General features: G+C 43.9%; 2 protein-coding genes across 17 annotated transcripts; both read left to right on the forward strand.

Annotated features, from left to right (window-relative positions):
* The first annotated feature begins 1,058 nt into the window (after positions 1–1,058).
* Positions 1,059–9,894, forward strand: LOC141992802 (protocadherin-10-like). Its single transcript, XM_074962142.1, has 4 exons — positions 1,059–3,652; positions 7,891–7,949; positions 8,065–8,153; positions 8,663–9,894. The coding sequence occupies exons 1-4, from the start codon at positions 1,085–1,087 to the stop codon at positions 8,920–8,922; spliced, it is 2,976 nt and encodes a 991-aa protein (XP_074818243.1). The 5' UTR covers positions 1,059–1,084; the 3' UTR covers positions 8,923–9,894.
* A 69,495-nt stretch (positions 9,895–79,389) lies between these two features.
* Positions 79,390–412,481, forward strand: LOC141992114 (protocadherin alpha-C2-like). 16 transcript variants are annotated; one of them, XM_074960777.1, is made up of 5 exons: positions 79,390–81,913; positions 334,257–334,315; positions 336,565–336,653; positions 410,493–410,594; positions 411,034–412,481. In XM_074960777.1, exons 1-5 carry the CDS (start codon positions 79,538–79,540, stop codon positions 411,102–411,104), a joined length of 2,697 nt encoding a protein of 898 aa, XP_074816878.1. In that variant the 5' UTR covers positions 79,390–79,537; the 3' UTR covers positions 411,105–412,481. The 16 variants fall into 16 exon arrangements, with proteins under 16 accessions (XP_074816878.1, XP_074816874.1, XP_074816879.1 ...); XM_074960773.1 differs by lacking the exon at positions 411,034–412,481 and having other exon boundaries at positions 79,400–81,913; positions 410,493–411,027; XM_074960778.1 differs by lacking the exons at positions 79,390–81,913; positions 411,034–412,481 and adding an exon at positions 91,181–93,660 and having other exon boundaries at positions 410,493–411,027.
* The last annotated feature ends 66,129 nt before the right edge of the window (positions 412,482–478,610 follow it).

The raw sequence follows: 478,610 nt of genomic DNA on the forward strand, positions 1-478,610 counted from the left end.
AGCCTCAGCCCGCACTGCAGGTGTGTGCGCTGCTGAAGAAAGGTGAATGTAAAATCTGTGGAACGGCCAGCCACACGGAGCCCCCTTCGGGCGCTTTCCGCCATCTCTGCTCTCACAGCGGGGGACTCCGCTGGATTAGGGACTCTTTGGAAATCCTGCAGGCTCGAAGTGGGCAGGGTGTTGGGGAAGCAGAAGCGGGGGCCTTTCTCCATGTCTCTGGGCTGATGGAATCAGCCTTGAGCCGGCTGTCTGGGATGTAATCCCCTTCTCTGGTAATTAAAAAACTCAGCATTACAAGGAAAACGGTGTGCAGTAAAATGTAATCAATTCTGTGGGAGCTTAACCATCTGTTAAAGGTTAAATCCATGCATAGAGGCTGATGTCAGGATATTCATACGGAGGATTTGGTTTTCGGTGTGTTTCGGGCTTTTTAATCTACCACGAGGATGAAGAAAACATCTGTGGGAAAATATTACTAGCCCCATATTGATCTGCTCAGGGCTCGAGACGCTGTCGCCCAGTAACATAAACTTCCTCTCTCCGGGCCGAGAGGCGAAGGCCAGGCAATGGGTCCCCGCGGGGGTGGGCCCTAGTGGGCGGTGTGCTCAGATTTAATGGGAGTCGTGTTCTTTCCGTTCAAACAGGTTTTTTCTTTGCAATAAAGTCGCTGGGGCGGAATCCGTCTCCGTCAGGCAGTTCCGTGCCACGCTGGGAAGATACCTGACCTTTTCCTGTATGGAAATGATTGCAATCTCCCGGGCATTAGCATGAACACATCGCGCTCTCTCCTCCCTCCCTGCCTCTCTCCCCTCGCCCTGGTCTGCAAAGGGTTAACTATTCCGGCAGTAATTACAGCTCCGGCTTTCGACTCCTCTGTCCACCAATGCGGTGCTGAAATGCGAGGCGGGTCCTCCCTCCGCTGCTCAGTCTCTGAGCCCGAAAGTAGTTGGAAGTCCAAGTGTTGGACAAACGCAAGTGGGGGAGCGGCAAAGCAGCAACGGCGGCTCTCTCAGGTCCGGGCTAGCCACCGCACCCTTCGCTTCCGACGCCTTCTGCCCCGGGAGACAGCGCAGGCTCCCACTGGATGGCACGGGTGGTCTCGGGTGAGCCTTATCCCTGGAGGCGCTGCCGGAGCAGGGGCCCCGGCGCTATGGGGGCTGGAGTCTGGGGCAGCGGCTGGACTTGGAGCCGGCAGATGCTGCTGCTTCTGGTGACTTCTTGCCTGGAGCCGGCGTCCGGCCAGCTGCGCTACTCGGTCCCCGAGGAGCTGGAGCACGGCGCCTTCGTGGCTAACATCGCCGAGGACCTGGGTCTGGACGTGTCCAAGCTGTCGACGCGGCGGTTCCGCATCGTGTCCCGAGCCGGCACCAAGCAGCATCTGGAGGTGAACTTGGAGAACGGGATCCTCTTCGTCAACGAGAAGATCGACCGCGAGGAGGTGTGCGAGGCCGGCGGGGCCTGCCTGCTGCACCTGCAGCTGGTGATCGAGAGCCCGCTGGCGCTGTACCGCGTGGAGGTGGAGGTGCTGGACATCAACGACAACGCGCCCAGCTTCCCCTGGCCGGAGTACGTGCTGGAGGTGACCGAGTCGGCGCTGCCCGGCGCCCGCTTCCCTCTGGAGAGCGCGCAGGACCCGGACGTGGGCACCAACTCCCTGCGCACCTACCAGCTCAGCTCCAACGGCTTCTTCTCGCTCGAGGTGCAGACCCGCAGCGACGGCAGCAAGTTCGCCGAGCTGGTGCTGGAGCGAGCCCTGGATCGCGAGCAGCAGCGCAGCCACCGCCTGCTGCTCACTGCCCTGGACGGCGGCCTCCCGGAGAGGTCGGGCACCGCCGGAATCCTCGTCACCGTGCTGGACGCCAACGACAACGTGCCGGCCTTCGACCAGCCCTCGTACGGGGTGAGCCTGCCCGAGGACGCGCCGCCAGGCACGCTGGTCATCAAGCTCAACGCCACGGACCTGGACGAGGGCACGAACGGCGAGATCGAGTACTCCTTCAGCGGCCACGCGCCGCCCCGGGTGCGCCAGCTCTTCAGCGTGGAGCCGCGCAGCGGCCAGGTGCGCCTGGCCGGCCCGCTGGACTACGAGCGGGCGCGCCTGCACGAGCTCTACGTGCAGGCCAAGGACCGCGGCCCCTCGGCGGTGGCAGTGCACTGCCGGGTGCTGGTGCACCTGCTCGATGTCAACGACAACGCGCCGGAGGTGAGCCTCACCTCGGTTTCCACGCCGGTGCTGGAGGACGCGCCGCCGGGCACCGTGATCGCCGTGATCAGCGTGCTGGACCGGGACTCCGGGGACAACGGGCAGGTGAGCTGCGAGATCCCCCGCAACGTGCCCTTCCAGCTCCAGGCCGCCTTCCGCAACTACTACACGCTGGTCACCACCGCGGCGCTGGACCGCGAGGCCGTGCCCGAGTACAACCTCAGCATCACGGCGCGGGACATGGGCTCGCCTGCACTGCTCACCAGGAAGACCCTGACCGTCCAGGTGTCGGACATCAACGACAACGCGCCCAGCTTCCTGCAGCCCTCCTACAGCGTCTATGTGCTGGAGAACAACGCCCCGGGCGCCTCCATCTGCTCTGTCAGCGCCGTGGACCCCGACTGCCGGCAGAACGCCTATCTGTCCTACTCCATCGCCGAGGGGCACATCCAGGGCATGCCCGTGGCCACCTATGTCTCCATCAACTCGGATAGCGGGCACATGTACGCGCTGCGCTCGCTGGACTACGAGCAGATCCGCAACTTCCAGGTGCAGGTGCAGGCGCAGGACGCGGGCTTCCCCCCGCTCAGCAGCAATGTCACCGTCAACGTCTTCATCCTGGACCAGAATGACAACTCGCCGGTCATCGTCTCGCCCGTGCCCCGCAACGGCTCGCTTGCCACAGAGGTAGTGCCCCGCTCAGCCGACCCCGGCTACCTGGTGGGAAAGGTGTCGGCCGTAGACGCGGACTCTGGGCAGAATTCCAGGCTCTCCTACCAGATCCTGCAGGCCACTGACCCCAGCCTCTTCAGCCTGGCCCTGTACACGGGAGAGCTCCGCACCATCCGAGCCTTCCTGGACAAAGATGCCACCAGGCAGCGCTTGGTCATCCAGGTGAGGGACAACGGGCAGCCGCCGCTCTCCGCCTCTGTATCCCTGCTGCTGTCCGTGGTGGAGAGCATGCCCGAGACCCTGTCCGATTTCAACGAGCTCTCCCTGAACCCCGAACTCTCCTCCTCCACGCTCACCCTCTACCTCATCGTCTCACTGGGCTCCGTGTCTTTCACCTTTCTGGTGGCCATCATCATCCTCACGGCCATCAAGTGCCACAAGGACCGGCACTCCCTGCATGGCTATGGCTGCTCCCTCCCCGCCTGCTGCTGCGTGAGGGCCAGGGCCTCGGCCAAGGTCTTCAAAAATTCCAACGTCAAGCCCCAGCTCTCCTCGGGCAACAAAGTGCCCACCAACTGCCTGGAAGTGGCAGGCAGCGGCCCTCCAGGCTACTGCTACAAAGTCTGCCTGACCCCGGAGTCCGCCAAGAGCGACTTCATGTTTCTAAAGCCCTACAGTCCGAGTCCCCCGAGGAACAACGAGAAAGCCGCCGAGGACTTACCAGGGCCGGGCAGGAAGGCCCGAGAGGCCAATAACACCGTCAGTGCCGCCAGCCAGGTAACCCTGCCCTGCAGTGCAGGCGGTGGGGCTCAGTGAGGCGCACGGGGAGACAGTGCCATGAGACACCCCTTCAAGAGTTAGCCCGGCTTTCCCCCTTCTTCTCTCCCTCCCCCGCCCCCTGGAAACGAATCTGAGCGGGGAGAAATCCTTTCATTCAGGCACAACTTTTTAAAGATAATTACCCGACCCTTTGATCAAGTGGCAGTGTCAGAATTAGTACCCGTCATACAGCAGGGAATTCTCCAGCACGCTCCTTACTCATTCCAGATAATGATTTGGGGAACGTCAGGCTCATTTTAAATTAGGGGAAGTAGCAGAAAGCGCTCAGAAGCAGCAGCCCAGCTCCTATTAAGACTGAAATAGGGACCGTGTCCAGAAAGCCAAGGGCTGTCTCAGGAGATAACTGTCCCCTTTTGAGGGCTCTCGCTTAGCCTCCGATCGCGGCTGCACTGCCCCGTAGCCTTCCTTCAAGAGAGCCAGACCTTACACCGGCGCAGCAAAGCAAGCGGTGGTTTAAGCCTCTTGAAATTTCACTCTCTATTCCGTATATCCCCTCCGCACATATTACACGCGGCACGAATTACTCAGGCGCTCGAGTGGCCCATGGGGCTTTTCAGCTCCTTTGTCTCTATAAGAAATTCAGGCAGATACACCCGGCTCAAGCAGATTCAGATGCAGTCGCTGCCCAGTGCTGCATCAGTACCCGCACCCAGTGCTTTCCTACTAGTGATGATCCTTTTCGGGTTTTATTATTATTTATAAATCGCCCTAAGTGGCTTTGTTGGAGGGCGGGGGAGGTTTCATGTGGTGATTAAAATCCTTCCCAAACTAACGAAGGGAGCGAAGGGTGTCATGCTGCAGGATTGCCTCTCCAGTCCTTACACTTGAGACCTGGTATCTTGTTTGGTTCTTTCAGGGGCATCTCCTTGCCTTTGTAACTGAGATACTTCGCCATTACCCCATTTCCTAAGGACACCACTTTTCTCCTGGCATCTCTTAAAATTAATGCTGAAATATTAGCTGGAATGCTGAAGGGGAAGAGCACTTTGCAGAAGACAAATGCCTGACATTTCGGTGAACTGATCACTAGATGGTGCAAAAGCCCAGACTCTGCGCTCGGAGAGAAAAAAAGATTTAAAGAGATTTTTATGTCAACATTCGTTAGGTATTTAAATGAATAACGTCTAATTGTTTAGATGAAATACTCTTTCAATAACGCGATTACTGGGGATGGATGGGGATGAGAAGTCTAATCCACTTACAAACATTTTACTTTAACAAAATATCCCTTTTTAAAATAAGCACAAGACATTCTGTAGACAGGTTTTCTTTTTACATTTTCCCTTGGATCATTGGACACAGTTGTCTAATATGTTAATGCGATTTTCCTCCAGTCAGTTACAAACTCCCTCTAGTGACATTCCGCACACAGCTGATTTCCACGCCTTTCCGCCTCAGGCGGGTGTAGGGAGATAGCAGACTAAGCCACCTCAATCGAAACTAACTAACTAATAATAATGAAAAATGTTTACAAATATTAAGAGAAAAAAATCTGTAATGAAAGAATGGATTCAGATTTACAGACGGGGGTTGGGAATTAAGGTGTGAAAACTGGGATGGGGGCAAGAGGGAGAAGAAAGGAGGCGTGATCTAGTGGGGGGAGACAAGTCTGGAAGGCTTCGCTTTCGGCTTTGTCAGAGATTTCCTGTGTCTCTGTGCCTCAGTTTCCCCTCTGTAAAATGGAGATAGTATTACCTCACAGAGGTGCAGTGAGGTTTAATTCTTGGATGTCTGAGAGGCGCTTTGAGAGCTGATGGATGGCTCTGTTAAGGGGCAAAGCAAGTTGTTATCAAACCTAGGTTTCAGAGTAACAGCCGTGTTAGTCTGTATTCGCAAAAAGAAAAGGAGTACTTGTGGCACCTTAGAGACTAACCAATTTATTTGAGCATGAGCTTTTTCGTGAGCTACAGCTCACTTCATTGGATGCATACTGTGGAAATTGCAGAAGACATTATATACACAGAAACCATGAAACAATACCTCCTCCCACCCCACTCTCCTGCTGGTAATAGCTTATCTAAAGTGATCATCAAGTTGGGCCATTTCCAGCACAAATCCAGGTTTTCTCACCCTCCGCCCCCCCCCCCAAACTCACTCTCTTGCTGGTAATAGCCCATCCAAAGTGACCACTCTCTTCACAATGTGTATGATAATCAAGGTGGGCCATTTCCTGCAGAAATCCAGGTTCTCTCACCTCCTCACCCCCCTCCAAAAACCACACACACAAACTCACTCTCCTGCGGTAATAGCCTATCCAAAGTGACCACTCTCCCTACAATGTGCATGATAATCAAGGTGGGCCATTTCCAGCACAAATCCAGGTTTTCTCACCCCCCCACCCCCATACACACACAAACTCACTCTCCTGCTGGTAATAGCTCATCCAAAGTCACCAGTCTCCCTACAATGTGCATGATAATCAAGGTGGGCCATTTCCTTTTGATAAGCTATTACCAGCAGGAGAGTGGGGTGGGAGGAGGTATTGTTTCATGGTGTCTGTGTATATAATGTCTTCTGCAATTTCCACAGTATGCATCCGATGAAGTGAGCTGTAGCTCACGAAAGCTCATGCTCAAATAAATTGGTTAGTCTCTAAGGTATCAAACCTAGGTTACCAAGTGTCAGCAGAACACTAGAGGGCTCAGTTATGTCCGAACAGTTACTTTGGTTACTACCACGGGCTAGTTGGCTTCAGAGGCGCATTGCTTTCGGAACCGAGTAATTGGCCTGATTCTTACCTCACTCCCACCGCCGTAACTCCACTGGCTTCTTTCTCTTGTCTGTTTTCTGGAGCGAGGGCGGGCGGAGGGCGGAAGGAGATATGGCCGGAGCGCACCCCTAATACATTTCCCACCCCTCATGCTGCCTCCCAAGGCAGGGAAGCCTGGAATTTGGAGGCCCACTAATCTGCCTTTTCAGTTACTGTCACCTCTACGACATTTAAGTTTTTACCCCTATATCCTCAGATACGGCTTCCCTGATTCGGACTCGCTTTTGAACTCACACCAGGTCAATTACCAGGATCAACTGCACCCAGTTGGCTGAGAAATCATTGACAGGACAGGAACCGCAGCCTTCCAACGTCTGACTAAATGACAGCGAGGCAGGAATATTAAATAAACCTGTGGAACAATAGTGAAATAATTGTGTTTTTTTAACGCAAGCCAAATCAGCTACAGCTTCCATTTCACAATCCAGGGAGTCTGACACTGAGATTAAAAAACCGCTCTGGCTACAGCCAAGTTGGAGTCTGACCGAGAAAACAGAATACAAATGAGCCTCTTTGAAAACCCTGCTTGCTTCTCCATTCAGGTTTGTATCTGATGTTCCATCACCTCCTATTCTTTGAAGGAGACGGATTAGAAGAACAAGCAGATTATTTAGACCGGCAACGTATTTACAGAGAGCAACTGAAGTGGGTTAGAGTGCGGGCCAGAGAGGGTTTTCAATGGATTTCTGGAAGCAGAAGGCTTGTTGCTTCACTGGTGAAACATAAAAGATAAGACAGCTCCCTTTGTTAGTTGTTCTAAACGCAGAAATCATACAAGCAAGCAGCAGCTTTGTTCCTGCGCTTTGGCAGGGACAGTAATTAAATATTGTAATCTGAATGAGATCCGAAAGCAGACCAATAACTGGATGCGGAGTGACAGCTTTAGCTTTCAGTGGGAAAGGTCAATATTCCTCCCCCGGAACAAGGAGAATAGGGCAGCATTGCCCTGCCATTTGCCATGTGTCTCTGCCTTGCACTTTTCACTCCCCTCGTAGAGTCAGGTGTATGGGTTCTTGGAGGTGATTTTTTTTTATCAGAGCTGGAGATTCTGTCGAGTGATCAGTTTCACACCACCCTAGGAGATATACCTAGAAGGCATCTCACTTCTCTTGCTCTAGAGATCATTTCCCACCTCTTTCGCAGTGTAGCTAATTCATCCCCTGACCACATGGAACCTGGGCCTTCAGTGGCTTCTCAATTCGCCCGAAAAGCAGGCAGAGTTCATCTAGCTCAGACCAACACAACCTGAGCCAAAAGGATCTAACCTAATTCATTCGATTCCCTTTGCAGTGAGCATTAAGCACTCCACGCTTCTTTGGGGGGAGATGATGGGTATGGCAAATCCATGCGCCCTAAAGATGGAAATTCCATGGGTCTAATGTTGTATATTTCCTGTGTTTTACAGATCAAACAGCCCAATGTGGACTGGCTGCCTACAAAAACCCAGCGATCAGCCCTGAAAAGGTACCAGAATCCAATACTTAGAGGGCATGGGGTAAAGTGGGAGGGACGGTTATTGCTGACCTGAATATGAGTGAAGTCTTCATGGCGTCTTTGTTGTCTTGCTGGTTCTCTTTAGTTCGCAGAGTCTGGAGGACGTAGGGGGAGTCCGCAGAGGAGTCCAGAAAGAGCACGACAGGCTGCGTACCCTAGTCACTCCAGTCTCTGGTTAGTGTTGGGTGGTGCAGAACATCACACGCCTAAAGTCTAACCCGGCAACTCCCAAAATGTCTGGGGGAACCGAACCAGGCTGCCAGCCTAAGGCCATACCTGAGCCTTTCATTCCCCACCAGCGCTGTAGGTGCTTTATCCCTCATCGGAGCCCGGGCTGCTCCAAACCCTAGCCTCACCCGAGGCCAGTGCACCACCAGGAATGGGCGTGGGGAGCGGTGGTGGGAGCACTGGGATGTTGGAAACGCATCATGGTAGTGAGAGGAACCTTTCTATGTACCAGCCACAACAGCTGTAGGGAGCAGAACTAGGGATGTAGAGCGGTAGTCCGGCGGCACCGGCCTGCAGCCCAGCCCCTAGAACGGATTCATTTCTTCCTACCCCAGGCTTGTTAAAGGCCGATTAAGAGGCACTGGATGTGTGTGTGTGTGTGTGTATTTGGCTGACTGATCCTCTCTGGTCCCCAGAAGCTTTTCCCGGCGCTAGCTAACGTTTGCTTTCTCCAGAATTCCAGAAGGCATCCGGGGCCTCCAACAGCATTTGGACCCCCAGGTACGGCCCCCTGTACCCGCCGCACATCCCACCTCTGGATTACCAGCACAACGTTTATATACCAGGGACCCCAACCATGCTGGCAAACAAGGAGGGGCCCCACTGCCTGGATCCGGAGGACAAGAACAGCTTCTCCACTTTTGGGAAGAGGAAGAAAATGGCCACCTATTGCGACATAGGCGATAGCATGATTATCAACAATGACTTAAAATAATGGCTGCCGGAGGAGAGCGCCGGGCCAGGGCAGCTCTGTCCGTGTTCCTGGTGAAGCTGAGATGGGGACAGTTGCCTTTTCCAGCCTGCAGCTTTCATGAAGTGCAAGAAGCAGTGGGTCCTTCTGTAGGAAGTGCCCTCCTTGCTAATCGGCTGAACCGTGCGATGCATTGCCTGCAGCCTAGGTACCTATTGCTGTAATTTAACCAAGTCCAGTCTCCGGCCTGCAGCTGAACAGAAAGGGAGATGGATTTGCAGCACTTGAACCGAGAGAAGGAATGAAATGGGAGATTGGACGAACGATATTAAGATTCTTCCCATGTCATTCTGCAGGGGCGGTAGCTGGTCTGTGTATTAGTGGGTACATGACCGTTTAGTAGTGGGTGAGAGGATTACAGAAAGGATTTGCCTTGTGTTAAGCACATCCCCATGCCGATTTATTTTGGGGGCCGGAAGTCCGAGTAGCCCTCGGCCATGTCTCGCGCATTTCAAGAAGCCTTTAGCAAGCTCAATTTTGTAACTATTGTAACTTCTTTCCTCGTGGGGCTGTGTGAATGTATCAAGTACACGTGTATGTTTCTGACTGTTTAATGCACTGGAATAGCTGCAAAATGCCATGTTAAAATCAAGAGGGCTGGGAGAGCTACTGGGGTTAAAGCAAACATATATAGTACTTGAGGGAGAACTCTCTTTCCATAAATTAAGAAATTATGGAATAATAATTTATTAGACCTGTATCTCAGATCTGTCACAGGGGAGACATGAAGGCAGGGCACAGCATGCTGAAACCAGCCAATTGTTTCTGGCCTCACTGACAGTTAAAACACATAACTAAACAACTGCCAGGTGTTGTAATTTTTGATCCGCTCATCTGAAACGAAAATCTCATCTGGTAAGGCTGGTTTTTATTATTAAAATTATAACTGAAAGTTTCCAGGATCTAAGAGTTCTTAAAGAGAGAGTTTATGGGAAAGTCTCGAGTTCCCAGGCGTGGAAGGGACCCACACTTCCTCCTCTTTGTGGTCTGTGATGTGGAAGGGGGGTGGAGATTGGGCAGCCGGGGGACGCACAGAGTGGGGCTAGATCATCTTTTCTACTTAGCCTCCCTCAGGAATCTCAGGAGTTCTGAAGGCAGAGACCCTGGTTATGGTACCGGGGTCTTAATGAAACCAAGTTGCCATGTAGCCGGGGACCCCGCATAGGGGTCAGACATCGTACAGGGGTTCAATCTTCTACGTGGATGGCGTTGGCCTCCTGCAAGCCCCTGGAATCCTCTACATTTAGGGGAAGGCTCTGCTGTCCTTTCCACCAATAACAGCCCCCTTGGTGATGACTGTGGGGTGGATCTCAGCGAGATTTCCTTCCCCAGAGCTCACTTTTGTTTTTTTCCTCTATGGGAAGTGTAAAAAATAAGCTCCCCCTTTTGACTAATGAGCAGTAGGCTGGGACCCTTCTTTAGATGGGGTGATGATCTCCTGCACACAAGCACATCACTGCTCTAGCTGCCCTGGCAGATCAAAGAGAAGTTTTCACTCCACCCCACGTTGCTTTTTAAGGCATTAAACACACAATCAGGCAGAATCCCAAATCAAAAAACAGGTCTGCCCACCCCCTACAAACTCCTGTGTTAGTTGTACTCATCCTAGAGTCCAAAGAGTATATTTCCTTTGAGAAACTCAACCGAAGATGATTGTCCATCACCACGGAGAAAGTCCAAGCTCGTTCAAATTTGCTACGCAGGTGGGAGTGGGGACACAGCTCAGATCCGGTGATTCTAGTTTTGGCTTGCTTGGGACTAGCCCCCAAGAGCCCAAAGGTCTCTGAATCTGAATCTTCTCTTTGTTGACAGATTTGAACTGACAGACCTATTTAAAATAACGCAGAGGAACAATTTTCCTGGAGAGCTACTCTTGGTCTGTGGGCATGGAAACCGTGTGGAGAAGTGTGCCAGAGTCACAGAAGGAAGATTGCTAGGCTTTTGAATTACAGCTAATTTCAAATAATACATGCAGTGCATGAGAAATTCCCTTTCAACAAGTAGTGTTTGTTTCACAGTGTTTGCTTTATACCAATAAAATTGTATTTTAATAGCTCAGACAGCTCCATGGCTTTTCTGATGGGCAACAAACAGCAGCCACACTGACAACGGTTTCTCTGATGGTTTTGTTTTTCACCTTTCATTGGGCAGAATATTATCATCGCCTCTGAACAGAGACTTGGCCAAAGCTTGCTGGAGATCTTTTAAAGCTCTGTAACTTGCCGCAATTACCATATTGCGTGCTAGCAATATTAAAATGCTTAATCTTGTCTTTTCCACGGAAGAAGTTATATCCCTTCCTTTCCTTTTAAAATCTCTGCTGTGTGCACTATTGCATTCCTCACCTGTACGGCTTCCTTTCAGCGATGTCTGAAGTATCCTTGTACATACTTCGCCGGACTCTTGGCCCCTTTGAACCACTTCAGTGGTAAATTGGGGGCCCTCAAGCTTGTTTCACCAGCTCCCTGAGGATTCCGTCAGCGTTGGGGGAACAAGTAGGTGGACTAGCCATTCTCCGCGACCCCTCTTCTGGCCCTGGGGAGAAAGGAGGCGTGGCTGGAGCAGCTGCAGGTCCTGGAGATCCCCAGCTGGCAGAACAACCCCACGAGGCTGTTCTAAGTGGCACAGGTTACCAAGGTATCTCCTTGCCCCTCTCAGGGTTAGGGCGCCGCAAAGGTTGCAGAAAGTCGCATTTGCTCACCTGCCCAGGCGCCGATCCTACAATAACGGGTCTAGCCCGTTCAGCTGTGCTAGACCCGGGGATGCCAACCACTCTCAGAGGAAAGCACTTCAGTATCCTTCTGCCTGAAAGCTGCAAGCTAAATATAATGACCTATTAGTTTCCTTTGCGTTGTTTCTACTATTCAGTTAAGCTTTTCCTGAGATACTCGCCACCCACAGCTGGCATCTGGACTAGCAGGAAGACTGGCACCTGTCCCTGGATATGTGCCAAACTCAAGGACGTAGGTGTCTGGAAGCAGATGTGTCAGATTTGCTATGGAAATATCCTCCCCTCTCCAACCGCTCTTTCTTTCTTTCTTTCTTTCTTTCTTTCTTTCTTTCTTTCTTTCTTTCTTTCTTTCTTTCTTTCTTTCTTTCTTTCTTTCTTTCTTTCTACTGAAGTTCCCTGGCTAGCTGCAGAGCTTGGGCAGCGTCAGTGCAACTTTCTCAAACACAGAAGTCAGACTGAGGGGGGAGGGAAGGGGAGCGAGGGTAATCAGGTACTCTCCTCCCAAGCTCCAACCACAACCCACTTTCCACCTGGTGGTGAGCCCCAAATGAGAGGACGCCCACAGTTAGACGGGGCAGAGTTTCATCACTTGATCTTCCCGCTTTCTCCCATGATTGATCAGCAATGATTTTTTAACAACGCTGACGTTAAATTGTCATAATTAGGCTTTAGCACTAACGCTTAGTGGAAATGAATTGGGTCAGTCATTGTCTTCTCTGCCGAGTCTGCCAGCTGTGGGCTAACCAGTGCCAATTCTACAGCTGGTTTTGGGGATGTAGAGGATACTTATCTGTTCGGAAATGGACGGAGATCACCAAGTCACTGATTCATAGGGGCCACTAAACAGTGGCCAGGAGGTAATCTTCCAGGTGAAGCATGATCTTGCAATTAAGGAAAGCAGGCTTCAAACTCCGGAGACCTGACTTCTATCCAGATTCCAGCCACATGATCTTAGGTAAAATAATAATAAAAAATCACTCTGTGCTTCAGTGTAAAGCGAGGCTACTGATATTGCCTTATTTCATAAGGGAGCTGTGAGGTTTCAGTCACGTAACATTTATAAAGGGCTTTGAGATCTTCAGAGAGAAAGTGTTTTAGATGTTTTATTATTAATTGTTTTTGGTCACTATTAATTTTTGCCAGATTCAGAGCAGGTTCTAGAAATGAAATCTTCATATTCAAATTTTACAGTTTGGCATATAATTTTGTGGTCATAAAGGGGTGGTTTCGTGGCCTATGAAGAATGTTAAGGAAAAACAAAGAAACTCCAGGAAGAAGCTACAGTCTTACAACCTCATATGAAATTAGATGGTTTACAGAAACCTGATTGCTGCGGAAAGTAATACAATCAAGAAGCAAGAACTCCATTACATGGACTTAATTCCCTATAAGACTTAGTGGGCATGTGCCAAGTTCAGGGGTGCAATCCAAACCAATGAGGGGTTTTGTCACTGCCTGCCTTGTAATCTCGAGTGCTTCAAAATGCTCTGCTGCTGTAGTGCTCTTGACTGGATGTTTCTAGCCAGCATAAAAACATGCACTCAGTGTCTGTATATTAAGCCCTGTTTCAGTTTTCTGTTCCCTACAGCCTGCCTACAACACAGCAGCCCCAGCATGGTTACACCTGGCAAGATGACCCCAATGCATCAGAGTCCTGAATTTCCCCCAAACTGTGGTATCTGCACAGTGGAGCCCTCTCCTGGATCATCAGAGAGATATTAAGGTTCTTTTGTTCCTTATGAAGATACAATGCCAAGCATTACCACATTAACTGGAGTTAACGTTCACTTTAAATCAAACACAGTTCTGGCTTGGTTTGATGAAAAGTAAATCAAGTTTATTAACAAAAAGAAGATAGGATTTTAAGTGTGTTCAAGTAGAAGGAGAGTTAGAACTGGTTACAAGCAAATACAAGTGAAAAGCCCTTTCTAGGAGGCTAAGACTTAACAATACAAGCTACAACCTTTGTTCAAGGTAGTTTCTTTAACAATCTACCTCCCAGCAAGATGGCTGACCACCCCCCATCCCCGTCAAGCTCTCCCACAAAGTCCAGAGTACTTGGTTCAATTGTCTTCTTAGGTGAAAGATCACTTGTGGTTTTCTGTCCCTCCCTTTTTTTAGTCCTCTGAGACTTTGAAATGGATTCTTCTTCCCTAAAGTAAAGTTCATTTAAGCCAGGAGGAAGGTGACAGAAGTTCCACGATGGTTTCTTCCCCTGCTTGTTTGTTAAAATGCAAATCAATCTGTTTCCTGCAATCTCCTTCCCCTCTTGACGTTCCTATGTAATTTACATTCCCCTTGTCTCTTAATGTACCTTGGAAATACCTTCCAAGTGGCAGAACCACATTCCTTTGTCTAGGGTGGAGTTATTTTAGCCAAAGGCATATTGATTTTGAATTGTCCCAATGCTAGGAGTTTTGCATGCTCCCCTGGGGGCAGGTCTGCCTATTAACCCATACTTCGTCTGGTTAGAGAAATTTAAGTCCCAGTATCTCTCTTCCGCATGTATTCTTTACCATTCACCCTGGCAGGTTTATTAAATCCCATGCCCATCTCCAACAGGTCAGAGCTCACAAAATTAATCAGAGGACCTGCGGGTACCTCTTAGGATCCTGTGTTAAATACAGTTGCATTAACTTGGGCTGTACTGTATGTGGACTTAGCTTCTTTCAGTTTAGGGCAGTCCCTCAGGTGTTCAATGGACTCATGGGTGAAACACCTTCTTGAACTGTTTGCAACCGTGCCTTAGTGGGTTATAACTGAGAATGCCAAATTCAGGACAAACTGCTGAGAAACAGGGCAAACACAACCCAAAACTGGTGGTTATTCTTTTATAAGATATACGAAACCAGCCACAAAAGTAAACGCTTGTTTCAACACACTGGCTAACAAGAAAACATAAAGGCAGTTTCCTCAGGCAGTCCAGTTCTTATATCACTACCAAAACCAATGGATTCAGAGGTGAGTGGTTCATTACAACCAGTCTCATCAAATAATAGGTTCTTCTGATTGCAAAGGACCAGCCACACACCCAGGTCAATATATAACTTAGATTTTACCCAAAAATCATGCTACTGGTGCCAACCCATTAGTATCTAAAATCTAAAGGTTTATTCATAAAAAGAAAGAAAGAAAGGTGAGAGTTAAAATTGGGTAACGGAATCAATTACAGACAGTAATGGCAAGTTCTTGGTTCAGACTTGTAGCACTGATGGAAGAAACTGCTGTCTGAAGTCAAGTCTCTGGAGTACATCCACAGCTGGGATGGGTCATTCAGTCCTTTGTTCAGAGCTTCAGTTTGTAGCAAAGTTCCTCCAGAGATAAGAAGCAGGACTGAAGACAAAATGGAGAAGATGCAGCTGCCTTTTATAGTCTTTTGCCATGCTGCCTGTGCTTCCTTTGTTTCAAACACAAGCTGCCCAGCACATGGCTTGGAAACATTAGAATTCTGTCCATGGGCATGTCTCTGCATGCCTTGCTGAGTCGTAAGGTGTATCTGTCTTCTTTCAATGGGCCATTTGTATAGCTGATGGTCCTTAATGGGCCATCAAGCAGGCTAGGCACGGCTGATGCAAAACTGTCTAGGGGTGTCACCCACAAGCATAGCACAAGTTTGAAATGCAGACATACATATCTATAACTCATAGTGCAAAGGTGATACGGACATATAAACAAGATTATCATATCTGGCAAATTATAACATTTTTGCAGATATCTTGCATGGCATATCTGGCTGTGACTGGTGTCCCGGGGGGATAGCTATGGTCACTCAATTAGGGTGAACTGCAAAGAATGGGGCAGACAATCCTCATAAAGCTAGTGGATAGTCCAATACCTATAACTTCACATACAAAAATGATACATGCATACAGATAGTATAATCATAACCAGCAAAGCATAACCTTTTCATAGACACATCACTTGACAATCTTTGTACAATATTTGCTGAAAATATATAACAGTGGTTGCAACAATTATCTATATGGTCATATTCTAATCAGATAATGTCACAAAGGGTTCCTTGGAAATAGAAGTGAAAAGTGCCATCTAGAGACTAAGACTTAACAAAACAAGGTACAACCTTTGTTCAAGGTAGTTTCCTTACCAAACTACCTTTCAACAAGGCAGAAAGTGACACAGTCCCTCACTGGTCAGAACTGTACCCCAGAACATGACAGTATATTGTGAATATCTTAAGTATAGGACACTCTACCCTTCCCAATCAACTCTATCAACTCTTATTTTCAACTTCTTTCCCATAATTGTACGCTGAATAATGGGGACTGTGATGATGGCAGACCAGGTGCCAGCTCATGCCAAGGTCCCCCTGTCTAAACTGAACACTGACAACTACATAGCTGGAATCAGTCTGACTCATCTCTGTGTTAGTATTGTTAAAATAGGTATTAGAATAATAAGAACGTGTTTAGACTTGATTGAATGTGTGTGAGTTGCTGCATGCATTAATCTCACTTACAACCTCTGTATCCCATATTGTAAGGTAATATTTCAGCGAGTGCATTGTGAGCCTCTGTGACTGTAAATCACCAGACAGGAAGGAGACATTAAGTAATGTGAAGTGTTGGTCTCCAACAGAAGGTGTTATGTCCTGCCCAACAGGAAAGGTCTATCAACACCAAATGGACTATTGTGGGATAATAAAGAGGCCAAAGTCATTTGTTGTCTCCCTCCCCGCAAAGATGAGTCACGCAAGTGGATTCATTTAATCAGCTGAGCTTGCAGCTCAGAGCACAAGGAAGGATGGTGATAAAAAACCCCTAATGAGCAGCAACTGTATTTCTGTGCTGCTTGGACTCTGTGGGACAAGGTTTGTAGGCATAAGCAAGAGATCCCCTGGATAGCCTGGGTTATCCCTAAAGGACATATAGAGCTTGCTGATTACAGACGCTTCTGTTACTTGTTGAAACTTAAGATTGTAACTAATTTGTGCATATATTTTTTACATGCTTTAGCCTTGTGAATAAATTTCATTTCTTTTTCCTACTTAATAAACCTTATATAGTTTATTATAGGATTGGGTACAAGAATTCTCTTTGTTGTAAGATCTAAGGGGCAAATGACCTGGGATAAGTGACTGATCCTTTGGGACTGGAAGTAACCTGAATATTGCTGTGATTCTTGGTGGAAGAGACCATTTATCACAAAAGTATGCTCAGATGGATGGTGAGATAGATCTGAGTACCCAAGAGGCCTGTCTGTGACTCCATATTGAGGCTGTTACAGTGCCTGAGGAGTTTCGACCTGATAATTCATTGGTGAAATCTAAATATAGAATTCACAACCAATTTGGGGTTTGGACGCTGGTTCTTAACAGTCTGCTGTGAGGTTGGTACGTGTGCTCTTGAGTCATGCAGGGCAGCATTACAGGGACCATTAGAGAATTCATGTTAAATTCCCCTCCCCCATGTCACCATCAAAGAGAAAGGAAATTTAATCTCATTAACTCTTCAATAGAGACAAATCATTATCTTTACCTTGACTCTTATTACCTTTGAAATGAATAGTGCACACCCTGTATTTTGTGATGCTACCAAAGCAAAAGACAGCAATACTCACATACTATAATTGCTATGTATCAATTTGGATAGGTCAAAAAGTTGTTGCTCTCAGAAGGGCATAATATAAAGAACTCAGAATTTAGGCCCTGAATCACAAAAGTTAGAAGTGGAAAAGATGTTGAGCAGCCAAATCAACTCCTTGTAAATAAAGAAATATAGAAAGCTTCTTATCCTGGGACACCATTTCATTGTCTTATATATTTCACTGTCAGGATTTTTCTCATATTATTACCTTAATTTAAATTCAACCTATTATACCCTTGTGGATCACACTAATTTTTGTCTATCCTTAAGGTCAGAAGCAAATCCCTTAATTAAGCATATTTCAATATATATGTAACAGACTTCTTTTCCCATGCTCACCCTAATGACACAGCCTGAAACCTTTAATAGATTGCCAAGGGTACATCACAATGCTGGAAACTCCTATCTTGCCACATACTGAATACAAGAAGTCAGGGCTGTGGTTCAAACACTGTTCTGACTATTCTAACTAATGTGGAACCAAAAGAGCCATCTATAGTGGAGATGCTTTGGGAATGAAGTGAATAACTGGATGAAAAGTCTTTCCATTATTGCTGAAAGTTAAGTGGCCCCTTTATGGAAGGCAAAGAGGATGTCTCCAACCAGGAACTAATTATAGTTTCTCCTCTTTTCACCCCTTGAATTCAAATGTTTTTCATGGAAGGTGCTAAGTCAATATAGCTTAATGCTTTCCTTCCAGTTTCAACTGCAGAGTTCCAGTCCCAGAGGGAGCAATGATTCAATAAAATAAAATATAATTAAAGAAAGGGACATCTTAGTTTATCATCTGAATGAATTGTGCTTTTGCATAGTGCTTTTACTCTCAGTATTTACATCATTTTACAAATATTGTTTCTCTGAGCCAGGCATACAACTTCCTGAAGGTTAGGCAGCATAAATGGTGAAAACTTCAGTATCATAGAACCCCAATATCACAGATTCCAATTTCTGTGATCTTCTTTTATATTGTTGGTGGAAATCAAACTACAATGATGAAGGCTCAGTTCTGATCTAATTTCCGCATTGGCATATCACAAAAGGAATAGCATTTAGTTTTGAGTGGCAGAAGAAACCTCTGCTTAAAAGTATACCTGCACCAGGATATAACAATCTTTGTAGAGAACATGCCTGGTCAGACACATATATCCAATATGTCTCCCTTCTTTGAAGATCTCCCACATGGTCTGCATATGATTACAAATGGAAGGTCTTAGACCTGCAACCTTGTTATTTTTGTGTTCCTTCTTGAACGAACTAGTGCTAGGGCACATCTCATGAGCATTAACTATTTTAGATATTTTTGAAATGTACACTGCACATAAGCCTCCTCAGAAATATAGTCAACAGAGCACTGTCTTTTTACATATGGTTTTGCACATTTTGAAGATAACTCAGAGATCAAGAGGCAAAATCCAGCACTCAGGGACCCAAAAGCCAGATTATGATAAAAATGCATGTGTAAAGGTTGTGTGTGTCTTGCGGCTCTCGAACTTCTGAAGATTAACGGATGCGGCTCTGAGGGTCAGTAGCTTTGGCCAACCTCTGTAATATGCTTTTACTTCAGTGAGAAACATGCCAAATAAGGCAAAAGGCTGTAACCTAACAGCAAAATGTTGCAGGTCATATTAGTTAGGTACACAGTGCTTCTGGGCTCAAAACACAATAGGGTTTATTTTCATGCTCATGCTCTAGTTGAATAGGCTCTTTGGACTTGAAAAAAATTATTTCTTCATAATAACTCGAAAGCCTATTCTGGATTGGATAGCCAACATGAGTCCAGAGCTAGATACAAAATTGGAATGTGAGATAGATGGCTCTGATCCTGCAAACACTTAAGCGGGTGCTTAACTTTATTCATGTGAGTAATGTAAAGACATTACAGGACTGTTTCAATCAGGCCCACAGGTTACCTCATGGACCCAAGGAAAGCAGACAAACCCACTGCTTAGGCAGACAAACCACTAAGTTCTTAGAGCCAAGGACAAGGTTTTATTTGCATAGGTACAGAGTGTTACACCCCAGTGATCAAGTGGGATGTTGCAGGCTAGCGAACTGATAATCACAAGGAGAGAGGCAGAGACTTTTATACACAATATTACACATCCCCTTTTATCAACACCCCTTTTTCTCCTTTGCTCCCCCAAATTTTTCCTTCCCTATTGGGTAATATTTATTGTCATACATGATGTTCCAAATTACACAATTTAGCAATAGCAAAACTATCAACCCTATTATATGAAAGAGATTTTGTTTTCCCTAGATAGCCCCAAAACTCAATATTGGATGTCCAGATGTTAATATTCTTTGCCAGGAACCTTTGTTCACACTTTTCTATCTCTAAAAGGTTATACAGAGGTTGTAACAACCACTTGAATACATAGGTCTGCAATAAGGCACACATTCAGTTTAATTGTGTTGCCCTCTTTTTGTGAGTACAGCCCTGGAAATATCAATGTGAGATCAGAGGTTATGGCCATAGGCCTGATCTAAAACCCACTGAGGTCAATGGGAGTCTTTCCGTTTACTTTAATGGTCTTTGGATCAAGCCCACAGACTGATGGTTTGGATCAAGCCCATTCAGAGGTGGTTTTAGTGTCTCCAATGACAGGTTTTTTTCACAAAGATTAAAATCAGATTAGTATTCCCATATATAGAAGTGACTGGGCCCAGTTATAGATTGATTTCCCTTGAAAGTGCATCAGTGGCTCAACATGTCTCTTAGCCCATTCACTAGGACAATTCAGCATTTTGGGTCAACATTCACCCCTCTATTTCCTTCATATTATTCTATCACTTGTAGTTTTGTGTTAATAAATGTAATTATATATGTATTTCTGATATTTAACCTTTGCCTCAGATTTAATGGCTGGAAAATTGCAAGGTAGGATTGTCATGTACTGCTCTCTCTGCTCCTTTTCTTTTCTCTTTTAGTCATTTGAAAACATCTTATGCTACCTTCCCCATAGAGATAAAATGTAGAAACAGGCCTGAGCTGAGTGAACTGCATAACTCCCAGTTTGCCTATAATGCATTTTCAGTCTAAATGGTGGAAATGTCACAGACTCTGTTTGCAGTGTTCATTCTAGTGGAATGAATCTTTCTTGTTAGTGATAATAGGAATTAATTAGCTTAATTATTGTGAGAATAAGTAGACACCTTTGTGTATTGAATAACTTATGACATTTTTGTTCAAAGAGCTCAAATCAAGCCTTAGAAAATAAATTAAATATGACCCTAGTGCAGCCTGCACTTTGCCTAATGACTTGTCTACCATGAAATTCAATGATGTACAAAGCTTACAGTTAAATAAATGATATCTTTTTTGCATGTTTTAAACAATAGGAGCAATTTTATTACAGCATTCTGAATTCAAAGTATTTCTCCAATGCCAAGAAATAGGGCAAACAAGTTCATGCTAAACCGATTGAAAAATAAAATATTTGTGCAGTCAACCATCAGAAATGCATTCAACAGATCTGGAAGCATGTGTGATTAGTTCTTTTTACTTCATTGCTAGGGAAATCTACAATAACAGGTGAAAAACATTACAAGAAATAAGGAGAGAGTGAAGACTCCTGTAAGAGTCAGTGAGGTCTCCATATCAAATCTGCTTATTTTAATAATGTCTTTAATAGGGAATATCATTAAATAGCTACAGAAATGTCTTATCATACATTTTGCCTGTGCAGAAAATAAATCATGTTGATACAAAGAAAAGATAAGGGTAGAAAAGCAGGAGAAGTTTTATGAGTATTAGCAGGATTTCAGATAGGCTGGGATGTAGAGTATGTATGAAAAGGTAGCTGCATCTGGAATACGAGAATTGGGGTTAAATTGCTATATGAACCTGGAGGAAATGATGGGCTATCTGAATTTACTCTGTTCTCTTACAGTGAATCACCACATTTCTGTACCCAAATCTTCATCTAAATAACACTGCTGTTCAACAATTCCATAGTGGTAAAAACATAAAGGAAGATATTTATAGAAGGATTTAACTCAGTCCTTTTTAAATCTATCTGAAATCCAGGTGTTTTATGAGCACCAGGAAATACAGCTGCACTAGTTTAATTCCTGCTGTGACCTGACAGGTTACTAAACATCCCATGGTGACAGCTAGTGATCTCGAAATGAAAAGTTAAAAGACTGAAAGCTTTGACTTGCTCGTGGTATTAATGTGTTACCCATCACAAATAAAGTGGTTTTGATTCTGCTGGTTTTGTTCTAAAGTTTTATCAAACTTTTATCAGAGGTCTAATCCTGACCCTGCTGAAATCAATGGGAGGTTTGCCATCTGATTCAGGGGGAGCTGTTTTGTGGTGCTATGAGCTCGATGCTGAACATCACCATCAATGATGTTCTAGCCCCAGCCCAGCAAAGCACATAAGCACTTGCTTAATTTTAAGCATGTGAACAGACCCACTGAAGCCAAACACATGTTGAAGTGCTTTGCTGGCTTGGGGTCAGAACGCTCTGCACCTTGCAGAATGGAGTTGGTAAATTACAAGGAAGCATTGCAGTTGTGTTGCTAGGTTGCAAAGATGCCCCCTTATTGCAGCCTTCCCATCCATGTCTCACACAGCCTGTCTCAAGGTAAATATCTGGTTGATAATTGAATGGCCATGTCTAAAGCCTCACTGAGTATTCCAGCCTTTGCCATGAAGCGCATTGCTGATTACCTTGGGGATAATGAAATTCTACAAATGTGTGATCTTGAACCTTTCAGTGTCCGGGGTGTTGTGTGTATTAACTGAAGATAAGGAATCTTTCCGTCTAGCTACTCAAATTGTGCCCATGCCATTTGCCTCCCTGGATGCCTAGTTTGGTCCCTCAAAGCCCTGTCCAAAACTGCCTCTGATTGTTTTTCTACTCTTGTTTCTACTCATGCTGTATTTCACCGACATCCCTTCCTCTACACTAATGATTCCAGCCTCATTTCACCATTCTTTTTCTTCTCCCACTTTATTTCATGTCCCCCCTTATGTCTGGAATTACCTCCCCATCCCAATGACCTTCCTATCCCTACCCCATTGCATCAGGTTCCCATCCTGTATTCTGTCAAATCCCCAGTAAAAATCTACCTCTTCCATGCAGCCTACAAATGCTAACTGCCTGGTCTCAATAAAACCACACGGGCTCCCCAATCTGTACCGCAAACAAACACAAATATTCGGGAATTATCACCATTCTGTGGCCTAGACACTATAGGGATGGAAGCTTTATAAATACCATGGCTACTAGCTAGAGAGACACAGACAGAGAGCTGGATAGTTTGGGTCATGCTTTTCTTGTCTGATCTTTGTCTCTTAGACTGAAAGCATCTATCTATATATCTTGCACTCACACCATGGTAAACAAGTGCCTCCTAGGGGCAAGGAACTTGTCATCACTTAACTAATAATAAAATTATTAATCATAACCAACCAATGACCACCAAAAACTTGTTGCTGCATCTCTTAACGCTACTTATCTATGTCACAAAGGATGATAACAGGGAACAGAACACATGCCCATTATCAACCATGAGGACTTTTGTCTGGTTTCACTGGGCAGTGGAAGTTCCACTCTGCAGTGTGGAGACTCTTTGAAGATCCATCCAACTGTGTCCTTGGGCTCTATGTTTGTTTGGAAGGTTCAGAGTCACCGAGAAGAAGCTCAGGTTATTGATACATGTAACCAGATCTGGGCAGCCTCAGAACAGTAGGACTGAGGTGATCTGAGGCTCTGGGCAGTGATGAGTAACTCAGGAGGACCCCTGTTTGCACAACAAAAATATGGTTAAGGATTTGATATTGGCATAATATGGAGAGCTGAGGGTTCAAGTAGATTTGAATGCAAGGGGCTAAGTCTTGCCCTCACTTCACTGGGGTTCCCGGGAGTTTAGTGTGTGCGGAATTTGTTCCCCAAGTCTTTGCAAACAATCTTTCTTCTCCATTATGTATATATGTTTATTTTATTTTATATTCCTGAAGCATTTGTGGAACAAAGCGCTAGCTGACGATGCCAAATGAAGCCCGGTGCTCTCATTCTGCCTGTTTGTTATGAGCTGTGTAGCGGGGCAGTTACCCTGCTCCAGAGAGGAAAGCTAGGCTGATTGGGGGTAGCAGCCAGAGCTGGGGCCATGCCCCAATCAGGATACACCTGGCCGTGTTATAAGGGATCAGGGAGGAGCTGGGTGAGTCTCTTTCTAGCTGTGGAGAGAGAAGGACCTGGCTGCCTGGGAGAAAAGGGTACCTGAAGCAGAGCAGGGCTGGGGAAAGGCAAGAGGAGCTGGGGAACTCCAGCCTGGCAACTCCGCCTTGTTAAAACCCTTGTAACAGGCCTTGTTAAAGGCCCAAGGCAGGTACTGGGGCTAAAGAGATGTAGCCCAGGGATAGGAAGAGGCAGCTGGTCCAATCCCCTTGCTGATGATGAGTGGCCATTACAGACTGCAGTTTGCCCCAGTGAGCGGGGGCTAGATGACAACTGGCAGTAGCCACTGAATCATAGAATCATAGAATATCAGAGTTGGAAGGGACCTCAGGAGGTCATCTAGTCCAACCCCCTGCTCAAAGCAGGACCAGTCCCCAATTTTTGCCCCAGATCCCTAAATGGCCCCCTCAAGGATTGAACTCACAACCCTGGGTTTAGCAGGCCAATGCTCAAACCACTGAGCTATCCCTCCCACCCCACTGAGGCAAGGTGGGGTAGAGGTCTGGGGTTCCCCTGGGAGGGGAGACCCAGAGTGTGGGGGTACTGCTGGGGCAGAACCTTGAGGTAAAGGGCACCGGGGTCCGAGAGGGACACGGGGCCTGAGGCAGGCGAGATACCAGCCAGCAGAGGGCACTCTGACCCTGGAATAGAGCTAATTCCTGAACCACCAGCAGGAGGTGCAGGACTGGTGAGTCTTTGCTCTCCTACAAGCAGGCTATTTTCTCCTTGTGTCTATCAAGAAGAGTTCAGACCAGATTGTGTGAACAGAACGATCCAAGTGAAAGTGTCTCAGGACACACAAGACTCTTAGACAGTTTAAACAGCTTCTGATGATTGGATTTTTATTTGCTCCTTTCCCCTTGTTTACCCTTTCATCTGGAGAATGAAGCTGTTTAAGTCAGGGGTGGGCAACCTGAGCCTGAGAAGGAGCCAGAATTTACCAATGTACATTGTCAAAGGGCCACAGTAATACGTCAGCAGTCCCCCATCTGCTCTTCCACCCCACTCCCAGCACCTCCTGCCCACCAGCAGCCCTGTTGATCAGCACCTCCCCCTTCCTCACCACACCTCCTGATCAGCTGTTTCGTGGCATGCAGGAGGCTCTGGGGGAGGGGGGGAAGCGAGGGTGTGGGAGGCTCAGGGGAGGGGGCAGGAAAGGGTGGATTGAGGGCAGGGCCTGTGGCAGAGCCAGGGGTTGAGCAGTGAGCACTCCCCCTCCACACCCCCAAAGCACATTGGAAAGTTGGTGCCTGTAGCTCCAGCCCCGCAGTCAGGGGTACCTATACAAGGAGCCGCATATTAACTTCTGAAGAGGCGCATGTGGCTCCGAGACACAGGTTGGCCACCCCTGATTTAAGGGATTATATATAAGAAGAATTTTCCAGGGTTAGATCTATAGCTATTTGCGATCAGTGTGAATGGACACACTCTTTTGTAAAGATCTGCTGAAGTTCCAAAACATGCGTTACAATTCTAATAAAAAATAAGCGAGTGCCATAATGTATGGAAACTCTAGGTGTCACGGTTGACCAACAAGAAACTGAAATCTGTATGTCTGTCTGCTTTGCTAATTCAGAGACAAATTTAGAAATTTACTGGTGCTCTGCTAGTGTTAGCATCTCAGGATACGAGAAAAAGCAACTTGGAGACTTTATTCTTAAATGATTGCTTCTTACACAATTTGGGTCTGAATTATAGAGGACAATCCTCAGTGTACAGTGGCTGAATTAAGCTAAGAGAAGGACAAAGAGGCAATTCTTGTATTTTCTCCTCATGAGTTGTTTCCTAATAAATACACAGTTCAACAGCCAAAGAAATGAACAAAGAATACAAGTGAAAACTGTCCTGAAAACCATATTATGCTAAAGACCTGCTTTGCTCAGTGCTTAGGCGCCTTGAAAAAGTTCCCCCACAATGCTTTCAAAGGGAGGCAGTAAAAGTAACTAGAGCGAGAAATGAGACGGAGAAGAAGACGAGATCATAACACTTTGTGCTGCCTGAAGCTGGAGTTTAAACTTAAAAATCCAGTTCACGTATATCACCTTACTGAAGGGACTCTGAACGTTGCAGGGTTCTGAACACGAGGCTTCTTCTTAAGGGAATTCACATTAGGTACCCCTATCAGTTTATCCCTGAATCTCAGCATCAATGTCTGCACACACAGAGAGTTATTAGTTTAATTTTGTTTTGAATTACAACAGGAAGCAGAGAGAATCGGAAAAGAAAACACGTTTTTCCAGTCAAGAGGCTGGAAATGAGGCCATTTATCCTGGTAAACGTCAATGGGGAACCGATTCCCAGTAGTTCTGGGGGTAATTGCTAGTCAACGAGCAGCGATTTGTAAAGCCAGTAAAAAGGGGTGGAAAGAAAATATAAATTATTGGCCTATGGGCTGATCTGTTTATTAGGTTTGTGTGTCTGATTTCATACTGGTTCATTTGACAAGACGTCATGAACAAAGCATTAGGTTGAGAATGATGGGGGTTGTTTAGTGGACTGTCGGTCTGTAGGTTGTGTAGATCTGAGAACAAGTAAAGAATATATATTCTCTCATACTACAGAACCTGTGAAAAGTTCCCCCTACAAAAATGTATTGTCTTGAGAACTTCCTGTGGGAGTGTGAAAGGAGGAAATGGAAAAAAGGGATTAATAAAATAAAGGCTACAGAGGCAGTGAGATTTCCTGAATATCCTCTCCTTGTGGAGTTATTGGAGACAGTATCATGTTTCCTGGCTTGACTCTCAGGAGCTCCAGGATTATTCCCACTAACCTAGGAATGTTGCTATTCTACAGACAGTATCAGTGATGATAAGTCCTGTGCTGGGATATGGAATGCCTACAGTCACCTGTTAATTGCCAGTGATTACAACGTCATTGCATTCGTGCTTTGTAATGTATAGCCTTATCACATTCACCTGTGAAGATTTCATGACCCTTTCCTGTGTGTGACACAAATTCCACAAAAAGAGTAGATTAGAGGTAGACAGCATAATGCTTAGTGACAGGCCCTCTCAGAGGTCCCGAGAGGCCTGGGCCACTTCCAGCTTTTGAGGCCCCTAGCCATAATAAAAATAAAAATTGACAACATGTAAACAAAATAAGGCACCAAAAAAAGAGGGAGACATAATTTGAATATTTTTTTATTTTACAAATGCTTTTCTAGCCTTTTTCTGTGCAAATGCATTAATTATTGAGGAAAAATCTAGCTCTTTTCCCTTAGTTGAATAGTGATAGTTCTTTACCTGCTTCAACACGTTGAAGGTGCATTCACCTGAAGCAACTGATGCAGGGAAACTGACAAAAATACACAATGCAATTGTGATATTAGGAAACACCCGAGAGAGTCCAAGTTAGAGTATTTCTTGAAGCAATTCCTTTGGCTTGCAATCCAATTTAAAGTTCGTGGAATATATTCGTTTGAGGTAGATGACCTTGTCACTGAGATCATTTGAGATTTCTTTGTTGTACTGTTGCTGAAATTGTTCACCTGCACAAAGTAGATCTTCATTACTCAGTCTGTTGAACTTCCAAAGAAACCCAAAAAGGGTACAGATTAGTTGCAGTGACTCAACTCGACATGTAAGACCTGATTGAATAGAGCCAATGATGACAAGGAAGAGATTGACCCTACAATGCTGCTCGGCATCGGATTCAGTAGGTAAGTTGTGATTGGTGGAGAACTCGGATGAAATGCCAATATTCTGTGCTACTAATTTGGACTCAGTCAGGATTGCATCCCCTTGTTCACAAATCTGTTGAATGTCATTGATAAGACTTTCAATGTTATCCCTCTCAACATCGAGTGTAGCATTGCGTGCTTCAATTACCAGAGTAGTTTGGTGGATCATTGTAAGTAGCTTCATCCACAAAGATGACATCAGAGTACATTCAAATTTGGACATGTGCTTCTGAATAGACTGAAGTTCAGTTTGAGCCTGTGCAGTGAGATTGAGAGATTCAAGCTCATGTAAAGCCTTTCTCACTGAATTCAAATGCTGCGCAACTGGTTGAACACCATCAATCTGTGCAGACCATCTAGTTTTGGACATCCCATGCTGTGAAACAGGAAGATATTGCTTCAGAATTTCCCATCTTTGTGGACTGCTACTGAAGAGATTGTACATTTGCTGAACAGTTCCAAAGTAAGTAATTGCCTCCTTGCATGATTCAGCACAGTCAACACCTACAAGGTTTAGTGTGTGGTTTCCACAGCTGGAGAAAATACAGTTTGAATTATGCTCAAGCAGAACTGCTTGTACACCTTTGTACTTCCCAGCCATATTAGATCCATTGTCATCGACTTGACCAATGCAGACTTGAAAATCTAACTTAAAACCTTCTAGAATTGCTAGTACTCGAGCAGCAATTTCTTTTCCAGTTTTTCTCATGAAATTATCAAACAAAATAAACCTTTCCTCAACTGAAAATTGTGAGCTGGCTACAATCTTAACATATCAAATAATCATAGTAGTCTGTTCCTTGTGAGAACAATCTGGAGTGGCATGAACAATGATTGAAAAATACTTGGCATTTTGAATCTCATCAAGAATTGTTGTTTGTACAAATGACCCACATAGTCCAATAAACTCGTTTTGTATGCATTTAGAGAGATAATGAACTTGCATGCGCTTTTGACTCTCTTGCAATTCTCGAACACATTTAACATGCTCTGATAAAAGTGGGTCATATTTGCTGAGAAGTTCAACTATGCCTAGAAAGTTTCCATTTGCACGATCACCAATACGTTGACTAGAACCAAAGAAAGCCAATCCCTGCTCAGAAAGAGAAAGGATGACATTCAGGATGCTCTCAGGAAGCTTTTTCCAGTTATTAGTTTCTGAAGAGAGTTCAGTCAAGAGTAAATTCTCAACTGAACTTTCAGCTGATGCTGCCCTACTGGCTGATTTCCATGCAACATAGTTTTCTCTGTGTGACATTGAACTCTCATGTGATGGTATTCGGTCTTTCAACTTCCTCCAACCTCTGTTGATGCTCCATCCTGATTGATCAGAGAGAACTGATGCATTTGAAGCACTTTTGTTCAAAATGAAGCAGGGTGCACAGTACAGAGATTGTTTTTCCGTACTCCTGCATAACCAGTCTCTTGTGCAGGTCTCACCATTAGGAAGAGTTTTTGTCAGCAGATGAGTAGGGAAAGCATGATTATCAGCAACTCGTGGAGTGTTATTGGAATTTCAGAATAACTAATTTGAAGAAAAGCTTGCATTTGGGCAACATTGCTCTTGTCAATAATTCCAATGTCAGTCACAGTGAAACCTGTAGTACCCATGAATTGCTCTTGCTGCGTAAGATCTACATCAGAGGTTCTCAAACTGGGGGTCAAGACCCCTCAGGGGGTCACGAGGTTATTACATGGGGGGGTCATGAGCTGTCAGCTTTCACCTCAAAGCCCGTTTTGCCTCCGGCATTTATAATGGTGTTAAATATGTAAAAAAGTGTTTTTAATTTATAAGGGGGGGTTGCACACAGAGACTTGCTATGTGAAAGGAGTCACCAATACAAAAGTTTGAGAACCACTGATCTACATCTTCCTGTTGCTGTTGCGTTTCTTGATCATACACAGGATCTTGAGCTGCATCTGTTACTGTTGGCACATCTCCTTCTTGACTACTGTCCTCATGTTCAGGTATTGGCATTGAAATATCACCTGTTGCAGTTGCAGAGTTTTCATTATCTGTAGCATTGTTTGTTGGGTAAGGTGTGTTTTCCAGTGGTTTGAGAAATGAAGTTATTGGCTTTGAGCTCTTAGCTGCTGCATCACTCAGTTGTTTTCGCAGTCTCTTGGTTGCACCACTTTCAAATCTCCTCTTCATAGTGATCTATCTGGTCAATATGTAGCCTATCCACAGTTGAAATATTCTGCTGTAAATAAGTAGCTTATCTACACTTGAAATCTTCTACTGTAAACATGTACACAAATGCTGAATGGTACACAAATGCTGAAAAGACTTAAAATGAAGGAATTAAGAATTAATTAAGAACACAAAATGAAACAGACAGGTTATTATCCTTATCATGGAATCAAAACTCAAGCATGCAAGGTATAATATAACAGGCTGAGCTGAAGATAAAGGGATGATATATATATATATATTAAACACAGACATGGGTATAGACAGAGGGATAATGTCCAAAAATTTCAAACCTGTGTCCTCACAAAACTCACTGTATGAGATTGTCCTCACAAATTTTCACCTTGAATCTGGGCCTATAGACTATGAAAGCCTATGATGATGGCCAACCTACTAAGCTATGGCTCAATCAACCAACCAGTCACCTCTTTTAGCTACCATATGAAGATAATAATGAGGAATTCTCACACATAAATAATCCCTAAGTTAACTAGATGTAAAACTATAAGGATACTAAAATGTAATAATTCTCTACCATTCAACACGCACTTGATCCAGCACCAGCCACTAGTAGTGGTTTGTTTATATAATCATCTGATCTGAGAGGACATGTTGATCATTGTCTAATCTTGTGCCATCAGAACTGATATATTTTATGAACATTTTAAACTCTTTAATATGACAAAATCTATATCAGTTAACAAAAAAATGTCTTTTACCAAATCACATCTCTTATATGCTTAAATTTGCAGCTCTAAACTGAGAGAGTGTGTCACATTTTGGTCCGATAGGGATGCGCATAAAAACAAGTTGCAAAACTAATCAAATGCCAAAAAATTAACAAGTGTCTAAATTTGAGGCCCCCTTTGAGCTTGAGGCCCTGGCCAAATGGGCCTCCTGTCCCCCCCTCTGATTGGCCCTGCTTAGTGATGCACCAGGCCACCAGGCAGCTTCAGTGCTACTTCGCAGACTAAGGGTTTCTAGGCTAATTTAATTCTATCTTGGTATTTACAGTCTTTGAAATAAAGAAAAAATTGTATCCGGTGAATATGTAGAAGATGGAAAATACTTGGAAGGCAGGGATGTGGAATAACACTCTAAATGTCAGGATCTATGAAAAATGTAACAGAATTTCACTTTCTTCAGCAGTGATCTCCTGAAGTGTCTCTCACTTATATTCATACTAAAGCAAAATACGGATTTTTTCCGGTGCAAAACATTCTACTAAATGAATGATCTGCAGGTTTCCATGGCTTCTTTCATGTCTTTCTTGTCTTCATTGAAAACAACCTATCTTTTGATTCTAACGCTGTTTTACCGCCAACTTTTTCCTTTTACATTGACCCCTCCCACTAAACGTTAACACTTGGTTTAAACCCTCACCCTTCCACTAGGACTAAACCAAGACCCAAACTGTAACCCGAACATTTATCCTAGACCTTTATCCCCAACCTCATTTTACAGCTAGCCCCTAATCCTAAACCCTAATCCCTATTTTAAAGAAGACCTACAGTGACAGGGTTTGTGAAGCAGCTCTTTGTAAAGTGCTTTGAAGATGTAAAGCACTCAATAGAGGCTGAATCTTTCCTCCTGAAGCTATCCCGCACACGGGCTTATTTTTCAAGATAAGGTGTTTTAAGTAGCATTCTTCAGAGAGATGCTTTTGGTTTATTTAGTAGTATAAACAAAGGGGCTCGTGTTCTCCCTGCCGTAGATGGAAAAGCCCATCACAGCGCATTCAAGTTTAATGCAGTGCTGCTGACAGTTCCCAGATCGGTTGCCCTGGGGTCTGACTGAAGTCACTGTACCGTCCCGGCGGCAGGAGGCCAAGCTGCCTCCCTCAGTGTACCCCACCAGCTTTCCTCCAGCCTTCTTTGCTAAGAGCCTCTCTTCCGGCGGGGGGAGGACTTGGTCTCCGAGTTCCTTCACCCCCCGACCTCGCCCTTCCCAAGTGCCGGCGGGAGGCCAATTAGCGCCAAGGGCGATGCTGAGTCGCGTGATGGACTGCTTTAATTTTCCCTTTGTGCCGCAGGCGACCTGCTTTGTAAAACAGTTACGAGAAACCGCGACTGTCACTCTGCAACCCAATTAGACCGGCCCCTGGGAAAGAACAGCCGACGCACAGATAAATCCTGAGCCTGGTAATTTTAATACAAGTCACAGCTTGTCGCCCTCTCTGCTAGGCAGTGGCGACAGATTTCGCTAATGTGCAGCCCGGTCTCTAGCGCACCTAACAATGGGATGTGACAAAGCACCCGAGGGAGGGACAGAAGCTGCGCCGGGAGCCTGGCCTGGTTGGAAGGGGAAAGCACCTTTCCAGCCCGTGGCGGGGTTGCCGGGCCTGATCGCTGCACATCGGGAGACAGCAAAGTTGGCTTCTCTGCAGGCGCTGGGCGGCTTTTAGGAAGAGCTGGGACCCAAGGGCGCTGGTGGAAATAAGGGACAGGAACGGGGATTGCCTTTAAAACAGCTCAGCTCTGATCGGAACAATAATACCACCCGCTGGGGTAAATACACACCGGTGCTGATTCTGCTTATTCACCAAGGCTGGACAGAGAGCGTAGTTGAGTGCTCCAGATTGGGAGGCTCATCTGGCACTTTGCACAGTCCAGAATAGGTCCATTGGTTTGGGACCTTAGACATAGAAATCTCCTTCCCGGGGTTTGTTTTCCACCAGAAAGCCCACAAGGCCCACAGAGTAAAACTGAATCCTGTTTCAGACGCTGATGATTCAATTACCCGAGTATTTCCTCCCTAGTTTGAGAGCCTGGCACTGTTACCCCAGCTAAAATCGGGCATAGGAAAAAAGAAAAGGAAAAGGCTTCCTCTCCCCTTTCCTCCCACCTAACTTCCAGGATTGTTGATGTTCATGTAAAGGTACCAGTACCAAAAGGTAAATTAACAACTCTTCCTGGCCCCAGGTCTGAACAATCAGGGAATGTAATCTGTGTGCTGGAAAGTGCCCCAGCAGCTGGTAGGTTATTAATAAATTCTATGCAATCTGTCCAGGATGAACCTCGGAATGGGCGTCTAAACCATCTGCTCCAGGGTAGTAATCCTAATGGTGTCTGGGATCTTTTGGAAATGGACATAGAAAATAAATGGACATAAACCTGCTTCGCTTACAAGGGCTGAAAATGTCAGGTAGTATGGTCACAAAAGCAAGGGACTTCTGAACTCAGTAGGAATTTTGGATGTGCACAGAACACAGACAGGACTGGTTCCCGCATGGTTACAGAACTGCAGTAAAGTGGAACAATTTTCAGCTTGTGTGATTGGAGGATATCTGGATCCATATTATAAGACTGTCCTACATAAATGAGGAAAAGTTGAGGTGCCTTTGTTATTCTTTTGTTCCATTCTTTGTTTCTATGGGGAATTTGCCAATGCAATATTACTGTCTTCCTTTTAAACAAACAAAACTAAAAAAAATGGTAATGGCTGTTGAAAATAGCAATTCCAGTCCTAGTTAGCACTGGGGAGATGCCAGCATTTCTTGCTCAATTTTATTCTACTTTTTCTACAGCAAGTTACAGCGGATCAGCATATTTGATTTGGGCAAAATGAAGTAACAGCAGCCTAAATTGAGCTTGAGCACTCCTGAATTTTAGGAGTGTTCAAATCTGGAAGGCAGATGCTAGATTCCCTTTCTGAATATTAGATAAATCTGGAAAGGAAAAGCCAATTTCTGCTTCTATGGCTCAGATGTGGAAATCCTCCTAAGTGCCTGGTACTGTACCTAAAGCTGCCCAGGACCTCTAGTAGATCCTTCCCTCCCTTACTCATCATTTTAACTTCTGGTGGGATCCACATACCTCTGTGGCTAGGCTTCAGAGAGTGTCCATTTAGTCCACCCAATTCCTTCTTGGGGGCTGCTAGGCGAGGTCACACCAGCATCCCTAATCCAGTCTGGGGAAGTCTTCTGAAGGTGATATCTGGGCCAAAGCCTTCTACTCCTTGGGCATACTTGTTCCCCATTCACAGTGCTACCCCCTTCTAGCAGCCAGCTCTCCATTCACAGCAAGCTGCAGGGCATGGGGTCTCAGCTTCCCTACTCCCTCCCACTCCCATTCCTGTTGATAGCTGACAAGCAAATGCTGGGAAATGTAGTTCCTTCCCTGCTCCAGGGCTGGCTCTATAGGCAGGGAGCTGGCCAAGGAACTATAGCTTCCACATCCCTTTGGGTTCTCAGTTCCCATGCTGGATCCCTGCTTCTCTGAGGCTCACTCTCAGGGCCTCCACTTCTGCAGTGCTGCAAGAGGGGAGGAAGTGAGTGTTATGGGGCCCCTTCTGACCTTGGGCCTGGCGCTATGGAGCCATTGGCACCATGGTAAATCCGGTACTGCTAGGGTAGAGTCTCTGATTGTTACCATTAACAGCCTCTTATATCAGCACCAAAAACATTGGATTCAGAGATGAGTGGTTCTTTACAACCGGTTTCATCAAATAATAGGTTCTTCTGATCCCAAAGGACCAGCCACACACCCAGGTCAATATATAACTTAGATCTTACCCAAAAATCATGCTGGTGCCAATCCTTTAGTATCTAAAATCTAAAGGTTTATTCATAAAAAGAAAGAAAGGTGAGGGTTAAAATTGGTTAAAGGAACCAATTACATACAGTAATGGCAAAGTTCTTGGTTTAGGCTTGTAGCAGTGAATAAACTGCTGACCTAAATCAAGTCTCTGGAGTACATCCACAGCTTGGATGGATCATTCAATCCTTTGTTCAAAGCCTCAGTTTGTAGCAAAATTCCTCCAGAGGTAAGAAGCAGGACTGAAGACCAAATGGAGGTGTTTCCAGGGCCTTTTATAGCTTTCGCCATGTGTAGGGTATCCCATTGTTCTTATTGTGGAAAATTACAGCAACAAGATGGAGTTTGGAGTCACTTGGGCAAGTCACAGGTTGTCATAAATACAAAGGGAAGGGTAAACACCTTTAAAATCCCTCCTGGCCAGAGGAAAACATCCTTTCACCTGTAAAGGGTTAAGAAGCTAGGATAACCTTGCTGGCACCTGACCAAAATGACCAATGAGGAGACAAGATACTTTCAAAAGCTGGGAGGAGGGAGAAAAAACAAAGGGTCTGGGTCTGTCTGTCTGATGCTTTTGCTGGGGACAGAACAGGAATGGAGTCTTAGAACTTAGTAAGTAATCTAGCTAGATATGCGTTAGATTATGATTTCTTTAAATGACTGAGAAATTAAGTTGTGCTGAATAGAATGGATATTCCTGTCTGTGTGTCTTTTTGTAACTTAAGGTTTTGCCTAGGGGGATTCTCTATGTTTTGAATCTAATTACCCTGTAAGGTATTTACCATCCTGATTTTACCAAGGTGATTCTTTTTGACTTTTTACTTCTATTAAAATCCTTTTCAGAAACTGAATGCTTTTTCATTGTTCTTAAGATCCAAGAGTTTGGGTCTGTGGTCACCTGTGCAAATTGGTGAGGACTTTTACCAAACCTTCCCCAGGAAGTGGGGTGCAAGAGTTGGGAGGATTTTTTGGGAGGGGAAGACGTTTCCAAACAACACTTTCCTAATAAAAATAAACCCAGATAAACCTTTGGTGGTGGCAGTGGAAGTCCAAGGGCAAAGGGTAAAATAGTTTGTACCTTGGGGAAGTTTTAACCTAAGCTGGTAAAAGTAAGCTTAGGAGGTTTTCATGCAGGTCCCCACATCTGTACCCTAGAGTTCAGAGTGGGGAAGGAACCTTGACACAGGTTCATGTCCAATTTCCCTCAGTCATTGCAGGAAGCCATTACCTACATTCCAGACAGCACAGTTTACATGACAGTCCACTCAGCGTAGATGGGCATCTCCCATGATCCATTGTCAATCAAGTGTTTCTTGCTGAACCACTTAATTTGAACAGTCCCTCCAAAATGTGGTGGCTAGCTACCTTGTGGACGTTACTCCAGGAGCAAACATTTGATATCCAAGTATAAAGCCAATACTTATAACTTCACATAGAAAAATAATACATGCATACAGATAGCATAATCATAACCAGCATATCAACCTTTCATAGACACCTCACTCAACAACTTTTGTACTATATTTGCTGCAAATATATAACAGTGGTTGAAACAATGATCTATATGGTCATATGTTAATCAGATAATGTCACACTGCCAGAACAGGCTGCCCTGTTGTAGCCCATCTGGAAGATCTCCCGGCCCTTTTCCTGGAAAGGGTGTAAGGCAGCATCAGATGGGAAAAGCTTGATAAATGCAAAGTAATGCACAAAGGAAAACATAATCCCAACTCTACATATAAAATGGTGGGTTCTAAATTAGCTGTTACCACTCAAGAAAGAGAACTTGGAGTCATTGTGGATAGTTGTCTGAAAACATCCACTCAATGTGTAGTGGCAGTCAAAAATGCAAACAGAATGTTGGGAATCATTAAGAAAGTGTTAGATAATGAGGCAGAAAATATCATATTGCCTTTATATAAATCCACGGTATGCCCACATCTTGAATACTGCGTGTAGCTGTGGTTGCCCCATCTCAAAAAATGATATATTGGATTTGGAAAAGGTTCAGAAAAGGGCAAGATAATGACTACGGGTATGGAACGGCATCCATATGAGGAGAGATAAATAAGACTGGTACTTTTCAGCTTGGAAAAGAGATGAATAAGGGGGGATATGATTGAGGTCTATAAAATCATGACTGGTGTGGAGAAAGTAAATAAAGAAGTGTTATTTACTCCTCATAACACAAGAACTAGGGGTCACCAAATGAAATTAATAGGCAGCAGGTTTAAAACAATCAAAAGGAAGTATTTCTTCACATAACACACAGTCAACTTGTGGAACTCTTTGCCAGAGGATGTTGTGAAGGCCAAGACTATAACAGGGTTCAAAAAAGAACTAGATAAATTCATGGAGGATAGGTCCATCAATGGCTATTAGCCAGGGGGGGCAGGGATGGTGTCCCTAGCCTCTGTTTGCCAGGAGCTGGGAATGAGCAACAGGGAATGGATCACTTGATGATTACCTGTTCATTACATCTGCGGCACCTGACACTGGCCGCTGTCGGAAGACAGGATACTGGGTTAGATGGACCTTTGGTCTGACCCAATATGGCCATTCTTATGTTCTTCCTATTTGATGAGTATATCACCCTGGCAATGAAAAGTGGCCACCCATGTGTGATTTACACAAGCAGTAGCTGCTGAAAAGGATAATAATGCTTCCTACAAATAGAAAGCTCTTTCTGTATTGTCCTTTGGCCTGATTAAAATTCTGGGTGGGTCAATTTAAGTATTTGAAATATTTTTCAGGATCTAAGAGTCAGAGAGGATTAGTGGAGTGAAGACTGGCCAGAAGTTAGAACCCTCTGAGCTGGAGATTTGGCAATTTATTCTCTCAAGTAAGTCACTTATAATTTCTGTGACTTAGTTTCCTCACCTGTAAAATTAAGATAATATTCTTTTGAGGTTGCTGTTAAGGTTAATTAGTGTCTGTAAAGCACAGTATAAGGGCTAAGTAGTCATCTTATTATTTTCCACTGGAAAAAATCCAGCTTTTAGGCCACTGGCCTTGATTAAAGGTTAGATTTATTGGGAGGATCTTCATTTATATCTAACTCACTAACTCTAACTTGCGTAACTCACAAGTGTCATAGTTCCATGAAGCTGTAATTGGTGACCTCAACTGGATGGGAAACAAATATTTTAAAAGGACTTTGTCTCTTCAAAAAAATGGATCTTGATCCCTTTTAAAAAGTGGCGACTGTACAGATAGTCTTTCAGAAAAGAGTCTTTCGTCTCACTAAATAATATCCTGGAACCTTTTGAAATCAGATGGGAGGTATTGGGGAGAAAGAAAAAAGAAGAATCCACAGCAGAATCAAAGCCACAAACAGGAAGAAAGGAAATATATACACTTTTCCTTCTCTTTAATACCTTTACAGGTATCTTCTGTGTCATTTGGAACTCTCTATTTTCTCTCTATTTTCTCTCTATTTACCCGTTCCTCATTAATTACATTCCTCAGATATTATAATGTACTTATTTATGTGGGCTGCACAAAATAATGCTATCCTTTAATTTAATACAGTGACCAATACTGCAGCATTCCAGATGGAGTTTAATAACTGCCACATAGATGTCATAGTTTTATTTTCTGCCTCTAATTAAATCTAATACGTTCTTTGCCTTTTACTGCAGCTGTGCACTGGCCAGTGATTTGTCTGCAATGATGCTTTCATTGGTTGCCAGATTCGTGTAATGCTGCATGATTATTCTATTTAGTATAAATTCATTTGACTGATTCTTTGCTCATATAGGGCCAGATTGCAGATCACTTACTTATCCAGGTGAGCAGTTACCTACACCAGCAGTCTCATTGAGGCCTGTGAATCATCAAGGAAGTTTGTGAGTCTGACAAACTAATCATCAAGGAGTTCACAATCTGGGAGCATATATTTAACATTTTTTCAACACGGCTTTATTTGCCTTCTATTGCCAAATCCTTTGAACAGAAACATCCTTTGTGATCATATCACAGAGCTTTAAAATGTGATGCTGGCTGAATTGAGGGGTTGTGCTCCTATAATCTCTGAACATAGCAAAAATACAACATATGTTTGTTTACATAAGCATGATAAAAAGAAAAGAAAACAAAACATACAAAATACAAATTCAAAAGAAAAAAACACATTTAATTGGGTGTGTGATATCTTTATATGGCTTTATTTCTGATAATGACCACTTCATGACATCTATGAATGTTCCAAAACCATTATCAGATATCAATATTGATATTGTCAGTCTTTGGTCTGCAAGTATGCCATCATTGATTAGTTTCTAAATGGATTGAAGTAGCTGACACATTACGTATCAGCATGGAATTATTGTTACATGTTTGGCTTAAATGCAGTCATAAAGAAATCTGCATGGAATTTTGTCTGGCTATAGATCCAAATTTATTTGATGAGAATTTGGTACTTTCTTGAAAGCGTGACATTCAATGCATATTTTTTTTCAGAACATAACCCTTATGACAATTGGGAAAATGAGAGAGATAATAATAACTTTGAAAATGTTCTCTAAAAACATCTGCTCAATGTGCTGTGGCATTCAAAAAAAGCTAACAGAATGTTAGGAACCAATAGGAAAGGGATAATAATAAGACACAAAATACCATAATGCCACTATATAAATCCATGGTATGCCCACCCCATGAATACTGCATGCTGTTCTGGTTGCCCCATCTCAGAAAAGATATATTAGAATTGGAAAAGGTATAGAAAATGATTAGCTTCCATATGAGGAGAGTAAAAAGACTGGGACTGTTCATCTTAGAAAAGAGACGACTAAGCGGGAATATGACAGAGGACTATAAAATCATGAACGGGGTGGAGAGAGTGCATAAGGAAGTGTTATTTACCCCTTCACATAACACAAATGTGATAGTGGCAGACCAGGTGTCAGCTCATGGCAAGGTGCCTCAATTGAATACTGACAAATGCGTAGCTGAATTCAGTTTGGCTCACCTGTGTGTTATATTGTGAAAATAGGTATCAGAATTTTAATAATGTGTTTAGTGTTTATACTTTATTGAAAAAAGAAAAGGAGTACTTGTGGCACCTTAGAGACTAACCAGTTTATTTGAGCATGAGCTTTCGTGAGCTACAGCTCACTTCATCGGATGCATAGCATATCGTGGAAACTGCAGAAGACATTATATACACACAGAGACCATGAAACAAAACTTCCTCCCACCCCACTGTCCTGCTGCTAACAGCTTATCTAAAGTGATCATCAAGTGATCATCAAGGAAGGCCATTTCCAGCACAAATCAAGGTTTTCTCACTCTTTCCCCCCCCCCCCCCCCCAACACACAGACACACATACAAACTCACTCTCCTGCTGGTAATAGCCCATCCCTCTTTGAAACCTCTCTTTATAATGCGCATGATAATCAAGGTGGGTCATTTCCAGCACTAATCCAGGTTTTCTCACCACCCCCCCCCCTCAACGCTTTTGATTTAGAAGCGTTGTTCTAAATCAGCCATAAAAATGTTGGCATACTGTGGGGCCATGCGGGTACCCATAGCAGTGCCGCTGATCTGAAGGTATACATTGTCCCCAAATGTAAAATAGTTATGGGTAAGGACAAAGTCACAAAGTTCAGCCACCAGGTTAGCCGTGACATTATCGGGGATAGTGTTCTTGATGGCTTGTAGTCCATCTTTGTGTGGAATGTTGGTGTAGAGGGCCATTATGCCACAGTATGCCAACATTTTTATGGCTGATTTAGAACAACGCTTCCTCAGCTCTCGTCCCCTAACGCCCCTACTTTACTTGCGCTATATTGATGACATCTTCATCATCTGGACCCATGGAAAAGAAGCCCTTGAGGAATTCCACCATGATTTCAACAATTTCCATCCCACCATCAACCTCAGCCTGGTCCAGTCCACACATGAGATCCACTTCCTGGACACTACAGTGCTAATAAACGATGGTCACATCAACACCACCCTATACCGGAAACCTACTGACCGCTATTCCTACCTACATGCCTCCAGCTTTCACCCTGACCACACCACACGATCCATCGTCTACAGCCAAGCTCTGCGATACAACCGCATTTGCTCCAACCCCTCAGACAGAGACAAACACCTACAAGATCTCTATCAAGCATTCTTACAACTACAATACCCACCTGCGGAAGTGAAGAAACAGATTGATAGAGCCAGAAGAGTTCCCAGAAGTCACCTACTACAGGACAGGCCTAACAAAGAAAATAACAGAACGCCACTAGCCGTCACCTTCAGCCCCCAACTAAAACCCCTCCAACGCATTATTAAGGATCTACAACCTATCCTGAAGGATGACCCAACACTCTCACAAATCTTGGGAGAAAGGCCAGTCCTTGCCTACAGACAGCCCCCCAACCTGAAGCGAATACTCACCAACAACCACATACCACACAACAGAACCACTAACCCAGGAACCTATCCTTGCAACAAAGCCCGTTGCCAACTGTGCCCACATATCTATTCAGGGAACACCATCACAGGGCCTAACAACATCAGCCACACTATCAGAGGCTCGTTCACCTGCACATCCACCAATGTGATATATGCCATCATGTGCCAGCAATGCCCCTCTGCCATGTACATTGGTCAAACTGGACAGTCTCTACGTAAAAGAATAAATGGACACAAATCAGATGTTAAGAATTATAACATTCATAAACCAGTCGGAGAACACTTCAATCTCTCTGGTCACGCAATCACAGACATGAGGGTCGCTATCTTAAAGCAAAAAAACTTCAAATCCAGACTCCAGCGAGAAACTGCTGAATTGGAATTCATTTGCAAATTGGATACTATTAATTTGGGCTTGAATAGAGACTGGGAGTGGCTAAGTCATTATGCAAGGTAGCCTATCTCCCCTTGTTTTTTTCCTGCAAACCCCCCCCCCCCCCAAGACGTTCTGGTTAAACTTGGATTATTGCTGTGCACATTGTAAGATGAGCTATTGCCAGCAGGAGAGTGAGTTTGTGTGTGTGGTTTTTGGAGGGTGTGTGTGTGTGGGGGGGGGGGGGGGTGGTGAGAAAACCTGGATTAGTGCTGGAAATGACCCACCTTGATTATCATGCGCATTATAAAGAGAGGTTTCAAAGAGGGATGGGCTATTACCAGCAGGAGAGTGAGTTTGTATGTGTGTCTGTGTGTTGGGGGGGGGGGGGGAAGAGTGAGAAAACCTTGATTTGTGCTGGAAATGGCCTTCCTTGATGATCACTTGATGATCACTTTAGATAAGCTGTTAGCAGCAGGACAGTGGGGTGGGAGGAAGTTTTGTTTCATGGTCTCTGTGTGTATATAATGTCTTCTGCAGTTTCCACGATATGCTATGCATCCGATGAAGTGAGCTGTAGCTCACGAAAGCTCATGCTCAAATAAACTGGTTAGTCTCTAAGGTGCCACAAGTACTCCTTTTCTTTTTTCTTTTTACGAATACAGACTAACACGGCTGTTACTCTGAAACCATACTTTATTGAATGCTTGTAAATTGCTGCATGCATTAATCTCACTTATAATATCTGTGTCCCATATTATAAGATAATATTTGAGTGTTTGCATTGTAAGCCTCTGTGTAAATCACCAGACAGGAGAGAGACATTAACTAGTGTAAAAGGAAAAGGAGTACTTGTGGCACCTTAGAGACTAACCAATTTATTTGAGCATAAGCTTTCGTGAGCTACAGCTCACTTCATCGGATGAAGTGAGCTGTAGCTCACGAAAGCTTATGCTCAAATAAATTGGTTAGTCTCTAAGGTGCCACAAGTACTCCTTTTCTTATTGCGAATACAGACTAACACGGCTGTTACTCTGTAACTAGTGTAAAGTGCTGACCTCCAACAGAAGGTGTTATGTCCTGGCCATCACAGAAGGCCCAGTAACACCAGGTGGATTAGAGGGAACCTTAAAGAAGACAAAAGACTTTCTTGTTTACTCTTCCCCTCCTCCCCCGAACTCTCACGAAGATGAGTATTGCAAATGAATTCCTCCATCAGCTGAGTTTGCATCTAAAGCGGGGGCATGGGAGGGTGTGGGTAAGGGAATAAAAACCCCTTGTAAATAACTTCTAATTTCTTTTTCCAATATAATAAATTCTTTAGATAGTTTATTAGAGGATTGGCTACATGTGTTGTCTTTGGTGTGAGATCTAAAGTGCAGTTGACTTGAAGTAAGTGACTGGTCCTTTGCTGGGAGTAACCTGAATATTGCTGTGATCTTTGGTGTAAGGGATCATCTATCACAAAGCTAAGCTTACCTAGTTGGCAAGACAGACCCCAGCATACCTGGGTGGTGAGGCGGATGGGGACTGTCTCTGACTCCATGTTAAGGCTGTTATAGTGCTTGAACATAAGAAAATCTTGACACAATTCACAGTCAACATGTGGAACACATTTCTAGGGGATGTTGTGAAGGCCAAAAGTATAACTGGTTTCAAAAAAGAATTAGGTAAGTTCATGGAGAATAGGTCCGTCAATGGCTATGAGCCAAGATGGCCAGCAACGCAATCCCATGCGCCAGGTGTCCCTAAACATCTGCCTGCCAGAAGCTGGGAATGGATGACAGGGGATGAGTCACTTGATACTCTCCCTGTTCTTTTCATTCCCTCTGAAGCATCTGGCTCTGACCACTGTCAGAAGACAGGATACTGGACTAAGTGGACCATAAGTCTGACACAGTATGGCCATTCTTAAGTTTTTATGTTTTTGTCCTAAAGGAATATGTATTTTGCAGAAAAAGACAACAAGCTTTAGAAGTAGATTGCAAATTCTTAATTCTTTATTTTCTTTATTAACACAGGTCTAAAGTGTACGGGGAGATGTCAGCAAACCAGTAAAGTGCCTGAAACCACTATGGCTTATTGCTAAAAGCAGCCAAGTCAGCAAGCTGTAAATTGGCCATGTCACAGCCTCAGCTTGACAAAGTCAGGAGGGGAGGGGGTTTGGGTGCCACATAAAGGGCAACTTGACCCCATGTCCTTCCTGATAAGAATTGTGTTGAAGCTGCTGATACATGCATCTTAGAAGAGCAGGATGTGCCCTCAGGAATGTGTCTAACAGGGTCTCAGGGCTGCAAACTCTGGGAAAAACCCACACGCGGTTCATCAATAATCATAAGGAAGCCTCTTGCTTGACCATTGGAACTGCTTGCTTAACAAGTTTTCGTTAAGGGACATGTCATTCTATTACTAATGTATAAATAAGGGGGAAAAGTTTGAGGTAGTTGGACTCTCCCTCTGGATACATCTTGCAGTCCCCAGCGGCAGACGGGCTGCTGCTGTGCCACTTGAGAGCCAGACTCAGCTTCGGTAATTATCGAGGGTTGGGGGTGTTTTGCTAACTTGCTGTGAATGTGTGTAAGTGCTTGAGGCTAAGTAAAGTTTAGCTTTAAGTGAAAGCACTCTTGTGTTGTCCTGTTTGTGCCAGCCATCTATTGGTTGGACGGCTGCGTCTCCCCTGATTTATTTCCTGACACCACCTCACACAGAGTAAAAGTTACCAAGAGCTTTGGATTGAAAGAGCCCCAGGTAACAAAAGAACATGCAATTACAGCAACATCTCTTCTGAAATATTTACAGGGGTTAAAACTCAGGACCAAATTGCACATTGCTGGGAAGAGCTCCCAATATGATTCACCAATAAACAGTGCCAATCAAAGAACTTCGAAATTCAATTTTTTTCAACAAAAGAGGGACAAGTTGAAAAGTTAGTCCCTCTTTTTGACCAGCTGTAAATGCAGGTGAGATCCAGGAAGATTTCTCATTTGAAGGCTGGAAGAAATAAATGAAGCTTCTTCTTTAACTGAGTTACTTCCAGTGTTCCAACCAGTGAGTCTAAATACACAGAAAAGAATCTGCTCAACCACCTGCTAACTAGGTCCAAACCAGTGGAGAATGCCAGGGCACTCTGTTCACATGGATCATTTTTAATTCCCCACTAAAGGAGAGTCAACCAGCATCTATACTCAAACAGGTGGTGATCCCTCCAGCCCTTGCTCAAGAAACCATCTTTTAACATTCATGCTCTTGACAACTATTGCCGTAACATTCTTTTCTGAGACTTACTATTGAGAAGGAGGCAGTGGGCCATCTCCAGTACCATAGAGCATCCTCTAAATCTTTGGACACCAGCAAGTCAGATTTCAATCCTAAATGTATGTGGAAATGTAATTAAATTTGGGTGTTCTCTTAATACTGATAGGCCCTTACACTGCTTTTTGTACTCTAGGGCATGAGGTACTCTTGACTGTGGAACCTGGCAGGGATGAAAGTAATCACTTTAAATTGGTTTCGCCTATTCCTTGTGGAGAGAGACTGGAGGCTGATGATGGGTGACTGCTCCTTAAATTCCAACAGAACCAAAGAAATAACACTTAGTCAGTAAATTAGAAGAGTCCAAGAGAGATTTAAGGAATAAATGACTGTGACATTCTGTACCTTGGGGGAACACCCAGCACCTCCATATTCATCAATATAATATGATTGTGTGGTATCTAATGCAAAGTTTGTCATGTCGGGTGTCTTTGGAAGGTTCATGGTGTACTGAGCATTGTTGTTATGGTAATGTTATAGTAATCATTGTTACAGTAATGTTATAGGTTGTAATTTCATGTATATAGTTATGAGGCTGAAAATATGTCCCCATGACTTAAAGCAAGCCCAGGCAAAAACTCTCCAGAAGCAGAGGGGCAGTTTACACCTCATCAGGACATGTATGGGACAAACCCAGCCCAGCCTCACAGGAACAAAGGACACTGGCCTGGGCAATAACAAAGGATCTGTTGGACTCTCGAGTGAGTCACCCCACTTCCTTTGGTCAGTTTGGGATTGCAATAAGGTAATGCTCACCTGCCTCTGAAGTGGGGGGATGGGGGGGGGGAGGGCAAAGCTAAGAGGGAAGAAAGGACATGATAAAAGGGAGAGATGTTTGCTGTGCTCTTCCTCTCTCTTCCACCTCCATCTAGAGACATCACCACCAAGTGACTGAAGCGCTGATCAAAGGGGAAAGCCTGGCTGAAGGGCAACCGGCCAGCCTGTGGTGAGAAGCATCTAAGTTTGTAAAGGCATTGAAAGTGTTAAGATCAGCTTAGAATGTGTTTTGCTTTTACTTAATTTAACCAAATCCGACTTATTATGCTTTGACTTATAATCACTTAAAAATCTATCTTTGTAGTTAATAAATTTGTTTGTTTATTCTACCTGAAGCAGTGCGTTTGGTTTGAAGCATGTCAGAGACTCCCCTTGGGATAACAAGCCTGGTGCATATCAATTTCTTTGTTAAATTGATGAACTCATATAAGCTTGCAGTGTCCAGCGGGCATAACTGGACACTGCAAGATGGAGGTTCCTAGGGTTGTGTCTGGGACCGGAGATATTGGCTAGTGTCATTCGGTTGCACAATCCAAGGAACAGCTTACATGCTAGAGGCTGTGTGTGAACAGCCCAGGAGTGGGGGTTCTCACAGCAGAGCAGGGTAAGGCTGGCTCCCAGAGTCAAGGATTGGAGTGACCTAGCAGATCACTGGTCCAGATAACACCAGGGGAATGTCACAGTAGTGCAGGGAGCAGGGTGTATGTGCAGCTTGTTACTCCAAGTGAAGTTTATACTTTAAGCACTGATATTTGTGATTTTAAATGAGTCTTAAGTGCAGTGGCTAAGAACAGTCAGGAGGAGGTCACAGTTTTGTTATTTTCTGTTTGTTTATTTCGGGTGAGGGAAATAAGCATGAGAAATGGCTAGTGTCATTTGGTTGCACAATCCAAGGAGCAGCTTACATGCTAGAGGCTGTGCGTGAATACCCCAGGAATAGGGGTAAGGCTGGCTCCCAGAGTCAAGGATTGGAGTGACCTAGAGGATCACTGGTCCAGATAACAGCAGGGGAACATCAGAATGACACAACTGAAAGGGTCCCAAATTCAGGACAAATGATTGTAAAATAAATTGACACAGAAAAACAGGGATCTACAAGATGTAGTAACCCAGTGGATAATCCACAGCAAGAAATATATACCCATTGATTGCCACACCCTTGAGAGTGCATCATGAATTTACTTTTAATAAATTGGGAGGTGTTCCTGAGGAAATTTCACATCACAAAAACCTGGCTTGTTGCAATCAGTGAGAATCAGTGAGTGAGAGGCTATTCATTGTGGCAAATGGACAATATAGTTATTTTTTTGGTGTGTGCAATGCCTGTCACAATGGAGCCCTGTTCTCAGATGGCTTAAGTGTACAGAAATAAATAAATAAATAATAGGGTAAAGATATGGCACATGATATGTTTAATAAATCTGGAATTATGAAACCATTTTGATATGGGGGAGTTTTGCATTAAAACCCTTTTTATTTTTATTTTTATTATGCAAAAATACAATAACGCAATATGATGTGTGTGATGGGGTGGATTAGGCCCATAGGCCCCCTGTTGGAGGCCTCAGGGTCCTGCCACACTCTGTCCCAGAGGGGAGCAGAAGAGAAGTCCTCCAAGTGGCCTAGAGTGGTTGCAGGGAAGCAGCCAATGAGGGTGGCCATACGGAGCAGCCAATCAGGGTCCAGCAAACTCACATAAAAAACATTCAGGGCCAGAGTCAGTCAGTTGCTGCCTAGAGCTGGAGGAGTGAGAACTGTGTTCCTGGCTGGCTGAAGGAGCAGCAGGACTAGAGCAGTAGGACTATGGACAGAGCAGTTGCTGGTAGGGACTGGGGGAGCAAGGAAGTGCTCCTGACTAGCTGCTGGGACTGAGCCCAAGACAGTTGCTGGCAGGGACCGGGGGAGGAAGAGGGAGCTCCTGGCTGGCTGCTGGGACTGAGTAAGGACTGAGCCCAGGGAGGGCTGCAGGAACACAGTGTCTCCAAGGAGTAAACCCTTGGGATATGACCTCATACCAGGGCCAGGACTGGTTAAAGACTGAGCCCAAGGAGGGCTACAGAGATACCAACAGAAGGCTAGTGGGATAGGCACCTGGTGGACTGTATGCCCTGGAATGGGTCTGTTCTGTCTCAAATACAGATGGTGTGTGTGACTTGGCTGGAAGGTTCAGTCACTGAAAACCCACCTGAGAAACCACCAACAGGGGCCATCACAAATTGAGAGAGTTTAGGCACATGCACTTCACCAGGGGGCACTCACGAGAGGTGGATGCCACCCCATTAAATTGTGGCCAATTATATAAGCATTTTTATAGTCAAATTTAATTTTTCTGCCCTTAGTTGGGTGAGGATAAAACCATTGGCTTAAAAGAAAGCTGTGTGCATGCCTCTGAGTGCAGAATTTGGTCCACACAATATGAATGTTTGTTACAATGTCCATTTCAGGTTATACTCATAAAATAGATAGAAGGAAAGACAATATATGGTTCACAGAACATCTGCCATTCTGGGGAGGGAGACTGACACGATGAGATCAAATAAATATTATTTAGAACAGATTCATAGATTCTAAGGCCAGAAGGGGCCACAGTGATAATCTAGTCTGACCTCCTATATAACACAGGCCAGAGAACTTCCCCAAATTAATTGCTAGAGTAGATCTTCTAGAAAACATTTGATCTTGATTTTAAAAAAGGTCAGTGATGGAGAATTCACCACAACCATTGGTAAATTGTTCCAATGAACAATTACTCTCACCATTAAAAAATTATTCCTTATTTTTAGTCCGAATTTGACTAGCTTCAACTTCAAGCCATTGGATCATGTTATAACTTTCTCTGCTATATTGAAGAGCCCATCATCAAATATTTATTTCCCATGTAGGTTGTCAAGGTTCCTTCCCCACTCTGAACTCTAGGGTACAGATGTGGGGACCTGCATGAAAACCTCCTAAGCTTACTTTTACCAGCTTAGGTTAAAACTTCCCCAAGGTACAAACTATTTTAACCTTTGCCCTTGGACTTCCACTGCCACCACCAAACGTTTATCTGGGTTTATTTTTATTAGGAAAGTGTTGTTTGGAAACGTCTTCCCCTCCCAAAAAATCCTCCCAACGCTTGCACCCCACTTCCTGGGGAAGGTTTGGTAAAAGTCCTCACCAATTTGCACAGGTGACCACAGACCCAAACTCTTGGATCTTAAGAACAATGAAAAAGCATTCAGTTTCTGAAAAGGATTTTAATAGAAGTAAAAAGTCAAAAAGAATCACCTTGGTAAAATCAGGATGGTAAATACCTTACAGGGTAATTAGATTCAAAACATAGAGAATCCCCCTAGGCAAAACCTTAAGTTACAAAAAGACACACAGACAGGAATATCCATTCTATTCAGCACAACTTAATTTCTCAGCCATTTAAAGAAATCATAATCTAACGCATATCTAGCTAGATTACTTACTAAGTTCTAAGACTCCATTCCTGTTCTGTCCCCAGCAAAAGCATCAGACAGACAGACCCAGACCCTTTGTTTTTTCTCCCTCCTCCCAGCTTTTGAAAGTATCTTGTCTCCTCATTGGTCATTTTGGTCAGGTGCCAGCAAGGTTATCCTAGCTTCTTAACCCTTTACAGGTGAAAGGATGTTTTCCTCTGGCCAGGAGGGATTTTAAAGGTGTTTACCCTTCCCTTTATATTTATGACATAGGTACTTACAGATTGCAATCAATTCACCCCTTAACCTTCTCTTTGTTAAGCTAAATAGATTGAGCTCTTTGAGTCTATCATGATCAGACACGTTTTCTAATCCTTTAATCATTCTTGTGGCACTTCTCTGAACCCTCTCCAATTTGTCAACATCCTTCTTGAGTTGCAGGCATCAGAACCAGACACAGTATTCCAGCAGCAGTCATACCAGTGCAAAATGCAAAAGTAAAATAACCACTCTACTCCTACTTGAAATTCTCCTGTTTATGCACCCCAAACAGGGCTGGATTAACTTTTTGTGGGCCCGGCTCCAAACATTTTTGTGGGCCTCCATGGGGAATTATTGTAAAAGGGGCCAGGGGCAAAAGCACAGTGGGGCGGGAGCTAGGGTTGGTCCCTTGAGCAAGGGAGGGGCCGTGGGTAAACTGCAAGCACAGCAGGGCTGGGGAGGGGGTAAACAGGATCCCCTCCCCGGCCCCTGCCCACATAGAGAGGGTACCTACCTGGTTCTAGTCCATTCTCTTCATCTCTCTCTGCACTGAGCTGCCCCTCCTCCCGCAGCAGCAGGACAGGTTCTCTTCCAGCCCTCTGGGGTGGGTGTTGGGAGTGGGAGGAGCGGAGGCTAATGTGTTTACTCCTATAACTGGACTTTTAGTTTCCAGTCCTCACTGCTAACCGGACACTCAGGTCCCGTTTTCTACTGGATTTTCCGGTCTAAAACTGGATACCTAACAACAGGGCTGCCAGAAAAGCTGGGGGGGGGGGGGGAGGGACAAGCAATCATTTTTAAGTGGTGGGGGGAAGCAAGTGGTGGGTGGGCTAGGGAGAGGAGAGGAGCTAGTGGGCAGGGCCATGTCTGTTGTACTGCTACCCAGGTAGGTTGGAAACTGGGGGGATCAGTTGATACAGTATCCCCAGCCCAGGTGATGTGAAGCCAGTGGTGGATTTAGAGTTAGTGGGGCCCCCTGGCCCTGTGCTTAGCTTCACTTTGGGGGCCCCTCCTTGGGACTCAGCCAAGAAAAAGAATATTCTCTTTTATCTCCCCCGCCCCTGTTTTTCATTCTTTCTTTCTCCATCCTCCTTCTATAAGTAATAGCAAGTAAATGAAAATAAAGTGAGGTACCTTGATTGTTCTTGTAGTCTGACTTATTTTTCCACAGATCACTTGAAAATCGCTGGGGGTCTTGGTGGACACTTAATTATCTTTCCAAATATTGTTTGTACCATTAGCTAACTATTGTAAAGTGCATTGGATGAGAGCGCTTTATAAAAAAAATGCAAAAAAACCTTGGGGTGTGGGGTCTGGCCAGGAGCTAGGGTGAGGGAGGGGGCTCAGGGTTGGGGCAGGAGGTTGGAGTGTGGAGCGCTTACCTGGAAGCTCCTGTTTGGTGCAGGGATGCAAGTGGGAATGGGGGGAGGGTGCAGGAGCTCCCGTTTTGTGCTCAGGGTGGGGGTGGGGATGGGAGGGGTGCAGGAGTCAGGGCATGGGATGTGAGGGGGGGATGGGTATGTGTGGGAGATGCAGGAGTCAGGACAGGGGGCTGGGGAGATGTGTGGGGGGTGCAGGAGTCAGGGCTGGGGGCTGGAGGTGTGTGAGGGGGTACAGGAGTTGGGGCAGGAGGCTGGGCTGTGTGTGTGGGGTGCAGGAGTCTGACAGGGAGCTGGGGGTGTGGGCTGAGGTCGTGGGGGTGCTCACGGCAAGGGGCTGGAGGGGGTAGCCCTGATTCCAGCCCCTTCCCCAAGGTCCCACCCCCGCCTCTTCTCCTCCTCCTCCTCCCTGGAGCAGCGAGCACCCTGAGGCTCTGCTCTTCCCCCTCCCTCCTGCTGGCAAACAGCTGATCGGTGGCAGGGAGAGGGGGAGGGGAGGGAATGCAGCACGCTAGGAGAAGAGGCGGGGGAGGAGCTTGGCTGCCAGCAGAGGATCTGGCAGCATCAAGCTTCTGCCCCCACAGGACAGAGCGGGGGGCAGAGAAGAGCGGGTAAGGCCGGGGCCCCTTTGGACTGTGGGCCCAGCACCATGGCACCACTGGTGGCATGGTAAATCCAGTACTGACCCGAAAATCACATTAGCTCTGTTGGCCACAGCATCACTCTAGGAGTTCATGTTTAGCTGATTATTCACCACAACTTCTAAATCTTTTTGAGAGTCACTGAGTCCCATGATAGAGTCACCCATCCTGTAAAGTATATTCTTTGTTTTCAGGTCAGGTGCATATGTAAAGCTGCCTGTAGTGACTCAAGAGCGAGAGTACCAAACTTGGGACAGACTGTCAGGAAGAAGGGCATAAATGACAAACTGGTTGTGAGTTCTAGACTTAGATTTCACCAACCAATCATTAAATATGAACTCCTCAGGCACTGTAATGACACAGAGGATTTTCCAGCTGCCCTCTGTGCTGAAAACATTGCTCAGCACTAGGCGCTGTCCAACATCAATAGTGCTGATCTGTCACCATTACAGGTGAAGCAGGGCGAGATGAGATTTGGGTTTATGTAAATTAATGAAATTGGAGTGGTGACAGTGAAACATAATGTTAAGGTGCATAGAAGTATGTAATTTTTTGGTAATAATAAGGATTTGAATAGTTAATAAAGATAGCTTTAAGTGGTCACGGCTAGGGAAAACAAGATGACGGTTGCAAGAAGCCAAAGCTGTGAAAACCAAAATGGCAGCCTTAGAATGATTTAGTCAATGGCAAACAGGTAGACTGGGGTGAAATAATATCTGATAGCTGAAGGGAGGGATCAGTTAGGTAGAACATAGGTCTTCAAATAGGTCCAGCTCTAAAGGTGCCGGTTTTCAATTAGGTACAGATTCCAAAGGGCTTGAAGCTGATTAGTGGGTTAGAATCATATGATGTGAAAGAACCAATCAGAATAGGTCAAAATCTGTATATAAGGCAGAGAGCTGACAGGCTTTAGTTAGTGGGAGTGGAAGGTATAGTGTGGATGAGCAGCCAAGGAGTCATCAGGAGAAGATCAGAATAAGAAGAAAGAGCTGAAATCAGGAAGGCAGAAGCAAAAAAGCAGAGCAGTGGAGCAGCAATTGACAGACTAGAAGGACCAAGTCAGAGGGATAGAAAGAAGACAGCAGAGAAAGTATGCGGGATGATTTTAGTGAAAGAATCCAGTTGAAGCGTGTATGTGTATGCCTGAGTTAATAAAGCTGGATATCTGTGTGTGTATGTATGTTCATTGTTTTCAATGCCTTGCTGTCAGCATTCTGCATGTGACTGGCCATTGCATGCAGAATATAAACACTTAAAACTGTTTAATTGTATAATATCATAGTTGTGGGTATTTGAATATGCATATGTGTTACTAGAAATTGTTTGTATTCTAATATATGCCTGTTATGCTAAAATATTTTATGGTTTATTTTTTTGGAATATGCATTAGACTTATTGTATTAGAGAATATTATATGTTAAATAAAGGATATTTTGTTTTTGAAGAAATTACTGCCTGAATGTTAATCCTTCAAGCGGAAGGCTGTATCAGTGTCCTCCTAAGGGTTAACAGAACTCGTCTGTTCTGGGGAGTCTTTTGGAGTTCAGAGACAAATTCCCTGGTAAAACTGGATAATTCCTCTAGGGTGGGCCACTTCCTGTTACATACCAAAACAGACCAAACTGACAATTGATTTGTTAAGGTAGAAAGGCCAGTGTGGGATGCTTAAGGTCTGAATTTTGGGTAACTATAACAGCCTTAACCTGGAGTCACAGACAATCCACTTGGGTACTCTGATTTATCTCACCACCCAGCTGACCATACCTTTGTGATAGTGTTGGGAATATGTTGTAATACGCTATAGGCCATTGAGGCCTAGTATGAATGCAGTGTGCTTGACATGAGTACATGAAATGCATGTTGGCAACTGAAGGGAGGATTTAAGGTTGTGAGTGGTCAAGGACTGTTTGTGCAACACAACTATGTTTTGTCCATGGGAAACATACAGAATCAGCAGAAAAGGGAATAATATTGGTGGTGTTGTTATGACAATGTATCTGTTACAGCTGTGGACAAAAACGGGGAAATGGAATATCTGGGATTATGACAGACTGCCTAGAATTATCTTCCTGAAGTTATGGGTGAAAGGCCTAGCAAACAGAGACAAAGAGCTGATGATGCCACGGACTGGTCTATAAATAGTTGCCTGACATATCTGAAATTTGGAGTCAGACATCGATCCAGAGCCCTGATTTTGAAGAGCTGTGCAGTGCTAGCTCCCCACGCCTTCTGATTGGACCAAACCTCGACTGGCCATCGGGACTTCATTCTAATCTTCAGACTCTGGTGCAGTATGTTTGAGGTGTGAATGTAGAGTGAGTGGGATTTATATTGTAATCAATAAAAGTATTTAGAGTATTATATACCAACACTGTGTCCGGTATCTGCCTGCTCCCCATCCTGTATGGAGGCCTCTATCAGGGCCTAACAATAGATGGTCCCTTTCACCAAGAATCCTAGCAATATTCAGTTTACTTCCAATCCCAAAGGGCCAGTCAGTTACCCCAGGTCAATTGCATCTTAGATCTCACACTAAAGACAACCTTGTAGCCAAACCTATAGTAACCTCTACATAGATTTATTAACAAGGAAAAGGAAACAAGAGAGTTAGTTACATGATTAAAGCTGGTAAACAAATACACAAATAAGTTATAACCTTAAGTTTCAAAAAGTAATAGAAGCTTCTATAATCAGCAAGCTCTCTATGTCCTTTAGGGCTATCCCAGGCTAAGCAGGTGGGGATTTCTTGCTTATGCCTAGAAACACTGCTGTCAGATCTGTTAGAAGAAATGGAGCAGGTTGACCCAGAGGCAGATATGAGTACAGGCTTCTTTATTGTGATACTTGTTCCCCTGGACCCAATTGTCCATTAAGCACTGAATTAGTTACAGCACACTCTTTTTGTTTAGGTTAGTATGTACACGCCTACATCTGTTACAATACCCCAGAAACCTTTATTAAGTAATAGAAACACCCACTGTGAGTAAACCAACCCCATCGACTGATAACAGCATTACGCATATTATACACACATTTGTACCTTGAAAATACATTTCTTTGCAGTGATTGTTGCTACAAATTCCCTTAATCAGCAGTTCTTAGGGGAGGGAGGAAGGGGCCATGAACAGTTCTCGTTTATGTAGCTGGGAAAGGAAGGGAGGGGGAGATAACAGTTCTTTACACAAAGGTATCCTTTAGACAACTACATTTTTTGTGCAGCTACAACACTTACTTCTTCCCAACAAGCTGAAGGAGGGCGAGGGACGACACTTATCTATTAAGCGAAGAAATGGTGCCTGTCTGTGACTTTACTCCCTAATACCATACCAGGACATGAGCGGTTTCCCAGGTTTCTATTTAACCCTTACATATCCCAACACTCCCCTACTCTTTTTAAAGAAGGGCCCATGCGCCCCTCGTTTTCGCACACTGACTGGTGGGGCACTCGAGCTGGAGGCCCTAGCTCCAGTTAGCCCAATACCTTGGTCCACCAATTATGCTATGAGGAGAGAGAGAAGGCGGGTCATAAAATGGGGTAAGCTGCTGAATTTACAGGTATGGCTTCTCGGAAGAGGCTAGGGCAGCACATAATTTTAAACACCCAATTAATATAATTAATAATACAATTAATATGAATAACATTTTTACAACATGAGTAATACGACCAAGAAACGAATGAGTATGCATTAGGCCTGTCCGAAGGGCGCAGGCTACATTAGTCCAAGTACAATCAGCAGGCAGTTTAGTAGCCAGTTGAAAGGCATTCATTCCTTGAAGGGCCTGGGCTTTCAAGACTTGAGTTCAATATTCAGGCCACCACCAGAAACACTGCTTCTTCTTCTTCGACAGGGTTAAAATCCTGTAACGCCATTTGGAGTGTATATTTTATATGTGTTCAGTTGTTGGCAGTTGCAGCGAGCTGCCCCTACAGAGTTCATGTGCTCTTATTCATATCATGAGTATATTGAATATTTAAAGAGAAACGGGATATTGTCCAAACCAGCTTGACTACTTGGTATGGAACTGGGTAATGCACTGGTTTGATTGTTCACAGCAATGAGTTTCACAGATTCATTCATGCACTAAACTCCCGATGACAGCTTGTAGATGTGTGTAATTGTGCCAGATGCTGGTGCACTTGTACTTTCAAGTGTTATATTACAGAATTGTGCATACTTTTAGCAGAATCTTGTATATTCCATATACATTACACCCAATTGTTTACCCCTGGCACAGGCCATTGGGTCTGCTTCTTTATGGCTAATGGGGAGGGGCACATTTAAATATTTTTTTTGGATAAACAATTACTTAATTGAATTATTGTTTATTTAACACCATTTTGTTTTATTTATTTATTTTCTGGTGGCTCCCAGTGAGCTCCTCCCTTTTTTACTATTTTTATAGGGCTTATGGGGAACACCTTAGTTGCTGTCTTATTTCAAGGTACCACTGCAATTATTACCCAGGTGCTAGCCCCTTAGTTGAACATTTTGCATTTTTATACATATTTTTTATTATTAAATTAGCCTTTTGAAGCCAGTTTCCACCCATGTTACAAGGTTCCCTCTTCACTGAGTCAACCGCAGGTTTACCTTTGCCACCCTTTTCCATCCCATTGCGACTGCAGATAGTTCCTGTGCCAGTAGTTCATTGATTTGTTGTTGACGTTTTACATCTTGGCTTATTAATTACTTAGTTACCCAATGGTCCCCCAGATTCCATACACCCAACCCTGTGGTTCCTACTGCCCATAGATCCCTTTTGCGACAATTCCATGTGTATTCCCTTACCCATTACCAAAGTCAAAAGCAGAGTTAACAAACTACCTTAAAAAAACTGGAGCTGAGACTTGGTCCTGGGAGAATGAAAACCGGCAGGGTTTGCAGGAGCCGGTAAAAAACCCCATTCTCCTCCCAGAGGCAGAATGAGAACCTAGGGGTAAGGGTTCCCAACTGTTTCAACCCAGGGAGCCCTACTCTTAGCTCAGAGCTAATTATATCCTTTTCTTCTTTTCCATCTTCTTTTTCTCAGTTTACTTAATTTGCTGCGGGTAGCCTGTACTTTAAAGGGACCTCACAGGGTTAATTGCTTTCTTTCTACCTCTTCCTCCCCGCTTCCCACCTTTCTCTCCACACTTTTGGTTTTCTGAAGTTTTAACGGACGGTACTTTGGACACTTAGTGAAAAGTTTGTTTGGACAAAGAATGACAGAAGTCCACTGCATTCCATTGAAATTTTTAAAGTAAAAGGTCCATGAGTGACCATGAAAACAAACGTTTTACTGCCTTTTTAAACAATCCCAAGGCAAAGGAAGCACAGGGTAAGGCAGTTGTATTGCAGGGATTGTACTTGGTGGCTAAGTCGTTACAGGCAAAATATACCACCTTAAAAGAATTAAATACACAAGTAATTTAAAGTAAATAAAGAGTTACAAGTATCCTTTGTAGAAATTAACACTACAAAGTTTGGAGGAAAGTAAACAGTCGGGAATTGTGAAAATGTTAAAAAGGAACAGTTGTGGTGTTATAAAAGAAAAATGTGTGGTTTAAAAATAAACCCCAATTATGTAAATGTAAATATATGTGCAACTTGGTACAGTCACATTGGGTGGAGCCCTGGTAGTTAAACAAATTATACAAGGGGGTCAAGTGGCTACTACCACCACTATGTTTTTGTCCCCAGGAGCCTTTACAACTATTCTAAGGAAAAATGGGCCCTTTCCCCACAGAAACTGTCTGTAAAGGACTGCTGCAGGCAGCAAGCAGCCATATACTTTGATCTATATGATTGGACTATTGGACGAGTTAATCAAAATCACTAAAAAAAATGTAAGGGGTTTCTATTAGAACTTAACTCTAGTTGTCTCTAGTTGTACAAGATGGGAAAGTAATCATCATCCACTGCTTCCGCTGCAACTCTGCTCTCCTGCTCTTGTAAATGAGCTCAGTCTCAATAGCAAATTTCTCCATGTTGTTGTCATCCACCACTTCCACTGGAACTCTGCTTTCCTGCTCTCCTGGTGCCATGAATCCACCTCACAGGTCCTCTCGTTGTTCTGTATAAATATCTATTCTCGTGGCATCTGTTGTCATCCACCGCTTCCGCTGCAACTCTGCTCTCCTGCAGACGCCATACCACGGCAAGCATGGAGCCCGCTCAGCTCACCACTGCTGTTGTGAGCATTGTAAACACCCCGCGCATTATCCTGGAGTATATGCAGAACCGGGCTAAGAGACGCCAGCACAAGGATGATTTTGATGAGGACATGGACACAGACATTCCTAAAAGCACAGGCTATGGCAAATGGGACATCATGGTGGAAGTGGGGCTGGTTGATACAGTGGAATGCCGATTCTGGGTCCAGCAAACAAGCACAGACTGGTGGGACTGCATAGTGTTGCAGGTATGGAATGATTCACAGTGGCTGCGAAACTTTCGCATGCGTAAGGCCACTTTCCTGGAACTCTGTGAGTTGCTTTCCCCCACCCTGAAGCGCAGGAAGACCAAGATGAGAGCTGCCCTGACAGTTGAGAACGGAGTGGCGATAGCCCCTGTGGAAGCTTGCTACGCCTGACTGCTACCGGTCAGTCGGGAATCAATTTGGCCTCTTTGCGCTCCTGCCTCTGCTCTTCGTGCTCCTGCCTCTGCTCTTCACGCTCACTTAATGCTTTCCTAGCCTCTAACACTGAATGCCTCCATGCATTCAGCTGTGCCCTATCAGTGTGGGAGGACTGCATGAGCTCGGAAAAAATGTCATTGTGAGTGTGTTTTTTTCACCTTCTAATCTGCAATAACCTCAGGGATGGAGATGATAGGGGAGCCTAGAAACATTTACACCTGGGGGGAGATAAAAAGGGAGAGTAAAATTTAAGATGATACATTTCTGAGAACAAAAGGGAGACACTTTCACAGTGAATCAAACAATTCACAGCAGACAGCACATGTGCTTTAGGTACAAGGTCGCATTTTGCCTTTTATATTGAGCGCCTGCTGGTATGATGACACATCACACATGGCTGGGCAACAGAATTCGGTTTCCATGCAGCCATGGTAAGGCAAAGGGTAGGCAGGGTTTGCTCCTTATGCATAACGTGTGAATGGTTTCAAACTGCAGCGCCATCCTTTCCCATAGCAAGCAATGGGTTGGGTTTCACATTTAAAAGGAGGGGCTGTGGTTTTCCAGTGGATGTGCAGCACACACCTCCCCCCACCCCACCGCATGGCTATTCTCTTTTAGCCAAGCGCAAACAGCCCAGCATGAACAGGTCCTTTTACTGTTCCCTTACAAAAATTCCCCTATTTCAACCAGGTGGCCATGAATGATATCACTCTACTGAGGCTAACACAGAAAGATATAGACCGAATGTTGCTTGAATGTGACCAAAACCCAGGACCATTCACTGCCATGCTTTGAGCTGCAATGATTCCAGAATACTTTCAGAGTACCTCCAGGAGAGCTTCATGGAGATGTCCCTGGAGGATTCCCATTCCATCCCCAGACATGTGAACAGACTTTTCCAGTAGCTGTACTGGCTGCGAATGCATCACAATTCTTCAGGGCAAATCAAACATTAAACATTATTGCTTTTAAACCCTGTACTGTAGTTACAAATGTGCACTCACCAGAGGGGCCTTCTCCAGCTTCAGGGTCGGGGATCCCACCTTCGGAGGTATTGGCTCCAGGGTGATGAAAAGGTCCTGGCTGCTGGGGAGAACAGGTTCACTGCTTGCCTGCTGTGCATTCTCCTCCTCCTCCTCCTCTTCCTCATTCACAAAATCCTCCTCCCTGTTGCGTGAGACTTCCCCCTTGCAGGTGTCCACGGACAGTGGTGGGGTAGTGGTAGGGTCCCCTCCTAGAATGGCATGCAGCTGATCATAGAAGTAGCATGTATGGGGCTCTGACCCAGAGTGACCGTTTGCCTCCTTTGTCTTTTGGTAGGCTTGCCTCAGCTCCTTAACTTTCACGCGGCATTGCTGTGTGTCCCTGTTGCAGCCTCTCTCCAACATGCCCTGTGAGATTCTGGCAAATATATTTGCATTTCTTCTTTTTGATTGGAGTTCTGCCTGTACAGATGCTTCTCCCCATACAGCAATCAGACCCAGTGTCTCCCTTTTGGTCCATGCTGGAGCTCGTTTGCGATTCTCAGGGGACTGCATGGTCACCTGTGCTGCTGAGTTTGCCAGGCTGACCAAACAGGAAATGAAATTCAAAAGTTCCCAGGGCTTTTCCTGTGTACCTGTCTAGTGCATCGTAGTTCAAAGTGCTGTCCAGAGCGGTCACAATGGAGCACTCTGGGATAGCTCCCGGAGGCCAATACCGTCGATTTGCATCCGCACTACCCCAAATTCAACCCAGCAAGGTCGATTTTAGCTCTACTCCCCTCGCTGGGGAGGAGTACAGAAGTCGATTTTAAGAGCCCTTTAAGTCGACAGAACAGGGTTGGTTGTGTGGATGCATTCATTTTAAAATCAACCCAACGTGGCTAAATTTGACCTAAACCCGTAGTGTAGACCAGGCCTTATGTAAAAAATAATAAAAACAGTGCCTCACCTGCACCCTGCCCAGTAATCCGTCTTTCCCACAGGACCACTTCTAATATTCCAAATGACTGAGCAGCGCTAAACAGATGTTTGAAAAAAAATCCAGCTTCCATATAAATGTATCCTTCTTTCCTCCCCAAATATAGAGTTTTTCATCCTAAATCACACTGAAGAAGACCAAGAAGGGCAATATTCAGTCATTGACCAGTGGCAGGTTTAAATGTTCCTATCTCCTGGCCCTGCAGGAATAGAAATCAGAGCTTTATACCAGTGAAAGGGATGACTCCCAGCTTTTGGTGAGACTCAGCTCATTCTGAGACTCCATTCACCTCCTGGACCTAGCCACAGAAGTTACTAACTTGGCTGTGAGATTTAAAAAAAGAAAAGTCACCATATATTTTAAAAACCCCTCAAAAACATTTCTAAAGTAGATTTTCTCTAAGTACATGTGGCATATACAGCATACATGATGATGCGGTGTGGAATCAAGGAATTATGGCACTTGCTTGGGATAACCTACATAACTGATTGGTGGCTTTTCTCTCTTGGGTATTTTGGCCAATTCAAATTAATCAGATAAATTCTTTATAGCACACCACACTATCATGTTGTAACCGTGCCTCAGTGGGTCACTGCTGAGAATGCCAAACTTAGGACAAACTGCTGAGAAACAGGGCAAAAACAACCCAAAACTGGTGGCTAATCCCCCATAGGATATACCAAACCAGTAACAAAAGTAAACTTCTGTTTCACCACACTGGCTAACAAGAAGTCATAAAAGCAGTTTCCTTGGGCATCCCAGTCCTTGTATTACGACCGAAACACTGGATTTAAAGGTGAGTGGTTCTTTACAACAACTAGTCTCATTAAATAAAAGGTTTTTCTGATCCCAAAGGACCAGCCACACACCCGGGTCAATATATAACTTAGATCTTACCCAAAACTCATGCTGATACCAATCCTTCAGTATCTAAAATCTAAAGGTTTATTCATAAAAAGAAAAAGAAAGAAAGAAAGAAAGAAAGAAAGAAAGAAAGAAAGAAACCTGAGTTAAAATTGGTTAAAGGAATCAAATACTCTAGTGAGGTGGAGTGGCCTCCAGAGGACCCAGAGTGGGAGGGCCCCCGCACTGAGCCCTGGTGGGTGGAACCAGGGCCTAATTGCCCCTCCCCCAGGAAGTGGGAGAGGGGGCAGGAAGTATAAAAGGCGGTCCAGAAAGCTCAGTAGGGAGGCAACCACCAGAGAGACCTGATGCCTCTTGTGGCCTCCTGAGCTGGCAAGCGGCGGAGGGTGCGGAGGGAGCAGAGGACTGGCCTGGGCCACCAGCTGATTCAGACCTGGAGGAAGCAGACAACTGGCCCGGACCACCGAGACCATCGTTGGACCTGACCCCGGAAGGGAGAAGACAACTGGCCCAGCCCACCAAAAGGCGAGACCCCCAAAGACTTGCTTGTGGTCCCGGAAGCTGCCGTCAACCTCGACCCCTCCTCATGGCAACAGGTACACCAAGAAGGGGACTGTGGAAGGGCCCTGGGCCAGGACGTAGTGGAGTGGGTGGGCCTGCGTCCCCCCTGCCAACCCAACCTAGGGGTGGGAGTCACCCCTTCCTCAGGCCAGAAGCCTGAGCCTCAGACTCTTTGCTGTCCCGCCTTGATCCAGGGCCTGGGCTAATTGACTGTTTGTTTCCCTCCCAGCCTGAGCACAGGCCTGGGCCCCCAGCTGCAAGTGGAGACTGCTTCGTTCCCCACGGTGGCTGAAGTATCATTAACGTAGTGAGGCAGAGTGGCCTCCTGAGGACCCAGAGTGGGAGTGTCCCCGATTGAGCCACTACAATACATATAGTAATTGTAAAGTTCTTCTTTTAGGCTTGGAGCTGTGATGGAATAAACTGCTGTCTTAAGTCAAGTCTCTGGCTGCTTCCAAATCATTGAAAGGTCCTCAGTCCATGGGTTAGAATGCGCCCATTAGTATAGTCCAGAGGCTTGGGCAGGATAGAGGCTGGAGCAGGATAGAGGCAAAATGGAGGGGTTTCCAGGGCCATTTATATCCTCTGCCATGTGGAGGGAAACCCATTGCTTCAAACAAAAACCTCAGCCCAGCTAGTAGAGAATCACAGGTGACCAGATAGTGTTTGGAGTCACATGGGCAAGTCACATGTTCATGCCCAGTTTCGCTCAGTCATTGCAGGAAGCCATTACCTATATTCCAGATAGCACATTTGCAGGACAGTCCAGTCAATGTAGATGGGCGTCTACCATGGTCCGTTGTGAGCTAAGTGTCCTTTTGACGGGCCACTCAATTTGAATAGTCCCTCCAACATGTGCTGGCTAACTACTTCATGAGCATTACCGCAGGAGCAAACATTTGAAATCCAGGTATAGAGCCAATGTTCATAATTTCAAATACAAAAGTAATACATGATTACAGATAGCATAATCACAATCTGTGAATCATAACCTTTTCATAGACATCTTACATGCCACATTTTACACAAGATGTGTTGCAAATATATAACAGTGGTTGCAACAATGATCTACATGATCATATTTTAATCAGATAAGGTCACACATGTGTTCTATATATAAATCTACAGTATTTACAGCTATATAATCTCTTTCCATGTATCTCAGTCAGATCTACCACTCTAGGGGTATCTATCATTGCAGTGTGACCTTGAGCATCAGTGCCCCTCAGTCCCTCCTATTGTCTCCCTGTGGCAAATAATTGTTTAGTTTTCAGTGGGCTGTAATACTCTGGTCTAATTTTGGCTGTTGTGTTTAGTGTGTGGGTGCTGGGTGGTGCTGGTGGCCTGTGATACACAGGAGGTCACACTAGAAGACCTGGTTGCCCCTTCTGGCTTTTGACTCTGTGATTCTTTGCTTTTTTAATATTGCTAGTAGATGGATGAAATTAAAATCAAATGCTAACTGATAATTTTTAAAAAGTATTGCCTTTTTGATAGAATCAACATATTCGCTGTAATAATCCATTTTGACTCAAGATGTCGCTGCTGTCCATCACTATCATACTAGCTTTCCCTACGCAGAACACTCTTCTAGTAAAGGCAAACACTGAAGGGATTTTTCCTATGGGAACGGATCACAAAGGGAAAAACAAGGAAAAGACTCGATTTTAGCTTTTCGCAATTGAGTTATACAAAAGCATTCCATTGAAATCTGAAATATTCTTGTTCTTCGGCAGAAGATACTGAACAAGGCTTTATTTGTGGAGAGGTTGACACTATGAAGGGGATAAACGAAAGCAGATATCGGGTTCGGAAATAGCCCTTCTTTCCTTTCTTTATACCCTATTCTGCTTTTGTTCTGCAATCTCTGGATGGGATGCTATTCGGTACTGTAGATGCTATTCGGTTCCCGAAGAATTAGAGCCTGGTACCTTTATGATAGGGAATATTGCCGATGATCTGGGGCTGGGTATCAAACATGTCTCCTCGCCGCGGCGGATTGTGTTTTCTGCAGGGAACTGAACGAAAGCTTGGAGAAGTGAATTTGCAGAATGGGGCCCTAATTGTCAGTGAGACGATGGACAGAGGAGAGCTGTGTGGGCGAACAGGAAGCTGTCAGATGAAATTTGAGCTTGTCATTGAAAATCCTCTCTCCTACACTATTGTCGGCTGGAAGTCCTGGTTACAAATGACAGCTCGCGCAGATTTCCCCAGAGTGAAGTATCGCTCCCAGGAGCTGAGTCAGCAATGGCTGGCACGGTGTTCCCACCAGTCGGCTCTCACGATCCGGATGTTGGGAATACTTCTTTGGCCCCTTACAAACTTATGAGAAGTGAGCATTTGCTTTAAAAGTACGTACGTGTCGTGAATGGAATAAAATCCCAATGTTAGTGTTACAAAAGTCACTGCAGGGAGAACAAGAGCCGATTCAAAATATCACTGTAAAAGCGAAAGACAACGGGATTTCCCAAAGATACGTCTGCATCGGTGTGCTGGATTCCAACGCTGCCGGTCCCGTGCTTGGTTAAAACAGCTACGCTGCCAGACTAGCGGAGGATGTGGTCAAAGACGCATTGATTATTCAGCTGAATGCAACTGATGTATTTGAATGGAAGAAAAGAGTACACTTTGGGCACTAACTCTGCATCTGAAGTGCAGAGAATATTTTCTACTGAGCGTGATACCGGGCAGATACTGGGGGGGAGGGTGGATTTTGAGAAAAGGTGCAGAATATGATGTGGAAGTGCAGGCGCGGGAGGGTGGTCAGTTACCATTGGCATCCCATTGCAGTTCTTGTAAAGGTTGTGAATGGCAATGACAATGTCCCAGCAGTGACGGTAAATTCCCTTTCTAATCCTATCGGGGAAGACACTGCAGCTGGGACGATGGTCGGTCTGCTCAGTGTCATAGACCAGGGCTCCGAAGACAACGGGAAGATCAGAGGCCACATTCTGCAGGACGTACCGTTTCAGCTGCTGTCCCTGCTGAAAACACATTCTCCTTGCTGACCAGCGGCGTCTTGGGCAGAGCGGTGGCCGCCGCCTACAAGGTCACTATAGTCGCCCGGGATTGCCGCTCCCCTCCTCTGCCTCGCAGGGAAACCCTCCGAGTGAGAATTTCCTACGTAAATGACAAGGCCCCCTGCTTCGAATCGGCCTCTTACACTGTCTGTGTGCCAGCGAATCACTCTGAGTCTGGGCGCCTCCATTTTCTCGGTGGCCGGCGTGTGGACCCTGATGGCTGCAAATGGCCGATTGTCCTGCGCCATCTTGAGCGGCGAGGCGCTGGGGGACCGCTGGTTTCCATCAGCTCCCGGGGCGGGGATATTTACGCGCTGGGCACCTTGGCCTGCGGGCGAACGAAGAACTTCAGTGTCTATGTCCCGGCGGCGGACGCTGGGGTCCCCTCCCTGAGCGGCACAGCCTCTGTGCACATCTTCGTTCTCGACGAGGATAACAACGCTTGTTGCCTGCTGCCAGCTGGGGAGCCGCGGGTTTTGCGGGAAAGTGCCCAGCGCTGCGAGCTGCGGGCACTTGGCTCACAGGCTGCGGGTTTCTGACGGCGATCTGGGCCGTCACACGTGGCTCTCCTTCCAGCGGGCCGCTGACCGCAGCCTGTTCCGGGTGGGGCTGCACGTGGGGAATCAGAACGCTGCGGCTGGGGAGCGAGGCCGGTGACTGTGGTGAAAGATCAGGGAGACCCGGTGCTTTCTACAGCCATAACCGTCACCCTGAACTGATCGAGCAGCTCACCGAGGGTTTCTCTTATATGACAATGTGACTGATAATCACCCTGGGGTGCATTTCCTTTATATTCTTATTCAAATGTATAGTCCTGATTTCCAGCCACTGCCGGAGTACAGGGGACTTGCCCGGGATCCCTTTTCTCCTGCGAGGGCTCCGGGAAAAGGGATGAGAATGGCTCCTTCTGTGGCACTTCTAAGTGTCAGGCGGCTTATCTCGGGTGCTGTCCAAGAGTGACCTGATTTTGGTGAAACCCTTGAATCCCATCAGGATTTCTAACGGGTGGAAATTCTCATGCAAAAACCTTAGAGGGGATGGACCTAGCGAGATGGTAAAGCAACTTTTCCATGGGGTGAGTCATTGCAGGCTCGTTACTTCTCTTCATATGTTCTTGGAGGATCATATCATAGTCTGAATGTTGGATTTGTGCAGAGTTGTTTTCATTTATGCTTCCTGCTTTTCCTCTGGGTTCATTTTCTCTCGGGTATGTGGTTCATCTTAGTCTGAATATCTGATGACTATTATAGGGGAAAAAAGAAACCGTTATATATTTGGATCTCTTTACGAACAACTTTCTGCTGACTGATGCTTTCGCTGGTGCTACGCGGTATCTTTTCCTTCCCATTGACGTTCAGTTGTGGCAGACAGCATAGTTCCATGTTGGGACTCAGTGTATGTAAGGATACTGGGGGGAGATTGTGAAAAATCATGCCTCGCATAGCCATCAGATATGGCTCTGCCTCTGGTGGCTCTACCTTATCTTCTCATTGAAGCAGGATAATGCTGTTTCCATGTTGTGTTAACTCTGGCTTGAACCTACATAGCAGTGAAGAATTGATATTTCCAAGACGGAAATGATAGTGGTGAGTTGATGGAATCGTGTAAGCAGGGCTGGCCCACAACATTTTGGCATCTGAGACCGGGAGCTCAAATGATGCCCCATGCTCCCCAGCTTGGGCCAAAACTTTGAAAGGTCTCAATTCTGCCTTCTTCCTGTTCTTCTACTCTCATGGTACTGTTCTGCTACCTACCCCAATAAAGGAGAATGCCTTGTTCAAAAATTTCAAGTAACACTTAACTTTCAAACTCCTGAACAGCAAATGTAACTTTTCTTGTCTGCATAGTAAACACTGGCATTTTTATCTGTTTGAATAATCAAAGTGGTGCTTTCTGTGCCTTCTTGGTTGCAAAGATCTGAACTGCTTCCTGAAGGTCCACAGTCTTGGCCAGCTCATGCTCTATTGAGATGGTTGCAAGGCCGACCAGCCTCTCCTGTGTTATTGTGGAGAGTAGATGTGTTTTTTATTAACTTCAGCTTGGAGAAGCTGCGTTCTCCACTGGCAACTGTTACAGGAAGTGTTAGAAGTGTAACCCTTCTGCCCGTCAGAGTTGGCAGGAACAACTCAGGTTCAATATCTAGGGGATCCATTCCAATAACAGAATGCAAACCGGCTCGAGCCCCCACCCAGTGACCTGGGACAAATATATACCACCCCCGCTGGGCGCCTTCCCCTCTCGCAAGCACATAGTCTGAGTGTAGCAAAAAGCCTTTTAATAACAGAGAGAAACAATGTGGCATTATGTTGGGGAAACACGACTAACAGGATTCATAACACAACCCATGAGCAAAAAAAAAACCCACCCCAAGCAAACTGGGGCATGCCCCTTTCCCTTTGGTTCTTGAGTCCAGCAACCCCAAATCACCCAAAGTCCCAAAAGTCCAATGACCCAAAAGTCTCTGTCACTGGTCAGGGCAGCCCCAGAGTTTGAAAGTTTATCTGCGGAGCTTTACCTCCCACCCTGGGTGGAGATGGGACGGGGGTAAGAGGCACCTTACATGATCTGAAGCTGACCGCCCCACAGCTCCATAGCTTCGCTCTGCTCCGCCAGCCGCCCAACGAACTCCTTCGCTCAGCTCCGCTCCGCGGCCCACAAGCAGCTCCCGCTGTCCCACGAACTGCTCCACCAGCCGGTCCACAAACTGCTCTGCATCCCACCAACAGCTCCCCCCGTCCTACGAACTGCTCCGCCAGCCTGTCCACAAGGCACTTCAGCTGTCCCGCAAACTGCTCCACGATATATCTTCAGGCTCCCCCACTACTTAACACAATGCTCAGTGATTTCAGCTCTTAGTCAGTTCAGCTCTTTGGTGAATTCAGCTTGTAGTAGGGGAGCCTCAGTGCTGGTGCACTATTAGCCCAAAGTGAACTCAGCAGCCTGTAACAGACTTCTAATGAAATCAAAATTAGCTCTGATATTCCACAGTGGAGAGAGGAGGAAGTGCAATTATCATGTAAGGCCCTCACCAAGGGGCCCATGCCACCAAGTATTAATACTTGTCCCCAGCCTCTCTCCATTCACACAGTTTTGGAACCCATGACCCTTGCCTAGAGAGTGCTACTTAGTTGATGGTGAGTCCCTCCATCATAACAAAAGGCCAAGTACAGTTCCAAGCACAGTTCCCATAATCAGGGTAATAACAATTTATTCTTCCTGCCCCAATAACAGAGACACTGGGGATCCCACAGCAGCCAAAGTGACCATTTGGGCAGCTATGGCCTCAGTCTAGGCGGGGTGGGTGTGCCTATGCAAATGAGATTGGCCCCTGAAGTTTTTTTTCCACAACTTGCCACACCTCACCACCAGATGTCAGGGTGGAGCTCATCCTGACACTGCTTACAGAAGTATGCACAGAGCAACAAAAGCATTTGGAAAGAGGGTGGTCATCTTATTTGTGCACATATATTCCAGAACAGCCCTTGGAGTTGATTCTGCTGAAATGTATCCTGAAAGGGCTTTCAGTTCATCACCTAAATCACTCGCATCAATATCATGCATGTCATCATGTGTCAACACTGTCTCTAGTGCCCTGCATTGCTGGTGTAGGTCTTCTTCAGGTACAGTGAGGAGTTTTGGAATATCATACAACAGCCAGAATATACTGCTGTGTTCCTTGAGCTGCATGAAATGTTCAACTGACTGTATTGCACAATCTAGCACCTGGTTAAAGAATTCAACTTTGAATTGTTGTTTGAGGTCTCTTATGGGATTATCCCATGCCTCGTAATCAAAATGTCTCCTTCTTTGGTGACTCTTGTATTCTTGAATGGGTGGGAAAATAGCTTCAGTGTGAAGTTCCTCTGCCAACTTCTGTGCACTCTTCACAACATTTTGAAATCCCTCCTCTGACTGGTAAGACTGTAGGTATGACTTTGCTTTGTCCAGTTGTTCCATTGCTCCAGATATATCAAGGTCAACACCTTGGACTCTCTTGCTTACAACATTTCAAACATTATGTCATGCAACAACACTAAACCACACAGAAATTTGAAGTTATGTATGTTTCTGGTGATTCCATTTCCCTCTGCCACTGTTCTCCCACGAACAGTTCCTGTCATAGCATTATCCTCCATAATGGCAACTATGGCATCATCTGTCTTCCCAATTTGGTGTTTGATAGGCTTTATCGCCTCCACCCGACTTTCCCATCAGGTGGCACTCAGTGGTTTCAGTGTCAGAGAGGATGTTCCCAGATGTTGCTTCAAAATTTGCCATCAATGAGTTGATGAAGAGAAAAATACATAGATGCTTTGAATTATATTAAAAAATTCAGCAGACTCACTAGAAGCTTTGATGCTGCATCACTGACCACCAAGTTCAATGAATGAGAACTGCATGGGACAAAAAAAGTTAGATGGTTTAGCTCTTGGGTCTGTATCTGCACTCCTCTGTTCTTTCCTCTCATGTTGGCACCATTATCGTAGCCCTGACCTCCCATGTCAGCTATCGCAATTCTTGTATCTTCCATCTTTTTAAGAAGCACATTTGTCATACCAGCTCCTGTAGTATCATCAATGTCAATAAATTCTACAAAATGCTCTGATAGTCACCATTGCAGAGACATTTTCACTAGGTTCTGTTCTTGTTACAAAACACACCATTAAAGTAATTTATTCTGTATGGCTGATGTCAGGTGTGCAGTCCAGAATAACACAGTAATATCTTGCTGACTTCAGATCTGCCACAATCTTCTGTTTGACTTTTGTTGCCAGTAACTGTATGATCTCATTTTGAATTGTTTTTCCAAGGTAGTGGTGTGTGTACATTTCTTGGGTGGTGACTCTTCCTAGATGCTCCTGGAGTACAGCATCAAACTCAGCCGTCAGCTCCACAATTTTAAGGAAGTTTCCATTGTTTGGCACATTCAGCTGATCTGAAGTGCCACGCAGTGCTAGGTTTTGGGTAGCAAGCATTCTCACAATGGCAATGAGACTTTTCAGAACATTTGGCCAGTAAAGAGGCTCTGATGCAATCTTCTCTTGATGCTGATCAACTATGATGGCCTTTAACCTCAGTCTCACCTCAAGCTCTTTCCACCTATGGAATTGTTACGAATTACACCTTGTAGGACACGCACACAACTGCTGCGAATTATACCTGGTAGGACACGCACACAAGTGCTACGAATTACACGTGGTAGGACACGCACACAAGTGCTGCGAATTATACCTGATAGGACACGCACAGTTCAAATCTAGGCTGAGGCACAGAAATAAAGTCCACAACTGCAGAGTTCCCAAAAGACACTAAGTTTATTACGCTCGAGCGTGGTGCCCCCCTGCTAGCCAGGAGGGGACCCTGAATGCAGATTATACAAAGGTTATATACCTTTTAGCAAAGCATGTTGCCCTTGTGCATCGGAAACCTTAGCCAATAAACAAACCTTTGTCTTATCTACCACCTATCCCTGCTTGGTGCATTCCTCGTGCTATACCAGTATGTTAATTACACAGCATGGTCCTAAAGCCATGCATCAGTAACTTTTACTATCAGGATGGGAGGCCTCACATCAAGGCCAAGAGACAGGGAGTTAAAGACTGACAAAAACCAGATACTGGGAGTCAAGGCAGGCTGGAGACAAGGAGGAGGATTTTCACAGGGATTCAGTATCTAAGGATTACTCCTCCTGGTGTATGATGTGCTGGCATTTAAACAATGGTGGGCCCCAAACCAAAATGGAGTCACATGTGCTAACTTTTCCTTAACAGAATGCTCTCTGGTGATTTGCTGCCTTCTCATGGCATGCCAGATTTCTAGCCAGATTTTTCCAGTCCTTTGTTCCTGGAGAACCCAATGTGGCTGGAACATTAGACTGGAGGAGTTTGCAACAAAAACAGTATGCAGCATTCTGGGTTTTTGAGTACATAAGCCACGGCCTCTCTACTTTGTCACCATTGGGGATTTCACACCAGTAATGTGTTGGATGGAAACTTCTATCTTCACTGTCTCTGGGGAACATGAAGTTTTTCACTTGCTGTGGCCCATGCAGCACAAGGAAGTCCCTCAGGCTACTGCTCAAGTGGGTCCATAGTCCTGGATCATCTAAACTTAAGGAACTAAACTCAGCAGCAGCTGTTTCTTGCACCTCCACCACACTTTTCTCTGATCTACACTTTTCTTCAGGAATGTGCATGGTTACATCCATTTGAGATGGAGATATGGATGCTGCAGTAGCTGCCAGGTCACCTGCACTCTGACTAACTGGAAGATCAGGCATCTCCTCACCACTCACATCCTCACTTGGGCCGGAAGGCTCACCATGAACATTTGTGTCTATGTATCTCAGGAGAGCTCCTTCCTGCTTAGATAGAAAGCTTCCTTTGCTTTTGCTTTTTCTGAATGCTGCCCCAGAGGGGTGTTTTCTTCTTTCACTCATGACTGCTGTTCTGTGCCAGCTATAGTGGCTCTCAACACTCAATTGAAGGGGACAAATAAGCAGGCTGGTAGCAGGGCCTGAGTGAGGGAAGATATCAGCGTCTTAAGGGCCTAACTGGCTCCTACTACTTCAGTTGACTGCCTGTTCTTCTCAAGCGGGTTCAGGGAAGCAGCAGGAAACAGGAAGCTCCCTCAGAAGCTGGTGTTAATCAGTCCAGGCTCCTGGGCGTGCCAGAGAGGTCCATAAGAGGTTCCTCCTCCTCTCTCTCCCTGCAGCTCCTGCTGCTTTCTGTTATTCCCTCTCACCTTTTCTCCTGCCTGCCTGTTATGTCTCTTGTGCCCTCCTTCCTCCACCACAGCACTCCACCATCTCTGTGCATCTAGAGCAGAGAGAATACATACGTACCAGCAGCAGACACAATTTTCTACACTCTGGGTCCTAATGGTGCCCCCCACCCACACAATCTGGCACCTGAGGCGGTCGCCTCAGTTCGCCTCTTGGTAAGGTCAGCCCTGCATGTAAAGAAACTGAAGGGATTTTGCATGCATCTGCAATCAAAGGCAACAGTGCCGCCCTTCTCTCATATGGTTCCAGGTATGACAAAACCCAAGGAGTCTGGTGGCCATAGTGCTTTTCTCTCATGTCTGGTTGACCAGAAGATGGTGATTTTTCTCTCTCAGATATGGACCTCACCCCATTTACCCATGGGTTTATCACATGGATTATTGTCATTCATGCTCCTTGAGCTTCCCTTCCTGAGGCTCTGGATTTTTTTTTTTCATGTAGAGTTCAACTGCTCATCTTTTGAGTGAGGTGGGATGGTATTTACACATGAACTCCATTCTTTCCACTGGCTACCACTTCTGGGTGCAATTCAAAATACATTTTAATGCCAGCCATAGCCTGCAAGGGAACCCAGTTATTTAAGAGCAGCGCCTTTCTTAAGCTCTGTAAGGGCAGCTGAGATGCGCTGTGGCATATCCACTGTCAGAGGCTGGAACTCTGCTTCCCAGAGACAGCAGGGTTATCCTGGTCTCAGGTTTTTTAACTTTCTCTCCTTGACTGTGATCTGTGCATGACAGCCCAAATTCAGGAAGCTTCCGATTAGGAAGGAGATGTTTTGTTCAGTCAGCTGTTTTGAGTAAAAAGCTTTGCTTTCTTCTTTTCGTTTGTAAGATATGTTAGTTTCTTAACAAAGATGGAATGAAGTTTAACCTTTTGTAGATAACTAGGTACTTTCAGTGTAGGCAAACAAACATATAATAATGCTTTTATACTATTTTTCTAATTCATCCGCATACGATGATGACTAATGTGTAAGGAGACAAACTCCCAATATTGACGACTAACAATTACATCCTAATTATTTATATCTAGCTTTAAATATTTCATTTATCGGCCTATTTGCCAAAGTATATGAGATGCGTCATTAGCAATAGATAGGGAGCCTAAGGGTATGTATTAAAAGAAAATGGACTCTGTAGTAAGAGGACATATTATAACTGGGTAAAGACCTATATTTTTCGTTGGTTTTTAAATTACAGAACCCGATACTATAACATCCTACACGTGCAAAAGAATCAGTAGAAAATATGTGTTTGTAGCTTTTATGACATTCCCACATTTATCTTTCCTCTTCACGTTTTATGAAGCATTTTCTTGATAGAGGTTTTGATGTTGCGATTCATTTAGAGCAATTTTTGGTTTAGACTCAAGATGTCGCTGTTGTCTACAGTTACGGACAAGGATCGCGGATGATTTTTCCCTTTCACAATGCAGTCAGCAAAGCAAGTCACTAAAGACAACGCTCACCACACGAGTAAACAGACAAAGGTAAAACAAAGGTATTTTCAAAGGAATGTATCTGTATATTTTAATTATTTCTTTATTTTATTGCACAACATATTGAACCATAGCGAGGCAGAGACAAGAAATGATCTTATTGCCAAGCCTTTATGAAGCGGTTACTATGAAGAACAGAAGCAAACTAAGATGTCGGACTCAGGGCTGGTACTTAAAAGACCTATTTACTGCATGCTGGTTCTGTGTGTCTGTCTCTGGAGAGGCTCGTTACTGAGTTTCTGAAGCTCTAGCCTGGTGCTTTTATGGGGAATATGGCCGAGGATCTAGAACTGGATAATATCAGAAACCTGCCAGCTCGCAGGCTGCGGATTGTCTCAGGAAAAGAGAATTTGTGGAGCTGAATATGCAGAATGGAGCCCTGATCGTCACTGTGAAAATGGACAGAGGAGAGCTGCGTGGGCAGACAGTAAGTTGTGCACTGAAATTTGAGATTGTGGTTGAAAATCTTGCAATGTAGTATGTGGAACTAGAAATCCTGGATGATTTCCCCACGTGGCTGAATCTGTTTTAGTGGGCAGTGTACTTCCTATAGTAGGGCTCAAGATCCTCTTGGTACTGATTCTTTGGCCACATATGAGATTTGGGCAAATTCACACTTTGCTTTGAAAGTAGAGAATCGTGGCGGACATAATAAAGTGCCAATTTTAATACTGGAAGAGTCATTGGACGGAGAAAAAGGATCGACTCAGAATCGAATAACAGCAGCTAAACACAATGGGGCTCCCCAGAAATCTGGCACCCTCCATATGAGTATCACTGTGCTGAATTCTAACAATAACGTCCCTGCATTTGATGGAAACATCTACACTATCTGCCTAGTGGAGAATGTGGACAAAGGCATCCTGGTTATTGACTGAATGGCACCGATTTAAATGAAGGAGGAAATGGAAGGATAGAGGAAATTGTTGGCAACAACACGACAATCAATGTTCAGAAAATGTTTTCTATCGATCCTGATAACGGGGAGCTAGGGGTGGAAGGTGAAGTGAATTGTGGAGAATATAATGTGGGAGTACAGACGCGGGAGGGAAGTCAGTTAGCGTTGCACAGTTCTTGTAAATGTTGTGAATGGCAATTACAATGTCCCAGCAGTGACGGTAAATTCCCTTTCTAATCATATCGGGAAAGGCACTCCAGATGGGACGATGGTCGGTCTGCTCAGTGTCATAGACCAGGACTCCGGGGTCAATAGGAAGATCAGCTGCCACATTCTTCAGAACGTACCGTTTCAGCTGATGCCCCTGCTGATAAAACATCCTTCTCCTTGGTGACAAGGAGCTTTGGACAGAGGGGCGGCCACCTACAACATCACTATAGTTGCCTGTGATTGCGGCTCCCCTCCCCTATGCCCTATCTAGCAGGGGAACCCTCTGAGTGCGAATTTCCGATGTAAGTTATAACGCCCCCTGCTTCGAAGTGGCCTCTTACACCAGTGGTTCTCAACCAGGGGTACCTGTACCCCTGGGGTTACGCAGAGATCTTCTAGGGGGCACATCAACTCATCTAGATATTTGCCTAGTTTTACAACAGGCTACATAATAAGCACTAGCGAAGTCAGTACAAGCTAAAATTTCATACAGGCAGAATGAGGAAGTAAGTACTTTTTCAGTCAGAGTGTGCTATGACCCTTTTGTATTTTTATGTCTAATTTCCTAAGCAAGTACTTTTTAAGTGAGGTGAAACATGGGGGTATGCAAGACAAGTCAAACTTCTGAAAGGGGTACGGTAGTCTGGAAAGGTTGAGAACCGCCCTCTTGCGCTGTCTGTGTGTCGGAGAATAACTTTCTGGGCCTCTGCATTTTCTGGGTGGCCATGGTGGACCCTGAGATAAAGACCCCAGAGAAAGTTGCTTTGTGCCATAAATGACTTCTTCTTGGAGCAGCTAATCCTGGAACCCACAAGGGGAGAGGTAGTTCTTGTTTACTCCTAAATGGAGTATAGGATCTGCTCTAAGAGGTGAATGCAGCTGAACTGCATGGTAATAGGGACCATAATATAATTAAATTTAACATCCTTGTGTGCTGGAAGGGTGAAAACAGTGAAGATGCCCACCACAGAAGCCCATCACAGTAGCATTTAACTTCAGAAAGGGGAACGACACAAAAATGAGGATGCTAGTTAAATGGAAATGAAAAGGAACCATCATAAAAGTGAAATGCCTGCAAGCTTCATGGGAACTTATTAAATACACCATAATAGAGGATCATTAAATATAGACCCCAAATTAAAAACCATAATAAGAAGACCAAAAAAGCAGAGCCAGTTGGGGGGTGGTGGGGTGGCAGGAGGGCCATTTGCACTGGACCTCAAGCTCAAAGCAGGCCTCAAATTTAGACACTTGTTGTTTGTTTATTTATTGGCATTTGATAAGTTTCACAACTTGTTTTTATGTGCATCCCTATTGGACCAAAATGTGACACGTTCTCTCAGCTTAGAGCTGCAAATTTAAGCAAATAAGAGATGCGATTTGGTAAAAGACATAATTTTTTGTTAGCTGAGATAGATTTTGTCATATTAAAGAGTTAAAAATGTTCATAAATATTAATTAAAATATATTGGTTCTGATGCCACAAGATTAGACCATGATAAATGTGTCTTCTCAGATCAGCTGATCATATAGACAAACCACTTCTAGTGGCTGGTGCTGGATCAAGTGTGTGTTGAAAGGTAGAGAATTGTTACATTTTAGTGTCTTTTTAGTTTTACATCTAGCTAAAAGAGATGACTGGTTAGTTGAGCCCTAGCTTGGTAGCTTGGCCATCATCATAGGCTTTCATAGTCTATAGGCCCAGATTCAAGGTGAAAATTTGTGAGGACAATCTTGTACAGTGAGTTTTGTGAGGACACACGTTTGAAATTTTTGGACATTATCCTTCTGTCAGTATCCGTGTCTGTGTTATATATATATATATATGTCATCCCTTTGTCTTCAGCTCAGCCTGTTATATTATACCTTGCATGCTTGAGTTTTGATTCAGTGATAAGGTTAATAACCTGTCTGTTTCATTTTGTGTTCTTAATTAGTATTCCTGCATTTTAAGCAATTGTGTACCATTCAGCATTTGTGTACATGTTTACAGAAGAATATTTCAAGTGTGGATAGGCTACATATTTACTTTAGAACATTTCAGGTGTAAATAAATTGAGGAAAGGTTTATTTTGTTTGATAATTTCATGAGAAAAGCTGGAAAAGAAATTGCTGCTCGAGTACTAACAATTCTAGAAGGTTTTAAGTTAGATTTTCAAGTCTGCATTGGTCAAGACTATGACAATGGACCTAATATGGCTGGGAAGTACAGAGGTGTACAAGCAGTTCTGCTTGAGCATAATTCAAACTGTATTTTCTCCAGCTGTGGAAACCACACACTAAACCTTGTAGGTGTTGACTGTGCTGAATCATGCAAGGAGGCAATTACTTACTTTGGAACTGTTCAGCAAATGTACAATCTCTTCAGTAGCAGTCCGCAAAGATGGGAAATTCTGAAGCAATATCTTCCTGTTTCACAGCATGGGATGTCCAAAACTAGATGGTCTGCATGGATTGATGGTGTTCAATCAGTTTTGCAGCATTTGAATTCAGTGAGAAAGGCTTTAAATGAGCTTGAATCTCTCAATCTCACTGCACAGGCTCAAACTGAACTTCAGTCTATTCAGAAGCACATGTCCAAATTTGAATGCACTCTGAGGTCATCTTTGTGGACGCAGCTACTTACAATGATCCACCAAACTACTCTGGTAATTGAAGCACGCAATGCTACACTCGATGTTGAGAGGGATAACATTGAAAGTCTTATCAATGATATTCAACAGATTTGTGAACAAGGGGATGTGATCCTGACTGAGTCCAAATTAGTAGCACAGAATATTGGCATTTCATCCGAGTTCTCCACCAGTCGCAACTTACCTACTGAATCTGATGCTGAGCAGCATTATAGGGTCAATGTCTTCCTTGTCATCATTGGCTCTATTCAATCAGGTCTTACACGTCAATTTGAGTCACTGCAACTAATCTGTACCCTTTTTGGGTTTCTTTGGAAGTTCAACAGACTGAGTAATGAAGATCTACTTTGTGCAGGTGAACAATTTCAGCAACAGTACAACAAAGAAATCTCAAAAGATCTCAGTGACGAGATCATCTTCCTCAAACAAATATATTCCACAAACTTGAAATTGGATTGCAAGCTGAAGGAATTGCTTCAAGAAATACTCTAACTTGGACTCTCGGAGGTGTTTCCTAATATCACAGTTGCATTGTGTATTTTTGTCAATTTGCCTGCATCAGTGGTTTCAGGTGAATACACCTTCAATGTGTTGAAGCAGGTAAAGAACTATCACCATTTAACTATTGGACAAGAGCATTTGAATGGGCTCACCCCATGCTTAATATCAGCTGTGACACAAAAGCTAGAATTTTTTCCTCAATAATTAGTGCATTTGCATAGAAAAAGGCTAGAAAAGCATTTGTTAAATAAAAAAATGCAAATTATGTCTCACTCTTTTTTTTTTTTTTGGTGCCTTATTTTGTTTTCATGTGTTGTCATTTTTTATTTTTATTATGGCTAGGGGCCCCAAAAGCTGGAAGTGGCCTGGGCCTCTCTGGACCTCTGAGAGGGCCTGCAAAAAAGTGCCAGCATGGATAAACAGCAAAGTAAAAAGTGGTTAGAGGCAAAAGGCATCCTGCAAAAATTGGAAGTTAAATCCTATTGAGGAAATACAAAGGAGCAAAAACTCTGGCAAGTCAAGTGTAAAAGTGTAATTAGGCAGGCCAGAAAAAGAATGTGAAGCGCAACGAGCAAAACTAACAGCAAACTTCTTTAAAAGTAAACCAGAAGCAGGAAATACATCAGTGGGCCCACTAGGCAATGGAGGCGCTAAAGGAGCACTCAAGGAAGACAAGGCCATTGTGGAGAAGCTAAATTAATTCCTTGACTCAGTTTTCACTGCAGTAGACGTGAGGAACATTCGCACACCTGAGCCATTCTTTTTACATGACAAATCTAAGGAACTTTCCCAGACTGAGATGTCAATAGAGGAGTTTTTGGATTAAATTGATAAATTAAACAGTAATAAGTTACCAGAATCAGAAGGTATTCATCCAAGAGTTCTGAGGGAACTCAAATATGAAATTGCAGAACTACTAATTGTGGAATGTAACCTATAACTTAAGTCAGCATCTGTTCCAGATGACTGGAGGACACCAACTGTTAAAAAGTCTCCAGAGGTAATCCTGGCAATTACAGACATGTAAGACTAACTTCAGTACCATGAAAATTGGTTGAAACTATAGTAAAGAACAGAATTATCAGGCATATAGAGGAACCCAGTTTGTTGGGGGAAGAATCAACATGGCTCTTGTGAAAGGAAAATCATACCTTATCAATCTATTAGAATGCTTCTTTTGGTGGGGGGAGGAGTCAACAAACATGTGGGCAGGGGTGATCCAGTGGAAATAGTATATTTGGACTGTCAGAAAGCCTTTGACAAGATCCCTCCCCAAAGGCTCTTAAGCAAAGTAAGCAGACTGTGGAATAAGAGGCAAGGACCTCTCAGGATCAATAGCAGGTTAAAAGACAGGAAACAAGGGGTCAGAATAAATGGTCAGTTCTCAGAATGGAGAGAGGTAAATAGTGGTGTCCCCCAGGGGTCTGCACTCGGACCTGGTGTTCAACTATTCATAAATAATCTGGAAAAGGAAATGAACAGTGAGGTGGCAAAATTTGCATATGATATAACATTACTCAAGATATTTAAATGCAAAGTAGAATGCAAATAATTAGAAAAGAACCTCAGGAAACTGGGTGATGGAATTTCATCTGCCATTTTATTGCCCAATATCGATAAGTGCAAGTAATGCATATTGGAAAACATAATTCCAACTATACATACAAGATGATGTGATCTAAAGTAGCTGTTACAACTCCAAGATCTCTTTCTTGAGTCATTGTGGCTAGTTCTCTGAAAACATTCACTCAATGTGCAGTGGCAGTCTAAAAAGCTAACAGAATCCTAGGAACCATTAGGAAAGGGATAGATAATAAGACCGAAACTATCATAGTGGCACTATATACATCTATGGTACACCCACACCTTGAATGTTGCATGCAGTTCTGGTCACCCCATCTCAAGAACGATTTAGTAGAATTGGAAAAGATACAGCAAAGGGCAACAAAAGTGATTAAGTATATGTAACAGCTTCCATATGAGGCAGATTAAAAAGACTGTGACTGGTCAGCTTGGAAAAGAGGAGACTGAGAGGGGGAATATGACAGAGGGCTATGAAATTGTGGATGGCATGGAGAGAGTGAAAAGAAGTGTTATTTACTCCTTCACAGAACACAAGAACCAGGGGTCACCTAATGAAATTACCAGGCAGCAGATTTAAAACAAACAAAAGGAAGTCCTTCTAAACAGGAGGCACAGTGAACCTGTGGAATTCGTTGCCAGGGGATGTTGTGAAGGCCAAAACTATAACAGGGTTCCTAAAAGAATTAGATAAGTTTACGGAGGATAGGTCCACCAATGACTATTAGCCAAGATGTTGTAAGGATCTAACCCCATGCTCTGGGTGTCCCAAGCTTCTGACTGCCGGAAGTAGGTGGGTCAATAATACATCTTAAATTTATTATTTGTTACCATAGCTTAATGTAGTATGATATGGCAGTGTGTAGAACGATGTGTGTGTATCCGTGTAAGTTTTTATGAATGTAGTATTACATGAATTTCACAGCAACTGGTCTTTATTGTATGTATATTATCACTTATAAGAAAATGAGGCTAGCTACAGTCAAGTGCTATGTACTGAACTGGCAGGACAACCTTCAGCATCAGATACGTACTTTGAATTAGTTAAACTCCTCAGCTGTCTCGTCCCGTGTGGGAACAGGAACACGTCTGATATAATATAGACAGACAGTGAAACAGTCAAGACATTCTATCACAGATTGGACCCAGAGTCTAGGTATATGCAGTTGTTATAATTACGAGATGTTGACAATAGAATGGAGATGAAACTATAAGTGAGCCTCAAACGCATGGCCTGATTGAAAGCAGCCAAAGGTGAACTTTAAAGATTAAAATTTAGGTTGGGATTTTCGTAAGAGAGTTAGCTCCCTAAGTCCCATTGCAAGGCAATGAAAGATAGACACCAAACTCTCACCAAAATCCCAGCTTCCATTTTCAAGAGGCTCATTTGTCACATCAGCTTTTGCTCTCCCTGCCCAGTGAAGTGGTAGGTGTTTTGGTTACAAACAGCAGTTTAACGATTTGATTAATGTTCAAAGGCTTACATTGATATTGTGTCGGGTCACTTCTACTACTAAATATAACCTGCCTTCCCGAGTAGAAGTTTTGTTCTTGTTAGTGATTAAGACAATGCATTTCACTTTAATCTTCAGAGCCTGTAATGTATCTTTCAATTATTCACCTTTTAATTCCAACCACAAAAAAAGGCATAAAAGGAAATAAATGGAAGAACACAATACCACTGGCAATTGTGAAGCAATTTTCTGTATGAGGAAAATATGTAATGCGCACAATCAGCCACATGATGTCGCTCTCCACCTAAAAAGAAATGGTAAGGCAAAAAATCAAAACCGCTCCTCTTTTGCCTGCATACGCAGACAATCCGGGGTTCAGGAGGACGTCAAATATCGTGGCGTTGGAATTAAACTACCAATTTCCAGAGGCTTACACATTTTTGTATGAATTGGCTGTATATTCGAAGAAATCGGCGTCCGCGATGGCTCTTCTCCGGCGAGACTCCCTGGGAACCGGGCAGCTGCTGCGGCTGGTTCTGCTACACACGGCCTGGGAGGTGGGCAGCGGCCAGGTCCGTTATTCCCTGCCGGAGGAATCCAAACACGGCACCTTTGTGGGCCGCCTGGCCCAGGACCTGGGGCTGGAGGTGTCGGAGCTGGTGTCTCGGATGTTCCGGATGGTCTCCAAAGGCAGGGGAGACTATTTTGAGGTAAATTTGCAGAGCGGCGTTTTGTTTGTTAAGTCGCGAGTAGACAGGGAAGAGGTGTGCGGCCAGAGCCCCCTGTGCGCCATTGACCTGGAGGTGATAGTGGACAAACCCCTGAGGATATTTCACGTGGAAGTGGAGGTACAGGATATAAATGACAATGCTCCTGTGTTCCCTGTAACTGAATTAAATCTCTTTATATCAGAATCAACACTGTTGGGCTCGCGTTTCCCACTAGAGGGCGCGTCTGACGCAGATATTGGTACAAACTCTCTGCTAACCTATAAACTGAGCTCTAATGAATATTTTACTTTAGATGTACAAGTGAGAACTGACCATAATAACTTAGCAGAGCTTGTGTTAAAGAAAGCTCTGGACAGAGAGGAAATCCCTGAGCATCGTTTATTGTTCACCGCCACTGACAGGGGCAAACCGGAGCTGACGGGCACGGTTCAGCTGGTGATCACTGTGCTGGATGCCAATGATAACGCGCCTGTATTTAATCAGTCTGTTTATGAGGTAACTGTGTTGGAAAATACAGCTAATGGGACATTAGTAATCAAACTTAACGCCACCGATTTGGATGAAGGAACTAACAAGAACATTTCGTATGCGTTTGGTAATTTTGTGCCTCCCATTGTAAGAGCGGTGTTTAACCTAAATTCTGATACCGGTGAAATCAGGGTGAAAGGAGACCTGGATTACGAGCACGTTCAGTTATATGAAATTCGAGTTGAAGCTCAAGATAAAGGTCACCAGCCAATGACGGGACAGTGCAGTGTTTTACTTCATGTTTTAGACGTGAACGATAACGCTCCTGAGCTGGCCGTGACTTCCCTTTCCCTGCCGGTGCCGGAGGACGCTCCCCCGGGGACAGTGGTGGCTCTTATTAGCGTCTCCGACCGGGACTCGGGAGACAACGGCAAAGTCACCTGCTCCATCCCCCCGGACCTGCCCTTTCAGCTCGTCTCCACCTTTAAGAATTATCACTCGCTGGTGCTGGCGGAGGCCGTGGATCGGGAGCGAGTGTCTGAATATAAGATCCTGGTGACAGCCAGAGACGAAGGGGCCCCGTCTCTCTCGGCCAGCAGCAGCATTTTGGTGCCGATCGCGGATGTGAACGATAACGCCCCTGCTTTCCCTCAGGCCGTGTACACGGTGTTTGTGAAGGAAAACAACCGTGCCGGGGCCCATCTCTTGAGCGTGTCGGCGTCGGACCCGGACCTGCGGGAAAACGCCTTTGTGAGCTACTCGGTGGTGGAGCGCAGTGTGGGAGAGCAGCAGCCCGTGTCCAGCTACATCTCGGTGCACTCGGAGAGCGGGCACATCTACGGGCTGCAGCCCTTTGACTACGAGGAGCTGCAAGTGCTGCAGTTCCAGGTGAGCGCGCGGGACGCCGGGTTCCCTTCCTTGTGCGGGAACGTGACTGTGCAGCTCTTCGTCCTGGATGAAAATGACAACGCGCCGGCAGTGTCCGCGCCTGGCTCCGGCCGCGCCTCGCCAGGGCCCGAGCTGGTTCCGCTGTCGGCCGGCGCAGGACACGTGGTGGGCAAGGTCCGAGCGGTGGATGCGGATTCCGGCTACAACGCGTGGCTTCGCTACGAAGTGCAGGAGGCCCGGGCTGCGGGGCCTTTCCGGGTGGGTGTGTACAGCGGGGAGATCAGCACCACGCGGGCCTTGGAGGAGGCGGACGGCCCCAGCCAGAGACTCGTGATCCTGGTGAAGGACCATGGGGAGCCGGCGCTGTCAGCGACAGCCACGGTCAGCCTGTCCCTGGTGGAGAGTCCGCAGGCTGTGAAATGGGACTCGAGGCGAAGGGTCGGGAGCGAAAGGCCCTTGGTTGACATGAACGTGTCTTTAACGATCGCCATTTGCTCTGTGTCCGGGCTGTTTGTGTTGGTGATTGTCGTGTACGTTGGCCTGAGATGCCATCCGGGTCCGGAAGTGATGTGCGGTCCTGGGAAAGCCACCGTGGTGTGCTCCAGCGAAGTGGGGAGTTGGTCCTATTCGCAGCGCCAGAGCCGGAACCTGTGTGTCGGGGAAGGCACAGCCAAGAATGACTTGATGGCTTTCAGCCCCAACTTTCCTCACTCCTCGGAAAATGGAGAGGCAGGGAAGGGGCAGATTCTCACACCAAATGCGTCTGGCCAGGTGAGTTTCATGAATTTGTTCTATATTTGTGAATTTTTAAAAAATGTTAATTCCTTAATGTATTTGAAGAAATTAAACTAAGATGTATTGCTTTATAAGCCACCTTTTCGCTCCATTAGATTTAGGAGGACAGTTTCAACATTATTAATTAAAGTGATAATTATTTTTGAGTATGATATAATAGTAAATATATATATAGCGGATGAGAGCAGTTGTTCTCTCCTCCGAAGGTGACCAGTTAAAGATACTTCTGAAGAAGGTTCAGGGATCTCCATAATGGGCAATTATGGGAAAACCTGGCCTATAGGTGAACCCCTGGCACATAGATGTTGGTTTATGTTATGAAACATTAGGTTTTTATAGCTTTTAGTGGTATTTTATTCTTTCTAAACTAATTGTAATTTTAAATTATCTAAACATACCTTTCATCTTTGATTGTTTCTCAATAAACTGTTGGTCTCTTCAGTGTCTAGAGGCAGAGAGTTCCACAAGTCGATAATGTACTGCGTAAAATGTGTTTTATTTTATCAATTTTAAATTGGTTCCTCCTCAGTTTCATTTAATGTTCTCTTGTTCTTGTATTATGATAAGTGATAAACCAGAATTTTTCACTGATATTTGTCTGTATAATACATTATATTGTATGGCTCTTTCATGTCCCCTATCACTCATCTCCTCTCTCAACAGTTCTAATCCTTTCAGTATCACCTATTTTTCATTCCACCTCGCTCGATTACTTTATTTAATTGAATTGTTTCAGTGGAAATTTTAATGGAGGAAAGGTAAATAGCTAAAATATTTTGGTGAGAACAATGCCCTAAGTTATTTTTCTGATGAATTATTATGTATACTTTAGCTTTAAACATGAGTAGATGTTGTAACAGTTATTGTTAGTCACAATTGATAGGAAATTTAAATGTTGACACAGTTACTGAAAAATCATATGGAGCTATAGAGATTTGTGGTTGACAATTGCATCTTCGAAGAAGCAGTAATAGTAATAATAATAATAAGAACACTATTGTTCTAAAGTTGTCATCTGTTGCACAATATAAGCAGAGCAATACATTTCTGCTTCTGCATTAACTTCAAACTATGCAACATGTTTAGAGTGCTAGACAATTTCAGCAGAGAAATGCAAAGGGAAAAAACAGCTTGAAATTACACTTCCTTTTCTTGTTTGGAGCTGGTAATAGGAGATGCAAACAGAGTGAATGTGAGCCAAGCATTGGCTGACTTTCACACAAATATTGACTTTTAAAATATGTTGCTATAAAAGTAAGTAATTATTTCTTGTGGTGTAATTTATTTCAGAAAGAAGATTAAATATTGTGACTTATTTGAAGGAATTCAAATGCTTTCAGATATTAGGATTATGCTCCCAAAAGCACGCCACTTGTTTCCCTTTGTAATCGGTATATACTGGTCATAATAATAGTCTTGATTGTCTTCTCATTTATTCCTGAGATCAATAGAGTTATGAAGTGAAAAAAACATGGAATGTGAGAGAAAAATTTGGCTGAATATTAATTTGCTGAGAGGTTGCAAGTGTCTGTAATATGAAGATCATGAAGATGTAATTATATTTATAAGTATAGAATGTCATTTTAAAACTTTATGGGATTTTGGTGCTGAAAAGAGACAATAGAAAGTTTTTAGAAAAGAAAACTGTGATTTTTTAAATTAAAGGGAAATTGTACCTTTCTCTTATTCCTTCCATTCAGGGTAGGTACTAGAAACTGACTCCAGATGAGAGAACATTCAGATTTGAGTATGTATATGTAACCCTTCTGCCCGAAAGAGTTGGCAGCAACAAGGGCCGGGTTCAATATCTAGGGGATCCATTCCAATAACACAACGCAAACTGATTCGAGCCCCCACCCAGTGACCTGGGACAAATATGTACCAACCCCGCTGGGCGCCTCCAAGAGGCAATACTTCCCCTCTCGCAAGCACCTAGTCTGAGTGTAGCAAAAAGCCTTTTAATAACAGAGAGAAACAATGTGGCATTATGTTGGGGAAACACCACCAACAGGATTCATAACACAACCCATGAGCAAAATACCCACCCCAAGCAAATTGGGGCATGCCCTTTCCCTTTGGTTCTTGAGTCCAGCAACCCCAAATCACCCAAAGTCCAATGACCCAAAAGTCTCTGTCCCTGGTCAGGGCAGCCCCAGAGTTCAAAAGTTTATCTGCAGAGCTTTACCTCCCAACCTGGGTGGAGATGGGGGTGGGGGTAACAGGCACCTTACATGATATGAAGCTGACCGCCCCACAGCTCCATAGGCCTTCGCTCCACTCTACTCCACCAGCCGCCCCACGAACTGCTTCGCTCAGCTCCGCGGCCCACAAGCAGCTCCCGCCGTCCCACGAACTGCTCCGCGTCCCACCAGCAGCTACCGCCGTCCTATGAACTGCTCCACCAGCCTGTCCACAAGGCACTCCAGCCGTCCTGCAAACTTCTCCACAATATATCTTCAGACTCCCCCACTACTTAACACCACGCTCAGTGATTTCAGCTCTTAGTCAGTTCAGCTCTTTGGTGAATTCAGCTTGTAGTAGGGGAGCCTCAGTGCTGGTGCACCATTAGCTCAATGTGAGCTCAGCAGCCTGTAACTAGACTCCTAATGAAATCAAAATTAGCTCTGATATTCCATAGTGGAAAGAGGAGGAAGTGCAATTAGCATGTAAGGCCCTCACCAAGGGGCCCATACCACCAAGTATTAATACTTATCCCCAACCTCTCTCAATTCACAGAGTTTTGGAACCCATGAACCTTGCCTAGCGAGTGCTACTTAGTTGATGGTGAGTCCCTCCATCATAACAAAAGGCCAAGTACAGTTCCAAGCACAGTTCCCATAATCAGAGTAATAACAATTTATTCTTCCTGCCCCAATAACAGAGACACTGGGGATACCACAGCAGCCAAAGTGACCATTTGGGCAGTTATGGCCTCATTCTAGGCGGGGTGGGAGTGCCTATGCAAATGAGATCGGCCCTTGAAGTTCTTTTCCACAACTTACCACACCTCACCACCAGATGTCAAGGTGGAGCTCATCCTGACACTGCTTACATATAGATGAACATATTTATATTAAAAGTTCAAACTGAGGAGTTCAGGCCAGGAGGGAACACTGCTACGTTTTGGGTGAGGCATGCTTTTTAAAAAATGCTCCTAAATGAAAAGGGATTTTTTTCTTTTAAATCAATAGAAAACAAACACTTTTGGAAGGGTCTTTCTACAGTCACTGTGTACTGACTGTCACTCTGGTTTGAAGAATTTGCTAAATTTAAAAGTACCCCAAATTCTTCTCCTTCCCTTTCAGACAGTGTCTGAATTGCTGAACTGCTGTACTTTTGTTAAGAAAACTCCCGTTTCTGAATAATTTCTGAAAATTATGTTGTTACAAATGGAATTTTCTGTAATATTTTCATGTGCCTAAGTTTCCTTCTGTAGTTACTCAGTGGATGCAAAAGGGACTTGGAACAGAGTAGGAAACATGAGTTGTGTGTCTCCTAGCTGTATGGGGTGGAATGAATGGGTCATTAAAGAACTGGTTGAAACTGACCCAGATAAACAGAGGCTCCAGAAAGACAATGAGACCACACACACACACACACACGCAAGCATGCAAGGACTGAAAAATTGACATCTAACAGCAGGAAACCCTGTTAGGCAGAACATGTGAACTCGTCTGGAGAAGAAAGGAGAAAGGTATCAAGTGACTGGAATAAGGGCTGTGCTTTGGAGAGACATACAGCTCTTATCTGGGACTGAGGACCAGGGAGAAAGCCAGAGCCAGCTTGCACTGGCTGGACCAGGACGGACTATGTCTTAATCTTTGCCTCTCTTTGCAACCTAAGGACTTCCATATGCTGTGTGCCAAGTGACTAATACATTATTACCTTGTTTTGAAATGGCTGCCTGCTGTTGCTGAAAATATTCACTGAAAGCCTTTTGCATGAAAGAGGGACAGTGCAAGCCTTCCGTCAGAGTCTATCTTGCCTGGATTTGCTACAGAGAGTCATGGTCAGATACAGTGATCACTGGTGCCTGAAAGCTCAGTTTTGGAATTTCGGAGGCCATGGGCCTGCTCCTCAGGAACTGTGTGAACCCTTGGGGTTTGGCATATTAAAAGGGTCACTGTCAAGGGACTGGTTATTGCTGGGGCATAAACCAGACTCTGTGGATCCATGACAGATGTCACTGTCCTTTTAGGTGTACAATCTTCTCTTCAGCCTCCGGAATGACATTGCAGCCATTATTTTAAATGGCTGCCTAACAATATCTTTTCAAATTGGATAATCCTGTTAACATTCTTCAGAAAGAAATTGCAATCATTTAATAATTTCTCTGGAGGTATTTAAAGGTCCATAAAAATAATAACTCTATTTGGTCAAAATTCAGAAAGAAGGTATTAGAGATTTTTACAGACAATAAGTATAATTAACAAAATTGCTGGGTAAATGATTCATATGGACAGCAGTTCTCTGCCCTAATCAACAGATATATAATTTATTCCAGATTATTTCTTCACCATGAAGGAGTTTAATAATAGTTTTAAAATTAGTCTTGCATAATCCTTCAATATTATCTGTAACTGGTGTCCCTGGGTATTTAATTTCCTCCCAAAGACTCAAAGGTTGTAAATTCAGCATCCTACATTGGGAGAGTCCAATCAGCAGTATTTCTGTTTTGTGTAGTTTTAATTTTGTTTCCTAAAGCATAGAACATTAATCCAGAATGCAGGCATCCTTGATTATAGATTATAGGGGCTGGGGTGTAAGTGTTCATGTCTAATGGTTAGAGTCAGGCACATGGAACCAGAACCGGGGTCAGAGTCAGGTGTCAAGCCAAAGGTCAGAGCTGGAGTCATGTGTAGCGCATAGAAGCAGGGATCTGGAATGAACCAGGAAAGGAGGAACAGAGAGGGATCTTGGATAAGGATGACAGGAACCAGGAACAGGCAGAAAGGCAGGGCTCAGGCAGTAGCAGCAAGTTAGGAATTAATCTAGTTGCTCAGACAACATCTGTGCCTCTTTCTGGTTTAGGTAGAGCATCCCAGCTAGTTGGTCTGCTGGATATCTCCCCCAGTCAGGAGCTTTGTGGGTGTGGCCTTTGCAAGATAGAGCTTCACTGGCTCCCTTCTCAGCTGGGTCAGGTGGGTTGCTGGGTGGTGGCCTTGGTGTGAGGACTGTGTAGGGACACCTGGGCAGAAGTTCAAGGACTGTGATCCATCACATAGATTTACATGACCGTGTTAAAGCATAATAGCATCAGCTTAGATCAACACTTTTTGATGTATCCTGTTATAAAAGCAAATAATAGAGGAAATTTGGGTATGCCTGATACATTCTTCTTTCCAACTTTATAACATTGGTCATGGACCACTCTGTAGATCAGAAATATACCAATGAAAATTAAGGCTGGATATAAATATTGTTATGCATTGAACTAAGAAAAGCCACACAACCCGGTCAAAAGCCTTCTGAGCATTAGAGAGAATGAAATCATTGCTTGACATTTTGCTGTCCAATGGTGATTAGAAAAGCTGCTTCCAGTTATATGTACAGATTTATATGGATGTATTTATTTTCATATTACCTTTTCAATTCTAATAGCATATGTCAAACTGTTCTATAGTGGCTCAAGAGAGTGGCTACTAACTTCAGTGGTATGTTAGAAAACAGGCCACAAACCCCAAACTGGCTGTGAGTTCTCTGGTTAGATTTAACCAACCAGTTATCAAGTGTAAACTCCTCAGGCACTATAACAACCTTAACATGGAGTCAGAAACAGTCTGATCTGTCTTTCCACCCAGGGGAGCTTGCCTGTGGGATAGATGATTCTCAGGTTACTCCCACTCCCAAAGGGCCAGTCACTTACCTCAGGTCAATTGCACCTTAGATCTCAAACCAAAGACAATACTTGTAGCCAATCCTATAATAAACTATCTAAAGATTTATTATGTAAAAAAAGGAGACAAGAGAGTTGTTTACAAGATTAAAGCAGGTAAATATATATACATACAAATAACTTCCAATCTTAAATTAAAAACAAACAAACAAACCAGAAGCTTTTATAATATGCAAGCTCTGTATGTCCTGTAGGGCTAACTCAGGCTAAGCACTGGGGATCTTTTGCTCATCCTTTGCACCTCAGAGTCCAAGCAGCATAAAGATACACTTCCTTCTTGTGAGGGGTTTTTATCCCTTCCCTCCTTCTACTTCAAGTGAAAACTTAGCTGATGGGAGGAATTCACTTGAATCTTTCCTCTTCATTGGCAGGTGGGGGTAGGGAAGGAGAAGGGGGCATGGAAAGGCAGGGTAGAGCAGAACAATCAACAAAAGGTTTTATTCTCTGATGTTCCATAATAGTTCATCTGGTGTCAATGGGCCTTTTTGTCAGGTGGGACATAACACCTTCTATTGGATACTAGTATTTCACACTAGTTAATACTTCTCTTCTGTCTCCTGACTTATACAGTTACAGAGGCTCACAATGCAAATGCTCATATATTACCTTACAACATGGGATATGGATGTTTTAAGTGAGATTAATTCATGCAGCAACTTACAAGCATTCAATAAAGTCTAAACACTAAGCACATTATTATAACTCTAATACCTATTTGAAGAATACTAATACAGAGATGAACCAGACTGATTTCAGCTATTTGTTTGTCAGTATTCAAGTAAGGCCTGGGGACCTTGGCATAAGCTGGCACCTGCTTTGCCAGCATCACAGCATAGACAGAGCCATTATGTTAGTGACATTATTCATGAAAGAAGTTGGGAGATATGATTATTAGATACGGATTTCCCTTTTGCAGCAGCAAGACCACTGTAGCATTTATTAGTCTCATTTTATTTCTGTAATTTTCAGTGGTAGGCATGGACCCAGTTTGCCGAATTGGGGCTTCTGTTATCACCCACAACTTATTTTAATTTACATTTATATATACATTTTAAATCCCAGTTGTTCCCCCTTGTCTTATTTCTTTCTTGTCTTTCTTTTGAATATACTTGTGTGTTAAGTTTAACCAATGCTAATTCATTATACTGTTTATTTGTATTCTATTTTAACTCATTATTTTAGGTTATTGATTTTATTAAAGGATAAACTGGCTTATTTCCAAAGGTTTTAATCATCCTTCTATATCTGTGACCTGCTGGCTTCTTGAGATCCTGGAGATTTTCCTCTGGTTATGTCAATAATTCCAGGAAATGTGTGGCATCTCCTGATTTTTGAAATAAGGAAACATTGAAAAGTATCCAAAGCATTTCAGGATATGAGAAAGCTTGTGTGTGGTGCACTGTGCAAACAGTTCATTAATGATAGTCCTTGGCTCAGACAGCTTCCAATATAAAATGGAGTTTACAGTCTGAAAGACTTAGGTCTCTAAGAGCTAGAAATAATAATGCTTTTTTCCCTTTGTGATTTTAAAACAGGATAAAATACCATACTTTTACATTTGGTGTGTGCACTGACTTAGAGTGTATGTGGTAGACTCCAGTCTTCTGGCAAGATAAAGAACCTTTTCCCTATCCTGAAAATTTAAACAAGTTTCCTGTAATAGTTTTGGGCTGGTTGCTTCTCTGGACCCTTTCAGATCAATGACAGCTGACGTGACCTTAATAAAGATTTCTTTAAAAAGGGAGCCCATAAACTGGAGCATGTTATTGGCTCGTTCCATTTCTGGTAAATTAATTAAATGCGGAGTAGAGTTTCTGGCTATGTTCCCTAGGTCACCTGTTTGATAGATACTTTTAAATAATTACTCTGAATCTTGCTGATCTTTATTTCCACTCTGTGGCTTTTCTGTTTTCAAGCTTTCCACCTCTTAATATGAAGTAAGCTTCCACTAGCCTTTCCTGAGAGGCCTCTGTGCCGTTTCATATATTTCAGGATAGCCGGAAGAGCACCAACCTGTTCTGAAAGTTTCATGTTTCCATTGTGCAATGCATTAAGAATTTCCATTACTTTCATTAAATTAATTCAGTGGCTTCTTGAGCTATTCCACTGCAATGTGTCTTTGTCGTGGACTGCTCAGGTGGGGAGTTGTAAGAGGACGCCCGCCGTCAGGTGGATTCTGACTGGAGAAGATCCGAATTGCCAAGCCACCATGTTTTTGTCGGCTGGTTTTAAGTTCAGCCATCTTCTAATCTAGAGAGAAAGTTCCTTGGCGCTTTTGAGTTGCTTTCTAGAGGCGAGGCATTGCTGGGGGAGCAGAGCTCTGTCTGTAGCGATCTGTCACAATATAGGGTCACTTGATGTCTACCCGATAATTTATATTTAGAAACACAGGTAGAGATTTTGCAAAATGTCTATTATTCATAAGTGCAATAAGAACACCAGGCATGAAGTAATGGTGTGGGGATATTTATTCAGAAATACGTCATATTACAAAATAAAACGAGCACCCAGCTGAGCAAAAGGGAAAATGTTCCTTGTGTTTTCACATTCACGTCACTAACACTTACTGTCACAACACCTAATTTCCATGTAGTTGTAGTTAGCAGGCCTATTATAGTTCATTGTGCCTTGTTAGTTCCATTCTGTGTACAGTCATTAACTGTAAAGGGACTCACCAATGCATTTCGTAAAATAAGGTGGAAAGTTTTCAAATGAAAGTGTACTTTAAAACCCGAACAAGAATGATGTTTTACTTTTTCTTTTACTGAACACCTGAAAGATGGAAAGCCTTTAACTTTCTGCATTCAGATAAGTATAAAAACCATATTATATATTTCCAGTTAGCTGATGCAGTGATTTCCTCTTTGCAAAAGACAAAACAAGTATGAGAGATCATTAATTTAAATACTAACTTAGCTAACGCTAATATTGGGGGCGGAGACCAGGCTACAAGAATCTCACCTCAGGGACGGCCAAAAAAATAGACGTCATGTACTACAGCCCACAGTATCAGCATTGCTCCAGACTTTTAACGATTATTCCTTCTGAAATTAAGTTCCGATGACAGGACAATCTACAAAAAATAGATTAGAGCCAATAATTAAGTACAGTTGATCAAAAGAGTCCTTATACCATAATGGGAGGGCGGAACGGGGAACAGGAAGGGATGATGATTAAATATAAGGAAAAGAAAGAGCTAGCAGCAGACTTTATATGTACACCACAAGGTGTCGCTGTTGACTGAACGTACGTTTTCATTGAAAGGAAAAAAGACAGCTCCACCCACCGTATTCATAGCAACATCTGCAGCAAATCAGAGATTGACCGCCGTTGCAAAGGTTCAGTTCGAGCCGTGGAAGGCAAAGACGTGGCAGGATATATTAAAGCATATTTATTTTCAGGCAAAAACTTGGATTTTATTTGTTAGCCGGCTCTCTCCGCATTCGCAATGAATCTTCTCCAGCGAGACTCCCTGGGAACCGGGCAGCTGCTGCGGCTGGTTCTGCTACACACGGCCTGGGAGGTGGGCAGCGGCCAGGTCCGTTATTCCCTGCCGGAGGAATCCAAACACGGCACCTTTGTGGGCCGCCTGGCCCAGGACCTGGGGCTGGAGGTGTCGGAGCTGGTGTCTCGGATGTTCCGGATGGTCTCCAAAGGCAGGGGAGACTATTTTGAGGTAAATTTGCAGAGCGGCGTTTTGTTTGTTAAGTCGCGAGTAGACAGGGAAGAGGTGTGCGGCCAGAGCCCCCTGTGCGCCATTGACCTGGAGGTGATAGTGGACAAACCCCTGAGGATATTTCACGTGGAAGTGGAGATACAGGATATAAATGACAATGCTCCTGTTTTCTCGGTAAACGAAGAAAACCTGAGTATAGCAGAATCACTGACGCTTCCAGGTTCGCGTTTCCCACTAGAGGGCGCGTCTGATGCAGATATTGGTACAAACTCGCTGCTAACCTATAAACTCAGCCCAAGTGAATATTTCACCATAAAGGTGCAAACTAATGAAGAGCAAAGTAAATCTTTAATCCTTGTTTTAGAGCAATCTCTGGACAGAGAGGAAACCCCTGCTCATCGTTTATTACTCACAGCCACTGACGGGGGCAAACCGGAGCTGACGGGCACAGTTCAGCTGGTGATCACTGTGCTGGATGTGAATGATAACGCCCCTTCTTTTAATCAATCTAGTTATAAGGTTCGATTGTTAGAAAATACAGCTGATGGATCAATGGTAATTAAAGTGAACGCAACCGACTTAGATGAGGGAATTAATAAGGATATTTTATATACACTCCGCGGTGTTACTCAACCCAATGTAAGTGCCACGTTTAGAATAGATTCAAATACTGGAGAGATCAGAGTAAATGGAGAACTTGATTTCGAAAACACTAAATTACACGAAGTTCGAGTAGAGGCCACTGACAAAGGTAATTTCCCATTATCTGGGCACTGCAGTGTTTTCGTAGAAGTGTTAGACGTGAACGATAACGTCCCTGAGTTAACAATAACGTCTCACTCTCTGCCGGTGCCGGAGGACGCTCCCCCGGGGACAGTGGTGGCTCTTATTAGCGTCTCCGACCGGGACTCGGGAGACAACGGCAAAGTCACCTGCTCCATCCCTTTGGACCTGCCCTTTCAGCTCGTCTCCACCTTTAAGAATTATCACTCGCTGGTGCTGGCGGAGGCCGTGGATCGGGAGCGAGTGTCTGAATATAAGATCCTGGTGACAGCCAGAGACGAAGGGGCCCCGTCTCTCTCGGCCAGCAGCAGCATTTTGGTGCCGATCGCGGATGTGAACGATAACGCCCCTGCTTTCCCTCAGGCCGTGTACACGGTGTTTGTGAAGGAAAACAACCGTGCCGGGGCCCATCTCTTGAGCTTGTCGGCGTCGGACCCGGACCTGCGGGAAAACGCCTTTGTGAGCTACTCGGTGGTGGAGCGCAGTGTGGGAGAGCAGCAGCCCGTGTCCAGCTACATCTCGGTGCACTCGGAGAGCGGGCACATCTACGGGCTGCAGCCCTTTGACTACGAGGAGCTGCAAGTGCTGCAGTTCCAGGTGAGCGCGCGGGACGCCGGGTTCCCCTCCTTGTGCGGGAACGTGACTGTGCAGCTCTTCGTCCTGGATGAAAATGACAACGCGCCGGCAGTGTCCGCGCCTGGCTCCGGCCGCGGCTCGCCAGGGCCCGAGCTGGTTCCGCTGTCGGCCGGCGCAGGGCACGTGGTGGGCAAGGTCCGAGCGGTGGATGCGGATTCCGGCTACAACGCGTGGCTTCGCTACGAAGTGCAGGAGGCCCGGGCTGCGGGGCCTTTCCGGGTGGGTGTGTACAGCGGGGAGATCAGCACCACGCGGGCCTTGGAGGAGGCGGACGGCCCCAGCCAGAGACTCGTGATCCTGGTGAAGGACCATGGGGAGCCGGCGCTGTCAGCGACAGCCACGGTCAGCCTGTCCCTGGTGGAGAGTCCGCAGGCTGTGAAATGGGACTCGAGGCGAAGGGTCGGGAGCGAAAGGCCCTTGGTTGACATGAACGTGTCTTTAACGATCGCCATTTGCTCTGTGTCCGGGCTGTTTGTACTGGTGATTGTCGTGTACGTTGGCCTGAGATGCCATCCGGGTCCGGAAGTGATGTGCGGTCCTGGGAAAGCCACCGTGGTGTGCTCGAGCGAGGTGGGGAGTTGGTCCTATTCGCAGCGCCAGAGCCGGAACCTGTGTGTCGGGGACGGCACAGCCAAGAATGACCTGATGGTTTTCAGCCCCAACTGCTCTAATTGGGCAGAGAAAAGTGGGACAGTGAAGGAACAGGAGTTGGTACCAAATTCATCTGGGCAGGTGAGTTTCATGAATCTGTTCTATATTTATTACGTATTCAAATATTTTGAGATCTAAATGTGGGTTGACAGGATTGTTTTCCATGAAAATGTAATAGAAATAAATTAAACCCGATTGTACTGCTTTAGAAGAGACGTTTATGAGGACAGTTTCTATATTTTAATTGCAGTGGTAGTTTATTTTGGGGAATGAAATGGTAGTGATATGTCTGCTGTATCAGAGCAATTGCCCTTCAGTTTGGTATCTTGTGTCTGACGGTAACCAGTTAGGGAATCTTCTGAGGAAGGTTCAGGGATCTCCAGAATGGACAATTATGGGATAACCTGACTATATGTGAAACTCAGTGCTAACCTCTGGCATGTAGCTTTTGGCTTATGTCCACAAACATTAGGTTTGATATCCCTTTTTTTGTATTATATTATATCTAAAGTAACTGGCTTTAAATTATCTAGATGACATCTAATCTTTTTTGTTTCCCAGTAAACTCTGGGTCTTGTAATGTGTCCTGGCAGAGAGTTCCACAGGTGGATAGATCATGGTGCAAAAATATGCTTCCTTTTTTTAGTTTACAATTAATTCCTCCTCAGTTTTATTGAAGGCCCCCCCTAATTGTTATATGAGGAGAAATGGGGAACTAGAGTATTTCCCTGACTTCCTCTGTGTCATTCATTATGTTATATGCTTTTATAATGTCTGCTCTCACTCATCTCTTCTCTAAACAGCTCGGCCATATAAAACTGAATTGCCTGATGCTTAAAGTAACCCCATGGTCTACTCCCCCACATGCTCCAGTGAATGCTACTACCATTGCTCCAGGGGCAGGACTGGAGCAGGAGGAAATCCTAGCAAACTATATTATGATTAACAACGAGGAGCACTTTAGAGACTAACAAATTTATTTGGGCATAAGCTTTCATGGGCTTTTGTTGGCTCTAACCCACTTCATCAGATGCATGGAGTGAAAAATACAGCACATTAAAAGATGGGAGTTGCCTTGCCAAGTGGGGGCGGGAGGGTCAGTGCTAACGAGGCCAATTCATTCAGGGTGGATGTGGCCCATTCCCAACAGTTGACAAGAAGGTGTGAGTATCAGAGGGAAAATTACCATCCTAGCCACTATGGATATAGAAGCTCTCTACACCAACATTCCACACAGAGATGGACAACAAGCCATCAGGAACAATATCCCTGATAATATCATGGCAGACCTGGTGGCTGAGCTTTGTGACTTTATCCTCACCCACTATTTCAGATTTGGGCATGATTTATACCTTCAAGTCAGTGGCACTGCTAATGGTACCCACATGGCCCCACAGTATGCCAACATTTTTACAGCTGACTTAGAACAACGCTTCCTCAGCTCTCATCCCCTAGCACCCCTACTCTACTTGCTCTACTCTACATTGATGACATCTTCATCATCTGGACCCATGGGAAGGAGGCCCTTGAGGAATTCCACCAGGATTTCAACAATTTCCACTCCACCATCAACCTCAGCCTGGACCAGTCCGCACAAGAGATTCACTTCCTGGACACTACAGTGCAAATAAGCGATGGTCACATAAACACCACCCTATACCGGAAACCTACTGTCCGCTATACTTACCTACATGCCTCCAGCTTTCATCCAGACCACATCACACGATCCACTGTCTACAGCCAAGCCCTAAAATACAACTGCATTTGCTCCAATCCCTCAGACAGAGACAAACACCTACAGGATCTCTATCAAGCATTCTTAAAACTACAATACCCACCAGGGGAAGTGAAGAAATAGATTGACAGAGCCAGAAGGGTACCCAGAAGTCACGTACTACAGGACAGGCCCAACAAAGAAAGTAACAGAACACCACTAGCCATCACCTTCAGCCCCCAACTAAAACCTCTCCAACACATCATCAAGGATCTACAACCTATCCTATCACTCTCACAGACCTTAGGAAGCAGGCCAGTCCTCGCTTACAGACAGCCTCCCAACCTGAAGCAAATACTCACCAGCAACTACACACCACACAACAGAAACACTAACCCAGGAACCAATCCCTGCAACAAACCCCGTTGCCATCTCTGTCCGCATATCTATTCAAGGAAAACCATCATAGGACCTAACCACATCAGCCACACCATCAGGGGCTCGTTCACCTGCACATCTACCAATGTGATATATGCCATCATGTGCCAGCAATGCCCCTCTGCCATGTACATTGACCAAACCGGACAGTATCTACGCAAAAGAATAAATGAACACAAATCAGACATCAAGAATTGTAACATTCAAAAACCAGTAGAAGAGCACTTCACTCTCCCTGGACACTCAATAACAGACTTAAAAGTGGCCATTCTTCAACAAAAAACCTTCAAAAACAGACTTCAATGAGAAACTGCAGAACTGGAATTAATTTGCAAACTTGACACCATCAAATTAGGCCTGAATAAAGACTGGGAGTGGCTGGGTCCCTACAAAAATAAATTTTTCCTCTGTTGATATTCACCACTTATTGTCAACTGTTGGGAACGGGCCACGTCCACCCTGATTGAATTGGCCTCCTTAGCACTGACCCCCCACTAGGTAAGGCAACTCCCATCTTTTCATGTGCTGTATATTTATACCTGCCTACTGTATTTTTCACTCCATGCATCTGAGGAAGTGGGTTATAGCCCACGAAAGCTTATGACCAAATAAATTTGTTAGTCTCTAAGGTGCCACAAGGACTCCTCATTGTTTTTGCTATACAGACTAACACGGCTACCCCTCTGAAACCTATATTAGGATTGAGTCTTGGGAGTGTAGTGAAGCATTTATCGAAAATGCTAAGGTAAATGGCATAGATTGTAAGGGCTGGACTCTGGAGGGACATAGCATCCCACGTCATTTTGGTCAAGAAAAGTTTGATAAAGGAGGATGACAGACTTCTAGTAAAAGTTTAATTGGCTTTGGCTGAATTCCCTATAACTGTACCATTGGCCAAGGTCTACCTTGAATGCAAGAATTTTAAAGGAGATGTTAATATTGGAAATCTAGTTTCCCACTGATGTTTTAATTGGTAGTGATATTTTAGCCATGTCTAAGCAGGTTAATATCATGACTCGCAGTCAGAAGGAGTATTGCTTTGCCTTGCCTGGCTTGTCTGTGGACAGCAGGGAGGGCTTTGGGGGTGTGCGTGTGAAAATGCCCCCCAGTTCTTTGTCAGCTGAAAGTAACAGTTTATCCCCTGAGGAGGGGTTTGGAGATCTCATTGCTTTGCCAGAGTCTGTTCTTAGCATAAATGAGACTCACAAGGAATTTGTGGGGGCATAACATGCTGATCCTTCCCTGGACAAGGAGAGGGATAAGGCTCAGAATAATACCCCATCTGTGAAAGAAAAGGGCTGATTTTTTTCTAGAAAGAGGCTTGTTGTACAAGGAGGCTCCCATAGGGAAAAATTTATGCCGTACTGAGGTTTACAAGTGGGTACTGGTGCTTGTTGAGCCTAGGATAGAGTTGCTGAAGCTAGCTCATGATTGTCCCTGTGCTGGACACTTAGGAGTGGAGACAACCTTGTGATAGGCTAAAACAGAATTTCTATTGAACTCACATTTTTGAGATGGTGAAAGATTACTGCAAGATTTTTGTTTTATGTCAAAAGAGTTAGAGGTTAAAGGGACCCTGTAAGACATCTGATCTGACATTTACCTATCATTAAGGTGGTGTTTGCCAGAGTATTTGTAGATATTATGGGACCCCTACCCAGACCTTCCAGAAATGGGAAAATATAAACTGATCGTGGTGGATTCTGCCAGCAGGTACCTGTAGCAGAGCGATAACTCACTGGTGCGGCACCTCCTGCTGGTTGTCTGGGAATTAGCTCTTTTCCAGTTTACGGAGCACCCTCTGCAGGCCAGTGTCTCACCTGCTGCTGGCCCCCACGTCCCTCCCAGACCCTGGTGCCCCTTTACCTTGGGGTGCTGCCCCCTGGCAGTGCCCCCACACTCTGGGTCTCCCTTCCCAGGGGAACCCCCAACCCTCTATCCCCACCTTGCCTCAGTGGCTACTACCAGTCATCATCTAGCCCCTACTCACTGGGGCAGACTGCAGTCTGTAAACCACTCATCATTCACAAGGGGGTAGGACCTGCTGCCTCTGCCTATTCCCAGGCTGCCCCTCTGCAGCCCCAGTACCTTTCTGGGCCTTTACCAAGGCCTGCAGCCTGCGGGTTTACCAGGCTGGAGCGCCTCAGCTTCCTGTGCCCTTCCCCAGCACTGCTCCACCTCAAGTACTCTTCTCTCCCAGGCAGCCAGGTCCTTCTCTTTCAAGAGCTAGAGAGAGACTGGTTTAGCTCCTGGCTCACAGCCCTTTATAGGGCCAGCTGTGGCCTGACTGGGGCTTGGCCCAAGATGTGGCTTCCCCAATCAGCCTAGCCATTTTCTCTCAGCCCCAGGCCTCTCCAAGGGCTGGTTTTTAACCCCTTCTGAGCTGGTTTTGTAATGACCCAACCACTCCCAGTCTTTATTCAGGCCTAATCTGATGGTGTCCAGTTTGCAAATTACAGACTCCAACGTGAAACTGCAGAACTGGAATTAATCTGTAAACTGGACACCATCAGATTAGGCCTGAATAAAGACTGGGAGTGGTTGGGTCATTACAAAACCTAAACCTAATTTCTCCAATACTAATTTCCCCTTACTGTTACTCACACCTTTTTGTCAGCTGTCTGAAATGGGCCACTCTCATTACCACTTCAACAGTTATTTTTCCTCCCTTGGTATCCTGCTGTCAATTGAATTGTCTCGATAGACTTACCTCACACTTGGTAAGGCAATTCACATCTTTTCATGTATTTATACCTGCTCCTGTATTTTCCACTCCATGCATCTGATGAAGTGGGTTCTAGCCCATGAAAGCTTATGCCCAAATAAATTGTTAGTCTCTAAGGTACCACAAGGACTCCTCGTTGTTTTTGCTGATACAGAATAACACGGCTATCACTCTGAAACCTGTCACAGAGCTCTTCTGTTTCCTGAAACCTGTGTGAACCCCTTATGCTTAAGGATCAGTTCCACCAGGTATTTAGCTTGGACAATCTGCTTATCTTCTCCAGATCTGAGGAAAAGCTCTGTGAATCTCGAAAGCTTGTGCTTCCCACCAACATAAGTTGATCCAATAAAAGATACTACCTCACCTACCTTGTCTCTGTTATATATTCATCACTACTTTATTCCAGTCTGCAGTCAGATATATGTAAGATCCATATGCACCTGTTATAGAGACTTTCTATTTGCCAAAGTGAAAAGAAGTATGATACACAATTAATTTAGACATTAAACTAAATATCACTAATATAATGTTGTCTGCATATAACTTGACTACAGCAGTCCCAATAGCCACACCTCAACAAAACAGAATTTATGAAAGAAACCTCCCAGTATTATACTTGTTCCAGATCTTTGACGATCGTCTGCTCTGAAGTTAAGGTCTGATGTAAAGAAAATCTTAAAAACTTGTTCAAAATGGTTGATATTTACTATCAAAATTAAAGATGATTAAATGGTTTTTTAATCATAAATATAATTTAAGCGATTTCTTTCCTTCAGAAAAGAAAAAGGGAAACTATTTGGAAGATTAGAACATTAGGTCACGGACTAATGATTAAACAGTGTCCATGACAAGAGGAAAGTTAAGTTAAGTTAAGAATGATTAAATATAAAGAAAAAGAATAGCTAGTAGCTAGCTGACTTTATATATTTATGTCACAAGGTGCCGCTGCTGACTAAAAATACGTTTTCATAGAAAGGGAAAAATACAGCTCCTCCCCCCGTCCCCATACTAAAATCTGCAGCAAATCAGAGATTCACCAGTATTGCCTGACATTGGCCTTGAATGAAACCTCTACATAGACGTGGCCCGATACATTGAAGCATACTTAATATCTGGGAAAAACTGGGATTTTATTGGATAAGCGACACAGACCCGCGACTGCGATGGCTCTTCTCCGGCGAGACTGCCTGGGAACCGGGCAGCTGCTGCAGCTGGTTCTGCTACACACGGCCTGGGAGGTGGGCAGCGGCCAGGTCCGTTATTCCCTGCCGGAGGAATCCAAACACGGCACCTTTGTGGGCCGCCTGGCCCAGGACCTGGGGCTGGAGGTGTCGGAGCTGGTGTCTCGGATGTTCCGGATGGTCTCCAAAGGCAGGGGAGACTATTTTGAGGTAAATTTGCAGAGCGGCGTTTTGTTTGTTAAGTCGCCAGTAGACAGGGAAGAGGTGTGTGGTCAGAGCCCCCTGTGCGCCATTGACCTGGAGGTGATAGTGGACAAACCCCTGAGGATATTTCACGTGGAAGTGGAGATACAGGATATAAATGACAATGCTCCTGTGTTCCCTGTAAGTAAAGAAAATCTGTTTATTTTAGAATCGAGATTCCCCGACTCACGCTTCCCACTAGAGGGCGCGTCTGACGCAGATATTGGCACAAACTCTCTGCTGTCCTATACACTCAGTCCAAGTGAACATTTTACTGTAGACATGCGAACGAATGATGAAAAAAGTAAATCGTTAGTCCTTGTATTAAGTAAACCACTGGACAGAGAGGAAACCCCGGAGCATAGTTTATTACTCACTGCCACAGACAGGGGAAAACCGGAGCTGACGGGCACAGTTCAGCTGGTGATCACTGTGCTGGATGTGAATGACAATGCGCCTGTATTTAATCAGTCACTTTATAAGGTCCAGTTACTAGAAAATGCACCAAACGGATCACTAGTAATTAAACTCAACGCCACAGATTTGGATGAGGGAATAAATAAGGATATTATATATTCAGTTCGCAGTGTCACTCCGCTCAGTGAAAGCTCCTTGTTTAGCATAGATTCAAACAGTGGTGAGCTGAGTGTAAATGGAAAATTGGACTTCGAAGACACAAGTTTACACGAGATTCAAATCGAGGCTACGGATAAAAATCCGCATCCCTTGGCTGGGCACTGCAATGTTTTGGTGGAAGTGTTAGACGTGAACGACAACGCCCCTGAGCTGGCCGTGACTTCCCTTTCCCTGCCGGTGCCGGAGGACGCTCCCCCGGGGACAGTGGTGGCTCTTATTAGCGTCTCCGACCGGGACTCGGGAGACAACGGCAAAGTCACCTGCTCCATCCCCCTGGACCTGCCCTTTCAGCTCGTCTCCACCTTTAAGAATTATCACTCGCTGGTGCTGGCGGAGGCCGTGGATCGGGAGCGAGTGTCTGAATATAAGATCCTGGTGACAGCCAGAGACGAAGGGGCCCCGTCTCTCTCGGCCAGCAGCAGCATTTTGGTGCCGATCGCGGATGTGAACGATAACGCCCCTGCTTTCCCTCAGGCCGTGTACACGGTGTTTGTGAAGGAAAACAACCGTGCCGGGGCCCATCTCTTGAGCGTGTCGGCGTCGGACCCGGACCTGCGGGAAAACGCCTTTGTGAGCTACTCGGTGGTGGAGCGCAGTGTGGGAGAGCAGCAGCCCGTGTCCAGCTACATCTCGGTGCACTCGGAGAGCGGGCACATCTACGGGCTGCAGCCCTTTGACTACGAGGAGCTGCAAGTGCTGCAGTTCCAGGTGAGCGCGCGGGACGCCGGGTTCCCCTCCTTGTGCGGGAACGTGACTGTGCAGCTCTTCGTCCTGGATGAAAATGACAACGCGCCGGCAGTGTCCGCGCTTGGCTCCGGCCGCGGCTCGCCAGGGCCCGAGCTGGTTCCGCTGTCGGCCGGCGCAGGGCACGTGGTGGGCAAGGTCCGAGCGGTGGATGCGGATTCCGGCTACAACGCGTGGCTTCGCTACGAAGTGCAGGAGGCCCGGGCTGCGGGGCCTTTCCGGGTGGGTGTGTACAGCGGGGAGATCAGCACCACGCGGGCCTTGGAGGAGGCGGACGGCCCCAGCCAGAGACTCGTGATCCTGGTGAAGGACCATGGGGAGCCGGCGCTGTCAGCGACAGCCACGGTTAGCCTGTCCCTGGTGGAGAGTCCGCAGGCTGTGAAATGGGACTCGAGGCGAAGGGTCGGGAGCGAAGGGCCCTTGGTTGACATGAACGTGTCTTTAATGATCGCCATTTGCTCGGTGTCCGGGCTGTTTGTGCTGGTGATTGTCGTGTACGTTGGCCTGAGATGCCATCCGGGTCCGGAAGTGATGTGCGGTCCTGGGAAAGCCACCGTGGTGTGCTCGAGCGAAGTGGGGAGTTGGTCCTATTCGCAGCGCCAGAGCCGGAACCTGTGTGTCGGGGAAGGCACAGCCAAGAATGACTTGATGGTTTTCAGCCCCAACTTCCCTCCCTCATCGAAGATTGAGGGGAACTGGAAACAGGAGCAGCTAATCTGTGATGGACAGGTTAGTCATGTAACTGATTTCACGAGAAATCTCCCTCTGAGATATAAGAGTTTTTTACAGGATTTTTATATTGGCTACAGTATTAGGATTTCATAATGTGGTCTAGGTGAAAACCATAATTTACGTAGAAATCGTGTTTATCAAAATTTCCAAAACGGGCTATTGGAAAGCAGGTGAGCGGTAATTTGTTATGGGAACGTCTTTTTTATTAATAGTATGAGTCGATGTAAACTCCTTTGCAGTTGCAAATTTAAGGGTAAAGTTGTTTATTTAAAAAAATCATACTACTATTTTAAGATAAATGGTGAACGTCTTTTCCATTGGTGGAAATAGATATGATCATATTAGCATATGTTGCCCGACACGTTGTATTTAGGTTAGGGTCCTACTCTCTTTCACTATTTTCTATTTCTTCAGACCTATATATTTTAAAGAAATCTACACTAAATTTGCTCTATGAATACTATGACTTTCAGCCTTTGTGTGGTTGATAAGAAAGTCTGGTTGCTTAAGTGTGTTTCTTTTCTCAGTGATCGTATACCTCGCAGTAAGGTATTTTACAAATGTAGGTCTGCATGGTGTTCGTGAAAACATCATCAGAGGTGCAGTCCTTTGTGTGAATTTGATTTTATTCTTAAGAACTCTAAAATTATTTGCATTTGAGCAAAATCTCATCCAGAAATTTTTCGTTGTTGATAATCCCAATGTCATTCAGGCTTCAGAAAAGAAGCATTAGTTCACAAAAACTCCCTTTGGAAAGGTGACTCTTTACTTGGTATTTTTTTAAATCTGAATTTGAGACATTGTCTGTAACATGTCCTCATCTGTTGGGCATTTTAAATATTCCTAGTTCAGTAAGAAAAAATTAAGTTGAGATTTTAAAAGTTCTTATTTAGTTCATATAGTACCGATAGGAAGTGAAGAGAAACAGTCAAATGAAAAATGAGGCATCACATGAAGGCAGATAACTAAAAAGTGACAAATTTTCTAAGTGTTCATATGAAAATGCTAGAAGTCTAAATAGTAAGATGGGTGAATTTGATACCTTGAACTTGGTATTAAATGAGAATATTAGTATAATAGAAATCACAGAAATTAAGTGGATTGATGACAATCATTGTAAACAGTAGTACTTGGGTGCAAAATATATTGTAATGACAGAGTAGGTCATGCTTGTGGGGGAGGGGCAGTATATGTGAAAGAAAGCACGGAGTCAAATATAGTGAGTATCTTAAACAAATCAAACTGGTCAATAGAATCTCTATGGCGAGAAATCCCATGCTTAAATGAGAAGAATATAGTAGTAGGAATATACTGTCAACCACCTGACCAGGAGGGTAACAATGACTGTGAAATGCTCAGGGAGATTAGAGAGGCTATAAAAATAGAAAACTCAGTAATAAGGGGGGATTTCAACTATCCCCATATTGACTGGGTACGTGTCACCTCAAGCCAGGATGCGGAGATAAAGTTTCTAGATACCATTAATAAGTGCTTCTTTAAGCCGCTAGTCCTGGAGCCCACAAGGGGAGAGAGAATTCTTGACAGTCCTAAGTGAAGCACAGGAGATGGTCCCACAGGTGCATATAGCTGAACCACTAGGTAATAGCCACCATAATAAAATTAATTTTAACATCCTTGTGTAAGGGGGAAACCCACCACAAACCCACCAAAGAAACCCACCACATTAGCATTTAACTTCAAAATGGGGAACTAAACAAAAATAAGGAAGCTAGTTAAACAGAAATTAAAAGGAACAGCCACAAGAGTGAAATACCCCAAATCTGCATGGAAACTTTTAAAAAACATCATAGTAGAGGCTCAGATTAAATGAATACTCCAAATTAAAAACCATAGTAGGAGGACCAAAAAATGCCACTATAGCTAAACAAGAGAGTAAAAGAATCCGTTTAGAGAAAAAAAGCTATCCTGTAAAAATTGGAAGTTAAATCCTACTACAGAAAATGGAAAAGAGCATACACTCTGCAAGTCAAGTGTTAAAGCATAATCAGGTGGGGGGAAAAAAGAATTTGAAAAGCAACTAGGAAAAGACTCAAAAACCAAAAGCCAAAATTATTTTTAAATACATCAGAAGCAGGAAGCTGCCAAACAACCAGAGGGGTCACTGGGCAATTGAGGTGCTAAAGGAGCACTCAACAAAGAGGAGGCCATTGTAGAGAAGCTAAATGAATTCTTTGTATTGGTTTTCATTGCAGAGAGTGTGAGGGAGATTCCCACACTGAGCCACTCTCTTTACATGACATATCTGAGGAACTGTCCCAGATTGAGGTGTCTATAGAGGAGGTTTTGGAACAAATTGATACATTAAACAGTAATAAGTCACCAGGGCCAGATGGTTCATTATTCACCCAAAAGTTCTGAAGAAACTCAGATATGAAATTGCAGAACTTCTAAGTACGGTAAGTAACCTATCACTTAAATAAGCTTCTGTGCCAGATGATTGGAGGATAGCTAAGGTGACACCAATTATTTAGAAAGGTTCCAGAGGTGATCCTGGAAATTACAGGCTGGTAAGCCTGGCTTCAGTCCAGGAAAATTGGTTGAAATTGTCATAAAGATCAGTATTATCAGGTAGATTAACATCGTATATTGGGGAAGAGTCAACATGGCTTTTGTAAAGGGAAATCATACCTCACCCTACTAAAATTCTTTGAGGTGGTTAGTAGATACAGTGTAGTTGGACTTACAGAAAGCCTTTGGCAACAAGGGGGAAGGATAGCTCAGTGGTTTGAGCATTGGCCTGCTAAACCCAGGGTTGTGAGTTCAATCCTTGAGGGGGCCATTTAGGGATGGGGCAAAAATTGGGGATTGGCCTTGCTTTGAGCAGGGGGTTGGACTAGATGACCTCTGAGGTCACTTCCAACCCTGATATTCTATGATCCTAAGGTTCCCTCACCAAAGGCTCTTAAGCAAAATAAGCAGTCATAGGATAAGAAAAAAGGTCCTCTCATGGTTAAAAGACGGGAAACAAGGGGTGTAGGAATAAATAGTCAGTTTCCAGAATGGAGAGAGATGTTTCCCAGGGATCCATACGGGGATCAGTTATTTTCAACATATTCATAAATTATCTGGAAAAAAGGGTAAACAGTGACGTGGCAAAGTTTGCGTAAAATACAAAATTACTCAAGATAGTGAAGTCCAGAGCAGACTGTGAAGAGTTAAAAGGGATCTCCCAAAACTGGGTGACTGGGCAACAAAACGCAGATGAAATTCAATGCTGATAAATGCAAAGTAAATTATCATAAATTGTTTTATAAGGATTAGGCCTTAAACAATCTCATACTTTCTAAATAATCCTATATTCTTCCCTTTTACTGAGTAATTTCACATTTTACTTAACTATTCCAAATGATTAATCTGATTAAAATAATTTAAGAGAGGTAATAACCTTATGTGGGGAGCAGAGCACATACGAGCACCACTGATCTTCATTTTCAGTATTTGATTTTGTTTCTGAGCATTCCTTTTGCCCCCCTCTTCTGGAATTTCTTTGAATGTATCTGAGATGTGTCATGTCTCGAAAAACAAGAACCCGTGGCCAGGCAGACGTTTTTTTCTGTCGTAGAAACATAGACCGGGAAGTTGGTGGCCTCTCTCCCTCCAGGTGCGTGTGAGCAGCCCAGCAATAGCGTATGAAGAGCTCTGCTCTGCTTCTAAATCTGTCTCTTATTCACAGTTAGCTAATTTGCAGACATCTAGTTAAATAAAGGGCAAAGTCGAAGCTACAGATGAGAGATTTGTGGAGTGATTTCGAAGCACTGCAAAGAAGAAAGCTTCCAGAATCTACAGCCTCACACTGTGCTTATACTGTTACTGGCCCGGTAAGGGACAAGATGTTGCTTTCCAAAATGAATGACATGAAGAAGACGCCTAGGAGACACCTGAGACTTATTGATGTTCTAGGTGGGTTAGAGTCTACTAATCTTTCTTCACTTTTTAGAAAATTAAACTGAATGATTACAGTTGTCTGACACTAGGGACTCCCATGTCCCATCCAGTGCTCTTGACTAGAAGACTTTCTAAAAGTGGGGAAGAAACCCTCATCTGAATCTGTGCCATGTGCCGTACTAATAACTTGAAGCTCTGTGTCGTTTCATATCTTAGTTCTTGAAGATGCTAGTGCACCGGTTGCTTTTCAAGATAACTAAAGTAGGTGTTTACCTACATGACATGACAATTTTAGGTAAATTATGCAAAGACATTATTTAATCGAAGATTTGGGGAAAGGAGACACAGAGATGTTGTTTATACCCCGATCAGGTATATGCCGAAGTGGAAGACAATTTCTAAATATTCAAGCTGTGGAAGAGACAGACGATATTGCTACAGCTGAAGAGGTGGAGAAGGGCCTCGGCACCGATTAATTTTCACCTGAAGAGTCAGATATGAAGTCGGAGTCTATGCAAATTAATATTTTAAATACAAGATGTAAAAATAATTGATTGTACACGAGAACCTATACTGTGTTTTGCATTATTGTGCTTTATTTATATGAATGCATCTACATCGAATGGTCTCAGAGGGGAGATCTTTATCTTCCATGGATTTCTTCAGAGATGTACTGGTATAAATTGACAGAAGAATTTCGCTCCAGCTTGGGAAATTACATTCTGACCATCCATTCTCCATGGCATTTATAATTAGATGTAGTGTTGTGCACTTGCTTTTCTAAAAGCGGTTGTGTGTATTGATAATGCAAACTGGTTGACGTGAAAAATTTACATGTTGCTACATCCCAGCCCAGCAGGTGAGTGACCCTTATGTAGAATCTGAAAGACATTTTGGATCCTAGAGAATGAGTGTTGCTAAAAGAATGTAAATTCTTCTTCTTCTTCTTCTTCTTCTTCTTCTTCTCCTCCTCCTCCTCCTCCTCCTCCTCAGCAGTAGCAGCAGAAGGAACAAAAATTATAATTAATAAATTATTTAGATGCAGGAGAATATTTTTAAAATGTCAAGCATGTATTGGAGAAACCTAAGAAGTTCTGAAAAACGAATTTCCTCAAATGTTGTGCCCCGGGTATTGATGCCAGTCAGACATAAGACTTCTCATGATTCCCTCATTTATTTAAATAATAAAAATACAAGATAAATGGTGACTACTGAAGAAGAATTAGGAGATACTAATTCAATTACAACCCCTTATTTTTTGCCTCTTCTGCTTACTCTCAAACGCCGCACTTGAAATTATTATTCTTTATAGACGAGAAATTAGGGGGGCATTTTCCTGTGTGAAGACCAGTGGCAAGAAAATAGAGTTCAGCTGTGTGTGATCATAGAGATCGATGGATACTAGGAAATTGCACAGCGTTCAATAGTTAAATAGTTAAGGGCACTTCATCATATCAGCTTCTAAACCCGTCCCTGCAATCTCTTATTCACATTACTTACTGATCCCAGTAACGCCACTGAAGCTCAGTAGGTACGAATCAGCTCCTAAGAATTAAAGATACAGGACTGCGTACTTAGAGTCTAAGATCTTCAAGACAGGGAATAGGAGTTCGGTATCTATATGGTAGAATGTAAATGTGCAGCGTATATACATGATAAGAAAGATAAAATAATACCAGAAAGACAGACAGGTTATAAGCTGATAAACCAAGTGATGTATTTAATAAACCCTCCAGTTGTTTTGAAGATCGCAGTTTTTAAGGGGCTCATGTTCTGAAATCATCACAACGGAAAATAAACACTGGACATGATAAAGTCTCGTACAATGAAAAGGGGTGTTATCGGCACACAGGCGCTACTAATGTTACCACTGAATATATAATGAAAACAATGGACTTCGGTATACCCTAAGTTATCACAAATTAAAATACGCATATTTCTATAAAATTTAAAAACGTGTTGTAAAAAAATTTCTGAAAAAGGGACAAGAATAAGAACAATAAGAAGACAAAACACAAGCATATGACATAAAAATAATCATAACAATTATGTTGCATTTCTACATTTAGTCACATGATGTCGCTGTAGACCAAAAAAAGGACTTCGGTGAGAAAGGAAAACGGAAGCCCCTCCCAGGTTTGTACTGTGAATCACGTCAATATCAAACGGCGGATCAAACCAGGCGCAGAGGCACTAGACTGAGCAATTTGCAAAGATAAGGCTAAAATATATTTTAAAATTTTTTGCATTAGCCACGTCTTAACTGGCGAATTTTGAAAGGAGAGTTTCCTCGATGGCTCTTCTCCGGCGAGACTGCCTAGGAACCGGGCAGCTGCTGCAGCTGGTTCTGCTACACACGGCCTGGGAGGTGGGCAGCGGCCAGGTCCGTTATTCCCTGCCGGAGGAATCCAAACACGGCACCTTAGTGGGCCGCCTGGCCCAGGACCTGGGGCTGGAGGTGTCGGAGCTGGTGTCTCGGATGTTCCGGATGGTCTCCAAAGGCAGGGGAGACTATTTTGAGGTAAATTTGCAGAGCGGCGTTTTGTTTGTTAAGTCGCCAGTAGACAGGGAAGAGGTGTGCGGCCAGAGCCCCCTGTGCGCCATGGACCTGGAGGTGATAGTGGACAAACCCCTGAGGATATTTCACGTGGAAGTGGAGGTACAGGATATAAATGACAATGCTCCTGTGTTCCCCGTAAATGAATTAAATCTGTTTTTATCAGAATCAACACTGCCGGGCTCGCGTTTCCCACTAGAGGGCGCGTCTGACGCAGATATTGGCACAAACTCTCTGCTGACCTATAAATTCAGCTCGAATGAATTTTTCACTCTAGATGTACAAAAGAAAAACGACAAAAGCAAATCTGCTGAGCTCGTGTTAAGGAAGGCTCTCGATAGAGAGGAAATCCCTCTTCATAATTTATTACTCACTGCTACTGATAGGGGCAAACCGGAGCTGACGGGCACAGTTCAGCTGGTGATCACTGTGCTGGATGTCAATGATAACGCGCCTGTCTTTGGTCAATCCGTGTATGAGGTCAGTGTAACGGAAAATACAACTGTTGGGGAGTTAGTCGTCAAACTCAACGCCACCGATTTGGATGAGGGGATTAATAAAGATATCGCATATTCTTTTAATATTCTTATTGGTCCCGAAGTAAAAGACATGTTCAGTATAGATTCTCATACCGGAGAAATTAGAATCAAAGGAGAATTGGATTTTGAAGGTACTAAATTGTATGAAATTCAAGTCCAAGCTACAGATGAAGGTCACGCTCCAATGGTCGGACACTGCAAAATTTTGGTGGAAGTTTTAGACGTGAACGACAACGCCCCTGAGCTGGCCGTGACTTCCCTTTCCCTGCCGGTGCCGGAGGACGCTCCCCCGGGGACAGTGGTAGCTCTTATTAGTGTCTCCGACCGGGACTCGGGAGACAACGGCAAAGTCACCTGCTCCATCCCCCCGGACCTGCCCTTTCAGCTCGTCTCCACCTTTAAGAATTATCACTCGCTGGTGCTGGCGGAGGCCGTGGATCGGGAACGAGTGTCTGAATATAAGATCCTGGTGACAGCCAGAGACGAAGGGGCCCCGTCTCTCTCGGCCAGCAGCAGCATTTTGGTGCCGATCGCGGATGTGAACGATAACGCCCCTGCTTTCCCTCAGGCCGTGTACACGGTGTTTGTGAAGGAAAACAACCGTGCCGGGGCCCATCTCTTGAGCGTGTCGGCGTCGGACCCGGACCTGCGGGAAAACGCCTTTGTGAGCTACTCGGTGGTGGAGCGCAGTGTGGGAGAGCTGCAGCCCGTGTCCAGCTACATCTCGGTGCACTCGGAGAGCGGGCACATCTACGGGCTGCAGCCCTTTGACTACGAGGAGCTGCAAGTGCTGCAGTTCCAGGTGAGCGCGCGGGACGCCGGGTTCCCCTCCTTGTGCGGGAACGTGACTGTGCAGCTCTTCGTCCTGGATGAAAATGACAACGCGCCGGCAGTGTCCGCGCTTGGCTCCGGCCGCGGCTCGCCAGGGCCCGAGCTGGTTCCGCTGTCGGCCGGCGCAGGGCACGTGGTGGGCAAGGTCCGAGCGGTGGATGCGGATTCCGGCTACAACGCGTGGCTTCGCTACGAAGTGCAGGAGGCCCGGGCTGCGGGGCCTTTCCGGGTGGGTGTGTACAGCGGGGAGATCAGCACCACGCGGGCCTTGGAGGAGGCGGACGGCCCCAGCCAGAGACTCGTGATCCTGGTGAAGGACCATGGGGAGCCGGCGCTGTCAGCGACAGCCACGGTCAGCCTGTCCCTGGTGGAGAGTCCGCAGGCTGTGAAATGGGACTCGAGGCGAAGGGTCGGGAGCGAAGGGCCCTTGGTTGACATGAACGTGTCTTTAATGATCGCCATTTGCTCGGTGTCTGGGCTGTTTGTGCTGGTGATTGTCGTGTACGTTGGCCTGAGATGGCACCCGGGTCCGGAAGTGATGTGCGGTCCTGGGAAAGCCACCGTGGTGTGCTCGAGCGAGGTGGGGAGTTGGTCCTTTTCGCAGCGCCAGAGCCGGAACCTGTGTGCCGGGGAAGGCACCGCCAAGAATGACCTCATGGTTTTCAGCCCCAACTTCACTAACTCTGCGGAGAACGGGGAGGAGAAACAGCAGGAGCTTACACCGAATTCATCTGGACAGGTGAGTTCCAAGAGGGGGTTATAGGGCTTTTAGGGTTATTTCTGTTAGTTAGGAAATGCTAAAATAATGTATAATTGTTCACAAGAACAAATAATAATTTTGATTTATATATTGTTAATGGATATATTGTATTGATGCCTAATCTAAAACTATATTCATCTTTTGGTAGAAGTGGCTGAACTATTAGGAGTGGAGAGGTTTTTGATCATCATGAAAGTGACCATTCTTTCTTTCTTTCTTTTTTAAACCATCACTTTAGACGAGTCAGGTTGTGAGATTCCTCAGATTGCAAGCTGAACTGCTGTGTCCCCTTAGCTCTCCAGCTTGGGATGCCTTTTACACTGCTTTACTGCCAGAACAGCAACCCCTCTAGACTCTGCTCTCCCACAGCTACTAGCATGTAAAGTCACTGAGAGCTGAATACGTGAATGCTCTCTCAGCCATCCATGAGTAGATACAGGGTGACACCCACACATGCCTCAGTCCCAGCCTTGTCCCTCAGAAATGTGTGTCTTGTACTGTTAAGTAGCCCATACCACCTCATAATTAGTCCATCATTGAGACAATGGGTTATGAATATGCACCAATCCTGTTGACCCCAGTAAAGAGTCCCCAAACACTTCAATCAAACATAGTGGTTTAGATAAATTAGTAAAACAAGTTTATTAACTAGAGAAATATATATATTAAGTGATTTACAAGTGATAAGGCATAAAAGTCAGACTTGGTTACAAAAGAAATAAGAAGATAAACATGGAAGCTAATTCCTAAACTTTACCAAACCCAATAAGTTTAAAAGCAAACAGGTTTCTCTCACCCAAAAGCTTTCAGCAGTCTGTACTGGCTGGAAAACCTCCAGGCCAGGACCACTCCCCCCAGTTCAATGATTCACCATTGTCTTTCAAGTGATTTTGCTGCCCTGAGTAGAGATGGGGGAGGAGAAGAGACAAGGAAGTCACTGTCTCTTATTTTATATCCCCCTCCTCTCATTGAGGATTACCCCTTGCTGGGATGTAGACAAAACAGTTCCCTGTGTACCTAAGATTCGAAAAGTCTTTCAAGTGAATTGTAAATTTCTTTGTTTAAGGTCTCCCCTGTTCCCCTGCTTCAGCAGTTAATAGTTTTCTGTCATCTGTGATCAGTCTTTTGTTGTCTCTGAGGAGCTAGTCTGTGAGCGTTCCCCAGAATTACAACATATTTTAGTAACAAACATATAGTAAAATCTCCTAGCTCCATATACTGTGTCGATACACACATTTTAATATGATGATGTTCAGTAGATTATAAGTTTTGAAATGATACCTCACAAGGCATACTTTGTACAAAATATATCACAAGTATATAAAATCATGAATATTGGGTACAGGGTATCACATGGGGTACAAGGTGTCACACAGGTATTCTTAGTTTTTAAAATACTTATTGTGATTTGCAGTATATATAATTCGAATTAAAAGTTACAGATTTGTTGTGGTACATTTTGTTTCCTAAATAAATCCAATAAATCCATGAAATGTATTTAAAATACATTTATGTGTATTTGTGCTATTGGAATTGCAAAAGTGTATTACATATGTGGTTGTCTTCTGTCAGTAATCTTATCACTGTGGAACATGTAGGTTTTGATTTATATAGTATGTGGTGTACGTTTTCTGTTCTGAAAGTCAATTTAAATATTCTTATATGGGGATATAATAATTTAAAAGTAATTGTGTTGTTATTCTAGCTAATTTAACACTTCTTCCTCATTTTCATAAAGCAAATTAAACTCGAAATCAAGAAACTATATTTTAAGCATTTTTCTCTATAGATATTGTATTACATTGTATTTTGTTGCTAATTTGTCAATTCTAAAGTATTACAGCAAATTTTGTGAAGTGAAAGAGTAATTTGTTTACTTCACTGAAAATGTGTGCAATTACATTTTTAGTAAGGGTTAAATTGGCAGAAGTCCCGGTGGCACTCTTTTAAGCTCCATCCACAAAATGTGTTCCACCCATGTGAGTCACCCGAATGAGATATTCCTCACGGGAGATCTTGAAGATAGTCTAAATATTAATGCATTTTGCTGTACTGAGCTCTTAAGCTTGGCTCCTCCTGGGTGTGTCTTGAATATGGGTTTCATGGAGCTCCTTGGGGTTGGCTCCTTCTTGACTTGGGAAAAATAAATAAGTGATGGCATCTCCCAAATGCCACACGTTTGAGGCAGCAAAATGAACAGTTGTTCACAGTGAATTCTGTCAATCTGTAACCTTTCCTTTTCTTTTTTACATGGCTGATGAAATAATTAACAATGTTGATATTTAAATCAACATTACTGGACATCTGAGGTAACCTCTTGCTGAAATGAGTTCACGCTTCTCTGAACTATTGTTCCATGTTCTCTGAGGACTCATCTCTGCATGGGTTGCACTTGGTTCACAATTTTTAGGTTTCATTTGGAGCTATAAGAGCTACATATTTTTAAAAATGTTTTTCATAAAATGTCTGAACTGAATGCTAAGAACTCTGCAATTCTCCCTTTAGATTCCCATTGGTAGAATAGAATTTTGCGCTTCTCTATCCTTTGGTAAAACACTGGGTAATGCAATGCCGCATTCCAGCCACTTGAGGGAGACAGAGCCACGGTTTGTCTACATGAATTGCACCTACGTTTAGGATCCTGGTGTCCAGGCTGATGCCCCACTCTGGCACTTTGAGTGCAGAAGGTGGGGGTCTGCAAGGATTCTAAAAATTAATACTGGTCACTCCAGGCTGGTATTAAACTACCAAGGTTACAGCTTCTCTCTGATCTTGGATGGATAGATGCTGCCACCACCCAAATGCAAAAAAAACACTTTGAACCCAGGAAGGTGCACTTGGGAATTCCTTCCTATGGGGTACCCTCAAGCCCTTTCACACACACACACACACACACACACACACACACACACACACACACAGGAAAGAACTGAGAAAGAAAACAAAGGAAATCAGCTGTTGCCACCAGCTAATTAAACAACATATGCACAAACCTCTTAAGACACAAAAACCCAATCCTTTTCTTAAAAAAGGTAAATTTTATTAAAAACAAAAAGAAAGAAAATACATCTGGAATGTAGGCTATTGCTAGATTTTAAAAGAGCAAAAATAATAATTAAGCATCAAGAATGGTTTGCTTGAGGTCCAGTTTAAAGGTTACAAGCAAAACAAAAGCATTTGGTGGTTAGCACAGAGGAGTCCACAAGCCAATAAGAATTAAAATAATAACCTTAATCTTGTCTTCCTAGACATTCCCTGATTTACTTACATATCTGTGGTTTCAGATAAGCAATTCCTAGGTATGATTTGATGATTTTTCATACCTGGTTTAGCTTCTTACAGCATTGCTGCTATGTGTCTCCTCCCTCTGGAGAACAACAGACAGAGAAAAGGGAAGTTTTCCCCCCAATTTTAAAAAGCTCTAGCTCTCCCATTGGCTCTTTTGATCAGGTACCCACTCTCTTCCTTTTACCTATTGGCTTTTTTAACCCTTTATAGGTAAAGCAAGTAGAGAACAGCTACTAACAGGGATTTTATAGCTAACTGGCTGGCTGGGTGTCCATAAAATGGAGCAACTCCCCCCCCCCCCAGCCTCATTTATCACACCTGGTAAGGAGAAAGCACTGTATTTCAGTATTCTACAGACTGTCATATGGAAAATATATATTCTTATATCCTATCTTGACAGCTGCAGAGCTAAATTCTGAGGGTTACTAAAATGTCAATGTCAAAGATTAGAATCAGTTTGGATGCCGTTGTCTGGTTTTGTTCATTGAGGTACTGGTGACATGTTCATACTTACAATATGTCACCGTGAAAAATCAAGTGCCAGATTGTAACATTGAACTTTCCCTAGATTAGGAAAAGATGCACATGTTTGTTGCTAATGGGAGAACCTGATGCACATACATTACAACTTTTTGTAAATCAATGTAATTTAGCTTCCAAAGTTTTGTACTAATATTTCAGTTATTGGGGCAACATGGAAGTTGGCAGAGAGAGACTTTTGAAGCACATTTTTAATGTCATAAAAATTTCACAAAATATTTACAATTGTTAAAGTTTGGAGTTTGTTCTTTATCTCCACTTTTTCTCCATAAAGGTCACATTCTCATGAGGTTTTACTGTATTCCTGTAGTGTCCTGGAGACAGTGTATACAGCATTGACATAAAGAGCAATAATTGATAGTTTTAGCATAAGATATTCTTGACTAAAACTCTTCACTCTCTGGACCTTATGCATGAGCAAGTGGGTACGACCTTACAATTAATGAGAGAAATGGAAAGAGAGAGAACATTGAGGTGATGATCATGGAGAGTTTAGTTACTTTGTCCATTATCTTTTAGAAGAGTAAACAAAAGGTAAAATCGAATGACAGGCCAAACTGGGAATGGCTTTACTAACTAGAGTATTTTAAATTAAATTAAATTGATTCAGGATATTTAATTTTGTTTCTTTTCACTGTCGCATTTAGGAAAGCTAGGAAATACACAAGCTCTTATTGAGAAAAAAAGAAATGCTACACTATATGAAGAAGGCTGTCATATGGAAAGAAGTTAAACAAAACTTCACTACAGATTCTTAAATTATAATTCCACTATTTCCCCCTCAAAAACCCTAGACTAATAATGAAACCACTAACACCAATGCTCAATGGTTTGGGGAAGTTTATTTAACACATTCTATAGTGCAGGAAATAACATGGAGGCTGGTAAAAATAAACTCTGCTTTACACAATTAGTGTATAAATTAATTGAACCCAAATAATTCCAGGTTCTAAACTTATTGCAGGATAATGGGCATGGTTCAGCACAAAGCCAGTGAATGGATGGCTCTATCTTCACTGCACTGCATTTCTGGGGCTATCACACACCATGAGAATGAATAGTAGCTACCCCTAAAAATTGTTAGGGGAGAGAAATGTACAAAGCCAAAGCAGAGAGAGAATCAAGGCCTTTTGCACATGGGAATTCCATCTGAATGCATCTTCAAATTCTTCTCCTTCACTCACATCTGACATACATGAGGATATATCAGTCAAAGAGAAGTTCAAGCAACTCTCCCTGTACATTATTGTAACTGTGCCTCAGTGGGCCACAACTGAGTATGCCAAATTCAGGATGAACTGCTGAGAAATAGGGCAGATACATCCCAAGACTGGTGGCTAATCCCCCACAAAATATATCAAACCAGCAACAAAAGTAAACTTCTGTTTCACCACACTGGGTAACAAGAAGTCATAAAGGCAGTTTCCCCAGGTATTCCAGTCCTTGTATTACCACCAAAACCACTAGACTTAGACATGGGTGGTTCTTTACAACCAGTCTCTTCAAATAAAAGGTTATTCTGATCCCAAAGGACCAGCCACACACCCAGGTCAATATATAACTCAGATCTTACCCCAAAATCATGCTGATGTCAATCCTTTAGTATCTAAAATCTAAAGGTTTATTCATAAAAAGAAATAAAGAAGGTGAGAGCTAAAATTGTTTAAGGAATCAAATACATATAGTAAATGCAAAGTTCTTGGTTCAGGTTTATAGCAGTGATGGAATAAACTGCTGGCTTAAGTCAAGTTTCTGGCTGCTTCCAATTCATTGGAAGGACCTCAGTCCATTGGTTAGAATGCTCTCATTAGTATAAGTTCATAGTCCAGAGGTTTGGGCAGGAAAGAGGCAAAATGGAGGAGTTTCCAGGGCCTTTTATAGCTTCTGCCATGTGGGGGGAATCCCATTGTTCTCACTGTGGGAAAGTACAGTAGCAAGATGGTGGTTGGAGTCACATGGACAAGTTACATGTCCATGCATTTTGCCTAGTCATTGCAGGAAGCTATTACCTATACTTCAGACAGCACGTTTGCAGGACAGTCCATTCAGTTTAGATGTGCATCTCCCATGGTCCATTGTCAGTTAAGTGCTTATTGATGAGCCACTTAATTTGAATAGTCCCTCCAAGATGTCCAGGCTAACCACCTTGTGAGCATTACCTAGAAGCAAACATTTTGAAATCCAGGTATAGAGCCAATATTCATAACTTCAAATACAAAAATGATACATGCATACAAATAGCATAATCATAACTAGCAAATCATAACATTTTCATAGACATCTTACATGCCACATTTTGTACAAGATTTGTTGCAAATATATAACAGTGCTTGCAACAATGATCTATGTGGTCATATTTTAATCAGATAATGTCACAATTATATTCTGAAAATTTCAGTGATACTTTAACTAGGAACTGGAAGGTGAGGATGATGAGAGCAGATAATTTGAATCAAAGAGGAGAGGGGAATGAAAGCTGGCAAAGCTCAGCAAGAAAAAATACAAGACTTCTAACTTACTTCCTTAGACGCTATCTCTAGTATCAGGACTCGGAGAGAGAATATTTTATTAAAGCTAATATTTAAAAAAATATATAATACATAAGTTGGGAAAAGAGTGTCTGTACATCTGGGTATAGTGCTTAGTTTATCCACAAATGCAAAGTTTTCTTTTAAATTCATATGCTACATAGAGTACAAAATCAGCAATAACCCAAATTTAGATGAATAGATTTAACAATACAATTTAGGCATTAAAATCCAAATACCCAGGTACATCACTCATGAAAAGTTGTACAGAGCTTTGGTTGTGGAAAGCAAAATATATCAATGACTGGAGATTGTCCTTCAGTAATTGAGAATTAGGATAGGTTGTCCATTTAGAGAAAAAAAAAACAGTCCATCAGAAAAGTATTTGAGTTACTTTCCGGACTGTGCTTCTCATCGGCACGCCAGCTCATCCCTCCTGGTATTGCCAATGTCCAGTGACGTTTTCTATGTAGATATCCCTCAACCACCTGACGGCATCCAACACCATGAGTTGCCATGTCAGCCGAGTGTAGCGTTGACCAACTCCACGTTCTCTCAGCACTCGCTCGTTACTGGGGACCCATGCGCCCAGGGCTCTGACGATCAGCACATGTGTTTGGACCTTGTAGCCCCTAGCTCTCAGGGTGTTGGCCAGAGAGGCATATTTCTCCAGCTTTTGAGCTTGGGCGTCTTGGAAAGCCAGGGTCCTGTTTTCAAAGGGCACTGTGATGTCCATCATAATGATCTTCTTCCAGTCCTAGTTGGTGATGACGATGTCTGGTCACAGTTGGCCATTGGTTCCGGTGATGGCAGAGTTTACAGCAACCTTCCCCATGGGTGGCAGGATGGCTCTGGCCAGGTGATCTCAGATGGCATTGTGTCGCAGCTGCAAAGCTCTTGAATGGGGCTTGCAGTTACACAGGATGTGGGGTAGCGTCTCATTGGTGTAGCCGAACTTCTTGCATCACTTGTCCCAATTCCTGTGGCAGATGGCTCCGTTCAGTGGGGCGCGGTTGAGTTGGGCCCGGTGGATGAACCTCCAGTTGACAAATGGGGTGAAGCTGCACCCGAGGAGGAAGTGGTTGCTGGCGTCCCACTTGCACGTCACCTCAAAGGCCTTGCCCTGGTCTGGCTTCCATTTCAGGTTTTCCATGTATTGGTAGTGGATGGCATCCTTCAGGGTCCTGTCCAGCAAGGTTCTGGCTCTTGGAGTGATGATGGTGCACTCCATATTCTTCACCTGTGGCACCAGGACTCCCAGCTCCTGGCATTCCTTACACCACATCCAGTGGCAGCCGATATGCTTCTCTAGTCATTGAGAAGCATTGCGGGCATGAGTCCAGAGTGAAACAAAGTCTCCCTCATCTCTTCCAAATTTGACTTCCAGCAAGTTGCTCAGGTAGGTGGCAACATCTTGGTTGGAGGGCGTCCTGGCAATTTGCTTCTTGACAGCATCCTGCAGAGCACTCTCTGCGTTGTTCCTCACCATGGCTTCCAGGCATGTCAGAAGGCAGAAGGTATTATCTTGGCAAGAATGTACCAAGCAACTTGAAAAGTGAATAAGACCGCAAATCTCAGAAGAATCAGGACTCAGAGAGATAAGGAAATCCCAGAGCCACCTATAATTCATGGAAGAATTCTTATGGGAGAATAAATATTAAAGGATCCTTGATTGGCGATCCTGTGCTGTAAAGAACTATCTATCTCATATACCTAGAAGTGTAAGAAGGACTTCTGAGAAACATTTGCGATTGTCAATGGTTCCAAAAATTGGAAAGAGCCATTGCTGGCCATAGCCAGGAGGAGCACAAGTGACCCAAAGTATGATGTGAAAGGATGACTTCAATCTTCCCAGGTCTTCCGTAGATCTGCAGCACAAACAGAATGAGACTCGTTGGGAAGCATCTTGGAGAAGGAGAAAAAGCAGCTACTGTTTCCGGGAAACAAGAGCCATGTGCAGGAAGAAGAGAAACACTGTGTGGCATTAAATAGTGATAACGCACAGTAGCAGGAGGTGGGAGGACTTGACGACATCGGAACTGTATATGTTGAATCACGTCAGGCTGGTAAACTATTCCGGGCTGATTCAGGCTATGCTGCTAAACCCGCAGTTAGGGACAGGATGACATTCAACAGTGATGTACGTTGCCAATGCTCCCTGGGCTGGAGCTAGGCTGGAGGGGATGCACTCTGTTCACACTCTCCAAACAGTTCCAGAGTAGCTGGGTGTTTTGGTAACAAAATAAACAGTGAAATAGTTAACAATGTTTACATTTGAATCAGCATAATCTGGCATCTATCTGTGCGTTTACTCGGCACTAAGCATATGAATTAACATTACACTGAGACGAATGAGGGTAGTTAGTACATATCTTAAGATCAAGTGCTGAGCACTATGCACAAACCCCAAGTAATAAGTTGATTTTATGCAAAAGATTTAATACTGTTTTGGGGGGAATTATAATAGTCCCCCAACCTCATAGCTTTGTAGGAGTATCTGTATAGCTACTCCTCTACCACAGCTACAGCCCATGGACTTTGTTAGCTAGTGGAACCCCTGTGTGCCTCCCACGTGTGGGTTTAGATGTGTGATTCTAAGCAGATGCTCTGTTCACATAATAGTAATAATAATAGAGAGAAGAAGAAGAAAAGGTGGAACCTAGGAGTTCCAAATGAATTGGGGCTCCATTGAGCTGGGCCATTGAGCAAACACATAATAAAAGACAATTCCAGCTTCCAAGAGTTTATCATTCAAATAAACAAGACAGTCAATGCATGGGAAGGGAAACGGGCACAGAAAGGCAAACTGATTTGCCCAAAATCACATAGCAAGTCAGAGATAGATCCAGGAATACAATCCAGGTCTCCTAACTCCCAATCCAGTTCTCTGTACATTGGACTCCTCTACAGGACCCACGACGACACCCAGTTCATTCTTTGGAATCCAACTGCGTGGTTTGCTTCCTATCCCATGTAAGGAAACTAGTAGAGGACAACTGTTCTCCCATTTCTATGGATTTTGGATTGAGATGATGAGCTGCTTTTTTTTTGTAGAGTTCTATATATTTAGATTAGCTTGTGTAATTTTGCACTCTTAGTATGGCCCATAAGGTGAACACTGAAGTCCGATTCCTTGGTGTTACAAAAGACAATACACTGAGGAAGACAGAAAAATGTGATCATAAATACTCTGTTCCACGTAATAAATAACAACGTTGTAACTAACCTAAAGTAAGTAAAGGTCGAGTCCTATTTCCTTAAATTTAAATAGAAAATAAAAGAATAAACCCATTAGTATCTAAAATTGAAAAAAGGAAGGAAGGAAATTTAATGAATGTTCAGATGTCGCTCAGTTAACTGTGGACATTTTAAAATTTTTGCCATCTTCAAAGAAAATACTTTATGGAAGAAATTTGATAAACGTCTGCGCAGGAGTACTGCAGTAGGAAAATATTTTACACACACACACACTTGCTATTTAGCATTTACAAGTTTTAGTCACAGGATGTCGCTGTTGACTTCATAAAAAAGGAAAAACAAAGCTCCACCTTGCTTTGTATCCAGCCTGTCACAGCCTGAGATCTGCTGAATGATGCCGGAGTCAACTGGAGTTTATTTAATGATTTAAAACGTATGTGTGAGAGTTTTCAAGAGATTTTCTTAATTTAAGAACAACAGAAGGCAGGTATATTTTGTTTTAAAAACTGGAAAATTGCGGACTGTGCCTCTCCTACGTTTGTGCTATAATTTTCAGCAAACAACAGATTCAGCAGGATTGCCTGACACTGGATTAAATTTGCACAAAGACACGGCAGGAGGTCGAAGAATATTTATTTCCTGTTAAAGACCTAGGAATTTTATCTTTTAAACCGCCACCGACACCGCCCAGTGTCCGCGATGGCTCTTCTCCGGCGAGACTCCCTGGTAACCGGGCAGCTGCTGCGGCTGGTTCTGCTACACACGGCCTGGGAGGTGGGCAGCGGCCAGGTCCGTTATTCCCTGCCGGAGGAATCCAAACACGGCACCTTTGTGGGCCGCCTGGCCCAGGACCTGGGGCTGGAGGTGTCGGAGCTGGTGTCTCGGATGTTCCGGATGGTCTCCAAAGGCAGGGGAGACTATTTTGAGGTAAATTTGCAGAGCGGCGTTTTGTTTGTTAAGTCGCCAGTAGACAGGGAAGAGGTGTGCGGCCAGAGCCCCCTGTGCGCCATGGACCTGGAGGTGATAGTGGACAAACCCCTGAGGATATTTCACGTGGAAGTGGAAATACAGGATATAAATGACAATGCTCCTGTTTTCTTGGTACAAGAGCAAAATCTAGTGATCTCAGAATCGAGACTGTCGGGTTCGCGTTTCCCACTAGAGGGCGCATCTGACGCAGACATTGGTACAAACTCGCTGCTGACCTATAAACTGAGCTCTAATGAATATTTTACTTTAGATGTGCAAGTAAAAAATGACCACAGTAGATTGGTGGAACTTGTGCTTCTGAAACCTTTGGACAGAGAGGAAACCCCTGAGCATCGTTTATTGTTCACCGCCACTGACGGGGGCAAACCGGAGCTGACGGGCACAGTTCAGCTGGTGATCACTGTGCTGGATGCCAATGATAACGCGCCTGTATTTAATCAGTCTGTTTATGAGGTAACTGTGTTGGAGAATACAGCTAATGGGACATTAGTAATTACACTTAATGCCACAGACTTGGACGAAGGAATTAATAAAGACATTTCATACTCCTTTAGTAATCTCCTCCCACCCAGTGTGAGAAAATTATTCAGCATTGATCCTGATACTGGTGAGATCCGACTTAAAGGAGAAGTCGATTATGAAGTCAAAACTCTCTATGAAATTCGTGTTGAAGTCAGAGATAAAAGCCCCTTTCCCTTGGCTGGACATTGCAATGTTTTGGTGGAAATTTTAGACATTAACGATAACGCCCCTGAGTTAACAATAACGTCTCACTCTCTGCCGGTGCCGGAGGACGCTCCCCCGGGGACAGTGGTGGCTCTTATTAGTGTCTCCGACCGGGACTCGGGAGACAACGGCAAAGTCACCTGCTCCATCCCCCCGGACCTGCCCTTTCAGCTCGTCTCCACCTTTAAGAATTATCACTCGCTGGTGCTGGCGGAGGCCGTGGACCGGGAGCGAGTGTCTGAATATAAGATCCTGGTGACAGCCAGAGACGAAGGGGCCCCGTCTCTCTCGGCCAGCAGCAGCATTTTGGTGCCGATCGCGGATGTGAACGATAACGCCCCTGCTTTCCCTCAGGCCGTGTACACGGTGTTTGTGAAGGAAAACAACCGTGCCGGGGCCCATCTCTTGAGCGTGTCGGCGTCGGACCCGGACCTGCGGGAAAACGCCTTTGTGAGCTACTCGGTGGTGGAGCGCAGTGTGGGAGAGCAGCAGCCCGTGTCCAGCTACATCTCGGTGCACTCGGAGAGCGGGCACATCTACGGGCTGCAGCCCTTTGACTACGAGGAGCTGCAAGTGCTGCAGTTCCAGGTGAGCGCGCGGGACGCCGGGTTCCCCTCCTTGTGCGGGAACGTGACTGTGCAGCTCTTCGTCCTGGATGAAAATGACAACGCGCCGGCAGTGTCCGCGCTTGGCTCCGGCCGCGGCTCGCCAGGGCCCGAGCTGGTTCCGCTGTCGGCCGGCGCAGGGCACGTGGTGGGCAAGGTCCGAGCGGTGGATGCGGATTCCGGCTACAACGCGTGGCTTCGCTACGAAGTGCAGGAGGCCCGGGCTGCGGGGCCTTTCCGGGTGGGTGTGTACAGCGGGGAGATCAGCACCACGCGGGCCTTGGAGGAGGCGGACGGCCCCAGCCAGAGACTCGTGATCCTGGTGAAGGACCATGGGGAGCCGGCGCTGTCAGCGACAGCCACGGTCAGCCTGTCCCTGGTGGAGAGTCCGCAGGCTGTGAAATGGGACTCGAGGCAAAGGGTCGGGAGCGAAGGGCCCTTGGTTGACATGAACGTGTCTTTAATGATCGCCATTTGCTCGGTGTCTGGGCTGTTTGTGCTGGTGATTGTCGTGTACGTTGCCTTGAGGTGCCACCCGGGTCCGGAAGTGATGTGCGGTCCTGGGAAAGCCACCGTGATGTGCTCGAGCGAGGTGGGGAGTTGGTCCTATTCGCAGCGCCAGAGCCGGAACCTGTGTGTCGGGGAAGGCACCGCCAAGAATGACCTCATGGTTTTCAGCCCCAACGTCCCTCATTCCTCGGGGAATGTGGGAATAGAGAAACCTCAGCAGGAACTGACACTGAAGTCTTCTGCGGTGGTGAGTCAGATTACTGAATCCTTATTTGGAAATATTTGTATGTTGTAGGTCTTCATGTGTTCTTAGGCGTGTTGTCTGTGAAACGAATGAAAAAGCAACTTTTTAAAAAAATTGGATGTTCCTTATGGCAACTGCGATAGTAGTAGCTGGAGAAAGGTTTTTTTTGAGAGAGAGAATTAACTATTATCAATAACTTCTATAATTCTACTTATGTGTGAGTACTTTGGTAGTCACAGACAGGAATGTGGGCTTTAATATTGAGAATTAATTGTAAGAAAAGTATTTGGATGTTTATGCCACTATTTCTGTTTATGTCATATTTATACTAAAGAAAATCTTGTCGTGAATGTTAATTAGAGAAATACAAAGGTCCTTGCAGATTCACATTAGGGTGAGTTTGTTTATATTGTTTGGTATTTATATTATTGCTATTATTAGTGCCTATATTTTACATAGTGGAATTTTTTTTTATTAACAAGTATCAATAAACGTGCAAGTTTTGTCCCACGATTTTACAACACATGAAGCAGGGCTCTGTCTTTTTGATGCATTGCTATGTCTCAGCGTTAGCAATATTAAGAAACACATTAATTTTGCCACTGTCTTCTGACCCCCAAACTCTGGTATTTTATTCTTATGGTAGAAAGGATTGTAACTGAAGGAAAATTACTCACATTCTTCATTTTTGTCAAATATTTTACCTGTATTTTTAAAATAAGTTTATTACATTATTTCCTGAAACCCTTCAAAGTAAGGATTTAAATGACCCCAATAGTAAAGTTTAATCACCCTGTAAATAATCAATTTTACTGCAGTGTGGATGGATTACTTCACTATTGTGTCATTTATGCCCTTGTATAAATTGTAACACACACATACACACACGATTGCAGAGATACACAGTTCACCCCGCCCCCTCTCTCAACTAACTAAATCAGCGGTTTTCAAACTATTTAGGCTGCCTTCCCTTTTCCAAATAATGCAGTCTACTGCATACCCTCGTAAGAGATAGGCAGACACAACACCTTTGGGTCAGGTGCCCCCAGATTTCTCCCTTCCATTTAGCAACAGCTTCTAGAAGTTTTGAAACTGCGGGGCATGCTCCCTAGAGGGGGGCACAGATGAATGTTTGGAGGGGCAAGTGGCGACACCAGGCAGCTCGTACCAGCCCCTCATGGCAGGGCTTGGGGAGGGAATGCCACCGTCATCCCGACTCACCTCAGGGGGCCACACAGCCTGTCTGAGTGTGTGTGTGTGTGTGTGTGGGTGCAACCAAAAACTGTAAGTCAAAGGTGGGGAGCTCAGCTGCGGCCCGCTGAGGAGAGTCAGGGTGTGGAGATGGTTTGCAGCTGGCCTGAGCCACCTGGCATAGCTGCTTGCCCCTCGGATGTTCCTACACCTTAAGGGAGTGCACCCCACATTTTGAAAACCTCTGTACTAAATAAAATGCATTGTCGTCCATTACAGGATTTTTCTTGCATACCTCCTGACGAGAGCTTATGTACTCCTAGGGGTATCGGTACCCCAGTTTGAAAACCACTGCTGTAAACTGTGGTATACTGCCACCTACCACTATAGTACTGAAGAACTTCCACATAAAATCGGTAATAATAGTGAAATCCCTAGTGGACTTCATGAAGGTTCTAGCACTTCTTCCGTTTCAGGGTCATAACTCTGATTAGGGTAGCCCTTTTTTCTTGTCAATTTTATTATTCTCCTCCTTTTTTGTTTAGTTGTCCAAAGTGACGAAGAGTCAGTACTGTGAGGTCATTCTTATGGTGGAAAAGCTTTTTAAAAAAGGAAGGTCTTACAGTGTTTTCTAAAGATGGTCAGATTCTGGATTTGCCTCCTCCCGTCTGGAAATTTGTTCTCTAGTCCGATTCCCCTCAGCTGAGAATGCTTTGACCCCAGCTGTGAGGTGCTTTGTCTTTCTTGGGCTTTGTCATCTGAATTGTCCCAGGGAAACACAGCTGTCATAGTGGTTCACAGATTGAAATTCAGTCTTTGATATAGCCGGGGCTTGATCCATTAATTGCTTTGAAACTTACGTTCAAAGCCTTAAACTAGCATGGAAACTGACTGGCATCCAGTGGAGGGATTTGAGCATGACTTGATGTGCTCCGGGTGGTCTGAGCTATGGAGAACGGTGGCAGCTGCATTCTGTACCAGCTGGAGCCAGTTCATTGCCTTCATTTTCAGATTCAGTGAATTACAGTAATCCAATTTACAGTAATCCAATGCATATACATGGATCAAGGTGGCCAGGTCCTTGCTTAGGAGAAAGGAAGTTTCCTAGCAAGCCGAAAGTGAAGTAAAGTATTTCTAGATACACTTCTTGATCATCCATGCTCAGCTAAGAGAGGAATAGGACCTCCTACTTATCATGGACAGCTCCACAGTTTCCCACATCACATGGGCTTGGTATCATCTCTGTATCTTTTGCCTCCTTTTCCCTTTCATCCTTGTTGCTTTTAATTCCAGTTGCTTTCTGTGTAATGTCACCTCATTTAATACTTTCCTTCCTACCTCGCTGTTAACACCATCCTTTGCTCATCACCTCTCTTTGCTATTTTATTTTTACTTCTGCTCTTGCTGAACTGCACCCCCTTATTATTAATAGTACTCTGTATTACATCCTTGGGATTATTTTAAACAAAAAGCCTTCACACTATACAAGATCTTTAAAAATAAGAAGGGGAAAGCAACTGTCTAAATTTTATCCCCACGAGTCACCAATAAATCCTGACCATGAACTGCCTCTGTAGGTTTGAGTAGTCAGGAGTATTGTTAAACCCTTTGACACTTTCCTGATAACAGGAGAGACACATAGGTCCTGCCTCCCCTGTTTACATGTTAGAAGGAGTCTGAGCAGAGATATTGAGACTCAAAGAATGATGAAATGCAGTCCATTAGCCATTGATAGGTAAAGATTGCATGAAGCATTACATAAATCTGGAAATTGAGGGACAGCAGTTTTAAATGTTGGTCACTGGCTGGGCTCTCATCAAGACAGCTGCTCAAAGAATTTCTTGAAAGGGACCTAACAAAGAAATTGCAACTCTCCATCCCATCAAAAATACTTTTGAACTTCAGAAAGGGGATGATCAGTGCATCTCTCCTCCCACTGAAGTGAAGTGAAATAATCTAAGTAAAATTCTCCCTACCACCCCCAAACTCCTCTCCCCCACTTGCTTGGTTACATGCACAGTTCTGTTATCAGGAAACTGTCAGGTAAAATAGAAAGGCCTTTTCAAACTTCTAAAATATGTCTTCCAACAAAAAAGTCAACAAGGATTCTTGAAGTTGTGTGGAGTTGTCTTCCTTGTGCCCTGGTTCCTAATTATTGCCTGAAGTTAACTGCATTGGTTTCACTAGTTGCTGCAAAATGGGAAGTTGGTGTGGAATTGCAAGTGAAATAAGATTGTAGTGTTGGCATTTATGTATATTTGATTACAGTAGTCTCAAAGTACTGGGTCAGACTAATTGTCATTCTAGCTCAGTATTCTGTCTTCTGACAGTGGCCAGTGTCAGATGATTCAGAGGGAATGAATAGAACTGGGCAATTTTGAGTGATCCATCCCCTGTCATGCCATCCTGCCCCAGTTTCTGGCAGTTGGAGGTTTAGGTACACTCAGAGCATGGGGTTTCATCCCTGACCATCTTGGATAATAGTTATTGATAACCCTATCTTCCATGAATTTAAATAATTCTTTTTTGAACCAGTTATACTTTTGACCTTCACAATTGTGATGCTAGTATACCAGGTGACAGCTTATGCCAAGGTCCCAAAGTCTCAGCTGGACATTGACAAATACATAGCTGGAATCAGTCTGGCTCACCTCTGTGTTAGTATTGTAAAAATAGGAGTTATGGGACATAAGAGAGAGACATTAATTGGTGTGATCTGCAACAGAAAGAGTTATGTCTTTCCCAACAGGAAAGGTCCATTGACACTAGATGGTCTATTGTGGGATGTTAAAGAGGACAAAAGACTTTGTTGTTCTGCTTCCCCCTCCCACCATGAAGCTGAATCATGCAGGTGGAGTCCTCCCATCAGCTGAATTTGCAGCTCAGAATGCATGACAGGAGGGGGTAAAACCCCAAACAAAAAGAACTAGGTATCAGTATTCTGCTTGGACTCTGGGAAGCAAGTTTTCTAGGTATAAGCAACAGATCCCCAGTTGCTTAGCCTGGGTTAGCCCTAAAGGACAAGTAGAACTTGCTTATTATAGATGCTGCTATTAGCTTTTGAAATTTAAGATTGTAACCCATTTGTGTAATTATATTTTCCTGCTTTAACCTTGTAAGTAATTCTCTAGTTTCCCTTTCCTATTTAATAAATCTTTATATAGTTTATTATAGGATTGGCTACAAGTGTTGTCTTCATTGTGAGATCTGAGGTGAAATTGACTTGCTGTTTGACTGGTCCTTTAGGACTGGGAGTAACCTGAATATTTTTGTGATTGTTGGTGTCAGGGACCATCTATTAGAAATGTGTGCTTACCAGGGTCGTGAGATAGATTGGAGTTCCCAAAGGACTATCTGTGATTCCATGTTAAGGTTGTTACGGTGCCTGAGGAGTTCACATTGAATAATTGATTGGTGAAATCTAAGTACAGAATTCACAACCAATTTGGGGTTTGCGCCCTGCTTCCTAGCAGTCTGCCCTGAGGTTGGTAATCACACTCTTGAGTCAGTGCAAAAAGCATTATATTAACATCCTATGGCAATGAGTTCCACAGATTGATTATGCATTGTGTGAGGTATTTCCTTTTGTTTGTTTCAAATTTTCTGCCTATTAATTTCATCAGGTGACCCCTACTTCTTTTGTTATGTGAAGAGGTATTATGATATTTACTGTCTTATTATCTATTATTGTCTTATTCTCTATCCCTTTCCTAATGGTTCCTAACATTCTGTTAGATTTTTTTGACTGCTGCTGAATATTGAGTGGATGTTTTCAGAGACCTATCCTCAATAACTCCAAGATCTCTTTCTTGAGTGGTAACAGTTAATCTAGTGTATGTATAGTTGGGACTATTTTTCCCAATGTGCATTTATCAACACTGAATTTCATCTGCCATTTTGTTACCCAGTCACCCAGTTTAATGAGAACCCTTTCTAACTCTTTGCAATCAGCTTTGGACTTAACTATCTTGAGTAATTTTACAACATGCCAATTTTTCCACCTCAGTGTTCACCTCCTTTTAAAAATCAGTTATGAATATGTTGAACATCAGAGGTCCTGGTAAAGATCCTCCCCCCATCCCTGCTATTTACCTCTCTTCATTGTGAAAACTGACCATTTATTCCTATCCTTTGTTTCCTATCTTTTAACTAGCTACTGATCCATGAGAGGGCCTTCCCTCTTATCCCACGTCTGCTTATTTTGCTTAAGAGCCTTTGGTGAGGCACCTTGTCAAAGACTTTCTGAAAATCCAAGTACACTGTTCAGCTATGTGTCTGATAACTTTGTTCTTTACTATAGTTTCATCCAATTTGCCTGGTAAGGATGGTATTCCAGCAGAACTGTACAAAGTAGCAGGCCCAAAGGCTATTGAGGTGTTTCACAACATCTTGGGTCGCATTTGGGAAGAAGAAGACATACCACAAGACTTCAAAGATGCTATTAATATAGGTGCTGAATCCATGGGTGCTCTGAGTCTGGAGCACCCATGGAAAAAAAATAGTGGGTGCTCAGCACCCATCGGCAGCCCCACAGATCAGCATCTCCCCCTGCCCCTGATTGCCTCCCACCCGCTGGTGGCCCTGCCTATCAGCTCCTCCCACCTGCCAGCCATCAGCTGTTCAGTGACAGTTCAGGAGGCATTGTGGGGAGGGGGAGGACCTGGGGCAGGAATAGGTGGGGCAGGGGTCAAGGCTTGGGGGCAGGGGTGGAGTGGGGGCGGGAAGAGGTGAGGGGGGCTTGGGGGAAGGGGTGGAGTTGGGGCAGAGTCTGTGGCAGAGCGGGGGTCAAGCACCCCCCAGGAACTGAGGAAGTCAGTGCCTATGGCTATTATTGTATCACCGTTCAAAAACAAAGGCAGGAAAGCTGACTGCAGAAACTAGAAAAGCATTTCTCTCCTCCGTACAGCAGGGAAAGTACTAGCTTGTATTCTACTGCACAGATTCATTGTTAACATATCTGAGGAGAATTTTCCAGAAGTGCAGTTTCAGACCAGGTTGTAGTACCATGGACATGATTTCTGTTATAAGGCAGATCTAGGAAAAATGTTTAGAGCAGAACATGGACCTGAATGCAGTTTTCATTGACTTGACCAAAGCTTTTGATATGGTAAACAAAGAGGGTCTATAGGTTATTCTACATGAACTGGACTGCCCAAGAAGATCCATACAAATCATCCATCTGTTCCATGACCACACGACAGAGCAAGTGCTCTCCATTGGTGATTCTTCTGATGCATTTGAAATCTTGAATGGAGTGAAACAAGGCTGTGTACTTACTCCAGTGCTCTTCAATTTGTTCTTTGTTTGTGTCCTCAGCCATGCCACAAGGGACTTGGATCAGGGGATATACATCCACTGCCAACTTGATGGCTCCCTCTTTGATCTTCGATGACTCAGTGCTAAGACCAAGATGCTGGAGAGACTTCTTGTTGAGGCACATTTTGCAGATGACTGTGCCTTGATGGCTCATAGACACAATGACCTTCATGTCATCATTGATGGTTTTCTGAAGCATCCCAGCTGTATGGCCTCACCATCAGTCTCAGTAAGACAGAGGTCTTGTTCCAACCAGAATCTCATTCCAATGTCTCAGTGCCAGCCATCTTCATCCAAAGCATACAGCTGAAAAATGGGGATCAGTTTAAGTATTTGGGCAGCATCATCTCAAGTGATGGTTCCCTTGATAAAGAAATTGCCCCCAGCATCAGTAAAGCCAGCCAGGCCCTTTGCCGACTCCAAACAAAAGTCTTTCACCAACACAACATTTGTCTCTCCACCAAATTGAAAATCTACAGTGCAGTGGCTCTAACATATCTCCTGTATGGATCTGAGACATGGACTCTTTCTAGATGGCACAGTAAACAGCTTGAGCAATTTCACATGAGCTCCCCCCACTCAATAATGAGCATTTGCTGGCAGGACAGAGTGACGAGTATTAAGATCCTTGAGAGAGCAAACACAACCAGCATTCAGGAAATACGATTCAGAGCAGAACTTAGGTGGACTGGAAATGTCATCAGAATGGAAGATCACTGTCTCCCAAAACAGATCTTGTATGGAGAGCTGAGTCAAGGCAAAAGAAAGAAGGTTGTCCATATAAGTGCTTCAAAGATAACCTGAGGAGGAATCTCCAGTGGGCTAGCATCAATCTCAAAGAACTCAAGGAAATGGCTCAGAACAGGCTTGCTGGTGGTCCCTAACAAGATCAGCATGTAACAGGTTCAAGTGGGGTTGATGAAATCGTCTCCAGGCTGCACATGCAAAGTGCCACAAAGCTGCATCATCAAACCGCAGAGATTTGACTTCCCATGCCCTCAGTGTGGCTGACTCTGTGCATCAAGGTTTGGACTTAAGAGAAAATTGTGACAATATCATCATCATCATCATTGTCAGTGATGGACTACCAACAATCTCTTCAAGCATTTCACAGTCACTGTCACCATTTTGATCAGGTGGCCCGTAGTGTAGTCCTCCTGGTAGTCTTATTGTTCAAGCATGGAATTTCTATCAATAGAGATTCTATGATATAGTTTGATTCATTTGAGGTTTTTATTTTATTTGACTCTATGCATTTTTCCAGTATAGTGCCACTCCCCCACGCGTGTAACCTACTCTGCTATTCCTGTGTATTTGGCACCTGGTATTACCATGTCCCACTGATTATCCTCATTCCATCAAGTTTCCCCAATGGCTAGTGTATCAATATCCTTATTTAATGTCAGGTACACCCATCTTAGTATTTATACTTCGGTCATTTGTATATAAAGCACTTGTACATTTTGTCAATATTCCGTGGCTTGCCTTCATATGTTACATTTAAGTAAGACGGTCTTACATTTAACTGTTCCTCACTAGCTCCTACCTTCCCTTTACCAACTTCTTTCCTATCCTCTTTACTAGTATGTAGAGTCCCCTCTTTAATATATTTATCCCCAAAGGATAGCTCCACATGTGCTCCTCTGCACCTGTTGTTTCCCCCCCAGGCCTTAGGTTTAAAAAATCCTCTGCAACCTTTTTTTTTAATATGCCAGCAATCTAGTTCAATTTTCGTTTAGGTGGAGCCCATCCTTCCTGTACAGGCTCCTCTGTTCCCGAATGCTTTCCCGGGTCCTAATAAACCTAAAACCCTTCTCTCTACACCATCCTCTCATCCAGGAATCGAGACTCTTATCCTGCAATTCTGCCTAACTGGCCCTGAAAATGCTACTTGAATCCTTTCATTTGATAAAACCTCCCATTACTCATCTCCACCATGATATTGTGCCCGCTAAACCTGATATTATAACTGTTTCCTGTGTTTCATATTTACTTTCTGAAATGGACTGTAAACTCCTTGGCACATCGCCGGTGCATTTAAATTGCCTGCAAAGCGCTATGCGCATGTATTGCACGCCACCACTCGCACCAGTGCCACCCTCTTGCTAATCATTACTACCAGTGCAGCTTCTACTGCTGCTCGTCCTCTTCATTATGAGGCAAAATATATCAGCCCGGCTGATGAAAAACAACCGCCAGTTGGATCGTAGCTCTGCATTGGCAGCGCACTGGACATTATTAGATCAAGTTTTTAAGTCCTGTGGCGCGATCATCCAGTCGGGTGGGTGGATGGAGTTCCCCTTTACTGCGCTTCCATAGGAGATACGCTTGTGCAACTGACAGAATAACTAGGCTCCTGATTTTGTTCTTCAAAGCTCTCAGTGATCTGGGATCTGAAAGGTCGCTTCTCCCTCTGTGACCATAACCTCCCGAGTTGGCTGCGATCCTTTAGGATGATGAAATGCCTGATGTAAAGAGTAAGAATAGTGAGAATGGGAAACAGAACCTTTGCTGGCTCATGAGCAGGGAACTCCCTTCCTGAAGAGCTGAGGATTGCAAGGACCCTGATTATATTCAGGACAAAATACAAGACCCAACTCTTTGATATAACCTTCCCATCACATACTCGCTGATTCATACCAACGCACACACTTGCACTTGCAAGTGCATGCACAAACACAAAAGCGAAACAACTCAACGCTACTATTCTGCCTTCTCTTAGAAAGAGGAATAGAAATACAAGGAACGACAAGAATACAAAGAAAAGAAGAGAAAAGTTCATTTGATCCTTTATATCCCTGGACAAGGAAGAGAAACAAAATATCAGGGCTGCCTGTAATCCACTCACACATATCAGTTTTGTAAGGCGCTTAGATACCATGGCGTTGTGCATAGTATAAAATATAAATAAATATATTTCATCTTCTTTGATTAAACTGATCTGTTGTTGGTACCAGCTGAACTTCTATTTAAAAGTTAATTGTTATTAGTAGGAAATACAAATTGATCTTTTTAAAGCGGAAATCTTAGTTGTTTCACAGTTTAGCTGTTGGTAACAAATTTAACTCTCCATTAAAATTCTTGTTCCTTCAACTAAATGACAAATGCTGGACACTCGCTCAATAAATGATAAACAGTAACCCAGGAAACAATAAAAGAACATTTTATTTTCCACTGCATTTATCTTCGTGTGCCCCAAGCATTTTACAGGGTTAAGGTAAATTATACGACTACGGAGTTAAATAATAAATAATAGAAAAAAGAAATAAATTAAAAAGTAAAGAGAAAAATGTTATAGATGAGATTTTAGAGATGGAGAGTCACTGGGGCAGACATATACAAAAGACTTCCAAGAGGATAGAGCTGGGGAGGTAGGATTGCGGACGGAATGTGAGGAAATCGGGCCTGAACCAAAGCTTATTAAAATTAGTGAAAGAATCTTATTAACGTCAATGGTGTTTCATTAAGGTTTGAATGAAGGAGTGGGGAGGAGAGAAGGCGAGAGTTTCAGAGTACCCATGAGGTCGGATAGAGCAAATCAGGGAGGGCTTCAAAAACGAAACAAAATGTAGAGAACAGAACTCCTGTTTTCAAACGTCAGAGCTCAAATCTCTTTGTAAAGAAAAGGCCAGAATCATTAGCAAAGTAATTTTTAAAAAGTTAAATGAGATGCTTGTGGCATTTCCCATTTCCATCAATAAAAAGTGGACACTCTGAGTATTGGAGAGCGAGGAAAATATAAAATAGATATTATCGTTTTACATTTATATCTGCTTTACGGTTAAATATTTCAATATTTGTTTTATTGGGGGAAAGAAAGTTCCTTTAGTCTATCCCCGGTTATTACAACATCATTCACTCAGATTTTTCTATGCACAGACATAATATGAGAATGATCAGAAATCAGATTAAGTATAAATAACATGAAAATATTTATTCTCAAAGATGGATTAAATATAAATACGAAAAAAATAATTTGTTGCTGTGACTCACATGTACCACATTGTGGCGCTGTCTACTAAAAGACCGCGTTATCCCAGGAAAATAGAAACATAGCTCCGCCCTGGGAGGAAGAAAACATTGGCTGCCCCAGTCTCAGAATAACGGATCATACTGGATGCGACGAGAGGGGACGGAATGCATTGTGACCGTCCTCCAGGGTCGCTCAAAAATATTATATAGAACGGCTAGTTCTTAGCTAATCAGATTTGAATCGGAAACATTCTGCGCCCGCGATGGCTCTTCTCCGGCGAGACTGCCTGGGAACCGGGCAGCTGCTGCGGCTGGTTCTGCTACACACGGCCTGGGAGGTGGGCAGCGGCCAGGTCCGTTATTCCCTGCCGGAGGAATCCAAACACGGCACCTTTGTGGGCCGCCTGGCCCAGGACCTGGGGCTGGAGGTGTCGGAGCTGGTGTCTCGGATGTTCCGGATGGTCTCCAAAGGCAGGGGAGACTATTTTGAGGTAAATTTGCAGAGCGGCGTTTTGTTTGTTAAGTCGCGAGTAGACAGGGAAGAGGTGTGCGGCCAGAGCCCCCTGTGCGCCATTGACCTGGAGGTGATAGTGGACAAACCCCTGAGGATATTTCACGTGGAAGTGGAGATACAGGATATAAATGACAATGCTCCTGTTTTCCCTGTGAATGGCTTAAATATATTTATTGCAGAATCGAGATTGCCGGGCTCTCGATTCCCACTAGAGGGAGCGTCTGACGCAGATATTGGTACAAACTCTCTGCTAATTTATACACTCAGCCCAAATGAACATTTCACTCTAGACTTGCAAACGAAAAATGATCAAACCACATCTGCAGATATGGTTTTAAAGAAACCACTGGATAGAGAGGAAACCTCTGTGCATAATTTATTACTCACCGCCACTGATGGGGGCAAACCGGAGCTCACTGGCTCAGTTCAACTCCTCATCACTGTCCTGGATGCCAATGATAATGCGCCTGAATTTAATAAGCCAGTCTACGAAATAAAATTATTGGAAAATACAGCTAATGGTGTATTAGTGATGACCCTCAACGCCACAGATTTGGATGAGGGAACTAATAAGGATATTTCCTATTATTTCATTAGTCATCTTCCCCCTGATGGAAGAGACTTGTTCAGTATAAATTCAAATACTGGTGAGATCAAAGTAAAAGGAGAAATTGATTTTGAAGTGTACAATGTATATGAAATTCGCGTTGAGGCGAAAGATAAAGGGAATCCCCCACTGGCTGGACACTGCAAAATTTTGATAGATGTTTTAGACGTGAACGACAACGTCCCTGAGCTGGCCGTGACTTCCCTTTCCCTGCCAGTGCCGGAGGACGCTCCCCCGGGGACAGTGGTGGCTCTTATTAGCGTCTCCGACCGGGACTCGGGAGACAACGGCAAAGTCACCTGCTCCATCCCCCCGGACCTGCCCTTTCAGCTCGTCTCCACCTTTAAGAATTATCACTCGCTGGTGCTGGCGGAGGCCGTGGATCGGGAGCGAGTGTCTGAATATAAGATCCTGGTGACAGCCAGAGACGAAGGGGCCCCGTCTCTCTCGGCCAGCAGCAGCATTTTGGTGCCGATCGCGGATGTGAACGATAACGCCCCTGCTTTCCCTCAGGCCGTGTACACGGTGTTTGTGAAGGAAAACAACCGTGCCGGGGCCCATCTCTTGAGCGTGTCGGCGTCGGACCCGGACCTGCGGGAAAACGCCTTTGTGAGCTACTCGGTGGTGGAGCGCAGTGTGGGAGAGCAGCAGCCCGTGTCCAGCTACATCTCGGTGCACTCGGAGAGCGGGCACATCTACGGGCTGCAGCCCTTTGACTACGAGGAGCTGCAAGTGCTGCAGTTCCAGGTGAGCGCGCGGGACGCCGGGTTCCCTTCCTTGTGCGGGAACGTGACTGTGCAGCTCTTCGTCCTGGATGAAAATGACAACGCGCCGGCAGTGTCCGCGCCTGGCTCCGGCCGCGGCTCGCCAGGGCCCGAGCTGGTTCCGCTGTCGGCCGGCGCAGGACACGTGGTGAGCAAGGTCCGAGCGGTGGATGCGGATTCCGGCTACAACGCGTGGCTTCGCTACGAAGTGCAGGAGGCCCGGGCTGCGGGGCCTTTCCGGGTGGGTGTGTACAGCGGGGAGATCAGCACCACGCGGGCCTTGGAGGAGGCGGACGGCCCCAGCCAGAGACTCGTGATCCTGGTGAAGGACCATGGGGAGCCGGCGCTGTCAGCGACAGCCACGGTCAGCCTGTCCCTGGTGGAGAGTCCGCAGGCTGTGAAATGGGACTCGAGGCGAAGGGTCGGGAGCGAAGGGCCCTTGGTTGACATGAACGTGTCTTTAATGATCGCCATTTGCTCGGTGTCTGGGCTGTTTGTGCTGGTGATTGTCGTGTACGTTGGCCTGAGATGGCACCCGGGTCCGGAAGTGATGTGCGGTCCTGGGAAAGCCACCGTGGTGTGCTCGAGCGAGGTGAGGAGTTGGTCCTATTCGCAGCGCCAGAGCCGGAACCTGTGTGTCGGGGAAGTCACCGCCAAGAATGACCTGATGGTTTTCAGCCCCAACTTCCCTCACTCTTCGGAAAATGGGGAGGAGAAATTGCAGGAGCTGACTCCAAATGCAGCAGGACAGGTAAGTCTCTGGATGTAATGTCACGAGTAGTCTCTCAGAGAGGACTGTGATAGTATCTCCTGCTTTTTGTGTAAATAGTTATTTGAGATGGCTTTTAAAATAAAGACATTTGAAAGTAATCGCTGTTTTTTTAAGGACATATCTAATGGTTTCACAAGGAATGAATGATGCTCAATCGTGATTTTTGTATTTCTGATGAGTGATCTGAAGCTTTGGTGAAATTTAAGGGGAGGGTTCAGTCCTGAGGCTTGGGTAGATTGTTTTTAATAATGAAAATTAATATTTTAAATACATTTTCTCTTTTTAGTGCTACCTTTTACTTTTAATCAGTAGGTAACCCGGAAGTGTTTTTCGTTAAAGTCTGCAGGAAAATCACACTTTTTATTTCGCACTGATTTCGAGCTGAAATAGATTTCAGCCTCTGTGTGGTTTGATTCTTAGGAACTCAAACCGTGCAATAGCAGCATATATTTAAAGTTCTGAAAAATTAGCTCTGATTGTGAGTTGTCAGATCCGCTAGATTTTATTTATTTATTGTTTGAACAGACTGTCACTCTCAAGGAGTGTTCCAGTTCGATTTTATTAATCTGAAAATAGACGCTTGATTTCCTTTTCCATCCCTTAATGAAAACATTGCTGTTTTTCCTTCAGTCCCTGACTGAATTTCAGTCTTAGTTAAAATGAAGAAATGGAGAGACTGTAGCTCATAAGAAAGATGAAGGCTCCTGTTAGGAATACAAACATTCACATTTTTTCAGTGTCCTACAGTCAATTGGAGGAAAAATAATATGTTGCCATCTCCTATTTTCGCAATTTTGTAGCAAAATTCTCACAACGAGGCAAGTATTCCTGTCAGTGATGAGAGTTTGGACTCTATGGTGGACGGTGTTTCTTTATCTCAACACTGTGGCACTAGTGTAGTGGCAAACGCAATCGTATAATATTGTATGGTGAAAAATAGTTTTAAGTGTTAGACTGAAGCATTGAATTTCAGCTGTCCTCCTGAATAAAAATGCTAAATATATATTAATTGGAGATGGTAAGATCTGGCAAATGTATATTAGGAACGTCTATAAGTTTATGGGTTTAGATTTCAGAAATTTCAGTTACTGATGTAGTGGGAAGAAGTAGTTGTGAAAAGAAAGAGAGAACCGTATCTTGATTACACTAGTGTAAATCCAAAGTAATTAGGTATTCCAATGGCATTCCATCCTCTACCTGTAGGAAACAACGAACTCCTATTGGCTTGAGTAGGAATAACTCATATCCTGGGAAGCACAGTTTCTAAGTATTGATTCATAAATATCATATTATGATGATTTTTCACCTTATTCTTTTGAAGCATAGGAACTGCCTTACCGGATCACACCAATGACTGTCACAGTAGCATACTAGTAGATGTCTTGAGGAAGGTGTAAAATTCCAGTGACACATGCTAGCATGCCTCTGGGAAGCTTCTTCTTAATCCAGGGCAGTTGTTGGTTGCTTCGGTCTTGAAGTAAGAGGCCTTTTTATTATGTATAGTGCACAAGAAGATATTTCAGAAATGCGGAGTCCTGGTGATGAAGATAACAGTAATGGTTATTTGTAGCATAATCATATAAATGTAGGGCTGGAACTGGAAGGACCTCCAGAAGTCATTAAGTCCAGCCCCTGGGTTGTGGTGAGCCAAGTGAACACATCTCTAACAGGTGTTTGTCCATCTTGTTTTTAAAAACTTCCAATCATGGGGATTTCACAACCTCCCTTGGAAGCCTGTTCCTGACCTTAATTACAAAATTACTCAGATTTTACAGAAGTCAATTTTTGGGAACAGATTGTATAAAGTCGAGTGCATGCATCCACACTAAGCACATTAATTCGGCGGTGTGCATCCACAGTACCATGGCAAGCATCGACATTCCGAGCAGTGCACTGTAGGTAGCTATCCCACAGTTCCCGCAGTCCCCACTGCCCATTGGAATTCTGGGCTGAGCTCCTAATGCCTGATGGGGCCAAAAATTCGTCGGGGGTGGTGGTGGGTAAATGTCATCAGACAACCCTCCCTCCCTCCCTCTGTGAAAGCAACGGCAGACAATCATTTCGCGCCCTTTTCCCTGGATTGCCCAAGCAGACGCCATAGGACGGCAAGCATGGAGCCGGATCAGCTCACTGCAGCAGTTATGACCATTGTAAACACCTCACGCATTATCGTGCAGTTTATGCAGAACCAGAACCTGCAAAACCAGGTGACAAGGCGACGGCAGCATGGTGACGAGAGGGATGAGGACATGGACACAGATTTCTCTAAAACCGCGATCCCCGGCAATTTGGAGATCATGGTGTTAATGGGGCAGGCTCATGCTGTGGAACGCTGATTCTGGGCCCGGGAAACAAGCACAGACTGGTGGGACCGCATAGTGTTGCAAGTTTGGGATGATTCCCAGTGGCTCCTAAACTTTCGCATGTGTAAGGGCGCTTTCATGGAACTTTGTGACTTGCTTTCCCCTGCCCTGAAGCACAAGAATACCAAGATGAGAGCAGTCCTCGCAGTTGAGAAGTGAGTGGCCATAGCCCTGTGGAAGCTTGCAACACCAGACAGCTACCGGTCAGCTGGTAATCAATTTGGAGTGGGCAAATCTACTGTGGGGGTTGCTGTGATGCAAGTAGCCAACACAATCATTGAGCTGCTGCTATCAAAGGTAGTAACTCTGGGAAATGTGCAGGTCATAGTAGATGGCTTTGCTGCAATGGGATTCCCTAACTGTGGTGGGGCTATAGACGGAACGCATATCCCTATCTTGGGGCTGGACCACCAGGGCAGCCAGTTGATAAACCGCAAGGGGTGCTTTTCAATGTGCTGCAAGCACTGATGGATCACAAGGGACATTTCACCAACATTAACGTGGGATGGCCGGGAAAGGTTCATGACGCTCACATCTTCAGGAGCTCTGGTCTGTTTAAACGGCTGCAAGAAAGGATTTACTTCCCAGTCCAGAAAATAACTGTTGGGGATGTTGAAATGCCTATAGTTATCTTTGGGGACCCAGCCTACCCCTTAATGCCATGGCTCATGAAGCCATACACAGGCACCCTGGACAGTAGTAAGGAGCTATTCAACTATAGGCTGAGCAAGTGCAGAATGGTGGTACAGTGTGCCTTTGGACGTTTAAAGGGCCACAGGCACAGTTTACTGACTCGCTCAGACCTCAGCGAAACCAATATTCCCATTGTTATTGCTGCTTGCTGTGTGCTCCACAATCTCTGTGAGAGTAAGGGGGAGACGTTTATGGTGGGGTGGGAGGTTGAGGCAAATCGCCTGACCTTAGAATACACGCAGCCAGACACCAAGGCGATTAGAAGAGCACAGCAGGAAGCGCTGCGCATCAGAGAAGCTTTGAAAACCAGTTTCATGACTGGCCAGGGTACCGTGTGACACTTCTGTTTGTTTCTCCTTGATGAAAACCTGCCCTTGGTTGCCTCTAATTCCCTGTAAGACACCCACCCTCCCCTCTTTGATCACAGCTTGCTTGCAAAGGAAATAAAGTCACTATCATTTAAAAACCATTCTTTATTAATTGATTATAAAAATAGAGAGATAACTCACAAGGTAGCCCGGGTGGGGTGTGGGAGGAGGGTAGAAAGAAAGGAAAAGGCCACTTTAAAATTTGTTGAATGACAGCCTTCTGTTGCTTGGGCTGTCCACTGGGGTGGAGTGGTTGGGTGCCCGGATCCTCCCCCCGCCGCGTTCTTGGGCGACTGGGTGAGGAGGCTATGGAATTTGGGGAGGTGGGAGGGCAGTTAAACAGGGGCTGCAGGGGCACCCTGTGATCCTTCTGCCCTTCCTGAACCTCCATCAGATGCCGGAGCATGTCCGTTTGATCCCGCAGTAACCCCAGCATCGCATCCTGCCTCCTCTGATCTTCCTGCCGCCACCTCTCCTCACGTTCATTGGCCGCTTTCCTGTACTGTGCTACTGTGTCCCTCCACACATTCTGCTGAGCTCTGTCAGTGCCGGACGACTGCATGAGCTCAGAGAACATTTCATGGCGCTTGTGTTTTTTTCGCCGCCTTATCTGAGATAGCCTTTGGGACGGAGGAGGGAGGCTTGAAACATTTGCAGCTGCTGGAGGAAAAAAAGGGAGTGAAGTATTTAAAAAGATACATTTTACAGAACAATGGCTATACTCTTTCACGGTGAACAACACTATTCACATTACATAGCACATATGATTTTTGTACAAGGTCACATTTTGCATCTTATATTGAGTGCCTGCGGCTTTGGTGTTAGAGATCACACATGCAGTGCCGGGCAACAGAATTAGGCTTGCAGGCGGCCATGGTAAGCCATAGTCTTTCGGCTTCTGCAACCTTCATAACAGCAGCGTCCTCCTTTCCCATACCAAGCAAAGCCCATTGAGTTGACCATTTAGTGCTGCGGTTTTCATGTTAATGTGCAGCATAGTCTTTCGGCTTCTGCAACCTTCATAACAGCAGTGCCCTCCTTTCCCATACCAAGCAAAGCCCGTTGAGTTGGCCCTTTAGTGCTGTGGTTTTCGTGTTAACGTGCAGCAGCAGAAACCAAACTAAACCCCCCACCATCCAATTCTCTGGGATAATCGCTTTACCCCTCCCCGCACCGCATGGCTGGTATCAGGGAAGACCCCTGGTAGCCAAATGTGAACAGCTCAGCGCCAATGCCCCTCTCCCCCACCGTGTGGATAACTGTGGGGAGGATTTCTTTTCAGCCACAGACAAACAGCCCAGTAGGAATGGGCACCTCTGAATGTCCCCTTAATTAAATTCCCCTATTTCAACCAGGTTACCATGAATGATAACACTCTCCTGAGGATAACACAGAGAGAGAAAGAACGGATATTGCTTGAATGCCAGCAAACGCCAGGACCATACGCTGCCAGGCTTTGTCATGCAATGATACCAGATTACTTGCTACTAGCATGGCGTGGTAAAGTGTCCTACCATGGAGGACAGAATAAGGCTGCTTTCCCCAGAAACCTTCTGCAAAGGCTTTTAGAGTACCTCCAGGAGAGCTTCATGGAGATGTCCCTGGAGGATTTCCGCTCCATCCCCAGACATGTTAACAGACTTTTCCAGTAGCTGTACTGGCCACGAATGCATCCCAAGTTGTCAGGGCTGATTAATAATTTAAAAATGCTTGCTTTTAAAACATGTATTATATTTAAAAAGGTACACTCACCAGAGGTCCCTTCCCCAGCTTGGTTGGGTTGGGAGGGTATTTCATAGAATCATAGAATCATAGAATATCAGGGTTGGAAGGGACCTCAGGAGGTCATCTAGTCCAACCCCCTGCTCAAAGCAGGACCGATCCCTGACTAAATCATCCCAGCCAGGGCTTTGTCAAGCCTGACCATAAAAACTTCTAGGGAAGGAGATTCCACCACCTCCCTAGGTAACGCATTCCAGTGTTTCACCACCCTTGTCGTGAAAAAGTTTTTCCTAATATCCAACCTAAATCTCCCCCACTGCAACTTGAGACCATTACTCCTTGTCCTATCACCTGGTACCACTGAGAACAGTCTAGATCCATCCTCTTTGGAACCTCCTTTCAGGTAGTTGAAAGCAGCTATCAAATCCCCCCTCTTTCTTCTCTTCTGAAGATTAAACATCCCCAGTTCCCTCAGCCTCTCCTCATAAGTCATGTGTTCCAGTCCCCTGTTTCAGTCAGGGTGATAAAAAGATCCTGGCTGTCGGGGAGAACGATGTGCTGTGTGCTCTCCTCAAGCTCGTCCTCTTCCTCCTCATCTTCTCCATCCGCAAAATCCTCAGGCATGGCGGAGAGTATCCCATCCTCGGAGTCCATGGACAGGGGTAGGGTAGTGGTGGCGGCCCCCCCTAGAATTGCATGCAGCTCAGCATAGAAGCAGCATGTCTGGGGCTCTGTCCTGGAGCGTCCGTTTGATTCTTTGGTTTTCTGGTACACTTGTCTGAGCTCCTTAAGTTTCACGCAGCACTGTGTTGCATCCCTGGTGTAGCCTCTGTCACTCATGGCCTTGGAGATTTTTTGAAATGTTTTGGCATTTCGTCTTTTGGAACGTAGTTCTGATAGCACGGGTTCCTCTCCGATGAAGTGAGCTGTAGCTCACAAAAGCTTATGCTCAAATAAATTGGTTAGTCTCTAAGGTGCCACAAGTACTCCTTTTCTTTCTCCCCATACAGTAATCAGATCCAGTACCTCCCGTTCTGTCCATGCTGGAGCTCTTTTTCGATTCTGGGACTGCATGGTCACCTGTGCTGATGACCTTGCCAGGCCAAACAGGAAATGAGATTCAAAAGTCCCCGGGGCTTTTCCTGTACACCTGGCCAGTGCATCCGAGTTCAGAGTGCTGTCCAGAGCAGTCACAATGATGCACTGTGGGATAGCTCCCAGAGGCCAGTGCCTTCGAATTGCATCTACACTAACCCTAATTTGAAATGGCAATGTTGATTTCAGCGCTAATCCCCTCATCAGGGAGGAGTACAGAAATTGGTTTTAAGAGCCCTTTATGTCGAAAAAAATGGCTTCGTTGTGTGGACGGGCGCAGGGTTAATTTGATTTAACGCTGCTAAATTTGACATAAACTCGTAGTGTAGACCAGTTAGAAAGTTTTTCCTAATATGTAACTTGCTTCTTCCTCCCTATGCACTAGGCCAGTAAACCCCTAAAGAAGGCAATTAGATTAGTTTGGCATGATTTGTTCTTTACAAATGCATGCTTGCCATTTCATCCTCCAGGTGCTTACAAATTCACTGTTCAATAGTTTGTTCCAGTATCTTTCCAGGTATTGCAGTTAGGCAGACTCATCTAAAATTTCCTGGTCCTCTTTGTTCCGCACTTTAGAGATAGGTACTATGTTTGCCTTCCTTCAGTCTTCCGGGAACTCACCGGTCCTCTACTTCTCAATGATAATTGCTTATGGTTCCAAGATTGCTTCAGCTGGTTCCTTAAGTACCCTAGGATGAATTTCATCAGGCCCTGCCAACTTGAATTACCTAAGGTATATAAATATTCTTTAACCTTTTATTTCCCCTATTTTGGCTTTCATTTCTCAAATTATTTTTTTGCTGGTCAGTCTCATTTTAAACACTGAATTTTAGCGATTGATTTTTGAACATGAGTCATTGATCTTATACTTGCCACCCAAGAAGGAAATTGCAAATAAGCGAGATTTCATTTTAACAATAGAGTCCATGGATTACAGGAATGATCACCCTTTTTTCTACTTGATAGTAAACAAGAAGTAAAATCGGATTATAGGAATGGATAGATATTAATCTGAATGTTCTCTTTCCCTTTTATTTTACCTTAGGTTATTCAGCAGGTTTTCCCGTCACTGTAACATTTAGGTTATTTACAAAATATGCAGTAATTACTGAGAACCCGGAATAATGTAAGCAGAACAATCAGTGTAAGCAGAACAATCTGATATTGAAGGAAACAAAATAAATATCGTCAGTGCAGATGCATCTACCAGAGAATCTATGACTTTTAAATTGCATCGTTTATTTCGCTGCAACGGTCTCGGAAAGCTCCATATAGAAATTCTGTTTTACAGAAATAAATAAAGGCTAATAGAAATTGGCTCTAAATTAAATTGTGGGGTTGTAAATGCATTATAACATAGCAGTCACAACTTCTAAGAGGAACTTGACTGAGAGCATCCAAGCTACTAATGGAAGGAACACACCTAGTTCTAGACTAATGCTCGTTTCTGGGTTTTATTCACAACAGAAAATAATATCTGGGTTAAGCTGTGATTTACTTTTAGAATATGTACTAACTCAAAGCTAAACCAGCGAATAACGACTTCCCACCCCTACCCCCCAGAATGGAGTCTTCTATACATGACAACTTCTTCGACATAGTAGAATTCCTTGCATACTATGGAAGACACTTTCCCTCTCATCTTGACACGCACAATCAGCTGTCAGTTAAAAAATAGTTTGCGCAAACCCTTGCCAGAGCGTAACGTATTCATGACATCCCCATACCAGCAATATTTTAGAGAAAATATAATTTTAATGGTCGTGGGAATAGGAAGATAACCAACGCACGAGACTGAATGAGGATTTTCTCAAAGTTACCTCCTCCGAAGCTGTGTCCTGCACAGGGGCGCGGATACAGAAGTAGTACTGAGGAAATGGAAATCAGATCAGATCTCCAATTGTTAGAGAAACTGGGATTCCCACAGCTAAGGACTCCCGTGGTCTTCTGAACCGAGGGAGCAATTCCCAAAGAATAAAAGGGATGAGAGAAAGCGGTTCTTGTGAAGAAAAGAGTTGTGTGTGCCAGAAAATGGCCAGAGGGACTTGGAAGGGATTCTCATTGGAACCTCTACTGCTTTCAAGAACCACGAAGAAGCATTGCAGGAAATAGTTAACTGTAAAAGTAACCACTGGTGCTTTCTGATTCGGGGACGTGGGGAGAAGGAGATTCCGATCTTTCCAGACTCTAGGACTAGGACACAAACAGGAAGGAATTAAGACATATTTTTAAAAAAAGAAAATGGTTTCCTGTTTCTACACTACGAGTCATCAGAGAGAGGAAAAATAAAATGAAACATTTTTTGGACTTCATTCCATTAACATATGTTTGGAAATGGTAAAAAAATAGTTAATTAAGTTAATGGCCGCAGAACTTTGGAGTCTGAATTCAGGTAATATATTTACATAGGAACAAACAAGCCACAGATATTATGGTGATATATATACGATAAAATGCAGAACTATGTGATAAATAAATTTCTCTGTGACCACTTCAGATGTTTTCTGCGCACTCAGTCACAGCTGATGAAATTATTCTGCAACTGGGGAGTCATGAGATCATCTCAAATTGTTGATGATAAAAATCCCTATACTACATCACACCATCACATACACATATGTCATTTGTTGAGGGAGATGACTGACTCAATACAGATTCAGAATCTAGGTATCCGAATGTGAAAATAACCTCCCTTAATTGTACTATGTGTGTGATGAGTGTGTGTGGTTTTCTGTGTAACTAATTTTCAGTTTGCATGCACTTCAATATCTCTTGATGCGATCACTTACAGAAAGTTAGAAATGGAAATGTTGCCTAAACAGTTTGCAGAGCAACTTTTAAAAGCACAAAGTAACGGAAAACAGATAAACCAGCCAGAGGAGACAACAGAAGAAAAGCAATATATGAGATATTAAAGCAGGTAACTACAATTCAAACTACTTCTTTCTCCTCTCCTAAGGCCTCCTGCTGTTCATCTCACATGATTTATGTTGTGACTTTTGTTCTTTGTACAACAAAACTAGTAAGAACAAACCACAAGGGCATAGTTAAAGCTCAAATAAAAGTATGTACTAAATACATAAACATGTAACTCCTAACTACATACATACTGCTTCTCTGGCTGTTTTCTAGCAGTTTCTCAAAATATAGAACACAGTAAGCGCCTCTAGAGGGTTCAAAAACTATTTTAAGGGATACTACCCTATTCATATAGATTATAATTTGTAACTGAAGAGCCGCAGTGAAACACTTGACCTGGCTACAGAGCTCCATATTATTGCCATCCTTAGAGAAACTCTGAGGCCATTTTTCCTGTCCCTTTAGTTGACCCCATTGCTAAAAAAATTATCTTCTACCTTTACATAAGTTAGATGATTACACCTAGTTATGTATTATCTTTACATATGTCTAGTGAGCTCACTATAACTTGATAACGAGAAGATTGTATTTTCTACGTTTTCTGAAAGTTAGAGTTTTATAAGATAGAAAACATATTCCAATAAAAATTTATTAATTTCCTAGGTGCATTTATTAAGAAATGGAAACTTTTAAATCGCACATCATATGTTCTCACATTATCACTTAAAATATCAAGTCAGTCAGTCAATCAAACAAACCCCAGCTGTTTCTAGACACCCTTATTTTAAATAGCTATTTAATGTCTCCATGTATAAATATTTTACTTGAATACAATTTTCCATAATATCAGATAAGATCACCTTATGCAAGAACTGCATTTGAAGACTGAGACACAACGGTAACCGGTGCCCATGTGGACAGAGAATAAAAATATTAACGAACAACTATGAAGAAAAATAGTGTGGTATTGCATTTATAACTTCAGTCACAAGGTGTCGCTGTCTACTTAAAAAGGTATTTCCTTCAACAGGGAAAAACACAGCACCAGCCTGATTTAGAGCAGTTCGAATAAAGCTCAGGAAGATGGCGGAATAATACTGGAGGAAAAGGGACTGGATTTAAAGCATTAAATTATGATCTTTTGGCACATATTTAAAATAATTTTCTACATTTGCGAGACATAAAGCAGTAACGTTTTACAAAGAAGAAGCATCCTACGTCCGCGATGGCTCTTCTCCGGCGAGACTGCCTGGGAACCGGGCAGCTGCTGCGGCTGGTTCTGCTACACACGGCCTGGGAGGTGGGCAGCGGCCAGGTCCGTTATTCCCTGCCGGAGGAATCCAAACACGGCACCTTTGTGGGCCGCCTGGCCCAGGACCTGGGGCTGGAGGTGTCGGAGCTGGTGTCTCGGATGTTCCGGATGGTCTCCAAAGGCAGGAGAGACTATTTTGAGGTAAATTTGCAGAGCGGCGTTTTGTTTGTTAAGTCGCCAGTAGACAGGGAAGAGGTGTGCGGCCAGAGCCCCCTGTGCGCCATGGACCTGGAGGTGATAGTGGACAAACCCCTGAGGATATTTCACGTAGAAGTGGAGATACAGGATATAAACGATAATGCTCCTGTTTTTTCGGTAAATGAAGATAATTTCATTATTGCAGAATCCAGACTCCCAGACTCGAGTTTCCCACTAGAGGGCGCGTCTGACGCAGATATTGGAACAAACTCGCTGCTAACCTATAAACTCAGCCCAAGTGAACATTTCATTCTAGATGTGCAAAGAAAAAATGATCAAAGTAAATCTTTAGTGCTTGTTTTAAAGAAAGCTCTGGACAGAGAGGAAACCCCTGAGCATCGTTTATTACTCACAGCCACTGACGGGGGCAAACCGGAGCTCACCGGCACAGTTCAGCTGGTGATCACTGTGCTGGATGCCAATGACAACGCGCCTGCATTTAATCAGTCTGTTTATGAGGTGAGTTTATATGAAAATGCAGCCAATGGGACATTAGTTATCAAACTCAACGCCACAGATTTGGATGAGGGAATCAATAAGGACGTTTTCTATTCATTTAACAACCGCATGTCTATCAAAATAAAAGACATTTTTAGCCTAGATATTAACACTGGCGAAATAAGAGTGAAAGGAAATATGGATTTTGAAACTCAGAACAGCTATGAAATTCAAGTGGAAGCTATTGATAAAGGACACGCACCATTGGTGGGACACAGCAAAATTTTGGTGGAAGTGTTAGACGTGAACGACAACGCCCCTGAGCTGGCCGTGACTTCCCTTTCCCTGCCGGTGCCGGAGGACGCTCCCCCGGGGACAGTGGTGGCTCTTATTAGCGTCTCCGACCGGGACTCGGGAGACAACGGCAAAGTCACCTGCTCCATCCCCCCGGACCTGCCCTTTCAGCTCGTCTCCACCTTTAAGAATTATCACTCGCTGGTGCTGGCGGAGGCCGTGGATCGGGAGCGAGTGTCTGAATATAAGATCCTGGTGACAGCCAGAGACGAAGGGGCCCCGTCTCTCTCGGCCAGCAGCAGCATTTTGGTGCCGATCGCGGATGTGAACGATAACGCCCCTGCTTTCCCTCAGGCCGTGTACACGGTGTTTGTGAAGGAAAACAACCGTGCCGGGGCCCATCTCTTGAGCGTGTCGGCGTCGGACCCGGACCTGCGGGAAAACGCCTTTGTGAGCTACTCGGTGGTGGAGCGCAGTGTGGGAGAGCAGCAGCCCGTGTCCAGCTACATCTCGGTGCACTCGGAGAGCGGGCACATCTACGGGCTGCAGCCCTTTGACTACGAGGAGCTGCAAGTGCTGCAGTTCCAGGTGAGCGCGCGGGACGCCGGGTTCCCCTCCTTGTGCGGGAACGTGACTGTGCAGCTCTTCGTCCTGGATGAAAATGACAACGCGCCGGCAGTGTCCGCGCCTGGCTCCGGCCGCGGCTCGCCAGGGCCCGAGCTGGTTCCGCTGTCGGCCGGCGCAGGGCACGTGGTGGGCAAGGTCCGAGCGGTGGATGCGGATTCCGGCTACAACGCGTGGCTTCGCTACGAAGTGCAGGAGGCCAGGGCTGCGGGGCCTTTCCGGGTGGGTGTGTACAGCGGGGAGATCAGCACCACGCGGGCCTTGGAGGAGGCGGACGGCCCCAGCCAGAGACTCGTGATCCTGGTGAAGGACCATGGGGAGCCGGCGCTGTCAGCGACAGCCACGGTCAGCCTGTCCCTGGTGGAGAGTCCGCAGGCTGTGAAATGGGACTCGAGGCGAAGGGTCGGGAGCGAAGGGCCCTTGGTTGACATGAACGTGTCTTTAATGATCGCCATTTGCTCGGTGTCTGGGCTGTTTGTGCTGGTGATTGTCGTGTACGTTGGCCTGAGATGGCACCCGGGTCCGGAAGTGATGTGCGGTCCTGGGAAAGCCACCGTGGTGTGCTCGAGCGAAGTGGGGAGTTGGTCCTATTCGCAGCGCCAGAGCCGGAACCTGTGTGTCGGGGAAGTCACCGCCAAGAATGACCTGATGGTTTTCAGCCCCAACGTCCCTCACTTTGCTGAGAACCGGGAGAAGAAGATAGAATCCGAGTTCACACCAAATGAGAATGGAATGGTGAGTTTCTATTGTGGGATATGTATGCCGTGTTTATATTTTTCTGTAATTATCTCTTATTATTTTCCCTTGGTACCCTGCAAACTATGTTCATTTACATAAAGTTTTTTTGAAATTTTTAATCAGTGGCTTTAATTGTTTTCAAAATAATCCTGGAAAATAAATCCAGGGCATTATAACTCACCAAATCTCTGTTTTAATGTTCAGTACTATAACTTTGGACATTCTTGTTCTTCACATAATAGTGTAATCCTTCTCTGAAGGCAAGTGAAACTAGTTATTTTTGTTTAGTGTCTTATAAGTGATACATGTAGTAGTCATGCCTATAGTTAAGGTTGCCTGGCATATTTCTTTTCATTCACCTAATATTTTCCCAAATTTATATAGTTCAGAGTGAAATTTATCATGGTGAATATCTGCATCACGCATTTTTTTAAAAAATTTCAGCCAAAAGTTTTGATCTATTTCTGACAATGAGGTATATTTTGTCTATGTTAAAAAAAGTTCGTACAGGTGTTTTTTCAAGCAGCTCTTACACTTCTATTCTTTGATGCAGGGACTTGAAATTTGTATCTGGGATTTCCCTTTGGCTAGCTCCATGAAAATTCACCATAATTTAGTGAAGTTTTAATTTTTTGAACAATCTCAAGTAGCACATGCTCAGTAGAGACTTGTTGGAATTTGGCAGCTAAATTCTCTGAAGAGTCCATATGCACTGAGTATGCTTTATGCCCTTTCAGATTTTACATGCCAACTGGAGTACACATGTGCTTCCCCACAGAGTAATTACGCATGCTCCATCCTGGGCATGCAGGCCTTTTCTAATAATTCCTCCTGTTGATGGCTGTGGGACACTGTGGTGGTGGGCACAGGAACTGAGATCAGGGAGACGGTGTATCCTGTGCTCTCAGGCAGAGTGGAGGAGAAGGATAAAACACCCTGATTAAAATGCAAAGGGGTGAAGAGGAGGAGGGGAGGAAGGAATGCAGGAGTGTGTTTGAGTGGAGGATAAGGGCCTCTGGGAGGAATGGGAGTTAGGACAGTTGCTGGGGATAGGAGCAGGGGGTGGGAGCAGAAGGCTGAGAGGGAGGAACAAAAGGGGGGCAGGAGCTAGGGGTAAGGTTGCAACCTGCCCAGGGTTTACCAGAATTCCCCCCCTCCTTTTTGAGGTAGCTTTCCCAAGAAATCTGTAAGGGTGCTTAGTCCACACTGCCAGCTGTCCAGTTTTTTGGACTGAGCATCATCCCAGATGTCCCATTTTTCTGTACCTCAGAGGTAGCAACCTTATCTAGGAGGGAGTGTGATAGGAGCAGGGAGGAGGGGAAAAGCAGGATCCCTGTAGGTGATAGAAGATGAGCAAGGAGGGGGGAACACAGGCAGGAGCCAGGGGAAGAAAGGGAGGGAGGGGCAAGATAGGGACAAAGGGGCAGGAGTTGGGCAGAAGATGGATGATCAGGAGACAGGGATATCAATAGACAGGGTATATGAGTAGGAGTTGAGGAGGGGGCAGAAGAGGACAGAGAGAGGCTTGAGTGGAGACAAAGGCAGAAGGGTCTAAGTACTAGAACACACTCCCCTTCAGAACCTGGACTTGAACCCAGCATTTCTTGGTTATCTAGTAAGCAGCTGTGAAATCTACTCAGCCTTCTACTACACCAGTTACTCTGTTGGTTCACATGGTAGAGCCCTGTGTTGTGGATACCTGTGGTGGTCAACCCTGTGGGTGACCCATGTTAGGGGTCAATATGATTTTATATGATGAAACATTTGTATTTAAATTTAATTTTTTAAAAACCTTAAATTACATTAAAAGGACCTATGTTAAAATAAAATTCAGGTTGAAACGTCAGTTATTCAAAGTTATGAAATGCCCAAAGAATCTTAACTCGGCCCCATCATGGGTATGCATTATGATATAGTATATAATTACATGAACTATATACACACACTGTTTTCCACAGGACCCCTATCTTGTTCAATGCATAGGACAGACTGTTCTCTGGGAATTAATCAAGGTTGTGTAGTGAATGAGTATATTTTCTGTAGGAACCCAGCCCCATTTGTTGCAGAAGCTGGAAGGTATATGGTGAATGAGGCAGAGAACTGCAGAAAGAGAAAGGATGGTTTTGTAGTTAAGGCAGTTGAATGCCACCCTAAAGAATGGGATTCTGTCCATGTCTCTGCCACAGAGTTCCTATGTGATGCTGGGCAAGCTACATAAATCTAAATTTATGCAAGTGGACAATGTATATTCCTCATTTTCTGGATATCCAACTAGATACATCTGGGCTCTGATTTGCAGAAGTACCGAGCACTAACTATATCTGAAGTCAGTGGAAGCTCTGTTCCAAACATATAAAGTGCTGTAAAAATGATTATGTTCTCTGAAGATATGGCCCTAGGCTTCTCAGATGGGCACCAAAATTAGTTGATCCTTTCAACAATTTTGGCTTTCATCTCTGAGCCTCATTTCCTCATGTGTGAATGGGGATAATAATACCACCTTGCCTCACAGGGGTGTTGTAAAATTGAATTCAGTAGTGTTTGTAAAGAATTAATATTCTACTATCAGAACAGGAAATTAATAATTCTGTATTCAGTGTGGGGTTTGGATGGTGTGTATTACATAATGCGTGGCACCACACATTGAATGATGATGATAAAAGTAATATTGAATAGCTACCCATTCAGTGTGCGCTGAGTGAGGGCTCCTGAGGAAAAATAGTTTATGCACAAGGGGGCTGAATTAAGTTTGCAAGAGAAACCTATTTGTCAATAACCCTACCGTCATTGCAAATATCTTTATTTTGCCTACTATAATCCTTGTCCCCGGTAGCCTCTTGGGTCTAGATTCTTTAAAGGACTTAGATGTTGTGATGCTGAGTGCCATGGTACCTAGAAAATTGCTGGGATGCACAAAGCCAGATTTAGGCATGGGGACTCCCTATACAATGAATGGGAATGGATAGGTGCCTCAGAATGGGAGCGGGGAGCACTGAGAAGGGAGCTGCCTAACATAGCCAATAGGAGCTATCAAGGTGAGAGGTGTCTCCTAAGCCCTGCCTCTTTCAGGGAGTTAAGTGCCTAAATCCAGACTGGAAGGAGATGCCTATCTCTGCTTGGGATTGTCAGCTATGAACCCTCACCTGCACTCAGGCACTTTTTGCAAGAAGCTGGTGGTGGGAGGGCAGGAGAGGGAAGAGGAGGAGGAAAAGAAGAAAGAAGAGGGGACGGATTAGATCCTGGGTCTTGCAACCTCCCAGGTGATGCGCCACCCACCGGGTACAGAGACATTCTTATGTGATTTCTGACCTAATTACCATTTATTTATTTACCTAATCCAAAATGGACTAGATTCAACAAGAGAGACTCAGGGAGTCCCACATCAGACTAGGACATGGGCCAGTGGTTAGGGCTCTCATCCTCTCATCCTCTTCCTAATTCCAACTGGGTAGGAGAACTGAAACAGACAAACTCAAAATTTTACACAAATAAAAAATTACCCAAAAGCAATAAATGGAGTGAAAACTAGCAAACATTCAGTTGTTTGGTAAAAGACATTAACACCTTTAACAATGACCCTCTTGCCTGTCCCTTCTCAGTCATATTCATCCTCCTCACTTAGAAAGTCTTCATATTGTTATAGATGAAAATGGCTATTTTGCCAAAAACAATGTATTGAACTTTAACATGCAATGAATATTAATTTGGGAGTGCTCTTAGAGCCCTAATTCAGGGGGACAGTATCGCAGTCTCTCAGTCCAGCCACTTCCTCAGTGGCAAGTCGGGGTGGGAGAGACCTGGGCCCACCCATTACTCTGGGTCCCGGCCCAGGCACCCTGTAGATGGCTGCCACTTGCATCCCCTCTGACTCCTCAGTTAATTTCCCTGGGCCAATTCCCTGCAGCATAAAGCACCCTTCTTTGTCCTTACCTCAGGGCTTCAGTCTGCCAGTCTTAGCAGCTAGCCAGGAGCTGTCTCTAGCTTCCCTGGTCCCTTCTGGCAGCACTGCTCTGTCCAGGGTGCTGGCACTCCTTCCTCCTGCTAGGAGCCTGATCTTCCGTGCTCAAGCTCCAGGCAGCTACTGAAGCTTCTCTGCTCTGCAACCCTTCTTATATGGGAGAGCCCAGCCCTGATTGGCTGCTCCTTGCAGCCCCTCTCTAATTATCTGCCCCCTATGCAGCCTCCCTAGGACTCTGTTAACCCTTATGGGCCAGTGTGGAGCAGATTTCCCATCACAGTGAACCAACAATAGTTTTAAAATGTAATGCCCAGTAACAGATTTTTAAACATATAGAAGATGTTTGTAAAGCCATGTGTTCCTTGTCCTTTTTAAAATAATTTTCCACTTTTGCCCTATTTTCTTTATTGTCTATATTAAATTCATTAGTATGCTTTATATCCTTGCCTTATTCCTCTTTGAAAAGAGAAGGTATTAGAGCTGCATCATTTTATAAGAACTATTGGCTGGGTGATATAATGCTTCTCTTTGTGTCATAAATTTGAGAGCCATATCCTGGGGCATAGTGTTGTATTTAAACAATTCAATTCAACCCCATCAAAGGCTTTTTCTCACATCTAATGATAGGAGAATCTGAGTGTTCTTTTGGATCTGGACTGAATATAGTATTTTTAGTTCCCATCTTGTATTTGTTAGGTATATCTACATTTTGTAAATCCTGTTTGGTCTTTATTAATATAGCTTGGTGATACCTGAAGTGGTGTACTCTACAGTGCCTTAGCCAGAATCCTTACATGTGAACTTAGTAAATAAATTGATTTGTATAATTAACTATCGTTAAAATCCAATTCAGGTTTGGGAATGACTTCTGCACAGAGGTTTATATTTCTTTCTCTCTGAATATTGTGTAACACCCATCTCTGAGAGGCTGATCCAATTTTCTTTTAGAGCTTTATAATATTTTATAATTAACTTATCTTGAGCCAGGGCATTACCATTTTCATACTATCAATGGCTATTAAGATGTCTTCTTCTGTGATAGATTGTTCAAGCATATCTATATCTAAAAACTGAAATATGGAGTATCATTTTGTTTATCTAAAGTGCGTTTTCTCTTAATAATGGATAATCTATTATGTGCATTTCTATGATAAGTTGAAAATGCATCACATAGTTCTTTGGGGTGGGTAACCATTTCTCCATGGCATTTCTAACTGTTGGGATGACATAGTTAGTTGACATTACTTTTAATTTTCAGACCAATAGTTTGCTTTGCCTTTGCTTATTTGTTTTTGGTTTTTGTTATTGTTGATTTTGATTTTTTTTTGTACTGGAGGTCTATTTATCTGGTTTCAATTATAGTCTAGGTTAGTCTATTTATTTTGAATTTAAGAGGGTCCTATTAATACATCAACCTCTCACTAATGTTTTAAATAGGTCCCATATATCTTATATTTACCCTTATGTGTATGTGTGATATCTTCATCCACATTTTCTAAATATTGAATAATATGATTTTAAAATTATTTACTTGGTCTGGATCTTGTCATAGGAGACAACTCAAACTCCAGGTTTTCTTAGAGAGCTTTTTGTCCCTCAAGTTAAATGTCAATTCAAATGGAGTATGGTTTGACCATGTAATATTATGTATGTCCGCATGCATAGTCTGCAGGAAGATGGTGTTCTGCAATTCTGGTCAGAATTTAACCAGAATAAAAATCTATCCTGAATAAAGGTTATATGGGTGAAAAAAGATTAGAAATCTTATTCATATGAGACTTCAAATATATTTCAATCCCATTGTCCCTATGCTTAAAAAGACAATGTCCTAGAAAGACAATGTATCTTTAAAAAGACAGTGTATCTTTCCTTTGCTTCAATATATAGATATAATTTCCTCATAAAATTATTTCTCCTTCTTGGATAGAGTCTAAAATCCTATATTACTCATTAAAACACTGTTTTTTATTTGAGTTAGGGGCATAAATTGATCTTATTGTAACTCTCCTGCCATTTAAATATCCTTTGAGGATAATAAATCTACCATTAGTATCTATAATTTGGTCTATTATTTTAAATCTAGTGTGTTTGGATAAAGGAATAGCTGTTCTTTTTCAACTCTGGCAGAGGCATAATAGTTTTGTCCCAAATATATTCCCTTTAAGCCACTCTCCCGTCTCTCATTAAAATGTGTTTCTGGTATGCAGAAAATATCGGATAGAGTTTTCCTTAGTTCTATACTGACCTTGTGTCCTTTAACCACATAATTTAGCCTATAACATATATTCAGGCAGGCTTAATAAGAGCTAATTATTACAATATGATCTAATTGATTATAAGGTACACCGCTTTGAACATTATAATCATTTTTATATATTGTATTCTAATCCATCAGAAGTAGCTATACTTTCCTGAATTCTTTTGAGTAGATTTAAAACAAAACAATGTGCTTTCTTAAACAATCAAAACCACAGTATATTTATCAGATCATTTCTTAATGTAACCTTATACCCCACTTCTGTTAAACTGTCTTTGGGCTATATCATAAGAGTAAAAAGTTTGAGTGGTGAAATAAAATAAATATTCGTAATAAACAGTAATATTTTACCCATCATTCTCTATCTTATCCTTCCCTTCTATTGAACTACTTCTGTAGTGTATCTGTTTGTTGTTCAGATTTTGGTGTTGACCTTTACACACTTTTCTTTTAATGGAAGTTATTGGGGAATACGTAGATTCATAGATTCATAGATATTTAGGTCAGAAGGGACCATTATGATCATCTAGTCTGACCTCCTGCACAACGCAGGCCACAGAATTTCACCCACCACTCTTGCAAAAAACCTCTCACCTATGTCTGTGCTTTTGAAGTCCTCAAATCATGGTTTAAAGACTTCAAGGAGCAGAGAATCCCCCAGCAAGTAACCCGTGCCCCATGCTATAGAGGAAGGCGAAAAACCTTCAGGGCCTCTTCCAATCTGCTCTGGAGGAAAATTCCTTCCCGACCCCAAATATGGCGATCATCTAAACCCTGAGCATATGGGCAAGATTCATTAGCCAGATATTACAGAAAATTCTTTCCTGGGTAACTCAGATCCCACCCCATCTAATATCCCATCACAGGCCATTGGGCCTATTTACCATGAATATTTAATTACCAAAACCATGTTATCCCATCATACCATCTCCTCCATAAACTTATCAAGTTTAATCTTAAAGCCAGATAGATCTTTTGCCCCCACTGCTTCCCTTGGAAGGCTGTTCCAAAACTTCACTCCTCTGATGGTTAGAAACCTTCGTCTAATTTCTAGTCTAAATTTCCTGGTGGCCAGTTTATATCCATTTGTTCTTGTGTCCACACTGGTACTGAGCTTAAATAATTCCTGTCCCTCCCTAGTATTTAACCCTCTGATATATTTATAGAGAGCAATCATATCTCCCCTCAACCTTCTTTTAGTTAGGCTAAACAAGCCAAGCTCCTTGAGTCTCCTTTCATAAGACAAGTTTTCCATTCCTTGGATCATCCTAGTAGCCCTTCTCTGTACCTGTTCCAGTTTGAATTCATCCTTCTTAAACATTGGAGACCAGAACTGCACACAGTATTCCAGGTGAGGTCTCACCAGTGCCTTGTATAACGATACTAAAACCTCCTTATCCCTACTGGAAATACCTCTCCTGATGCATCCCAAGACCTCATTAGCTTTTTTCACGGCCATATAACAATGGCAGCTCATAGTCATCCTATGATCAACCAATACTCCAAGGTCCTTCTCCTCCTCCATTACTTCTAATTGATGCGTTCCCAGCTTATAACTAAAATTCTTGTTATTAATCCCTAAATGCATGACCTTACACTTCTCACTATTAAATTTCATCCTATTACTATTACTCCAGTTTACAAGGTCATCCAGATCCTCCTGTAGGATATCCCTGTCCTTCTCTAAATTGGCAATACCTCCCAGCTTTGTATCATCCGCAAACTTTATTAGCACACTCCCACTTTTTGTGCCGAGGTCAGTAATAAAAAGATTAAATAAGATTGGTCCCAAAACCGATCCTTGAGGAACTCCACTAGTAACCTCCCTCCAGCCTGACAGTTCACCTTTCAGTAGGACCCGTTGTAGTCTCCCCTTTAACCAATTCCTTATCCACCTTTCAATTTTCCTATTCTTATCCAATTTAACTAATAATTCCCCATGTGGCATGGTATCAAACGCCTTACTGAAATCTAGGTAATTTAGATCCACTGCGTTTCCTTTGTCTAAAAAATCTGTTACTTTCTCAAAGAAGGAGATCAGGTTGGTTTGGCACGATCTACCTTTTGTAAAACCATGTTGTATACGAAGCTTTCCATATATCCTCTGTATCATCTAATTTAGCTTTATGTCACATCTGAATAATAATGACATCTTTGCTTCAACAATTATCAAAGAGAGGGCAATAAGGAAAACAAAGTATAAGATTTTATATGTATAGGAAAAACAGCTTTATATTTAATTAGCTGTTGATAAGAGTATGAAGAATTGAAGGAAAAAGTTACTAATATTAAAGACACAGTGTGCAACTATGGACTTGGAGGTGGTGTTGATTTTCAATGAGAAAATAAAAGTGAGAGTGCATGGGATAAAAATAGGTTGTGATGATGTTGAGGAGATGAAAACTTTCCTCATCTGATATGAGCACTAATAGAGAAAAAATAATGATAAATGTTTGAATGATTCTGTCAACAACCCTACAGCTGACTTCCTCTCTGATTTTGACTAGGATACATTGCTTTGGTGTGCTATTTTTCCTGCTTTATATTCATTATATATTTCTTCTAACTTGCCTATAGTGCATTTTTATTTTTTTACTTTTTTATTACTGTTCTACATGGAATACTTCAGTGTGTATCTCATATACTAGGCAAAATTGAAAGCATCTGGAAGATTTTGGTTAGATAAAATATAATCTAACTGTATATTTTAAAAAAATCTTCTTTATGTTTGACAATTTTCTTAATAGTTTTATTATAATTTAATTTGAAAATTACAAATACTTTGAATTTTGAAATTTAAATTACATGAAATTTAAATTTTTATATAAATTTTTTAAAAATTATAAATACTTTAAAATTTTACATAATATGAGAATTTCCATTATTTAGCCAAATCCTGAATGCCTTTCTCTGGAAAAAAAATCCAAAGAAGCCAAAAGAAGTAAAGTCAATGGACGCTTTGTCTGAATAAGGAGTACATGATCTTCCCCATTTTCTTCAGTGAAAGTTCTCATCTGGGAAATGGATATATGCCCAAAGTTTTCTGACATGGCAGTCAAATCTTTGGGAAAGTCATAAATCAAGGGGAAAATAGATGCTGAGTGACACAGTCATATAGCATGACTTTCACCTCCTAATAATCCAGAAGGAAATCATATCCCACCATTCTAAATCCAGAATTCCCCAATTGCATGTTTATTATAGTCATAGTCATCTAAATGTTATATTTTCTGAAGACAGAAAACGAAATACAAATTTTTCAAAATGAAAACCTGATTTTACTAATTATTTTATGCTTAGGTATACTGTTCAAGAATCGGGTTTGGTTGTCAAAACTTGCATCTTTTAAATATTTGGATGAATTTTTCAAACATGAAGTGTTATTCCCCTCAAAATGTAGAGAATGATTTGTTTATTGAAAATAAAAATAAATTCTACATTAGTGGATTTAGTTGCTATAACTTTTCATGTGGTCTTGTTGAATTTCCAATTAATGGCCACATGCTTGATGATGTGAGGAACCAATGCGCTGAGCTCCAATTCTACATCACTGGACAGAGCCCATAACTGAATAGACACAGAAAGTGAGGTTGTATGACAAGCAATGCTCCTTATGTTTATCAAATGAAATCTGCTGTTCCAAGTTGGTTCTCTTTCTAATACATTAGTAAGTAGCACAGTAAATCTGTGCAGTGTTTTTTATTAACAGAGGTAGTAACCTGGAAGAACAGACTGTTTGGCAGCAGTCACTGGACTGTGTGATCTTAGGGACACAGGTTGCCTTTTTCTTCTGTGTTTGTACATCACCTAGCACAACGGGGTCTTGGTCATTCACTGGTGCTCCTAAGCACAACAACAACAACAAATGCAGACTACCCTGTATCAAATTGGATTATAATTCAACCCACTTTACCTTAATTTATCATATTTCTGTCTATGATTTGTCTATTAGATATTAGGTAATTACCCATGGAAAAGTTTGGTATGAATAAAATAACTAGCATAGGTTACTTCAGAAATGCACAGTTCGGTTGTCATGGCAGATCTGTTAAAAAGGACTCATAGGAAGGAGCAGGTTTAAGTACTAGGCAGCCACATCAAATTTGTTCTAAGATGCTAGAAAGATGATAAAATGAGATTACGCAACATGTCAACAAGCTGAGATAAACAACAATTTTCACTCAATGGAAAACACGTGTGTGCTTCAGTTCCATATGAGGAGAGATTAATAAGACTTGGACTTTTTACTTGGAAAAGAAATGACTAAGGAAGGATATGATAGAGGTCTATAAAATCATGTCTGGTGTGGAGAAAGTAAATAGGGAAGTGATATTTACTCCTTCTCAGAACACAAGAACTAGGGGTCACCAAATGAAATGAATCAACAGCAACTTTAAAACAAACAAAAGGAAGTATTTCTTCACATAATGCACAGTTAATCTGTGGAACTCTTTGCCAGAGGATGTTGTGAAGCCCAAGACTATAACAGGGTTCAAAAAAGAACTAGATAAGTTCATGGAGGGTAGGTCCATCAATGGCCATTAGCCCGGATGGTCAGGGATGCAACCCCTGTCTGAGAGTCCATAAACCTCTGACTACCAGATCCTGGGAGTAGACAACAGGGGATGGATCACTTGATAACTGCCCTGTTCTGTTCATTCCCTCTGAAGCACCTGGCATTGACCACTGTTGGAAGACAGGCTACTGGGCTGGATGGACTATTGGTCTGATCCAGTATGGCCGTTCTTATATTCTTACGATATATGTTTGCATATTTTTTGTTAAAAGGAAAGGATGTCAAGTACTATTGAAATAGTAAATCTTAAAATGATTTTCTTTTACTGTTATATACATGAAGGAGGAAATTGTCTTGTGCCAAATAATGGACCAAAGCACCAGGGGAAATTCCTTATCTAAGACTTTTTCTGTAAATCCGTACATTTACATTTGTTTTCTTCAACAAGTTCAACAACTTCATTATATAATTTTGAAATTGCATCATTGAAGACTCTAATGATCACTACCAAATTTTCAGTCTGTGAATGTCTGCTATTTTCTGGAGTTTGAGATACTATAATTTAAGTATGCACTGGTACCTTTTCCATACAGATGGTTCTTAGTAATATCTTCAGGTCCATTCTTTTTTTCCTTTTAAGTGTCTCCCCTACTCATTGCAGGCCCACATGTCCCCATTTTAAAAAAGGATAGGTGTTTTCTCATACAAAGCTTAGATTGTATTGAATTGCCCTAAAGGGAGAAGTTTAGGATTGGCACTCACTCTTGCTTTATTCCAGGTTTTTGATATAATGGAAATTGCTGAATAGGAACTCATTTGAATATGTCTCATCTGTTTTGGTAAGAAGAATATTGTCCCATGGGGTCAGTGAAAGTTTCCTGCAGGCAATCGTTGTCCACTGGCTATTACTATCCCAATTATTCTATGCTACACGATCTGTAGTTGTGCTGCTCAGTTCCACAGGGTAAGGGGCTGCTACCACCTTTCTTGCATAATGACTTATACAAAGTTTTTCTATTAACTCCAAGGACCATTGCCCAAATAAAATGCAACATGGAGGACTGTGATTCTTCTAATACCTCAATAGGGTTTTATGTTGACAATTTTACCATCATGGCTGTACTAAACCACAGAATTTATTATTAGCTTATTTTATTTGATTAAATCTTTCAATAGATTTTTTTCAACAGAAATGTAATGTACATTGTATAATGTTTCCAAATGGGGGATAATAAGTATAATAAGTAAGATACTTTATCAAGGTTTTTGCACAATGGAAGCTGATTTTTCTTATATTTTTGATATAATTGATTCTAAAACCCAAGGTTTCTCTGAATTGGATGATTTTATTCATAACATGAAGCAGTGGGGTAAGGAGACCTAAAATCCTCATAAAAACATCATCTGTATGTAGTACAACTTTAATATTTAGGCCTCTTGCATTTATTCCATTGTTACTGAATCTTTTATTACTTTGTTTTGGTTTGGAAATGGTTTCAAGACAATTAAAAATAAGAGTGGTGGCAGGGACAGCCCTTTCTGGGTGAATCTCTGAAGGCCAATAAGTTCAGAGAAGCTATGACTAATTTGGAATCTGACTATAAGAGTTTTATAAAGGGATTCCATCTGCCTCATAACTTTTTCTCACATCAACCAGTATTCTTCTGAAGTAATTCCATACTCCCTGACCAAGTCTTCTCTGGATCAAAAGACAGCCATATACTAAGTGTACTATTTGACTGGCCCAAATGGATTATACCTGGAACTCTCCAGATGTTACCCACTACTTGGAAACATCTAATAAATGGTGTCTGGTATCTACTAATTACTTATGCCACCAGAAGGTCTACCCTAGTGGCAAATACCACGCCAAATTCCTTCATATCAATATTTAGTAGGGAAATAGGTCTATATGAGACACAATACATTTTATCTTTATCAGACTTCACAATCAATGAAGTATCATAGAATCATAGAATCATAGAATATCAGGGTTGGAAGGGACCCCAGAAGGTCATCTAGTTTTCAAAGATAATGGCCAAGGGCTCTGCAATCACAGCCGCCAATTCCTTCAGCACTCTCGGATGCAACTCGTCCGGCCCCATGGACTTGTGCACGTCCAGCTTTTCTAAATAGTCCCTAACCACCTCTATCTCCACAGAGGGCTGGCCATCTCTTCCCCATTCTGTGATGCCCAGCACAGCAGTCTGGGAGCTGACCTTGTTAGTGAAAACAGAGGCAAAAAAAGCATTGAGTACATTAGCTTTTTCCACATCCTCTGTCACTAGGTTGCCTCCCTCATTCAGTAAGGGGCCCACACTTTCCTTGGCTTTCTTCTTGTTGCCAACATACCTGAAGAAACCCTTCTTGTTATGGGCTTCTAACATAAATTGTGGAATTTGCAAAGAATCTAAGAGTCTGTTAAATAAAATGCTAAATCTGCTGCTGAATCTTTATGATATTGACTAAAGAGCCCAGCAAGGCCTGGTTACTTGCCAGCAGGCATCTTTTAAATTATATTATGAATGTCTTCTGCACTGATAGGTCTAGCTTAGCTTCTCTCTTGGTTCTTAGTCAAAGCAAGTAAATTAACAGTTGCAATATACTTTTAGCTGATTTTTATCTAAATTTCACTTGTATAGAATAAGTGTGAAAATGTTCAAACATTTGGTACATTTCATTGTTTTATTATTCAGACTTTACCACCTTCTATTTCAATGATGTTTCTCTTTCCTCTCACTTACCTCAGTCTATAAGCTAATTTTTAAAGTTAACACTACTTTAGCTCACAGATGACTCTTTCCATTTAAGAAAAGCTTTAAGTTGCCCTGCCTGTGTTGTCAAGTTTTTAGAAAACGTTTTGCCTCTGTTTATTTATGTAATATATATATTACAATATTTTAATTCCTGGTAATAAGCAGTTTCTTTCAGGTTCCCTTTCTCTTGCTATTACAGTCAGTTTACCCTAACATACTCTTTTATATGTTTCTCATGTGGTATTAAGACTTCCCTTTTTTCATCCTTTGAAAGTATTTGTCTCACCTTTCAAAATGTTCAGTGGTACTGGGTCCCTCTGAAGGAAGATATGTATGCCTGGATCTAGCAAAACATGTTAGCTCTTGTTTAACTTTAGACATAATATTTGTCCCATTGACTTCGATGAAACTACTTGGGTTTAAAGTTAAACAGGTGCTTAAGTGCATTGTTGGAGGGGACTCAGTGTCCATGCTTTTGGCTTTTACTGCTATTCTACTGAAGGAAGACGCCAACACTGGAGGTTGGCCTGGCCATTTACTTGCCGTATAGTGGCCTCATTGAAAAAGGGTCACAAAGAAGATCTGCCTCATACTGAGAAAGAGGGGCGATCAGCAGGTTACCTCAAGTGCCTATATACAAATGCACGAAGCCTGGGAAACAAGCAGGGAGACTGGAAGTCCTGGCACAGTCAAGGAATTATGATGTGATTGGAATAACAGAGACTTGGTGGGATAACTCACATGACTGGAGTACTGTCATGGATTATAAGCTGTTCAGGAAGGACAGGAAGGGCAGCAAAGGTGGGGGAGTTGCACTGTATGTAAGAGAGCAGTATGACTGCTCAGAGCTCAAGTATGAAACTGCAGAAAAACCTGAGAGTCTCTGGATTAAGTTTAGAAGTGTGAGCAACAAGGGTGATGTCGTGATGGGAGTCTACTATAGACCACCAGACCAGGGGGATGAGGTGGACGAGGCTTTCTTCCGGCAACTCGCAGAAGTTACTAGATCGCAGGCCCTGGTTCTCATGGGAGACTTCAATCACCCTGATATCTGCTGGAAGAGCAATACAGCGGTGCACAGGCAATCCAGGAAGTTTTTGGAAAATGTAGGGGACAATTTCCTGGTGCAAGTGCTGGAGGAACCAACGAGGGGCAGAGCTCTTCTTGACCTGCTGCTCACAAACGGGAAGAATTAGTAGGGGAAGCAAAAGTGGATGGGAACCTGGGAGGCAGTGACCATGAAATGGTCGAGTTCAGGATCCTAACACAAGGAAGAAAGGAGAGCAGCAGAATACAGACCCTGGACTTCAGAAAAGCAGACTTTGACTCCCTCAGGGAACTGATGGGCAAGATCCCCTGGGAGAATAACATGAGGGGGAAAGGAAAGGAGTCCAGGAGAGCTGGCTGTATTTTAAAGAATTCTTATTGAGGTTACAGGGACAAATGATGTGTAGAAAGAATAGTAAATATGGCAGATGACCAGCTTGGCTTAACGGTGAAATCCTTGCTGCTCTTAAATACAAAAAAGAAGCTTACAAGAAGTGGAAGATTGGACAAATGACCAGGGATGAGTATAAAAATATTGCTCGGGCTTGCAGGAGTGAAATCAGGAAGGCCAAATCACACCTGGAGTTGCAGCTAGCAAGAGATGTTAAGAGTAACAAGAAGGGTTTCTTCAGGTATGTTAGCAACAAGAAGAAAGCCAAGGAAAGTGTGAGCCCCTTACTGAATGAGGGAGGCAACCTAGTGACAGAGGATGTGGAAAAAGCTAATGTGCTCAATGCTTTTTTTGCCTCTATCTTCACGAACAAGGTCAGCTCCCAGACTACTGCACTGGGCAGCACAGCATGGGGAGAAGGTGACCAGCCCTCTGTGGAGAAAGAAGTGGTTTGGGACTATTTAGAAAAGCTGGACGAGCACAAGTCCATGGGGCCGGATGCGTTGCAGCCGAGAGTGCTAAAGGAGTTGGCGGATGTGATTGCAGAGCCATTGGCCATTATCTTTGAAAACTCATGGCGATCGGTGGAGGTCCCAGAGGACTGGAAAAAGGCTAATGTAGTGCCCATCTTTAAAAAAGGGAAGAAGGAGGATCCTGGGAACTACAGACCAGTCAGCCTCACCTCAGTTCCTGGAAAAATCATGGAGCAGGTCCTCAAGGAATCAATTCTGAAGCACTTAGAGGACAGGAAAGTGATCAGGAACAGTCAGCATGGATTCACCAAGGGCAAGTCATGCCTGACTAATCTAATTGCCTTCTATGACGAGATAACTGGCTCTGTGGATGAAGGGAAAGCAGTGGATGTGTTGTTCCTTGACTTTGGCAAAGCTTTTGACACGGTCTCCCACAGTATTCTTGCCAGCAAGTTAAAGAAGTATGGGCTGGATGAATGGACTATAAGGTGGATAGAAAGCTGGCTAGATTGCCAGGCTCAACGGGTAGTGATCAATGGCTCCATGTCTAGTTGGCTGCCGGTATCAAGTGGAGTGCCCCTAGGGTCAGTCCTTTGGCCGGTTTTGTTCAATATCTTCATAAATGATCTGAAGGATGGTGTGGATTGCACCCTCAGCAAGTTTGCAGATGACACTAAACTGGGAGGAGTGGTAAATACGCTGGAGGGTAGGGATAGGATACAGAGGGACCTAGGCAAATTGGAGGACTGGGCCAAAAGAAATCTGATGAGGTTCAACAAGGACAAGTGCAGAGTCCTGCACTTAGGACGGAAGAATCCAATGCACTGCTACAGACTAGGGACCGAATGGCTCGGCAGCAGTTCTGCAGAAAAGGACCTAGGGGTTACAGTGGACGAGAAGTTGGATATGAGTCAACAGTGTGCCCTTGTTGCCAAGAAGGCCAATGGCATTTTGGGATGTATAAGTAGGGGCATTGCCAGCAGATTGAGGGACGTGATCATTCCCCTCTATTCGATATTGGTGAGGCCTCATCTGGAGTACTGTGTCCAGTTTTGGGCCCCACACTACAAGAAGGATGTGGAAAAATTGGAAAGAGTCCAGCGGAGGGCAACAAAAATGATTAGGGGACTGGAACACATGAGTTATGAGGAGAGGCTGAGGGAACTGGGGATGTTTAGTCTTCAGAAGAGAAGAATGAGGGGGGATTTGATAGCTGCTTTCAACTACCCGAAAGGGGGTTCCAAAGAGGATGGATCTAGGCTGTTCTCAGTGGTAGCAGATGACAGAACAAGGAGTAATGGTCTCAAGTTGCAGTGGGGGAGATTTAGGTTGGATATTAGGAAAAACTTTTTCACGACAAGGGTGGTGAAACACTGGAATGCGTTACGTAGGGAGGTGGTGGAATCTCCTTCCCTAGAAGTTTTTAAGGTCAGGCTTGACAAAGCCCTGGCTGGGATGATTTAGATGGGGATTGGTCCTGCTTTGAGCAGGGGGTTGGACTAGATGACCTCCTGAGGTCCCTTCCAACCCTGATATTCTATGATTCTATGATTCTAGGATTCTATGATCAGTATGTGGCTAATACTGGTATGTGCTTTAGGGGGTTAGGAAACAAGGAGCAATCTCTTACATAATCTCTTCTAGAATCAAGAATTCACATTTCCAAAGGTACTTTGCATATTTGTAGGCCAGTCAAACTCATCTTCCCTTTAAATTGTCTGATCTATTTATTTGTGTGTAAAATGTTAAATTAAGGTATCTAATATTTACCTCTTTAGAAACAAAGCTAAGCAGAGTGGGGAAGAACTTGTCAAAGAAAGATTTTTATTCTCTTCTATTAGAGATATACATTGAGCATATGATGATCTCTTTGCCCACAAGGTCACACCTTATTGTTATGAATTGACCAAATTTGTCTTTTTTGACATATTTGGCCTCCGATTGTAATGATTTACAAGTCAGTCTAGACACGCCTTCCATACTGTAGACATACAATTCCTGCCTGAACCAGGAATAGCCTATTTCTTCTTTCACATTTCTAATGAGATTATTGTCAAGACTCATGAATGCATAACTAGTCTTTATTTTTTGTAAGTATTCAAACCACTAACATTTAAATTAAGGTGCTAAGATATAGGGACTCCTGTTAATATAAATCATGCTTTCTTCATATAACATTACCCATTCTTGTCAAATGTAAAATTATTGTCATTGCTACACTTTCTCTTTTCCTACTAATACACTTGTAAATTTCCCATATTTATACCAAACAGGTGTTTTAGTATTTTTGACTGCTTGATCTGTGAAGGCTGAAATACTTTTCCTCTCGCCCTTTCCCCTCTTTGTTTCCTTCTTAGAGGATACATCTTTATGGTGGGAAGCGTCCTACTCATCCACATCGATTTGGTTTCATTTCTTTTTTCTGTTTTTAAGTCTGATCCCGACATTATTAGCAGGTTTTAACTGAGTCTCAGTTCTGATAATATAACATGAATGTTAAGGGGAAATCAAAGCTTAAGAGGGAGGGACCAACAGTTTCTTACATTGGCACAATGCAGAGATCTGGTGTTTCTTCTGAGTGCCTTTCTTATTCTTAATGTGAGCAAGGACAGAGTTTGAAAAATAGAAATGCATTGTCCCTCCACTTCCAATGGGACACGCCATTCTCTAATAATTCTCTTTAGGTGCTCCTTGTTCTCATAGTAGTGCAGCCAATTATACAATAGGTTGAGTCCGTGCATCTACGTGTGGAAACACTGCGTGGCATGTTCTGTTTTGGTACATAGGAGCTTCTTTTTCCTTCCCAAAGAATTATCGTAGTAGTGTTTTCATATATTTCTCCCCATTTTCTATCCCTTCTGTGAGTTCTTTCAGTCTTAACGCTATTTTTTCTCTTTGCGTTTTCAAATCATTTTAAGGTCCAGATCAAACTTCTTGATTTTAGCCAACTGAATTCCTTTATCTACATTAGTTAGTATATCAGTACATTCTTATCAGTAAATTCTTCTACATATTTATTACTTCCTGAAGGTGGTTTGCATCTCCGTTTATATTCATTTTTATTTCAGATAATATTTCTCTGATGTCTGCCTTTGTAGCAGGCACATTCTTATCCTTGTCCATTGCTCGTTGTTTGCCCACAGGTAGCTCTGTAGTGGGTCTTGCTGCTTCTCTCTGGTGGCGTGCACAGAAGCTGTTAATATCATAAGCAGCTTTCTGTACAAGCATCCTGGATTTGGGAATCTCCAGACACCTGTCATATGAGTTTTCAGGGATTCATATTTATCTAAGTCATCTCAGTTGGCAAACGTAGAGACCATTGCTTTGGTGCGCTAAACAGGAGCAATCGCTTGATGTCATGATGGATTATATAAAGCATAAAATACAAGGGGGAATGGGGAGCTCGAAAGAGTTAGCGAGAGAGAGAGAGAGAGAGAGATGGGAAAAACCTGGCCACTGTTTCTGCCTCTTCTGGGATCCTTCCGGATACTTATGGAATATTCCTGCCTAAGCATCTCTAAGGTGCTTATCACCATTATCTGTTTTGATAAACACACACAAGATGACGAACTGATGACAAAATATGAAAAGCACAGAATGAAGGTACAATAAATTAATACAATTGAACAGTTATATAGTTCAATTATTTCTCATAGGTTCAAGTATAATAATATAATTTGTATAAAATATTTCTCCACACTCTTAGGCTAGCACTCATTCCTTCACCACAGAAGAGCCATAGAGATGTGACTACCCAACATTTCACACATTTTAAAGACGTGGGAAATTTTGGTCTGATTTATCTACTGAAGGAAGGTCAGTACATTTGAATGTTTGCGAATGAATTTTTCCTGCTATTTGTAACTGAACACGTAGATCATAATAGAGTATCTTTTGAGGTAAATCATTTTGTAAAATAATACATAAAATACTAGGGCTTCTAAAAATATTTTTCACACCCTTGTCTTACTAATTAATAACTGAATTTGAAAGAAAAAGGACACAGGCATCGAGGAAAATTACCAGAAATGAAAAATAATACATCTTAGGGGCCAGCAACTAGCAAAACTCCCATGGTCTCTAAGGGAGTAGATTCACACAATCAAATTAGAGTTCTATAATTTCCGGTAAGAATATAAACTATTTTAAATGTTAAATTAAAAAGCACAATACTGAAAACTAATGGCGTCATCAGAATAGTAAAACACCACGAAAAAAGTGTATACATTACAAAGAAAATAGTGTTACAACTATTGATAATCATTGTTCACTTAAAAAGAAAAGGAGTACTTGTGGCACCTTAGAGACACTTGGTTAGTCTCTAAGGTGCCACAAGTACTCCTTTTCTTTTTGCGAATACAACACGGCTGTTACTCTGAAAATTGTTCACTTACACATTCACAGACACATGGTGTCGCTGTCCCCTAAAAATCCGTTTCAATAAGAAAAGAAACACATAGCTCCCCCTTCAATTTAAACGACAGCCTTAGATGAAACGTCAGGAGGGCTCCCGGATGTGAGAGAACTGGATTCAATTAAACTGCTTTCAAAGGTACCGCATCCCCCCCATTCACTGGACTCTGCAGTTCGCTCTGTTCAAAACTTATTTATAAACCGGCACCGGCGCACCGCCCAGTGTCCGCGATGGCTCTTCTCCGGCGAGACTGCCTGGGAACCGGGCAGCTGCTGCGGCTGGTTCTGCTACACACGGCCTGGGAGGTGGGCAGCGGCCAGGTCCGTTATTCCCTGCCGGAGGAATCCAAACACGGCACCTTTGTGGGCCGCCTGGCCCAGGACCTGGGGCTGGAGGTGTCGGAGCTGGTGTCTCGGATGTTCCGGATGGTCTCCAAAGGCAGGGGAGACTATTTTGAGGTAAATTTGCAGAGCGGCGTTTTGTTTGTTAAGTCGCGAGTAGATAGGGAAGAGGTGTGCGGCCAGAGCCCCCTGTGCGCCATTGACCTGGAGGTGATAGTGGACAAACCCCTGAGGATATTTCACGTGGAAGTGGAGATACAGGATATAAATGACAATGCTCCTGTGTTCCCCGTAAATGAGCAAAACCTGAGTATTGCAGAATCACTAACCCTTCCAGGTTCTCGCTTCCCACTAGAGGGCGCGTTTGACGCAGATATTGGTACAAACTCGCTGCTGACCTATAAACTCAGCCCAAGCGAACATTTCACTCTAGATGTCACAACTAATGACGACCAAATCAAATCTGCAGAGCTTGAGTTAAAGAAGTCTCTGGACAGAGAGGAAACCCCTGTATATCGTTTATTACTCACCGCCACTGACGGGGGCAAACCGGAGCTCACCGGCACAGTTCAGCTGATGATCACGGTGCTGGATGTGAATGATAACGCGCCTGTGTTTAATCAGTCAGTTTATAAGGTCCAAATGCTAGAAGGTTCAGCTAATGGGACATTAGTCATCAAACTTAACGCCACAGACTTGGATGAAGGTATTTATAAGGATATTACATATGCCTTTAGCAGTCTTGTTCCTCCCCATATTAAGGACACGTTTAAAATATGTGAATATTCTGGTGAAATTAGGGTTAAAGGGAAAATGGATTTCGAATACATTAACTTGTACGAAATTCAAGTTTCGGCCAAGGATAAAGGGAATCCCCCACTGGCTGGACACTGCAAAGTTGTGGTGGAAGTTTTAGACATTAACGATAACGCCCCTGAGTTAACAATAACGTCTCACTCTCTGCCGGTGCCGGAGGACGCTCCCCCGGGGACAGTGGTGGCTCTTATTAGCGTCTCCGACCGGGACTCGGGAGACAACGGCAAAGTCACTTGCTCCATCCCCCCGGACCTGCCCTTTCAGCTCGTCTCCACCTTTAAGAATTATCACTCGCTGGTGCTGGCGGAGGCCGTGGATCGGGAGCGAGTGTCTGAATATAAGATCCTGGTGACAGCCAGAGACGAAGGGGCCCCGTCTCTCTCGGCCAGCAGCAGCATTTTGGTGCCGATCGCGGATGTGAACGATAACGCCCCTGCTTTCCCTCAGGCCGTGTACACGGTGTTTGTGAAGGAAAACAACCGTGCCGGGGCCCATCTCTTGAGCGTGTCGGCGTCGGACCCGGACCTGCGGGAAAACGCCTTTGTGAGCTACTCGGTGGTGGAGCGCAGTGTGGGAGAGCAGCAGCCCGTGTCCAGCTACATCTCGGTGCACTCGGAGAGCGGGCACATCTACGGGCTGCAGCCCTTTGACTACGAGGAGCTGCAAGTGCTGCAGTTCCAGGTGAGCGCGCGGGACGCCGGGTTCCCCTCCTTGTGCGGGAACGTGACTGTGCAGCTCTTCGTCCTGGATGAAAATGACAACGCGCCGGCAGTGTCCCCGCCTGGCTCCGGCCGCGGCTCGCCAGGGCCCGAGCTGGTTCCGCTGTCGGCCGGCGCAGGACACGTGGTGAGCAAGGTCCGAGCGGTGGATGCGGATTCCGGCTACAACGCGTGGCTTCGCTACGAAGTGCAGGAGGCCCGGGCTGCGGGGCCTTTCCGGGTGGGTGTGTACAGCGGGGAGATCAGCACCACGCGGGCCTTGGAGGAGGCGGACGGCCCCAGCCAGAGACTCGTGATCCTGGTGAAGGACCATGGGGAGCCGGCGCTGTCAGCGACAGCCACGGTCAGCCTGTCCCTGGTGGAGAGTCCGCAGGCTGTGAAATGGGACTCGAGGCAAAGGGTCGGGAGCGATGGGCCCTTGGTTGACATGAACGTGTCTTTAATGATCGCCATTTGCTCGGTGTCCGGGCTGTTTGTGCTGGTGATTGTCGTGTACGTTGGCCTGAGATGCCATCCGGGTCCGGAAGTGATGTGCGGTCCTGGGAAAGCCACCGTGGTGTGCTCGAGCGAAGTGGGGAGTTGGTCCTATTCGCAGCGCCAGAGCCGGAACCTGTGTGTCGGGGAAGGCACCGCCAAGAATGACCTCATGGTTTTCAGCCCCAACTTCTCTGACTCTGCAGAGAATGGTGAGCACGAGAAACTACAGGTAGCACAGGTGAGTCTGATGTATCTGCATGTGGAATTTTTCTTACTATATGTCTAAATAATTATGGTTAGAATTCCATATGGAATTTGTTTCGTCTGTAGAATAACGTCATTTACCATCTAATGAACAATTTCTTCATATTGTGGTTCTTCATGTAAGGTATACTCTGGACAGCTGTATAAGGTGAAAACACCTGTGACTGTTTTATCTGGTATCCATTTGCCGTATTTCAAAATATTTGGATACCAAGTGTAAAGGGCCAACAGTTTTCGAGATACTGTTTGAATGAACATAGTACACGTGTTTGTAAAATTCAGATAATGAGGCTTTAAATATTAACTGAAAGCATGGAGATCATTTCTCTGAATAAGTTTTTTAAGATAAAGATATCCACTTTTTCTCATTGTACTCCAGTTTTCAAGAGCATGCAGGCGACCTAATATTTCCTGTGCTATGAAATAATGGGAGTAAATAAATGCTATGTTTCTGTCAAGCTATCTCTGCTTGGAAAGATTTAATTTAGTGCTGTAGGGTTAGCATCAAGGCATGAAGTTCCCCACCATGGAACCTGTTCAACATGGAAAACATTGATACAAAGGGAGATAAATTCCGTGTTGAAGTGTGCGGCAGACATTACTACAGGGATATTGTAATATGGGGTTATTTATGTATATATATACTTTCAAGATTATGGACAAAACTTTATAACTAAACGATAGTTTAGGAAGGGATAGCTCAGTGGTTTGAGCATTGGCCTGCTAAACCCAGGGTTGTGAGCTCAATCCTTGAGGGGGCCATTTAGGGATCTGGGGTAAAAAAAATTGGATGATTTAGTTGGGGATTGGTCCTGCTTTGAGCAGGGAGTTGGACTAGATGACCTCCTGAGGTCCCTTCCGACCCTGATATTCTATGATATTTTGTAAGCAGAAGGCTAAATCACGTGCAGTATTTGGTCAAGTGTGATGCCGGTCTGTTCTTTGGCCAATTAATATTTGAATAATAATTTGGTGGAACCCTCTTCTCCTAAAAAAATGTTCCATCAAGATCAATATAGTCTCAGAGTATCTATTAGTAGAAATATCGTATCACTCTTTCGCTGTGTCTTTAGCTAAAGTTCTATCTCAGCCTTGAAAGAGCGTTCCTTTTCCTCCTCATTGGTGGCCCTCGCTACACCTGTTACTAACTGTTTTCCATTCCATCAGTCTTCTCTCTTGCGTTTGCAGTAGAGGCATTTTTACATTTCCCATATTACAGTTCTACCAGATTATCAGCATGTATTTATCAGCGTTATCAGCATCTTTCATATTTGCTTTTAGGGCTTGATTGTGACACTTCGAGATGTATCTTCCTTCGCAAGTAGTTCCATTTAGTTTAATGAGACTTGGCGCCAAGGGCTATTCAAAGTGAATAAAGTTACCACAAACTAGCCTGAGTTGATGTCACTGATATGGAAATATAATAACTGTTGTTGAACGAAGAGCAACTGGAAACATTTTAATGGAAAATGTGATGGTGCTAATAAACTATCTGGATGTTGGAAGCCAGTTTTAAATCTCCAGTTTTGTCATCAGGAATTTAAAACTTGCCCGTGATATCTCTAAACGTGGAGTGGACCCCGCTTGCTTTACTCCGGCTAGTGTTTTCTTTGACTTCACTGAAAATAGGAATTGCTGCTAGACAAAAATGCCTGAAATTGTTGGAAAAGGGTTGTTACAAGGAATACGACCCAGCAATTCAGATGAAAGTGCAAATGGAGAGGTGCTTTACTAATAATGTTCCATTTTATCCGAACCGGCTTTTACTTTCTAACCCCAAACAATTAGAATTTCTTGTTTCTGGTTTTCTCTGTGAATGTCTCACAGAGGGGCAGTGTGGAATGAGAAGCCTTTCACCATAGCCAATAAAGGAGAGATTTTACTAGGATCTAGGAGTCTTGTCCTTTCCTCCAAAGTCGGAAAAATACTGACCGATTTGAGTTCAGTGTTTTAAAGATGTGATGGGGAATGTAAATGTGATAAAATGCTGGGCTTCTCAGCTATGGGGACACCCAAGGGAAAACACATTCTAGTATCAGAGGGTCTGTATCGGCAAAAAGAACGAGGAGAACTTGTGGCACCCTAGAGACTAACAAATCTATTCTTTACACTGTAGTATGTGTGTCCAGTGGTATGGAAAATGGAAACACTAAAATGGAAGAGGGTTTCTGACTGAATTTGTTTCCAGTAGAGGATAGATTGGGGGAGGAGTGTAAGGGGTGCTATAGTACTGTTCTAAGCTCCCCCCAGAAAATAAACTCTGCCCTTGTGAGTAGCCAGAATGAGGTACCTCATAGGAAATTTGTGGTCCTCTGTGATCGCTTGAGGTCAAGGATGATCTCTTTCATGGGTTTTATTCTTTATGGATCCTTTGCTGACTGAGGAGTCTGATCTTTGAGCACCAGGCTCCTTGGCAGATGTTGCAGATGGTGTTGGAAGTCAAAGTTGGGACATGACTGCTGCATGACAGTTGTCTTTTCTTTCTTCTCTGGCACTTTTCTGTGACCAGGGCAAGGTGATTTTCCTCAAAAGTGGATGTTTCTTCTCTGATAAGTCTTTGCCAGTTATCCCTATCCTGGGCTACTGTCTCCTAGTGTGTGGTGTTGATGCCACATCTCTTGATGTTTATCTTGAGCGTGTCTTTAAAGCATTTCTTTTGTCCTCCCCATTTCTTTTCTTCTTTGGTGAGTTGGGCGTACAACAATTGATTTGGTAAGCGTACATGAGGCATGCACACACAGTGCCCGCTCCACCTCAGCTGGTGCTGGATAATCAGGGCCTCTACATTGAAGATGTCAGCCTCTGTGAGGACACTGACATTACTGCAGCGATCCTCCCACTTTATGTTGAGGATCTTCCAAAGAAAGTGCTGGTATTGGCATTCCAGGTTTTTCAGGTGTTTTCTGTAGGTCACCCAAGTCTCCCAGCCATAGAGGAGAGTTGGGATTACCACTGCTCTATAAACTAAAAGTCTAGTATGTGTTCTGATGTCATGATTGTTGAACGCCCAGCAAGACAGTCTGCCAAAGGCAAGGCTGGCACAGTGGATTCTGTGCGGAATATCAATGTCTATGTCTGCCCTCTGTGACAGATGGCTGCAAAGATAGGCAAAGTATTCTACATTTTCCAGTTCTTCTCTGTCAGTGTAGATCTTCTTTGCTGGGTCTTATGATTGACTGGGAGCTGGCTGGTGGAGAACTTCTGTTTTGCCAATGTTCACAATTAGCCCTAGGATTTTGTAAGCTTCAGAGAAGCAATTAAGGGATGTTTGTAGATCCTCCTTTGGGTGTGCAACTACAGCACAATCATCGGCATATTGGAGTTCAGTTATTGTTGCTGATATTACTTTAGTTCTGGTACAGAGAGGAGAAAGATTGAAGAGGTTGCCGTCAGTCTGATATTGAATGCCAATGCCCTGAGGTAGTCGGTCTTGGGTTAACATTTTCATAGCTGCTAAGAAAATGGAGAAAAGGGTGGGTGTTTTATACCAGTTTGGATGACAGAGGACTCAGAGGTAGAACCACTGCACAGGATGGAGGCAGTCGTGGAGGAGTCTTACAGTGGTGATAAATTTGCTTGGGCAGCCAAACTTTGACATGATTTTCCACAGAGCCTCATGATTGACAAAGTCAAAGGCTTTGGTCAGCTTGATAAAGGCCATATACAGCCCCTGATGTTGTTCACTGGTGCTTCATGATGGTCTGAAGCCACACTGGGACTCTGGAAGTAATTCTTCTGCAAAAGGGAGCAAGATGGAGCAGGCAATTCAGTAAGATTCTAGCAAGAATCTTCCCAGCAATGGAGAGGAGGGCAATGCCTCGATAGTTGCCACAGTTGGCTCTGTCTCCCTTTTTGAAAATGGTGATAATGTTAGCATTACATAAGTTATCAGGGATTTCTTCTGTGTGCTAGATTTTGAGGAGCAGTAAATGAAGCTTGTTAGTCAGTGTTTCTCCCACCACTTTCAGTACTTCAACTGGAATGCCATCAGGACCCAGTGCTTTATTGTTCTTTATTTGCATAATTGCTCTGTGGACCTCCTTAGGTGTTGGTGGGTTGGCAAGAGTTTCCCAGACTGGGTGCTGAGGGATGAAGTTGATGGTGTCATCAGTCACACTCAATTTCTGATTAAGAAGCTTTTGGTACTGTTTCTTCCAGTGCTCTTTGATGGATTCTTTATCTTTAAGAAAGGTACTACCATCTCTGGATCTCAGCGGTGTGAGGCCACATGAGCTTGGTCCATACAGGGTCTTTGTCTCACATAAATTGTTCCGCATATCATGTCTGTCAAAGAATGCATGGATTTCTTTTGCTCTGTCCTCTCACCATTTGTATTTGTTTTCTTGGATCCTCCTTTTACCTTCAGCTTTGAGCTGATGGAGAGATCTCTGCTTCTGACTGCATGATGGATGGTTTTGCCAGTCACAGAAAGTATATCTGGTCTATCTTCTGGTCCAAAAGCGATGTGATCTCAATATTGTTTTTGTCAAACCAATTCTGATGGCAGCAGGTAACAAGGCCAATGGATTCCTCACAGACCTCATGGATGGTCTGTTTTAGGGCTTCCCAGGCTTCTTTGACACGTGTGTTGTCATTTCCAGGTGTGTATATGGTCAGTTTTACACTGAGGAGTGATTGGTGCACTGAGGATTGAAGTCTTTGAATATTGTATTACCCTCTGTTTGATTTGGATTGATTCTATGTTTTGGTGCAATCCTGATGGACACGACTCACTGACCTCACCAGGTGGTGGTCAGTCCAGCAATCATTGACATGGCATGGGTGATTTGGACAAATTATGCAGGTATTCAAAATAGGGATGGTAAATATCATGTAAAAAGTTAACCATTTAAATGATTAAAATTATATCATTTAACCGGTTAACCAAGGTTGCTCCTGCAGGCACGGCACAGCTGGGGCTGAGGTTGGTTGGCTGGTGCAGGGCAGCCAGGGCTGGGGTCCCTTTGTCTGGCTGGCATGGGGAGGCCAAGGCGGGGGCTGGGTTTTTTATTATTATGATCAAATAAGAACAAGATAGTAGACTGATATGGGAAATGGGATGATACTATTGGTAGCCCTAGTTTGACAGTTTTCTGTTACTCTCTAAGAGGAGACTGATGACAAAGGCTGCTGCACTAATGGGGGATTGGAATAATGAAAACACGAATTGGGAACTTTCCCAAAAGCTTTTCTATTCCCTAATGTTTAAGAAACTTGAATTTATACAATTACAGACATCCAGGATATGCAAATTCTCACTGATATTAAAGAAAGAGAATATCTGTGTTTATAAAAATTGAGACTAATTTGATTATTAAATTTAAATTTTAAATGATAAAGACAATGAGAGAGAAAAGAAAGTTTTGCAGCCATTTGGGAAAGACCAATGATGCCCATGATGGGAGAAAAAAATAACAGTGGAAGCTCCTTTTGTAAAATAACCAAGAGATGAAAATAGACTCTAAGCAGGATAGAATTTATTTTTTTCCCCAAATTTTCTGAATGATCAAAGTGTGTTAGACAACTAAAATGATAACTAGCTTGCTTTTACAGGTGTTTATGTGTTGTATTTTGGCTTATTTTTCTCACTTATGTAAATATGTAACTATTAGTTCCAATAAAGAGAATTATAATTAAGTTCCACTATAAAACCCCAGCCATATCAATTAATCATTGACATCCGAAGTAAATTGGTGGTATTGCTCCATTGAATTAATATAATTTTTATTCACTTTTAGCATCCTAGTTTAGTGTAACTGATTTGTTTTCTATGACTGATTTGTGATTTGTAGCATTTAATACCGTGTATGTAGTGCACACTGTAATGTACTTTGTACATCTATAACATCATACATGAATATTATATCCTCATACAGTTTTGTCCTCCAGTCATTTGCTCTTCTACCTCCCTTTAGCACTGAACCTCAAGGGCTTGGCATAGGATGTGGTATTTAACAGACTGGAGCCAGCGATAGTGTTATCAGCAAATGCTACCTCATATTATAATACAATAAAGCAAGCCTTTTGTTTTGTTTTTAAAATTTGATCTGTGATCATGTGAATTTAAGAGTCTTTTTCATGCAACCACTTGAATAATTTTATAATGAGATTTCATCCAACAGCGCTATAATTGTTACTTTAGAGTAGAAGGAATCCGAGATTACCATTGACTATTATAAACTAGGGCTGTTGATTAACTGCAGTTAACTCATGTGATAAACTCAAAAAAATTAATCATGATTAAAAAAATTAATCACAGTTAATCACACTGTTAAAGAATAGAATACCAAGTGATTGTATTAAATATTTTTGGATGTTTTTCTACATTTTGAAATATATTTATTTTTATTACAACACAGAATACAAAGTGTACAGTGCTCACTTTATATTATTATTTTTATTACAAATATTTGCAATATTATGTTTGTTTTTACTGTGAAAATATTTGTAATAAAAATAAATATAAAGTGAGCACTGTACACTTTGTATAGTAATAAACAAATAATAAACAAAAGAAATAATATTTTTCAATTCACCTCATACAAGTACTGCAGTGCAATCTCTTTATTGTGAAAATGTAACTTACAAATGTAGATTTTTTTTGTTACATAATTGCACTCAAAAACAAAACAATGTAAAATTTTAGAGCCTAAAAGTCCACTTAGTCCTAATTCTTGTTCAGCCAAGTTTGTTTACATTTATGGAAGATACTGCTGCCTGCTTCTTATTTACAATGTCACCTGAAAGTGAGAACAGGCATTCGCATGGCACTTTTGTAGCTGGTTTTGCAAGGTATTTACGTGCCAGATATGCTAAACATTTGTATGCCCCTTCATGCTTTGGCCACCATTCCAGAGGACATGCTTCCATGCTGATGATGCTCATTAAAAAAAATAATGCGTTAATTAAATTTGTGACTGAACTCCTTGTGGGAGAATTGTATGTCTGCTGTTCTGTTTTACCTGCATTCTGCCATATATTTCATGTTATAGCAATCTTGGATGATGACTCAGTTTTAAGAACACTTTCACAGCAGATTTGACAAAATGCAAAGAAGGTACCAGTTTGAGATTTCTAAAAATAGCTACAGCACTCAACCCAAGGTTTCAGAATCTGAAGTGCCTTCCAAAATCTGATCAGGATGGTGTGTGGAGCAATCTTTCAGAAGTCTTAAAAGAGCAACACTCTGATAGGGAAACTACAGAACGCAACCAAAAAAAAAAAAAAAAAGGAAAGAAAGAAAGAAAGAAAGAAAGAAAGAAAGAAAGAAAGAAAGAAAGAAAGAAAGAAAATCAATCTTCTGCTGGTGGCATCTGACTCAGATGATGAAAGTGAACATACGTTCAGTCTGCTCTGCTTTGGATTGTTATCTAGCAAAACCAGTCATCAGCATGGAAGCATGTCCTCTGGAATGGTGGTTGAAGCATGAAGGGACATATGAATCTTTAGTGCATCTGGCACGTAAATATCTTGCAACGCTGGCTACAAGAGTGTCATGTGAACACCTGTTCTCACTTTCAGGTGACATTGTAAACAAGAAACAGGCAGCATTATCTCCTGCAAATTGTAATCAAACTTGTTTGTCTCAGGGATTAGCTGAAGTAGTATTGAGTGGACTTGTAGGCTCTACAGTTTTACATTGTTTTATTTTTGAATGCAGTTATTTTTTGTACATAATTATACATTTGTATATTCAACTTTCATGATAAAGAGATTTCACTATAATACTTGTATTAGATGAATTGAAAAATACTATTTCCTTTGTTTTTACTGTGAAAATATTTGTAATAAAAATAAATATAAAGTGAGCACTGTACACTTTGTATTCTGTGTTGTAATAGAAATCAACATATTTGAAAATGTAGAAAACACTCAAAAATATTTAAATAAATGGTATTCTATTATTAAGTGTGCGATTAATCGCAATTAATTTTTTTAATCGCTTGACAGCCCTATTATAAACTAAAGAATTTATTGCCCAACGTCCTGTATATCTTATAACATATTTTGAGAAACACCGTTGACAAGTCACTAGGGAAGAGTCTGGTGTGGACTATGCTGGCCCTACTGAGATATGAAACAAGAAAGTATGAGTGGGAGTGGAAGAGGAAATCCGACTATGAATGATCTGCGCACAAAATGTAGCGTGTCTTGTAGTTTTTGACTTCCTTACCTTTTTTGTATTTTGATTCAGTAAGTATGTTTGAGGTTATTTTGATTAAATAATGCAACGAGCACCCCAGATGGATTGACACATAATTGTGACCATCCAGTGAAATCTTCCATGTGAGCATCCATATGAGGTCACCTGAAGAGCACTGGTTAGAAGAGAAGCAGCTATAGGGTGGAAATAAATCTTTTTCCATCTGTACGTTGCCTATAAAGCCTTTTAATTTCCATGGTGGTTTACTGAAGAAAAAAAAAAGAGGACCCTTCCGGATCTGACAGACTTCAAGTGCTTTATGGGAAAAATGTGACTACCCAAACATTTTGAAAATGAAAAGTATCTGTTTCATTCAGTTGTCTATGAAACCCGAACTGGCGATGATTTCTTCTTCCGTACCTGTTAAGAATATGGTCCATCAATGACTTTTATAGCACTTGTTAGGGCATCTGAGAGAGAACCTAAAATTCTAGAAATTGAGAAACATTTTAGATGTAATAGGTCCTCATCCAAAATTTGAAGGCGAGAAATGCACCAGCAAACATGGAATGCACTTTTGATGAATGCGACCGGAGACCCTGGAAATTAGGAGCCAACAGTACGTTGATGACTGATAAACCTGCATTAGAAGTTACAGTGCCATCAGTTAGTTATTGCAACACTTCAGCAAGATAGAAAGTGAGACAATATGCAATTGGCTCAAACGAATTCAAAGTAAAACAGAGGTGATACCGCTAGGGCGAGGAGACCAGGCATAATCGTCCTCTTTGCCTCCCAGTCAAAGTCTGTGTCCTCAGATCATCAAGGAGGTGCACAGCTGAGGATCGTTCTGGACTAATCTCTTGTATTAGGCGCTAAAATACCAGCATTTGCAAGAAACACTTCCCCTCATCGTTGGCTAGTTAAGACTGTGTGACCTTTACTTTCAAAGGCAGACCTAGTCGTGATGATTTTTATGCCATTATCACCTATAGCTGGTGATAGGGCCGCAGATAGCAATCTGTACTTCCCGGGTATCTTATTTTTAAAAGCGAAGAGCGTGGACAATGAGGTTAGGGATTGTCATGGGAAGTCATTGGTGGGGAGGTTGAGAGAAGTGGGAAAAGAAAGGGGCCGCCTTACATGTGTTCCGGGTCTTCAAGAGTTTTCATGGCATCAGAGAAAGGTGTAAACCACCACAATGCACAAACCTGTGCAATACAAGGTCATGCTGAGATTCCTCCCTCTATATCAATCACGTTTCTTGAAGTATAAAGACTGATAGCCCTTGTCTTTTTATCCTAGCTAGTATTTCATACTATCTCTGATCTCTAAATAATTATCGAGATTAATTACAGAAATAAAAAAGAATTTATGCCAATTAAAGGTAATAGGAGAATACGAAATTAATATCTATCTATTGTTTCTCTCTACACAGTCAACACCAGAGTACGATCGCATATGTATTTAAGCAATTTAGAAAAGGCAGGTAATTTACTGGAGAGTACAGTAAATATAATAAAGAACACTTCGACTGCAGCTGAATTAGACTGGTGCCCGTTTCTAAGAAAAAATGGTATTTTGGATTTAATATTTCCTGAGTTTTTAAAGTTTAGTGAAGGAACAAAACGTGTATGGCTAGATTTTTAATGGGGCTGTTCGGTGATATTTTGGATTTATTCTGTTAAATACCTAGATAAACCATCATTTAGCGAATTCAGTGATGTAGCCGTCTCAGGATATTAGAGAGGGGGTGGGTGAGGTAATATATTTTATTGGACCAACTTCTGTTGGTGAGATAGACAAGCTTTCCAGCTTACACTGAGCTCTTTTTAAAGTCAAATGAAGCTTGTCTCTCTCACCAGCATAAATTGGCCCAATTAAAGATAGCATCTCACTCACCTTGTCTCACCAACCTTGTTCATCACTTAGCTGTCAGATTAAAAAACAAAAAACAAAAAACAACAACCTCAGAAGAATTGGTACACTTTTTAATGAACCAAAGCAACTTCCTGTAAATTTGTCATTAGTTCTACTGGGTGATAATGGATGAGAAAGAGTCTATCGACCTTTCTGATCATACTGAGTTTGGGAACATGAATTAACGTAGAAATACGTCGTAGAAACGAGGACAGTGATGCAAGGGAATTCAGCGCGGCATGTTCTCGGGATTATTTGCTTGAAAATATTTATGCAGGAAAACCACAGATATGATACACCAATACTGGTGTCTATGCAGAATAAATTATGTAACTTTTTACTAAGGGAGGCAGTGAGCTAAGAGAGAAAACGTTTTCAAAATCCACGAAACTCTTTCATTTCAGTGTACTCCACTAGATGCTTCCCCGGATTTAAAATCCAAATCGCAATTTACTTAGCTGTGAAAAAATAATGAACATGTCGCTCTGGAGACTGGTTAGTAAATATCATGGTCAGATGATTCAATTTCCGACGAAGTCTCGCGCACCTTCTTCCTCCCAGTTTCAATGAAGTTCATGGAAGCTTTACTTGAATAGTACGAGAGAGATGTAGCCCTTTTTCAGCGCTCAGGTGTTAATTTTACTCACACAGTGCAGATCTAACTTCTATAGGGTAACCTCCAATTCAGCAAGGTACTTAAGCACATGCCTAATTTTACACAAATGAATTCATCCATTAAGGTCAACAGGACATCTCACTTGGTGCACACGTGCCTTGCTGAGCATAGGACAAACCCCGCCGTTCACCCGTCTCCCTAACAGAGGCAAACACTCTAATTTACTTCATCTTGGGCAAAACCAACCAACGAATCAGCCAAAAAAGAGAGCGATAGAGAAAAAAACCAATACATGCAAACGTCTACAATTGTGCAGTTTGCACTCCACACAAATAAGTAAAAAAAATCTTATTGGTAATGGGAAAAAATTCTCAGGTGTGAAAGAATGGTGAGTAAAACACAAAAGTTCTGGGAGCGCAGTGAAAGTTTTGCACATATCGAATGACATGCCACAAAAATATGTCAACAACATATATCCATGCTATAGGATAGTATATTTATCTTTACACTAAAATTTCTAACATTCATTAAAAGATGGAGGCTAGTATACCTGGGCTAGAAACATACTTTAGTTAATCATGAAGATAACTATTCCAACACAACAAAACAATCCCCAGTTTCACGAGGGAGTTCAATTTTTAAGTGAGAACGGCAACATTTGGAAATACTAGAAATTTCAGAATAATTCTGAAACACATAAAAAAAATCCCTGACGGTTAGAAAGCTACAACCACATTCACTCACATGGTGTCGCTGTTCACTAAAGAAATGTAACAGAAATTAAAATTGAACTCCTGCCTCCAACGACGGAAAATTACAGTCATTCAGAGCCTGGGGTCTGGGCTGAAACCTGTAGGCGGATATTACGGGTTTTTTTCTCATCTACTTTAATATCTACGAAAGGAGATAACTTACAAGAAGGCAAACCGCGTCCGCGATGGCTCTTTTCCGGCGAGACTCCCTGGTAACCGGGCAGCTGCTGCGGCTGGTTCTGCTACACACGGCCTGGGAGCTGGGCAGCGGCCAGGTCCGTTATTCCCTGCCGGAGGAATCCAAATACGGCACCTTTGTGGGCCGCCTGGCCCAGGACCTGGGGCTGGAGGTGTCGGAGCTGGTGTCTCGGATGTTCCGGATGGTCTCCAAAGGCAGGGGAGATTATTTTGAGGTAAATTTGCAGAGCGGCGTTTTGTTTGTTAGTTCGCGAATAGACAGGGAAGAGGTGTGCGGCCAGAGCCCCCTGTGCGCCATTGACCTGGAGGTGATAGTGGACAAACCCCTGAGGATATTTCACGTGGAAGTGGAGATACAGGATATAAATGACAATGCTCCTGCTTTTCCCGCACCTGAAAAAAATCTGTTTATTTTAGAATCCAGACTCCCAGACTCGCGTTTCCCACTAGAGGGCGCGTTTGACGCAGATATTGGTATAAATTCTCTGCTAACCTATAAACTCAGCCCAAATGAATATTTCAGTATAGATGTGAAGAAAAATAACGAGCAAAGAAAATCGTTAGTCCTTCTGTTAAAAGAACCTCTGGATAGAGAGGAAACCTCCGTGCATCATTTATTACTCACTGCCACCGATGAGGGCAAACCGGAGCTCACGGGCACAGTTCAGCTGGTGATCACTGTGCTGGATGCCAATGATAACGCGCCTGTGTTTAATCAGTCCGTCTATGAAGTGCGTTTGTTAGAAAATGCGGCTAATGGGACATTAATCATTAAACTCAATGCAACCGATTCAGATGAGGGAATTAATAAAGACATTTCATATTCATTTACTAATTCTTTTAATCCTAATTTAAGGAATATGTTTAGTTTAGATCCAAACACTGGTGAAGTAAGATTTAAAGGAGAATTAGACTTCGAAAATATCAGGTTATATGAAATTCAAATCGAAGCAACTGATAAAAGTACTTTCCCCTTGACTGGACATTGCACCCTCGTGGTGAAAGTGTTAGACGTGAACGATAACGCTCCTGAGCTGGCCGTGACTTCCCTGTCCCTGCCGGTGCCGGAGGACGCTCCCCCGGGGACAGTGGTGGCTCTTATTAGCGTCTCCGACCGGGACTCGGGAGACAACGGCAAAGTCACCTGCTCCATCCCCCCGGACCTGCCCTTTCAGCTCGTCTCCACCTTTAAGAATTATCACTCGCTGGTGCTGGCGGAGGCCGTGGATCGGGAGCGAGTGTCTGAATATAAGATCCTGGTGACAGCCAGAGACGAAGGGGCCCCGTCTCTCTCGGCCAGCAGCAGCATTTTGGTGCCGATCGCGGATGTGAACGATAACGCCCCTGCTTTCCCTCAGGCCGTGTACACGGTGTTTGTGAAGGAAAACAACCGTGCCGGGGCCCATCTCTTGAGCGTGTCGGCGTCGGACCCGGACCTGCGGGAAAACGCCTTTGTGAGCTACTCGGTGGTGGAGCGCAGTGTGGGAGAGCAGCAGCCCGTGTCCAGCTACATCTCGGTGCACTCGGAGAGCGGGCACATCTACGGGCTGCAGCCCTTTGACTACGAGGAGCTGCAAGTGCTGCAGTTCCAGGTGAGCGCGCGGGACGCCGGGTTCCCCTCCTTGTGCGGGAACGTGACTGTGCAGCTCTTCGTCCTGGATGAAAATGACAACGCGCCGGCAGTGTCCGCGCCTGGCTCCGGCCGCGGCTCGCCAGGGCCCGAGCTGGTTCCGCTGTCGGCCGGCGCAGGGCACGTGGTGGGCAAGGTCCGAGCGGTGGATGCGGATTCCGGCTACAACGCGTGGCTTCGCTACGAAGTGCAGGAGGCCCGGGCTGCGGGGCCTTTCCGGGTGGGTGTGTACAGCGGGGAGATCAGCACCACGCGGGCCTTGGAGGAGGCGGACGGCCCCAGCCAGAGACTCGTGATCCTGGTGAAGGACCATGGGGAGCCGGCGCTGTCAGCGACAGCCACGGTCAGCCTGTCCCTGGTGGAGAGTCCGCAGGCTGTGAAATGGGACTCGAGGCAAAGGGTCGGGAGCGAAGGGCCCTTGGTTGACATGAACGTGTCTTTAATGATCGCCATTTGCTCGGTGTCCGGGCTGTTTGTGCTGGTGATTGTCGTGTACGTTGCCTTGAGGTGCCACCCGGGTCCGGAAGTGATGTGCGGTCCTGGGAAAGCCACCGTGGTGTGCTCGAGCGAAGTGGGGAGTTGGTCCTATTCGCAGCGCCAGAGCCGGAATCTGTGTGTCGGGGAAGGCACCGCCAAGAATGACCTGATGGTTTTCAGCCCCAACTTTCCTAACTCTGCAGAGAACGGAGAAAAAGAGAAACAGCAGGAGATGACGCCTAATCTCTGTGGAACGGTTAGTGACGATGTCCTTTTTGGTTTTGTCTGAGATTTTCTAAGCGTTTTCTAATTTGGGAGAAAATGTAAGGCTGTTTGAAAGTTTCTAAATATTTTACGAATTCTTGTCAAAGTCTTCCAGACGTTGCTGACCCAGAGAGGAGAAATGGCTCAGGGGAGCGTTATTCTGTGTGAATAGTGAATCCCCGCCCCCCGATTTAATTTGAATTAATGTAAAAACCCGGAATGGCGATGAAAATGGTCCTCTTTATATTTTATATGGAGACCTCAGACGCATTTTCTGTATTCGGCACTCGTCTCTTTCAAATGTACTTTCCAAACTGAAAGGCAGAATACTCCACATCACGATTGCTCATCTTCTGTAAACTCCCATTGATTTATATTGAACCAATTTTCCACAATTTACACCAACGTCACTCTCCTCTTATTTTGCCCTTCTCAGTGATAAAACATTGAGTCGGTGTCAGCAATTTTCAGTGCCTAGTCAATACATTCTACGCAGCAATGATGATTATTTTATAACTTATTCTTTTTCGGTGATGACCCTTCCTGTGCCTCGTGTCTTTTAGCCTCTAGGCGATTTCTAAAAAATTAGCAAACAGATGTATAAATAAATGAAACAACAATTCTGCGGTGAATTCCCTTTGGGGATTTCAAAATAATTAAGTATCTCAGCGCATCTGTGATATTTCTTTTCCCATTTGAAGATGGGGAACTCAGACACAGAAACATGCAATGATTCGCAGAAGATAACACAGAAAGAGAAATCAGATTTCTTAGCATGTGTCTTTAACCTCAAGAGCACCTTTCTTCTCTTTGGTTCCCTTATGGTAGCTATGCTGTCCTACTGGAGTTTTATCACTTTTCTCTTTTACCTATTAGATGGTATATTTTCCTTACAATGAAGTACAGGAATACCATCCGGGAAACAGTGTTTTTTTGTTATATTTGTTTCTTAATTATAGTTCCAGAGTCCTTTATTACACTTAAATCACTTGAGGTTTCAGTGGAGCATGGTGAACAAAATCATTTAATAATATTACCCTATATTCAAGGTGTATTTCTGAAATAACTCCTCTTGATCACAGGAAAAAAAGTACTCAAATAGATTAGTATTATCTGTTGGCACTACAAGCTGGTCACTAGAATCATAGGGACTCTACTTATAGGTCTTAGATGTTTGATTAATAACAGATAATGCCCCCCCCCCCCAGTTATCTCCCAACTGTATTGTTCTATCAGGCGTGATACAGATTATCATTCCCTAGAATATTCAGCTATTCTCCCATGGTAATGAACAAGTAACTAATCTTATGAAGAGGAGCATGTACTTTTTAAAGAATAGGTATCACCGTTATTTACGCCAATGGAATGCTTTTTTGAAATTTATTTCAGAGTGATTAAAGAGAGCAGATTGTTTTTATTACCTATTTCCACTGATTGTACATCCATATACCTGAGTCATTTCAGCTGTTGTTTTCCTGATTTTACTTCTTGTCTGATATTGGGTCAGGGAAAATTATCTGTCTTTGGTCATATCTTTGGTCATAGTTCTTTAGAAATTTTATGGGTATATGCTCGTAAGAATAATTAATGTTGGCTTAACCCCCGTCCCCAGCAAAATATAGGACCATTTTTCTAACAAATTTTACAGAATTGAAAGTTGGATAAAATATAAATTAAATTAAAATAGAGTAAGATCACAGGAACATTGGCATTGCCAGACTGGATCAGACCAAATGGCCATTTAGTCCAGTATCCTGTCTCTGACAGTAGCAAGTAGCAGATGCTTCAGCGGAAGGTATAAGAACCCCACAGCAGGCATATGTGGGATACTCTGCCCCACCTTTAGATATCATTCCGATCTCTAATAATTAGAGATTGGCTTAAACCCTGAAGCAAATGGTTTAATAGCCCTCCCAGAAACGTTGTGGCATTTTTTATGATAACTGGCTATTCTTGATATCCATATAAATATCCAACCTCTTTATGAATCTCGTTAAATTCTTGGTCTCAAGGACTTTCTATGGCGACAGGTTCCCCAATCTAATTACACTTTGTGTGAAAAAATATTTCCTTGTAACAGGTTTTGAATTTCCTACCTCTTAATTTAATTTAATATCCCCTTGTTCTTGTGTTATGAGACAGAGAGAACAGAGGGTCCTTTTCTAGACTATTTCTTATTTTATATCATCTTCTTTCTAAGGTAAACAATCCCAATCTTTTTAATCTCTCTTAACATAAGACCTTTTCCAGGCCCTTGACCGTTCTCCTCACCCTTTCTGAACGTCTTTCAGTTGTGCAATATATTGTTTTGAGATCAGGTGGCTAGTGCTACACACAGTATCCAAATGAGGCCACACTATAGATTTATGTAAAGGCTTATAATATTTTCCATATTATTCTCTGTCCCATTCTTGGTGCATCTTAACAACTTGTTGACTTTTTGACGGCAGCTGAACATTGAGCAGAGGTTTTTATTAAGCTGTCTACAGTAGCACCCAAGTCCCTGTCGTGGGTTGATACATTTAGAACTTTATAAGGTGTAGATGTAGTTTATTTTCCCCCTCCAATATGCTTTTCTTTGCATTTGTTGACATTACATTTCATTTGCCATATTGTTGTCCATTCACCTAGCTTGTTGGGGTCTCTCTGAAGTTCCTCACCATTTGCTTTGCTCCCGACTAACGTACATAAGTTTGTGTCATCTACAGATTTTGATACCTGAATTTATATCATTCCCTTCCAGGTAATTAAATATTAAACAACACAAAACCTAGTTCAAAACCTTTAGGAACCGCTGTTAACTTTTGCCGTGATGCAACCTGACCACTTAATTCAACCTCTACTTTCTGGCTAGCTGGCAGTTTTTGATCCAAGACAATACTTTGCCTCTCACCTCAAGACTACTTAACTTCTTTAGTTGCCTGCATACAAATTTGTCAGTTTTGTAAGTCTAAATAAATTGTGTCAGATGGTTATTTTTATTTACCATTTTATTGACATATTCAAAGAATTCTAAAAGATTAACATGATTCGATATTCCATTGCAGACTCCATGCTGGTTAGACCCTGTCATGATTAGATCTATGTTGTTGCCTGCCCTCCCAGGCAAGCAGATATTGGAAGGCAATAGCTTGCATATGACACCATCAAGGTCATAAAATGTGTATATATATAAAATAGTCTTCAAATGCGGGCTTCGTCATATAAGAGGAAACATATGGCCCTCCAGTCTTTTTCCACTGTGAAGAGAAACTAACAGGCTACTAGATGTTTCCTGCTTGAGAGAATAGAGGGCCAGCGGCCCAAACTTAACTGCCTACAAGAGATGGCAAATGACTCAAGGTTTTTCCAGTTGTGGAAAACCGTGTTGTTGTTCTTTAGTGTTTATGTAAGTAGTGGACATGTTCCTGCCTTCTGGCTATGGCATGGAGCCTTCTTTATTCTTGTTGGTCAATGATCTCCCTCTGGCAATGGATGAAGAGCAAGCGTCCATGTGGATTATTTTAGCTGAGTATATCAACTGCCTTTGATATCGTTGAGAGTGAGGTTTTGTGGACCCTGGCAGGGTTGGATGGATTTGCTCTTGATTATTTACCTTTCTCTGTGAGAGGTCTCAGAAGGTATATGTTTTCTGATTTCTCATATGACTAAGGGGTAGCTCATGTGGGTTATTGTAGCGTTCTAGTCTTTTCTCCCACCTGTTTAACTTTTAGATGAAGGCGTTACAGGAAATAATTAAACATCTTGAGCTTTGATTCCTTGGGAAAAATCAGGAAACTTCAACGAATGCAAAATATGTTTAACTTGATAGTTAAGAGACGCTTCTGGCAGAGAGCCTACTACACTCCCTGCACCATTGACTGCAGTAGTGTACAGCTCCTGAATACAACTGAAGATATTGGTTCTAACCTTCAAATCCCAAATGGCCCCTGAGTACCTCAGGGATTGTCTGGCCCCTTCTCCTGATACGATGCCACCTCAGTTGAGATCAGCCGAGGCTCTTGAACCAACAATTTCCTGGTTTCAATAGGAGACCTATCAGGTCATGAATATAAAAACTTCACATATGAAGACATCTGTTCATAGTTGAGATATCTGGGAATTATTTTCCACTTCCAGCAAAGTTTACTACATTTTATATTTCAAGCAACTAACATTTTGCCATTATAAAAAAGAGGGGACATGGTTGTTAATAGCAACCATTATCGGGTAATTATGAGTATGTGTTTCTTTGCGAATAAGCCCGGGGTGACCGTCATATATTTATGGTGTCAATGGTAATTTTAAAAAGGAATTAATCTGTTTCAGATTTGAATATAGAGACAATATATACCAAATTTACAAAATATTCAAGGTAAATAAAAATAGGACAAAATAGAAGGCGTTTATTTCAATAGCAGGCTAATGATAAAAAGAACTAGTGCAACATAGCAAGTGGTATAGTTAATGAGTTAGTAAAATATAAGAAACATTTCTGAATCAAGAAAAATAGTTATTGAGATTTTAAAAAATTGAAAGGCATGATTTGCAATTGTACTTACACATTTAGTCACAAGGTGTCGCTGTCGCCTAAAGAGACATTTCAGAAAGAAAGAAACACAGAGCTCCTCCCCCAGAAACCCTGAAAATCCTGCCCCTCAGCGCGTCAGGCGGGCTCCCGGACGTGTCAGGCCTGGATTAAATTAAACTGCTTTCAAAGGGCATCTTCCTTATTCACTGGACTCTGCCGTTCCTTCAGTTAAATCGCTGATTCATAAACCGACACCGCCCAGTGTCCGCGATGGCTCTTCTCCGGCGAGACTGCCTGGGAACCGGGCAGCTGCTGCGGCTGGTTCTGCTACACACGGCCTGGGAGGTGGGCAGCGGCCAGGTCCGTTATTCCCTGCCGGAGGAATCCAAACACGGCACCTTTGTGGGCCGCCTGGCCCAGGACCTGGGGCTGGAGGTGTCGGAGCTGGTGTCTCGGATGTTCCGGATGGTCTCCAAAGGCAGGGGAGACTATTTTGAGGTAAATTTGCAGAGCGGCGTTTTGTTTGTTAAGTCGCCAGTAGACAGGGAAGAGGTGTGCGGCCAGAGCCCCCTGTGCGCCATTGACCTGGAGGTGATAGTGGACAAACCCCTGAGGATATTTCACGTGGAAGTGGAGATACAGGATATAAATGACAATGCTCCTGTGTTCCCTGTAAATGAAAAATATCTCAGTATTGCAGAATCGAGACTGCCAGACTCACGTTTCCCACTAGAGGGCGCGTTTGACGCAGATATTGGCACAAACTCTCTGCTAACCTATAAACTCAGCTCAAGTGAACATTTCACATTCAATGTTAAATCAAACGATGACAACAAGAAATCCTTAGTGCTGGTGCTAAAGAAATCTCTGGATAGAGAGGAGACCCCTGAGCATAATTTGTTACTCACGGCCACAGATGGGGGCAAACCGGAACTGACGGGCACGGTTCAGCTGGTGATCACTGTGCTGGATGCCAATGACAACGCGCCTGTATTTAATCAGTCCGTTTACAAGATTCGATTGTTCGAAAATACAGCTAATGGGACATTAGTCATCAAACTCAACGCCACCGATTTGGATGAAGGAAGTAATAAAGAGGTTTCATATATTTTTAGCAGTTTCGTTCCTCCCACTGGAGGAGATATGTTTAGTTTAGATCTAAATACAGGAGAGGTCAGAGTCAAAAGCCGTTTGGATTTCGAAGAAATTAATGTATATGACATTCAAGTTGAGGCAAAAGATAAAGGTAATCCTCCTTTGTCAGGACACTGCAATATTGAGTTAGAGGTTTTGGACGTGAACGATAACACCCCTGAGCTGGCCGTGACTTCCCTTTCCCTGCCGGTGCCGGAGGACGCTCCCCCAGGGACAGTGGTGGCTCTTATTAGCGTCTCCGACCGGGACTCGGGAGACAACGGCAAAGTCACCTGCTCCATCCCCCCGGACCTGCCCTTTCAGCTCGTCTCCACCTTTAAGAATTATCACTCGCTGGTGCTGGCGGAGGCCGTGGATCGGGAGCGAGTGTCTGAATATAAGATCCTGGTGACAGCCAGAGACGAAGGGGCCCCGTCTCTCTCGGCCAGCAGCAGCATTTTGGTGCCGATCGCGGATGTGAATGATAACGCCCCTGCTTTCCCTCAGGTCGTGTACACGGTGTTTGTGAAGGAAAACAACCGTGCCGGGGCCCATCTCTTGAGCGTGTCGGCATCGGACCCGGACCTGCGGGAAAACGCCTTTGTGAGCTACTCGGTGGTGGAGCGCAGTGTGGGAGAGCAGCAGCCCGTGTCCAGCTACATCTCGGTGCACTCGGAGAGCGGGCACATCTACGGGCTGCAGCCCTTTGACTACGAGGAGCTGCAAGTGCTGCAGTTCCAGGTGAGCGCGCGGGACGCCGGGTTCCCCTCCTTGTGCGGGAACGTGACTGTGCAGCTCTTCGTCCTGGATGAAAATGACAACGCGCCGGCAGTGTCCGCGCCTGGCTCCGGCCGCGGCTCGCCAGGGCCCGAGCTGGTTCCGCTGTCGGCCGGCGCAGGGCACGTGGTGGGCAAGGTCCGAGCGGTGGATGCGGATTCCGGCTACAACGCGTGGCTTCGCTACGAAGTGCAGGAGGCCAGGGCTGCGGGGCCTTTCCGGGTGGGTGTGTACAGCGGGGAGATCAGCACCACGCGGGCCTTGGAGGAGGCGGACGGCCCCAGCCAGAGACTCGTGATCCTGGTGAAGGACCATGGGGAGCCGGCGCTGTCAGCGACAGCCACGGTCAGCCTGTCCCTGGTGGAGAGTCCGCAGGCTGTGAAATGGGACTCGAGGCAAAGGGTCGGGAGCGAAGGGCCCTTGGTTGACATGAACGTGTCTTTAATGATCGCCATTTGCTCGGTGTCCGGGCTGTTTGTGCTGGTGATTGTCGTGTACGTTGGCCTGAGATGGCACCCGGGTCCGGAAGTGATGTGCGGTCCTGGGAAAGCCACCGTGGTGTGCTCGAGCGAAGTGGGGAGTTGGTCCTATTCGCAGCGCCAGAGCCGGAACCTGTGTGTCGGGGAAGCCACCGCCAAGAATGACCTCATGGTTTTCAGCCCCAACGTCCCTCACTTTGCCGAGAACGGGGAGATGGAGAAACAGCTAGTGATGGCGTCCAATGTCTGTGGAACGGTTAGTGATGTCCTCTTGTTTTAGAAAGATTACAACTTCCTTTTATTATAACAGATATTTACAGCCATTTTAATGATTAATGATCTCATTTGACGCTGTGTAAAATAGTAACAATAGTAATAATTTGATATGAATCGTCTGTTTTTTATCGGTTTCTTCTACTACTATTAAAAGTGTTGGTTGCATACACAGAAATAAAAGAATTGGGATAGAATTATTTTCTATGAATTAAAATCTTATATTAAAATAATATTGTTTTCGATGTAGTTTTAGTTATTTTATAGAGTAAGTATTAGGGGTTGCAGTTTGAGGGTCGTCCAAAATAACTTTATCTGGAGATTTGCTTCTAATTGGTCCTTATCCGTATCGTTTATATTTCCTAATGGACTCGATTTCTATATATGTATTTTTATACTTCTTTGGTTGTAGAATGAAAACTGCAGAATTTATGTCCCCATTTGCACTCTGCATTATTATAGAACCTTCTCCCGGGGTTAAACACTTTTATTTGCTTGGGCAATTATTGTAGAAATTGCTAGTTTATCTTTCAATTCTCATTAGTTATGACCATTGATAGCCCTACTCTTTACTTAAATAAATAAAACTTTTCACTTAGATAGCGAAATCTATCTGAAGATGCCGAACTACTTTAGAAAAATGTTAATTAAGGTTCTGTGATGAAGCCTGCCAAAAGCCCTGTGAGTTAGATAGGACTCTCCCCATTTGTAAGTGAGATATTCATATAGAGAAGCGAAATAAGTGGCCCATGGTCATACCAGAAGTGTGTGACTGAGGAGGGGATAGAAACCTGACCTCCTACTTCCCACCCTTCTCTCCTTAATCACAAGGGTGCCTGTCTGACTCCCTTTAAAATCGGAGAAAAAAACTTACCTTGTCTCCACTGTGAAAAGAATGGGCACAAGATCATTGTGTCTTTGGGTCTCTTCTTGAAATTGGATTATTTTATTGGTCCATTATTTTAATCTTTATGTGGGAGTATAATGCATTTTTTCCCATAATGCAGCATGGAAATGGGCTTACAAGACTTGGAAATAATTATTATGATCTTTCTTGTGCCCTAAAATGGTCTGTTATATATTGTAACTAAAATAGTAGTTCACTGAAGCTCTGCCAGACACAGAAATATCTAATTAAACACTCCTTTTAAAACTTAATTTTAAAATTAGAAGTCTTTGCTGAGAAGAAATATCAATAAAATTTTTTGTATTAAGAATGAAGTGTTATTCATACTAAATACTGGTTTGTAATAACTACCTTTCACTCAAGAAAGACTCAAGAACTATTCTTCACTCAAGGTGCCCTCCTTCACATATGATGAATGATTTTATATTATTTTAAATATATTGCCCTATTAATAGTAAAACAGACTGCCATCCCTTTGGAACCAAAAATTTTAATCTACTCCCTCCTAGTGACAGAAACTAACTTTATGGAGAGGAGGGAGCAGCTTATCAAAAGTAGGTGTAAATATCGTGTACTGCCGTGGAATCTTTTACTTGGATTTTATTTCACTCTTGAACATCGATTTGTATGAGAATTGTTATTAATCATAACTTAATTGTAGGAAAGTATATTATTACCAAAAAGAAAAGGAGTACTTGTGGCACCTTAGAGACTAACCAATTTATTTGAGCATGAGCTTTCGTGAGCTACAGCTCACTTCATCGGATGCATACTGTGGAAACGTTTCCACAGTATGCATCCGATGAAGTGAGCTGTAGCTCACGAAAGCTCATGCTCAAATAAATTGGTTAGTCTCTAAGGTGCCACAAGTACTCCTTTTCTTTTTGCGAATACAGACTAACACGGCTGTTACTCTGAAACCTATATTATTACCTTTACCTTATTTTCTCTGATATGGCAAAAGTTGCTTGCAGATGCTAGTTTCCAAGTTTTAACTTTGTTTTCCAATATTGGATTATAGAATATAAGAAAAATTAAAATTGTAGTATTTCTCAGAAAATTCCCTTAAATTATAGATTTCCTGGTCCCCTTTTGTAACAAAAGACTGTGGACAATAAAAATGTTATTTAAAACAGGTGTAAAATTTAGTAATTTTTATATTCAAGTTGACAGAATTGCAAATTGGAAAAGAAAGAAAATAAATATAAAATAATAAGGAAGAAAATGTTTTTAGACATTTTCCAGATTTGGTCACATGATAAGATAGGTCCCATTCCCCCCTTAAACAGTAAGGATGCCAGACAGGATGGGAATTGTCTCTATATGACAACAACATGAAAATGGAATATGGGCATGCTGAAGAGGACACAGATAGCGCTTTCCACTTCCCACGCTAAAGAGGGGAGCTATTAGTCTCTCCAGGTGTTTCCTGCTTGAGATAGGAACTGTCAGCTGTGCATACTTTCCTCTCAATAGGAGGAGATAGGAGTTGGCCCTGGCTTTTTCCACTTGATGGAGCCATTTTGCTGTGATGTATTACTTAGGCATATAAAGGGCATATCCCTGTATTACTTGTGTGTCCAAAACTTCCAGTGATTTTAACTGAGAGAGACAAGGTGGGTGAGGTAGTATCTTGAGCTCCATGAAGGTCTTCTTCAGGTCTGTGGAGGTCTATGGAGCTCAGTCCAACAAAAGATTTCCTCACCTACCTTGTCTCTCAGATCCTCGGAGCAGCACCACTACAACAACCCTGCAGACAATGATTTCAACTGGAGCTGTAGACATGCTAGGACTGAAGTTCAATGCACTAAGATTTCACAACATAACCCTCCGCCCCACATCAGCATGATAATAAAAGTGATCTCTAGTGACATCATCAGTGAAAACAGTGCCCTCAGGTGAAAACAGTTTCTTCAGTTGTGCAGAGTGTGCCAATGGCCTACTAGGTGATCTAATACCTTGTCCTGGAGTCGGACTATGGTTAATTGTTCTCATATCCCTTGATTGCTCTCTTATCTTGATTCTTCATCACAGGTCACCTTGGTATAGAGATGGCTTGTGACACTTAGATATCACAGTGATAGCTTTTTTAGAAACAGTACTGTAGACAGATAGAAGAAGAGATAGATCAGAAAGGTAAATGGCTAGAGTGAAGGCAGCAGAAATAGCAATCTCAGCTGGACAAACTATGATAAACAGTTTAAATCTTATTCTATGACGGTGTGGGAAATAAGACAGGCCTTCTTCACTTGTATCAGAGCATCCTCAGTGTTCTGATCAGTGGAAGTGCTCTGGGAGGAGAACAGCCTGGTAAGTTCAGGCTAGCTTCATAGATATTATCAAGTGCTTTCAGACTAAGCTTGGCTTTTGTGGAGCAGAACCATTGGAGACAAGGTTGAGGGTGCAGCAACGGGTGGTTTCTTTTTTTGTGTGTTTTCTTTCTTTTTTTTCATTCATTCATTCATTCTTTCTTTTGTTCTTTCATTCTTTCTTTCTCATCTGGTGTCACTTATTCAGGTTCTAGATGTACTCAGAGAGCATTGGGTTACTCATCTGTGAACGGGGTCCTTGTTACTCTTAGTTGATGGAGGATGGGTTCCATTATTGGTGGGTATTTTTAATATCTCCCTTAGGAAAGGTAGGATGCCAGCTTCTTCTAGAAGGCAATTGTTAGGCTTCTGGTCAGGATGCCATTGCTTGATGACGATAATCACATTTATTATTTGCCTTCACTATTTGCCCTTTTACCGGTACATGGTGTCTGGAGTGGTTCATGACCATGAGTGCCAACCTCAGGGCAGACTTTAAAAAACAGGGCAGACACCCCAAACTGGTTGTGTATTCTATCATTATATTTCAGCAACCCAATAACATTCATTTTTACTTGAGGTGCATTATTAACATTTTATACTAAATGTAATGCTTAACTGCTAAAATAGATGCTTACAATTTTTTATGAGAGGGTGTTTCATCCCCTGATGTTGCTAGTTATTCCCCATCACCTTGTACATGTTGGTTTAATTAAAACATCTTTATTACGTACTATCATTCTGACCTTATCTTTTAGAAGGTCTTAGTGGGTCACAACTGAGGATGCCAAACTCAGGACAAACTGCTGAGAAATAGGGCAGATACACCCCAAGACTGGTGGCTAATCCCCCATAGGATATACCAAACCAGCAACAAAAGTAAACTTCTTTTTCACCACACTGGCTAACAAGAAGTCATAAAAGCAGTTTCCTTAGGCATTCCAGTCCTTGTATTACCACCGAAAATACAAGACTTAGAGATGACAGGTTCTTTAAAACCAATCTCTTCAAATAAAAGGTTATTCTGATCCTAAAGGACCAGCCACACACCCAGGTCAATATATAACTTAGATCTTACCCAAAAATCATGCTGATACCAATCATTTAGTATCTAAAATCTAAAGGTTTATTCATAAAAAGAAAGAAAGAAAGGTCAGAGTTAAAATTGGTTAAAGGAATCAAATACATACAGCAATTGCAAAGTTCTGGGTTCAGGCTTGTAGCAGTGAAGGAATAAATTGCTGGCTTAAGTCACGTCTCTGGTTGCTTCCAAATCATTGGAAGGTCCTCAGTCCATTGGTTAGAATGCTCCCATTAGTATAGTCCAGAGGCTGGAGCAGGATAGATGCAAAATTGAGGGGTTCCTAGGGCCATTTATATCCTCTGCCGTGTGGAGGGGAACCCATTGATTTAAACAAAAACCTCAGCACAGGTAGTGGAGAATCACAGGTGACCAGATAGTGTTTGGAGTCACATGAGCAAGATACATGTTCATGCCCAATTTCGCTCAGTCATTGCAGGAAGCCATTACCTATATTCCAGGCAGCAGGTTCACAGGACAGTCCACTCAGCATAGATGGGCATCTCCCATGGTCCATTGTGAATTAAGTGTCCTTTTCATGGGCCACTGATTTTGAATAGTCCCTCCAAGATGTGCTGGCTAACTACTTTGTGGATGTTACCCAGGAGCAAATATTTGAAATCCAGGTATACAGCCAATATTTATAACTTCAAATACAAAAATGATACATGCCTACAAATAGCATAACCATAACCAGCAAATCATAACCTTTTCATGGACACCTCACTTGACAACCTTTGTACAAGATTTGTTGCAAATATATAACAGAGATTGTAACAATGATCTATATGGTCATATTTTAATCAGGTAACGTCACAAGGAGTCAGTGTGTTTCTGTTATTCTTAGGGAATGTTTTTGTACCATTCTTGATATCGGGATTGTTCTGGTACCACTTGATTTCGGGATGTGTTTGCATGAGTACTCTGTGCCTAGCACTTTTTAGGAATGTGTATTTCTGCTATATAAGTCCTGTTCTTGCCTGATTCTGTGAGCGGGTCCTGCCTCTTGCTCACAGCTTGTCTTTATATCAGTCTGTATAACAGTCTTTATATCAGTAAAACTTTGATTACTACTTTATATCAGTAAAGCTTTGATTACTACTTTAGCCTAGGCCTCAGGCCTCATACCTGTCCTCTGATACAAGATCGCATGTCTCAGGCTCTCTTCCTACTACATAATCTAAACACAAAACACGTCCTTACAAGTCTAACATCTATCTTGAATAGTACTCACGTACAGGAGAAATGGTCTGGTTTCCAGCTATGAATTTGTCAGTGCTCAGCTGATGCCTACAGCCTTAGCAAGAGCTGGCACCTGGTCTATCATCATCACACATGGAATACTTCTGGGGGAATTCTGTGCCACTGTGAACGCACAGAATTCATGTGTCCTGCAGAATTTTTTTCTCTGCAGAAAATGCATTCTGGCCAAGAAGTGCTGCCATTCCATCTTTCACACACCAGAGGCCGCTGTGGTGCCATGACAGCTAGCAGCATGAATGCAGCTGGCTGTTCTGGTGCCACAGCAGCCTCTGGTGGACAAAAGGTAGAACTGCAGTTCTTCTGGGGTAGAATATATTTTCCCTGGGGAAAAAAATTCTGTACGTGCACAGTGGCACAGCATTTTCCCGGGAGTAGAAGTTCATCACAGCACCCTGCCTGTGGAGCCAAGTTAGGACAGACAGAGTGGGCACACAGGACTGCTGGGGTATGAGTATCACAGACTGGGATTCAGAATAGCTAGTGAGAGAGGGACAGAGTGGAGTGTGGGCTCAGGAGCTAGTGCTGTGACAGCATTGACCCAGGGGTTGAATGGGAATGGGGTGCAAGGCTACATGGGAACAGGGACGGGGGGCTGCAGGGACACATGGGGATGGGGGGGAGCAGGCTGCAGAGACCCATGAGGGTGTAGGGACAGTGGCAAATGTGCCTGACTGAATGGGAGAGATTTAGTATCAGCCAGCGTCTGCATGGGGGAAGCTCACCAACTCCCTAACAATCCCGCCTCTTCCCCCCCCCCCCAAAACCATATTCCATATTTTTCCCACCTACACCCAACAACCCTCCAGGCTCCTTCCCTCTTCCTCAGCTTCTCTGTTACCCCTGACTCCCCCAAGCCTTTGCACTGCTTCTGACAGGTGCAGGAGATACAGTTCTGTACTGTAATTTAAATGAATTACTTAAAGTTCTGTATTAATATGCAAAGTAAGGAATCTATTTGTCAAAAAGAAATTACCAGAATCTTTTTTTGTCTGTATTGTTACAGACATTCTTGCTGTCAGATATTTTGAAATGAATTACCACAATAATTGAAATTGGCATGATTATATTGTGTTATTTTGACAAATAAAATATGCAGAATTTTAAAGTATTGTGCACAGAATTTTTAATGTTTTGGTGCAGAATTTTTAATTTTTTGGCACAGAATTCTCCTAGGAGTAATGGAAATACTTTTTCACTCAGTGTGTTATTAGACTGTGAGACTTGTTGCTACAGGATGTTGTTGAGGCCAAGAATTTAGCAAGACACAAAGATGGATTGGACTTCAAGGCAGATAACAAAAATAATCAGAATAATAATAGTTAATGTTAAAAAGTTTTTGAAGACATATAAAATCTCCTGCTTCAGGGTTTAAGATAATTTCTAAGGTTAGGGATTAAGATGATAAATTTATGGAGGACAAGTTATCCCATCTCTTCCTATTGTCTGGTTTCTTTCAGTTTTCTCTGAAGCATTTGTTATTGGCCCTGTCAGAGACAGGATACTAGACAGGTCTGATCCAGAATTACATTTTTTATGTTCCTGTGATCCAGATTTTCTTGGCCCCCCCAATAAGTATAGCTTTAGAGTTGGGTATGGTAAAGATACTGTATTGATCTTGTATATAAGTCCTCTCCAGCAATGGATGAAGATCAAGTGTCCATGTTGATTATTTTAGACAATTCTATCAGCTGCCTTTGAAAATCTTGACAATAAGATAATTGACATGGCTGTTAACACTGGCCAGGTTGGAGAGAGAGTTGGATTTGGTTGACTTAATTCCTTTTTCTGTGAAAGGATTTTGCATTGGGTGGTTTCTTATCAGCCCAAGGGGACTCATGTGGATTATTATTTGTATCCCTCCTTTTCAATGTGTACACAAAGCTGTTAGGGAACATAGTGAGGCAGTTTCACCTGTGTGTGTCTTCAGATGGTTTAGTTGCTAGGTGTTCTAATGCTTGGGTAACATTCAGATTATTCTGGTTGGATGGGAGAAATAATTGGAAGAAATGGCAGAAGTAGTGTCCTTTTTCTAAGACTAGAGTGTTGGATCATTTTTTGTTTCTGTGAGTCATAGATTTTAGTTTCTATAGAATGGTTTAGTCCACAGTTTCTGTGGAATCTTCAGGTGCTTCTAGAAATCTAGATAGCAGTGGCTCAGAGTGGGTTTTGCCATTTATCCTTGGCCAGGAAGTTGCACCCTTTTATTTTGGATGTGGTCTTCATCACAATAATCCATGCTTTTGTCGTTTCCATATTGGATTCCTGCAATTCTTTCTACATTGGGTAACATCTGAAATACACAGAAATATCAGTTATTGCAGAACATGGCTGCCTGCTTGATGGTGCTTCTCACAGAGCGTGTATTATACTCATTCTGCATAAATTGTATTAGTTTGCACTTTGCAGCTTAAGTCTGTGTGCAATTTAGGTTGTTGAATGTAGCATATTAAGGTCTAAATATTTAGTTTCTTATGTATCTCAGGGACTGCCTCTCTCCTCGTACAATCAGAAGTGAAGTCAGATTGCCTGTCTGCTCCACTGAGATCAGCTGAGGTATCTGAGCTAATAGGATCCTAATTAAAATGGGGAGGGGACTGGAAGCCAGATATTTTTCACTGACTGACAGTTGAATGTAGTTTTGGTCATTGGAAGGGTCGCTGTGTTGTTTACTCACAAGACTGGGTCTCACTGAGAAAAATATACCAATGGTTATAGCTGCCTGCTGTGTCCTGCATAATATCTGTGAAGCCAAGGGGGGAAAGTTTCCACCAGGTGGAGAGCAGAGATAGCTGTCTGCTGAATTTGAACAGCCAGAGACAAAGGCTATTAGAAGAGCTCAACATAGAGTTATATGGCTCAGGGATGCTTTAACAATGAGCCAGAATAGTGTGTGTTGTTGTAGTGTGCTCTACCTGGCACTGCTCTTTTGTGGCCTGGTAGGAATTGTGTGGTGATTGCTGTACATGTAGGAACATAACATTGTTGATGCACCTATTAATTTAGTTTGTGACTGATCCTCTGAGTTTTATGACACTATATAGGAACAGGTAATTGGTTGCTCTCAGAACTGCTCAGCACTCGCATGCATGTTGTGAACTAATAAAGGAGAATAATGTTCCAAATAATATAATTTTATTCAGTAACAAAATCAGTGAAAAACTCTGTGCAAATTTAAAACAAATACTTTAAAAACATGATAAAACAATAAATTCAGAGAACAGCACTTTTGAAAGGGCAAGAACATTTGTGTCCACTTTAGTTACACATACACCAACTGTGGCTTTCACGGATCAGTGTATGTGAAGCTCTGATTGTCTTTAATGTCCCCCAGGATGGAGTGGTAGGGGTAGAGTAGCAGCGAGTGGTGTCCTGTGGAATGTTCAGGGGATGTAGGAAGGTGCTGTAATGGAGTTCTCCATGGACTGCACTGGGAGGCAAGCCTGGGATTGTTGAATATATAGGTCCCCAGGAGTCTGCAGCATCTGTGTTTGCTGCTGGAGAAGACCCATTATGTCCTGATACATCTCCCTCTCCTTTTCCTGCACCTTTCTCCCCTCCACTCTTTCCTTCCTTCCTTTTTTATAGTTTTAATCAGTGAGGAACGGACAGTGTTGTCCTGGTATCTATCTTGTAAATATTAAGTCAACTCTCATAGTTAATATCTCACAGAACTATGATGCTGGTTAAGGATGGGAGTGAATTTCTGACTTCTCCATTTACTAACAAATATTTCCCCCATGATAAATATGTGAGATTATGGAACCAGTAGAGGACCTGTTGGAGTGAAATTGGCAGAAGAAATATTCTTTTTAAAATTGTGGTTTCAAAATTAAGTTTAACAGTTGATTTACTTATGTATCTGACTGGGAGGTAAGAAAATGTAAATATTATTATAAGAATATAAAAATTTACAGAGTAAACAATCAGTTATTAGTCATTCCCAAAACAATGAAAATCTATCTCACTGCCCAATGCATTGATGTAAAATAAGTAAAAATTCAGTAAAGAAATTTTGTTAGCAGAATAGTGAAAGATGAAAGGAAGTCCTGATTAAGGTAAAAGATATATGGGGAAAAATCTTCACTGTTGTGTTTACACATTCTGTCACAAGGTGTCGCTGATGTCTAAAGAGACTTTTCAACAGGAAAGAAACACACAGCTCCTCCCACAGAAGACTGGAAAACCCTGCCTGTCAACGCGTCAGGAGGGCTCCCGGATGTGAGAGGAGTGGATTAAATAAACTGTTTTCAAAGGTCTCTCACCCCCCTCATTCACTGGACTCTGCCGTTCGCTCAGTTAAAAAACTGAGTTATAAACCCGCACCCCGCGTCCGCGATGGCTCTTCTCCGGCGAGACTCCCTGGTAACCGGGCAGCTGCTGCGGCTGGTTCTGCTACACACGGCCTGGGAGGTGGGCAGCGGCCAGGTCCGTTATTCCCTGCCGGAGGAATCCAAACACGGCACCTTTGTGGGCCGCCTGGCCCAGGACCTGGGGCTGGAGGTGTCGGAGCTGGTGTCTCGGATGTTCCGGATGGTCTCCAAAGGCAGGGGAGACTATTTTGAGGTAAATTTGCAGAGCGGCGTTTTGTTTGTTAAGTCGCCAGTAGACAGGGAAGAGGTGTGCGGCCAGAGCCCCCTGTGCGCCATTGACCTGGAGGTGATAGTGGACAAACCCCTGAGGATATTTCACGTGGAAGTGGAGATACAGGATATAAATGACAATGCTCCTGTTTTCTCGGTAAACGAACAAAACCTGAGTATAGCAGAATCACTGACGCTTCCAGGTTCGCGTTTCCCACTAGAGGGCGCGTCTGACGCAGATATTGGTACAAACTCGCTGCTAACCTATAAACTCAGCCCAAGCGAAAATTTCATTGTAGAGGAGAAAACGAAGGAGAAAAGTAAATCTTTGGTGCTTGTGTTAAAGAAACCTCTTGATAGAGAGGACATCCCTGCGCATCATTTATTGCTCACCGCTATTGATGGGGGCAAACCGGAGCTCACCGGCGCAGTTCAGCTGGTGATCACTGTGCTGGATGCCAATGACAACGCGCCCATATTTAATCAATCCGTTTATCAAATCAAATTATTGGAAAATGCAGCTAACGTGACTTTAGTCATAAAACTCAACGCCACTGACATGGATGAGGGCATTAATAAGAATATTTCCTATTCGTTTACCAGTCATATTCCTCAAAACATAAGAAAAGTTTTCAGGATAGAACAAAATACTGGAGAAATCAGGGTTAAAGGAAATATAGATTTTGAAGATATTAATCTGTTTGAAATTCAAGTTGAGGCAAAGGATAAAGGGAATCCCCCGTTAGTGGGACACTGTAAAGTTATGATAGACATTTTAGACGAGAACGATAACGCCCCTAAGCTCTCTGTGACTTCCCTTTTCCTGCCGTTGCCGGAGGACGCCCCCCCGGGGACAGTGGTGGCTCTTATTAGCGTCTCCGACCGGGACTCGGGAGACAACGGCAAAGTCACCTGCTCCATCCCCCCGGACCTGCCCTTTCAGCTCGTCTCCACCTTTAAGAATTATCACTCGCTGGTGCTGGCGGAGGCCGTGGATCGGGAGCGAGTGTCTGAATATAAGATCCTGGTGACAGCCAGAGACGAAGGGGCCCCGTCTCTCTCGGCCAGCAGCAGCATTTTGGTGCCGATCGCGGATGTGAACGATAACGCCCCTGCTTTCCCTCAGGCCGTGTACACGGTGTTTGTGAAGGAAAACAACCGTGCCGGGGCCCATCTCTTGAGCGTGTCGGCGTCGGACCCGGACCTGCGGGAAAACGCCTTTGTGAGCTACTCGGTGGTGGAGCGCAGTGTGGGAGAGCAGCAGCCCGTGTCCAGCTACATCTCGGTGCACTCGGAGAGCGGGGACATCTATGGGCTGCAGCCCTTTGACTACGAGGAGCTGCAAGTGCTGCAGTTCCAGGTGAGCGCGCGGGACGCCGGGTTCCCCTCCTTGTGCGGGAACGTGACTGTGCAGCTCTTCGTCCTGGATGAAAATGACAACGCGCCGGCAGTGTCCGCGCCTGGCTCCGGCCGCGGCTCGCCAGGGCCCGAGCTGGTTCCGCTGTCGGCCGGCGCAGGGCACGTGGTGGGCAAGGTCCGAGCGGTGGATGCGGATTCCGGCTACAACGCGTGGCTTCGCTACGAAGTGCAGGAGGCCCGGGCTGCGGGGCCTTTCCGGGTGGGTGTGTACAGCGGGGAGATCAGCACCACGCGGGCCTTGGAGGAGGCGGACGGCCCCAGCCAGAGACTCGTGATCCTGGTGAAGGACCATGGGGAGCCGGCGCTGTCAGCGACAGCCACGGTCAGCCTGTCCCTGGTGGAGAGTCCGCAGGCTGTGAAATGGGACTCGAGGCAAAGGGTCGGGAGCGAAGGGCCCTTGGTTGACATGAACGTGTCTTTAATGATCGCCATTTGCTCGGTGTCCGGGCTGTTTGTGCTGGTGATTGTCGTGTACGTTGCCTTGAGGTGCCACCCGGGTCCGGAAGTGATGTGCGGTCCTGGGAAAGCCACCGTGGTGTGCTCGAGCGAGGTGGGGAGTTGGTCCTATTCGCAGCGCCAGAGCCGGAACCTGTGTGTCGGGGAAGGCACCGCCAAGAATGACCTGATGGTTTTCAGCCCCAACTTTCCTAACTTTGCAGAGAACGGGGAGAAGGAGACGCCCAAGCTATGCGGCACGGTTGGTTAAATAATATTTCCCTCCACAATGCATTGTTTCCTGTGTCTCACTGAAGATTATTGTTAAGTAGTTCGTAGTGATTCACTAATGGGTTTATATATTTTTTAAAAATGCACGTTTGAATGACGAATAATGAATCTTTTTAGCGATCCAGCTTTCTGTGTGTTGCTTTTGGGTGGTTACTTCGGATACAGTTTTTGAAACATAAATAGTTTTTAGTAGCATTCAAATGAAATTCGAGATATGTCAGTTTGAATGGATACAAGCCAAAGGATATAATATTATACATATAAATTTGCAATTTTATTGGCTATAGTTTGCTCTTTTTTTTAGTAGTACCGTCTGCCTATTAATTCCATGAGAAACACTTTTTTTATGAAGAAGAAATAAATAGCCATGATCTGGTGGTAGCATCCGTGTTCTTTGTCTGGGGAGTATTCCTCCAAGAATTACTTCCTTATAATTTTTGTTATTAGAGATGGCTCGTTATATGCTTCTTGACTGATAGTTTCCATTGATGATGACGACACCGTGAAGAACAATACTTTGCAATGGTTTAATACGTTCCATTTGAAGAAGCCAAAACATGTTAAAGCATTAGGATGAGTAAAGATGTAACGCTTTATTCCACCTTTATTCACACTGAAAACCTATTATAACTGAGTCCTAAGCCTTCAAAATTGGGTTGAAGTGGGACATGACTGGTGAACAGTCTGGGTGCTGGCTCTGAGTTACTCCTCACCATGCCACCGCAATTTATCTGTAATTATCCCCTTCCTTCTGTGGGGAAACTGAGAACCAGAGCAGTGAAGTGACATGTCCAAGGTTACAGAAGGTTTGCAACAGATCCAGAAACACAGTGAAGAGCTCCTGGTTGCCAGTCTTGCTTCTTGCCTAGAAAAGCATCTTTCCTTTCTTTGGATTTCCTCCCAAATTTTATTATTCCATTTGTCCCTTATCATTTTCTCTCCTGCTTATTATATGTTATTTGTTCTCTTTTAAATGCAGTTCAGACGTGTTTTACGAATTTTTTTTCGTTTTTATGCTGTTCTTTCCTAGACTATCAACCTAAAGCACTTTAGTATATGACATCTCTTACAAGATTCCAGAGAATCTAGGGAAGCATCCAAATTAATGTCATGATATAACCATATTTTAAAAATTTCTGTTTCTACAGTATTGTTTATGGTTTCAGGATACAGCAGTAGAAACATCTTAGTGAGGAATACCTGGGTGTACCTATTATCAGAAATTTATAGGCTTTTATTTTAGGGCTATTGATTAATCACAGTTAACTCATATGATTAACTCAAAAAAATTAATCGTGATTAATAGCACTTTAAATTGCACTGTTAAACAATAGAATACCAATTGAAATTTATTAAATATTTTGATGTTTTTCTACATTTTCATATATATTGTATTCTGTGTTGTAATTGAAATCAAAGTGTATATTATTTTTTATTACAAATGATTGTACTGTAAAAATGATAAACAAAAGAAATAGTATTTTTCAATTCACCTCATACAAGTACCATAGTGCAACCTTTGTTGTGAAAGTGCAACTTACAAATGTAGATTTTTTTGTTACATAACTGCATTCGAAAACAAAACAATGTAAAACTTCAGAGCCTACAAGTCCACTCAGTCCTACTTCTTGTTCAGCCAATTGTTAAGTCAAACAAGTTTGTTTACATTTACAGGAAATAATGCTGCCCTCTTCTTATTTACAATGTTACCAGAAAGTGAGAACAGGCATTTGCATGACATTTTTGTAGCTGCCATTGCAAGGTATTTACGTGCCAGATATGCTAAACATTCATATGCCCCTTCATGCTTCGGCCACCATTCCAGAGGTTATGCTTCCATGCTGATGATGCCCATTAAAAAAATAATGCATTAATTAAATTTGTGACTAAACTCCTTGGGGGATAATTGTATGTTCCCTGCTCTGTTTTACCCACATTTTGGCATATATTTCATGTTATAGCAGTCTTGGATGATGACCCAGCACATGTTCATTTTAAGAACACTTTCACTGCAGATTCGATAAAAAGCAAAGAAGGTACCAATGTGAGATTTCTCAAATTAGCTACAGCATTCCACCCAAGGTTTAAGAATCTGAAGTGCCTTCTAAAATCTGAGAGGAATGAGATGTGGAGCATGCTTTCAAAAGCCTTAAAAGAGCCACCCTCTGATGCGGAAACTACAGAACCTGAACCACCAAAAAAGAAAATCAACCTTCTGCTGGTGGCATCTGACTCAGATGATGAAAATGAATATGCATTGGTCTGCACTGCTTTGGATTGTTATTGAGCAGAACCCCATTATCAGCATGGACGCATGTCTTCTGGAATAGTGGTTGAAGGTGGAGACATATGAATCTTTAGTGCATCTGGCATGTTAATATCTTGCGACGCCGGTTACAACATGCCATGCGAATGCCTGTTCTCACTTTCAGGTGACATTGTAAACAAGAAGCGGGCAGCATTATTTCCTGAAAATGTAAACAAACTTGTTTGTCTGAGCTATTGACTGAACAAAAAGTAGGACTGAGTGGACTTGCAGGCTCTAAAATTTTACATTGTTTTATTTTTGAATGCAGTTTTTTTGTACATAATTCTACATTTGTAAGTTCAACTTTCATGATAAAGAGATTGCACTACAGTAGTTATATTAGGTGAATTGAAAAATACTATTTCTTTTGTTTTTTTAGAGTGCAAGTACTTGTAATAAAAAAAATAAAGTGAGCGCTGTACACTTTGTATTCTGTGTTTTAATTGAAATCAATATATTTGAAAATGTAGAAAACATCCAAAAATATTTAAATAAATGGTATTCTATTATTGTTTAACAGTGCAATTAATTACAATTAATTTTTTAAATTGCTTGACAGCCCTATTTTATGTTATTTATTACAGATTTTATAATAGATCAGTTTTTTGTTTACCACTGTGTTATCAGCTTTTAAATGGATTTTATTACTTGGAAGTTCTCCTTTTCCTGATAGTTCACAAGTAGATAACTGAATGAGTGTGTATCTTCAAGAATCTTACAAAATACTGGTTTCAGAGTAACAGCCGTGTTAGTCTGTATTCGCAAAAAGAAAAGGAGTACTTGTGGCACCTTAGAGACTAACCAATTTATTTGAGCATGAGCTTTCGTGAGCTACAGCTCACTTCATCGGATGCATACTGTGGAAACTGCAGAAGACATTATATACACAGAGACCATGAAACAATACCTCCTCCCACCCCACTCTCCTGCTGGTAATAGCTTATCTAAAGTGATCATCAAGTTGGGCCATTTCCAGCACAAATCCAGGTTTTCTCACCCTCCGCCCCCCCCCCCCCCACACACACACAAACTCACTCTCCTGCTGGTAATAGCCCATCCAAAGTGACCACTCTCTTCACAATGTGTATGATAATCAAGGTGGGCCATTTCCTGCACAAATCCAGGTTCTCTCACCCCCAGAACCTGGATATGTGCAGGAAATGGCCCAACTTGATGATCACTTTAGATAAGCTATTACCAGCAGGAGAGTGGGGTGGGAGGAGGTATTGTTTCATGGTCTCTGTGTATATAATGTCTTCTGCAGTTTCCACAGTATGCATCCGATGAAGTGAGCTGTAGCTCACGAAAGCTCATGCTCAGATAAATTGGTTAGTCTCTAAGGTGCCACAAGTACTCCTTTTCTTTTTACAAAATACTGTTCATTATTATGAACTGCTTCTTTTGGATTTTATTTAAAATTAACAATGGTTATTTAGATTTGTGATGCATTATAACCCATATAAGTACTTCCTTTCTATGAGTCATTTCCAGCTTTTGGTTTTCAGATTCCATTTTGGTTTCTTTTTCAATAGTAATGGATTCTGGAACATAGGAAACAATGCAGTGGTTTTACAAGCTTTAAAAAAGAATTATGGCAGCTTATTTTTATATCTCCATTTCTAACTACTAAGAGAGAGAGATCCTGTGCTCAGAGAACTAAGAGTTGTTTTGGGAAACAGTTACAGAATGTATTCTGTTTTTCCTAGTAAATGGAACAGAATTACAAAGTGGAGAAGATACGATGTTAGAAAATAAATAAAAATAGTAAAGAGATCATCTTAATATATTTATCCTGTTATTTTTTTCCTTTGGATGCAGGGAACATTTTTTTGGGTGTGTGTAGCAGGGCTGGCCTGACCATGAGGCAAACTGAGGTGACCGTCTCAGGTGCCAGACTGGGGCTGGGGGGGGGGGGTCGCCATTAGGACCCAGAGTGTAGAAAATTGTGTCTGTTGCTGGTGCATATGTATTCTCTCTGCTCTAGATGCACAGAGATGGTGGAGTGCTGTGCTGGAGGAAGGAGGGCACAAGAGACATAACAGGCAGGCAGGAGAAAAGGTGAGAGGGAATAACAGAAAGCAGCAAGAGCTGCAGGGAGAGAGAGAGGAGGAGGAGTCTCTTATTACCTCTCTAGCACCCCCAGGAGCCTGGACTGATTAACCCCAGCTTCTCAGGGAGCTTCCTGTTTCCTGCTGCTTCCCTGAACCCTCTTGAGGAGAACAGGCAGTCAACTGAAGTAGTAGGAGCCGGTTAGGCCTTTAATATGCTGATATCGTCCCTCACTCAGGTCCTCCTACCAGCCTGCTTCTTTGTCCCCTTCAATTGAGTGTTGAGAGCCACTATAGCTGGCACAGAACAGCAGTCATGAGTGAAAGAAGAAAATGCGCCTCTGGGGCAGCATTCAGAAAAAGCAAGCAAGCAAAGGAAGCTTTCTGTCTAAGCAGGAAGGAGCTCTCCTGAGATACATAGACACAAATGTTCATGGTGAGCCTTCCAGCCCAGGTGAGGATGTGAATGGTGAGGAGATGCCTGATCTTCCAGTTAGTCAGAATGCAGGTGACCTGGCAGCTACTGCAGCGTCCATATCTCCATCTCTAATGGATGTAACCATGCACATTTCTGAAGAAAAGTGTAGATCAAAGAAGAGTGTGGTGGAGGCGCAAGAAACAGCTGCTGCTGAGTTTAGTTCCTTAAGTCTAGATGATCCAGGACTATGGACCCACTTGAGCAGTAGCCTGAGGGAGTTCCTTGTGCTGCATGGGCCACAGCAAGTGAAAAACTTCATGTTCCCCAAAGACAGTGAAGATAGAAGTTTCCATCCAACACATTACTGGCGTGAAATCCCCAATGGTGACAAGGTGGAGAGGCCATGGCTTATGTACTCAAAAACCCACAATGTTGCATGCTGTTTTTGTTGCAAACTCTTCCAGTCTAATGTTCCAGCCACATTGGGTTCTCCAGGAACAAAGGACTGGAAGAATCTGGCTAGAAATCTGGCATGCCATGAGAAGGCAGCAAATCACCAGAGAGCATTCCATAGGTGGAAAGAGCTTGAGAGGAGACTGAGGTTAAAGGCCACCATAGATGATCAGCATCAAGAGAAGATTGCATCAGAGTCTCTTTACTGGCCAAATGTTCTGAAAAGGCTCATTGCCATTGTGAGAATGCGTGCTACCCAAAACCTAGCACTGCGTGGCACTTCAGGTCAGCTGTATGTGCCCAGCAATGGAAACTTCCTTAAAATTGTGGAGCTGACGGCTGAGTTTGATGCTGTACTCCAGGAGCATCTAGGAAGAGTCACCACCCAAGAAATGTACACACACCACTACCTTGGAAAAACAATTCAAAATGAGATATACAGTTACTGGCAACAAAAGTCAAACAGAAGATTGTGGCAGATCTGAAGTCAGCAAGATATTACTGTGTTATTCTGGACTACACACCTGACATCAGTCATATGGAACAAATGACTTCAATGGTGTGTTTTGTAACAAGAACAGAACCTAGTGAAAATGTGCCTGCAATGGTGACTGTCAGAGAGCATTTTCTAGAATTTATTGACATTGATGATACTACAGGAGCTGGTAAGACAAATGTGCTTCTTAAAAAGCTGGAAGATACGGGAATTGCGATAGCTGACATGAGAGGTCAGGGCTACGATAATGGTGCCAACATGAGAGGAAAGAACAGAGGAGGGAAGACATGGATCCGAGAGCTAAACCCTATAACTTTTTTTGTCCCATGCAGTTCTCATTCATTGAACTTGGTGGTTAGTGATGCAGCATCAGCTTCTAGTGAGGCTGCTGAATTTTTTAATATAATTCAAAGCATCTATATATTTTTCTCTGCATCAACTCATTGATGGCAAATTTTGAAGCAACATCTGGGAACATCCTCTCTGACACTGAAACCACTGAGTGCCACACAATGGGAAAGTCAAGTGGAGGCGAGAAAGCCTATCAAACACCAAATTGGGAAGACAGATGATGCCACAGTTGCCATTTTGGAGGATAATGCTATGACAGGAACTGTTCGTGGGAGAACAGTTGCTGAGGGAAATGGAATCACCAGAAACATACATAACTTCAAATTTCTGTGTGGCTTAGTGTTGTGGCATGACATACTGTTTGAAATAAATGTTGTAAGCAAGAGACTCCAAGGTGTTGACCTTGATATATCTGGAGCAATGGAACAACTGGACAAAGCAAAGTCATACCTACAGTCTTACCGGTCAGATGAGGTATTTCAAAATGTTGTGAAGAGGGCACAGAAGTTGGCAGAGGAACTTCACACTGAAGCTATTTTCCCACCCATTCAAGAATACAAGAGTCACCGAAGAAGAAGACATTTTGATTCCAAGGCACGGGATAATCCCATAAGAGACCCCAAACAACAATTCAAAGTTGAATTCTTTAACCAGGTGCTAGATTGTGCAGTACATTCAGTTGAAGAACATTTCATGCAGCTCAAGGAACACAGCAGTATATTTTGGATGTTGTATGATATTCCAAAACTCCTCACTATACCCGAAGAAGACCTACACCGGCGATGCAGGGCATTAGAGACAGTGTTGACACATGATGGCACGCATGATATTGATGCGAGTGATTTAGGTGGTGAACTGAAAGCCCTTTCAAGATACATTTCAGCAGGATCAACTCCAAGGGCTGCTCTGGAATATATGTGGACAAATAAGATGACCACCCTCACTCCAAATGCTTTTGTTGCTCTGTGCATACTTGTAACACTTCCTGTAGTGGTTGCCAGTGGAGAATGCAGCTTCTCCAAGCTGAAGTTAATAAAAACACATCTATGCTCCACAATGACACAGGAGAGGCTGGTCGGCCTTGCAACCATCTCAATAGAGCATGAGCTGGCCCAGACTGTGGACCTTCAGGAAGCTGTTCAAATCTTTGTAACCAGGAAGGCATGGAAAGCACCACTTTGATTATTCAAACAGATAAAAATGCCAGTGTTTACTATGCAGACAAGAAAAGTTACATTTGCTGTTCAGGCGTTTGAAAGTTAAGTGTTACTTAAAATGTTTAAACAAGGCATGTTAAGTTGTTAATTCTCCTTTATTGGGATGTGTAGCAGAGCAGTACCATGAGAGGAGTAGAACAGGAAGAACAGGAAGAAGGCAGAATTGAGATCTTTCAAAGTTTTGGCCCCTGCCTCGGATGCCAAAATGTTGTGGGCAAGCCCTGGTGTGTAGTAGCCATCTGTGAGTTCTAACGGTTTTTTGAAACACAGTTTAACTGATTTAATTTGTGCCGTTAGTAAGCATGGTACACATTGGAAGTTAATCCTGTATTTGTGATAACTTTATTGGCATGTGACTGGAACAACCGAAAAAAATTTACTGACATAGTGACTATATATACCCTAACTATCCACCAGGAGGAGATAGACAACTGTACAAACTTCTTCCACTGGGGGAGAGGAGTTATCAGTCTCCTCTGGTGTCTCCTACTAGGAAGAGGTGTTGACCAGCTGTCCTGTCTTTGCTGTCAACAAGAGTGGATGAAAGTTGGTGCCAATACCTTCAACTTGGGGAAGCCTTTCTAACGTGCTGAATTATTTGAGCATTTAATGGGTCTTTCCCCACCTTCTTTGTGCATCCCAAGCTTCTAATAGACGAATATAAAGCAAAACAAATCACACATGGATACACAAGATTATAGGGCATACAAAAATGCAAAAGGGAAAGAGTCACTGTCTCAAATAATATACTTTTTTTAAAATGGCACTATATAAAATAGGTTTATATATTGCCTTAGCCTCTGGTTCTAGTAACATAGCCCAAGACCAAAATTATTCTTCAAATTGTTCCACTATTTTACTGATATTGCCTATAATTATTATATATATAGCAAAGTATTTACAAACACTGGTAGTTAAGTTGCCTAAACATTTGCGTTCTCAATGGCCTTTTCCAGTTACTTATAACCTGCTCAAAATCTGCTTATAACCTTTACATTTTTAGTTTAAATTGCAGGTTTAGTCAAAGTAGAGATCAGCTTTTGAGAGAGTTAAAATGGATTGTTTTTATGTGAAAACACAGTAAAATGCATTATTTTCCTTAAATATGTAGCATTTCTGAAAACAGCTCTAGTGCCTAAATAAGTGATCTGTAAAAACTTTAAACTTAAGGGGGGGGGACGACATATGTGCTTTTCAGTGACCTGTTGAAGTGCTTTTGAGATTTGCTGACTTTAAAAAAGATTGGGAAACATACTGTGACCGTATACACTGGTTGCTGCTTTCTTTCTAACGATTTCCTGGTGTTCCGTTCGCATTGTGTAAATGTGTGCATGTAACTGATACATTCTATTTTACTATCTGGTGGTATCACTTATGTTCTACTGGCTCCCTGCGTGCATGTGTAAGAAAGTTAAGAGGAATTTAAAATTTAATATGCAAGTGTTTATGTAACGTGATCTGCGAAAGTGTGTGCAGATAAAGATCGGGCTGTAAAGGAGCCCAAACATATTCCACGTGAAATCTGAAGCTATATATGTAATGGGGGTGTAGCTATACCTCATTATATATGTTCTGTTAATCTATGTATTGTGTGAGGCAAGACTCCAGATAAGCCCTAGTTTTAGAGAGTGAACATATTGTACACGCCAAGGCATTTCATTTTTGCCGAAAAATAGAATGGAAGTTACTTGTTTCTGCAAATTTTATTTTTGAAAAACGTAGAAAATTCCATTAAAAAACAATGTTGAAGAACACTAAGATTGCAAAAGGAAGCACTCAAAAGTCGGAAAATGCCAACATTCAGGTTTCTAACACATCGATAACTGTGCTCATATATGCATATTCATTAAAATAGTCTTTAATTAAATAATTAAATTGGTTTCTTCTCTAGTTTAAAAGGTTGTGAATGAGGAAGAAGTCCAGAAAAAATCTCCTTCACTCTGTGTAGAATAATAATCTGCAGTTAAGGCAGTGGGTAACTGGCAAAATAATAAGAATAAGAATAAATATTAACCAGCTCCCATATTTACTGAATGCCATGTATCCTCTGCACTGATGTAAACAAACATTTAGGCACTTGTGGAAAACCAGCACAAGGGCAATGCACAATTTAAGTAATTTAAGCCTGCAAAATAAAACTATGCTTCTGTACACAGAATTTCACCTTGAATGAGGTAGTTAAAGAAGCCACCCCAACCAACCAATCAACTAACGATGTAATAAAATAATAATGGCAGAATCTACATGAATATTCACAAGGAAGAAGGATTTGGTATTTCCTGAGTTTTAAATGCTTTCCTTTCAAACCTCCATGTTCTTTCAATATTTTTTGTTCTGTCCGAGTCGGAGATAACCGTAGCTATGTATCGCTGTAAGATAAACGTAAGATATAGAGATATTAAGATGTAGACGCGTGTGTTAGTGGAAGTGTATTAGAAGGTAGTGCAGGATCAAGTGATGAAATCTTTAAAGATCTGAATGGGAAAAGATTAAAACACCTTCCTATAGGTAAGGAACCCCAGACTTCTTTTGGTGGCTCAATTATAGAGGCAAGTTTAGAAAATTTCTGTCTGTTGCCAAATATTATCTCCTATAATGCGCACGGAACGACATAAAGTTCGAAGGGATATCTTCCGTGATAGCTCGGCGGGCGGAGGGAAAGCGGCAGGAAAAGAAGATGAGAAAACAGTATGCTTGAACCCTCTGGATTAAAGAAGACATAGTTTGGAAGGTATAAACTATGGAAAGGTCTGAGACACAAGGTGTCGCTATCGGCTAAAAAGACACTTAAACAGGAGAAAACACACAGCTCCTCCTTCAGAAGCACTGAAAATCCTGCCTTTCAGCGCATCAGGCAGACTCCCGGATGTAACAACGGCATTTTAATTAAACTGTTTTCAAACCTGCAACGCATCCTCCTCATTCCCTGGACTCTGCGCGTTCGCTCAGTGAAAAAACTGATTGCTAAGTAGTCCGCGATGGCTCTTCTACGGCGAGACTCCCTGGGAACCGGGCAGCTGCTGCGGCTGGTTCTGCTACACACGGCCTGGGTGGTGGGCAGCGGCCAGGTCCGTTATTCCCTGCCGGAGGAATCCAAACACGGCACCTTTGTGGGCCGCCTGGCCCAGGACCTGGGGCTGGAGGTGTCGGAGCTGGTGTCTCGGATGTTCCGGATGGTCTCCAAAGGCAGGGGAGACTATTTTGAGGTAAATTTGCAGAGCGGCGTTTTGTTTGTTAATTCGCGAATAGACAGGGAAGAGATGTGCGGCCAGAGCCCCCTGTGCGCCATTGACCTGGAGGTGATAGTGGACAAACCCCTGAGGATATTTCACGTGGAAGTGGAGATACAGGATATAAATGACAATGCTCCTGTGTTCCCTGTAAATGAAAAATATCTCAGTATTGCAGAATCGAGACTGCCAGACTCACGTTTCCCACTAGAGGGCGCGTTTGACGCAGATATTGGCACAAACTCTCTGCTAACCTATAAACTGAGTCCAAATGAATATTTCACTTTAGATTTGCAAAAGAACGACGAACACAGTGATGGTTTAGTCCTTGTATTAAAGAAACCCGTGGACAGAGAGGAAACGCATGTGCATTATTTATTACTCATCTCGACTGATGGGGGCAAACCGGAGCTGACGGGCACAGTTCAGCTGGTGATCACGGTGCTGGATGTGAATGACAACGCGCCTGTGTTTAATCAGTCAGTTTATAAGATCCGATTGTTCGAAAATGCAGCTAATGGGACATTAGTCATCAAACTCAACGCCACAGATTTGGATGAAGGAATTAATAAGGATATTTCATACTCCTTCAGTAGTTTTGTTCCTCTAAGTGGAAGAGATGTCTTCACAATAGAACCGAATACCGGTGAGATCCGAATTAAAGGACAATTAGATTTCGAAAAAAATAAAGTATATGATCTCCAAATTCAGGCTGACGATAAAGGTAACCTTCCTTTGTCAGGACACTGCAAAGTTTTGATAGACGTTTTAGACGTGAACGACAACACCCCTGAGGTGGCCGTGACTTCCCTTTCCCTGCCGGTGCCGGAGGACGCTCCCCCGGGGACGGTGGTGGCTCTTATTAGCGTCTCCGACCGGGACTCGGGAGATAACGGCAAAGTCACCTGCTCCATCCCCCCGGACCTGCCCTTTCAGCTCGTCTCCACCTTTAAGAATTATCACTCGCTGGTGCTGGCGGAGGCCGTGGATCGGGAGCGAGTGTCTGAATATAAGATCCTGGTGACAGCCAGAGACGAAGGGGCCCCGTCTCTCTCGGCCAGCAGCAGCATTTTGGTGCCGATCGCGGATGTGAACGATAACGCCCCTGCTTTCCCTCAGGCCGTGTACACGGTGTTTGTGAAGGAAAACAACCGTGCCGGGGCCCATCTCTTGAGCGTGTCGGCGTCGGACCCGGACCTGCGGGAAAACGCCTTTGTGAGCTACTCGGTGGTGGAGCGCAGTGTGGGAGAGCAGCAGCCCGTGTCCAGCTACATCTCGGTGCACTCGGAGAGCGGGCACATCTACGGGCTGCAGCCCTTTGACTACGAGGAGCTGCAAGTGCTGCAGTTCCAGGTGAGCGCGCGGGACGCCGGGTTCCCCTCCTTGTGCGGGAACGTGACTGTGCAGCTCTTCGTCCTGGATGAAAATGACAACGCGCCGGCAGTGTCCGCGCCTGGCTCCGGCCGCGGCTCGCCAGGGCCCGAGCTGGTTCCGCTGTCGGCCGGCGCAGGGCACGTGGTGGGCAAGGTCCGAGCGGTGGATGCGGATTCCGGCTACAACGCGTGGCTTCGCTACGAAGTGCAGGAGGCCCGGGCTGCGGGGCCTTTCCGGGTGGGTGTGTACAGCGGGGAGATCAGCACCACGCGGGCCTTGGAGGAGGCGGACGGCCCCAGCCAGAGACTCGTGATCCTGGTGAAGGACCATGGGGAGCCGGCGCTGTCAGCGACAGCCACGGTCAGCCTGTCCCTGGTGGAGAGTCCGCAGGCTGTGAAATGGGACTCGAGGCGAAGGGTCGGGAGCGAAGGGCCCTTGGTTGACATGAACGTGTCTTTAATGATCGCCATTTGCTCGGTGTCCGGGCTGTTTGTGCTGGTGATTGTCGTGTACGTTGGCCTGAGATGCCATCCGGGTCCGGAAGTGATGTGCGGTCCTGGGAAAGCCACCGTGATGTGCTCGAGCGAGGTGGGGAGTTGGTCCTATTCGCAGCGCCAGAGCCGGAACCTGTGTGTCGGGGAAGTCACCGCCAAGAATGACCTGATGGTTTTCAGCCCCAACGTCCCTCACTCTGCAGAGAACAGGGATGAGAACCTGCTAGTGATGGCGTCCAATGTCTGTGGAACGGTTAGTGAAAGATTGTTGCACCTCCAGAACATTTGTAACATCTGTGTAACTGAACACAGTTTTTCTAAATATGCTAGTAGTGTCTGGGTGTGGATTTTGAAGTTCTATATGATATTTTTAATATTAAACGACTTATACTTTCCCCATGAATATGGTGTGTAGGTAGCGAAAATCCTGGGTATGGAATTATTCCCTCTTGCTGAGCGGCTTTGAACTGGTAATCTTTGTAGTGATTTCCGTTTGTATGAACAAAGAATATAGCAATGTTTGTTTAAACTTTATTTTATCTGGGAATTCTCTTTATATTTTTCAACCCCTTTCCACTAGTCTATTAATGTTCTCCAGTAGTATTTTAATGGGCACTTAGAACATGTGCTTTTGAAATAACAATCTTCGGACTTCATTGACAGGTGTTAATAATGTTCACATTTCTGGAAACCCATGTCCGTGTGGGATACTTAGTGTAAATGTTTTGACCTTTCAGCACAATATTAAAAGTTGCTTTTCTCATAAGATTCACAGTTCAGGTATTAAAACTATTGGTAGTGTGGAGGTTGTGATTTAGAATTGTCTTTTCATATTTTTTTATGGCGGGTTATATCAGTGCTTTAAACTTTGCCAGAAGCTGGGAATAGGCAACAGGGATCACTTGATGATTGCCTGTTCTGTTCATTCCCTGTGAAGCACATGGCATTGGCCACTGTCGGAAGACAGGATACTGGGCTACATGGACCTTTGTTCTGACCCAATGTGGCTGTTCTTATATTCTTATTGTGGTATGATTAAATTCCTCTTTATGAAATATACAAATGTACAAGGGGTACAAAGAGAAGACTAGAATAGTATAGCTATTTTTATACAGCGTTATAAGCAATTTAGTTTTAAAACATATAATGAACTCCATTTACCCCGCTATCAGCAGTGTCTCATTTTAATATTCGGGTCAAAATATCCTTACAATGGAGTCATATGTTTTCTTTGCTTGGGAATAAATTCCTTCAAAAATTTATCAGGCAATCTCCATCACTGATGGCTCTTGATATATAGATTGTGTGGCACTCTCAATTCCATCCCTCATAACACTGATTGTTGATTATAATGATTGCAATTATTATAGCAACTTCTGTAAAAATACAGCTTTTAACTTCCGTAGTACCTTCCGTCAAAGGATGTCAATGCACTTTAGAGAATTAGGGTGAATTTCATCCCAGTACAAAGAGCCTTGACACTTAAATCCCGCTTTAAAGGTGAAATTCACGCCATGTGCAGAGGGAAAGCACAAAACCTATGTATATTTAATTCCACTTAAGCCGCACAATAGCCTTTACAAGATGCATGTGACCTTGCGCTGGCCTTCTGCACTAAGGTGAATTTCACCAGTTAATTAATTTAGACTCTTTAATTAATTAATTAGACCAGTTAATTAATTTAGACTCACATATACCCGTGAAGTATATGTAACTAATCCCATTTACTGATGCGGCAAATGGGAACTCGAGCAGTGAAGTGACTTGTCCAAGACTACGGAAAATCTGTGGTAGATCTAGGAACACGAGTGCGCACATCTCCGGATTTCCAGTCATGTGCCTTATCCAGAAGTTTATCCTTCTTCTCCTTGGATTTCCTCCAAAGCATGGGTGGTGTCATTGGCCCGTTCTCATTTTCTCTCATGGAATATGTTTCTTCTTTTTATAGTGCAGCAGAGAAGTATTTTATAGAAAATGAGAATTTCTAATATTTTTCTTTTTGAGCTATCATCATAAAGCATTTTATTATATGTTAGTTCGCACAAAGTTCCAGTGAATCAATGTAAGCATCAAAATCCTGTAATTATATTACTATATTCATCAACGTTTTATTCCTGAAGTCATAATCCTTGGTGACAGGATACAGTAACAGAAACATACTGGTTGTGCCAGTTACCTGTATATCAGACATGTATAGGTCTTGCTTTTACTTCTTATAGATGATCTTAAACTAGATATATTTGTTCTTTTCCTTTTGAATTATTACAACTGTAATTATTGCAGCTGTAAAATTATTATAACTGTATTATTGCAGCTGTAAAACAGGTTTCCACCACCTGGAAGGTCTTTTTTTCCTAATAAGGGACAGCTAAGTGAACAAATATATGTGTCATTTGCCAAGAATAAGAATAAACACCATAGATGAAATCTTGGCTCCGTTGAAGTCGATTGCTTTGACTTAAATGGAGCTGGGATTTCACACCATATATTATAAATTATTTCCTTTCCCCCACATTTGAACTGATTTGTTTAAGAATTGGGATGAATGTGATTAAAGCAGTGGCTGGGTTCTATTGCCTTTAATTTCTTTTCACTTTCCTTGAGTCACTTTCAGTTGTTTCTAGATTTCACTTCTGCTTTCTTTTCCATAGAAATGGATGCTGGAATACTGAAAATAACCCAACTTTAAAAAACAATTGCCTTATCTTGTTTCCAGCCCCATTTCTGTGCAAATCAGCAGATAACCTCTAAGAGTGAGATATCTTCAGCTTAAAACAATGAAAATTGTGTTTAAAAATAACACAATTGAGTACTTTATCCTAGAATATTTAAAAGAATTCCAATGCGGATTTAAAAATAAAAATAAAAATAATTAAGTAAACATAGTAAAGAGAACATTTTGGCATGTTTATTTTTTGTTGTTGTTGTTGGATGGAGGCAATAACTTTTTGATGGTTAAGGATGTGTGATTTTTGCTGTTCCATAGATGTTTTTGATTGGTGGTGTTACACCTTGGAGGGTTATCATCACAAGTGACAATGTTATTGACATGCAGTGTGGAAATGCAGAGAAATTGCTTCACGTGGTAGCTAGATACCCTCATTATCCCACTAGAAGAGGCAGACAGTTATCCATACTTCTTGAGATAAGTTATTAAGCTACCCAATTACCTCCTTCTGGACCTGACCAGATAGCCATGTGCTTTTCTGGCACCAAGAGGGGATAGAAATTGGCCCTAATACCTTTTGTTTGGAGAGCCATTTTAATGTGCTGAATTCCTTATGCACATGGGCCCCAAACAGCAAAACACTAAACTCTTGAGTAGATTCATTGACATGCTTAAAGCTAACTGGGTTTTTACGTGATTTGCTGGAGCAAAGCCTCAATGGGGTCTGCTCTTGCAGTCCTTCCACACCCCAAAAGTCTAATGATTTCATTTGTAGCAAAAGAGGACAAAGGCACCCAATACTTTTAGAATTAAGTGCAAACATTTCAGTGCATTTTTTAAAAGAATAGTGGTACTTTTTAAAAAAGCCCCCTATCAGTTAAAATGCCCTCAGAATGCCTTCACCATACACCTTCTTCACCTGTTATATACATATGAATTTATGGAGATATGTTTACATATAATAGATGGAATATGTAGCAACACCTAAATATAAATTAACCTAAAATATTTGTTTCCATTTTCTAAGGCCTTTTCTGGCTGCTTATGTTTTCCCCAAACTTTACTTCAGGGACTGAAATTCTGGAAGTTTGGTCTCAGCACATTTTCTTTTTTGAAAGATCAAAAATGGTTTAACTATTTTCAAATGAACAGAGAATGAAAAATATATTTTTCCATAATTAAGAAAACTGTTTTGACATTTTTTGAACAGCTGTAGTGTCTAAGCAGAAGGTGGTAGAAACTTAAAATCTGACTAAGAGGTAAGTCTTAGGCATCAGATATGTCTGTCAGTGGTCTGGTAAAAGTCTTTTTAGATTTGATCAGTTAAAATCAGTTTTTTAACGTGCAGTGTTTTAATGTGTTTGGGTTTTGTTTTGTTGTATGATCATTATTTTAATGGTCGGTATTGGCACTCTGTATGTGGTCATGTATAGCTGAGTGGAAATTCACTTTAATATAAGGACTTGCTATGTTCCACTGGCTCTGTGCATGCATATGTAAGAAATTAGAGAAGAATTTCACATTTTACCTGTGGATGGTATGTGGAGTATGATCTGTGAAGTTGAACACTGAAGGAAGCAAAGCTCTAAAGGTGCCTGTCTTATTCCATATGTCCTGTGAAAGGTTTCAGCCATGTTTTATTATATAAGATCTATGTATCTACACTGAATGAGCCAGGGCTCCTTAGGCAACTTTGCACTCATGGAGGCTGGGTTTCAGAGGAGCCCTTCCCTTATTGAGTTCAGGTATTCTGAAAGACAGACCATTCTACTACTGCCCAACAGGTAGTTCCATATGATTGCATTTCTTTACTATATTATTTGTCTTTTAGAAACCTAGAGAATTCCACGGGAATGGTAAGGTCGCCAAAGAATCCCTGAAAAGTCAGGAAATGTGGAAGTTAAGGGTTCCCACACATCTTTAGCTCTGAGCCATGTGTGTAACCATTATAATATAATTTTTGGTTACATTATAACATGTTTTTCTTCAGGCCTCTGTCTCCTTCTTTGTGCAAGTTGGATGGAGAAAGAGGCAGGGTTGTGAAACATATGAGGCAGAGGTTCAGAAACTGTCTGTCTCCTTCCTTGCACAGGATGGTCAATGAGCTCTGAGGATAAAAATAAATATTGAACAATTGCTTCATTCACAACACATCAAATAACCAAAAACCAAATCCAGGTTGCTTGCGTTATGAGTGTTTCATTACCCTTAAACGTCTTTCCACATGTTTTTATTGATTGATTGATTGTATATATAGGTACACAGTGTCTCTGTAGACATGTAGAGATATAAAGTATATCAACTTATAGGTTACTAGAAAAAGATATTATGACAGCGTTTTAAAAGTAAAGAATCAGGTTCTGAAATGTTATTCAAAGATTTAAAGGCAACAATAGCTTACCACAGATAACTATTTTGGCCTAAAATCTTTACTGTGTTTCATAATATTATTTGGCTATAGGAAAATATTATCATATACTAACCAGTCAATGCTTGACTCTGCCCTGTAGCACACTAATAAAAACGTGCAATGTTAGACCAGAGGTCTGTGTTTTAAACATTAAGACAATTTTCCAAGGTTAAGGTATCCCATATTTATTTTGCTCCTTCGGCTACAGAGAGAAGATCAGGATATCTCCATATTATACCAATTAATTATTTCCAAACAAAGTACGTTAAGACGTAGAACTAATAGTATCTTTCGGATAGGTTGTAAAGAAAAAGAACTTCAGAAAACTTGAAAGGATTAAGTACATTGTTATATTAATCTATATATTTAAAGCATGGAAAGGTCTCAGACACAAGGTGTCGCTGTCGCCTAAAAAGGCTTTTTAACAGGAAAGAAACACACAGCTCCTCCCTCAGAAGTACTGAAAATCCTGCATGTCAGCGCGTCAGGCGGGCTCCCGGATGTCACAGCATTGGATTTAAACGAAATTAATTTCAGAGATCCCGCATCAGGATATTCATAGGAAATCAGGCGTTTCAAGTCACTGATTTATAAACCAGAACCGCCCAGTGTCCGCGATGGCTCTTCTCCGGCGAGACTCCCTGGGAACCGGGCAGCTGCTGCGGCTGGTTCTGCTACACACGGCCTGGGAGGTGGGCAGCGGCCAGGTCCGTTATTCCCTGCCGGAGGAATCCAAACACGGCACCTTTGTGGGCCGCCTGGCCCAGGACCTGGGGCTGGAGGTGTCGGAGCTGGTGTCTCGGATGTTCCGGATGGTCTCCAAAGGCAGGGGAGACTATTTTGAGGTAAATTTGCAGAGCGGCGTTTTGTTTGTTAAGTCGCCAGTAGACAGGGAAGAGGTGTGCGGCCAGAGCCCCCTGTGCGCCATTGACCTGGAGGTGATAGTGGACAAACCCCTGAGGATATTTCACGTGGAAGTGGAGATACAGGATATAAATGACAATGCTCCTGTGTTCCCTGTAAATGAAGAACTGCGTATCTCAGAATCGAGACCGCCGGACTCACGCTTCCCACTAGAGGGCGCGTCTGACGCAGATACTGGCACAAACTCTCTGCTAACCTATAAACTCAGCTCAAGTGAACATTTCGCTCTAGACTTGCAAAAGAACGAGGAAGGCCGTGAGTTTTTAGCACTTGTATTAAAGAAACCACTGGACAGAGAGGAAACCGCTATGCATCGTTTATTACTCACTGCTACTGATGGGGGCAAACCGGAGCTGACGGGCACAGTTCAGCTGGTGATCACGGTGCTGGATGTGAATGACAATGCCCCTGTATTTAATCAGTCCGTTTATAAGATCGGATTGTTCGAAAATGCAGCTAACGGGACATTAGTCATCAAACTCAACGCCACAGATTTGGATGATGGAATTAATAAAGATATTATGTATTCGATACGCGGCAGTGCGACACACAGCGGAAGTGCCGTGTTTAGCCTACTTCCAGGCACAGGAGAGATCAGAGTCAACGGACTATTGGACTTCGAAGACACTAACTTATATGAAGTTCGGGTTCAGGCTACGGATAGAGGTAATCCTCCAATGGTCGGACAATGCACTATTTTGGTGGAAGTTTTAGACTTGAACGATAACGCCCCTGAGCTGGCCGTGACTTCCCTTTCCCTGCCGGTGCCGGAGGACGCTCCCCCGGGGACGGTGGTGGCTCTTATTAGCGTCTCCGACCGGGACTCGGGAGATAACGGCAAAGTCACCTGCTCCATCCCCCCGGACCTGCCCTTTCAGCTCGTCTCCACCTTTAAGAATTATCACTCGCTGGTGCTGGCGGAGGCCGTGGATCGGGAGCGAGTGTCTGAATATAAGATCCTGGTGACAGCCAGAGACGAAGGGGCCCCGTCTCTCTCGGCCAGCAGCAGCATTTTGGTGCCGATCGCGGATGTGAACGATAACGCCCCTGCTTTCCCTCAGGCCGTGTACACGGTGTTTGTGAAGGAAAACAACCGTGCCGGGGCCCATCTCTTGAGCGTGTCGGCGTCGGACCCGGACCTGCGGGAAAACGCCTTTGTGAGCTACTCGGTGGTGGAGCGCAGTGTGGGAGAGCAGCAGCCCGTGTCCAGCTACATCTCGGTGCACTCGGAGAGCGGGGACATCTATGGGCTGCAGCCCTTTGACTACGAGGAGCTGCAAGTGCTGCAGTTCCAGGTGAGCGCGCGGGACGCCGGGTTCCCTTCCTTGTGCGGGAACGTGACTGTGCAGCTCTTCGTCCTGGATGAAAATGACAACGCGCCGGCAGTGTCCGCGCCTGGCTCCGGCCGCGGCTCGCCAGGGCCCGAGCTGGTTCCGCTGTCGGCCGGCGCAGGGCACGTGGTGGGCAAGGTCCGAGCGGTGGATGCGGATTCCGGCTACAACGCGTGGCTTCGCTACGAAGTGCAGGAGGCCAGGGCTGCGGGGCCTTTCCGGGTGGGTGTGTACAGCGGGGAGATCAGCACCACGCGGGCCTTGGAGGAGGCGGACGGCCCCAGCCAGAGACTCGTGATCCTGGTGAAGGACCATGGGGAGCCGGCGCTGTCAGCGACAGCCACGGTCAGCCTGTCCCTGGTGGAGAGTCCGCAGGCTGTGAAATGGGACTCGAGGCAAAGGGTCGGGAGCGATGGGCCCTTGGTCGACATGAACGTGTCTTTAATGATCGCCATTTGCTCGGTGTCCGGGCTGTTTGTGTTGGTGATTGTCGTGTACGTTGGCCTGAGATGCCATCCGGGTCCGGAAGTGATGTGCGGTCCTGGGAAAGCCACCGTGGTGTGCTCGAGCGAGGTGGGGAGTTGGTCCTATTCGCAGCGCCAGAGCCGGAACCTGTGTGTCGGGGAAGTCACCGCCAAGAATGACCTGATGGTTTTCAGCCCCAACGTCCCTCAGTCCTGGGAGAATGGAGAGGCAGGGAAGGGGCAAGTATTTACACCAAACGCATTGGGAATGGTGAGTCATTGGAGTCAGTACTGATCTATAAGGAAGGCTTAATCATTTATTTCCCATTTGAATATGTTCTTATGCATTTCTTTAATTCATCAGAATAGGCAGAATTCTAGTAAGTCAATGGGCTAAATTTATTCCTGGTAGAAGATAAAGGGAATTAAACCAAGCATGACTCACCCAATGAATTTTGCTACAACGGACATGATCCTTAATTTCAGCTGTTTAATATGTAATAGTCAAATCTATTATTGTTTCTATGTCAGGAGCTGGATACATATTTTTTGATGAAAAATGAGGATACCTATATGCTATTTGTGATTCCATGATTTAACAAATGTGACTGCATGTTTCATTGGTAGAATGTAAATGCTCTTTCGGGGGTGGTTAAATTGCTGAAATTTGTGAATACAGTTGGAAGTATCAATACTTGATGAATGGAGAGGGGTAACTAGTGGTGTTCCCCAAGGGTCAGTCCTAGGACCATTCCTATTCAACTTATTCATAAATGATCTGGAGAAAGGAGTAAACAGTGAGATGGCAAAGTTTGCAGATGATACTAAACTGCTCAAGATAGTTAAGACCAAAGCAGACTGTGAAGAACTTCAAAAAGATCTCACAAAACTGATTGGGAAACAAAATGGCAAATGAAATTTAATGTGGATAAATGTAAAGTAATGCACACTGGAAAAAAATAACCCCAACTATACATACAATATGATGGGGGCTAATTTAGCTACAACTAATCAGGAGAAAGATCTTGGAGTCATCATGGATAGTTCTCTGAAGACATCCACGCAGTGTGCAGCGGCAGTCAAAAAAGCAAATGGGATGAAAGGATCATTAAAAAAGGGATAGAGAATAAGACGGAGAATATCTTATTGCCCTTATATAAATCTATGGTACGCTCACATCTTGAATACTGCGTACAGATGTGGTCCCCTCATCTCAAAAAAGATATACTGGCATTAGAAAAGGGTAACTAAAATGATTAGGGATTTGGAACAGGTCCCATATGAGGAGAGATTAAAGAGGCTAGGACTTTTCAGCTTGGAAAAGAGGAGACTAAGGGGGGATATGATAGAGGTATATAAAATCATGAGTGGTGTGGAGAAAGTGAATAAGGAAAAGTTATTTACTTGTTCCCATAATATAAGAACTAGGGGCCACCAAATGAAATTAATGGGTAGCAGGTTTAAAACAAATAAAAGGAAGTTCTTCTTCATTCCGCGCACAGTCGATCTGTGAAACTCCTTGCCTGAGGAAGTTGTGAAGGCTAGGACTATAACAGGGTTTAAAAGAGAACTGGATAAATTCATGGAGGTTAAGTCCCTTAATGGCTATTAGCCAGGATGGGTAAGGAATGGTGTCCCTAGCCTCTGTTTGTCAGAGGGTGGAGATGGTGGCAGAAGAGAGATCACTAGATCATTACCTGTTAGGTTCACTCCCTCTGGAGCACCTGACATTGGCCACTGTCAGTAGACCGGGTACAGGGCTGGATGGACCTTTGGTCTGATCCATTATGACCTTTCTTATGTTCTTATGGGTTATCATTTAAACTGAGAGTAGTTTAAGCCCAGAGTCAAGCCTGATTCCCAACTCTGGCACTTTGAGTGCAGAAGTGGGGGCCCGCAAGGATTCTAAAAATTAATATTGGACACTCCAGGCTTATATTAAACTCCCAAGGTTACATCTTTTCTCTGACCTTGGATGGGTAGATGCTGCCACCACCCAAGAGCAAAAACCCCTTTGAGAACGCAGGAAGGCGCACTTGGGAATTCTTTCCTGTGGGGTACCCTCAAGCCCTTTCACCACCCCCGCAGGAAAATGCTGAGAAAGAAAATAAAGGAAATCAGCTGTTGCCACCAGCTAATTAAACAACATGTGCACAAACCTCTTAGGACACAAAATCCAATCCTCTTGTTAAAAAAAGATAATTTGTATTAAAAACAAAAAGAAAGAAATACATTTGAAACTCAGGCTATTGCTAGACTTAAAAAACCCACTTACAATAATTAAACATCAAGAATAACCTTCTTGAGGTCCAGCTTAAAGGTTACAAGCAAAACAAAAGCATTTGCGTTTAGCACAGAGGAGTCCACAAGCCATAAAAAAATAAAAGGGATAAACTTAATTTAGTCTTTCTAGACATTTCCTGATCTACTTACATATCTGGGGTTGTAACTGAGTAGTTTCTAGGTATGATTCTGATGATTTTTTATATCTGGCACCAAGCTTTTTACAGCATAGTCTCTGTCCCATCTTTCCAGGAGAACAGACAAAAGAGGAGTCTTGTTTCAATTTTAAAAAGTTCTAGCCTTCCCATTGGCTCTTTTGGCCAGATGTCCACTCATTTCCTTTTACCTATGCAAGCAGTGACTTTTAATCCTTTACAGGTAAAGCAAGTAGAGAACAGCTACTAAGAGGGATTTTACAGCTAACTGGCTGGCTGGGTTCATAAAAGGGAGGTACCCTCTCCTTCATTTATCACACCCAGACTTAACTGTTGTCCTTCACAAAATGACTATTTTGACTTAAGGATGTTCAAGTATAGTTCCTATCAAACCATTAACTGCAAAAAATCAGGGGAATCACCAGTTTAGACTATCGATACATCCACAGCAACTGCACAGTCACAAGCGTCTTCATCCCCAAAGATATTCATAACCCCCGCAGCTCTACTACAAAGTCACTTTCACTTTGTAGCTTAGAACCACTCATAACACACATATCCAATTTCTCAGTCACACTTACACACAAAACCTTCATGCATCGGATGAAGTGAGCTGTAGCTCATGAAAGCTTATGCTCAAATAAATTGGTTATTTTATAAGGTGCCACTAGTACTCCTTTTCTTTTTACACAAAACCTTAGCTCTGACCTCAGGAAAATTAAAATCTCTTACTAATGGGAATACCTGTAATGTGAATGTTTGTAATGTTTTATTTGTACATGAGATCAGCTCGAAATCAAGGAGGGCTTTTTGATGAAAATTCCTTTATTATGTTTTAAATATTATGCATGTGTTGGCCCTGGGCCAGGAAAGGTCAGGGACAATGTGGGGTTTGGAGAGAGAGACTTGGAATACGTGAAGCAATACAGCAGGGATTAGTTGGTGGGGAAGGAGGTGTTGGTCAGGGGAATATGGAGACACAGAACAGTGAGTTACCAGTAGGGGAGGACAGTGAGTTGGTAGAAGGCATGGGGAGAGCAAGGCTTTTTGTGACATGGTGGGCGGAGGGCTTGGTCTTAGGGTTTCTCTGAGCATCCCTCCCCGTCATTAGCCCCGTTGGCTGCCCCCATACCCCACTCAATCTCTCCGAGTTTCCTATCCCATTCTACAATTCAATATTTTTTGTTGATATTTATTTTTTAATGTTAAAAAACTAAATGAACAAAATATTACAATTCAGAATGGGTAAGGGACCTGGAGAAATGGAGCAGAAGGCTTAGAACTGGGGTCTGTGCTGGGCATCGAAATTAGGGAATTGGGCGAGGGACCTGTGGAGTGCCAGAGAGAGCCTCCTCTGGAGAACCACAGGATGTTTGTCAGCAGCAGCACCTGCCTCTAGGCCAGGGGTTCTCAGATATCATTGCACCACAACCCCCTTCTGACAATAAAAATTACTACACAACCCCAGGAGGGAGAACTGAAGCCTGATCCTACCCGAGCCCCACTGCCCCAGGTGGGGAAAGGAGGGGGCCAAAGCTGAAGCCCAAGGGCTTCTGCCCCAGGCGGGGGGCCTGTAACCTGAATTACAACACACAGGGCTGAAACCCTCAGGCTTCGGCTTCAGGTGGTGAGGCTTGGGCTTTGGCTTTGGCTTTGGCCCTGGGCTCCAGCAAGTCTAACACCAGGCCTGGTGACCCCATTAAATGGGGACCCCTCAGCCACTTTGGGGTCCTGACTCACAGTTTGAGAACCATTGCTTTAGAGTGAAGGAGCTGCTAGCACAAGGTTTCTGACAACTTTGTAACTGAGATCTTTTCTCTTCCTTTTCCCAGGGGTGTCTAGCCCCTGTTAGTAACAATGGGCTGTCAAGCTGTCCTGCAGTGGCTCAAGAGCATGGGTACCAACCTCAGAGCAGTCTGTTAGAAAACAGGACACAAAACCCAAATTGGTTGTGAGTTCTGTACTTAGATTTCACTAATCAGTTATCAAGTGTCTCCTCAGGCACTAAAACAGCCTTACCAGGGCATCACAGACAGTCCTTCTGGGTACGCCGATCTGTCTTGCTGACCAGATAAGCCTGCCTTTGTGATAGATGGTCCCTTATACCAAAGATCACAGCAATATTCAGGTTATGCCCAATCCCAAAGGACCAGTCATCTTCTCCAGGCACAGGCTCTGACTTTCCAAAGTGCCTGGGCGTGCCTGGCTCTGCCCCAGGCCCCCTGACTCTGCCCCAGGCCCTGCCCCCACTCCACCCCTTCCCCCAAGGCCCCACCCCACCTCTTCCTGCCCCAGCTTCACCCTCACCCCGCCTCTTCTCGCCCCATTCCTCCCCCGAGGGCGTAGTGTCCTTGCTCTCCTCCTCCCCCCAAAGCCTCCTGTGCACTGCGAAACAGCTGATCACGGTGGGCGGGAGGGAGGGGGAGGTGCTGATCTGCGGGGCCCACTGGTGGCAGGGAGATACTGGGGGAGGGGGAAGCTGATAGGGGGGCTGCCGGTTTGTACCCACCATTTTTTCCCATGGGTGCTCCAGCCCCAGAGCACCCACGGAGTCGGAACCTATGACTCCAGGTCAATTGCACTTTAGGTCTCATATCAAAGACTACATTTGTAGCCAATCTTATAATACATTATCTAAACATTTATTATACAGGACAAGGACACAAGAGAGTTATTTAAAAGGTTACAGCAGGTAAACATACATACACACAGATGAGTCTTAATGTTAAATTTTGAAAAGTAATGGAAGCTTCTAGAATAAGCGAGCTATATACATTAGAATCTCAGTGTTATGGGCACCTCGGGAATGGAGGTTGTCCGTAACTCTGAAATGTTCATAACTCTGAACAAACCACTGTTCAGGCTCCAGATCCATCAGCTGACACTCCAGACCAGACTTCAACAGCAGCTGAGCTACCTACTCAGCGCTGGCATGAGTTTGCAAGCTTGTCCCAGTTGGGGGTGTGTGTGTGTGTGTGTGTGTGTGTGTGTGTGTGTGTGTGTGTGTGTAAACAGCGCATCCCCCTCCTGGCTGGGGGAGGGTGAGAATAAGAAAAGTGTGTGTCTCTCCCCATGGGGAGGGGTGAAATCGGTGCAGACCCCAGCACTGTTCCTACTCTGCTGGCTATGGCTGCATTGGGCCGGCAGCCCCAGTGTCTTGCTGTAAGTGGCTGCCCCGTGTGTGGAGACAGGCAGCCCAGATGTACCTACCTTTAAGATGCAATACAGGCACAGAACAGTATTTGCTTTTTTTGTCTCCGCTGCTGCCTGATTGGTTACTTCCACTTTCACATGGTGTCCAGTTGACTGGTCTGTCTGTAACTCTGGTGTTTGTATCTTTGAGGTTCTACTGTATGTCCTTTAGAGCTAACCCAGGCTAAGCACTGGGGATCTTTTGCTTATGCTTCGTCATCCTTGCCCCTCAGAGTCCAAGCAGCGTAAAGATATAGTTCCTCCTTGTTAGGGCTTTTTATTTCCTCCCCTACCCCTTGCGCTTTGCTGCAAACTCAGCCAGTGGGAGGAATTCACTTGCATGGTTCTCTGCATAGGGGTAGGGATAGGTTGATTGTTCTCTCCAGTCCGGTGATTCACACAGTCACAGAGGCTTATAATACAACTGCTTAAATATTACCTTACAATATGGGATACAGATGTTATAAGCAAGATTAATGCATGCAGCAGTGTGTAAGCAGTCAATAAAGTCTAAACACTAAGCACATTTTTATAATTCTAATACCTTTTTTGACAATACTAACAAACGGGTGAGCCAGACTGGTTCTAGCTCTGTAATTACCAGTGTTTCACTGAGGCACGGGTCCTTGGCGTGAGTTGGCACCTGATCTGCCAGCAACACAGGGGCCATGGAGGAGAGAGGGGCCAAAAAGTTGTGGATAGTTACAACCAAATTGTCAGAGAAGGGGAGCTTGCAGTTCTGCTCCAAAGACAGCTGCTGCCTCTGGCCAGTTTCCTGTGGTTGGTCAGTGGTCTCATAGCGGTGGGGAAGTCAGCCAGACTGGGACTCGGCTGCTGAAGGTCAACAAGTGGCCTGGAGGCTGCATGAAGGAATGTGGGGCGGGGAGGATATAATGGCAGATAGGGTGAGCTGTTAGTAAGGGCTGTGCTTCAGGGTTTAAGCCAATCTCTAACTATTGGAGACCAAGAAAAGAGCTGTCTCACATCTGCCTATTCTTAAATTTTTATACCTTATTTGAAAACATCTGGTATTTACCATTGTCAGAGAGAGGATACTGGTCTAGATGGACTTTGGATCTAGTGAAGTGTGGCAACACGTATGTTCTGAAACGTGTTCTACTTGTGAAATACTTGAGTAAAGTTTGGTGTGTATGAAGGTTTTTGGGGCTGTAATTGTTTAGCTATAGGGAGACAAAAAGGTGAGGTGATTTTAATATGTTTCCATAGAGAAGATACTAAATATTTGTAGCAAAAGTATAATAGAATCTTCTGTTGTCCCCTGAGATTTAGAGGATTCAATTTGTAGACTAAATTAAATTCTTAAAGTGAAAAACTTAATTTACTTAATTCTTGTTTTAGCTGCAAATTTCAGTCCAACTAGAAATATGAGATCACTAAAGTTGCCTCCTGTGATGAAGTGGGATTTTTTGGTAATATTTTTATGATGCCTGTTTGTGCCTCAGGTTCCCCTATAGGCTGCATTGTTACCTAGTTTTGGGGGAGAAGGACTGTTTGCTCTTGGGGCAGGCAAAGAGACATAGATATGGGTGTTGCCTAGATGTCTGGGCCTTAATACCAGTATTAGTGGAGCATCTGAGAAGACAATGACAAATCCAATTGCCCAACGTTGATACCTAACAACCAAGGACCCAGATAGCTATAGATTTCCCCCCCGCCTGAGCCTCATACCCCCATCTTGGGAACAAAGGACTGGAGAGGTGGGGGTTAAGTGGTGGCTGCTAGAGGCAGTAGGGAGGTTCTCACCTGGAGTCTGACCAAGGAGATCAGACACTACATCGTAAATCAACATAATTTATGTCACTGTCACTCAGGGATGTGAATTAGGCATCCCCCCCTCGTGACACAATTTATGACAACTTAAGTACAGGTGTGGATAGTGCTATGTCTGCCTTCCTGCTGACATTGCTACCACTGCTCACCAGAGTGGAGTAATTAAGCTGATGTGAGAGCTCTTTCCCATTGGCTTAGAGCAGGTACACAGACAGAGCTTAAACAATGGGGTTCACTACACTTGGCTGCACTAACCAGAATGGACTATGCTTTAATCTTCATTTCTCTATGCTAACCTAAGGACTTCCTATGCTGTGTCCAGTTGACTAAGAAACCCGCCGTTTTGACAATGCTGTATGAGTGTCACTGCAAATGCTTGTTGAGGTGCATTCATAGCTAAGAGTGGACAAGTCTCCATCAGAGATGTGTCTCAGTGGGTCTCACTGAGTGGCACTCATGCTGCGAAGCAGGAGTGCTGCAGGCCCAGAGATCCAGTCTAAGGAGGTGGTGAAGCCGCATGGCATAACTTGGAGGAAGTGTGAGACCCCTAGGGAGTCTGGCACACTGAAGGGGTTCCACCTAGAGACTATTACAAAGCTGGGGCCATAGTCCTGATCCTGTGGATCTGTGACACCTACATAGTAAGAATGTTACACATTTTTATGCAGAGTATTTTTAGTATTACACAGTATTTATTGAGATCTAGGGTTAATCACATACAAAGTATACAATGGTCATATTAAAAAGGTAAGTGTTTGCAAAGCTACATTGGTTATGGAAAAAGAGTGGATATTATAAGTTTTATGCAAACTGTGTGCAAATTCCCTTTGAGGGCTTGAGTTTACTGGCGCTTCATGAAATTTGTTTTCATTAAGAACATGCCTGGGATGTACCAGATTGATGTGACTTTAAAATAAATGATTACTTGCAAACCCAGGAAATTTTGGCTTTTGGATAGTCCCAGAAGTGTAGTAAAAGTTGTAATTTAAAAAAAGTCTCTGACAGAATTGGTTTTGTAAATAGTAGATTTTGGAATAAAATTCTGCAGTTGTATAACAAAAAAGGAAGGAATCTCCACTGCCAAACTGACATTTCTCAGCATTCTTTATGGGCCAAATTTCCCCTTCCCTGCTTACACTAATGAGCAGTTACTCCCAGTAGTCCTTCCACTGAGTGTTGTGACTGCCCCTGTAAGTAATTACACTGCTCACACAAGTAAGCAAATGGATCACAGTCAGGTCTTATAATTGTTGTCCTCAAAAGGTGGGGGCCAGACTGCAAGAAAGTTACTCAGAGTGAGTAGTAACCTACCTTCTGAGTAGGTCCTTTGGAATAAAGATGACAGAATCTTGCGCTAAAGAAATTACTAATGCTATTGTGCCAAACAATATTCTAGTGAATGGGAATTTTGTCATGGATAATGGAAACAATATCAGGTCCATGGATGGAGCACAAATGGAGTTTTTCAGAGTGAAGAAGGAGTTCCCACACCAGTGAAGGTGGGGCATATAATTCAGAACATGAGTGATTGGTCCAAAATGTGAATTATTAACTTGGTGTTGTCCCAGATACAGTCAAACACACGAGGCAAAAGAGAAAGTGTCCCAGAGAGGGATCATTGGAAAAAGTACTGAAGCGGAGTAATAAGTATCCATGCCCAAGACATAAATTTTGTAGGAGAAGGAGGAATGAGATCAAAACAAAAGAAAAAGCAATCAAATCAGAGTTAATGATAATAGTAGACAGGAACCAAGACTAGCTGTCCAACCAAGCTATCCAAAGAAGCTATTAACGAAGATATCACCAGTTTTTTAACCACAGCTTTGAAAGAAGCCAAGAAGCAAAGCAACTCAGGGTATTTAACAGCAGAAACTAGAGTGTACCTAGAAATGGTAATTTAATGTAAGCAGCCAGAATACCAACCACCCAGAGACATAATTACCAAGGAAGAACTGTTTCCTTGCACTTAACTTGCACTGTCTAGTATCTGGCTGGCTGGCTGATTCATTGCTGTCATTCTTGATGTCTGAGGGCCTGATCTAAAGTCCTTTGAAATAAGTGTAAAGGTTTCTACTGACTATAGGCATGTCTACACTATGAAATTAGGTCAATTTTATAGAAGTTAGTAACTGATTTTATACAGTCGATCGTGCATGTCCCCACTAAGCGCATTAGGTCAGCAGAGTGCGTCCTCAATATTGTGGCTAGCATCGACTCACGGAGTGGTGCACTGTGGGTAGCTATCCCACAGTTGCCATTGCCCACTGGAATTCTGGGTTAAGCTCCCAATGCCTGATGGGGCAAAAACATTGTCGCGGATGGTTTGGTGTACATGTCGTCAGTCTCCCCTCCCTCCCTCCCTTCTTGAAAGCAACCGCAAACAATCATTTCTCACCTTTTTTCCTGGGTTATCCATGCAGACGCCATAGCATGGCAAGCATGGAGCCCACTCAGCTGGACATTGCTTTTGTGAGCATTGCAAAAAACTCGCGCATTATCCTGCAGTATGTGCAGAGCCTAGTTAGGAGCCGCCAGCATGAGGAAGATTGTGAGGAGGACATGGACACAGACTGTCCTGAAAGCAGAGGATGTGGCAATTGGGATATCATGGCGGCATTGGGGCATGCTGATACAGTGGAATGCCGATTCTGGGCCTGGCAAGGGTAATTTTCTGGTCTGGGAAGAAAGTCCCTTCTTGCAGCTTTCCAAACAGCCCAGAGTTCCGAAAGATGCAAGCGTCATGCACCTTTCCCAACCATCCCATGCTGATGTCAGTGAAATGGCCCTTGTGATCCACCAGTGCTTGCAACACCATTGAGAAGTACCCCTTGCGGTTTATGTACTCTTTGGCAAGGTGGTTTGGTGCCAAGATAAGGATATGTGTTCCCTCTATCGCCCCACCACAGTTAGGGAACCCCATTGCAGTAAAGCCATCCACTGTGACCTGCACATTTCCCAGAGTCGCTACCCTTCTTAGCAGAAGGATATTGATCGCCCTGGCTACGTGAATCACAGCAGCTCCCACGGTAGATTTGCTCACTCCGAATTGATTCCCAACTGACTGGTAGCAGTCAAGCATTGCAAGCTTCCACTGGGCTATCACCACTCGCTTCTATGCCAATAGTTATCCTTGGGGACCCAGCCTACCCCTTGGTCCCATGGCTCATGAAGCCATACACAGACAGCCTGGACAGCAGTAAGGAGCAGTTCAACTATAGGCTGAGCAAGTGCAGAATGGTGGTAGAATGTGCCTTTGGACGTTTAAAAGGGCGCTGGTGCAGTTTGCTGAGTAGGGGAGACCTCAGCGAAAGCAATATTCCCACTGTTATTGCTGTTTGCTGTGTGCTCCATAATATCTGTGAGAATAAGGGGGAGACATTTATGGTGGGGTGGGAGGTTGAGGCAGATCGTCTGGCTGCCAATTTTGAACAGCCAGACACCAAGGCAATTATAAGAGCACACCAAGGCGCACTGCGCATCAGAGAGGCTTTGAAAAACAGTTTCATGACTGACCAGGCTACGGTGTGACAGTTGTGTGTGTTTGTCCTTGATGCAAAGCCACCCCCTTTGGTGAATGTACTTCTCTGTAAGCCAGTCCCCCTCCCCCTTCGACCACAGCTGGCACAGGAAATAAAGACCCTATTGTTCTGAATCCATTCTTTATTTATTAAGAAAACCTTGAGATCACTGACAAGGCTGACTAGTAAAAGGAAGCCCGGGTGTACAAAGGGTTTGATAATGGGGTGGGGTGGGGTGTGGGAGGAGGAAAGGACAAGGTCACATTGCTTATTGTAGCCACACTACAAATCAAAGCTGTTTGAATGACAGCCTTCTGTTGCTTGGACCATCCCCTGGAGTTGAGTGGCAGGGTGCACTGTATGCTTTCCTGCCTCTGCCACCAAATGCCTCTGTCATAAACATAAAGGGAAGGGTAACAACCTTCCTGTATACAGTACTATAAAATCACTCCTGGCCGGAGGCACAATATCCTTTTACCTGTAAAGGGTTAAGAAGCTTAGGTAACCTGGCTGGCACCTGACCAAAAGGACCAATAAGGGGACAAGATACTTTCAAATGTGCGGGGTGAGGGGGAGGAAGGCTTTTGTCTGTCTGTTCTGTGTGCTTACCGGAGAGAGATCAAGAAAGCAAGCAATCCAGCTCCATTAGAATTAGTAAGTACTAGCAAGGGAAATGTGTTAGTTTACTTTTGTTTTGGCTTGTGATTTTCTCTGTGCTGAGAGGAAGGTGTATTCCTGGTTTTCTTTTTGTAACTTTAAAGTTTTTGCCCAGAGGGAAATCCTCTGTGTTTTAAATCTGATTGCCCTGTGAGATTATCTTCCATTCTAATTTTACAGAGGTGCTTCTTTTACCTTTTTTCTTTCTAATAAAGTTCTGTTTCTTCTAAGAGCCTGACTGATTTCTCTATTGTCCTAAAACCCAGGGGTTCAGGTCTGTGATCACTTTGTAATCAATTGGTTAGGATATTATTCTCAAGCCTCCCCAGGAAAGGGGATGTAAGGGCTTGGAGGGATATTTTGGGGGAATAGGAACTCCAAGTGGTCCTTTCCCTGATTCTTTGTTAAATCACTTGGTGGTGGCAGCATACCCTCCAAAGGCAAAGAGTTTGTGCCTTGGGGAAATTTTACCCTAAGCGGGTAGAAATAAGCTTAGGGGGTCTTTCATGAGGGTCCCCACATCTGTACCCTAGAGCAGTGCTTCTCAAGTTATCTGATTTGGGGGACCGGCAATTTTTTTCCAATGTGCGTGCAGACCGGCAGCCGATGGCTCGCGGACTGGCACCGGTCCGCTGACCACCATTTTGAGTAGCACTGCCCTAGAGTTCAGAGTGGGGAGGGAACCCTGACAGCCTCCATGCATTCAGCTGTGCCCTATCAGTGTGAGAGGACTGCATGGGCTCTGAAAACATGTCATCTCAAGTGTGTTTTTTTGTCTTCTAATTTGCCTCAGGGATGGCGTTGATGCAGGGAGCATAGAAGCATTTGCAGCTGCAGGGGGAAAAAAGGGAGAGTAGACTTTTAAGAAGATACATTTCTGAGAACAAAAGGGAGATTCTTTCACAGTGAATCAAGCAATTCACAGCAGACAGCACATGTGTTTTATGTACAAGGTTGCATTTTGCCTTTTATATTGAGCGCCTGCTGGTATGATGACACATCACACATGGCTGGGCAACAGAATTCGGTTTGCAGGCAGCCATGGTAAGTCAAAGGGTATGTGGGGTTGGCTTCTTCCGCATTCATAACATGTGGGAATGGTTTCAAACTGCAGTGCCATCCTTTCCCATAGCAGCCAATGCTGTTTGTGTTTGCCGTTTAAAAGGAGAGGCTCCGGTTTTGGGGTGGATGTGCAGCACACCCCTCCCCTCTTTCCCGCTTGCCTATTCTCCGGAATGATCCCTTTTAGCCACGCGCAAACAGCCCAGCATACCCGGGGTCTAATGTGTCGGGGATCACCAAACAGAGGGGATTAATGTTCCCTTACAAAACTTCCCCTATTTCAACCAGGTGACCATGAATGATATCACTCTCCTGAGGCGACACAGAAAGATAAAGATTGAATGTTGCATGAGTGCGACTAAAACCCAGGACCATTTGCTGCCATGCTTTGTGCTGCAATGATTCCAGACCACTTGCTACTGGCTTGGAGTGGTAAAGTGTCCTATCATGGAGGATGAAATAAGGCAGCCCTCCCCAGAAACCTTCTGCAAAGGCTTTCAGAATACCTCTAGGAGAGCTTCATGGAGATGTCCCTGGAGGATTCCCGCTCCATCCCCAGACATGTTAACAGACTTTTCCATTAGCTGTACTGGCCGTGAATGCATCCCAATTGTTCAGGGAAAATCAAACATTAAACACAATTGCTTTTAACCCCTGTAGTGTTGATACAAATGTGCACTCACCAGAGGTGCCTTCTCCGCCTTCAGGATCCAGGAACAATAGGTCCTGGGAGGGTATTGGCTCCAGGGTGAGGAAAAGGTCCTGGCTGCTGGGGTGAACGGATTCTCCACTTGCCTGCTGCACATTCTCCTCCTCTTCTTCCTCCTCCTCAAAATCCTCATCCGTGTTGCGTGAGGCAGCCACCTTGCAGGTGTCCACGGAGAGTTTTGGGGTACTGGTAGGGTAGCCCCCTAGAATGGCTTGCAGCTGATCATAGAAGCAGCATGTCTGGGGCTCTGACCCAGAGCAACCATTTGCCTCCTTTGTCTTTTGGTAGGCTTGCCTGAGCTCCTTAATTTTCACACGGCCCTGCTGTGTGTCCCTGGTGTAGCCTCTCTCCACCATGTCCTGTGCAATTTTGGCATATATATCAGCATTTCTTCTGCTGGATCAGAGTTCAGCCTGCACAGATACTTCTCCCCATATTGCAATCAGATCCAGTGTCTCCCGTTTGCTCCATGCTGGAGCTCGTTTGAGATTCTGGAACTGCATGGTCATCTGTTCTTGCCACACTGACCAAACAGGAAATGAAATTCAAAAGTTCCCAGTGCTTTTCCTGTGTACCTGGCTAGTGCATCGACAGAGTTGAAAGTTGTCAGGGTTCCCTCCCCACTCTGAACTCTAGGGTAAAGATGTGGGGAGCCGCATTAGAGACCCCCTAAGCTTATTTCTACCACCTTAGGTTAAAAACTCCCCAAGGCACAAATTCTCCCTTGTGCCTTGGATTAGGTACCACTGCCACCGCCAAGTGATTTAGACAAACTCAGGGAAAGGACCACTTGGAGTTTTCCTACTCCCCCTTTAATATCCCCCCAAACCCCCACACCCCCTTTCCTGGGGAGACTTGAGAATAAACAAGATGAGCACAGACCAGCCTTGGGGTTTTTTTAGGACACTAAAATAAACCCCAATCAGATTCTAAAAGAAACAGAACTTTATTATAAAGAAAAAAGGTAAAAGAAGCACCTCTGTAAAATTAGAATGGAAGATAATCTTACAGGGCAATCAGATTCAAAAACACAGAGGATTTCCCTCTGGGCCAAACTTTAAAATTACAAAAAGAAAATCAGGAACACACGTTTCTCTCAGCACAGAGAAAAACACAACCCAGAACAAAAATAAACTAATGCATTCCCTTGCTAGTACTTACTGATTTTAATGGAGTTGGATTGCTTGCTTCCTTGATCTGTGTCCGGCAAGCACATAGAACAGAAAGACCAAAACCTTCGCGCCCACCCCCCTCCCCCAGAGTTGAAAGTATCTTGTCCCCTTATTGGTCCTTTTGGTCAGTTGCCAGCCAGGTTACCTGAGCTTCTTAACCCTTTACAGGTAAAAGGATTTTGTGCCTCTGGCCAGGAGAGGATTTTATAGTACTGTATACAGGAAGGTTGTTACCCTTTCCTTTATATATTTGACAAAAGTGCTGTCCAGAGCGATCACATTGGAGCACTCTGGGATAGCTCCCGGAGGCCAATACCATCGAATTGCACAGCACTGCATGAACGCTACCCCAAAATCGACCCAGGAAGGTCGATTTTAGTGCTACTCCCCCTCATGAGGGAGGAGTACAGCAGTCAATTTTAAGAGCTCTTTAGGTTGGTGGAACAGGGTTGGTTGTGTAGATGCATTCATTATAAAATCGACCTAACATGGCTAAATTCGACCTAACCTCATAGTATAGACCAGATGAGATTTGAATCAATTCCTGCAAGAGGAACACATCTCCTTGAAAGCTGACTGGTTGAAAACTGGCACCGGTCACTTTCACTTCCATCATTCTCTTTCCGTCCTTAAGCCCTGGATTTCTTTTAGTTGTTTAACCATAGTAAAATCTGTAAATCAATTATATTTCTATGTTTTTGGGACTGCATTTAAATAGCCCCACTCTGAGATATTCTAGGCCATATGTCTGATCTATTTTAAATGTGTAATAATGGGGTGACAGTATATGGTACATATTTTGAATAGGTTTTGCCTTCATTTTTCTGACAACAAGCAAAATCAACTGCTTTTTAAAAAGTATTCGTGATGTAAAAGTTTTTGAAATCGTGAGTCATTCATTTATTCATCATAAGAAATTAAATAAGACAGCAAGTCCTATCTTCAGAGTTATGTTGACAAAGATGATACCAATACACGGGAAGGCAATGAACAAACGGTGCCATATTTAGTTCCATTTCATTAGAAACATAGAAGAAACAGTATTTTCCTAATAGAGACTGTCGTGTTTTGTAGGAAAAGAAATTATATTTTAAAGCTTCTAAGAGGGAGTTACAAACTCTGTAGAACTTTTTAAAGCAAGACAGTATTCAACAATGAGTATCTAACTGACACTGAAAGGCAGAGGAGTCAAATTCAGATGGTGTTTGGTGACGCACTCTACCAGCGTTTCTTTGGGGACTCGATCAGGTTGTGCAGAATTTAAGGTTTTGTTTTTAAAAAATGCTGGTCTTTAAGAATGTGAAGCACACCTTCCCAGTGTGATTACTACATTTGTACAAGCAGACCGGAACAATGCGAGTAAATTAATTGCTAGATGTCAAGTTGTATCATAGTTGAATAAAGCCAGTGGATTATTACATTGAAGAATTTGGGCCAGTATTAAAAAGATGGCATATTCGTCATTCATCTAAAGGGGTTGTTGAGTCTGAATCCTTGTTGACAACAGCGAAAATGTGAACATGGATAACTACGTCAATGTAGTTCAGGACCCAGGAACACTGGTCACTGTATGACGAAAATAAACGATCGAAACATTTTTGTAGCTATAGTTGTACGTAGACTAAAAACATTTGGTGCACCGTCGTTCATCTGTGCAGTTATGCCTTTAGACAGTAGGTGGCGCTGTTAACCGGAAGATGTAAACAGGGAGGAAGACTATGATTCTTGAAGCTAGAACGGCGTTCAGAGCTGACTGCCGCGCTCTGTTGCAGTGACTCTGGCTCGGAGGATATTTCCCAACCTTTGTATTGGAGTCCAGTGCTTCAGACACTAGGGATCGCGGAGCTGTGTGTTCGACTTTTGTCAGGAAGCTACAACGGAGATGTGGCTCCGGCATTAAGTTCAGAAGAGACTTCGCTCCAAAGGGGGAATGCGCAGTTCCAGCAGGAAGCCATTGAGTCTATTCATTATTTCACTTCTTAGCTGCCTCGATCTGGGAGATGCTTGCATACAGATTGCATACAATATGCCGGAAGACTCAGAAGCTGGATTCAATATCGTAGACAGCAGAGATCGGGGACTGGATATTCCGCAAGTGGTATCCCGCAGAGCACGGCTGGTGTCTGACTCAAGTAAGCATTATTTTGTTCTGAATGTAAGCAATGGGCTGGTGAACGACCGCTGGGATCGAGAGCAGCTCTGTGAGTCGGAGAGCAGAGGTTGTATTAACCTAAAGTTGGTGATAGAGAGTCCCTTGGAACTGTATGGGGTAGACATAGAAATACTAGATAGAAACGTTCCTCTTAAATCATTAGTTTACACACCCCGGAGTTAGTAGCTGCGAGCTCTCTCGCTTTTTGCTAGGCGGGAGCGCTCGATCCTGATATCGGTACCAATTCTATCAGGAGTTACAAGTTCAGCCTCAGGGGCATTTTGGGGTAGACACGCAGAGCTCCAGCGACCACAGCAACTCAGGCTGGGGCTGGAGCAGCCCCTGGATCGCGAGCAGCAGCAAGTGCACCCGCTGGTTCTGACAGCTCTGGATGGTGGGAATCCCCCTCGTTCCGGGGACACCCACATCTCGGTTCCTGTGGTAGAGGCAATGGTAAGGCGCCTCAGTTTGAAGAGTCAGTGTACAGGACCTGGAGCCCCAGGGGTCACAGGTGGTCCAACGTCACGCCACTGATTTAGACGAAGGTGCAAGCAGGGACGTGACCTATTCCTCCTCCAGCAAAAGCTCCAGCAAAGCCAAACGGGTCTTCTCCTGGGATGCTCAGAGTGGCGAGATCACATTGAAGGGAGCAGCACGTGAACCGTTTACGAACTGTACCATCAGGCCACAGACAGCAAAACCTACGCGCTTTCCTATCCGGGACAAAGTCTGGAGCAGATCATTGTTATCAGTAACAACGCGCCCCAAGTGAAGGTGGCTTCGCTTTTCAGCCCTGTGCCTGAGGACGCTTTGCCTGGCACAGAGGTTGGTCACTGTCCGTTACAGAGGTTCGGGAGGGAAGGGGAAAGTTCATTGTCAGATTCCTCCGCATCTTCCGATCTCGCGTGTCTTCCGTGGGTCACTATTACTACCTGCTCACAGATTCACTCCTGGACAGCGACATCCACTCGTCTGCTCTTGGCTCCGGTTCTTCTCTGTCTGCCACTGCGTCAACACTGCCACTTTCAGCGCTAAAATTTTTGTCTGTTCAGGGGTGTGAAAAAACATCCCCCTGAGCGACAAAAGTTTTAGCGCTGAAAAGCGCCAGTATAGACAGAGCTTTATTGCTGGGAGCCGCGCTCCTGGCGATAAAGCTACCACCGCTGGTTAGGGGTGTTTTTTTTATTGCCAGGAGAGCTCTTCCCCCGGCTATAAAGCGTGTCTGTACTCTCTACATCACAGCGCTGCCGCGGCCCCGCTGTAATGTGGGTAGTGTAGACAACCTAGTTCAGGCCTCCGATGTCCGTGACAATGAGCTGGGCTTCCTGCAGCCATCCCACGTGGTGCATGCGGAGACCAGTGCTCCGGTATCTCCATCTGTCAAGTGACTGCTTTGGATCCCGACACTGAGCAGAACGGCCCGCTCACCTAGTCCATACGGGAGAGCCTGATTGAAGGACTCTCTGTTTTCAGTACTTCGTCATTAATTCCGGAAGCGGAGTTATCTACAACCAAGCAATCTTCCACTCCGAGAAGTCAAAAGACATTTCCACTAGCGCCCAAGCTCAGGATGGAGGCTCTCCACAGCTCTCCGGTGGTGGATCAGAATGATAACGCACCTGAAATCCTGCAGCTTTCTCCCCTCACAGGATCCGTCATAGGGTATGTCTGTGCTTACAGCGTTTTTGTACTGTAAGTTTCACTGGTAAAAGTAAAGCTCTGGTTTGTGTACTCACTCAGTTCCTCAGGCTTCAGAGAGCGTTTACACTACCAGCACTTTCATCGCGGATGAGAGCAGCGCTGTAGGGCAGCTATCCCACAATGCAACTCTCTCTGGGGGCGGGGGAGGGCGCTGGTGGAAGGCACTCTGGGTCCCTGCTCAGTGCCCTGTGCTGCCGTACTTCATGTCTCAGGAGACCCATTACTTCCTTGTTTCTTCATGGCTTTTTAAAAACATCCTGCTGTCTGGCGGCTTTCCCCGCCACATCTACAAACAAAGGGAAAGGGAGCTTCAAACTTCCTGGGGCTTACAGGGAGAGGGGCGGACGGAGATGCTGGCCAGAGTGATCGCTTTCGGAACTGTGAGATATGCTTCCGAGGCCAAAAGGAGTTTACGCTGGAAGAACTGTCTTCACTTTCACAGCAGCGCGAAAAGAACAGTGGTAAGAGCTATATGCCTCTCCTGAAGGTGAGGTGGTTTTCTTTTTGCGGCGAAACTTCTGAGTTTCACCACAAAAAGTCATTAACAAGTGTAGATGCACCTGCGGTTTTAGCGCAAAAAAGAGACTTGCTGCGCTTTAAATGGTAAGTGTAGACATACCCATAGTGGAAATGGTGCCTCGAACCGCAGGTGTGGGCTAATGGCTACAAAAGTGGGGGAAGATGACAAAGACGCAGGAGAAAACTGCCTGGCTGTCTTTCCATCTGCTTTCCTCTGTCGACCCCAGCCTTTTCACTATTTCACCACAGTCCGGGGAAATGAGAACTAAGTGCATTATTAAAAAGACAAATGCAGCAAAGCAAAAACTCACTGTCTTTGTCAAAGACAATGGTGCCCCTTCCCTTTCCACATCAGTGACTGTTGGGATGTTGCTGATGGAGATTGTACCTCACGCTCTCCTAAATTTTACTGATGACCAGCCTCTTTCAGGTTTAAATCTTTATTTAATAATGTCTTTGTGGGCCATTTCCTTTCTTTGATATTGATACTAATTGCTGTGAAATTGCACTCTTACAGAGAAATCCGATACCACAGCTGTCCTCTCTTCTGCTGTGTCTAGATATGACAGCTATATGGGACGTTTCCCCTGGCAAATTTTCCTAATTTATCAGAAGGCTCTGCAAACCCCTTACAAAGGTGTAATTACATGGTATTACTTAGTCCAATGCCTACAATGGATGGCTCCAAGGTTAATAGTGAAGAGATTAATGTTGATTTTTACCTCAAATGATATTTTAATGTGAATGACGATGCACACACATACACACTTAACTATACACGAGGAGGTGATATCCACCTGATCTGCTACAGAGTCATGTGATAAGCTGCTTTTATTATACATCTTTGAATGCATCCCCCTCTGCTCACTAATCCATTTCTGCTGGACCTACTAATATTCCAACCATCCAATAAGCAAACTCTAAAAAAAATCAGCATGCTAGAGAATATTTACTTCTTACATTCTCTCCAAATAAAATGAAAATGGCTGTCCCAATAATCAGAATGAATCATGAGAATTCATTTCTGCACTAGTGATAAATTTAAAATCTGATAACTTGTGACTTAGCAGGTCTAGAAACTGAAGCTTTATATTATTCAGAACATAAGAATGGCCATACTGGGTCAGACCAAAGGTCCATCTAGCCCAGTATCCTGTCTTCTGGCAGTTGCCAATGCCAGGCACTTCAGAGGGAATGAAAAGAACAGGTAATCATCAACTAATCCATCCCCTGTCAGTCACCCATGCCCAGCTTCTGGCAAACAGAGGCTAGGGAAACTATCCCTGCCCATCCTGGCTAATAGCCATTGATGGAACTGTCCTCCATGAATTTATCAAGTTCTTTTTTGAACCCTGTTATAGTTTTGGCCTTCACAACATCCTCTGGCAAAGAGTTCCACAGGTTGACTGTGCGCTGTGTGAAGAAATACTTCCTTTTGTTTGTTTTAAACCTGCTGCCTATTAATTTCATTTGGTAACCCCCAGTTCCTGTGGTATGAGAAATGAGTAAATAACACTTCCATCTTTACTTTCTCCACACCCATCATGATTTTATAGACCTCTATCATATCCCCCCCCGCTTAGTCATCTCTTTTCCAAGCTGAGAAGTACCAGTCTTATTAATCTCTCCTCATATGGAAGGTGTTCCATACCCCTAATCATTTTTGTTGTCCTTTCCTGTAGTTTTCCAATTCCAATATATATTTTGGGATGGGGCCCCCAGATCTGAAAGCAGTATTCAAGATGTGGGCATACAGGGATTTATATAGAGGAAATATGATATTTTCTGTCTTATTTATCTGTTTATTAATGATTCTCAACATTCTGTTAGCTTTTTTGATTGCTGCTGCACATTGAGTGGATCCTGGCTAATAGCCATTGATGGAACTATGCTCCATGAATTTATCATGTTCTTTTTTGAACCCTGTTATAGTCTTGGCCTTCAAAACATCCTCTGGCAAAGAGTTCCACAGGTTGACCATGCGTTATGTGAAGAAATTTTCAGAGAACTATCCAGAATGACTCAAAGATCTGCCTCTTGAGTGGTAACAGCTAATTTAGACCCCATCATTTTATATGTATAGTTGGGATAATGTTACTTTGCATTTATCAATATTGAATTTCATCCGTTTTGTTGCCCAGTCACCCAATTTTATGAGATCCCTTTGTAACTCTCCGCAGTGTGCTTTGGACTTAACTATCTTGAGTAGTTCTGTATCATCTGCAAATTTTGCCACCTCATTCTTTACCCCTTTTTCCAGATCAATTATGAACATGTTGAACAGTACTGGTCCCAGTACAGACCCCTGGGGGACATCACTATTTACCTCTCTCCTTTCTGAAAACAGAGCATTTATTTCCTACCCGTTATTTCCTATCTTTTAACCAGTTAATGATCCATGAGAAGGCCTTCCCTCTTATCCCATGACAGCTTACTTTGGTGAGGGACCTTGTCAAAGGCTTTCTGAAAATCTAAGTACACTATATCCACTGGATCCCCCCCACTCAAAGAATTCTAGTAGATTGGTAAGGCATGATTTCCCTTTACAAAAACCATATTGACTCTTCCCCAACAAATCATGTTCATCCATGTGTCTAATAAGTGGGATTTAATGTCCTTTTTTTTAAGGATGCCTTTTTGCCTCTAACTGTTTCTTTTACTTTGTTGTTTAGCCACGGTGGCACTTTCCCAGTCCTCTTACTATGTGTTTTAATTGGAGATATACATTTAAATGGAGCCTCTATTATGTTGTCTTTAAAAAGTGTCCATGCATTTGCTGGGATTTCACTTTTGGCACTGTACCTTTTAATTTTTGTTTAACTAACTCCCTCATTTTTGTGTAGTTTCCTTTCTGAAATTAAATGCTACCATGGTGGGCTGCTGTGGTGTTTCCTCCCTTCCACACAGGGATGTTACACTGTATTGTGTTATGGTCACTATTACCAAGCAGTTCACCTCTTGAACCAGATCCTGTGCTTAGGACTAAATCAAGAATTGCCTCTCCTCTTGTGGGTTCCAGGATTAGCTACTCCAATAAGTAGTCATTTAAGGTGTCAAGAAACTTTATCTCTGCATCCCATCCTGAGGTGACATGTACCTAGTCAATATGGGGTTAGTTGAAATCCCCCATTATTATTGAGTTTTTAATTTTTATAGCCTCTCTAATCTCTCTGAGTATTTCACAGTCACTATCACCATCCTAGTCAGGTGGTTGGAAGTATATCCATACTGCTATATTCTTATTATTCAAGCATGGAATTACTATCCATAGAGATTCTATGGTATGGTTTGGTTCATTTAAGATTTTTACTTATTTGACTCTGTGCTTTCTTTCACATATAGTGCTGCTCTCCCACCAGTATGATCTATTCTGTCCTTCCGATATATTTTTTACCCTGGTATTACTGTGTCCTATTGATTATCATCATTTTCTCCCGAGGACATTCTGCGCCAAAAAATTAAAAATTCTGCACCAAAAAATTAAAAATTATGCATGCAATATTTTAAAATTCTGCAAGTTTTATTTGTCAATAAATAAATGTAGAGGCTCCAGCATGGCAGTGGGGAGCACATGCCACTGGCTGCACAAGGGCGGCCGATCACCCTGCAGCCTCCCCCCGCCTCCGACATGGACTCGGTGGTGAGGCTGCACTTGACCCTGACACAGCACAAGACCTGGGCTTGCCCCAGAAACACCCTGGGGCCCTGCTTCTCCACACGAGGCACACCAGGTATGGGGCACGCAGGCTCAACGAGGCAGGAGCCAAGTGTGTGTGTGTGGGGGGGTTTCAGTGTGGGGGGATCCAGGTTTGGTGTGAGAGGATTCTGTGTGGGACAATCTGGGTGCAGGCAGCTCAGTGTGGGGTCTAGGTGTGGGTGGATCTGGATGCACAAAGGCTCATTGGGCGGGTTCCAGGTGCAGGGGCAATGGGACTCTGCAGGGGCTTCCAGGTGAAAGTGGTTGGGGCTCAGCAGAGAGGTTTGGGTGTGGAAGTCTTAATGGCAGGGGGGTTTGGGTGCTGGGGGAGTGGGGCTTGGTGGGGTGGGGGTCTGGGTGTGGCTAACTGGGATCAGTGGTATGGGGGATCTGGATGTGGGGGCTCAGGGTGGTGCAGGGGGATGGGCTTGTCAGGGTGGCGGTTTGAGCGCAGGGAGATCAGTGGGGGTAGTCTGGGTGCAGTGGTGTGGTCCAGAGGCAGGGGGTCTGGGTGCAGGGGGCTCCAGCTACAGGGGTTGAGGTTCAATAGGGTGGGGTTCAGATATGGAGGGCTAGGGGGGTTCTGGGTGTACAGGATGAGACTTGGTGGGGGTGTCTGGGTATGGGAGGTCCAGATGCACAGGGGTTGGGCAGATGAGGGAGCAGCTCCCTGTACAGTGACCCCTCCCCCCGCAGCTGAGGAGCGATGGGGGCAGGAAGCAGGGGAGGATGCAGAGCTTCCTGCAGCTGAGGGAAGTTTCTGGGGGTGGGTCTGACATAGCCCCAGCCACTCCTTGCAGGGGAAGAGGAAGTCCCATTCTCTCCTGTCTCCAGGACTAGCAGCTGATCCTGGCTCAGAGTAGAAGCCACTGCCTAGGGTGCCTGAAACAATGTACCTGCACAGCTAGGGAGTGGTGCGTGAATGCTCTTGCAGTTTCCCTTTGCTTCACTGTCAGAAAATCATTTTTCTGTGTGGAAGCAAAGAAATCTGAGGGGGACATTAATTCTGCACGTGCACAGTGGTGCAGAATTCCCAAGGAGTAATCACTCCACCAAGTTTCTGTGATGCCTCTCATATCAATATCCTCATTTAATATGAGGAACCCAAGTTCACCCATGTTATTATTCAGAAAATTGAATTGTTTGTTTTCCAATGGGACAGCAGGTACTGGCAGCCCTGAAGTGCTCAAGGTATTGGTCTTTCAAATAATGATGTGTTATGTCTAGAAAAATCTATTTTAAGTGTTTTTAGATATGTTTTAAATGTATCACGTGTATTTTTCCTTTCCCACTGAGCCCTGTAAAGTTGAAATCCTGGTACTAGGCCACATCATATATATGAAGCTTGTATATAACTTTTTACATCTCAGCCTGAAGAAATGCCTTTTTTAGGGCAAATGAGTTTGATGTTGGAGTGAGCCTGCCCTTGTCTAAACAGAGAGTGAGATATGTTTCTTGTCTTAGATAGGTATAGGCTGTTCATCTGTCTGACTGGCATAAGCATTTTAGTGAATGCTTCAAAATAGTATGTAGGTGTCACAAACCCAGATTAAGAATAGCATAGAAAAGACAAATGAAGTCTAGACAAAACACAGCACAATAACTGGAGAAATGGAGGATTGTGAAGATTTGTTAACCAAACAATGAAAGTAGAAAGGATTTATTGAAGAAATGGGGAGGAAGGGAGGGAAAAGAAGATCTTTGGTGCACAAGTAGTGGGAGACTGTTCAAAGCCTAGTGGCAGCATGAATGGTGGTGCAAAGAGTGTGAGGGAAATCAGTAGGAAAGGCAATTTGGGAAGTGTGCAGTGGAAAAGTTGGGGATAAAGAAACAACATGCAGCAGATTATGTGGGGCTGGAAATAGGGATAAGGATCTTGAATTTGATTTACTATGAGGTAGGAAGATAATGAAGAGATGCAAGGACAGACATAGATGGAGAGCAGAAGATAATGTAAGCAGTACCATTTTGAAACAGAAATGCAAAGTAAGAGGTAAGGATGTTGAAGAGGAAAAGGTTACATAAATCAAGGTGAAAAATTGCCAAGGTCTGAACAAGTGCTTTGCAAGTGGGAATAGTGAGGGAAGGGAAGATATTGATGATATTAAATGGAAAGAAATGACAAGAATTAGTGAGGGCCTGGAAAGGGGAGGAGAAGAGGAGGAGACTAAAAAATTGCCTTGAAGTTCTGAGTCTGGAAGATGGGGAGGTATAACTGTGCCTTAGTGGGTCACAACTGAGAATGCCAAATTCAGGACAAACTGCTGAGAAATAGGACAAACACAACCCAAAACTGGTGGTTATTCTTTTATAAGATAGACCAAACCAGCCACAAAAGTAAACTCCTGTTTTACCACACTGGCTAACAAGAAAACAAAGGCAGTTCCCTGAGGCATTCCACTTCTTATATCACCACCAAAAACACTGGATTCAGAGATGAGTGGTTCTTTACAACCAGTCTAATCAAATAATAGGTTCTTCTGATCCCAATGGACCAGCCACACACCCAGGTCAATATACAACTTAGATCTTACCCAAAGATCATGCTGATCCCAGTCTCTTAGTATCTAAAATCTAAAGGTTTATTTATAAAAAGAAAGAAAGAAAGAAAGAAAGAAAGAAAGAAAGAAAGAAAGGTGAGAGTTAAAATTGGTTAAAGGAATCAAATACATACAGTAATTGCAAAGTTCTTGGTTCAGTCTTGTAGCAGTAATGGAATAAACTGCTGGCTTAAGTCAAGTCTCTGGAGTACATCCACAATTTGGATGGGTCATTCAGCCCTTTGTTCGGAGCTTCAGTTTGTAGCAAGGTTCCTCCAGAGGTAAGAAGCAAGATTAAAGACAAAATGGAGGTGTTTCCAGGGCCTTTTATATCCTCTGCCCTGCAGAGGGAAACCCATTGTTCTTACTGTGGAAAATTACAGCAACAAGATGGAGTTTGGAGTCACATGGGCAAGTCCCATGTCCATGCATTTCACCTAGTCATAGCAGGATATTTCATTAAGTGTATATAGGCATCTCCCATGGTCCATTGTCAGTTAAATGTTCTTTCAAATCCACTCAATTTGAATAGTCCCTCCATGATGTGCTGGCTCATTTGAACTTCAGGTACAGAGCCGATATTTATAACTTCAAATACAAAAATGATACTTGGTTACAGAAAGCATAATCATAACCAGAAAATCAAAACCTTTTCATAGACATCTTACTCAACAAACTTTGTACAATATTTGCTGCAAATATATAACAGTGGTTGCAACAATGATCTATATGGTCATATTTTATTTAGATAATGTCAGAGAAGGATAATGGGTTTGTCAGTTTTGTAGTTTGAGACAGTGACATGAAATCCAAGAAAACATATTTGACTGACTGCTGGATATGCAAAACTGAATATGGCGGAGAGTTCGATGATAGAGGAGTAGATTTCTGAATCATCCAGGGAATGCAATCGCTTCACAGGGAAGATTTAGGGCTTGATTCACCGTTATTTTACTCCTGTTTTATATTAAAGTAAATAATTTACTTCAGTGCTGGAGTAACACAGTGGTGAATCCAGCCCTTAATATTTTAAAAGTTGTTAAACACTTGCAGTACTTCTGATTGTAGTTTGAGGAAGGTAAAGGAGAACAGGTCCTCCCCCCCAAAGTTGCCACCTTCTTGCCTCTTAAAAATAAAGAACCAGTTTGTTTTGAACCATGAAAAGTTTTACAATCAATTGCCCTTCTTCCAGAAATATTTTAATTCACTTATTTTATTTATAGGTATGAGGAAGTATTTGTGAAGATACTCTGCATGTCTCTCTACAGTATTAGAGAGACAAGGTGGATGAGGTAATATCTTTTATTGGACCAACTTCTGTTGGTGAAAGAGACAAGCTTTACATCTTACACAGAGCTCTTCTTCAGGTCCTGGAAGCTCAAAAGCTTGTGTCTCTCCCCAAGAGAAGTTGGTTCTAGTCTCTCTAGTATCCTGGGACCAAGGTTGATACAACAACATCTGCAGAATATTATAATTAGCTGTAGACATATAAAGAGATTACTCCATTCTTGTTGGAGTCAATGTTCAACTTCATGATTAGCAGTGCAGCCTGGAGTATACATTTTCATGCATAACTCCATAAGATACGGTTATTTGCAGTATTTTCCTGAGGTACATTCTCTTTCAGGAAGTTACTAACAATTTTTAGATTAGTAAACTCAAAACAGCTAAAAGGGAAAAGAAACCAAAGTGATAAAATAGGGTGGCAATGAGGTGTGTAAATGAAGACATTAAAAAATATAAAGAGAATGGGATGGAGGATTATCAGTAGAGTTAGACAGAGAAATAATAAAATTGAAGAACAAAAATGTTTTCAAATCAATTTTGGCCACTTTAAATTGGAAACGGAGAATTTAGGGAAGTGGTGCCTAAACTGTGGGGTGCACCCCCCTAGGGTGGCATGGAGGAATACTGAGGGCAGGGCCTGAGCCAGCCCCCACAGGGGGTGGGGAGGGAGCACCACCCAGCCCCACTTTGCCCTCAGTTCTGCTCTGGCCCCACCCACTCCTATGGCCCTGGCCTCAGCCCCGGGCTTGGTGGCAGCTCCAATCCTCACCTGGCCCTGGCTTCGGCCGCCGCCCAGCCTTGGCCCATGGCCCCAACCACGGTTCCACCCCCAGCCCTACTCCTGGCCCCAGATCTGCCCCCAGTCATGGCCTCAGCCCCTGGGTCCCAACCTGGCTGTGGCTCCAGGCCAAGCTTGGCCCCCGGGCCTAACCATGGTCCCACTCCCAGCTACAGTGGTCCCGGCCCTGACCATGGCCCTGCTCCCAGCCCAGCTCTCGACCACAGTTGAGGGTTGGGAGTGCGGACAGGGGCAAGTGGGGGCATGCTGTCAAAATTTTGGGGACCACTAACTTTGAGAAAGGAAAAAAGAAACAGAAGGGTTGTTAAACATTGCCTTATGTAGGGCTGGAAGGAATTTCCCCCCAAATCAGGTTGGCAGTGACCTTGATTTTTTTTTACTTTGCTCTACGAGTGTGGTTGTGGGTCACTTGCCAGGATTATCTGGGTATATCTCATTTAATTATTTCCCTGCTGTTGCAGGGGCCTTGAGCACTGGTGCACCTTGATCCATTCTATTCTTTGCCTGTTGCTCATAATAGTCTAGTCTCCTGTGGGTCTTATTTACTTTGGTCTTATTTCCATTGTTGGGTTTAGTATGCCAGAGGTGATGGTGGTCTGTGAGATACAGGAGGTCAGACTAGATGAACTTCTAGTGGTATTCTATGTCTCTTAGTAAGCATTTCATATCCATCTTTAGATCAGTGAGAAAGCAGGGATAAGTTTTCCAAAAGGGAGATAGCACATGTGATATAAACAGCTATTAAAAGGTTGCTAAACTAAGGGCAGGGCTACACTATAGAATTACTACTGTATAACTTCGTGGCTCAGGGGTGTGAAAAATCCACACTCCCCTGCCTCCTAGTTATACTGACATAAGCGCAAGTGTAAACAGTGCTATGTGGGCAGAGAGCTTCTCCCATCTACGTAGCTACGGCCTCTGATGGAGGTGGATTAACTGTCAGCTGGAGAGCTCTCTCACCTCTCCTAGACTAGAGCGTCTTCATTAAAACTGGTACAGCACTGCAGCTACAGCAGTGTAGCTACATTGGTGCAGCTGTACCGGATGCAGAGTTTTAAGTGTAGACCCGTTCTGGGTCAAAGTTGCACATATCCCTTTATTGTTGAGGAAAGCCAGCAAGTAAATTAGTGATTTTTTTCAAAACCTAATGTATTTTCAATAATATATTTAAGAGGTGTTTAAAGACTGGAGTGTAGCAAACACAGCTACTTTACAGTACTGTATTAAATGCTTAGGACATTTGAATTAGGTCCAATGATAAGGGCTGGGGACCCCAAACTCCTAGGTTCCCTTTTGAAGTCTATCACCGGTTCATTACAGGTGATTACCCCCCTCTGCGTCTCAGCTATAGGTATGTTTAGGTTACTAATACACATCTTCACAAGGATCTTCTGAGGATTAATTAATTTATCTTTGCACATCATTTTGGGCTTATTGTAAGCCAAGTGAAATCAGTGGGAGTCTTTCCATTTACTTCAATGGGCTTTGGGTCAGGCCTTTTGAAATTATTGCGTGAAAGATGTTATAAGAAGTGCAAAGTATTAGTAAGAGGAAAGACAAACCAGGAACTAATTGAGCAATAATTTTTTTTCAGACATTGTGGGGAAATTCTTCAACACTTGGAAGCGGTCAAGTTTGGATATTGACTCAGGGTCTGTGTGTTCTGGTAAGGATTAGGTAGGAACTCATCCCATTTCCGGGAAACTAGAAGTCAAGTTAAGTAGTGTGCTCTGAATAAGTAAGTAATATATAAATTAAATTAAAAAATACAGCATACTGATTAGGAACCTGATTTCTGGAAAAAGGTAAAAAATAAAATCTATTATTCCCAGGTACAGAGGCATCAAAAGGGCTAACAATATATATATTATAATATCAGCACAACATATTGAAGAAAATATACAAGATACACAATTTCACATCCAAACTCACTTAGTGTTTGTGTGTGTAATTAAGGTATTTGTTACAGTTATTTTGTATGAAACATTTGCTATACAGTGGTCATTATAGGATAAAAAAGAATATCATTGCCTTAGAGGTGGTGTGGAAGAGAGTGAGGAAGCTGATATCAAATCTGAGATTGTTTATAATTATTAAGGCAATATTAAGGAGATGTTCTAATTACAAAAGTATAGATATTATCATTGCATAACAGATTTTCAAATGTATTAAAGGGGTGGATAAAAGCAAGAGAAGGTATTGTTTTACACGGGTGACATCAAGAGACAGCTAGATATATTTATTTTTAACATTTTACATAGGGAATTTTAGTGTAAATTAAGTGTCATATAGACAGCTCAAAGGACTTAAGTCTTTTTACCACAGATCAGGTAGACTATGGAAGCAAAACTGTAAGACTCCCCGCACACTATCCAGCCGTGTTCTTTAAATATAATTTTCCTCCCCGTTTACAGTTAAAGAGGGGAGATCGGTCCTTCTCCTTTCAGACCTTGGCTTTTCTGCTGATACTAACAAATCGTGCTAATGGTGGGGAATTTGTTTATTTGAACACCTGTCAACTGCGAACTGGATTGGGAGGAGGAATGATTTCACACAAGCCTCTGAATAATCAGATGGTAACAACTTTTGTTTTTTGTTAGGTGGTTGAAGGGCGCATCGTCTTCAGAAATGTGGGGGTGGGAAATCAGAAGGGGGAGAGATTAAAATACAGTTTCAACAGGCAGGTATTTTAGGTCAGGCAGGCTTTACTAGTTGCCAGACATTTTTTACTTTCTTCTTTGTTGATAGCGCTTCATTGTATTCCAGTGAATGTGGATTCATTGCGACAAGTGGGCTCACGTTGAAAGCCGGCTCTGGCTGTGTCACTGTTTATTTATTTTTTGTAAAGGCTGCTCTGTTTGGTTGGAATGTTTTTTTCTACTTGTGCTGTGGAATTAGCTGCTATATAAAATAAGTGGCTGGAAAGGGCATGGGTAAGAGTGCATAGAAAGAGTGCATAGAAAGCGTTAAAATTTGACCTTACAGCATATTTATCGACTCTTGCTTTTGATTGATTATTGTAATTAAAATCCTTGTGTGAAGGTAGCTAGAAATGCAAGAGAGAGGTAAATTGCCGGCCACTAAAGTCAGACGATATAAATAGCTGTGAAAAGTGGATGTCCTCTGTACTGTTTAATAGATATCATTGGATGAAGGTCTTCTGAAGTGAATATGCTATAAATTATGTTCCAAGATCCTCTTGCAAAGTAACACGAATAACGTAATATTGATTGTTTATTACAAGACAAATATTTAAAATGAAAATTGAACCTTGATTATATTTTTCCATTTGACATTTCTGCATAACTAGCTCATTAGGTCACATTTTAATCATATTCCTTGTCTCTGATCAAGCAAAAAGGGTGATAAATGCTAATCGTATCGCTGCAGTTTCCTTCATTTCGCTTTCATTCAGGAAATCTCAGGCCCACGTCTTTTTCTTTTAATGTGATTTTAGCCTGACTGGGTACCTGGGAAAGTACCGCTACTAAATTATAGCATGCATTTCCCCCTTTAGAAGCAACATCAAAGAATGTAAGTTGTCTTTTCCATTTTTAAAGGCTGTGAGGTTTCACGGATGCACACGGCTGAACCGAATTAAAGAGATGCTACACCACTCTGATCCAATAGGGGGCGCTTCTTCGGCCTCTGTGTCTTTGAGGGGACGTTTCTCCTTCTACTGGCAGAGTTTCTGTGTGTCGCTGTCCGCTGACATGATGCGATAGTTCTTAGGGATCTGTCCGGCTGCTCTGCAGCTGCCTCGCTCAGGGACAGTCAGACAAGAGTGTTGTCTCTTGTATCTTTAATTTAATGGCCTTTTCAACGAGCCGTTTACGCACCCCAGTGCGGCGGTTCTGCCTGATTTCCCCTTGTTGCGGGTTTGCCGAGATATTGAGGGGCCGGCTTTCATGTGTTCCTGAAGCATTCGAGCTGCGATCCGTTTCGGGCAATTTTTCTAAGGATTTAGGGATTGCAGATTCCGGGACCTCCACCTCTCCAGCATGAGCCGGAGCTGTTCACATCTGATTTCAGACACGGGGCGTTATTTGTACCATAGACCAAGAAGCCACGTGTGACTCCAAACTAAACTGCTTTTTGCACCCGAAAGCGGTGATGGAAAATCCCCTACAAGTTCTGTCCATTCAAATCGAAGTGACCCAGATAAACAAGTCCCGATTTCCCACGCAGACAATTCAAGTCTATTACCTAGGTTGCTTGCGACTCCAGGACCGCGTGTCACTCGAGAGTGAACAGGACCCTGGCAGCAATTCTCTGACAACCTAACGTCTCCATTAAAACGAGTTCTTCTTATTAGATCTGCAGCCCCGAAGCGGTGTCAAGTGCTTTCTCCTTTTAGATTTGGTAAAGCCTCTGGACCGTAGAAAGCAGCTAATATACCAGCTAAACACCTTTGCAAAAGACGGAGGCTCCCAGATAATCTGGACTGTTACTGTCTTGGGTGCTGGTGACAACACCTAGGTGTTCAGCCAGTGTGTGGATCGGATTACTGTCGGGGCAGCGTTTCTGAAGGCATTTCACTATCCTCGGCCACAGCAGTTGCCTTATGCCGGACCCTTTGGGGGAATGGTGTAGTGCCTCGGCAGGCAGGAGCACGGGATTCAGTCACCCAGGTCTGAATCCAACCAGTGCGCAGATTAGGAGGAGATGCACAGAAGCTTCTGACCGCCTGCATCTTTATACAATGTTCACATCCGCTCTAACGGGGTGCATGTCAGCGAGGTCCGGGCATTGCAGTGCCAGTAAGAGATAACTGAGGGGAACTGCAGCTCTCCGCAAATCGTCCTCGCCTGTCTTTTCAGCCCAGTGCCTACAACGGAGCGCCCGGGAGAAAGGTGCCTTTAATTACTGTGATGGACAAAGATTCGGGAATCAAGGAGAGAGTTTGCTGGCGGATTCCAGGCGTCTTTGGGAACAGTAAGGTCTGTGAAGAACTGTCACTCTAGGTACGGATGTGGTTCTGGGCCGTGAGACAGTGTCCGAGTATTAGCATCACGGTTCAGGGACTGGCTGGGCGTCTCGCCAGTGCTAACAAAATCCACCCTGGGAGTTGCCGGTCTCTCTTGGACAATAGAGGCGCGGTTCTCTGCCTCTCCTGAAGTGTCCATTCGCTCCCAGAGTCGCCATTCCAGGCTGAGCATCTTCAGGTTTGCCAAGTCCAAGTTAAAGCCCACAGCCACGGCCAACTGCTCCGGAGCTCCATAAATGTGGTCATTATTTGGTGGATCCGAATTACAACGCAGCGGTGATACTCCCTTCCTAGGAACCGGACACCTGGTAGCTCTGGCCCTGGTGCGCACAGTTAGGTTACCTGGTGTTCCTAACTATGGCACTCAATGGACGCTCAGCCAGATGTTTGAGAGAGTTACGATTTGTTACAGCCAACTGAGCCCAGTTCTGCGCCTCTTTCCTCTGACTTCAGAGCACCCAGGACGGCCACCGGTAATGGCGAACCAGCTCTCTCAGTCACTGTCACTATTGGCTTGTTCTTCCCTGACTCAAGTCCTTCTGGATTTTAGTGAGGTGGCAGGAAATCAAGTAAGTGCTGCAGTCAGTCTCAGCTTCTGTTTACTCAGCAACATGGTTTCCATTTCCGGGTTGGTTTTGTGTTTTTCAGTCCTACCTGCACCAAAGCGCCGCTCTCAGAAGGAAAGTCTTGTACAGAAGAAGTGTCTTAGTTAGGACTCCGGTGTCTGTAAAGACTTCATCGGTCCCCTTTCAAAATATTATTTACCACCCGAATTCCCGGAGGGAAGAAGAAGTGACGTTTTCTCGGATGTCGGTGGCTTTATGGCCTATTTGGAATCCATTCTCCGTACGTTGTATTTCTAACCTCGCAGAACTTTAATGCAACGTTAATGGTAAATAGCACTTTCAAGTTTATATCTAGAAAGGAAAAGAACCCAGTGAATGAAACTGAGGCAAGAGACTACATTAAGTAGTGAACATCAGAGTTACACTTTGGCTAAAATATTATTTTATCGTCAGCTTTTCTGTTGTGAAGACAGTTTCACTCTTAACGAAGAGAAATATTTTTGGTAACGATCAGTTGAACATTTAATATTGCTCTTTATTTGGACCAGTTCGATTACATTGCTGCTGTTTTCAGTTAACAGAGAGGATTAGTTTTAGGTTTCCAGCGTAAGCAGCAGATTGTGAGCCCTTTCGTTACTCATGCTGGTGAGGAGTTACTCACTCGAGTAGTCCCATTAACTTTAGCAGAGCTACTGGTGTGAGGAAGAGTTCACCAATGTGAGCAAGGAGTTCATAGGCTGAGTCGGATGGACTGATGTCAAAGTAGTCATAGCCATGGGAGCTCTTCAAGTCATCCCTGCTAAATACCTCAAGACTGAGTCATTGGATCCAAAAGCCGCAGGTTTTCCATAACGTCAACTCTCAAAAACAAAATGTAAAAATGTCACTGATGACATCATTGATGTCAGAAGTCCTGGGGAGCGAGGGTTTTTCCTTTAGCCCGGGGAGTTAAACTGGCAGCCCAATCACATAAAGTATTGCAGAATTTCAGCTGTCCCCTTGCAGGCAAATAATCTGCGACAGCGATCCTAGTCTTGCTAAGGGTGATCTCCCTCACACCCCACCTTGTATCCAGACCCCACTCTGTGTTCTTAGAACCCGATGTCTTTCTGGCTCTACCACTGGACCAACATCCTAAGGAAAGCACGTGGGTGGGTAATTTCTTCATATGCTTTCGGAGTAATAAATACTTTGTGCCACCCGCGAATCGGTTTCAATCACTCTCTCCCTTTATTTACAGAATAAAGAGCAAAATCATTGAAATCTGTAACACTTCTAATAAACATACAAGCAAGTATTGACGGGGCACCTACTCTCCGGTTAAGTGAAGCAGATCCTAGTACGACCAGCAAGAGGTGTTTCAGAGTAGCAGCCCTGTTGGTCTATATTTGCAAAAAGAAAAGGAGTACTTGTGGCACCTTAGAGACTAACAAATTTATCTGAGCATAAGCTTTAGTGAGCTACAGCTCACTTCATTGGATGTGTGAGCAGAGGTGTGCAGCTAGAAATTCAGGGCCTGATCCTGTGTCTGTTGAAGTCAGTGGGAGTTTTGCCATTGATTTCAGTTGTCATAGGATCAGAATCTTAGTGCGGTGATCATTCTCCCTTCGCGGGAGTAATCCAAGTTCATTTACATTAGTAAGTGAGCTCAGAAGCAAGCAAAAAGCAGGGGGGGAGGGGGGCTCATAATAAAACCACTCCACTAAATTAGATAGAAACAAAGATAACTTTTACGTTCTTCAAATGGCATCTTAAGAACCAGAAGAATTTTATGCTAAGCCAGGAGCTTGCTAGAGCAGTGGTGAGCTCTGTTAAATGAGAGCTGTTACTTTCCTCTCACACGTCACTTCTACACCCAGATGTACTGACAGCATGGCTTGGGCGTTTTCCCTTGCTAATGCTGGCTGTTGTGTTGCAGATGTGTACGGAATCGGCAGGATCTCAGGCAGGGAGAATTTTCCGCATCTTTTCCGAGTTTGTCATTCATGGAAATATATCCAGGTTTCAAAAACAGATCCAAAATGTTCTCTGAGGGCATTTAGAAGGATACGATCTATTTATTCTGTAACATTTTAACACTTTTCTTTAATCCAGTGCTGTGGCGAAGACTGTTCTTTACTAGCTGGCATGACGTCTGTTAGACCTCTAGGTGGCGCTGTCCACCAGTAAGGTACCCAACTGTAATAGAAGATCTTTCCCATCCACATGATCACATATAGCGAAGCCAGCTGCAATATAAAAGAGCTGGCAGTGGCTGGCTCAGCAGCAGATAACCCGGTGATGATTTCAGGGAGCATAAGGAAGAGCATATGCTCTTTCCCCACGTTTTATAAAACTGTTTTGTGGGGTTTTTTTTTAATTATTTTACCCTTTTGCTTTGGTATGGTAACTTCAGCTCTTTGCTGAGATATTGGATTATGTTACTGTTGAAACGGTCTGCAGGGAGCTGAGCCACGGAAGGAAGAATGCGGGTCCATTTAATGGTGTTCTTCCTTATTTCCTACACCGTGAATGGGCAAATAGAGTATTCCATCTCCGAAGAAACTGAACGTGGTGTGTCTGTTGGGAATATAGCAAAGGATTTAGGAATAGATGCAACTACACTTTCACTCCGGAAATTTCGCATGATCACCAGTTCAAGTAAGCAATATTTTAATTTGGATGTAAGCACGGGGGCTTTGTCAGTTAATGAGCCCATAGACAGAGAGCAGGTTTGTGAATTAAAAACTACTTGTTTTCTGAATTACGAACTTGTGCTAGAAAGCCCTCTAGAGCTTTATAAAATGGAATTTAAAATCCTAGACATAAATGACAACTCCCCCACGTTCCCTTTAAATGAATATCACTTAAATGTAGCCGAGTTTTTATCTCCTGGGGCTCGGTTTACACTCCCCAATGCCCAAGACTTTGATGAAGGCACCAACAGTGTCCAGACCTATTATCTGAGCCCTAACGAACATTTCCGTCTGGAAATGCAAACACGCGGGGATGGGAGTAAGTACCCCGAACTGGTGCTGGAGAAGCCCTTAGACAGGGAGCAGCAATCTACCCACAGACTTGTAATTACAGCCAAAGATGGTGGGAATCCCGAGAGGTCCGGTGACGCCCAAGTCATTGTGACTGTTCTTGATACCAATGACAACGCTCCAGCATTTGAACATTCGCTCTACAGGGCAAGAGTCTTGGAAAACTCCCCCAACGGCACGTTGGTAACCAAAGTACATGCCACTGACTTAGACGAAGGTCAAAATGGAGAGATCAGATACTCCTTTAGCAATAGCACTTCTGCTGATTTACAGAGACTGTTTCTAATCCACCCCCAGACCGGGGAGGTAAAAGTGAATGGCATTCTAGATGTTCAGAGACCTGTTCTAGAGATGTTCATTGAGGCGACGGATAAAGGTGCGTTTGGAATGTCCAGTACAGCTAAGTTGCTGGTGGAGTTCACTGATGTAAATAATAATGCCCCAGAGGTTACAATCACCTCTCTTTCCAGTCCCATCCCCGAAGACGTTGCGCCCGGCACTGTGATAGCTCTTTTGAGTGTTCTGGATAAAGACCCTGGCGAGAACGGGAAGGTAATTTGCCAGATCCCCGCTAACATTCCCTTCCAACTAAAACCCTCTTTCGACAATTACTATAGTTTGGTTACTGATGGGCTTCTGGACCGAGAATTGGTCAGTGAATATAACATCACCATCACCGCCACAGACCTTGGTTCCCCGCCAATCGTCACTCAAAAGACTGTATTGGTGCAAATCTCCGACGTGAACGATAACCCTCCCAAGTTCTCTAGACAGTCCTGTGACATCTCTGTGACGGAGAACAATCATCCTGGAGCATCTTTGTTCCAGGTGTCAGCATCTGACCTCGACATTAGCGGGAATGGTCAGGTCTCTTATGCGCTCAGGGACATCGACATTGCAGGTAGCTCCTTGTCCAGTTTTTTATCCCTTAACTCAGAGAATGGAAACATCTATGCAAAAAGCACCTTTGACTATGAACAACTCAGGAGTTTTCATTTTCAAGTGGTAGCCAAGGACAACGGGTCCCCGGCCCTGAGTGCGGTCTTAACTGTGAATATATTCATAGCGGATCAGAACGACAACGCCCCGGTCATCCTATACCCTGGGGCCAGGAACGGCTCGGTCGCGGTGGAAATAGTCCCTAGGTTAGCCGATGCCGGTTACCTCGTGACTAAAGTGGTGGCGGATGATGCGGACAGCGGGCAGAACGCGTGGCTTTCCTACCATCTGCAGCAATCTTCCGACTCCAGCCTATTCAGGGTTTTGCCCAATACAGGAGAACTCAGGACTACTCGCTCCATGAGGTCCACAGATTCCATCAAACACAAAGTGGTCATTCTAGTGAAGGACAATGGGGAGCCGTCCCTCTCCTCCACGGTAGCCCTGGGCATCCTGCTGGCTGACTCCCTTCCTCAGGCCCTCCCGGACTTCGATGACGGGATGGAGGGACAAGAGCAGCTCACTAGCCTGAACCTTTACTTGATCATCTCGCTCGCTTCCATTTCCTTTGTGTTCCTTGGGTTTGTACTCTTCCTTCTTCTCACAAGGTTTTTCCATTGCAGAACGAACCTCTCCTGCAGCGGCTGCTGTTCAGGGTGCTGCCCAGTGGATGAGCACGACAAGTATCGCTTCAACGTGCGCATGCTCCCAAGATCTCATTTCACGCCCGGCATGGTGGAGGTCTCAGGAGTGGGCAAACTGACCCAGACCTATTTGTACAGGGCTTCTTTGGGTGTTGGGCCTAGCAACAACAATTTACTAGTGAATGGAGACGCTGGAAGTCTTTCCAATGGCGCAGGATTACAAGTGCCCACGGCCTGTGTTCAAGTCCGGAAGGTGAAGAGCGATCACTTTAATGCTATTCTAGTGGTAAGTAGTTTTTGTTTAAATTATCCCCATTTAACCTAAATGTACGTGGACTGTTTGGTTTTAAATTTACTTACCCAGCGGTTCCAGTGCTAATCCTGTACAAAAGAGAAGCTTAAAAAGGGAAATGATTTAATCACAGGATAGCAGATGCCCTTATGTTAACAAGAGCAAAATGAAATCTCCTAATATAATTCTAATTAGGATCTCCTAATTCTGTTTTAAACCAAAGAGCTATATGAGAAAAAAAATACCTTAGAATGTAGCATGGACACGGTATGCCATATAAAGTCAGATGGTGCTCAGGCTGAGGGAACTATGTACTCTATGTACAAGTTCACTAAACAACAATTAGATGGAAAGAGGTTGTGAAATAAGTGAAAAGTAAATTGACTTGAGTTCAAATATCTAGAGCATGAGAACAAACAAACAAAAAATCCAAAAAAGAGAGATGCCACTGGAACTTCCTAGATTCTAAAATTTTCCACTTATTGAGGGTTTCCCTTTAGGGAGGGAAATGGTGAGAGAGAAAATAATGTCATTTGAAAAGGTGATATTTTAAAGTCCTAATGTGACTTTTCCAAAGCACCTAAACTTGCATGCACCCCAGGTTAAGAACCACTGACCTAAGGGAATTAGTTGCCCAGCTCCTTCTGGCTCCTTTGAAAATCCCATCCTCAAAGCTTTAGATTTGCAATTCAATTATAATCTTCTAAAATAATATATGGATTTTGTGGGACAAAATAATTTCTGGTCCTGTCACACTACAAGTGACCTCCCTCTGAGGAGGAATCATTTTGTAAGATCGTAGCACAGGACTGTGAGTCAAGAAAGCTGAATGATGTTCTAGGATGTCACTGACTTGCTCAATGACGTTTGGCCAGTTGCTTACGCTTCAGTTTCCTGATCTGTAAAATAATGATGATACCTTTTTGCCAGATGTCTTTTGAGTTTTAATTAATGCTCCTGAATAACTTTGAGATGCTCTGAGGATGGTAAAAGTTCTAAATGTTTATCTACAACTAAAACTAACCTGCAGTTTGCAATTATGCATCATGAAAACACGAATTTTAGTCTGAGCTATATGCATTTATCTGCTTTTCACTAATTTGATTGGGTTGATACACAAAATATTGGGCTATGTTCAGTATACTGTACCAGCAATCACTAGAAAGGAATGGTATCTTCAGTTAGACTTTATGGCTTATGGCTAAGAATTTTAAAAGTGATGAGTGCTTTTTAAATGTTTTTGAATGTCCAACCCGAGACAACTTCAAACTCTGAAAATCAGGCTCTTTTACTACCCAATTTCTGAAAATCAGCTATGTTTAAGGTGTTTCCAGTTGGACACCCAAAGAGGTGACCAAAATGATTAGTCACTTGTAGGAACATAGAAGTTACTACATTGGACCAATCCTGAGACCTATCTACGCCACTGTCCTGTCTCTGGCAGTGGCATGTATCAGATGCTTTTGAGGAAGGTGTAAGAGCCCCACCGAAGACAGATATGGAATAACCTTCCCCCCACATTAGGTCTCATCCTGGTCTCTAAGGGTACATCTACACAGCAATGCCTCTGCGGCAGCGAGTCTGGGTCAACTGACTTGGGCTTGTACTGCGAGGCTAAAAATAGCAGTATAGACATTCCTGCTGAGGCTGGAGCTCTGGTTCCGAAATCCTTGGAGAAGGAGGATCTCAGACCCCAGGGCTTCGGCCTCAGCCCCAAAGTCTGCACTGCTATATTTAGTCCAGCAGTCTGAGCCCCTCCACCCCAGTCAGTTGACCTGTGCTCAGAGTCTCACTGCCACTTTTTTTTTTCTGGGTAGGCAAACACTAATAGTTACAGATTGGCTACAGCCCTGAAATATGTTTAATATTCCAAAATTGTTGTCGTCATTAAGTATGATAACATAGGACATTTCTGTTACCCATATAATATTTCAGTCCCTTTTTCAATTTTGCTAAATTCCTGGCCTCAGTGACTTCCTTTGACAATGAGTTCCATAGTCTAATTACTTTTTCACACATTATGTATTTCCTTTTATGAGTTTTGAATTTCTACCTTTTAATTGAGTTTAATATATCCTTGTTCTTGTGTTATGACACAAGGAGAACAGAACCACCATATCTACCTTCTAGATCATTCCATTTTAATATTCTTATATCACGTCTTTCATTCATCTAAGGTAAACAATTCCATTCTTTTCAATCACTCTTCATATGAAAGATTTTTCCATGTCCCTAATCATTCTTATTGCCTTTCTCTGAATCCCTCTAATTCTTCATTAAAATCCTGACCTGCATAACTATGACAGCTACAGGTTTAAATGTTTGTCATTGTTTGGTTTATTCACAGTTACTCCACTAGTTTTATTATAAAAGTGGTAGTAGATTTAAAGTCCTCTTACTGATTACTGTGCTGATAAATGGTCACTCATTTCAGAGATCTACCACCAAGCAATGAAGGAATACAATCAATGAATTTCACAAAACCCAGAATTTTCAAAAGCTTTGGGTAAGGACTTGTGTGGTCCAAAAAAAATAGCAGTTAGGAGCATCAAGAGAATATTTTGGATATTCTGCATTTGGTGAGCTTGGACTGGAAACATCACTAACAATTCAGTTTTAGGATTTGCAAAACAACCCCGCTTAGAATTAGTTTAAGGGAGAGTTATCAAAAGTTTTCTGGAACATCCCTAACCCGCAGGATTGCTGCAAGAACAACTTCATGTTTTAAAGTCACTTGCTTCAATGGAAAAAGGTATATAAGTGCAAAGGAGTGATAGTACTACAGATAATTGTACTAGGGTGACTGACTGACACAGTTAACTTCCATGTTCCCATTGAGCTAGAATCTCATTATTATTATAGGGTTCATTATTTCAGTATAGCACTGAATAGTAAGAAACCACAAATTAACCATTGAGCTTTCCACCACAGATCATGAAAAGGTCATCAGTCTTCCTTATTAGATTTCAACCTTTCATGTGCATTTTTAAACTAGAATCTTGAAATGTGATACACTCATTCTTATGGGCCTCCAAGAAGAGGCAAAACAAATCCCAGATTTGTCCTTTGGCTATTTTCTTAGCTAAAATCCACTAAACAGAAATGGTAAGATTATATGTAACCCAGTGAAAGGTCAAAGGTTACATCTGTGATGAATTGAGCAAAGCTGAGTTAATGAACCAAAGGCACCAACACAAATAGCAGTGTCAACTCTTAAAAATGGAGTGCTGTCAGTTAATTATGTTGATTTTGTTGTTGCTGAAAATGAGGATTAGTCTACCTAAGAATAAGTTACCTGTTTTTACAGTATTGCAGTCTATTCAAATGATGCTAATTCCAAAAGTAATACACAATAATTTGATTGCTTTATGTATTTGAAGAGATTTAGAATAAAATCAGGCCTTACCAAGGTAAAGACATACTGTACTATAAATTTTCCTGTGATCTGATATAGTATAAGACCTTGGGCTTCAAGATTTGCAGTAATTCTGGAAAACTGATCCATACTCAAAAGTCGTATTGATTTAGGTGTGATTTATATGCATAGAAAAATCACAGGATCATCTTATTAGTAAAGAACAACTCTGTTCTTATCTTTTTGTATTGGAATTAAAGTTAAACATTTAAGTTCTACCTTTAGATGCATACAAACTGACTTTTTGGTGGTTACAAATGTGTACCTGGGGCAGAATTTTATACTGTGTGTGTTTCTGAAAAGGATTATATTATTACTCTTGATTACTATAAACATACCTACCATAAAACATTAAATATAAAGGCACTGATAGAAACAATAATTAAGGTTGTATAAATATTTTAATTTAAAGAGGACTTAAATCCATCTTTTAAATACCTTTTCTTCATATAGTTATTAGAATTGACACTTACCAAAAGATATATAATATTTAGATATACTGGAAGATAATTAAATGGGATACATGTCTAGAAATTATATTTATGATTCTATGATTTAGGGGAAATATATATGATTTAGTTTGGTTTCTTTGTTAGTACTTTTTTTTTACTGTTGAGTGAAAGTCTTGGATGTTCTTTACATATACAGACACGTAAGACTGTTCTGTGTTTTTACATAGGCTATTTAGGTTACATCTAAAATTAGAACTACATAAAGCCTAGAAGTAGGGTATACCTTAACTATGTCTTTCAAGACCTTACTGCATTTTGTGAGATGTGGCATGCATGCATGACAGTGAAGAGAAAAAAGTATTACACTCTGCTTTTAAACTGTGCCATGCTACAGCCAGAAGCTTCAGGGGGATTACTCACATAAGTAAGGACCGTTTACCTGAGCAAAAGTTTCCAGGATCAGGATCTAACCAGGGTGTGCCATAACCATTTAAAAAAAACAAACAACTATTGGGCTGGTGAAAGGCTTGTATGGTGTGTGCAAATACAGAGTGTAGTGACCCTTTAGTGTTGTTACATCTTATGTTTAGGTTACATCTAAAAATAGAACTACAGAAACCTAGCAAGAGAATATTTTAACTGTGTCATGCAAGATTTAGAGATGGCAACATTTTATGCAGTGTGGCAGTCGTACCAGTGAAGTGACAAAGTTGAAATACACTTGGATTTTGACTGTGCCATGTCCCAAACTCTTGCTTCAATAAGATTACTCACAGGAGAAAGGGTTATTCATATGAATAAAGGTTTCCTGGATGAGACTCGTACAATGGTATGCCACAGCAATAGTTGTTTAGGTATCCCAGGACTGCATTAGCGCTCTTGGCCACAGTGTTAAACTGGGAACTCATGTTCAGCTGATTATCCACCATGACCCCAAATATTTTTCAGAGTCACTGCTTCCCAGGATAAGGTCCCCCATTCTGTAAGTATGGCCCACCTTCTTTGTTCCTAGAAGTATACATTTGCATTTAGCCATATTAAAAGTTAAAATACATATTGTGTGCTTGAGCCCAGCTTACTAAGAGATCTAGATGGCTCTGAATCAGTGATCTGTCCCCTTCATTATTTATCACTCCCACAGTTTGTGTGTCCTGTGCAAAATTGGTCAGTGATGATTTTGTGTTTTCTTCCAGGTCATTAATAAAAATTTTAAATACTGTAGGACCAAGAACCAGTCCCTGTGGGACCCCCTAGAAATACACCCATTCAATAATGATTCCCAATTTACAATTTGCGACATATCAGGTAGCCAGATTTTAATGCATTTAATGTATGCCATGTTAATTTTATAACTAAAATGTTATGCAGTACCAAGGCAAAAGCCTTACAGAAGTCTAAGTATATCAACACTGTTACCTTCATCAACCAAACTTGTAATCTTATCCAACAATGATATCAAGTTAGTTTGACAGTACCATTTTCCATAAACCATGTTGACTGGCATTAATTATATTACCCTTAATTCTTTATTAATCAAATCCTGTATCAGCTGCTCCATTATTTTGCCTGGGATTGATGTGAGATTTTCAGGCCTGTATTTACTGGGGTCATTCTGTTTGCCCTTTTAAAAATAATGGCTCACCATTAGCTTTCTTCTAGTCTTTGGGAATGTCCCTGATGTTCCAAGACTTATTGAAAATCAACATTAATGGTCCAGTGAGCTCCTCAGCCGGGTCTTTTAAAACCTTTTGTACGAGTTATCCAGACTTGCTGGTTTAAAAATGTCTAACTTTAGTAGCCACTGTTTAACATCCTCCTGAGATACTAGTGGGATGAAAAGAGTGTTATCTTATGATATTACTATTTCATTTGTTTTTCCCAAATATAGAACAGAAATATTCTTTAAACAATTTTCCTTTTCTGCATTATTAAAGATAATTCTACCATTTCCATTTAGAAATGGCCTGCTACCATTGTTAGGATTGTTTTTGTTCCCAATACACTTCAAAAAAATCTTATTGTCCTTAACTCTGTTGGCCACAGATTTCTCCTTGTGTCCCTTTGCTTCCCTTATTAATTTTCTACAATTCCTAATTTATATTAATTACTATCAACTTTCCCTTTCTTCCATTTGTCTTACATCTGCCTTCACTTACCTGCTAAACCAGGTCATTTTTTAAAATCAGTATGGCCTTCTCCTTTGATTGTGGTGTAACAATAGCACTCTCATGGCCAAGATGGAGTCCTCTCTGTAGGTGGCTCTGGCCAACAAAAAGTGTGTGCAGGAACACGGAATACAAGGAATATAGGAAAGGGAAATATTTATTTACAGAGGGATTAATGGAGAAAACAGGGGAAAGGTAGGAAGAGCAGTAAAACAGGCTTACCTCCAACAAAAGGGCCCAGTGGTACCACAATATGAAAGGGCAGATGCTGAGTCAATGCATCCACACTCAGAGTTCAGGAATCCTGGGCAGATTTCCAGTCCAGCAGTGAGTATTGGGTACTCCTAGTCATCTTTGGCACCAGTAAACTTGCCACAGAAAACCCCTCTGGTGCCCTCTTCTGTGGCTCTCTGCAAATGCACTACCTTCCCACTTAGCTAGCTGCAGCCTCTCCCCTTATTCCCAATGAAAAGTCACAAGCCCCAATACTCACAACCCCATACAGCTCTGGGTGGCAGTGATACTAGGTCTGGCTCCAGTATATCCTTCTCAGGTGATTGCTCCCTGGCACAGTGCTTCTCCTGGCTCTGGTCTTGGGGCATCCCCACTTGGCTGCCCCATCCTTTCCAGGCTTTGGGCTGGTTCTTGGCTGCTTCGCTATGTGAGGGCCTGCTCGCTGTAGGCCCTCTTGTCCGGAGTTACAGACACACACCCTGTCACTCTCCCTCTCTCCATTCCCCTGGAACAGCCAGCATTTCCTCTGCCTCAGGACAAGATTTTGAAGGGGCCATGATCTCTGTTCCCCCAGGGTGTTACAAAGGGATTGTGGCTTTTTGGGTGTCTAGTAAAGTAGATTCAGAGTTGCTGTCCATAGAAATGTCTAGTTCTAGTTTTGACTACTACTAAGCTTTTAGCCACAGTGATATCTTGTGTCAGTGAGTTCAAAAAGTTCATTAAGCGACATATAAAAATTCCTTTTATCCATTTAAAATTTCCTGTCTTTCAGTTTCATTGAATATCCCCTTGTTCATATATTATAAGAGAGACTAAGTAGGATGACTTGATTTATCTTCTTATTTCTATTCATTACTTTGTATACCTCTATCATGTCCCCTCATGGAGGTAGGGGAGGATGGAAGCTTATTTAGTTGTTTTTATATGTCTAAATATTTCCCCTGTCATACTGTTTAAATACAAATCTATAGTACTATCATAAATGAAACAATAAATTCACACTACTGTGACTGTGGCTCTTTTGGGTAATGTTGATCACTAATTTGGCTCCTGAACCACTGAGGTCTGAGTAAAAAGAAAAGGAGGAATTGTGGCACCTTAGAGACTAACAAATTTATTTGAGTATAAGCTTTCGTGAGCTACAGCTCACTTCATCGGATGCATTCAGTGGAAAATACAGTGGGGAGATTTATATACACAGAGAACATGAAACAATGGGTGTTACCATACACACTGTAATGAGAGTGATCGGGTAAGGTGAGCTATTACCAGCAGGATAACGGGGGACGGACGGACCTTTTGTAGTGATAATCAAGGTGGGCCATTTCCAGCAGTTGACAAGAACGTTTGAGGAACAGCAGGGGGCGGGGCGGAAATCACTGTCTGAGTATCACTACCCTAAACTAAACAGTCTATACTTTTTATTGGCACCTGAGCACAGAAGTCTTTTCAAGCCTCTAATCATGTTCATCACCCAACTTGGGACTCCTTGCATTTCTGCTACATCTTGGTTGAGATGAGGTGACCAGAAATAAACACAGCATTCCAGGTGAAGATGTACCAGTTTATATAATAAAAGTGTGAAAATAAAAGAATGTGTGACCAGTAAATATGGGGTACATAGATTCAGTATAGTAAGGAATAGGCTCATAGAACAGAGTACTACAAAGATATTAGATTTCAGGGAAGGGTCTGATGAAAAGAAATATTAAAATCTACTAGGATTGAAAATGGCTGCAACATAGGAAAAGGCACTGAGTTTGATTCTCTTCTCATTACACTTGTTTAATATCAGTGGAACTGACTTCTGGTGATTTACTCCCGATTCAAAGTGGTGTAAAGGTCCAGTGAGTGACAGGGACATACACTAAATACCTCTTCAAAATAAGAATGGAATGAACAAGAAATGACCGGCGTGGTTCTTTGAAAAACAGGCTCATGGTCTGCAGGAATCATCAATACAACATCAACAAAACCTAGAACTAGAAATGGAAAAGGGGGAAGCAGGCAAACAGGACTAAAAAGAGTTAGTTGAGATTTTCAAGGAAAAGATAAGGGCAGCACAACAGCAGGATTATTTAATATTAGCAGAGGGCTTAGGAGGAATAAGAATGGGTGTTATAAATATATCAAAGGGAAAATAAATACTACAGAGAAAAAGGTCCATTAAGAAATGAAGAGCAGGATCTTATCCTCCAATCTTTAAATAATCTGTCACACTGGCAGCTCCTTGTCCCTTGAATTCTTTTTTCTCCCAAGGAATTATTGTCTATTTTATTCTACCATCTCTTTAGCAATCTCCAGGCTTGTTCCCCTCTGATGGATTTCAACACTTCCTGAATTTGCACCTTGTTCAGTAGTTTTCTTATGTCTCCCAGAAATCTAATACTCTTATACTACTCTTTCTGTGGACCCAAGTTTTTCTATTTAAGAAGCTTGTGGTCATTGGTACCAAGCTTTCCTCCTATTTTTATAATCGTAGTGAGTTCCTTCCTATCGGTAAAAAGCAGAGCAAGGTGGCTTCTCCTCTGGCTGGATTCCATACCTTTTGGATCATAAATCTGTTTTCTGTATAATCTAGGAACCTCTTAGTTGATGACTATTGGGCTACAGTTTTGATCTCCTTCCTATAAAGAACCAGGGGTGTCCACAGCTGGATATGGCATATTGGACAGGGTGGGCCAGAATTGGAACATAATCAAGTACAGTATAGTTAAGGCTGTGAGGCCATTTCCAGCATAGGTCTGCTTTTGACTTACCCTGTCTAACTTCCTGGAAAAAGCTATTTTCTCATTGTCATTGTTAATCAAGAGAATAATTGTTGGGATATGTAAGGGTTAAATAGAGACCTGGGAAACCGCTGATGTGCTGATATGGTATTAGGGAGTAGAGTCATAGAACATTAGGGTTGGAAGAGACCTCAGCAGGTCATCTAGTCCAACCCCCTGCTCAAAGCAGGACCAACACCAACTAAATCATCCCAGCCAGGGTTTTGTCAAGCTGGGCCTTAAAAACCTCTAAGGATGGAGATTCCACCACCTCTTTAGGTAACCCATTCCAGTGCTTCACCACCCTCCTAGTGAAATAGTGTTTCCTAATATCCAACCTAGACCTCCCCCACTGCAACTTGAGACCATTGCTTCTTGTTCTGTCATCTGCCACCACTGAGAATAGCCTATCTCCATCCTCTTTGGAACCCCCCTTCAGGTAGTTGAAGGCTGCTATCAAATCCCCCCTCACTCTTCTCTTCTGCAGACTAAATAAGCTCAGTTCTCTCAGCCTCTCCTCATAAGTCATGTGCCTCAGACCCCTAATCATTTTCATTGCCCTCCACTGGACTCTCTCCAATTTGTCCACATCCTTTCTGTATTGGGGGACCCAAAACTGGATGCAGTGCTTCAGGTGTGGCCTCACCTGTGCCAAATAGAGGGGAATAATCACTTCCCTCCATCTTCTGGCAGTGCTCCTACTAATACAGCCCAATATGCCGTTGGCCTTCTGACAACAAGGGCACACTGCTGACTCATATCCAGCTTCTTGTCCATTGTAATCCCCAGGTCCTCTTCTGCAGAACTGCTGCTTAGCCAGTCGTTCCACAGCCTGTAGGGGATTCTTCCTTCCTAAGTGCAGGACTCTGCACTTGCCCTTGTTGAACCTCATCAGATTTCTTTTGGCCCAATCCTCCAATTTGTCCAGGTCACTCTGGACCCTATCCTTACTGAGTCACAGGCAGGCACAGTTTCTTCACTTGATAGATAAGTGTCATCTCTCCCCCCTGCCCCCTCAGCTTGTTGGGAATAAATAAGTGTTGCAGCTGCATAAGAAATGTAATTGTCTACAGCAGGGGTCTCAAACATGCGGGCTGCATGCAGCCAGCGGGGTTCTTTCGTGCGGCCTGCCAAGCTCCCGCGCATCTCCCCCCCCCCCCGCCTGTCTGCCTACCCCGTGGCACTGCAAGCCCCGCACCACTCCTTAGAGCAGCTGGAACCATGCCCCTGCAGCCCTGGGGGGAGGGGTAGAGGGCTCCGTGCATTGCTCTCGCTTCCAGGCACCGCCCCCCACAGCTCCCATTGGCTGGGAACAGGGAACCGCAGCCAATGGGAGCGTCGGGGGAGGTACCTGGAGGAGCAGCAAGAGCAGCACCCGGAGCCCTGTGCCCCCCCTTCCTCCAGGAACGTGGTTCCAGCTGGTTCCCGGAGCAGCGTGGGGCCAGGGCAGGCAGGCAGCGAGCCTTCCCTGGCCCCAGTGCACGCTGCTGCCACCCCGAGCCACTCTAGGTAAGCGGCGCCAGGCGGGAGCCCGCACCCCTCACCCCAACTCCCTACCCGCCCCCTGCTGCACCCCACACCCCAACTCCCTGCCCTGAGCCCCCTGCTGTACCCTGCACACCTCCTGCGCCACACCTCCCTGCCCTGAGCTCCCGCCCTGGGGGCAGGGAGGGGGCGGAGTTGGGGTGGGAACTTTGGGGAAGGGGTTGGAATGGGGGCAGGGAAGGGGTGGAGCCTCATGGAAGGGGTGGAGTGGGGGCAGGGCCAGGGGCAGCAAGAGTGGGATGTCAGTGATGCGGCCCTTGGGCCAATGCACTAGTCCTCATGTGGCCCCCGTGGTCATTTGAGTTTGAGACCCCTGGTCTAAAGGATAACACTTCTTTACACAAAGGTATCTCCCGCTCCCTTCCTTTCCCAGCTACATAAACGAGCTTGGGGTCATGGCCCTTTCCTCCCTCTCCTAAGAACTGCTGATTAAGGGAACTCGTAGCAACAATTATTGCAAAGAAATGTATTTTCAAGGTAAAAATGTGTGTATAATATTCATAATGCTGTAATCAGTCAATAGGTGTGTATAATCAGAGTATGGGAGTTTCTATTATTTAATAAGGGTTTTTGGGGTGTTGTAGCAGATGTAGGCATTTACATACTAACTTAGATAAAAAGGAGTGTGCTGTAACTAATCCAGTGCTTACTTGACAATTGGGTCGAGGGGAACAAGTATCACAGCAAAGAAGCCCGTACTCAAATCTGCCTCTGGGTCAACCTGCTCCTTCTTCTAACAATAATGTCTGGTAAAGTTTGAGGTCAATCAGACAAACTTGTTTTGAGTTATGGGTTTTAGAAAATTGATGGCTTTTCATTTTTGAAAAATGTCTATTTTTTTATTTGTGGCTAAAACATGGCTTAAAATGACTGAGTTTACAAACCTCAAATTTGTTTTTGTACATTGTTCTTTCCACAAATTAGTGCACTGGATCTGTATTAGTAAGATTGGACTGAAAAAATATGGATTTATTTGACACAAAACTTCTGAAACACTTGGAGTTCCATGAAGGAAATATGTTTTCTATTGTTAAAGCCAATATTAATTCCCATCCAATTTTCACACAAAAATTCCCTTTTGCCTAAAATTTTACATAGGTGGACTTCTGCCAGAGAATAATTTTGTTTTTCCAAGTTCAGGGGTTCGTTGGGACAGTCATTTATGAGCTACACAGTTTCAGAAAAATGACTCATATTTCACTTTGGAAAAATCTTCTAACACTTTTTTTTGCTACTGGATATCTTTAAAATAGCTTGACATAGGAACTCAAATTCCGTTGCATTCACTAGGCTTTACTAGGGCTAGGGTTTAGAGATATATTAAACAGTGGTGGGTAGATAATTAAAAAATTATTAACAATGAAAGAAACCAACCAAAATACTGGATGCTATCAGTATCTCTGGGAAGATATCTTTAATGAGAGGTCTTGTGCTGTTGGTAAGATCCATGCCCTATTACAAGGTGTAGGAGGTTGTGGCTGTCCCTCCCTGGGAGTCTTGCAGGGAGGCCCCCCTCACTCTCGTGTCCCTTTTAAGGTAACGGATGCTGGGGAATTAGCAGTCTCAGAGGCCCCGGCACTGTAGGAAAGGCCAAGCAGTCTAGTCCTGGTCCCAGGCAGAGCAAGACTCTAACAGTTTAGGACTCAGGCCCCTAGATAGGCCGGAGCCCCAACAGGGCTATCCCTAGCCATTTGGGTGCCCTACGCAGCCCCCACCCCCCAGCTTCCCCCCCAGGGTCTGGGAGGCAGGAGCTGTGGGGGGGCACTTTTGGGGGTCCCACAGGCCCAGAGGATTAGCAGGGGGCCAGGAGCAGCCTGCTTCGCTTCCCTTGCCCCGGCCCCAGCCATGTCGCTCAGGGGAGAGGGCTTGGGAAAAGGGATCCCCTCCGGACTCACCGGCTGCTCTACTCCAGCAGCTCCCAGCTGTGGCACTCCGCTTCCCACTGCCAGTGAGTGTGTGTGTGTGTGTGTGGGGGGGTGGTCCTTCCCCCAACCTGACCGACATGGCTGAGGCTGGGGCTGGGACGAGGGAAGCGGAGCGGGCTGGGGCCACGTCGCTCCACTTCCTGTCGCCGGTGAGTGCAGGACGGGGCGTCCTTTCCCCAACCTTCCTGCAGTCACCGGTGGTGGGAAGTGGAGCAATGCGGCTGGGAGCTGGCAGAGTGGGGCGGGCTGGGGCCAGGCTGCTCTGCTTCCTGCAGCTGGGGGAAGAGGTGGAATGGGGGCGGGCCTGGGGCGGAGCGGGGGGGAAGGGTAAGAGGCAGGGCAGAGGGGGTTGTCCAGGACCCCACACCGCCCTAGGGACAGCCCTGCCCCTTGCAGTGGGCGCAGCCCACTGGGGGGCTGGCCAAGGGTTAGGGCTGGTCGCCGGGGGTGGTGCTGCCACGTATGCAGCACGCAGCTGCCTAGGGCACCATGAAATTTTGGGCAATTTGGTGCCCCAAATTTCATGGTGCCCTACGCCGCTGCGTATGCCTAAGGATGGCCCTGAGCCCCAAATGATCTAGGCTATTGCCTGATATCCTAACACAGGCAGACAGCAGACAAACACAGGCTTCTTGGTCTAACATTGGGAGGCTGCCACCTCATGGGTGGGATTGGCAACATAGGGTAGGGGGAAGCTGGGCCCACCCTCCTTCACCGGGTCCCAGCACAGAGCCCTAGCGGTTGCAGAGGGTTCTCCCACTGGATCAGCTGGGATCCGGCCAAAACATGCTGATTTGGATTCTGGTAACAACACAACCAGACTAAAGTCTGGTGTCCCTGGGCTACATCCTTTGACCCCATTGCAGTGTACCTCTAGTCTGTGGGCATCTGCCATCTCCTCAGCATATACAGCCAGTGGCAGTCCCAGCAGCAACTCAGGGTCCTGGTCAGCTGGCAGCTCTAGTGAGTCCTTAGCATTGCAAAAAGAAAAGGAATACTTGTGGCACCTTAGAGACTAACAAATTTATTTAAGCATAAGCTTTCGTGAGCTACAGCCCACTTCATCGGATGCAAGTGAGCTGTAGCTCACGAAAGCTTATGCTCAAATAAATTTGTTAGTCTCTAAGGTGCCACAAGTACTCCTTTTCTTTTTGCGAATACAGACTAACACGGCTGCTACTCTGAAACTTAGCATTGCAGAGGTTCTCTTCAGGTTCCCACTGCAGCAGTAAGTGGGAGGCATATGTTTCCTTTGCTGGCTGCAGCCCAACTGAGCTGCAGGGCTTGCCTTTTATGCTTCCTGTTCCCCCTCCTCTGCTTCAGGTGTGGTGGGTGTGGCTATCATGGCTCCAGCTCCGCCCACCAGGTGGCTCCTCTCCCTCAGTCTTGGAAGGAGGCCACCCTCCCCTCACTACACAAAGATGCTACAAATGCTGAGCCAGGACTTCTTCCCAGTTTATATGGTAGATTCCACAGACTCCTTTAAAAATGTAGACGGGGATTTTCAGATGAGTCTATGGGATTTAAGATCCCAAATCCCATATAGAAAGTGAGCAAATTCATAGCTATGGTTCTGAATACAGTCTTCATTCTGCCCCATATTCCTGCATATTATTCACTTAATGAGAGTATGCTTATATCCTATGGAAACTATTACAATGTTAGAAATCATTAACTATAAATGAAAATATAATACTTTATGCAGACCTGCTGACTGCCTTTTGTTGACTGTTTATTCTTCTTCATTGTAAATAAGTAATATTCTAGCCTCATGTGATGAATGTTGTGCTTTGAGGTCTGTGGTCTATAAGTGGATAAAGGGATAATTTTATTTGTAGAGGGCTCATGTATGTATTAACAATGATCAAACTCCTAAGATCTTTAAGGTCTCTAAGAGGACGATGGGAAGGGAGCTGATTATAAAAAGTATAATGGTTTATTTCCTAAAGTCTGTCAGAAAGTTGTCTGAGAATATATAACTATAACTGAGCTCATAAATGATTTTTCAGTTTGGTGGCCAAACCAAAAAATCTCAGGAAAAAATGGTTCTTTTTGAACTGTAACTGAATATTTTTTGTTTTGCAATTGAAACAAAACAAAACAAGAATAATATTATTGTTTGGTCAATTCAAAACAACATTTTGAAATGAAATGTTTAAAAAATGTCAAAATGAAATATTTTGATATTTCTGAATTTGTATCAAGGTTTCTTTTTTTCGCGAAAACTATTTGCTGAATTTGACCCAAATTAATGAATAGTTTTGGTGCCCTGAAAAATGCATTTTCAGTGAATTTACAATTTGTTGAAAAAAAAATTGCCCAGCTCTACATATCACTTCATTTCTGTCTCACATTCTTGGGCTACCTAGATCAAAGGACTCCTCAGTGTAGAAACTGTCTAATCTGAGTGGAACTCCTACAAAGAAATCTAGATTATTGGTTTGATCCTATTTACTCTTTTGTATATTTGTTTTTAATTTTATTTATATTTTTGCCTACAGAAGAGAATTAGTAAATTCTTGCTTTGTTAACAACTTCACACATCTCTATAGGGCACGTGGTCTGTATAATGTACCTCACCTTATTTGAAAAACTAGAAGACTAATTAACTTAAAATAATGCAAATATGGGAAAGTCTTCTTTACTAAAGGAACAATACAAACAAATGAAATTATTTTTTTCACTTGAGCTGTTCATAAAGAAAGCAGACTGTTTTGGGTACTACTTCTTTAACAGGAGAAGTATGGAGTATTGAACTGAAGTTTCCATTGCACAAAAGTATGATTCACCATGATTGTTTCTGTTCTGTTCTTTGCATATAAATATATAGCAGATGAGGCCATCAGTTTTTCTCTTGCTATTCTAAAACCCCAGAGAATGCATTCAATAATGGAGTTAAGCTTAATAACTTGGAATAGAAAATGTAAAGTGCAACAAAGTATTAATTTATAGTGTTACTATATTTATATTTATATAGTTGTATTGAAAGAGGTGATTTGTTCTGTTCTTCAAAATTCTGTTGAAATTTTTGTAGCAAGAATGTGTAATTCAACTCCTAAAATTTCCTAGTTTTATATGAAAAATTAACTTCTTGGTATCTGAGGTGAGTTTGTACTATTTGCTTGTAAACTTCAATTTAAATATTTTCAAAAGTAATAGTTAAATAGTAGAACATATAAACCCCCTATTTTAAAGGTTTCCTCCCAATTCTAGTTTTCTGACCCCCACTAAAAGCTAATAGTTCTCCTTTGTCTTCAATCAGTGTATAACTGGATATGTAGACAAAATTTGAAATGTCTTTCATCCCTTCTAGTAGGGAGGAGTGATCCTTAGATCATCCATATATAGTCTTTGACATTGATCATAGTTATTTTCATTCAAGTTGGAGCTGTCCCTCCCTGATTGTTTTCACTATGGGTTCCAAAATTATTAGAAACATGAAAAAGGAGAGAGGGAACAGGGTCTAGTTTCTCTGCTCAATGGGAACTTGTGGGAAGTAGTTGTATTCATATGCATTCTAGCTACTGGTTTATGATACATTGTATATGCCTGTTTAAGAAACTGTGGTCTGTTTCCACACATTTAAGAAGAGGATGTCAGCAAGCCCCACTCCACTCTTTCAAGTGCTTTCTCTGCATCTATACCCACAGGGCCTGATTCTCTGTTGTCCTGCATCAGGTGTAGTCATTTACACCTATCCAAAGTGAATGCACAGTGGATGTAAAACATAACACTTCTGATTTTATAACATCCTACACTCTCTAATCTGGCCAAAAATGTATGTCATTGATTAAAATAAATTAGTAAATGGATTATTCAGGGTACATTGTCTGTCAGATTTATTCCTCTTATGAATCTAGCCTGATTTGCATGGCTACATTTGTTACTACAATTTATCTTCTACTGGGTAATTTAAAAAAAAATGTTGTAGCCATTACCAAGAGGGAGACTGGTTGTTGTGATATTAGATTCTTGCCTGATTAGAAGTCTTGATAGATTGAAGCACTGAGAGGAGCTTTTTAGTTTAATTTAGATTAAATATAATGTTAATTTAATGTAAAAGACCACAGTTGTTTGGAAAGCACTGATAACATTCCAGAGTGAACCGCTCTGTGCCAGTGTGCGACAGATATGGCAATTTCTTACAATATCATTGAAAAACCTTATTGAATTAAGTTTAAGTATCTTTGAAGATCATTATAATAAAAATGCAAAGTTTGCATATTATTGTGTGATAGTATGTAATTTCTCCAGGGGTGAGATATGGCTAACATGAACCTAGGGAAGTGTTATGAGCTTCAAAGGACTGAACTTTTGGGACAGAGTTAAGTGGAAATCTTTAGGGCAGTGGTTCTCAAACTTTTATACTGGTGACCCCTTTCACATAGCAAGCATCTGAGTGAGACCCCCCTTATAAATTAAAAACACTTTTTTATATATTTAACACCATTATAAATGCTGGAGGCAAAGCGGGGTTGGGATGGAGGTTGACCGCTTGCGACCCCCCATGTAATAACCTTGCAACCCCCGGAGGGGTCCTGACCCCCAGTTTGAGAACCCCTGCTCTAGGGGTAGATGAAAGCAAATTTACTTGTCTCTAATTATGCAAAAAATCAGTTGTTTGAAGCTGTGCCCTGAGGAAGGGACCTTTATCAGTTGATCACCTGTTACATGAGGACACAATCAAAAGTCCAAGCTGTATAAAGGAAAAAATAAACTATTCATGGTTATTTTTGTTCTGAATTAAAGCAGTTATGAACTTGTAACCACAGAAATACCCCTATGTTGGGTGTGAAGGACTGATCACCTACTAGAGCCCTTGTTGGAGGGTGGGTTGATCTCTGGTAAGTTTATTAGCATGTACGTTGGTTCCTTTATTGTTTTAAATATGCTTTCTCTGTAATGCTTAAGAATAAATGTGATTGCTTAGAAAGGGCTGTGTGGTAACTTATAACTGTAGATAATTACACTCTCTGGAGGGAAAGCAAAAAGCAGATGCTGGCCTGTTTAAGCAGCCTGGCTTACTGGGGAACTCAGAGGGGAGGCAGGCAACTGTGAAGCTTGGAAAAACCCTGATCAGGCTGGAGAAAGGCATGGATCTCCACCCAAGAGAGGTGATGGCTAAGGAACCAGGAGCCTAGAGAGGGTGCCCTTGCTGGAGCACTGAGGGGAAATACAGGTGCAGTTGCCCTGAGCTGTGACACAGGGTCACACCTGCATTTAAGTGTGTTACTGACATGAGAGAATTTTATCTGATTGTGGCATTTTGGGTAATGCTTAAAAGTTTTTTAAATATATTAGTTATAATGTTCCTGTCCCAACGTAGCTGATCTCATAGTATTAAAGTGATACATAATCAGCAGAAGAATATGGACAATATCATCTATGCATTTGTGAACAACTCTAAAATTGTATTTATTTACTATTATTATTATTATTTATTAAAAGACTTGGGATATTATATATGATGGTGTAATATGAAGGTATGTGGGACGCCACCATTTTCAGAGCTGATTTCTGCATTAAGAGATCTGGCTGTAAGAGATGCTGAACAGCTTAATGAGATTTGCACTGTCTCTGCATATTATAGTTAGGAGCATGTAGACATGAAGTAAGGATGTGATTGTATTTATAGGGTTTTTAAATGTTTCCTGTTTAGGGTTATTGCAATTTTAGATTGTTGATTTGGTAGGTTTAATATCTAGAAATTAGAAAAGGATTTTTCTTCACCATTTCCTTTTACCCCCTGTGTATGCCCCCTTTTGGTGTGCTAAGGATACTAATGTAGTGGGGCTATAGAACAGAAAAAAAATACCAATTTCTGAAGAGTAGAATGTGACTGAAGCATAAAGGTGGGGAATTCAGGGAATGTTCTCCTTTTTCTGGAACACTTTGCTGGGATCATCTGTTGGAATTAGGTAGGTGTATCCCACATAGTAAAGTTTTTATGATTGGGATGAATGGAGTTTGCTGGAACTCATTACTTTCAGTCTTCTATGTTGCTGGTTAAAAGATCTGTGTTCCCATATAAAGTAGTAATAATAATTTTTAACAATTCTAATTAAAAGAATGAGAAGGTTATCAGTGTCACAGGTGGGACTCATAACACTGCCTACTATTAAGGTTGCCCAGTATGTCCCATTCCTGTTTTTAGTTGCTTTTGACTTTGCTGAACTTTAACCGTTTGGGATGAAATTTTCCATGCTGGATGTCTGTTTCAGGCTTGGTGATAACAAATTAGTTATGCACGATAGGAATGAATGAGGTGGTTATAAGACTGCTTAGTACTAAAATGAAAGGATTCATAAGGGACATTCCAACAACAGTACTGGAAAAAAGAAAAATCCTGGAAAATTTCCTCCTGTATTGTACCTCCACCAAGGTGTTCCCAGTAGAAGCCAGACATAGCTGTGAATTTGTGGTAAGAAGTTTAGCAAAGAAATGAAAGCTTGTATAGACAAAGTATCATAGTATAGATGGAATGGAAGCCTGGTTGGAAGATGATATTGAGGTTATTGAGAAGGAGTGGTGGACACAGATGTTGACTTTTTTTTTTTCCAGGTGGGTGCTCCACCCTTGCTCTGTCCCAAGGCCCTGCCTCCACCCCACCTTTTCCCGCCCCTCCCCTCCCCCGAGGACCCCCCCCATACCTGCTGCTCACTCCTCTCCACCTCCCCTGAGTGCCTCCCACCAGCCGCTGGCTGCCCCGGTGCCTGCTGAACAGCTGATCAGCGGCCAGCCCTAGGACCCCAGAACCACTGTGGCTGGTAGGTGCTGAGCACCCCCTATTTTTTCCCATGGTGCTAGAGCCCTGGAGCATCCATGGAGTTGGCACCTATGGTGGTGGAGTTCTCAGATTTTTTGGACCCCTTCAGTCAATTTTCATCCTGGGTATGGCAAGGATACTGCTCTGCTTTTGCTGAGGGGATGAAGGCAGGGTGTTTTCATTTACAGCTGAGTTGAGCTTTAGATTTTAGCTGATACATGTCAACTGGACCTAGTATTTTGAAAATAAATGTACAGTACATGTAATTATTTTTATTAGCTTACTGCAAAGGAGAACAGTAATAATCAATTACACATTTTTAAAACTCTAAAACTAAATAAAATAAAAGTATGGTGTGAATGTGGAAAGATGTAGGACAAAGTCTGGCTGTTCGGAGAGATCCACACTATTATTGCCTAGATTAGGTAGTAAACTCAGTGGAACACCAGTGTTACATGTCCCAGGTTTGATTCTCAGATGGTGTAAATTAGTGTCGTTCCAATGAAGTCAATAGAGCTATGTTGGTTGAAACCGACTGCTATCATTTACTCTGTTAGCTCAAATGGCAGAAGTCTGTGCAGTGGATCTAAAGGGTCTAACATTGCTGATGGCCCATGTGTGTCAACATGATGCTACATGATAGAATTTCTGTTTTTTTTCAGTTTGCCTTTTTAAATACCTAGGAAATTACATACAAAAAAAACATTAAAGGAACATTGTTAATGTTGCAAAGACAAACACTCAAAAGATAGGAAATGCTAGAATTAGGTTGCCTGTGCATATATTTTTATATAAAATATATGTATATTTATATTAGGTTTCCATTGTGCATATATATTATGATACAATCTTTGATTATATGATCATATACTATTTTTTCCACAGGACTGCTCTGATTGTGTCAGGATTGTTTGGTAAGGAGACTGTTGCTGTAGGATTCCTTCATTTGTTGCAGAAGTTGGAAGGTGTGTAGTGAGTGAGTCCAGGCATTGCAGGAAGAGAAAAGATGGTCTTGTGATTAAGGTAGTTGAATGAAGCCCTGGATTCTATCCCTACCTATCTGCCAGGGAGCTTCTGTGTGGTGTCAGGCAAGTCACTTTAGGCCATGTCTACACTATACAATTAAGAAAAGGAGTACTTGTGGCACCTTAGAGACTAACAAATTTATTTGAGCATAAGCTTTCGTGAGCTACAGCTCACTTTATTGGATCCGATGAAGTGAGCTGTAGCTTACGAAAGCTTTTGCTCAAATAAATTTGTTAGTCTCTAAGGTGCCACAAGTACTCCTTTTCTTTTTGCGAATACAGACTAACACGGCTGCTACTCTGAAAACTATACAATTAAGTTGACCTAATTTACGTTGGCATACAGCTGCTTCAGTAATTATGTCTCTTGTGTGTGTCTACACTTTGCTCCTTGTGTTGGTGGTGTGCATCCTCATCAGGAGTTCTTGTATCGATTGTACTGTCAGTCTGGGGCATTGTGGGAAGGCTTCTGAAAGCCAGTAACTGTCAACACAAGCAATGCAATGTCTACACTGACACTGTGTCAACCAAACTACATCGACCTTGGCTCTATGACACTCATGGAGGTGGAGTTATTAAGACGGTGGGGCAGGGCAGGTACATTGGCAGGAGCAAAATTTAAGTGTAGACACTTGCATAGTTGGGTAGATGTAAGTGCCTTGCATCAACCTAACTCTGTAGCGTAGACCAGGCCTTACACCAAACTTCCTCCAGGTGGTCAATCGTGTGTTCCTCATTTTATGGTGCCTAATTTGTGACCCTGGGTCTGATTTGTAGAAGTGCTGAACATTCTCAGCTGCATCTGAAGTCAATGGGAACTGTGCTTTGAACATAAAAATTGCTATGTAATGTTATGTACTCTGAAAAATCAGGCCTTAAGCAATCTCAGATTGGGGACCCAAAATTAGTGGATACTTCTTACTCTAATCTGTGTATATCATCTTCCCATCTGTAAAATGGGGATAAAAATGTCTCCTCATCTCAAAGAGGTATAATAAAAATATATAAATTAATGTTTGTAAACACTCAGCTTCTATAGTGATAAGTACCATAGAAAAGCCAATGAGGAAATTAATAATTCTTTCTTCAGGTTTAAACAGGGTGCAGTAAATAAATCATGGACCATGAGGAGAAAAGAAAATATTGAATTGTTGTTCATTCAGTGACCACCATCCATCCTGTCCACTGTATGAGGCAGGGGTCCCGTGGAAAAAATTGTATGCGATCATATAGTTAAGACTGTATCATATGCGAAAGGGGGCCTGTGATGGGGTGTATCAGGCCTTTTGAAGCCCCCTCCTGGAGGCCTTGTGGTCCTATTACTCCTCACTCCAGAAAGGAGCAGCGGAAGTGGGTTCTCCGGGCCTGCCTAGAGAGGCCTTGTGGAAGCAGCCAATCAGAGCCCCGCAGGCACATATAAAAGGAGCTGCAGGCCCTCCTGAGCACATCAGTTCCTGAATAGGGCCAGAGGGGTAAGGAAGGTTGGTCTGCTCTGGCCAGAGGAGCTTTATGGGTTGCATCTGTAAAATCTAAAAGCAAGAGGACCCAAGAGCTATAGCCCTAAAGTAATGGACAGAGGTGAAGAGACCAGGTGGGAAGAGATCCAGGAATGTAGCAGCAACCAATGAAAGGAAGCAGTATGTGGTTGCTGCTTATAAGGTCCCTGGGTTGGGACCTGGAGTAGTGGGTGGGCCTGGGTTCGCCACTGGCTAAGTGGTCTAAGCCCTGAGGAGGGGACAAAGCTCCTTTAGAAGCCTGAGCAAAGGGCTGGATTTAAAGGGCCCAGAGGTGGGTCTGAAGATCCTGGTGAGGGTGAGCAGTTTGGTGAACTCTTTGCTACCCTGGAAGGGGGGTTCACTTGTGATTGTGTGACTTAGTTGGAGGGCTGAGCCAGTGAAGACCCATCAAGTGAGGAGGGCAACCTGCAGGGGGTGCCAGGAACAGGAAAAGGCCTGCAGTACCACATGCAGCAGCAGGAGGTACTTGAGAAGTGAGTGTTGCCTGTCACAGGGGCAAATTAAGGTTGCATAGGCAGCCTTAATTCTGACATTTCCTAACTTTTGACTGCTTGACTTTGCACATCTTTCAATGCATGTTTTTGTCTATTTTTATAGATGATACACAAGTATATTAACTATACATGGTCAGGTCAACATTTCAGATAGTCTCAACTCAGATTTTAGTTTCAATTTTATGCAGGCAGTTAAATGTGTGATTGACCCTCTCCCCATTTGTGTGCATCCACAAATTAAATATCTGTCTGATTTGGTTGCACAAATAGAGTTTTTACCAGCAGTTTACTGCATGAGTAAAATTTCAATCACAATTTTAGAGGCCCATAAATATTTTGGGCTAACTACAACTCAGTGGAGTTTGGCCAAATTCTCTATTGGCATTATGTTTTTTAAAACTGGGCCTAGAAAACTTCAAGAAGGAAGATGATGCAAAAATGTCACTGAAGATGTGTTAAAGGAATATAACAAATTAGGAACAAAGAGAAATTAAGGAAACTACAAATATCAAAGACAGAAGGATAAATGATACACATAGTTTCTTAGCAACAGGATGGCTCAGTTAGGGTGCAGAAAATAGACAGAAGGCAGGGTGGAAACTTCGTGACAAAAGCTTTGATAGTTCTAAAACCCAATAATTTATTTCCTTCTATATTTATGCAGAAGTAGAGAATAACTTCTGAGAGTCTGAGACATTTTGTGTGGGAATGATTAGGGCAAGGTAGAAATGCTTAAAAGCTTTTACATTTCACCAGTGCTGGGGGGTGGGGGAAGTCAGAAGTACTATCATTTGGCGGAGAACCAAACCCAGATGGCTTACATGCCAGAATTCTTGAATGGAGCACTAAAATGAACTAAAAACCCTTTGGTCACAATACATGATCATGTATATATGGTATTTACAAAAATGTTAGAAGACTGTTAAGGTTGGAAAATCAAGCACTGAACAGTTAGGGAATGCCAGAATTAGGGTTGCCTGCCTGTGCTCTTCTGCCTCTATCCTCCCAACCCGCTGTCTCTGTCCCCTTCTGCTGCTGTCTCCCTCACCCAACTCCTGCCGTTGTCCTCCTAGCTCCCTGACTCCTGCCCCCTCTCTCTTTGTGCCTGTGTCCCCTGCTCCTGCTTATTCCCCCACCCCCCAGGTCCTATCCTTTTCCCTTCATGGCTCCTGCCCTTTCCCCCATTCCTATCCTCCCACATCCATGGCTCCTTCTCATTCCCCATCCCCTCTACTCCTGCCCTCTCCCCCATTTTATTACTGTCATCCTCTATCCCCATCATCTTCCCCTCTCTCTTCCATTCCCTCCTGCTGGCTTCTGCTCCTAATCAGGCTCAAAGGCTCCTATTGTTCCTCCCACATTCCTCACTGCCCTTTTCGTCCCCCGCCAGCACTCAAATCAGGGTGCTTCCACTTCCTCCACACTTCATGGCCAGCAGCTAGAGGAAGCACAGGAGACTGTCTCTCTGCTCTCAGTTCCAGTACCACAGTGGCCCCCAACAGATAGGAGGAGAATTGCAGGGAAAGTCCTGTGGTGGACCATACATAGTTGCTCTGTGGGGAAGGTGCATGCAGTCTGCTTGGCATGTTGGAGCTGTGAAGTGATGCAGAACAGGGCCAGCTGTAGGCACCAGCTATGGAAGCAGGTGCCTATGGCAGCAAATCTGAAGGGGCGGCACTCCAGCTGTTCTTGGGGCGGCACTCAGGCTGCTGCTTCTTGTTCTTCTTCTCCTTCTGCAGCACTTCTGCGGCAGCTTTTTTATTTTCTCTGCTTCGGCGACACTGCTGCGGCAGGTTTTTGTTTGTTTTTTTTTGCTTCGCTGCTTGGGGCGGCAAAAAAGGTAGAGCCGGCCCTGATGCAGAATACTCAATACAGACTCTTCAGTAGAATCTTGGTAAGAATTCTGCAGCTAAATACTCTGAAGATGCATGAACTGGGACTTTTTCAGAGGCTTATAAATTGGCCAGATATGAACACATTTTCATAGACAGCAAAAGGCACATCTCTGAAATCAGAGCAGCTCCCCAGCCAAATTTCAAGTACCTGTTCCAGAGCATGGATTGCCAGCTTTTCAATAAAACAATTATACAAAAGTTTTTTAACATGAACAAAACAACGTATCTTCCCTAACATTGTTCTCAGAAATGATTGGGCCATTTTAGCTGAAAGTTTAAAAAAATAAAATTGAGTCTGAGCCAGACATCTGGCATGGAAATGGCCAAACAACTCTTCTTGCAGACAAAGTTATGAACAATTGAAACAGTGTCTTGCCATAGAAATCGTCGGGCAAACTTAACTATAAGCATTGCTACCTGCTCTGCCTAGAATAAACACTCCACTCCCCAAAGAATATGGAAAGCTATATATGGTTATCTCCTGGAGTATATATGAATTTATGCAGTACTCTCCGAAATTATCTCCAAGATATTACAGACTCTATCACAGATATTAGCAAATACCAAACCCTCTCCCAAGTATACACAAAATATCCAAAATTCCCCACGTCTCTGAGCCTGATTCTAAAAGTGTCCTCATTTCATCTAAAGACAACTTTGCTGGTGCAAACACTAACACCTGTGATTGATTCTGTCACCTGCATGTCCAGGTGTTAAACTTGTGCATGCAGGGGTATTGCATCTTAAAAAGTGCATGCACAAGTATTTATGTCTATGTCAAGGTTCCTTCCCCACTCTGAACTCTAGGGTACAGATGTGGGGACCTGCATGAAAACCTCCTAAGCTTACTTTCACCAGCTTACGTTAAAACTTCCCCAAGGTACAAATTAATGTTATCCTTTGCCCCTGGATTTCCACTGCCACCACCAAACTCTAACTGGGTTTACTGGGAAACGTAGTTTGGACACGTCTTTCCCCCCAAAATCCTCCCAACCCTTGCACCCCACTTCCTGGGAAAGGTTTGGTAAAAATCCTCACCAATTTGCATAGGTGACCACAGACCCAAACCCTTGGATTTTAGAACAATGAAAAAGCATTCAGTTTTCTTACAAGAAGACTTTTAATAGAAGTACAGGAATCACCTCTGTAAAATCAGGATGGTAGATACCTTACAGGGTAATTAGATTCAAAACACAGAGAATCCCTCTAGGCAAAACCTTAAGTTACAAAAAAGACACACAGACAGGAATAGTCATTGTATTCAGCACAACTCTTTTCTCAGCCATTTAAAGAAATCATAATCTAACACATACCTAGCTAGATTACTTACTAAAAGTTCTAAGACTCCATTCCTGTTCTATCCCCGGCAAAAGCAGCATACAGACAGACACAGACCCTTTGTTTCTCTCCCTCCTCCCAGCTTTTGAAAGTATCTTGGTCATTTTGGTCATTGGTCATTTTGGTCAGGTGCCAGCGAGGTTACCTTTAGCTTCTTAACCCTTTACAGGTGAGAGGATTTTTTCTCTGGCCAGGAGGGATTTTAAAGGGGTTTACCCTTCCCTTTATATTTATGACACGCCCCCCAAATCTCAGCTAGGGTGAAACGCTGGCTGGGATTTCTTCCTGGAGCTGTAGGAAAAACAGAGTTAATAAGACACATGCACCTCTAAATATACTACCAAGTACATAAAGACTAACAATATTTTCCACATCTCAAGGACGATTTTAACCAGTTGATTCTGGGAAACTTTCACGGGAGAGTGCATCAGCCACTCTGTTAGAAGCTCCTGAGATGTGTTGGATGTCGAAATCAAAATCTTGGAGAGCTAAACTCCACCGAATAAGTTTTTTGTTATTTCCCATAGCGGTATGAAGCCACTGTAGCGCAGCATGGTCGGTTTGCAGGTGGAAACGCCGTCCCCAAACATATGGGCGTAGCTTTTCCAGGGCGTAGACAATGGCGTTACATTCTTTTTCACGGACTGACCAGTTGCTTTCTCTCTCAGACAGTTTTTTTGCTGAGAAACTGCTCCCACACCACGCTCGGACGCATCTGTGGTTACTAGGAACGGTTTGTCAAAGTCTGGGGCCCTTAGTACAGGGTCAGACATGAGTGTCGCTTTAAGGTGGTTAAGGGCCTTCTGACACTCTTTGGTCCACTGAACGGCATTTGGCTGTTTCTTTTGGTTAGGTCTGTCAGTGGGGTGGCGATTTGGCTGTATTGCGGTACAAATCGTCTATAATAACCGGCCAAGCCTAAGAAGGATTGAACCTGTTTCTTTGACTTTGGGACAGGCCACTTTTGGATAGCATCCACTTTGGCCTGTAGGGGGCTGATAGTTCGTTGACCCACCTGGTGTCCAAGGTAAGTCACTCTGTTTAGGCCTATTTGACACTTCTTAGCCTTAACAGTTAGTCCTGCCTCCTTTATGCGCTCAAGGACTTTTTGTAGATGTTCCAGGTGTTCTGCCCAGGAATCCGAAAATATGGCCACATCATCAAGGTAGGCGACTGCATATTCTCCTAATCCTGCTAGGAGACCATCTACAAGTCTTTGGAAGGTGGCGGGTGCATTTCGCAGCCCGAAAGGGAGTACATTAAATTCATACTGCCCGAGATGTGTGGTGAAGGCTGACTTTTCCTTGGCGGATTCATCTAGCGGTACTTGCCAATACCCCTTGGTTAAGTCCAAGGTAGAGATGAACTGGGCCCGTCCCAGTTTCTCTAATAGTTCATCTGTGCATGGCATTGGATAGTTGTCTGGGCGAGTTACAGCATTTAGCTTACGGTAGTCCACGGAAAAACGTATCTGTCCATCTGGTTTGGGAACTAGAACCACTGGAGATGGCCATGCACTTCCAGAGGGGCGGATTACACCCATCTGTAACATATCCTGGATCTCCCGTTCTATAGCAGTTTTAGCTTGAGCAGGCACCCGGTAAGGTTGGACTTTAATTGGGTGAGCATTACCTGTGTCAATGGAGTTGTATGCCCGTTCAGTCAGTCCTGGGGTGGCTGAGAACGTTGGCGCGTAGCTAGTGCACAGCTCCTTGATCTGCTGTCGCTGCATACGCCCAAGGGTCATGGAGAGGTTCACCTCTTCCACACCACCAGCACTTTTCCCTTCGTAGTAGACACCTTCAGGCCACTCAGCGTCCTCTCCTCCCTGGGCTGTAAACTGACAAACCTTTAATTCTCTGGAATAAGAGGGCTTTAGAGAATTAATATGGTACACCTTAGGCTTTCGGTTGGAGGTGGGGAATGCTATGAGATAATTAACAGCTCCCAGGTGCTCCTGGACCGTGAATGGCCCTTCCCACGATGCTTCCATTTTTTGAGCCTGGAGCGCCTTTAAGACCATGACCTGGTTCCCTACTTTGAAGGAACGCTGTCTGGCATGTTTATCATACCAGGCTTTTTGCTCTTTTTGAGCATCCTGTAAGTTTTCTTTAGCAAGGGCTAAAGAGGTTCGGAGGGTGTTTTGTAGGTTGGTTACAAAGTCCAGAATGTTAGTTCCTGGAGAAGGTGTAAATCCCTCCCATTGCTGCTTCACCAACTGTAATGGCCCCTTAACCTCATGGCCATATACAAGTTCAAATGGGGAAAACCCTAAACTGGGATGTGGTACAGCTCTGTAGGCAAAGAGCAACTGCTGCAACACTAGGTCCCAATCATTGGAGTGCTCATTTACGAATTTACGTATCATGGCCCCCAAAGTTCCATTACACTTCTCCACCATGCCATTTGTTTGACGGTGGTAAGGAGTGGCAACCAAGTGATTTACCCCATGAGCTTCCCAGAGGTTTTCCATAGTTCCTGCCAGGAAATTAGTCCCTGCATCTGTGAGGATGTCGGAGGGCCAACCTACCCTGGCAAAAATGCCTGCTAGTGCCTGGCACACACTTTTAGCCCTGGTGTTGCTTAGAGATACTGCTTCCGGCCATCGGGTGGCAAAATCCATGAAAGTCAGTATGTACTGCTTTCCTCTGGGTTTCTTTTTCGGAAAAGGACCCAGAATATCCACAGCTACTCCCTGAAATGGAACTTCCATGATGGGGAGTGGCTGGAGAAGGGCTTTGACCTGGTCTTGGGGTTTTCCCACTCTTTGGCATACTTCACAAGACCGGACATAGGTAGAAACATCCTTGCCCATTCTCTCCCAGTGGATTGACCCCCCCAAACGGTCTTTGGTCCTGTTCATCCCAGCCTGGCCACTAGGATGATCGTGGGCTAAGCTCAAGAGCTTGGCCCGGTATTTAGTTGGAACTACCAACTGTCTCTGAGGATGCCAGTCTTCCTGGTGTCCACCAGAAAGAGTTTTCTTGTATAAAAGTCCTTTTTCTACAACAAACCTGGATCGATTAGAAGAGCTGAGAGGCGGTGGGTTGCTCCTTGCCGCCATCCAAGCTCTCTGGAGGCTTTCATCTGCTTCCTGTTCGATCTGGAACTGTTCTCTTGATGCTGGAGACATCAGTTCCTCATTGGATTGTGGACCTATGCTTGGTCCTTCTGGAAGCAATGTAGGGGATGGGGCTGTTTCTGTTGATTGTGAACCGCTCTCCGCTGGGACACTATGTTGGGGTTCAGGCTCTGGCTGAGCCTCTTGTGTAGGGTTATGGGCTGCTGCTGGTTCAGGTTCAGTGGGGCCCTCTGGTGTTGAGGTTGCAAGTACTGGATTCAGTGCTGGCAATGGGTCTGGTGCTGGTTGTTCTGCTGGTTCCGGTTCTGGAACTGGTTCCGGTTCTGGGTCTCTGGGACTGGATCCACTACTGCTGTTGCAGACATTGGCCTGGGGTCCGGGTCCATCACCTCTGACCGGGTCCTGATAGAAGTTTCCGGAACAGAGCTAGGCCTCACGGCTTGTTTAGCCTGGCTGCGGGTGACCATTCCCACCCTCTTGGCCCGCTTCACATGATTGGCCAAGTCTTCCCCCAGCAGCATGGGGATGGGATAATCATCATAGACTGCAAAAGTCCATGTTCCTGACCAGCCCTGGTACTGGACAGGCAACTTGGCTGTAGGCAAATTGAAAGAGTTGGACTTGAAGGGTTGAATCGTCACTTGGATCTCTGGGTTGATTAAATTGGGGTCCACTAAGGAAGCATGGATAGCTGACACTTGTGCTCCGGTGTCCCTCCACGCTGTGACCTTCTTCCTGCCCACACTCACAGTTTCCCTCCGCTCCAAGGGTATCTGGGAGGTATCTGGGCCTGCGGACCTCTGGTGTGATTCCGGTGCAATGAACTGTAATCTGTTGGGGTTCTTGGGGCAGCTGGCCTTTACATGCCCCAGCTCGTTACATTTAAAACATCGTCCAGCTGACGGGTCACTGGGGCGAGGTGGGTTGCTGGAGAACGGGGTGGTGGGACAATAAGGGGTCTGGAGGGTTCTTTGGGAGATAGGTGGGGCTTTGGGCGGCCCCCGGTAATAGGGTGTGGTCTGGGGTTGTCCCTTCTGGTCTCCGCTCCAACTGCGACCAGTTTTCTTCTTCTCTGCCACCTCCACCCATCTGGCTCCAATCTCTCCTGCCTCGATTACAGTTTTGGGTTTCCCATCTAGGATGTATCTTTCTATTTCCTCAGGAACACCCTCTAAGAATTGTTCCATTTGCATTAGGAAGGGCAAATTTACTGGAGATTCAACACTTGCTCCTGATATCCAGGCATCCCAATGTTTCACAATGTGGCAGGCATGTCGGGTAAATGACACGTCTGGTTTCCACCTAAGGGCTCTGAACCTCCGACGAGAATGCTCGGGTGTTATCCCCATTCTGACTTTCGCCTTGGATTTAAACAGTTCATACTTGTTCATGTGTTCTTTAGGCATTTCAGCCGCCACCTCAGCTAAGGGTCCACTGAGCTGCGGCCTCAGCTCTACCACGTATTGGTCGGTAGAGATGCTGTACCCAAGGCAGGCCCTTTCGAAGTTTTCTAAGAAGGCCTCCGTATCATCGCCTGCCTTGTAGGTGGGGAACTTTCTGGGATGGGAAGTGGTACCTGGAGAAGGATTGCTAGGGTTTGTTGGTATATTCTGCTGAGCCTTTACCTTCTCCATCTCCAGTTCATGCTTCCTCTCTTTTTCCTTCTCCTCCTCCACATGCTTCCTCTCTTTTTCCTTCTCCACATGCTTCCTTGCCTCCATTTCCCTCCTGTGGGCAGCCTCCTGTACCTCCTTCTCCAGCCGCATGAGTTCTGTCTGTCTTTCATGTTCCTTTTGTTTTTCCTCAGCCTGAAATCTGGCTAATTCCAGCTTTTGTTGAGCCGTGGATTCTGTCATCCTAACCTCTTTGTTTTTAACTAACTTTACACCTGAGGTTTAGAAATAAACCAACAAAACTTGGCTGTAAAATTTTGCTGTGCTGGAATAGGATACCTATTCTCTGATAGTGATTGTCAGCCTACAGAAAAAGACAATTCCCTTTGTCTCTGCTCTGGCCCCAAATCAAAGCAAAAAACCTCCAACTACTTGGAAACCTGCTTACCAGCAGCCCAAAGGAAAAAAAATTCCTTTTCAAACCTGTGCTCCTTGTAAAAAAAAAAAAAAAAAAATCAAAATCCTAAAAAAAAAAACCCCTACCACTTTTGTCTCCAGGCAAATGGGTAGAACACCCCCCTATTTACTTTTAGGGAAAAAAAAAACTTCTGGTTTGCAAAGACTGTGAATTTCCCTACAGGAGGTTAAGTACCCTGCCTCCAGGCAAAGAAAACCTGCAATTCACAAAGATAATCCCCTTTTGTCTCTGCTCTGTCCCCAAAGCAGAGAAAAAACTAGCTGCTTTTAGTTGGACCTCCTTTCCAGCAGCCCCAAAGGAAAAAAAAATTCCTTTTTAAAATCTGTATTTCTGGTTCAAAAAATCTTAAATTGATCTCAAAATGATTTCAGGTTAATCCCACCACTCTGCCACCATGTCAAGGTTCCTTCCCCACTCTGAACTCTAGGGTACAGATGTGGGGACCTGCATGAAAACCTCCTAAGCTTACTTTCACCAGCTTACGTTAAAACTTCCCCAAGGTACAAATTAAGTTTATCCTTTACCCCTGGATTTCCACTGCCACCACCAAACTTTAACTGGGTTTACTGGGAAACGTAGTTTGGACACGTCTTTCCCCCCAAAATCCTCCCAACCCTTGCACCCCACTTCCTGGGAAAGGTTTGGTAAAAATCCTCACCAATTTGCATAGGTGACCACAGACCCAAACCCTTGGATCTTAGAACAATGAAAAAGCATTCAGTTTTCTTACAAGAAGACTTTTAATAGAAGTAAAGGAATCACCTCTGTAAAATCAGGATGGTAGATACCTTACAGGGTAATTAGATTCAAAACACAGAGAATCCCTCTAGGCAAAACCTTAAGTTACAAAAAAGACACACAGACAGGAATAGTCATTGTATTCAGCACAACTCTTTTCTCAGCCATTTAAAGAAATCATAATCTAACACATACCTAGCTAGATTACTTACTAAAAGTTCTAAGACTCCATTCCTGTTCTATCCCCGGCAAAAGCAGCATACAGACAGACACAGACCCTTTGTTTCTCTCTCTCCTCCCAGCTTTTGAAAGTATCTTGTCTCCTCATTGGTCATTTTGGTCAGGTGCCAGCGAGGTTACCTTTAGCTTCTTAACCCTTTACAGGTGAGAGGATTTTTTCTCTGGCCAGGAGGGATTTTAAAGGGGTTTACCCTTCCCTTTATATTTATGACAGTCTATATAAAAAGAAGTGAGGTTGAAATCTCTGAAAATCACACCTTATGTGTTTTCCAGTTAAGAAGCTATATCTTTTTGATCACTGATACAGATTGCTTCATGAGTTAATGTAAATATGTAATTTACATCCTCCATAAAGTATGTAAAATACCAGTTATTCTTAAAATATTTATGAAATGTAGTCCCTTCTAGAAAGCATATCTACCTTATAGAAATCTGTGGACAGGTCAAGCATGACTAGGCTTTCTGTAATTCCAGGCAAGAGCCTATAGATTTCCCATGATAAAGGTACTAAGGCAGAGGGCTCTCTAAGGTATTTATATAATGGCAGTTACTATAGACTATAAGCACTACAGCAGAACCAAAGACTGTGACTCCTCTTACTTCTCCCCAAACCCTGACATTTCTGCCTTTCTCCACTCTTCTATGGCTTATGAGGGCCCAGGCAGAGAGTTGCTGATTCTAAGGGTCCTCCTGAACTGCATCTTCCCAGGAGTTTCAGGCTTTGGTGGTTAGGATGGGGAGGGGCTGAATCTACAGTCTGTAAACAGGTTTTTGTAACTAATGGACCACTCAGCCAACTTTTACTCTATATTCCCTTCATTTACCTCTCAATTTTTTGCTAATCAGCAAAGCACAGTAAAAATTCAAATTAAAAAAGGAAAATATAATCAGGGAGCCACCCATAAAATAGTCACTGCTACATTGCACGTCTGTAGGAATGATGAGGACAAAACTGTAATGAAATCCAAGTTTTCTGGTTTCATCAGATGCAGGGGTTATCAATATCTCTGTGGAGCTCTCTGAAGCTAGCATGCCCTGCTCTGGTATTTCTGTTTATTGTTGGAAGATAAATCCTACGTTATCGCAAAATCTTGCTCACAAAATCATTGTTTGTTTGTGGTTATAATCAATACGTGCCATATAGAGTTTGGGTACTAAAAAAGTTGGTTAATCACAAACCTAAGCAATATGGATTCATAGTATAGCTGGCAAATGTGCCTGAATTCTTTGACCTCATTACTTTACTGGTAGGTAAAATACTGGACATAGTCTAGGTTTAATGGAATGTTTTGTTATTATGTCAATTACTTTGACTTATGAAATCAGAAGTCATAGGCAAGGGAAAGAAATAATGAAATATTTTTAAACTCCAAAATGAGGTGAATATTCTGTTTGGGTTTGGTTTGTATACAAATCCAACACTTAAACAATTCATACTCACGTGAATAGAAGCTAGTAAAATATGACATTCAATATTGACAATACTTCTTGGGAGAGGTTCAAATACCAAAGAAAGATTAAAAACATTCAGAAGTATTTGAATAGATTGTGCATTAATTTTCCAATGGACTTCATTGTATAGAAGTTAGGCTAATGTATAGAATTAAAAATAGGTAGCTATAGTGGCCAAAACCTACTAGTAAACAAGAAACTATTAAATGTATATAGGTAAAATAACAAACTAGATAGAAAAGACTTGGGGTGGTTAAGGATAAAGCAGATAAACCACTTGTACAATATTTGTAAGTAATGAGAAAGCACAACTGCTCCTGGGGTTAAGTGTATAAAGTAAGAAGTACAAACTGGCAGAAGTTGCTTTGGCATCAGGTGTTACTTCAAAGTTCATATTTATAATACAATTATTTGCAGTTCTGGTAACCTTATTTAAGGAAAAGCATTGCTGAGATTGTAAAGATGTAGTGAAGGGTACAAAATGGTTTAGGAACATAAATTATGAGAGAGGGATAAACAACAAATGAACAAGACCTGGCATGTTTATTTTAAAAAAAGGAAACCAGGGATATCATAAAGGTACAGGACCCTTAAAAGAAATGTTAATATACAACAGACTAATTGAAAGTGTCTGTTAATCAAATAGGTTCAGATTCTGCTACCTTTCTTCCTGAGTAATGAAATCAACAGGACTACTTATGAAATAAGATACTCCTTAACAGGAGCAAGGATGGCAGATTTTGGCCCATAGTATTTAATGTAATATGCTTAAAATAATCAATTCCAGACAGAACATATTCAGTTTTAGCAGATGGATTTTGTTATTAGGATTTGAAGTGAAATCTTCTAAGCTCAGAAATGCCTGTTGAGAATTAGCAAACAAAATATTTTCTGCCCTAGTTTCTCTGCTCAGCCTTTCCTCTACAAGCACATGACCTAAAGAAAGCTGTGAAGCAGCAACCATTACATTGTGGTCTCATAAAAATTCTCTCAGGATTGGTATGTGTTTTATGGTGCCTGCATTCTCATCTAGACCAGCCTGTTTTATTACTTGAAACGGTAACTGAAGAAAGCTATAAAATACTTCATTTTCTACCCAAGTATTTGAGTCTGTGGTATGTATTAAAATTGTACGCAAAGATCTAAATTTCTGAATGTGCAACCAGAGGGGCTATAAGAAACTGAATGTTTGTTAGTTATTTTGGAGTATTGAGGGCCAAATCCACCCCTTCCATGTAAAAAGCTGTAACGGTTCCCTTGTGGAGATTTCTCCAAATCATTTGGTTGGGGGGTTGGGTTACTCTCGCTCCATTCATGGGAGGAGTTGTAAGGCTGACTCTCAAACCTGCGGGCTCTGCAGGAGGCCAGAGCCATATGTGGAGACTCCCTGTGGCTCTACATGAACTCCTGTCCCTGGGGGTCCCCGTGACTGCACAGGTGTGCTGGAGGAACTCTTCTTCCTCCAAGCTGCAATGGGGCCAGGTACTCCAGTTTGGCTACATAGGCTGTATTAGTTTCCATGTCCTAGGTAAATTCTGCAGATCCAGAGAGTAGACAGTTTTTTAATCATCTTGGCCCACCCAATCTCTGATCCCTCCCCCAATGAAAAATCTGCATCCTGTGGAGAGAGTTCTGCCAGGTCGGGGACGGGGGCACAGAGGGAAACAGTGTTACAGAGGTGGCTGACCCTCTCTCCACAAGGGAGTGTAAGACTCCCAGGCATGAAGGCATCCTCCAATTCTAGAGGGAATGATGTAGCTCATATTTATTCTATAAAGTGCTAGTCAAAGTATACCTTTGTTCAGCTTAACAAACATGGGATTGAATTTCCCCCACACCAAGTAAACAACAATAAAATAATCAATCATAAAATGCCATCCTGAAAAGGAAAACTATTACACCAGTCCTAAACTCTGCCCCACTCATAATCTTTTAAAACAGTTTGGGAGATTGCTGTGGGGACGCTCTGTAAAATCGGGCACCATAGCCTTTGGGGCCAGATCCTGGCCACCATTAAATTTGCTTTTCACGACTCCAGCCAGAGCCATCCCTTGGGTAGGGCGAATTGAGGTGACAGCCCCGAGCCCCATGCTTTGGGGAGCCCTGCGCTTCTATAAAATCGGGATTGTCCTTATATTTAGCCCTTTGTCCCATGTCCCAACTGATGTATGATCAGGATGCCATTTGTCCCAATATTCAGGTAAGGAGGCGGGCAGGGAGGTGAGGCAAAAGGCGAATGGGTGAGTGGAGTGAGGAGGTGAGCAACAGGTGGGCAGGTGGTGGACAGTGAGGAGGAGAGGGGCAGTTGGATAGACGGCGGTGTGAGGTTCACACCAGACAGATGGCAAGGAGACTAGCGAGGAGGCAGGCAGGCAGGTGAGGAGGTGAGCGACAAGCGGGTGGAGGAGGATGAGGAGGTGAGGCTCCACATCCCCCTAGGGATGGCCCTGACTCCAGCACAGCTTAGCATGCTTAAACCTGGCCTAGGTGGCCAGCTGAGGGTTCCCTATAAATAGGAGAATCTTCTGGTGGTACAGAGCTGGAATAGGCCGTGTGTGTGTGTGTGTGTGTGTGTGTGTGTGTGTGTGTGTGTGTGTGTGTGTGTGTGTGTGTGTGTGTGTGTGTGTGTGTGTGTGTGTGTGTGTGTAAAGGTGGTGTACAGCTCCTTTGCCATTCCCTTAGGTTGTGCACTTGGGCCTCTATTTTTTATCCTAAGATGATCTTTTGATGGCTGTGGGATGTATGCTGTGGGTTATGTATGCTGGTAGGTGAAATTCACTCTTGCACAGGGGGCCAACACAAGATCTGTGCTTCTCTTAAGTCCCATTTAAACCATAAAAATGGGATTGAAGTTGCATGTAGGCTTTGTGCTGGTCTTCTATGTGGGGGAGAAATTGACTGGATATTAGCAGCATGGTTGAATGGTTTAATGTGGTGCTATAGATGGACTTGAAATAAGTTTAAAAAAATCAGTCATGAAATGGACTGACAGCCAAAGTGAGAAATCTGAGATGACAATGCTCATTCTTTGAGGGTTAGTCAGCAGAGGGACTGCTGTATTTTGGGTAGACCGAAGATGCATTAAGAAATGAGTAGGCAGCCCAATGAACAATTCTCAAGTAATAAAAGCATGAATTAAACATTCTGTGTAAGTTGCATTGTCCCATAATTCAAAAACCTAGCACGGCTGTGTAGATGAAGAAAGGGCACCTTTCTAACATCCTTTTATACAGTTTTATGGGCAGCTCTGAATCAAATATGATTGCGTAGATATAGGCCTTACTAAATTAAGTGCTGAGACTATGGCCTGGTATGGGATCATTTGCTAATTTAGTATAACTATCACTAATGAAGATAAACCATTGAGCTAGTATTGGGAAATACAGAGAACCTGGGAAAGTTGTAGGATCTGCAATAGATTGAAGATGAAAAATACAAAAGATGAAGGAGAAAACATTGAAATTGCAGAAAGCAAAATCTGATCAAATACAGGACATACTGTACACTTAGATGAGTAAACTAGTTAGCGTTACAGTGGAAAATGGGGCGTGGGCAGTGGGGAGGCTGTTAAATAACTACATATGTTTAAGAATACCATGATGTGAATATACACAGACACTGGGAAGGATGGGGAGCCTTACAGTGCAACTCTAAGCCCTTTGGTTGATTAACGAGAGGCTCTGATGGGCTTGAAGAAAATCCTATCTAGTTCTTCTCAGCTGGAAGGAATATGACTTCTCCTGATATCACTACTGGCCTGTATTTTTGATTGAGTGATGTATTTTTATTCTCTGATCTCCAGGATGTCTCTCTAGTTTTTGTGGGAGTGGGAGTGGAATGTTGGGTGTGCACCCATGGTGGGGGAGCACTGTTCATAGTATTCCCAAAACACAGTTTCAGTTGGTTCAGTCCCTGTGCTTAGTGCTCAGCTTCCTACTTTGCCTGAGATACCTGGATCGAATGGAGAGCAAAGCACAGATCAGATGCACTTAACCCCAGCATTTCCCTGGGACAGAATAAAACGTCCCTTTCATACAGAGGAACAACTTGTAGAAATCCTAAGATTATAAGAAGACATATGATGGGAAGAAAAAGAAATGTAGGAAACAAAGGGAGAAGAAAGAGGTCACCAGGCATTAATCAAAGAGGAAGAAACCTTCTTTGAGGACCAAGGGAAGAAGAAAGGCAGTAGAAGGATAGGTGGATGGATTAGAGATAGCAGATGGAAGGATAAAGATGGGAGAATTGTGGAGGGGAAGAAAGAGGGGTGGAGAGAGTTAGGCAAGGAAAAAGGGGCAGAGAAACACAGAGAGTGGTAGAAGGGGAGGAGAGAAGGAGGAAGTCAGAGAGCAAAGGGAAGAAGAATAGGCAGTGGGAGGAAACCTGATGGAGAAAGGGAGAGAGACCAGATTAAAGTGAAGGGGATAAAGCAAGTAAAAGATGGAAAGCAGGAGTGGAGCTGTGAGTGCTGATGGAGGGAAGAAATATGGGGCATGAAAAAACAGATATGCAGGGGGAGAGGAAAGGGGGGAAGATAGAACTCACACAGACAGAAGAACGTGCAGCTAGAAGTGATGCTCAGTGAGCAAGCTCTCAAGGAGATACTATCAAGTATTTAAGAGAAGCCAACTGTCAAGAAGCCATCTAATCAGAAAGTCCAACAGTCATCAATAAAGGCCCACTGACTCATTGGACAGGCCAGTGACTGCTCAAGGCCAGCAGAAGAACCAATTTAATTGGATAAATAAAACAAACCTTGACTCTACCTGATGTCAAAATATGTCTTGTCTTCAGGAATAGGGCTAGGTCAGGGAGACAAGGGTGTGGTTTGAGCCAGATCTTGACCACTGATAAGGTAGTAAACTTACAGTAAAACTGGACTTTAAAGGAAATAAATGAAAAATGGAGAAGAGAAACTCAGGAGCCCTCAGATGCAAAGGGCCCTCCCAACAAAGATAGAAATACAGACAATGTAAAGTTTGTGTATAGGGACATGATAGTAATTAATATAAAATACCTCATTTATATAGATGAATGAGATTCATGGAAGGGTATAGGGGAAAAAACAGCTGCTTATAATTACAGAATTTTAAAGACAGAATAAGAAGAAAAGTCAAATAATAAATGAAATAAAAACAATAAAACATAGAATTAAATATTTATTTACATATATGAAAAATGAACAACCTGACTAAGAATAAAAGGCATTAGTAGAAGGGTAGGGAAGCTAGCTAGACATTTTCTGTGATGTGGGGTCATCAGGATCACAGTGCTCTGAGTATGAAATGTCTGGCATCACTCTGGAAATAAACAATCCCAGTTTCTTAATGCTAACAAACAAATACTGTCAGAGAGAAAAAAAATCATGCACAAAGCATACATCCTCAGAGCTCGGTTTCCCTAACTGAACATTAGGACGCTTCATTTACAGATCTTATCAGTATCTTTATTGGAGTAGGTGCCTTCTGGTAACCCTCTTGTTTTATATCCTGGGGAGTGTTCCCATCATGCTCTGCTCTTACAGGGGTATTCTTTCCCATGTAGAATACATTCCATTTTTCTCTCTGCCATATCACTTATAAAAGGAGGAAGCTAGAAGAGAGTGTTGTGGTCCTGAGGGTGGTATAAGAACCTTAATAGAACAGAATAGTAGAATAAATTAAAAATACATTGGCTAATACTCTGATAAAGGGGGTGGGGGAAGGAAAGAAATAGAGGTTACTGCAACCTGGTCACCTTAAAGGAGGATAGCCTGTCACATAGCTCAGCTTCTGAATTTATTCTTTTCCTCAATATTCATTTAAAATGTTGAAGATCACACCCCAAAGAGTAGCATAACTGTAGGAGTGATGAACACTGGGGTGGGGAAATATTAAGATGCAGGAAAAAAATAACAAGGTAACAATTATCTGAAATGAATCTGTTTATGAACCAGTATGTCTTACATTCAGTTCACTTTGTTGAAATTCACTTATGATGGTTTGGGCTAAGAAATTACAGTCCACAAAAGAGCATGACAAAGATCAGAGCTCCGTAGAGAGACATAATGATGGCTAGGGAGAATGCACTAACTAAAGCCATCAGCAAAACATTTGGCAGTAACAAAGGCACTGAAAGGCTTTGTGGTGAATTTACAAAGGTGAAAGTTATTTTGGCAATCTAAGTCTTTAATGTCCTCTCATTTACAATGTTGTAGCATGTGAAATTACAGTCACAAAATTACTGGAAGGACTTTGCAGTCATCATAAAAGTACAACAGAAGACAACCTTGTCTACACTTACAGGAGGATTGACGCTGTGGCGATTGATGCATCAGCGGTCGACTTAGCGGGTCTAGTGAAGACCTTCTAAATCGACGCTGATCGCTCTCCCATCTACTCCTGTACTCCACCTGATTGAGAAGAGTAAGGAGAGTCGACGAGAGAGCGTCTCCCATCGACGTCGCATAGTGTGGACCCCGCGGTAAGTAGATCTAAGCTATGTCGATTTGAGTTATGCTATTCACATAATTCAAATTGCATAGTTTATATCTACTTTTCCTTTAGTGTAGACAAGAGATCTCTGTAGTCAGAGGTCTTTAGTGCTAAATTGGTCTAGATAATACTTAGTCCTGCCACGAGTGCAGGGGACTGGACTATAGATGACCTCTCGCGGTCCCTTCCAGTCCTATGATTCTATGACTTCATGATTCTAAATATTGGGGAAAAAGTGAGAAATATTTGAGTGTGCCTCAGAGACTGAGAAAGAAATATTTTCCCTATGTACTTCTATTATACATACATCTCTACCCCAATATAACGCGGTCCTCGGGAGCCAAAAAATCTTGCCGTGTTATAGGTGAAATCATGTTATATCGAGCTTGCTTTTGGCCTCGAGCAAAAGCATTTTCTGTGGGAACCTCTTGGGGGTGACAGCGGGTGTGCGGTGCCCCGGGCCGGGCTGGTGGGGAGCTCTGGGTGTCATGGAGCTGCCGGGGCTGTTCTCATGGCCGGGCTGCGCTGCTCGCCGTGGGGCTGCTGGCTTGCAGCAGTTGCTGTGACTGGCCGTGGCGCAGGGCAGCGCGGTGGCAGGATCGCCAGCCTGCTGGCTTCGCCACCGCCACTGCTGCTGGGGATGGATGTGGTTCGTGGAGCCGCGGTGAGTGTCAGGCAGCAGCAGAGAAGTGGCTGCTGTAAAGGGGAGGGGGTGAGGGAGGCTTGCTAGCCGCAGTCAATGCAGCCTCCTTCCCCCGCCTTGAAAGCCCGGGTGTTAGTGTCTGAGCCAGAGAGCGAGCTGGGGAGGTCGGGGAAGTGCCGCCGGCTTGCAGTGCTGCAGTCCCCTGTCTCTGAATCAGCGATAGCGGCTCGTGGAGCGGAACCCATGCAGTGTTAATCTGATTATACAGAGAAGGAGGAGGAAAGCTAAGTCTCGCATGCCCTATCCAATGCCCCCATTCCCCGTCCCCTGACGCCCTGCCCCCAGAACCTATGAACCATCCAACCTCCCCGCTCCCTGTCCCCTGACTGCCCCCCGAGACCCTCTGCCCCTTATCCAACCCCTCGGCCCCGGCCCGGCACCCTTAACACGCTGCTCAGAGCAGCGTCAGAGCCAGACACACTGACGCGCTGATCCGCCAGAGCGTGCAGCCCCGCCCCCCAGAGCGCTGCTTTACCGCGTTATATCCGAATTCGTGTTATATCGGGTTGCGTTATATCGGGGTAGAGGTGTATTGTGTCTGTCTGAATCCACCTTTACAACACATCTCTCACTCTTGCTGTCTCTCTTTGCATACCATTTTCTAAAACAACAGCAAATGCACTACTGGGCAAAAAGAAATAGTTTGTGACCTAAATACAGGCAATATTTAGACTACATTTTGTCTGGTTGGCTAGAAGCCCCACATCCAGGAGTAACAGCAGTGTTTAAAATAGTCTGGTTTGAGCTGTCTCAGAGATACAAAAGGAAATTCTGAACCGATTAGATTCAGACCAAAGAGAAGAGCAGATACACTGATATATATATATATATATATATGAAAGAACAGATTCATACCAATGAGCAATTTGGCACAATATTTCAAAGAAAGAAGACATGAGTTACAAATGAGAGGACCTGTCTACAAGCAAGTCAGGCACAAAAGATGATTGAAACATGGAAATAAATGTCTACGACAGTACCAGAAACAAGAAATTCACACCAGCTCAGGAGGAATCTAAGAATACATTTAGGGAAGGGGAAAATCACAGCTGCAAGAGCAGATCATGCTCTCAGGAAAATCCCATGGAGTGTGAGGAAAATGCAGAATATGCGCTGGAAAAATCCCAGTTCTTTTATTTTCAGAACCATGCTATCCCCATTCTGACTCCAGTGAATATTTTGGGCTCAGCAGAGGGGAGCGTGGGTGGGCAGAGAGGGTGGAGGCTTACCAGAGAGAGGGTCACAATCTGTGATGTTTTTCCCCTTCAAACATCCCCCCTTAAATAGCCATGCAATCCACAAGTGTTTTTTCCCTCTGTAAAATAATACTGATTTCTGAGAGTTTCTTCTCCACACTATAACACCACTCCCCTTCACAAACATATTCCCTAAGGGAGAGAGGGATGGGGGCAGGCAGGAAACCAGTGGATACAGGGATCCTGAGGGAGCCTGCTGCAGGTAAGAAGGGGATTGGGGAAGTAGTGTGGGCCTCTGTCCAAAAGCATTGGCCCTCTTGTGATTTTCCCATGGATCTCAGAACATCTGTGGGGTTAGAGGATCGTGCTCCTACAGTAGGACAAACTATCTGTAGGCAACTTTGCAGGTTCAAACTCAGGAAGTTTCCTGGCCCCTACAAAGGTTTTTCCTGCATAAGGCATAATCTTGCCCATGATTGCTGACTGCCCTTTTCATGTTCTAATCCTGTGTGTGGATTGACTTGATTTAATTCTGAATAAGGCAAATCAAGTTGTAGACAACAAAATGCAAGATTTATAGAGTAGCACCCACTGGCAGCCAGCGCCTCCCCTTCCCTCTCAGTGCCTCGTGCCCACCGGTGGCCCTGCCGGTCAACTTTTCTCCCTCCCTCCCAGCACCTCCTGCCCACCACAGATCAGCTGTTCTGGGGCATGCAGGAGGTGCTGGGAGGGACGGGGAGGAGCAGGGACAGGGCATGCTTGGGGGAGGGGATGGAACTGGGCGGGAATAGGTGGGGCGGGAATAGGCAGGGCAGGGGTGGGGGCTTGGAAGGAAGGGGTAGAGTGGAGGTAGGGCCTAAGGCGGAGTGAGGGCAACAAAAGGCAGGACAGGGATGGGAACTTGGGGGAAGGGATTGGATGGGCATGGGCCTGAAGCGGAGCAGGGGTTGAGCACTCCCGGGGCCAGGAGGAAGCTGGCACCTGTGCCTCACAGCACTGGCCCAATCCTTCCAATATCCCATCTCTAGCCATGGCTATCTCTGATGCTTCAGAGGAACGGGAGATCAAAACTACAGCCCAGCATTCATCAACTAAGAGGTCTTATTACTGCCTTGTACAATGGCATTAATACTTCTCTATCTCTACTGGAAATGCCTCATTTAAAACATCCCAGGATTGCATTTGCCTTTTTTGCAGCCACATGACATTGGTAGCTCATAGTTAAAGCTAAAATTTTGTCATGGGTATTTTTAGTAAAAGTCACAGACAGGATGTGGGCAATAAACAATAAATAAGGGAAGCCCAAGCCCCACAGTGTGGGGCTGACAGCACGAGCCCCACCACCTGGGGCTGACAGACAGAACCCTGACACCCAGGGCTGAAGTCATGGTGGTAATGTAAAATCACAGAATCCTTGACCTCCATGACCGACTCATAGCCTTACTCATAGTCATCCTGTGATCGACCATGTCTCTCTCCTCCTCTGTTGCTTTGAGCTGATAAGCCGCCAGCTTGTATCAGAAATTATTTTTATTAGATCCTAAGTGCACATCCTTACATCCTTGCACTATTGAATTTCATCCCATTTCTGTTATTCCAGTCTTCAAGGTCATCCAGATATTTCTGTACAATATTCCGGTCCTCTGTGTCAGCAGTGCCTCCCAACTTTGTATCCTTAGCACATTTCATTAAAAGAAAAGGAGTGCTTGTGGCACCTTAGAGACTAAGCTCACTTCACAAAAGCTTATGCTCAAATAAATTTGTTAGTCTCTAAGGTGCCACAAGTACTCCTTTTCTTTTTGCGGATACAGACTAACACGGCTGCTACTCTGAAACCTGTCACATTTCATTAAGACACTTCTACTTTTTGTGCCAAAGTCATTAATAAAAATATTGTATAAGATTGAGTCAGATATGTAAAGTTATATCCCTCTCTTGGGTAAAAAATGACAGAGGAATATTATTTAGGCTCATGACATATTCTCCTGACACAAAGGCCTGGTCTATACACAGATTTTATACTGGTATAATTATTTAAATTAGGAGTGTAATTTTTTTTTAACCAAAATTGTTATACCAGTGAATCTCCTAGTTTGGGTGCCATTTTACCCATATACTGGTGTCTTATACTGGTTTAGTTTCTTTCCTTCCTGTACAGGAATTTGCTATACCAATATAAGCACTTTTATACTGGTATAATTGTATCCACTTTAGAGGAGTTGCACTGTTTTAACAATGCCAGTATCATTAAAGGAATACTACATACTGTGTGTGTAGACAAGGCCTAAATGAGCCTGTGTTTGTAGGTGGTGCATGCATGTAATATCCATTAACTTCAATAAGAGTTGGGCATATACAGCAGCTGAAGATTTGGGCCCAATATGTTATCATTGGATGGTTTTGCCATTGGAGGGTCAGATTCCGATATTCTGCTCATGTTGAATAATACATTGAGTTGAAGTCAGTGGAACCATTAATAGTATAAGGTGATGTTCTTTGTGAGTAAGGGTATCAGAATCTGGTTCTTAATGGGGATCTACTTTTAAAAATTGCAAAACGTTAACTCAGTGGATACTGAAGTGCTGCTTCTGAACCTCTGCCTTTTACTGGAAAAATCAATGTTACTAGAGATCAAGTCCTGAAGTCCTTCCTCAATAGGAGTTTCTCCTGAATAAGGACTGCAGGACTCTCTTTGCGTTACTAAGTGTATCATCTCATAGAGATAACTAAAGTTATCATGACCATAAAAAAATTTTATTTTGATTTAAATCTACCCAGGGAACATTTAATCAAAACATACTCAGTTTCACCATCTCAGTTAAAAGCAGAAGTGTAGTCAGTACACAATTGTGTAAATCTAATATTTTAAGAAAGGAGGTACTATGCTATATTTATGTACACATTACTGTAGATAGTGCTGCATTGTGGGATTAATCTGTAAAATGGGAATAACAGTATTTATGTGTATTGTGAGTCTTAAATCTAATGGTCGGAATTTGGGTGTCATTGGGAATTATGGGTAATCAGAATTTCTGAAAATTAGGGGACATATTTTCAAAAGAGCTTAGCACCCAAACTTGCATTGATCAATGGGAAGGAAAAATTATTAAATGCATGCAAAAATGGCACACAGTGTTTTATTTATGTGTCACTCAGAGACTCACATTTAATTTCAAAATCTGTCATATCCTGCCAAATTTTTGATGTCTTTGGTCCTAAATCCATTGAATAACATCATGATCATAGTAACACATCTAGTAATGTTCTGTATGTGGTCTTGTTAATGCCTCATATGTTATTGTTAAAATAACTTCCAATTTCAAAAATTTTAAATGGTTAATATTCATTTTCACTTCTAACATGCCTTTTATTGGAGGAGCTCAACATACTGTGATCAAATTTTTCAAATGAAATCATAGAAATGTAGGATTGGAAGGTACCTCGATAAGTCATTTAGTCCAGTTCCTTGCACAGAGTCAGGACTAAGTATTATCTAGACCATCCTTGACAGGTGCTTTTCTAACCTGTTCTTAAAAACCTCCAGTGATGGAGATTCCACAACCCACCTAGTTAATTTGTTCCAGTACTTAGCTACCCTTACAGTTAGGAAGTTTTTCCTAATGTCTGACCTAAATCTCCCTGACAGCAGGGGTGCTGAAACAATTTGTATAGTGGGGGTGCTGAGAGCCATTGAGCCAAATTGTAAACCCTGTATATGATGGAAACTGCCTCAAGCGAGGGGGTGCTGCAGCACCCCCAGCACCCCGAGTTCCAGTACCTATGCCTGACAGTAATTTAAGCCCATTACTTCTTGTCCTGTCCTCAGTGGCTAAAGAGAACTATTTGTCACCCTTCTCTTCATAGCAACCTTTTATGTACTTGACGACAGTTATCATGTCCCCCCTCAGTCTTTTCTTCTCCAGTATTTTAAGCATCCTATCTTTCCAATGCATTGGTATAGTTTGCTTTTGTACCCTGAATCTCTTTAAAAAATGCCAACTCTTTGGAACTAATTTTTCCCTTAGACTTGCTTCCCACGGGATCTTACCTACCAATTCTCTGAGTTTGCTAAAGTCTGCATTCTTGAAATCCTTGTAGGTCATGTTTTCTAGATCTTTTGTCATTTTTGTTGCTCTCCTCTGGACTTTCTTCAATTTGTCCATATCTTTCCTGAAGTGTGGTGCTTAGAACTGGACACAGTACTCCAGCTGAGGCCTTATCAGTGCTGAGTAGAGTGGAATAATTACTTCTTGTGTCCTGCTTACAACACTTCTGCTTATACATCCCAGAATGATGTTCACTTTTTTTTTTTACAACAGGATTACATTGTTGACCCATATTTAGTTTGTGATCCACTATAGCCCCATGTCTTTTTCTGCAGTACTGCTTCCGAGGCAGTCATTTCCCGTTTTCCATATGTGCAATTGATTAGTCCTTCTTAAGTGTAGTACACTACATTTTTCCCTATTGAATTTACTTCTGTTTAATTCAGACCATTTCTCCAGTTTGTCAAGATCATCTTGAATTCTAATCCTGTCCTCCAAAGCACTTGTAACCCCTCCTAGCTTGCTATCATCTGCAAACTTTATAAGTATACTGTCTGTGCCATTATCCAAATCATTTTTGAAGATATTCAATAGAACCAGACCCAGGACAGATCCCTGCAGGACCCCATTCAATATGTCTGTCCAGCTCAATTGTGAACCATTGATAACTACTCTCTGAGAATGGTTTTCCAGACAGTTGTGCATTCACCTTCTAGTAGATTCATCTAGGTTGTATTTCTCTGGTTTGTTTATGAGATCATGTGAGACAGTATCAAAAGCCTTAATAAAGTTGAGATATATGACACCTTCTGCTTCTCCCCATCCACAAGGCTTGTTACTCTGTCAAAGAAGCATATTAGCTTGGTTTGACATGATTTGTTCTTGACAAATCCATGTTGACTGTTGCTTATTACCTTATTATCTTCTAGGTGGTTACAAATTGATCATTTGATTATTTGCTCCATTATCTTTCCAGGTACCAAAGTTAAGATGACTGGTCTATAATTCCCTGGGTTGTCCTTATTCCCCTTTTTATAGATAGGTACTATATTTGCCCTTTTCTAGTCCTCAGGTATATCTCCCGTTCTCCAATGAGTTCTCAAAGATAATTGCTAATGGTTCAGAGATCTCTTCAGTCAGTTCCTTAAGCATTCTAGGATGTGTTTCATCAGGCCCTGCCAATCTGAAGACATGTAACTTGTCTAAGTAATTCTTAACTTGTTCTTTTTCTGTTTTACCCTCAGATCCTGCCCCATTTACACTTTTGTTCTCTATGTTAGTCGTCTGATCCTTGCTAACTTTTGTGGTGAAAACTGAAACAAAAAAGACAAGAACATAAGAATGGCCAGAATTGGTCAGACCAACGATCCATCTAGCTCAATATCCTGTCTTCTGACACTGGCCAATGCTAAGTGTTTCAAAGGGAATGAATAGAACAGGTAATCAACAAATGATCCAACCCCTGTCGCCCATTCCCAGCTTCTGGCATACAGAGGCTAGGGATGTTTAACTTCAGCTATTACTGCATTTTCTGTTATTGTCTTTCCCGCCTCATTTAGTAATGGGCCTATCCTGTCCCTGGTCTTCCTCTAGCTCCCCATATATTTGTAAAATGCTTTCTTGTTACTAGCTAGTTTAATCTTGCTTTGTGCCTTGTCCTTCCTAATTTTGTCCCTACATGCTTGGGTTATATATATATATATATATTCATCCTTTGTAATTTGACCTACTTTCCACTTCTTGTATGACTCTTTTTTAGTTTCAGGTCACTGAAGATCTCCTGATTAAGCCAAGGGAAAAAATCTTACCATACGTCCTATCTTTCCAATGCATTGGTATAGTTTGCTCTTGTACCTTTAAAAAATGCCAACTCTTTGGAACTAATTTTTCCCTTAAACTTGCTTCCCACGGGATCTTACCTACCAATTCTCTGAGTTTGCTAAAGTCTGCCTTCTTGAAATCCATTGTCTTTGTTCTGTTGTTTTCCCTCCTACTATTCCTTAGAATCATGAACTCTATCATTTCACCCACACTGCCTTCTACCTTCAAATTCTCAACTAGTTCCTCCCAGTTTGTCAGAATCAAATCCAGAATAGTCTCTCCTCTAGTCACTTTCTCCTTCTGTCTCCAATAACTTGTTGGATAATCTGTGCCCTGCTGAATTATTTTCCCAACAAATGTCTGGATATTTGAAGTCCCCCATCACCACCAAGTCCTGTATTTTGGTTTAGTTTGTCAGTTGTTTAAAAAAGTCTCATCCACCTCTTCTTCCTGGTTAGGTGGTCTTTAGTGGACTCTGCCATGACATCACCCTTGTATTTTACCCCTTTTATCTTTACCAGGAGACTTTCAACAGGTCTGCTTCCCACGAGTCTCAACCTCAGTGCAAGTGTATACATCTTTGATATACAAGGCAACACCTCCTCCCTTTTTCCCTGCCTGTACTTCCTGAACAAGGTGTACCCTTCTATACCAATATTCCAGTCATATGAATTATTCCAACAAGTTTCTATAGTGCCAGTTATGTAATATTTGTGATTATTCACTAGTATTTCTAGTTCTTCCTGTTTATTCCCCATACTTCTTGCATTCATATACAGACATCTACGATGTTTATTAGATTTCTCCTCTATATACCCTCTTGTCTCTCTTTTGTCCATGCTGCAATTTCCCATGTTCCCCCCAGATTCTGACCCTTCACCCAGGTCTCCATTTTTTGGATTTACCTGTGGGTTTTTGTCTCCTGCCCCCATCAAACCTAGTTTAAAGCCTGCCTCTCTAGGTTTTCCAGTCTGTATCCAAAGATACTCTTACCCTTACTTGACAGGTGGACCCCATCGCTGCTCAACAGTCCTTCTTGTTACAAGATCTGATAGTCAAGGAAGCTGGAGCCCTTCTGGTGACGCCATCCATGCAGTCATGTATTTACTTCCAGGATGTGTCTGTCTCTGCCTGGATCCCTACCCTCGACCAGAAGGATCCTTCACCCTCACCCCCAGAGTCCTGTAGTCACTTCTGCTATGCTCAGGTCATACCTCCAGTAACATTAGTGCCCACCTGGATGAGCAGCATGGTGTAGTAGTTAGAGGGCTGGATGATCCTTGGCAGTCTTTCTGTAGTGACTTGGCTATGGGCCCCTGGCAGGCAGCACACCCATCCCAGGATGCAAGGTCAGGCCTTCAGATGAATGCCTCTGTCCCCCTTGGAAGGGAATTGTCCACTACCACCACCCTTCATTTCCTCTTGTGAGTGGTGGCCACAATCCTCCCAGCCTTGGCTGTGGTTCTCCTCCTCCACCCTTGGGGGAGATTCCTCATCCCTTTTTTCCAGGGCAGCATGTTGTCTTTTTTTATCTCTGTGGATGGGTAGGTTGCAAGATCCATACTTAGGTAACCCTCTGCCCCAAAATATATATATACCTGGAGCCAGATTTTCAAAAGAACTTTGCTCCCATTTGGGCACATATCTGAAGGGGCCAGATTTTCAAACATGTAGAACACCCAGAAACTCCCACTGGCCTTCCTGGTCTGAATAGGCCTAAATTTGTCTAACTTTCAAAAATAAGTTGGTTTGGGTGCCTCCCAGCAGTGACTGCTGAAGTCAGTGGAATCTATTGGTTGCTCAGCATGTTTGAAAATGAGGCCACTTATTTAAGTCCCTATATTGGGAAGTAGGAACCTAACTTAGATGCTTTGATGCTTCTCCGTTAGCAATGTTTTTGTGTGTCCTGTACACATTGATCAAGACAGCCATTGCACCATTGGCTGTAATTTTGACAGTTCTGATAAACTGTGTGGGGGGAGGGATAGCTCAGTGGTTTGAGCTTTGGCCTGCTAAATCCAGCATTGTGAGTTCAATCCCTGAAGGGGCCATTTAGGGATCTGGGGCAAAAATTGGGGATTGGTCCTGCTTTGAGTAGGGGGTTGGACTAGATGACCTCCTGAGGTCCCTTCCAACCCTGATATTCTGTGTGAACTTGGGCCTTGCTGGTACTTGAATATGAGTCTAAAAGGAGCATTGGAAAACAAATGCAACTACTATTTCTTCTCCTGAACCTCTCCCTACAGTTCTAGTTGCACTTGCCTCACTGTTTGCCTGTATATTATTATGTAAAATAAACTGAAGCCCATGTTAAATAATCTCATAGTTCATGGCTGTGACTTGCAAAATTCAACCAGTGGATAGTGGCAGGGTAGGGCTGTTACAGCAGTGGTTGAGAGGATCAAGAAGGAGAGGTAGCAGTGAGAGGAAATACTCCCCAAAAGAGTGGGGAGGGTAATGCAGCAAGAATGAATTAAAGGGGGAGCAGAGAAGAAGGTCTTCAAGAAGGAAAGCAACATAACTGTAGAAGTACACTGGTAGAACCAGCTGTAAGCAAAAACACACTGGGGGAGGGGAGTGCATGCTTTTCAGAGTGTGCTGATTTAACACTCACGAGCTGATGCAGTCTAGCTCTGCAGCAGCAGCAGCAGTAGGACCAGAAGTCTAGGCAACTCAGCAGTGAGACTGGATAGGAAGGCAGTTCATTCCCTGTTTTCCCCTCTAGCACCTAGAATGAGGAGAGGGAAAGAGGCCAAAGAACCACTCTGTATCCCTTTCCTGTGACAAGCTGCTGCCTTGCTTTTGTTTGGGGCCCCACAGCTTGCCCTGGTGGTGGCCTTGTGGATAGAAAAAATGCAGGCAGGAATTAATGTTGGTAAATATGGGAAGGCTTCTTCCACATCCCCTATATCCATGGCCAGTCTGGGATGGGGAGAGGGGCAGGAGGGCCATTTGGCCTGGGCCTCAAGCTCAAAGGGGGCCTCAAATTTAGACACTTGTTAATTTTTGGCATTTAATAAGTTTCACAGCTTGTTTTTATGCACATTCCTATCAAACCAAAATGGGGGACACTTTCTCAGCTTAGAGCTGCAAATTTGAGCAAATGAGAAATGTGATTTGGTGAAAGACATCATTTTTTGTTATCTGATATAGATTTGGTCATATTAAAGATTTTTAAATGTTCATAAATATTAGTAAAAATATATTGGTTCTGATGGCACAAGATTAGACTGTGATGAGTGTGTCCTCTCAGACCAGCTGATTATATAAACAAACCACCACTAGTGTCTGGTGCTGGATCAGATGTGTGTTGAAAGGGGCCTTAAAAGCTGGAAGTGGCTTGGGCCCTCTCTGGACCTCTGAGAGGGCCTGCCTATATCATAGGAGATAGGTGTTAGACATTAGACCAAAGAGCCTCTGCAGTAGCAGGCGACAGCCCCGGGTAGAAGAGCTATCTTTCTCTTTGTCTAGACATAAAACGTATGTAAACACACACATGGACGTCACACTCACTCTTTCTCCTAATTTGAGTGTGGGCGGGAAGGCAGGGCTCCCTGACTGTCTCCTGGGGAGGAGGGAGGTATCTCTGTGAAGGGGGGTGGCTATGGGGGTAGTTGGCTCTGAACTCCCAGGGGCTGAGGAGAGGGTGCGGGGGCGGTCCTGGTGTGTGTTGGGGGGATTGGTGCTGCGGTTGGCTCCGGTGAAGAGCTCCCTGGGGAAAGGGCTGCCCCTGTGTGGGATAGGCGCTGTGGCTGGCGGGGCACTCTTGCCCTCCACGGGGTAGCCGGCAGGCTGCGCAGCCCCCTCTCGTGCCGTCTGGCTGCTGCTCTTGGCTGCTTGCCTCGGTGTCGCTGTTCCCTGCCCGGGTGCTGAATTGGAGCCAGCTGGAGCTCAGCGCCCCTCCCCCGCACACTCCCCGCAGCAGCCACAGAAGGAGGAAGTGGAGCTGCGAGTCCCCCGAGCTGCTGGAGGAGGAGAGGCCGGATCCGCCGCCGCAGGGCCGGGTAGCAGCCGAGCCGGGGAGCATGGATTGTCTGAGGAAGCGGGCGGCTCGGGAGCCGGCAGCTGTGGGGGCTGCAGGGGCGGCGGCAGCGCTGGGCGCAGCGGGCGGCGCCTGCTAGCCGGGTGTATGAACCCGCTGCTGGGTGTGGGAGGCGGCGGCGGCGGCTGAGGGATGTGAGGCCCGGCAGGGCTGCGAGCGCGTCAGGTGAAAGCTGCGCTGGGCTCCCCCCACCCCTCCCTCCGCCCTCGGCCATGGCGCCGTCTTTTCCCCGCCGTTGCTGCGGGGCGGCGGCGCTCCGGATCCCGGCTCTCCTGCTCCTGCTGTGCCTGGGGCCGGCGGGCGGGCAGCTCCGCTACTCGGTGCAGGAGGAGCTGCAGCGCGGCGCCTTCGTGGGGAACGTGGCGAGCGACCTGGGCGTGGATCCGCAGCGGCTGTCGGCCAGGGGCGCACGGCTGACCTCGGGCAGCGGGCGGCAGTACCTGGAGCTGGATCTGGGCCGTGGGGCGCTGCTGGTGAAGGAGCGCATGGACCGGGAGGCGCTGTGCGAGCTTAGCCCCTCCTGCTTCCTCAGCCTGGAGCTGGTGATCGAGCAGCCCATCGAGGTGCACAACGTGGAGGTGGAGGTGCTGGACATCAACGACAACGCGCCCCGCTTCCCGCGGCAGGACTACCGGCTGGAGGTCAGCGAGTCCGCTGTGCCCGGCGCCCGCTTCCACATCGAGAGCGCGCAGGACCCCGACGTGGGCACCAACTCGGTGCAGAGCTACCGGCTCAGCCCCAACCAGCACTTCGCCCTGGACCTCAAAGGCTTCCAGCGCGGCAGCAAACTTCTGGAGCTGGTGCTGCAGCAGCCCCTGGACCGGGAGCAAAGCGCCTTGCAGCAGCTGGTGCTCACCGCCATGGATGGGGGCAGCCCCGCCAGGTCTGGCACGGCCCAGATCTCCATTCGGGTCATGGACACAAACGACAACTCGCCCGTCTTTGACCGATCCACCTACTCAGTGAACCTGCTGGAGAACGCGGTCCCGGGCACGCTGGTGGTGAAGCTGAACGCCTCGGACCCGGACGAGGGCTCCAACGGGGAGGTGCTGTACTCCTTCAGCGGCTACACTCCCCAGAAGGTGCGGCAGCTCTTCAGCATCGACCCCGTCTCCGGCGAGGTGAGGGTCAACGGCACGCTGGACTACGAGGAGGCCTCCTCCTATGAGATTTATGTGCAGGCCACCGACCGGGGCCCTGTGTCCATGGCCGGGCACTGCAAGGTGCTGGTCAACATCGTGGACGTCAACGATAATGCCCCCGAAGTGGTGCTGACCTCCCTGTACAGCCCGGTGCCGGAGAACGCCCGGCCCGAGACTGTGGTGGCTTTAATGAGTGTAACCGACCAGGACTCCGGGCTGAACAGGCAGGTCAGTCTGAGCATCCCTCCCAACATCCCCTTCAAACTCAACTCCTTCAAAAACTCCTACACGCTGGTCACGCAGGGCAACCTGGACCGCGAAAGGGCTTCCTCCTACAACATCACGGTCACGGCTACGGACGCCGGGACCCCTCCCCTCTCTTCCCACAAAGTGATACAAGTGTACATCTCTGATGTCAACGACAACCCTCCGCGGTTCGAAGAGCCCATGTATTCTGTTTACATCCCCGAGAACAACGCGCTCGGGGTTTCGCTGTGCACTGTAAAAGCCATCGATCCCGATGCCAACGAAAATGCCTATGTGTCCTATTCTCTCCTGAAAGGGGAAATTCAAGGGCTACCTGTCACATCCTACGTCTCCATTAAATCCGACAATGGTAACATATATGCGGTCAACTCCTTTGATTACGAGAAGTTAAGGGAGTTTCAGGTTGTTGTTCAGGCCCAGGATGCTGGGACCCCAGCACTTAGCAGCACTGTCACTGTCCACGTGTATGTGGTGGATCAGAATGACCATGCCCCTCAGATTCTGTACCCTACCTCAACCAACGCCTCGGCAGCCTTGGAGATGATCCCTCGCTCGGCACACGCAGGTTATTTGGTTACCAAAGTAATAGCCATTGATGCAGACTCTGGACAAAATGCATGGTTGTTCTACCATCTGGCTCAAGCCTCAGACCCAGATCTCTTCAGAGTGGAGCTACACAGCGGGGAGATTAGGACTACTCGCAAACTGGGGGATGACAGTGTTACTACTTTCAACCTGTCAGTTGTTGTGAGAGACAATGGAGAGCCATCCCTGTCCTCAGCAGTAGCCATAACCATCGCTGTTGTGGATAGAGTTTCCAAAATCATCCCTGACACAAGGAGGCATATCAAAAGTACTAGAAACTACTCAGAGATAACACTGTATCTCATTATTGCTCTGAGCTCAGTTTCATTCATATTTCTTTTGACAATCATTGTCCTAACAGTCATCAAGTGCTACAGATACAGTGTGTATGGTGACTCCTGTTGTGGAAGTTTTTGTGGGCTCAGAGAAAGGTATCCTGCTGAAATGTACAAGCAGGCTAACAACAACATTGATGCTAGGATACCGCATGGTTTAAAAGTACAGCCACATTTTATTGAAGTGCGGGGGAATGGGTCTCTCACTAAGACCTACTGCTATAAGGCATGTCTGACTGCAGGATCAGGAAGTGACACTTTCATGTTTTACAATACTGGTGGCCCAACGGGAACAGGTCCTCATGCAGTGATGGCTGAGAGACATCTGACAGGACAGAGTGGTCAGAGTGCACAAAACCTGATCATACTTAAAAATGACTCCATTACGCCTAATGAGGTGAGGATGAATTGATACATGACCAGAACCATGTTCTGAACCTAACAATGTGTCCTTATCTGAAGGTTAAAAGTGGAATGTCTAGGTTCAGTTTATTCCCTATTTTGGTTGCTGAATTCTAATCTATGAAACACATTTGGTTTCCAGGTAAATAGTGGGGCTTTCTAGGTTCATTTGGTAAGTTAGTGGCTCAGTGTGAGCACATTGTTTGAGACTCACTTAATTTCTGTTGTAGATGGTATAGAAAAGGTTTCCCCTTCCCCAACCCCCCCCCTTTTCTTTACAGATATGCCCACTCCAACAAACTACTGAGGAATGACACATGTAATCTTAAAATTTTAAGGTTAGAATGCTGCAGAAGAAATGAGATGATACTAAGAATCAATAAGACACTTTACAGTGATTAAAAATATTTGACAATGTATTGCTCCTGTGCCCAGACAAAATTACCATGGCCAGGCCACTAATAAGATAGATTTGGCTTAGTATATGTGCTTTAGTTGTCTGAGAACATGTTCTCTATACTTTGATGTTTGCACTGCATGGGGCTGCCTTTTTCTCTTCTCCTGTCTGGCAATACAATGACACATTTCAAGGCTGTTGACCCAGTTTACCAGTGATGATGTTGCAGTGCAACAACCTGTAACCTGCTGGTTTGCTATTGAAAACTGTTTAATACCTGTGGTTTGACCAGCAGTATATTAACCTCTGCAATATTTTCCCACAGTGATGAATTAGTCACTGCTTTCTATTAGTACATAGCCAGCGTAGACCTAGTGTACAGTTTGTAGTGTTCTATATCATTCCTGTGTTATGGATTTTGGAAGTGAACACAGCAACACTTTACTCTGAGTGAAAAGATAGTGATTTCACTGCTGGGCAGATTGTGTTTTAATTCTGATGTATAAGGAAAATATTGCATTTACTGTACATTACTTGTGCACTGGTAATATGGCAAGCACATGGCTTGTACATTTACATGAAAAATGTATGCAAGCATAAGGAAAGATTGTATCCTTGTGCTTGGATGGAATGTTGCTTTGCTTTTTTGTATCTACACAGAAATATTAACCAAATCTTTATGCTTATTAGCCCCTCTCAAATCAGCCAGAATGTTTTTCTTTTGAAAACAAGAACATGTCTTATCAAGCCATGTTTTTTTGTTCTCCTTATTAAGAAATGAGCATCTTGTCTCACTGGTTTTAAAAGATATAAAATGCAGGCTTTAATAACAAGGTTTCTCCTAAAATAATGCTGATACCAAATAATGTTCCTCCATTTATAATTGATGTAGCTATTTTACTCTTTCCCAGTGACGCAATAATATGACTTTGATGACTATGTGATTTTCATAATCTAAGTTCATAATGGCTATCAAATATATAGTGTAGTGGGGCAAATGAACCATTAGTTATCTGATTCTTAATATGTATTATAAATATTTTTATTAGAAATATCTAGAATTTGTTGATCATAAGGTGACATGCTAGACATGGTGCAGAAAAGGGAAGAATCAAAGGATTACAAATATTCCTTAGATCAGAGCTTCTGTGCAAACAGATGGATGATAATTGAAAATGACTTCGGTTTAGATGTAGAAACAGCGGAAATTTGTAATAGATTGCCATCATGTCTTTAGGAGATAGATCCTATTGCATGTAGTGAATTAGCAATTTCTGAGGAACTGTGCAGGTCAAGCAAAGACAGCTTACTAACCCCAGTGTTGGTGTACAATAGCAGAGAGACACAATACAAATTTATTAACTCCTGTTTTTAATGTCGGAATGAAACAATATCTACCACATATTCAGTTGTGTGAAGAACCAGAATCCAGATGTGCAAGCAATTACTTATTAGTTTTGCAAGATTTAAACAGAGAAGAAATTCTGTTAGATACTGTTTTCCACAAGTTCAGTGAAATTTCCTAAGGCCTTGCATTACAAAAATTGCCTATAGTGCTGTAATGCAGAGAACCTGTGTCATTGTCAGATGCACATGAGACAATGGAGCCATATAACTGAATTCACAGGTTAATAATTCTTAGCAGATTATCTCTTTCAAATTTACATATTTTGCCCCATTACTCAGTCTCCACATACACATGTTAAAAGTGATCCACTGATTAACAATGTCAAGGTATGCTGGTTTTAATGGACATTGTTAGTCTTATTAAACATGCCAAACACCATATTTTGCTTGTTTCTATAGCAATAGTAAATTTGTATAATTCTTGAAAGGCCCATCCCATCATTTATAAAGTGTACTAGCAGGGATCACTGCATCTTGTGGCATCTTACAACATTGATATATAATGTAACTGTTACCACTGGACAATCTATAAAGAAATATTTTTTTCTAATAAGGCTTGGGGACAGATGTTATCATCAATTAACTATAATATGATAAGAAGCTGCACCAGTTACTCAGGCTTTCTGTGGAATTTACCATAAGTGAAAATATTTCTTGGGTTTCACATATATTAAAATGTTGTATACATTAATTCTGCAGTCAGATAAAAAAAATTCTGTGCCCAGGATACGTGTGTGTGTGTGGGTTTCACAGGTTCTTTTTATATTTAAAATTAGAGACAGATTCTTCTTTCACTTACTCTGAGGCAAATCAGGAGTAACTTCATTGCCATCAGTGGAATTATATTGATGTAACTGGCCTATTAAGTTTAGGGATTTCTTTGCATCAGCTGAAACTCTGTGGCTTCCTATATGGTTTTTCTGTACTATTCTACTAATGTGTTAGTTGTGGTATGGTAAATGATAATGTCCTTTTTCTTCAAGACAGCTCATGCTTCTGCTAATGTTCAGCTCACTGTCTCCTAGGCCCTTTTGCAGGCCAATATGGTTATTTCAAATGGAATCTTAGTCTCAATCAAGTTTGTTTTGTAAAAATCAAACATATTAGCACTTGCCTGAGTAGTCTTTAAACTAGCAGGCAGTGGAGTGATTGTTGGCGGCACTGGAGACAAGGATCAAGATACTTGGATTAATGAATGACTGGTGCTATAGCATCACTACTGGATAACCAGGGCAGTCAGCAAAGGATAATTACATACGGATAAAATTAGCTTGTGCAAAATATTTTGGTTTCATTGTTGGAATTCTGTGAAGTTACAGCCAGCATGTATGGCTGTCTACTGGTGTGGACTGTGAGTGTGTGGAGGGGAGCGATCCTATTCTACCCCTTGGGTCCCTGGTATTGCTGCCTATCATTTTCAGAAATGACTTATCCTCATCGTTCTGAAACTTTAATAATGTATTCTAGTGTCCATTTCTCTCATACACCCATTGAATTGCTGAGTGACACTTGGTAATATCTGTTCCCTGCTGTCTTTTTATCTTTGCCACCTTGTTCATGCCCTCTGTGTAGCTAAACCTGTCCGTTATATCTTGGATACCATGGCAGCCTCTTCACTTCGATGCAGGGATGAACAATCAGATGGGCATCTGGTCTAACTCAGTATTCTTAGCAAAAATGCACTGTGGCACATTATTAATTGTCAGCTGGCATACTGAATCCTTGATGGAAAAAATATACCGTCAGTTCTGGGCATTGGCCTCCCTCTGATGCCATTTTGTGCACTCATTGGATGATCAGTAAAATGTAGGTTCCTCAATAAATAAAGCACTGTGTATCTTCTGAAGGAAAAATTGAAGCTGCAGATTAGTAATGATAAATCCTAGTAGTTCATTCATTTTGTGGTTGTTTATACACACTGAAGTACTACTCCCTCCCCGTGCCATCTCCAGTTGGCTGCTTCAGAGACAGAGTGCTATTCATTTGAAATAAATCAAACAAAAATGTGTTTCACACATCTTGGTATTTCTTTAGATTCAAGTGTGCTTTGAAGTGTCTAAATCTAGCAAACACATAGCATTGTCCAAAGCAATCTTCCCAAGAGATTTCTCACAAGGGCTTTAAAGGTATTAATGTTGGAATATCTTACAATCTCAGTTCAAGGACTTAAGCCTTTAAGAAATTCTCTGGGCTCTCTGACATTGGAAAGGTTAAATAGAAATGTTTGTTCTTTTGGTTAGAAGCAGCACCAGTTCCTTTTCTGCTATGCAGGGTCAGTGCTCTGTGCTCCAGGGAAGTCAAACTGTGAGGCTGAGGGTAACAGCTGTGCTGGCAGAAACTTGCATCTAACATTAAGCAGACAAAGCAGTTTTTCACTGTACCAGAACTCATAAATATATTTTAAAGAAGCATTGACCTGTTAATTTCATTTTAGTTTTCTTAGGGTTAGGAATGCAAATGCTCATTGTTAGGGGGAAATATTCTGTACTGAATTTTGTTCTGTTATCTTTTCATTCTAATTTCTGGAACGATAAACAAATGCTAGACTACAAATAGTTTATTCTCTATGTTGAATTTAGTATGAGCATTTTTGTATAATCACTCTCAGATTTTACAGTAGGAAATCTGAAATAGCTCCATGAATCCCACAACTGTCAACATATTCTCAGTAGAAAGGAAACTGGGCTGTAAGTGGTCTAGGATTTTAAAAGGCCTTTTATTTATTGCTTCAAAGTGGATATATTTGATAAGAAGATAGTATGTTATTCTACTAAGTATTTGTGTGAATATAGGACTAGAGTGGGATGTGTTTAGCACTCTCATCATTTGCTAACTGTTTGTAAATGTTTGATTCACACAAACAGGGCTTGAGCCAACACCCATTGTAGTTAATGGAGGGGGGCTTTTTTGATTTCAGTGAATACTGAATCAGGCCCAGAGTACATATGAATCTCATAATTCAAGCAACAAATACCTGAGATGTCAACATATCAGAACTAAGGAAAATGATTTTTCATTAACATTTGTTTGTAATTCAGCTAAAATGTTAGTGAAATTGGATCAACATTATGCTATTTTAAAACATTGTCGTAAAATTTTGCATAAACATGTTTTGTTTTTAGGATGACTGCACACATTTGGTAGCATAAAATGCGTTGGTTGGTTATGCCTGGACACATTAATCCCTTTGTATAGCCTCTGGTTCCCTGAATGGTTGAACGTACCCCATGTGCTCTGTAGGATTAGAAGTCATAAGATACTATGGTGAGACACTCAGATTCTGTGGTGATGTCCACCATTAAAAACACCTCGATAAATTTTGATTCAGTTTTTCAGAAGGAGTCATTGCTTTTTATGTGCTCTCTCTGAGCCAAACAGGAAAAGCTGATGATGGCAGAAACAGGGCGTGGCTTTGGGCTGCTTCCTACTACTGCATGTGTGATGAAAGCTTCCCATCACACCCTTCTTCTTGAAGACCGTTGAGGAGTAGAAAGGATTGTTGCCAGTGGCACTGCCTTGTGGCCTCGCAAAGACACTGGATGGGAGTGCAGTCTAAGATCATATCTAAGATGGCAGAATGGGGTAGCGGGCCACAAATCATTCCTTGCAATGAGACAATATCAAGTAGGGGTGACTGTCACCACATAGTCTCCCTCCACTCAACAGGGCCTATGACAAGCCCTGCAAAAGATATCAGTTGTCAATTGCCAATAATTTTTTGTGAACTGTCCACTGGGAATTGTACTAAGACCACCAAACTAATTTCATGTTGGCCATGAAGCAGCACCGAGATGCTCACAGCTGTCACTATCTATACAGCAGGGGCAGATTTGAATTTGTGATCTGTAAATGAAAAGATCCATATCACATTACCAAACTCTGGTCCATTTGACCTTGCTAGGGCTTGAAAGTGGTACTAGTCTGTCACAGGACCTGTTTGGTGGAGGGGGATTGTGTTTGGAACAGCCCAAACATCCAAACTTTGAACCATCTGATTTTACCCATCACTATATTTATATTTAGCTTTGTTACCATGATGCTGGTTTTCAGTCTGCTTGTACATATAGTTTGGCTGTGTTAATGCTGGATTTGATTTGTTTTTAACATTCAGTTCCTCTTGTAGTGATATACAGAACATAAGAATTCATAAAGCTGTGGGTACATTGTGGAATGCAGATAGGAAATTGGCTGGCTTATCTGTTTCCACACTTGAACAACTAACATTAATCATTATGACATATGCCTCAAACTCACTTCCCGTGCCCTGGCTGCCCAACATTCTGCTTTGAAGTCATATGCCTCCTCAACTGGCTTCTCTGTTGGGACCAAAGGCAAAGAGTACTTATGGAGGCAGGACTGATAGTAGGACCAGAGGAGAAGCCTATTACTGCTAATGCTGCAAAGAAGATGTTGGTATTGATTTCTTTTGCTCCCACTAGCATTGCCAGTTACAGGATATTGGCTTATGATGGCATAAAAGTATGATGAACATGTCTCCTGCAGATCACTGACAGCTCCCAGTCATCCAGTGTTCAAACCCAGTCCTTCAGCGTCCAGTAAAACTAAGCAAGAGCAGCCCCAAAGAAATGGAAGACTGTTCGTTCTCATGTGAGTCACTGTTTGCTCCCATGCGGTAGAAAAATGGTCATAAAAACTAAGGGCTAGATTCTGCCACCCATACCCATGCTGAGTCAGACCTGTGAAGGTTCTTAAAAAAGTAAGGAAATTCCCAGACAAATTAATTAAAATAACAGCTTTATAGTTAAAAAACTCAACAACTCATATATATTTGACTGTCAGAACATTTGCAGTTAAGGTTCCAGTACCATCTTAACATGTGCCCCCATATCCATCCCCACTCTCCTATGTAGGCCAAAGACAATTCGCCCTTCTGCCTTTTAAATACAAGTGGTAGAGCCCTACTGTTCCCTACTCTGATATGTTACTGAACCCTGTGAAATGCCAAACAACTGCTGCATCTGGACCAGAAACCTGGCCCTTTGCCATTCCTTCTCACTAAAGGCAGAGATTACATTTTGCATTTTAATATCCATACAAGGGCTAAATACTACATCTCCTCCATTCCACTGTAGATTGGAGACTTTATGATACACACCAGATTACCTATGTGGATATTATATATATCTACAGTGTCCCAGTACACTCTGGCAGTATGGGTCATCTACCATGCACTCCAAATATATGCAAAAAGAAAAGGAGTACTTGTGGCACCTTAGAGACTAACCAATTTATTTGAGCATGAGCTTTCGTGAGCTACAGCTCACTTCATCGGATGCATACTGTGGAAACTGCAGAAGACATTATATACACAGAGACCATGAAACAATACCTCCTCCCACCCCACTCTCCTGCTGGTAATAGCTTATCTAAAGCAGGAGAGTGGGGTGGGAGGAGGTATTGTTTCATGGTGTCTGTGTATATAATGTCTTCTGCAGTTTCCACAGTATGCATCCGATGAAGTGAGCTGTAGCTCACGAAAGCTCATGCTCAAATAAATTGGTTAGTCTCTAAGGTGCCACAAGTACTCCTTTTCTTTTTGCGAATAAAGACTAACACGGCTGTTACTCTGAAACCTCCAAATATATGGCAGATCAACCTCTACTCTGCTCAACCTACACAATGAAAAAACAGAGGGCTTATGGCAGTTGCAAACTATTCCAGCAAGCGTATCTGGTGGAGCAATAACCCTTTTGAATGCCACACTGACTTCATGGTTGTAATTTATATTATATTTAAATCAAAGGTGTTGTGTGGCTCAGATGCAGCCTACTTGATGAATTTATCCTGTCTCCATGACAGATTCATAATCTGCAGCATGAAAGCTTTCATTTAAATAAACTAAGTTTCTAGCCCTTATTGGTGAGAAGGAAAACATCCAAGTGTTGTGAACCAATGTAGCAGTGTGACAGACAGTCTCTCCTTTTTTGCCTTTCTTTCCTTCTCTGCTTCCTTGAGAATTCCCCAGTTTTCAGCCATGACTATAACTTAATATGGTTTTTGGCCAGGACTATAGGAAGAATTCTGTTCCTCGTGCTGCTTCTCTCTCTTTTTGATCAGACACTCTAAGGACCAGAGATTCTTTGAACCACTCCATTCCTGGTGCAGAAAGAGTGGAAATCAGCTCTGTCTTCTGAGCTGAGAATTCCCTTGGTGTTCTTTCACAACAGAAGAAAAGTCAGGATAGCCAGCTCATGTATCTGCTCACCTGCAGTCTTGGTGTAGGAGGCATGTCAGGATGGGGAAAAGTTGTGATAAGAGTGTGTTGTTTTCTGATACTCCTTAGTAGGTGGATGGTTCCTTGAGGACCACTACCAGCTGACGAAGTTTAGAACAGTCCTAAAGTTTTTCTTTAAAGTTGAGTGGGGCTAGGGCCAGGGCCAGAACATAAGAACATAAGAATGGCCATACTGGGTCAGACCAAAGGTCCATCCAGCCCAGTATCCTGTCTGCCGACAGTGGCCTATGGCAGGTGCCCCAGAGGGAATGAACCTAATAGGTAATGATCAAGTGATCTCTCTCCTGCCATCCATCTCCAACCTCTGACAAACAGAGGCTAGGGACACCATTCCTTACCCATTAATGGACTTAACCTCCCTGAATTTATCTAGTTCTCTTTTAAACCCTGTTATAGTCATAGCCTTCACAACCTCCTCAGACAAGGAGTTCCACAGGTTGCATGTGCGCTGTGTGAAGAAGAACTTTCTTTTATTTGTTTTAAGCCTGCTGCCCATTAATTTCATTTGGTGGCCCCTAGTTCGTATATTATGGGAACAAGTAAATAACTTTTCCTTATTCACTTTCTCCAAACCACTCATGATTTTATATACCTCTATCATATCCCCCCTTAGTCTCCTCTTTTCCAAGCTGAAAAGTCCTAGTCACTTTAATCTCTCCTCATATGGGACCCATTCCAAACCCCTAATCATTTTAGTTGCCCTTCTCTGAACCTTTTCTAATTCCAGTATATCTTTCTTGAGATGAGGGTTCCACATCTGTACGCAGTATTCAAGATGTGGGCGTACCATGGATTTATATAAAGGCAATAAGATATTCTTCGTCTTATTCTCTATCCCTTTTTAAATGATTCCTAACATCTTGTTCGCCTTTTTGACTGCCACTGCACACTGCATGGACGTCTTCAGAGAAATATCCATGATGACTCCAAGATCTCTTTCCTGATTAGTTGTAGCTAAATTAGCCCCCATCATATTGTATGTATAGCTGGGGTTATTTTTTCCAATGTGCATTACTTTACATTTATCCACATTAAATTTCATTTGCCATTTTGTGTCCCAATCACTTAGTTTTGTGAGATCTTTTTGAAGTTCTTCACAGTCTGCTTTGGTCTTAACTATCTTGAGCAGTTTAGTATTGTCTGCAAACTTTGCCACCTCACTGTTTACCCCTTTCTCCAGATCATTTCTGAATAAGTTGAATAGGATTGGTCCTAGGACTGACCCTTGGGGAACACCACTAGTTACACCTCTCCATTCTGAAAATTTACCATTTATTCCTGCCCTTTGTTCCCTGTCTTTTAACCAGTTCTCAATCCATGAATCTTCCTTCTTATCCCATGACAACTTAATTTATGTAAGAGCCTTTGGTGAGGGACCTTGTCAAAGGCTTTCTGGAAATCTAAGTACACTATGAGAATGTCTACACTACGGAATTAGGTCGAATTTATAGAAGTCGGTTTTTTAGAAATCGGTTTTATATATTCGAGTGTGTGTGTCCCCACAGAAAGTGCTCTAAGTGCATTAAGTGCATTAACTCGGCGGAGTGCTTCCACAGTACTGAGGCTAGAGTTGACTTCCGGAGAGTTGCACTGTGGGTGGCTATCCCACAGTTCCCGCAGTCTCCGCTGCCCATTGGAATTCTGGGTTGAGATCCCAATGCCTGATGGGGCTAAAACATTGTCGCGGGTGGTTCTGGGTACATATCGTCAGGCCCCCGTTCCCTCCCTCCCTCCGTGAAAGCAAGGGCAGACAATCGTTTCGCGCCTTTTTTCCTGAGTTACCTGTGCAGACGCCTTACCACGGCAAGCATGGAGCCTGCTCAGGTAACCGTCACCGTATGTCTCCTGGGTGCTGGCAGATGCGGTACTGCATTGCTACACAGTAGCAGCAACCCATTGCCTTGTGGCAGCAGATGGTGCAATACGACTGGTAGCTGTCATCGTCATGTCCGAGGTGCTCCTGGCCACGTCGGCCAGGAGCGCCTGGGCACACATGGGCGCAGGGACTAAATTTGGAGTGACTTGACCAGGTCATTCTCTTTAATCCTGCAGTCAGTCCTATTGAACCGTCTTATGGTGAGCAGGCAGGCGATATGGATTGCTAGCAGTCCTATTGCATCATCTTCTGCCGGGCAGCCATGAGATGTGGATGGCATGCAGTCCTTCTGCACCGTCTGCTGCCAGCCAAAGATGTAAAAGATAGATGGGGTGTATCAAAACAAGAAATAGACCAGATTTGTTTTGTACTCATTTGCTTCCCCCCCTCCCCCGTCTAGGGGACTCATTCCTCTAGGTCACACTGCAGTCACTCACAGAGAAGGTGCAGCGAGGTAAATCTAGCCATGTATCAATCAGAGGCCAGAGTAACCTCCTTGTTCCAACAAGAACAATAACTTAGGTGCACCATTTCTTATTGGAACCCTCCGTGAAGTCCTGCCTGAAATACTCCTTGATGTAAAGCCACCCCCTTTGTTGATTTTAGCTCCCTGTAAGCCGTGTCGTCAGTCACCCCTCCCTCCATCAGAGCAACGGCAGACAATCGTTTCACGCCTTTTTTCTGTGCGGACGCCATACCAAGGCAAGCATGGAGGCCGCTCAGCTCACTTTGGCAATTAGGAGCACATTAAACACTACACGCATTATCCAGCAGTATATGCAGCGCCAGAACCTGGCAGAGCGATACCGGGCGAGGAGGCGACGTCAGCACGGTCACATGAGTGATCAGGACATGGACACAGATTTCTCTGAAAGCATGGGCCCTGCCAATGCATGCATCATGGTGCTAATGGGGCAGGTTCATGCTGTGGAACGCCGATTCTGGGCTCGGGAAACAAGCACAGACTGGTGGGACTGCATAGTGTTGCAGGTCTGGGACGATTCCCAGTGGCTGCGAAACTTTCGCATGCGTAAGGGCACTTTCATGGAACTTTGTGACTTGCTTTCCCCTGCCCTGAAGCGCTTGAATACCAAGATGAGAGCAGCCCTCACAGTTGAGAAGCGAGTGGCGATAGCCCTGTGGAAGCTTGCAACGCCAGACAGCTACCGGTCAGTTGGGAATCAATTTGGAGTGGGCAAATCTACTGTGGGGGCTGCTGTGATGCAAGTAGCCCACGCAATCAAAGATCTGCTGATATCAAGGGTAGTGACCCTGGGAAATGTGCAGGTCATAATGGATGGCTTTGCTGCAATGGGATTCCCTAACTGTGGTGGGGCCATAGACGGAACCCATATCCCTATCTTTGCACCGAAGCACCAAGCTGGCGAGTACATAAACCGCAAGGGGTACTTTTCAATAGTGCTGCAAGCTCTGGTGGATCACAAGGGACGTTTCACCAACATCAACGTGGGATGGCCGGGAAAGGTACATGACACTCGCATCTTCAGGAACTCTGGTCTGTTTCAAAAGCTGCAGGAAGGGACTTTATTCCCAGACCAGAAAATAACTGTTGGGGACGTTGAAATGCCTATATGTATCCTTGGGGACCCAGCCTACCCCTTAATGCCATGGCTCATGAAGCCGTACACAGGCAGCCTGGACAGTAGTCAGGAGCTGTTCAACTACAGGCTGAGCAAGTGCAGAATGGTGGTAGAATGTGCATTTGGACGTTTAAAGGCGCGCTGGCACAGTTTACTGACTCGCTTAGACCTTAGCGAAACCAATATTCCCACTCTTATTACTGCTTGCTGTGTGCTCCACAATATCTGTGAGAGTAAGGGGGAGACGTTTATGGCGGGGTGGGAGGTTGAGGCAAATCCCCTGGCTGCTGGTTACGCGCAGCCAGACACCAGGGCGGTTAGAAGAGCAAAGGAGGGCGCGGTACGCATCAGAGAAGCTTTGAAAACCAGTTTCATGATGGGCCAGGCTATGGTGTGAAAGTTCTCTTTGTTTCTCCTTGATGAAACCCCCCGCCCCTTGGTTCACTCTACTTCCCTCTAAGCTAACCACCCTCCCCTCCTCCCTTCGATCATTGCTTGCAGAGGCAATAAAGTCATTGTTGCTTCACATTCATGCATTCTTTATTCATTCATCACACAAATAGGGGGATGACTACCAAGGTAGCCCAGGAGGGGTGGTGGAGGAGGGAAGGAAAATGCCACACAGCACTTTAAAAGTTTACAACTTTAAAATTTATTGAATGCCAGCCTTCTTTTTTTGGGGCAATCCTCTGTGGCGGAGTGGCTGGTTGGCCGGTGGCCCCCCCACCGCGTTCTTGGGCATCTGGGTGTGGAGGCTATGGAACTTGGGGAGGAGGGCGGTTGGTTACACAGGGGCTGTAGTGGCAGTCTGTGCTCCAGCTGCCTTTGCTGCAGCTCAACCATACACTGGAGCATACTGGTTTGGTCCTCCAGCAGCCTCAGCATTGAATCCTGCCTCCTCTCATCACGCTGCTGCCACATTTGAGCTTCAGCCCTGTCTTCAGCCCGCCACTTATTCTCTTCAGCCCGCCACCTCTCCTCCTGGTCATTTTGTGCTTCCCTGCACTCTGACATTATTTGCCTCCATGCATTCGTCTGTGCTCTGTCAGTGTGGGAGGACAGCATGAGCTCAGAGAACATTTCATCACAAGTGCATTTTTTTTTCTTTCTAATCTTCACTAGCCTCTGGGAAGGAGAAGATCCTGTGATCATTGAAACACATGCAGCTGGTGGAGAAAAAAAAAGGGACAGCGGTATTTAAAAAGACACATTTTATAAAACAGTGGCTACACTCTTTCAGGGTAAACCTTGCTGTTAACATTACATACATAGCACATGTGCTTTCGTTACAAGGTCGCATTTTGCCTCCCCCCACCGCGTGGCTACCCCCTCAACCCTCCCCCCTCCCCGTGGCTAACAGCGGGGAACATTTCTGTTCAGCCACAGGCAAACAGCCCAGCAGGAACGGGCTTCTCTGAGTGTCCCCTGAAGAAAAGCACCCTATTTCAACCAGGTGACCATGAATGATATCTCACTCTCCTGAGGATAACACAGAGAGATAAAGAACGGATGTTGTTTGAACGCCAGCAAACATACACTGCAATGCTTTGTTGTACAGTGATTCCCGAGTATGTGTTACTGGCCTGGAGTGGTAAAGTGTCCTACCATGAAGGACGCAATAAGGCTGCCCTCCCCAGAAACCTTTTGCAAAGACTTTGGGAGTACATCCAGGAGAGCCGCGAATGCCAGGGCATAGTAATCCTTTCACATGCTTGCTTTTAAACCATGTATAGTATTTTAAAAGGTACACTCATCGGAGGTCCCTTCTCCACCTGCCGGGTCCAGGAGGCAGCCTTGGGTGGGTTCGGGGGGTACTGGCTCCAGGTCCAGGGTGAGAAACAGTTCCTGGCTGTCGGGAAAAGCAGTTTCTCCGCTTGCTTGCTGTGAGGTATCTACAACCTCATCATCATCATCATCTTCTTCATCCCCAAAACCTGCTTCCGTGTTGCCTCCATCTCCATTGAAGGAGTCAAACAACACGGCTGGGGTAGTGGTGGCTGAACCCCCTAAAATGGCATGCAGCTCATCATAGAAGCGGCATGTTTGGGGCTCTGACCCGGAGCGGCCATTCGCCTCTCTGGTTTTCTGGTAGGCTTGCCTCAGCTCCTTCAGTTTCACGCGGCACTGCTTCGGGTCCCTGTTATGGCCTCTGTCCTTCATGCCCTGGGAGATTTTGACAAAGGTTTTGGCATTTCGAAAACTGGAATGGAGTTCTGATAGCACGGATTCCTCTCCCCATACAGCGATCAGATCCCGTACCTCCCGTTCAGTCCATGCTGGAGCTCTTTTGCAATTCTGGGACTCCATCATGGTCACCTCTGCTGATGAGCTCTGCATGGTCACCTGCAGCTTGCCACGCTGGCCAAACAGGAAATGAGATTCAAAAGTTCGCAGTTCTTTTCCTGTCTACCTGGCCAGTGCATCTGAGTTGAGAGTGCTGTCCAGAGCGGTCACAATGAAGCACTCTGGGATAGCTCCCGGAGGCTAATACCGTCGAATTGTGTCCACAGTACCCCAAATTCGACCCAGCAAGGCCGATTTAAGCGCTAATCCACTTGTCAGGGGTGGAGTAAGGAAATCGATTTTAAGAGCCCTTTAAGTCGAAATAAAGGGCTTCATCGTATGGACGGGTGCAGGTTTACATCGATTTAACGCTGCTAAATTCGACCTAAAGTCCTAGTGTAGACCAGGGCTATGTCTACTGGATCCCCCTTGTCCACGTGTTTGTTGACCCCTTCAAAGAACTCTAATAGATGAGTAAGACGTGATTTCCCTTTACAGAAACCATGTTGACTTTTGCCAAACAATTTATGTTCTTCTATGTGTCTGACAATTTTATTCTTTACTATTGTTTCAACTAATTTGCCCAGTACTGACGTTAGACTTACCGGTCTGTAATTGCGGGGATCACCTCTAGAGCCCTTTTTAAGTAGTGGCGTTACATTAGCTGTCTTCCAGTCATTGGGTACAGAAGCTGATTTAAAGGACAGGTTACAAAACATAATTAATAGTTCCGCAATTTCACATTTGAGTTCTTTCAGAACTCTTGGATGAATGCCATCTGGTCCTGGTGACTTGTTACTGTTAAATTTATCAATTAATTCCAAAACCTCCTCTAGTGAGACTTCAATCTGTGACAATTCCTCAGATTTGTCACCTACAAAGGACGGCTCACGTTTGGGAATCTTGCTAACATCCTCAGCTGTGAAGACTTAAGCAAAGCACTCATTTAGTTTCTCTGCAATGACTTTGTCGTCTTTAAGTTCTCCTTTTGTATCTCGATCGTCCAGGGGCCCCACTGGTTGTTTAGCAGGCTTCCTGCTTCTGATGTACTTAAAAAACATTTTGTTATTATCTTTTGAGTTTTTGGCTAGCTGTTCTTCAAACTCCTTTTTGGCTTTTCTTATTACATTTTTACACTTAATTTGGCAGTGTTTATGCTCCTTTCAATTTCCCTCACTAGGATTTGACTTCCACTTTTTAAAAGATGCCTTTTTATCTCTCACTGCTTCTTTTTCATGGTTGTTAATCCATGGTGGCTCTTTTTTAGTTCTTTTACTGTGTTTTTTAATTTGGGGTATACATGTAAGTTGGACCTCTGTTATGGTGTCTTTGAAAAGTGTCTATGCAGCTTGCAGGGATTTCACTCTAGTCACTGTACCTTTTAATTTCTGTTTAACTAACCTCCTCATTTTTGTATAGTTCCCCTTTCTGAAATTAAATGCCACGGTGTTGGGCTGTTGAGGTGTTCTTCCCACCACAGGAATGTTAAATGTTATTATATTATGGTCACTATTTCCAAGCGGTCCTGTTATAGTTACCTCTTGGACCAGATCCTGTACTCCACTCAGGACTAGATTGAGAATTGCCTCTCCCCTTGTGGGTTCCTGTACCAGCTGCTCCAAGAAGCAGTCATTCAAAGTATCGAGAAATTTTGTCTCTGCATTTTGTCCTAAGGTGACATGTACCCAGTCAATATGGGGATAATTGAAATCCCCCACTATTATTGAGTTCTTTATTTTGATAGCCTCTCTAATCTCCCTTAGCATTTCATCATCACTATCACTGTCCTGGTCAGGTGGTCGATAATAGATCCCTACTGTTATATTCTTATTATAGCATGGAATTACTATCCATAGAGATTCTATGGTACATGTGGATTCATTTAAGATTTTTACTTCATTACAAGTACAGTCAGAGAATCTTGGAGCCATAATTGTCTTTTTCACAACTAAGCCCAGCAGAAACTGGGCACAGAGACTGGGTTTAAACGTGAAGGTAGTTACTAGCACAGATGTTTAATATTTTGTTGCAATGGGTGGAATTTCTCTTTTGTGTATATCAGGCTGTGAAGAATGCTACAATGCAGAGTACCAAATAGCTCCTCAAACTCAGATAGTGACGGGGGCCTTATAACTATTGAGATAGCCAGGTAGAAAGATGGTGCATATCATTATTGCTATATCTTTATTTGTGTAAAACTTATTGATCTAGAGAAGAGCACACTGTGAATCCCAAGGACAAGGACAAAGCTGCCTTTAAATAATTTAGGGTATTCAACACATTTTTAAAAGTAATGGGACCAAATTCACTTCTAGTCTACCTCCAGTGACTTCAGTAGAATTACACCATTACTAGCATGTATTATTTGGGTATGGGCCACTGTACAAGACACATCAAGTATGAATGTAATTCATTATGTCTATACTCTAACATTTTCGAACTTGGATGCCTAACATTAGACACCTACATGCACAATTGGCCATCAAAAAAGTGTCACAATATTTAAATGTGCTGAGCACCTGCAGCTACAATTGAAATCAATGCTCAGCACCTCTGAAAATTAAGCTGCTTAGCTGCTTAAATATTTAGGTGCCTGATTTAGGCACCCTCGTTTGAAAATGTTGCCTATAATTTTAAATTATTATGAATGTTGTATGCAGTGCACTGCAAGAAAAGTGGTGTTAACATTTTCTGGAGCAACTTGTAATCAATCAGGAATTTCTCAGGCAACCCTTACATAGCAAGTCATGCTGTAGCAGGTCAGCGTGTGCTGAGATGTACTGGTTGAAGGGTATTGCTCTCTATTTTTTCCTTCATGTTTTTATGCCTTTTTATCAGTGTGGAAAATGTAGCAGCTCTTGGTCTTATGAAAGAACATGTCTGCCTTCAGTAAAAACCTGCTGCAGCCTGCGAGTCTGATACAATCTAGTGCAGTCCTCTGCAGTCCACTAACCCCAGCAGAAAACTCACAGCAAGCAAACTGGCCCCAATGTATTCTTCACAGGGGGGCTGCATTTTGTATATGTACAGATGGATACGTTCCAGGGTAAGAGCATAAGTGGCCTAGTTTTATCGGGGAAACCAGCAAATTATTTCTTTTCTTTTCCAGCAATAATCATCTTCTCCTATGGCCAGGATTTTTCTGAACATGGGCAAAATAATAGCCCCCCAATTTACAAAAATAACCTCCTTCCCCACATTAACCCTCACAATCCAAAGTCTTGGTATATAAACATTTAACTCCATATTCAGTGACCTAAGTGCACTCAGACAAAAGTGTCTTTATATTTACTGGGAGATTTGGCAGCTCTGAATGCATAAAAAATGTAAGTAGTTCTATGGAGCCATTTGACAATAGATGTGAAAATGTTTAGAAACTCTGGAGAAGAGCCTGTATTCAGCTGCATAGATTTTAAAATATGTTTTAATACAAATTAATACAGATTTTGTTCTCTTTGTTTCTGCAGCCAAAACAACCCAATCCTGATTGGCGTTATTCTGCATCCCTAAGAGCAGGAATACAAAGGTATGTACTGTGCTTCCCCTTCTTAAGGGCTTATATCTTTCTCCCTTTGTGAAGGAGACTGTCTTTCAGTCTGGTACATCTGGTGACATACGCTAGTGAGATCTGCATGCTGTGAGGGAAGCACCCAAGTTTTGCTTCTGAGGCATTATATCTACCAGCTCTACTGATTCACTGTAATTGTCTTTTATGCTGTTCATTACTATATTAGTGTTTGGTCTATGCATTCATGTTTTTTACCTCATGCTTCTTTATACATTTACTATGAATGCCTGATTGCTACAATTATTGAATTATTTAACTGATTATACACTCTTCATTCACATTAAAGCTTCCTGTTATCATCCACTCTGATAAATTTAAATAGATTGTATGCAGCATGAATAGTTTTCTATCTCACTACCTCTCATTACCATAAAAGTGTACCACTGCTGCAGGCAGTTTATTAACCACGTGGTACATTCAAGGTGTTTAACAAAGTTAAAATGGCATTGACAAGCATATCAGGTTGAGATTTCCAAGGAAACCTTCATGAGTTAGATGCCCACCTTAGACTCCTTTAGAAATTTCAGCCTTAGATCCCAAATTTGCCTTACTATAATTTGCTCCTCAATAAATTTAAAAAGGAGTAAAATAATGCTGTTTGTGTAGGACCTAGATAAAATAATATCTTTGGTCTCTGTGTCTTAGCAAATTAACTAACCAGTCTTATTCTCAGATCTATTCTGACTTTATCAATAGGACCAGATAACAAATTTAGAAATAAATAAAAAGGCCATGGTAATTTCAAGTGACACTAGAAACTCAGAGGGGAAATCATTTGCTGAATACAAAGAAACATAGATTTGAGGGAATTAAAATGTATTTTCATGTTTCTCTGGAGACTATTACAGCAAATACAAAGTAAAATAACTGTACATAAAATATTTGAAATGCCCTTTTAACTAAAAAATACCTTTTCTAATCAATATGAATTTTGATTTTCCTTAGTTAAATCAAGTTTAAATATCATACAGATCAAAATCATTTGGAAAGTGTCAAGACGAATTACAGTCTTGCAGTATTGAGCTCCCAGTTTTAAAAATCTTGCCCATTAACACTGAGAAATAAATTGACCAAGTTTTAGAAACTTCTTTCGGTCCAAACTGAAACAGAACACTTCTTGAAATCAGTGGGAGCCTTGCCTGCATACAGGTGGAACGGGCTACTTCAGGATTTTGCCTGAAGTAACTTGCATGATAAGTGAAAAGGGTGAGCTCATTTTAAAAAAACAGATATCTACTTTTTTCATTTTAAGATATCAGGCATCTATTCCGTGCCTCCCTCCCCCCATCATCTCCTTATGAGTTCAGAGCTAGACAATGTTCAACAATTAAATTTACTGGTCTCATGGCAGACTGTTCATCATTTGACACTGTATAAAACATAATATTGTGTGGTTTCTGTAGTTTGTGACACCTAATTTCTCCCTTCAAAATTGCTTGCCAAAAGCATACGGTAATCAGCATCGGGTACTATAAATTGCATTGGAATATTTACTGTAGAAGAGTGACTGATAATCGCATGCTGAAAGAAGCCCAGAACTGACTTTCACTATTTACTTCACTGCTAAGACATTACAAACATGATATGGATTAGGGCCCAGGTCCTCAGAAGTATTTAGGCACCTACCTTCTATTTCAGTTTTCAGAGTAGCAGCCGTGTTAGTCTGTATTCGCAAAAAGAAAAGGAGTACTTGTGGCACCTTAGAGACTAACCAATTTATTTGAGCATAAGCTTTCGTGATGAAGTGAGCTGTAGCTCACGAAAGCTTATGCTCAAATAAATTGGTTAGTCTCTAAGGTGCCACAAGTACTCCTTTTCTTTTTTCTATTTCAGTGGAAGTTAGGCACCTAAGTACCTTTGAGAATCTGGGGTACATGACTTCCTTGCAGTGTTAGTGATTTCACATCACATTCATGAAAACAAACCATCCTCTAGAGATAATATTTGTGTCTGATATGAACTGCATGGAATTATGTTGCAACATTCAAATAATAACCAAAGACAATTTTTGCAGTTGTTGCAGGATTGATATGATAGATGCTTTAATAATGCATTAGCAGAACCTGCTAGCATGATGCAATGTTGCATTAGCCCTGGTGCAACAAAGAACAACTGTGACTTTGGAGAAGTAACCAGAAAAGGGAATGTTGAACAAAAACAGGTCAGATGGGAACTATGTAATTTAATCCGTATGCTTGTTTATTCAGTGCTGTGCACATGGAGGAAGCAGGAGTCTTACGAGGAGGGCCGGGAGGACCTGAACAGCTGTGGCCAACAGTATCCAGTGCAACACCAGGTTAGGATCAAAGTACTGACATCTGTTAATGGGATATTGGGAACTGTGATGGCTCTATTCCTTTAAAGAGAGAAATGATTGTTATTTGAAACATACTTCCCACTGGATCATTCTTAACTTTCTTTCTACTTTGTGTCTCTGAATCAAGTCCCTATGAAACACTCTCTTGAATATAAATAAGATGGGGATACATAAAGCAAAGAAACCTTTTCTCCTTTATTCACTAGCAAGTGCATACTGGAATCAAGCCTCAAAGTTTGGATCCACACCTGAACTTATCCAATGTTTTGAGGTGGTCAGACCAAGGAATTTGGTATGGTTCACTAGAGAAGGAGGCCCAGTTGTGAGGTGTGGATCCAGATCCACATTTCCCCAAAGTTTGAGTATTTGGGTTTAGGGTTTTAATTTATCGTCCATTTCTAATGGTCATCAAAACTACCAACCTTGCAAAAAGAGCCGCTCAATTGGGAATGGAGTAAGTAATACAGAACCTCACCAATTCTTACTTCACTATTTTGCAAACTCAGTAATTGTTTTTAAATACCCACAGGTCTCATTCTGCTGTCAGGTAGTAAGGTTTCTTATTACTAAGTGTTCACTCCTTTTATAAACTAAACTGCAGTACATTTAATAGTACGCTATGGAGGGTTATCATAACACATTTAACTAAACTGCTATTCACTTGTGAAAATAAATGACCAAAACACCTTTTATGATGAAGTATTCTTAATTTTTTTTCATTATTTACTTGCTGACTCAGTAAATCAAAATTCAGTAAGAATCAGCAAAGGGTCTCAATTACTGGAGATAAGCAAATTCACTCAGTTCTTTTGCAGTGAAAGCAATAGATACATTCTCACATTACATTTTGGGATAGAAAGAATTTCATCGTTTAAAATGCCTACAAAGTGTTAGGAAATGATATTTGGTGCTGCTCAGAAGTTCATACATCAAGCACTATATTAAGGAAAAATGTGATAACATGTGGTGTGGAAGCTAAAGCTCTTTCAAAAATAATTGGATAGCTTTCATATTTCTTTGTGGGTAGAGAAGCAGAGAGATAGAAATAGAAATATTATGTGTACATTAAACATTGCTACGATTTCTTTTTATGGTTCAGTTGATTAAATATGCACAAGATCGCATTGCTGTGTTACAAATATTTTACTGAACAATTAAGCTAATAGTTGTATTTGAGAATAAAAATACACATGGTTCATCCAGATGGCAAACAATGAAACTGGAAATAATTTACAGAACAACCTTTTAACCTGCTGACTGATTAAATATGGGAGGATCCTTAGGGCTCTAGCAGGGGCAGGAGGACCTTTCAGGGAAAAAATTAAATTAATTCCTGTGGCCTAGATTATCATTTTATGATCTGACCCGGATAAGGGACAGACCATAGCTGCGTGCTCCAGGAGTAGACCACAAGGGGAATTGTCTCAGAGTCCGAATTCATTCCCAGCTTCAAGGATGGAGTAACTTCACTCCATTTTGTGAGGAAGTACCCTGTGTGCCTGGGTAGCTACTTGGGTTTAGGAATAAGTTGGGGAGAGGAGGTAAAATCAGGACACTTATTACTCCCCATTCCCTCTCTCTGCCCCCTCCCTGCCCACTTGCTTGTAATGGGGCATATTGGGCAAGTAGCTCCTGCTCTTCCTACCACAGCCAGAGTCACAGTTTGGGCAGGATCAGGCAAATGAGTAAAGAGGTAGTAAGAACGTGTATCTCCAGCCCCAGGAAGTCTTTCTGCTCTTTGAGAAAACCAGCCTCTTAAAAAGTCCAGGGTAGTTCAAACTGTTTTGAAATCCAGTTTGTGTGGATCATGTTTCTTGATCCTTCCAAATGACTATTCTTCCTGTGCAAGAAAGGATCTTTTGTTTCCTTTCTATCTGGCCTTAAGGGTTTAATGACTGCTAAAATAACATAAATGAGACCTTTGTTAGCAATGTTCCTTCCTACTATTTGTAAACAGAAGATGTGGATTTCATTAGCCTTCAGTAACAAATAGGTTATGCATATAGAAGTGTCAGTTAGCAGAAAAGGTAAAATTAACACATAACTTTAATACATTACACTTTCAAATATAGCTGTTTATTACAATGGTTTATAATTACAGCTTTGGGTTCCCACACACATTTCCTCTTTTAATTGTTCTACCTCCTTTCCGCTGTTCATGTTCATGACTTGTGCCATTTTTCATCAGTTAAGACACAAAATTATGCTTTTCATTAGATATTTGACCAATTTCAGCCAATTACACTGGATAGAGACAACATACGCAGTTGCTCTTGACATACCATTTACATCGGAACAGTGCTACACCTGTGTCCAGATAAACTCACAAATTAGCTGCTCATTATCTCTATTTCCATCAACATATGCAGCAGCTGCAGCTCTCCACTTCTAATAAGTATAAAACCGCCTCAAATCCCGCCTCACATACACATGCTTAGTGCAGTTGTTTTACTCAATTGATTAATTCCAATTGGTTTGTCACTAAACTATTCATTTAATTTAGCACTCCACAAAAGCCTCAGATAAAATGCTTCAGACTGAGGGAATCAGAAAGTTAATCAATGAGAGCATCAAAAGATGATGTCATAGGAATGTTCTAAGAAGGATGAACAAGTCAAGTGTTAAGTCAGTAAATCCTTAATTCCTAGTGCCAAGCTATACTCAGACACTATATGGTATATCACCAGTTCTATACCTTTCAGGGTAAATCCTGCTTTACATGGATAAAGCTTCCACTGACTTCAGTAGGAGTTTCACCTATGCAGCTGAGAGCAAAATTTGGCCCATTGTTTTTTGTTCCTTTCACAGGTTCTTACACAAAGTGATGAAATCCAAATTTAAGGCTTATGCTCTGTCCTGAACTCACTCTGAGGTGAACAAAAGGCCCAGTGGTCTAAGTTAAGGATACACAATCAGATTCACTTTCAAATGCCTGACTTTTTTCCACCTGTGTCATAGTTTTAATGCCATTTAATGAGAGGTTGTTTTTAAAAATTGGTTTCCTTGTTTGAAAAACAAGTTATGAAGCATATTATATTCCTGACAAAGAGCTCTTCCAGCCTCTCAGGTAAGGAGCTACTCTGTGTATTTGGTAAATATTTTATCTCAGTGGTTTTTCTATGTATTATGAGTGAGATTTTCAGAGAAGACATCCAACTCCCATTTCATTAGGCATCCAACTCCCATTTTAATAAGTATACATGTAGACTTATTATAATTATTAGACAGCCTATAGATAGACTTGTTATCTACCTGAATGTTGCAGTTCACTTGCTTTAATAATTGCTTCTGGATATTTGAAATTGCATAATGGAGATCCATTTACATCCAAAAAATTGTTACTTAAAAGAAAGTTAAGGTTGTCAAGTCAAGCACTCAAAAGCTAGGAAATGCCAGAATTAAATTTGCCTGTGCAACCTTAATTCAGCCCCTTTGTGCATATGCATTATGATACAGAGTGAAATCCTGGCTCCACTGAAGTCAATGGGAAATGTGCCATTTTAGCATTGTTTTTGCACAGGAATTCCACCTCATTCACAGCACAGGATGGACCTTGCCCAGGGTGGTGTAGTCAATGAGGCTGTTGTCCGTAGGACGGTTGCTTCATTTGCTGCAGGTGTTGGAAGATGTCTAGTGCATGAGGCAGGAAACTCCAGAACGGAAAGGATGGTTATGTGATTAAAGCAACTGAACGCCATGCTGAACAGCTGCATTCTATCCCTGACTCTGCCACTGTGTTCCTATGTGCTGCTGGACAAGTTGCTTAAACTAGAATTTTCAGAGGTGGCCACGAATGGTGTATTGCTCATTTCCGAGTGCCCAACTTGAAAAACCTGGGAGCTGATTTGCAGGAGTGCTAGATGCTCACAGCTGGAACTGAAGTTGACTGGAGTTCTGCTTCAAACATATATAGTGATATAAAAATGCTAGATACTTTGAAAAATTAGGCCTTAGGGGCTAAATTCACCAAAGGACTAATTTGTCTAGATCCCAGAACCTGGACCCACCAGGATTCACAAATCCCCTGCTCAGCTGCCTGCAAGCCCTGTTGATGCCTAAACTCACTTGGTGCCTACATTTTTGCAGTAAAAGTTCCTAAATGCCTGTGTTTCAGCCTCTGAGCATGCACACTGCCGCTCTATACCAAGCATATGGATGCCTAAGCCCCAGAACAAGTCATGAACTGGGGAAAGATAGGCATTTCTCTGCCTTCGTCGCCTGTGGGGCCCAATAAGGTAGGTGAGTTCTGAGCTCGCCTACTGGATCAGATTCCTATAGCTGAACTTACACAAAATGGCCAGGGTGAGCAGGACCTTCCTCATAACTTTTAGCCCAGTGTTTAGAATACTCACCTGGGACATGGGAGACCCTTGGTTCAAGTCCCCATCTCAGGGAGGGAAGGAATTTGAATAGGGATTTGCCACGTCTCCAGTGAATGCTCCAACTACCAGGCTTACAGAGTCATTCTCATGCTTGCTTTCTCTCTGTGGTCTAACTATTCTTTCCTTATTTATCCAGTGGAACAGCTTCAACAGGGTGACTGCGGGAGCTATGCATCACAATAGCCCAGAGCTCCATGGTTAGGGCACTCACCTTGGAGGTGGCAGAATCCTGTTCAGGTCCCTTCTCACCCTCAGCTGCAGATGGGAACTTGAACCAGTGGTCTCCAACATCCCAAGTGAGTACTCTAACCACTGGGCTAAGAGTTATGATAGAGTGCAGCCAGCTGCCACTTCTTGCTTACACGGAGTATCGCCTAATGCTAAGAGAGGGTTTTGTAGTTGAAAATCCAAAGCAGGGGGAGGCACCTTCCTGCAGCCTGGACTTCGGTGCCTGTCTCCAAGACAGGGGGCTTTCTACACACTCCTCAGCTTGGCATCTCCCACTGGCTATCTTAGGCGAGGAACCAGCTAGCATGCTGACTTTTGTGAATCCTATTCTATGGCCCTTGTCTCTCCCTGTTCATTGTACAGGGGTGCCTAGGCACCAAACTGGGGCTTTGTGAATCCCAATGTTTTTTTAGGAGCGTAAAAGTTAGAGGTGACTATGCGCAGTTTCTTTGTGAATCTAGCCATGGCTGTCTTAAATTGGATGCCCAAAGCTGGTGGATACTAAACAAATATGTCCTTAATTGCTCCATGCCTCAGTTTCCCCTCTGTAAAATGTGGGATGATAATACCAGTGTATCTCATATGGGTGCTATAAAGATAAATTCATCAATGTTTGTGAAGCACTCAGATGCTATACTGATGAATATCCATGATGAGAAAGCCTATGCGGATATTAATTCTGTATTCAATGTAGGATTTAAATGGAGTACAGTAATTAAGGCACGGGGTCATATATGATAACTGTGAACAGAAATATTGAATGGCTTCCCATTTAGTGAGCGCTGTTCATCCTGTGCCCTGAATGAGGCATGGAACCTACGGAAAAAATAGTGTATGATCATGTAATTAAGAACTGTGGGTGAAATACTGGCGCCACTGAAGTCAATTGAAAAGCTCCCATTGACTTCAGTGGACCCAGGATTTCACTCTGTATCATAATGGATATGCACAAAATGGCTGAATTAAGATGGCATGTGAGATAAATCCTGAGATTTCCTAACTTTTGAGTGTTTGACTTTGCAACTTTAATGTTCTTTTAACATTGGCTTCTTAATGTAATTTCTCACATTTTTTAAAGAAAGCAAATTGGAAAAAATAGAAATTCTGTAGTGTGGAAACATATTGACCCCAACATGGGTCATCAGCAGAACTGGGACCTTCAAATCCACAGCACAGACCTTTGCTACCATTTGAGCTAGCTGAGTAACTGGTAGCAGTAATACATTGTTATCCCCTATGTGGATTAACCAGTAGAGGGGGAAGAGAGAGACAATTTACCAGTGAGTTTAAGAGCTATTTACTGACAGCAGATGAATGTTGAGACTTGGGTATCTGGGTTCAGTGCTAGATTCTGGAGGGGAGTGTAACCTAGTGATTATAAACCCTTCTGCTCCTGTTCCTGCAATCCTGACCCCTTCTACTCTTGTTTCCTCCAGTCTGTCCCTATCTCAGTCTTCTCCACTTTAGCTCCTGTTCCAGTCTCCCTGGCTCTCACTGGCTTCTATCTCAGTCTCTTTCCCTCTCTTTTTCTCTTCTCCCCCACTGGTTCCTGTTTCAGCCGTCCCTCTCTTCCTCCCTGAATTCCTGGCAGGCAATTTCCTTCTCCATGTTGTCTGGACACCAGCAGGAGGAGCATGCGAGCATAGGAGAGACAGTCTCCTTATTCTCAGTTCCAGTGCATGGTGTCACAGCAGTTCCCATTTGCAACAAGGATCAATTACAGGGAACATTCTGCTCAGCCCCTGAAGCAGTGGGATGGAACTTATTTCATGACCTTGTGGGGATGATGCATGCACAGTCCAGTTGGAACACAGGCATTATGTGGGGCTAGAACATGCTCAATGCAGATGCAATCCTCAGAGAATTTAGCTGCCAGCCTCTAACAACCCTTCCTACTGAGTATGTGTGAACTGCAGTTTTCAGAGGCTCATAGCTTGGTCAAATTTGGGTAGATTTTCACAAGGAGAGCAAAGGACACATCCCTAGCACCCGGGCAGTTCTCCTGCCAAATTTCAAGTCCCTGCTCAAAGCATGGAAGCGCTAGTGCGTCACAATGGAACAGTGGTAAAAAAAAATTTAATATGGGCAAAAATGTATTTTTAACTAATTTTATTCTCAGAAATGTCTGGACCAATTTTGCTGAAACTTTCCAAAACATGTGCCCAGCATGGGAAATTTCAGCCAAAATAGTTAAAATTTGGCAAAGTTATAACCAACTGAAAATAGGATCTTATCATGGAAAGTATTATGCACCTTAAATATTAGTGTCAATACCAGCTGTGCTGTAATAGACCATGCTGGTTTTGAAGAATTAAGTCCAATACAGTATATTGTGCACATACACAGTAATGCTGTTCTATGCCTAAAGAGAAAAGAAGTTCTAAGACACTATGAAATATATAAACAGCAGCTGGAACAGAGAAGGAGAGCTCTGAAAACAGCAATCAGAAAACCTAGGAGAGGATATATACCTCTATTAAATTAATCTATTTCTGCATAAAATCTTTATGCTGACTAGATCAGTTTAGGTGATGTTGACTAGTTTATAAGAAAGTCTTGCATTCTAAATATGGCTGATAGAGATCTTAATCCTACTGATAAAAGTTACAAAAATAGAATGAGTTATAAATACTGGAACAAAAATAAACAATTAAAAACATCTGAAACATGACAAATAAGCATTAAGATGGTCTAATCTGAAAAGCAATGGAAGCCTTTATATGATATTTGTAATGGTGGTACTGGATGGAAGACAGAGTGCTGAGAATGAGATGATTGCCTGAGAAATCGTGAAGAGAACAATGAAGACGGGATGATGATAAGGGGCCTGGGAAAGGTGACAGAGAACAGGGAGATAGCACTGATCTCTTAATAGATTTTAAGGCCAGAAGGAACCATTACGAGGCCATGGAATTTCACCCAGTGGTTCTTGCATCAAGCTCATAATTTCTGGTTGAACAAGAGCAGATCTTTCAGAAAGACACCCAGTCTTGATTTAAAGACTTCAAGTGATGGATTGAGATGAGAGGGGCCAAGTCAAAGGGGCATGGGGTGATGAGGCAGGGTTGGCAGAGGACGTAAAAAAGGGTTGAAAGCCCTGAGAATGGGATTATAGAAACCCTGGGAAAAGAGAACAGAAACCACTGAGACTTGGATGACTGAGTGTCTTAAAAATGGGGCACTGAGCACTCAGAATGGGATAAGAGGGGCCCTCTATTGAAGTGGGATAATAGAAGCCTTAGGATAGGGGACAGAGGACCCTAAAAATGGGATTATAGAGACTCTGGAGAGAGCCCTGAGAATAGGTTATTAGAGATCCTGGGGAAGGGGGGCTGAAAGCCCTGGTAATCGTTAATGGGCTTCTGGGAAAGAGGACCCAGAGCCCTGCTGAGGCTGGCTCCAGGTAATACAATTTCCATTTGAAAAATATGATTTGATCTGTCCAAATGTTTGAATCCATTTAGCATCTCTACAGAAGGGAATGAATGATTTTTTCCAATTTGACCCTTTTACTTTTACATCAGACACAGCTCTTGAAATTCATGAGGCATAATACTCCAATAGCTGCTCACTGGGATGCCATGATATTGTCATGGGGATCTTAGTTCATGAGATTTTTTTTAAATCATTTTAAAGAGCAAGAGTCAAAGCAGATGATTTATGTGATTGGGAAAGGCCCTTGCCTTTCACATACCTTGTTCCCATGGATATGTATTGTGATCCTAAATGGGGGACGTTCTCTTCCCAGTTGCAGTAGTGGGCTTTCCCTCTCCTCCCTCAAGTGATCTTCCTTAGCTGAGGAAGGAAGGCTGGATAGGACTCTCTTTGGACTCCATTGGTGTCATGCCTAGATCAGCCACAGATGTCACTGTAGCTGTGCCTCCGTGGGTCACAACTGAGAATACCAAATTCAGGACAAATTGGGCAGATACACCCCAAAACTGGAGATTATTCTCCCATGAGATACACCAAACCAGCAACAAAAGTAAACTTCTGTTTCACCACACCAGCTAACAAGAAGTCATGAAAGCAGTTTCCTTAGGCATTCCAGTCCTTGTATCACCACCAAAAACATTAGAGTTAGAGATGAGTGGTTCTTTAAAACCAATTTCATCAAATGAAAGGTTCTTCTGATCCCAAAGGACCAGCCACACACCCTGGTCAATATACAACTCAGATCTTATCCCAAAATCACGCTGTTGCCAATCCTTTAGTATCTAAAATCTAAAGGTTTATTTATAGAAAGAAAGAAAGAAAGAAAGAAAGAAAGAAAGAAAGAAAGAAAGAAAGAAAGAAAGAAAGATGAGAGTTAAAATTTGTTAAAGGAATCAAATACATACGGTAATTGCAAAGTTCTTGGTTCAGGCTTGTAGCAGTGATGTAATAAACTGCTGGCTTAAGTCAAGTCTCTGCTTGCTTTCAAATCATTGGCAGGACCTCAGTCATAGAATCATAGAATATCAGGGTTGGAAGGGACCTCAGGAGGTCATCTAGTCCAATCCCCTGCTCAAAGCAGGACGAATCCCCAACTAAATCATCCCAGCCAGGGCTTTGTCAAGCCTGACCTTAAAAACTTCGAAGGAAGGAGATTCCACCACCTCCCTAGTGAAAAAGTTTTTCCTAATATCCAACCTAAACCTCCCCCACTGCAACTTGAGACCATTACTCCTCGTTCTTTCATCTGCTACCACTGAGAACAGTCTAGATCCATCCTCTTTGGAATCCCCTTTCAGGTAGTTGAAAGCAGCTATCAAATCCCCCCTCATTCTTCTCTTCCGCAGACTAAACAATCCCAGTTCCCTCAGCCTCTCCTCATAAGTCGTGTGTTCCAGTCCCCTAATCATTTTTGTTGCCCTCCACCGGACGTTTTCCAATTTTTTCACATCCTTCTTGTAGTGTGGGGCCCAAAACTGGACACAGTACTCCAGATGAGGCCTCACCAATGTCAAATAGAGGGGACCGATCATGTCCCTCGATTTGCTGGCAATGCCCCTACTTATACATCCCAAAATGCCATTGGCCTTCTTGGCAACAAGGGCACACTGTTGACTCATATCCAGCTTCTTGTCCACTGTAACCCCTAGGTCCTTTTCTGGAGAACTGCTGCCTAGCCATTCGGTCCCTAGTCTGTAGCGGTGCATTGGATTCTTCCGTCCTAAGTGCAGGACTCTGTACTTGTCGTTGTTGAACCTCATCAGATTTCTTTTGGCCCAATCCTCTAATAAGTCTAGGGCCCTCTGTATCCTATTCCTACCCTCCAGCGTATCTACCTCTCCTCCCAGTTTAGTGTCATCTGCAAACTTGCTGAGGGTGCAATCCATACCATCCTCCAGATTATTAATGAAGATATTGAAAAAAACCGGCCCCAGGAGCGACCCTTGGGGCACTCTGCTTGATACCGGCTGCCAACTAGACATCGAGCCATTGCTCACTACCCATTGAGCCCGACAATCTAGCCAGCTTTCTACCCACCTTATAGTCCATTCATCCAGCCCAAACTTCTTTAACTTGCTGACAAGCATACTATGGGAGACCGTGTCAAAAGCTTTGCTAAAGTCAAGGAATAACACGTCCACTGCTTTCCCCTCATCCACAGAGCCAGTTATCTCGTCATAGAAACAATTAGATTAGTCAGGCATGACTTGCCCTTGGTGAATCCATACTGACTGTTCCTGATCACTTTCGTGTCCTCTAAGTGCTTCAGAATTGATTCCTTGAGGACCTGCTCCATGATTTTTCCAGGGACTGAGGTGAGGCTGACTGGCCTGTAGTTCCCCGGATCCTCCTTCTTCCCTTTTTTAAAGATGGACACTACATTAGCCGTTTTCCAGTAGTCTGGGACCTCCCCCAATCGCCATGAGTTTTCAAAGATAATGGCCAATGACTCTGCAATCACATCCGCCAACTCCTTTAGCACTCTCGGATGCAGCGCATCCAGCCTCATGGACTTGTGCTCGTCCAGCTTTTCTAAATAGTCCCGAACCACTTTTTTCTCCACAGAGGGCTGGTCACCTCCTCCCCACGCTGTGCTGCCCAGTGCAGTAGTCTGGGAGCTGACCTTGTTCGTGAAGATAGAGGCAAAAAAAGCATTGAGTACATTAGCTTTTTCCACATCCTCTGTCACTAGGTTGCCTCCCTCATTCAGTAAGGGGCCCACACTTTCCTTGACTTTCTTCTTGTTGCTAACATACCTGAAGAAACCCTTCTTGTTACTCTTAACATCTCTCGCTAGCTGCAACTCCAGGTGTGATTTGGCCTTCCTGATTTCACTCCTGTATGCCTGAGCAATATTTTTATACTCCTTCCTCAGTCCCTTGGTTAGAAAGCTCTCATTAGTATAAGTTCATAGTCCAGAGATTTGAGCAGGAAAGAGGCAAAATGGAGATATTTCCAGGGTCTTTTATAGCTTCTGCCATGTGGAGGGAAAACCATTGTTCACATTGGAAAATTACAGTAACAAGATGATGTTTGGAGTCACATGGGCAAGACACATATCCATGCATGATTTTGCCTACTCATAGTAGAAGTCATTACCTATACCTCAAAAAGCACGTTGACAGGAAAGTCCATTCAGGGTAGGTGGGCATCTTCCATTGTGAGTTAAATGTTCTTTTGATGGGCCACTCAATTTGAATAATCCCTCCAAGATGGGCTGGCTAAATACCTTGTGGGCGCTACCCAGGAGGAAACATTTTGAAATCCAGGTATACAGCCAACAGTCATAACTTCAAATACAAAAATGATACATGCATACAAATAGCATAATCATATTCAGCAAATCATAACTTTTCCCATAGACACCTTACTTGACAACCTTTGCACCAGATTTGTCACAAATATATAACAGTGGTTGCAACAATGATCTATGTGGTCATATTTTAATCAGATAACATCACAGTCACTTAAGAGAACCACAGGAGCTGAAGGTGCTGCCTCTGCAATGCTCCTGCTGGCCCACAAAAGACTAGAGATGGAAATCAAATCTGGGTCTCATATGGTGGTGCAGTACATTACATCTCTATTTTAATATAAATAAACCACGGTGACTATCTCACCTGTGAATCACATCCTCAAATCCCATTTCTAAGTCTCATCACTGGCTCCTTGAATCAAATTCAAGCTTGTTGCTCTCATCTTCACGATCATTTGGTCTTACCCAGGCCTTCAAGTCTGCCCTCATTTCTGTGTACACTTTCTCACTCCTGGTGCATCTCCCAGTTTTCTCTGCGTACTACTTCCTTTGTTTGCATCTTTTGCCTTCTTTCATACTACCCCATACATTTTGAACAGTCTCCCGCCTCTGGCCTGCCAAGTGTTCATTCTTCTTCTCTTCCTGTTCTTCCTTAAAACCCATTTCTCTCCTGAACCCTCCCTTCTCTGATCTCCTCTCTGAAGGACTCTCCTTTATCTCCTCTATCTGAATTGTTGTCCCAAAAGTGTTGGAAATGAGGTCACCAGCATGGCCACACATGACCTTTGAATATTTCACATTGAACTAAAAGTCTGCTGTGATAAGTGCTTCCCATTTCTGACAGCCATATGGAAGGTGGAGCAGGCTAAGAATTTCAGGTCTCCTTTGCTCTGAACTAAAACATTTTGAAATCAAAAAGATTTTCAAAAATTATGCTAGAAACAATTAAATATATATACTGTAGCTGCAGCATGACAGCCCAGCTATTAGTTTTTTAAAAAATGCCTGTGATCTTTCTGACTGGAAGTACATGTCTAGTTCACAAGATGCAAATTGCTGCTGAACCTTTTGGTGCAGCTCTCAGTATTTGCAGCTAGGACTCAATAACTGATTGCAATAATTTATGCTTTCTTCAGCGGAATGGTGACCCTGTGCCTCCATCATATTCAGTGAAGTGGGGGAAAGAGACACTATATTATGCAGAGATTGTAGTCACCACATGTTTAATACTGAAGGCTAGTATACATTTGATTTTGGACCCATGCTCAACTTCAGGAAAACTCAACCAATCTACTCGAAATTACGTGTGATTTTAGGATCAATTTTTTTTCCTGGAAAGTGCAAGATAAATCAGACAATATATTTGGGAGCTATTGTGGTTCAAAAAATGAGGCGGTCGTACTTCTTGAACATTTACAAAGATCCTGGGATGGGGGGAGGCAAGGTTGGGTGGAGCAGGGGCTCATCATGATTCAGATTTGTTTTAATCTGTCTTGACGAGGGCTGGTGTGATTGAGTAGGTTTTTTTTTGTTTTTGAGGAGGGAGAATATTCTTAGAAAAGTTATGCTGTTATTCATAGCAATGTTATGCATACCTAGTCTCTGGTAAATTTTTAATTCCATCTGCTAGAAGCCCTGGCCTCCATTTGTGAGCTTCCCAAAGTGTGCAAAAGGCCCATGTGCACTTCATGACCTCCACATAAGTCATCTGTTCTGATGCAAGCTTCCCTAAGGCCCACATTCGAGCAATTGCTCTATGCTGAGATGCTAAATGCGCATAACACTGGAGGCCTGTGGGCTCTGGCAGAGCTTTAAAGGGCCTGGGGCTCTGGATTTAAGTGTACTGGAGGCCTGTACACTTTAGATAAGCTATTACCAACAGGAGAGTGGGTTTGTGTGGGGGTGGGGGGAGAAAACCTGAATTTGCGCTGGAAATGGCCCAACTTGATTATCATACACATTGTAAGGAGAGTGATCACTTTAGATAAGCTATTACCAGCAGGAGAGTGGGATGGGGGGAGGTATTTTTTCATGCTTTGTGTGTATAAAAAGATCTTCTACACTTTCCACAGGATGCATCCGATGAAGTGAGCTGTAGCTCACGAAAGCTTATGCTCAAATAAATTGGTTAGTCTCTAAGGTGCCACAAGTACTCCTTTTCTTTTTGCACATGTCTATAGTGAAGCGAATCATTCCCCCCCCCACCTCCTTGAGACAGTAAATACCTGTGAACTGAGTGTTGGCTGTGCATTAACCAAGAGGGTGATAAGGTAGGTACCCCTGTGAGATAGATAAGTAAGTGTTATCACCACAGTGCTCCCTATATGTTAAATAATAAAAATGATACATAGAGAGGTTAAATAGATCTGGATTTAAGTGTACAGGCCTCCAGTACACTTAAATCCCATGAAAGCCTAGAGGAGGAGGAGGAGATGGTGGCTTTCTTGAGGCTATTGAAGAACAAGCAAAGGCTCTGAGCTTATTCTCGTTCTAGACCCATCTTTGCTACTGATTGGACAGAACAGTATATGGCATTTTACAACCATTAGTGAGATCTCTCAGCACCTCTGTCAGTCAGGCAGACATCGTCTGTTTCTGAGAGAGAAACAGGCTCAGGAAAGTTTAAGTGACTTGGCCATGGTCATATGAAATTAGAGCCCAGATCTCCTTACTACCAGTCCTGTGCTTAATTCACTAGACCATAGGATGTAACCCCTCTCCCTCCCAAGTCCTTCCGATCTATTTAACCTCTCTATGTATCATTTTTATTATTTAACATATAGGGAGCACTGTGGTGATAACACTTACTTATCTATCTCACAGGGGTACCTACCTTATCACCCTCTTGGTTAATGCACAGCCAACACTCAGTTCACAGGTATTTACTGTCTCAAGGAGGTGGGGGGCGGGGAATGATTCGCTTCACTACAGACATGTGCAAAAAGAAAAGGAGTACTTGTGGCACCTTAGAGACTAACCAATTTATTTGAGCATAAGCTTTCGTGAGCTACAGCTCACTTCATCGGATGCATCCTGTGGAAAGTGTAGAAGATCTTTTTATACACACAAAGCATGAAAAAATACCTCCTCCCATCCCACTCTCCTGCTGGTAATAGCTTATCTAAAGTGATCACTCTCCGTACAATGTGTATGATAATCAAGTTGGGCCATTTCCAGCGCAAATTCAGGTTTTCTCCCCCCACCCCCACCCCCACATACAATGTAAGGAGAGTGGTCACTTTAGATAAGCTATTACCAACAGGAGAGTGGGTTTGTGTGTGTGGGGGGGGGGGGGTGGAGCCTAAGTACACACTGAGGGGCTAAGAGAAGGTATAAGCTAATGTAACTGAACACCCTCCTTTAACTTTCACTTTCTTATATCTTCTCCTGGCTCCTCAGTATGTGAATTACAATGGTTGCACTTAAAATGTTTTTCTGTTTTGATAGACATTACCAACTCTATTATTTGTTGTAAGTATAAGGAATCTCTCTCAAACTGGTGGAATAACAGCCTTATTGATCTGAAAGTGCTTGACTTTAATATCTGTTATTATTATTAATTTATTATATACATTATACCCAAATGTTTGCAAGGCATCTCAAAAAGGTGATGCTGAGGAACTTGAAATCAGGATTTTAGATCTGACACAAGTGAGGGAGAGAACGAACAAGAAGAGAGCAGAGTAGGGAAGGACAGATATTACAAAAAGATCATCCAGTGACTCAGTTGTTTCACTTACATTTCTTAGTGGGTAATTTTGTTACAAATCTGTTCTAATTTTCAAAGCTAAGCAGGTTTGTACTTGGGTGGGTGACTTCTGCTTAGTATCTAGGTTTGCTGCTTTTCTGTGATAATAATGGCAACACCCAATGATTTATGTATTTGATGTCTTGCATGCCTAATGGTAATATTCTGCATTTATGCAGAAGACATGAATTTGATTCCCACGCCTGTTATTTCCCTAGGGCTTCAGTAAGTAAAAGAAACAATCCCTATCCTACAGCTTTACTACCTTGGGTTGTGATCATGTCAGATCTTATAAGCTAAGCAAGGATTTGCCTGGCCAGTACTTGGATGGAGTGTGTGGAATTTACATATTTTTTGCATGAGACTGCAGCTGCTATTTTGTCTCTGACTGTGCTCCTTCTTTCTTCCTGGTTATGTTTCTGCTTTTACCAGCTTACTTACTTATTTACTCCTTAATAGTCTTCCGAAATTGTTTTTTGAAAAGGAAATTATATTAAAATAAATGTTAATTCAACATTTAGGTGTTCAGATTCCCAGAGCAATCTTAACTCTGTATGTACATACATGTGATTCATTACCAGTGTGACATGTCTTTCAGCAAATAAAATAATATAATGGAAAAGTATTGTGACATTTTCAATAACTGTATATATATGTACATCTGTAGCCTTTCGCATTACTGCATATACATTGTGTGATCATTCATGAAAAACTGTATTGTAATATACACATGTGAGGGGACAGAACTAAGGTATTATTTTGGTGGTGGTTGTTATTATTATTGTAGTATAGTGGTGCCTAGCAGCTCTGACTAAGATTGGGGATCCATTGTCCTCGGCAGTGTACATACAGAAATACGGGTCCTGGCTGAGATTAAGTGACTTGCCCAAGAACACAAAGTGATTATGTGGTAGAGCTGGGAATTTAATCCAGCTCAGTGCTTTTAAACACAAGACCAAACTTTCTTTCTAACAGATTCCAAGTATCCCTTGCATGGCGCTGAAGCCTTAACTCTCGTTGAATTGCATGAGAGGTACAGAGGGTGATCCGCTCCTCCCAGAATTGAGCCCTAAATTTATTCTGGGAACTTTGTGGCAGATCATCTGCCCTGTTCCATCCCTTTTGTGCCCATCTCTTTTGTGCTCCATCACTTTGCTAAGGAGTACCTAGCAAGATTAGACCCAGTTTAGATGGCTCCTATGTCACTTACCCCCAGAGGCCCTAGAGCCAAGACATGTTATGAGCAGCAAGGAGACACGGCTGGAGCCACAGAAAAATGGCCGTTTGGGGATTGTTTCCAGATGGCATATGTTAAAACAGCTATGAAGATGCTCTAGCTTGCACCAGGGTCAGGGATGGACAGAGAATCAGAGATCTGAAACCGTCTCCTTGATGTCCTGCCTCACCATCATCCCACTGTGGCCAGCAGAAACTTGGTGCAATAGAGAACCTGGCCCTTTAACTCAGAATTTCCTGAGCATTGTGTGATTAAAATCTCAGCCTCTATGTTTCACTGTGCTGCTTTGCAGACACTACATAAACATTGTCAGGCCTTCAGCAGTACAGAAGCTCTTATTTAAAGAGAAGGGCAAAGGCTCCTTCACATCCCTGTTGTCCATTATGTTTCCCCATTTAACAACCTTCCTAAGCCTCTTAACATCCTTCCATTCAAGCAGGACAGGGCAGAGTAGAGCAAAACAAAGAGTGCTGCTGCAGTGCTTTTTCTGTTTATCTAACACATAACCTGATTATTTACATAACACTGACCTAGCAATGCTGCATTGACTGTGAGGTCTTTAAACTCCCAGCCATTCAGTCATTCCTTTTGTGCACTCAGAGGGTGGAATGAGGGATGTAGAACAGTAATAACAGCACTCGAAGGCATCCCCTTCATTATGGGGATTTAATTCTCAGAAAATCAAGGCTCTGGCTGTGGAGGGAATAAGAGTCTGAGTGCAGCTTCTGTGTTGTCTTATATTATATTCACGCATCCCTAAAAGCATTCCCTTATAGTACACACACATAGCCAAGAAGGGAAATGGGTTGAGTAGGGGGGAAAAGCCCGCATGGCTGTTGTAGTGATTGTCTCTCTATGTTTATATTGAAAAAAATTGTGAGCTATTTCTACAAGTGCAGGTAGGTTAGAATAATCCTTGAAGAGGCAGGAGAGAGTTGGCATGACCTCTGGTAGTTATTGCTCAGCCTCGTTTCCCCATCTCAGTGTGCAAAGCTTACCAGATTCAGAACCCAATAGCAGACAAAAAGCAAAATTGTGAACAACTTCATCTTATCCCACACCTAACACTGCCAGGGAGGCTGCAGCTAAAAGTGAATTCATTGGCTAAGCTTTGAACAATATAAAATTTCTTTGCTTGTATTTTGATCCAGTTTGTTGCTAGGGAAAGATGAAGCACTTCATTAGTTATCACTAGCAGCCTAGTTCTGTCTTGTGGCTGCTTTGCATGGTTTGTTTTTCATCTCTGAGAAAGGAGCTCGTTTGATTTTCACAAGGAAAAACCAAACTATATTCCCTAAGGGGCAAACTCTGCATTGCTGACTGCACAGGCTTCCCTGGCAGCAGAAACAATTGCTATTCTGTTGCAAAAAGAGAAGCAGGATCTGAGGGGGCTGTGAAGTGGTTCAAATCCCATGTACTCTGCAGAGCTCAGCACCATGGGGGCACCCTAGGCTAGAGCATAAAGAGCTTGGTTGCATGAAAGTCTGGGAGGGGGAAAGATGATTCATTGCTATGTGGATGTTCCCATCCTTCTCCCATGGGAGCTACTGCAGTGTTTTTCCCTCTGTGCATCTCCCCAGTTCAGCCACTAGAGCGGGATGCTGGGCCAGCACTTTGTTCATAAGTTACACATCCTTTGCCCATAATTGGACCCTGAGTGCCCAGATCAGATGTATAAAAACTGACTTGCTTTTAAGCTTTGAAAAAGAAATACTCAATTAGTTCCTTATATTTTATTCACAAGTGGTGGACTAGGGTTTCTAAACAAGCTCAGCAAGTTTCTAAGCTCTAGACTTTCACACATGATGGTCTACTGAAGCTGTCTCCCATTCTCGCAAAAAAGCAGGCACCCTGCAGGCCCAGCTATCAGTGTTATATTTAAAACTGGGTTCCTTTTTAAATATCCTGAAATTAACCAGATTTTTTTTCCAAAGATGAAAAAGAAACCATCTGCAGTCACATCATTTCAATAATCTTTGATAAAGAGCAAAACATCTCAACTTGTCTTATGTCAGTAGTGCCAACACCAACCATTCAAAAATCATGTCAGGCCCCCAGAGTCATGAGATTGGCTTAAAAATCAAGAGATTTTTTAAAAAGTGATCATTTCTGGATTCTTTTTGTTTACTTTCTGGTATGGTGGTCTTTAGAGTTCATGTTTTCAAGATTTTCTCTGAAACCATGAGGGTTAGAAATTTTTTTTAAAAAAATTGAAAGCTGAGATTCTCACATAATTAGTTGAAACCAGGATCTGGGCTTTAAGATAAGCACCAATTATCACAAGATTCACAATGAAATCACAAGCGTTAGTAACAGTGTTATCAAGTGAAAAATAACAGATGATACACTTTAAAAACTCACATTATATTATTTGAAAAATGAGTAATGAAATGACCCCTCTGAAGCCTTCATTTGAGACACTGCCTGCAAACTCTAATATAATACATTTATTTACAAAATATCGAAACTGGAACTAACAAGAAGTGTGCATTATAGGCAGAACTCATGATCTTTCATTGTTGTAACTCATCTTCCCTTGTCTCCTGCCCCCTTTGTAGGTATCTCTTTCTGTATTACCTTTAACTTATACTGCAAGCTCCTTGGGGCTTGGACCTGTCAGTTTATTTGTAAATCAATATGCACACCTATGGTTCTATATAAATATTAGCAATTAATAACAATATTAATGTAATAACTTCTGTCTTCAGCCTCCCACAGCACCGATCCTAAATACCCTGTGTCCATAGGCTTTAAGGCCGGAAGGGACCATCATGATCATCTAGTCTGACCTCCTGCACATTGCAGGCCACAGAACCGCACCTAGGCCCTCTTGTAATAAACCCCTAACCTCTAGCTGAGTTACTGAAGTCCTTAATTCATGATCTGAAGACAGCACGATACTGAGAAATCCACCATTTACACTAGTTTAAACCTCCAAGTGACCTGTGCCCCATGCTCCAGAGGAAGGTGGAAAAATCCCAGGTTATCTACCAATATGACCTGGGGAAAATTCCTTCAGGACCCCAAATATGTTAGTCAGTTAGATTCTAAACATGTGGGCAAGACCCGCCAGCCAGACACCCAGTAGTAGTAGTAACTTATAGTAGTAGTAGTACTCTCTCTGTAGTAACTTATAGCCCTCCCCATCTAGTGTCCCATCACTGGCCGTTGGAGATATTTGCTGCTAGTAATCACAGATCGGCTACATGCTATTGTAGGTAGTCTCATCATACCATCCCCTCCATAAACTTATTAAGCTCAGTCTTGAAGCCAGTTAGGTTTTTTTGCCCCTACTGCTCCCCTTGGAAGGCTGTTCCAGAACTTTACTCCTCTGATGGTTAGCAACCTTTGTCTAATTTCAAGTCTAAACTTGTTGATATCCAGTTTATATCCATCTCAGATAAAGTGAGCAGAGATTCACTACTAGAACCTATCTTCCAGTCACATTACATGAGTAACAGAGACACAAATGACAGAAACCAGAAGTGTATTTTAAATATGGTGTTTTTATATCCTAAGCTCCGGATGCACAGTTTAAGTTCTGTGGCTTTACCTGTTTGAAGGATAAAAGTTGGCAGCACTGTGACTGTGTAGTAAAAGTGGCAGCAATTATGTTCAGAAACAGAACTGCTCTCCTACTGTTAAAATTTGTAAATCTCAACATCTTTCTTCATATACAAACTTTCAAGTTACATCTAAACATTTCAGGGATACTGGATGCCCAAGGGGACTGGTAATGGGAAAGGGAACCTCTGGGTCTGCACACAAAATGGCTTGGTGATCGCAGTCCATTTCCCTGTAGACGTGCATCACCGAAAACACCATGAGGATTGACACTAATTGGCAACCTCAGCAGGGAGGCCAATAGGTCATAGAGCCTGAATCCCCAGAGGTCAATTTCAGGTCATGTTTGTGGCATATTGGCTAGGCAGTGTGATGGGAAGGCTTTCAGTACCTCTGCCTGTGTTGTACATTTTATGTGGATAAATTGACCTCACCTTTCATTGGCATTAACTTCAGTTTAATTACTTTGTGTTTATTTCTTTACGTTTTCTTTGGGGATGTTCAAAATGTAACAGCTACAGAATTAAAATGAAGCAAACTTATGAAGGGTTACAATTAACCTCAGAATTCCTGTCTGTCTTATTTCTTCTCATGCAGTTCCAAGATGACAAGCAGTTGTAATTGTAACACACATTATGGAAGCTGCATCTTGGGCCTTTGTAGCTAAAGAGTGGGGTCAGTCTTGACCGGAGGTCTCCTTTGATAATAACCTCGGTCTGAATCTGGGAATTCTTCTCATTCTGCCCATTTCCCCAGATTCATTTGAATTACATCTGATTCTGAGAGCTCTGCACAGTTGTTTCCTTTAGGGTAAAATCATCACAGGCTGGGTTACAAGTGGAAGTGAAGTGTTTCTGCCCAGAGCAGTGTTTGTTTGATACATAGTCTGTAGGCAGTTTTGAAACAGCATGACATGGTGGTATGCATCCTCCTAGTGTAATAAAGAAGAGGTGAAAACAGGCAGTTAAAGATTAGATATGTCTATACAGAAGCTGGGAGGTGTGATTCCCAGCTTGGGTAGAGAGACATGGCAGCTCTGCTTGGGCTAGCATGCCAACAATAGCAGTGTGGTTGTGGCAGCTTGGTTTAGCCACCTGAATATGTACCTAGGGGGTTGGGCAGCACTGCATTTGGGTGGCTAGCCTGTGCTGCCACAGCCACACTGCTATTTTTATCATGCTAGCTCAAGCACAGCTAACATGTGTATGTCTACCCAAGTTGGGAATTTCACTTCCCAATCCTGTGTAGGTTTCAGAGTAGCAGCCGTGTTAGTCTGTATTCGCAAAAAGAAAAGGAGGACTTGTGGCACCTTAGAGACTAACCAGTTTATTTGAGCATAAGCTTTTGTGAGCTACATTTTCCACTTTTATGCATCCGATGAAGTGAGCTGTAGCTCACGAAAGCTTATGCTCAAATAAATTGGTTAGTCTCTAAGGTGCCACAAGTACTCCTTTTCTTTTTGCAATTCTGTGTAGATATAGCCCACGTCTCTCATTGAAAAGAGCTGTGATAACCCTGTGTTAGGCAATCATTCAGAAGAAAATGGCTGCCAAGTTTGCCTGCAGAGGCACTGAATTATCAGAATCTAAATACATGCTTTATAAAGCATGTTGGGATATCTTGAGCATGATGGATGCTCAGAATTGCTCCTACACATTTTTGTATGGTGAATGTAGCAATCTGTATGGAACTTGGATGGAGGAGCACAGGTTTCCGGAGGGAAGAATTTGGAGAGGCACCAGAAAACCAATCTGTGTTCACATGGCGAGAAAGTTAGCTGCAGTTGTAGCATTTCTGGGCATAGTAGAGCAGGGCAGGAAATAGTTTTCCTCTCCTGGGAAAACTTTTGAGATTTTGAATAACTTTCCCATATGGAATTGGGACAAAAAGTGAAAATCTCTAAAATTTTCATGAACCAAAGATCGGGGGAGGAGACAGTTCAGGTCAATCAAAAAGTTCTATTTTAAGAATTTTGAAACATTCTGTTTTTATTTAGACCATGTTTTGTTTCTACTCTAATTAGCTTAAATTTAAACATGAAAAGTTGTTTTGAAACAGAAAATCAGAATTTTTCATTTAGAAAATGTCAAAGCAGGACATCTCAACAATCAAAAAAGTTTTTTTCAAATTTGTTTTAGTTGAGAAATTTGTTGAAACTGACCCTTTCCCACAAAAAAGTTTTGATTTTGACATATTGGCATTTTTTGATGAAAAAGTTTTGTCTAAAAATTCATAACCAGCTTTAGTAAATAGCTTTCTTAATAAAGACACAGTTTAGTTTTAGAAACATGGAGTCCTCTCAAGCTATTACCTAGCACATGGTACATGAAACACAGCGGTCAGTCTAGTGCAACGTTTCTCAAATGTGGGCACCGTGGCCGCATGCAGCCACCAGTGGCTTTTCTTCTGGCCACAGCCCGCAGGCGCAAATCAGCGGCCCCTCCCCTTCCCTGTTGCTCCTGGATGCACCGCCTTGATGTTGTCTGTTGGGGCTGCAAGCCTAGCCCCGTGTGGAGACGGTTGGGGCACAACACTGGAGGAGCAGGCAGCTGGTGAATTCCCTACCTTTCCAGGAGTGGTGGGGCTCAGACTTTGGGCTTCAGCTCTGGGATGGTGGGGCAGCAGACTCCAGCTGCAGGGCTTTGGGCTCCAGCCCCAGTAGTGTTGCCAACTGTCTAACTGCACAAACCCAAACACCCTTGCCCCACTCCTTCCCCGAGGCCATGCCCCTGCTTGGCTCCTTCTCTGAGGCCCCACCCCCCTGCTCACTCCATCCCCCCTCCCTCCATCACTCGTCCCTCACTCACTTTCACTGGGCTGGAGCAGGGGGTTGGGGTGCAGGAGGGGTTTGGGTGTGGGCTCTTGAAGGGAGTTTGGGTGTGGGAGGAGGCTCAGGGCTGGGGTAGGGGATTGGCATCTGGAAGAGGGTGCGGGCTCTGGGCTGGGGGGTGGGGCCAATGGGTTTGGAGTGTGGGAGGGGGCTCCAGGTTGCGCCTGGGGCAGGGGTTGGGGTGCAAGAGGGGTGCAGGGTGCAGGCTCCAGCCGGGCTATGCTTACCTCAGGTGGCTCCCGGAAGTGACCAGCATGTCCCTCTGGCTCCTATGCTCAGGTGTGGCCTGGCAGCTCCGTGCACTTCCCCCACCTTCAGGCACTGTCCCCACAGCTCCCACTGGCCGTGGTTCCTGGCCAATGGGAGCTGCGGAGTCAGTGTTCAGGGCAGGGGCAGCATGCAGAGACCCCCGCCCCTGACCGCCCCTACACCTAGGAGCCAGCCATGCCGGCCATTTCCAGGAGCCACGCAGAGTCAGGGCAGGTAGGGAGCCTACCTTATCCCCACTGCGCTGCTGACCGGACTTTTGGCCTATTAAAATCTCCCGGATTGCTTTCAGTAGCAACTGGGAGATTGAGGCCAATTCCAGGAGACTCCTGGCCAATCCGGGAGGATTGGCAACCCTAAACCCAGGGCTCCGGATGCATGGCTTTAGGCTCCTTCCCCATTCCCCAGTCATTGGGCTTTGGGCTCTGGCTATGAGGCTTCAGGACCTGGCCTTTCACTGTCTCCCCAGGCCCCACCAACTCCATCACCCCTGGCATCTACTGCCTACCCCAGACCCCCTCCAGCTCTTAATTCCCTCCCGCCCAAAAGAGTAAGTCTTTTGTGAAAAGTGATATTTATCTTTGTTAATATCACTTTTTACAACAGACTTACTAGCTAGCAATAAATAAATTACAATGGTTTGGGTGTGTATACGTGCATATTTATTTGGTTTTCCTAAAGCTAATTAAGTATTTTAGGAAAAAGTGTGAGAGCAGCCACCAGCAAGAGTTGATGGCCGCACTCTGAGGCCACCAGAAAATTTGTCCTGAGAACTGCTGGTCTAATGAGACCCACAACATGGAAGAGAGTGATTAACAGGAAAACAAGGCAGCACCTAGAAACAGAGAAAAACAGGCAGCATGGAGAGGACTCAGAACACCAGGAGTGCTAGATTTCCAGACAAAGAACTTTGCACAAGCATGGAAGCAGTGGAAGTAAGTATTGAGGTCATATACTGAGCCGACCATGGGGATAAAGATGAGAAAATGAAGGTAAATATTTTTATTATCTCAATGGGAAGGAAAAAAAAGACGAGCAGTGAGTCAGACAGTGTTGCCTGGAATAATACCCAAAACATTTAACAACTGATAAAGATGTTTGATGAGTACTATGACTGCAGACAGAAGGAGACTGGAGAGATATACTGGTTTTTTTTACCGAAAACCAAGAAGCAGAAGAGGGAATAGATAATCTCATTGCAGAGATGAGAACTTGGGAATCCATGTATAACTTTGGAGACCTCAGAGATTCTCTAATTAGAGACAGGGACTGGATTGTTTGTGAGACACATGATTCCAGTTTCAAGAGAGATTGTTAAGAGAAGCAGTCTAACTCCAGGGATAGTAGCATGCTGAGACAAGCCAGGGAATATATCTACTGGCTGGACATGAATGCCCAATTGAGAACATACATGGTACAGTGCAAGGTCTGCAAACAGTATATTGGTCAATATTAGAAGGAGACTCTACAGCCTCATGAAATCCTAACTCAACCTGGGAAGAGGTCAGAACAGACTTTCAGTGAAGGGACTACATAGTCACAGTAGGTTAGTACTCCCATTCTGGGAGTTGGACTCTGGAAGATACTCAGGCAAGAACTGTGATCAGGAAACTGAAGGTGTATTTTGCAAGGTATGACATGCCTGACACACTGTGCTCAGACAATGGGCTACAGCACAAGAGAGAGACAATGGGCCACAGCACACTGGAGCAGGATTCAAATGTTTCAGTTGCCAAATGGGAATCTGAACACAAGATGTCTTGCTCTGGATACCTGTAAAGCAACAGGAATGCAGAGTTGGCTGTAAAGAGAACCAAGAGACTGATGGCAAAGGCAAAACAGGCAAGACGGGATCCCTACCTACCAATGTGGTACCATGACAATACACCTTCCTATAGATTAGATAATAACCTAGTAAAGGGACTGATAGGCTAGAAAACCAAGACTCTGCTTCCAGTGAGGAGTAATCTGCTGCAGCTCAGCAGAGGAATGACAGACAGAACATAGAAGCAGTTAAGAGAACACCAAGTTAGGCAAACAGTCCTCTACAACAAAGGAGCCAAAGACCTGAGGCCACTATGCACAGGTAAGCCAGTCTGGTCTAACTATCGAATAGCCACACAAGCAATGGCAAAAAACAACAGTCCAACCTGCAATGGGACACAGGTCACATGAGATAGCTATGTACTCAGGACAGTGATGGAAAAGAAACTGAAGATAACTGCAGAGTAATGGCAGACAGACAGCACACCCAGACAGATGGGGCCAAGTCCAGGACCAGGAGGACTTAGAGCCTCAGGCATCAGCAGGCCTCATGTAGGAGTGTAAGAAGAAACAAGGTACATTAACGACACAAAGGACCAACAGGACACCACCCAAAATAATGAAGGCAACAGCAGGATGGAAGCAAGTCTCTCCCACCAGTAAAGTTAGCACAAACAAGGAGTGGGAGACTGGTTCAAAGACCAGCATTCTTGAAGAAAGATGAGGCCTAACAGGCCACAGTGGGGTGGTAGTAAAGGCCATGTCCATAGCGTGGGCTATGTAGTAGTAACCTCTGGCCACAGAAAGTCAGCTAAAGCTTGCACAAAAGACAAAATAACAATAATAAATGTTAAAAGGAATGATGTAGTAACCTGCATGGAACTTGGAGGGAGGAGCATGGGTTGCAGGAGGGAAGAGTTTGGAGGAGGCTTCCAGGAAGCCAGTCTGTGTGCTTATGGCCAGAATGCTAGCTGGAGTTACAGTGTCTCTGTAAATTGTTCTCTTAATAAAGAGGCAGTTTAGTTTTAGAAACATGGAATTCTCTCATGCTATTACCCAGCATGCAGTATATGAAACAATGAGCAAGAGCAGTTGTGGGTTTTTTTTGGGGGGGAGGGGGACAGGAAGGGAGGGCACCAGTTTCCCAGAATGCCTGATTCCTGCTTCCAGTTAACCACCTGACCTACACCATTAACCTTGCTGGTCCAAACTTGCTATCACTCATCCCTGCTCTCTGATCTAGTCATTCCTGACCCCTCATATATAGATCCCTCACGTCAGGTGAGCCATTCAATATATGTCCCCCAATTCCTGTTGTCCCTTTACACACACATACATATCTCCCTCCCTCTGGTTACACTTGTGCCATATATACACTGTCCCACTCATGCAGTCCTCCCATTCCATTGCATTTCCTTCTGACCTGCTGTTCCTGGCTACCCTCCCCTACACTGAACGGTGCGGGGGGGGAGAGACTTAGCAGAAGGAAGTGGGGGGAAGTTAGTGGAGTCTTCACTCTTTATCCTCTGAGAGGTTCAGGGAAGGGGACAGTGCCACAGCCTGATGTTGACAGGACAATCTTTACATCTTGTCCTCCTTGAAACACAGGATATGGGGAGCTGCCTGGGGGATTTCCATTCCCTATCTTCTTCTAGGCCCAATGGAAGGGGGCTTATGGGAGCTGTTGCTGGTTGAATTCATCTCTCCTCCTCCCACCCAAGGACCAAGATTTTAACTCCCTCTAGAAGAAATAAGAAGGTCGTAGAGGTGCAGGGGGTCTGGTTAGGCCTCTGGTGTTGCAGGTACTGATAGCCTCTGTCTGGCAGTCACTCCCTCCCTTGTTGCCTCCTTGAGGCACTGTGGTCATGTGACTAATCCCCTGGGCACAACATGTAACTACATGTGTCATGCCCCAATACCAGCCCAGCAACTTGTATAAAATCACATTATTTTCTGTATCTATTGAAACACACCAGTTATTCAGTCATTATTGTAATAGATTGTGGGGGTTCCATCTTTACTGAACATTTGAGATGGATGAGGGTCTGACTATGCCTCCCTAAGGAAGGGTAGGATGCCAGCTTCACTCAAGTGAGTGGTTGCTCTGTCCTTACTCAGGAAACCATTGGCAACTCAGGACAATGGCAATCTTGCCAATCATCTTCAACTTTTTTCTTTATGAGAAAGTTTATTAAGAAGATTGTGATGAAGCAACTTTGGTTTCATCGCAAGGCCCTAGATTTCCTGGATCCCTTTCAGCTCTACTTTTGACTTGGGTATGGTATGGAGACTATATTGGATTTGCTGGTTTTCTCCTTTTAATTATGGACAATGGTTATGTTCAAGCTAATTCTGTTAGATCTATTGGCAGCCTATTCTCTGAGATTTTGGTAACTTGCTGGCAGCTTCTGGCTGAGGTAGATGGAATTTAACTGAAGTGGTTCTGTTTTTACCTTTCTGAGAGAACCTAGAGGTTAGTTTTGGAGAAATAAAATAACAATAATTTGTTTGGAAATTTGGGCCTTGGTACAGTGATCTATTCTTTGTGGCTTCCAGTCTGGATTACTGCAACATACTGTATTTGAGGCAACACATGAAGACCTCCTAAGTATTGCCAATCCCAAGTGTTCAAAATCATGAGTCAAGCCCTCCAAAATAATGAGATTTTAAAAATAATAAACATGGGTTCTTTTTATTTGCCTTCTGGTATTTTAATGGTTAAGATTCATGTTTTCAAGCTCTTCTCTGCAGCCATGAGGGATAGAAACTTACTTTTTGAACCAGAGGCTGAGATTCTCAGTTAATAACCTGATTCCACAAGCTGGGGCTCTAACAAAGCCACCAAATACCTTGAGACTCAATAAAAATGCAAGAGTTGGCAATAGCACACTTGGAAGTCACAAGTGGTGGCCTGTCTGTTAAGTGGTGTTAATCACTGGGAACATAAAAAAACTATTCTTCCACAACTGTATTGGCTTTCCATTGAAATGAGAATGGAATTCAAGATGTTAATGTTGAACTATGAAGTCCTAGACGGCTTGGATCTTGGCTGTCAGATGGACCACATTACTTCTTATGTACATGGTAGTAGTGGAGGTCAGCTCAGGTAATCAAACTATTAGTCTTTAGCTGATGGCCAGGCAGTCTTAATGGAGAGCCTTCAATTTTGAAGTTTGCATCCTGCTCTAGTCTGACAGAGGATGAGTTTGTTGACCTTGAAGGCACAGTACAAGGCTAAATCTTTTCGCAGGGGGGTTGAGGAGGTGAGTGGAGTTGGTTTTGTTTTGTTTTAGGAAATGCCTTTTGTTTGCTCTGAAAAACAGCAAACATGTATTTCCTTAAGTGTTGTACATGTGCTCTGAGTCAAGATAATTGGGCGCATTTTTATAAATCTAAAAATAAAATGTACATATGGTGAAATGAACATGAGGTTATTGAAATGAATTTAGCACTAGTGAAAGGTGGCAGATTGATGAACCTGTGAATTAGGTCTCCTGTTTACCAACAGAACAGGCATAGCACAGTGTAAGTTTCTGCTTCCACCTAGTGCCATTATGCCTCATCTTTGACCTGTAGGAACCACATCTAGGGGCTAATGAGCAGATCACTGTTCATGGGCTAGCAAGTCTTTGGTTTCTGTGCTGCAGCTGGCAATAAGGGGACAAATTAGTGTTATTTTTTATGGTGGTCTTTGTGACGTGGAGATTTGTCCCACCAGGAACTGGACAGAGGCGTCAACTCATTTCACATAGGCCACCAAATAATCATGAGATGGTAACATCTTTAAGCTATGTTCAAACCAGTTATCTTGAGGTGAAGGGCTCCATATCACATTAGTCATCTAAGCCTTAAGAAGTATAAGATATATGAAGTAAACCCTAGAAGATGTTCAGTCAGTATTTCAGAGTAACTGGAGGGTGCCCTCTATGCAGAGTAACAGTTTGCACTGTACAAACTGAGTTTCCAGATAAGAATATCACTGCTTAATTGGTAGAAACATATTCAGGTCAAGTGCCAGATGCAGTTATGCTGGAGAACAGTGTAGGTCCATGCAGCCTTTAGGGAAGGGGCATAATAATAGCATACTGAACAAGAATGCAGAAACCAGTGCACAGATCTGAAGTAAACCATCGGAAGACATTTTTCTGTCTTACAGACTATGATTATTGATTACTCAGTCCTGTGATTCTGAGATGCGAGCTGTTCGTACACTGAGATTACATTCAGCAAGGCTTCTGCTCTACAGCAGTAGCACATGGCATGTTCTATTTATCACAGAAGCCTGTGTAAAGAAGAGCATCTCTTATTAATGCATGCTTGTGTAGGGATGAGAGTATGTAAATAGTCCATGAATAGTCTCCTATTTACCTGTGCAGTATTGCCAACTCTGAGCATTCAAAAACCATAACTCAGGCCCCCAAAATATTGAGACTGGCTTAAAAATCATGAGATTTTTAAAATAAATAAATGTAAACTTATTTTTATTTACTTTCTGGTGCATGAGTCTTTTGGGGTCAAAATTTTAGGCTTTCCCCTGCAACCACGAGGACTAGAAACTTTTTTTTAAAATAAAAGCTGAGAGTCTCACATAATCACATAATTCCCAGATCTGGGTCTTTAAGAAAAGCAACAAATATTGTGACAGTTGGCAACACAGCCTCTGAGTAAAAGGTAGAGGATGGGTGGGCATGAGCTTCTGGTCAGAAGGAACTAGGGAGAAAGAAAGGGAGACTCTTACAGGAAACTTCAGGAGCAGAAAGAGAAGGCGAGAAAGATTAGGCTGAAGTTTATCTTGTGTTTAGGGCTGTCAATTAATCGCAGTTAACTCATGCAATTAACTCAAAAAATCAATCGCTATTTAAAAAATTAATCACAATTAATCGCAGTTTTAATTGCACTGTTAAACAATAAAATATCAATTGAAATTTATTAAATATTTTTGGAGCAACACTTTGATGCGGAAACAACAGAACCCAAACCACCAAAAAAGAAAATTAACCGTCTGCTGGTCGCGTCTGACTCAGATAATGAAAATTAACATGCGTTGGTCCACACTGCTTTGGCTCGTTATTAAGCAGAACCCATCATCAGCGTGGACGCATGTCCTCTGGAATGGTGGTTGAAGGTGAAGGGACATATGAATCTGTAGCACGTCTGGCATGTAATTATCTTGCAATGCTGGCTACAACAGTACCATGCGAACGCCTGTTCTCACTTTCAGATGACATTGTAAACAAGAAGCGGGCAGCATTATCTCCTGCAAATGTAAACAAACTTGTTTGTCTGAGTGACTGGCTGAACAAGAAGTAGGACTGAGTGGACTTGTAGGCTCTAAAGTTTGACATTGTTTTGTTTTTGAATGCAGTTTTTTTTTCACAATTCTACATTTGTAAGTTCAACTTTCATGATAAAGAGATTGCATTACAATACTTATATTAGGTTAATTGAAAAATACTATCTCTTTTGTTTTTTACAGCACAAATATTTGTAATAAAAAATAAACACAAAGTGAGCACTGTACACTTTGTATTCTGTGTTTTAATTGAAATCAGTGTATTTGAAAATGTAGAAAACATCCACAATATTTAAATAAATGGTATTCTATTATTGTTTAACAGTGCAATTAATCACGATTAATTTTTAATCTTGTTTTTAATCGTGAATATTTTTTTTAATCACTTGACAGCCCTAGTTGTGTTATTATTATTTGAGCTGCCATTAAATCAAAACACCAGGAAGGGGTAAGTTTGAGCTCATGAAGTGTGGGTAGACTTTATTGGAACAGAGTAAGAATGCCACCTGCTCATAGATTGTCTTTATCACCACTGATTTTGTACTGAGCATAGAGCAGAATTACCTGGGCAAACAGCTGGAGGTTACAGATACACTTGTTACAGTCACAGCTGGAGAGTAGGAGAGAGAAAACTGACAGTTCAATTTGACTTCCATGGACAAGCAATAAGGTGTCACAAATTTTCAGGTTAGATATGCTGGAGAAGACCGTAAGCCAGTCTCATGTTACTGACGCTAGGAAAAAATAACCTTTATTTTCTGAAGAAAACCAACTGAGTTACACTTTAAGTTTAGGTATAAATCTGAGAACCAGTTGCTTCTGGTGCCTCACCCTTTCTTCCGCATGAGAAGGGAGCTGAACGGCTGTTTTGTAGGTGCCCATCCCATTTTCTTGACTGAGAGGATAAAATGTTCTGTTGCACATACTAATACTTTCAGATGAGTGAGTTGGGCTCTGGAGCAGAGGGGGCTGTACAATTACACAGATTCAATTTTCAGTATTCATAAACTAATTTTAGTTTTTCTTTTCCTCATTCCTCTCTCTTGCCTCCTCTTCTCTTAATTCTGTTTGTATCCCTGAGAAATGTTGCTCAACCATTTTGCCACCCTTGTTTTTGAGGCACAGTTTCTCTATAAATATGGGTCTTGCATAAAACCTTGAGGACAGCCTGGTATAAGCTCAGCCTGAGCTCCAGTGTCAAGGAGTTCTCTAGTTGAGGGTTCTCCACCAAGAACATCCTAACTCCCAAGAGTTTGGCACTGGTCTTTGTTAGCCAAAATGTCTCAGATAATTTCAGGTGAAATGGTGGGCCTTGGAGAAAGAGGCGGTCTCTAAAGAAAACCAGGCACTGTCTAGCTTTAAGGGTCTTAAATATTAGGACCAGCATCTAAAATGAGATCTTGTATTGAAGGCTGCTGCCTTTTCCACATGGCTTTCAGTATCAGCTCCAGATAGCGTGCTTTGCAGTAGCAAAACCTGGAGGTGACAAAAGCATAAAAACGCCATGGCTATCACCTCTTCTGAGAGAAACAGATGCAATCTCCCGGCTAGCTGAAAGTGGAAGAAGGCATTTCTTATCACTGTTTACCTAAGGGAAGCAATGAGTCCAAATGAACCCAAGACCTCAGATCATCTTGACTATTGGAAGGCAGGTGTCCTCAACAGACGGTGAAATCTGATTTCCACTTAGGGATATTCCTTCTCTTGTCAATGTTATATCTGTCTTACATGAGCATGAGATTGCTGCTTTATATCTTTGCAGTAATTTCTCTCCGTTATTGAGGTGTCTTGTTGGCAGCACAGGCTGTGTCGTCTGAGAAAATTATATCTAATTAAATGTGATCAGCAGATTGGTGTCAGTGGGACCAGTGATATCTCACTATCTCTCCTTGGCCAACGTAGCAGAGGAGAAAGGATTTATAATTGAGTTGTGGGTTTCAGTCCCCATGAGAAAGCACTTTAGGAAAAGGGAGCATTTGCCCATCATGGACTCCTTAGAACCCGTTCAAAAATGTTGAGTGAAGCCATCTTTAAGCTGTTCCACCTGTGCAATATCCTGATCTGAAGGCTGATTGGGAGGGGTTCAAATTATGGGCAGAGTTAATGTATTTGATGCATATAGAAATATGATCCTCCTTGCACAATCATTGAATTGTGTCACTGGAGGTGCAAATTGAGGAATCACTGATGCAAAAAGGTACGGGGGTGCGAAGTACACATTTGGATGCACAGTTATACAATTTGCACATGCAGTGGTAGTAAATGGTAGTGTAATTGTGGGTACACATGTATACATGCATTTTTTAGCACACACATCTTCACCTTCAGGTTTTGAGAGTACAACCCTGAGTGTATATCTGTCTGACTAGTACAATGGAATAACGATACATGCAGCATTCTTAAACATCCTTTAGCTGCACTCTTTTCTCTGTATAAAATGTGTATTCTTTGACTGCATGTCCTAAGCCCTCGACAAAATCTCAGCTGCTGAGCAGCTGTTTATGTGTTTCACTTTGGCTGAAGTGTTCACTATTTCATATGTCAGCAGGAAGAACTATAAATAGAGCTTTCATCCCCCTGTTGTGGTGGTGCTATGTATTATTTCTGCTGGTTACCTGAAGCTGCAGATTGCCATTATTTCTTCAAGTCTTCTGTAAAGTGACCACATTTAACCTGGGCTAAGTGTCACCACTGTGAGTCAAAAGAAAAATGTGAAGAAATATATTGATTGTGGCTTCTTGTTCTGGGTGTTTATTAGGAGGAGAAGCATTACAAGATGAATGAACAGCCAGTCCTGCTGCTGTCCAGGCTGTCATTCTTGTTCTCTGGTAAATGGTCTTTTGCTGCAGAAGTCACCATGTTGAAAAATATTTTGTAAATATCTTCAAAGAGCTGTTACAATCCCCCTTTTATTCAAGTGGGTTTACTCATGATGCTCATCAATCTAATACTCTACATGCAGAGTTCATATTTTAGTGGGCCTCACCTCCCCTGTTATCTGGGTTGCAGATGGATGTGATTTAAGAGAGATGCTGGGAAAAGAGAATTGAAACAAATGTTCTTTTGTGGTTAGTGAGGCTTCGTGTTACCAGCTCTAAGGGAGTCAGGCACTGCCAATGAAAGGGCTCTGGCTGCATGAACGTTTTTTGGATTTTTAGATAATGTAGTCTCGCCTCATTGCTTCTGATACTCCATGTGCTGCAATATTTTTATGGCGAGACTCACTACATGGCACTGTTACTCATGGTTTTTCAGTTTTATTTTGGGGTTTTGTTTGTTTCTTTGTTTTGTTGTTTTTCTTTTTCATGTGAGCAATGTTCAGTTGTAACCCTGCCTCAGTGGGCCACAACTGAGAATACCAAATTCAGGACAAACTGCTGAGAAATAGGGCAGATACACCCCAAGACTGGTGGCTAATCCCCAATAGGATATACCAAACCAGCAACAAAAGTAAACTTCTGCTTCACCATACTAGCTAACAAGAAGTCATAAAAGCAGTTTCATTAGGCATTCCAGTCCTTGTATTACCACCAAAAACACTAGACTTAGAGATGAGTGGTTCTTTAAAACCAATCTCTTCAAATAAAAGGTTCTTGGGATCCCAAAGGACCAGCCACACACCCAGGTCAATATATAACTTAGATCTTACCCAAAAATCAGGCTGATGCCAGTCCTTTAGTATCTAAAATCTAAAGGTTTATTCACAAAAAGAAAGAAGAGTGAGAGTTAAAACTGGTTAAAGGAATAAAATACATACAATAATTGCAAAGTTCTTGGTTCAGACTTGTAGCAGTGATGGAATAAACTGCTGGCTTAAGTCAAATCTCTGGCTGCTTCCAAATCATTGGAATGTCCTCAATTCCTTGGTTAGAATGCTTGCATTAATATAAGTTCATAGTCCAGAGGCTGGAGCAGAAAATAGGCCAAATGGAGGTGCTTCCAGAGCCTTTTATAGCTTCTGCCATATGGCGGGAAACTCATTGTTTCAGACAAAGCCCTCAGCACAGTTTGTGGAAAATTACGGGTGACAAGATGGGGTTTGGAATTATATGGGCAAGTCACATGTCCACGCATATTTTTGCTTAGTCACAGCAGGAAAGTCCATTATCTGTAGATGGCATCTCCCATGGTTCATTGTGAATTAAGTGTCCTTTTGATGGGCCACTCAATTTGAATTGTCCTTCCAAGATGTGCTGTCTAGCTTCATGGTGGCCGTTACCCCAGGAGCAAACATTTGAACTCATAGAATCATAGAACATTAGGGTTGGAAGAGACCTCAGGAGGTCATCTAGTCCAACTCCCTGCTCAAAGCAGGACCAACACTAGCTAAATCATCCAGCCAGGGCTTTGTCAAGCCGGGCCTTAAAAACCTCTAAGGATGGAGATTCCACCACCTCCTTAGGTAACTCATTCCAGTGCTTCACCACCCTCCTAGTGAAATAGTTTTTCCTAATATCCAACCTAGACCTCCCCCACTGCAACTTGAGACCATTGCTCCTTGTTTTGTCATCTGTCATCATTGAGAACAGCCGAACTCCATTCTCTGTAGAACCCCCCTTCAGGTAGTTGAAGGCTGCTATCAAATCCACCCCTCACTCTTCTCTTCTGAAGACTAAACAAGCCCAGTTCTCTCAGCCTCTCCTCGTAAGTCATGTGCCACAGCTCCCTAATCATTTTTGTTGCCTTCCACTTGACTCTCTCCAATTTGTCCACATCCTTTCTGTAGTGGGGAGCCCAAAACTGGATGCAATACTCCAGATGTGGCCTCACCAGTGCCGAATAGAGGGGAATAATCACTTCCCTCAGTCTGCTGGCAGTGCTCCTATTAATGCAGCCCAATATGCCATTAGCCTTCTTGACAATAAGAGCACGCTGTTGACTCATATCCAGCTTCTTGTCCACTGTAATTCCCAGGTCCTTTTCTGCAGAACTGCCACTTAGCCAGTCAGTCCCCAGCCTGTAGCGGCGCATGGGATTCTTTTGTCCTAAATACAGGATTCTGCACTTGTCCTTGTTGAATCTCATCAGATTTATTTTGGCCCAATCCTCCAATTTGTCTAGGCCACACCTCTCCTTATCCTCCAGCGTATCTATTTCTCCCCCCAGCTTAGTGTCATCCGCAAACTTGCTGAGGGTGCAATCCATCCCATCATACAGATTGTTAATGAAGATGTTGAACAAAACCAGTCCCAGGACCGACCTTTGGGGCACTCCACTTGATACTGGCTGCCAACTAGACATTGAGCCGTTTATCACTACCCGTTGAGCCCGACAATCTAGCCAGCTTTCTATCTACCTTATAGTCCATTCATCCAATCCATACTTTTTTAACTTGCTGGCAAGAATACTGTGGGAGACCATATCAAAAGCGTTGCTAACATCAAGATATATCACATCCACCACTTTTCCCATATCCAAAGAGCCAGTTATCTCATCATAGAAGGCAATCAGGTTGGTCAGGCATGACTTGCCCTTGGTGAATCCAGATACAGAGCCAATATTCATAACTTCAAATACAAAAATGATACATGCCTACAAATAGCATAATCATAGCCAGCAAATTATAACCTTTTCATAGACATCTTACATGCCACATTTTGTACAAGATTTGTGGCAAATATATAACTGTGGTTGCAACAGTGATCTATATGGTCATATTTTAATCAGATAACATCACATCAGTCTTTGAAGAAATGTTGTTCTAGGTTAGTTTGGTAATACAGATCTTCTGGGGAAAGCTGTGGCGAACAGCAAGATTGTTTGCTCTCTGCCTTAATCTCTCTAACTGCAGGAAATTCTTGGGGCAGTGTTGCTCAATGAGCATTTTTGGGCATTTGGGCTGAGATTCCTGAAAGAGGTGTTTGTCTGCATGCCGTTTGTATCAGCCTCCATTGAAGGACGGGTGTGTATAGAGTTTAAATAAAACAATTTATGCTAAGAATATATCTAGATTCACCATCACTAATTTCTTTTCCAACAGAATGCGAATGTGCAAAGTCCCGACATCTGCTATCACACAGCAGAGGAGTGAAAATAGCACAGTCTTGTATGCATCAATCTGCCAGGACATGATGATGCCTTGCTGTTGTCAGGATCTTTACCCAATTTGTGTCTGTACTGTTCCTGTAGGACTCTCTGTGGCCATACTTATATGCAGAAATTACAGTATCTCTCTTCTGTGCAACCATTAACTACCTAGTCAGTTACCTGTTTAACAGTCAAAACCCAATTCATAACAGATAAAGTAAATATATATTTACTTTAAGACTACAATAAGAAAACAGAAATTAAAGGGATAGTTAAAACCATAACCATTTAATAGGGATTCCACATACATATCCTACCAGCTACTACAATAAACTTCAGTTACATAGGAAAGATAGTAGAAACAACATTGCTTCCTCCCAGGCCCCATAACTGTTAAGCTCTTTGACACTTGACTGTTGTCTATCAACCTGTTCAAGCTACCTTGGCACATGACAAATCAGGAAGACAAATAACTGTAAAGTTCAGTTCTGATAGAGTCTCCCCCAGTTCTCCCCCTGCTTTAATGCAAAGGATGTATACAGTGTTGTAGCTGTGTTGGTCCCAGGATATTAGAGAGACAAGGTGGGTAAGGTAATATCTTTTATTGGACCAACTTCGGTTGGTGAAAGAGACAAGCTTTCAAGCTTTGTGTAAGCTCAAAAACGTGTCTCTCTCACCAACAGAAGTTGGTCCAATAAAAGATATTACCTTGCCCTTCTTGTCTGTGTAATGCAAAGGTGTCACAATTGCAAAATATGTGAATTCCTTAAAGTTGGGTCAGTATAAGATATTCATTTTGACTAAGCCATCCTCCTATTTGAAATTAGTAATATACACACAAAATATATTTTCCTTCTTTGTCCGACATCAGACATATGTTGTTGTATGATTACTATACATTCTGTTTAATAATTCAGCTCCTAAGTTTGATTGCTATCCTTGTCCATTTCAGATGAGTTCCACTCTTGTTGTTCACTAGGGACAAAATGTCATGCATATTCTTCAATTAGCTTTTTTTTTAAGGCCGGACGAGTTACATCCGAGAGTGCTGAAGGAATTGGCGGCTGTGATTGCAGAGCCCTTGGCCATTATCTTTGAAAACTCGTGGCGAACGGGGGAAGTCCCGGATGACTGGAAAAAGGCTAATGTAGTGCCAATCTTTAAAAAAGGGAAGAAGGAGGATCCTGGGAACTACAGGCCAGTCAGCCTCACCTCAGTCCCTGGAAAAATCATGGAGCAGGTCCTCAAAGAATCAATCCTGAAGCACTTACATGAGAGGAAAGTGATCAGGAACAGTCAGCATGGATTCACCAAGGGAAGGTCATGCCTGACTAATCTAATCGCCTTTTATGATGAGATTACTGGTTCTGTGGATGAAGGGAAAGCAGTGGATGTATTGTTTCTTGACTTTAGCAAAGCTTTTGACACGGTCTCCCACAGTATTCTTGTCAGCAAGTTAAGGAAGTATGGGCTAGATGAATGCACTATAAGGTGGGTAGAAAGCTGGCTAGATTGTCGGGCTCAACGGGTAGTGATAAATGGCTCCATGTCTAGTTGGCAGCCGGTGTCAAGTGGAGTGCCCCAGGGGTCGGTCCTGGGGCCGGTTTTGTTCAATATCTTCATAAATGATCTGGAGGATGGTGTGGATTGCACTCTCAGCAAATTTGCAGATGATACTAAACTGGGAGGAGTGGTAGATACGCTGGAGGGGAGGGATAGGATACAGAAGGACCTAGACAAATTGGAGGATTGGGCCAAAAGAAATCTGATGAGGTTCAATAAGGATAAGTGCAGGGTCCTGCACTTAGGATGGAAGAATCCAATGCACCGCTACAGACTAGGGACCGAATGGCTAGGCAGCAGTTCTGCGGAAAAGGACCTAGGGGTGACAGTGGACGAGAAGCTGGATATGAGTCAACAGTGTGCCCTTGTTGCCAAGAAGGCCAATGGCATTTTGGGATGTATAAGTAGGGGCATAGCGAGCAGATCGAGGGATGTGATCGTTCCCCTCTATTCGACACTGGTGAGGCCTCATCTGGAGTACTGTGTCCAGTTTTGGGCCCCACACTACAAGAAGGATGTGGATAAATTGGAGAGAGTCCAGCGAAGGGCAACAAAAATGATTAGGGGTCTAGAGCACATGACTTATGAAGAGAGGCTGAGGGAGCTGGGATTGTTTAGTCTGCAGAAGAGAAGAATGAGGGGGGATTTGATAGCTGCTTTCAACTACCTGAAAGGGGGTTCCAAAGAGGATGGCTCTAGACTGTTCTCAATGGTAGCAGATGACAGAACGAGGAGTAATGGTCTCAATTAATCAATTAATTAAAGCAATGGGGGAGGTTTAGATTGGATATTAGGAAAAACTTTTTCACTAAGAGGGTGGTGAAACACTGGAATGCGTTACCTAGGGAGGTGGTAGAATCTCCTTCCTTAGAGGTTTTTAAGGTCAGGCTTGACAAAGCCCTGGCTGGGATGATTTAACTGGGAATTGGTCCTGCTTCGAGCAGGGGGTTGGACTAGATGACCTTCTGGGGTCCCTTCCAACCCTGATATTCTATGATTCTATGTGTTTGTTTGGGTAACACCTTTCTTGAAGCTGACTTTATTCACATGCAAATGAGCAATTAATTTGTACAATGCAAAGCATAATTCTCTGTGCAAGGCACGGCCAGGTCCATTTCTGTAATGAAGATTTTACAATTAAAATCTAAACAATTAAAACACAAAAGAGGTTGCTTCTTAATTGTTACACAGGGATTATGGGGAGATGGCTAATCAGTTGCATTATAGGTACTATTCCAGGAAATTCAATTGAATCAGTAAACAATAGGGATGGCTCTAGCACCATTTGTTGAATTTGCTCAATATTGAATAGTCTGTTTGGTATTTGGCAAATACTGAAATCTGGATACGAAGAGGGAAGAGGGAAGCTGTGGGTGGAGGGTTCTGGGCTGGAGGCAGGGTAGCAGAAAGAAGCTGCAGCATACTTAAAATATCTGATGCCATGTGATACCAGCCATTTTAAGTATCTACTTATTGTAGATTTGGTTTGCTAGAATAATAATACTTTGAAAAGTATTGGATTGCTGTGTTTTTCCCCTTAAGGTGTTCTTGTTTAATATATTTTACTTTGCTGGAGTAGTGGTAGTTGTATGGTCCCCACTGTGGGTAAAATTGCATAGTTTATGTGTTATTAATTTTAATTTGTGTTAGAGTTTATGTGTTGTGGGAATAAGCACTGAACAAATTAACAAATAAATGTAAACTAGCTCTCAAAAGAGGGCCAGATCCTGAGGTGGTGTAAGTCAGAATAGCTCTATTGAAGTCAATGGAGCTATACAAATTTACATAAGCTGAGGATCTGGACCAGAAAAAAATATATATAGTATAGTATTATATGTAGGTACTATCCCATTACTCAGGAGGTGGACTCTCCAATTTAAGGATAGAGGGCTACATTAGCGCAGTGGTGCCCAGCCTTATTATACAGGAGGTCCACATAAACCTGAGCACAACCTTGTGTGGGCCAAACAAATTCTACATATTTTTATCAGATTTAAAGTCCCCTGTATTGATTTATATTTTAAGTTCAGCTTGTTTTGTATGTATTTAGATAGGTTGTTTCTGTGTACAGCATTGTCTGTTTACACACTTGGGTTAACTAAAATGATGTAAACATGACAACAAAACACTAACGAATCGGCCGTTAGTATATTGTGCTGAAGCAGCTGCAGGCCTTATGAAATGCTCTCTGGTGGGCTGAGTTTGATCATAGGTTGGGCACCCCTGCATTACTGTAGTTGGGGAAAATTTGGAGTGACGCTGGCCATGCAATATTGCTCTGTGAATTCTAGACTGCAGGCTCCAAGGCTGTCAATCTGGCTCGTCTCCCCAGCACAAAATTCTTATTTTAAAAAAGGCTGGACAACACAGTTTAGTGCTTTTATGTAACACAATGTATGCTTTTATATAATGTTACAAGACAGAGCAAGAGGGAGTGTTTATAGAGGGTGGGCCGTGAGATCATTCAGAACAGCAGAATCTTTTGGTAGTGGTAGGAGGAAGTCTGGATTTCTTTTCACGGTCACTTTCCTCATTCTCCTTTGAATAAGTTTAAAGGAGTCTGGAAAAGTGGAGAAAACATATAACGTGCTTATCCAGTGGGCTTATCATGTTATATTAGCAGTTACCCATCAGCTCTAATTAAGATTCATTTTTAGCTAATGTGAAATGTTACAATATTAGCCCGATTCATAGTGTATTAGTAAAAAGGAATAATGGTGGGATGTGATGCTAACAGGAGACAACAGAAAGCTGTTAATGTGAGATGACTTGCATACTGTGAAGGGATAGCTTTTGCTGCTCGTTTGTGCTTTGTGTAAACACTGTCTCTGATTTCACAAGAAAGGTGCAACTTTCAGTGGTGTGAATTAAAACAGTGCATCTGTTTTAGACCAGCCCTCATGCAACAGCGGTATCTGTGAGCATCAAAATACACATTTTAGTTAATATTTAGTTAATCTGTACTGTATTCATTACTTAATTAGCTTTCAGAGAAAGATCTCATTTATGGTGATGCTGTGAGGGGGCTGTCAGAGTGACGGTAGGTCAAGTAACAGATTTTGCATGCCTGTGTTGAATTCAAACATCTGTGTGGTGCAGTTCATTTTAAAACAGAAAAAACTACTGAAAAAAATCACACACAAAAAGCTTCCTGCCCCACTGTTCCCAAACACAAAGAGCAAAGGCTGTCTTCAGCCCTACTCCCCAAAGTGCTAGTAAAATTAAACCTTTACCTGCACCTAGAAGCAAGCAGGTAACCAGTGCACAGCATAGAACTTTGATGTAATATGCTCTCAGCAGTTCATATCATTGCATTCTCCATCAGATGAAACTCTGTTTACTCAAGGGTAGTCTCAAGTAGACAGCAGCACATTTCAATAATCTGCTCTTGAGGTTATGAAGGCAGGGACTGCTATGCTGAGGCCCACATCAGAGATGAATGGTTGCAGCCTCTAGGTCAAACATAGATGCAAAAAGGCATTATCCGCTAACATTGTTGCTTGGGAGTCCATGAGCAATGATGAATCCAGTACAGCATCAGCATTATCATCTATATTGGCAAAATGAGGACATACACTTTTAACACAGAGTACTGCCACAGCCCTGGCGTATTCCTCTAACTGTGCCCCAATGCCTATAATTATTGCTTCTGTTTTCTGTGTTATGAAAGGTATGTCTACACAGCAAAGAAAAACCCATGGCTGGCCTGTGCCAACGGACTCAGGCTCATGGGGCTAGAGCTGCGGGACTGTTTCATTGCGATGTAGACTTCTGGGCTTGGGCTGGAGCCCAAGCTCTGGGACCCTCCCAACCTGCAGGGTCCTAGCCCTGCTGCCTGAGCCCTGCAAGCCTGAATTGGCTGGCATGGGCCAGCCACGGGTGTCGAGTTGCTGTGTATAAATACCCAAAGAATCCTGTCCCAGAGCGTACCACCTCATGGCATGGCATGGCCTTACACTTCCCTTCTACTTTTCCCAATAATGTGTTCACAGCCCAGAATTCTTAAAATTCCCCTTCCTTGGGTTCAACTTAGTAAGTCATCAGGAAATACAGTCTACTTAGTCCCTTTCAGGCCCAAACCCTTCCCACTTGAGGTTTCCAATTTCACCCTTGACCCAGGGCTTCAGATTCCTGGTTCCCCTCCAGTTACTGTTGGTCCAGGGAGCTCTGTCAGTCCCACTGTGGCCCCAGTCCCTTTTCCCCAAAGTTTCCTCCTGTCCAAGTCCTTGGCCTCACAACTTCAGCTTCCCTTTGGTTAAGGAATTCCACTGCCCTCCTTCCTGGGCTGTGCACTGGAAGGATTTTCACAGCCTCCCTCCTGGGCTGGGCTGGGCTGTCAGGCAGGCATTCTCTTCTCTAAGTTCTCTGCCCTCTCTCCTCCCCCTAGTTAGTTAACAGCTAAGTTTTTGTCCTGTTCAGGAGGTAGATCCCTGATTACCACCTGGCCCCCATTCACCGGCTTGTCCGCTGCTCCCTAAAACACCTGTTCTTTAAAAGCGCCATGTCACAGAACAGGGTTGGCTCGCCCAAAGCCCCTTTCCTCCTTACAGACCACTCTGTTATACACCTCCCCTCACATAGCCAAAGGGAGGTTCTAAAGTGGGCTATCCCTGGTTCATGTTCTGCAGCTAGGGGTGGCACTTCCTGTTTAGCTATAATGAGGATGTTCGTCAGATTCTGGACTACATCCTTGTCCTTATCAGTAAAATATGATGGCATTGACACAGGCCCTTGGGTTCCTCTATGCTGTATGTAACTCATGTGGTGAATACAGTTGTCCAGAATCTTCAGCATATCGTTTACAACATGCGGTATACACAGAATGTCTAGCCCTCTCCTACAATGTGGTCATCAAAACCAGGCCTTTATCAAGGTTAAACTGGTTTAAGGCTGCTTCTTGGTCTCTTGTGGGAGGGGGAGCCTCCCCAGATACATATGCAAGCACACTGTTCAGAGTTAAGACTGTCTCTGTCCCAGTTCACATTTCTTTTAGGGTTCCCAAACACTAAGGATTATACCCATGTGCCAGTGGCTTTTATTAACTCACTCAGCAGAACCCATTTCTGTTCCTCCTGCTCCCTGCTGTTTTTTGAATAATGTTCTGTACTGTAGAATCACTCTTGTCTTCCTCTTTCTTTGAGGTAGACCTCTTCATTTTAGCCCCGATTGGGACTTTGCATTGCATCTTTCAAACCACCGATCCATGAGAAGGCTTTTGCTACCGTTGTATCCTAGGGGACAGCAGTTTTAGGAAGAAATCACTTGAGACACAGAGAGCTGTAGACCTTGAAAAGCAGCCATTTATTGCCACACACTGAACTAACCATCAACCAGCCAAAAACGGCTGGGCTATCCCCTAATAATCTAACTCAGTTGCTGTAGCAACAACAAAATTCTATTACTATGATAACCAAATACACAACATATTCCTCCCCACTTAATGACAACATCCCCTAAATAAAACAAACACTAAACTAGAGAAGGAAGGTAGACTGCCTCCATTCCCGGCTAAACCCCGGGGATTATTTTGCCCCGTAACTGTGGGCTCGCCCAAGTTAAAGATCCAGCCATTGAGGAGGTCTTCGGTCTCTAGGTGGATTACGGTGGATTTCTGGTGTTGGTGCACCTGAAAGTATCTTGGGTGCAGGCCTGACAATGGGCTCAGGGTTTGTAGTGCGAACGGGTGAGGATGTGGTATCAGCTTGTTCAGGGAAAGGGTGTATCTCCACCGCAGGCAGTAACGGAGGCAGAAAGTCAGGAACAGGTGATTCCTGATTCAGTGTCTCGCCAGAAGTGGTGAAGTCAGGCAACTCAATTGAAGATGTGTCCTGGGGACTAGTATGACCTGGCAACGGCTGATCTACATGTCGCTGCCACGTGAGATCCTCGGCAGTCCGGACAATGTAGGAAACAGGTCCTGTCTGAGCGATGACAGTGGCAGGGACCCATTTAGCTTCAGAAGCATAATTCCGAGCCAAAACCAGCTGTCCCGGGCTAAAGGTTCGGTCTTTTGCTCTGGGTGCATGCCTGATTACTTGATTTTGCTGCTGATGTTGTACAATTTGTCGGGGTTCAGAAAGTTTCAGCAGATCAAAGCAAGTGCACAGCTGTCGTCCCATCATTAGAAAGGCCGGGGATGCCTTGATCGTAGCATGAGGTGTGTTTCTATAGGAAAGTAAGAACGTGTCCAGATGCTTTTGAATGGATAATTGTCCCCTTGCCGATTTCAAAGCTTGTTTCATTGTCTGCACAAATCTTTCAGCTAATCCATTGGTGGATGGATGATATAGATTCATAGATACTAAGGTCAGAAGGGACCATTATGATCATCTAGTCCGACCTCCTGCACAACGCAGGCCACAGAATCTCACCCACCCACTCCTGCGAAAACCTCTCACCTATGTCTGAGCTATTGAAGTCCTCAAATCATGGTTTAAAGACTTCAAGGAGCAGAGAATCCTCCAGCAATTGACCCGTGCCCCATGCTACAGAGAAAGGCGCAAAACCTCCAGGGCCTCTTCCAATCTGCTCTGGAGGAAAATTCCTTCCCGACCCCAAATATGGTGATCAGCTAAACCCTGAGCATATGGGCAAGATTCACCAGCCAGATACCCAGGAAAGAATTTTCTGTAGTAACTCAGATCCCACCCCATCTAACATCCCATCACAGGCCACTGGGCCTATTTACCATAAATATTTAAAGATCAATTAATTACCAAAATCATGTTATCCCATCATACCATCTCCTCCATAAACTTATCGAGTTTAATCTTAAAGCCAGATAGGTCTTTTGCTCCCACTGCTTCCCTTGGAAGGCTATTCCAAAACTTCACTCCTCTGATGGTTAGAAACCTTCGTCTAATTTCAAGTCTAAACTTCCCAATGACCAGTTTATATCCATTTGTTCTTGTGTCCACATTGGTACTTAGCTTAAATAATTCCTCTCCCTCTCCGGTATTTATCCCTCTGATCCCGTAGTTTTTGGATAGTACTCTCTGCAGTAGCGGACTGCATTACAGAGACTTCTGGCCATTTAGAATGGGCATCTATCACCACCAAGAACATGCTTCCTTCTAGTGGGCCAGCGAAGTCAACGTGAATACGCTGCTATGGTTTTTCAGGCCAGTTCCATGCATGTAGGGGTGCCCACTGGGGTGCATTCCACACACCCTGACATGATCCTCCTCTTGCCTTCTCTTCAGTAGCACTGTCCCATCCCAGCCACCAAAAATAGCTTCGTGCAATTTCCTTCATGCACACTATTCCACAGTGACTGGAATGTAGCTGTTCTAACATCTATGATCTCAGTGGTGGTGGGATAATGACACACCTTCCCCACAACAAACAACCAGAATGGACCAATAACTCCATTCTCCTGGACATGTAGGTAACAAGGTTGGGTGAGACCAGAGAGGTTCGTCGAGATATTCCATGTATCACCAGGTCCATAACTTGGGACAATACTGGGTCAATGTGAGTTGCCTTCTTTACCTGAATAGTGGTGATGGGTGTCTTCTCTACCTGTTCAAAGTAAAAGATTTCCTTCTGGGCAATATCTCGACATTTGACTGACAAAGGCAGCCTTGAGAGACCATCTACATTGCCGTGCACAGTGGATTTCCAATACTGGATTTCATATCTGTGTGCAGAAAGCAACAATGCCCATCATTACATACAACTAGCAGCTAATGGGGGAATGCCTATGTATGGTCCAAAAATTAAAGTCAGAGGTCGATGGTCGGTGAGAAATGTAAACTTCCATGCAAACAGGTACTGATGAAACTTCCAAAGTCCAAAAATGATTCCCAATGCCTCACATTCGATTTGGGCATAGTTTGTAGTTTGTTTTTGCTTTGCTTAGGGTGCGTGACGCAAAAGCAATAGGTCTCTCTTCTCCCGAAGGCATAATGTGTGACACGACAGCTCCCACTCCATAAGGGGAGGCATTGCAGGCCAACTGTAGACGTAAGGATGGATCAAAGTGCTTCAGAACTCTTGAATTTAGCAATGCACCTTTAGCTTTGTTAAATGCAACATCACAGGCTTCAGTCCACTTCCAGACCTTGTTCTGCCCCAGGAGTTCATGGAGTGGTTTTAACAGTGTGGCTAACTGCAAGATGAACTTTCCATAATAGTTCAATAGTCCTAAAAATGAGTGAAGCTGGTTAACATTGTGAGGAGGTGGAGCCTCCACAATAGCCTTAACTTTTGCAGGGGCCTTATGAAGATCCATAGCATCAATGATGTGTCCCAAATGTTCAACGGAGGGCTGGAAGAATTGACCCATGTCTTTGCAGACTCGTAGGCCACACTCTTCCAGTTTTTGTAGGGTAGCCTCTAAATTCTTTAGGTGATCCTCCTCATTCCTTCCAGTGACCAGGATGTCGTCCAGATAGCACTGGACTCCTGGCAAGCCACACAAGATCTGGTCCATAGCCCTCTGGAACAAGGCAGGAGCAGATGTTATTCCAAAGGGTAGGCGACAGTAACGATAAAGCCCTAAAGCCCTTTATGCATCACAATAGTTAACAGCTCTTGGGACTTTTCATCGTCATGCATCTGTAAATATGCTTGACTCAGATCAGTCTTACTGAACTTTTGTCCCCCAGCCAAACCCACAAAGAGATCATTGATGCAGGGAAGTGGGTATTGCTCTGTACACCACACCGGGTTGACCGTGACTTTAAAATCTCCACAAATCCGGAGGGAGCCATCTTTCTTCACTATTGGAATGATTGGAGTTGCCAATGGGCTATGGGTAACTGGTATTAGGACTCCGTTTGTGACCAGGCGCTCCAGGTCTGCTTCAACCTTTGGCCTGAGGGCATATGGCACAGTTCTAGCTTTCAGATATTTTGGTTGACTGCCAGGTTTAATGTACAATGTCACAGTGATTCCCTTCATACTTCCCAGATTCTCTCCAAAAACAGCAGCATGTTTCCTTAGTATAGCAGTCAGACCGATTTCATCTTTAGTCATTCAGTGCACTTCTGCCCAGTTCAGCTGAATCTTCCTCAGCCAAGACCTACCCATTAAGGCTGGGTAATTGCCTTTCACATCAAACAGTCCCAATTTAGCAGCCTGTCTATTGAGCTCCAACTTAACATCAATAGTGCCCAACATGGGCACAGCTTCTCCCGTGTATGTCTTCAGAACAGTTTTCATTGCCTTAAGTGGAAGATGCTGTAGCTTTTCTTTATACACAGTCTCTGAGATGAGCAAGATGGCTGCACCGATGTCCAGCTCCATGCGTACAGGTTTGCCGTCCAACAGCGGGGTTACCTAGTATTCATGTGAGCCCACTGCCAAAGACAAAACGTGGAGTGGCACTTCTTCTGACAAGGTGTCACCTTGACCATCCTGGGTCTGCTCTAGGGTATGCAGGTTCCCCTTTTTGGTCGGCCAGACCACAGGCCTCTTTTTCTTTTGTTTACAGGCACACTCAATGTGTCCCTTTTCGTCACAGTGTCGACACACCAGGTCCTTACACCAGCATTCTGAGGCATGGTGACCCGGCTTACCACAGCGGTAACATTCCTGACTCCCCACAGTTTTGTGGGTAGGTTCTTGTGACACCTTATGCACACTAGGGGATGCACCAATGTATTGCACCTCCTTTGTATCCAGTTCCCTGGAGACTGCAAAATCAACAGCCTTCTGTAAGGTAAGCTGAGCCTCTGTCAATACGCACTTCCATATAGCTTCACTGTGCAGGCCACACACACTATCCTGTCACGTAGGGTGTCATTTAACATCTCCTTAAATTTACAGTGTTCCGCAAGCTTTTTCAAAGTTGCTACAAATTGTACAACTGTTTCATCTTCTTTTTGGTCTCTTTTGTGGAACCTATATCTTTCACCACTTACCAGTGGTTTTGGAGAAAAATGGGACCCCAGGATTTCCCCACTGTCACTGTAAGATTTGGTCTCTGGCTTAACAGGGTGTAGTAAGCTGCATAGCAGGGAGTAGGTCTTTGCCCCTACAACACTTAAGAATATTGGCACCTACTTTTCTGCAATGTCATTTGCAAAAACAAAAAAGCTCAAAACGCTCAGTATATATGTGTCATTGCACTGTAGTCTCCTCAAAAGGTTCCAGCGGTCCCGTAAGTGTAGCCGTGGTTTTAGTTTCAAGTTTGCACCATCAGTGCAAACAAGCCAGTTCACACCCCCTTCCAACAGCAAAAAGGTTTTACTTTATTTTATTTTATTTTTTTTAACCTTGACTTCTACCTTCATCTGTTGATGGGGCAGCACAGGGATCCCACCCTCGTCGCCACGTTGTATCCTTGGGGGTAGCAGTTTTAGGAAGAAATCACTTGAGACTCAGAAAGCTGTAGACGTTGAAAGCAGCCATTTATTGCCACACACTGAACTAACCAACAATGAGCCAGAACCGGCTGGGCTATCCCCATATAATCTAACTCAGTTGCCATAGCAACAACAAGATTCTATTACTAGGGCAACCAAATACACAATAGCTACCTTCTCCTTTTTAACTTCTGCTTCTTCAGGGACCCGTGTTTCCACATCCACAGGGGGCAACTCTTGTCTTCAGCCAGCTGGTGTATCTTGTTGCACAGCTAATCTTTCTTTTGAAGTAGTTTCCCTTTCTCATCTCTGCATAATTCCAGCTCTTTTTGCAAGGCAGCCATTTCTGCCTCCAGGCTCTCCAGCTTTTTACCCTTTTCAGTGTTAAACTTTGATCCATGCTTGGTCTGAAGTTGGTTCTGGACTTTAGTTGCTGGACATTGCTGTTCTCTGGTATCCTTCTGAACTCTGAGGGAGGTCAGCGCCTGCTCCTGCTTTATAGCTTTTGTTAAGACTCTTTTTTGTGAAGAGTTTATTTCTTCTAACTGCCATAGGTACTCAGCCATCTGCATCTGTAGGATGAGGACTTCAGCCTGGTTCCTATGAGAAGTAGTAGTCCTCTTCTCCAGCTATCTCCAGTCTATTACGGGCTGGGTGGCTGGGTCTGTTGTAATTGTAGGGGCTACTGCCATTACTGCTGCTTCTATCTTGCACACAACCCCGGGTTTGTGCCACGGGATACCGAGTCGCTTGACAGGCAACCATCTATCCTTCTCAAAAAGTCTTCCTGGAGACCCAATCTGTCAATTAACTCTGTATTGACACAAGCCTCCTGATAATTTATTTCCACTCTCACCATTTTATCACACCTCTCCACAAATGCTCCTGTGCCTCAGTCAGGAACTTCTACTGTCCAGGATCAGCTTTCCCTGCAACGCAGCTTCTTCTCTAGGGTGTGCAGTGTTACTGCCTTGTTGGCCAGTTCCCAAAACTCACTGGCCTTAGCCTCCAACTCCTTTTCCATCTTGGTAACCTGCTGCTCCAGGATATGGTTGACATTCTGCAGCTTGAGCTTCTGCTTCACAGGTTCCTCCATTGCTCTGCTCAAGAAGAAGATCTCTGTCTCCAGCTCCCATAAATATATTTCTATATGTTCCCACTTATCCCTGTGTGGGTGAATAGTTCCTCTCCAGAACACTGGGTCTTCTGACTCCACCTGTCTGTCTTTAGATTGGAAAGTTCTTTCTTAAGGTTCCTGTTTACCTTCGTTTGTTCACACAACTGCTCTTTTAAATGGTCCTCTCATCCTCCATTTGTTCCACCTTGGTTCTCAGACTCAGTTTTGGGTGTGTTCCTTCCTGCAGGAACTCCTGCATTCTCTGCAGTCATGAACCCAGTTCTGCCAGGTTGTCCACTGACCTAAGTGGCTTGGTGTCCAATTGGTTCACCTGCCCTGAGCTTCTATCCAAGCTGACTTCCCATTCTGTCATTTCCTTCCACTCTTGCCAAGTGTTTCCTTTGCCAAGCAGAAATGTCGTAACCTTATTTCCATCACAGCACATTTGCTCTTCCATGCCTGCTTTCCCATTTTGGGGTCTGCTTCTGTTCACTTGGGGCTGAATGCACAAAAGAAATTAGGGGCCTAAGTCCCTATTTTATGTTGCTAAATCCTGGTTTTGGCTTTACTGTGATGCACAAAACTCCTGCCTAATCCCTGTAGGCACCTAAACTTACTCAGCACCTACATTTTCAAGGTAAAAGTTCCCTAGGAACCTATGTTTCTGCCTCTGGGCATGTGCACTGCTGCCTCCTTGGGGCATCTGGATGCCTATTTCCCACCTAAGCCCCAGAGTGATTCAGGGGAAGACAGGCATTCAGACACCTAAGTCACACATGGGCATGATCTGGTAGGCATACTCAGAGACCACCTACCTGAAAGAGTGATTGGAGCAGGGGGTTTGGACCCAGAGTCACCCACCTCCCAGGTGGGTGCCCTAACCACTGGACTACGGCATCTCTTGCTTTCTCTGACCTAATTGTAAGCGGGGGAATAGTCCCGCTATTGTGGGGAACTTTCCTGGCTTCTGCACTACCCCAGTGAAGTGGGCTAGCGAAAGGATCTGAGTCCTCGCTCCCACTTCCTTTACCCAGTGGCCTTCCTGCCCTTGAGGACTCCCCTTCCACTCTCCTGTCTGGCAGAGTACTTGTAACCCCAACAAGGCTGGGCCCAGGATTCCTGGGGGGCTCAATCCCCAACCCTGCTGTGGTCACCTAAGGACAGGGGTTAGGGTGTCCCCACTCCGGGGTACTCTCTCTGCACTGGGCACCTCTCTGACCCAATGACCGTTACATACAATTTAAAGCAAATGCAAGTTATTTAATCAACAATTAATTTTAAAAAGAATAAGGGAAAATGAGAAAGGTTAAAGGAAACACATCAACCTGCTCTGTGGCAGGGAACATCACAAACAGTGTCTCTGGAATGTCAGGGCAGTTCACAGTCTGTTCCTTGTAAGTCCCAGGCCTTCTTCTCAGGCTCTGGCTTTGCTGCAGGGATGCTGTGGGTTGGACACTCGCTCTGGTGGTGGCCACAGGCTCTAGGCGGCAGGGCCCTTCTTCCCAGTATTGCCCCCGCCCTGTCAGGGTTACCAATCCCCCTTCGAGTCTGGCCTGCAGAGCCTCCTGGCTGAGGCATCTCCCTGTGTTGGGCCCACTGCCCAGGGTCTCCCCTTGCTCTCCCCAGCTGCTCACGACACCCGGCTCCGGACTGCTCCAGCCCCAGCTCCAGCTCCACTCTGTCTTAGCTCCAGCTCCCTGGGCTGCTTCTCTGGCCCCTCTGGCTCTGGTTGCTACAGCTCTGCTCCCAGCACAGGTCTGCTCTGCAGGCTGCTTCTGTGACTCTGCTCCCAGCACTGACCTGCTTCATGGGCTGCTTTTCTGGCCCCTCTGGCTCTGGTTGCTGCAGCTCTCCTCCCAGGGCAAGTCTGCTCTCTCTGGGCTGTGCCTCTGGCTTTGGGGCTGAAGCTCTGCTCCCAGGACAGGGTCTGCTCTCTCTGGGCTGCTTTTCTGGTCCCTCTGGATCTGGCACAGCTCTGCTCCCTAGCTTAGCTTGGGCCCCTGGTTTCTCCTTAGCTCGGCCCCACTCTGTCTGATCCAGGCAATTCCAGCTCACACGGAGGACAGGACCTCCCTGGCCTCTTGACTCCCTGATTAGCCTGCCTGCCCTGTCATTCAGGCTGACCTGGAGGATTGGCCTCTCCCCATTGTTCCTGGGGGCTGTCAGTCTCAGGGTCCTGATTCCCCATCAACCCTTCCCCCTTTTTAGTACTGGGAGCTAGCAACTAAAACACCCCCACTGACTGTTAGTAAGGGGGCAACAGTCTCCTTATATTATGATTATTAAGTATTTATCCATAGTGGAACAGTCGCTGCGCCAGAGAGTAAGAATGACTCTGTAGTCCAGTGGTAAGGGCACCCACTTAGGAGGTGGGAGACCGTGGGTCCAAGCACCCTGCTCCATTGACATTTTCATTATTTATCCACAGTGGAATAGCTTCAAAAGGAGAGACTGAGGGACTCCCACATCAGAATATCCCATATCTCAGTCGTTAAAGGTCTGCTCTTGAGAGGTGTGAAAGACCCCTTTTCAGATCTTTTCCTTCTCCCTCTCTGCTTGAGGGAGGAATTGAACCTGGGTCTCATACATCCTAGCTGAGTGCTCTAACCACAGGGCTAGAATAAGGTTGCCACCACTGTCACCGCCTCCTCCTCTGGCCAGCTTCTCACAAAACAGTGTAGGTGCCTAACTGGCTGTGAATCACTAACCAGCGATAGATGCCTCCCTGCAGTCTGGACTTAGGTACCTATCTCTAAGAGAGGGGTGGGGCTTAACATGCGCCCCTGTTGTTGGTATCTTCCATTGGCTAGCTTAGGCAGGGAGCCTCCAAACATGCTGGCTTTTGTGAATCACAGGCCATGTCTACACTTATTGGGGATCGACGCTGCTACGATCGATGCTAAATCCCGCTAAATCAACCGCAGAGTGCTCTCTGGTTGACTCCGGTACTCCACCAGAATGAGAGGAGTAAGGTAAGTCGACGGAGAGTGTTTCCCGTCAGCTCAGTGCGGTGTAGACACCACAGTAAGTCGACCTACACTATGTTGACTCCAGCTACGTTATTCATGTAACTGGGGTAGCATAATTTAGGTCAACTAACCCCGTTAGGGTAGACAGGGCCACAGTCTGAGGCGCCTATCTCTCTCCATTCATTTTATAGGGAGCCTGAGTGCCTAACTTAGGCTTTTGGAATTCGATGTTGTTCCTGTGGTTTTCTAGGCACCTAAAAGTTAGTTTCACAATGTGTAACTCCTTTTGTGCATTCAACGCTTGGTTAATTTCTGCTGAGTGGTCAGCTCCTCACCCCTACCCCAGCCTGGGAATGTTCCCACCTTGTTCCTTCGATCTGTGCCTTAAGAACCTTTGTGTGATCACCCTATTCCTGACAGACAGTCTTTGTCTGGGCCTGCTATTTGTTGAACTGTTTGACAGCAACATGAGGGTTCTTGTTGCCATCGTATCCCTGTCCCCTCTAAAGCCTTTGAGCCAAGTTCTGTCTTTTTCCTGGCTTCCCTAGCCCAGGAGTCCTGCTGCCCTTTCGAACAGCTGGTTCGACCCTACTTATATAGAGGTCCTTCTGGCTTCTAGGTGTGATGGAGTTTCTGTAAAAAGGTATCCAAATTCCTCCCAACGCTCTCCCTATGGGGCTGAGAATAGAGTCGGGGTGTCTCCCCTAACCAATGGGGGTTTAAAACTCTTGGCCATCCTGCCACCTTTAAGTTTACATCCTAGGGCCTGTTTCCTTAACTACACTCAATTCACCTATTCCTGTAGATTCTAGCTTCCCCATAACTACAGTCCAACCATTCAAAGTCCAAATTCTTAGCAGGGCAACACTTTCTTATATATCCCATTTCCCACAACCAAAACTGATTGCCCTGAGAGCCTCATGCTACCTTACCCCTAAATGGCTTCCCACAGTCCTTTGTTTAGATTCCACAGTAGTTTTGGCCCCACCACCCCATGGTAAAGTATCTTTAATAGCCTGGACCCTCCCGAGTTTTCTTGGTGCTTTGTGAAACTGGGCAGGTCTTACAGCCATTATTCATATAGGGGCAAACCCATCTTACATGCTTCACTTGCCTGCAGTCAGTGCACACAATTGACAGGATCCTGCACCAGGAACCTTTTTGTATCTACTGCAGCCAATCCTTTCCAGTTGCTGGATATCCTTGACATGTTGTGGCTGCTGCTGGGGCATTTCCAAAAACTGGAGCTGGAACTCTAGTCGTTCCTGCCCCTCCGTATGTCAGCTCAGCAGGGTGAACATCTCACAGCCAAGGAAAGTGTCTGTGCCTTCCTGCCTTTCCACGAAGTGAAGGGTTCTTATCATGCTTGGCACCTGTTATGGCAGGGTCCCATCCCCTTTATGGCATGGCCTTGCAGGCACCCTACTCTCATTTCCCTCCTCGTTTTTTCAATAATGTGTTCAAAGCCCCACATACTTAAAGTAAAGTTCCCCTTCCTGGGGTTCAATTTAGTAAGTCTTTAGGAAATAAAATCTACTTTGGCCCTTTAAGGCCCAAACCCTTCCCTCTTGGGGTTTCCAATTTCCAGTTCTCTCTCCAGTTAATGCTGAGCCAGGGAGATCTCTCAGTCCCACTTCAGCCCCTGGAAAGTCTTTTCCCCCAAGTCTCCTCCACTCCAGGTCCCTGGACTCATAACTTCAGCTTCCCCCTAGTTAAGGGATTCCACTGTCCTCCTTCCAGGGCTGTGTTGGTTGGCAGACAGGCTCCTCTCCAAGCTGTGTGTCCTCTTTCCCCCTGGTTCGTTCACAGCTGAGGTTATTATCCTGTTCAGGAGGTAGCTCCTTGATTACCACCTGGCTCCCATTTACCAGCTTCTCTGCTGCTCCCCTAAACACCTGTTCCTTAAAGGGGTGATGTCATGGAACAGGGGTGGCTGGTCCCAAGCCCCCATACTCCTTAAAGGGGCCAGACCATCCTGTTGAAGTGAGGTTTTGCTCTGAAAAGCAAAAAGATGTAAAGATGTCACCTGTCAGGAATGGTCTAGATAATACTTAGTCCTGCCATGAGTGCAGGGGACTGGACTAGATGACCTCTCGAGGTCCCTTCCAGTCCTATAATTCTATGATGTTGTGAGGTTCCATATCTATTGTCTCTCTGATTCCATATGAAGTATGCTCCGTTTCACAAAGCTGAAAACAATTATGAGCCAAATAAATTGGGAGGAAGAATTTAATCAGGAAAATGTGAATGATAATTGAAAGTCATTTAAGAACACCTTACTGGATACTCAAAAAGTCAAAATCAAGGAGCAAGGCTGTACTGGCTAAAAATACGATTGGTTTAGAGGGAAAGAGAAGGCAGTTATAAAAATGTTAAATATAACAACTGGAAGAAATGGGAAGTTGATAGTAATGAATGTAAACCAGAAGTTAGGAACTGTAGAAAATTGATAAGGGAAGCAAAGGGACACGAGGCGAATCCTGACAATGGTACTGGTCCATTACTAGATGGAAATGGGAAAATTATCAAGAATAATGCAGAAAAGTGTTCAATAAAATATTTCTGATCAGTGTTTGGGAAAAAACAGATGGTATAGTCTCATTATATGATAATGATAGCACTCTTTCCATTCCACTAGTATCTCTGAAGAATGTTAAACAGCAGCTACTAAAGTTGGGCTTTTTAAAGTCAGCTGGTCCAAATAACTTGCATCCAAGAGTTTTAAAAGAGCTAACTGAGGTGGTTGCTGGACCATTAATGTTGATTTTCAATAAGTCTTGGAGCCTAGGGATGTTCCAGAAGACTGGAAGAAAGCTAATGTGCCATTTTTAAAAAAGGGTAAATGGGATGACCCTGGTAGTTATAGGCCTGATAAAGTTTGTAGATGACACAAAAATTATGGGAATGGTAAATAATGAGGAGGACAGGTCACTGATTCAGAGTGATCTGGATCACTTAGTAAACTGGGCACAAGCAAACAATATGCATTTTGATATGGCTAAATGTAAATGTATACAACTAGGAACAAAGAATGTAAGCCATTCTTACAAAATGGGGAACTCTATCCTGGGAAGCAGTGACTTTGAAAAAAAGATTTGGGGGTCATGGTGGATAATCAGTGGAACATGAGTTCCCAGTGTGATACTGTGGCCAAAAGAGCTCGTGTGATTCTGGGATGCATAAACAGAGAAATCTTGAGTAGGCATAAAGAGGTTATTTTATCTCTGTATTTGGCACTGCTACAACTGCTGCTGGAATACTGTGTACAGTTCTGGTGCCCACAGTTCAAGAAGGATGTTGATAAATTGTAGAGGGTTCAGAGGAGAACCACAAGAATGATTAAAGGATTAGAAAACCTGCCTTACAGTGTCAGACTACTTAAAAATCTCAATCTATTTATCCTAACAAAGAGACGGTTAAGGGGTGACTTGGTTACAGTTTGTAAGTACCTACATGGGGAACAAATATTTAATAATGGCCTCTTCAATCTATCAGAGAAGGGTACACATGATCTAATAGAATTTGCTAGACAAATTCAGACTGGAAATGAGGCATAAATTTTTAACAGTTAAAGTTATTAGCCATTGGAACAGTTTACCAAGGAGTATAGTGGATTCTTCATCACTGACAATTTTAAAATCAAGATTGGATGTTTTTCTAAAAGATCTGTTCTAGGAATTATTTTGGAGAACTCTTATGGTGCATGTTATACAGGAGTCAGACTAGATGATCACAAGGGTCCATTCTGGCCTTGGGATCTATGAATCTATTAAAAGGCAAACAAATATTTTTTTTAACTGTCACCTCTGCATACAAATGCATTTTTGTTGCATACATCATCAGTATGAGTCCAAAAATTATGAATTAGGCACCCCCAAATCATGAGATTGGCTTAAAAATAATGAGATTTTTTAAAAAAATATTATTTTATATTTGCGTTCTGGCTTCTGAACATTTAGGGTGCACTTGGGTCCCTTTTTCAAACTTTTCTCTGCCACCACAAGGGCTAGAAACATAATTCTTTCTTTAAAAAAAAAGAAAACTAAGATTCTTACATATTCACCTTAATCCAACAGCTGGAATTTAAGGAAAACACTAAATACCCCAAGAGTTGATAACACGTATGTAGGCACCAAATAAAAGAATCATTAGAAGTACTAATGCAGCCCCATTGGGACCATATTCTCTGCCACTTTCTACTTTCTTGTTTAAGTATTACTTTTGGTGTTTGTTACTATTACCATGTATTTATTTAATCCATGTGCTATATGCACATGGTGCATTACAGAAAAGCAAAATAACAGGTCTTTCTCTGTCCTAAGGGGGTTACAATCTATATTAAATTCAACCCATCGATGGTTGATAATAAACAAACGTCACGGGAGGTCAAATATAACAGTGACAGTGTCTGAGGTATGCGTAATGCTGTTGCCAATTGGCTTGTGAGTGAGTGTGTGTGTGTGTGTATGTTCTTTCAGTTTGCTGTCCAGACATACGCAGATAGCTGGTTCAGCAGATAATGCTACCTAGTGTTGTTAGTTGCTAAAGGCTGGAATGTCTTTGCCTTAGTAGCCGTGTTCAGGCTGCCCAGTGTTTCTGTCCTTGGTTTTAATTAGCAGTAGACAAGGCAGCCTGCTCATTCAACAGACTTCAGTGTTAGTCATAAAGAAAGACCACAGGCACAGTTCAGTGACAAAGGTATTTGGCCAGGTTTATTGCCCCCTAGGCACAGTTTGCCCTGGCTCCGTGGTTACAGCTACACTAACATAGGAGTGCCCAGTAGCAAGGAATGGCTCAGTTTGCAGTGGGAGTTCCTGCCGTCCCATAGGCCACCAAAAGAATTAAAGTGAAGTGCCCTAACATTTATAGGCTAAAACAAACAACTAACTTACACACCACCTTACATATTTCATGACATTTATGTGTTATCTCCTCTTGTTCCTGATATTTTGAACAAAATATCCCTTATTCATTATTCCATCAAACCATCTTATCTTGTACTAGATTGGGGTATATCTGTACTAGCCATAGGTGCTGACACCATGGATGCTATAGGGCTGGAGCACCCATGGGGGGAAAATGGTGGGTGTTGAGCACCCACCCCCTATAAGCCCCCCCAACCCCTCCAGTGCCTCCCACCCACCAGCGGGCCCTGTGGATCAGCGCCTCCCCCTCCCTCCCTGCACCTCCTGCCTGCCACAATCAGCTGTTTCACGGCATGCAGGGAGGCTGGGATGGAGGGAGAAGGAGCAAGGATGCTGCACACTTGGAGGAGGGACTGGGCAGGAAGAGGCGGGGCAGGGATTGAAAGAGGTGGGGTAGGGGTGGGAAGAGGCGAGGCAGGCATGGGGCCTTGGAGGAAGGAGTGGAGTGAGGGCGGGGCCTGGGGAAGAGCTGCGGGTTGGCAGTTTGAAAAGTCAATGCCTGTGGTACTAGCTAAAATATATATACGTAAATATGTAGTGCCTAGTACACTAGCAACAACTCTGTTCATGTATTGGACAGTGAACTTGTAAACATTTACTTGAATACATGGCCTGATTTTGTTTCACAGTCTTGCACCAGGCCCAGGCTCATTCTCTCTCTACTACAAATGCTGCTTATAGTAGGCTAATTTTAGGACTCTTGTTTTTTCATATAAATAAATACAAGCTCTCCTTTCTGCACAGAATGACACTGGGACAACAGGCTCACACACCACTAGTCCTGTTATGAAGGGCAGAGCAGAAGGGGAGGCAGCACAAAGAGCTGAGATCAGTGTCTGCTGATGCTTTTTGCAGATCTCTTTTCCCTTCCCACATTCGCTGATTAGCTGTTGAGCTGAGCCCAGCAACACAGATTTCTAAATGTTAGTTTCCTCCTGCCACTGGGGGCTGCTCTGTCCTTCTACTGTATGGTCAGAGGACCAGCAACGGAGAATCCTGTCTGCAGCCAGTGCAGTCCACTCCCTCCCTGGGCCCCTATCCCCACAGCTGGCTCGGAGTGATGCACTGCTCAGTAGTACCACAGAAAACAGCGTATCTTATCAGGTGAGCCAAGTCACCAGGGACAGGAATCTCTCAGTTGCCTCCTACAGCAGCAGAAGGCCATGTCCTCCTCCACTTCAAGAGAAAGAAGGGTTCAGGTTTAGCGGAATCTTAGGGAGGAGATAAAAGTGCTGCAGTGAAGGCAGAGACAAGAGTAGGAGCTGTAAAAAGACCACCTAACTCCACAGACCTGCTCCTTGTGCAAATTCAGAATCATAATTGATTTTAATGACTAGCATAAGTTTTGACTGCTTTTTACTCCTGTTAGCCCTGCAGAGTGAGCTGGATTTTATTCCTTCGTGGTCACCATCAATTAAATTGTTTACTAAGTTCCAGTCATTTATAACTGTGCAAACCCACCACAGACAATGAGGAACTCATTTAGTTTGCAGAGTCTTTATCACTGGTGATGAAGTGCAAGAAGGAAACTGCCCAGTTTGACTGCCAAAGTCCATCTGGTAGCAACTTGTACGTTTAAAGATTTTGGGCTTGATTCTCCATTCTCGTGTAGTCATTTTTTACCAGTGTAAAATGAGTTTAAAACACTAACAGATCAGGATTGTAACATTTTACCCCATTTTCTACTGGTATAAATGACAACACAAGGTCCAGAGCAATGGGGAACCAGGCCCTGTGTAAGCTAGTTGTACAGGTCAATTCAAGGCTGAAAAGGGATCTGAGATCAGGAAGCCATTTTGCTTCCAATTGAAAGAAAAACTCTCTGTCTCTTTAAAATGTGCAAGATAGCACAGGAAACAGAAATGAGTTAGATGATTGTTTTTGACACATGGAACTCAAAAAACATACATGTTTTGAAATGCATTTGTCTAATCACAGCAAGTATGCAAAATACCTGACAAAAATAATTTTGATAAACAAGATACACTACTATGGATGCTGTTTTTCGTATGCATTACATTTTTTTTCCTCACAAGTTCTGTGAAAGCATTTTAATGTATGGATTTGGTTCATATTCTTATTTAGGCACCTAAACAGAACTGGTTCATATTAGGTTCATATTTGTAAGTAATAGAATGATGCATTTGCCCACAATGACTGTGAAGAAGCCATTTTGATATACAATGCTAATAATCTGTGAACTATGAAGGATTTAAAGGGTGAATTATAAAGGCTCTGAAGAATGATCGTGATCACTTCAAAGAGCCATTGTTTTGTAACTGGTAAAGAAAAGGTTGATCAAAATACACACACACCGATATATAGTAGTGTGTGTATGTATATGTATATAACAAAATAGACACGATACACTAACTAAATATGGAAACTGAAATACATAAAATTAAGACTGGATTTTTATCATAAGGAATATCATGAAATCACTGATTAGTTTTAAAAAAAATCAATCAACTTTTGACAGTTTGAAATGTTTGTGCGAGTGAGCGGATGTGATGATCAGGAGCAGCAGAGCAAATGTCACTAAGAGCTGCAAAGTGAAACCTTGGGCTGCATGAGGGATTATTAATGTCAGCATCTTCAAACCTGGATGTTTAAAGTTAGGCTCTTAAATCAACATTTGGCTCCTAAACAGAACCAGCCTGATTTTCAGAGGTGCAAAGGAACGCCAACTACCACTGAAATCAGTGGGGGTTGTGGTTATTCAGTGCCTTTAAAATCAGAACAGTTCTGTTTAGGTGCCTAAATAAGAATAGAAGGGGTCTGGGAGAAAGATTTTCAAAGTCACAAAATACCAGTTAGGCACCTAGCTCCTATTCAAAGTCTATAGGAGTTAGGTACCTAAGTGCTATTTGAGCCTTTGAAAGTCTCCCCCTAAGAGCCTAATTTTAGGCACCAGGTTCGAAAATGTTTGCCATTCTATCTACATTAGAATTTTTAGCCATTTTGAACAACGGGTGTCAAATATTCTCACACCCCCATCAGCCAGTGTTGAATTTGGTTGACCCACTGGTTTGGACAAGGTTTGGACAGACTTCAGTGTCCATTTTAAAGCAGCGATGGCCCTTCATTGTATTAGGGGTTGAACATGCTTTGTTCAAATAAGTGTTAAACTCAGTTGACACTGTCCACACCCATGTGACAGCCAAGTTCAGCACTGTTTGAGGAAGGGGCAGGAAGGATTGGGATTGACACCCATTGTCAAACTCAGCTGGAAAGCTGGAGTTCAGCAACAACAATGTGGTCCCACAATGGATCAGACCAGTGGGCTCTCAAAGAGTGCTTAATTGACCCCTTTGCAGTGCAGCTGGAACCCATCGTTTTCTTTAGCAACATCATTAATCAGGACAAGCTTTCACGGCCCCATTGGAGGGGAAAACCACAAGGGCTTCAGGGAGTCTGCAGACCCATTGGGGAAAGATCTGGATGAGCATGGTGTAATGTGGGAAACAGTGGAAGAGAAAAGAGGAGGAAAAAGAAGAGGAAAGAGTTGTGAGACAAGGAGAGGAGGAGGGAGAATTGGCAGTGGGGTAAAATGAGGAAAGAAGGAAGAGGAGGTTGAGCCCAACAGAACATGAGGAAGAGGCGAGGGAATAGAGAGAAATAGGAGTGGGAAAGGAGGGTTGGTGGTGTTTGTTTATTTGTTTGTTTTTTAAGGAGAACAGTTTAACTAAATAAGAAAGAGACAGGGAGGAATAATAGGTGAAATAGAGGGTAGGGGGAAACATGAATGGGAAGTAGATTTAGAGAGGAAAAAAGCTTCTCAAACAGAAAGGTGTGATGAGAAAGAGGAGTGAGATGAAAGCTTAACTGTTTTAGATAAATGCACTTTAATGTTAAAATTGTTAAACACTAGTAAAATTAGGGAATACTGGTGCTGAATTTTCCTGAGGAAAGGATATGCCAGGGTATATGGTGTAAGGCAGGAGACAAAGTAGAGTGAAGAGAGAACAAAGGAAAGAAGGAAGAAAAGAAGCAAGGAAGATGGTGTAGTAATTTATTTTTTAAATTGTATATAAAAGTTTGATGCCAAAATGTTGCAGTATAATAACCGAATGCACCCCACCCATCCCCAGAGGAATTATACACAATTGTATTTTATTGCAAATGTCAGTTTGTTGACCTGGCTGGACACTACATTCAGTGATTTATTTGAGTCTTCAAAAGCTTTAGGGGGATACACTACTAGCAGTTCCAGTAACAGATGAGTTAACTCCCTAAGGAGCCCTGAGTCCTGAGAAAGAAAAGATAAGATAAGGGGTAAGAAAGAAAGATTTATGTGTAATGCTGAGCTGAGTTGGCTCTGGCATAAGTGCAACCACTGGGAGTGTGGGGAGGACACGTTGTTCTCTCAAATGTCCCATTCCCTGCTGAATTCCTACCCAACTTCGCTTGTGCTGTAGCACTGGAGGAAAGAATGAAAAGGCTTCTCTCCCTCCCCTAGACATGGCCACATCCTGCTGTTAATCTCTGTTTAATACCCCTTGGATCAAAATATTCTCTAACTACCCCCCACTCCTCACCATGGCTCCTGTTGATGCTGGGTGATCCCTGGGTGGCTGCATTTGAAGAGCCAGCAGAGGGAGGAGGTTGATCAAAGGTTATTTCCCTCCTTCCTGCCCTGAAAGAAACAGGGTCTCCCAGTGTGATCACTATGGTGAAGGGGCAGCTCTGAGGGGAATGTTGTGGGGGCACACTAGTCCCACAGAGCATGAGGAGGACGTAGAGCAGCTGGGAGAGAACACAAAGCATAGGGGACACACAGAAACCTGGGGAGGAAACATAGTTGGGGATGTAGCCCTATCTATAGATTGTGTATTAATTATATTGATTACTTAAGAATTCCCAGTTATCAGTCTGAGGGTTGACAGGTACTTGTCCCAAGATCAGGCCCAGTATTATTAAAATTACTGTTCAGTTGGGAATTCCGCTGTGCACAATTGCAACATGCACACTTCAGGAACCCTTTTGTATTTATAATGGTTTATTAATTAATTAGCAAAGTCACAAACACTCTAACCCATCAAGGTGGATAGAGATAATATAGAATGTGCATCAGAACACCCATTTACTCACACCATCCCTTGCAGAACAACCTGAAATGTTAGCTATTATCTTCCTCCTCACCATCACCTTCCTCATCATCACCAGTGGCCATCATCGTAGCACCTCCCAAGGGCTACATCTGTCTCTCTTCCTGCCCACAGGCTGGGATACAGCTTTTATACTATGTTACACTGACGCCACTATGTCTAATGCATATTCAGTAGGGGGTTCTCCCCTCTTTCTTATTTGTATTTCATCACCCAACTAATGTTGGGGTGCCTTTCTCCTATAGGTTAGTATATTAATGATCTCAAGTTATTATCATGTATGTCAGTTCATTGCCATGGCACTCTTGTGGCCAAACATCTGCAGATGTTCTATCCTAAAATATCCAAAAGCTGATGTTAGCTCATGTTCCTGTGGTTGGATGGTGTTATTATAGATAAACTTCCCCCTTACACACTCCCAGCTCCCCAAAACTTAGGGGTGACTATTAGGCCATTTATCTTTGCCAAAGTTCATAGGTAGAGCCAACCCTAGGTTACAGTGAATCAGGGCGACTGCGCCGGGCCCCGCACTTTGGGTGGCCCTGCAGCGGCAGGAGGCGGGCGGGTGGGCGAGGTGAGGAGGCGAATAGGGAGGCAAGTGGCAGGCAGGCAGTCAGGGAGGGGAACCAAGGAGGAGAGCCAAGGAGGACCCCCCTTACCAGAACTTCCCCCTCTTCCCAGCACCTCATGCCCACCAGCAGGCCCCGCCAATCAGTGCCTCCCCCTCCCTCTCAGCGCCAACCGCAGATCAGATGTTTCGCTCCCAGCATCAGGAGGCACTGGCGGGGACGGGAGAGGAGCGAGGGCGCAGCGTGCTTGGGGGAAGGAGGCGGAACTGGGTGGGGAAGAGGCGGGGTAGGGGTGGGAAGAGGTGGGGCGGAGCAGGGGTGGGAAGAAGCAGGGCGGGGTGGGGATTTGGGGGAAGGGGTGGAGTTGGGGCGGGGCCTGGGCGGAGCTGGAGGGAGCACCCCCGGCTGATTAGAAACCAGGCACCTATGTCCCGAGCCCCACACCCTCCTAGGGATGGCCCTGTTCATAGGCCTCAAGCCTTATGTTAACTGCTGAAACCAAAGTCTTACAGGAGACAGGCCTCTGGGTTCCTTGTGTTATCGCTAAATAAAATAAATGCCAAAGCTAGTTCTATGGGCTACAGGGGACATGAGGTGAGAGGATACTAAGGGGACACAGAGCATGAGGGTGGTGTAACAAGAGTTACAGAGCCCTGGGGTAGACACAGTGCTGGGGGCAGAATACTAGTGGGGACATTTGGTGGGATGACACAAAACACATGGCAGGACTGTGGGACACAGAGGACTGCGTGGACACAATCCAGGAGGACAGAGAGCACAATGGGGGACATGGGGATGCAGCACTGGGGAGAACACAGCACTACAGTATCACCCTATTTTATGAACTAATTGGTGACTGAGGAGTTCATAAAATAAAACAGTTCATAAAACTGACCATCTCAAAATTATAGGAAGTGTGGTGCAGAAGTTGTAGTATGGTGCACTGCATTGCTTTCTTCTTGTCCTTCAAACCACTGTCAAGTGATTTCCAGTGCATTAAAGGCATCAGAATGTGAAGGGAGATTGACTTGTTCTTCATCGACATCATTTTTGGTATGTGATTTATTTTTCTGTTGGGAAAAATGGTTTGTATAACTGGTTGTCTGTAAGATTGGTGTGCATAAAATCAAGGTTCTACTGTATTCACAAACACACACACACACAGAGATGCATGTGCAAATACACACATTCATGGTGGAATTGTAGGACATGATGTAGGGTAGGAGGTGTAAAAGCTTGTTTGTGGAGCCAGCTGCGTGTCCCTCACAACTTTTGGATAAAAACACCTGGGCTCTGATCTTCAAAGCAGCTCTACTCAGGGCATCAGGAAATGGAAGCAATGCAACCTACACTCATTGGGGTTATTTACATTCCAGAAACTCAGTTCACGAAAGGTTCATTAAAATGGGCTCAGATTCCAGCTCAAAAGTCTGCTGGTCTCTCCTTCCTCACAACAACTGTTCCCTGTGTCCCAGAAGCCCAATCCTTTGATTAAGAGAACAGAAGGTCCTTCTGTCCATGGAAGCCCAAAACCTAGGCAGGCAGAAGTGAGGAGAATCCCCCTCCTGGTGTCCCCAATCCCTGAGAAGCTGGTAAAGACCTCAGATCAGAGTGTACACACCCTGCATGTGGGTAAAGAGACACGCCTGAGGCTTGCAATCCCTGATCATGGGGAATAGAGGGAAGAACGCCACCCAGAGGATAAAACTCTTAGGCAAGGGAAAGAAAGAGAGACCCCGGCCTGGAGCCCTGCAACTCTATGGGAGGAAAGAAGAGCTCATTATCAGTTGGGAGTTGGGACCTGTTTTGAGATACCATCTCTTTCCCCTAGTCAAGTATTGGGCTCCTGGGGTCTGTCTCCTTTTTGGAGGGAGATGGGGGTGGGATGAGGAAAGGCCTGAATGGAGAGAGGGTATAGGGAAAAAGGGAGCACCTGCAGGGAAAAAGTTTGAGGGGGTTGCTCTTGAGGGTCTGGGTTTATTGAGTCTGGTGACACGTACAAACTGCCTCTGGTCTGGTTTGTAGAACTGCGTTTCTCACTGTGCATTATTTTATTGTTTGTGCAAAATTGGGCAAATGATGTCTATTGTTTTTAATGTTTCAATCATATTTTAAATGTATATATATGATTATATTAAAATATATTTCCATGATTTCTCCACCTATAATCACAATCTCCTAACAATTGCCACTACCAGACTGCAGGCATAATGCATTATTAAGGTGACCATTCATGCCGTTTTGGCCAGAACAGTCCCCTTTTTAAGCTCTGTCCCTGGCGTCATGATGTTTTTGGCAAAACAGGACATTTGTCCCATTTGCTGTTGCCCTAAATGGGCATGGAGGAACATTCAGGAGAGAGCAAATGAGACAAATGCCCAATTTTGCCAAAAAAGTCATGACGTCGGATCAGATGAGCGGCAATGGCAGGCGGGTTGGGCTGTCAGCCCCCTATGGTGGGGCTCAGGGTGTGAGTCCATTGTGGTGGAGCTCAGGCTGACAGCCCTGTACCCCACCACAGGGCTTGGGCGAGCAATGACACCAGGTAGCTCGGGCAAGTGGTGATGCCAGGTGGCTCGGGCTGTCAGCCCTGTGCGGCGGGCCTCGGGTGAGTGGCAACACCAGGCAGCTTACACAGTGTCCTGTTTTCAGTTTAGGGGAATATAGTCACCCTATACATTATGCAAATAAAAATCCATATAACGCAAGCCCAGCATCTGGAGCAGTCAGTAGCAAAATCTGTAGACTAGGCAAACTAGGATATGTATTCTGCATTCATACCAAACTGCAATATAAATCCAGTTGTATCAAGAATATAGCAAGCGGCCAGATATATGCATACACTATAATTATGACATATTATATATAGTCCCTGATGTGAATTGGTTGAGGAAAGGGTTAAAATTGTTGCTGAGTAAGGGGAGTAACAGATACCTTCCTGTACCGCAGGCAGGCCCATCCTTACGCAGCTGCGTAGGGCACTAGAAAAGTGCTCTGCGTAGCTGCGTGCTGCTCCAGCCCCTGCTCCGGCTCTTCCCCAGGGCCCCCGCCCCTGCTCCACCCCAGCCCCGCCTCTTCCTGCCCCTGCTCCACCGAGCCCTGCTCCGCCCCAGCCCCGCCCCCACTCCCCTGAACTCTGCAGCAGGGCCCGGCCTGCACTCACCTGGGCCCTCCAAGCCAGCCCCGACTCCCCCCCTCCCCCGCAGAGGCCTGTCCCCCCCGTGGGGGGGGGGGGGGGGCTGCGTAGGGCCCCAGAATAGCTAGGGATGGCCCTGATTGCAGGATCGAAGAGACATTCAGCCATGGGGGAATGGGACTGGGCTAGGGTAACCAGACGTCCCAATATTTTTGGGACCGTTTCGATATTAGGGGCTTTGTCTTACATATGCAACTGTACCCCCTTCTCCCTCCAAAAAAGGACCATCCCGATTTTTCACATGTGCTATCTGGTCATCCTAGACTGGGCAGCTTAGGTACTACTGAGTCCCCAAACCAAAAAGGAGGGAGCTGTATAAGAAGCTGAACTGAACTGAAGAGCAGGCTTTTCCTCTAATAAGGGAGCAATGGGGCTGTAGACGACTTATTCTATTTGCTTGTTTGCTCAGTGTCTGTGAGAAGCCATTTATCATCCAGTGTTAGGCTTTGCTCACAAGAGGCCTGATTTTTAGCCTATGGTAGCTGGCAAGTCAGTTTCTACTGCAATAACAGCCCAGAACACAGTGGCAGAGCTACTCCAGTACCTGAGATAAATACATTTTTTAAACCTTTTCCCTGGAAGAATTTTTCTTTAAATAAAATTTTTATATTTAATTTAAAGTCCAGTTGTGCCACAACACTAATAACCACCACAAATCAAACGATAAAATGCAGCAAGTCCTTGTTGCCTTTCTCTTGTATTGTGCCTGAGTGTTAGAGCAGTGGGGGGTTGGGGATCTCACACACCATATGCGCTATAATTACCTAGTTTAATGTTACTGTATTTAAACACAGGCAGGGATTAAGGCAGCAGACTCCCTGGTGGGGAGGAGCTTTTATTTTGCCCATTCCACCTCTATCGTAGGGCAGGACAGGTCAAACAGATGGAAGTGCAAAGAGTGAGATTTATTTGCTTGCTTTTTAAAAATTCCAAATTGACGTGATCCTTTGAAAAGACTATGGCCATTTGCAGACTATTGCAGACTAGGCTATTTGAGCTTTAATTTTTTTCTGTCTGCATCACTTCCCTATCTCGAAATTCAATATCTACCACTTCTCTTGATTAAAAAAAAAGATTAAACGGGCATTTTAATCCAGAAAAGGCTTAGGGAAGTTCAGTGAAGCCAGAATGCCTGCAGAGATCCCCTGAATGACACAGAGAGGTTTTTTTTTCTCCAGTGCACATAATGCTTGCACTTGGCATGCTGTTTCAGAATAAGTGTGCAGAATGTCAGACTCTTTATAGCAGTGAATATTCATCATGCCAGCCAGAGGCAGAAGCTGCAGTCAGTGCAGCATCAGCAAAGGAGGCAGGGAGGAAAAAATCAAGTTAATGACTGGCTTTCCCTGCAATTTACTTCCTGCTTGTCGCCTGATCTCCATTTTAAATAAATGCATTTAATTAATAACAATGTGGTTACACTGCCATGAGGGTGGAGGGGTCTGTCAATAAGGACTGGTTAGTCCTAGACTCACAGTGTGTTCTGTTGGCTGGAAAAATCAGACAATTCAAAAAGATTTCCTTTGAAACTACTAAGAATAGATGGTTTGGTTGAAAGCTTTTATCTGAATGACCTCTTGGATCCGCGAGCCATTGAAATCCTTACAGACAGGGACAAAATGATGAATGGGAAGGGGAGGGACAGAATGGAAGCAAGCTGCTATCTCAGCTGAGCATGTCATGTAGTCACAAATGTCTCTGCATGGAGATAGAGCTGCACAGAAATGCTTCTACCTCCCTTTAGCAGGGGCGCATCTGCTCTCACACTAAACTCAGCCTTCTTCTGACAAAGGTTCTTTAAGAAAGCTGCAGAGACATGGGAGGCAGAGACAAAGCACTACACTCATAATATATGGACAGTTCTCATTACGTAAAGTGAGCACCACCTGTTCCTGACAAATGCCAGATTTTAGCTTTGGGGTTATTCAGAGACCACAAGTATGCACAGTCCCTAAAAAAGAGAAAATAAAATGTCAACGAGAAAAAAACCTGCATCCCTGGTCCAGGCTTGATGGGAGAATTGATTTGCCAGCTGAGTGACACAATGTTTTATGCTCTGTGAAGCAGGCATCGTGCCCTACACTTAGAAGATATCTCAATTCCAGACTATTTTAACCTGTCACTCTGCGTGTCAGCTCTGTTCTGCTTACACATCATTTGGAATAGGGAACAAGCCAGTAAAAACCAACCCCTCAATTGAGTGAATGCACAAATCTAGTCTTCCAAAAGATAGCCATGTAAATCTGGGTGACAGACATTTATTTTATAGTCTTTCATCAAAAGATTACCAAACTCACGAACTACACAGGGGTCACTTGGCTCATTGTTGAAATGCAGCCTCTTTGGAGTGGAATGAAGCTGCTTTCTAAACAATACAACCCTGACCACAATCTTATTGAATTGAAACTAAAGGGGGAATCTAGGGCTGCAGAAAATTATCCATGCTGTAATTTCGAACACACACTTCTTGCAAATAGTAGCAAAGGATTTTTCATGACTAATGCTGTTTATGATTTTAGTTTTATATTTCATCTTTTTTTAAAAACTGGCATATTCAGTTGTGCATTGTCTCCGAAAGCCATGGTGGGGTGTGGTTCAGCACTATGTCAGAGGTCTGCTGAGATCCTTGCATTTGTCTTTGAGCCTGTGGGTGGTGGCTAATGAGGTCAAAAAGGCATCTTCCATTTTAGAACGCAGACATGCACACACATCTGTAGTGTCAGGGAGCTGCAGTTGCAGCCTGGGTTTAGTTTCTGTTTTGTGCCTATGTTTTAAAAATAAATCATTTGGTCATTGAACATAAGGACTTCTGAATTCATTGAGAACAAGACAAAGTGAGAGCGCTACCTACCTATTCAACTCTACTTCAGGGAATGCCTAGGTACTGGCAAGAAGGGGCCAGTCCTGTTTTTCTTTGTGATGACCTCTGACAAGGTCATATATAGCTGTAGGGTGCAGAGAAAGGAGTGTAACACTTTAAATGAAGTGTGATAAATATAGTTGGGGGGGCAGCTTTATTTAGACCGTTTTTATAAGTTCAATAAACAGCTTAAAAGCATTTATTAAGCTCCAGAAAATATGAAAGAGAAGCACAACTAACCCTGTTAAGTGTAAAGTTACATCTAAATCAGAGTTTTTGTGTGTTAAATGCTTGTTGATCAGACAATAAATAACTCTTTATAGAGGCTTTAGAAACTGAGGGGTAGGTGACATTTATCCCTGATCTGAAATGCCTGAACATGCAGTGATAGTACAATTGAACTGTGACCTTCCTGCCTGACACTCCAGATATAAACACTGTTGTCAGGTAAATCAAGCAGAAGTTAAATTTCTTGAAAAGGCTGCTGAAGCCCTGCTACTAGGAAATGATGGTCATTAACCTATTATGTTCTGGCTGTAGCCATCTCCCTGCTTTTGAGTTCCTCAGCCCTCTGTAAGGGTAATTAGTTTCCTTTGGCTTAGTGAGTATTAAGGAGTATTAATATGCTTAGTTTATAAGGGCATCAAATATATTCAAGGGCTTCAATAAGGACAGACAAGTGGAGGCAAACCTCTTAGTCTTGGTGCTCACAGAATCCTGATTCCAGGGTAGATATTATAGGTTTGCTAAATTTGGTTCCACTGTAGCAGAAGGATTTGTGATGTATATTACTCACTTAATCTGGTGAGTAGATTTGTGTAAACAGAACCAGATTAAAGGGACAGTATCCTGTTTTGCATTAGATTTCAGTGGTACAGACAGACACACATGTGCACTTTGTAGTATTGTTTAACATTTTCAGGCAATGCAGGGCCCCCCACATTGTGTCATAGGATATACCCTTTTACACTGCAGAAAGGGATCTTAAATAGCCCTTGCAGAATACTCTAATCCAGTGGTTCCCAAACTTGTTCTGCCGCTTGTGCAGGGAAAGCCCCTGGCGGGCTGGGCCGGTTTGTTTACCTGCCGCATCCGCAGGTTCGGCTGATCGTGGCTCCCAATGGCTGCGGTTCGCTGCTCCAGGCCAATGGGAGCTGCTGGAAGCGGCGATCAGCCGAACCTGCGGATGCAGCAGGTAAACAAACCAGCCCAGCCCGCCAGGGGCTTTCCCTGCACAAGCGGTGGAACAAGTTTGGGAACCACTGCCCTAATCATAAGGTCAGGTCTCTGCTCAGCATAAAGCCAGTGTAATGGCCCCTCTCCCTGGTATAAGGGACATGTTGAGGACAGGAGGAGCATGGCCAGAATACACTGTGCTCTGGTTGTTTTGCTGATATAGTGGTCTATAGAGGGGCATAATAAGATAACACACTTTAAAGAAACCTTGGGGCTATACCTTATTGCACTGTGCAGGCCTCTGACACAGTCCAGAATTAGGGAGGTCCACAAGTAGCTTATGGACACCTCCATCTCTCCCATTTATGTGCCCAATGCAGGAATAGAAGAAAAGAGAATCTGTACCAGGGTTATTTGGAAGGAGTGATGGATGGAGGTTGTTGGGAAGGAGAAAACATTTATTTGTCAAATAAAGCTTGATTTAAAGTATGGGATGTAAGAGGTCACATTTTCGGTATACAAGAAGAGAGAGGATCAATTCCTAATTTGGAACTAGGCCAAGACATACACTGTTCAGTTCAGTAATTTATTATTTCAAGGAAATGAGGGGGGTATCAAATGTACACACATCCCCAGGCAAAAAGCTTAATTAAACCAGAGTGAAGGATGAAAGTATGTATTGGTGTCTGGGGTGTTAAGCGACTTGCCAGAACACTAGTATTGTCAAAAACAAACATGAAAAAAGTCAACCGTTCAAAATTAATGTGACAAGAAACTCACAGGAATGTTGTAATTTTGTAAAAAGAAACGACACAAAGTTCTGTTAACATTGCAAAAAAATGAAGGTATTTGAAAACAGGGAAATTCAGTTAAGCCCACCAAGACAACCGTCCCAAAAGAAGCAAAAACGCTGAGGCAGTTTTATCTAGCCATATTAATAAATGTATGTATGTATTGTAAGTTAAGTTCCCATACATAACACCGGTTTATCTAATCATTGACCACAGAGCTAATGTCTCTTTGTCATGTAGGAGGCAACAGCTTTTCTTTATGATCACACCATTCCCAGGAGAAGACGTGCTTTACCATTTCCTGTTTATATGTCCCCTGCTGAAAACAATCATCTTACCTTGCTCACAAAGATTCCATGGGCCACCTATTACACAAATGTCCTCAAATACTTGCTAATGTAGCACGTAAACTGCCCTTATAGGGTCTAGAACATGAAAGTACAACTAGGGGTGCCAACTTTCTAATTGTGCAAAACCGAACACCATAGCCCCACCCCTTCCCCAAGGCCCTGCCCCCATCCCGCCCCTTCCCAGAGGCCCTGCACTCGCTCACTACATTCCCCTTCCCTCGGTGGCTCGCTCTCGCCCACCCTCGCTCACTTTCACTGGGCTGGGGGAGGGGTCTGGAATGTGGGAGGGGATGAGGGCTCTAACTGGGGGTGTGGGCTCCGGTGTGGGGCCAGAAATGAGGGTTTCAGAGTGCGGGAGGGGACTCCGGGCTGGGGCAGGGAGTTGGGGTGCAGGAAGGGTGAGGGCTTTGACTGGGGGTGTGGGCTCTGGGGTGGGGCTGGAGATGAAGGGTTTGGGGTGCAGGAGGGGGCTACAGGCTGGGGGGTGGGGCCGAGGGATTCAGAGTGCAGGACAGGGCTGTGGGTTGAGGCAGGGGGTTGGGGTGCTGGAGGAGATGAAGGCTCTGGGCTGGGGGTGAGGCCTCTGGGGTGGGGCCGGGGATGAGGGTTTGGGATGGGGCTCAGGGCTGGGGCAGGGGTTTGGGGCTCGGGGTTGGGACATGGGCTTACCTCGGGCAGCTCCCAGGCAGCAGCACAGCAAGGCTAAGTCAGGCTCCCTCCCTGTCCTGGCACTATGCTGTGCCCTGGAAGCAGCCAACACTTCTGCCTCCTAGTCAAGGGGCCCAGAAGACTCGGCCCGCTGCTCTTGCCTGCAGGCACTGCCCCCACAGCTCTCATTGGCTGGTTCCTGGCCAATGGGAGTGTGGAGCCGATGCTCAGGGTGGAGCCCCTTGACTCCCCCCTGCCTAGGAGCCGGACCTGCTGGCTGCTTCCGGGGCGCAGTGCAGTGCCAGAACAGGTAGGGACTAGCCTGCCTTAGCCCTGCAGCACTGTCAACCAGACTTTTAACAGCTCGGTGCTGACCGGAGCTGCCAGGGTCCCTTTTCAACCAGGTGTTCCAGTCACCCTAAGTACAACATCTGCATTTAAAGCAAAGATCAAGAAGCATCACACATATCAGAGATTTGTATGTATGCAACCAGTTTTAAGGAGAGACTGTAAACTTAAAAATGCGTTCTTTGTTTCTGAAACAAGAAAACCCTTTGGTTTGCATACATAATACTTTTTAAAACTTAAAACACCTATGCCTAAAATTGCAGAAGCTGCAGAACCACATAGTGAGATTCAGAAGTACAAGAGATATTACGTGTTTCACACTGATCACAGAAGAGAATGTAGGAGCATTGTGGGACTGCTGAGAGGACCAATTGCAATGGTCCAGCTGAAATGCTGGTGCTTTTGGTCTACTCTGCCACTGCAACGATGCATGCAGAGTGGCTCAGTGCAGAATATGGTGGTGAGATTTGTTCAGAGCAAATGCCATTACAATGGTGCTGACAGTGTTTATGCACTATTGCACACACGTGTGTGTGGACAGGAAGTGTGTTACAATCATGACAGGTGCTTGAAATTGTATTTGCAACACTACATTTCTCTAGGGTACACAAGAATAAGGTATTGATCAGACTTCAAAGGTTTAAAAGGTCATAACAAATAATTCCAAACATAAGCATCAAATCTTCCCCAAAATACTCAGTCTCCAGCAAATACTCAGGACAGATCAATTAAAATAAATTTGAAGTTTCTGTCCAAAATTGGGAGTTTGTAAAAGTACATAAGAACATAAGAACGGCCATACTGGCCCAGTATCCTGTCTTCCCGCAGTGGCCAATGCCAGGTGCCCCAGAGGGAATGAACAGAACAGGTAATCATCAAGTGATCCATCCCCTGTCACCCATTCCCAGCTTCTGGCAAACAGAGGCTAGGGACACCATCCCTGCCCATCCTGGCTAATAGCCATTGAAAGTGTTGAAGACTCTTCAAATAGTAAAAGAACAAAACAAATGAAAAATAGCTTAGTTTTCAAACTCCCTACAAATGTAATCCATATCACATTTGGTCAGCATATTGTTAGTGGCAGAAGACCACACACAAGAAATTTCAAGTAAACTGGTTAGTTTTGGCAAATTGTGGCAGTGAGATTCAAAATTGGGTTAATACTGGAAAGCTAGTTACAAGCTGCCTAGCTTAAAGCGTGCCTGCTTCGTTTGGTACGTTAGAAACCATGGCAGAGTTCTAAAACCAAGCAGGGGCTGTATAGACCTGTGAGTCTAGCACACCAATTAAGAACTTCCCTAGTTATGTCCAAAGTACTAGAAGGCCTGAAATGTCTGCAAAATGCTGATGACAAAGCTTTCTTATATTTTTATTTGACAATGAGTAGCTTCCAAAATAAAGTGATCTACCATATCTCATCTGAATGCCAAGTGTGTGGGGGGGTCACCAAAATCTGAAATTTTAGGCTTTGCTGTTATGGAGTTACAGCATGACAAGAAAACTTACAAAGAATTTTCCAGTCTAGGAAATCACTGAAATATTTACTCTCCTCTCCAAACATCTTTGCCAATTCACTCCCAATTTGACACCAATCATCCCTCTAATTTCTGACTTTGCATTCCAGTTCATAGTCTGTCAAGACTTTCACTTTTCCTGAACATTTTAGAGGAGTAGCCATACTTGTCTTTAAAAGGGGAAAAGGCTATGGAGAAGACTGTCCACAATTATGAGCCCTGATTTGGAACCTTGTTTGAAAGAGTCCCTTAAGCGCGACAGTTTGCCCCGTGTATGCTATATTAGCTGATTAATTGTATTTGATGCTGCTGTAAGATTTTAATGTTGTTTTGACTTTTTCAGAACCTGAGGCAGGAGAGGTTTCCCCCCCAGTGGGAGCTGGTGTGAACAGCAACAGCTGGACCTTTAAATATGGACCTGGCAATCCCAAACAAGCTGGTCCCGGTGAGTTGCCAGACAAATTCATTATCCCTGGATCTCCTGCGATCATCTCCATCCGGCAGGAACCACCAAACAGCCAAACTGACAAAAGTGACTTCATAACCTTTGGCAAGAAGGAGGAGACCAAGAAAAAGAAGAAAAAGAAGAAGGGAAACAAGACTCAGGAGAAAAAAGAAAAGGGGAACAGCACCACTGACAACAGTGACCAGTGAGGGGTTTATACTGTCAGAACCCAGTTAGCCAGTTTTTTTAATATTGGCAGATCTCTCCTATGTAGCAACTCCCAACTTCTTCCTATTGTTAACAAATTTCCAGTATATATAGACTTCAGATATCCGCAGGAAGTTCACAGTGTCTGTCTAGATTGCTTAACAGGTTTTGTCTTGAAAAGCTTTATTAAGTCTGGTGTTAACTTTTTTTCTCCACTCTGGCTTGTTTTCAGACTCTAAAAAGCAGACACAAGTTTCCTTTCTCCTACGCCGAAAAGGAGAATCTTCACAGTACAGCCAGTGAGAGGTTGGACTCTCTGCATTGTGATTCCTGTGATCCTGTCTTGATGACACTTACAGGACAAGTCTAAAAGTTTTAATATTGTGCACCCTGTGTCTGATTGGAAACATTTGTGTGCAGACGTCAGCTAGGTGAAACAAGATCAGATTATAAAATGCAAGAAGAGCTGGTAAAATATGAACAACAAAGGAAACACCTAATGAACATAGTGTTCAAAGATGGTCAGGCTGGGGAGGAAATGTCTCAAAGGAGATGACCAGACTTTTTGAATCTAGAGACTAGCTGTGTGGAATACTGAGTCTTTTGCATGACGTATTGTACACACTCCAGCAAAGAAAAGCTCACATTTACAGCTCTTTAAGATACCATAAAGTATAGCTCTCACCAAGCCATTGGCTATATTGTTAGTATAAGTCCTGATTATCCTAGCAAGTATGTCCCTCAGAGTGGGACAACAAGGGATGGGCTGACATCTAGGGAACGTAACTGACTGTGATGTTTCCTCTACATCCCTGTTTCCAGTCTGTTAAACATTCTTTTGCACTTAATGTCTCTGAAAAGGTCAGAGTATTTTCCACAACAGATATGCAAAGTGAGAAAAAGAAACACATTATCTATGCTATTTGTTATTTGATATATTTATTTATAAAGAAAATATAGCTGTAAATGTTAAAGAAATATGATGCCCTTTAACCCAAACAGAAGTCAATCTACAGCTATTAGAAATTATAATTGCTGCTATTAAAGTGCTTTAGAGAAATTGCCTGAAACATCTGTATTATATCGGCCACTTGCCAATCACAGCTTTATTCTGTCAGGTCACTCAGGCGCTGCCTCTTCCAATCACAGCTTTATTCTGTCGGGTCACTCGGGCGCTGCCTCTTGCATGTATTAATAAATACAAGAATATAATTTTTTGCATTAATCTGCACTTTGAATACACAACATTTGCAAACAATCTGTCCTAATATAAAGAAGCAGAAGCAAACTATTTCTCACACAAGAAGATCTACTAACCTGCTAGCTCTGTGCAGTGTCTTGGTGTTATCTCCCACACAACCTTTTTTGGTTTTAGTTTTACTTTTCTATAAGGTTATGAATTGCTGACCCTACTAACACTCATTATGTAAAATTCAAGTACTGTATGTATGCTGTATGCTCTTATAAGAATCCTGAAATATTTATTCTGTGCTTGTATATGTGAATGTCAATGGAACTATTACCTAGACTGGACTTTAAGCTTTACTGTTGAATGTAAATCCATTCTTTCTTTTTTGTACACTTGTGGAAAAGTGGAGTAGTGTTAATTTTTTAAGCCACTGTTGGTTATCAGTTTTTGTGTATGAAACACAAGTAAAATATCTTTCTTAAATCAAGAAATCAGTGACTCAAGGGCATTTATTTATGGATGGTTATAAAGCAACAGCTCTGTGAATTGCTAAAAGATAAGGCTACAACTGGTGCATTGATTGTATCATTTGGTATCAGTGTTTGGGCATAGACCAATATATGAATTTTTAAACAGAATGTAGCGCTACAAGGAATTCTAAAGAGATGCCTAGAGTATTTTACATTCACAAAGTAAAGCTCAAGGTGTCCTACGAACCTGAGCTCTATGAGATACCACACTTTTCTTAAAATTTCTAATGCTCACTGTAATCTAGGATCAAAGAGAACAGCTTTGTTCTTTGTGACATGTCTGATAAGTTTTAAATTTCCAAACTGCAGAGAGTTCATAGCTGGTCAATTACTACTGAGATCAAAAACCTGCCAGTCTTGAAAACCATAGAAGGTAAAAAACCTGATTCAAAGGATTTCATAACTCAAAGAATGAATTTTATGAAGCACCAAAGGTACCCTGTAGTCCAAGAAATAGGGGTCTGTTTAGGTTCATTTTCATTTGTGGCTATCAGTCTTGTGCCATTGGCAAAGAAGAAATACTACTCATGAAGGAAACTCACCATTGACTCCAAGCCGCATACAAGAATCTTCAGAAGTTCAAGAGCCAAGGTGCACCTGCCGGGGCTCAGGGCTTCAGCACTGAGGGGAGGGAGATCTTGGGGCTTCAGCCCTGGTGGGAGGCGCCTGCTGGGGCTCGGGGCTTCAGCCCTGTGTGTGGGGGTGTGTGTCTCAGGACTTCTGCCCCACGTGAGGCACCTGCTGGTGCTCAGGGCTTCAGCCCTGCTGAGAGGGGGTGTCTCAGGGCTTGTGCCCCACAGGAGGCACCTGTCTGGGCTCAGGGCTTCAGCCCCGCTCCTGCAGAAGCCCTGAGCCCTGGCAGGCATGCCCTCTGAGGTTGAAGCCCCGAGCCTCCTTCCTCCCTGCTGGGCAGAAGCCAGAAGTGAGGTGTGGTGGGGGGCACATGGGGTCACATGCCCCCCCCAGATTTTTGCCAGGATTTGCTGACCCTGCTCTGTCACATGGTGCTTCTGGGCCCCCTCTGTGTATGGCAGCTGCAGCCGTGGGGAGAGACAGTGGCAAACAGCTGGGAGCTGCAGGGAGAACCGCTGAGGGTAAGGGGAGGTGCCTGGGGGGGGCGTGACTCAAGCTGTTGGGGGGGCCGAGCCTTTAAATTGTGCCCCTCCACTCTCAGCAGACACCAATCATCTCTGGCAGAATCCCCTAGCCCCACCATCCCACTGCAGGGCAGAAGCCCCAAGCTTCTCCCCCAACAGTCTTGTAGGTGGAGAATGGGGGTGGGAGGGGGGCTCCACGAACTGCACTTTAACTGTAAAATAGCTGTATACAACTCATGGGCTGCAATTTGACTACCCATGATGTAGAACACTCAGGGAGGAGGTGGAGGGCCTGAAAAAAAGCCCAGAAGAGTATACTTTATTGATTAATTATACATTGGCAGAAGAATGAATAAAATACTCTTCCAGATGACTGCTTTAAGATTTGACAACACACTTAATTTTTCAACTGTGAACCCTTAGTTTCGATTTATAATACTGACATGTCAAAAGTGAAATGTGGTAACTTGGCACAACTGGCATTCTTGGTCCAAGGAAATATCCAGGACTGGGGTAGCAGTGGGATTCTGCTGCACAGAACTGGGATGATTTTGCAGAGCTGGGGGTTGGGGTCTAGTACTTGGATAACACACACATGCAGAGCAGGACTGAGAACACTATATAACCACTACAGAACAAACAAATCAATGGGTAAGAGAAGACTAAGACCCATAGCAATCAACGAACAAGCAAATGTCTTTCTTTTCCCACCTATTAACAATTTCACAAACAAAACACAGGTGAACTAGCTGAGTCCATGCTACAATGCCATATTTTTTAAAGCCAAGTAGGCTTGAAAGAAATCTCACATCTGGCATAGTTTATTTTTCTCTGTCCCCACAGCTCTAAACAGCAAGCATTGTTTCTGTGGACATTTGCTTTTCATGCTGCCTGTAGGGTTTTATAGGGCCAAGTGAGCAAAGGTGAAACATATCCTCATTAATCTGTTCTATATTTACATCACAACTTTATAAAAGCTATCTCTAGTACAGCATTGTACATTAGAGATCTAAGACAGCCTGTTGTAATTTCTTCCTGATTGCATTTGGGCCACGTCAAACAAGAGTGGACAATTTTAAAGAATTCTATGGATCATGTGCAAGAGGAAAACCTGATACTCAGTTTCCCAAATCTATATGACACTCCATTATTGAATTAATTGTGGTAAGATTTGACACATTGGTATCTCTCTAAAGAATCTTCTCTCCCCCCCCCGCCCCGCCCCCACTCGCTCATTGTGTCTGAATAAATATCTTCATTTTTGAACATTTAAAGAATGCTAATAGACTCCTTCCCCCTGGAGATATAAGTACCTCCTTAGAACAATGCCTAGTAGTTCACGACACACTGACTACAATTCATGTAGGATATCTGCATTTCCTCCCACCTCCCAGAATCCAACTACCATCTTTCCCTTACATAAGTAGAACTTTCCATCATCAACCTGGGACATGGTCATCACAGTGTTGCCCTCTGTGTAGGTCAAGACCTTGGGGAAACTGAGTTCCTCCCTCTCATGTCTGAGATAAGCTCTGAACAACATTCCTTCCTTCATCCCATTCCCTCCTACCAACAGTTTTCTGAGTGTACTGCAAAGACGTGTAGGAGAGGCTTCAATGGCCATCCCTGTCTGATTCCTAATAAGTTAATAGATTTCTTGTTTCTGCTGCCATTCACTCATTAAAGAAATAGTGGCTACGCCTAGACTCATAACCTTAACCAAGTTAAAAAAGTTACAAGAATCCCATATTTCTGTAAAACTTCCCATAAATAATGTGCAGCTTGGTCAGAAGTATTACTTTGATCAAATGCTTTGCTTTGACCAAGAGGACTTTCTGAACATTCCCTGGTCTCCTTTTAGTCTGTGCTTCATAAATTTTCTGAATAGAAAACTAAAAAAAAATAAACAGACAATTGATTGGTACTGTGGTTTTGTCACCTGGAATGCAATCACCTACACAAGCATAGCTACCAACACTATTGGGCACAGTACGCTTCAGCACCCACAGTATGAGGGACCATAAATAAGGAGCCATTGATGCTATCAGCTGTGCAGTAAATACATCATGTCTATGGCATAGCTATAAAATGTCTGGTAATGGTGACTGGTAAACATAAGACACAAAAATATGAGGCAAGACAGCATCCATCTTTCCCTGCAGGGAAAAGTGCACAGCTGTTACAATGGACTACTGCCGCCTTTTCACATTCCTTGGCTATGCCTATATAGTCGCTCTCATGTACATCACTATAGTACTGTGACGTTGTACTGCGTATGTTTTATGAAAATAGGCTTATGAGTGTGAATATGTAATTGGAATATGCTTTATGCAAAAGGTCTCTTGTAAGGTATCATTACAAAGGTTATAATCTACTGAATATATTCCTCCTATTTGTATGCATGTAACATTCTTGTATCTGAAGCTAGAAATATGAAGTATAACTCTGAGGTCCTATTGTAATTATGCAAAGTGTGGGCCATTAATGGTGGTTTAGAATCTTGATGGCTCCCATTGACTAGGACAATTGGTTGTAGATGGTTTATTTACCTGCAAGCTTCCTGTGTAGGTGTGGGCCAGCCCATGGGTAATGAAGAATGAAGTCTTACAAAACATGTGACCATGTCACATGATACTGGAATCCACCTTAAATCTGGTACTTTTCCTTTTAGAAGGAGGGGTGGGGACCCAGAGAGACAAAAGATTCCCACCTTGTGCCAAAGCTATAAAAGGGGGTGGAACAGAACAAAGGCAGCAGTCATGAGAACACCCCTGATTTCCACTAAGATGTTTGCTGGAACTAACAAGGACTGTACCAGGGGAAAGGACTGGGCCCAGACTAGGAAGGAGTCTAGTCTGTGAAAGAAGCTTATTGGAATATCTCTGAGGGTGAGATTTTACCTGTAATCAGTTTCTTAATGTATTAGGTTTAGACCTATGTGGTGTTGCTTTATTTTGCTTGGTGACTTACTTTGTTCTGTCTGTTATTACTTGAAACCACATAAATCCTACTTTTTGTACTTAATAAAATTACTTTTTGTCTATTAATGAACCCAGAGTAAGTGATTAATACCTGGGGGAGCAAACAGCTGTGCATATCTCTTTATCAGTGTTATAGAGGGCGGACAATGTATGAGTTTACCCTGTACAAACTTTATACAGAGAAAAACGGATTTATTTGGGGTTTGGATCCCATTGGGAACTGGGTGTCTGGGTGCTGGAGATATATGACCTGCTGAGCATTTTTTGGCTAAAGTCTGCAGCTTTGGGGGTGTGGGCCAGACCTGGGTCTGTGTTGCAGCAGGCTAGCATGTCTGGCTCAACAAGGCAGGGATCTGGAGTCCCAAGCTTTGGCAGCGAAAATGGGCTCAGAGGTATTCTCAGCACGTCAGGTGACAGTCCCAAGGGGGTCTCTGTGACCAAACTCGTCACAAGTACATTGAAGGCGCTTAACATCAAATGACTACAGAGAGATGGTAAAATAAAAAAGCAATCATATCATCCATTGAGTGAGCAATTTTGCCATTATTAGAAATGAAACCAAAATTACAAAAATAGCTTCCATGCATGTGCAAATGTCTGTTGAATGAAGATACCAAATAACCAAGCAAGGTCTGACCTCTAGGGTGGGATTCATCTTGGACATATTGGGCTATAAACCAGACCAGGGGATGGTGCTGTGACGTTATCTGATTAAAATATGACCATATAGATAATTGTTGCAACCAGTGTTATATATTTGCAGCAAATATTGTACAAAGGTTGCCAAGTGAGATATCTATGAAAAGGTTATGATTTCCTCATTATAATTATGCTATCTGTATGCATGTATCATTTTTGTATTTGAAGTTATAAGTATTGGCTCTATACCTGGATTTCAAATGTGTGCTCCTGGAGTAATGCCCACAAGGTAATTAGCCAGTACATCTTGGAGGGACTACTCAAATTGAGTGGCTCATCAAAAGAGCATTTTAACTGACAATGGACCATATGAGATGCCCATCTACACTTTATGGAATTTCCTGCTGTGACTAGGCAAAAAGCATGGACATGGGACTTACCCATGTGACTCCAAACTCCATCTTGTTGCTGTAATTTTCCACAGTAAGAACATGGGATGCCCTCCACATGGCAAAAGCTATAAAAGGCTCTGGAAACACCTCCATTTGGTCTTCAATCCTGCTTCCTACCTTCAGTTTGCTACAAACTGAAGCTCTGAACAAAGGATTGAATGACCCATCCAAGCTGTGGATGTATTCCAGAGACTTGACTTAAGCCAGCAGTTTATTCCATCACTGCTACAAGCCTGAATCAAGAACTTTGCACTTATTGTATATATTTGATTCCTTTAACCAATTTTAACGCTCACCTTTCTTTCTTTCTTTCTTTCTTTCTTTCTTTCTTTCTTTCTTTCTTTCTTTCTTTCTTTCTTTCTTTCTTTCTTCTATTAATAAACCTTTAGAATTTAGATACTAAAAGATTGGCATCAGTGTGATTTTTGGGTAAGATCTGTTATATATTGACTTAGGTGTGTGGCTGGTCCTTTGGGATCAGAAGAACCTATTATTTGGTTAGACTTTTTGTAAAGAACCATTCATCTCTGAATCCAGTGTTTTTGGTGGTGATATAAGAACTGGAATGCCTGAGGAAACTGCCTTATGCCTTGTCAGCCAGACTAATATAAGGGCCACACCGTCAATCAAACCCTAATCCCGCCCCTTGACCCCTTAAACCCTGCCCACCAGTCACCAGAAGTCCCACCCCATGGAGTGCTTGCACTGTTTCTTTTCTGAAAAATCTCTCGACAGCTCGACGATGCCTTTCTAGAGGACCCAGAGGCCCTGGACAGCGTTGCATCAAGCAGTGAAGATGAACCAGGCCCATCTTGTTTTTGCTCAATGCCGATACAAAATGTTGAAGAGGACTCCGAGGATGACGGCTATGAGGAGTTTAGGAGAAGCCTTGGCATGGAACTGATTGAGCCAGTGCCACGTCGTGAGCGTAAAAAAGTTATGCGGACTATTGTTCGCGTTGCTGTTTATGCTGTCCTTAATCACTGTCTTAGGGAAAAGCTTTTCGAAGATTGTGAGGGCTCTGTCATAGATGCACCAGGCCAGCGGCACCATGACTGTGTGAGCTGGACTTCAGTGGATATAAACTGCAAGCTCCGGGGCCTGTGTGCTGAGCTGTGTTTGGAAAGCTTATTAAACACTGTTATTGCTATAGGTTATGCTATGCAGTGTCTGTGCCTAACCCAAGAACATTTAGCTCAACAGGTGACCTTGATAAATGCTGTGCAATTCAGTGGAGACCCTGACCGTGTTTTAAAGAAAATGACCAAACCGGAAGATGCCTGCTTAGAGCGTTATATTGACCACCTGGTCCGCACAAAAAGTTACAGAACCCTGCTTAAGAAAAAGGCTATTTGTAAGAAATCTAAAAGGATTAAGTTAGAAAATGGTGAGGGGCCAAACATGCGATATAAAACTTGGTAGCTGTAAATTTAAAAAAAAAATCTATTGAAAAGGACTTTGTGACTCTCTGTATTTCTGTTAAAAGATCTCTGGCCCTTAAGGGAGCTTAAAGTTTTGTTTTTTTTTAATGTAGCATCTTGGTTTGTTTTCAAGGAGCTGTCTGTCTTTTAAATAAAAAAATTAATTGTTTGTGAGAACCTAGCTCTTGTGTCTTTTGTGTAAGAGAGACCCATTTACCTCAAAAAGCTGCAATGTATGTTGTGGGAGGGAAAAAATATCCTAAAAGTGTGTTTACAATAAAACAAACAGGGATGGTTCAGACATGTGGTTGAGTACAATAGAGCTGACTTATTCTGTTGAACTGAATGGGTTTAACCAGCCCCCTCACTGAATAGCCAGGGTGACTGTGATTACTCACCCTTGTTGCCATAGGGTTAAATTTGATGGGGATGCACCCATAGTAAGGGAGGTGGGTGGGTGAGGATGGTGAGTTCTGATTAATATGAAATGAAATAAAACCTCAGGAGTTTGCACATGCTATTGGACAGTTTAAATATAACCCCTGGAGTTGGCAGAACTCTATTGGTCAATTTAAATATGACCTAGGAGTTGGTTGAAGGCTATGGGGCACTTTTTCTAGAAAGCATCCCCACCCCGCAAACTTTAAGCATGAAAGAAACATGTTTTTTTAAAAAACAAAAACAAAAAACAAACCCCAAGACATTCATTGATATCTGCAAAGGGTCCCTCACTTGAAATGATTACTGTAAGAAGCCCCTACAGGGGAAAAAAACATTTATTTGAACTTAAAAAAAGAAAAAAAGAAAAAAGAAAAGCAGCCCAGTTGTGCAGACAACTTATTCCCCCACCCCCGATCAAAAAAGGCAATGCTAGGGAGGGTTGATCCAAGCAACCTGCTAACTATTTTGCAACAAAGAGTGAGGATGGTATAAAAACCTCAGGTAGCTTGGAGACTGTCTCTTTCAACAGAAACTCTCTTGAATTGCTGCTGGACTGCAAGAGGAGGTATGCTCCCTGTTTTTAACTCTGAAAATATATATTATATAATGCCATTCTTTGGCCTTGCTGTCTTAGTAAATAATGGTGCCTATCTTTATTGTAGTGTGATCTGTTTAGCATGGAACCAGTAACTTTAAGTTGCAGTTCATCACCAGGCCAAGGTAAAAACCATTTTTAACTGTAGTTGTGCTTAATAACTTCAGGTATTACACAGGTTGTTTAGGGATTTGGGGGCTAATACTAACTATCATTTGTGCTTGTTTTTAAACCCAAAGGACCCAAGCACATATGGCTGAGGGGGACAGAACAAGCATGGGCCTATTAAATGCATATGAGTTTATTGAAAAGTATTTTGTTGCAAACAGTGTTTTAAACTGCTGGGGTGTGTGTGTGTGTTGGGGTGTGTGTGTGTGTGTGTGTATGTAAAACATAGGTGGGGTTTTTAAAAAGTATATGGCTGCAAACTTGGTTTGGTGTGTTTATAAAGCTGCTGGGTTTTTGTGTGTGGGTGTGAGAGAGAGGTCTGTGCAAGACATAGGTGTAGGGTTTTTAAAAGTACTTGATTGCAAACTGTTGGTTTGTTTCCAACTAACAGGGTTTTTTACTGTGCATAATGTTTTTAAAATGGGTTGTTTATAGGGTTTGGGGGCATTTGGGGTTAATACTAACTAACATTTTGGCTTGTTTTTTAACCCAAAGGCCCCAAGCACACATGGCGGCGGGGGACAGAACAACCATGTGCCTTTTAAAAGCATGTGGGTTTATTGAAAAGTATTTTGTTGCAAATAGTGTTTTAAACTGCTGTTGTGTGTGTTTGTGTAAAACATAGGTGGTTTTTTAAAAAAGTATATGTCTGCAAACTGATGGTAATGGTGTGTTTCCAACTAACAGGGTTTTTACTGTGCAAAATGAGATGTATTTTTAAAAAAATATGTGTGGGGTTTGTTTTTAAAGTGGTAGAAATAAACTCAAAACCTGTGTTTGTTGTACAGCCTGAAATGGACTATTTTGTTTTAAAGCTATGACTTTTTAAATAGAAAAACACCCTAATGAATATTTTTTTAAAGTTTACTAGACAGTTTCATGTGTTTTATTATAATGTTGTTTGCTTTACAGTACGGTCAAAACATGAGGGGGTAAACAACCTCAAAAGAAAAAGGAAAGAGACAGCTGAGAAGAAAAATTCACCAGTATCAGTGACTGGTGGATGGATGAAGCCCAGTAAATATATTTTGCTTATTAGTCTGGTTAATTTATGAGGTTTTGTATTTTAAGTAAATACATAGGTGTGGGTGAGAAAGATGGTAAAGTTACGTTTTTGTAAAATGTTTTTTCCCCTGCCCCAATCAGGCATGTGCAGCCCTTCTGACAAGGCTATAGTGGGAGCTACAAGGACACCCCCACGAGAACCACCAAAGAACCAGGAATCTGCTCTGAAACCTTTAACAACGCAAAACAGCACAAGAGTGCAGATGAAGCATCAGGACAGTCCAAACCTCATGTACGTCAAACTCAAGGACAAAACAAAAGACTCTGGTAAAAAACAGCCATGCAAACACAACTCCAGTTCCTCAGCGGCCACCGCCACACCAAGTCCTGAGAAAAATGTGAGTGAAAACGCCCACATTCACAAACCTACAGCACACACTCTAGGGGCTCTGAATGTGCACAAAAACACACACATTCAGAAACCCGGAGCAGGCGCTCTAGGGGTTGTGAATAAAAAAACAAGGACTGACAAACCATTCTCCCAAAACCATAAGCTCGTCACAGATCCCCCATATTCTAGTATTTGGGAAGAGTTTGATGCTTCATTCAGAAAACTGATGGACGCTGTATCCTCGGGGGGTCTAAAAGAAAGGAGGGCTGGAAAGGGTGGCTCTGAGCAGGCGTGACTAGTCGTGGAAAGGGGCCTGGGTAAAAGGGTGCACATCAGCTCATGTGTAAACAAAAGGGGGGACAGCGCTTGGGGGATAAACAGATGGCTGTCAAAAAGTTCCAGGCCAGAGTTGCTGTAAAAATTTTTAAAAGGGCTAAAGAGGTAATGAGGAAAAAAAAAACAAAGAGATGCCCCCTACCGGAGGCTCTCAAACTGGCATGTCTGAAAATGGGGAGGGCATGTCTGAAAATGGGGAGGTGAAATCAGACTCTGGTTTAGAAAATTCCCCAGAGGGCTCTCTAGACGGGTTCCCATCTACTCCCAGTGACCCTCATGGAGGCGCCTCGGAGTCTGATTCTCAATTAGCATCTGATGTAGAAGATGCCGCTGATGGTTCCGTAGAGGAACCCCCAAGTAACCCTGAAAATGCAGAGGTGTATACGGAGAGAGTGAGAAGTTGGCAATGTGAATTACCTAGATTTGGGGGGTCAGTGTATTGTGAGGAATTTCGTTTTGTCAATCTTGAGCAAATAAATTCAGCTCAACAGGTTGTTGAAGCCATACACAGAGGGGTACAGTTAGTTCTTGATGACATTAATGGTAGGGTAGGCCCTGATGATTATGTACAGTTACGTTTAGAGAGCTGTAATTTAACTAACCCTTTGTTTTCGGTCAGAAGAACTAGGGATGAGCTGTCTGCTGAGGATTTCTTAAACCAGACCTCAGAGCTGCTACAGAGCAATAGAGAGTTGCATGTCGATGGGACATTGCGCCTCGTTGTGACAGTTGTAAAAAACAGAGGTGGGGGTGCTCGTAGAGTTTTAAATTCTATCCTTAGTAGTCAGATTATTCATAAAAAGAGACTGTGTTTAGTAGACCTGACTTACACCGGTACCAGTCTATGTTTTGCTGGTGGGCTCTTGGCAGTCATGTCCGGTCATAAACCTACGGATGCGGAATTGTTAGCAGAGGCAAGAAAGTTGCATGAGAAACTGGGGTGGTCAGATCAAAAAAAGGTTATGCTCAGTGACGTAGCAAAGTTTGAACAGCATTTAGGAGTTAATATACAGGTGGTGCTGTATGTGGTGAAAGGTGGCTGGGGTGTTTTTAAAAAGGGGGGCCCTGTGTACCCTAAGACTTATTTCCTTCTGTTGCACGATGAGCATTACTATGGGGTTCTGGATGTGAAAAAGTTGTTCGGAGCAAAAAATTATTGTGAGTTTTGCCACATGGTGTACAGTCACGACCGCTCTTGCAGGTATCGTTGCCACCTCTGCTTGAGCGTAACATGCTCAGACATCGTGGGCGTGCAGCTGAGGTGTCCTAGCTGTAGACTGTATTGTCAGTCCAGAGAGTGTTTAGACAGACATATCGACTGTGCATCAAAAAACCAAGTTGAATGCCTGTCTAAAACTTTGTGTGATAAGTGTCAGTCTTACGTGGACAAGTGGCGCAGGTGTAAAGGGAGGCGGTGTAAGCAGTGTCAGGGTTTGATCGTTGGTGATGTAGACAGTCACCTCTGTTTTATGGGACAGCCTTAGAAAGCCCGAATCGTCAGAAAAGTATATTTTTTATGATTTTGAATGCACGCAGGAGACTGAATTGCACACGCCCAATTACATTTTTGCTATGTCCCTAAAGCCAGAAAAATCCTGGGAATTTAAGGGCGACAGGTGTCTTTCTACGTCTGTTAAGACCTTTATTGGCAAAGAGTTCCGGGACTACACGTTCCTAGCGCACAATTCCAAAGGTTATGATGAGTACTTCAGAGTTAGACAGTTACTGAAGGAAAAGATGTGCATAGAACTGATCGCTCAGGGTAGTAAACTAATGTGTGTGGAAGTTAAGGCCCTGGGCGTTCGTTTTATAAACTCTTTAAACTTCTTGTCCATGGAGCTTAGCAAGCTCCCGCAGGCGATGGGGTTTGAAGGATGCAAAGGATATTTTCCACATTTTTTAACACTTTAGAAAATCAAAATTACGTGGGGCCTATACCTGGTGTGGAGCACTATGGTGTAGAAAGCATGATGCCCAGGGAAGAAGCAGAGATTCTCGACTGGTATCAAGACCACAGCTCTGAGACGTTTGACTTGCAGAAAGAGCTTGCGTATTACTGTCAGCTGAATGTAAAAATTTTGAGACAGGCTTGTATCCTATACAGAAAAGATATTATGAAAATGACGGAAAAGGGCGCTATAGTAGAGAGAGAACCTGGTAAATGCACCGAGATAAAACTGTGTATAAATCCATTCTGGTACATAACGCTGGCATCTGTCTGCATGGCTATGTACAGGTTTATGTTTTTGGAGCCTCACAGCTGGAAAAAGAGATATTCAACTCCATCTATTCAGTGGCTGTTGTATACCTCTTAAAAAGAAAATATACAAATACGGCATGCTTTACAGGGTGGGGAACTACAGGTAGGGCCCTACTTTTTTAGACCATTATGCCAATGTTGATGGGGTACACACAGCCTTTGAGTTTAACGGGTGTTTTTTTCACGGTTGTGTCACCTGTCATTGTGAAAAAGCACAAAACCCTATGAAGGGTACAACTTTTGGGTTTCTTTATTACAAGACGCAGCTCAAGACTGACTATCTAAAACGACTTGGTTTTGTAGTGAGGACTCTTTGGGAGCACGAGTGGGAGGTGATGAAAGAAACAGACAGGGAGCTTGCAGGCTTTTTAAACCGAGCCCAGTTACCGCAGCCTCTCGTGCCTTGGGATGCTCTTTTTGGGGGGAGGACAAACGCTATCCGTCTATATTATAAACCTAACCCCAGGGAAGAAATCCACTATTATGATTTTACCAACCTGTACCCTTTCATAAACAAAACCAAAGACTATCCTATCGGACATCCCGATATAGTTTATGACAAATTTGGACCCCTTGCAAATTAGTTTGGAATTGCAAAAGTTAAAGTGTACCCCCCATGAGGCCTCTTTTTTCCATTGCTACCTGTCAGAGTGGGTGGCAAGCTTATGTTCCTGCTTTGCCGAACCTGTGCGGAAACTGAGCAGTGGGAGACGTGCACCCATACTGACAAGGAGAGGGCCATCCTGGGGACTTGGTGCACGGTGGAATTTAACCTGGCCATAGCGAAGGGGTACGCGGTGGCTAAAATCTATGAAATCTGGCATTTTAATGAAAAATCTGATGAACTCTTTTCAGAGTACATAAAATTACATCTCCGCCACAAACAAGAGGCTTCAGGGTATCCCAGCTGGTGCACAGACAAAGAAAAACAAAATAAGTACGTTAATGATTTCTACCAGAAAGAAGGCGTGCGTTGACGCCAACACGAGATCAGGTTAAACCCCGCTAAACGCCACATTGCTAAACTGTTTTTAAATTCTCTATGGGGTAAATTCGGCCAAAGAACCAACCTACCCAATACCAGCATCATGAGAGACCCTGACGAACTCTTTCAGTACCTATTTTCCCCCAACTACAAGGTTTCATCCTGCGAGTTTATCAACGATGAAACAGCGTGCGTGTCTTGGAAGCAAGCAAAAGACTGGTACTCTGTCTCTGGCAATACCAATGTTTTCATAGCCTGTTTCACCACCGCTTATGCCCACTTAGAACCATACAGCCTCCTAGACGGGTTGCAAGAGCGGTGCCTGTACCACAACACTGACTCGGTGATATCTGTGAAAAGGGAGGGTGACTGGAATCCCCCTCTGGGGGATTATTTAGGGGACCTCACGAGCGAGATCCCGCCAGGTCAACACATCACCGAGTTTGTGTTGGCAGGCCCAAAAACATACGGGTATAAGCTGTGGGGAGGAAAGGCCTGTATGAAGGTCAAAGGTATTACCCTGAACGTAGCAAACTGTGAAAAGATCAACTTTGACAGTTTGAAAGATCTAGTCCTGGACTATTGCACGGGCCTGCGAGAAAACCCCTCAAAAAAGATAGAGGTGCAGCAGCCCTCTATCATAAGAAACAAAAATCAGTGGCAAATAGAGACAAAAACCCTTAAAAAAACACAGAAAGTCGTTTAGAACAAGAGGGTCCTAGGAGAAGGGTTTAAAACCCTGCCCTACGGCTTTTGAAAAATGGATACGAGGTGGAAACACCCCTTTTCTGCAATTCTTGCAGGGCCTAGCAACTGCGGGAAAAGTTACTTTATAAAAAATGTATTGGATAATGCCAAACAAACATTGTCTGTTACGCCTGAGAATATTGTGTGGTGTTACAGTTGTTGGCAACCTCTATATAAAGAACAGCTCTGTAAATATCCCTTTATCAGTTCTGTGGAGGGGATGCCTGATGTGTTTGATGATGACAGTTTGTTTCCTACCAATAAAGTAAACATGATTATCATAGATGATCTGATGAACTCTGCTTGTGAAAGCGATGAAATTGAGAAAGCCTTTAGCAAGTATGTGCATCACAGGAACCTGAGCATTATGTATATACCCAGAACGTATTTTGTCAGGGAAAAAAGAGTCGCACGATTAACCTAAACACTAACTACATGGTTCTGTTCAAAAACCCCAGGGATAAATTATAAATTGCTACACTCACTCGACAAATGTACCCCGGCAAAGCTCAATTCTTTCTAGAAGCTTTTGAGGATACTACCAAAAGTCCTTATGGCTACTTGGTGGTGGATTTAAATGCTTCCACACCAGAAGCTTATAGACTAAGAACTGGTCTTTTCCCTCTAGACTGGCCGGCAGTTTATACTTTAAAAAGAACAACAGCCGGGTATAAAAAGAGATGAATTATTGGCAGGCCCCTTTTTAACAGCCAGGGCTGCTGACTGAAAACATGTCTAGCTGCGTGAAGAGAAACCTGGGCCTTTTAAAATTACTTAGCAAATCATCCCTGCAGCAAAGGAGGGCTATACTGTGCTCGGCCTCTGACGATCTAGGAGCGGCCATCTCAGAAATAGCGCTCAATACCTTAAAAGGAAACATACCTTTAATACAGAATTAAGTGCGTGTGCTGAAAAAGATTCATCTGAAAAAGGATTGGCAACAGCGTGATTTGTGGGTAAGATCTGATTTGTATATTGGCCTGGGTCTGGGGCTTGGCTCTTTGGGATCGAGAGAACCTTTCTTCTTTTACTGCGGTATTGGTTTTCATAACCATTCGTCCCCATAACGAGTAGCACTGGTGGTGATACTGGGAAACTGGAGTGTCTAAGGGAATTGCTTGTGTGACTTGTGGTTAGCCAGTGGGGTAAAACCAAAGTCCTCTCTGTCTGGCTGGTTTGGTTTGCCTTGGTGTGCACAGAAACCCCAGCCTTGGGCTGTAACTGCCCTGCTTTAAGCAATTTGTCGCGAATTGGCACTCTCAGTTGGGTTCCACCAGAACCAGCATCATTACACCAGGCCAGTAGCACGTAGTCTGGAGTTGTTGCATAACAAAGAATGGCAGCGTATGGTCCTGGTGTTTCCTGGCATTCAAGCAACATCCGTTCTTTATCTCTCTGTGTTATCCTCAGGAGAGTGATATCATTCATGGTCACCTGGTTGAAATAGGGGAATTTTATTAAGGGGACATTCAGAGGTGGCTGTTCCTGCTGGGCTGTTTGCCTGTGGCTGAAAAGAAATCTTCCCCACTGTTAGCCACGTGGTGGGGGAAGGGGTGAAGCGATCATCCCAGAGAATTGGGTGTGTGTGGGGGTGGGTTAGTTGGGTTTGTGCTGCACATTAACCCAAAAACAGCAGCTCCTCCTTTTAAATGGCCAACCCATTTTAAATGGCCAACCCAACAGGTGCTTGGTATGGGAAATGAGGGAAATGAGGGCACTGCTGTTTGAAACCATTCCCACATGTTATGAAGGTGCTATGTAATGTTAACAGCTTGGTTCACCATGAAAGAGTCTACCCATTGTTCTCTAAAATGTGTCTTTTTAAATACTACTCTCCCTTTTTTCCTCCCGCAGCTGCAAATGTTTCAGTGCTCCCCTTACATCTCCGTCCCAGAGGCTAGCGCAGATAAGAAGGCAAAAAAAACGCACTCACGATGAAATGTCCTCTGAGCTCATGCAGTCCTCCCACACTGAAAGAGCCCAGCAGAATACATGGAGGCAAACAATGGCAGAGTCCAGGAAAGCAGAAAATGAACACAAGGACAGGAGGGATGAGCAAGAGGCGAGGTGGTGGCAGCATGATGGGAGGAGGCAGGATGCAATGCTGAGGCTACTGGAGGATCAAATTGATATGCTCCGGCGTATGGTTGAGCTGCAGGAAAGGCAGCAGGAGCACAGACCGCCACTGCAGCCCCTGTGTAACTGCCTGCCCTCCTCCCCAAGTTCCGTACCCTCCTCACCCAGGCACCCAAGAACGCGGGGGGGGGAGGCTCCGGGCACCCAACCACTCCACCCCAGAGGACTGCCCAAGCAACAGAAGGCTGGCATTCAATAAGTTTTAAAGTGCAGTGTGGCCTTGTCCTTCCCTCCTCCCCTCCTCCACCACCCGACCCGGTGCTTCCCTACTCCCCCACCCCTCCAGGGCTACCTTGGCAGTTATCACCCTATTTGTGTGACGAATTAATAAAGAATGCATGATTTTGAAACAACAATGACTTTATTACCTCTGCAAGCGGTGATCAAAGGGGGGAGGTTGGTTGGCTTACAGGGGAGTAGAGTGAACCAAGGAGGCGGGTTTTCAACAAGGAGAAACAAACAGAATTGTCACACTGTAGCCTGGCCAGTCATGAAACTGGTTTTCAAAGCTGCTCTGATGCACACTGCGCCCTGCTATGCTCTTCTAACCACCCTGGTGTCTGGCTGCGTGTAATTAGTGGCCAGGCTATTTGCCTCAACCTCCCACCCTTCCATAAACGTCTCCCCCTTACTCTCACAGATATTGTGGAGCACACAGCAAGCAGCAATAACAATGGGAATATTGGTTTCGCTGAGGTCTGAGCGAGTCAGTAAACTGTGCCTGTGGCCTTTTAAATGCCCAAAGGCACACTCGACCACCATTCTGCACTTGCTCAGCCTATAGTTGAACTGCTCCTTACTACTGTCCAGGCTGTCTGTGTATGGCTTCATGAGCCATGGCATTAAGGGGTAGGCTGGGTCCCCAAGGATAACTATAGGCATTTCAACATCCCCAACAGTTATTTTCTGGTCTGGGAAGTAAGTTCCTTCCTGCAGCTGTTCAAATAGACCAGAGTTCCTGAAGATGCGAGCATCATGTACCTTTCCGGGCCATCCCACACTGATGTCGGTGAAATGTCCATTGTGATCCACCAGTGCTTGCAGCACCATTGAAAAGTACCTCTTGCAGTTTACGTACTGGCTGCCAAGGTGGTCCGGTGCCAAGATAAGGATATGTGTTCCGTCTATGGCCCCACCACAGTTAGGGAATCCCATTTCAGCAAAGCCATCCACTATGACCTGCACATTTCCCAGAGTCACTACCCTTGATAGCAGCAGCTCAGTGATTGCGTTGGCTCCTTTGATCACAGCAGCCCCCTCAATAGTTTTGCCTACTCCGAATTGATTCCCAACTGACCGGTAGGTGTCTGGCATTGCAAGCTTCCAGAGGGCTATCGCCACTCGCTTGTGAACTGTGAGGGCTGCTCTCATCTTGGTATTCTTGCGCTTCAGGGCAAGGGAAAGCGAGTCACAAAGTTCCATGAAAGTGCCCTTACGCATGCGAAAGCTTCCAGCCACTGGGAATCATCCCAGACCTGCAACACTATGAGGTCCCACTAGTCTGTGCTTGTTTTCCAGGCCCAGAATCAGCGTTCCACAGCATGAGCCTGCCCCATTGCCACCAGGATGGCCAAATTGCCGGGGCCTGTGCTTTGAGAGAAGTCTGTATCCATGTCCTTATCACTCTCATCACAGTGCTGCCGTTGCCTCCTCGCCCGCTTTTGCAGGTTCTGGTTCTGCACATACTGCAGGATAATGCGCGAGGTGTTTACAATGCTCATAACTGCCGCGGTGATCTGAGCGGGCTTCACACGTGCCGTGGTATGGCGTCTGCAGGAGAGCAGAGTTGTAGCAGAAGCAATGGATGACAATGGTTAGCAGGCCTACTGCACCGTCTGCTGCCAGCAGCACCAGGACACAACAGAGGCAGTGTCGGTGAGCTGAGCGGGCTGCACGATTGCTGTGGTATGGCATCTGCAGGAGAGCAGAGTTGCAGAGGAAGCGGTGGATGATGATGGTTTGCAGACCTACTGCACCGTCTGCTGAAAGTAGTATGGCGTCCGCATGGAATAAAGGCGCAAAACGATTGTTGCCGTTGCTTTCATGGAGGGAGGGGCAACTGACAACATGTACCCAAAACCACCCGCAACAATGTTTTTGCCCCATCAGGCATTAGGACCTTAACCCAGAATTCCAATGGGCGGCAGAGACTGCGGGAACTGTGGGATAGCTACCCACAGTGGAATGCTCCGAAAGTCGATGCTAGCCACGGTACTGTGCACGCATTCTGCCGACTTAATGCACTTAGTGGGGACACACACAATTGACTGTATAAAATCGCTCCTATAAAAATTGACTTCTATAAATTCTACCTAATTTCGTAGTGTAGACATACCCTGAGTCTCTGTATAACAAAAGAGAACTTTCAATAAAAGGGAAAGGGAACCAAGCATTAGTTTGGGAAAACACCACAGCCATATTCAAAAGCATGGAACCATAAGCAAAAACAGTGCATTGGGCAGTGTCCTTTGCCTCCGTTTCCCACCTTGTGGTGGGAAAGCCTGATGAATGAATGCCCCTTTAATACATCATGCCCCTCTCCCTCCACTGCACCCCACTCGCAGTTGGCTGTCGATGGTTAGCAAAGACCCAGAGTTCAGAGGTGTGTCTGCAGGGGTTCACCTCCCACCCCAGAAAGGCGGGAGGGGGAATGTTGAGCAATTTATCTGTGGTCACTGTGTGCCTTTGCAACTGTCTGTTTGCTGCTGCTGCTTTTCTCTGCTGCCACTGGTCACTTGCTTATGCTGCATTTCTCCGAAACATGCTTCCATGTGTTGCCACTGCTTGTCTGTACTGCCGTTAGACGCTCAGTGCTGCTTCTGCGATGATGTGTTCTGAGGTTCCACTGCTTAACCCAGGTCTTTAGTGCTTGCAGATCTTAGTGATTTCACTAGGTGGCAGGAACCTCATGGCCAGTAGAGCCTCTATGGTGCCTTTTCTTTTACCAGTGTTTCAACACCAGGTCTAAAGCTTAAGCTCTTATCAGTGATTCAGTAATCACTGAACAGAAACAGTGACTTTAAATTGAGTCTAATTAGCTGTCTTTAAATACTGAAGAGGAAAATGTCAAATGGTGTCTAGGACTTGCTGAGCAGAGTCCCCACCCCCTCTTTTGTTCACTGGGATTTGGCATCCCTACCCCCTGCTCAGTTAGTAAAGTTCAGTTTAAGGTGACCCCTCAAACAAGGCAGGTTAACTACAGTTCTTCTTCCCTTTACTCGTTAAATAAGGATGGCAACATTTCATTATCCCTGCACTCAATACTAGAGTGATTTGTAACCCAACAGTGATCATTTTGGCAAAGCAACTCCATCATGCTGCACACCAAGGCAGAGCAGGCATGTCTATGTAAACACTGTCTGTTCCCAGAGTCTTCTCCCCCGGCTCATCACTAGATGTCAGGGGAGAGCTCATCCAGACCCTGCTTACACAGGCTGCCCACCAGCCGTTTTGGAATAACATCTCCCTTTGGCAATTGGGCACTACAAGAACCGTTATGTCCTCCAAAAGGTGGAAGGCCTGAAATGATAGAAAAAGCTTTTATATCATTCCCCCCTCTCCCCCCCGCCGCTGCCCAACCCAAGTAATTCTGCAATTTTTAGAAATAAAAAAAAGTTTTGAATTTTTAACTTACCATTGGCTCTGCAATTCTTTTGCTGCAGTTAACCTAGCTGTGTCCAAGGAGCTTCTGTGGTCTGAAGCATCCCTCCCTGAATATACTGAAGTTCAGTTTGGAAAAGTATCATTTTATGTCCTTGAAATTCCACAAGGATTTTTTTCTGTGCTCTTGCGCTGAGCTACTTGAAGCAATAACCCTCTGTTCCAGGCCCCTCAACCTCGACAAGCTGCAGCATCTCCACAGCTCACCCACATGGCAGCAGAAGCCTGGGTCAATGTACCTTCAGGGACCATTCCAAGAGGATGCGTTTCCATGATGGCTGAAGTTCAGGTGAGGGCCAATAAACAGGTCCAGTACCAAAGACAAAGGGACTTATGGCTAGAGGAAAAGCTCAGGCTGGCTGCAGAGCTTGAGGACTGCGCTTCAGCCTGGGAGCAGGCACTTGCTTCACATGGCTAAGGGGGAGGCCAGAGCTCAGCAGAAAGAACTGTTTGAGCGGCTGCTATCACTAATGGCAGCTAGAGTACTGGCTTCCGCTGTACCACCCACACTATGTCCTGAGTCCCCTGTGTGGTACCCTGTGATATAGTCCAGAAATAGCTTGGAAAACTCCATGGCTGGATGACCCATTCAATTGGGCCCCAGGAGCAGCTGGGCAGGACAACCTTGCCCCATGCAGCAGTCCATACTGACCCTCTCCCCTGTAGATGCCCCTCCCTGTGCTAACTTCATGGCAAATGGGGAAAGAAGAGAAAGGAGAATAGGGGGCCAGGGGGCATGCAATGTTAGGGGATTCTGTTTTGTACATGCTTTCACTGTCTGCACTTGCTTATGCACTTTTAAAATTTATTTTCTGTAAGGTTCTGTTGTTAGTGATGTAAGGTTCTGTTGGAGTGGTATTGGCAGCTGGCCAGCCTGGCAATGGACTAATGTTGTACTTTTCTAATACATGTTTATAAATAAATATTTTTATTTAATCAAGAAAGTTTATTGCTATCACTGCATCACATCATACACTGTGTATTTAAAATAATAAAGGTAAACACATGATCGGGGGGATTAGGAATTAGTATACAAATACTAAACCTTGATACAGTCATCTGTATCAATCTGTATTTCAATCACTTTGCTACATCAATCATCCTGTGAATTCCCTCCTGCCCTATTTCATAAGTGGTCATGTCATTCATGGTAATCAACTCTCCACCCCTCCCCAAGCACTGAAATGCCCAAGAATCACTGAGCTCCATCCCCTCCACTTCCCCCACCCCAAGCACATTCATAAAGGTACTATTCCCCTTCTTCCATTGGGCCATCCAGATCCATAATGTAGGAGCACAAAACATCCCTGACGTCTGTTGCCGAGGTGCATCCAGCTCCAGCTGTGATAGGAGCACTTTCTGGCTGAGTGTCCTAACTCAGCAGCCCCTCACTGTCATAGGTCCATTCATGGGGAAATGGCTCACCTTTGGCTTCACAAAAGTTGTGAAGAGCACAGCAAGCCACAGTGATGCGGACAATATTGAGATGATACTGGCATCCAAATGGGTCTGTAAACATCGCCAGCGGGATTTCAATCTGCCAAAAGCACATTCAGCGACCATTCTACACCTGCTGAGAGTGTAACTACACCGTCTTTCGCCAGGGCCTCTAAGATCAGGGTACAGTTTCACAAGCCAAGGCAAAAGTGGGTATGTGGGGTCCCCAGAATTATGGGGGGGACAGTAACTCCATTTATGACAATGAAATCCCACCAGTCTGTGCCTGTGGCCCTGCACCAGAAGTGTCAGTTTTACATAGGGGACATCAGCGGCTACACCAAGTGTCATGAGCAGCACCAACCAGTTAGAATCTGCCATGCCTCGGTACTCCTCCTGCTCTTGCTCCATCATAAGCTCATCAGGTGCCTGTGGTGAGTCAGAAAATACCGCCAAAATGCCCACCAGCATCTCACAGGAGCGTGGTCCATTTTCTGACACAGGAGTGAAAGTGTAAGTTCTTCAAAAAAGGTGCCTCCTCCATGTTGCTGGCTGCAGTAGCTGGGAGCAAACAGACCAGAATGATGCGCAGCCGGATGCCTTGCCGGACTGTTCAAAATTCCTGCCATGTGCAAGGTGGACATTCCCACAGTGCACCATGGTTAAAGAGCTAGTGCGGCCACATCTCAGGAGGGTGCTAGGGAGTCTGGGCTATGGCTGGTTTGACTCAGGTCTGTGTGGCTTCCAGAGCCCCAGGTTTGAGACTCCGTTAGAAAATTCTTAATGCAGGGTTAACAATCAGAGTAGATGCTTGAACTCTGGGTTCTCTAACCCAGGGTCAGCTGACTCAAGTCCCATTAACCCTAGGTTTATATTGCTATATAGATGTATCCAAAGTCTATCCACTTCCCCCTTTTAATTCTAAAAGAAAGCCCACTTGTTTTTATTTTTAACTTATATTTTTAACTTAGTCCCTGATTCCACAAGGCATTTCACATGGAGTAACTTTATTAACATGAACAATTCCATTGAAATCTACAGGATTACTCACATATATAAAGTTACTCGCAGTCATATTTGTAGATCAGCACCTTGTCCCTCAACCTGAATTAACAAAGCACGTAAGGGAAAGAGAATTAGTTTGCCACTGGTTTCCTGCCTGTTTAAAGAAGGTAATAAAAATGAGTAAATTTGTACTTGCCACAAACTCTTGCCAAAGAACCGCATGTCTTTGTCTTGTGTCTTGCTTCGAGCATGTGCACTTGGATTTGCAACAAAATAGCTGCCAGACAAGGGGAGAAACAAATTTAACTTAAAGTGACAGGTATCAGTATTCAAAGGCCAGGAAGGGCTCTGGGGATCTACTCTTCTAGCGAGCACACAGAGGTTAAAGGCATCCTCATAACACAAAGTGGTTTACACTGACTGCATATTGCAGCCACCATGCCCCCAATCTCAATTACCTCCACCTTCACACAGCATCTGGAGTTAATAATTCAGAGGAAAGGTAGAGGCATCTCAGGAAGAGCAGTGGGACTGAGCTGGTCTCTTATCCCAATAGATTTCCATTGTGAACAGAGTGATAGGAACAGAGAAGTCCTGCTTTTCTGCTGAGGCAGCTAGGGAAGAAAACATCCTCTTCCCTCTCAAGATGACTTCAGCAAGGGTACTGAGCTGACTATGGACATGCCACCTACACTGCAAAAATACCCCCATGGCAGCAAGTCTCAGAGCGAGGGTCCACTGGCTGGTGCTTGCAGGGCTTGTGCTATGGGGCTAAAAAGAGCAGTGTAGATGTTCCCACTCGGGCTGAATACCAGGCTCTGACACCTGGTGGTGGGGGTGTCAGAGCCTGGGCGCCAGCCTGAGTGCGAATGTCTACTCTGGTATTTTTAGCTCCATACTGTGAGCCCCACAAGCAGGCTCTGAGCCTCATTGCTGTGGGTTTATTTTTGCAATGTAGATGTACCCTATGTTACTCAGCAGAGAGAGGCACAGAAAGAAAGCGATTATGGGTGTGAGTGTTTGCCCCACTCAAAAAATAATCTGTTGCTGGGACTGTCCCGCAACTGCATGCCCTATCTTCTCTTGAGCTGTGGACTTCATAATGATTTCCTGTTTATAGTACAAGATAGCTAGACAGGGAGCCAGTGGGCCACTTAATAATGGCAGACATTTACTGCTGCTGTTACTGGCTTTGTTACAGTGAGGCACCTTCTTCCTCCAGCTGTTGTGATGGTACAGTGCAGTTAATATGGTCTCCAGCATCAGTGTTCACAAGGCTTCCCTAGGTGCAAGTCCATGTGGGTCCAATGCACCAGTGTTTATTGCTTTCTCTTCATCGAGTGTGAGCAATCACAGGGCCTGATTCAACACCGCTCACTTTGCATTGATACAAATGACCACACAAAGTGTAGGGCAATAGTAAATCTGGCCCATAAAGGACCTTTCATTAAGACTTTGGAAAGGCTTTATTGCCTGTATACACATAGCTTTGTAGATCTCTGTAGTGCCAGCTTTATATTGTGACTGAAGATCCTTATATAACTGTAACAAAAACCTATGTGACATGCCCCATTAGCTGTGATCTTCATGCATTATGTGGCTGAAGACTGCAGCTGCTGCTTCCAACTTGCTACATTTCAAACAGCAGTATCACACAAGCCATACCACATTAGTGTGGAAAGGGCAGATGCTAATTTGTGCTACATAGATAGTCTTTCATAGCAAAATGATGCTAGTCTTGTCCTTCTCTATCGGTGTTCTTTGCCTTTTGTCCATATTTGTGTGTTCACTCTCAAAAGGCATCAAAATTCCTCTCTCCACGGGTAGTCAGGCTCAGTGCCGATGTACATTTGTGGGTGATGAAATCTGTTGTGGATGACTGATCCTGGCACCTAGAAGGCAATAAGTTACACTTTTAGGATTTCTATTTATCCATCTACAGATTTCATAATGTCTCAACGTTTGTATTGCTAGGTGCACAGAACACTTTTGAGCACCATAGGAGTGCCTTTTCTATGGAGTAAGGTGTTTATTTTCAGTACACACTGGCTGCCTACATTTATCTTTGTAGAAGTCCTTCATCTTTCCCAGCAGGCACTGTCAGTATATGCAGACCCTGGTGGGTAGTTTTTTTATTGGCAGTATTATTCAGCGGATAGAGAATGGGGCTTGGAGTCAGGAGACTGGTATTTTTCCCAGGTCTGCCACCTACTTACTGTGTGACTCTGAGTAAGTCGTTTAATCGGTGCCTTAGTTTCCCCACCTGAAAAATAGGAATGATTTGTATCCACTTACAAAGCACTCTAAAATCTATAGGTGAAAAGTTTTATGTAAGTGCTATATGTTAATTATTATATTATATTATTATTCATGGTTTATAGCAATAGAACACTGAATTTTCTATATTGCCCTTCATCCAAGAATCTCAAAAAATAATTAAGCCTCACAGTTCCCCTGTGAGATAAAAAAGTATTATCCCCATAGATGGAAAACTGTGTCACACAGAAATAAATGAAGCAAGGCTGTCATATGCCTCTCTGTATGAATTAAAAATGGTTACTTACCTGTACAGTGTCAGCTCTGTGTCCTTGGGGAACCAGGACGCAGTACCCAGCCTGTCTGACTCACGAAGGAGACTCCCACCCAGCCTCTGCTTGAACCAAAGCCAATCAGAAGAAAGACTTACAAAAAGCAATGAAAAGACAGTGGGAGACACACCTAAACCCCTCTGGACAAGGGTGACAGGATTAAGGAAACTCCCCTAGCCTCATTTGCATCAAAGATGGGACAGGGAGGCATTTCCATTAGCATACAGAATGGAGAACAGAGATTCCAAGGCAAGAACTCCGCTGAACTCTGGGACCAGAAAAGTAGGAAAGCACTGCATGATGCGGGAGCTCTGCTCCAGATGTTAATGAACCCATGCCTGTACACACCCAGCTCAGCAGTTATCAGACCAATTCTAATAATAAATCCTTTATTGGTATCCAAAAGAGTGAAGCTGCCTAATTGCGTTGTGAGCTCCCTCAAAGGAACACTGCCCATAGACAGGAATGATCAGCTCCTATTGTCTAGCCTGAACAAAACAATTTTGGTATACTCCCTTGAGCCATCAGCTTACCCATAAACAAATCTAGTGTTCTCCCTTGAACCATTGTTCTTTCTCTACAAAAACCCCTACCCATGCTCAAGTAAGTGCTCTGATGCCTGGATCCAAAATCTGCATCAGTTCCATTGGGATGTCATCTTCTCCTGACTGACCGTGCTGCGGGCTCTGCCTGTCTCCAGCACTCCAGACCCTCAGCTACCACCACCACCTGGGACCCCCGATTGATTCAAGCTTCACAGAGTGATGAGAACCCAGCTCTCTCTCTCTCTCTGTCAATCTGTATAGCCTTCTGACCCTGACTTGTGTGATCAGTTATAGTTTTCTAAATCTGACTTTTATAATCAAATTGAAATTAGAATTAATATTATAACTGTTTTGTTTGTTTGGCTCCCCTATGGTTATTACCTGGCAATAAATAACTTTCGTGGTTAAGCTGGTTGCTTCTCTCTCTCTCTCTCTCCCTCTCTCTCCCTTGTGGGTGTTTTTTGGTTTCCTCATTCGCTCTGCAGCAACGCTCCTTGTACCTAAGCTAAAGATCCCTGCAGCGCCCAAAAATCCTGTGGGGTTTGCTCATCAAGTGGGCTACTACTAGAACAATTGTAACGTGAAAGTGGGGACAGGGACGTGCTGAACTGGGGGCATAGGAGGTGGCAGCTTGGAGGTGCTGCTCGACCCAGCCTGCTGAGTCCAGGACATATAAGGGGTCAGCTTGGGAGTGCTGAGGGAAGCCAAAAGGATGTGGAAAAACTGGAAAGAGTCTAGCGGAGGGCAACAAAAATGATTAGGGGGCTGGAGCACATGACTTACGAGGAGAGGCTGAGGGAACTGGGATTATTTAGTCTGCGGAAGAGAAGAATGAGGGGGGATTTGATAGAAGCCTTCAACTACCTGAAAGGGGGTTCCAAAGAGGATGGATCTAGACTGTTCTCAGTGGTAGCAGATGACAGAACAAGGAGTGATGGTCTCAAGTTGCAGTGGGGGAGGTTTAGGTTGGATATTAGGAAAACTTTTTCACTAGGAGGGTGGTGAAGCACTGGAATGCGTTACCTAGGGAGGTGGTGGAATCTCCTTCCTTAGAGGTTTTTAAGGTCAGGCTTGACAAAGCCCTGGCTGGGATGATTTAATTGGGGATCGGCCCTGATTTGAGCAGGGGGTTGGACTAGATGACCTCCTGAGGTCCTTTCCAACCCTAATATTCTATGATTAACCCAGTCCTCTCAGATGTGCTCTGTTAATGTGTGTGTGTGTGTTCATCTGATTCTGGGGCTGGAAGAACCCAGCCCTGGGGAACCTAGGTCCCCCCTAGCTCCACTGGGAGGTAACTTGCAGAAGTAGAGCTCCATATGAGAACACAAGTGACACAAACAGTACATTGATAGAATCACAGAACACCCGCCCCCCCGCCAGAAGAGTAACCCTAATAAATGAGCATACCCCAAAGTAACAGGCAAATCTGGTAACAGTTCCCCTGTGAGATAAAAAAAGTATTATAGATCACGGGTGGCCAAACTATGGCTCCAGAGCCACATGCGGCTCTTCAGAAGTTAATATGCAGCTCCTTGTATAGGCACCGACTCCGGGGCTGGAGCTACAGGCACCAACTTTCCACGGTGCCGGGGGCTGCTCACTGCTCAACCCCTGGCTCTGCCACAGGCCCTGCTCCCACTCCATCCCTTCCCACCACCACTCCAAGCCTCCTGCACGCCTCGAAATAACTGATCCAGAGATGAGGGAAGGGATGGGGAGGTGCTGATCGGCAGGGTTGCTGGTGGGTGGGACGCACTGGGAGGAGCTAATGGTGGGCTGCTGACATACTACTGTGGCTCTTTGGCAATGTACATTGGTAAATTCTGGCTCCTTCTCAGGCTCAGGTTGGCCACCCTTGCCATAGATGGAAAATGGAGTCACACAGAAGTAAATGAAGCAAGGCTGTCATATGCCTCTCTGTATGAATTAAAAATGGTTACTTACCTATACAGTAACTGTTATTCTTCAAGATGTGTTGTGCACATATACATTCCACTGTACGTGTATTTGTGCTCAATGCACTCAAGTTGGTAGACTCAAGTGCACTGGGCACACATACACCTGCAGTAGAAATCACATGTGCACAATCACTTCAAGAAGAAGAATAATGTCAGATCTTTTTACCATGTGCTCCTGCACACAGGTGTGGCATCTTGCCACTCAAGTATGATCTATTACTGCATTTTGACCAGAGCATGTCCTGTTGGTAATACTTGCCTCCACTCACACACATATGAACAATTGGGGTTTGAGAGAGGCACAAAAGTGGGTTTCAGCGTGAAAACATGTCTGCTCAGATGAAATGTTCCATCTATATCACATACACAGCAGGCAGTTGGGAATGTGCTTGGTAGGAGGAAAGGGCTAGGGATTGAGGGTGCATGACCTTGGAAACCCTAGATGGGGGGATGATATTTTCAGTTTCTTCAGGCATGGTGTTGGTGGGACTTGTGATTTGTTGCATTAGAGAATATCCTCTCTAGAAATGCTCCCTGGTGAGGCTGGGAGAGAGAATAATTTGCCTGAAGGAAGGATTTCTGGTAAGTGGGCAGCTGACATATAACATGGGAGACTGAAAGGACTTGTCCCATTGTAGAGGTATAACTTATTCCAAATGTGAGGGACTTATCTGATTAGTGATAGGAGGATTTTGACCATGTGCTTTCCATGAACAATTCCTGGAACTCTTCAGATACATCCTTAAAACATACTTTTGTGAAGCTCACCAACTCTAACCCAGGTCAGTAAAAAGGCTATCATTCATCCATTACATTAAAATAAAATAGTATAAATGTATTGGATCACACAATGCATTTTATATGCTCTGTTTCATTTATCTATTTTGGGTTGTAAGCCCTGTGGGGCAAGGACCATCTATCTGTGTTCAACAGGAGCCTGAGTACAATATTGTTACTTAACAAGTAATAAATAATATTTAGACCTATTTTCCTGGCCATCTCCTGCATCTAGATTATTGATCTTCATAGCTCACTTTATGTCCTTCTTTACCAGTCTCCCATATTTGTGTATCATTTTCAGACACATTCTTTTTGCACTGTGTGGCTAGTACCCCTGATTGCCTTTCGTTGTCCAATAATTGTGAGGACTAGAAGGATTCCATGGTTTTGTGACTTACTCCCTTTCATGACCACCCAACTGACATCCATAATAATGGTGTGATGTGACCAGAACTTTCTATAGCTCAAGCAGGTGGTCATGAGGAATCTGGAATAGCAATGTAGGGGTGGTGAGGTACTGTAATGGACTGATGGGGACAGGATTACTCAGAGGGTCCAGTGACAATGTAATAGTGGGCATACCAGGAAGCACAGCTGCGTGGAGTAGGGCAGACCAGTCTCTGGTTCTGTGGTGATGAGAGTAAAATCACGTTTTATATTGCAGTGGATGAGAGATCAGCACTTCACTACTTATCTTGCTCCATCCAAGTATAAGTGGTCTTTGTGAGCACCCTACTGGGATGGTTTGTTTTTCATCATATTTTGTGAGTTCACTAAGCATGCGCATATGAATAACTGAGGTCCTCAGTCCTGAATTCCTGAATCCATAGAACTGGTATGTGTTTGAACCTGCTTTTCTTTCTTCAGACTCATTACTGCACAACGCCATTCTGACTGGCTTAGAAGTCAGGATGGCGGTTTCTCTTTGTCATTTGTATACATTGTTTTTCATGCCACCCCTTTTTCTTCTGGGGGAAGCTGTGTGGCCTAGACAATCAGCTTTCTTTGCAGCTATGCAGATGGTGGTAATGTTTGAGGTGCATGATATTATGCCTACTATTATTTACCCTTCATATTTTTGTGGGTGCATGTAGGCCTGGCACTCTCCTCTTCCTGGGTGCACTTCCTGCTGCCGGTTTGGCTGATGCTCCTCTGACATAAAAAAAGTGAGTAAGTATCTGGTGTTTTTAAAAGAAAATGGTCAAAACCATTATAAATCTCAGAACAAACATGCAATTTATTAAAAGTATTTGTCTGGAACTCTAGGTGCATTTACAATCTCTGTAAAACACAAACATTCAACTGGATCAGTATCCAAAAAAAAAAAAAAATCTTCAGAATTCCTCATTCCACTGCAAAATAAAATCCTCTATGCTTTCAGCCAAGGGAAAAAACAGACTGTGTTATGTGCTCTGAAGAATAAATCTGCTCTCTGTCAGACCAAGAGAAGAAGTGAGTTAGAGTCAGGGCCATTCATTGAAAATGTCCTGCCTCCTTCCCATATGAACCAGATGTTATGCACCTAAGCAGCTCATTAGATTAGAACAGCCATGGTATCACATGGGAAAAAGGACACAAGTATTATATGCTCACAATGAGAAGTATTGCTTAACACATAATATGCATGTACCTTCTGAAATTTTTAAATGGCCTTCACTTACAGCCCCATGTCAAAAACACTGTAGTAATCCAATGACAAAGGCGTGGGTTGTTACAGCAAGATCTGCATCAGAAAGAATAGGTCTCAGTTTTCTTTCCCAGTGAAAATTACAAAACAAAGAAAAAACTCCACTGTCAGTCATTGCTATTACCTGGTCTGCTATGGTCTACATATGTGTTCGAATGTTATGGTCATTTGTATCAAAGGTGACCAATAGATCAGCAGAATGAGATAATTTGCCAATACAACCATTATACATTAATATTACTCACACAAGTAGTTCCATTGACTTCTGTGGCACAATCCATGATTAAGAGCTCATCATTGTGAGGCAGGAATGCACAGACTAGTCTAATATAATATTACTTGTATATATGTTTATATATTATAATACTTCCCGTAGCTCCCTTTGGCCGGGAATGGCAAACCGCGGCCACTGGGAACTGTGAGTGGCAGTACCTGCGGACGCCCAAGTAAACAAAGTGTCTCGTGGCCTGCCAGGCGCTTACCCTGAACAAGCCGCGAACCAAGTTTGGCAACCCCTGATCTAGTCTGACCTCCTGTATAATAGAGGTCATATAACTTCCCCAAAAAAATTCCTAGAGCAGATCTTTTAGAAAAGCATCCAATCTTGATTAAAAAATTGACAGTGATGGAAAATCCAACTTCTCCCCCTGCCCTCCCAGTAAATCGCTGCAATGGTTAATTACTCTCACTGTTAAAAATGTACACCTTATTTCCAGTCTGAATTTGTCTAGCTTCAATGTCCAGCCATTTGATTGTGTTACAACTTTCACTGCTAGATTGAAGAGCCCATTATTAAATGTGTGTTCCCTACATAGGTATCTATAGACTGTAATCAAGTCATCCCTTAACCTTCTCTTTGTAAGATAGTGATAAATAGATTGAGCTACTTGAGTCTATCAGACATGTTTTCTAATTATTTGATCATTCTCCTAGCTCTTCTCTGAACCCTCTGAAATTTATCAATATCCTTCTTGAATTGTGAACAGCAGAGCTGGACACACTATCCTAGCAGTAGTTGTACCAGTGCCAAATAGAGAGATAAAAACCTCTCAACTCCAACTCAAGATTCCCCTGTTTATGCATCCAAAGATTACATTAGCCCTTTTGGACACAGTTTCACTCTGGGAGCTCATGTTCAGCTGATTATCCACCATAATCCTCCAAATCCTTTTCAGAGTAACTGCTTCCCAGGATAGAGTCTTCCATTGTGTAAGTAGGGCCTACATTCTTTGTTCCTAGATGAATACGTTTACATTTAGCTGTCTTAAAACATGTATTTGCTTGTGAAACAATCCAGATCTCTCTGTATCAGCTACCTGTCCTCATGCTTATTTACCACTCCCCGAATTTTTGTGTCAGCTGCAAATTTTATCAGTGATGGTTTTATGTTTTCTTCCAGGTCATTAATACAAATTTTAAATAGTACAGGGCCAAAAACTGATCTTTGAAGGACCCCATAGAAACACACCTGTTCAATTATGATTCCGTATTTACAATTATATTTTGAGACCTCCTGAGATACTAGTGGAATGGAAATAGTAGTCATATCATATGATAACATATCATCTGAGGGTTTTTTTTCCCAAATATAGAACAAATTTATTGAACACTTCTGCCTTTTCTGCATTACTATTGATAATTCTACTATTTCCATCTAGTAATGGACCAATACCATTGTTAGGATTCTTTTTGTTCCTAATATATTTTAATAACTCCTTATTGTCCTTAACTGCAGTCCATAAAGTTCTCCTTGTGCTCCTTTGCTTCCCTTATCAATTTTCTACAATGCCTATCTTCTGATTTATGTTCATTACTATGATCTTCCCCTTTCTTTCATTTGTTATACAATATTTTTATTAGCTGCTTTCACCTACCCTCTAAACCACCTTGATTTTTAAAGCAATACTGCAGGATTATGGCTAGTAAAGTGTTCTTAAATTATTCTCAATTATTCACATTTTTCTGATTTACTTCTGTCTTCCAGCTGATTTGGCTCAATTATTTTTAGCTTTGTGAAATTGGCCCTTTTAAAGCACCAAGTGTGTATATCACTCATCTGGACTTGATCACATTTATCATGTGTAAACAGAATAAAGTCATGATCACTTGTACTTAAATTAACGTTAACTTTTAGTTCTTTGACCATTTCTACACTTTTTTAGTCAGGAAATGTCATCTATAATATTTAAAAATTCCAAGGATGTTTTAGTTTTGGCAGCACCTCCAGCACATGTCACAGACTAAAGTCTCCCACGAGCATTTAGCTTTTTTCCCCTACACATTATACATGGGTGCATAAAAACCACTCCTCCTGTTCCTTAATGTGATTTGCTCTTCTGTAGGAGACACCAATTAATACCTCATTTTGTGCTTTATCTGTTAGGATATTCATCCATAAGCATTCATGGTCACTTTCTTCTGAGTTATCAGTGACTCGGAAACAGGAAACAGGAAACATTTTTATACAGAGTTCAATTCCCCCTCCCCTTTTGCCCATTCAATCCTTCCTAAATAGGTAATAATAATTGATTTTAACATTCCAGTCATGGGAATCATCCCATAAGATTTCGGTATTTTTTGATCATATTTATGCTAATAAATGAGCAATTCCAAATCCTCTTGTTTCTTACCCGGGCTCCTAGCACTGGCACATAGGCACTTAAAGAATTTCTTCTCTTCGTGGCCTTTCGTTCCTTAATTAAATTTGTTCTCAACATCCCAACTTTAGAGAGTGAAGACAAGGAGGCAAAGAACAGACCCCTGTAGGACTCTTCTGGAGATCTGAAGAGAGGAGAAGAGAAAAATAGATAGTTTGAGGTGAGAGTCTGGTGTCAAATAATGGACTTGGACTGGATCATGGGAGGGGGGTCAATGAAAGAAAGGAGAAGTGGTGCTGTTTGATGAGGAATGGAGAAGAACAGAAAGGAAAATGAACTTGTTGTGGAAAAAGTCTGTAGGGCACGGGACTGTCTCCAGAGATGCTCAGCAGTACAGAAGCAGGAGCAAAAGAAGTGGGTCTTGGGGGTAAACCAGAGTTAGGGGTTGAAGGCACAGATTTTGTCAAGGGTGGCTGAGAAAATGGAGTGGGGGATTCAACACCAGAATCAATGGAGGAGGGAGCAGAGAGGAGGAGGCTGAGGATATGGATGGCTAGAAGGTGGCAGAGATAGGATGCCTGGTGGCAACTGCCCTGATCTCGGTGAACTGAGAGGGAATTGTAAGAGCTAATGATGAGCTCCTGCCTGTTCCACTCCAAGATACTGGGCATTTTAGTAACCACCTGGGAGTTTTGATGGACCAGCCACCATGCAAGTTTAAAATCACATGGCCATTTCCAAACTTGGTTTGCAATCAAAGGGGATTTCAAGGGGTTTAACCCACCTGCCAAGAAACTGCATCAGACTTTCCCTTTTCCTCTGGCTCATGGGCAGTTGAGTCTCTTGAGATTTAATTCAGGGTCCCTACCAACATCTGATGGCCCTCAGTGATACATAGTCTCCTCTTCATGTTTGCTGAGTAATAGTCACACTCCTACATACACAATAAAGTCAGAATAGGTTTTATCCATGGGTTCTATGTGGCAGGATGTATTTGTGGATCTTAACATACAGAACACTCTAGTTTGGATAAGCTGTACTCCTTTTCTGGGGTCATCCCTTTATTAACACTGGGCCAGAATACTGACACAATGATTGTGTGATTGTAACAGATCGAGCACGCACCACCACGGCGCCTTCTGCTGGTTCCCTCGGGAATTAGCTCAATTTCAGCTCTCGGAGCGCCCTTTGCTGGCTGGTGTCTCACCTGCCTCAGGCCCCCCCATGTCCCTCCTGGACCCCGGTGCCCTTTTACCTCAGGGTTCTGCCCCAGCAGTACCCCCTCACTTTGGGTCTCCCCTCCCAGGAAAACCCCCAACCCTCTATACCCACCTTGCCTCAGTGGCTACTGCCAGTCATCGTCTAACCCCCTTTCTCTGGGGCAAACTGCAGACTGTAATGGCCACTCATCACTGGCAATGGGGATTGGACCAACTGCCTTTCCCCACAGCCCCAGTACCTCCCTAGGCCTTTACCAAGGCCTCAGCCTGGGGAGTTGCCAGGCTTGAGCTGCCCAGCTCCTCTTGCCCTTCCCCAGCACTGCTCTGCTTCCAGTACCCTGTGCTCCCAGGGCTGGAGTGAGACTGACCTAGCTCCTCCCTGAGCCCTTATAATAGGGCCAGGTGTGGCCTGATTGGGTGCAGCCACAGCTGTGGCTGCCTCGCCATTCAGCCTTTAACTTTGTTTTCCAGGAGCAGGGTAACTGCCCTGCTACAGCGATGTAAAGCAATGTATTAAGATCTCACATATATAATATACCATTTGGTGCATACATCTTCATGCATCTCATGCCAGAATTTTATGCTTGAAATTTGTAATGATACATGAGACAGAAGAGATCAGACTTTTTACGGTATTCTTCAAAATAATACATAAATTGATTATTACATTTTCTTTGTATTTCATATATTGACTGCTTCTCTGTCAACATGAAATGACCACAATATCAGCATGACAGAGATGAATGCACTGATGTCTTGTTGCCAAATTGAAAGCCCAGAGATTCTGTGAACTAAAGAGAGAGTTTTATTACAGTGAATCAATGCGAGTCCCTAAGTGTGATCTTTAGCACTGATAACTGTCAAAGCTTACTTTTAATTTCCTCCAAAATATTAGGCTGTTTTAAAGTGACCATTGTAACTGATTATATTGTTGTGAACATGTTTTTTGGTTAAATAAAATGACTAAGTTTTTAACTTTACTCTCCTTCATTTATTTGCTTGGTGTTATCTGGAGTCACTCCTTTATAATATTTCAACCTTAGCTGTTCTTTAACAAAGTTTTTGTTTGGAAATGCACTTTAGAACTAGACAAGCCAACTATAAAGTGTTGATTACTGTATACGTTCAAGGTGAGAGTTCCATAGGAAGAAGTATTTGAAGGAGAAGTTGTTGGTTCCCAGGAGCAGGGAGAGGGTTCCAAGCACAGGAAGAGGCTGAAAGAAGACACAAAGCCCTAGTCTACACTAGGACTTTAGGTCGAATTTAGCAGCGTTAAATCGATGTAAACCTGCACCCGTCCATGCGATGAAGCCCTTTATTTCGACTTAAAGGGCTCTTAAAATCGATTTCCTTACTCCACCCCTGACAAGTGGATTAGCGCTTAAATCGGCCTTGCTGGGTCGAATTTGGGGTACTGTGTACACAATTCGATGGTATTGGCCTCCGGGAGCTATCCCAGAGTGCTCCATTGTGACCGCTCTGGACAGCACTCTCAACTCAGATGCACTGGCCAGGTAGACAGGAAAAGAACTGCGAACTTTTGAATCTCATTTCCTGTTTGGCCAGCGTGGCAAGCTGCAGGTGACCATGCAGAGCTCATCAGCAGAGGTGACCATGATGGAGTCCCAGAATTGCAAAAGAGCTCCAGCATGGACTGAACGGGAGGTACGGGATCTGATCGCTGTATGGGGAGAGGAATCCGTGCTATCAGAACTCTGTTCCAGTTTTCGAAATGCCAAAACCTTTGTCAAAATCTCCCAGGGCATGAAGGACAGAGGCCATAACAGGGACCCGAAGCAGTGCCGCGTGAAACTTAAGGAGCTGAGGCAAGCCTACCAGAAAACCAGAGAGGCGAATGGCCGCTCCGGGTCAGAGCCCCAAACATGCCGCTTCTATGATGAGCTGCATGCCATTTTAGGGGGTTCAGCCACCACTACCCCAGCCGTGTTGTTTGACTCCTTCAATGGAGATGGAGGCAACACGGAAGCAGGTTTTGGGGACGAAGAAGATGATGATGAAGAGGAGGTTGTAGATACCTTACAGCAAGCAAGCGGAGAAACCGCTTTTCCCGACAGCCAGGAACTGTTTCTCACCCTGGACCTGGAGCCAGTACCCCCCGAACCCACCCAAGGCTGCCTCCTGGACCCGGCAGGCGGAGAAGGGACCTCCGGTGAGTGTACCTTTTAAAATACTATACGTGGTTTAAAAGCAAGCATGTGAAAGGATTACTTTGCCCTGGCATTCGCGGCTCTCCTGGATGTACTCCCAAAGCCTTTGCAAAAGGTTTCTGGGGAGGGCAGCCTTATTGCATCCTTCATGGTAGGACACTTTACCACTCCAGGCCAGTAACACGTACTCGGGAATCATTGTACAACAAAGCATTGCAGTGTATGTTTGCTGGCGTTCAAACAACATCCGTTTTTTATCTCTCTGTGTTATTCTCAGGAGAGTGAGATATCGTTCATGGTCACCTGGTTGAAATAGGGTGCTTTTCTTCAGGGGACACTCAGAGGAGCCCGTTCCTGCTGGGCTGTTTGCCTGTGGCTGAACAGAAATGTTCCCCGCTGTTAGCCACGGGGAGGGGGGAGGGTTGAGGGGGTAGCCACGCAGTAGGGGGAGGCAAAATGCGACCTTGTAACGAAAGCACATGTGCTATGTATGTAATGTTAACAGCAAGGTTTACCCTGAAAGAGTGTAGCCGCTGTTGTATAAAATGTGTCTTTTTAAATACCGCTGTCCCTTTTTTTTTCTCCACCAGCTGCATGTGTTTCAATGATCACAGGATCTTCTCCTTCCCAGAGGCTAGTGAAGATTAGAAAGAAAAAAAAACGCACTCGTGATGAAATGTTCTCTGAGCTCATGCTGTCCTCCCACACTGACAGAGCACAGACGAATGCGTGGAGGCAAATAATGTCAGAGTGCAGGAAAGCACAAAATGACCAGGAGGAGAGGTGGCGGGCTGAAGAGAGTAAGTGGCGGGCTGAAGAGAGTAAGTGGCGGGCTGAAGACAGGGCTGAAGCTCAAATGTGGCGGCAGCGTGATGAGAGGAGGCAGGATTCAATGCTGAGGCTGCTGGAGGACCAAACCAGTATGTTCCAGTGTATGGTTGAGCTGCAGCAAAGGCAGCTGGAGCACAGACTGCCACTACAGCCCCTGTGTAACCAACCGCCCTCTTCCCCAAGTTCCATAGCCTCCACACCCAGATGCCCAAGAACGCGGTGGGGGGGGCCACCGGCCAACCAGCCACTCTGCCACAGAGGATTGCCCAAAAAAAAGAAGGCTGGCATTCAATAAATTTTAAAGTTGTAAACTTTTAAAGTGCTGTGTGGCATTTTCCCTCCCTCCTCCACCACCCCTCCTGGGCTACCTTGGTAGTCATCCCCCTATTTGTGTGATGAATGAATAAAGAATGCATGAATGTGAAGCAACAATGACTTTATTGCCTCTGCAAGCAATGATAGAAGGGAGGAGGGCAGGGTGGTTAGCTTAGAGAGAAGTAGAGTGAACCAAGGGGCGGGGGGTTTCATCAAGGAGAAACAAAGAGAACTTTCACACCGTAGCCTGGCCAGTCATGAAACTGGTTTTCAAAGCTTCTCTGATGCGTACCGCGCCCTCCTGTGCTCTTCTAACCGCCCTGGTGTCTGGCTGCGTGTAACCAGGAGCCAGGCGATTTGCCTCAACCTCCCACCCTTCCATAAACGTCTCCCCCTTACTCTCACAGATATTGTGGAGCACGCAGCAAGCAGTAATAACAGTGGGAATATTGGTTTTGCTGAGGTCTAAGCGAGTCAGTAAACTGCGCCAGCGTGCCTTTAAACGTTCAAATGCACATTCTACCACCATTCTGCATTTGCTCAGCCTGTAGTTGAACAGCTCGTGACTACTGTCCAGGCTGCCTGTGTACGGCTTCATGAGCCATGGCATTAAGGGGTAGGCTGGGTCCCCAAGGATACATATAGGCATTTCAACATCCCCAACAGTTATTTTCTGGTCTGGGAATAAAGTCCCTTCCTGCAGCTTTTGAAACTGACCAGAGTTCCTGAAGATGCGAGCGTCATGTACCTTTCCCGGCCATCCCACGTTGATGTTGGTGAAACGTCCCTTGTGATCCACCAGAGCTTGCAGCACTATTGAAAAGTACCCCTTGCGGTTTATGTACTCGCCGGCTTGGTGCTCCGGTGCCAAGATAGGGATATGGGTTCTGTCTATGGCCCCACCACAGTTAGGGAATCCCATTGCAGCAAAGCCATCCACTATGACCTGCACATTTCCCAGGGTCACTACCCTTGATATCAGCAGATCTTTGATTGTGTTGGCTACTTGCATCACAGCAGCCCCCACAGTAGATTTGCCCACTCCAAATTGATTCCCAACTGACCGGTAGCTGTCTGGCGTTGCAAGCTTCCACAGGGCTATCGCCACTCGTTTCTCAACTGTGAGGGCTGCTCTCATCTTGGTATTCATGCGCTTCAGGGCAAGGGAAAGCAAGTCACAAAGTTCCATGAAAGTGCCCTTACGCATGCGAAAGTTTCGCAGCCACTGGGAATCGTCCCATACCTGCAATACTATGCGGTCCCACCAGTCTGTGCTTGTTTCCCAAGCCCAGAATCGGCGTTCCACAGCATGAACCTGCCCCATTAGCACCATGATGCATGCATTGGCAGGGCCCATGCTTTCAGAGAAATCTGTGTCCATGTCCTGATCACTCACGTGACCGCGCTGACGTCGCCTCCTCGCCCGGTATCGCTCTGCCAGGTTCTGGTGCTGCATATACTGCTGGATAATGTGTGTGGTGTTTAATGTGCTCCTAATTGCCAAAGTCAGCTGAGCGGCCTCCATGCTTGCCTTGGTATGGCGTCCGCACAGAAAAAAGGCGCGGAACGATTGTCTGCCGTTGCTCTGACGGAGGGAGGGACGACTGACGACACGGCTTACAGGGTTGGCTTCAGGGAGCTAAAATCAACAAAGGGGGTGGCTTTACATCAAGGAGTATTTCAGGCAGGACTTCACGGAGGGTTCCAATAAGAAATGGTGCACCTAAGTTATTGTTCTTATTGGAACAAGGAGGTTAGTCTGGCCTCTGATTGATACATGGCTAGATTTACCTCGCTGCACCTTCTCTGTGAGTGACTGCAGTGTGACCTAGAGGAATGAGTCCCCTAGACGGGGGTGGGGGGGGAAGCAAATGAGTACAAAACAAATCTGGTCTATTTCTTGTTTTGATCCACTCCATCTATCTTTTACATCTTTGGCTGGCAGCAGACGGTGCATAAGGACTGCATGCCATCCACATCTCATGGCTGCCCGGCAGAAGATGATGCAATGGGACTGCTAGCAATCCGTATTGCCTGCCTGCTCACCATAAGACAGTTCAATAGGACTGACTGCAGGACTAAAGAGAATGACCTGGTCAAGTCACTCCAAATTTAGTCCCTGCGCCCATGTCTGCCCAGGCGCTCCTGGCCGACGTGGCCAGGAGCACCTCGGACATGACGATGACGGCTACCAGTCATACTGTACCGTCTGCTGCCACAAGGCAAGGGGTTGATGCTGCTGTGTAGCAATGCAGTACCACGTCTTCCAGCACCCAGGAGACATACGGTGATGGTTACCTGAGCGGGCTCCATGCTTGCCGTGGTAAGGCGTCTGCACAGGTAACTCAGGAAAAAAGGCGCGAAACAATTGTCTGCCCTTGCTTTCACGGAGGGAGGGAGGGAACGGGGGCCTGACGATATGTACCCAGAACCACCCGCAACAATGTTTTAGCCCCATCAGGCATTGGGATCTCAACCCAGAATTCCAATGGGCAGCGAAGACTGCGGGAACTGTGGGATAGCCACCCACAGTGCAACGCTCCGGAAGTCGACTCTAGCCTTGGTACTGTGGAAGCACTCTGCCGAGTTAATGCACTTAATGCACTTAGAGCATTTTCTGTGGGGACACACACACTCGAATATATAAAACCGATTTCTAAAAAACCGACTTCTATAAATTCGACCTAATTCCGTAGTGTAGACATACCCAAAGATTAAAGTGGGAGGATACAAAAGAGCCTGTGAGAAAGAGATTCCTGGCAATGGTGCTACTCAGAGTGCAGCAGAACCAGGTCCCATAAAGGATGGAAATAAAGATAATGAATTGTATTTATTTATGATTTATAAAATGTGCCTATCACATTCTTCTAGACATAAATACAAGCTCAAGAGTCTCAGCAGATATAACCGACCAAGGTACTGTATAAGGAGAGAGGTAATCTGAGGTATGCTCCAGACCATTTAGGGGTTTATAAATTTAATTCCTTGGATTTTCAGAGGGCATAGGGCCAGATGGTTCCACACCACTATGCAGGTGTTGAAGTGGGGGAGGGTATAAAGAAACTCTCCCCGTGTGACTTTGGTCGGTCAGATACAGTTATAGTCTTTGCACTCACCTGAGCCCCAATGATTGTTCCCCTTGAAGGGCTAGCAATCCTAAAAAGGAACAGGCAGGGCTAGGGAGGCAAGGCATTGACCCTTCTCCCCACTGCACCAGCCAGCAGAGCTGAAGAAGTGCAACCATGGGTGTAGTCCCCCGTTCTGGGGTGTTCCTGGAGGAACTGATGCCTCCTGAGGCATACTGCATCCCAATACTCTCAGTGAGATTGTGCAGCTTTGTACTGACCCCTAAATGGAGCAGTAGACTACAACTACAGCTTCTGGTTTGTTTTCAGTTTGCAGAGGCTGGTAGGGAGCAGTGTGCTATGAGAGAGGCAAGGGCAGCCAAGCAGCCACCCGGTAGCACAGGAGCCAGCAAACAGAGCTGAAAACAGGGGAGTTTATGCAGGGGGTGAGGGTCTCAGGATCTTAGGTGCAAAGGCTGTTACTGCTACAGAGGCAGCAGTGATAGTGACACAAGGAAAAGAAAAGATAATGATGATGACTGGATTTGGAATCTGTGACATGTACATTATCTTGGAGTGGGAACCTATGAAGTGGTACCTGATAGAGCTGATGGAAGAGAAGATCGGAGGCTTGGAGATGTAGGTGGAAACTATGGTTGCATTTCAAAGGGGATTCAAGCAGATGATGGAGGGAAAGTGAAAGGCTGCTGAAGGAAAAACTCAAGACTCACAGATGCAAGCTGGACTGGAGAACTCTCAGGGTAGTCTGCTGGATAAGGCAAGTGGCCAGAGGAAGCATGTGACTACAAGAACCAAGCAAAGGAAAAGACCGTCTAGTGAAGGAGAAATGGAGCTCAGGAACAGGTTTGCTGAGGTGGAAAATTTAAAAAAGGGCACAGCAGGCAGTAAAAGAAGGTGGGAGGGCAAGGAAGAAGAGAAGAGCAGCTTGTCCTACAAGAAGAGGGGAAGAGTCAATGGACATAGAGTTTGGAGCCCCAGGAGGACAGAGGACGACTTACAGAAGACTGCAAGTGAGAACACAAGACAAGAGGACTTGCAGCCAGAAAGAACAGAAGGCAGTGTAGTAGGAACAGCCAGAGATGGGACACTACATGGGAAGGGTTCTGAGTTACTACAGAGATTTCTTTCCCAGGTGTCCAGCTGGTGGGTCTTGCTGACAATGCTCAGGGTCCAGCTGATCACCATATTTGGGGTTGGGAAGTAATTTTTCCCCAGGTCATATTGGCAGAGACCATGAGGGTTTTTCATATTCCTCTGAAGCATGGGTCACGGGTCACTTGCTGGTTTAAACTAGAGTAAATGGTGAATTCTCTGTAACTTGACATCTTTAAATTATGATTTGAGGACTTCAGTAATTCAGTCAGAGGTAAAGGGTCTATTACAGGAGTGTGTGGGTGAGGTTTGTGTCCTGTGATGTGCAAGAGGTCAGAGTAGATGATCATGATGGTCTCTTCAGGCCTTAAAATCTCTGAGTATGATTCCCTAATAAGGAGCAATGGCTTGAAATAGGAACTTTTAGGCTTAATATTAGGAAAACTTATCAATAAAATAGTTGGATAGTGGAGTAGTCCATTTCTCATGGCTAGCCTCAGACTTACGATTTTCAATTTCCTGTATTTTCCTTAATATAAAATATACACTTGGCTTTCTCTAAATATGTCTCTTGTTTCCCAAGGAAAAAATTCAGTGCACCAGAATGGCAATTGTTCGAGTTCAGGTTAAAAGAAGTCAGAGACTAACAAAGGTGTTAGTCATGCAAAATACAGGAGGTCAGACTGGATGAGTCAATATGGTCTATTCTATGTGCTGTCTGTTGGCCAAACTAAAACTTGGTGTAAGTGGGTGCACTAAATTCAGTGGAGTTGAACCTAATCTTTGGTCTGAACTTGGTCTTCTGATTATACATATTTCATTTTTAAGCTAGTTCTTTCCTTTTGCAAGTATTTTGCACTGTACACCATAATTATTAACTTTCTAAATAAACAATATGATGTACTGTGTCAAATCAGTCTGAAATTCTGGGTAATTGTATCCACAATTCCCCCCTCAAATATTTGTTATTACTTTAAAATATGCTGGCAGATTTGTTAAAAATAATCTTACATGTGTGAATCCAGATGAGCCTAGCTATCCTTAATTAAATCACAACACTCCAGCTGTTCCTTGTTCCATTTCTGTTTAACGTTTTTGAGTCCAATTCTCAGGGCTAGCTTCAGACTTATGACTTTCAATTTCCTATATTTTCCTTAATATAAAATATAGGTGCTACACTCAGCTCTCTTTAAATCCTTCTCTTGTTTCCAAAGATGTTTTGAATACATGTGCTAATATTGCCCCATTTCTTCTGTCATTTGCTTCAGAATTCTGGGTAGGAGGCTTTTTAATTTTGTACAGTTCCTTAATCTTCAACTGCTCTAATTTTGTAAGTACCTATTCTGGCAAGATTCAGGTTTCCTTCAGCAGATTTTCCTTCTCCAACCTATTCATCTCTGTTTCTGGAGTAAGTGACTCATTTTTACTGATTATACTTTTATCAGTACTTTCCCCTTGCCCTCTCTTGTTCCTTGTGTAATTAAATGAAATGTTATCCCTTCATTATTGAATGCTAACCCTACTGTTCATCTGTTAGGCATAGGCCCAAGCCAAAAGAGCATGTAGTGTAGTTCAGGCACAAACAAGTTAGTCTGGAAATGTAATATATATGTTGACAGTGGTGGTCCAGTCCAGAAAGGCTTCATGGAGGAAATGTGTTTGAAGGAGAGGTTATTTGATTCACAGGAGGAGGGAAGTGATTTCAAGCATAAGTGCCTGAAAGAAGATACAAAAGTTAAAGTGGGAGGAGAATACAAAGGAGGCAGTTCCCTTCGTTCTTCTGCCTTCTCCGTCATGATTTTTCATGCAGTCTCCTCATTCATCGGGATTTTCCAGTTTTCAGGCAGGGATAGATGGGGCACACTTCACGATTGACAAACTTTGCATATTTGTAGGCTTCTATCTCATCTCTTCATCTCCTTTTCCCCAAGCCATACATATTTAACTCTCTTACCTCACATTTCATTTCCTTCAAGCCTTTATCTCCTGGTAATATTTCTCAGTTTATCAATATACTGCATTTGAGCAGTGTGGCCATCTTATTATAAAACGGATATTATAGAAATGGAGAAAATATAAGTCAGACAGAATTATACATGGATCTAGGAACTGTAGTTAATTAAAAATATCACAAAAGATACATCTCAGCAGTTTAGACAATAGGAAGCTTATTGATGGCTCATTGTACAATATACAATAAACAATACAGACAGATGCTACAGGTGTATCTGAATTGGTGCCTCGTGAAAATTATAGGGGAAATGTATAAAGAAATATATAAACAAAATGCCCTGATGTAGACTAGGAAATTGGGGGATTGAAAAGGTGATTTGTATCCTTTATTGGCCCCCAATTTATGTCCTGCTCCAAGTTCAGCTCAGCTAAACTAGAGGTAAGGAGCCAGAGCATCTGTTATTATTTAGGTTTCAGAGTAACAGCCGTGTTAGTCTGTATTCGCAAAAAGAAAAGGAGTACTTGTGGCACCTTAGAGACTAACCAATTTATTTGAACATAAGCTTTCGTGAGTTACAGCTCACTTCATCGGATGCATACTGTGGAAAGTGTAGAAGATCTTTTTATATACACACAAAGCATGAAAAAATACCTCCTCCCACCCCACTCTCCTGCTGGTAATAGCTTGTCTAAAGTGATCACTCTCCTTACAATGTGTATGATAATCAAGTTGGGCCATTTCCAGCACAAATCCAGGTTTTCTCACCCCCCCACCACACACACACACAAACCCACTCTCTTGCTGGTAATAGCTTATCTAAAGTGACCACTCTCCTTACAATGTGTATGATAATCAAGGTGGGCCATTTCCAGCACAAATCCAGGGTTTAACAAGAACGTCTGGGGGGGTGGGGGGGGTAGGAAAAAACAAGGGGAAATAGGTTACCTTGCATAATGACTTAGCCACTCCCAGTCTCTATTCAAGCCTAAGTTAATCGTATCCAATTTGCAAATGAATTTCAATTCAACAGTTTCTCGCTGGAGTCTGGATTTGAAGTTTTTTTGTTGTAATATAGCAACTTTCATGTCTGTAATCGCGTGACCAGAGAGATTGAAGTGTTCTCTGACTGGTTTATGAACGTTATAATTCTTGACATCTGATTTGTGTCCATTTAATCTTTTACGTAGAGACTGTCCAGTTTGACCAATGTACGTGGCAGAGGGGCATCGCTGGCACATGATGGCATAGATCACATTGGTGGATGTGCAGGTGAACGAGCCTCTGATAGTGTGGCTGATGTTATTAGGCCCTGTGATGGTGTCCCCCGAATAGACATGTGGGCACAGTTGGCAATGGGCTTTGTTGCAAGGATAGGTTCCTGGGTTAGTGGTTCTGTTGTGTGGTATGTGGTTGTTGGTGAGTATTTGCTTCAGGTTGGGGGGCTGTCTGTAGGCAAGGACTGGCCTGTCTCCCAAGATTTGTGAGAGTGCTGGGTCATCCTTCAGGATAGGTTGTAGATCCCTAATAATGCATTGGAGGGGTTTTAGTTGGGGGCTGAAGGTGACGGCTAGTGGCGTTCTGTTATTTTCTTTGTTAGGCCTGTCCTGTAGTAGGTGACTTCTGGGAACTCTTCTGGCTCTATCAATCTGTTTCTTCACTTCCGCAGGTGGGTATTGTAGTTGTAAGAATGCTTGATAGAGATCGTGTAGGTGTTTGTCTCTGTCTGAGGGGTTGGAGCAAATGCAGTTGTATCGCAGAGCTTGGCTGTAGACGATGGATCGTGTGGTGTGGTCAGGGTGAAAGCTGGAGGCATGTAGGTAGGAATAGCGGTCAGTAGGTTTCCGGTATAGGGTGGTGTTTATGTGACCATTGTTTATTAGCACTGTAGTGTCCAGGAAGTGGATCTCTTGTGTGGACTGGACCAGGCTGAGGTTGATGGTGGGTTGGAAATTGTTGAAATCATGGTGGAATTCCTCAAGGGCTTCTTTTCCATGGGTCCAGATGATGAAGGTGTCATCAATATAGCGCAAGTAGAGTAGGGGCGTTAGGGGACGAGAGCTGAGGAAGCGTTGTTCTAAGTCAGCCATAAAAATGTTGGCATACTGTGGGACCATGCGGGTACCCATAGCAGTGCCGCTGATCTGAAGGTATACATTGTCCCCAAATGTAAAATAGTTATGGGTAAGGACAAAGTCACAAAGTTCAGCCACCAGGTTAGCCGTGACATTATCGGGGATAGTGTTCTTGACGGCTTGTAGTCCATCTTTGTGTGGAATGTTGGTGTAGAGGGCTTCTACATCCATAGTGGCCAGGATGGTGTTATCAGGAAGATCACCGATGAATTGTAGTTTCCTCAGGAAGTCAGTGGTGTCTCGAAGGTAGCTGGGAGTGCTGGTAGCGTAGGGCCTGAGGAGGGAGTCTACATAGCCAGACAATCCTGCTGTCAGGGTGCCAATGCCTGAGATGATGGGGCGCCCAGGATTTCCAGGTTTATGGATCTTGGGTAGTAGATAGAATATCCCAGGTCGGGGTTCCAGGGGTGTGTCTGTGAGGATTTGATCTTCTGCTTTTTCAGGGAGTTTCTTGAGCAAATGCTGTAGTTTCTTTTGGTAACTCTCAGTGGGATCAGAGGGTAATGGCTTGTAGAAAGTGGTGTTGGAGAGCTGCCGAGCAGCCTCTTGTTCATATTCCGACCTATTTATGATGACAACAGCACCTCCTTTGTCAGCCTTTTTGATTATGATGTCAGAGTTGTTTCTGAGGCTGTGGATGGCATTGTGTTCCGCTCAGCTGAGGTTATGGGGCAAGTGATGCTGCTTTTCCACAATTTCAGCCCGTGCATGTCGGCGGAAGCACTCTATATAGAAGTCCAGTCTGCTGTTTCGACCTTCAGGAGGAGTCCACCTAGAATCCTTCTTTTTGCAGTGTTGGTAGGGAGGTCTCTGTGGATTAGTATATACTATACGCTCAGCCCAGCAGAAGCAGCTGTCCTATCTCGGGGCCTCTCCTTCTGTCCCTCCACCCCCACGAACACGATACAGTTCTGTGGTGACCTAGAATCCTATTTTCGACGTCTCCGACTCAGGGAATATTTCCAACATACCTCTGAACAACATACCCAAGATCCATAAACCTGGAAATCCTGGGCGCCCCATCATCTCAGGCATTGGCTATATTGATGACATCTTCATCATCGGGACCCATGGAAAAGAAGCCCTTGAGGAATTCCACCATGATTTCAACAATTTCCAACCCACCATCAACCTCAGCCTGGTCCAGTCCACACAAGAGATCCACTTCCTGGACACTACAGTGCTAATAAACAATGGTCACATAAACACCACCCTATACCGGAAACCTACTGACTGCTATTCCTACCTACATGCCTCCAGCTTTCACCCTGACCACACCACACGATCCATCGTCTACAGCCAAGCTCTGCGATACAACTGCATTTGCTCCAACCCCTCAGACAGAGACAAACACCTACACGATCTCTATCAAGCATTCTTACAACTACAATACCCACCTGCGGAAGTGAAGAAACAGATTGATAGAGCCAGAAGAGTTCCCAGAAGTCACCTACTACAGGACAGGCCTAACAAAGAAAATAACAGAACGCCACTAGCCGTCACCTTCAGCCCCCAACTAAAACCCCTCCAATGCATTATTAGGGATCTACAACCTATCCTGAAGGATGACCCAACACTCTCACAAATCTTGGGAGACAGGCCAGTCCTTGCCTACAGACAGCCCCCCAACCTGAAGCAAATACTCACCAACAACCACATACCACACAACAGAACCACTAACCCAGGAACCTATCCTTGCAACAAAGCCCATTGCCAACTGTGCCCACATGTCTATTCGGGGGACACCATCACAGGGCCTAATAACATCAGCCACACTATCAGAGGCTCGTTCACCTGCACATCCACCAATGTGATCTATGCCATCATGTGCCAGCGATGCCCCTCTGCCACGTACATTGGTCAAACTGGACAGTCTCTACGTAAAAGATTAAATGGACACAAATCAGATGTCAAGAATTATAACATTCATAAACCAGTCAGAGAACACTTCAATCTCTCTGGTCACGCGATTACAGACATGAAAGTTGCTATATTACAACAAAAAAACTTCAAATCCAGACTCCAGCGAGAAACTGTTGAATTGAAATTCATTTGCAAATTGGATACGATTAACTTAGGCTTGAATAGAGACTGGGAGTGGCTAAGTCATTATGCAAGGTAACCTATTTCCCCTTGTTTTTTCCTACCCCCCCACCCCCCCAGACGTTCTTGTTAAACCCTGGATTTGTGCTGGAAATGGCCCACCTTGATTATCATACACATTGTAAGGAGAGTGGTCACTTTAGATAAGCTATTACCAGCAAGAGAGTGGGTTTGTGTGTGTGTGTGGTGGGGGGGTGAGAAAACCTGGATTTGTGCTGGAAATGGCCCAACTTGATTATCATACACATTGTAAGGAGAGTGATCACTTTAGACAAGCTATTACCAGCAGGAGAGTGGGGTGGGAGGAGGTATTTTTTCATGCTTTGTGTGTATATAAAAAGATCTTCTACACTTTCCACAGTATGCATCCGATGAAGTGAGCTGTAGCTCACGAAAGCTTATGCTCAAATAAATTGGTTAGTCTCTAAGGTGCCACAAGTACTCCTTTTCTTTTTGTTATTATTTAGTGATTCAGTGGTGTCTAGTGAAGGGCCAAAAATCCATTAATATGTATGTAAGATCTCAACCACAGTCTCTGTTAAGAACTTTTCACATAGGCCCAAATTCCACAGCTTGGTCTGAGGCATGGGGCCTAGCTAACAATGGATAATATATGGCTAAAGAAAAGCTGGGTAAACAGGAGACAACCTTGCTTTGTTTCAACTAGATAAGCGAAGTCAGCATAACTCCAGATGGTGAGTAGTAATTGGGTGTCCTTATCATGAGTTACAGGCACCCAGTACACTGAAAGGAGCCTCAAAGTCTACTCCCTAGTGCAGGAAGGAGATAGAGACAAACTCCCCAAATGCCAACCAGAGTTCAGGGAGAGGCCTAACATGTCAATATGAGATATGACATCCTCCCTTCCACAGATGTATCCTCCCTTACAGATGCCACTTCTAGTTCTCAGAAACACAATGGTGAACCCCAACACAATTTCTATTGCCGTGTACTTTTCACTGTCTTTTTGCTTTAAATCCCCAGGAATGTACCTGTTGGCCAACCGGAAGAGCTACCTCATTCCTATGGACCCAAAATCAGGATTTAACCTACACATTGCAATAGGAAAAGTTTGAGGGAAAATACCTGAGTATTAGCAATATGTTAACCTGAGCTATGGGCAGAGCCATTATGTAATCTTTTAGACTATTGGCTTATTGTGCTAATCTTGTCTTGCTGCTAGAACCTACCCAGGGGCTTGGGAACTCCCACTCCGCCACTTCTCTCCGCCCATGAGCACCCTATATAATCTATTGTAATCAATTGTTTAGCAGTGTCTCACTGAGCCTAATAAGCAAAGTGACACTCCGCCAGTGCTGTGCATAATAATCCCTTGTGCTTGACTCTACATGGTGTCCATTTCTGTTCCTTCATCTAGTCAAATAGTTTCTGAAGATAAAAATGTATCCAGTTAGAAGGATAAACATTAATGTTATTTAAATTGGAATAAGATTAATAGATTTTAAATTGCAGGGCGGGAAAAAAAATCCGTGAACCTGAAATATTTTTAGGACCCTGCAAACTGCACTGTTGTTATTATTATTAATAGCAGCAGTAGTGTTTGTATTATAGTAGTGCCTATGAGCCCCAGACAGGAACCCAGACACCATTGTGAACAGCACCCAGCAAACAAAACAAAAAAATGGTCCCTGGCCAAAGATCTTATAATCTAGATTCTAAATAATAATTAATTAGATCTGGAAACCCTGGGACTTCCTGAAGATCATCTTCCCTGTGATCACAAGCCTCTTTCTGGTCTCATCCTGTCAGATCTCACTGCAGATTTTAATATCACTGTGACCTTAAAAAGTTTAGGGGAGAATCCCCTGGAGGAGGCTCCTCTTCCCATTCAAATCCTACCTGTGGGCCCTGCTTTGCATATCTGGAAGAGAATTTCCATCCCTGACTCATTCCTTTGTGGTCTGGGAGTATCCAAGACTCTGCTGCCTTTATCCTTTTCCCCTATGTCTGCTCTGCTGGGGCCTCTGCCTTTAAAAAACAAAGATTCATTTTTCAGGTTAATTGGGTCTGGGAAGCTATACTGGAATAAAACCCTGCCACTGTCCCAGAAAAAGCCAAATGTTTGATACAGCAGCCATGAAACTGTACAGGCTGGGGCTTGCATGAAGACAGAGGCATGACATTGTGGGAGTTTCATTGCATGTTGAGTGGGCAGGTGGATGAATATGAGGAAGCCAGTGGGTGGCAGGTGCAGTGTGATGTGTCACACTTTGGACAGCAACAGAACAGAACAGAGTAGGAACCCAGCACCCAAGGAATTATGATATATTAAAATACCTACCCAATATTAAATTATATTTTGCTGCCTATAAAGCCTGTCTGGCCCTTTCCATCAATTTTCTGTGATTTCCACGACTTGGCCACCAAGCTTCTTCCAGAACTTTCTCCAAATTCAGCTTCTGTGAGGGAGGGAATGTGTAGAGATGGGAAGAGTATCATGGGAACTGTTAGGGGAGGGAGTTACCAAGGATCTTTTGGGGATAAAATCCATTAATTTATATGATGAATGGACACATTGAGTAAATAATGCCAGGTAAATGCAGGTGCCCCCCTGTGACTCAAGGATCCCTCAGTGCCAGCTGGCAAGGGGGTTACAAGAATATACTGAAACTGGTATGTAGATTCTGGCTCATCAAACAATATCATGTGGGGTCTTAAATGAAAGCCAGGGTCACACTGATCATTGTTATTGTTGTGACATATATGTACAGATACTATGTATGGAGTTATGTATATATACTGAAAATATGTTCTTGGATTCTGTATCACAGCAGAGGTGGAGAAACAGATTTCCTGTCAGACAAGGGATATTTATTCTCCTGTCTCTCTGCTGAAATGTAAATTAAGTATTGTCCCATTCACAATGGGTCTGACATCACCTGTGTAAGCTGAAAGCAGATGAAGGATTGAAAGAATTTCAGAAAGGAACTAACAGGTATAGAAACACAGCAGGGGAAGAAAACTGTATCTTGAGATCCAGTGAACTTCTGAAATTTACTATATTTGGGGAACAAAGAAGACACTCCATCATCTTGCACCTAGCAAGTAAATGGGCAGGGCATTTACATTCATGAAAATGGGATCACAACTAGCCTTGGCTGAAGGCTCTGCCCCAGGAAATGGGTTCAGGTTGCCCTATATGGTAGGGGAAGGTTGCCTGGGGAGGTCCCAGATATCCCGTTTATGACATTATAGAGTCATGAGTGGAGTGATGATGGCTGAAGTGGTGCTGTCTGTTAGCTGACTCACAAAGCAGTGGGGGAGATGATGGGGTTGAGTCTATGAAGGATCTTTTTGTGAATGTGTGGGGGGCAGATGACTGCACGAGTCTAACATTCAGAGGTCTAACCCTAGAGCCTGACTTCTAGGGAGAAGGGAGCTATGACACATAATTTGACATCTATAAAGCCTCAATGAGATGCCTTTGTATATGTAAGGGGACTGTTGCCCCCTTACTAACATTCAGTGAGGGTGTTTTAGTTGCTAGCTCCCAGAACTAAAAAGGGGGAAGGGTTGATGGGGAATCAGGACCCTGAGACTGACAGCCCCCAGGAACAATGGGGAGAGGCCAATGCTCCAGGTCAGCCTGAATGACAGAGCGGGCAGGCTAATCAGGGAGTCAGGAGGCCAGGGAGGTCCTGTCCTCCGTGTGAGCTGGATTTGCCTGGGTCAGACAGAGTGGAGCCGAGCTAAGGAGAAAGCAGGGGCCCAAGCTAAGCTGGGGAGCAGAACTGTGCCAGTTCCAGAGGGACCAGAAAAGCAGCCCAGAGAGAGCAGACCCTGTCCTGGGAGCAGAGCTTCAGCCCCTGTCATAAATATAAAGGGAAGGGTAAACACCTTTAAAATCCCTCCTGGCCAGAGGAAAAATCCTTTCACCTGTAAAGGGTTAAGAAGCTAGGATAACCACGCTGGCACCTGACCAAAATGACCAATGAGGAGATAAGATACTTTCAAAAGCTGGGAGGAGGGAGAAAAACAAAGGGTCTATGTCTGTCTGTGTGATGCTTTTGCCGGGGACAGAACAGGAATGGAGTCTTAGAACTTAGTAAGTAATCTAGCTAGATATGCATTAGATTATGATTTCTTTAAATGGCTGAGAAATTAAGCTGTGCTGAATAGAATGGATATTCCTGTCTGTGTGTCTTTTTGTAACTTAAGGTTTTGCCTAGAGGGATTCTCTATGTTTTGAATCTAATTACCCTGTAAGGTATTTACTATCCTGATTTTCCAGAGGTGATTCTTTTTTACTTTTTACTTCTATTAAAATCCTTCTTTTCAGAAACTGAATGCTTTTTCATTGTTCTTAAGATCCAAGGGTTTGGGTCTGTGGTCACCTATGCAAATTGGTGAGGATTTTTACCAAACCTTCTGCAGGAAGTGGGGTGCAAGGGTTGGGAGGATTTTGGGGGGAAAGACGTTTCCAAACAACGCTTTCCTAATAAAAATAAACCCAGATAAACGTTTGGTTGTGGCAGTGGAAGTCCAAGGGCAAAGGGTAAAATAGTTTGTACCTTGGGGAAGTTTTAACCTAAGCTGGTAAAAGTAAGCTTCGGCGGTTTTCATGCAGGGCCCCACATCTGTACCCTAGAGTTCAGAGTGGGGAAGGAACCTTGACAGCCCCAAAGCCAGAGGCACAGCCCAGAGAGAGCAGACTTGCCCTGGGAGGAGAGCTGCAGCAACCAGAGCCAGAGGGGCCAGAAGAGCAGCCTACGAAGCAGGTCAGTGCTAGGAGCAGAGTCACAGAAGCAGCCCGCAGAGCAGACCTGTGCTGGGAGCAGAGCTGCAGCAACCAGAGCCAGAGGGGCCAGAAAAGCAGCCCAGGAAGCAGGTCAGTGCTGGGAGCAGAGTCACAGAAGCAGCCTGCAGAGCAGACCTGTGCTGGGAGCAGAGCTGTAGCAACCAGAGCCAGAGGGGCCAAGGAAGCGGCCCAGGGAGCTGGAGGCAGAGCGGCAGCAGCAGCAGCGCTGAGACAGAGTGGTGGAGCTCAGGCTGGAGCAGTCCGGAGCTGGGTGCAGTGAGCAGCTGAGGAGACTGAGGGGGACCCAGGGCAGCAGGCCCAGCACAGGGAGACGCCTCAGCCAAGAGACTCTGCAGGCCAGGCTTGGATCATAACCCCAACAGGGCGGAGGCAACACCGGGAGGAGGGGTCCTACCACTTAGAGCCTGAGAGCGTGTGGCCACCCCCAGAGCAAGTGTCCAACCCACAGCATCCCTGCAGCACAGCCAGGGCCTGAGAAGAAGGCCTGGGACTTACAAGGAACAGACTGTGAACTGCCCTGACATTCCAGAGACACTATTTGTGATGTTCCCTGCCACAGAGCAGGTTGATGTGTTTCCTTTAACCTTTCCCATTATTCCTTATTCTTTTTAAAATTAATTGTTGATTAAGTAACTTGCATTTGCTTTAACTTGTATATAATGGTCAGTGGGTCAGAGAAGTGCCCAGTGCAGAGAGAGTACCCTGGAGTGGGGATACCCTAGCCCCTGTCCTAGGTGACCACAGCAGGGTTGGGGATTGAGCCCCCCAGGAATCCTGGGCCCAGCCTTGTTGGGGTTGCGAGGACTCTGCCAGACAGGAGAGTGGAAGGGGAGTCCTCAAGGGCAGGGAGGCCACTGGGTAAAGGAGGTGGGAGTGAGGACTCAGATCCTTTCGCTAGCCCACTTCACTGGGGTAGTGCAGAAGCCAGGAAAGTTCCCCACAATAGCGGGACTATTCCCCCGCTTACATAGAGAGAGATTAAACAGATTCCCTGCTAAGAGGTACCAAGAGGAGAGGAGGATTTGATGGTAGCTTTCCTCCTCAGGCCTCTCTGGCTCAGCCACAGTAGGCAGATCGTCTTCAGGCATCAGCTCCCCCACATCCCCAGAGAGGTGGGTGAGCCTTCCTGGGGAAGCAGCTTCCCTGTTGTAGCAGGTGAGGCTCCTGTGGGAAGCCGCTCTTCCTCTGGGAGGCCCCTCCTCCAGCATAGTGGTTGAGGCCGTCCGGCCTGGCAGCTCCACAAGTGCAGCAAGGGAGGCTTCTGGGCATTGAAGCTCCTTGAGCATAGTGAGTGAGACTTCCTGGAGCAGCAGGTCCCCAGCTGCGGTGGGGAAAGACTCCTGAGTGGCAGCTCTCCCAGTGTGGAGGATTTCATGCCCTCTGGACCTGATTTCTCAGCAGTCCCCTGTTCTTTTCTTTTTCAGACCTCCAAATAGCTCTGGCCTGTTTGTTTGTTTTTTTCCTTCTTTGGCCTGGACCTACCTTGCTCCATCTGCCTTCTTTTTCTCCTCTTTTTACCAGCTTATCCTCTTCCCTGGCTTTCTCTCTCTTTCTGCCTTTTGCATCCCTTCTAGCTTCCTGGCTTTTTCAGCCCACTCTCCACCAGGAAACATTTCTGTTGGGGATCATTGGCTACCTTCATCCACCCCTTAGAAGCCTGCTAAGAAACAAATTCAATTGTAGAGGAAAAGCTGAGCAAGAGGATTAGAGACCCCTAAACCTAGCAAGAGCTTGCAGGTGACATCCAATTCTCATTTACACTGTGGTAAATCTGGAGTAGCTACATTGATTTCAAAACTCTAAATTTATTCTGATGTAAATGACAGTGGAAGCTGGTCCACACTTTATCTCCAATCTCTTTCCCTAAATAATTTGCTCCTGTTGGGGCAGGGCAGGCAGCAGAGAGGGACAGCCCAATTCAAGGGTTAATCACCACCTGCCTATTTAAAGCAGACTAAAGTTCTGTTCTGAAAAGTGAATTTATAAATACAGTATTGTGGACTCCCATTGTCACAGCTCTGGTGCTATGGCCCCAGCTTTGGAACAGTTTCTAGGAGGAACCCTTTCAGTGTGCCAGAGCTAGGGGGTCTTACTCTTCCTCCAGGGCAAGCTATACAGCTTCACCACCTCCTTAAACTAGACCCCTGCTGCACACCATGAGCTCTGTTCAGTGAGTCCAGCTGAGACAGACCCCTGATGGAGACTTGTACACTCTTCAGGGATTAATGCACCTCACCCAGCATTTGCAGTGATCCTCAAGCAGCATTGCCAAAACAGTAGGGTTTATATGTTAACTGGAACACAGCACAGGAAGTCCTTAAGGTAGTCTGGAGAAATGAAGGTTAAAGCATCGTCCATTCTGGTTAGCCCTGAGTTCAGCCAAGCTGTAGTGAACTCCTTGGTTTAAGATGTCTGTCTCCCTCTGTCTGACCTTCTTGGCCAAACTCCGGGTGAGAGAGCCTCAATTCCTTCCAGCAGCGAACTTTTATCCCCTTCCTCACCTCTCCCAGGCCTTTGTTCTTGAGCTGGAGGATTGCTGTTCAGCTTCCCTAAGGAGAGGGAGGGAAGGTTATTGGTTGCTAAGTGTCAATGTCCTGGCAATTCAGTTTGCCACTGTCTTCTCAGATACATCATTGATAAGGGGACTAAGGCCCACACAGCTAGGCAACACCCATATCTATGTGTCTCAGCCTGCCTAGAGAGCAAACAGTTCTTTCCCTCCCCCAATGGGTAACAATGCAGCATATAGGGGAAACTGAGGCACAAACAGTCTTCATAAAAATATTACAGAAAATTCTCATTCTGTCAAATCCATGTCTCACAGTTTAGGGTGATGCACTTGTATTTTCCCTTAGTGGTTCAGCAACGGTCCCCACTCTCAGGCTTTCTTCCAGCTCCCTAACTTTTGCATTTCTTGGGTGGAAACTTGCATTGTCCCCTTCCTGACCAGTTCCCTGCCTTCAGTGTGTTATTTCTCACAAAAGACAATCTGCCTAGCCAGGCCTGCCTGCTTTCTCTTCAGAGACTGATAACACTGACTGCCCATTGTTAACTACACAGCACATGCTGTACAAGCCTATTTTATTCTTAAAGTAAAAGCACTACAGAGAAAACATTAAAACAATATAAGAGCATACACACATGCTAATAAACTTACCAGAGATCACCCCAGCTTTTACATGGGCTTTGGCCACAGCAGTCCTTCAAAACCCCACAAAGGGGTCTCTCTGGTCACAAGTTCACAGCAGCCTCAGCCCAGAACCAGCACCCTCACAAAAAGTTTAGTCCATCCTTTATAGAGTTTGAGGGCCTTTCAACTGAAGTTTCCAGGAACAGGTGAGTAGCAGACAATATGTCTCTCTGCCCAGGGCATAGCTTCAAAAGGCTGGCTTTGGAGGGGAGAACTTTCATTTCCTTCCTCCCAAGGAAACCAACATCACACGTATTATCCCAAAAAAGCAGTTTGAAGTTCCCAGTACTTTCCAGAGATTGCATCAGTTGGTCTCTTAGAGAAGTTACATGCACCCCATACATAACTGCATTTAATACTAAGGACCACAAAGATATTAAACTTAATTCAACAATGAATATCTTAATTCCATAAGGTTTGTCAGTCTGTCACACCAAGGGCTTGGCTACACTTGCAAGTTAGAGCTCATTAAATCAGCCCCGGGTTCCCTAACTCCTGAGGTGTCCACACCGGCAAGGCACTTAGAGCGCCTGGACTCTGCAGCTGGAGCACTCCTGGTAATCCACCTCCACGAGAAGCATAGAGCTTGCTGCACCCTGGCTGAAATGCCCAGGTGTCAGCGTGGATGACATATTGCATTACTGCACTGTGACTGGCCTCTGGAAACGTCCCGTAATCCCTTGAAGTCAAGTGGCCACTCTTGTCATTGTTTTGAACTCGGCTGCAGGCATGCAGATATCCCCTTTCAAAGCTCCATTTCTGACAGCCGGCATGCTTATCTGCTCCGGGACACAAATCAGACCGTTACTGTGGAATGCTGCTGCTGCAGAGACAGGGGTGTGTGTGTGAGAGAGAGAGAAAGAAAGAGAGAGGCATGGGGGGGAGGGCTGATGTCGGGGTTTCCCCCTGCCGCTGTCTGAACTTACAAGACAGCATGCTGACACACTCTCTGCCCCCCAAAACACACTGTCTCTCCCCCCACATACACACAACATATTCCCTGTCACACTCCAACCCCCCCCTCATTTGAAAAGCATGCTGCAGCACACTGGGGTAGCTACCACAATGCACTGCTTTCTGTGGCGTTGCAAAAGCTGCTAATGTGGCCATGCCACTGCGCTTGCAGCTGACAGTGTAAACACACGGCAGCACTTTCACTGCTGCAGTCTCCGAGGACTGGTTTAACTCCCAGCGTGCTACATCTGCATGTGTAGCCATAGCCCAAGTGTCACAGTTCCGGGGTTCGCTGAACTTTTGCCCCCTCCTCAAGGGTGCCCCATTACATCTCAGGCCTCCAGACATCACCTTTCCATAGGCAAGGATCTCTGTCCAGACCAGGGATTTTGACCTACGGTCCCCTGCAATTCACTGTACTTATCCCAGAAGGTCTGACCTTAGTCCAACACCTGCAGTTGGCCCTCTCTCAGCGACAGTGACAGAGTGACCAACCAGCTTCTCCAAAGCACAATCCATTTATTTTAGAACAAAAGCATTATGGAGAAAACATAAAACAATAAAAATTTACTAGCTTACAAGGCGTCAGCCATCTTTCACATGGACATCCTAGGAGGTTCCAGTCCTTCCAACCCTTTTAGCAGGATTTTGCCCTCTTGCTTACAATCTCATGTCAGTTTTTGGATCAAAATGAGGGTCACTCAGCTAGTTCTGGATGACACTTTATCCCATAAGCTCTTTCTTTGGGTGACAGGATGCTGTTAGTATCTATAAATTGAGCCCTTTGGAAGCCAGCACCCTGGTCACTTAGAACACCCAACGGCAGACAATTGTTTTGCGCCTTTTTTCCTGAGTTACCTGTGCAGACGCCATACCACAGCAAGCATGTAGCCCGCTCAGCTAACCGTCACTGTATGTCTCCTGGGTGCTGGCAGACGCGGTACGGCATTGCTACACAGCAGCAGTTTATTGCCTTTTGGCAGCAGACAGTGCAATATGACTGGTAGCCGTCATCGACGTAGTCCAGGGTGCTCTTTTAACCGGGCGCCTGAGCAAACATGGGAGTGACTCAGCCAGGTCATTTCCCTTGTTTCGTCTCGTGGCAATTCAGTCCTGCACTGTCTTTTAATCTGCAGCTAGCAGAAGATGACGGCCAGTAGTCATACTGCACCATCTTCTGCCGAGCACCCAGGCGTTGACGATGGCTAGCGGTCATACTGCACAGTCTGCTGCCAGCAAGATGTATAAAGATAGATGAAGTGGCTCAAAATAAGAAATAGACCAGATTTGTTTTGTATTCATTTCCTCCTCCCTCCTTCCCTCTGTGAAATCAATGGCCTGCTAAACCCAGTTTTGAGTTCTCTCCTTGAGGTTTTGAGTTCTATCCTTGAGGGGGCCATTCAGTTTCTCGCAAAGCCACCGCCTTTGTTGATTTTAATTCCCTGTAAGCCAACCCCGCAAGCCATGTCGTCAGTCACCCCTCCCTCCATCAGGGCAACGGCAGACAATCGTTCCGCGCCTTTTTTCTATTCAGACGCCATACCACGGCAAGCATGGAGCCCGCTCAGATCACTTTGGCAATTAGGAGCACATTAAACACCACACGCATTATCCAGCAGTATATGCAGCACCAAAACCTGGCAAAGCGATACCGGGCGAGTAGGCGACGTCAGCGCGGTCACATGAGTGATCAGGACATGGACATAGACTTCTCTCAAAGCATGGGCCCTGGCAATGTGGGCATCATGGTGCTAATGGGGCAGGTTCATGCGGTGGAATGCCGATTCTGGACTCGGGAAACAAGCACAGACTAGTGGGACCGCATAGTGTTGCAGGTCTGGGACGATTCCCAGTGGCTGCGAAACTTTCGCATGCATAAGGGCACTTTCATGGAACTTTGTGATTTGCTTTCCCCTGCCCTGAAGCACAGGAATACCAAGATGAGAGCAGCCCTCATAGTTCACAAGCGAGTGGCAATAGCCCTCTGGAAGCTTGCAATGCCAGACAGCTACCAGTCAGTCGGGAATCAATTTGGAGTGGGCAAATCTACTGTGGGGGCTGCTGTGCTGCAAGTAGCCAACGCAATCACTGAGCTGCTGCTATCAAGGGTAGTGACTCTGGGAAATGTGCAGGTCATAGTGGATGGCTTTGCTGCAATGGGATTCCCTAACTGTGGTGGGGCCATAGATGGAACCCATATCCCTATCTTGGCACTGGAGCACCAAGCCGGCGAGTACATAAACCGCAAGGGGTACTTTTCAATCATGCTGCAAGCACTGGTGGATCACAAGGGACATTTCACCAACATCAACGTGGGATGGCCGGGAAAGGTACATGACGCTTGCATCTTCAGGAACTCTGATCTGTGGGAACGGTTGCAGCAAGGGACTTACTTTTCAGACCAGAAAATTATTGTTGGGGATGTTGAAATGCCTGTAGTTATCCTTGGGGACCCAGCCTACCCCTTAATGCCATGGCTCATGAAGCCACACCCAGACAGCCTGGACAGTAGTCAGGAGCTGTTCAACTACAGGCTGAGCAAGTGCAGAATGGTGGTCGAATGTGCATTTGGGCATTTAAAAGCGCACTGGCGCAGTTTACTGACTCGGTTAGACCTCAGCGAAACCAATATTCCCATTGTTATTATTGCTTGCTGTGTGCTCCACAATATCTGTGAGAGTAAGGGGGAGACGTTTATGGCAGGATGGGAGGTTGAGGCAAATCACCTGGCCACTGATTACGTGCAGCCAGATACCAGGGCAGTTAGAAGAGTACAGGAGGGCACAGTGCGCATCAGAGAAGCTTTGAAAACCAGTTTCAGGAATGGCGAGGCTACAGTGTGAAAGTTCTGTTTGTTTCTCCTTGATGGAACCCCCCTCCCCCCAATTCACTCTACTTTCCTGTAAGCTAAGCACCCTCCCCTCCCCATTTCGATCACTGCTTGCAGAGGCAATAAAGTCATTGTTGCTTCACATTCATCCATTCTTTATTTATTCATCACACAAATAGGGGGATAACTGCCAAGGTAGCCCGGGAGGGGTGGTGGAGGAGGGAAGGACAAGGCCACACAGAACTTTAAAACTTTAAAACTTATTGAATGCTAGCCTTCTGTTGCTTGGGCAATCCTCTGGGGTGGAGTGGCTGGGTGGCTGGAGGCCCCCCCACCGTGTTCTTGGGTGCCTGGGTGAGGAGGCTATGGAACTTGGGAAGGAGGACGGTTGGTTACACAGGGGCTGTAGTGGCGGTCTGTTCTCCTGCTGCCTTTCCTGAAGCTCAACCATACACTGGAGCATATGAGTTTGATCCTCCAGCAGCCTGAGCATTGACTCCTGCCTTCTTTCAGCAAGCTGACACCACCTACCATCTTCAGCCCGCCACCTCTCCTCGCAGTCATATTGTGTTTTCCTGCACTCTGAGATTGTCTGCCTCCATGTATTTTGCTGTGCTCTGTCAATGTGGACAGGACAGCATGAGGTCAGAGAACATTTAATCACGAGTACATTTTTTTCGCCTTCTAATCTTAGCTAGCCTCTGGGAAGGAGAAACATATCCAGCTGGTGGAGGGGAAAAAAGGGAGAGTGGTAGTTAAAAAGAAACATTTTATAGAACAATGGGTATACTCTTTCACGGTAAACCTGCTATTAACATTACATAGCACATGTGCTTTCATTACAAGGTTGCATTTTGCCTCTTATTGAGGGAATGCCGATTTGGTGTGAGAGGTCACTCACGCAGGGCCAGGCAGCAGAATTTGGCTTGTAGGCAGCCATGGTAAGCCACAGTCTTTTGGCTTCTTTAACCTTCATAACACGTGGGAATGGCTACAAACAGCAGCACCCTCATTTCCTATATGAAGTAGCCGTTGGGTTGCCCATTAAAAATGGGTTGGCAATTTGAAAGGAGGGGCTGCAGTTTCCAGGTTCACGTGCAGCAGAAACCCAACTAACCCCCCCCCACACCCAATTCTCTGGGATGATGGCTTCACCCCTCCCCCCACCGCGTGGCTAACAGCAGGGAAGATTTCTGTGCCACCACAGGCAAACAGTCCAGCAGGAACAGGCACCTCTGAATGTCCACTTACTAAAACCACCCTATTTCAACCAGGTGACCATTAATGATATCACTCTCCTGAGGGTATCACAGAGAGATAAAGAATGGATGTTGTTTGAATGCCAGCAAACACCGGGACCATATGCTGCAATGCTTTGTTCCTCAATGATTCCCGACTGCATGCTACTGGCCTGGCATGGTAAAGCATTCTACCATGGAGGATGGAATAAGGCTGCCCTCCCCAGAAACCTTTTGCAAAGGCTTTGGGAATACATCCAGGAGAGCTTTATGGAGATATCCCTGGAGGATTTCTGCTCCATCCCCAGACACTTTAACAGACTTTTCCAGTAGCTGTACTGGCCGCGAATGCCAGGGCAAATTAATCATTAAACACGCTTGCTTTAAACAATGTATAATATTTACAAAGGTACACTCACCAGAGGTCCCTTCTCCACCTTCTCTGCCTTCAGGGTCCGGGAGCCCACCTTGGGTGGGTTCAGGGGGTACTGGCTCCAGGTCCAGAGTGAGAAACAGATCGTGGCTGTTGGGGAAACCGGTTTCTCCGCTTCCTTGCTGTGAGCTATCTACAACCTCCTCCTCATCATCATCTTCCTCACCCCCAAAACCCGCTTCCGTGTTGCCTGCCACTCCTTGGACGGAGTCAAAGCACAGAGTTGGGGTAGTGGTGGCTGCACTCCCTAGAATGGCATGCAGCTCATCATAGAAGCAGCATGTCTGGGGCTCTGAACCGGAGCAGCCATTTGCCTCTCTGTTTTTTTGGTAGGCTTGCCTGAGCTCCTTAATTTTCATGTGGCACTGCTGCAGGTCCCTGTTATAGCCTCTGTCCTTCATGCCATTGGAAATTTTTTCAAATATTGTGGCATTTCGTCTTTTCGAACGGAGTTCTGCCAGCACGGATTTGTCTCCCCATACAGCAATCAGATCCCATACCTCCCGTTGGGTCCATGCTGGACCTCTTTGGTGATTCTGGGACTGCATGGTCTCCTGTGATGATGAGCTCTGCGTGGTGACCTGTGCAGGTGAGCTCGCCTCGCTGGCCAAACAGGAAATGAAATTCAAAAGTTTGCAGGCCTTTTCCTGTATACCTGGCCAGTGCATCTGAGTTGAGAGTGCTGTCAAGAGTGGTCACAACTGAGCACTCTGCGATAGCTCCCGGAGGCCAATATCATTGAATTGTGTCCACAGTACCCCAAATTTGACCCAGCAAGGCTGATTTCAGCACTAATCCCCTTGTTGGGGGTGGAATAAAGAAATCGATTTTAAGAGCCCTTTAAGTCAAAAAAAGGGGCTTCATCGTGTGGACGGGTGTAGGGTTACATTGAGATAATGCTGCTAAATTCGACCTAAACTCGTAGTGTACACCAGGCCTCAGAAGAGTAGCCATTTCTTGAATGAATGGGTGTCTGTATCCTTAACATTGCCTATATATCCAAAATATATTAAAATATAAAGCAAAATTATGTGCCATTGATTGTGGTGGCTAAGCCCTTGGGATCAGCATAGCTAATATTAGATTAGATTAAAATATGGCATTTTCTGTGTTAGACAAACTCCCTCTTCAGGATTCCGACTCTGACTTGACTGGAGGTGGTAGTCTCTCTATCACCCTCTGAGAATGAGATCTGATTCACATCTCTCCTAGTCCTAGGATATCTTTTGGTTCCTAGGTGTTAAGCTGTTTGGTTGGAAACTGTCTCTTTTTGCATTGCCTTCCAAATGTAGGCGAGAGAGGGCACAAATTGCAAAACACTAAACTGGCTTTATACCTGTGGGTTAAGGTTTCAGTGAAAGAGACCGAAGCCAGTGCTAAACCCACTGCAGCGCTCCAATCCCCTCCCCACTGGCCTCCAGGGATAAAATGATTAATATGCATGAGCCACGTGGCCCGCTTTTCCTCCTAAATCCAGATCAGTTTGGAGCTCTCTGCTCATATTTCGTCTCCACCCAGGATCTAAGTGTGATGACCTCTTAGCCCCCATTTATCCTCTGCCTCCAGACTCCACGTCGTTGCCTAAAACTCAGTCATATTCAGCCTGATTTAGAAACCTCAGAGATTTCATAGTGTTGTGGTTTAGGACAGAACAGTTTAGGACTGAGAGTGGGCTCCTGCTGCCGCTCAAGTTAATGGCAAAGCTGCCATTCAGTGCGTTTAAGACAGAACCGTCTGCCTCTTCTGAGTCCAGTACAAACAGTCTTCGGTTCTGGGTATATTCTGCGAGCTTCTGCCTTTTTCTCATGTGTGCAAAACTCTGGCTGAAATCACACAAGGTAGTTCGTATTTTTGAAACGGGTTTCTTGTTTCGTTGTGTGACTTGCAGAACATAACGTCAGATTCTCTCTTCTGACAGCGTCAGACTTCAGATGTCCAGCTGCATCCGCCCTCTGCTGGAATTTGTCATATGCAACAATAGAAGAGCGCATTTTCCTCCGAAATAGAATAACCCTGTGAATAAATATGAAATACAGGGGTATAATCTAGCTATTTCTCATTCACCTCCCACCCCCTTTCTCCCCAGATCCCGCTAAACACGTTTTGGGCTTTGAGACTCCGCATGCGATTTACAGTGTGTTTCAGTCTCTTTAACCCTTTCAAATCCAAGACCTCCTCCCTGGTAATTGAAAAGTTTAGGAAGAGCTTCTGCCTTCTAGTTAAGCAGTAAGGCAGCTTTACGTCTCAAACCTGTCAGTGAACCCTAAAACAGGGGTTCTCAAACTGGGGGTTGGGAGGTTATTACATGGGGGATCGTGAGCTGTCAGCCTCCACCCCAAACCTCACTTTGCCTCCAGCATTTACAATGGTGTTAAATATATTTAAAAGTGTTTTTAATTTATAATGGGGGTCATACTCAGAGGCTTGCTATGTGAACGCGGTCACCAGTACAAAAGTTTTGAGAACCACTGCCCTAAAAGGAAAATGTATTTAACTGATCCTGTTACCTCATGTGTTAACTGTATAGACTTTTATTTTGTTGTTCTCAGGGGGATTAAACAGGAAAAAAATGCTGTAATTTTAATGGAATGTGTTATGTCGTTCATTTTAAAGGGGAATTTCCCATTCATATGGCCCAGTAACTTTAACCTTACAAGGTAGAACTTCCCAACCTTATTGAGGAATTCTGAAATAAGAGGAAGTCACCATCCATATGATGCAGACAATTTGGGGACTGAATTCTTCTCTACAAAACTTCAAAACTGGTTACATTATTCCTGTGGTCATTCTGCGCCAAAAAAATTAAAATTCTGCAAAGTTCTGCAAATTTTATTTGTCAAATAAATGTGGAGACTCCAGCATGGCATTGGGTTGCACAGGCCACTGGTTACACAGAGGTGGGAGATCACTGTGCAGCTCCCCCCTCCCCGGCCATGGACTCAGCGGTGAGGCTATACCCAGGGCCAATCCGGGGGGAGGAGGGAGGTGGAGGCAGGAGGGCCATTTGGCCTGGGCCTCAAGCTCAAAGGGGGCCTGAAATTTAGACACTTGTTAATTTTGTGGCATTTGATAAGTTTCACAATTTGTTTTTATGTGCATCCCTATTGGACCAAATTGTGACACACTCTCTCAGCTTAGAGTTGCAAATTTAAGCAAATAAGAGATGTGATTTGGTAAAAGACATTATGTTTTTGTTAACTGATATAGATTTTGTCATAGAAAAGAGTTTAAAATGTTCATAAATATTAATAAAAATATATTGGTTCTGATGGCACAAGATTAGCCCATGTGTTGTCATTTTTTAATTTTTATTATGGCTAGGGGCCTCAAAAGCTGGAAGTGGCCCGGGCCTCTCTGGACCTCAGAGAGGTCCTGGCTGCACCCAACCATGACACAGCGCAAGGACCCGGCCTGCCCCAGAAAAACCCCAGGTGCCTGCCCTCTGTGTGGGCAGGCAGGCTCAGCAATGCAGGATCCAAGTGTGAAGGGGCTTAATATGGGGGGGGATCCAGGTGTGGGTTGAGAGGGTTCTGTGTGGGGCAATCTGTGTGTGGGCAGCTCAGTGGGGGATTTGGGTGCAGGGAGGATCTGTATGCACAGGGGCTTGTCGGGGGGGGGGAGGGTTCTGAGTGCAATGTTAATGGAACTCTGCAGAGGGGTCCATGTGAAGGTGGTTGGGACTCAGTGGTGGGAATCATAGAATCATAGAATCATAGAATATCAGGGTTGGAAGGGACCCCAGAAGGTCATCTAGTCCAACCCCCTGCTCGAAGCAGGACCAATTCCCAGTTAAATCATCCCAGCCAGGGCTTTGTCAAGCCTGACCTTAAAAACCTCTAAGGAAGGAGATTCTACCACCTCCCTAGGTAACGCATTCCAGTGTTTCACCACCCTCTTAGTGAAAAAGTTTTTCCTAATATCCAATCTAAACCTCCCCCATTGCAACTTGAGACCATTACTCCTCGTTCTGTCATCTGCTACCATTGAGAACAGTCTAGAGCCATCCTCTTTGGAACCCCCTTTCAGGTAGTTGAAAGCAGCTATCAAATCCCCCCTCATTCTTCTCTTCTGCAGACTAAACAATCCCAGCTCCCTCAGCCTCTCCTCATAAGTCATGTGCTCTAGACCCCTAATCATTTTTGTTGCCCTTCGCTGGACTCTCTCCAATTTATCCACATCCTTCTTGTAGTGTGGGGCCCAAAACTGGACACAGTACTCCAGATGAGGCCTCACCAGTGTCGAATAGAGGGGAACGATCACGTCCCTCGATCTGCTCGCTATGCCCCTACTTATACATCCCAAAATGCCATTGGCCTTCTTGGCAACAAGGGCACACTGCTGACTCATATCCAGCTTCTCGTCCACTGTCACCCCTAGGTCCTTTTCCGCAGAACTGCTGCCTAGCCATTCGGTCCCTAGTCTGTAGCGGTGCATTGGATTCTTCCATCCTAAGTGCAGGACCCTGCACTTATCCTTATTGAACCTCATCAGATTTCTTTTGGCCCAATCCTCCAATTTGTCTAGGTCCTTCTGTATCCTATCCCTCCCCTCCAGCGTATCTACCACTCCTCCCAGTTTAGTATCATCTGCAAATTTGCTGAGAGTGCAATCCACACCATCCTCCAGATCATTTATGAAGATATTGAACAAAACCGGCCCCAGGACCGACCCCTGGGGCACTCCACTTGACACCGGCTGCCAACTAGACATGGAGCCATTTATCACTACCCGTTGAGCCCGACAATCTAGCCAGCTTTCTACCCACCTTATAGTGCATTCATCTAGCCCATACTTCCTTAACTCTGGGTGTGGGGAGTCTGGGTGTGGGGAGGATAAAGCTCACCAAGGGCATCTGGGTGTTGGGGGCTCTGTGGGGGGTCCAGATGCTGGGGAAATTGGGCTCAGTAGGGTGGGGATCCAGGTGCAGCTGGTTGGGCCTTGGTGGGGTGGGAATAGCTCTTTGGAGTGGTCCAGGTGCAAGGGGAGTGGAGCTCATGGGGTGGGGGGGTTGAGTACAGGGGGGTGATGCTCAGCAGGAGGGTCTGAGTATGAGAGGGTCTGAATGCACAGGGGTTGGGCAGATGGGGGAGCAGCTCCCTGTACAAGGATCCCCCCCTGCAGCTGAGGAATGATAGGTGCAGGAAGTGCGGGGAGGCAGGGGGAGTTTACAGAGCTTCCTGCAGCCTGGGGAGAAATCTGGGGGTGGGTCTGACATGGCCCTGGGTGCCATGCAGGGGAAGAAGAAGTCGTCTCTTGCCCAGCCCAGCTGAGCCCGGTGCAGGGTAGGAGCCACTAGCTGGGTCTTTCCCAGTCCCACCTCCTGCCCCTCAGTGATTTACCTCTCTGTTGGCTGCCCTGGGCACCCAAAACGTACTGCTGGGGAGGGTTGCATGACTGCTCTTGTGGCTTCCCTTTGCTTCCCTGTCAGAATGTCATTTTCCTGCAGAGAAGCAAAGAAATCTGCCAGGCACATAAATGCTGTGCATGCACAGTAGCGCAGAATCCCCCCAGGAGTATTATGTGTAATATGCACTAATAGAAGTGCATATTATATAGGCACCCATATACAGTATGTATGTGTGTATTATGAAACACATTGGACCAAAACTTGAGGTCCTTATTCAGTTTTCACTCAGTCATTGATTATGCGAACTCCCATGGGAGTGAAGTTGGTGCTGAAGTCAATGAGAGTTTGCTAGGGTAAGGAATGATTAAAAGGTGAATAAGGATTTGTATTTTAGGCCCAATAGGGTTAGCTTTTACTATTGTGATGATCCTCCAACTTTCTGAAATGTAAATTTACTACTTCCCCTGAGTATCTGTGTCTACATTAGAGAGATCACAAATGTA

This window comes from Natator depressus, chromosome 8 (assembly GCF_965152275.1).
Source record: "Natator depressus isolate rNatDep1 chromosome 8, rNatDep2.hap1, whole genome shotgun sequence".
Lineage (NCBI taxonomy): Eukaryota > Metazoa > Chordata > Testudines > Cheloniidae > Natator > Natator depressus.

Bases quoted from the DNA above. Each gene is read 5' to 3' on its own strand.
- LOC141992802 (XM_074962142.1), top strand. From the start codon at position 1,085: ATGGCACGGGTGGTCTCGGGTGAGCCTTATCCCTGGAGGCGCTGCCGG. The intron at 3,653-7,890 runs GTAACCCTGCCC...TGTGTTTTACAG, and splicing joins CCGTCAGTGCCGCCAGCCAG to ATCAAACAGCCCAATGTGGA. The intron at 8,154-8,662 runs GTTAGTGTTGGG...TGCTTTCTCCAG, and splicing joins CCTAGTCACTCCAGTCTCTG to AATTCCAGAAGGCATCCGGG.
- LOC141992114 (XM_074960774.1), top strand. From the start codon at position 314,451: ATGGCGCCGTCTTTTCCCCGCCGTTGCTGCGGGGCGGCGGCGCTCCGG. The intron at 316,965-334,256 runs GTGAGGATGAAT...TTGTTTCTGCAG, and splicing joins ACTCCATTACGCCTAATGAG to CCAAAACAACCCAATCCTGA. The intron at 334,316-336,564 runs GTATGTACTGTG...TTGTTTATTCAG, and splicing joins CTAAGAGCAGGAATACAAAG to TGCTGTGCACATGGAGGAAG.